General features: G+C 40.5%; 4 protein-coding genes across 12 annotated transcripts; 2 read left to right on the top strand and 2 right to left on the bottom strand.

The window, feature by feature from the left end:
* Positions 1–74655: 74655 nt before the first annotated feature.
* CTBP1 (C-terminal binding protein 1) lies at positions 74656–321927 on the bottom strand. 7 transcript variants are annotated; one of them, XM_031048401.2, is made up of 10 exons: positions 321873–321927; positions 263013–263172; positions 115093–115247; positions 101076–101220; positions 97116–97322; positions 91085–91299; positions 87064–87194; positions 84930–85057; positions 81228–81345; positions 74656–76120 (listed from the first exon to the last, which is right to left on the bottom strand). In XM_031048401.2, exons 2-10 carry the CDS (start codon positions 263068–263070, stop codon positions 75937–75939), a joined length of 1341 nt encoding a protein of 446 aa, XP_030904261.1. In that variant the 5' UTR covers positions 263071–263172; positions 321873–321927; the 3' UTR covers positions 74656–75936. The 7 variants fall into 7 exon arrangements, with proteins under 7 accessions (XP_030904261.1, XP_030904259.1, XP_030904260.1 ...); XM_031048399.2 differs by having other exon boundaries at positions 74656–76123; positions 321873–321926; XM_031048400.2 differs by lacking the exon at positions 321873–321927 and adding an exon at positions 316153–316214 and having other exon boundaries at positions 74656–76123.
* Positions 321928–322511: 584 nt separating this feature from the next.
* Positions 322512–373068, top strand: MAEA (macrophage erythroblast attacher, E3 ubiquitin ligase). 3 transcript variants are annotated; one of them, XM_031048427.2, is made up of 9 exons: positions 322512–322623; positions 338953–339135; positions 344722–344925; positions 358731–358853; positions 361845–361921; positions 368135–368243; positions 370414–370547; positions 371194–371389; positions 371842–373068. In XM_031048427.2, the coding sequence occupies exons 1-9, from the start codon at positions 322579–322581 to the stop codon at positions 371935–371937; spliced, it is 1167 nt and encodes a 388-aa protein (XP_030904287.1). In that variant the 5' UTR covers positions 322512–322578; the 3' UTR covers positions 371938–373068. The 3 variants fall into 3 exon arrangements, with proteins under 3 accessions (XP_030904287.1, XP_005148600.1, XP_030904288.1); XM_005148543.3 differs by lacking the exon at positions 322512–322623 and adding an exon at positions 322666–322768; XM_031048428.2 differs by lacking the exon at positions 322512–322623 and adding an exon at positions 322996–323101.
* Positions 373069–390711: 17643 nt separating this feature from the next.
* UVSSA (UV stimulated scaffold protein A) lies at positions 390712–446495 on the top strand. The gene is made up of 13 exons (XM_031048466.2): positions 390712–390920; positions 391184–391514; positions 394644–394764; positions 395929–396354; positions 397539–397648; positions 398239–398367; positions 413563–413680; positions 426470–426647; positions 427880–428032; positions 432824–433007; positions 434223–434334; positions 439942–440125; positions 444137–446495. The coding sequence occupies exons 1-13, from the start codon at positions 390823–390825 to the stop codon at positions 444228–444230; spliced, it is 2238 nt and encodes a 745-aa protein (XP_030904326.2). The 5' UTR covers positions 390712–390822; the 3' UTR covers positions 444231–446495.
* Positions 446496–453853: 7358 nt separating this feature from the next.
* On the bottom strand, positions 453854–458807 carry NKX1-1 (NK1 homeobox 1). The gene is made up of 2 exons (XM_005148580.3): positions 458345–458807; positions 453854–454659 (listed from the first exon to the last, which is right to left on the bottom strand). Exons 1-2 carry the CDS (start codon positions 458805–458807, stop codon positions 453854–453856), a joined length of 1269 nt encoding a protein of 422 aa, XP_005148637.3.
* Between the last annotated feature and the right edge of the window lie 18327 nt (positions 458808–477134).

Consider the following 477134-nt stretch of genomic DNA (forward strand, 5'->3'; position numbering starts at 1 on the left):
GACATCACTATTTTAGGAGATGTCCTTACTCTGCCTAGTCCATACTAATCTTTCAGGCACTTCCTCTTGTGTGCCTGTATTGACTCTATACTGGGCAAAAGGTGAAGGTGATCTCTGCAAAATTTCACTCAAAGTTCAAATGGTGCTGCACAATCAACTGAATCGTGAGTATTTACACCAGGCGAGGATCTACCCTATGTTACTTCCAAATATATGACAAAGACTCATGTTCAATGACATCGCCGTATGTTCATATGGAAATGGACAGGCTTTCATGAGAAAGAATAGAAAGTATGGCTGCAAATTCAGACTATTTGATTTCAAAAGGCACTAGATTAGCTTTAAAAGCAGCTCCTCAGGACTTCAAAACTGTGTTACCACCCATACTATGTGGAGGAAGCACAAAGTTGTGAATTTAACTAGCATAATAGATCAAAAGGTGGGCCCAGAAAGAATGAAGTTTGTGAAGTCTGTAGTGTCTATGATATTCAAATTAATCAGCAACTGTCACTCTGGCACAATGATCATACCTCAGATACCCACAGCACCTGGGGGTATCCCCACTAGAAAAACATATATCAATAACACCTTCATGAACTAAAGACATAGACTGTATTCAGCAGAGAATATCAATTCTTTGGCATTCTTAGTAAAGGAAACTAGAGTGTTGCTCCAAGTGCTTAATAAAGCCAGCTGGTATGATCAAGCATAAAATCTAATACCTTCTTTCTGCAGTTTTAAATACTCTCTGGATAGAAAATGAACAGTTTGATATAGAGATGTTCTTCCTTCCTAGGGACAATGATGCCATACCACTAATGTCATATTAAAGCACTTCAGAGTATATATATTCTGTTTCACAAAGAAATGAACATTTAGCTTTTTTTCTCATGGTATTATCAACAGCATTGCAAATATATCAAGTGAGTTTGAGTGAAGAATGACTGTAAGATAAGGCATTCATAGCTTAAGCTAAATTAAACAAAGCAGGAAAGATTACATAGGGTTCTAAGTAATGTTATTCTTCTTCTTAATCCTCAAATAGAGTCACTAAATTACACTTCCAGATTTAGTTATGATATTTACAAATGACTTAACTGTACATTTAAAGAGGGGAAACTGGCTACAAATGGGGGCAAACTCGTAATTTAAGGTCACAGTGGTGCCAGCACAGAGCAAATGCTTATTACTGGGGTATTTTTGGTCATGGGGAATTCTCTTTCCCTAACAACAAATCCCAGAAGAGCATATTTTTATTACATCTTCCAAATCTGGCATTCAGGCTTTATGTAAATACACAAAACAGAGGAGCTTTCTTTTTAAAATGCCAGGAACTCCAGGCACAGCTGAAATTTGTTGGAGAATATTTCCTTCCAAATCATTGATGTGAGCAACTTAAAAACTAAAACAGAGAAAATAGAGGAAAATGTGTAAAGAAGAATGAATGGGGAAGCATTGTATGAAAAACATGCATCTTGCTGGGGGCTACATAAAACCGCCTCTTTTTTCATCCCCTAAACATAGCACCTCTAAGTATGAAAACAATAAAAGTTCAAAATAAGGTTACCAGTTTGGTTTCTTTATAACTGAAAACAGAAGGTGCATTTTTTTTAATATTGTATCATTCCTGAGTTCAGCTGCACGATTGCTCTCAGAAATGCTCTCTCATCTTTTGATATCCATCGTCCTCACTATTGTTTTTTTCCCTAGAGTACCTTTCATCTAACATCTGTCTCCTTTTCCTTGGTAGAGAATCACAGTGCAGACCTAGGCTTCAGAAGTAAAGAAATAGAGCCACGGAAAACTCAGATGTGGTACTGTGATTTACAGAAAATCAGAGTTAATTTTGGCAGGAGCTAAATAAAGGCTATGTCATATCGTGAACTGAGCTAGGCAATACTCAGAATGACTTTAAAGACCACCTGGAGGCCAGAGAGCTAAGGTTAGGTTAATGCAAATCTTATTTTAGCAAGGATTTGGTGGAGAAAGAAAGAAAAACAGCAGGAGCAACTGTTGCCTAAAGTGTAGGACTCTGCCAGTACTATGATGATTTGAAGTTACTTGGTTTTGGGGGCTCTCTCTCCACCATATACAATTAGTAAAAGAGGTATTAGTTATCACCCACCATTGGAAAACACATTCTTACATTTATATACTTAGAAAGATACATCATCATTGTGGTACCTGAAACCAGCCCCAAACACATCCTTGCAGTTTGGTGGGAGATTGCTTAGATGTCAGCAAGGGCAGAAGCTCCTGAAGGCTTTAGTCTCATAAATCATTTTACTTACATTTATTATTCCCATAGAAAAAAACCAACCAAATAAAATGCCTTGTGCTTCTGAGATAAATTTCTAACAATTATCATCAGACAGCTTAGAGATGAGTAAATTTCATCCCAGCAAAGCAAGAGTAAAATACACAATGATAAAGTTGGAAACAAGTCCCATAAAGCACACAGAAAAGAGTCTCCTCCCTTAACTGTCATTTAGGATTTCCCCCGGCACCCAGCTGTGCAAGCTGAGAGCAAAATTCAGCAGAAGTTCACTTCCTGAGTATTACTGTTCAGGATCATCCTCCAAAACTAACTTGGTAAGCTGAGCCTGCCTTGGAAACTCCGCTCAGAACCACCTCCCTTTTCCTTTTCCAAGATGAAAAAAATATCTTCTCACTCTTTTTTATCTTTCTGTTCAGAATTCACCCCAGTTTTTTTATTCTGTTAATATGTCTATCGAGTATGCTTGTGATGATCCCCTGGTCTCACCTCCTGCATTCAGTGGGATGAGTCCAAACACAATCCCCACCCATGCCAAGCACAACCCTCCACAATGTGTGGGGTTTGGATGTCATAATCTGATGTTGTTAGACTTACTCCTTCTAGAATGCACAGAAACTTCTGACAACTGCAACACTTTTAAGATGCCATAAAACTTTAAAGATCACATAACACGAGTGTTCATCACTGTGTCACTTGCCTCTGTAGAGACAACACATGACAAGTTAATCACAGAGATGTGGCATTTGAGCAGCTTTGTCTAAAAGCTTTTCACATCTCTCCCTCCAGGTGGGATTAACACTGTCTGCTCACACCTTACCCAGATCTAAAGGTTGGTGATTCTTGCCTCCCATCACTATTTTTATTGCTAGAGCAAAGAATGTGGTGCCCCAGCTACCACAGCACAGTTTGTGGGTCACTGGGATCAGCAGGTTTTTCTTCTCAGGCCAACAGATAAAGTTTTGCAGCATTAAAACTCTCTGCCAGAAGCTTCCTTCTTTCTATTCCATAGAAGACATTGTCCTTGTTCAGCTAATTACAACCTAATGAAATCTTATATGCAGGCAGGATAAGCTCCCTTTGGTGTTTACAACTGACCTTAAGATCGCCTTCAAGCCCAGATCCTCTGACTAGTTATTAAACAGCCCTGCAGCATACCGGCCAGATGCTCCCACAACAGCAACCCAGCCAAACATCCTGGCGTGCAGAGGAGACATTTGCACTCTCTCCCAACCACCCTTTTCTACATTGCACCTGACTCTGTAGCATCACCTGCCCCTCATCACATTGATCACAAAATCCCCTGTTCTTCACTTTGAAGTGTTCCTTTCTCTTCTCAACCACCCACAGAGGAGAGACACTGTGTATGTAGCAAACACTTGAATGGGTTGTAAAGGACACATTTGACACCTATGTTCAGGAAACAAGAAGCTTATTCCATAGGTTACACAACACAGTAGAGAGGGAGAATGTTAGCTTGCCTTTCAGACTGCAGACAGATACAGAACTACTGATTATAACTCAAATCCTTCTTTCTGAAACAAATGAGCAAGATAAAAAAGTTACAATAGAGGGTTCCCCCAAGCTACTATTTTAAAAAGAAGGTCTGGACTTCTCCTTAGCTAACAACATTTTCATATGTATTGAAAAAGTGAGTCACTAAACAAACTATGTCAACCAAATCCTGAGGTGTTTCTGGAATTGCACCATTTCTATGAAGGAGCTTGCAACCTCAAAGCTGGCCAGTGGAAATCAAAAAGGGCCAGTCCCCAGGTCTCTGTGCACACTTCGTTTCTGGTGGCTTTATGCAGGAGGAAATTATGCATGACCTTCTGGCTCCCAAATAGAAGCAATTCGCTTGGCTCATTGCATTAGAGAGTGAAGAAGTGAGTTAAAACACTTGAGGTCTTTCCCAAAGGCATTGCATGACCTTGGGCAGCTCCCTTTGAGACTATTTGAAGACCTGATATTGAACAGTAACATCCACATTTAGTAAAATAAATAAGACACTTTAATGCTAGCAGCTGGAGGGCATCCTCACCTTCCAGTGAAAATCTGAAGACCTGTTTCATGAAGTGTGCTGCAGCCAGAAGCCCAATTCTGCCAATATAATCTTTCAAGTGTCCAAATTCAGAATTATGAGGTTTCTTCTCTTGGTACTTCTATTTTAACCCGTAAAATGGTGAGATTACATTTGCCTGTCAAACACAACGTTTTGAGGTTAACTTGACTCTTTGGAAACTTGTAAAACGTTCAGCTGAAGGGCTCCACCAAGGCTTACAGCTCTGTAATAATTACAGCTGTCAAAACACATACTTTGCTTATGGATTTCAGTGTCTAGTGCTTCTACAAACAGCATTCACAAGCCAAGAAGCCAGTCAGTCGTGCAGGAAGGAGAAATGGAAATGTTGGAAACAGGCTTTTAGGGTGGGGAAAGGTTCAGGAAGGGGAATTCATATCAGTGAAAACCAGACATTGTGCAGGACCTACACATGGAAAATTACACCACAGAGACCTTAATAATTTCAATTTAGTTATACAGACCTCAACACAGCTATCACATAGGGAGAAACAGCTGACCATATCTCAACTGGTCCTCATACCATTTTCAATTCTATTTTGTATTGATTATTCTAATTAGGAAGCCCACCAATGCATAGGTAATGGTTAAGCTGCATAGTTCCTTAACTATTAGTTCCTGAACTGCTTAGTTTCTTAAGCAGAGAAGTTACAGTGTCCTAAATATTATGCATCACATTTGTATGCCCACATTCCTGCATCTATCACTTTTTAAGGATTCTCATTGCTCAGTCAATATGAACTGGAATGAAATTACAGACTGACAGAAGAAAAGTAGCAAATGCAAATGTGTTACTCTTGAGAAACCTCAAGCACTCAAGACCGTGTCATTGACAGTTGCAGTGCAGAGAGAGTTTTGCTCAAAATAATATACATGCGGTATTTTAAACTCTTAATTTCTGCTAATTCACACTGGAAACATTTATTCTCTTTACATTTTATATGCCTTATTATATTTAGGAGGTGATTTGTCTTGATTTATTAGTAATATCAGAAATCTGTGTTCAGAAAATTGTTTACTGTGCTCTTTCTTTCCCCCCAAAAGGTCAGGTCTCCATCTTTTAATAGCTCCATGGTTTTATTCTTCTGTCTCAGCAAACCTCTTGCAAACCCCAATTACATGTGATTACAAAGCTAACATAAAATCTTGCAGGAAAAGGTCCATTTGTTTATCTATGTTGAAGTCTCCCAGTCATCTCCTTCAATATGAAGCTACAGATAAGTTTATATTATCTCTAGCAGTTGCAGTACATTTATGCTAACCCACCTCTCCATAGTTTCCCTTTATCTGTGTTTAATCCAAGTAATCTGAAATGCACTGTCAAAATAGTTCTTTTTCCAGTGAGAAAATTACTCATTTTCATGTGACCAAACTAATACTATTTCCACATATGATTTTAGAACTTGGGTCCTTCTCCTTGATGCAACCTTGAGTCTGAATTTCTATGGTTTATATTATTGAGTTTGGAGGTAATAATCCTATAACTTCTTTCCTGTTTAGGACTTGATATATGTTCTCAAAATTAATCCCATCTTAGAACAGCTTTTTATCTTAGAATGCCTGCAAATAAATCACTATATTCGTACATAATGGAAATTGTCAGTGATTAAATTCAATTTGATAGGGTGTGAGTGAAAATACTCTGATGAGTTACCAACAGTATCTTGATTTTAGGTTTGGCTTTATCATTATATCTCCTACATTTACAGCTGCCTGTACTTTCCTTCAGCAGTTCTCCATATTTCATTTTGCAGATTGTTTTCTGCAGGCTCATGAATATATGGGTATTTGGAAGTGATTTCATAACCTATAATCAGAACTGAAAATTATAGTGATCCCATTTGTGTTATTATAGCTTAAGAATGTGTCAGACTTTCCATTTTAAACTTTTTTACTATAAAGAATCTATAACTTGCCTTCATTTACTGCCAAATATTTCTGCAAAATTTTCAATAAGAAGAGGTTATTTATTAATCTGAAATTCTTCTCAGGGCTTCTGGCAGTGAGTGTGAGGAGATGGCTTCTCCTTATATTCAAAGAGAATAAAAAATGTTTACTTTCCTGCCTCTTTATTCAGTGACTATATCTTAGCCAAGAATAAGTTTTAGATGGGTCTCTTTTTAAGGACCTGTAGTATTAATGCAGTAGTGAATAGAGGGATTTGTTGAGAATGACTGGAATTATTTCCTTTCACTGAAAACATAATACGTTCCTTCAAGATACTGCCAAGATTTTTCTGCCAGAGGAACAAGACAGATAACAGAATCAGCTACTCTGATCACAGTCTTGCTTGTCTTTTTTTATATATCATCCAAAATAAGCCAGATCTTCTCAAGCCCCACAAAAGCATCCTCTAGATAAGGGGATTGTAGATGTGAAAATCAGAAAGTGCTCTGCTAGAGTTAGCAATAGGAGACAAATCATGAAGAGAAACCAAGGTGAGACTGGCCAAGAGACATTTGTACCGAGTGCTTCTTTGACATTTCCCACTGATTTGACTAAAACCTAGGACCTCTCTCTGTAGCCCATTACAACACCTCCAAATGTTGCATGCAACACACCCTACCTTCTCTTTTTGCCTTCAGTAGAAGGAAAAAGCTGTACAAATACAGTAAAATTTAACCCTCATCTTCTTAAACCTATTGGTGAAATGACAGACAGTGCACACAACTCCATCCTAGAAAACAGTAGACTGGGTAACTGCTGGTATCTCTCACCTCATCTCTTGAATTTTAGCTGTTCTCAGCTTCCAGATCTTTGCTCTGCCTCGGGTAGCATAACCTAATTACCTTTAAGTTTCAGCTCCCTATTCTACCATCAGCTGCCATAGGACATTGAGCAAACAGGGTATAACCCAGAATTCCAGGGAAGCTGGGAAATTATAGCACCCTTGGAAAGCTGTGAAACAGGTCAGCTTGCTCTGTTTGGTGAGCTCACCCCTGAACACTTTGGCCTAGGGTGAATATAGGCTTTGAGAAAATCATAGGTGGTTCTCAAACACATGAAGGCAAAAAACTTACAAAAACTTTGTCATGTCCTCACTATCTCCATTTACAAATGGGAGACTGTGGCAGTTAGATTGCAAGATCTCAATATTATGGGAATAGATTGTGCTTTAGGGAGAAAGAGTACTGTAGAAAAAAAGACCATAGGAAGAAAAAGAGACTTCCAGCTCCATTTTGGTGATGCAGATCTCTTGGGTCTGTGAAAAAGTCAGAAATCTTGTGAGAATAGTCCTAGTTCTGAAGTTCCCTGTGCTTTCATTTCCACTAACACATGGAAACCCTACAAAATGGGATTTAGTCTCCTGATATTTGGACACATCCAACTCTGCTCCTGCTTAGTGAGAAAGATTTCCTGCTGAGCTGCATTTTTGCCTGTTAGTTTGCATAAACTGCTGAGGATCAGAACTCAGCTCTCGATGTGCTTAGCTCATATATGTTATGTAAGTTTTAAAAAGGAAATAATAATTACGAAGAGAGACAATAATAATTATGAGATATTACATGCCAGTTTTTCCACTACAAAACATGCCCTGTTGTCAGTATTTCCATTCACTCTCATTGACTATAACCAAAAGCAATGAGCATAAACACTGGAAGTCTCGCCTCCTGTGGATTTCCTCCAAACCTCAATACGGCATGTCTGATGTGAACGCATATGGAACATCTATTGCGTTTGAACTAAAACCTACAGCGAGAGGTTCCTTAGAAATGCAGACAGCAAAGCTGCCAACAATGTGAATGCAAGTTGGAAGCAAAGAATGAAAGACGTTTATAACCTCTCTCCTATGTTCCCAGGTGATTCCCTGGCTGTCACGTTACATCCTCAACATCAAAGCCAGTGGCAGAGATTAGAAACAACCTTAAGTGTTTGTATATAAAACTGGACAAGCCAAAAGTCCCTGGCCTAAAGGACAATGCCCTGCAAATCTTATGTCACACTTGCAGTCCCTCTGGTGTCATTGGATAAGATCACATTGCCTAAAACTCATCCAGACAGCCAAGGGCCAGCTCTGGATCTTCTCCAAAAAGTATGCCATGCTTAGACAGGGAACAGGACTCAGTCATGGGTTGGCATCACATCATACTTTGACAAAATCTGGCTTGCCAAGAGATTCCGTGGATGAGCTTACCTGGGGTGGGCAAAGGGCTGTTTAGAAGTTGTCTCTACCCTACAAAGTCAGCAGTGACTCATTCGTTTCTCATTGTATTGTGTTCATTGAGCAAAGTAAAAGCCCTAAACCCTACACACAGACCCACAGATGGCATTGCTTCCCTTCCCTGGGCAAAGAGCTTGCTTCTTAATAAAGCATTATAGTTACAGGAGACTTTTCTTTGCCTGCAAACTTCACATTAGAAACCCTAGTGTATGTGACCCAAGCTAAACAGAGAGAGTTCATAAGCTTTTGGGGGTAGCATGTTCCATATTTTTGCTGCAGTTTATTAGCAAATTAATTCTAATGCATTCAAATTACATCATGAAGTGTAATGTAGAAATACTTCATGAAGGTTACCTTAATAGAGTGCGAAAACCTGATGAGCAGTAATTCAGAGGGAACTGCTTGGCCCATCTCCTATTTACTTGGAAACACTGATGCCTTAAAAAAAACCCTTTAAATATATTACTTGGTTTTATGGCTCAAAAACCATTAATTTGAAGATTTTTATGACACTCTTACAATACACATCGATTTAAAAAATGTTTTAAACTAAAATGGATCATTTACTGCCAACTGTGCTTTGGGCATATCATTGATTAGTCCAAGTGTGATAAAACAACCTTGTTTTTATTCATACTTTAAGAGACTAATAAAACCTGCATACTTGGAAATACTGAAGCAATATCTTGGCCCAGAGCTATTTAAGTATGAATTATTCACATCTAGTTTATTTTTTTTCTTTTAAATTCATGAATCCCCAGAATGGTTTTGTAAAGTGTATTCGTGAAACTATGTTTCTAATTATTAAAGGGAGGGGGAGGGAATCAGAATGCATCGTATATGTAAAGGGGTCAGTTTTTATTTGTTTTCTTTTGCAAGCCATTGTGAATCTCCTTGGAAATTAGTTATTCAATATTTGTACTATATTTTAACTTGTGGCCCACTGAGAGAGAATACAGATGGAGTTACTTTGTTCAAATAACTTTTGCAAACAAACTTATTCTCACATCCTGTAACACTGGAACTGCCTAAATATACCCATTTAGAGATTCCAGAGATGACTGAGTGGGAGCCCATTGCCTGGAGCTGGTCTGGAGTAATCAGGGGAAATTACAGAAATAGAATGTTTCTGCATCTTCAGCAGAAAAGGCTCATGTATCAATGGTAGGGTGTCTATCTGGATATTACACTGCTGTGAGTGGGACTTTTTCCTTAACTGCTGCAAAATGTCATAGACATAAATATCTTTTGTAAGTGAAAAAAACAAAACATTAATCCTACTTTTGCAATCCTTCCATCCTGTGTAACTTAACAATGCTTTCTGCATTCACCGTGGTCTGAACCGAGAGAATGGAAAGAATGAAACTGAGACAATTATTTTTCTTGTTCCATCACTGAATTTCAGTAGGACCTCAGCAAATCACTTCACCTCAGTGCCCCTCCAGTCCCTACACACATATACAAGGTTTTGTTTCATTTGGAACATAAACTCTTCAGCCTAGAAAACACTTTTCTATGTATTTGGATAGTACTCAGTTGTACTTGCTAAATATGGATGTCTTTTTCCTTATACAATCACAAGAAACTATGAGTTGGAAGGCACCTTGGACATCATCTAGCCAAAAAAACAGTTCAAAGCAGGTCCTGCTAGATCAGCCTATCAGGGACTTGCTGATTCTGACATGGAGGAAGCCAATATTTAAGTAGATTAAACTCTTTCTACTGCAGGGCTTTCTAGACTAAGGTGATGTTTCTGTACATGGCTACAACCAAATGTCTAGAAGTCTGTGAAATTTTCTGTGTGAAAGATAGGTGTTACAGAATCAACAGTAAAATAGGTCTTCAAGGTACTTAGACTGGAAGCTTTAATGTGGTTTCTGTTCTTTTGTGAATCTAGTGGCAGATGTTAATCTTTAAACAGGCATTACCATCCTTGACACAGAACTGCATGTTCTGAAAACTTCCCAGCTCCTGGTTCAACTCACCAAAATCTATTAACCTCAAATTCTACATAGGTATAGTCCCATCATCATGATGAGACTTCTCTGCACAGCTTGATGTAAACCAAGCCATGTGTTTGGATATGTGCACCAAGGGAATAAAACAACAGAGGTATTCTCACTTCATTGACATTTTCCTACTTTTATTTGGGTCATGAAACATTAAAATGCTGGAATTGGAAAGTAAAAAGTATTTTAATGTGCTGGATATAATGAAAAGCAATGCCTTTGAGTAGCAGTCTGGTGAATCTGTTGGGGAGTTATTAAACATTAATAGCAGCTTCATATACTTTATAAAGTTTGCATAGCCAATTTGCACTTTATAAAGACTGGCATTGTTCTGGAGTGTGGCCACAACATAGACTTTATGAAGCATGCAGGAGGCAATACAGACTTTCTGAAGTCCACATTGAGGATAAGTATCAAATGCCGTAGGAAAAGTACACCAAGCCCTGATATGTGATTTGGAGACTCATGGCCATGTGCTCCCTGAAAGTTCCTGCTTCACTGATGCCATAGGATTGCACTCCAAGCAAAAGTCTAGAGCTTATTTCACTAGTTTGTGAAAATAATTAATTAATTAATACTCAAGTATTCAGAATCTTATGTAAATTCTCATTGTCTTAGAAAAAAATCAAAGAAGCTAGGAAACAGGTACGAAATACATGAATAGAAAAAAATTCATCAGCATAGCCAGATGTGGTCATTCACATGGATTTTTCCTCAAGCACCTGTACAATATGGGGAACAAGCACGACTGGCAAAAATGGTATTCAGTGGGTTCCTCCTGCAGACCTCTTTCTTTGCAAAAATTAGAAATTGCTCTTAAAAAACAGAAACTCATTATGGAACAAATGCTAATTTGCAGAAGGAAGGTTCATAGAGTACAGCAGAGCAAACCTCTGACAGGTGTAAGCCCTGATCAATGCGATTAAAAGCCATAGATCTTCTAGATCCTCCTCTAATTACTAAATTTCTTCCTTCATAAGGCAATCACTTCAGCAGGACAGGGGAAGAGAAAAAGTGAAAAGGAGGAGGTGTGAGGATCCCACTCCTAGATCAGCCAAGAGCCTCTCAGCTGCTGTCAGAGGAGGCAAGAGGTAGGTTTTGAACCCAGAGGATGAACAAGGAATTGAACTTGGATGCTTCACCTTCCAGGTATCTTCTGACCTCAAGCTATTTCACAGTTGTTAGAAAAAACTAATTTTCAGGTCTGAATGGACACACTTTAAAGCTAAATCTTCTGCTCTGATGCAAATTTATCTTCAGAAGTGCCAATGCTGCTCTTGAGACAAGCTTCTTGTAAAATACACACACACAGGGCAGATATCAGCTGCAAAAGTACTGAAATAGTCAAAACTTTTGGGCAGCATGCCTATCTCTAGTTCCTGGAGAATGGTTGAAGGTGCCTCACTTGCCTGAAGGAAGGCACATGGGGAGGTGAGATTCAAGGAACAACCTCTCTCTCAGAGTGGCTTTTGGCTTACTTGGTGTTGAGGTCACCCTGGACCACCCAAATCTCCAAGGATTCCCTCTCTAAAGTATGTTGGAGCATCCCAACATCACTCTGCCAACCACATGTGAGCAGGCTGAGTACCCAAGGGTGCACTGTTGTGCTTCATTATTAGCCAAGTATATATCTACCTGATATCTTGACCCCTTCCAGTCAGTAGGGCTTGACTACTATGTCTTTGCCTTCAATGAGAGCACTCACTGGTTTTTAATGGTCATGCTGTAAGTTTCAAATTGGGCAAAATTCCTTTTATTAGAAAGGAAACCCTGCTTAGTGAATGGCTATGGAGTTTGCCTCTCATAAAATTATACTGGTTATCACCTCTTCCTCCTCACGCCCTTATGATCCATTGTGCAAATCAAAGCTTAAGTCTGAGACTTTTACTACAAACACTTTGAAATTTCATTGTAAATATCATTTATATTCAGTTCTGCTTACCTTGCAGACAGAGCATGAAACTTCTGTTTTTCAGTTTCTCAATGCTTGGGTTGTCTGTGAAATACAGAAAGCAGATGGTTTATTACAACACAGACACACAAAAAAATAACTAAGTATCATATAGATTTCTCACTACTTATGAAGCTATCAATTAGATTATCTTAACTCACTTTTGAGGACAGCTGATCGTTCAGATCCATATTTGGATTTATTATTCCACAAAACTTCTTTACAAATTGGTCATTTCAGAATTACAGCTTTAGTCATCTTGCATGCAACAGTTTGGCAGGTTTTGTGTTACTACATTGTGGACACTGGGAAAGATCTTTTTAATTCAGAAAATACTACATTATGATGTAGATGACACAATCTTTTCGGCTACCAAATCTGTGAGCTAAGATGATTGATTTTATCCAGTTTAAATCAGTATGAAATCGATTAAATGACCTAGCAAATTCTGTCATTCAGCTCAAGAGAGAAAAACCCAGTGCAATGTTTCAACAGCTGTTTCATTGCTTGTCCATTACTTAACAACTAAAACAAAGCAGCTCGTGTATGACTAGCCAATGTACAGATATTGTTTTAGAGCATCATTATGAGTCTGGTAAATAGGTTTAGGCTATGGATATGAGAACAAACTCTGTGTAGTTTGCTGTAGCAGTGTTTAAAGGGCTTATGATTGGCAGCATAATTGATTGTGTTGACCAAAAGAGCCATGGACATCTGGCTTTCTAGCCCTACAAATGAATGACCATATGCTAAAAAAAAATACAGTCTGAGAGGGGAAAATATAATTGTAGGCTGAATACATGAGCAGGAGGTCAAAGCTAACAGAAATCCAATCCTGTCACCAACATTGCTCCAACAAGGAGTGAATGTTGTTGGGCTATTGAGCAATGCAGAAATAATGTTGACTTGTTGACCAACACATAGTTGAGCTGATGGCTGAATAACTGTGAAAACCTCAGGGATCTCTCTGCTTTACCTTCCCTGATGATAAGAAGAATAATAGTTAACATTACAAACGCCTACAGCTGAGCAAAAGTGGTTTATGTCCATATGTTCAGCTGTTTCACCAAGCTTCGACTGAGTACAGTGTAACCGTTCAAGATCAAATTAGGGCATATTACAATTTTCAGCATCAATCCCAGTTTTCTCATGCTTACAGTTTTGGAAACAATGCATCCTTTCAAATTCATTGCAAGTGAGTTATGAAGGGACTGAAGGCCTCCCTTCACTTGTGATTTATTGCTTGATATCCCTTTTTTAAATGCTGCTGTCCAAGTTGTGTTCATAAGCTTAAAACCATTTGCTTGTGCTTGTGCTGAATCATTTGCTTCCCTATTTGAGCTCACAAAAAGACACAAATTTTATAAGCCCACCTTACAGTGTGGATGCTAAACCAGAAATACCTCTATTGGCTTAGCAAAAAAAAATAAAACAACTAATTTCTAAATGTAAAATAGGAAATAAAGATGTGCTTTTACATAACAGTAAGTACTACACAGTGGCATATCTTTCATTTTTGTCAGCAATGGATGACAAAGAACATATATTGAAAACAGTATATGTAAATTGTGCTCAGGAAATGAGGGGCACAGATTAGAGATCTTTACTCCTCTCGAAGTCAGTAAAATATGTTTCAGAGACTAAATAAACAAAATTCATATCAAGTTTGTTGGCACTTTGAAAGGTGCTAACTCAGCAAACTGCTGGGATTTCTGCTGAATTGAGCACTTTTTATTCTTTGAAACAAACATCTGTGATTCAGTGTGATAGATTTTAATATAGTTAGACAATACAACAAGATGTGTTTTAGAGAAAAACATCAGTGTGAATGAATGGTTCTTGTGAGCTCCACAATACCCACTTTTAAATTATATTGAATAATAGATTTCTCTCTAGATATCTCCTATCAACCAAGAACAATCTTTTGTATTATTAAGTGAAGTCAACAGAGCAGATAAAAGGGTATTTTCCCCAAAATATAGTATCAGCCATTTTAAATTGGAATTTTTACATAGTATACTAAGCTATAGCATTTGTATATGTCAGTGGCTTAAGGTAACTTATGCACTGAATTAAAAGGTGCCAAGGCACAATATATAGGACAGCCAAGAACATCACAAATCACAGAATCATTCACTTCTATTTGTTATCACAGTCTCGCTAAGTAAAGTTACTCAAAGCAGTTCTAGACAAGAACCAGGGGGGAAAGTAAGGAGAAAAAGTAAACTCATTTTGTAACTGGGAAAAGGATGTTATTCCCCACCTCCCAAGATAATTAGCAAAATATGTCTCCCAAGCTCTGAACCAGTTTCAGTATGTTTTGAGCTTTTAGGATTTTCCTAATCAATTTAATCCCAACCACCAGCTCGATGTGGCCTTTTACAGTTCTTCCCCCACATTTCAGAAATGATTTTACAGAATATGGGTCCCAAATCAGACACCTTTGATTTCCAAGAGCACAAGCTGCATCAGAGCATACAGTCATTGCTCCTCACAGTCCCAGGCCTCACGTCCTCAAGGAAGCATGAAAGTTCTCTAGATACTTGCAGAAAACCATTGCATAACATTTTATTCCATGTTCAGTAATCATTTTGTCACTGGGTTCAGATGATAAAGTGGATACAGATGTTCATTAGCAACAAAAACATATGCAAACAAGGAAGCAATCCAAGAAGCTGCTAGCATCTGAAAAGTCCAAGGCTGACCATCACATGTTCAAAGTCACAAACATCTATCTTTACACCAAAAAAAGAAATCTGACCTCTTCACCATCTATAAGAGTCCAAAATAGACTTCCTTATCCTAAGCATACTTTGAGGGTAAAGCCGTTTTATACAGGTTGCGTTTAAGCCTCAACGGCCTAAGCATGCAGAAGGGTTTGCAACTTTCCTGTCAACCAGGGTTTGCTCCTACAGATCTTTCCAGTCTTCCCTACTACACCTATTTCCAAAAACCTCCAGTGGCTCGGAAGCAGGCATTCGCAGCCTGGTTTTGCTCATTTTATTTCTGGAAGCAACAATAGGTAATAAGATAGATTCCTCCTGGGGTCTTTTCCAAAGGTATTTTCTCTCCCAGCTTCCCAATGGAGGAGGAAAACACAAAGAAGATCATCTGCAGGGAGCAACAGCTTCTGTTTGTCATGTCAAACATCCCAGACTCTATGCCTGTCCTCTGAGGGGAATCACTCGCACAAAGAAGATTAGCCAAAAGGATTAGCATGCAGCTAGATTATCCACACAGACAGCTCAGCCAACTAATCAACTAGCACCTTTATGTGTCTTCTGCGTGTTAACCTCTTGGTTTCCAGACTTCTGATACTCATCCCTTTAAGCACCAACATATTTTAAGAGATGCTGAATACACAATTGATGAAGACACTTTTGTGGTTAATCTGGCATGTCTGAGTCATTTCTCATCAGCCACAAGATGTCAGTGTTGTTGAATGTTATTATTCTTACCTGCAAAGAAACATCTGCAGATATTGCAGAGGGTGGCTGTCAACACTGGGCTTTTTCCTGTAAGTCAAACAAAAAAAGAACCCAAACAAGCAAGAAATAACATGCAATTGACAATAAATCGTCATGGCAAAGTCATATTTGATATTAACCGTAATACATAAAACCTGAACTACATGGTGATTGCTACCACCTTCTAACATGTAAATCCTTGTGTCTTTTCACAAGTCCCAACTCATGAAACTCTTAAGCTTGGTAGATGGTTCTTGCACAGCAACATCACTTGGAAAGGAGCAACCAGAGATAACACCAGAGCTGTTTCATCATGAAGAAATTAGTCCATCCCACCAGAAATGAGGCTGCGCGGGAACTCTGCCTGTACCAACTCTCACTGAATAAGAGATCTGAAATCAAAGAACATGCTAATAGTTATCTCCATGTTTTGGGTTTTTTTACTCTTGGCATGTACTCACACACCCCTCTGTCTCTGGCAGCAAACTCTGCCCACATGGCTCCAATCATGGAGATCATTCTGCGCCCAGACTTGTTTCCTCTCTGCATCACTTTCCCAATTGTATGAGCAGACGTTTTTCTAAGGTCAAACTACAGATCAGTTTACTGAACTATTTGGTTTTAAAACACCTTTTCCTCTTCCCAACCCTTTCCAAAAGGCCAAGGTCAGGCAGAAGGGGAACTTTTGAACCGATATTGTTGTGGACTTGATGTATTGTGAAACTGCACCTCTGATTTCCTCTGCAGACCGACCGACCCATATGTTGATTATGTTTCTGCTTCCTTCTTGGTTGCAGGAGATTTGCTTCACCAAACACTGACTTGACTTCCACTTCTAAGTATAGCAGAGCACAGGTACAATTACCATGAGAATTCCTGTTTACATTATTTGCTGCCACTCGTGTCCTCTGAACTTGTTTACTTTTAAAAGCACAGGAAGCATGACTCTGGTGGGAGTGGAGACAGGACTGTTCACTGTGAAAGAAATTACATGAATAGAGATTGATGAACTTATCCGCACTTGCAGTCATAAAAATACAAAATGGAAACACTGTTATTTGCGCTGGAAGTTAAGGAGACAGTTTAATAATTTCAGTCATCAATATTTTCTTTTTTAAACTATGAATATATCCCCCAAAAGCAAACAAAATATTTCAATTATGGGGGCAAATTTAAGGGGAAAAGAAGATTTTACCTAATTCTCACAACCTTGCCCCAGCTGCCTTCCCTGTCCCTCTTTTTCTCCCCAAAACACAACCTGTTATCTGAAAAATGTTGCCATAGGCAAAGCAACAAGAATAAACCTCATGGAAAAGCTTTCCTGTTTCCAAGTCTTCTCTCCACTTGTGCTGAACACCTCAACTAGGAAAATCCATTCCTAGTTTAATAAAAATCATTCCTCATAAAGAGAACTCCTGACAGCTCCTCCCTGTTCCATTAAACAGTCTGGTTGTAGTGACCATAAATCCCTACATTTATCTCCATCTCATCTTTGCGTTGTGTCAAAGGCAGCATCTTCTCTGCCGGAGCCAGAGATTCTGTTTGATTGACACGTTCCTGCCTCCCCTGTTAGTGACAGCAGGCACAAACATGCCAATATTCACAGGTCTGAAGCCGCTGGTGTGCATGGCTGTTGTGCAGAGGCGCGGGCTGACTCCTCGCTGCCTGCACAGTGACCATTTGTCTGCACTTTCTGCCTGCCTGGAAATCTGGTAGATTAATGCCCAAAGTGGTAGAGTTGGCAGGAGCGCAGTGGAGAGATTCTCAGAAAAGCCTTATGGTTTCTGTTGAACTAGCTTGCCTCATTAAAAAGTTGCATTTGCCAGGGTCATCTCAGGATGAAGGTGACTGGGATTTACTCTTTTTCCTGGGATCCCACTCAGTTAACGGTGTTTTAATGCAAATTCTAAAATTCCCAAGCTATTTACCAAAACTACGGAGACTTGCTGAGACTGCACTGCAAACCCTTGGGGAGATGGATGTTCATTTTTAATATCATTCCTGGAAAAGTTAAAGAGGTGACTGAAGCAGGGTTATTTGATCCAGCTCATACGTACATAGGGGCTAGCTTAGCTAAACAAGGTATTGTGCTTCAAATAACTAGGGCAGTCGAAGACGTAAAGGTTGGGACAACATGGGAAAGGATTTCATCAACCCAAAATTAATAAAGACAGGGATGGAAATACAAGACTTCTTAGAAACTAGAGAGTGGAAGAGTATCTAATTTCAGGAATTCTGGTGCAAAGGTGAAACAGCCTCATTAATGTGCACTCTGGCATAAGCCAGTTCTGGCACCAGAGCCCCTGCCCTAAGGGTATACCTTTTTGACCTGCTTTTGTTTTCCTCCCCCCCAGACAAACTAAGGGGTTTGATGGTGGGAGGTAGGGCAAGGCATAATCCTAGGGTCCTTTTCTTAATATTTCTTTTTTAAGTGGGAACATACAGAATGAAAAATGCAGTTCTTATTTTAAATTATAAAAGGGCAAACTCCAGCTCTATGGCTTAATTCGGTTTCACATGCAATAACCTTTTAAATGGTGCTTGAAAGTCAAGTCAAATTTCAATATAAATGATACTGCCAGGTTAACATTAACATATGAGACACTGCCCTTTATGTTTCTCTATCATCCCTTCAAATGTGCTGAACAGTAATTTTAATAGAATCATAAAAATCTTCAATTTCCTATGTAGATTCAACCAATGCCAAGAGTAGTAAAAGAGTTATGCTTCTGTCTCGTTTGTAAGGTTTGTGATTATTTTAACATCTTAGGTTTTGCAGGTCTTGTGTACTTAGGTCTGTTACCTCTTTGCTTAGGAATATCTTCTCAGTAAGAACTGCTCAAACTATATTGTTATTACTTGTTTCTTCTAAGAAGGATGTTAGAATTGTAAGCTATAAGTGAAAAGAAAAAGGGAGGTATTGAAATATCCTGACACCCATGTGCTTCATAATTTGACTTCAGTGAATATTCAGTGCTGTGAATTAAACAAGGGCACTGGAAAGTTATTTAAATATGTATCAGATACTGATACATCATCAGGTTTTAACATGAGAAACATAAGCCCGCAAAGTAATTTCTTGAGAAACATTCAAATGACAGAAAACAGTGGGGAGAGCAAAGATGCCATCTCAGCTTAAACTACAACCTTTCAACATGCAGCTCTGTCACTGCAAGGGGGAAAACGTGTCACTGCAAGAACCATGGGGGCAAAGAGGGTGCAGGAAAGGCACCCCCCACATGCAGAGGCCAGTTTTGCTGGCTGCATCACACCATCACCAGTGCAGCCACCTTGCTCTGGTACTGCGACTATGATGACTGTGCAAAGGGGTGGATGATCCGTCCATGCCAGCTGGGAGTCAGGGATGCAGCTGTTTCTGTACTGGATGAACCATCAGTGGTGGATCAGGTGTGAAGAGCCTGACTCATCCTTTCCCGCAATGCGGCAAACTTGGCCATAAGCAAGGGCTTTGTCTTCCCAGCCAAACACAACCCTTGCCCAGCACGAACAGGCATCCAGGGTCTATTGTGCCACCCTGCCTTCCTGAGCCCAACACCTCCCAGCCTACCCGCCTCACGAATCATCCGCATCTGTAGGCTTTGAGCAGCCAACTCATTCATGCTTTCCTTGCCCCATTTGAAAGTGGAATCACTCGTACCGGCTGAGTGCCTTTAGAAATGATAAGTGCTGCACAAAGGAGTATAGATTTCCTTTCTTTAATTATTGTGCATTGAGGCTGTGAGCAAGATGTGGCTGCCTGGACAGAGGTGGCTGGATTTGCACTTCCAAATTCACTTGGAAAAAAGTTTGGCACAGGTTTTGTTGGGTGTTTTGCTTTGCCATCTCTGGGGAAAAGCTTTCAGCAGAAGCTGCTCTGCTGATTCTTAAGGAAAAATACTGCTTTGGCCATGTGAAAAGGCAAAATTAAGTATTCCAGCTTGCCCCAATGCTTCTAGGTCTTGAAATAGGACAGAAGCATCATTTCAAGGACAGGAGGGGCATTTTGCTGTTGTTATGAATATTTGCCCAAACTTAGCCAAAACAACCACTTCATCTTACACAGTTCCAGTCACTTCGTTAAGGTTTAAAAGTGCAACTTCCAAAACCATTGTGGAAGTGTAACTCCAGTCCCAGTGTGCAGGCACAGAACTGGAGTTACTCAGGCTTCTTCTGCTAGATATTGTAAGCAGCCCTCAAAAAACTGGATTTATTAGGCATCAAGCCACAGGTTTCACATGTATTACAGGGCAAGTCTTTCACTGATGACCACCAGCCAGTCATCTTGCCTTTTCGGATGCCTTACTATAGATACCAGCTGCATGACTTCCATGTATCTTTCCTATGAACACATAAAGCATTATAAAATACTAAAGACTCTTAAATAGAATATCATAACCATCCTGCTGCCTTTTTGACATGGAATCGTCTGGCTCCATTCAGTATCTGTACGATAGATCCAATAATGCCTCTTTACAAGGCTATTGTGAATAGAAATGTAGTAGTCTGAAGGAATTGTTAAGATAGAGTAATAATGAAAAAGGCAGATGGAAGCCTAGAATGAAACTAATAATCCCATTTTAGTTACTAAACAAAGCCAGAGGCCATACTTAATAGTGGGACTAAAATACCTGTGATCACATCATAGAAGAGTTCAGCATGGTGCAAAAGAATCAGTGTAAAGCTGGGATTTCAAAAAGAGCTTTAATTATGCTATTTCTTAACCTTAAGCACTTGATTCAGCTTTAATATTCACAGAGTGTAGGATTTTCTCTCATACTCAGACATTAGCTATGCATTGCACCTTCTCTAAATTCACAACAATTTGATCTAAAACAGACAATATTTGGAAATGATTTATTGCATACTTAATGACCGACTTATTTTCTAATTATGGACTAATATTTTAATTTCTTAAGAATTTCCTTTAATGTTTCGCAAGGTAAGCAATGATTTTGCATGACTGCATATCCTTACATTAGCATTAACCCCATCCAACTTTACCCTAGGTTTCTTTTTAGTGGAAAATGTCCTGAGACGTTACATTTTAAGCATCAGTCATGCATTGAATCTAACCTAAAGGCACAATCTGGATCATCTTTTTTTCAGAAGGCCACATGTATAATGTCAGTAGGATGTAATGCTTTCAGCCCAGAGTATGTTTTTGAATCAGAGCCTGGATAACACATCAGTTATGGTTATTTGCAAGTTACATTTCAATATCCAGCTTTTCAGGCTGTGTGTTTTTGTAGTTGCAACTTTCCACCTCCCCCGCACTGATTTAAGTGATGTTATTCTTGGCTAATAGTAATTGTGAGAAAATTGAATTCCATCTGTTTCCACCAAAAGTGGAAAATAGAATGTGCGAATCAATAGAAGGCTGCACTTGTTATACACATTTGTCACAATCAGTGACTTTGCTAAGGAAACATGTCTGCAGGTACGATTTGCAAAATAAATAGCAAGCCACAGCATCTGATCACCAGCTGGCTTAGTTAAAAGTCAGAGCCTCTTCTGACAGCTACGGATCATGAACTTTCAGATGCTGCACGGCCCCTCCAGACCCATTCAAGGAGAAAGACGTCTTTTACCGTACAAATGGGTGGATGAGAATTGTAATTCAAGTATAGATCTGGCTCTGCAGTCAACATGAAAGTATTGGGTTTACATCTGGTAGTTTCAACACCTTAGATGATCGCTTTCTCATATTCATGCTGATTACTCCATATCCCTTATAATTTCAGACATAGTTACAGTGCGTCACCAGAGATCTCTGTATGACTAATGCCAGCATAATTTCAGGTCCTCTCCCTAGTTAATGCTGGAAGAATTGAAATCTCTGTGGCTCCCCTTGGCTGAGCTGTCTCATTCGTGGTCATGACCAAACCACAAAGAGGCAAACACACAGCACTTTAAATAAGTCCTAGCAAGCCTGTGTTTCATGTACAGGCACAACACCACTCTTTCTTCAAAGCCTTACTCTATCCACCTGGTAGGACATAACAGTGTCTTATCTGCCTGTTGTTATCACATCCATGAGCTGGGTGGATCATTTCAGAGTCCTTCAACAAGAACTGCTAGATTCCTTCTCAGAGCATTGTGTTTAATCACATTTATCACAGTTTGCAACACCTTTGCCTAATTCTACTACAGTGTCTCTGTAATACAACATAGTTTTGCAGATGGTGCTGTGACACAGCCAGGGTCAGCTCACAGTTTCTTTCTGTGTCAACAAAACCCAGTTTAATAGTGGTAGCAGAGCATCTCCTCCAGATACCATCTTCTACCCAAGTTGGCAGCGCACCCTCCACAGACTGCCCCATCCCCAAATAAAACACAGCTCTTGTGGAGGAAGGTGGAACCCATCCTTCCATCACACCGGTTGCTTTGTAGCTTGGGATCACCTCAGCACTGTGCAAACCTCACCTTCAGGTCAGTGACACAGGATGATGCTGGTCTTACTTGCACCCAGGAGGAGGACCAAGGCTGCTCTAGTCCTGTTAGATAAGAGTTCCTCCCAGGAATAACAGGCATAGCTCGTGAATTTAAAAGGTGATTGGGGCTTCCTCAGTGCTTATGAAGCTTACAATCAGGTAACAAGAATGGTTTTCATAACATGTGGACACTCAAAAGCTCAAGTGCCTTAAGCTTCAAAGTTAATGACTGTTGGTTGCCAAGATGCATTGGGAAAAGGCATGTTTGACTGCTGCACAGCAACAGTAAAAAGAAAAGTCATGGAAAAGGAACATTGTTGGAAGAATAATGCCATTATGTTAGTTAACAGCATGCCTTCATCTGGAACTCTGTTTGCCATACCTGGGCTTGAATTTTAGCAAAGTGTATGTGCAGTAAAACCTGGAAAGTCCAAAGTGGTTAATTACAATGTTCAGCAGCCTAAAAAGACTCCCATAGGCAGAGAGATTTAAGGTAATAAAACAGCCTCCAATTTAGAGGGAAGCAAGTAAAAGGTGACAAAACAGAGGTGTGTAACGTAAAGAACAGCTTGGGTATAATAAGATAAAATTGGGTGATAGCTTTTCCTAGAGGCTTCCCAATAGGTCAGTGCAGTTATAACCTAAAAATTCTTAAATAAGTCAAAGGAATATTTCCTAGAGTGTCTAACTGCTGTGAAACTTGGAGGAAGCAGCGAATCAACAGCTTTAAAAGAGGGACAGACACTTAAATTTACATCTGCAATTATCCTGATTGAAATAAAACATGCGGAGATTGGTCTGTGGGAGGGTACAGAACAAAATCCAGTTGCTGAACTCCAAGCTTCATAGATATGGTTTCATTACATCAGCTGACAGTAAAGTGAAGCTCTTATAATGCCATAACAATAAGCCATAGTTCCATGGTATAGTGAGTGCTATATGCAAACAAGTTTTTCCAAGTCTTACTTTTCAGGGGTTTTACAAATGATAGAAGCACATACAGTAGTATAATATTCATAGGGGTTACAGAGAGAACTGCAGGTCTTATTCCTCTCCCTGTCAATGCAGAGTTTCTCCCTGCCTTTTCCAGCAGGAAATGGCCAGCTTAGGAACAGGGACAGCATGTAGCTCCAGTCAAACTGAACACAATGAAAAAAATGGAAAACACTGAATGGAGCAAAAGTGTATGAATTTGGTGCCAGTAACTGGATACTTTTAAGATTGTTTGGGTTTTGTTGAAGGTTTAAGGAAAAAAAAAGTTGAAATAAATCATATCTGGGAGGAAAACTAAGCTCTCTGAGGATGAAAGCATGAGTCAGCTGAAGAGCCAAGATCTGAAGGTAAAAGCTGTGGCAGACCCGTATTGTGCATTAATCAAGCAGATAGAGATGTACTGTACTGACCAGCTGGTTATCTGCTTCCTGTTTTCAAGGGCAAGATGTCCCTACTACATGTGCCCTAACACAGGCTGAACTCTAAATCAACCCCACAAATAACCAACATCTATCTTGTGAGCCTCTACAGCCAGACAGAAAGGTAAATGTCACAGCAGGGCTGATGCAAAGCCACATCTTCTCTATATTAGACACAGAAGAAAGGAAACCTAATACATATACATACAGATAGAGCTATATGAATGCACACAGATACTGAGCAATAAATTCCACCCACAACATTATGAACCCAAGAATAGTAAAGTTTGAAAGGGTCAGCATCTTCTCAGAGGAGATTTCATTACCTGCCAGTTACCCACCTCTACATGTTCTTCCTTTAAACAACTACTGCAGATTAGTATTAATGCATGTTTTTATAAATATCACAAAAACTACAATATTCCCACCCTTTTTTTTTGTTGTGAAGAGCTTCTTTTTTAAACATCCTGAGTTAAAGGATTTGGTGTCTATTCTCCCTGCACTTTCTGAGTTTTGAGTCATTCAGGTGTTCTCAGCTCTGATTTCAGATCACTTGTAATGACTGGAAGGAGTAGGAGTCAATCTGATTTTCAGAAATCAATGTTTTCATCAAATGAGCTGCTGAAAGGTACTCAAGTTTCAAGAATTGTCGTTAAGTAGCACAAGATTCATAACTAGATTAATTTCTTAGTAGTACTTTATCACATTCAATTATTTTAGTCATTTTGATACAGTCAAACACAACTTTCAGTGCAGCTTGTTGGAGACCCAGTCTGGGAATACTAACACACCCTCTTGCCTGGTAGGCTTTCTGCTATTTCCCCACAAACACAAAGCATTTAACTTACTGAAGGTCTAGCAAGGCTGCACCTTCTGTGCTAACCCAAAAGAAGATAATCACAGGAATGAAATTAATCGCTTCACCATCCCTGTCTTTCATGTGTACACATTCACATCTCCAGTGTACACAGTTTTCCATGCAGAAGGAAAAACCACCTCCCCTCCTCTTTTCTGAAGCTTGATTCTTATTTTTTGCTACCATCTGCTTCCAACTGCATGGTTTCCCAGTCCAGTTTGTAGAGATATTTATTCTTTCTGACTGCAGACAGCTTGCCAGCATCCACTGCAGCGAAGCTCTGATGGTCTGATTGTGACTGTGTCATTAGGATGCTGGGCCTGCTCCACTAGTCAAAAAAGACTTATATCAACACAAGAAGCATCCAGATGAGCCGATAGATAGATGATAGATAGATATAGATAGATAGATAATAAAAGATTAAATGATATAGATACATCTAAATGATGGATATATTACTAAAAATGCCCTGAAATGGGGGTGTGCTGGTACACGAGGTATTCCAAAACCATTTTCTTCTGGCCCAGTAAGGATGAGTGCTAACTTGGCACCCATAACAGCCAGGCTCCAGTCTTTCAAGCTGAATTAATTACAAAACTGTGCTCTGGAAATTTTACTGATAAAAATATTACCATCACTACACATGGTGCAGTGGGATGGTTGATAGACCACACTGCTACATTAAGCGATACCAGTAAAGAAATAGTGATCCAAAAGGCTGAATATGCTTTACTATTATAGGACAGGCTGCTGGTGTAGATAGGTGAGGGTTTGGCACTCAGCATCTTTCGACAGCTTCGTGCAACAGTTTGCATTTGCAAACTGTTGTCAGTGGTGCTGCCCACCATGTCACGAGCTGAGCAGACTTGGTGTGATGTGAATCTTTGCATGAGGAGCCCTGCTTGCTCTGGGAAATTACCTCTTAAGGGGCACTCTGCTATTGCTCTCTTCTTCAGCAAGTGTAATGGAAACAACTCACAAAGCTAACACTAATATTGAATTTCAGATGTATATAAACAAGGTATCAATGATGTCAAGCACATCTCTGAAGGTTCCCACTGCAGTGTGTGGGTGAGCGTCCTGAGCAAAGCAGCTCTATCTTTGAGTAATCCATGAAGAATGAAACTGGCTCCAGCTTGCTCTCACAAGAGCATCTCAGCACACAGCTTAGCCACAAAACGACGTTTCCTGTACTGAGATTTATCAGCTGAGAAATCTGCAGAAATCCTGAATTTCAAGGGGAAAATGTGGCAGATTGTTATATGCAAGCTACAAAAAGAGGTAAATGTCTTTTTTTTACTACCTCTCCCTGATACATGCAGCTGAACACACAAATCACTGAGCTCACTGGAAGTCTGGAAAAACTCACAGTTCCGGAGTTAATCATTAATATTGTGGGGTAACAAGGAGGTATTTTTAAGATTGCCACAGCATGTGGGAAATTCCCATGTGCATTCCCTGTAGGTTTTCAAGAAATAGTCTTTTCTATTTGGCTCAGATGCCTTTGTAATTGTTTACATAAATGGAATATGGAGTATCAAGGTCAGATATTTTCCAGAAAGCCAAAGAAAACAATTTACCATTCTGTTGTATGAGAAAACACCAGAACAATTCCAGCATTAGCCAACTTCCTTTTCTTTCTCTTGCTTTATGTGGTATTATACTGCATGGCAGAAAACACTGAAACTCTGCTTACTTAAAAGAGTGTGCAATGTGTTGTATAAGGAAATTTCAGACTGAGAGGCAGCAACAAGCTGAACTTCACATACTCAAAGTAAGGGTGTTTTCCCTTCATTTTATATTCCAGACACCCAGCACAAGCTGCAGTAACAGCTCAGTTTCCGGCAAAGCTTTGGGAACCTAAAACATTATAATCATGCAATTATAATTGCTTGGTTTTAAGTGATGCCTATTTCCCAATTAACATTACCAGTAAAAAAGGTAGCCAACAGCAACCTTTCCTTTTTTTCTCCTCTCAAATTAATAAGGTTCCTACCAAATCAAAACATGTTCCATTATCTGCTGACATTTTTTTTCCCCCCAAGAAACTTCACTCAGATAATGATGTTTTGGCTGCCCAATCCCAAAGTTTTTAAAGGCTTTTTTGAGAGCTATGTAACTGGAAAAATCATCTGGTCCTTCAGCTACTTTGGGAAGAGAAAGCCTTTTCCATCCCAACCCTACTAAACTGGGGCAGAAATCTACTGTAATCTACTGGCCGTGACCCCTAATGGGTGTTTTGCCACCATCAGTGGAGGTTTCAGGATTAAAGGAGAGTAATACAAACCAAAACTGCCAGTATTTCTTCCAAAAGGGAAGAATCCTCTTGACCAGCTCCCATAATGGATACATCATGAATCTTGTAGGGCTGTTTAGCTGAAGTTTGTTTCGTAGTGGGTTCTCCTGACCTGCTGTCATTGCCTATCCAAACACCAGACCAGATCCCAGGCTGGGCATTTACCAAAGACTCTTTTAATCAAAGACTCCTGAAAATCCTTGCTGCAATGAGCAACACACCCCTTGCAAAGCAAATATCAGGATGAGAAAATGCAGGTACTGAAACATAGGATTGGGCCAGTGCTTTCAGGAAGGATATGGATCGATTAGTCCACATCCAGAGGAGAACAACAAAAATAAGGGAAGGTTTAAACCCCGTAAGTTATGAGGAAAGATTGAAGGATGGCATGTTTGCTTAGTCTATAAAGGAGAAAACTAAGAGGAATCATGATAGCGGACTCCAAACAGATGGACTTGTAGCTGGAGAAGAAAGGAAATGACCATCCCGTGTGCTCCTTAGGAGCCTGAAAAGAAGAGCCAGTGTCACGATGGCCTTGAGGGGAACATGAGGAAGACAGTAGGAAAGAAGTTTCAACATTAAACAGAGATAAGCCCTTAAAGCATTTCCTAGGGAGGTTGCAGAACCTCTGTTACTGGCAGGTTTTGAAAACACATGAGACAAACATATGCCACAAGTTGTTAGTGTGACGCCAATCCCACCTGGGTGAGGAGATGGCCTGAGTGACCTCCCGAGAGCTCTCACAGTCCTATTTTCAATTACTCTGGTTTTTCTTTCTTAAGATGTGTAGACTGATGTGTAATTGCTTGTCAAAACCCATTTATAGAAAGCAATTGTCCTAGAAATTCCAATAGGATACCCAAAGACAGCACATGAGAAACAAACACTGAACCTTACCTCCTTTTTTAACATGACTGGTGTGACACCACAGACTCCATTGTCCAGTCCTGTTTTTCCTCTGGCTGTCACAGGTTGTCTCCACAATGTTCAAGAGTACATTTAGAAACTCTGGTAAAAAAATAAGTCTCTGTCTCAATGAATAATTAAAAACAAAAGTCCGGATGTATTTAGAAATAGAAAACATGGGTAACTAATGTTGTAATTGATGGTAAGACATTAGGAAGGAAAGGCACACAGACTAGGATGTATCCTCCAGACATACTGCACACTAAGATAAGCAAATACACAAATGAATTCAGCAATTTGGTTCTGATGCTCAAAAAACATCTCTGGAAAGAATATAAGTGTACTGCTCAGACATACTCCCCTTCCAGGATTCTCAGTAATTCAGGTCCAAAACTACTGAGGTATTTGTTTTTAGCTCCATTCCATGGGGAACTGAGCAGCAAAGCATCACTGCAGAGCCAAGCCTAGATTTATATATCAAGTCAAATGTTAGCTTGAAAGACCCTTCCCAAGGTTGCCTGGCCATGGCACAGCCCATCTGAGGACCTCAAGCATTGTTTGCCCACAGTTGTGCTCACAAATATGTTCTCTGCTTTACCTAAGAGCAAACAAATCTGCCCCATAGCTCAACATTTCATGCAGGCCTGGAGCACTTAGTAAAAGGTCAGAAAACCACAACAAAAACATTTCAGAATGTCTTTCATTACCCAGCTAAAAAATGTTCCTCTCCTTTTTGAGGCTGTGATCTTCTCAGAAACTTGCACAGACTGAAATCTCCCTTATTCCAGGTCCACATCCCTTTTGTTTCCTTTTAAACGTTTTTAAACATCATCTCCCTCATTTTTCAAGAATTCAGCTGGCAAGTCAAATACTTTATTTTTGAGTTAATAAGTTATTGTACAATGTCTACCAAAAACATCTGCGACAGCCATGCTGTTGTTTGGGCTGTCTGAATTATGTCCCTTTGCATTTCTTTCTTAAGGGTTTTGATGCTTGAAAACTCCATTGAGATTTGTTGTGATTGTTTGGACACATGTTGCATCCTGCAGACAGTGCTCTCATTTACAGGCTTTGGAAGATCAAAGAACTCTTTCTAGCCTTTGAAGATCACCACTTTAGAATCTACCTTCCAAATGAGTGGAAGAGGTTTTTTCAGCATCATGATTCAGTGCTACCTTTATAAGATTCTCTTGACCCACACAAGCCCAATGCCTACCTTAATCTCACCATTGATTAAACACAGTGGTGAAATTTGGTGCCTGTTCCTCTGCTTGGGTGCAGAAATCACAGTGCTGGAACCCTGCAGTGCAAAAGCAGGTGAGGGGAAGAAGAGTCTCCAGACTGTAGCTCACATTTCTCAGCAGCATTTCTATGTGCCATGGTGCCTCCACAACCTCCTCATCCAGTAGAAAACTTTAAATGGTGCCACAAAGGTTTCTGAAAGAGAGTGCTTTCATCCCAGGGGGACAAGGGTAAAAGGTGGAAATGTAGTTTGCCACACTGATTGCCTGCTCAGTGTCAACTCCAGGTGGAAGCCTCTCATTAAGCTCGAACTCAGACATTCTCCATGATAATGGATCTGATGGTGTATTTTTACTTCGGTACAAGGCATCACGGTAGAACCCTTTCTGTGCCTAAGTGGTGACACAGACTCATGTTTAGCCATCCATAACTTTCATGGAGCCTGTGAATGTTTTTGCTGTTTTAAGTGGACTGCTATCTAAACTTTATTTTTAATAGCAATGTCAGAATAACACTGGGAATATTCTAAACTTAGGAGAGGATATAACCTGATCATAACTCATTAACTCTAGAGTGAAAAGTGCTACTATCCAATAATCCTAATTACAAGTAATAACTTCTCCTTGGAACAGAGAATTGCAAATTCAAAGCAATTTAACAATAAGACTGACAGCAGGAACAATAGAAGACTCACATCTATTTAGACAACATAAAGCAGTATTTGCTTTACAACAGTGTTTGTGACTGACTGAACAACTGGGGAAATTTGACAGGGCTGCTTTCTGAAGGAAAAGATGGATATACATAAATACACTTGGGCAACACAATAACAACGCAATTATCTGCCTTCAAAAGACAACATGGAAGGCACTTTTCTTTACCATGTGATGCATTAAAAATCAATAAACAAAGTAAGTGAAAAAGGCACGTGAGCTGCAGTGTTATCCTATAGCAAAACACTTCTAGAGAGACCTTCTGCAAGGGCAGGAGCCCCCCAGGCTCTGCTGCAGAGGACGCAGCCCTGCGCTGCTGGGAACAGCTCTTCTGTAAAATAATTAGACAACAAAACCAACTGTGAAAAGCTTTGGGATTCTGAGTCCCCTTCCTCATCCTTCACAGTAAATAAAGGGTAAGTGATTGCCTTCGAATGAAAACAACCTTTCCCTCCACATCACAGAATAGCAATGGGGATTACAGCAACCTCCGAATTTGCACAGATCTCACTGCATAGTGCTGTGGCAAAGCGACCCTGGAGGATAGCTAGAGAGTAATTACTCTCTGCTATAGTTTCTCTTTGGGTTGCTCTGCTCTAAGGATGCTATATGGATTGCTCTCCTCTCAGTTCCCACAGCAAATTACCTTCCACAGCCTGTGAGCCATCTCCTCAGATGGCTTTGGAATATCCTGGAACAAAGCAATGCAAGGCTGAGGTCTGCTAGGAACCTGGAGATGTGCAACCTGGGGTGAGTGTAAGTCTTCATGTGCATGTTGCAAAGCAAATGTAAGAAAGGTTTTCAGTATTCACAGACACAGAACACCCTTAAGGAGGAAAAAAAAGTACAAAGAAATGCTTTACTGTTTCTTGTCAACCAGGATGAGAGGAAAGGGCTCTTCACGTCCCTGCTGATACACCAAGGATCACCACTTTTCCCTGTTCTCTCTCTCACACTGCACTCCAACCATCTCCCCATCTTGCTTCAAACCAAGGAGAACCAGCTGACGTTTCCTCCTAGACCACAAATATGACACCAAACACAGCAAGCAGAACCACAGGCCACTATGGAATGGGATTTTGCAATCCTTTTTCTCCACTTCCTCTGTTGAAATTAAAGCCTCGTGTGTCAGTGTCACATTATTGCAGCCAGAATCCCTGTCCTCCTCCTCCAGCCTGGTTTCTTCTGCTCTAAGCTGACACCACTGCTTGTTGCCATCAAGGACACAGCTCCCTACAACAGCAGATCTGAATGCTGGAATGGGAGGTGGTTTTTACTTCCTGTATCCGCAGTTCTAGACAGCAGAGTGAATCCAGTCCATAACAGAGGATGCTCTTCCCACAGCTTTTTTTCTGGGAATATGACAGAGTTATTGATTTCCTCTGTTTCCTGCAAGATTTATTTCCTATGATGAGTTTGAAAGCGAATTTAGCAAATAGAGTTGGCTGTATATTTTGTTGGACAAAACACAGAATACTCTTGTGTTTGAGGATGGGAGATGAGGGGGCTTTGAGGCAGGTTTCAGCCTATGCAATGTCAATCTTTAAAGTAAATTTCAATTACACTGTCCACAGCAGTTGGGATTAATTATACTTATTTTCTCAGGCTTTTCCCTTGGGTTAATAGACTGCCAAGAGGAAAAAGCACAAAGGTGCTCATACCACCTAATTACATGGCATTTAAACATCCTTGATATTTAGCCTTTCTAGAGCCCTTCCTGTAGCCAAAGGAGACATCCTAAAAGGGCAGCACAGAGCCTACTGCTATGAATGGGCAGCCAGCTCTCCCTGGGTAGTGCTGCTTAAGCCTGTATCACCTTTTTAGATGCTTGATAAGAGATCTTGGTTTTGGAAGGTTAATGTTAGGTGAGATGAGAGTAAAGGGATGTTTTACTGCAAACTTAGCCTGAGCTCCTACCAAAGTGCTTTTTCTACTCTTCTCCTCCTCTCTTGTTTGGCACAAAATATCTTTTACCCAGTCCTGCTGTGCCTTCAGCCCTTTCTCTCTGGCTAGCTGGGGTGAAAAGGATCCCAGGTTCTACTGGAACATGAGCTGGAAATCAGAGTTGGGAAAAAATGGTATCCTAGACAACTCTCAGAAATCTGAGAAAAGAAAAAAAAGGGGGAAAAAAAGGGGGAGAAACCCCCAAATTCATCCCACAAAGACTGAAATGTTGCAATGTGGAAAGGGCTAGCAAAGCAAAAACACACACAACTCAGGCTGGTCAGGCACAGTACTTCACCTCTCTGGTTTTGACAAGTTTCAATGAAATACCAACCTTTTCCTTCTTTATTCTTTTTTTTAATTCTTTTCCAGAAGGGCATGTGACAATTTCAGAATATCAATTTGGAAATGTCACTGTCTTTCAAAGAGACCAATCTGCTGAAGTGTAGCCTTTCCTGGCACTACCTTTCACTTCAAACATTTGTCAGGTCCTGATGAAATAATGCTCAGGTAAAAAAAACACGTTTCTGAGCAGTTCTGATAACATACTGCAGCATGGATGTAAGCTGCATCAGTCAAGTACAAACGTTTCCTTGCTTCCTTCCCACAGCTTCCCAAATGACCCACATCAAATGGCTGTCGCTCCATCCAGCAGGTTGGGAAAGCAAGCAGACGGTTTTGGGGCCCTTGCACCCCTGGTGATTTCAAACAAACCATACAAAAAAAGAACCAGGTTGGCTTACTCTTTCTCAAAATACTGAGCTTATAGAAAGCAGGTGCTCAAGGTGGTGGCTTGAGAAGACAAGTGAATCTTCTTTAGTCATGGCTTAGATTCCTTTTTGGAAGACATAGGCACTGGTGGATATTAGTCTGGGATATATAAAGATATTTAACCTTGTCCTTCCTTTGCATGACAAGATTAGATTTTCTTAAAAAGAGTTAGCTTCAGAAAACAAGCATTCATGTTCATTCCTTTGCATGCTCCACCTCACACATCCATCCCCAGATGTCTCCAGCAGCTCTGTCATCACAGTCAGCAGCTTGTGGCTGGGCATGTTTCTGCTTTGGAGGGCGACACATCCTCCCTGGATGCTGCCAAAACCCAGAGCAGTTCCTGATACTAAATCAAGTTCTTGGAAGAGTGCATTATTCCCTTTTGCAGCTAATTGTCAGGTTAGAGATTCACGATGAAAACTCATTCCGAAATAATGAGAGTCACAGATGCACATCTTCAGCAAGCATATTGATATGGCAAAAGTCTTGTCCTTGCTGTGGGCTATCAATGGACAAGAGCTGACATCCTGAAATCATTTTTACCAATGTTAAGGGAGCCTGGAGAAGAGAAGGCTGCGTGGAGACCGCATAGCAGCCTTCCAGTATCTGAAGGGGGCCTACAGGGATGCTGGGGAGGGACTGTTCATTAGGGACTGTAGTGATAGGACAAGGGGTAATGGGTTCAAACTTAAACAGCAGAGGTTTAGATTGGATATAAGGAAGAAATTCTTTACTGTTAGGGTGGTGAGGTACTGGAATGGGTTGCCCAAGGAAGTTGTGAATGCTCCATCCCTGGCAGTGTTCAAGGCCAGGCTGGATGAAGCCTTGGGTGATATGGTTTAGTGTGAGGTGTCCCTGTCCATGGCAGGGGGGTTGGAACTGGATGATCTTAAGGTCCTTTCCAACCCTAATTAGTCTATGATTCTAAGATAATATCTCAGTCTTGGTGGGAACAAGTTCAGTGATGTGTACACCTTAAGATCATCTCCCAGAGTGGATGCTCTACTGTCCATGTGCAGAGTAGACACTGTGGCTGGGCTCTCTGCTCCCCACCTCAAACCTGTTTGTAAATATGTGCTTATCTTTAGGCATAAAGGTTTTTAGAAGGCTCTCGCTGGCTTGCACAGGGAAGTAAAAGGCAAGATTAATAGCTGTTCTTCAAAGCTATAAACTGCATGGTGTGTTTGCTCAGACTTTGAGCCATGAGTTACTGCTGTAATTAAATCCAGAAGGAGAGACCATAATAACATTCTGACTTGATTTCCAGTGGCAGATCACTGATTAAGAGAGCTACATAATAAATGAGAGGCGTTTCAGAATCACACTGTTGCTGTTATCTGTAATTTTTTTATAATTAGGAAAGCCTAAAGAAAATTGTATATTATAATTACATGCATTATAAATCCTACTCTGTTATGATATGAAGCCTTCTATGAGTATAGGTTGCAGCAAGCTTTTCATAAACTTTCTTAAGAGGTCCAGTGGTCTGGTTTACAAAAGCCCTTGTAAACAACACATAAAGTGAACCATATTGTTGCCAACTAATGCAAAATGAGAGAAGTTCAACTTAATGACTCAAAAATCCAAAAAGGAAAAAATACTTCAGGGATAACCATTTTCCTCTTGAAAATCTGTGGTACAATGAAAAAAGAACATCCATATAGCTATCTTTTATGCAGTCCTTCACACTGAATTCTTGAATAACTGAATGTGGAAGGAGGTAAGCAGGATACTTAATGATTAAAACACAACAATTTATAGTTTATTCATCTCCTTTTGAGTAAAGTGACCTAAGCACAGGGTTTCAGTCTTGAATAAAACTATGTTCTACAATCCTCTATGACTATTTAGTGTCTTTTCAACTCTCTTCACTCAAATACAAAGGGAATTAGCGGAAGATACACAGAGATTATCAACTCACTGAGAAAAATTACTATAACACCCACAAAGGTGTGTAATTCCAGAGGAAGCAGAAACTCTCCAAAGTCAGGCAAGCTAAACCAACCTCTCAGTCACACTGGTAACTGGTTACTCCTACGAGCAGCCCCATTGGATTAAGAGGGATTGATTTCTCATATCAGCAACTGGTCATCAAGGTGAGTAAAGGTTCAACAATTTGGACTAAATTTCTTCAGGTCTAGTTTCAGCCTAATTTATTTTGCTTGATGAAACACATAAGGCCCAGGCACCCCCATTCTTTTTGCAATTCTCCATGCCAACATTTTGGAGAGGTATTTGAGGACTCATTTTTTGAGATGCCAAAAAGCATTGTAATGTGAAAATTAACTGTGGATTAGAAACTTGAGAAGTCTTTTACAAGGGCATGTAATGGTAGGATAAAGGGAATGGTGTTAAACTGGAAGAGGACAGAGTTAGATTAGATATTGGAAAGAAATTGTTCCCTGTGAGGGTGCTGAGGCACTGGCACAGGGTGCCCAGAGAAGCTGTGGCTGCCCCATCCCTGGCAGTGCTCAAGGCCAGTTTGGACACAGGGGCTTGGAGCAGCTGCTCCAGTGGAAGGTGTCCCTGCCTGTGGCAGGGGTTGGGACTGGATGAGCTTTAAGTTCTCCTCTAACCCAAACCATTCTATAATTGTATGAACTAACTCATGTCTGTCATCACCTGTTTTCTATTCACAGTTTAACTACAAGTACAAAGCCAATAGGATAAATGGTAAGATGTATTGAAAGCCCTTAAAGTGCCTGAGGGTTAGTACAGCATCTCTAAGGCTTTATGTACTCACATCAGACAGCAGGCAGATCTTGTAAGTACTTAAGATGAATCATTCAACACATTTGGGTGAACTTCAACATGTCTGCTAATGTGTGAGTTGTATTTTAACTATTTTGATGAATAAACTCCATATCCACAAAGAAACAAGAAAACTTTTAGCAAATACTATATCCAAAGCAAAGTACCTTCCTCATTCTCATGAATACAGATGTAACAGGAGCCCAGACTTATCCTGAAACATCAGCAATGAGAATATGAAGCTGCCAGAGCACAGAAGTGTGAAAGTAAAAACACAAATAGGCAATTCTCTCATATCTGACCTCGCAACATCAGCAAACACCCAGCCTCAGCAAGAATAACCATCATGCCAAATGGATCCCAAGATCACTTTTTCCCAGCACTGAAATCCATGTGCCAAGACCACCAACATCACAGGACCACCCCACACCAGCCTTTACCAGCCAGAGCCATACAACTGCAATTTGGCTCATGGAAATAAGTCTACATTAATGCCTGGTGAAGACTGTTTGGAGAGTTGTTAAAAGGAGTTTCTGAACCCAGTCCAGTCACTGAGTGTTGATTCTGGCAGGCGCAAACTGAGTCATGCTTGGTCCCACACTGAGCCACTGCACTGCAGTCTGGGGCTCCCTCCAGGTGGTTACAGATGCCTCTGAATGGGGACCAGCTGGTTAATGTTTTCTTGCCTTGGTTACATGCAGATAAATCCATTTGCGTCATGGTTACTTTTAACGGAAAGTGGTTTTGCTTAATTCACTTTAGGCTCTATAAGGGGTGATTCTTAGCTGGAGACAAAAGGGTTATTCTGACAGGTTATGGAAATGTTTTGCAGGTTTGCCTGTGATTTACATTCTTGATCCAGTCTTGACCGAACTTTCTTAAGACAGATGTATATTCCCCAAGTGGTGCTGTCACATTAAATGCATTAGTTGTCTTCTTCACTTATTAGTCACTTTTTGACATAACATCCACTGACTGGCAACAAGCTTTGATTTCAAGACTCCTGGAGAGATTCCAACTTAGAAGAGCATTAGTCACCATCTGACCATCTGAATTTTGTCTTCATTGACTTTTCATGGTTTTAAAGACATTTACCTTGAAGAACAGCTTATTCTAGCCCTAAATCATGTAAGCAAGGGATTTCCTTCTTTAACTTTTAAAATTGTTAATAACTAAAAGGGATGAAGAAGCAATATTAAAGAGAAAACTTGTTACTCTCCAACAGCTAAGGATTATATCAGAACAGAGTTTCACCTAGTTCACCTAGCAACATTGGCTAGACAGGAAAGTGACACTGCACCTGATCTTACCTTGGACGTTTCAATGCCACATCTCATCCACTGAACATATTTGCCTTTTATCCTTATTATAAAGTAAAGATCCCTTCCACCAAGGAATATCTTTCAGTTTTTCCCTCTCTTGTGGGAAGAATTTATTTATATCTGACATGCCAGATCCCACTGTATCAAACCTCCCTTTACATAGGATTCCTCCATACAAGAATTCTGAAGCACAGGAATTCTTTGTTATGCATCAGCTGGGGTAACCCCATTCACCTGACCAGATTTAAACATCAGCTGATGCAGTCAGTTGAATTTTCTCTTTCAACTCATAGATTTAGTATTGCTATTGTTATTTTGTTATAGTTGTTATTATTACATTGTTAAAAAGGCATCACTTAAAACTAATATTTTTATTGGTTGTCCACAAGCAAGAGCAGGTATCTCATGTCCTAATGTACCTCTTACTCCCTTTTGACCACCACATCAAGGCACACAGCTTCAGGAGTGCAGATTCATTATATTTTTTGTCGGATTAAGCTTTGGTTTATCTGTATTTACATATTTTGAACCCTGAGACTGATAAAACCAGGCTTGTTACCAGCAATAGGTGTCACAGTAACAAGCAGTTCATTTCAACAGGAGGAAATGATTTCTTGTGAAGTGCTATCATTGACATTAACATAAAAATAACCCCAGATTACCTTACGTGTGCTGGGAAATGCGCTTTTCTGGTACCCTAAATAAGGAAGTGCAATATAAATTGTGTATATTTTCTTTTCCCACTAACTGCTTTCTCTGCCATAAAAAGAGTCTCTGACTGCTAAAGCAAATTGATTCCATGTGCCAAAACCCACACAAAATTAGTGAATCTGCTAGTAGATGCACTGCCTCTTTATGGAAACCCTTATCACTTACTGCTCTGGGAATAATTCTGATGGGGTGATTCAAGACCGTCTTACATAGCACACAAGCAGTTATTGCTGGAACAAGACCTTGTTTTACACAAAGCTGTATTTACCCTTAGTTTGAAATCACACTGCTTCAAATTATCCAAGTGACTCTATAGAGACTGCGTTCGGGCAGTTAATTCATTACCATTGCAATCTCCAGATGGGTGAAGACAGATCACACAGATTTATATGTTTAATGAATAGCCAAATGCAGCAACTCCTTTAAAATTTTGTCTAAATATTTTCTAACATAGCCAAGAGTTCACTCCGATCTGTTTTGGTGTACTGCTAACAAAATCTATATTGCCTTTGAAAGCAACCCATGGGCTGGTTTGTCTTTAAATGTGCTGTAATACTTGCTGAATAAAGTTGACCTCCTTACTTGCCAAATTATGGCAAAAACTGACATCCCCTGACTTTGAGTAATCTTTGCTTCATGTGTTTAAATGTCAAATGTGGCTAAAACCTATGGTTCATCTACATGTGGTTGTATTTCAGCTGCTGGCCTGCATGTTTGAAGCTAAATCAAGACTGACAGTCAGAGACCTGATGCTATATATTCCTGCTTAAGAGTGTGGCGTTCCTTATAAGAGAAGCCCAGAAAATACTTGCTAAGGAAAAGATGAATTTAGAATTTAACTGAGCCCATTTGCAACCATTTGCTTTAAAAACTAAAAAAAAGAAAACAAAAAAATAATTTAAAACATTTAATAGATATTAATAAATATTTATTAATAAATATCTGTTGATAAATCCAAATAGGAATGTTGAAAAACTTAGAAACACTGGAGTTTTCATTCCTTAGAAGATCAGAACATGGTATTAATCTACTGTCTAGAAAGTTTCCCAATTCCTGCATCAAATTCCTACAACAACACCACTATGCAGGAAGGCATTGTGCCTGTAAACAGACTGTTGTATCATGCAAAGCACCACTTGTCAATCTGTACTCTCAGATGATGCCCCATTGTCTTCATTTAAGCCTTTTCCCAAAAGAAAACACAGAATTTGGTCTGCAATTTGCTATAGTACCCTACATTCCTTCAGCAGAAGTACAATCTGTGAACCAGAGGAATAAACCAAGAGCTTTTCACTGCAACATAGCCAGACTCACTGCTCAGAAACTGAAGACAAGGCAAATCAAAGTAATTATCATCATTATTAACATGTTCAAACATGTTTTTACAAACATTCAAACAGCTGGAACAAGTTTCCTAGTGGTGGTAAAGTCTGCCTCCTCCAGCACCCTAGTGAAGACAGATACTGGTCAGAAATCAAACAGAAGTTGCAGAGAAAGGATTCACTGGGTGAGGGTCAGTGGCCAGGATTGTGATTTTTCATCATTTGATCATGTTTTGGACTAAAAATCCATTAATCTAAATCTTTTCTAGTGTCATGATTTTGATTCATTCATCCCTGTCCTCTCTTTATGACACATTAAGCAATTCACAGGGTTCTTGCTTGATCCTTTTATCTCTCCTAAGAGAAGTCTGCTGTTTCACAGAGAGAAATGAGCGAGGTAATTTATTCATGTGTTATTAAATCCTCTCTGCTTGTAGATGGATGCATGCTCATATGTTGCCATGTTAACAGGAGTTATATGAAACATGGCCTCACTACTCGTTAGAAGCTCCTGGAATAAAAAGATTACTCCAGCTACACAAAACTGACTTTTTGTGATCGCCGTACATCCCATCTGCATTGCTTTCTGACTCCAACAGTCCCGCTGTGATTGTGAAGATCAGAGAAAGAGAAAAGGGCAACTAACGCCTTGTTTAAGTTTCAGCCTGATGCCAGTACTCTTCTTCCTGCAAGACAGAATAATCAAGGACCCAAAGTAAATTAATTCTCTATTCAAACATTCATATCAGAAATTATGTATGGCAGAGTTCCCTGAAAATCACCAGCATATGGAGAATTTCTGCAGAGATTTACAGCTCCCCAGACTCCCTCGGATAAAGACAACATATTTAGAGAAGGGAACAGCAAGTAAAAGAGTTACAGAGATGAACAGCATCATGTTGCCTTAACAGAATGTATACCATCCAAATGATCACATCTTTGATCAGCTGCAGCCAAGCCCTCCCATAACAGTGTCTGATAACTTTCCTCTCCCTGCTCACATCAGGTATTTAATTACACATGGGTATATGTGTGAATAGCAATAAATGAACTGAATGATGCAAAACAGTACCCTCTCTGGAAGGAGATAATGACACAACCATGCAAATTCCTCCCAGTTGATCACATAAACCTTTAGATTTGCAGAGTCATCAAAAAATAGCCCTGGATGTAACCAAAGATGCCTTTACATGAAGGCAGTAACAGCATATGTTACTCCTGACAGATGTTTGTCCAATCTGCTCCTAAAGACCCTACAATCATAAGAACTGCACAACCTCTCCAAGTAACCTACTCTACTGCTTTATTGCCCTTGTCCTTTCAGAGGTTTCCAAATGGTCTGATTAAGTTTCCCTTATGTTAATTTGTAAACATCACTGTTTGTCCTAATCATCACAGAATCATAGAATCACAGAACGGTTTGTGTTGGAAGGGACCTTAAATCTCATCCAGTTCCAACCCCCTAGCTTGGGCAGGGACACCTTCCCCTGGATAAGGTTGCTCCAAGCCCCATCCAACCTGGCCTTGAACACTGCCAGGGATGGGGCAGCCACAGCTTCTCTAAGCATCATATGCCAGGGCCTCACCACCCTCACAGTAAAACCCTCATGAGCATAGCAAACCTTCTCGTCCTCTTTGAAACTATCTTTTCAGTACCTGAAAGCAGTCGCCAGGCTTTGCTTCATTACTTTTTGTGCTACGACATGACCCCAAGTCTTTAAATTTTTACTCATAAATTAGATGTTAAAAAAAGGCAAAAACACCACCACCTTTATCAGAAAAGGACATTGAACTCTGCCCTGTCCATCCACAACTCTCTCAAAAAACCATTGATCAAAACTGGCCATAGCATTCCCACACTGAGCAGAGCAGAAAGCACTGCTGTCTGAACCTGATAGTGGGATGTTTGCCTTTCTCACGGCAGCAAGCCATTGCCTACTTGCAGTTAGTTTTTGATCTCCTATCCCAAAAGATACTTTTCTGGAGAAGTGCTTTCTAGCCACTTGTTTCACAGACTGTTTGCTTAGCAAAGTGTGTCTGGCTACAAGTACTTTGCACTTGTCTCCTGATGAATTTAACCCTGTTTTTTCAGACATTCCTTTAATTTATCACACAAATACAACCCCTTCCTCCAACATCCTTCCAGTCCTTCTCAGGTTAATGCCTGCTGCAGATTTACTGAGCAAACTTTCATTTTCTTAAATCAAGCTGTTTGACCTTTGTTCCTCCCCAATCCAATCCACAAGGGTTGGGTTTTTTTTACAGGAAAGTAAATTAAAATGGTTTAATAAAACTTATTTTTGACCAGCCTATGTTGACTGCTATTCATCTTCCAATTATTTTTGTAAATGTTACAGGCAATTCATTATGGTTCTTTTTTTTCCTCTAGAACTGTTGTTAATCTGACTGTACTAAAATTCCCAAGCTATTCTAGGAAAAATGTATTTTTCCTCTTCCGCCAGTATTCTTCAAGCTTATTGTAATTATCTGCAGACAGTCTTCATTCTCCATTGAGGAGCAGACCAATCCCCCCTTTGATCTTCCTCATTCTATTAATGGTACTCACAGAATTATTTCTGGTTATCACAGGATTATTTCTGGTTATCTTTGGGGTCTCATTTTGTGCCTTGGCCTTTCTGGTTTTATCCCTGAATGCTTGTGCTGTTCTTTCAGTTTTATTCTTAGAAACCCGACCTCTTCTTTTTTTTCTGTATGTTTCTGTCTTGTGCTAAAGTTACAGAAAACCCCTTCATCATCATCATCCACCCATCTTGGCACCCACTGGATTTCCTATTCTTGTATTTGAACAGCCTGAATTCAGCCCTTAGCTTACTTTGAGGAACTGACAACTTTATCTTCTATTAGCTTTACCTCATAGGAGATCTTATTTACTAAATTTGAGTTTACTGGTATCTGTCTTCTTGAAACCCACTGCTTTTATCACAACCTCAGCCTCCTTCCCCTTCTGATACAGAAGTCCTGAAGCAATTTAGAAAAAACATTAGAAATCATCCAATAAGTATAAACAGTCTCTGTCATTTAATGGTAGTAAAGTTGAACATATAGAGGAACAAAATGTAGCACTTCAGATGCCAAGTAGGAAGAAACAGTAATTAGGAGGGGCAGCTTTAAGAGAAAGGGGAATGTACTAGGATGTGCTCAATGTAGTCTCAAAGCAACCCACAGCTTCAGAGGGCCTTGGAGGTTGTTTCTATATAAAATAATGAGGAGTTTTCTGATCCTTGATTCAGTGAGATTTTCTCTCTCAATAATAAAGTTCTTCTCTTCTGATTACCCTCAAAGTAATAATGTCTATAGTGAAGCCAATACAGAAAGCATGAGCATAATGCCTTTCCTTGAGTAGGGGCACCAGATTTCAACCCACTCATGGTACCTGTTTGCATCGGCAACTTTTGATTTCTTCTGTGAAAAGAGCATTTTTTTACCTTGAACTCCTTAGGGCTCATTTAGGCAACAAAGCACTTCTCTGAACCCCCGAATAGGGATAGGAGTGTATGCAATGCCTGTAAAACAATAAAAACAATCAAGTCATGAAGAACCAAATAGTGTTAGCCTTACTCTTCAATAAGCCTAAAAGTATATCTTATTTTTTGTTTTTTTGGTGCAGTTAAACATTTTATTCCCTGGCCTGTGGAAATGCAGGCAACAGCTGCCCCTTTTGGCTGGACAGATGAGCCCCAAAACACTGTAAGCACACCAATGGCCAGTTATTTCTGGGCAGGAGTCCAGGGGCTGATCTCAGTCCCCAGCCTTCTGCAGGGCTTGGGAGCAGACTCTGTAGGCACATGCCTTTTTTAACTCTCCTTTTTGGGGTGATTATCCGCAAGAGTCACTCCCTAAATGCATCTCTGTCAACAGAATACCCTCGATGGAAAATACCCACATTTGAAAGATCCTGTGCCTGGAAGCTTGCTGGCCTGCAGGCCAGATTGCAAGACTCAGCTTGGCAGCCAAGAATTTTCCCCACCGGACCAAAGAAATGCAGGAATCTGTTTCCAAGCAGCAGCAAGCAGGGAAAAAAAAGTGCATGGGGTGAGATGAGTCCCAGCAGTCCACAGCAAGCGAATGTAAGATGATAGTTTTTCATCTCTAGCTCTCGTCTGCTGTGTGGTCCAGCAGCATCAGTGTGCTTATGTGTGTGTTTCCCAGGAAGGGGAGGTAAGAAACTGCAGATGTGAAGAAGACAGCAATCCTGAGCCCTTCCAGAGAGAGTTGCTTGCACTGAACATGGGAGAGTATCAAAGGAAGAACTGGGTTAAACCTCTCTTCCTCTGTCCCAGCAATGCATGCCACTGAATCTACTGAATCTGTCCAGCACTTACACACCAAACAGTCATCTCTTGCACAAAAAACAGCCAGGGGAGATGGTGACTGCCTTTACTCAGCCACCTCTGGATAAATCACTCAGCTGAGACTTGAGTATAAACCCAAAATTAACCTGAGATAGCTCAAGACCCATATTCTACAAACTGTGGAGCATTTGCCTCTGAGACTTCATTAAATCCCTGAAAAATAGCATAAGCAGAAACGATTTGGAAACAACTTTCACTCTCCCATTCCCTTTTCTTAATGTGCTTGACAACAGCACAATCCTGTGTAATGCAGGGGATTAGGTCATGTAGGCATCTGTGCAGAGAGCCTGTTTACAGTACTGACATTGAACCCATCCGTGCACAGCCTTGGCAGGGCTGAGGCATCGCTGACCACCCAAATCTCTTAAACTCATTCTTCTCATTACAGCTTGCTCCAGCTGGGGAAAGTGTGTGCTGAAAAATTAATGAGGAGATTTGAATATCTGATTAAAAGGTAGGTAGATGGAGGGAGGATAAAGGAGAAGGAGGCTGATATGTTTCAAGGGGAGAACAGGTTTACAAATGCTTGGTTCTGCCACCTGGCAGGTCTAACTTGTCTCTGCAGTGAAGATGGATCCAAATGTCTCCTCTACTTTAGATGAGACCAGATTCATGTCTGGATCATGCTACCATCCTCTGTTGTCACAAGAGGTCAAAACTGCTCTTCCTGGCAGTCCATACTGGCTCCAGCTTCTGTTTAATATTTTCCACTGCTTATTTTTGACACATTGTGGTCAATACCAGGGGAAATTAGGTTTCCTTTGCTTTCCATAACAGCTTCTCGCACAGTTTACCGGGCCAGACCAGATGTAAGTTTTCATTAGGAATTAAACCACTTTCATCACTGCTTTAGGGGAACAGATTGATTGAGCAGATTTGCAGGTACAAATTTGTGTGCCTGCAGGCTTGAATCAGTCACTACATTGACTGCATTCTGCTCAGAGAACTTTTCATCCATTAAAGCTGATCATATCTTTTCCCCCTTTGCTGAGAAAAGAAAAAAACATAGTCTGAAGTAAATTAACGCTTCAATAATGAAATAAAATTGCATTAAAGGCAGAGTCCCATGCAGAAGGGCATGAGAATTGAGTGTTCTGAGTGCCACACTGTTCCCAGTGGGCCCCAGCACTGGGTAGGCTCTAATCAATGACACACCATTTCTGCAGAAGACAGCCCAAAGGCACACCAGAGTGAATTAGGGAGACAGTTTCAATCCTGTTCTGATTTTTCTGCTTGTATGAGTTTAAATCCGATCTTTAACTTTGTTTGGAAACAATTTTTGTGGTTTAATTAGCTATAGTGACAATAAGTCAATAGCCACTCGAATGTTTTCTGATCTCCACCCTGGAAACAGTGAAGTACTGGGTCTGTGGCATAACTACGAATCTATCTACACATCTTAAAAGCCTTTCAAGGCTGCAGTCTAGCTTACTCTTCTATGTGTTCCAATCTGCTAAATGTCCTTACATGTGCTAACATTTTCGGATACCACCTTCTAAGGCTTGAAATAACGTATACATGTTTTTGTTCTAAACCTACATATAACAGTCTGTGGGTTGATAGTTTAAATCTTCCATTTGTCAAGCCTGCATTAATTTGCAGGGGAGGCATGGTTCAATCTGAACCTTATTGATAAAACCAACTAATGGCTGGAATTTACATAGAAATAATACAGGCATCAAAAGCTATCCAGGAGTTCGCAGCATCAGAAATAATCACAGTGCATTGAATAAGATCATATGAATAATTCAAGAGCTCCAGCACCACAGTTTTGGATTCCTAGAAGATCACTGATCTTCTTTTTCCAGAACTGAAGCTTAGGAAAACCCAAAACAAGCAAACAAAAATCACATCAAGCCTGGTGCATACTAAGCTCATCTTCCAAAGTATTAGCCCCCCCTCAGTAACTCCCTATGACTGATGCAAGTAAATGTAGGTGTGTCAGATCAAAACCAGTATTTTGTTAAGATAAAGTTTTCTAAAACATCTACAAGATGTTTTAGAGCAGGAAAACTTCTGATGAGAAATAAAAAATAGATCTAACACCTTATTTATTTTAACAATTTGCCTTAAATATGAATGTCCTGCTCTATGATTAATCATTGCCATTAATGTGGGACAAGGGCACATTGGCTCTATATCCTCTGGCTACTACAAATACCCTTTTCCAAACTATCTCAGGCAGTTCCCTCTCTAATGCAGCCTGAGTGGGAGCTGCACCAAAAACCTCATTGCAGTGCTTGTGCCCAGGGCTGTGCATGCCTCTGTGATCACTGGCACAGTTGCAAGCTGCCACTTGGTCATGTCCTCGCCCCCTTGCTGATCTTTCTCACACCTGAATTTCCATATGGCTCTATCAGCCATTTTTATACTCTATTTCCCTTTCCTCAGTACTTAGGAGGGGGTTTTAGCCCTTGCATTAGATGTAAAGGGTGGCCCAGATTGCAGGAATTAGCTGCCCTTGGAAAGGAGTAGAGGGCAGGCACATTTTTCAGCCCTGTCTCTTAATGTATTTGTTATGAGAGATACAGCAGGGTCTTGTTTGAATAGACAGCAGACAGGAAATTAACAGTTAAGGCTGAAACTCTAGCCCTTCATGCCTGTGATTAAAAGAAAACAGATATCATACTGAAAGAGAAAGACAATTTCAGCTTTCATGCAGCACTGTCCTTCAAACAGTGCTTTGCATCAGGCATTATTTCTCAGCAGAATTTAGCCATTAATTTCCTTCACTTAAAGTAAGAAACATCCAGAGAAGATTATAAAATGCTTTCTATTCCCAAACAGACAGATCATAATGGCTCATCCTGGATATGCCATTCTGTCTCTCCACACAGATATTAAATGGCTGAGATAAATTGTGGCTTGGGGGTTTACAGAGGCATCATGTCAGTGACAGCAATGGATTACAAACTTCCTCCTTCAGACAGCAAACACCCAATTACCAGCATCATCTTCCTTCACGCATTGAATAGTGAAAGCGAGGTTGGCATCCATAATTTTTCATTTCTCAAGGGATGGAGGCTGGTGTGATAACGCAACCGAATGCATTGATATCCAAAGATATCCATAAACAAAATGCCATATTGTATAACCCATAGGGATGTTACAGTGAGAGCAGGCTCCTCCATTTTTTCATCCTTGTACAGTGTGGGTGTGTGTGGGGAGGCAAGCAAACACTCTGCATATGTTTGCGTCATGAGCAAATACAACACGTGTCATAAAAACATGTTCTTCAACATAGCACATACAATAACCTGGGCTAACCTCAAAGCTGACCCTGTTTTGAGCAGAAGGTTGGAGTAGAGACCTCTTGAGGCACCTTCCAACCTGAATTATCCTATAAAATAGAAGGGAATTGCTTATATCAGGTGTCTGAAATCAACTGAGTCTTTAAAGTTTGTTTTTGCCATAGCCCAGGAAAATAGATAATTTAGAAAAGGTAATTATACTGAGCAATAACAATTAAATACTAATTACTTAATGATAAATTAATGTTTATTAGGAAGTGAAGGGAGGGGGCAAAAAGCTCTGTGAGCCCATGTTTTTCCTTTTGGCCATATACAATAGTAGGACTCTTTGAACACTGACCCTGGTGAATGATCTTATTCCAGGAAAACAGAAAGTCAATACACATCTTAATATTGAGAGAAAGATGCCAACCTGAGCCTCTTGCCATAGCAAAGCACTCACCAGCTCCTTGACCACTTTTCTTTCAGGGGAGGATACTGGAGGACCCAGATCTTTACTTCCCCATGTGTTTTTAATCCAGAGCCATTTTATCATGCAGCTACACACTACATCCTACCATCATCCCTGCTTGGTCAGCTCTGCACACTCTCACCAAGTTCAAAACACCACCAAGGTGTATTAAGTTGGTGTCACATTCGAGAACAGGGATCTATACAGAAGGACCTGGACAGACTGGAAAACAAGAGGATAGGAACCTTATGGAGTTCAACAGAGCAAAAAACCAAGTCCTGCATCAGAGATGGGATAACCCTGTGTCGTGGTTTAAACTCAGTCAGCCACAGAGCTGCTCTCTCACTCACCCCTGTCTTCCTCCCCCCTGCTCCCAGAGGGATGTGGAGGAGAATCGGAAGAATATAACTCCCACTGGTTGAGATAAGAACAGCCCAGTAACTAAGGGATAACACAGATCACTACTGCTACCACCAGTAATAGTAATGATAAGGGAAATAACAAGGAAAGAGAATAGAACTGCTCACCACCCACCAACTGATACCCAGCCAGACCAAGCAGTGATCTAACCCTTCCACGTAACTGCCCCCAGTTCATATAGTGAGCATGACATGCTGCGGTATGGAATATCTCTTTGGTCAGTTTGGGCCAGGTGTCCTGTCTCTGCTTCCTCCTGGCTTCCCCTCCTCCCTGGAAGTGCATGAGACTCAGAAAGTCCTTGGTCAGACTACACGTTATTGAGCAGCAACTAAAAACATCGGTGTTACCAGTGCTGTTCCCAGGATGAAAATCAAAAACACAGCACTGCACCAGCTACTAAGAAGGAGAAAAATGACTGCTACTACTGAACCTAGGACACCCTATAAAGAGGGACAATGTGGGAACTGACAGGTACTGTAACTTCTCTGGAAACAACCAAAATTTGACAAGGCTTGAGCAACCTCAGCCTACTTTGAGGACGGCAGGGCTGTAAGCTGAAATCAGATCACATATCTTCCAACCAAAATAATTCAGTGAATTCCACCTTTGACTTGCCCAAGAGCTCCAAGCATGGGAGAGGCCTCCTAACTAAAGTGTTATAAGCTCCTTGTTTCTGGCTGATATTAGGCCTAGCTTAAAAAATGCTCTTTAGAAACTTGCTAGCAATAAACTGCAAGAGAGCCAACTAAAAAAAATAATTAAACATAAATGATTAAAAAGATTGATCTCATTTAACTATGCCAGCTGCTAAATTACAACACTGGCACAGACCTGGATGCCTGTGCCCATTTTAAACTGTGCTTGAAAGGATCTGTGTAGAGAGCAGGCTGCCCGTGCTGGCTTAATCCCGTGAACAGGTCAGCATGCTTGAGCCCTCAATGACCAGAAGAACATTGAAGCAAAACCCCCTTGGCTTCTCAGGGGCTCCAGGAAGAGACAAGTATGCATTGGTATGGTCTGGACTATGGGATCACAAACAGCCTAGCAAGGTTAGAGGCGTCTGCAAATTCTCTTTAATGTTTCTGTTTGGGGAAAGGCACTTAAAACTTGGAAAGAAGGGAATACAGAGCAAGTGGCATCTGGAAGAGGATGGTTAGCAGGTGGGCACATCTCTAATGCTGCAGTTGTAACCTGCACACATTAGGCACACATAAATATTGGAATTAAATCCCATACTCAACTCCAGCAGCATCCAAGTTAGCACTCCCAGCACACCCATTTTTGCTGCCCAGCTGAACTGTTAATTTTACGAAGTACCAAGGCACAGCACTGAACCTTTCACAGGCACACATTCCCAAGAAAAAACATAGGATAAACCTGCAGATAGGAAGGAAACAATCACAGGTGTGCATTAGCCCTGGTAAATAGCGACCATGCATATAGGTTGATTTGATCCCTTACTCCACCTGCTCCATTTGCAGGCTGAATCATTTAATCATGAACAAGAGCACTAGAAAGGGTACAGGGCCTCATATGAGGGGGCTTCACTTCCAGCTAGGGCTCAAGGCACACACGCTGCTTAATAACTGAGAACATAGCACAAGATTTCTGTACACCCACACTGCCAGCTGGAAAGACAGGAACAATAGGCACATATAGCCTGTCCTCAGGAATCATCTCAGGTCCCTTTCCCCATCACTTTCTACTCACAGGCATGTATCAAGCTGTACATCATGCCCACCTCCTGCTTTTGTTAGTCATCTCATTTGTAGGCAAGGGATCATGTCTGCTGCTCCCTTAATTATGGAAAAGTTGTCTGTGCACAATTTAAACAAGCCCCCGTTCTGCTCTTTATCAATATTGAACATGCTTCCTGTCTCTTCAGTGCTCCAGCTTGCAGCCACACAACATTTGTTCATAGCTGCAGGCTATGTCAGTGAGACTTTGATAGAGCAACAAGAGTTCCTTGTTCAAACAGACAGCGTTAGCAAATGAACCGGAGTGCCCCAAATGCTGTCAGGGTTGCAGCCGACTGGACCTGCACTGGAAATGGCGTTTTCCAGTACATACAGTAAATGCTGTTGCATCACCTGTGTCTCCCCTGGGAAGTGTTGACAGTGCTCCCATCTAACCTGGCCTTTCAGCTGCAAGTGAGCATCCAGGCATGTGTCACAGCACTTGAGGAGGCTGGGGTGCTGCTCTTCTGGGTGTTTATAGATGTACAGAAAAGGGAAATCTCCCTTGCAATGGAGGCATACACACACCGAGTACCATGAAGACCCTACAAGTCCTTCCCACACACCACAAGGAAATCAAGCTCTGATCTTAGGCATCTAATATAGGCATGCAATGGCCACTGATGGACATGCCTCCGTGAATCATTCACAGCCCTGCAGGACAAGGCACAAGCAATGAGATAACACAGCCCAGGAATGAAGCCTTGCATCTATGTGATTGCCAGAGGTTCTTCCTGACCTTATCCACACGTGTGGGTACCACCAACAGTGACCAGCAAGAAGCCCTGAGGACACCAAGCTAGGTGGGTACTGAGTGGAAACAAATGATATTTAAGGATGCTTTTTCTTTGCAGCTTTGCTGCAATGACTGCAAATGGAAGGGGTTGTGTCCCAGAGCCCCCAACACACTCCTCACTTTCCATCTCTTCACATGACACACATGGTCTGAACTGCCAACCCAGGCAGCTACAGCAGAAAATACAATCTCAGGAGTCACAGAGGAACCAAAACTCCACTTAGACCACGTTCAACGATTAAGTTAAAAAGCTTATGACTAAGGTTTCTTATTTTACTTCTCTCTACCTAGAAAAACACTTAAAACCATGAAATACACACCAACATTATTATGCACATTGAGGAACGCTGCATTTATGCTTTAAGTCACTTCATCACAGAGGCAAAATCAGACCTTTGCTGATTGCCAAATGCCAGGAAACTTTAATGAAACAGTTTTGTTATGGAGGATAAATGACATCAAATCTATTACACCTTAAGTGAGGGCTTAACTTTCATTTGCATAATGATTAAAGCAAACTTGCAAATCACATTATGACGCAGGTAATAATTATCTGCAGCTTGTATGTGAGGGTTTACTGATTTCTGATGGCTTTAGTGCCAGGTTTTCAAGTGATGGGTGATCAGAACCTTTCTGTCCTGAGCTGTCCAGCCTGACCTAATCTTAAGGAGGCTTTGAAGGTCAGCACTTTCTGAAATTGAAACTCTGCTAAAGTTATCCTCCTGCACACACAGAAAATCACTATTTGCTTTTTCAAACCCCAGCTTTTGCTGCTCAGTCTCATGACTTGCAAGAAGCAAGGAAATGGAAGATGTGTAGGCCACAAAAATGCTAGCAGGGTGAGACTGTTTTACTGCAGGAACAATACTAGGGTGTATAACTTGATATACAGATCAAAATTACACTAACCAAGACAATCCAAACAAACATCACATCCCTGACAAGAGCTGGCACTTGGGCTTTAACTTACGTCATTGGGACTTGCTGCCAGCTAAACCCCAAGGGTTAGAGCCTAAACATTAGTCAGAGCAAAGGTCCATCCAAACCCCGGTGTCTCATGACTTGCACACGGGAGGATGTAACTCTTGGCCAAACCTCCAAAACTCTGGTAAACCAGGAGTTCAGCAACAGGCAAGCAGGAGGTTGCCCGTGGACCCCTGGTGTTATTTGGTTGCCATCAGGTACTGATCTCCTCACAGTTTCTCAAAGCCCTTTCTGAACCCACCTTTGCTTTTGCAACAGCCCATGCCAAGCCAGAAGGTGACCTCGGTTGTATTCTGAGTTAAAACTATCTCATTTGGATAATTTCATTGCTACTGGTTCTTTCTTTGTACAAATTAATCATGAATCAAGATCACTGCACTCAGCTGAGCAATCCCTAACCACAGAGAAAACCTTCTCCAAAGGCAGTCCTTCCATAGGCATTATCAGTCCTTGTACCTTTTCCAGTTGTACTTGGTGCTTTTGAGAACACTTAAGCTGACAGCATAATATGGCTTTATACCATAGTGAAATGAAGGTCATTTTATCTTGCTTGGAGGTGTTCAGAAGCATTTGCAGACACCTTCATATCAAATACTTGAGGCCATAGATGAGTCTGCAAAAGCTACAGATTGACATAGACTTTGAGAAATCAGGACTCCATTATACCTTGAAATATAGTGCCAGGGGCCAACAGGGACACAATCCTAGCATTTTAAAGCACACACAGCATATCAGGGCCCATGTGCGTCCCACTGCTGGCTCTTATCTCAGCTCAACACATCCAGCACTGTGCTTTGGGAAAAACAAGCTTGAATGATCTGTCAGTGAAGGGGCTATCACACACTGATGTATCCAGAGCACATGAATGAATCCTCCAGTCCAGCAAAGACAGGCCAACAGATGATGTGTGCTCCTGCTTCCCTTCCGGAGCTTGAACTGAGGTCACCTTCTGCCTTAGTACTGAGGTTTTACAACACAACTGATGAAGCACCTAACACAGAGCTCCCTCCCTGTGCTCTGCCTGGCTTCAGTGCAAGCTAAATCTGGAATGTGCAGTCTTAATTCATGCAACTCGCATAACATGCTTGGTTGTTCCACCAACAAACACACATCTCAAATGTATCTTTTGCCAAAGTCTCCCTTGTTTTGCAAGAAGCCCATGGGCCAATCCGTCAGCCAACAATGCCCTTCATTTCTGCAGCCCCAGCAGAAAAGACGCAGCAAGCAGCACACCTGCCCCTCCTATTTCCCACCAGACACACATCTGCCTTCCACCAAGCCAGAGGGAGGAAGGTGGGGGGATCCTACAATGACCATATGAGAAACGAGTCATCAGAGTAATTTTCTACCAGATTGGATAGGCAAGAAGCATGTACACACCGATTCCAGCAGCTCAAACACAGCTTCAGGTCCCTGTACCCCTGGAGCTGGAGCTGGCATTGCTGATGACCCATAGGGAAAGGACTACAGCAAGCTCTCCGCCAAGGGCTGATGAGAGCACAGGAAACGCTGTGTGTACACAGCCCCAGCTCTGCAAGCACAAAAAACACATAGACAGAATAATAAAACAGTTGTAAGTAACCCCATGAATACACAGAAAAGCCATAAATTCTTTGCCGACTGCTTTGGTGTACTCACACTTGTAGATTTCTCACACGGGAAAGGTGAGGTGGAGAACAGAGCTTTATAAGCTGCAGATAAGGAGTTGACTGGGAGGTTTATTGATGGAAATGTGATAAGCAAGAATGAATGGCAGTGGTGAAAAGATGGCCCCACTTCCAAAGAGCCAACAGAAAAGAGTGTTTAGCTTCCTCTGTAATCTGTGGCTTTTATTTCTAGCTGCAGCTAGGTATCACCTGGTGTCTCTCTCAGCTATGCAGAAACTGGGGTAATACAGTAAGTGTGTGCAACTTTGAAGTGCTTGTAAGACATTTTATTGCTCAGATGACAGTTAACACTTCCAAAGGCATGTAAGTCAGGTAGGAATGTTTTCGTTTTCAGATCTGACTTCAATCTCAATATGCAGGGTATTTAGGCAGTTAACTTCTGATAAGGAATTCAGCTTTCACCAGTATTCATGGGAATCAAAGTGGGATTATTAGATAAGAAAAAGGGGTTTAGGTGTCTTTGTCACAGTGTTCTTCAGCTTGAAAAGGGCTCTGAAGAGCCAAAGCTGATGTCCAAAAATGGAGCCACAAACCGTCAAGATGGGGACTGCAAATTCACCTTCCTACTTCTACCACAGCAGCCAAGAGTTTTTAGCAGCCTCTCAGGACCAGCATCTCAGTGCCCTGAAACCCTATGATGGTATTCACAGGGCTGCGAGGACACAGGACATCCTCCCTGGAGACACTCCAACCCCACCTGGACATGTTCCTGTGTAACCTGCCATAGGTGGGCCTGCCTTGGCAGGGAGGTTGTACTGGGTGATCTGCAGAGGTCCCTTTTAACTCTAATGATTCTGTGATCTTGTCTCTTGGTTTATTCAGCAGCACTGGGATCTTCAGCTCTATGCTTCATTTTTCCCCCTTTGCATCTAAATGCTTTTTAATAAACACAGCTAGGAATTAAACAACACTAATGTTTAAACACCTTTGTTTCACATTATCTATCCATGGAGAGAAGTGTTTGAGCAGCGGTTTTCTCTTTTCCTGGGATATCTTAAGGTGTTTTTTCCAGAGGAGTGCAGCTTCTCTCTAAGATGACTCTGAACATGACCTTTAAGCATCAAAGTGTGGGTTGGAACATATGGCCCATCTTTATCTTGGCATGCTGGGGAGGTCAGCAGAGGACTCTCCCAAACCAGGTCACTGCTGCAGCACACATGGTACCCAGCTGGAGCTGCTCTCACTGGACACAGCACAGCTCCATGGTGCATAATGGGTCATCTCCTCCACAAGGGACCACTGTGGTCAATTTACAGCCCCTCTGACAACTTCTACCTCCTATTCCCCATCCACTCAGCTCCTCGATGCCTGTTTAATCTAACCAGCCACTCTGAAGTTTAGACTTGGAGTTTAGTTGGATGGGAACTTGCACTGGTGATGCCAATAGCATGAAGGGCAGATTTTAGTGTTTAGCATTTCAGATTCAGCCTCAAAGTCCATGGAAATGCTAGAGCATTTCATTACTCTTACAAACCCCAGTCAGCAGAGAGGGCTGCAGCTGTATGAAATACTGAAACCACTCTGAAATGACATATCCCTGCAGTACCATGCCTCCTCTGCAAACTGGGATATCAGCCCCACAGCTGAATCTTTCTAAATGGTCATCAGATGATTCATGCAAGTTTCTTCTTCAGGAGAATAACAGATGGGGTGGGTGAATGCAATGAAAGCCAAAAACTCCACAGCAGACACATTTTCTACAAAGTCTTGCAAATACAACCTAGCCCTAATAGATTCTGGCAACACACCAGCCAATAGAACACTCCTACCATCCCTTGAGGCCTAATGTAGATCATGGCCTAAAGTGTTATATGCATTGAATGAGGTCAAATACTCTTGGGGTTCTGGTGATATTAATGACTTGAGAAAACAGAATTCACATCTCTAGATGACCCTGCAGAAAGTCATTTATACTCATCCAGGGAGCAGCAACTCCCTGACTCAAGACGGTGCTGTAGGATGAGCAGTTATTACATGGTCCAGCCACCTTGCCTCCACTTCTGCAGTGCAGCTGCATCTAAGATCATAGAATCATAGAATCATAGAATAGTTAGGGTTGGAAAGGACCTTAAGATCATCTAGTTCCAGGTTAGATCACTAACAGGCTATGTGAAGCACCGTGTACTCTATGTATCACCAGTAGCCTTCAGGCACTTGTGCCTCCTCCATTGCAGAGGTATTTATCCCATGTGTTCTCTGCTCACTGTGTTGACACCTTTAGGAAGGAGATAAGGCTGTTCTGTTGATGCTATACTATGGAATATACAGCAGCCAAATTAAGTCCAGCCCTTGCTCTTGACGTATCCCATAATTAAGAGCACACTTAGGCAACAGAAAGAGTCTGGGCCGAAGTTTCTGGCCCTGCTGCCTACATCTTCCACGTACCTGTTCTGACCCATACTTAAACAGCAATTTGATATGGTGCTGATGGTGATAAAAGCACTTGAGATTAGACAAACATCACTGGTTTTCCCACTTAAAGCCAGCTTGTTTTATTGGCAATCTGCATATTAGGCTTATTAGAGGCACTAAAAAAACCCAGATCCCAACATCTGGAAACACTGCTATCAGAACCAGTAAAATTAAAGATGTTTAACATACAAGTTAAAAATAAGACACTAATGGGAACGCAACACATATATCAGCACTTAATACTTACCTAATGTAAAACATGTCATTATGCAACCTTGTGCAAACTTAACTGATTGGTCAAGGCTGGCCTTACACCATAGGTAGATGAGCCAGTCCCAGGAGCATTCTGCCAAGGCTCTACTACATTCACTAATACTTCTGATGTGATTGGAGTAGACAAAGTGGAAGAGCTGTCCCCTATCCTGCTGCTGTTTCTGCCCCAACAGACAGGCCAAGAATGGTCCCTTAGCATCTGGTCCACCAGGACCTTACTCTAGGCCTTGCCTCTATCTCAGAGCAGCCAGCAAAGCTCTGAGCAGCCTGGTGGGAGACATGATGGAAAAAAGCCCCTACTTAAGGGCAGCCCACGTGTTCCCAACCAGCCTGGGTTTACCCTGAACACATCTGTTATTCCCAGTGACTTGTTCAGTTCTGCAAACAAAGCAGAAGTCTGCAAGGCATCTGTGGAATCCCTCACAGGTCTGCTGCAACTTCTTATATCACTGGTAATCCCAAACATCCATAAAGCAGGTCACTGATGTAGTTCACTGTTTAGCTTCCAGCATTGGCGTTAAGCTACTGTCTACTGTTATATTGAATGAATCACATTTACCTGCTTTTGAGATGCACTTCGAGACTGGTAGAATAAGTCCTCTAGGCATAATATTATGCATAACTTCAGTGGAAATTGTCCAAATAAAACTTGGTACTCCTGCAAAAAAGCAACCCAAAAAGAGAGATTTCAAAACTGAGCAACTTAAGAAGATTTTCACCAAATTCAGAGTATCAATTCCGTAATACTTTCTTAGGCCAAGTTAACTGCCCAACAAGTACTGGTGTGTCATTCCAGATGGAAACAGAATTGAGGACTCCACTGAGCAGGGTAAGTGTCCAACTGTGCTTTCCACTGCCATGAAAAATCTTCAGAAAAGCCAAAGTGGATGGATTCCAAAATATTTTAAACAGGCAAACTCTTCAGTCCAGACAGCTGAGAAAGTCATTGGTACACGATTAGAGCATGACTGACAACCTGAAAACCTGTTATCAATGCACCTTATAATCTGTGACAACTTCATTAAGAGAGAACAATAATTGCTTTATAAGAAGAATGAAAAAAAGACAAGAGTTATGAAATTTGTAACTTTACTGAATAATTTTTGGTAGATAAAAGACAAGTTCAATCCTCTTGTAGTTAGCTGGGGTAAAAAAAAACAAACCCCATGGAACAGATTGTCTTAATCTCACCAAATATCAACATCTGCATTGTGGGTGTCTGGCCAAACAAGACACCCACTAAGAATGGGATGAAGTGCTCCAACATGATGTGCTTTCACCTCCATTGATCATAAACAGAGTTGACATGGCTGGGAGTTAGAGCTATCACAAGTGTGAGCAACTTTAGACCATTGCAGAAGAAAGCTAAGGTAAGAGGTAAGTGGAATCAGATATTATAGTTTTCAACTTTGGAATATTGTTTTTATGTATTAATTTGATTCCATATTACATGAAGAAAGCAAGGAAGAGAAGCTTGTCTCCTGGTTGTGAGGATTTGTTGATTTGAGGCATTCCTTCATTAAAAAGTATATCCTTTTAGGAGTATGTTGTATCTTTTCCAGGTAAACTATGATGGAAGTCTCTCCATTGGAAAGGAAGAGCAAGGAAGGGGTGCTTCACATCTCCAGTTGCATCTGCTGGCCAGGGTCTTTGTGTGGACTATGGCAGCATTGACAGATTCCTCCCAGGTGGAGAAATAACTTCAGCGTATCCTGGGAGTCCTATAACCATCATGCACTAGGAAAAACTTCTATCATCCAAGGATGAGGTCAAACCAGACAAGAACAATTCAATACCCTGACAATTCAAATGGACACAAATGGATGTTGAATCAAGAATGGAAAAGATCTAAAAATTTCAAAGATGTATGTCCTGAGCAAGCCAGAGGTGCCCACATTCCCATTATTGGGGGTCTTCAGCACAACCATACCTACATTCAGTTTTGAAACCTTCCTATCAAATACAGGACCTTACTAATGCATAAGCAGTTTATTGTAATTGGAGAACATCACCTTTTCCTTGCTTCTCCCTTCCAATGGAAAGACTTTTCTCCTCCAGAATTCCTGCCGTGATGAAAAGCACAAACACTAACGGCTCAGGTGTTTCTATCAAGGACTGGTTGATTAATACAAGATTCCTTCCCCATGTCTACCATTCACACAGCTAGCAAATAGGTCCTGTGAGCAGTAAATTAGGGATGTAAGGAAAAAGCAGTGAGAAGGAAAGTTTCCAACATTGTCCATGTATTGCTGGCAAACCCCATTTATAATTGGCATTGATCCACAGCTAATAGGAGAGAGCAGAAGCACAAAAAGCTTAAAGTGGAGGCAGCCACCCTTGAAAGAGTTTGGATTCATTTTTAAAGAGAGATGTATTTTTTTGTTCCGGTAGATCCAAACCACAGCCAAAGATTCTGTTTCAATTTCACCAATCAAAGCTGGAATAGTGGGGTGGTTTGGTTGGGTTTTTTTCCAGAAACTGCATTTTCCATCAAAGAAATTTTCATTTGAACATTTCTGATTGGGTTTAAAACTGCTTTTAATGTCCCCTGTCAGGATCAGGATTAGTTTCTGGATATACTCTGTTTATTTTACTTTCTCTCGTAGAAGATATAAAATCCGACGCCGTTTGAGACTTCAGAAGTGTTTTTGTGGAATGCTGAGATTATGGCGTTCAATAAATGCTATAAACAAAACAGTTATAAAGTTATAGCTGCCAGAGACTGAATTGTTTAAACAAACTTTCCAAGACCCAGTGAACGTATCTCCAGGAGTGGATTGAGATGTCAGGCAAAGCCAAAGCTACTTGATTTTGTAATTCAAGAATGACTTCTTACTCATATAAACTTAATGTAACCCAGACAAACTCACAAAGCATTTAAACCATGTAACAGTTTCAATATCCAGTTTAATAGTCTAATTGCTGTTATCTGCAATGCCTGGAAATGCAGTATTAGATCTGGAAAGCATCTAACCAGGAATGTGGGAGACGACAGCGCCATGCTCTTCTCTTGCTCTTTTGGGACAGTCTTCAGTTAGGGAAGTTCAAAAGAGATCACACTCTATAAAAACACTTTTTTTTTCCTTCTGATGTTGCTTATACTGTTCCACAGAGTTTCAAATATGAAAAAAGATTTGAATAAATGCATATTTAGGATCATAGAACAGTCAGGGTTGGAAAGGACCATTTCATATCTTAGATTTTACTTTCCCGGTTTTGAAGTCGATTCTATTGTTGGATTAAAACTTGTATATTTCCAAGCAAGCCTAATAACTCACCAGACATATTTATAGGTTGTGGGAATTCTTAAAGAGCCAAGGCCACGTAGTGAGCAATCCCGATACCCTGAGCCTTGTTACTGTAAAGTAAGAAGATTTTTGGCAGGCATAAGCAAGGTCAATTGTCTTGTTAGGCCTCTGTAATTTTCCACTGAAAACGGGCAGAGAATGATCTCTGCCAAGGTTGTAGTTTCCCACTGTATTTTTAGAGTAAGGTATTTAATCACAATTATAACAAGTTGTAAACATCAGCTCTGTAAATGAGAGTAACCTCTAGACTAACCAATTAGAGCTTAGTATCCAAGGCTGTTACATAAGGGTGTAAAGGTATAAGAAGAGCACTGTACCTAATAAAGTTTGGCAATCGTTTGATCATATTGATCGTCTCCATGTTGTCCGTGACTCCTGCATCAACAATAGGTCAGATCTCTGTTTTCACATCATGGAAAACTGACTAGACCTGTTTTCTTGCACATGACTAAAACTTCAGCAAGGTCTTTCTGTCACACTGAGGTCATTGACGGAATCCATCTCAACTGGAGGAATTACAGCGGAGGAATTCTGCACCAACTATAAAATAAACCCCAAAATTATTCGTTTTAAGAATTTTTACCCCAAACCACTACAGATATACAGGATAGCAGCACTAATGGTTGTCCTGGCACAAATGAGGGGTCAGGAAAAAGTAGATGGAAGGGGGAAGGTTTGTCTTAGACCAACTCTGCCATAAGAGCCAGCACACTGTGGGCAAATGTCTGTCCTTACAAGTGGGTTACAAGCCTCAATCTGACCTAATGTATCAGCTTCTAAACAAGACTGTAGAGAGCAACGTTAATGGCCCACAGTGCAGCTGGCAGGCAGCACAGCAAGACATGAACTTGAACAAAGACCATAGAGATTCAGATCTGTGTTCATGTGATAAGGCACTGGTTGCTACTCACTATCCTCAGCCACCCATTGAAACACATCCCTCCCAATGCATGCCTGCCTCCTGTTTCTGTGGCTGCTGCTACACCCAGAGTCACTGCACACCACAACAGCAAGTCCAGCACTGCAGAAAATCCCTTGTTTTCTCCACCACCCACCCAAGACGTTTGGGACTTTCCAAGGGACCACACGCCACCTTGGTGTATTTACCTTGGTTTGCAAATGTGGTTTGCATTCCTTGCTGGTATCGCCTAACAGTAAATGAGGAAAACAGCTCTTCCTACACCACTCCCTGCATGCTTTTTTGTTTGACACTTTTACACCATTGACAAGTTCAAATATTATCGTGCAACAGGGCTCTGGATCCCACCAGCCAAAAGAAGTGGTAAATGCTCCATCCATCCCTGGCAGTGTTCAAGGCCAGGCTGGACAGAGCCTTGGGTGACATGGTTTAGTGTGAGGTGTCCCTGCCCATGGCGGGGGGGTTGGAACTGGATGATCTTCAGGGCCTTTCCAAACCAAACCATTCTATGACCCACAGCAGAAGTGAGCAGTAACAACAGCCTGAGCTCCTTCATCCACAGCCTCCTCTGTGACCGCTTGCCATAACCCTCTACAGAGGTCCAGGACTGCAGGAACGACATCTTTGATGGGGTGATGAAATGTACAACCCAGCTGATGTCTCACTATAGCATGAAGGTGGTAGGAAGCTTTTCCCCTTGTTGCACCATGCCTCAGCACCTCAGAATTCAGTGCTTCTGCTGGGGGATATGCAGAGAACCAAACATGAAGCAAAGTCGCAGCATCTTACCCCAGCGATGAACTTCTCTCATTTCCATTTTCATTGAAATATCAATTTGCATTTATTAAAAAGCCCTCACCCTCCTCTCCAGAATGAGAGAAAACCCAACCAACCACCCCAATCTAAAGGAAGAGATTCGTTTACATAAAATCCTATTAGTTTAGCTGATTGCTTCCAAAACATTTCTGAGGAAGCCTTCCATTACCATACAAATGGTGCTGGGCCTTTTTTGCAGGCTAACTGCTAGATAGTGTAATGATTTGGGCAAATATTCATCAAGACAGCTGCTTCTGCGAGCACAGATGTGAGCCTGCTGTACGCTGCTCAAGAAAAGAGCAAGGAATAGCTGATCTCCTCCAGCAAGGCAACAGCTAACCCAGCAGCAGCCCCCTCCCTCCATCCCAAACACATGGGGAGCACACGTGTGGGGCAGCCTGTGGGTCTATAAGGAAGGAGAAGGGGACAGAGATGGTGATGGGAGAACGTGGGAGAGGAGGAGGAGGCCGGCAGCCTGGTGTGAACGTGTGTGGGGATCATGTGCCAGAGGAGAGCAGCGAGGGAGCGTGCCCACCACCTTGGCTGGGAGCTGCATTCCTCCTCAGTGTCATCATTTTCTCCTCCTCGCTGGAATAACCGCAAGATCCCACAAGCTTTTCCTGGCCAGTGAAGCCGGGAGAGCTAACAATGCTGTAAGTTTATAGACCTCTATGTAAACAGCTCCTGGGGGTGTTTGCATCAGGCCCATCCCTGAGGCTCAGCTCAACAGATGCCTCTTTCGAGGCTGCAGGGTGCAAGCTGGGTGATGGGAAAAGAGCCAGGAGTGAGGACATCACCTTGGAGGCTGGGCATTGTGGTGGGCAGGAGGTTCTCTGGGTTTACAGAAGGGAAGCTCTCCCCTGAAGGGCTTGCAGAGTCTGCAAAGACTTTGCCAAGTTTGGGGCTTTTGAGTCACTGGGTAAATATGGACCTTTGTGTCATGTGGGTGCTGCCTGCCCCTTTCCTGTACGCACAGAGAGCTGCTTAAAGACTCCCTTGAGGTGCTTTTATGAATCAGAGACCCATGTGAATAAGGCAAGGATCCAGACCTAAAACACCATCATGAGCTTGGTGAAGATCCCAAATGTGGGAGAAGAGTCTGCACAGAGCTTGTGTTTTCACTCAATAAGCAATCACTACAATCACCTTCGAGAGAATAAACATCTCCTTAGTAGCAGTCATGGGGTACAATGGAAAGCAGCAACAACCTCTGTAACTACTGTGATGCAGGAAGCCACAAGCAGCCTCACTGGCCTGGAAGGAAGACAAAGTGTGGGGAGAAAAATAATCAGTGATGACTAAAGATGCATCATGAGAGAGCAATAAAAATACAGACATTCAGCAGCTCTTCCACATAACATTTACATGTTATAATAAACTAAAAAGGAAAAAAAACCCCTACCACTACAGTACAAGGAGATATCATCAGCCATTGCTAGAAATAGAATAAAACATCAAAACCCTGTGACTATTCATCAAGGGGGTGAGTGAAGGGAACACACAAGTCCTAAGGCTGTATCTTGAGCTGCAAGCATGTGGCAACCTCATACCACCAGCCCCAGGAGAACAAGCTGAATTACCCTACCTGGGTCTGACCAGCACTGGTAACCAGATAAAACTCCACTGGTTTAGGAGTGCTGTGTGGAAACCAGACACACATGGGGACTGCACAGTTTCATCAACCAGTACACACCAGTGACACAAAACACAGGCTGGGCTGTCAATGAAAGGCAACCAACAGGCAGTGGAAATGTGTGGTTTAGGACAGACACCAAGTCAGTTCAGAAGCTTTGTCCCCATTCTGGCAACATTTTCCCAAAGACACCTCCTTCCTCAATTTGTGATTTTCTGGAGACCTAACATATCATTTGGGGGGTCAAATGGCACCAGAGCTGAATAGGCACCCCCCTTCTTCTTTTACTGAGGTGAGGAAGCACAGAGGGGCCATCCAACAAGAGAGACTCAATCACATCTCACCTTACTCCCAACTTGCAGAGGACACTGGAGGGATGGATGAGTTGAGGGACACCCTTCCAAAGCACTGAACTCCTGACCTGTGTCTGCCCCTCTGTCTATGCTGTACAAGGCAGTAACTCAGATCAACACCAGCAGTAACTCCCATACGTGCGTAGGGCCATGGCCACCACAGCTGGACAGCACAACACCTATTTGCAGGTCAGTGGCTGTTCTAGGCTTGCTGCGAACATAGGACTTGGACCAACCAAGCGCCGAGCTCAGAAGCAGGTCTCAGACCTGACACTGGAGATCAGCAGATGCAGCAGGGACACCAAAACCCCAGTTTCCTTTGCCTGCCTGCTGCCAGCCTGGCTTTCCCTGCAGCTGGGGTGTGGGAACAAGGAGCAGAAGGCAGGGAGCAGATAAAATGACTTTCTCCTTCTCCGCACTTCCAACCCTGTCCATGACTTTCCAGCTGCAGCCTGTCCTGATGCCACGACAGAAGCAGAGGGGAGCCAAAGGGAAAAACAAATAAGCCCTTTCTGAAGACATCAGGCCAGTTGCACAATGGGAGGGAAAACCCTTGCTGATTCAAGCCCCCTTCCCATCTGCTCCACAGAGGTGACTGGCTGAGGCAGTGGAGCATGAGATTTGATTATAATTATTGCCTTAACGCAGAGCTGAAACTGTTCCGAGCACGCAGGAGCTTCTGGGCATAGGCAAGCATCCAAAACAATCCTTGCACTGCAAACTCTGTGATGAAGAGACAGCATCAACCGACAGACATGGCAAAACCCTCTAGAGTCGACTTCCCATTGAGTGGGGTTACCCCCATCAGTCTGCAATTGCACCTCCAGACAGCTCCTGCGTTCAATCCAGCCTTGGCAGACTCATTGGTTCTCAACAAGGAAAAAAGTACGTGTATTGAGGGACTATAAACCAGTTCAACCCAATTAAATCGAATCCAGCAGCTGCTGGGCTGAGCTTCTCTCTGCAGTCAGTTCTGATGTGGTGCTTGCCATGCAAAGACAGTGATATTATGGACTGCAGCAACACCACCGCCCAAATCTATAAAGGTATCTAGATGTTTAAGTGGTATCTAAATATCTTTCTCCACCATAAGAAAACTTATTTCTGCCCCAAGAGCTGCCTGTCATTGACATCTCTCCCCTGAGTCTTACTACCCAGATACTGCAAAGGAATCCAAACAGCTTATGCCATTCCAGGTTGGAAAAGCACTGTGTAGGGCAGGAGCTCACATAAAGTCAATCCAGGAGAATCAGTGTTTCTTCTGGCTGTTATATGTCACTGACATGCAACCTTTGGGGCAGAAGTAAGTTTTCTTATGTTGGAGAAACTAGCTCTATAACCACATATGTTCTGAAAACTGCTATAGAGCTCTTTGCATTGAGCATCACCTGTAGCTCGGGCTGTGAGAAGCCAGATGCACGGATTCCCTGGCCATCCCTTTTTCTCCTAAACTCCCAAAGCTGGAAGCCTTTACTATGCCCCTGCCTCTCATTAAGTAAGCCTCACTTCCTGGAGGCCATGCAAAGCTCTTAGTAGTTAGCAGCACATGATAAATCAGAAGTAACGGGTTTGCTGGCTGGAACGTGTCATGCTGTACATCCTTGGGAATGTATATCCTCAGGAAACACGTTTCCAGCAATCCACATCATAGGCAGATGCTTTTTGTCTCTTAGGTGTCTCCTGGTGGTGCAGCAGAACTTGGTGAGCACCAGGAGGATTTTACACTATAATTGGCCAGTGTGCACAAGGCTTAGGGGTTTGGCTGTTGGCATCAGTGAAGCAGGATTTGGATTCTCCCCTGAGCCTTGCTAATACCCAGATACTGCAAAGGAATCTAAACGGCTTATGCTATTCCAGGTGGGCAAAGCACTGTGTAGGGTAGGAGCTCACATAAAGTTGATCCAGGAGAATTAGTGTTTCTTCTGGCTGTTATATCCTGCCTAATTCTAATTCCTCTAGGAGTTATTTTGCCACAGCATTTGTACAAAGAGCTATGAAATCCCTACTGCACTGACTTGGCTATGGGTACCCCTATGAAGGAAATTCACTTAAAACACCCTTCAGAGCAATTCAAAGTTGGAATGGACAAGGATAATCTGCAAGCAGGTTGCAGGGAAACTGCTGTGGGTTTTGAACAAAAGTCCCCCTCAGTGCCTTTATGTTAAAGGCTTATTTCTGTGACTCTCAACCACATTCCCCTTTTCCAGCATGCTCCTTCTGAATCACATTTTCCCCTGCTATTTGGAAGAGAAAACAGCAAGAAGTGTGAAACCTCTGTGGCCTTGCCAAGTGCAAACCAGCCTCCCTGCTGGGAAAGGCTCTAGGAAAGGACATTGGGACAATGGGAGCAGGGGCTGCCAATATTCAGTTCTAAGCTTCATGTCAAGTGCAACGTGGTTTTGTTGCTGTGTCAGACCTGCGAGCCCTGCCTGCTGTGCCCAGGCTCCTCTCCCAGCAAGCCCACATCGTGCTGATGCACTTAACCTATGCTTTGTCACACACCTGTATTACTCCAAGCAGTCAGAGAAAGCCCAATCCATTGGTTATAAATGCTGAGCATCTTAAAGAGACTCTATATCTGATTAAGCACTTTATAAGACTGTTCATGCAAGTATCAGGCCAGATTTCCTCATTTTGCAGGCATAAGAAAGTATTTTCTGCTTAGTCCCATAAAACCATTTGTATTCATCCTTATGATTTCACCATTGTTTTCCCTTGCTCAGCAAGATGTATATTACAGTCTGTTTAATTGTGTGTTTGATCTTTACTACTTAAGCAGATCTATTTATCATTACAATGCATCAGTACATTATAAATCTTTCAGGCACATTTATCAACATAACAAAGCTCCCACTACAGAAGAGTCCTCCAGGGAAATAAAGCAACAACAACAAACGCTTTAATGCAATTCACTTAGCAGTACAAATATTTGTAATTACAAAAATCTTTAAGTGTGCTTCCATAAATGGCACATTTTGCTTAAAATTGCTTTCATAATGTGATAGTGCCTCCAATTTGTGCAGCTGATGGTTTCCTCGAATTGAAGAAAGCAAGGCCAAGCTAACTGCTTTCTCCTCTTTTCCCTATTGCTAATGTGAAGGCAAAACGCAAGTTCACTGATGTGCTATTGAAAATTTGGCTGCACCTAATAAAATGAGACCATTTAAAAAACACCAGTGCGTGATTAATAACTACTATAAATACATTGCAGCAGGAATGCCGTGTTACAGATAGCTGCAAGCCATGTGAACCAAGTCTACAACAATCAATTAACCATTAATTGTAATGTCTGTTAATCATTGATTAATCCTTTATGAATAACAAATATATTATCCTTGCTGTAAACTGGGACCACCAGGTTATATGACATGGCTATTCATGTTTCTCGGATCTGTCAAAGACAAATACATGTTCTCAATCGGTTGTAATTCCAGCACCATTTTTATATGTTTAACATTCTTGGAAAATATGCTGTTATTCCATTAGCAAGTTTGGGCTTTCTTTTGCTTTTGCCTCAGAGCAAATTACTGGAAATTGAAGGACGTGCCAGAAAGTCTGGTTTTATGGCTGAAAACTGTCATGTCACGAGAAAGGCTTGGGGATGCTTGGTTTTTCTTATCATGTAGAGTCATACTCAGATTGTTTGTGGAAGGTGCCTGACCCAGCATTGCAAATGCAGTGTTCTACTAGGCACATAGAAACAGGGCCCAGTAGCACTGGGCCTGACCTGTGCAGACATCCAAGAGACCACAGTGGGCAGACAGAGTAATACCCAGCAGCACTTTTCACACCTCCAGCTATGTTTCCACATACAATGTATTCTCCTGCCTCCAGGTAGTGGCAATGGAGACACCTTCACCAGATCCATTACATAAAATAATAGAATCATAGATTCATAGAATCCTAGAACAGTTTGGGTTGGATCAGCCAGTTCTAATCCCCTGCCATGGGCAGGGACACTTTCCACTAGACCAGGGTGCTCCAAGCCCCATCCAACCTGGCTTCCAACCCATCCAACGAAAAGAGCCAGAAGTCCTTGAAGCCACAAGAACTAAGATTCTGAAGGCAAGTTCTCAAAAGCTAACAACATCCAGACTTCTGATACTTTGTGGAACCTCAGTGTGGCCACATGAACATTATGATGCTCAAGTGACACATGATGCTATATTTTCCATAGCATTAGATATAGCCTCCATTCAGAAGACCAATGCTCCATCAATCAACAACTGTTCGAAAACCTGCTTTGCATCCACTATTTCTGCTTAGACCCAACCAACTGCCATTGTTTCTGTGCCTAATTTAAACACATAGACTTTAATGTCCAGTCTGCCAGAGGCACAGAGAAGCAAAGGAAATGTAATTTTTCCCATGTTTCTCATTGCTCCAGAACAGCAGATTCCCACCCCATTCCAAAACACGGTATTTCAGAGCATCATTCTGGGGCAAAACAAAGCCTCTGTTCTTCCAAGCAGAACCTTTGCTGAAGGACAGGGAGTACACCATGACACTTAAGTCAATCACAGGACTGAGGTGTGAAGTGACTGAGTTTCACATCCTGCATCTATGAAGAAGAGGTGCTGCTACCCCAGAAATGTACACTCAGCAAGCAGTAAGATGCATGGCTGCAGGTAGGGTTGTTAGGGAACAGGACAACAAAGGCAGGAGAGGTTGGGATGGGTGGAAGTTGTTGGAAGGGAGCAGCCAAAAGCGCTGCTGTCACCATAGGGAGGGAACTGGAAACTTCCCTGTGAGGGCCCCTGGAAGCTATTGAGAAAACAAAATAACAGACCATGATGGAAATCTGTAACTTGAGACACCTCCAGTAGGCGAAAGCACAAGGATGTATTCCATGGAGAATTGAGCCAGGATAACAAACAGGGCAATCTACACCCAGGCTTTAGAAAATGCCCAGTGTGTCTGTGTTTGCTCTCTGGTTTTTAAATGAGCCTTCATATCTGTGCCTGTAAAATCTCTGGAGCAGGAACTATCTTCAAACACCCATTTACATGTTTATAAACACAACAAGGCATTTACAGAGCCTCTGTCCTCAACAGGCCCAAGGCCTTTGAGCAGTCACCAATATAAGAAGGGAAACAACACCTGAACTGTGATTAACAGGTGAGCCAGGACTGACACAGCTGTATTAACAGCCTCTCCAGGCTGTTTAACATCCTACCCTCTTCAAACTCTGTGATACGATGGCAAATTCCGCTGCTGAAATGCTGTGGGCAGGCTTAAACCTCGACCAGCTGATCCGCAGTTAAGAATGGGAGCATTTAGAGATTTTACAGTGAAGATTCTCCATGTGTGGTATCTAAATATGCCTTAATAGCTTATAAAAAAGATAATATTTATAGAGGCGGCTTACAACAGCCGCAGGGAGAGCACCGCACGCTGCTTGAACGGGGGTTTCAAGGCGTAGTTTCGATGCAGAGAGTGAGCTTTGCCACCTGGTGGCTATTGAGGAGAGGTATTTCTATGCCTTTGTCATCCACAGCGCCCAGATCCTGAAGGAAAACAGCAGAAGTATACAGAAGCAATTAACGAAAAATATAGCCTATATAACAACCACAAACCCGATCACCTGTAGTTCTTAAATGAAGCAGAGGAATCAGTAGAAACGCTCATATGGCACAGCCTGGATGGTCCAGAGCCAGGATACAGTCCTGGCTTGAAACAGTGAGCAGTAAGGGAGTTCTGAGAAGGGATTTCAGTTCAGCATCTGACTTCGTTCCTGTTGTACAATGCAGAGGTTGGCATCAAACAAGCTCAGATCATCCATCTCCCTGAAAGACAAAGGTTTGGGTTGGTACCAGAGCAGCTGCAACTCTGCACCTCCAAAAGCTTCACTTGTCAGATGGGAAAGCACATTACTGCACTGCATTCTTCTGTTTCAGTTTCATGTATTTAACTTACAGTGAGGCAATAGTTTCTATCCCCTGACACATTCAAACAGGTGAAGGCTATGGCAAGCAAGCTTGCTATCCAAAGGCTGAGCAGACGCTGCAATTGTGGAAGTCCAGACCCCTGGAATGAGCATACTAAAAAATAACATAGAGAAACAAACAAATCACAGCAACAAAGCATTGCCCCTTCTACCCGGGAATCTACCCCCACAAAGAGATTACAGAGGCTGATGTAGCTGAGCTGAAGCATCAGCTTATGGCTGCTTCCAACATCTGGAGTTTTAAACCTCAGTAATAGATGCTAAGTGTTCAAGGCCAAGCTGGACAGGGCTTGGAGCAACCTGGTCTAGTGGAAGGTGTCCTGTGGCAGGAGGCTGGAACTGGATGATCTTTAAGCTCCTTTCCAACCCAAACCATTCTGTCATTCTGATTCTCCGAATAGATTTTGGGGGTGAATTATCAGATTTGGATTATTGAAGTAGTTTTTCAAAACAGTATCACAGGTTGGAGAAGTTTCATCCTCCTGTGTCTCCTGGGGATGAATTTTCAGCAGCCTGTATGTATCTCAAGAGGGATAAGCAGCAGTACACAGAGGTACCTCTTCTGGACAGCATTTCATTTCTATAGGGTGCATCCTAAGTAATGAAGCCACTTTGATACTTGGATTCATTGCCACAAGAAGACACTCGAATCTACAGAGACCGTTCATGGTTTATTCTATTGTACCCTCAGGCACCTAATTGAAAAGAATATATATATATATATAAGGAGCTCTTCCTCTTAAGCTTTCACTTAAGTCACTGAAGACGAGAGAGCCCAGACAGATGTATCTGGATTTAAGAGCACATTCAATGGGTAGTGAACAGCCTTTGCAAAGGAAACCCCCTGGTGTCTGCTTAGAGCTGAACTCAGAGCTGCCTTTCACAAATACATCACAAACTACTGGGAGTCGCTGGCAGCTCCATTGACAGTGAATTACAGATGAATGTGTAATCCCAAATGCTTTGGGGATCACAGCGACATCAGAAACCTTCTACTTCCAGCAATGTTGGGCAGAACAGAGGAAGAGTTCTCCAAATGGGGAGGTTTGATCCCAGAGCGTGTTTGTCAGGAAAGACATCCACTGGAATGGCCCATTTTGCTCCAGGATATACATGAAAATTCCAGTGGGATGTGTGCCATGATCAAAGGCATCACAATTTCATATGGCTCTTTCAGCAGGCTTAAGACACTTATTTCTCTGTAAAATGGGAGCTAGATCTCTGGGATCAGCTTCCAGTTACATGATGCAAAACTGCACCTTTATCCTTTGACTTTATAGAGGCTGAAAACCTCTAAAACCGAGCTTTGAGTCACAGTGGAGATTTTTTTATCTCTTACCTGTACTTCTTGTAACTTGAGGGCTGCATCCGGTGCTTAAAGTGGCTGGGATGCAGGAGGAAAAGAAAAAACCAAAAGACAGCCATTCAGAGAATGAATTCTTGGAAACCTCCATTTCCACAAGGACAGGCTTCCCACTTCATGCTTGGAACGCAAACGGATGGCCTTGGAGCTGATTACAAATGGCTATGACTGAAGAGATAAATCACCATAACTTCATAACACGCTAAACACATTTCACATACACGAGGCCTTTAAACACACAGGCCAGCAAACAGCAAAATGACTCAAAACCCACAGCAAAGAGAAGTTGGAAGTCCCCTGACTCCATTTTCATGTGAAAATGACTGGTGCTGATAACAGCAAAAACATTACTGGAAAACACCAAAAGCAGATTCTTTCAGTTATGGTTTAAGAACAGTCAAATACAGCCCGGACTTAACGTTACATGAGGGCTTAACTGAAATCCTACTAAACAGCACTGGTGACCTAAAGGGGATTTAGTCTGATGCTTCCAGGTGTGCCAAAGAGCAAGCACTGCTGCTTCCCAAGCTCCTGAGAAGAAGGGTATGCTGTAAAGCTGACAGCTGTGTTGGAAGCAACTGGCTTGGGAATTCCATCCATGGCACTGGGTGGGACATATTGAAAATGGCTGGAGGCGTTTGGAAACACAAGTCTGAGCTGTCAGCTCCTCGGGAGGTTTATTTTTAGATGTTGATTTGCTGCCTTAACTCTCAGGGCTTATCCAGGGAGGGCAAGATCCATCAGATTTTCCCAAACTATACAAGGACTCTGCTTTCAGCAGAGACTAAGCAGTAGCCCTGTCACATGGACACGTCGCGGTCTGCTTCAAATACATCAACCTTGATATGTAAGAAACATTCTTGTGCAAATTAAGCTTCAATCTTGCTCATTTTCATTACTTCAAATCTTTGCATCTCAAAACATATTCAAATATTTAAATTCTGGGGATTTTAAAACTTCCTTAACTTCATTTATTGCATCCCTGCCCATGGCAGGCGGTTGAAACTGGATGATCTTAAGGTCCCTTCCAACCCTAACTAGTCTATGACTAACTATGCTAGCCAGCAAGCACTTACCCTTTCTAGGCAGCACATGACAGATAGGGGATAGATAGTTGAGCACTGTGCAAATAACAAATGTCTTCAATAGATTGGCATGCTGAGAGGATGATCTACATCATCTTGGAAATGTCTCTAATGCCTCTAATCATCTCAAGGACACACTTTGGTCTGTTTATGGCAGCCTTGACACTGTCACAACCCACCCCCCCTCCCTCCAAAACAAACAGTGATCCTTCAAAGAAAACACTGTTATGGCTCTGAGCCGAAATGTAAAGGCAAAAAGTGCCGAGAGTAGATCTGAAGAGCCATCATTGTCTCTAGTACAGAAAATGTAGGAAGGAAACTCCAGATGAGGAACTGCATTGAAAAATGACTGGGGGCAAAAGTGGACATAAACCATAGAATGCTGGATATGAGTGAGGTGGTGTGCATGGAGATTAGCCAGGGAGCTGAAAAACTACTGGTCTGTGTTGAGCCAGAACACATAGATGAAAAGCAGAACTGATTAAAGGACATTTCTTCTAAGAAAGGGAAGAATTCTAAAAGTAACTTTCCAGGTCTCTGAATTAGAAGGTAACAAGGAGGAAGGACAGGAGGCAAATACTGAGGGACAAACACATGAGGTAGAAGACCCAGACAGGATCCTTTCTGCAAGAGGTATACACACAGTGGGTGCTGATGGTGGGATGAAAACAAGCACCTGGGCTATGAGTGGGACCACTGTGGTGAGCATCTACTGAACATGGAGCTTTCGCTACTAATGAGGGGCTATGTAGGCAAACACAACTTGAAGACCAAGAAGATGATTGATAAAGTTCAAGCACTTACAGAATCATAGAATGGTTTGGGTTGGAAAGGACCTTAACATCATCTAGTTCCAACCCCCTGCCATGGGGAGGAACACCTCACACTAAACCATATCACCCAAGGCTCTGTCCAACCTGGCCTTGAACACTGCCAGGGATGGAGCATTCACAACTTCCCTGGGCAACCCATTCCAGTGTCTCACCACCATCACAGTAAAGAACTTGTGAATTTAAAGGCAAATAGTGCAGAGCAGCTGAAAGTCTCAGAGAAGATCAGAAATCCTGCCATTTCATCTGCAGAAAACCATACCAGACTATGTCATTTGAAGGGACAAAAATACAGAGCCACAAAGGAAAGGATGCACAGGATAATGGAAGAAACTGGGAAAGAAAACAAATGAATAACAGTTTGGTCTTCCTGGAAGATGTGTCACTGACCTCAGTACAACAGCAAATTGGCTAGAATGTGACCTGCTTGCTAAATTCAAGTCAGCCTACATGACCTCATGTTCAACATGGAACAGTAACTGGAATTCAGAGACAGGGAAAGCCAAATTAAATAAAGCTAAAAACTGTAGTGTCAGTTATCCACTGTTTAAACAAACTATCAAAGAAACAGCAAAACCCCCATCACTTGACCTTCTAATATAAAGACTAGAAATCTCTATGAAAGATTTATTTAACTTAAAACATGGCATCGGGTTTAACGAAGAAGCATATCACATGTAATGGCTTTACTAAGAGGTCAGACTGAATAGTATTACTCTTTGCACTTAAAACTAATTACTTTTTCCCCCTCCCAATTTACACAAGGCAGAAAGCTTGGAGTGAACTGAATAAAGGAAATACTGGTGGTGCAGCCTTTTCCTTCAAGCAGAACAACTGACGCTATTGAAGCATCCCCTCAGTCTGAGGCAAGGAGTAAGCTGGTAACAGCAGTTACAGTCATTTGGAAAGGCTACCCTAAGCATTTGAGGTGGAAGGCTGGGCAAGAAAATAACAAGGCATTTTCTCAAATAAACACTCTAAAGGAAAAAGATGAAGCTTTTAATCCTGAATGGAAAAAGGCCTCTAGTTGTTGGTTTGGTAGCAACAGGGTATGACCTTTAAACAATGTTCTCACATTTTAGATTGCAAAAGCAAAGTTATAGAAAACCCCCAACAACAAAACCCCAAACACAAAACCAAAACATCCAACCTAAGCTGCAGGGACTTCAGGACTGATTCCCAGTAACTGCCAATTGGAAACCTGTTCCAGGAGCTCCCTGGGACTAATCCCCATTTATGCTCATTTGCTCTCACACAGCAGCATTTAACATTTGGCCTTCCTCCTCAGCATTTACTATTTACAGTCAAATCATAAAATGCTTTGTGTTGGAAGGGACCTTAAAGATCATCTAGTTCCAACCTCCCTGCCATAGGCAGGGACATCTTCAGCCTTCACTTGAAGCTGAAAAGCCAAGTTACTCCAATCTCCTCACACCATAAGCACTCCACACCTTCAGCAGTTTTGAGTTGGTCTTTGTTACAACTTCAGCCCGAGCTCACCCTTTTGAAAATGCCTGACCAAAACTACACACCAAATGCTCCAGGCCTTGTGTAACATCTCCGATCCATTTCCATCCCTACCAAAACCACTGCCAGATGCACCTGCCATCACAATGCTCTTTCCCAGAGCTGCCCCACAGTGGCAATCCACCAGTCCTACCATGGGAAAACACTCATGGCTTCTCCTGGTAAATTGTTTTGACTTGCAACTACCTGACTGCATTTGCACAACTGTTCTTTTTGCTTCCAACAGCTCGTATTTTGGTCCTTGTGCTCCAGTCTCTTGCACACGGGTGATGCCTACAGCCTTGGAACCAGCAGCAGTTTCAGCATGGTTGGCCTCCTTGGCCAAGATCACTAATTCAAACACCACTATCCAAAAAAACCCTGTTTGATGCAGGTACTTCGGTTACCTCCTCTTTCACTTTCTACACCGCCTCAGGCCATTCATGGCCTGCTGCTGCCATCATCTTCCTCCCTTTGTATTCTCCCACTAACTGCATCTTCTTGCCTAAACTGTATTTTGCACATCCTTTACCAGACAGAAAACCTAATCACATTCCCACAACTCAACAAAAGCAGCTGTAAAAGATAGGTTAGACTGGCATTAACAGCCTTTGTTCATTATGGCAAACTTTTCCATTTAGTCACTTACTCCAAGCCTTAATTCATCTTTTCAGACCATAATGCAGACGCCTGTACCCATCAGTCATTATCATGGCCTGAATGTCATCAGTAGAAGCAAGAACCAGGACTACTCTTTCCTTGTCAGACTACAATACATACCAAGCACAAACATAAAAATACTGAGCATGTCCCACCACCGTGGCAGTGCCCTATCACACCATCAGTGCAGTATTTCAGGCTCCAAACCTCAGTTTGTGCCTGGGCAAGCACAGATGACAACCTAAAAATACGCAGTTGAAGGACAGCAACCTTTTGAACTGAGCCAGAGATGTGCATACATATATAATAAATACTGGTACCTCCAGTTCTAGTTCATCAATTTATTGATTCACTGGATACAAAGCTTACTTACATAAGCCATGTCCAGCTGATGCAACAGAAGGAAAAAAACAAACCCTCTTGGTTGCAAATGAGACCGACAGTGATTATTTGCAGGCAGATGTTACATGTTTGGTTTCATACGTTAAAGAAGCATCTTCAGCCTGACAAAGCAGCATCTTACAACATGAATTACCAATGAAATATGAAATCCTACTTCAAGTGCAGGAGACCACATTTGGGATTTTGCAAGTTTTTGGCTATAAAGCTGTTGGAAGAGTCTTTTGCTGGGATAATTTGCAGCTTTAGGGCTGTTTTCTGGTTTCTTTCATGGAAAGTACAGGAATGGGTTTACCAACAATAAAATTGTAATGGATGGCATTTGGGGCTCTAAGTGTTCAAGGCAAAAACCTTCTACTCTTCCATGGAGACAAAATCCCACTTTATACAGTGCCCCTCAGGTACAGTTGCACAAGCTTCAGTCTGTCATGATTTGTGGCCTTCTCATATTTTCCTAGACACTGAGGCTGCTCCGTAGACCTGTGGGAATGGGGGACAGTAAGTTTTCATAAATCCCATGAAAACAGCTCACTAACCTTAGTTAGTACTAGTTCAGACTAATAATGAACAAGAGACCACTGAGGGGGTTTATGTCCAGGTTCACTTTCTCCCATCCTGGATTTCCTTTCTGCAGCAGCTAAGCTTTTGTCTCGCTTTTCTAAGCTGTGTAGGGATGAAAGACATCTTATTCAGGAGCACAGGAAAAGGTCAAACCAGCATCCAGCTAACATCTAACTTCTGCCTGTGCTCAAAGAAACAAACTCCTTCAAACACAGCAAACACGATTACATCCTGCTGCATGCTTCCATCATCACCAAAGCAAATAAAACAATGGACACTTCTCATGTTGGACTTCGGCAAAAGACATTTATTATTATTATTATTATTGTTGTGTTGCTGTTGTACCTCCTCTGCTCTGCCCACAGTGGTGGCATAAACGCTGTTACCATATTGTAGCTGATGATGCCGGTGTAACAAATCAAAATCCATCTTAACTTCAAACTCCATTAGAAACACAGGAAAAAAGATCAACATTTACGAAATGTAAAGGGAAAAATGGTATGGAAAGAATTATTTTTTTTGCTTTTATTTTTTTCAAGCTTCCAAGACAGTTATTACAAACAACAGAGAGCAAAGTAAAGCTAGAAATGAAATACTTGACAGCATCGGTTTAAAAATTACAGCTAAGAAACCTAATAAAAGTTGAATAAAACAGTTACTAGAAATAAAAATTTTTACACATGATATTTGTCTGGGATTTTTATTTCTTTAAAATAATTCATACAAATGGTTACAGTCACAAACATGATTTTAACCAAAAAAATATTGCTAGCCTACCACATTACCAGGAAGGAATCAATGTAGGCAATGAAATGCTGCTACTTTTCAGTAGTCTAGTGCCTTTTTCGCATCCCACCAATAATATATACCTTAACTGGTGACAAAAAGCACAATGCTCATTTATACAAAACCTTTTGTTTTCCTCAAAATCTCTTTTGCAAGGTTTTCTTCATTTGGAAATAAGGGAATTCATGCCAAAATGAGGAGAAAACTGTTTTCTTTTTGTTTACTAAATCATTCTAAAAAATAAGACAAGCAGGTAGAAAAAACAATGCACTGTGTGGCGTAGAAAGAAAAATGGGAAAAATTCATTGTCCTGAGAAGTTTGCCGACTGCCTCATTTTGGGGCATGTTTGAAAATATAAAAGAAAGGATTTTTAATCTCAAAATTGGTTTGTTGAATGCCTCCCTTATGTTTTTCCTTGTTGACAGCTAAGCAAACAAACCCTTTTTAATGTTCTAAAAACTGTACACAGACAAGTACATTCATGGTATAATTAACTACTAACTTCTCTTGCTTAACAAAGAACCCATAGGACACAGAAACAGTGAATCAGTCCACTGGACAGGGACAAACTACAATTTATACGGAGGAAAAAATGTTTCCAAATCTTCTTTTTTGTCTCCCACCTTTTCCTTTTATACTGTATATTGGACCAGTTTCTAAACCAATAATCGTCTCCTCCTGTAAGTTCATGGTTTTGCCTTTAATCAAAATCCAGGGTTTTGTTTTTGTTTTCCACACGCTGAAGTTGAAATCTCTGATGTTGGGAATGCTGTTTTCGTAGGCTACAATTGGTCGCTTGGGTGGTCTCTATCAGCTTCTGGTTTGACAGTTTGGCCAGGGGAAGGAGCATGGGGCGGGTGGGCTACAGCAGGGAGGCCGTGTGATAAAGACATAGGGTTGGGGACTATTCCTTCTACTGCTGCAGGTATGCCAGTTGAAGCCACGCTTACAACACCTGGGGGATACCTGCTGAGAGAAGAAAAGGAGAACATACATGAAACCCAAGAGATAACTGACTGGAAAGCCCACCTTGACTCCTTCTACAGCTAGAGATGCTTCTTTTGTTTTCAGACCAACGAGAAAGACAGTTGGTTAAGCTCCAGATCAGACAGCATACACAGATGCTGATGAATAAAGCAAAAGATACTATATGTTACCCGAAAGAGAAATAAATGTTTCCTTCATAAACTTTCCTTCAGACTTCAAACTTAATCGCACAAGTGACAACGTAACAAAGGAAACAACCTGGAAGTACTGCTCCACTCAAAACATACTGCAACAGGAAGTAATTCATGCTGGGTCAATGCAGTACCTATCTCTTCTCTATAACTTCTCTTCAGGTTGACCTGCAGGTCCATTCTCTTGTAGAAATTATACAATTTCATTATTGTGGTTCAAAAATATTATTTCTTTAAACCAATCTTGCAGCTGTAGCACTCTGATGGCTCCCCAAAAGAGCAATGATACCCACACAATTCAAGCCTACTGCATCCAAATAACGAAAGTTACTCAGCATCAGACTTGCCACTGTACTTGTCTGAAAGACAATCAGTTCTAGTTATAAAGAGGACAAGTGCTTTAAGTAGACTGCAAGGGAGAGAGAGATGCCAACACAAAAACTACTGATGGTTTTAAAGATTTCTTACTTACACCTGGAAGAACGCTGAGGCCTAAGTAATGAATTCAAGAATAAAACCCACCCTCTGATTCAGCTCGATTTTATGATGGGTCTGATATTATTAGGCTAAAATAAACTTTGCAAATCTGTTTCTATCCTGAAGTTCAAATGTAATTGATGAACTCTGATATTTAACAGTGATGTTTATAACAACAACTACCCATGAATACTTTTAGTAAGAATATGTTTTCTCTTTAGTCAAATACTTCAATATCCATTTGTGAGTTACCTCATGCTTGGCCACTCAACACTGGCCCTTTGCCTCCCCTTCCCTATCATAAAGCTACACACTCATCTTTTGTTCTCTCCTGTTCTATTCTGCTCACCCAAGCATTCTAACAAGTATTATCCATTTAGAAGCCTAAACACACAAACCTACCACTTACTCACTGTGGCATCTGCTGCCTTAGGGTTTACATAGGACTAAATGGTAGAGAAGGCACTTGTAGACTTATCAAGCTTTTTAAAACACCACATTCTTCTGCTGTGGATTTCCACCTCATCACAGTTGAACACTGAGTGCACCAGGGAATTTCACTCCATTTCAGTAGCATCTTTTCTAAAGTAATGAATGTTTGTGCTGCTCATCCAAAGTTCCCTCCAACTGACAGAAAAACAGAACTTATGCAAAACTCAGAGAAAAAATGCCAGATGAAAGCACATTTACTTGCTGTTTTTTTCTTCCACCACAGAAACATCATGGCTATCCACCACTGCACAGGGATGAAGAATACATCAGACACTAGCCTGAACATCCTGGGAAAGACTCCTACAGATCATAACACTGACTGTATCCTGGGATGGATAACCAGTATGTGGAAAATCACACCACCTGTAGGCCAGATAACTTTGTTCCCAACTGTGTACAAGTTTCCAGGGCTTCCTATGCTAATTCCTCCTCCAGAGAGGGTCCTTAGAATTAATTTGCAGTTGCCAATGGAATTAGCTGCTTGTTTCAGTACCTCAATTTGAATCTTATTAATCAAATTTGCCTCAATTCCTATGAAAACTGTCAGACTGGGTATTATTTTATTTATTCATATTTAAGTTTGAAACAGCTTATCTGTAACTCTAGGTACTCCGCAAAAAACCACAAGACGACATGGCAAAAACTTCCATGTAAAAGCCCAACACAGCAACTGCTCCCAACACAGAATCTCTGCTATCTAACAACATACTCCCTGAGCATCAGCACACCAGAGCTCGGAGGAATCAAGGAGAGAGCAAGTTTTGCAACTGCCTTCAGAAAGAAGTCAGAACCTTCCCTCATGAAAATGGACGGTGCTCAATCAGGAGCATTAACAGTTACCTTATAAGCACATTAACCAGTTCAAACTACACATCTATAATTCTCCTTTGACTCCAAATATTCTTCCTGTATATAAAACTGTTCCCCTTGGACATCAAGTTATAATAACTTGGATTCTATTTGCCAGCATCTCTCTTCAGACACAGGCTTCCTAGGGACTTTCAGTAACACTGAAAAGCCCTACAATCATTTTCCTTGTCTTAAAGCTACACAGTGGCAGCAGCCAAATTACAGATAACACACCCCTGCAGACACTGTATTTTGCTTGACAACTCTTAATCCTATTTGCCATTCTCATTTCACAATTTTTGTCCCCTTTTAATTTAATCAGTTTTGTTTAAATCTTATCTCTGAAAGGAAGAAGTACAAACTCAGCAGCCTCTACATGTGGACACTTCTGTCCTACAGAGCCTTCCTTTAAGTTGCTATTTATTGCTTTTACCTCAACATGAAATAACTCCCAAATTACCAACATCTGACTATTCTCATCCAAGCATCTCTCCAGTACATAGACATTCTCATCTTCTACCTGTTAGAAGGCAGAAAGATATGTCAACATGTCTCTAAATTGCACAATCACTGTACGCTGGCTGTCAAATTTCACTTTGCCTATAACCTGCACACTCTGTGACATAAGAAATAGCAGGGGGCTATTTACCAGGCAGCTCAGTAACAAATACACAGTAAAAACACAAAACCAGGGTGTACTATGTTGCTCCACTGAGACTACTACAAATAGCTCCTTCTCAGGAATATCATTAATCTTTACTCATGGGATAGGTCCCATTCGCTTGACCTTTTGTGCTGATAGGGCGTCTTGCATTTCACACAGTAAATGCTTTTGTTTTCCACAGAATACAATGATATTCTGATGATCCAGATTATATTCTGCTGATGAATGCTCAATGTTCTTTGCTTGTGACAATATCTGATAATTTAAGTGTCCTGTCCTACATCAAAATACAAGTGAATGATACATCTAGAATAAAATACCCTCATTAGTTTAAGTTCACCGAAAGAGTTATTTGCATTTTTTAACATATAAATTATTATCCCAGGTCTTATCTTCTAATGCAATTACACGACTATGATACAGTTATTACCACATCTGAAACACCATACTGCCTGTGAGAGACTCCAGAGCTCAGTTAGCTGAATATAATCTGAGACTGCAAACAAAAGACAGAAAAATATGCTTTGAACCATCAACTCAAATTTTGTATTTAATCCAGGCAGGAATTAACCATCAGCAATTGCTACAGAAGCCATTTTCTTCACAGCCTAAGCTTCAAGTTTGCATATTTTATACTACATGAAAAAATAAATGCTTTCACCCATACTTAAACACTATTCTACCACCCCTCCAAAAACCAGCTTTTATTATTTGTTGTATGACTACTTTGTACAAATGCCAAAAAATTAGTTTTATGTTGCATTTAAAACAACTATGAAATCAGAATTTATGATTAATTTTCTCTATTGAAAAAACTGACTGAAACAATGCCTAAAAAGGGGCATTTCATTCTGTGTTTATCCTGCTTAAATTAAATACATATGGTCTTTACCGTGTAAATTGTTAACCATTCCTAAGTTAAAATCCATTTCTAGCTGTGAAGCTTGCTTCTGCTGGACTTGTAACCCCCCAAAAAATGAGAACAAACAACTGCATTTGGGCACTCAACTCTGCCAACAACTGCCACAACAGGGTTGGTGTTATTGCCCTCAGTTCAGCAATACCTGCCTTTAAATCTCAATTGTATTCACCAATACCTATGTACTCCAAAGTGAAGTCAATGAAACCACATGCTGTGTGGAGAAGAACACATGTGCCTGTAGCTTTCATTTAAGTAAGTAAGAACATCCTTCTTCAGGTATTTAGGGCTTCTGGCACTTTCTCCACAAATAAACATCCTGCCGTGATGTGAGATACACACATGTTGACTAAATCAGTTATTCTTTCCCTTTGGTGCACTTCTGGCTACCGATAAGGAGATTATGGCAGGGGATGGGCTCCCCCCCATCATCTCTCCATCGCTTCCAGATGAGACTGTCAGAAGTCACTGGGACACAAGAGCTTTGCTTCACTTCTCAGCAGTGCACTGCTGGGTTCTCAAATGGGGTCACACAAAACCCCCCTCCTGTACCTATTAAAGGTACGCAGTAGCTCTCCTAAAGAAGGACAAAGAGAGATGTATGAAGAAGGACGGTGGAAAGATTAGGACAAAGAGGTATAAAAAAAAATCAAAGGGCTGCACTGTCCCTTCCCTCAGGGCACCGAAGGAAGCAGCTGTTTGTAGCTTTTTCAGCTACTTTCATCCTACTTATGAGTAAATACCATAGTGAAAGATAAAAATTGCAGATATTTTTCACAAATAAAAACTGCATGAAGCTGGCTACTAGGAAAAATCTGCTGCTGGAACAGCTGCTAGGGAGAAAAGGTCAGAAAAGACTCTCAAGCAAACAAAGTAACTAAGGAACACACATATTAGATGTAAAATATTGCCCTTTTCTATTAATTATTAAGAGCTGCTTTCACAGTTGATTGAGAATACGCAGACTGAGCCCCTGAAATGCTTTTGCTTAAAAATTAAACATGTAACTTAGAAAGCACTGTTTTAAACATCTTTTCATAATCACCACAGGCTATTGCACTTTATTCACTAATGAGTCAGTTGTTCTCTCTTTGTGTCTGGAGCCAACAAAACCACGTAACAATAGTTTATTATTGAAAGCCTTTTTGTAACCTCCTGCTGCATCACTACCTTCTGCAAAAGGAACATAAACTTCCACTGCAATCACTGGAAATGACCAGAACGGTTTTAAGTGAATATACAAAAAAATTGTGTATTTTTCAGCTATTACTCACCACACAAAATAAAAATAAGAAAAGGAAACGTAGTTGTGCACTGCTTGACTTCAACCACCAAAATGAGATCACTCTCCTGAATGCAACAGTTACGAAAACAATACAGCTGGGGCCTAATCCAAAACCATTTCCTTTATTAACAGGAAGCTCTTTTATTTATTCTTCAAAACCTACCTCTGAATTAAGGAGGTTATTTCTTTTACACCTGCAGCCTGCTTACCTGTATGCAGCACCATTAAGCTCTGGATGAACAACTCCGGGATCCATGCTGGCCCAATGTGTAGCTGCAGTCAAGTGATCTTTGTTAACACAGTTTTTCAGACTGTCTGGAATACGACCTAGGATGAAGCGAGGGAGAGAAAATAAAACCCCATTAAATTGTATGCCTTATGCTCCGAATGTGCCTATGTTAAAATATTTATAAACATTTACATATTTAAATCAACACATAAAATTGTACTAAGAGCTCATTTTTGATCCTCACTGTTCCCCTTTGTTTGGGACTTAGTTAATAATGGTTAAAATGCTCTGTGTGATTTTTATTTTTCCTTTTCTCCTTGTCTTTTTGTATACAGGGTCTCAATAAAACCATAATCAAAGATTCATGTTTTCAAAGATAAAACCTGAATATAGAGCATGACAGCCATTAAAATTTAGTAACGTACCTTCCTGCTCTGTCTTTAACTTCACTTTCCTCCTTTTCTCTCAGTATGTAACAGCGATAAAAACACTTACTGAGGCACTGAATAGGCTGTCCAAAGAAATGGTAAATGCTCCATCCCTGGCAGTGTTCAAGGCCAGGCTGGACAGAGCCTTGGGTGACATGGTCTAGGGCGATGTGTCACGGCCCATGGCAGGGGGTTTGAACTGAATTATCTTAAGGTCCTTTCCAGCTCAAACTATTCTATGATTCTGTGATTCTATGATTGAAGAATGTAGGATTCTGAATGGTATTTTGCCTTAAACCTAATACAACTGACTTTTTTCTTGTACTCCCGATGCTCCCCTTCTTTATTTCAATTGCTCTTCACATGTATTTATTATAATGTATTAATACTCAACCACCCATTTCATTCCTGCAAAAAAACAGAGCTACACTAGACAATTCTCCGTTTCTTCAAAACTTTTGCTTAATCTCTGAAGTATAAATGAAGTGTTAAGACACTGGAAAATCTGTTGTCCTGATTCAGCACCATACTGGACAAGGCTCTGTAGAGCTATCCTCAGCCCTAAAAAAATTGAGTAGGTATGACACACGTTTTCTTCATGGCAACAGGAGTATTTCCACCTCTTTCAATGGGAGATGAATTGAGGGTTGTGTTTCTTCTGACATCTGTTTTAAAGTATCTTTTAAAGTTTAATCTTATTGCACAGATGTAGAAATAAGTTCTCTCCCTGCTTCTGTTGGCAACAGTACTCCAGAAATGCTTGCAGAAACTAACCATGCCCCATCCTTAAGGAATTCAGGCTTTTTGTCTTCAACTTCCTACTGGAAATTTGATTGAGAACCTTGCTACTCTTTGCCTGCTCTTTCTATCCATCAGCCTGCCCATAATGGGGCTCTAAAAAAGCCTGTTCACAAAATTGCTTTTTGTCTAGTGGATACTATCAAATACTTGTTACTCCATGACTTATGCTTATGCCACTCAAACTTCCCACTTCTCCTATTCATAAGCCAAAACGGCTTTTTAGCTCAGCATCAGGGAAGATGAGGTACATGCCTCGTTATAGGTGAATTCCTACCATTATCCTGATTAGAAATCTTCTTCTAAATGTAGCTGCAATACACATCCAGCTAACCTGCCAAAATCATCCATAAATTTAAATACTATCTTTCTTTTGCTGCTGTTTACCCAAGTATTCTTAAACTCCATGCATGTCTTCTACCTTGCCCCTCTTTTATTCTTCATTTTGCTTACTTCTGTAGGCACATTTTACTAGTCTCCTCCTAGTAAGTCTTCTCTCTTGCCATGCTTGTTTTCCCATTTTTTCCATTACTGTATTCAGTGGTTCTCCTTATTTAATACTTTGAATGTCTTCACATTCAAAAATGTATTTAAAGATATTTAATCTCTGCTTATTATTTTTATTTTATACATCAGAGTATCATTGAGGTTTTGGTAACAGCAGAATATCTTAATATAACACCTAATATCTGTATCATCAGATGGTAGCCACAGCCTGCTTTCCTTCACTATACACCTTTTTCCAATTAGTTTCTCCCTCTACACTCTCTCTTCTGTCCTCCCTATGGTTTTCACATGTCCAGCTTCATCCCATATTTCCTGTATCTTTCCTACATTTGTTTCACTGTAATTCAATGTCATTCTCACCTCTCTAATGTTGGTCTCAGTTTGATCTTATTACAAACCATGTGCAAACACTGAAGTGCTGACAGCTTCAATACAAATCAGTGATACAGATTGCTGATAGCACAATCCCATGCTTAAGGAAAATATATGTCTGCCTTTCTAGTCACACATGTTTGGGCTATTGCACAGTATTTCACATAAAACTAGCTCCATATAGCTGACTCTTACTCAGTTTTCAGACCTTACCCTATTAATGCTTATTTGCACATCAATCATCACCCAAGTATGTATCGTATGCTGGTTTGTGCAATCTTTCCCAGAGCTATTGTGCCACTGGTGATAGTTACACAACAATTTAATGAATGCATGACTAGAGTACTTCTGAAGTATAAGTGCAAGGACCAGTTCCAGCAAAGGGATGGTTGGGCTCTTTAGGTTACCTCTAAACCAGCGACAAAAAGTCCTGTAAAGGGCAATTCAGATCTGGAGTTTAAGAGGTGCCTTTAATTACCATCCAGAGGGGAATTATAGAATGGTTAGGGTTGGAAAAGTCTTCTTTCTGCACAGGCTATATATAAAACAAAATTGCCCAGCCTCTTTAGGCACAAGGAAAGGCTACTGCTAGTGCTTTTTGTATAGCAGAGCAATGTGTTGGCACCGAACTACTCTCAAGGTGACACAGACGGCCCTTCATGTCTGCAGAGCATTCAGTGTATATTGCCAAGGGGGAAACAGCAAAGTCCTACTAAAGAGAGAACATTAGTGCTTAATGAATCATTTTCCAGTATGAAAATCCTTCCTTTTATTTTAGGCTACAAGGGATTCAAACCAATGCCAAATGGCTCACTCTTCTCATTTTATTTATTAGCAGTGCATATTCAAGACATAACTGTTTTCTCTTATGTGAACAGTTTACAATTACATGGTAGTTATATAACAAAGAGACTCTGCCCTTTAAAATGCCAGATGTCTTTAGCAATGCTTTAAAGAGAAGAACATCTAAAACAGAGTACCCTCCCAACGAAACACTGAAAACTTTTCTTTGGCATAGAGAATGTGTTGTTGAGATATAAGCATTAGTAGAAACAGCATGAACCTCTAGATGCTTTATCTCTGAACATTACAGCCTTAAAAACACTGAAATTCCAGACTGCCCTCCAAGACAAATTTGGATGAACTTTGGAAAAATACAAAGAAGCCAAAGAGAAAAGAATAAAGGAAACATAACAAGTCTAAGAGGGCATATAGGAAAACCTGTGAAATATACCAGCAATGCCTGGATGACTTGTGGTCAAACCCATCAATAGCTAATATTTACATATAACAAAAAACAACCCCAAAAGTGGATTTTTCACATATAAGTACATTTCTGTTACATGGCAAAAGCACTTATTTTACAGTGCCTGCCTTCTCTTTGCAACTGCAATGAACCTCCAAAATAATCTGTTCCAGTTCTGAGAACAGACTTGGTATACTTGCTCATTTTTACATTCCAAACACTGTAAGTGGTAAAAAACCCCTAAGGCTGGCTCATTTCAGTACCCTTCAAGAATGAGAAAGTTTGTTAAAAATAAACACACACTGAAGGAGCCAGTAAAGTGAGTTAGTACCTGTGATCGCTCTTCGGATCTCCCGTGCTGCTTCCTCCCGCATCTCAATTGAGGCTTGTTCACTATACCAGGCTGCATGTGGGGTACAGATCAGGTTTGGTGCATCCTTCAAGGGGCCCTGACTAAAGCTAAATGAAGATTTAAAACAAGATCAAATGACAAAAAATAAAATTGGGGGATAAGAGGAACAATCCAGATGGATTTGTACATAGACAGATTAATTTCTACAACAGAAAACTGCATTTCTATTCCTTGTTGGGTTTGGTTTTAAGTCAGTTAATTTAATACACTAATCATGTCATAAATAAGCAACAATCGCCTCTCATAGACTCAAAGGGTATAACCTAAGTACAGCAGCAACATTAGCTTCTGTCCAATGCACCTTACTGCTTACTGTTATCTACACCCACTGCCACTCCAGTTCTTATACAGAAATGCATGAAGCAAGACCCCAAATCAATTCAGGATGCCACTCCATTTGTCCATTTCATCACAGTTGCTCTGTTCTCCCAAGATCCACTTAGATAGTTACTTTCAAGTATTTTTTCTTTCCTGTTCCTTTATAGAAGCTCCACAGAAAGAAGGAAATTCACTTTACAGATTGGTTTTCAGGGAAAGTAATGAATCTGTGTAAAAGTGCCATTACAGATACACAGTAAGGAAACTGAAAATAATGGAAACTTGCTCCTCCTATTTATTTCCAGTTTTAATAATCTTTACAGTCAACTGTAACAACAGAAGAACAAATATTTTAAGACAAAAGCGTGCTTCCAGAGTTGGTCATGATTCATAAAATGATAGATTTCATCTGTAGTTCAATAAACATCAGAGTATCTGGCAAAACTCTTGAATACAGAGTTGCATGCTGCGATCAGATAGACATGCAGCACTGAAGCCAAAGGAAATTGTGGCTGTAATCCTGCAACTGAATCTCTGCAGATGGCATATCCATGCAGTAAATGGGGCTTCCTATAGCTGCAACGTTCTGCTTGTGCAGATCTGAGATCTGAATTAGTAAGAATGTACGTAGCTGAAAGTCCCTTGAGCTGTTAGACTATGGCTTTGCACAGCACTACTGCATTGTAATAACTACATTCTGAAGTAAATGAATGCAGGGTATGCATAAATAAAATTAAATATTTGTGATGTGGCATTGTGTCTCAGTAGATATCAAAATTCTACCTAAAAGGATGCTATTCTGTTCCCCTAACAAAAGAGACTGTCCTCTCTTCATTCCTCATAACCTGCCCTCCAGTCCTGAATCTGTTCCTCTTCAAAAAACTTCTGTGGATTGTTCCAGTTAAAATTAACATTTCTCCCTGCCCAGACTGAACAACTACAAAAGGCTTGTTGCATGCAAGCACCAAGCTACAGGAGTCTCGTAACTCACAAGTCAGGTTCAAGACTCAAGGACATATCAAATAGGCACATTTCTGTTGCTGACACTGTAATACCAACACCACTTTGGAGGGTGGTACATTTCTGCCTAAAATGCTGGACTTCTTAGTGTCGTTCAAAACCTAAGGGTTCTGCTACCAGCTCTGCTAATGACAGCAGAGTTACAGCTCCCCTGATAAAAGATAAACCAAAACAAAACCTGCAATCTGAACATCTTTCTCTTAACTTTTTTTGCCATGGCTTTCCTGCAGAGGCAATCTGGACAAAAGCATGTCTTCCTCCAGAAAGGAGGAAAATAAAGTAGTTATTTCTCAGACCACATCTCAACTCTGCCTTCTGAAGGAGTATGTTCAGACACCAGCATTAGCTGCCTCCAGAGTTATATCAACGGCAAAAGGGGACTCCCCTCAGAGGCATAACACAAAGTCATGTTGAGGATTTGAGCCCAAGTCCCTGCTATTTCTGCTAGAATAACCCCCTGGATTTTTATTTATTTATTTTTAAGGAAAGGAATTAAATCTTGGATGTCACTTTTTTCACTTCTGATCACATACAAAAGCTCCATCTACATTTGCATTAGTCCAGTGCTGCACAGATTCATGTTGCTTTACTAAGGAGTATTTAGCTATCAAATGAAGGGAAAACTCAGTTTACTTGTTGCTGTTGACTGTATCATGCACTAAGACTTAAAAATAAGAAAGTGAACAAAATAAAAAGAAAAGAAAAGGAAAAGCACCTGAATGGTTCTGACTCATGTACATCTAAGGCTGCCCCTCGTATCCTTCCTTCCTTCAGGGCCTGTGCAAGTGCTTTTTCGTCTACTAACCCACCTCGAGCTGTGTTGACCAGGAAAGCCCCTTGTCTCATCTAGGGAAAGTTAAAAACAAGAATGATGAAATAAAAATAAATGAAATAAAATCGTTGTGGCATTATTTTTTTTACTCAAAAGAAGCATCCATTACAACAAAGGCTATTCAGCTGGTTTAACCTGTAACAGTTGTCTTCCCTTTCCATTGAAAAGTACCACAAAATGTGATGCTTCTAACATAAAATGCTATTTCACAGCACTTAATAACCTTGTTTCTTGTAAGCAGTGTCTTTTAATAGAAGCGTTGTTTCAGATATTGTGCAGTAACATGATCAAAAGATACCACTGTGCATATGAAAGTGACAGATCATTTTATGCCTTTTGATTTCACTGTGAAATTGCATGAGACAGAAACTACAGCACATTCTTAAACAAAGTCATAGTCTCTGGTATTCAACTTGCAACTCCCAACACAAATAAAAGCCTACATGAATTTTTCAGAAAAATCAATGCTTTTGGATTTTTCAAACACTTTTCCCTTTAGTTGCCAAAACACTGCAGAACTATGTTTTATTTATTTTTGTTACTTCGGCTTCCTCCTCCCTGTGAGACTTTTCAAATAAAGGTCTAAAGAATTCTCATATTATTCAATTAAAAGGCATGAAAATGAATTTGGTTGAGAACGCTGTGTGCCCAGGAGAGAAGCTGCGTTGTGCATTGTGCAGATTAGCATTGTAGATGATGCTATGTGGGGAGAACTACAAGAATTTACACCATAATATATCCACAACTTGAAAACAAAGTGGCAGTTTAAATAAGAGAGATGGGACAGAAATAAAGTAAGTTACTACCTCCTGCTGCCAGCCACCCTAATACTCTGTGTCTTTCACCAGCTGTCTCAAGCACAGCTTCTGATTGCAGAAGCGTTTCTGTGCATGGATGTAAGCATATGAAGAGCAGGAACCATGGTGAAGATGAATGATAAAAATCTCATTTTGAACTGACACCATCTTTCACCATAAGAACAGGAAACCCGAAACATTTTGACATTGAGTCAACTACTTGAAACCTACACATCAGACTAAAGCTTATGTAAATGGATCCTTGCTCTGAAAGACTGATTTGAAATGCCAAATTCATGAAGAAGGTTTGGATTAAAGTCAGCTGCGAGAATTTTTTTCACATTAGATCATAGGAAATATTAAACAATTAACATGTATATGCTTGCAGTAAGGTGATTAGAAAAAAACCCACCATATTTCACTCACTAGGTTTAACGTGGCCCTGCCTCTCTCCTTTTACAGGCTCTTAGGGCTTACAGGAGAACCATCTATTAGACTGTATAGCAAACCCAAAGTCCACTTCCAGGAGCAGAACTAAGGGATATTTCTTTCAGTTTTATGTTCATTAACTTGGGAAGTAGAACAATGAAGAAATGGGGGCATGATCTTAAGTTGGTCTAGTAACAAGATGTTCCTGATGGGAGCCATCACTGCACCTCCACTACTTAAGTCGGCTGTGAGAACTAGATCAGCACTAGCACAGGAGGGCTCACCCAAGTGACAATCACACCCGCTGTGCAGACATGCCACACAGGCTGGTGGGAGCTCATACACACTTGCTATTTCTGTGCTCCTGCAAATGGATAATTTAAGTATAGCTTAGTGTATTTATACGCCCTTTGAAGGACTTCAAACTTTTAATCAAAGTGAAACCTGCCAAACATTTCTGTCCAATCTTAATAACCTCGCTTGAGTATTCATTTTAGGACTATTTACAAAACTCTGAAGCTAGTACTACGGCAAGTCCAAATCAAACAGCATAGCTGCATAAATACATTCTAATAGGAACAAATTGCATGACTCATGATAGACTTTAAGGGTGGATGCAGCTAGAGCTGACCCTTAACAAGAAGTGGAAGCTTGAAAGAGCTTCACGGCCAGAACTGCTGATGGCTGTTATTTCACCTACACTAAACCTGCATCGCTGCTTTAATAACATACTGTGTTCAAACTGTAGTCTTTTTCTTAAATCTGTAAAATGAAAACTGACCTCTGCTCCTCTTCAGAGCACTTGATTACCATGGGTTCAATGAACACAAGCTTGAAGTACTTCTCTGAGCTACTCTGGGGCTACAAGGCCAAGCAGCATGGCTAGACAGAATGCTGACTAATTAAAGGGAAAGGCTACTGGAAGACAAGACCGACATCAGACTTTCAAAGACATTTTAAGGTTATGTAATTTCAGACTCTAAACAAAACTCATGGTGACACTGTAGTGAAATGAGATGCACGAAACTTCTCTCCACTTTGTTTCAAAACTGGTTATTACATGAGCATGAAATACTGGATGAAAGTGGCATGGAACACTGTTTAAATTCACACCTGTCAGCCTAAAAAAGCTATTTTGCTTTTTTCATACAAATACAGATCTGCTCTACACAAACTAAGCAGTCAGAGGTGTTATAATGTTTTCATGCCAGCTGCTATAAAACAGACTGCGTCACCCAAACTTTTATCCAAAGCAAGAACTATCTCTTAACATTTTAAACCTTGCTTTAATCACAAAGGATAACAGATAGTGACATAAATGCTTAAGATATCCCTTCTGGTACAAACTTTATGATATGCATTGCATTTCAGATGGTATCTCTCAGTCTTAACATGTTTTGTCTGTTTCACCGATTAATGCACTGAGCCCTCTCCAAAGCTCATCATGCTTATCCATATCCACTCAAAAACTTCCTGTGATCCACTGGCCCAAGTTTCACAGTTGGCTGTATAATGCATGACCACTGCTAAGCTTCCAGACAGTTCCACTGAATGCGTTGTGGTTCTGTCTGGCTCTAGATGTTTGCTTGCAAAGACATATAATCATGTAATAACCATTAAACGTACTTGAGCACACAACAAAAAGGAGTGTTCAGGGCAAAGTGACAAAACTCAACTCTCTTAGAGATCTGTATTTTAAACTTCTTAATATTTTAAGAGTTTTAAAACTCAAACCCTGATTTTATGTTGGGATGGACCTGCAAAATCCCTAAACTCTCAATCAAGAAATGTGTTATATTAACAGTTTTACGCCATGATCCTACATGACTGTGGAACATGTTCAGTAACTGCTTCAATTCTCTTGAAGTTCAAGAACAGTAGGTACAAACTATTTCTCAGAAGCTAAGCAATGATTTTACTGCAAGAGTGCAACTGTCACTGTTACCAACACATACAAATACTGCATCCATAAATAACAGCAAGATCAACTACTATACCTTAGGTTTCTTTCCTATACCCTATATATATCTACATTCTGACATCTCAGCACTGTATATATTACCTACACTGAGATTGGAGTCAGAAGCTAGACATTTAATGAAAAAGCTTACTATGAAATTAGGCAATAATGGAGCAGTTACTACATCTAGATTTTAATATTATTTTACTATTACCTAAAACTTCGGGGAAGAGGCTAGTACTAATTCCAAGAAACATTATCTTTCCAAGTAATGCAATGCTGCAAATGCAATCCATCCATGAAGTGCTCTGTGAGCATCAGGACTGAGCACAGGGGGGAGCCATTTAGTCATAATCTTTAAATTGCATCTAAGAACTCAAACTGAGGATCAAGAGTGAAAGGCAGAATTGCTACCTGTAAAAGGTAAAAAAAGTAGCTACTAGAAGACATGGAAAATGTGCTTTTACATAAATGCAATCTGAGCAACATTAAGAAGAGCAAATTATTTCCACAATGCGATGTTACTGAGCAAAAAAGACAATAAAAGCAACAATAAACGAGCCACCAGCTATTCCGTCATCAGTTATAAACCTGCTTGATCTGAGCAGCCAAAGGGAAAGAAATTTCTTTCAAATTACTGTCTGCCTATATAACAAATAAATGTTACACAGTGTCAGCAACCAGTGCCGGTGCGGAGGGCGCCCACAGAGATTATTACCTGCTTTATGGTGAAGTCATTGATAAGATGATGATTGTGTTCATTCAAGTTGCAGTGCAGGGTAACACAGTCACTGTGGAACAGCAGGTCCTGCAAAGTGCTCACCCGCTGCAGTCCCAGAGCACGCTCCATGCCATCTGAGAGGTATGGGTCATAGAAAAGCACACTGAAGCCAAAGGCTTTGGCACGTAGCGCTACTGCTTGCCCAACACGCCCTGGAACAAGATAAACATGCAATGAGAACAGATGTGAAGCAGCTGGTGTAAGGTAGCCTCCTCCTTCCTACTGCAAATACTTGTACCAAGCCATACTGTTTTGCACAGTAACTGGAAGATGACAAAAAAGAGGTGGCTCCCATCCCACTTGAAATCATCGCTGAGATCAGAAGCATGACATCTGGGCTGTTTCACACTACCCTGCTCAAAACAAAGCACCTTCTGCAACTGGAGATGTGAAATGCCAGAAGATGACACGTAATCTGCAATAATCTGTGTAATACAAGGGTTTGCCTGCTGGGCCTGTTTATGGTAAAACACTACTGCTTGTGAACCCAGCCTGCCAAGGACTTATCCTTACCATGTCAGACCAGCTGGCTTTAATAAAAAGCTATAAAATTAATCCTCAAAAATGGATGCAATAAAAGAGAATTTGTTTAATCTGAAGGTCAACCATTCTCAATGCGTGCAATCTCCTTTCTGAACTAGCATTTTCTTTCATTTTGAGCAACACCCTTTCAGCATTAAAATGTCCACAAGAATCCTGTCATCTAAGGCTTTAAAAAATGCTGTATCCATCTACCTAAACGATGAATAAATACAGTCCCTCATATGGTGCCTAACTGAACAATAGTGGGGTATCATCTGGTATTCACATTGGCCTTTGTTTTCCTCTGTTCCACTTTCCTTACTGTCTGTCATATTTCAGAGTTGTGCCTGAAACTGCTGTATGGGTATAACTCAATGCCACATGCCATCAGGAGGTGTGTATATCCCTTTACTGACTACCAGTAACACACAGAGGAGGGAAAAAGTGAGTGAGTACATCCAGTGAGCAAGGGTACTGAAGAACTAGAACTAACATACTTTTCAGGTCAGAAGTCTACACACTAGATACTCAGCTTAGAGTATTACAAACGTTAGATAAAGACACTTCAAAAGCATCATTCGACACACCATAATAATGGTCTCATTGGAAAAATAAAAAGTCAACAAGTTTTCTTTTATAACATCCTTGTTTGTTCAAAACTGAATCAACTTAAGAAAGGGAAATCCCATCTCTTTCCAATTGTGCTTGAAGGGATTTCCCTCTGCTTTTCAGTTTCTCCTTTAATACACTTAAGAAACCACAGGAAGAAAGGTTTTTTGTTGATCATTTAACCTGAACACAGCAGCTCTGCAGTGCTTACTGACTGATGTGCTTGGAATATTAAGCAGTATGTCAATCTGATGGGGGCTGTCTGCTTTTCTTTGAGGACATCAAGTTAAAATACTTTTCAAAATCTTTTATTTCAGTACTTGTGTTTATTTGTTTGCTTTCCAAGCTGGTTTTTATAAACTTGAATGAAACCATTTTCAGCACAAACAGTTATTATTTTCCAGATTTTTGGCATGTTCACAGCTCAAGGAATCAGTCACACAACTGTAAACTGTTTTTTAAAACAGAACATACAGCTTTTACTGCAGCTCCATTCATTTTTCACATGCAACACTGTCATCTGTTTTTCTTTACACTCTTCACAACACTAATACCTGAGGAGATTCACAACAGAGAAATCTCTTGCAACAGACTCTTCAGCTAAAGCTCCACTTTCTATTCATTGCAAGCAGGTTAATAAACCAAAGCCTTTAGCGTGCACAAGCTTTCCTTCTGAAACACTCAGAAACCACACGCCAGAACTGTCCTATTACAATTACTTTATGGCATAAAACTCTTCTGCAACGGACGATTCATCTCTAGTCTCAAGTCATCATAAAAATACATAGGTGGGCACATGTTATTTGCCAATTCCTTCTTAAACTATAATCTGACAAGATAGGACAACCACGAACATATAACACTTTTTTTTTTCCTTTCCTGAAAAACTACAGAACTCTCTCAAGCATGAAGGGGGGCTCAAAAGCTACCTCAGCACATCAAGAACAACAGAAGAGCACACAAAGCATCCCACCTACAGGACAAGTCTATCTTAAAAGCATTTACAATTGCCATGAACAGCCATGGCTGCTTCCAGGGAAGGTAAATTCTGAAGTTTACAACATTAAATTAACTTCTTAGTCTGTAGTGTGGGAAGAATGCAGAAAATAGAGCATACAACTGGAAAAAGAAGCAGACAGGAACACAAGCACAGGCTTCAAAGCCACAAAGTCCTAGCGAAGCCTATGCATCATTCCAATGACAGCAGAAGTGTGGAGACTGAAAAATGCCTGGGTCTCCTGTAACAACCCAACCCATCTACTCTGCCCCAAGTCTCAAAGCCTGAGGTGCCTCTGACCTTGACTTTGCCAACGACCTGATTTGAGGGCATAGTAGCTGCAGTTGTCAATGACCCCTGCTCAGCTTTTTGTCAAAGCATGTGCACCTCATGCTGGTATTACAAAGTTCCACAAAATTCCCTTGATACTGTGTGGAAATGTTGATGATCTGCCTGCAGACTTCCATGGAAGGAAAAAGTGCTTTCACTTAGCAGCTCTTTCCTGCCTATGCAACAGTAATGGAGAATCTGGGTAATTTTTCCTCCCTCTTGGAGAACTCTGAAATGTGGAGAGAGCCATTTTGCTGCATTTCCTGCTGAGCACATTAACAGAGCTAGTGAGACCGCTAAGAGTACATCATTTATTACATGGTAATACCACCCAACTCTCAAGCCTTAATATTGTCTGAAAATGCAGATTGGTATTTTGGCCAACATCTAGTTTAATGTGGGACTGTTGAGAGAACTAAGTAGGTGAGGAAAGTCAAACTGAGCAATGACATCCATTGTGCTGTGGAGACAAATGTATTTGGAGGATTTTCACCTCTCTTGAGTGAGGAAATGCATTAGCTATTAGTCATAAGCATTTGTAACTGGGAAGGAAAAGGAAGGGAGTGTGACTTCAGTGCTTTCACTGCTATAAAATCATCGTTACAGCAGAACCAGGTCCAGGTACCTATCATCCAAGTTCTTACAGGCTGCTCATAAATATTCTCCTTTTGAAAGAAAACCACTAAATGTCTAGATATAAGGTGAAAAGGTAGCTTCCCCCCTTTCCCCCCAGTGCAGGGCTTATTATCCACACTTGTGATGCATCACTTGAAATATAGGACACTGGATAGTAATAAAGATTTAAAGTGACAAAGACAACCGTTTAATGATGTGATATTATTATTTATGTAAGGCTCAAAGAATCACACACTTCATAAAGACAGAAAGAAACACACGCTCTGCCCTAAGGAGCTCAGAGGCTAACCAAACAACAAAACAATGATGGATGATATCCTACAAGCAGATGAAGGAGGTATTATGCTGTTTAGTCTCTGCTTATCTTCAAGCTCAATACAAGCAGAGGATGAGAGATGGGGTTAACTTTAAAGGAAAAGCATGGAGTAATAGGATTAAGCAGGACAGACCAAGTGTCAAAGCAGGAATATGCATGAGAGGAGGCAAAGAAAAGAGAGTGGGTGATGGAAAGAAGAAGGCAAGTGAGTCATGAAACTTGGCTAGACCAGTGGATAAGGAAGTGAGTAGCTGAAGGTTTGGAGGGAATCATTCCCTAGCACAGAGATAGGCAAGAGCTAGAGTGTTTCTCTTTGGCAAAATGAGAGAAAAGCCCAGGAACAGACGTGAAGAAGGTCTGGAGTTAGCATTTACAGCAGCAAAGTGATAAATTTAAGCAACCCACTGCTGAAGAGACCATGATTTCAAGACAAAAATAGAGAAACATAGCTGCAGTTGAAATATGAGATGATCTCAGACACACATTAATGAGAAAGTACAGAAACAGCGACACTGCCGAGAACTAGAGAAAAGGCCTTAGTAAGAGATGACGAGAAACATTTATTTTGTGGGCAATACATTCACTTCACAGCCTCTCAGTGCTGCATCACTTCTGATGTGGACATGTCTAAATAATAAAGTAATAAACTGAGGCAAAACTACAGACGTAGCAAGAGGCCACTAGTAGAGAAACATGACCTAAGGGCAACAGTCTTTTGAAGGTGGTTGTAAATACACACTTTAGTCTGAAACTAGAGACAGGAAGCCTCTTGCAGTGATCTGTAATAGAAAAGAGTGTATCAGAGCCCAAGTGCCTGAACTGTTCAAATGTAAAGTCTACTACAGCTCTATTTCTGTATCTTCTAAGACTGTGTTCTTGTCCTTCATTAACACATAGCAGTTTGTGAGAACAGGTCAGTATTAAAATGTTGTGCCTATTCACATACCTGCACAAAAAGAAACAGTGAAGTTTTCCAAACTGACTTTAAAAGCTTAATTTTCCCTGAAATTATTAATATTCTACTGTAGGAAGAGAAACAGAAACAATAAATGTCTAGACAAAACTAACTGTGACAGACGTGCACCTTTACAATCAGATTTTTCTAGCCTTTTAATATCCTTAAAACATTATTTGTATTTAATGAGGCACACAAAGAGCTTGCTTTTTAAAACTAAACCCCAAACCTAGCATTTTATGTCGCTTTACGCACATATTGGCAATCTGATTATCCCTTAATTTCTCTATAGTTTTCAGTCAGTCACTTAAAAGCAACACACACAAAATTCACTTAAGGAAATCAATAATCAATGACATTTTTTTCTAATCTCAGCCTGGAATTTGTGCAATATGGACAAAAAAAAAGGAATGCCAACAGGACAGCCATCTCCTGCAAATGTGCACAGAGGATGTGAGCCAAGGCTTAGGTTTCAAAAAGGAGGTATGTAGTACAATTTTTAAACACTGCAGGTGATTGTCTATTATTTATGTACAGATATGACTGCGAGTGCAATAATCACTGCGTGTTTCAATTAGGTGAATAATTACATGGGTACAGATTTGAGAAAGCAACTTCGTGACTAACTTCTTGAAAGACATATTTTGAAGGCAATTCTTTTGACTGTGAAGATGTTTCTGGTGTGTTGCATACTCATTTAAATGAGTACTATGTAACACTGGGCTATTTTCAGCTTCCAGAAGTAAAGAGTTTGTAGCTTGAGTTACTTGACAGCAATGTGTAACTGGAAAAGTCATTTAAGTGTGATGCCTTGTTGTCAAAGTTGTATTATTAATTCCTGTGGATGAATACCACAGCAATTACATCCACAATCTATCAGATCTTTGATAAGACAAGCACATGACTGAATAATTTTTATATAGAAACTGACTTGCTTGTTTTTCTTCCCTACTTCTGTAACAGACAGTAATTAATTCATCTCAAGTAAGCCTGTCCATCTGTTAGATGCTGAAACACATTTAGGGCTATTCAGAGAGGTAAGTAGGTGATTTTATTAGGTCTGGAAACATTTCAAACTTTCTTGCATATTTTTTTCCTCTCATTCGAGCTGAAATACAATTTCAGATGCAGCTCAACCACACATATGAAAGAACTGCTCTGCAGGCTGTTACTGCAGCAAAGGCTTTTCAGATATGTTAAAAACAGTATAAGGAAAAAAGCAGAAACAAAACCAGATATGATAGGGGACTAGAAATAAAACATATACATTGACACCAGAGACACCAGGCTGAAGCAGAAGGATCCTTGTCCTGGAAAAGGGAATTGATGGTGTCTCCTCTTAAACAAGTGTGCCTCACATCAGGGAATACAGCAACAGAAAGATGTATGGAAATTCAAAGAATTACTTAGAGAATATCAACAAATAGATTAAGTTTTCTGAGGAAAATGATGTCTAAGGGACATACCTTTGAGACATATAAACACCAGGAACGGCTGATATGGAAATGAATGAACTGTTAGGTTTTTATAGTTCAAATCTTCATCATTTTGTTTAAAGCAGTGAAAGGTGAGGAGTATTAAACCACCTCTCAAGCCAGCTTACCTAATCCAATAATGCCCAAGGTCTCCCCTCTGATCCTGGCAGCTCCAGAAGCCACTTCCCGAATCTGTTCAACGCTCTGTACTCTCGTGCCTTCTCGCAAGGCCTGGTGGAGCCAGGTGGTTCGCCTGTACAGGTTCAGAATGTGGCACATGGTAGAATCTGCTGTTTCTTCTACCGAGGCAGCTGGCACATTACACACTGCGATCCCTGCAGAGTGGGGGGAAAGGATACCAGTTGCCAAACATTTCTTACTTTTTCATATTTAACAGCAAATTCAGGAGTATGAGATTTAAATTTACAGATTTAATTCTGCCCAAATACTAGGTTTCTGACTGTAATGGCAGACAGAATATTTGACATAACAGTTGATAAATATGCACAAACATATTTTTTTCTGATTTTTCTATTGCTATTTACTGTGTTTTCAAACTAAGGCAAACACTAAGCAGACCACTGAAACCACAAAAGGCAATACTAAAGATATCAGACAAGTTTACAATGCAAGTCTTGGCATTTTACATGCACACTAAGTTAGGTGTTTTGAACAGCAAAGAGAAGTCTGCCTTGCACTCAGAAGTAAGGTTAATGATCATTGTTAAGGTATCTATACAAGATACCTTAGGTATCTATACAAGTTCTAAAGAATATAACATAATTTAACATGACAGCTATTCTTATAAAGACCTCACAGAAGGACTAGTAGTATTTCCAATTCATGTATGGATAACCATGACACAGGGAAGCACAATTTGTTTTGTGTTGGAAATGGCTTTGTACAATCACAACAAACAGAATCCAGGTCCTTTCCTGGTCCCTCAAATTAAGAAGATAACCCATCTAACTGTTATTAGGCACTCACAACATTTTTCATTTCAAAAAACACAACAGGATTGTAACTGCATGCAAGTTATGCCATTCTGCTTTTTACCATCCAATACTCAATACAGGGCACTTAAGCAAAATGGTTGAGAGTTTGTGTCCTTTCTGACTTCTTTCTCTTTATTTACTACATGTTCTCCCTCTAATCATCAGCTTCCACAAATGTTTGTCTGTCAGTTCTGCTCACTGAGATCACAAGCAGTATAATTTCACATTGGAGAAAAAAAGTGGTTTGTATCCTAAAAACCACCCTAATACTGTTTTCATTTTCTAGTTGTTCAGGTTTTTACATAAATAAATATTCAACGAGTCTTCTGCTAATGCCAGTGTAGTTTATGAAGCAAGGAAAAACACATTCTCTTCAATAATAGTAATAACAGTAATCTGACAAATAATAAGCTTATACCATATATATCTGTGTTTTACATTCAAATGTCTTCATTCTGCTGCTCAGTACTTTTTTACGGCTTGCTTCACATCAGTAAAAATCAACATACGGAACATGCAGAACTGTTTTTCTTTCCTCTGCTGTGGAGATACAGTGTCTGCTGAGTCACTGCTCTCAGACTTAGAAACTAAGACAAACCAGCATCATCTGCTGGAATATTAATCTTTGCATCGTGCTATCAATGGTAGGATGAAACTCACTCATTTTTCTTTAAACAGGGGAAAAAAAACATGAGTGGGGGGAAAAGTACAAGACTGAAAAGTAGCATCCCTTTAAGTGCATTGTATGAAACAGCTGCATTTGTTCATACAAAATGTCTTTTTCATGGAGGAAATATGCAGGTTTTAGATGGCAAAACAAATTTAATCAACATGCCTCCTGATAGCTGGCATCAACAAATAATGCTTTAAAGAGAGCTTAAAGAGTTATATTACATATTTGGGAAGGGAAATAAGTAACTGAATTCACTGGACACCTTCCTCCCTAACAGGTTTCCTTACAAGACTTAAGGAACAAAAGTCAAGTAATTTCTCTCCTAAACTGCAGGAATTTCTTTTTCCCTCTTTCCCCTACCTTTAAAACCAGCTTATTTCTGAAAGGCAGAAGCAGGGTAAACCAAAGAGAGTATCAAAAGAGGGGCAAGGATATGAAGAGACATTTCACAGGGGAAAGGACAGCACACTCTTATTGCATGTCCATCACTCCTATTGTCCCTTCCCTTTCCCCTTTTCCTACCACTTTCAGTGATCTTGTGAAGAGGTTCAATGCTGAAATGCTGGAAAATGCAAGAGTCAATGGGCATCAACCTAACTCCCACTTCATTTGCATCTAGCTACACTCATAAATTGTACACATTTTCCAGTCAACAATTAATAAAGCGGAGAAAAAGCAGACCAGATTGTAAAGTTTTTATCCAAGAAATATGTTTTCATGCATTTTAAGAAGAGTAAAAGCACTAACATGAGAATAACACTTCAGAGCAAAAGCTGGTAACAACCTCGTGGGCCAGCTCTATGACAAATAACTCAAAGTTACTATGGAAGCTCAGGGATGTGCCAGACTTTATGGTCTACACACTGTATTTCAAGAGTGAATCAAAGATTTTTACAAAGAGCAATTAACTCATATTATCTCCTTGAGATGCATATTACTTGCATTAGCTCAACAAATGGAAAGTGATTTGTCCCTCTAGAGGTGAGTTACTGTTTAATTCCAAGCATTTCACCCTAACTATTAAAATCAGAGCTTTTACACTGTAAACATTCCAGCATTTACTGACTCCTGATAGACGACAATTATTTTTCATAAATACTGGAATGCACAATCAAGATGGATTCCAACTGCACAACTTAATCTAATTGCAACATAGGAACTGAATCATTAGGAATGTGGCCATTTAGCATTTCATACGAATGAGAATTTCCCAAATCTGCTGTACTCTGGCTTGAAGCCTTATGTGGATGCATTTAAATTATAAGCTTGGGTTACAGTCCAGCATGGAAACTTGCAGAAACAAGACCACAAACCTGCAAAGCTTCTCCTCTTACCAGAGATGCTCTGCAAAATGGGGCTCCTGCCTGGTCAGGGCCTTTGTTATGTACCTAGATTTTGGCTCTTGATCTAGGATTTTACCTCAGGCCAATCTCTACATATATATGTGTTTTCTACATACATATGTGTTTTCACAACACACGTGCCTAACTGTGGCACTATCTACAGTACATAGGAACACAGCCTTGCGTACTTTCGGACTTGATCTGTTCTTCATAGAAACTCACAAAGAAGTCGTTAGCCTCTGCCTGCTGAGCAAAACTACGCCACCATTAAAACCAGATGATTATTTTACTATCATTTACTGATGAACAGATTGTACTACCACTCCTCACTACAACAACGAGGTTATTATCAGGACTAAGCACTGTCCCACTGAAATAAATACCTCCAAGATCTTCCCAGAGCATAGTGGGAAACATACTTGGTAACCTCAACCTTAGAAAAGAAACAGAGAAAACATAGTGGTAGTCTAACCTGTGGACTACAGCTAAGAGATTGTTTACCTTAAGTAAGAAAAGTACAAATCAGTTTGTTGCTTTTTTACAGTGAAGCACCAAGCATCATCTCCTCATAGCTCCAGTATCTATATTTATTTTGAAGCAGCAACAACTAATTCTCCTATAAAATCAATATTTCTACTTTATGGAGTGGTTTCGTACTCAATCTCATGCATCATAAATAAGTCTCGGACAGTTGATAATGACCCTCATTTTTTATTCAAACAGGACTAGTAGTATGCCATGCTGAGGGAATTGTATTTTGTGATTAGATTACAGCATATGCAGTTAAAATATACAACTGGGGTGAAAAAAGAAAGAGCGGAAAAATTATTGCCATACTACTTGGGTTTATATTGAACAGGCTGATTGCCATCCTGTCGCAAAGCTGTTAATATTATCACTTAATTAACTAATGCTAGCATCTCCATAATGATTTTGCAACACTTTGATGAGAAAATTATACAGCTTACATACTATGTTAGCATAAAATATACAGAAAACATTAATGCAAAGACTCAGATGCTATCAGATTTCTGGAGGCGAGCATAAGATGTAAAATAATGTCTTTAACAGTCATACCTAAATCTCCAGCAGATTTGATGTCAATATTATCAAAACCACTGCCAATTCGGACAATTATTCGAAGTGCTTTAAATTTCTCCAGGTCTTCTCGTGTTAAAGTGATAGTGTGATACATCAGTGCACCCACTGCTTCATTTAGTACCTATAAATAAAATGGAAGAAAAAACACATTTTTTTTCTTTCTTAGGATCTCCTTTTATCACATATACATATTTTCAGGTATAAAAAGACTGTAAAAGCATTAAATCCAGGTTTTTCATTTTAAAGGTTATTTCTCCAATTATCTTCCAGTCTCTTGTTAAGTCTTTTCCCTCTGATGTATCTGTTCTAAAATGATGAAATTAGCTTTAGAAGAACTAAGCGACCAGTATTTGTGTTCTTATTAAGAGGAAAAACTCTTCTCACTTCACAGGAGATGCTCTGCATTACTGAACCCTAAGTACAAGCATCACTGGATTGCATTTGCACATGCAGAGGAAAACACAACATGGGAGCAAGCACTCACTGTAAACAGTAAGTATTTTTATGCTTGGGCAGCTGACATTCTGTTCTGAATGGAGTCACAGAACAGTATCTCTTCACCATACACACAGTGGTACAGGCATTCACCGCACTATTAAACCACTTGATACCTGAATAGAAAACATTCAGCAATCATTACAGAACCCCTAGACAACAGAGACTGAAATCTGTCAATTCATACATAAGAACAAAGTGTTTGTCCCTTTACTTTCTTGTACTACAGCTAATGGGACACTGGATGTCATACAAATTGGTGTAACTGGGATGTCAACTAGACATTAACCAGAGAAAAAAGCATCTCTAAGAAATGAGAAAATGTGCCAAAGCAAAAATGTTGTAAAAGAGAAAGAAAGAAAAAAAGAGAAATAGAGAGACCATCCTAAAAAAGCAAGTATAGAGAGGATCTGAAAGGTCTGAAACCATACCACAGAATGGTTTGGGCTGGAAGGGGCCTTTAGAGATCATCTAGTTCCAACCCCATGCCACAGGCAGGGACACCTTCCACTAGAGCAGATTGCTCCAAGCCCCGTCCAACCTGGCCTTCAACACTGCCAGGGTTGGGCACTGGGCAACCTGTGCCAGGGATTCACCACCCTCATAGTGAACAATTTCTTCTAATACCTAATCTAAATATATGCAAAATAGAGAATTTCACTTCTCTAAATTTCTGCCTTCACTGCAGTACCCAATATCCTCATCATTCTATGAGACAAAAACCATGCACAAATCATTTCAATATTTAAGCTAGCTGTAACGACTTCAAGAGGCTCCTATGATGTGCTTCACAAAGTTCTGCAGAGGCTCTGAATTTCTCTATTGAATAGACTTTTGGGTCTGGTACATGTACAGATTCTGGCATCTGAGTCCTTTCAGCTCATCCGAGCACTGAAACTGGTGGAAGCTAAGATCTGCAGCAGTCATTTCTTAAATTAAAATACAGGAAGAAAAATCTTTAAAGAAAAGAAAACCAAACTCAGACAATGAAAGAAAACTGCTTCTTACTGAACACTCCACCAAATGATTTACACTATTTCAACAGGTGTTCCTGGATTGGTAACCCCAGTATTAAGTCAGATAAAGACCAGAACCCTTTAAGCAGAATTTGGATTTACTTGTAAGAGTAAGGACTTGGAAAAGAAAAAAAAAAGAAAGAGAAATTACACATCTTTAAAGAATGTGGCTACAACGTAATTCAAAGAAAAGCTGTAGGCTCTGATCTTATAAATGATTACACACAAAAACCTCCTTGATTTTAATGGTACAAACAAGTCCTTTAGAGATTACATCTAGCAGCCACCAGTCATTGAGACTCATCAGAAAGTGTTTCCTTAAAAAAACCCCAAACCAGTTTATTGGTTTTGCTTCCACAGCAACATTACAATTGGTATGGACCAAGCCAAAGCCCATGCCTGAGGCTGCCTACACAAGAAACAGTCTCTCTTATAACTAAAATGCCCTCAGGTGTTTTTTTTCCCATTAATTCCCAAAAGAAAATTGTTCCAAAATCTCACAGTTCAAATTATATGAAAATTTCTTCTCATTTCCAGTCACAATTTATTCGCAGTCCAGCTTGCATCCATTTGTCCTGGCACCAGTGCTGCCCATTTGCTTAAATTGTGCTTTTTCTCCTTGGTGTTTACAGTCCAAATGTATTTATAGACAACAATCATAGCCCTATCAGCATTTGTATGACTAGACTTTATAAGCCTAGTCCTTCCACTCCTGCCCAGGATGATGCCCTTTTACCCCTTTGATCAAGTCTGGCGCTCCCTCACTGTGCTCATACAAGTCTAATCTCAATTCTTCAGGGGGTGACACACAACTGCAACCCATACACTACTAGACATCTCCATCCATACTCTTATAGCAACACTGGCATGGTCAGCAGCAGCGTATGTACTCAAAACCTCATTCTAATGAAGTCTCAACATGATTCGTGACATTTCTGCATGGCCATCATCACATCCTACGATCAATACATAAATCCAGATCCTTCTCTCTGAAGCATGTGTTTCACACTTCCCAATTTTTTTGTAGGTCTTCTTCGTCCAAGCCACAACACTTGATACTTCAAGCCTCTAAGGCCTCAAGTTCTTTATGACATCCTGGTCCTCTCCACTTTGCCATGTCCTCCACTCTATTTTATCACATGCATCTCCTCCTGTCCCTCCAAAGTTGCTCTAGAACATCTGTGATGCAGGAGAAAACTGAAGCAAAACCTGAAGTAGCTTAGAGCTTACAAGGACACACCTAAGGCTCCTGTAACAGTCAGGCTCCTCTTCCAGCCTGGAAAAGCCCAATGGTGCGTGTGGTTTTGTGTTTTAAGGACTGCATTCAACAACAGCTAAAGACAGCTGAAGTGGCTCAGACATTTGTGTTTTAAAATCAGAATGTATCATTTGGGAAGCAGCTTTTCACTTCATAATCATACATATTTTATTAACTCAGACAGTCAAATTTGGACTCTAAGAGCACCAGTCTGGACCCATTACACTACATTTTGAGCCCATCTACGTTATGGCTTGGCACTAGGAGGAAACAGGAAAGTACTGGAAGGGTTGTGAATGTGCTCAATAAAAGGAAAAAGCATTTCTCAACTACGGCTTAACATTGGCAATAGCCATTTCCACAGGCAGTTATTTACCCATCATGTGGGATATGGAACAAACAGATGTAAATGACAAATCTTTTAGACTGTCCTTTCAGTGTTTGAGGCTCTCCTAGGATTATGCACAAGTTAGCAAGGAAATCCACTGCCAAAAATGTAATATTCTGCAACTCTGTGTTATTTTACATTAATTTGAGAATTAAATCCTACTTGTTTTTTTGCAACTGGCCATGAGATTTAAGCATGCCAAAAAGGCAGAAAACAGCTGAAAATGTGAAGTTAGAAACATTCATCAATGCTGATTGTTTCTCAATGCCACTTACAGATTTAAAAAGCAAACAGTGAAAGTTCCTGTATTGTGGAATTATTTGTACATATGATATTCTAAGTCATTACATATACTAAATGCACACAGTGAAGTTTGACAAGCTTGTCAGTGAGTAAAATCAAAACTTGACCTAAATCCAAGTATAACACATGAAACTGAAATCCAACATAAATGCGAACACTTCTGGAAAATTAATCTGTAGAGAAGAAATAACTGTGCATAGGAGTCATTTACTGATCACTTACAGAAGCACACCCAGTGGTGGATTATTGAGAAAAATAGGGAGTATATGTGGGGTTTTTCCATCGTTTTCCGCAACTTGACTGATACAACATTCACCAACAGTACAATTTTATTGCAAAGATGCCAACTCATGTCAGTTTGAGTGAGATAACATATTTAACAAGCAACACAAAGTTCAAATGAGTCCAAATCTGTGGCAGTCAGACAATACCCCTTCATAATCTCTCACCAGGAAAGGCCACAGGCAAAATGTGATAGGGAAGAAGCAGAGTTTGCTGTGTGCCTTCAACGGCCATTGCTGCTTTCATCCAACTACAACTGTGCTTTTGGGGAAGAAAGAATCCAAGATAGAAGTTTAAACACAGGACCTGAGTTGGCTGCCTCCTGTGACCCATCTGCGTTATTTCTGTTCCTTCAGACTTACTTCCAGGTGAAGCTACAGCACACTGCTTGTTGAAAGTCTTTTTCGTACCCTCTGCAGTGAGCTGACATCCTTTCCAATCACAGCTGCTCAGACAGGTCTTGCTGCTGTTCAGCCTCAAAATGACTACTCTACTTTCACACCATGCTAGGTCTCCAAGGCTCTTAAGAGACCATATGCACTGTAGTAGACATATGAGACCAAGGCTCTTAAGAGACCATATGACATATCTCTATTTCAAAGAATTCAACATATCTCAAGGACTGAATACTAAAGGTTGAAATCCTTTTTAAACATCTGCCTGGGGTTTTTTTTACCTCATTTCAGCACCAGGTTATTTCAGCCATAATGCCAAGCACTGCATAGTCACCACTGCAACACACCACTGCCTCGTATAATTTGGGGAAGAACATCTTATTTTTACAAAAAAAGCATAAACGTAACAGCAAGGCCTCCTCTTTGATCATCTAAAGACACACCACTAGATTTCTAGAAGTGAAAATAGTTTTCTAATAGATGATCTTTAAGGTCCCTTCCAACCCAAACCATTCTGTCCCAAACCATTCTGTGATTTTACTATGAGAAACTGAACTCAGAAGCATATGGATCAAATCTGGAGTACAGAAACATAACCCAGTACGTAAACTGCCAAATTCCTTCAATGCAGAGACAGAACATATTTACAAATTACATCTTCAATATGACAAGGTATCATCATTTAAAAGAAACACTTCTAGAAAATCATCACTAGAAAGTCATCACAATATTTCACCTGGTTTTGGCAACAACAGGGTACCACATTTTTTGGACTTGGAATCTATACGTCATCTCCAAAAATATATGTTCCACTGTCACCACCACACATGAGATACTTTGCATATTTGGGTGAAAAAAAAAACCTAAATGGAGTATCCCCTGCAATATTCCACTTACAAGAAGCAGCTGCACATCAAACCTGTGATCAACAAGGAGAAGGTTGCAGCCAAACTGTAGCTGCTCTCAAGGCCTCACTACAACATAACAAAGGGTATGTGTGAAACTAATGCCATTAAAACTCAAAAGAAAAGCCAGTGTGCTCACACACTGTTTAGTAGGTTTCCAAACCTCTGATGGTTTATGCTGCTTTTTATGAGTTCCTATTTCACTTTACAAGACTATCAGCTTGATGTTAGGTTCCTATGACCCACAGTGCTGTCAGTAACCTATCCACTTCATGATACTTTATTCAGCCAAGATACTGTCTTGTATCTTTAGTGTCTTAGTGTAGACACTAAATAATTAATACTTAAATTTATACTCAACAAATATATACAAATATAAGTAAATATTTCATACAAACGTAAGTAAAAATTACTTGAAAGCTCCTGAAAACACTCTAAATCCCTGTGCACCAACACACTATATACTACATATGCATATACACAATACATATATTTAAAAAAGACTAGAAATAAGCTATTATTGAAAAATATATACATATACATACAAACACACACACAATTTCAGAAATAACATGCATAGCCTATAGTAAGCTTCCTTTTAAAAGCTATATTGAAGCCAGTCTTTCAAACCCAGGATTTATCTGCAGTTTAATGTCAGCTGTCAATTTGAGACTATAGGCTCTGGAAACACTTCTACTACATAAAAGACTTTAATGAAAAATATTTAACAGGCCTTCTGTGTGTTACCTTGTCTGTTCTATTAATAAGACTGATCTGTGTTCCATTTCAGTTCAAGTCTATGTGATGGATTGAACAGCTAGACCAAAGGATCATTATGGCATGAAAGTCACTGATGACCATGCATCAACCCACACAACTCTGTCCCAAAAAACCTCTTAATCATCACCAGCAATTTTCAAGCCCAAATGGTCCTTAGAAGAACCTGCTATTTGGAAATGAAAGGAAAAGGAATTTGATAACCAACTGTATTAGAATCTAATCTGTCTGTAAAATTGATATATGCTGCCTGCTGGGTAAAGCAGCAGTTTCATTCTGCTTTTTAAAGGGTATGAGTTCAGAGGAGGCACTGGCAGCATGCCCCTTCCTGTAATGCTGCACTTGACCTGTAATAGTGCCAGAGGCAAATCGAACAGATGTTGGCACAAGGGTCATTGAACACAAATACTGATTTTGTATACATCCTTACTGCGATAGCTCTGTGTTAACTACTTCACTGTATAATGAGGTGCAACAAAAGTTTTTAGGATTTCCTTTTTCTTAATTTTTTCAAAGTCTTTCAGAAAGAATCTGACCCAAGGCTCATTCAGTTTCCATACATTTACAAGGGTTTGGATTGGGTCTGATGTGACAACATACTCCCAAATATGCATTACTGCTCAGAACAAGGGAGCTTCCTTCCAATCTATAGCCTTGAGAATTTAATTTTGATGGAAGAACTAAAATGCTGCAACTGCATCATGAATATAAACAGCACTGATGGTACAATGCAAGATTGCAGCTTTACTGCTAAACAAAGAAGGATCTGAAACTGGAAGAATTATCTTACTTAGCCACTGATATAATAGAAACAAATCAAAGACTCAGCTGAACAACAGCACCATTCTTGATTTGTTTGTAATCAGTTTTAAAACATTTGTTGCATTAGGAAAGCTCTTCAGCTCTTCTTTGAAACAGTCTTAGATAAAACTGTAATGATTGGAGCTGTTTGTACATTTAATTCCTGTGTAAAAGCATGATTGAATAATTCCAAGTCCTACACCACTGAATAGGAAGTTCAGCTTTTAATTGTTTTTAACTTCAACTAAAAATATGGAAATGTAATATCCCTGTGAAGATTATTTTGTGCTTGACAGGAGTCAAGGGATACAATACAGTCTTACTTAATCACTTGTGACGCTGAAGCACAGGTTTACAAGACAATTTTCCCCACTTCCAACCAAGTAACCTATTTATTCTCTCTAATGTTCTGGTGAACAGGGTATCTACATGAAGCAGTAAATCCAGCCAAAAACACGCCCTTTTTTTCTTCTAGCTGATCTGAGACAAGATGTAGGAAACCACATAATTACAGGAAAAAAGAGAATGTGAAAATGTACACAGCTTCAAACTCTTGACATCTTGCCAGCTTTTCTGGATCAGGTCCGAGGTGACAACCTACTCCCAAGTATACATTACTGTTCAGAACAAGGCAGCTCCCTTTCAATCTGTATTCTTTGAGAATGTAAGTTTTGTTTAAAGATCATTCCTAACCAGCTGTGCTTCTTTTTCATTTAGGTTTACAAGAATCACTTTATTTTCTCTCTGCCTGGTTGAGTCTATTACCAGATCTTGCATATTACAGTTATATTTATGCCTTTGGAGCTACACAGTACATTGTAGAAGTCAGGAAGCCTAAAGAGTAAAGGCTTTGAACTCCAAAGACCTTAGGCAACACAAAGATGTCAAGGGTGTGCTTGACACTGTGATGCATCAAAGGCACAGAAGTAGAAAGAAAATCAGAAGTGCTTGGGTAGACTGCCAAGAAGTCAGGAAAATGTGAACGGCACTGAAAGAGGGGCTGGAGAGGAAAAGACAGGGAGAGACTGCATGAGGCAGGGAGAAAAAGCAAATCAACCTGGAATGAAAATGGAAGGAAGCTAATTATTTTTGATCATTTATTTTGGATGAGCACCTGTATTTTTGGCAGAGCAAACCAAAATACCATGTACCTTTGAAAATTAGCAGAAGACTGATTTACACACGGATCAATTGTAAAATAACAAGCAGTTTAAACACAGAGAGTAACTCTTATTGACAGTAATACAATCTCTAAGAAAAAATGTAACCCCCAAAATCTTCAAGTGCATTTTACCCTAAATGACATAAATCTCCTGATAGGATCCACTGAACCCAGTTATCCCATGATACAGTCCCATAAACATAATGCTCAACTTCATCCAGCCATACCCAACATGCAGAATAAAACAACTTGGAAGCAAAGCATAAAACATGCCTGCTGCAGCCCTTCAGAGTAGCTTGAAAACAAACTGCTTTTTCTAAGGTGGGTGAGGAAAAGATAATCAGTAAAACCTTACACAGGAGTAATTTCTGAAGAAGGGTTACAAATGTCCTCTAACTATAGAGTTACTTCAAACCCTTGGGTAGTACTCAGTAAATGTCAATGTTCACTCAAGCAGTGTAAGCCTGATTTTCAAAAGGAAAGAAATGTACTTTTCTCCATCCAACTTGTCCTCCAAGGCAGCAGCATGGGAAATGAACGCTTTGAGCTAAGATGAAGCAAGTTCTAATACACATGATCATTTACTTCTGCCTTTAAAAAAGTTACTTATTTTCCATACTTCCTCAGCCATAAAAAGAGAATGACAAATGAACTCTTTGGCATAAGGGAACTGCTACAGAACTGCAGCTCAGGCTTACACAATTTGGAGTAAACTTTCTTTAATTAGCACACATGCTAATGCATAACAGTGTTTGCTGCTTTTGATCCCAAATAGAAATGGCATTCAAATCCTCATTTCCCTTCCTCCTTTCCGTATGTGTTACTATCTCTCAGCTTCCTTATTTCTCTATGAAAAATTACCTAGATTGTGCTTTGCTCTCTTAAACCACTACAAATTCCCCTTTCCCACTCCCTCTGTTCCCTGGCCATCTTAGAAACCAGTATTTTAAAACATCGTCTGTCCCTGAAACCTTCTCATGAGCAGCAAAAATCCTTTCTCGGGATTCTAAAATGCTGATTCCTCCCATGCCAACTCCTCACATGCCTGTGATGAAGGCTCCACACTTGCACAAGCTGTCTACACCAGTTCTTACTTTCCCAGCCATCCTTTCACAGTCTTTGACTACTTTCCTCCTTATTCAATTCTTAATTCATGTCTTTTTTTCTCACTACATTTCTCTACAGCCACCCATCTATGTGTATCAATGTCCATCACCTCTTTCAAACCCCATCATAAATTTCCCAGTCTCTGGCCTGCCTCCTGCAACTTCATGCTGTCTAAATGTATATTTTACCCTGTCACATTCAGCATCTCTTCTTAAAGACAAGAAATATATGGAAGAAAAACTAAATTTCACCTTCTGCTTTCAGCAAGCTCTTCTCAAGACTAAACCTTTTCCTGATTTTCAGTCATCTCTTCCTTCACAATGGGGAACAGGCTTTTGCAAATTAACATCCATTACCAAAATCTGTATTTTAATTAACAGGACAACACTGTTTAGTATGGCCAGGAATGGGCATTCATAAATACATGAACATCTTATATACTGCTTTAAATAGATAGTATTAATTTCTAGTTTTGAAACTTTTCCTGAAAACAATTTTATATTTTTTAAATACAAGGTGTTATACAAGCACTATATATACATATGCATATCCCAAATTAGGTATTACACAAGCACTACTAATGCACAGGATATTTCTCTACTGTAACTCTAAAGATGTGTGGAAAATACCCATTTTTGACAACAGATGAACACTTTTCACATAGAACTCTGAAAAGCACTCAATAACTTCAGAAAACTGATCTCTTAGTCTACATTAAAGTAACACAATAAGGACTTGGGGGCGTTGACCGATGAGAAAATGAACATAAGCCAGCTTCAGTGTGTGCTCACAGCCCAGAAAGCAACCATATCCTGGGCTGCATCAAAAGGAGCGTGACCAGCAGGTCAAAGGAGGTGGTCCTGACCCTCTACTCTGCTCTCATGAGACCTCACTTGGAGTACTGTGTGCAGTTCTGGTATTCTCAACATAAAAAGGACATGGAACTGTTGGAACAACTCCAGAGGAGGCCACGAGGATAATCAGAGGACTGGAGCACCTTCCATATAAAGACAGGCTGAGACAGTTGGGGCTGTCCAGCCTGGAGAAGAGAAGCTGCATGGAGACCTCACAGCGGCCTTCCGGTATCTGAAGGGGGCCTCAAAGATGCTGGGGAGGGAGTGTTCATTAGGGACCATAGTGACAGGACAAGGACTAACGGGTTAAAACTTGAACAGTGGAAGTTTAGATTGGATAAAAGAAGTTCTTGACTGTGAGGGTGGTGAGGCACTGGAATGGGCTGCACAAAGAAGTGGTAAATGCTCCATCCCTGGCAGTGTTCAAGACCAGGTTGGATGAAGCCTTGGGTGACATGGTTTAGTGTGAGGTGTCCCTGCCCACGGCAGGGGGGTTGGAACTGGATGATTTTTAAGGTCCCTTCCAACCCTAACTATTCTGTGATTCCATGAAAATGAATGAAGGTTTGTGATTTTTGTTACAGAAGTTTATTACCTGGCAGATCATTTTTCGTACTTTGCAAATCCAAACATTTAAAGACTGCATCATCCTTTGGACCAGTTAAACTCTGTATAACGGCAATGCACTGGCAGCTACTGAAAATACAGTTTCCAGATATACTACTGAGCATTCTGAGAATTTATTATTTGGTATAATAAAAAGCAAAGAATGCAAGCTTTAGTACAATCCACTAACTACAACACTGTTGCGAAGATCAACAATAGGCTACTACTTACCTATATGTTTTTCCAAAGCTACAGTTTGAGACACACACTGACTTTCAGTCTCAAGTTTTGAATTCATCTAACACACCCCGATAACAGGAAAATATTGAGTGTTCCTAAGGCATGCATTTGTGTCATGCAGGAATTCCCCAGTCTTGATGCATGAGAAGTAAATGCTGTTTATTTCAGTAAGCAAAGCATAAAGCTACAGAGGTGGCCATGTTAGTGTTCACCTGAAGAGCAACCTGGCATTACCTAGTAAAAAAAGTGAAACAGCATTTACATAACTTATTCTCCATGTGTTATTTAAACCTTGCAAATGGAATTCAGCTATTATTTCATGTATTGAACTTCTGACAGTGGTGTGATATAGGAAATGAGTAAGATCAATGCACTTTTCAACATAATTAAAAAGAAATACACAGAAATAAGGCGTTATATTACACTTTAAATCTCAAAACGTAGAAAGATAAAATAGTATTGAGCTTGAAAAAGCTTAGATTGAATATTTCTCTAAATTTAGAAATTAAGTATTATACTTAATTATCGTCTTTGAATCTTAAAAAATAATCTTTTAATACAACAAAGAAAGAAAAGCCACACAAATCTTCCAGTATCCATACCTTTGCACTTCCAACAACCAGTGAAGTCAAGGAAGTTTTCACCGCTTTGCATTTGTTCTCAGGTTAATTACTATTAGGCTGTCATGCACTACCACAATATTCAATAGTCTAAGCTGGCTGCACAGCAAAACAACTGGTCTTGTTTTCAACAGATGTTGAAGATTGAAATAAGCACTAGGTTTTGGTAAAAACTTAACTGTTTCAAAACAGAATGTCACAATAAATTAGAAGTTCAAGGTTTGATGCTATCCCATTGACCATCCAACTGTAAAGATGGTCTTCTGTACGACAGTATAAACACATTGAAACAGAAACATGAGATCAGAACTACAGTCTTTCCAACTTTGTATTTAGCTCCATAATTCAAGTATCATCTAGAATTAATAGTTTTAACTACCCTGTGACAAACAACTAATAAACTGAGGAAAAGGGCGGTTGAAGTGCTGGTTATTTCCTAGTAGGAGCAATTTTCCCATTTTTCTATTCACATTAGAATTTTATCGTATCTAAAACACAGCTGAGTAAATCAAGGAAGTGACTTCAAGCTAGTACTGATGCGGCAGAAAACAACCTTAAATACCATTCCTGACTACTGCTCTGATGACAGGCAATTCCTGTGCACAGATGGAGGCAGCAGGGTGAGACAGCAAACCTGACAATCAGAAGAGAGATCCATCAAGGAACTACACACAGGGCTTTGAGAAAAGAGACAGCTCTCTTGTGCTTGCCTCAACCGTAAGAATCAGCAGTTCTAGTCTGTTGTGTTCATATAGCATAAACCCTTTATAGGACAGTCTAGGTTGGAAATGACTTTAAGATCAGTCAGTTCCAACCCCCCTGCCATGGGCAGGGACACCTCACTCCAAACCATGTCACCCAAGGCTCTGTCCAACCTGGCCTTGAACACTGCCAAGGATGGAGCATTTAACACTTCTCTGGGCAACCCGTTCCAGTGCCTCACCACCCTCACAGTAAAGACCTTCTTCCTTAAATCTAAGCTGAACTTCCCCTGTTTCAGTTTGAACCCACCACTCCTTTTCCTACTGCTACAGTCCCTGATGAAGAGTCCCTCCCCAGCATCCTTGTACCCCCCTTCAGATACTGGAAGCTGCTCTAAGGCCTCCACACAGTTTCTCTTCTCCAGGCTGAAGAGCCCCAACTTTCTCAGCCCATCTTCATTGTTTAAAAAAGAAGGAAATAAACAACAGAGGGGAAAAAACCCCAAACCCAACCACTTACATCTTTTAAAAGTTTTAACAATGAAAATGTTTTGGGTCCCCCCCCCCCCCCCCCCCCGAATAAAAATATTTTCCTTAAGAAATGACAAGGTGAATAGTCAGTTGATGGATTCTCATCAGGAAGACGCTAACATGAAATGGGCTGTAGAAAATGAGATTTATTCATCTGATTACAGAAGGGAAGTTGGTATTAGTATTATTTTCAAATAGCTGGCTTTGTAAGAAAGCCATCAAAGAAAAGATTAAATCTTTCATCACATACAGAGACTTTAACATGTTTAACAATACCATATATTACAAGAACATGAAAAGTAAATAAACAATTAAACCAGTTATGAACTTAAAATAGCAAAAGCTTCTGAAAACCTGTCACAGATCCAAGCACTGATTTAATTAGCAGAGGACAAGTCTAACAAGATATCTGTAGAGGAACAGGAACACTGGGGCAATTCGTTTCAGTAGATACAACTCCTTAACACCCAAGTCACACTCAAGCAGTCCACAGTACCCTATGTGCAACGTGGATACAGACACTTACCTAACAAGTCTTTAAGACTCATATCTGCACTTGTCTATCCTAGAACTTTGGTGAAGAAGAAAATAAACCCCTGTTGAAGAGTCCCCTGATTGCCTTCCTCTGCACTGGGCTCCTCCTCTGTTGTCACATTTACTACCTCCGCAGAAGCTGTAAGGTTTGGTTTCAGGCTTTATCAGGTGAAGGAATACTTGGTATTTGAGGCTTAATCTGTTAGCCAACAACTTCACTGAAAGCAATTCTACCTCTATGCAAATATGGATGTGAAAAGGTGCTATTACTGTCTGAAAGGCAGCAGGGATTTTGGGTAGACAGGAGGCCTTCACGCTCGAAGAAGTCTCTGAAGAGCAAATGTAGGCGTGTAGGCCAGCTGGCTCCCTCAGCTATCATCAGGAAAAATGGGTATCCGCTATCAGTGGGAAAACCTTTGACAACATTAAGAGCCACCAGTTGTTTTACAGCTCCCAGACCATCTTGAGGGGTGAAGGGGAACCGTTGGAATAACATACAGTTAGAATACATTTATAATTAATTTTCTAAGTAAATTTGGGGTTAGCATTTGTTTTGAAACTCTCTTGCAGTGTCAATTCTCAGTGCACAAGGCCTCGTAACCCGATTTGCACAATTCCTTGGCTAGACAAGTCTGAAAGTTTCTCACACAACCAGTCCAACACTGGAATTTGGCCTGAGCAACAGTGTTTCCAAGAAGCATTGCAAAATATCATGTAATAATATCATTTTCCCAGTGGTAATTCTCTACAACTCTAAGTTAGCAGGTAAACATATGGACGACATCCAACCAAAGATACACTACACAAAAGGAAAGTTCAACACAAACATTTTCATCTCTGATTAATCACCATGCTTCCCCACTTACCAGAAATGATCAGTTAACTCACTACGATAATCAACCATTCACTAAAATGCAATAGCTAAACACAGTCTTAGTTAACACAACACTGTATCTATTCAGAATAATTAAAATACATGCATTTTCTAAAACATCTCAATTATACCTCTAAATATTACCTTTTCATGAATTTCTTGTGTAGACTGAGCATCACAAAATGCCACTGTGGCTACATCCTTCAGAATAGGCATTTCTACTGTACAATCCCTGCCATCCAGCAATGCTACCAAAGGGCGCGGGTGCATGGGCCCATTCATGATCGGAGGTCGAATGCCTACAAAGGAACAGAGCAGACTTGTTATTCAAGCCATGAGAATGTAATAAAGAAAACATAGGTTATAGCTAGTCTGTTTATTCTGATGGCAGAAAAAGATTTGAAGGACTCAAGCTAGTAAAACAGGAACAAGTTTACAGTCAGCAATCAACCAAACCCAAGAAGACCTAAGAAACAAATGCCATGGAGGTTCAGGAGGTCGAACAACAGAAGACAGATAAAACCACCAAGGGAATATTTGTTTTTAAAGATATAGCCTTATTGCACTATTAAGAAGTGTCTGTGTGATCTTATCCAAGGTTTATGTTTTGATTGGATTCCACACCTTTTGTTAGCTCTAGACAGAGTGCGAAATATCTTGCCCAGGCTTGTAAGAGTATGGTTTATGGAATATCATAAGCAACCCAGTGAGGATTTGTATATTCAATTTACATGTATGATCATGATCTGCTGAGATGAAAATTTAACTGGAAAAACAAAAAAAAAGCCTGCAACAGCAAAATATTTAATTTACTGAAGATCCAGAGTCCAAGTGGACAGGTTAACTGCTGACCTGTGCAGGTTTGCTTAGACTTAATGGGTTTCCAAAACAATTTTGTATAGCTTAGTCAAACAAACACACACATCATACTGAATCCACCACAGAAAACTCTCAACATGTCTCTCCCTAAATCAACATCATGCCTGAACAGTGTAGAGTGACAAAGAAATACTGGTTAAATATCTGAAGGAAGGAAAATGAGCTGAAAGTGCAGACTTCTTTTATAGCCTCTTTATGGAGTCTTCAAATGAAAAGTAATCCTTATAACAAGGTATTTAGAGAGCATCTTTTTACCAGTATAGATGCTATAAATATACAAAAGTACTCAAGGGAATATTATTAAACCATTACATTTACACAAAAGTAGTTGAGCGTGGGTGGAAAAAAAGGGACTTCCTGAAGAGATAAGGAAAAGCAAACGCAAGAATAAAGTACACGACTTTTTTCCTCTTCTGAAGTAGTTTTAAACACCACAAAGTGAAGCAGGCTACATATTTTTTGTATGCAAATTCCAACAACATATTTTTGTTGCAGTGTGAATTTGAAGACATTGCTTCTTGCTTGGTACTACAAGCTAGTTCAACATTAACGCACAAGACTGAGGTTCCCCTGCTACTGTCTACAATCAAATCCTGCATCTTAACTTCCGACCTCTGTCAAAAAGCAAGCCATGAAAGACTGTAATTTGCATTTTAAGTAGACGGAAAATTCATAGAATCCCAGCTGTACAAGATACGTGGTGAAGAAAAACAGCTGCTGAGAAAAGAAATTTGCACAAGTCATCAGGAGGGGTGTGTTAGTTCACCACTGGGACCCTCATGGTCTCTCTCAACTGTCCAGCCTGAACCCAAAACTTTCATGTCCACCTCTAATAAAGTCAGGATGATCAGCCAGCCCTACTACAATCCAGCATTTAAGTTCTTTATCAATTCAAAGAGTTTTCATACTTGAAGACAGAACAAGAGTCACTACATTTGGTTCTGTTCTGTTTTAGTCTCAGTGTCTCCTGACAACTGATGATGCCAATGGACTGACTCTGCAGGACTCCCACCACAGCAGAGAGGCATTCAGATGTGAAAAGTATTCACCAGCAAAGTTTTCCATTGGCACAACACCCATGCAAACCGTTTTCTGTTGTAAAACCATCTATTACAAACCTGTACTGTGACAGACATGCTTCGAAATACTTCTGGTACACAGGTTCTGTCAATAATATCCAGCCACCAAAATTAAATGGAAAGCTTTTTAAAGCTGAGTATCTTGCTAACTTAACTACTGTTACCTGTTTGAACCAGCAACAGCAACATAACCTTCATACAGTCATTTTCAGGAAATAAACCACACACTAATAATGTGGTACAGGACACAAACACTACATGAATAGACAATGGAAAGCTACATAGTTATCCAGAGAATTACTATCCTTTAATGGGAACTTAATTATAAAACCCCACATTAAATTTACTTAGAAACACCCTAAAATAAAGCACGTTATAGACTTGTTCATGTTTCTCTCAAAATAGCGTATGTAATAGCATTAATAAAATGCAATTATGTCTCAAAGCAAAATGTAAAAATGACATTGCCAGCCCTACTCATATTGCACAGAATAATTTGGCTCATTTTACAACTGAAATGTTATGGTCATCATCTAAACTGTCAGTCCAGCAAAGCCACGATTGCAACAAGTTTGAAGGCTAGCTAAAACAGGATTAGAGAAAGAAAACAGAACCTTGATACTGAATACGTTGAAGACAAATGAGGAAAAATAGAGCACAGATGATCCCCTTACAGCTATACCTGAAGCACCTCTGCCAACAGAAGAGTGCTTATAGTCCAAACAGGTAACAGATGATGAGATTAAAAACTGGCACTTTTAAGAAACACTGTTCTGGCTAGATCTCTCAGAAAACTATGGAATAGAGGATCACAAAACACAACCTATTAAAAGGATGATTTCTCTAAAATACATATACGTGTGGTCTGATTTTCCCCTTGGCTTAGTATCTCTCTCGATCTCCACAAAGCTACTCGTGTCTCATGTTGGTGCTAAGTGGTGCCCAGCTCATGCTGGTGATAAGTGGCATGTCAGACTGAGCCCCAAAACATAGAAACAAGAGTCAGAAAAACAACTGGCAGCATAAACCCTCCCCCAGAGAATCCGGCTTTTAATAAAAGTCCCCAGTACTCAAATATATCCAGTGACCTTGACCACAAAAACCTTACAAATCTCTGCTTGCCCAAACCCTCTCTGAACTTGAGCACAGACTTCCTGTTGCACAATCCTTCTGCCTAAATACCGTATCACTGAATCGCAGACAATAACTCAACACTTAAGTAAACTCACAGTAACTTCACCACGGTGGCAGTCACTGTTTAAAGTCTGCATTTGGAAAGGCACAGTCCTGCTATGAATCAGAACCCTTTGAACAAAAAACTACTTCTTCAACCAATGTGGATATGTTCTGCAAGTTTCTTATCTAGCAATGTCATACTGTTTGGCTTTGCAGCAGACCCTTGGAGTGGCAGGATAAAGCAATGTGTATTTAAGAGCAGTATTTTCCATGCCTGCATTAACAGTAGATCATGCAACTTGGTGCCGAAGAGAAATAACTGCATGCAGGTCAAAAGTGACATTAAACACCACAAATGTGAAACTAATTAAAAAGAGTAATTTCACTTAGCTGGCTTATTTAAGTGCACAGTATAGCATTTCACTTAATACAGATAAAGATTATACCATCCACCCCCACATCCTAGAACCTTTGTTATGGGAAAACAATCTCAGTTTTATCCTAACTTGAGACTTTCAGGAACCCCTACCAACCTGACATTTCTTAATCTGAGCTTGATCGCCAGGGTCATGAATTCGATTTCTCAATGCTTTACAATCTTCAGTATTCTGAGGCAAAATAGCAGCCTGTCATTCCATCCTCATTTCCATGTCTTTAATTTTTCTTGCAGCCTCCTGTAATCTTGAACCAAAGCTTTTAAACTTCTTATCCACTGCAACCTCTGTAGCCTGGGTGGCGTTCAAATTTTTACTAAAAATTAAACACAAACAATACATTAAAACAACATTAAGGGTCTGACTTGTGCTCACAAAAGCCAGGCAACTCAAAGGTAAAGCTTCTCACTGCATCTGGACCCTTTCCCCTGTTGCTGCTGGCTTTCTATCACATGTGCTGAGCTGCCACTGTCCATTAACATTCCAGGGAAAGCAGTGGAGTGTTAAGACACACCAGGCTCAGGACATCAGGTGTACTGTAAACAGATGTACCTGGAACAGTCAGCACTGCTCAGCACATTGCCTAGGTGAGCAGGGATCTGAGGATAACATGTCACCTCCAACACCACCTATGCTGGAGAGCCAAGCACTCCAGCGAGTACTGGAGATGGAGTGAGAAGCCTTAACTCTGAATTTACTGGGTCTAAGTCAGGCCCTTAACGTTATCTAAATGTATTTAAGAAAAACAACAAAGCTTCTCTGTCAGCTCTAATCCAGTTTGGGGGTTTTCCCCTCCACCCCATATTATGGATATCATCTGGTGGTGAAGCTCTTGCCCCAGTAACAGCTACAGTGACTGCTGGAATCCTTCTAAAGTAGTAACAGGTATAAATGTGCACAGACAGAGCAGTTGTCCGCACACATCAGTGATTCACCATTCAGCTAAAAGGACAGAGAGCTGCAGCTTGGACCAGCTGCTCTTAGGAACAGAAGTACCAAAACCTTACTCTAGTCCAGCTTTTATGGAAAAAAAAATCCTGGAAGCTGAAAAGGAAGTTTTCAGGTGCAGAACCCAACAGGAGGCCAACCCCATGAACAAGCACACTGACTATCTACGGGTCTCACAACAAAAGGATTAACGAATTTATCATCCAGCTTTGTAACAGTAGAGGAAGGATTGTGAATTATTACCTCTGTAGCTCTGGCAGCATGGACTTAACAAATTACCACACCAAGCTTAGCATGAGATAGGTTCTTTGAAACTGGAAACAAACACCCTAAGCAGGCTAGTTCCTACCTGCACCTCCTATTGCTCCTGAGATATAGGTGCATCTTCATGTTCCACACTCCAAAGGGAAATAGTTGAAGTCAATACCATGAGGCATAATCACAACTACAGAATAAGAAAGCTCGCCCTGTCATAATGTATTTTAATCCTGCCCTAAAACAATCTGTCATGTTACTAACTGACAGTAACTAAAGTGATCACCTTGCACACACAGCAGAGACCTACAACTAGGCTGGCACCGTTTGCTGGCATTAGAAAACATACCAAAATACAGCAAGATAAACTGTTAAGATTAATCACTGTTAACAATGTCATTTGCACAGTTTTCTGCGTTGGGGCTGTTCAGCCTGGAGAAGGCTGCGTGGAAACCTCATAGCAGCCTTCCAGTATCTGAAGGGGGCTTATAAGGATGCTGGGGAGAGACCCTTCATTAGGGACTGTAGTGATAGCACAAGGGGCAATTGGTTTAAACTTACACAGGAAGTTCAGATTAGAAATAAGGAAGAAATTCTTTACTGTGAGGGCAGTGAGGCACTGGAATGGGTTGCCCAGAGACATGGTGAATGCTCCATCCCTGGCAGTGTTCAAGGCCAGGTTGGACAGAGCCTTGGGTGACATGGTTTAGTGTGAGGTGTCCCTGCCCATGGCAGGGGGGTTGGAACTGGATGATCTTAAGGTCTTTTCCAACCCAAACTATTCTATGGTTCTATGATGAATGATTAGGGATCAGGAATGTCTCACATAAGGCATACAAGTTAAAAGTACAGGACATTGTCAGGTTTGTAGGCCCAAAATTTGACCTACCTTTCATTTTCTTAAATCTGTTTGCAAAGTCCATGTAATTCTTTAAATGTTTTTCTTTTTTTCAAAACAAATGCTTCAATTCTTTTTTTCTGAAAAATACATCAATGCCAAAAAGCACAACACTCATCAGTTACCCTGTAACAACAAACCCATATGCACATGAAATGGGGGACAGCCCCCCAGCAAAGGACATCTGTGTGGATTCTTAAAAATGCAAAGATTAAATAAGCAGGAAAACCTCCCTTGACAATGCCCTTTTAAGAGTCTGTTCAACCAAACTTCCTTTTATGCAGTGTAAAACATGGAATTGATTCAAGTTCCTAACAAAATGCGAACTACTGAAGAATCTAATCAATATTTGCAAACACAAGACCCGAAAATGACAGGTTGGGCATTCGACCCATTTACAACCTCGTGCACGTAAGGCGAGACTAATCCCCCGTGGCATTTACCTTTCCTTTCGGCTCCCACCTAGGCTGTAAATTCAGTGAGAGCTGTCACTGATTTACCACAAACACTCCAACAAATTCCCATGTTTTTTTAAAAATAAATGCTAATATTAATTCAAGTAAAGCACGAGTTGTCAAAACAAACAAAAAATATCCCACTCATAACATGAACACAGAAGCTGTTACAAATTAGATTTGCCAATATGCACTATTCAAATTCCTAGAAACGGCGTACTTCAGAAACCTATCGGAAGGTTTCTGACACCTCATGCATATTGAAATACCTGACTTCCTTTTGGTAGCCTCATTGTTTTGCACACACTTAGATTCAAGCAACACTTAAGATTCAAGGTAGAGCAAAACTCTAAAAGCAGTCAAGCAGAAAAAACTTCAAAATCAATGCAGGTACATGGAGCACTAAAATGGATGCAAGGAAAAAAAAAGGAGTGTTTACCAGCTTTCAATATATTGGTATTCAGCATATTTAGATGCTGAATATGCATTGCAAAAATCTCCTGATTCCACCAGAATCAGAGCCAACAGCTTTTGCCATCACCTTCAGTACAAGCAGGATGCAATCTCCCATGATGTGGGATGGGGGGGAGAGGGGAGAGTATTTTTCAGTAGAGAACACCAACAAGAGGCAGGTACGAAAAGGTGACACTGCCCTCAGAAGCCTCAATTACTGTGCAGATTCAACTTAATTTCTTTGCTTCCAAAGATTTTAGGAATCTGCTGCAAGTCTTGAAATGAACAGGAACAATCCCAAACTGATTTTCAGAAGAACAAGATCTGGACTTAACAATATATGCAGGAGAAAACTGAGCATAAGCTTTATTTCAAGCATATGTTCTGTTTCTGTCAAGGTCTCCAGGGCTCAGAGGTTAATGCTAAGCAAACTGGAACTTTACAGGAAGAGCACAGCTGATGAACACTGTTGCGGTCTATGCTTTTTATTTACCCAAACTCAGTAAAAACAAGTCATCTTCCTTCTTTTCTTTTTAATTTGCAAGAGACCAAGAAAAATACAAGTGGTTTCCGGCACTGTGCTGACCCAAAGATGTGCAGAACAGGCACACCCATTATATCCTCCTGCTAATTGTGAGCACTGAAATACACCCAGTCACTCTCCAGGACATTCACAGCTCATTCCCTTACAGAAAATATAAACCAAACACCACTAAAATGTAATTGTATGATTCTATGATTCTAATTCCCACCCTGGTCCATAGACTGCCAAGATACTTAGATTTACACATACATACCATTATTGTTTTACCACCTGTGAGGACTGAGCCTGGGTATCCAAGCAATTGCTACAGCATACAACACAAACGCCTCAACATAGAGTATTTTGAAACTACTATCCTGCTTGAATTTTCCTTCTGGTACAATCAAAACAAACCAAACTATTTCCAATTCTAAAATGCCACCTTTGCCAGATGTTACTGGAACCTGAGAGTGAATAATTCCTTATTACTTTGCCATATTCATGTAGCAATTAAACTTGAATTCTCAGGTATGAGTCTGACAACTGCGAGGACATGGGTTTCTGTTGTGTTCTTAGATAGTGATCCCTAACCACTCTTTCTTAAACATCTATCAATACTACTGTTATTTGTCTAACATCTGTCAGTGCACACACAGAATGCTTGTCAGGGTACAAAAAACAAACCCACAAAGCACAAAAAACAAACCCACAAAGGTACAAAAAACAAACCCACAAAGCACATCTTGAAAGCATATGATCAGAAATTAAGTTCTGTTACGGGGAAACAAAAATCATCTGGCAACATTTTCTATTACTACCCATGTACTTCAAATATGCACATGAAAACTGCAAGTATTTCACATCTGTCAAAAAACTACTCAAATTACATATTCAGAGCATGCTAGGACTGGTGTTAACTAACACTTTTCAAAATAAAACTGAAAACAATGAATCACACCTATTTATGTCAAAGAACAAGCAGTAATAGCAGAATGCATTACTGTAAAATGCTTTAATTGTCTATCACCATTTAAAAAGCAAACCAAATGACAATATTCGGTAACAACTATATCAAGCACTAAACTGAGAAAGCCTAAGCATCAGCAATAAAACATATACAAACAAGACTGCTGCAGAAACGCTGTTTTCAAGTAACAAGATGAACACAAGCTGGTTTCAAGATAGATGACAGCTAACTCTAGAGAAAAGGCAAAACAGTTTAAAGGACTGAGCTTTCCCTGCATGCAGAGCATTTCAGTGCTTGTCCACATAAATACTTCACTGTTTCAAGTATTTTTAGCTTTATTAAGCAATAAGTAAAAAGGGGAGGAACGGATAAATAAATCACTGATGTTGGAGCTGCCCTAGCAGAGTACACTCCCATTAATCCCAGCTTCAGAGAAGTGCTGCCTAAGGCTGCCACTGTTTGTTACTTATCCCATGAGTTTTATGGTGCCTTCGAAGTGCCCCTGCCCACACAACCCACAAACTACTTGGTAACTTAAAAGAATCACTGCAGTGAAGCTCAGGACAGTACCTACAAATAAAGAATCAAAGAAGTTGAGAATGATGACACTCTAGCCCCATTTGACCATAACTAACTCTAGACATGGATTTCCCAGTTACTGATGGGGCAGTATCTGTAAAATACAGAACTGAATGCATTAATCAAGCCTGCACCAAAGACATTCTCACAATGCACCATGTGCTGGGTGTGTGTCAGAGTACATACACATCCACTTTCATCTTCTCCCAAGACAGCGACTACGCAGTAGGCTCATAACGGCAAGTGAGGGAAGAATCCACCTTCACACACACCCTAAAGTGTAGTTTAAAATACATTCAAGCTTGTATTTCAGCCCATAAAGTTTATAGGTTGGTGGGTGTGACTTTAAAATAAAAAAAAGCCAGAAAACTCCTGCTGACAGGAACTGGAAAAACAATCTGCTTCAACAATTGCAATAGGAGCAGAATGATTAACTCCCCAACCATTCCAGTAACAATATAGATCATGCCAAGACTTACTAAAACACTTTCCACTAAAGAAGTGGTCCCGGAGATTTTGAGGACAATACTTTAAATACAGAACCCAAGTCCAGAATGGATTGACTAAACAGGCCTGCAAAGTACAGCACTGAGAATAAATATGAAGGGAAAAATACATCCGTGGCTGTTACCCTCCCCCTTTTACCCATGTATTCAATATAGAGAAGCATGCAAGCATTACTTTTTTATATCATGTTATCAGAACTGGCATCTTGGTTGTGATTTTGATAAAGCTGAACAGCCACATGACGTTAATTTAAAATGCAAAACCTTCAAGGACGACTCTTTCATTGCCTGCAAAATATTATGGATCTGAATGATGAAGGAAAAAAAAGAACTTTTTTCTCTCCTCCAAAAACGTTTCTCCTACAGCAAGTTATTTTATTGCATCAGGTTTGGAGGGTTTGGTTTTGTTTTCAATCACTGCTTGAGCTGTGTATGCTTTGGGAAAAAACACCACTTTCTAGCACTATGAATACAACTGCTTTCAGAGTATTAAAAGACACTGCCAAGGATCTATTACAGAATATGATTTCTGAATGTAGCCTGGCCTAATGGCTACTCTCTGTGCTTCCTTTTTCTTATTTATAGGTGCTGCACAGGATGCTGTCTGAGAGAAAGAAACCCAATAACCCGAACAAAGCCAACATCAAAGGCTTCCTTTATTCTGATCCCAAACACGGAAAGATATTTCTCTAACAGCCCACCTGTACTTTGACCCAAGAACGTTAAACTATTACCTGGGGCACTCCTTATTTTCCTTATCAAAACGTCTGAAGATAAGCAAGTGTGGGGCCTCGGATAACGACATCAGTTTCACATGGTTTCATTTTTTTTGAGGTCAGAAGAACACACTCAAATGACACTTAAAATAACAGTATGGAAGTATTTTACATATAGAACACTGTCCTCTCCATTTGCTTTGTAAATTAACTTCTTTTATTATTATTATTTTAGGAAAGCATCTAATGTGATTCACCATCCTCTCAACTGAACATCATGGTGCTCTATGTGTCAGCAACCCTTAGAGAGTGTGTGGGGGGAAATACTATGACTCTCTTGTTTATAGACGGGAAGAAAGGAGGTGAGCTAGAAACTTCCTCTAAGATACCCAGCTAAAACACTGCTTAAAACTCAAATATATACATAGAGAGACCAGACTTTGAAGACCAGTGTAACTAGAAAGGGTCAATTCAACACAATATTAAGGTTTCTGGTAAATAAGGTTCATAAACGCCCTCATGAGTTAACACTCCATTATGTTCTTCTGAGAACCAAAGCAACTCTGACAAACACTGAACCACTGCAAAGGGCTCCTTTAAAGCTCTTTTTTCTGCCTTCCTTCTTGTTTCCTCCCACAGCCACTGACCTCTGCTGTCCTCTGCCAATTAAGAAAATGGTTGATGATGATTACAAACTAGAGAGCAGTTTTGTTGTAAAACTGAGAGAGTTTGGCACATGGTGAAATCAAAATCCTGCACCTCCCATCCAGGGTCCTAGGCAGCTGAACCAAGCTTAAGTAAATAGGATTTTCTGAAAAGATGGTCATTTTGAAGGTAAGCAAACAGGATGTATAAAAATGACAAGCTCACTGAGAACGAGCCAGTAACAACAGTGGAAGTGCCAAATAAAACATGCAGTTTAAGGCAAAAGCTGGGTTTATGTTATCATGTTACATTTAATCATAATATAATAAAAGCGTATGATGTAAGAGAGCTGTTCAACTGAGCTTCTCTTCAAGTAGAGTTTTGAGTTTCAGTTACAAAGGCTGTGGTCCCAGTATCACAGTTAAAGCTGTACTGAAAAACAGAGTTAAAATTGAGAGTTATTCCCATGACTTGATGAGAAGCAAAATACTTCTTCCCACACATACCACATACTAAAGGGGTTTAGAGAAGGGTTTGGAACGCTTGAAGTTGTTTCCACTGAACTAGTGAAAAGTCAGAAGTGTTTAAAAATGACCCCTATTTGCATTTTTTCACCAGGCTTTATTGTATTTCTTCTAGGCTCTGTAGTTTAACCATGTTCAACTTGAAAAGGGTCTGGTCAATGCATAAAAATGCTTTGTCTGTAGTTAATTATAAGAGGGCACAAATCATGTTCTATCTCTGTAAATTCCGTTAAAACATTTATGTGTGCTAAAAACATCAGCTGCAAGAAAGTATTACAAAAGGAATTATTGAATCCATTATTAAGAGTGACAAAATCTTAAGGCAAAAGGGTACCTTTCATTCTCCACCCAGGCAAGATACCTTACCAGGTTCTCTCTCCCAGCTGTATATTCTTGGTTTGATCAAGCGGTGTATTTTGGAAAAGGAATTCACTACTGCATTTCCCAGTTAAGATCCAGTCTGTAGTTTTATTCTAGCCTTTTCCATGTATGCTTTAGCTTAAAAAACATAATAAACTCATTACAGCTCCTGTGTCCCCCAATCTGCAGGCAGAGACATTCACAAGATCTGCCCACGGCACATATGTGCGTCACCCAAATGTCATCTCCCCCCCCTCGCACTGACAGCCTCAGACTTCTGCAGCGTTACAGCTTGCGAGAAATGGACAGTTACAGAGAATGGACCCCAGCGACTTCCTTTCAAAACAAAATCTATACTGACGACAGATTGAGAAGCAATTTGAGTGGAAACCAGACCAACGTATTAGATGCAATAGTTTCCTAAATAAGAAACCTTACTCTCTGGTTTTCTGAGACTAGAAACAGGAGGGATGTCAGTAGCAGGATAAACAGCAGCGTGCTGAAAGGCATGCAGGAGCGTTGCAGTTCTAAAAGGAGCCTAGTCACAGGAAACACTCAAGTGACTTGGAATTTTATCATCCAACAATAATCAAAGGATCACCAACTTCATGCAAGTAAACTCAGAGGTGATCTTGAAACTCAAAATGGACACAGATTAGAGAAAGACACTGGAAAGCAAGTTTAACTGCTTCCTGCTGGCTGCAATTTCTGAAGAAATGGGAGGGAATGACAGCTTTGTGCTTGCCTGGTGCAAGACAACAACTATGGGATAACCCAGAAACCAAGACAGCATTATGACTGTTTTCCAGACTGTCATGGGAGAAAATGAAGCTACCACTTGCCCTCAAGACTGAGAAACAACAACAGAGCGACAGATCTTCATAGCGCATTATCTTCCCTATTTCCTGGATGGAAAGCAAACCAAATTAGTGCATGTGTATTACTGTGAAAGTTAAAAAAAAAAAACAGCCAGAAGTCATTACTTCTGATCCCTAACTTTGGTTACTACCACTCCCTTTGTCCTTATCAGCTACTTTGATAGCACAACTGTTATTTCAGAGCAAACTGTAGATTTGACAGTACTTTATTCAGACTCGCTTTTTCCTGCCCTTCCTGGATCAGAACTCACCCCAGTTACAAAAGGAAGAGAAGAAGTGAGTGCCAAGAACAGCTGAAATCTGGAAAATAACTCTCCATAGTGAAAATTCTATATCCATGAGTAGCCCAGATGAGGGTCACTTATTAAGTCTGCACTGTAAACTGAATTAAAATAAGGTACATACAAACAGTGAATGAGTTGGTGCTGGGCAAAGAGCTAAATGCTTTAAGAGGCAGCTCCTCTTATGTGTTCATATTTTTGGGAAAATGGTTAGCATCACTTACTGTACAGTCTACACCAAAATACACTGTGAAATGTGACCCTCGGGGGCTTTCCGGAGCTGAGCTGGAGTTAAGAATCCTCATCCAGGCTTTCCAGCAGGATTTTCATCAGAAATCTGCTTTCCAGGTTCTGAACGCTAGTGACTATAAAATGACCTTGTAGTACATTGCAATATATCAGCTTAACAAAATATCATTAAGACACTTTTTATTGCATCATTACCTTGCAGACAGCTAACTTTGTTGTTTTATAACTTCATGCAATGCCTACCACAACCTCACTGCAGACAAATGATTAGCAAAACCGAACAGTTAGTGAAAACTACACAGCTAATGGAAGTTTAGTCATTTTTTTCCTTTAAGGATATAAACTTGTAGTGCCACTTTTAACACTTGCCTATGCTCTGATACATTTCTTTTCATAGTTGTTCTACAGGTATTTTCCAGGACACTTACATAAAACCCTAAACTTAAGAAGGACCATATATATTCCTTAAAGCATGTTACCTATTTCATATAAGGCAATTAAACTTTTAAGTCAAAAATACATCAAGAACAACACAATTAGCAGCTTGATTCTCCAGGAGGCCTGGCAAGCCCCCATAGCAGAATGTGTGAGAGCTTCCCAACAGAAGGGAAGGAAGCCTTTGCTTTTGATGAGTACTGTACCCAACCTGTGGATAAATTGAGAGACTCTTCTATAACTGTAAGAAAGCACAGATCACACAACAGCATCTTAACTTGTTTTGTCCTGAACTTTGGGGACCACCTTATCACAAAACTAAACTAGCAAGTGCTGCAAAGACCTTACATTTACCATGGGTAAGTGCTGCAGTACCCCAGCCACAGACAACAATGTGGTTAAGAAGTTAAAGGTCTGTAGAAAGAGGCTATGCTGACTAGTGAAAATTTAGTTTCAGAGAGAAAATGAAAGAAAAGACCAATCTAAACCACAGAAGTTACAATTCAGTACAGGGATAAAGTCAATTAATAGTGGGGTTTTTTTCCCTCAGTGTGGTTCTCAGTCTTGCCCCTCCTGGACCAAGAGTGCCATTTGGCACTTCAGGGAAGGATGGGGATGGGAAAAAAAACCCTAGTTTAGGCCAGCCACAGAAATCCATGTTATCTCCAGTTCCTCTGACAAGTACATCAAGGTGATAAAAGGGGGGGGACCCATTTATTTTTCAATCTACTCTGTGAACAGACCCATTTGTTTATGAGAGAATGGAGGGGAAGTGGGGGAAGAGAGAAGAAATGGTTTTATTCTGTGCATATGATGAGATACTGTCACACAGGAAGCAGCAGGGCCCTAACTTCTCTTCACAGCTGTGCCATGGTTACTAAAAATCTGATCTGTAAGTTGCTGCAAGCAAGACAAAAAACTCTCATTGTACCGAACTCTCTTTCTCAGCCTCAGAGAAAACCACTACAAGAAGGTGCAGAACAGCTCTGGTAGAAGGGTTTGGTATGAAGCAAACTATTTCTTTCCCCACTGCAGTTATACAAAAAAATGCATTAACCGTGAAAACGTGGGGTTTACACCTACGGGGGTTTGTTTGTTTTGTTCTCTGATATTTTGTGTTTAAACTGTCCAGAGGGAATAAGCCATATGGTTGCTGTGTAATACCACAAAATTCATAAAATAGGACTAGTGGCATGAACAATGTATTCCTCATCTGCAGATCTGTAGGGTTTTTTCATTGCAATTTGTCAAATCCTGCAGGGACTTTTGTTTTTTTCAACACAACTATGTGTACTTTAACGTAGGGAATAAAGAAGCAGCAGTGCAGCACTACACCCATCCAGGCCAGATGAACTAAGTGTTTATTAAAGATGTAAAACAGTTAGGAGCAGTATCAATTGAATTTGGTTTGCATGCTCCCTATGAAATGGTTAGTGAAACAACATGTTTGAAGTCTGGAATGGGATGGGGGAGTATGAGCCAAAGTAAATGAATTCAAATCTTATTCTTATTCAGCATATCCCATCTGTACAATGCTCTTCAGACAATGGTCTGTAGCTGTCAGGAATTAGAATGAGATTAAATCTCATCCTAAAGAACTTGAAAGCAGTGACATTGAAAGCAGACAGTCTGAACCTGCTTATACCACATCTTAAATTAAATTCAGATACAGTTTCAAATGCCTATAAATGTGAACAAACACTAACAGTCTATTCTTCACGACAAAGACATGCAATAGTGCCACTTGCTTTTCTCCAAGCAGCACTCCCTTCAGCATCACGTACCATCACGTCACCAGGAATACTGCTGCAGGAGTTATAAAGAGTCTTCACGTTCACTTTTGCCAGTATTGAGGTATTTCAGAAACTGCAAACTCCACTAACTAAAGTCACAAAATACCAATGAAAGTATCCCCCCACTTCTGTCAGTGCTGATCAAAGTATATCTCTAACCTTTTCCAAGTAAAATTCAACAATCTCCTCCTAGAAAACAGGACGCTCCAAGTGAAAAAAGGAAGGGCAACATCAGTATGTACATTAACAAAAAAACCCAAAACAACTGAGTGGTGTGACTTTGCATTACTTAAAAGTGTTCCCTACTTTCTGGGCTTTAACTAAGATTTGCTGTTAGTCTTTGTTTCTCTGATTCTACCAAGTTATAAGTATAAAAATAATTTTTATATAAAGTACTGTTGGTTTTTTTTTAATACAGTACAGCAGAATATTCTTTCTTTTCCTCCTGGAAAGAGTACATTTTACCCTCCAAGATAGAAGGAAAGATAATTTATGTTGCGTTGGAAAGCATGCAAGTATTAATGATGGGGAATGATGAAGAATGTAAATGGTTTCCATTTTCACATTCAAAACCAAGTACCTGCAAATTAATGCTAAAAGCAACTGGCCTATAAAGGAGCCATGTTTCCATGCCAACTGATGGCAGAAATACATGTAATTCCACAAAAAAACCTGAAAAACCTACAAAACAAGAAAATAAAAAGAAAGCAGAAGTGCTGGAAATCAAGATCCTGACCATACCCAACTATTTTAAAAGAATAGCACAGAACACAACAAAGGATGCAATTTAAGATGTGAATGGTTTACAGCTAATGGCACTTCATCATTACAATACTTCTAAAAGCTGTCATTCTCTAGTCAACAAGAAAAACAGCACACAGAACACCTCTATTAGGAAGGAGGGAACACTCCACGACAACAGTAGCAATTCTTAGGGAGGTTTCACAGTTGGCAGAACTGAAAGCACAAGCTACTATTCAGGGCACATCTTTCATTAGGATTTTATTATGTGACTTTATCTAAGAAGGTCTTGCTTTGTTCCTTGTTCACACTGGGTTGTTGTGGGGTTCTGCCATCAGCCAGCAGAGCTGCTTGCAAAGCAAGGCATGAGGAATGAGCAAGTATGTACCTGTACAGAAGCGGCTCACATAACCCTGTGCACGCAGAGATCTGAAGTACTTTACAGTTTGTATGTGTATAAGCAACTTCACAACTGATGAAGAGATGCCACCCCATTCTGTACTACAGCAACAAAATCAGAAGTTCATACATACGATCATAGCATATATGGTCCACACATGTACGCATCTGTATGTGGAAAAAATGAAACCTTATTTAAAGCAAGGGAGCTTAGAAATGTTGAAAAGAATGCTACAGATCTAAATATAGCCAGTTCCAAGATACTGACATTTACATGCAATAAAACCAGCAGTTGAAATATTTGTTCTTTATAACCTAGAGAAATAAATAACCTCCAACTAAAAGGTCCATAAAACCTGTGTTCTAAATTAATACAAACTGAAGACAGGACAATAGATTTCTGTTTCTTAATATGTCTTTATCAAGTAAGCAACAGTGCCTTTATTTCTATTTAGTTCTGTTTAGAAAACATATTAAAAGTCAATTAGAGGTATAAAACAGATGAAAAATTATGGTCTCAGAACTGGAAATTGGAAATCCCACTACTAATGCATTTTAGTGCATTTGGATTTTACTGTTTTGCTGCACTGTGCACAAAGAGAAAATTACAAGGGCTTGTACCCCTCCTACTGACTTCATATTTATGCAAACACACGGATTAAGGGACAATGAGTCTACAGAGTGCATGGAAAAATGCAAAGTTTACATTAAATGATTTTTAGGGTCTAGTAAATGAACCTTCAGTCTGTGTAGGGGCCCATAGTGACCACAGTGGATGAAAGGGAATACTTAGATGGCCACATTCCAGCTCAATCAGATAGCATGAAAGATTATGGGTTACACCCCAGTTTCTTCCTCTATCAATTCAGAATTTGCTAAGAATTTAATTTTCAGATGTGATGGGTGCTGCAAACATTTAGCATCTCAGAAATTCCTTGAGTTTCTGACTACCTTTTCCCAACCTTTACTTGATGTTGTCCAGAGCTCAATGAGGCAGCACTACTGCAGTTTGTGTAGAAGCTGAAAAATGGTAATTCATCTGGGTGGAGAGGCCACAGCTTCTGCAGAGTTCTTCATTGTATAAACTATTACTCTGAGGCAGCACGCACTAAGTTCCTGGTTAGGATCCTCAAAAAAAAAATCTATATAAAGAAAAACTACACATACACTTAACGATACAATGAATATAAAACTCTATATGCAGTTACGTACTTTGCAATAACCTTTGCGGTACGTAAGCTGTTCTGCAACTCTGGAAGTACAAAGATATGAATTCTGACAGGGAAAAATGTATTTCAATAAATTCCTATCAGTCTTTAATAATATCCAAATCACCCCTACTCAGAGCAGCAGCAACTGAAAGCTGCTAGCCAGCCAGACAGCAGGCAGCACCTGCACACCCGGCTCACACTTCCCTGGGAGTTTTGGAAGGACCAGGGCTTGCAAAGCTAAGAGAGATGAAAGGTCAGTTCAGCTTCTCAGCCCTCCACCTCTTTTAATCTGTTGTCAATGGGACTCTGCTGTTCTACAAACACCTTTCTACTTTTTGGAAGCTTCGGGTAGTTCTGCTTTGTTAAACCTCTTCACTACCATGTATGAAATCATCTGTAGAGCACAACGATTTTTTGTACAGAGCTGCCTCAGGCAAGATCCTAAATGGGAACAGAGCAGAAGATCCATGTTATTTAAACAGGAGAATAAATAAATAAATCATTCTGAAGAGAGCAACAACTGGGAGAGCAAACAGCAACAATTTCATATTCAGCAGCACTTCTCCCATAGCCTTGGCCAGCACACCCTGTTTACATAAATGAAAGAAAGAATGCTGCCCTGAACTTGCCCATTATTCCACAGAAAAGGTATTGTGGGAATGTTAACTTTCACCTGGCTGACTTCCAGATGCCAGCAGGAAAAAACACCCTTTTAAAATTTTAGCCAACTGAAGAATACTCCACATTTTTCACATTTTCCCATTATTCCAAGTTATCTATAAACTAACACTGGCCTTGAACTACATTCCATGTAAAATGGATATAATAAGATGAATAAGATGACCGACTGCTCTGCAAAGAAATGAATCAAGGAGGAGTCTTGCATCCAAACCAAACAGCCAGTATCATATCTCACAAACTGTGACAGCTTGAAAAAGCCAGTGCATTTCCAGAAAAACAGAAATGTCTGCAGTGCCCGTGAGAGCACTTACTGTGAGTAGGAAGAAAGTGTAGGCCCAAGTTCAGCAATGCAGCCCGACACTGTGATGCAGACCTGGTATATGTGATAAATGTTGTTTGAAGCCTGCATTCTGTCATACCATTAACACAAGAGAAACCCATCTTCCTCTGCATCTAATACCTGAATGGGTCCCATGATGGAAACAGCAACAGAAGAATCACAGAATCAGAGAATGGTTTAGACTGGAAAAGACCTTTTAAGATCACTGACTCCAACTGTTAACCCAGCACTGCCAAGTCCATCACTAAACCATATCCCTGAGCACCAGATCTACAAGTGTTTCAAATACCTCTAGGGACAGTGATTCAATCATTGCCTATTCAGCCTGTTCCAGTGCTTGACAACCTTTTTAGGGAAGAAATTTGCTCCTAATATCCAACCTAAACCTCCCCTAGCACAACTTGAGGCCATTTCCTCTTGTCCTATTACTCATTATTTGAGAGAAGAGACTGACCCCCAGCTTGATATAACCTCCTTTCAGGTAGTTCTAGAGAGCAATAAGGTCCCCTCTGAGCCTTCTCCAGACTAAACACCCCCATTTCCCTCAGCCATTTCTCATCATCCTTGTGCTCCAGACCCGTCACAACTCCAATGCCCTTCTCTGGCTCCTCTCCAGCACCTCAATGTCATTCTTACGGCCAGAGGCTCAAAACTGAACACAGGATTCGAGATGCGGTCTCACCAGTGCCCACTGCAGGGGGATGATCACTGCCCTGGCCCTGCTGGCTATACTATTTCTGATGCAAGCTAGGATGCTGTTGGCCTGTTGGCTGCCTGGGCACAAGCTGCTCATGTTCAGCTCTGCCAGTCATGACCACCAGGTTCCTTTCCACCAGCGGCTTTCCAGACACTCTTCCGTAAGCCTGGAGCGTTGCATGGGGTTGTTGTAGCCCAAAGTGCTGGCACTTTGTCCTGCTAAACCTCAAAAAGCTGGCCTCAGCCCATCGGTCTAACCTGCCCGGATCACTCTGCAGAGCCTTCCTACCCCTCATCAGATCAACACTCCTGCCCAACCTGGTGTTATCTGCAAACTTACTGACGGTACACTTGATCCCCTTGTCCAGATCACTGATAAAGATACTAAACAGAAGCCAAGCATGCAACTGTGTGGACTGCAGAAGACCCCGAAACAAAACGAGCAAAAATCCCCTTTCTGTTTTAAGCAGAAGGCATTTTTCTTGCTCTTTTCCATCTGGCACTTCAAGGAGCTGTCTTTACTTAACAGTCATCTTGAAGTTTTTAATGGTTGTATAATGTGCAAACTCAAACTGAAAGAAATTATCCCTTACTTCTCCTCTTCCAAAGTTCAACTGTTAAGTAAAAATAACTCGCAATCATGCCTCTGCTCCAAGCCTTCATGTCTCAGCAGGAGCAAGAGCACTTAGGGCACAACATCCCCATATTTCAGTGCACTGCACATGGAGCTGCATCCTCATCACTTCCCAGTATTTTACTGTTTGTTTTCATGCATGTCCTGTCAAGCTAATTCCTGAAATACAACTTCCTGATTCAGATATACAGGAGAAGGGTTTTGTTGTTTGTTTTTTTTTTGCTATCTGAAGAGCTTAAATGGTGAAAAGTACATTTCTAATTTGAAAATGTTTTGTACAGTGCTGTTGTGTTCAGCCAGGGCACGGGTTGTCCTTTTATTGAGTGCATTTACCTTAATTCAGTTCACAATGGAAAGCACACTGCCTCACAAACCATTTCCCTGTGATACAGGACACAAGCACCTACTCAGAGCACCATTAATAAGAGAATCCCACTCTAACATGGTGCAGGTTCAAGCAGATCCCAGCATGCTTCCTCCCATATAAGCTCACCAGCTCTGGTGGACCAGGGCACAGGAAAATTAAGTGCATTATCCCATGTTACTCCTGAGGATATTCACAAGTGTGAGAAGACCACCAAGATCATCTGCAATTCCAACTACCACTTAAGATGTGCGCCAGCACTGCTGTCTCGGCTCCCCTCGCTCTTTCAATTCTCCTGTCAATAATAAGACCAAGTTTATCCTGAAGGTCAGCTCTGCACCACTTCAGTACTTCTCCAAGATTTTTAGGAATGAGAAATGTCTTGTATAACTAAAGAGTAAAACAAAAAAGAGAACTTCAAGAAGGTGATTCAGTTCTCATGTAGGATATTCATTTTCCTAACACGGGTATTTAGAGAAGTTCCCTTTATAGAAGCATGAACCCCACATAAGAAAATTGTATTATGCTCTAATCTGTAAACTAGAACACAAATGCCCAACATAAAGTCACAGCAAAGTACCCTATTTTGATTTGGGTTTGCTGATTCCTAATTATGTTAATGCAAATGTGAAATAAGCCTAGTTTATACTTCAACAGGAGCTCAAACAGGCCTGCACTAGCTGAACTAACTCGATTTAAAATTGTCCTTAATTAAATGTGAGCAGTTTCCCAGGTATCATATGGCTTATTCATGGACTGCTTCTTTCACTGGGCACTTCTGTCATCAAAAAAATCTTAGAACTAACAGACAAGTTACTTACTATTTACTACTTATAATAGGCACAGTTTAACATTCTTTTTAGAATTAGTCTTGTAAAATGAAAACTAATTTTTACATATTCTCTTTGAAAATCTCTGAGAGAATTAGATGATTTTTGACAGCATTTTTTTCTGTATCCCCCCCCCCCCAAAAAAAAAACAACAAACCACCTCCCATCAATAAATCTTTAGGGAATTTCAATAGCTACCATTTCTTTAAGATGGTATCCTCAGGACAGTCAAACACAAAACACATCCAACTTTCCTTTCAATTTCTTGCTGTTTTTTTTTACGGGGGGGGGGGATTTGTTGGGGTTTCCCCACACTCCCCCTTTGACTCTTTGTGGGTAGAAGAGTACATTTTCTATTTCTGGATTTGTTAACAGATTAGGGGGTTTAATGTATTTTTTTTAAAGAATGCCACAATGCTGCAGAATTTAACAGGCTTAAAAGAAAGTCCAGAGGGAAGACGCCAGCAAAGTCAGAAAAACAAATGCAAAGTTAAAACTTACAGTACTTCAAGGTTGAAAATTACCAACTCAATGCAACATACTGTTCTGCACTTTATTCCCAGGACTAAGAAAATAAGATTCATGATTCTGGAGAGTCCTCATAATCCTTGTTCTTTCAACTGAGTGACAGAACTTGTTCCTCCACTGCAGGTACTCAGCCAAGCCAATCTTTGGACAATATTTTAACAAAAGGTTGATCATGTAATAGCTTGGGCTTAGCATGCAGGATGCAGCCAAGATCCCACGGATTTGTGAGCCCACTCCAATTCCCCTCCATATCAACTGGAAGCTGAGTAACTTGACATCCTGAAGGATCAAAATCTGTTAGGAAAGGAAAAGTTGTGCCTCAAGCTTACTGTTCTCCAAATTCCTACTTAAAATCCTTCTTTTTATTGCTTGCTCCAAGGAGATAGTTCTCACTGCTGAATACATAATGCTAGATTTAAATTTTAGATGGCTGCAGGGTGGTCACGAGATAAATACCAAGTGTGTTTGCATGCCTCTGTATTTACAGTAAGAAGGAAAGTCATCTGGATTCCAGGATTCAAAACATGAGACCTTTTGAACAAAGACATGGCAAGAAAAAGCCTCCAAGAGAAGACTGCCAAATACAAACAACATACACAACCAAACCCAAAAGGCAATGTATTGTGAAACCCTTTCCAAACCATACAATACTATGGGAATTAAGTAAACTTAAAACTCCCCCTGCAATACTCTCGTCATAGCTAATTTGTGATTTCCTGTACGCTCAGTACTAACAGTACAATGGAGCCTCTATTGTGAGCCTCCTCCCACAAGCTTTTAAAAAATGCAAGACATTCTTTTTATCTAGACTGGCGTGGCTAAAATACATCCAGCTCCACACAGATAAAAGGTTAGGCTCTTGGATGGTGCTTTTGCTTGTAAAAATAAAGAAAAAGTCTGCTGTCTGGTTGTGCTGCGTTCAAAGTTCACAAAGGAGTAGTGCTTTGGTGGCTAAACTGCTGACCACGAATCTCAAGTCGAACAGATGCAGGAAGCCACTTCAGGATAGCAAGAGAAGTATCCACATTAAGAACTACCTGCACATTCAGCACGAGTCAGATAGGCTTTGACAGTCTTGGAGGAGCTGAAAAACCAACGGAAACATGAAAGAACCAAGGAATAAAGCAACTGCAGTATTAACTACAGATCCTGATTGAGGGTGAAGGCAGTAAGTCCTCTAAGGTGCAAGTAACTTGTTTATAGAGGTACTGAAAACTGATATTACATTTTTTTATCTTAAAGGATCCTGAAAGCTAATACAAACCAAACAAAATGAAGACTTTAACAGCAAAAGCTGGTAGGAGTAATGAAAGACAATAATCCTGGCACAAACAGTCTAGGAAAGGAGCACAACTAGCAGAGGCAAGACTTTTAGCACACAGGAGAGAGTTTGAAGAGGATGCAAAAAATACCTAAAATGCTGCAATGGCTCTGGTTGGTATTTTTATAACCTTTCTTAGTCAAGAAATTAAGATAAAGACTTAGCTAGCCAGTTCCAGTCAGCATGGGAACATACACACACAACAGGGAATTACTGAAGATCACTTCTCAGTAACGCTGATTATACAGATGGAAAATCAACAACATGAGAAGGGTTGTGATACACATTAATACTGCTCAGTGAAGCACTAGACACACATTAAGATGGTTGGTAGACCACAAATGTGAAAACGCTCATTATCTGGTTGAAAATAAACAGTTTAACATATCTGGTAAAACACATTAAAGAGAAGAAATATTTAAGTATCAGTTGAAGAGTTTGGAAACTGGCTTGTGGTTATCTCTGCGAAACACTTTTGTCCTGCATGACTCTGCAAAGACTAAAGCTACGCACTCAGCAAGAGACAAACTGGCTGCAACCACCTAATGAAATTTGACTCATCTGGGAATTCTGATGAAGTGCTCCACATCATTGTTTCTGCTAAGCCATATGTTTTCTGTGTGGGATTGAGAATGCCATGCTGAAAATATGCAAGAAACAACAGTTAGATTGGGCAGTTTGGCTTCAAATAGGGAGCTAATTCTGAAATAACCATATTCAGGTAAAAAATCCTACAGAAGCCAACAGAAATTCTGAAGTTATAAATTGAAGATACTGGGATCTGCACTAATAGCAAAGTCATTGCTGTTTGTCAGCCCCTAGCAGCACCTCTCCCTGGCTGTAGGTATGACTAACAGCTGCCTGGGGCAGCACTCCCTTCCTGCAAATCCTCCTGCAGATCAGCCTGATCCAACTGGAGAGCACTCATCTCCCTGTAGCTCCTTTCTGGCTCATTCTCCCAAGTTCTGACTCACCCAGGGGCTACAATGACATTCTGCAGAGTGAAAAAAAATGTACGTGTAGTAGATGATGAGAACACTCTGCAGTGCTGCTTCTCTCCTGGCTTTCTTCTGAGCTCTGAGTCAGCACTGCACTGGCTGAGCATCATTCAGGATAGCACACTGCCATCCTCTGCTTGGACAGGTACAGAGCCTGATGGCACTCAGTGCACGCTCCTCCATAGGGAAGGAATACAGCTGGATGGGAATGCTGCAGGAAGAGACTTGGAAGCATACAGTCTGCCATTCCTGCTGCCATCAGACAGCAGCCGTGGGCTAATTCCTATTGATCATATTTGGAGGGTGGGAGAAAAAAACAACTTGCCACATGGCAGTAGCAACTGCAGTCAGCCTGACTTTCAGAGGCTCTGACATGGCACAACAGAAAGAAGGACCACTCTTGCAGCCTCCAGAACTCACGTTTCCTTAACAACTATCTACTTTGACCTGCGGTTAGTTGCCAGCTGGGGTTAAACTACAACAATGTCCAACATGGATAAGCAGGACATCTCTTCATCCCTTTGACGCAAGCCCAGACATGTTTAGGTAGATGTGCAGAGCACTGTGCTGCCTGTGGTGGTTTCCCAACTACAGACATTTCTCGCTTCTAAAGGTCATGTGTCAACCAAGCACAGAAGGTGGCAAAAGCAATGCTTGCTTTAAAAGGCAGCAAAACAGTTATGCTCTTGTCATGTTCTGCATGACAAAGCTGTAAGCACACCCTGCTGGGGTGGACCTCTCACCACTCTTACCACACGGTGTATCCATGTGCAACAGCAGAAGATGGAATTTATCCAAAAATATCCTAAGGGCTGTTTGGGAAGACCATTAGTGTGCATCCACATAAGGAATCTGGAATTGTGACTCACGTAAGAAGTGTTTCTCTGCTTCCTTCTTTTTTTTGTGAGTTGGCATCAAAGCTCCCCTAGAAAGACTAAAAGGAGAAGAGGAGCAACCTGGTGGGTGCTGGCACACACACAGCATCAGAAAGCGTGAGCAACCTTCACTGCAGACTTATGTAACTCTGCCGGTGGTGACACAACTCCCTGGAAGTGATTTGGGCGCAGATAAGGGACAGCCACTGACCTGCAAATAGAACTATCACAATAAGCCTTAAAATACCTCATGTAAAGCAAATTATATAATCACATTAGCTCGTGATTTAATACCAAAACTACAAAGGCTTTGCGTGCATCAGAAATCAAAGCTTTCTGTTGAAACCTCAGCTCTGGGATTACTCTGAGCAATCGTCCCCAGCCCCAAGGCTGGCTTTTTCTGCTCCCCATGGAGACTGTCTCCTGGCTGACTACCCTGGCAGTTACACTGCAAGGAAGGTCCCCCAAAGGCCCCTTGAGAAAGGCAGGTGTAAATGAAAGACAAAAATGCAGAGATGAGCAACATCCAAACTAAATCAACCACAGAATGGCTTGGGTTGGAAAGCACCTTAAGATCACCCATTTCCAACCCCCCTGCCATGGGCAGGCACACCTCTCACTAAACCATGTCACCCAAGGCTCTGTCCAACCTGGCCTTGAACACTGCCAGGGATGGAGCATTCACCACTTCTCTGGGCAACCCATTCCAGTGCTTCACCACCCTCACAATAAAGAACTTCTTCCTTATATATATACATACCACCATGAAATATGCTGTAGCATTAGCAATGTTTAATTCAAAGAGGAAGAAAAAAAATCAAACAATGTCAATTTTCAATTATGTTGATTAGAGACAAACTGAGTAATTAGTAAATGAAATAATGATACAGGAAAGATGATATGTCTGGGATTAAATGACAAAAATATTTCATAAAAGAGACGTTAATTTATAATCGTCTTCCTCAAAAATTAAATTCTTGCTCTGCTATAGCAAACACAAGCATGTTATGTTTTGCACATCACAAAATAATTAATTTATTCATCTAACAGATATTTTTCAGGAGAGGTTTCTTTTGAGTGATTTCTTTTTTACTTGGAATTTTACCATGTGAACTTTTTTCCCATTATTATTTCATTACTTTTGCAGCACCAAAGAGGTGAAGGCCTGGCTTTGCGTCACTGTCCCTCTGCCAACTAAACCAGCTCCAGCACTGCTGGCAGGGAGAGCCTGAGGGTGCGGCTGAGACACTTTGTGCTCCAGATACTCCCTGTCCCCAGCCGGGAGGACGCAGACAGCAGCTACAAGGCGACAAACATTAGACAAGCCCAGGGACTTCCTCACGTTCTTCGAGGAACGGGACAGGTCAGGTTTAAAACCAATGTGAAAGTTTTCACTCATTTCAACCATCAAACCGAGGCCAAACATCAAAGGATGAAGGCCCACAAGCACCTAAAAAAGTCTAATCCAGGGACTCCCAGCACCCTTTTTCACATCATAAACCATTTGAGACACTTAATCCCTTTCCCTCTCCCCGCAATACCATTGCATAAGGGCATACATCAGTTTCAGCCAGCTAACACTTTGATGATGCCAGATTCCCAAAACACTTCTGAGTACATTAATCACCTGGAGAGATGGGCTGAGGATTACTGCGCATTGGAAAAGATCCTATCATAGGCACAGCTCAGAGATCCTGAAACGCCCACAACTGGAAACGCTGCTATACTTCTCCCAGATGAATTCTGGTGAGGGAGCAAAGGGTTGTATTGCAGCAGGAAATGTTAATTTTAGATTCATCTGCAATGTATGTTTGCTATCTTTTCCTGATCAATACACAGATATAAAAGAATCATCATCTCTCCTCTCAGGGCAGCAGAGGAGAAAAGAGACCCAAAAAACACAGCTGGGAACTTCTGCCTTCCCAAACTGTAAATCCACTGTTATGCTGTCTGGGAGTGAGAAAGCATGTGTGGCAGAGGAACGAAGGCTAAAGGGCCATGTACTACAACTTTTATCCTCACCTTAAATTTTAGGACATGTATTAAAAGTGTAACTCCATCTCTACTCTCTCACTAAATAAATAATTATAGGGCCAGAAGGTTAGGGAGCCTCAGATGAGGCTGCTGTGTTGCTATATACTGCCAACTGCTATGGGATTTGAAAGCTTGACACATGCTGGAGAGTATCACCTCATCAATGTTCCCAGCTGGCCTGGGAGGTGAAAACCTAAATACCACTCTTAAAGGCAGGTCTCTAACACACAAGTAGCCAAGCCCTGCAGATAAGCCTCAAGAAACATAGTTATTACAAAGGCATGGCAGGTTAGGAAAGACAAAAATGGCAACAAGCAATTGCAGTCCACAATATTTGCATGGTTTCGAGGGTTGTATTTCACATGTATTAATTAACAAATTAAAGATTACATTGCTTCTCAGCGTCTTTACTTACGAGTCATTTAAATCTGTGCCTTTTCACACACTTACTTGCTGTTCATACTGTTTTCTTGTAAAACAGGCTTTTCATTTTTTTTTCTTTAACTCTATTCTTATGGTGTTTATGTGAACTGCTACTCTGGAATAGTGTCAGTTTTCTCCCCAAAAGGGACTATCCAGCCTAGCTAGTAGATGTTCTTATGATACAGAGGGACTGACTTTCTTTCAACACGTTGGTGAGTGCACTGCTGCATCTGTATGATAGCACTTTGCAGCATCCAGCCCAATGCTAATCTCTTTGATCACACTTTTGGCCAAGTACTGCTCGGTCTGTTTATATTATAAATAAAACAATAACTCTTAGAAACAGAGCGATTAGTAAATTGAAGCATTGTCACACATTTTTAACAAAGGGCAAATGCTATTTATCTTTATTATGCAGAAGGACAAGTCAAGAGCTAACCAAACTGACAAACGTAGGGGCACTTGTAATTTGTTTTGTCACGCTATCAGGAACTCCACATGATGATAAAGGATCAGAGCATGTACAATATTTACGATGAGGAGGTTATTACATGTAGTATACTTGTGCTCAAAAGCTGCCTGTGCCTGTTACTCCTTAACTACATATGACAAATGAACTGAAAAATTCATAGAGGTGACTGTAGTAGTTTCATTTCAAAATAGCAGTTTCATTGACTAAACCCTTCTACTGAGCATGACTATAGCAAATCTTGGGGGTTTTACTATTTTACTCCATTACTGAACTGGCAAATAACTCATCCCTTGATGAAGAAATAGATGATCTACATTAATTTGGGGAGTATGGTGATGTTCACAGAAGGACAGAGAACATGCTACTGACTCTGCACCAATTCATGCCCTCAATGCCATCAAACGAATGCAGAGAAACTCCATTCACGTCCCAAATATTATCTCATATTAACGACAAAAATGAAGGAACAGTTAAATCTTCTCATTTTTGCTCACTGGTTTATGAATCACAGACACCCCGTAAACATTTATTTCTTGTTCAGACTGGAAAACCAAGGCAGGTCGGGGGGCAGAGGGTTGTTTGTTTCATTTTGGTTTGAGAAACACTAGTGAATTACAATTGGACACAGTATCTTGTCCCTGGCCATACTCTCAGGATGGTTTGCATAATAAACCAAAGAGGGTAATTATTTGACAAACGTTAAGGAATCCCAACACTGAAATCTTGCTGCCTTTGGGGTCGATAAAAAACAACGTTATAGAAGATACTAAAGTTAGCAGTTTGGGCTGCAAATTTTACATGCCTGCTTCACTAACACACAGCTAAAAATAGATAAAAGAGATAAGAACACAGAACAAAGAGATGCACTGGACAATTATCTTTCTACTAGCATGGTCTACTTCATAGTGCGCATTTTAACCCTTTTGATGTATAAAACATAGATTTTTCAAGCATTACTCAATGGGCTTTCAATCTACAACAGAAATTATTTAAATATATTTCATTTTTATTCGTATTTTCTTGTTCCCCTCCTAGTGGGACACAATAATGAGGTTTCAAATATTTTAATAAGGGCATCATGCTACTTGCCATGGGGCTCGAATGCTAAATAAGAACATTTACATCTCCTAAGACCCAGGAGAAAGAATCAGTGCGCTGCTCTTGAAACATGCATGTGCATGGCAAATATTATAGGTAATTTTAATTTGATGGGAAAAGAAGTAGATGCTCACTTCAGTTTATTAGGCCTCATTATTTTCAACGAGGCTAAAGGGATGATTATCTTTACCTGCTCCATCATGGTCTAAAAGCAAACATTCTTCCTGATAAGCACAACAGTTATTAAAATATAAGGGGATATTAAATTGTTAAATTAAGTTACAACAGGTGAAATCTTACAACAACACCCCCAATAGCAGTGTTTTCTGCCATGGTTCTGCCCAGATGGGCACTATGACTGAAATCCTGACTTTGGAATTTAATTATTTTAGAGAAAAACAAAGCAGCAGAGCAGCCTGACTCGCATCTACACGGCAAACAGGCTTATTCTCTGCTTTGCAGCCTTCTTCTTGGTATCATTTGCTTACAAATGATCATGTTTACAAACACAATCGACATTCTGTCTCCTTATGTCTGGGGGAACAACAAAAAAAATAAGCACCTTCGGATTAACATGACAATTTACACTAAGCGATTCTGGAGGCGTATCTGTAACATCACCCTATGCATATTATTCATGTTACCTTAAAAACCAGCAGCAATCCACAAATGCATTTGCTAGCACACGGTTAAAAGAAATGAAAAAGAAAAGGAAGAGGAAAGAAAGAAGATAAAACCAAATTCACGAGGAGAGCCTTACCTCTCTGATACATAACCCGTCCGCAGATTTAGCAAAATCATTTCAACAGCCAGGCCTTAAGCACTTTTTACAGCAATAAGACGCCGCTTTTAAACTTCCTGTTTATTGAAATATTAGCACAGCTTTTTTTTCCCCCCCCTCCGTGGCACTTTACCAGCATTTCTCTATAGCTAAAAGCCAGGGCACCGCTCAGCCCAAGAGCGAACGGGACCGGGGTGGGGAAGAACCCCTAAATTCACATTCTTGATGCAGTTTTAGCGCCGTTTCACTTTTTTATTGAAAGAGGAATTATCCCTGCAGCCGAATTCCAGTGGCTGGGCTGCGCCCCCCTCTTCGCCTCTAATTTTTATTCCTCTTTATGCTTTTATTCAAACACCCCAGCAGCTCGCAGGGCAAAGTTGCGCCGGCGACGCGGCCGTCAGGGGAGCCCCGCTCCCGCCGGGGCCGGGCACACAAAGCCCAGTGTTGCTGCTGCTGCTACCACTGCTGCCGGTAGCGGCGGGGGCCGATCGCCGCCTTACATCCCCCCCCACTCCCCCTTCCCCATTCCCATCCCCACCGCCGCGACCAGGCCGCGAGATCGGTTACCTAGAGGCAAGCCCTTGTTTAGTAAGTGAGAACTTCCCATTGAAGCGCTACGTCCGCGCCCGCCGCGGGGAGGAGGCCGGAGGGGCACGGCCGCTCCGCGACGCCGAGGCTGGCGATGGAAGCGCGGCCCGCCGCGGCATATGGCGGCTGCTCCGCGGGCGACCCCTCCACTGAGGCGCTGAGGCGCGCGCGCGCCGCCGCCGCCGCGCGCATGCCCGACAGCGCGCGCGCGCGCCCGCGCTACCCGCCCGCCCTCAGGGCGGGGAGCGGCCGCCGCCGCCACCTACTCCTCCTCCTTCTTCTTGTTCGCTGCGGGTTCGATCTCTTGGTTCTATGCAGGCATCGGAGACAGAATGAAAGCGGGGCGGGCGCAAGAGGGTTTGGGAGAGTCCCGCTTCGTTCGCTTGTCGCAGCGAAAACTCCAAACTGCTTTTAGGACGTAATGCGGCCGCTTTTGTGTGTTGTTTTCATTAAACTTCCACAAAGTTGGAAGATTACCTGCATTTGACGCCCTCACTGGCATCCCAAAACATTTGCGCTTCTGGTGTTTCACTATTTTTTTTTCTGTGGACTACGGCTTTTCTCCCTTGTTAATTTTCTCCCTTCTGCTCATTTTTAAACACAAAAAAAACCCATCCAAAATCAGAACACTTAATTTTGTTCCTACTGAGTGTAAGCGGGGGGTCAGTGCCTCCAGTCGGAGCTGTGCTGGGCCCAAGGCCCAAACCCGCCCCTGTGATCCGACAGGGAAGCAGCAGGGCTGGGTCGGCACTGCCTCCAGAGGGGACAGGTTTAGATGGAAAGCGGCAAAAAACCATCACAGATCCATAGAATGGTTTGGGTTGGAAGGGACCTTAAAGCTCCTCCAGTAACAACCCCCTGCCATGGGCAGGGACACCTTCCACTAGAGCAGGTTGCTCCAAGCCCCATTCTGATATTCTTTCCCACCGTGGATACCCTCACACATTCCCACTAAACCCAAAGTGCAGGACAACTGGCACCAAACCCTCTTCAACCCTCACCCTTGGTGCGTAAATGATGGAACTCTGCTGCTTCACTACCCTGGTATCTCCTTCTCCTTGCTCCATTGCTGCTCTGAGTCTACCACATTGGACCCTGGTCATCCCCATCCACAGCTCCCATCTCCCATTTTTGGGTCCCCAGCATGAACTCCTGTACCTGCTCCCCCAGAAACCATCAGCTGCAGAAAGCACCCATTCTGCTGCCACGATACCATGCAGCAGTACCAAATTAATCACAATTAACACCAATTTATGCTACCTGTGCCATACGCCATCACCCAGCGCAGGGTGGACCCTCAGGTGAGGCAGCTGGAGCCTGCAGGCACCATTCTGAGGAGATGGAAGGCAGGTGATGAGGCACCAGAGGAGCGGCCGCTGCTGTGGACCCGGGGCTCAGGAGCCCGCATGTACTGACAAGGAAATAAGCACAAATCCACCCCTGTGCTGCCCAAAATGGAACCGACACTGAGATTTGGGTGAAAACCAGGTGTTACTGACCCAAACCAGGGCTCAACTCCCAGCGATACCCCCTCCGCGCCACCACACGGGGGTGCAGCCGAGAGCCCTCCATTCGCCAACCCGCCCAAAAAGCGGCGCCGGCGGCGGACGACAACCGCAGTGAGAGCGGCGGCGCCCCCGCGCCCGGCTGTGTCAGCTGACGCGGCCCTGCCTCGCCCCGCCCGGGTGAGGGAGGCGGTGAGGGCGGCGGGGTCCCTCCGCCGCCATGGCTCCGTGTAGTGCCGCCGTCCTGTCCCGCTGCTCAGCGCCCGGAGCTCCGGCTCCGTCCAGCCGGGAAGCTTCTGCACCTCTCGCACAGCCACCAGCCTCCCCTCCCCGCAGCCGGGCAGCGGAGCCGCGGCTGGGCGCACACAGGGTCGCTCGCTCCGGCCTTTCTCCCCACAGGCGAAACCGCCGAGCGAAAACACCGTTTGTTTTTTGCTTTTTCCAGTAATAAAACGCTCGGTTTCTGTCAGCGGTTACACCGCAAACGGCCCCAAAGCCAGCGCTCCACAGCAGTACCTCATGGGTGCCAAGGGGCCTGATACCCCCTCCGATAATGACTGGCGATGGCCACGACAGGCCAGCCTCTGATAAAAATAAGGTATTACTACTAGTTTTTTAGCTTAGCGGTGATGCGAAGGGAAATAAAGCTCTTACCGGCCTGGAGGAGAGGGCAAGCCGGCCACTGAGCCGAGGGGCAGCGAGCTCGGTGTACATCTGTCCCAATGTACATCTGTCTGTCCCGCCGCCTCATGCCATGCCAAGATCCCTGCGCGAACTCTCAGTGCCTCCTCTCACACGGTTTTAATCACTTTGTGGGTGATCTGAGAGTTAATTCTGCCGACGCTGCACTCCAGGACCGTGGGTGATATTTAAACATAAGAAGCCCACAGAAAGGGAGGGGTAGAGATGAAGATTTAAGGGGTTTTCCTAGTTCTGCAGAATTGCAACACTTCGAATATAGGTGAGAAGTGTATTAGAAAATACAAGTAATTATAAGGACTCTCAGGCAGCAAACATTAGCAATTCACTTTGATAAGTAACATGATCTGTACTAGGGTGCAGATCATCTCTTCTGTGCTTTTTATGTAGATTTTCCTGTGCTTGTTAATTTTCTGTGCTTGTTTGTTTGAGAAGGGAATATTTGAACCCAAAGGTTATAAAGTATGGTTTCAGCCTCCCACATTGTGTGGATTTCTGGAATCCAGGGCACAAGTAAAGGATTTTAGCTCATAGGCAGCCTTTAGCAACCTCGCCCAGCTCCCTAATAACTTGTTTTTCCCCATCATTCTCCAGTTATTGTCCATTTCATGGACTTATTCAGCAGAATCAAGAGGTAACTCCAAAGACCAGTTTTATGCAGCCTCTGATTTAACTTCATTTTCCTCCTGCTTTCATGGGAAAGCCTTTTGTGGCTCCATGCAGACGTCTCAGACATCCCTCAAACAACATAGTTTCTCAAGATTCTCACTGTGCATCACTAGGGCAGCATCTAGCCAAGCGCCTCATGTGGGGGTTGTATAAATAAACAAATTTGGTTTTAATCACTTTAAAGTGGTTAACCACTTTATTGCCATTTATAGATGTTAGCAAATATAAAAATACATACATATCAAAGCTGTAAGGAGAAAATCATGGTGGGGTTGTTTTTTTTCTTCACTGCTGAAGTTGCCATGTGGCAAAGTATCAGCAGGAATGAGCATTAGGTGTAGAGCACGCTCAAACTGCAAATGAAACGTCTGTGAATACCAATATGGATATGGAAGTATCTCTGGGAAAAAAAAACAACAAACAACAACTAATAGTAGAAAATGAAAACTCAGCATTGAAATGAAGAGTTCAGTTACGTTTCTTTTATGGAGAAACATAAGCAGATAGAGGCAACAAAACCATGTCCTCGGTGGGGTTACATGACTGGGCAAATGTTTAGTTCTAAACTGGAACTGCTGCCTCGAGGAGGGAGGGGAGTGTGGTACAAAATATTATGACAAGGGGAGTGCTCTAAGTGAGGATAAGTTGGCATGATGAACAGATGGAGTATTCAGTAACAGGAGGTTATTAATACTGCAGTTTGGTATTCTCCACGCTACTTCATGAAGGGATTCATATGCTTGCTCTTTTTCCTTTCTGATTGTACATAGACTTAACAAATATGCACACTGGAGGTACTGCCGAACTTGCTTCCCTCTAAGCACACATGCATGCATCACAAACCCATCTTTCCTGGGAAAACATTATGGGCTGGATCCTCATCTCACTGGACCAACTGCATTACTTTCAACAGCAGAGAGCTGATTTGCACCCGCTGAAGGAGAGAGGTTATCTGACCCTGTCTCCCCTATGGAAAGGTCTCTCCACCCTTCTCTGACAGCTGCCACAAGGCACCTGCTCTAGAGAATGAACTACAAAGACTCTAAAGATGGAAACAAGAATGAAATAACCCAGGAGGAATTGACATTTTCCTTCAGAACACAATGCAATGCTCTTTAAGAAAATCAAGCTCACTTTCACCTACAGTTTACTCCTCCCCTGCACAGCTGTCAGTGGCTTAGTTTTTGACTGGACATGAGGAAATGCAGGAGCACACCAGAGGACTCCAGCCAGGCATTCCTCTGCCCATCCGTTTTACTTCCTATGTTCTCCAGCTTGCCTCCAGGTCACCAAACATGCACCTATCTTCACATCGTTTAGACCATAGCTTGTACAGCTATAATATAAGTAAATCTTCCACAAAGCCTAACACTCCCCATCCTCTTATCACATTTTGGCACTGCTGTCACTGCAGCTAATTTTATTTTTAACAGTAACGTTACACAGATGAGTGTCTTGTGTGTTCTGCACTGAGGATTACGGCGTTTTTCAAAGCCCCCAAACTGTTTCTTGGCTTCCTAAGAGTCAGCTGCAGGAGCACATGTGCTGAAGAGTAAATACATTGTTTTAAGTGTATCTGTTAACAGCCATATGTATAATTTAAGTACAAGTTTTATTCCCCCCAGAATGTCTAAGCATAAGGGCATGACCTTGGGCTTTCACAAATTAGATACATTAGGGTACTATATCTTTAGCAGATGTGGCTTTGAAGATACTGAAAGAGGAAGTTTTACTGTTGTAGTGTCTAGGCAAGGAGCAAAGATACATGTCGAATGCACTCTGAAGTGAATAATGAGGTTTGACAATATTTTTACTTCTAGATACTGTGATTGTGTACTTACAGATTTTCTTTAGTTTGCCACAGCTGTGCATGCTGGCTCTTTGAGGCATGTTTTTGCTTCATTATCGAACATGCGTCATCCATCATAACAGTTTCTAGAACCATCATTTTAAAACCTTTATGCATTTTTAATCAAAAAAACAAGATTATATTTCAATGCAATAGCTGAACTTTTGTCCACAGTAAATCCTGGAGATGCTATTACGAGATCCTAAAAGGGATTTGTGTCAGAACTAAAACAATGGTTGGAAAAAGCAGAACCAACACTTAAACTTTATCCTAAAAAGAGAACTATAAAATGTCGAATAAAAATACCTCAATTTGATTTATTTAAAATCTGGAAAGAAAACTTTGTTTGGATTTGAATGTTTCCTTACTTTTTTTCACTCAGATCCTGAAAAGCATTTGTTTATGAAACACACACATAGACATCAGTCTACTTTCATGTTGCAATTCCGTATTTTAATTACAGCTTCTTTCTGTTTCTAGGTGTAACTTCCTCTGTGTGAAACTTCCTGCTGTAGGAAGTTAAGGCTTTCTGGGTGATGTGAAAGAGAAAGCCATTTTGCAGAAACATTCAGCATGTTGTGAAGGGGAAATGGAAAAAAGAGTAATTGACAAAAGGGAGACACTTCATCTTTAAGAAATGGTGGTCATTGCAAGCGTGAAATAAAATAGAGAACCTTCATCTACCATTAAAAAGAAGGTCTGCTGAAGAATCAAAGTCATAGGTTAAAGTTCTACTTAATGAACAAGAAGTTCAGCTGTGTCAGACATTCAGTCATTTTTGAAATGCCAAATGTGCATTGCTCCTTTCTCAAAATGGAATGGCTATACTAGCTCTGTGCTGGAAATACCAGCCGTATAGAAGTGAAAAAGCTTGACAGTGTGCTGAATGAATGGAAGAACAAATTCCCTTCAAACCAGTGAACAAAAAACCCATCTCTCCTCTGATGTTATCTGTATTGACTAAGGGACTTTCTTCTTGATCTCACCTTCTTCATACATGTGCTAAAAACACAAGAACCAGGGTGGAATTAAATCCTCTGCACTTTCTGGTTATTGCTAAATGAGAGGTATCATTTTCTGACTAGTCAGGAGTTAACAGACCATTTCTAGGAAGGTCTGTGCTCTGGCTGAAGAGAAAAAGAAGACAGAGATGAACAGCAGAAGAAGCCTATTGAGAACCATTAGTGGATGTCAGCCATTGTCCATCTGTTCACAGTGGAATAAATCCAGACCTGAAGGAACAACTGCAACCTGCCCCATATGGCTCACTCCCTTGGCAGGGCTTCTTTGGGGATTTGACATTGGATGAGGTAAAGGAGAAGGAGCGCAATCTGTGTTCTCAGGAACGAACAGCCAATTAACATGAAAGAACAAAAAGTGGCTTAGCAACCCAGGGGAAGAATTTCTCCTTCTCACCTGTCTGAGATTTTAGAGCCTATACAAACCAAGTTGCAGAGATACTACACTGAGGCTCCTACCAGTCCCTAAAAGTTTAACTTTAGCCACAAACAAAATTCTTTGGGCAGTGGACAGCCCCTCAATAGGCAAGTGAGACCAGTGATCCTAGGTGAGTGAGACCAGTGATCCTACTCTCTCCCAGGGTGTTAAAGAAGGCATCTGGAATATATTACACTAAAAAAATTACATTAACAATTATAGTGCAATAGACTTTCAACATAATGAACCAGGCCAACAACATTCTGCATTTACTTTCACAGAACTGGGTTGTAGCAGATTACTACTGAGTAGTAATTTACTTCTGAAGTTTGAAATCAGTCTGGGGCTGGTCATGAAGCAAGGTATTCTATTTTAGATGATTAAGGGCAGTTGTCTCAGACCCATACAGAAGAGTTATGCCATCTGATTGTCTCTTTAAAATTATAATAAGAAACAGATACTCTATTTGTGATGCTGCATTCTGTATGCAAAGAAGCAAATCTACATATTAAGGCCAAATGAAGGGATCAAAACGTGCAAGCTTGTAGTAGATTCAGTAACCTGTTTGGTGGTAGTAATTTCATAGGCCATACAGAGAATACTTAACCATCCAGTAGCCTCAGGAGAACCAATGCATGTCCTTACTGAACTTTCTGTTGTGGGTATGTCTTCAGTCTTAGACAGTCTGCTCAGAAAATTAACAGATGTAGAAAATCAAATTCAGATGTGATGTACAAGAGGTACTTCGGCCTATATGGATTCAAGGGCAGCCCCTGCCTACCACACTTCCAGAAGAGAGAGGTGCTTAGGCTGCAGGCTTTGTCTCTGCTCTACCTTTGAAGCCATAAGCAGTTCAGATTTGCCAGTGCTACTCCAAATGTGAGGTGATTATCTGCTCAGAAGTGGGATTTAATTATTTCAGACCTGGCACCATTCTAAATCAGCAGGGGCATCTCTAGAAGATGCTGCATGTTCATAGCGATTTTGACTGTCACTAAGTTAGCGGTCTTTGTGCTTCAATGTCATTTGCACCCTATTATCCTCCACCTCCTCTTCAGTTCCCTTGTAACACACTTATTTTTGTCAAAGATGCACAAGTAGCCAGGGAAAAGAAAAAAATTACAGTTGTATCAGAAATCATTTTAAGCTCCCAAACAATTATATTCACACTTATAAATGTCATTCATGCACTAGGCGGCATAAAGAACGTCATAATGGCTTGTTTGAAACACGTACCACAAAACTGAGGACCCTTTCAGGAAAAATAAAGGTATGAAATCAAAACATCTTCCTAAGCATTTATCTAGAGACACTTCTCTCAAACTAACCACAAGGCTTATCAGTCTGAAAAAATAGCAAGGATACAAAAGGATGCAAAAAGTAAAACAACGCCTGTTACTTGAAAATGTCCATTTGCTGTCAAGGGCTTTAAGCACAACCATGCACTGGATTATATAATTTTTTTACATGAAATTAATTCTCTTGCTTTGTCAAATTTACTTCAGATGATTACAAGTTATCAGTTGTTAATTTCATCCTCTTCCAAACTGAACACTGCTTTGTACCCTCAAGAAATACTGCACTACCAGCACTCCACTATCACCTCGCACCAAGATAAGGGAACAGTTCATTATCAAGCAAAAAGTGACCTCTAGTGAAGCATCATGCCAGCTCCTGAGATGCACACCATCCTGAGACACACACCATCTCTCTGGCAGCACCTTGCTTTTCACTGACTGATCACATCCACATACCATTAAGTCTGATAATACTACACCATGACACTACTCAGCATCTGTAAACCATCAGTCAAGCACTTCTGATACCTTCTGTAGCTCACACTTTGCACAGCAGGTGTAGTAACATACTACAGAAAACATCTGCACATCAAAAAACCTGAACACCATTGTTTGAACATAATAAAGTCTGCCTCCAGATAACTATTAGAGAATTTAATGGAACATAATGAAAAGTGTAAGCTCTAACTGGATTTTTTATCTTGTTTTAATGTCATTTTAAAAGCAGTATATCCAGACATTTGTAAACAAAGTAAGAAAACCGTCCCTTTGAGTATGTAAAAATAGAAATAATCTCAATGAACAGCCCTTTGTACTCTAACAAAACAGGGAAATTAAGAGTGGAAGAAAACAGCAGCAAAGAGATGGGCAGTGAAAAATCAATTCCATAGTTACAACATATGGAACAATACATGGGCGAGGCAATCTATAACAGTGAATGGTCAACGATTTTCGAACAGTGAAAAGGAACTAGCAAGGTTTCAAGTGTAAAACACGTAATCCATTGGCCACAGAAACACATTTCATGTTCTCTACTTATAGATCTAGCAACGTACTAATATTTCTATACCTTTCCTAGCATGTGTATACTTTCCTAACAAACATATTATTGGGAGATACACCTTTTTTTCATTTACTAAACCAAAACAGACCTTTGTGCAACTTTTTTACTTCCAGTCCTCAAGGTTTAAAACTCAACGCCTGAAAAGTAAACTGCAAGAAATCCTTATCCCCTTTGCAAGGCTCCTGAGATACAATTCAAATTCCAAAGGACATCAGTTTACGTGGCAATTTACACAGTGATATGAAAAGTATTGAACTATATTAAAAAGCTCCCTTTGTATTGCTGCAAAATATAAAGAGAGAAGCAGACTGTTATCCTAGCAAAGACTACCAGATCATAGTACTTACATAAATACAACATGCAATTTCACTATAGAAGAAAAGTCAATTCAAACAGGTGATAATCAGCATCAACAGATTTGCTGCTACTTGAGTTGGCATTTACTAGCAAATACCCTGATTTACAGACTAAGGCAGCACTGTGCCTTATGATAGGACGGTATTATTTAAAGATTATTGGATAAACTTCCCAGAAGTCTTATAATATTGCATGAAGAAAACGCTGCAGAGAGAAAGCATCTCATGGAAACGTTTGCTAAACTGTCGTCTTTGGAATGGTTCAACTCCTCTACACAGAAAAACGCCATCTGACAGAGATGTTTTGTTGAATTTGTATCACAGCGCAGCACAACTCTGGCCCTACAACTGCCTCTCGGGAACTCCATCATCTCACAAGGACCACTACTCTCGACAGCAGAATCATCAGTGCAATCTTAAAGATAGTAACTCTTATGCCAGGCAGGCATTGCCAAGGTGGTCAGGCTGATACATGTGCAGTACTTGTGATTCATGATGACTTTGTGGAAAACCCACAGAGAGCTCATCATGAGCTATGACACAGAACCAGAATTGTTTAGATTGGAAAAGACCTTTAAGATTATCCAGTCCAACTGTTAACCCAGCACTTCTAAGTTCACCACTAAACCATGGACCTCATCTACACATCTTTTAAATACCTGAAGGGACAGCGACTCCACCACTTCCCTGGGCAGCCTGTTCCAATTCCTGACAACCCTGCTGAGGAAGAATTTTTTCCTAATATCCAATCTAAACCTTCCCTGGTGCAGCTTGAGGCCATTACCTCTTGTACTATCACTTGTTACTTGGGAGAAAAGGCCAATCCCCATCTCACTACAACCTCCTGTCAGGCAGTTGTAGAGAGCAATAAGGTCCCCTCGAGCCTCCTTCAGGATGAACAACCCCAGTTCCCTCAGCTGTTCCTCATCAGATTTGTGCTTGAGATCCTGCACCAGGCTCCATGCCCTTTTCTGGCTCCCCTCCAGCACCTCAATGTCTCTCTTGTAGTGAGAGGCTCAGAACTGAACACAGGATTCGAGGTGAGGCCTCACCACAGCTCACCTTCAGCCAGCTGTCAATGAGCACCCCCAAGTCCAACAACAATTTCTTTTCCCTTCCTTCAAATTCTTAATTATTTGTGTCCTATTTATTCCTATGGCAAACAGAAGAGTCATGGATATTAGAATAATCTTTTATTAATTTGCGTTACTTTATGTATCTGAAAGAATGGTCACAGTACAGGCTTGTACATCACTATGGGCAGAGTAAAGTTCAGCAGACATCCACAAAGAGGAAAATACATCCATGCAAACAGATCAGGTTCTTAATTAAAATGATTCAATACGCCTTATGAACAGTGCAAGTTGTATCAGGGATGATGAAGTTACCTTAGGAAAAATGTACTTTAAATTAACTAGCGCAGGCTAAAGACAACTGAGCTGTAATAATAAGTAAATGTATATAGATAATGTATAAATAATTAATTAGCTTTTCCTGAAAGACCTGGAAACAAATGAGAATACTTTGTGGATCTCTGTACCGTGCTGATCTCCAGCTAAAGCGGCTTGTGAGACCCGTGACCCAGAAAGGTTAAAGTTTGTGTTTTTCCCAGAGAATGCACCTATATGATTAACATTACAGAGAAACCCACATCAGCAAAAAGTATCACAAGAGAGGAATGAGCAATAATTCATGTAGATAATAAATAGTCTAAGGAGAATAGAACCACACCCCTATGTTAGTTCTGTAAGTATTCTGAATGTTCTTCCTTTCAAGCACCACAACTGTAATCTTCACTAAATATCAAGAACTGAGAGGGAAGGGATGCCTTTTTGGTTTGTTTCTAGGGTTTTTACAATCACAACCAGAGCTAAGTTTTCTCAGTCTATTGCTGGATCTTTCCTGACAAGAGATTTCCAATTGTACTAAAATCTATGGATGGTTTGAGATGTAGACAGATGTCTGTGAGGCCACAGGCTGAGGTCATCAAACTCATCTCATTTGTGACCTAAGCCTAGTCTCTTGGCTCTCCTAAAAACAAAAGAAGGGGGGGTTGGGCAGGATGGAAAGGACAGCAAGCAAACTGCTAATGCATCTAGAAATTTGTTCTAGTTAACTTTGAACCTAATAGCACACACAGATTTTAGTAACATAATGGCCAACAGGATGGACATTGAGAAGATGCATATTTGGTCATTTATCATTACTCCTCTTCACAGTGTAATTGTGATTTCTGGCATTATTAGTAGGCAACTGTCTCTTATTTCCTGAACATCTAACCAACCAGGTTTTCAAGAACTCATGCTTAAATCTAATTGCAAAAGCAGTTTTACTGCACTGAGTGAAATTGCTTAAATTTATACACATTTTACAAAACAGTTCAATTTCTCAGTTCTTGAAACAGCCAAAGAAAAGAAGTACCATGCTGATGCTGACATCGTTTCTGCTGCTTAAGGGAAGATAAAATTGGGTCTCTCAAAGCTGCAGGCAAAATACTACAATGGATAACAACTCTTCCTTGTGTATACATGATTGGAACGGCTGTCTCCGTTGGGCGCCGACTGTACGTTGTGAGGCACAGAATGGATTCAGAGAAGATTCTTCTGTTAGAATCAGTTCATGTGTGCATGCAGTATTCATTCAAACAGCTTATTTTACAATCACTGCTGCCTGCTCCCTGACCCCAGAGATGCCTTTTTGCTTAAAACAACCACTGAAACCTCCCAAACACTGCAAAACCCCACAATGTAAATAAATATATGTACTTACTGCACAGGGGTTTCTATTTGAGAAATAAAGCAAAGTTAACATTGATAATAAATTTTCTGAATCCTTTTCCCTTTGATGGCTGCAGGGTAGTCTAAAATTTTTACATATAATCCACTGTGACGATCAACACTGTTTTTGTTCTGCTCTTAAAAACAGAGAAAAGGAGGAAAAGGTTTTGTACAGGAGCAGTAATAGTTCCACTTGCCCTGTGGCAAATGGGGAAAATATGTCAATGTGAATTATTGTACTGTCTCCATGGATCAAGATTTCTCTTGGCGCATTCAAAATTCCACTAAGAGAAACAATTGCTAAGAGCATTTGCTACTTAGCCTGCTAGCTGGAATCAAACAAGACCTAGGATCAACTAATGCTAAAATATTATCTTTTCCATTGATTTTCTCCCCCTGCATTAACTGAGGAAACGATCAGCTAAACAATTTTAGCTGGAAAGAACAGCGTATCACTCTCACAAGGACATCCAGAGGATTGAAATAATCAACATAATTGGAAAAGAGAATTCTGAGCAGCTTATACTACTTTCTTCCAGAAACGGAAGAATCTCACAGTATAATTTTACTTCATTCTGACACAAACAAGTTGTACTACATATTCCACTTACTACACATGGAGTTACAGTGGGGAATGTACAACCTCTTCTCTACAGAAACTGAGAACACCCACGCAGATGCATTAGAAAAAATAATTCCAATTTTGTGCAGTTCTGCATGCATTTTCATACTCAAAGAAGCGAGCCAAATACTAATAGAGATTTCAAGTCCATTTTCTCTACTGGAAGGCTATTTTATGGGTATTTAGTAAATTCTTTTTATATATATCTCTTTCCTAGCACTGGATTATGGTCTCAATTAATTAATAAAGTACAAGTGCAGAAATTCATGGGTCATTGGGCGGATGTGATATGAATGCAGTTCTAACTTCTTGATTTGGCCAACAAGGATGCAGCAGACCAAAAATGAACTACCGGTGAAATCCAGACACCATGTACTTACACTTTATGGATTATTTGTACCAAACAGTAAATTATTTTAACTAGAAATTAACTGTCTTGATTTTTATACTTCATTCATCCCCAGGATTCATAAAGCTCTAACAAGTTCATCTACAGCAACCATGAAGATGCAATAAATAAGAGCTTTGCAGGGTGTCTGAGTTAGCACTACTAATGTTCCCCTCAGAAAAGTCAGTGCTACACAGAACTGATTAAAACAAACACACAATAAAAGGATTATGAATCGGTTTGCTTAGGACACATTTGTCAATGTAAAACTGTCTCAGTAGAGATCTTTCTAATGGGTATCTGTCATCATCTAGACCAACGATGTGGACACAGATAGAAAATCTTTGCCAAGATGACTGTGAACATCACAAAAAAACAATAATAGCTGTCTGTAAAAAATAACAGCAACAGCGCAAGAACACAGTCATGTTGGATCACAGATAAGTGAAGATCACAGAAACAAAACATGCTTTAATAAAACCAAGATGGAAAGCTTTGCCATTAGAAAAAGACTACTGTCACACTGACAGCGTATGGAACTAGAGCATTAAAAGTAATGAGTAACTCTGTATGACCTCCAAGAACGGTGCCTTGACCAGAGGAGATATGGACACCAGCTCTGGTGTCCATACGCAGTATGTTTGAAAGGATGCAAAATGAAAAACTCACTGCTGAAGAAAAACACCTTGAAGAACACAATGTATTCAGATTGCCAACAAAAAAAAAGTAGAGAGATAACACGATTACACTTTGTAGGATGAAATACCAGACACTAAAGGACTGCTTAATCTTAGAGGAAGACATAATTAGAATGAGCAGCTTAGAATCTCTTTCAAAATCTGTACTTTCTAGCTTCTTTATCCAAGTGGATGTTATTGACTACACTATCAAGGGTTATGGTGGTTGTCTTCATCTTCTTAATACTTCCAATGCCTTTCTGAAACATCAGGCTAATAAGAAGTCTGGGGCTGAACTGTATCAGGGATACAAGTGATAGAAAGAGGCTCAAGGTAACCTGGAGATTCACCCCTGATCCTACACTCTGGGGAGTTACAGCTCCAAAAACATAAAGATTACTAATTGTTGGTCACTGCTCTGCTCCCTGCAGGAATGAACAGATGATGTCTTTCACTGAGCATCATCTACTGACATAAATCTCGTGCTGCTCATGATATCCATTAACAGGAAGCAATTACTACTGCGAAGTTGTGATGAAGAGGAATGTCTTATCGTAACCCAGCTAAATTCCGGGAGACAACTCATGATGATCCCACTGAGAGCACTGCCAACAGAGTAGACTTCAACTGGACTTCAGTGGGAAGCCCCACAAACACTGAACTCAAGGACCTTCAGTACTAAATTAATAACAACTTGTTTTTACTGTCATTAAATAACTGGAGTTCATGCACTTGTGTACCACAGTGCACCAAGGCAGGTATGTTCAGAGACTGGCAGTGAAACAACAGATCACTGTGCTAGGTACTCGCAGCATGGTCTGCAACAAGATAGATTCTGCAGCACCTTCATCACAATACATAGGGGATATCGCAGGCAGAAATGTTTGCAGCAAGAGATAATGAGGTGGCAATGTGCACTTATTATGTACCAATGCTACTGCCACCCTGCTTGGGTTTAGCTCAGCAAGTGCTTCTTTAAGCACGTTCTGTACCATGCACTGCAAGACTATTCTTGTATCTGACAAGTACAACTGGATGCTGCCCATCAGTTTTTGATATTTAAGCTGCTGACATCTTAATTGATGACACAGCACAGTCTTTTCCATTCAGTTTGCAAAAAGGTTGCGCAAGATGGAGCTTAGAGGAATTGTGCTCGCAAGAGCTTTTGTAAAGGAACTGAGGCATCTCGTAACTGAGAGAAATCAGAAGGATTAAGGCATTAGCCAAGATTCATGAAAAGTACAATCAGTTCTTGATTCTGTCATCCTAAACCACTTCCCTTCTGTGTGTCCAGGTTCTTAATCTTTAAAATATGTATAGTATTTGCTTACTGAACACTCATGTTTGCTGTCAGAGCAAATCCATGAAATATTTAGACATCCCCTTACAACTAAAGAGTCACTTTCAGTACATCTAATGAGATGTATGCAGGTATACATTCACCCATGGTGCTGATCTGTTGTGTCAGGGATATGTCACCATTCTATTTCAAAGTAGATAGATGAAGATTAGATGGTGCTACCCCATAACTAAATATGTTAAAACAACTTCTAGGACTATCTAAGCTACAGTTTGTGCTGTCCCCTAGTCTGAAGAGTCATCTGGAGATGTGGAGTATGTAAAGGAGAAATTAAGATCAATAAAAATTCTATTGACCTGTTAATGAAACCTTTCCACCACTAAAAAAAGCTGCTGTTGTTAGGATAAGAAAAGTCTGTTAACCCCAGTCTGGTTTATCTATTTATTTTATTGATGATAGGTTGTACAGAAGAATTGAACACAGCGGGTGTAAGACAACGCTGCTTCCCTATGAGACGGCTATCGCAGCTCCTGGCTTTGAGCAATCTGTGTAACTGTACTCCAATCACAACCATATTCATTAATAAGACATGTCAGTGCCTCCGTCTGCCTGTCTGCTCATCTCATCCTTCATTTTGGCTTTTTCCAGTAAAGATGCATGCATGTCTAACTTCACATGCACTGCGGGTACTGCCACAGATGTCCCACCACTGAGGTACACACACACACACACACACACACATCCCCCAAATCCTACTTAAACCAGTCTGCCACAGAGCTAACTCCTCATCACTCACCACAGAGCTGCTATTAATTGCATAAAACACTGCGTGGAGAAGAAAAATAATACATCCTGTTCTGGGACCTGAAACATACACTACTCACTTCTGCAATAATTATGGCACATGAAGTAAGTGTAAACTATGTATTGGTCTTTAGTATCCACAATCAATTTAGCTTGAAAACAGCATTTTTCTGTTTTACCATTTATTGGGAAAGCTCAGAAACAGTTTTTCTGTCTTTATAGACCAAGCCTTGATGTTACTGAAGTCAATTAAATTTTCCCATTCAAGTATACAAGACCCCAAGACTGAAGTTTCAGGTTAAATTTGCACATATTTACTACACGAACAACTAACACAAGGTAATTTCTGCTTCCCAGAGCTCTAAAATAATTATGAACATGAAACAAAGATCCCTGTTTTTCAGACAGCAGTTTTCAGGTGGTTGCACTGAAAGTCTAGAAGGATTCAATTAACATTTAATCACTGTAGAAGACAGCACAGTTCAGTGTGCCAAAATAAACTTCAGCTCATAGCTGTATTAAAAACTTGAAAGATTTTCAGTAAAATAAATCCATATTTTATTAACATGCTTGTTATAGCCAAAGGAATAACACATGCATCATAAAATAAATGCTTAAATCAGTACTGTACACCGTCTTGGATATTGACTGCCTTAAACTATCTCTGTAACTCATTCTGATTTTTAGGAAACTACAGATAATAAGAACCATCTTTTGCCACAGTCTTTCACCTAAAATTAATCAATCTTTCTTTCTTTCTCTTTCTTTCAAAATAATAGGAAATAGGAAAACCAAACACCAGCTATAAACAGGTATTTGTGGGATGAGAAGTTGGTATCTTTGCTGGCATCAGGCGGGCAGCATATACAGGTCTCAGAAAGCAGAAGGGGATGGATTTTGCAATGGAGTCATCCTGTCCAGGAAAGTCCTCTGAGCTCCAGAGTTTGGTGCTCCTGCAGTTGACCTGCCACTGGATTTACCTTCTGCCTTTGATCCAGCAAGGCCAGGCTGGATGGAGCTTTGAGCAACCTGGTCTAGTGGAAGGTGCCTCTACCCATAGCAGGGAGTTAGAACTGGATGAGCTTTAAGCTCCCTTCCAGCCCAACCCTAGCATAATTCTATGATCAGGGAAGGGTTGTCGAGTTCCATGCACTTGCTCCATCTTTTTACTGGTTATAGTCAAAAGCTGCAGTTCAACTCTAATATCATTGGGTACCTTCACCTATTACTGTTAAGTAAGCAGGGTTTCCTAACGCAGTCCCTGCAATCCTCCACTTGCTGCCGTCTCCAGATAGACCCCACTAAACACAACCCCTGTGCCTCAACATCCAACCAGAGCTTTACCCTTCTGTGCCCATCAGATTACAACCATCCCACCACAACCTCCAAACCTGACTAGCACCGTGGGAGGGTGTGCTGACAGCCTTGTTAAAGCTGAGGGAAACGATGGCCACTGTTCTCCCCTCATCCCCAAATCCAGACAGGAGTTCACTGAAGTGAATCTGCTCAGACAGGCAGGATTTATCTGTGCTAAATTCATGCTGACTGTTCCCAGTCAATTCCTTCTGCTTTGTGTCCCCAGAAACACATCCCCAGTCTCCATCCTACCAATGCAGTGGCAGAAACCTTGACACTCAAGTCTCAACTTGAGCTCTGATTTCCCTAACACCATCCCTGCATTCCAGGGCAGTATTGAAACGCCTTCTCTATGGCCTCTCCCTCCTTCCAGCCGTACAATGCCCTCAGACTTCCAAGTTTACTGGAAGCTGTGCAAGGACTCCACAGATCCAATTTACACATATCATTTCCTGAGCAATTTCATCTAATGATTTGCTTCCACATTTCATTCAAAAAGCAGGGATTTTTTTTTCCTTTTTAAACAAAGCCTAATTTAGGAAACACTGACATCTATAATGGAACTTGGATGGCAGCATGTGAGTAGCATTTAAAAGCCTACTGGGAGCAAAATTGTAGTTCTTAAGAAGAGTGTGGCTTCTAAAATCTAATTTAACTGTTGCCTAGGCCTATTCTTAAATTCCTATTGAATTCTTCTTTAAAGTCTTCCATTCTTATTCAGATAAGAATTTAAGAACAAGGTGACTATTCAGAAGAAATACCCATTTTTATTTTTTAGGTGCAATTTGGGCAATTAAAAAACCCAAGCAGATTAAGCAAGGTTTCCTAGAGTCTTCTCAGCCACAGAAGAGAGTCTTCTAAGGCACAGAAATGTCACACTTTGGTACATTTCGGTAAGTGTCACTATAGGTCCGTTTATATCTATGGCATTTTCACTCATCACCAATTTAAGATAACTTTTTAAAAGTACATTTCACATAAGTGATTTTGATGTTCATCATCTCAAACCACATGGACCAAAGCACAGGAGTGCAGCCCGAAAGAGGTCAGATTTGTGCCATAAACCACCAAACTGAGTAGGGAAATGTACTCCATTCAGTGTACATTTGAAATGAGCACTGTGCCAAGGTGGAGCTTGTACCTGAAATCACGACGCCTGTAACTTGTAGTACCGTTGATTTATTTAGGTTTCAGAGGAAAACATCTGAAGGAGGAGAACTTCCCCTTTGTGCCTTTTAGCACAGCCTTGGGCAGGGTGTTACTGGCTGCTTTGCAAGAGAAGTGGGTGAGCTCAGCCACCATCCCTTGGGGAACCTCTGCTGGTCTGCCCTTACCCTCAAACTCCTCCTTGGTGTTTCCCACGTTGAAATACTAACAATGTGCTCCTCTTAACTTCCACAGTTAAAGTGAGCTAATTGCAAATTTTGACATCTCTGTGAGATGGCACAAGAGGGGGAAAAAATCATCCTGCAGAAGGTAACGCTTCTACGTCCTACTTCTGATACAAGATCTGTTGAATCCTCAAGATGTTACTGCGTTGACTTCATTTGTACTGATCTCCTGTGGTTCTAGACTGAAAGCCGAATCTGAAAGTTCTCCTGACAGCTTCTTAAGACACACACCCATTTATGCCTTCTACTTATTCTGCAATTTGATCACCCTTCTTTAAGTGTTAATTTATATAACAAATTCATGAGTTACAGTCATAGACATCACAGTAACTCTGGAAAACCCACACAGAGTTCCCTATCCCCAACATAATGATGAAGAAAGCACCACAGTCCTCTCATTAAAACACACTTTGAGCTTTGAAGCATATTCTAATAACAAAATCTGAACTTTGATCAGTAAAGGAGCATTTCCAGAGCTCAGGACCATGTCATCCTGCTCACTCTTCTCTCCTCCATCCTTTGGCAGCTGTCAGTAACACTGGGAGTTGCTCACACTTATCTGTCGCAAACCACTGCTTCCACATTTCAAACTGAACGTCATCCAGACAACTTAACTTCAAACTTTTCTGTCCTCCCACCTCCTGCTTTTTAAATGTATCCCTAACTTTGTAACACTGCTCTCAAGAAAATGGAGCAGAAAAGGCTTTCAGCGTAGAAGAATATTCCCTAAATGCCTTACATGCAAAATGCATTGCTAATGGGGTTCTATGACCCTAAACCCAGTACCGGCGCATCTCATCCCCACTGCTTAGTTCCAAGACTGATACAAGGTCATGCAGCACATCAGCCAAACAGGACATCTCCATTAACCCAGTGGAGAACAGCCAGTTTACAAGGGATATTTGTATGCTTCTCCATAGAAACCACACAGAGAGACAAGGCCAAGGTTGGGACATAGCAACATGTCCCACATAGGAAGGAGAAGCTGAAGGTCCTGAAGACCTGCTACATCCTGGGTTTGTACAACTGTATTTAAGCCTACATAAATGAAGTTTATTCATTCCCTGGAAAACAGCACACATTTCCATCCTCACATTTACAATATGTACTTGACAACAGAATTTTTGTCATTGCTGCTTTCGCTTCAACAGCACAAATATTTTGACACTAAAGGTTGCAGAGAAAACAGATTTTATGTCAACACAGACCAGTCTGAAAGCAATATACCCTTGGGTCACCAGATTTACTTGAGTTTTCTGCCTGGTTTTGAGCAAGGAGATTTCTTCCTGTGAATGACCATTTCATGTCCAAACTAAAAAGAAGGGTAATACAACTGTTGTCATTGATTAAAAACATCTCCAGGAAGTAAATATTTGCTCTCTGTTGACTAACTGGCATGTTTGGAGCTTAAAAGTGGAGTGATTTGGTCAGAAGATATATGCAGGTATGTAACTATAATTTATATATTGACTTATTGTTTATGTACAGGCACAGAATATAACACTCCCCAAAACCAGACCAAAAAGCCAGTGTTGAATGCTGTAGAAGGAAATCAGTAAAGGAGAGGATCCTTAAAGCTTTGTAATTTAAGTATAAAGCAAAATAAAAAGTGTTCCTCATGGTTTAGGCATTAAACAAACACAGAACAGTAATGGCCAAATCCTCATGGGGGGAAGCAGCTTCTCCTACTGACATTGAAACACTGGACTAGATGAGACAGCACAGGCCACATCCAGTATCTAACGCCATACAACGGATGAGGGGAAACAGGCCACAGTTGTGTGTTCAAGACATTTGTGTCTGTGAAACATCACAAACTCAGTGTTTGGGTACCAAAACACAGATTCAATGGATGCAGCCAGGCTGTCTCAGGGGTGTTTAAATAGGTGTTTATCACCTTTGCAGGAAACAGAAGCATTACATTTTAATTGCTAGCCTTTACAGCCATATAACAAAATACTTCTAATAACTAAAAAGACAAATGTGATGATTAAAATATAGTCAATCTTACTAAGCTGTTCTATAGTCCAATGCAGAGAAGGAATCCTTTCCCTAAATTATTTACTAAAGACATTTGCAAGAGGCAACGTAATCGCCCCTTCAATCTTTGTTTCCTTTCCCAACATAACCAAGGGAAAATCAAGCACATACAAAAGGAAGAAAAGTGTTTGCAAAACAGATATTACACTTCTCCCTTCAGAAATCTTACTGGGTATCAGCACTGTGTCATTTGGAAAAATGGATTTCAGCAGATCTTTCAATACATTTCTTACTAGCTTCTGGGGATACAAAACTTCGGTGCAGCACTGCTTGTGCTGGTGCAATACAAAATGTAGGTGGAAAGTAAAAACGCACTTAATCTCTACAACACTACTATGAAATATTTAAATACATATCTAAAACATTCAAACCCTGAATCTCTTCTAGCCAGGATGCCGGTTTTTCCGAGACTGAGGAACACGAGAGGCATGCAAGGTGCTGGAATATTTTCATCCAAACATGGAAACAGACTGAGGAATACTGAAGGAACACAAAGTAATATTCAAATGGTAGAGTTCAACTGGAAGCAGGGGTTGAGGGGATCAGTACTGACCCAGTTACACAGAACTAGGTACTTTTTCTTTGACAGAAATAAGAATTGGAGAGAATTCCTCATCACAAGCACAACCTACCCAAAGGTACCAAATGTCTTTTCCACCTAATTATGTTTTTAATGCTACTGCTACCCGTTTGAGTTTTTACTTCTTCTAATGGCCTACACGGTCCATTGATCCATCAATCCAAAAATTGAAATGATAAAAAAATACTTTAAGGAAGTAACACTGACAGCACAGCATTAGAGAGGAAATTCTGTCTGTAAAATAAAAACAATGAGTGAAGGTCAAAGAAATAATAGGGTAAATAATACCAACAGAATGTTAACGACATAGGTATTTTAGAATACTTATGATAAATAAGAAATTAAATATTGAATATTCACTTGATTAAATTATTTAAAAATAGAATTTTGTGTGTTATACAGAAAATAAAATACAATCACCAGAATTTGTATATATTCCAAATATTTCACTACTTTGATGCGAAGTATCTATGTGAAAAGAAACTACTTCAGTAATAGAACATAACCAATGGTTTTCTTGCCAGAGTTAAAAGTTCTAAAGGTGTAAAGTGGTTTTGTCATGGATTTGCTTTTCCTTTAAGGTCCTGTAAGATCAAGGTAACGCAAAGCAGAACTTGTCACACATCGCCCAGCTGCCTGCACTGTGCTCCCTATGCACAACGACATCTGAATGGTATCTCCAGACGGGCTGCCCCAACAGCACTACCAAACTGACCGACTGACCTGACCTAGGTTAGCTTTAACAAGAACCAAAACCAATGGCCATCAAAAAGTGAATATGAGTCTCAAGTTTGGGGTTGACTGTTCAAGTGCAATGTAAGATCCATAAAACCCTTCCATCAAGACTTTGGTAGTGATGAAGAATGCTGTAACCCCAATATACAAGTATTTTTAAAACCCACAAACCACAGAAACAACAATCTTCAGATGCTGAAGGAAGAAAAAGGAAGGGAAACAAATATGCTGCTGCAGTAGGAACACTGCCATAAAGATTTAGGGGGAAAAGGATCAGTGCTGAAGGCATCTCTTCACTTTAATTACCACTGAACAAGTGTTCAAGGCCAGACTGGACAGAGCTTTGAGCAACCTAGTCTAGTGGAAGGTGTCCCTGCCCGTGGCAAGGGGGTTGGACTAGATAATATTTAAGGTCCCTTCAGACCCAAACCATTCTGTGATTGTAACAGCCACAAGAATGGCTTCTGATTCACTGTAAAGGAAAGATGACTCTGCCTGAGGCTGAGACACTATAATGAGGAATGGCTTATAAAATACTGAAAGACCATCACCTTTATAAACCTATTCTGGAAGCTTTCTGCAAAAAAAACAGTACAGTGTGTCCCCAGCACTGGTGGAAACATCACTCTGCCTCTAAAAGCCATTTCTGTTCACCTTTGTGCCCAGTTTCCACACTGCCAATAGTCAGCATGACTCTGAACACAATCTTTAAAAGAACTTGGCAAGACAACAACATTTTCAACTGGTCTTTTATGTGAAAGCATATTTCTTCAGGTGCTTCATCAGCACATGGACACGAGCAGGGTTATTATACTTTGACAGCAGAATACAAGCAGGTTTGGGGAGAATGGGGGTTGTTTTTCTAGGCAATCCTTTTTTAATGTTATTTTCTTAAATAATGACAGAGCAGCTGGAATCATCCTTCTTTCTTTTGCTGAAACCAAAAGAAAACAGACTGAAAATTGGCACTGTAGGTATCGTCTGATGCAAGTCAAGTGGAATAGACAAAATCCATTTTCTTTTTGTATTGAGTCAGCAACTGCAAGAAACCAGATGACCTCTGGAACAAACCCCAATATGTACTTACAAATAACAAGTTTTCACAGGGTTTTGTTTTACTTCTTTAATTCCTCCTATCTCTTCACCATCTGTCTGCAACAAGAAGCTTCTCTCCTGACCAAGTGAGTAGTTAACATAATGCAGTAGACAGACTGGCTTATTTGAGGTGGGTGATGACGAACAACTTGGGCATCGTGACAAATGAGATGCATGTCCTGGTACTTGGAACTTATTTGATTACAGGGAAAATTACAGTAAAAAATAGAATACTGCTGCAATTCCACATTTCTCCTCTTTTAGTTTTCCTGGTAAGAACAACTTCTCCTAAAAGCAGATGCTATTCTATTTTATTTAATAGGATAAATGGAAAATTCATATGTTGAAACTGCTACAAGCATGAGCAAACACATTTACTGCATTTGCAAATACATTTAATTATTAACAGAGAATCATAGCATAGTTAGGGTTGGAAAGGACCTTAAGATGATCTAGTCCCAACCGCCAACATTATTCAACATTATTGCTGAAAGTCCATTATGTTTAGAGGGATACAATATTAGTAGGTGCTTAATCCCAAACTAGATTTATATCCTTTTTACGTGCTCTTTATACTAGTTTATGTCAGTTTTACATTATGCTCTTACAACAACAGTTTGAAGATTTACAACTGTACAACAATGAAATCGAGTTCTGCTCTCCGTCAATACTGTCTCTAATGAATTAGGAGACATTCTGTATGTAAAATAATGAAGTATGTTTTAGTTGTAACATTACGGAGCTCTACTTTCACATCAATATTCAGGTACGACTAAAACTTAACTTTCTTTGCGTGGAGAGCATGAGATGCCAAACACCACTAAAACCAACTTTGCTTTTTGTTCAGTATTCTGAACAGCACTAAAAAGAGTGAGTACTATATTTAGTAATGGGAAAACTCAACAGCTTCTAAAGTTTCTTGCAGTAAATGCATGCAAGACTCAACCACTACCCTGCCAACAGGGAAAAAAGTACATGTAAACTACAGACTTCACAGTTGAAGCGACAGCAAAGGTGAACAGGCTCCAAATGAGATGCAGCATTTCTTCATTTCATAAATACATTCCATCTCACACGCACAGTGATGGGGTGATTCATTTCTGAGCCAAAGCTCGTCCAATAAAAATGTGCACACACAGGTTTTTGGAAGGTATATATGTGTACAAGTGCTACATTTAAGAGAACTGAAGCTTTTGCATGTAGTGGAAGGCACTTACACTGCAACAGAACCGAAATTAACTTGGAAACCTGCATTTATTGCTGGAAAAATCAACCAGCTATGAAATAGGGTATCTTAAAAATTTTCCAAACAACCTATTATTATCCCTATTCTAGTAACATCTGAACGTGCCAGATGAAATCACAGCCCCATGGCATGAACTCAGAATGAGCAAATGTCTCTCATTAGAGATGAAGTAGATAAGACAAAGAGAAATAAAGGCACAGCCAGTTGAAGTGACTTGGTTGACGTCAACAAATCCATCACCAGCCAAACCAATAATATAAAGCCAGTCAGCTTCTTACAGCAGCACAGTTAGAAATCTGACCCCTCAAACTGGTATTTACAGACTGATGTTTCTAGGCATCCCACTTACCTGTGCACAGAATTCCTTCTCCTTTCCTACTGCAGAACCTGAGGACACTTGTGCAAAACCCAAAGACCAAACCACTGGATCTGTGGGTTTGGAAGCCAACAATAAGACTATTTTTTTATGTTTTAATTCATACCTTTCCCCACTCATCTGAAAAGTACTTTCCTAAAACAGCAATGACATTTCTTCTGCATTTCTTCATCCTTAACCCTTTAGTCACCCATGGCACCACTCACACAATAATCAACAGAGGCATTTACACTATCAACCACACCAGGCCAAGAGAAAAAGGCAGAAAGAAAGTGTAGCAAAGAAATCTTAAAAGTTCTTCTGGTTCAGATGATTTTAGTTTCCTTTTTCTCTGGGTGGGCAGTCAGTAGCAGGGAGCCCTCTTATGAAACACAGCAATTCCTCTATGAGCTCATTGAGCTTATATGCACAACCCAGAATCCTAAAGATGCTGTGTGCTGACAGAAGAGACTTGGACCTCTACAGGGCATTTCACTGCAAGGTGTTCAAGAGAGGCAACAACACACATTATGGCACTGCTGTTCCTAATACCAGCTTGAGAAGGGGAAGGGGAGGACTGGAAGAGCATTGGCATTTGAGTTGGCTTCCAAGTGATCTTGGTACAAGTATGCACCAGAAACACAACTGCATAGCTTCTAGCTTGGTAAACCAAAAGCACTGCACGCTATGGTTCTCTCTCAGTATGTATACTAGACCCGTGCATATACAGAGAAGGAAAAAGTGCAAAATTAAAGTTGCCACAATTTATACCAAAGAATAAAAAATAGGAGGAAAATATGGCCTCTATTTTATTAAACACAAATTCATCTGCAGCCTGACCAAAGCAAATAAAACAGGATGGCAGCATATAAAGATGCACATTAAACATTTAAGAAGTGTCTTTTATGCACAAACTCCATGAAGATCAGACTCGAAGCACGTCAGAGCTGCTGCCTGCTTAGCGGCGTAACAAGAAAGAAAAGTGGAGCTGCATGTTAGAAACCTAAACCTCCTGTTTCGCCTTTTGCAATTTATGAAAGCTCACTTCAGCTGATGGGAAACGATAATGTCTCTGAAGAGCTGCATTAGGAAGGCTGAAGTAAATCAGTCTTTTTGTGTAGCTGAAGGAAACCAGAATAGGTTACACTTCCAGCCCCAAATGAAGGAAATCTACTGACTTTGGGGATGATAAAAATATTACCATACATTGTCACTTTTTTCATTGCCTTCAATTAATTTTTCTCTCTGTCACATCCAGATAAATGTGGGCAATTTTTACTCCTCAAGCCTATAAGCTATTCCTCATTTTTTGCTATTACAAAGTCTATATAACATGTGTGTGAGAAAGAACATGATTTAAGAGTAGTGTAATACTTTAAAAATGTATTAATATATAACAACTCCTATTTAATCCGAGACATTTTTTAAATTAAAAATACATCAAATAAAAATCTATGGGACTCTCGCCCAAAATGACTCGAATGACACAATAAATCCATCACAAAACTATCTGCTTTGTGCGATGGAGTCATGAAATGACTCTGTTACGTGCATACATAATAGTACATTTCAACCTTTTGGGGAATAGTAAAATATGTTGAAAATGAACTTAACTACATAATTTTATGTACTAAAAGTCTAAACAGAAAGTGTAGCAAAATACTTTTAGCTAAATATATTAAAATTAAGCATCAAGCCATTAAGTACAGAAATTAAAGCTATGGAAGCATCTAAGGGGAAGGTAAATTAGTTGTTAAAGACCCAACAGTATAAAGGTATACTTCAAAGTATTTTTCAGTTGTGCTTCTTGATCTGCATTTGAACACTCCCGGTACCCCAGTGATACTTCAAAAGCATGAGAAGAAAACGCAGCACCAATTACCTTCATATAAAACCCCAAAAGGCCCTCAGATTCTTCAAACAGAGCCCTTTTCAAGTGAGTATAGTATTTCAGTAAGGAAAAATTACCTTGGCTAGCAAGAAGTGATTCGTACTGGAAATATGTACAGTTAGGCCAGAAATACAGTTTAAATGTTATCTGGGAATCAGGAGGACAGACTGGGAGGTGCTTTAATTGCACAGATGAAGCACATCTGAGGCCAAGAAATCAAGTTATAACTGATTTTTTAAGTTGAATTATTCAAGTCTTACAAGGCTCTCACCATTTTCTTTCTTTTCATTATCACACATGTGAACAAGAGGTTAAATAATGGTGAAACTAATTGAGCTTAAAACAGTTTTCTGGAGCAGGACTGTACGCAGATAAAAATCATATAGCCTGAAAGGCCGACTTCAGTCATTTTTTACTCTTGGGCTTAAAAGAACCACAACCCAAGACAACAATCTCTTCACCTGGCAGTAATGTGCATATAAAAACGGATTAAGACAATTCTCATCCAAAACCTCCTGCCTAGACCACAGTAAACATCCAAAGAGAAAGAAGGTTTGCCTGGAGATGTCTGTGTAGATTGCGTAGCTGCTTATTTGATTTACAAAGTATTCAAAGACATTTAACAGTTCACAACAGTTAGACCTAAGTTTGGTTGAAAGGTCAATTTTTAACCCTCGACAGAGGTTTTAGTCATTTTTACCTCCAGACCTGAGCCCATCTTTCACGTAGAGCTTTGCCTCCTTACCCTGCACTCAGAGCCAGAAAGCATCAGAGAAGGGTTGTGCACCCCCAAGAAGAATGAATGCTGGATATAAAAAACCTAAACCCCAATATTTTTGCCATAGGTGTTCTTAGAGCAAGCTATTAAAGTCAAAGACATTTACAAGAAAAGGTTTAGAAATTGAAATATTGAGATGTTTTGATTAGATTAAGAGAACTCCAGGACTGGCACCTCAAGTTACACATTCCCTATGTATTTAAAAGGTCACATCACTGATACTGGGTATTTTAAAACATGCATGTAAACAGCATTAAAACACATTTGTTAATGTATAGAAAGGACTAGACTGGGAAATTAGATCCATGCTCACAATACAGCTTGCTGCAGTCCACTGCCACCACTGCCCTCCATCCATCACTGCTGCATTTGAGGCTGTTATGGGATACGTTCCCACCTACTGCTCTCAGTGTCCATGGATCAGATGTCCAAGAGCTTGTCCCGTCTGTTTTTCTGTCTGTCTGGCAGATACAATCTACCTCTATGAATTCCCAAGGCAGCAAGGTCTACATGTTCACTATTCGCTGTGTAACTCATTTATTTCATCTGGTTTATGCTGTAGATTCATTAGATCACCCCCCTGCTCCTAGTATGGAAGGATTTGATGGAACAACAGCTCTGCTCAGCCACGTATTTACTGAGACTTGTAAAAAGTCTCTATAAAAATGGCAGATTAAAAGTCAAAGTTCATGTTTTAGAAATCAACGCTTTTAAGAGGGGCTGTTGCACCCATGGGACTCACAAAGCCACACACCCCAGCTCACTGCAGCTTGCTTCCTTTAAGCGAAAAGCATCCATCTCTGGAGAATCACACAGTATTTCTTCCAAGTAAAACTGTGCACTTGCACATTACACTGGGATTCAATGACAATTCAAATAACAACACATTTTCTCCAGCCACGAGTGGGAAGGATGTGTGTGTATATTGCTTTTCCCCCAAGTATTTTCTGATACACTACTACTTGAAATGCTCTTTTATACGGAACTCAGCTTAGATATTTTCATACCCATTAGCGATGGCTAACTGTGGAAATGCACATAAATTTAACAAGACTACAACACAGTCTGCTATTTTTAAAGCTGGAATCTTTTATACTGGGGTCCTTTACCACATTAAACCACAATGAAAGCTAGGCAGCTAATTATCTAAGAGGTAACAAAACTTTTAAACTACACACAGATGTGGAGCTGCACTAAAAGGACAATCATTTGCCAAAATCACTGCCAAATTAAAGTTCCTATTTGGAAACTTTCACACACTTGTGTTTGGTGCAGCTGCAGCTGTTTAATTGCACATAAATTCTGTTTTCCCCTTTCCGATTGTTATTCAAATGACATTAAAGAGCAATTACAGCAGAATGACAATAACTAGTCCGTTAGAAGTTCAAATTGTAGGAGATCTGTTTTAATTTAAATTCAATAAAGTATTAGAATAGTAAAATAAATGGATCTCTCTGTATGCCCATAAATGTTCATTATAGACGCAGGTATATGTATTCAATGGACATATCTACTGCAGGGGTATTGATGTAAGTGTCAGCCCTGGCTGCTGTTGCTGTAAGCCTTTAGGTTGGTGCTTAGCAGCACTGTATGGAGAGAAATGAGCATTCTGAGGGAGCAACTGATTTGCTGAGTGACTTCCAGGTGCAGAATGAGACAAGCAGTGACCTCAAGGCCATTTGCACAGACTATGCAGGCATTCGGGGTGGCTGTATCAGATATATACATGGCAGGCACCTATACGTGGCCAGGCAACTCCGTGTGATTTTGGACCTTGTTTTTGCCAGTGTCTGCTCAGTGGGTATATACCTGGTACAGATACTGAGCCGCACATATCTTTTGTGGTATTTCATTTAGCTGACTGCACAAATCTTCTGACCACAAAACTCTGCAGACTTCATCATTTTGGTATTTATACTGCACCTAACTACTCCCAATGGACTTGATTACCCCTTGCACAAAAACCCCTCTTAAAATATGGCCTTGGAAATAGATCTGGGGGTTGTAAGTCACAGCAGCTGAACCAGAATGGACAACACCGAAACACATGCTGGCATTGAATCAACTACATCCCTAAGTGTTCTGGGCACATAAAACAGTACTATATATCGCCAACCCATTCAGCAGTGGGCCTGTGTTTCCCCATTTTTTCTCTTATTATTGATGTATTTGAAGAAGCACTTCTTGTCCTTGCCATCCTTAGCCAGATAGAATTCCAAACGGGCCTTGGCTCTCCTTGTTACATTTGTGCATATACTCTGATAACATCCCGAGCAGCCTCTCCCTGCTTCCTCTTCCTGTGTAACTCCTGCCTGCGTTAAGAGTTTAGACAGGAGTAATAGGAATAATAGTTTTAAACCACTTATATTAAAGATGGGAGATTTATAAATACATACGTGTCTATAGAGTGATGCTCCATCCCTGGCAGTGTTCAAAGCCAGGCTGGATGAAGCCTTGGGTGACATGGTTTAGTGTGAGGTGTCCCTGCCCATGGTGGGGGGGTTGTAAAGGTCCTTTCCAACCCTAACTATTCTATTATTCTATTCTGTACAGTCACCTGAAGTCAGAATCAGTATTTAACACACCAAGATAACATCATTTAAGTATGTGATAAATCCAAAATTTCTAAAAGGAACTTCAGCAGTGAAAATGGCATCTTATAGCATATGCGGTTATTTAACTAGGCAAACACCCTAGCATTTGGGTTTAAGTAAAGTCTGTACAGAAAATTGACATTCTTTTCCCATTATTATTAGAAAACCACTGTCCAAGAAAGACTGACTTTTCTTTCAGTCAGACTCATCTGCTTCTCCTTTCATTCTCCCATCTCTTATCTCTCCCCTCCCCAGACACAAAAATGACTGCCAATTAAAAAAGATGAAGGCAGAACAACTTTATATTAGATTATATTAGAGACACAGAGCAGCACTACCTGTGTAACCAGCATATGGATGAAAAAAGTATTATTTATCATCTGCTGTTCATGCAACCATATACAAAGCCCATCCAAGTATCTGGCTTCTTCAGTCCAGGCAAATTAGCTGTTTTTAATAATGTTGACTGTAAAACACATTTTTGCCGTAGAAATACCAACTCATTCCCATCTTTCCTGTACACCTAGAGACTGACACATCCTCATAATACTTGTAAAATGCGTCATTAAAATGCCTGGATTCAACACATCCGTATGGGTGAAAACCATACATATAAACCCCTACCAAATCAAATGCCCCAGTCTCCAATTTCTTAGATCATTATCTCCATTTCTTACACTGAACCCTTAAGGTGAAATTTCCTAGTTCTTCTTGCCTAACGGGATCGATCCCATAGCAGCACCGCTCACGTTGTCCGCAGTACGCCACGGTCTATTTTCCCAGCTCATATTCAGATGAATTATCATTTTTTAAACTGAATTGCTTTAAGAATAATTTCATCTGACTCGGCATAAGTCAGGCAACGTTCCAGTCCCTGCGAGCCACTCTGCAGCCCGCAGATAGCAAATCATTACAATTTTGAGAACTCAGTAAAAATGGAATCAGAAGATTTATCAGCTGAAAATTGGTCAATCTCGTCCACATCCTAACACTGGAATTTGGCCAAGCATCTGATGGTTGAAAAGGAAACTTTCTGCAAGTAAGGAGAAATGTCTTTATTTCTGACTGGCACTGACAGCCCTCCTCATGCCATGAAATCCAAGGGGTTTAGCACTTGGAAAATCTTCATTTGCACACAATGTGCAATTATTCAATTATTTAGCTGTAAATTCTAGTCTGTTCTATTCTGAATGGGCACCCATGAAGCAGTTACATCTTAAAGTACAATCCTTTCCAAGATTCAGCATTAATGCTTTTAGTGATGCCTGTAACTCACAACTTTAAACCTTCTGCCCCTTACTACATATGCATTTACACCAACCAAATTCAGATATATCTTTTCCCAGCCAGTGCAGAATCTCTCATGCTCAGACCTGCCAACTCTGCTTGGTACTGTGTTGTTGACACAAAAATATCAGATACCTACACTTAGAGGAATTGTCCTTCAGGAGTTACAAGGAGAGCAGACAGCTCTGTGGAAGCAGGTGTTGAGAAAATCAAGGATTACCTGCAAGTCCTGGGCTTCAGAACAAAAGCCAGGTCTTATAAACTCAAGATCAGATGGTATTACCTTGAAGAAACTCAGCACCAGCTGTTATTTTCCCTGGGCAACCAATAAAGAATATAACATCCTTCAAAAGCACTTCTTGTCCATTTCTAAAGCTAAGAAATTATTTACTTTCTTCTTTTGAGAGGGCACTGAGGGCAGACACTGAAGGGTGAAATGAAAAGAATTGGGAAAAGAGGAGGATATCTCATTTCTATCAACTCCAGGAAACCTGTCTGTGGCCTTGAGATGATATTAGAGGATGTGCTAAAGAAGAATGTTCTGCGCAAACCTGCCTTTCTGGGTATTCTCTAAGTAAAGAATTGAACAAAGTTTAATATCTAAATTGCTTTCTCTTTTGAGATTCCAGAAATGTGAGTGCTATGCCAACAAGCTTTTAAGTGTCCTAGCCCAAAACAAGTCACATCTTTCACAATAAGCACATCCTTCAAAGAACAAAGCAAGCATCAGCTCTTTTTATATGTTATGAAATCTTATACATTACAATAATAATTTATGTATAATATTACATATATTTAGCAGCACTGTTCCAGGGGGAAGAAAAGTCTTATTTTACTAATGAAGTGTGATCATTAACAAACTAATTTGTGAGCTAGCTTCAAGCATGTCTGTGAAGATGCAAGTAGAGAAGAAACTTTGCAATACATAGACTGTGATTTAATGGGAATCCTGAGTTATTGGCTAAGAAGTCCAGCTCTGTTGGAAGAGCAGTGGTCATCAGGGGGGAAGAACTTCCTTTACTGTGAAGGGGGAAGAAACACTGAGGTTTTACAACTCTTACTGGCTCTGAAGAAAGAGGATAGCTCTCCCACTACCAGAACTAATTTTCTACTCACTTCCCTCATATTTCCAGTGTTATCACAGAGGTGACTTCTAAACAGCAATGTGCCTCAGATAACCACTTATTAAATATCTCCTACATCCACTGCCAGCAAAATTATCAAGCAGAGTTATCATCTAAATCTAATAAACAGGAAAGCATCACAGAGAAAGTAAGGAAAAGGGTATGGAACTGAAAATTATGACAAAATACACTTGGATGCACAACTAACCATCTCTCTGAAGTTACTTACAGTATTTCCATATGAAAAAAGGATTGCACACAGTTTCAGAAGTTCATATATTATAAGTTCTGATGTTATATCCATCTCCCATAAGAGCTAACTGAAGGATGGATGCGTTTGCCCCAAGGTGTTGGATGGGAGATAAAAGCACAGTCAAAATACAGATGGAGCTACAATGGTTATGGCTAGTGAAAACCCTGCCAGCGTCCAGCAGACCAAGTACAGGCAATATGAAGATTCAATTACTCAGAGCAGCTTTCAGTGCCAGTGCTAGGAAGAGAAAGTTGATTTCCTAGAGACCATTTATTTTAGAAACTAAATAAATGGCTTTGGGGAAGTGCTGGAAGGCAAACAGAATGGCCATTGAAAAACTCGGCCATCAATGAACCATTCTTCAGACGTCTGTTGCTTTAAACTGACACATTTCTTCTGGTGTAAAAGCCAGCCTAACTAAGACAGGTTTGGGTAACTGATGGTTCAGGCCTCCAGATTTCTTCAGAAAATCACCACATCCCCCCCCCCCAACTGATTCTTTGTGTTCCTCCTGCCATAAAAAATACACTTTCTGCTAAAAAGGCTCAGTTAACATTAGCATTTGCTTCCACTCCATTTTATCATGCTCTCTGCCTCGCTGTTTGGAGGAGAATGATATCTAGCATTTTTCACCAACTGTCATACACTTGCAGATCAGTGGGTTAATGTATCAGCCTTTCACCTCTGGAAACCACAGTTCAGCAGCCTGAATTGCTTTGGTAATAAATGTCGTATTGTCTCAGTTCAATACAGACTTGTGTTTGAAGGACTGTAACAAAATATTTTCATAACCTTGTGGAAAAGATAAGAAGTTGGGAATTCTCTTTCATGCCAGAGATTTCCTCTGTAATCTCAAGCAAGCTAATGAAACCCAGCCTGTGGAAATGATCAGGTATCTAACACTGTGATTTTACCAAGTCTGGTTTAAATAAAACTACTTTGTTTGTTAAAACTAAGCCACGATATGAAACAACTATAAATTATTGCCACAAATAGGTTCACAGCAGGTAAAATCTATTACAGGCCAATGAAAACTCAATGTACATCTAGCTCTGGTAAAAGCTAAAAAATCCCAAAAAGGGTTCTTTTACAAATAAAGAGAAAAAAATGATTGTTAAAAACCAGATTTTCAGCTTGAAACCAGTTTCCAGATCTCAATAATAAAGCTATGAAAAATAGAACTTGTTAAAAAAAGTACTAAACCCACACTGGGATGCCTTACAGTTGGCGAAGAGACAGTTAGCAACCCTCTAACAGCTCGATCTAGCAATCATTTTGCTCATGGATATGTATCTCCATGGATTTTAACTTCAGATTCATCCATGACTACATAAACCATAGAGCACAGCGGTCAATGTAATCTTTATAACCAATATATGTTTAAGGGATTTACAATATCACAACCTCCATCCTTCCCAAAATAGATGGATTTTTAACTTAATATTGATGTTTTTAAGACCTCAGAGCCCTCAGCAGGATATATTGTTCCTCAGAAGAAAGGCAAAGCCGTCTAAAATCAAACACACTGCAAACAAGCTCACAACCAGATCATTTCCTGCTTTCATACAACTAACGGCATGTTAATTCTTTTACTGTAATAGGGATTATTAAAAAAACCTATTTTATTGATTTTAATGGTGCTGTCACTGTAGCAGAATAATACTTTTCCAGTATCGCTTTGCATTACTGCGTCAACCTCTGATGACAGATGAAAAGTACTGAATCTTAGCCAAAAGCTGAATACACCATTATCTCTTTTTGCACAGCTGCACAGACATACCCTAAGACAGAGTGGTGCTTTCTCCCATTTGGTTTAGGGCTTAGAAAATAACAAGAACAACAAAAAAATCCCATATCCTGAAGGCAAAGACAACCTGAAACTCTGCTCAAAGAAGCATGAAAGCACAATTCCTTTGCAAAACGTATGACTACCTTATAATGTCGCATTACCATACTTAGAGTTAGTAATGGGCAGCTGAACTCTGAAATGTTGCTTAGTTTTTATTCTCTGTTTGTTCCAGTCAGTTCAGCAAATTCCAGAAAGGGGATAAATAAATGCATAAAGGTTTATATTAACTCAGTCCAAGTTATAATGTGATTCAGATACTATGGGGAACGGAGGCACAAGGGCCTGAAAAGGACCTTTTGCGTCGCTGACTCTAGTTTTCAATGACTATTCGCACTTAGTTCATACAAACCCTCTTAGAATTAAAACAGATCACACTTCACTTTAAAGCCAGCTCGGCACCCAAACCCACTGTGTCTGTCAGAGCGATCACTCATGGTCAGAAGCCTCCCAGCATCAAGCCTAAAAGCAGTAATTGTCAGTTTACATCAGCTGATTTCTCATGCTAATGCTGGTATTCAGCTGAAGTAACTCCTCACACTCCCGACTTCCTTCATTTTCTGATATTCTTGCAGACAGCAAACATATACATGCTCTCAGACCATGTTTTGCTTTGCTGCCAGCCACTTTGTCTGACCTTTTCGGAACACTCATGCCCATGGCTTCCTCCATCACGTTAATAGATCTCCCCTGCCCTGTCCCAGTATGAATTCTCCATTTGTGAATGTGATGACAAGAGTAACACACAGGGTCTGAGATGAAACAAAAGCCTTATTCAATGACATTACGATTTCCCTCTCCTTAGTGGGAGTTTCTTACGTGGTGTTACACTTGACCTTTCTCCTGGCTACACTTCACTACTGGCCTGCAGTTAAGCTACTGCAACTGTCTACCACAACCTGTATTTTCTCTGCCTTCATCATTTCAAACTGTGAAATAATATAAGTTGGGAAGCTTATCTTTAAATATATATATATGAGTAATTTTTCAGTACATATCCTTGCAGTTCATGGTCTGAAATTTAATACCATTTGCATTTTACCCATCCTTATCAACTTCCTTCCAGGTATTCTGATCATTTACTACACACCGGTAATTCTGTCCTACTTCACATTCTCAGCATACTGCATTTAACTAATCTTCCTGAACAATCATTTATTAAACTATTCGATAAAACACACACCAAGACTAATTCTCATATCCCTAGCAAGGCTCTTCCTGGCTTACTTTTTCTTTACATCAAGTCCTCTACACACTCTCCATTCTTTCAATAGCTTTCATGGTCTCTGGTTTCACTAACACTTTCCAAAGCGATGCTTATGAAGCACTTCACTGAAGCCCAGACTGAACTGAAGCATCAGTTACTTACATTTAGTAAACTCAAACTATACTTCATACCAGTTCTACCTACTAGATCAAAAGCTGTTTATTTCCTCAAAACACTTCCCAAAGGATATAAGCAAGATATGACTCATGGGTTGGCCACCCTTTTAGTAAGCTTCTCTTAAAATCTGGGTTGTACATGAACTATTTTCCAATTAGTAATTGCTGCTTTTCTTATCCTCATTGCCATGAGCCATCTTCTCCATCATTACCCTTTTGGGAAATGAAAGAGGCAAATTGGGTATAACCAGCTGTATTTAATCTCAGCTTCCAGAACTAAGGTAGTGACACTTCTACTTTCCAGATTTTCTTTTATTAACCTCTAGCTATCATTTAAATTATCTTCTGCAAAATTAAGGCAGCTTGATTTTTGGTTAATCTCTCTTTAATCACTCCACCTCTAAGATATTGCTTTTTCTTTTCTTGCTCTTGATTCCCCTGCTCAGTCTGGTTTTGCTCACTTGAAGGCTGCTCATTCTCAGTACTTTTCTACAAGTTGCTTTTTATCTCTTCCAAGCCAGAAGACCTCCACTACGTCTGAGAACGCAAGATACAAATACCATCTATCACTTTGACTTCCATATACACCTCTAAACTGAAGTCCTCATATACTGTGGCCCAACAGACACAACCAAGTTGCTCTTTTAAAGTTTCTGACCTGAAAACCTCACTTTTTGATTATTATCCTTGGGACCAGCAACAAGATGGCACAGATCCGCACCCATACCTGCATGGACAGTGAGGGTACATCCATCTCTTGCCATGCTGCCAAGCCACAATCTGGCTGGGTGGTAAACCTACCTCCATCATTATAGGGGCCATAACTCCATCAAACAGCTCTGTCTTCTGCTTCCAGCCCTCTGCCCAAGTATTTTCCAAAAGAGGACACATAGCAGAGGATGCTGTGTACATTTTTAACTCGGTCTGACACAGTCAGAAGTTAACACATTCTTCAGCAATCATTTCTTCACAACAGTTTTATTGCAGACACCAATACGAGGTCTATCAGCAAAGGCAACACAAAATGGAGCATTTCAGGCGCTGGCTTCTTTCCCAATGCTATTTCTGTCTCACTGAGAAAATAACTCAACCAATCTACTTCACCTGCAAAAGCAGGTGGTTATAGTCATTGCTGTGGCCCCAGTGTGCTACTAATGCTACACAGATAATACACAGTGATATAAGAAAGGCCAGAAGAAATTAAAGCATTGTTGGAGACCCTCATTTAAGTCAGGGGGATGTGACTGCTATTATAAATTGTAAGGGAACAGCCATCTCATCTTACTACCGAGGACAAAACACAAATATTAACTTGAAGATGGGATGTATCGTCTTACACAGCAGGATTTTGCACTGGCTTTTGTAAGTGACTGCCATGGCACTTTGCTAAGTCAGCAAAAAATACTTGTCACAAAACCCATGTGCAAACTGAGTATCTGTTTTCTTCTTTTTAGATAGGGAGGGAGACTTGCTGCCGAGGTACCAAATGGTGCAGAGGACAAAGGGGAGCATTTCATGTTAAAGGAAGCCCCCAAAATGCAAAGATAAATTAGCAGAAACAGAGAACGTAGGGGAAAAAAGCCTAAAAAGCAAGAGTTGGACAAATTTCCCAGTCTCCAGAGGCTCTTTATTAAATTCTGTCTCAGCCTCCTAGAATTTGCTGTTGGTACAATAAAGCATCAGTCACAACACAAGAAGTCCTCTCTGAGTCTGAGTAACAGGTCTCATACAAGCACATCAAGATGATGACACTCTTGGTAAGGTCGTACATGTATATGTAACTGATCAGTGTCCAAAACAAATATGCTAAATGTGACTAAAAGACTGCCCTCTCATTTCAGCAGTTGTTTCAGTGATGCCTTTGTGTTGCATAACAAGAGAAGAACTAAATTCACAGCCACAGAAGAAAGCACAGTGTTTGTCAGGGTTTATGGGATGGAACATCCTCCGCGTGTCCGTGTTCAGCCACCTGCCTTCAGCAAATTATAGTACAACATACGTGTACACAGAACTGCTCCCAGGTTAGTAGCACTAAAATACCAAGCAGTGACGCTGTCTCTGAAGCAGGCTCAGACTATATACAAAACCCCAACAAGCCTCCCATTCTGACGTACAAGGACAGGTAGCTTTCATTCCCGTATTTCTTTTTCTGATCAAACCATTCTACTTCACTAAAAATGGGATCAATATTACAATTAAATAGTCCTTTCATTACAAAATGAGTGAAAACAGAGCTGAACAGCTGTCAAAAAAACCCCAAACAGTTACCACTGACCTAACAGAACAGATTTATAATTTAACCCTCATTTTATAACAAAACCTCATTTTTCCTACTTTTAAGTCTTGATTTTGTTTCTAATCCTGTTAGCAGCATCCTGCTATCCTCAGCAGCAACCATTTATCCTGATTTATTCCAGCATGACCAACTCAACAACCTAATTTCACCTTAGCGGGTGAAACTTCAAACCAGGGGCACACCAGAACTCAACTGCAGTGTAGTATTTTCATATTCAAGAGATGTCATAATGAAGTCCCATTGCAGAGTGCCTAGTGAGGCTCCCCTGCTATGGGGGATGGGAAGGTGCTTGACCTCTGCATCCTTCCCAAACCCCAAAGCAGCTTTACAATGCAGTACAATGGTTATCGCAGAGCATCCATAAGCAGAAAGGAGTTGGATATCAGTTTAAGCTCACGCTAGCCTTGTGGCTGAAGTCTTCTTGCAGCATAACAAAAAAGACAAAAAAATTACAGATATCATCTTGAATTCATCAACTGAGACACTCGCAGGACAATGATTTATACTCCAGGTTATCCAAAAGCCAAACTTTTCTGAAAGAGAAGACTAAATCACAATATAGTTTTGTGTTGGAAGGGACCTTAAAGCTCATCCAGTTCCAACACCTGCCACAAGCAGGGACACCTTCCATTGGAGTAGGGTGCTCCAAGCCCCTGTGTCCAACCTGGCCTTGACCACTGCCAGGGATGGGGCAGCCACAGCTTCTCTGGGCACCCTGTGCCAGCGCCTCAGCACCCTCACAGGGAAGAGCTTCTGCCTAAGAGCTCATCTCAGTCTCCCCTTTGGCAGCTTAAAGCCATTCCCCTTGGCCTGTCCCTACAAGCCCTTGTAAAAAGTTCCTGCAGATTTCTTGTAGGTCCCCTTTAAGTACTGGAAGACCGTTATATGGTCTCCCCTGAGCCTTCCCTTCTCCAGGCTGCACTTTCCCATGGGCATCTTCATACAGAAGTACACCTCCAAAAAGTTAAGTCAGTCTACACGAAAAAGTGGAGTCAACCTGGGTTCTTCTGAGGTGAAACAGTCATTCCGTGCAAAGTTAGAGCAAGTGATGCACACTGCTACAGGCAGGAGTGGGAGCTGGATTAAACAGATGGGAAACCATGGTGCTGGGCAAATACTGAGCAAAAAGAAAGGTTGAAGACAATTCCCTTCCCCCAGCTCCAAGTGAGTGCATCCAGTGTATTTTTATCCATCTATTTATCATGCTCTTTTGCTCCATCTGCTGGCTCTGCAACAGCACGCAATGTGTTCTACACCCACTATAACCACAGTACCGGGAAAAACGAGGATACAGAGTGAACAACTATTTATCAGGGTCTACCTCATAAACTTTTTATTAGATGATCCTTTATTGCTTTTGCATTTATAGATATATGCCTCGTTGTCTTTTACTTAAATGAGTTTATTCTGGCTTTTGGGCTTATTTCGCCCCCCCTGCATATTGTGAGCCTAAAAACTGGATTTGTCACACATTGAAGGAACAGAGAAATCTTATTACAAGTATGAGGAGTTTTCAGAGTACAAATCCCTTTATTTCTTGATGGTATCATGAAAAATGAGTAGTGAGAGGATTTTCTTACGTATTAAAATCACAGTAAGTCTGTGTACAAATAGATTATCAATATACAGACTTCTACGGATACAGGCACTTGTTTAATAAATCAAGTTCTATTAAGAAAAAGGGATTTTTCCAGGGTTTTCTTATTACTTCCACAGGGGGAATCATGTTCGAAACTGGGAGTGGATGTGATCTAAAGAGGTCCTGAGCCCATCCACCATCTCAAGGTAACACCGAAGTTACCCCTTTGAGAAACCTCTAGATGCCAGCAGCTCCTAAAGCAACCTACTCCACATTAACACCAGCACTGATGCAGATCTGCTGAAAAACTCGGTAATTTCTATGCTACAATTTAACACTGTTCCACACTCACAGCTGGATTAACATGGGAACATATGCAGTGTGTTTAGGTGACTGACAGTACATCACCTTTGGGCTTGGAGCAAGCCAGAAGTTCCATTAGCACATTAATGGAGCAACCTGCAGCCCTAGGTGAGCAGAGGTCAAGTACGTTGTACCCTCCTGCCACTTGGAGCTTACAGGTTTAAGCAGTTGAAATTCATAGTAGAAATGCATACATTTCTTAAACATTATTCACTCTGGCATTAAGAAAGAAATAAATTATTTGCCATGCTGATAACTTTTTGGCTCAAATTTTCTTTTTATAGTAAGGATAAAGAAAAAGAACATAAAAAGGAATGAAGAGAGGATATAAAATCCATTTTGCAATAGGGAACTTAAGATAGTAAAAGTTTTATGATATCAAGCTCAATATTATTCCAAAGTCAGGTCTCCTTGAAATCTGGGGCTTGTGGAATAAATCATAACAGGCTCAAAAATTCCTCCATTAGTATCTGATCCTTCTCAGAGTCAGAGCTGAATCACTCAGTACTGTGATTTGACGTGGTGCTGCCATTCATAACTTTTTTACATTCAACTACAGCAAAAAGATGAAGCTTCTAATTTTTCATTCAGATCATATTAGTTGATGCCTTTCTCAGTGGCAGGGGAACACCTAACGGAGCAGTTTGAGATGAGGAAGTTGCCAAACAACATTTAAAGCCCAGTAATGACATGTTTTTGGGAAGCAAAACCCAACACTCCATATTTCAGATCACACTGTTAGATGGTTGCACAACTCAAATCTCAAAGTATATGTAGACCATAAGGCATCACACACCTGTCTGTGTGGCAGCCAAATAATAACAGCAGATGTACATGTAGGTAAATCATAACTGTGCACCTATTATCAGCTTAGTGTGATTTCTGAAGAGACAAAACCCCCTTACATTTTATTTTCTAAAGCCAGTAGAGAGGAAAAAATTACCTGACCTTAACAAATCTTTCTTCAACAGGTTTTTTATAGTGTGCCTAATTTTACACTCTGACAGCTCCCACATTATTCATTTTAGGTCACGCAAGAACATTACAAACAGAACAATGTTCCAGAGGAGTATATTGAATAACAGTCAAAACTGAGTTGTTTGGCAAGATAGAGAGTGCGGATGCGACAGCACAACAGCAGAATTCACCTCCTTCTGCTGCCTATTGTTAAGGAACAAAACTGGCTCCGTCCATATAAGTGTTTTCACAGCACCTCATTGTGCAGCTATAGGTGTGCAAAGAACATTAAATACTGAGTATTTACATGGGGAGAAATAAATGCATGGGTTTGGTTTGATCTTTCCTGTAGAGTCACAGGATAGCAGAGGACCCCCAGCACCTCTGCACAGGGAGAGAGAGGGAAAGGAGGAAAGGATGACCAGTGCTAACTTCAAAACCAGGTATCAGAAGCAGGAGTGACATTCAAGTCTTCATTAAACTGTTTTATGTCTTTCTTCTGTTCCTCAGCTCCTCATGTGGTAAAATAAAACCCTCACAGTGCTTTTCATACCTTTAGAATCAAAACCACATACGTGCTGCTTGCTAATTCTTCAGTACTTTTATTTATGTACACCCCTAAAATACCTCTCCAAGAGTTTCAGCTGATGGTGTTACAGATGTACGACTTTGAGAAGTCACTGAGACAGCAATTAGCTAAGGGCTTAAGAGTAATGCATATAGATTCTTTATTAATCAGTGACAAGTCCTTTGTACAAGTAAAGATCTTTTTCCCTCTCCCCTGCACTCATTCATTACCCGAGTGCAACCGTGTAAAACACCAGCCTCAAACAATGTGCGTGAGCTCGCTCAGAATGCAAAACACCGCGAATTTCATTTCTGCAGGACTGAAATCTAACACACGTTTTGGGGGAAACAAAGCAAAGCCATGAAGCACGACTCCTTCTCCTGGGCCTCAGTACTAATTGCTTGTGGACTTTGCCAGACGTTACAAACAGCAGAAAACCACAGAGTCTTTTCTCAGTGGAAATCATGAGAAAAATATCGTTTCTTCTGACCACAACAATAAATGCTTTTTAAACACACGGAGTCGTCAAAAGACTTTCTAAGCAACTCAGAAGGAATCACTTCAGACAGGATTACTACTTTGTATGTATATCCAGAGCCCTGCAGGCGTACCAGAGCCCTATTTGTTAATTCTGCGGTAGTCTGCTTTGACTTTACCATAGGGCTTTGGAAACATGAAAAAACACAGTTGAAAACATGCAGCTTAAAAAAACCCTACTATTGCCTTATACTGCAAATACCCTGTAACAGGAATTTGGGGTGTGTGATGTCCTTCCCTTTTCATTTGGCAATGATCAAGCTGAACAATTTTCTCTGTTTTGCTTTAATCCACTTCCAACTGCAGAACAGCTCACTGGAGGAGACCCACAGAAATGATGGAAAGTCACTGGAACTGCCACAACCGAGGGCCCTGCACATGACTGCACCCATGCATGAAGTTTCTTTGAAGTTCTTATGATCAAATGGGGACGTGATGCATTTAGAAGATCCAGCCCTTTACTTATTTATGAAAATGATCACAGCCACTGAAACTTTGTATTTTCCACTGCAAAAGCCCAATCCTTTCTATGTCTCTCACGTCCGCACTACAGGAGTAAAGCTATCAACCATAGGGTAAAGTAATGCATGAGTTGAGGTTGGATATACCACTTGGGTCTGCATCACTCCATCCATGCCCCAGCTCTTGACCCTTCCCACCCTCCAGGCATGCTGCAGCACAGATCTTAGCTTTTGGGGCAAACAAGGTCTAAAATGCTCCTGTTCCCCACACAACTGAACTAACACTCATATGGAGTGGGCTAAACCTACCAAAAACACCCATCTTCTCATGTGTTCATAGAGCAGCACTAATTGTAGTTAGGAAGGACTCATCATCTACTGACTTTGGATAAGGACAGCCCTACCTCACCTGACCAACCTCACTGTGTCCAACACCTCACTGCTGAGGGCAGGCCCCTGTGTCTAAAGATCTAGATAATGTACAGAAAATAGCAACGACAGCATGGGTTGACTTGTATGAAAGCACATTAGGTTTTTCTGATCTTTGTTCTCCTGTAGTCCAGTCCAAATATTAACAAGAAATTATAACAATGATTTTAATCAATCACTCCTGGTTTTATAGCACAAAACACGCTTTTCCAACAAGGATTACCTGTTTATTTACAAATGACATCTTTGTGTCTTTGAATAAAACATACCTCACAGCCTGTCTTTAGAAGTAAATGGACATATCCATCCAGAAACTTGAGTTCAGTTTTACCCTATGTTCAGTATATTTATCCATGAACACAGGATATGAGCAAAGAGCATTACGACTCACAAGCTTAACTGACGTATGAAGTAACTTAAGTAAAATAAACGTCTGAAGGTTCTTATCAGTAAGTTACTTTGATAGCTTTAATAGAAGAGAGGAAACAATCCTGGGAAGGTACAAAGGAAAGTTTTCTCAAGTCCAGCTGCAAAGCTGAAGGCCGTGAATGTCACCTTGCAAAACTGGCAAAAGCTTCTCCTCCGGTACTGGGACATTCAGTGCAGGAACGCAATCACTTTTAAGAAGATGCCTTGGTATCCTTAGAAGCACTGACTGTATTACTCAAAAGTGACTACTGCTTGGGCCTGGAAGTGATGATAATGCATTCTTTGAAAAATCAGATACTTTCATGTTCTCACATAAACATAAAAAGTACTGGAATTTTCCAGTTCTCTTTTAAAGCATTGCCCCAGAGGTATGAATACAGTGTTTGGAGCTATGAATACACTGTTCTCTTCCCAGCCCAAAACCAGGGTTTAATTGAGTTAATAAGTAGTCACCTTCTCAGATAGTTTTAAAGCAAAATTACTTTGTAGCATTTTTCAGGATTTTCAGGTTTTCTAATGAACAGCACTTTAACAAAGTGTTTTCATACCCTAATGCTTTCTCCCTTGATTTCACTGCACATCAAATGCCCCTATGTCCCAGTCCATCCAACAGTGTATCTGTTGTTGCCAGTACAGTCACTGGCACAACCAGCACGACTTTGCTGTTCCTATTTCAGTTTTAAAAGCCACAATCAGTATATCCTGAAATAGTTTGTCCTGATTTTGGAAGAAAAACAAGTAATTCAGGACACACTGCAAAAAGAAATGATCACAGTATTATAAGCACTGATTTTCTCCTGAAAAAAAACAATGTTCACATTCTCATCTATGTACACACTTAGAAACTTCTGCAGTTTAGAGAGTCAACAGGAAAATAAACTTCAAAATCTATACTTTCACTAGCACAAAGTTGGATTTCCCACAATAACATATACACAACAAAATATGCTCATACGCTATCTATGCAAATGAGAAGCTCGCCTGGGCAATGAAGCTTAAACAACACCTAAACATACGATGATGAAGCACACAGTGATTTAAACATCAGCAGCAGTGGAAGTATGGAGCTAAATTAACAAGCTCCCCTTTGAAAATTGAACTCATTACAAAACCTCAGTTAGAGAACAACTTGACTGCAACCTACCTGCCCATACCTCAAACCTTTTGTGTAAGAGTAAGCGGGAAAGATAAATCCTGGTATATGTAGAATAATAGCCTGATTATTTATTAGAATGTGCTTCTCCCTATACAAATGTCTTAGATCCGTATTAGGTTCATTCCTATTAGGTAAAACTAATTTATTTGGTATAAGGCAAATGGAAAAAAAATGAGACCATTTAAAAATTGCCTAAGGTCACTTCATGGGCAAAACAATGTATTTAAACTGCAGAGATGACAACATGCTTAATATGACTACATAGAAAGTGCTTCCTTGATGACAATACATTAAAATCCTCATTGAATATTCATAGAATTTTTGACAAGATTGAGTGACACGTAATCCCAGCCCCAGCAAGCACCAACTTGATAGTCTCACTGCTGGAGGATGGATGCCGCACCAGCCAGGTCATCTTTGTTCCTCCCAGGACCAGGAGCAGCTGTACAAAACATCCCGCTTTCCAGTTTTTAATATCATGTCAGGTGGGCACAAATAGAAGAGGGAGAAATCAAACGCACAAAGCTCCTCTGTATATCAGATGCCAAGGCGAGGAAGAGCCTTTATCACAACTGTACAGTAAGTGAGTGGAAGAGCTGTAATTTCCTTACAGCGTGGCAATGGGAAATTAGAGAAACAGCAAGGAAGAATCCTTCAAGTGACTTTCACTTACTAAGTTATGACCTCTGCATGACAAATAGGTAAGCGGAGTTTAAATGATGTGAAATATGTCAATTCAGAATGCATTAGGATGCCATTAACAGACAGTAGCTTAGACATCAGGAAAATATTAAGATGGATAGATCACTTAGCAACAATAGGACAAAGAAGGTTTTAATAAAGGCAATGAAGACAATGCCAGACTAACATCACTGACAAGCCGGAGCGCCTTGGGTTTCTGCCGGATGTGTACCAATGTGATAAAAAACAATTATCGTTGAGACAAACAAGGGGAGACAACTGGAAAACATTCAAGCTAAAGCCTTGTTTATTAAGCAAGTAAGAAATCTGACTGCTAAATTCTGTACCAAGAATGAAAAGTGATTAATACAGTATTTCAATCCCATAATGCAATAGTTCCAGACTTTCATAAATGTCAAAGTGATACCTAACATATTCCTTATGCCATCACTTCCATCTCAAGTAATGTTTATGACACCCTAACAGAATCATAGAATGGTTTGGGTTGGAAAGGACCTTAAGATCATCCAGTTCCAACCCCCCTGCCATGGGCAGGGACACCTCACACTAAGCCATGTTACCAAAGGCTCTGTCCAACCTGGCCTTGAACACCACCAGGGATGGAGCATTCACAACTTCCTTGGGCAACCCATTCCAGTGCCTCACCACCCTTAAAGAACTTCTTCCTTATATCTCATCTAAACCTCCCCTGTTTAAGTTTGAATCCATTATCCCTTGTCCTATCTCTACAGTCCCTAATGAAGAGTAAACTGACAAGACTTTCAGGTGACCTAAGGCCATAGCAGAAAAGCACTTGTTTGCATTACAACAATCCCCTGCTACCTGCATCCTGTTGGATGGTACTTCAGGAGATGAAGCAAGTGGTGAAAAGAGATGTGATAAACTTGCGCTGTGCTACTCTGCTTAAGACCTGTGGGATCTGACAGTGGTTTACAAAAAACAATGAATTATATATAACCACCTCAAAGGGGAACTTCAAAGTGATGCATTTCAGTTTTTAATGATAGAATGGTTTGGGTCAGAAGGGACCTTAAAGCTCACCCAGTTCCAACCCCCTGCCACGGGCAGGAACAACTTCCACTAGAGCAGGGTGCTCCAAGCCCCTGTGTCCAACCTGGCCTTGAACACTGCCAGGGATGGGGCAGCCACAGCTTCTCTGGGCAACCTGATTAATTTTATCTTGTTATTTTCTTGTGAGCCCCAAGCTGACCTCTTTGCAACAGCTCCAACCATTGTCACAGCTGGCACACAACAAACTCATTTTTATTGTCATTCCACATCACTACCATTTACCTGTGATTTTTACATTACTGACTATTCACATGAGCTTCACATCAAGACATCTACAGCCAATATGGGGAGTTGCATTAACCCAAAGATACAGGGGTGCTCAGCAATGCCCCTTAACCTCATCACTTCTACAAAAGGCATGGACATCACACCAACAGTTCAGAGACTGCCAGACCAATCTGCCAACCCCTTTCACTGTCCATCAGGCTCATGATGTGAATATTTGAGTGATGATAGAGGATATTGTAATTCCTCCAGTGTGAACACTTTAAAAATAAAAAGAAAGAAAATAATAATAATTCAAAGAAAAGAATGAACAACTCTTTCTGCTTGGAAAATTTTAACATTCATAGAAAAAAACAAAACCCTCGTGTGTGATACAGGAGGTTTTGTGAGGCCAAAGCTCTGCCTTGTTTGAATAGGCCGTAACATCAGCACAAACAATGGGGCAAACATTTTGGCTGTGGAGCTGTACAGCACAGCTGGCTGCAGCTGCAGCACCCAGCCGGCTGCATACCCCACTCAGAGCAGGGCAGTGGGGATGGAGAGGCAACAAAACCTCAGGGGACACAAACCTCTGACAAAGCCACTCCTCAGTTTCAACTACATTGTTTTAAATGACTTTTTAAGTGAAAAAGAAGAATCTTAATTTGCCAAACCCTCAGCTACAAGTGACAGGCAGCATCCAAATACAGCTTTTCTTCCCTTTTTTGAACCCACTTATGTGACAACTGGAAGAGCAGACACCCAACAGTGCAGCTACTGACAGCAACATTCTGCTCTAAGCCATGTAACTTCCACAGACAAGCTTTTGCTTTCACTCACTACACAACCCTGTTCACTGTCTCACACAGTTGCATATAAATAATGTGTTTTAGGGAAACAGCTACATTATAAAGGTAAGGAAGAGACTGCTGTGTTCCCACAGAGCACAGAACTTGTTCCTCTATTGCCAACTTTCTCTTAATAATTCACCATTCGCATCCCAGTCTTAGTTGTCACAGACAGCATCTTTATAAGAGAGGCATATATTGCAAACCCAGCTGCATTGGTGAGGGTCACAGTGGATGGGATCACAGTTTTGCCATCAGCCTCCCTGCATCATATACTCCAGAAGCAGAAATAGGCTCATCCATTTAGGAAAATACCAGATTTTGAACTGCAAGAGGAAGTTTTTAGGCAAAAATGATAACCTCCCCTACAACACAGCTCCCTGGATAACTGCTGCCTGGGACCTGTCCTGGGGCAGGCTCCTGCAACAAGTCATTAATATCCTGGTGAAGTCTGGGTTGCTTTCCTTTGGGAGGATTCATTTACAAATGAATGTAAATGAACAACCCCACTTTGGGCTTCCAACAGTTTAACTCTGATTAACTTCAGAATTTGAATTCCTCCCTGATGAACAGAAAAATTGCTGCTTTAACGCAGTTTTGATTTATAACACATCAGCATGGTTGTGTTTGATAGATGTAAGAAACAGAGAAAGTCCCAGTTCCTCAAGCCACCGCTACACAAGCAGCTAAGTTCTGCTGGGTATCACGTCTATCAACTTTGAGATGTACACAAACAGCAACTACAAGCTTAGCCAGAAGGCTGGACCTTATTTTTGTGCAAAGACAGGCATTAAACAAGATACAACTTTAAAACTGATTCGAAGACATCTATTTTTTTCCCAGGATTTGCAAACTGGCCTCTTGGAAACAACTGTTACACCTAATACTGAGTTTATTTTCACTGTCCTTCATCCTGCTGAGAGCAGGTGTCTACACTTAATATACTGCCTTGAGCTCCTACTCCAGAAGATGCTCACAAGACTGTGGCTTCTGCAGCATGAAGCCACAGTCTTCTGAAGCCACCATCATCCACCCAGTGCCTCCTTATAGTGCATCCCTGGGGCACACAGGCAAGATAAGCTGTGGACTGTGAGGACAGTCAGCTTCAGCAGAAGCAGCCACCTTTTCAAGTGGCAATGGAACTTCTTACAGCACTAAAAGGTGGCTCAACTGAAACAACCCAACAAAACCACTGCATTTGGTTTGTTTAACAGAACTTGCTAAAAAAAAAAACCCAGTCTGATTGCAAGGGGTAACTGGTTAAAACTGAAACCGGGGAAGTCTAGATTGGATATAAGGAAGAATTTCTTTACTGTGAGGGTGGTGAGGTACTGGAATGGGCTGCTCAAGGAAGCTGCGAATGCTCCATCCCTGGCAGTGTTCAAGGCCAGGTTGGATGAAGCCTTGGGTGCCATGGTTTAGTGTGAGGTGTTCCTGCCCATGGCAGGGGGGTTGGAACTGGATGATCTTAAGGTCCTTTCCAACCCAAACCATTCTATGATTCTATGAGCTGTAGACACTTGGCTTGATTACACTTAAAAGTTCAAAACAGCTTTTGTGTAGTATTTCACGGTGCTTTCAACAAAAAGCCATCTGCAACATAAGCAGCCAGGGAAGCCTTTGCCAGGTCCTTCTTCGGTTAAATTATCGTGTTTATGTTTCACACTTCTTGCAAGCTTATTTTTCTAAAAACCCTCCATTTCCCTTTTTCTTTAATGCAGACAGTGCTAAAGATGAAAACGTATTTGGGAAAGAGGTGCTGAAAGTTGGAAATAAACTCAGGGAAACTTTGCAACAGCAAAGGAAATGAAGAATTCCTAATCACCAGTAGTGAAGTGAAGCCTCCTGCGGCATGCACTGATGGGCTCTGATGGATAGTAATAATAATTACTGATTTTCTGGTAATTACAACCAGTGTGCATCTGTATACTCTGAATGGGCTTTACAGGAAAAGCAGGATAAAGTAGAAGGAAAGATTTAAAAGTTTATCAATTGCATGCATACAAAAGGCAATTATCTGAAATGCAAACCCAACGTGGCAGCGGACTCTTAGTTGAGATTAACTCCAGCTCATTTTACACATGTAGTGTATTATTAGCAATACTGGTCTGCATTCACTAAATTTTAAGACATTATTTACTTCTACATAAACACTAAGTAGTCATGCTAATGTTTTAGTTAATGTAGCATTAGATGCCATGAGTTTTTATCCGTTTCATTTCTCAACCTTACTTAGCACCGACATTCGGTTTTTACATGTAATATATACTGCTTTACTTCACTAGCCAAGTCTGTTCTGTACTCAATGTCAAACCATATCCCCAGGAATCAACTGAAGCCAATGTTGAATCTGCACAAAAATTTACACTCCTTTAGAATGTCATCTGGAAATCTTGCTTAGAAAATATTCCTTCCCCCATTCCTGAACACTCCACTGACTTCCCAAAAAGCCCCAAACCTCATCCAGCATCACTGGCCTGGACTATTTAGCTGGAAGTTGCTTCCCTGGAAAAAGCATCATCTTCAGTGTAAGTTTCTATGCTTGCTCAGTAAATGGTTTTTGATGTATGCAGTAATAAATCTGGTGCATAACAAGAAGATAAAACAAGACAGGAATTTATGTATCATCAAATAAAGAGAAAACCCAAGCCAAATTAAAACATGTCACTATTAAACACAGAGAGGTAGCAGAAAAGATTAAGTTATGAAGCCAGGACAGCATCTAATGCCTGGCTGGTGCCGACAGAGCACAAGTCTATTACTGCATCAGGAAAGCTGCAGCTCTAAAAAGACCAGCGCAATTGCAGCCACACTATCCAGCTACCAAAAATGGTTGGTCAAGTTCTTAGGGTGCACATGGTGGTTTTGAGCCTGAAAGGGCATGTTTGGTAGAAAAGTCATTCAAGAGGAAATCCAAATTGTATTTTAAAGACTCCAATTAAGAACAAGAATGTGAAAAAGATGTCATTTTATATCGTTAAAACCTCCTTTTAGCAGGGACAGTGATGAAGCTGAAGCGCAGCCAAAAGGGCTCCCAAATTTACCCCCTCCCTAAGTAAACTGATCACTACCTGCACAGGCTTCTGGCACAGCATCAAGAAGTCAAGATGCTTTTTGTATCAAAAGCTTCAGGAATAAAAAAAAACACAGAAACCCAAAACGTTCTTCCAAACCTCGCTCCAAAAGCGCATAAACCCCCATTCATCACCACTCACTTCTCAAGCACTGATGCTGAACTACACAAAGTCTCCAGCTCTATTTAAAAAAGTCTGAAGTAACTTGATTCAGTAGCTGCATGAGCTTTATACTATTTATCCAGCTGCAGGGCAACTAGGATATTTCTTTTGAAATAGGTGACTTTTTAATCACAGCATTTATTGTTTGATATAAGGGCACATAGTGATAGGACAAGGGAGAATGACTTTATATTGGAAGAAGGTAGATTTATATTAGACATTAGGCTTCCCTGATGAGGGAAATTATTCCCTATGAGGGTGCTGAGGCCCTGGCACAGGGTGCCCAGAGAAGCTGTGGCTGCCCCATCCCTGGCAGTGTTCAAGGCCAGGTTGGACACGGGGGCTTGGAGCAGCTGCTCCAGTGGAAGGGGTCCCTGTCCGTGGCAGGGGGTTGGAACTGGGTGAGCCTTAAGGTCCCTTCCAATACAAACCATTCTAGGGTTCTACGTATATAACATGACATGGGATCTCTGAATTTACCACCTCATCCTTTATTCAAAGCTTTCTCTTTGATTCCAGCCATCAAACCACATATTTTAACAGATAATTCACTCAGTTGTAACCTGTAGCACATAAGCAATACAATTCCAGCAAGGACAAAGGTTAATATTAGCCTCCACAGTCTAGCAACTGTATTATTACCAACGCATAATTAAACAGCAATTATTGATTTGCTGTTATGTTTTAGTTGGCCCCTAAAGAAGTTAATAGAAAGCACAGCTGCTGGGAAGAGGGCCTGGTTACAGTGTTCTGCTTTGCTTTTAAAGAATCTTTATCTTAATCTATATCTGGTAACCCACAATTCAAAGCTTCAAAGCTTGCACCTTTCATGATATAAACTGAATTTTCCATAACAGAAAATAAGAACAAAGATGGTATTTAACAAATAAAACTCTAGAAGAAGGAGTAGCATAAAACCAAGCGAGTATGATTTCCAGTGACTGCAACATGTGAGCTCCAAGTGCTCTATCAGCTTCCCCCTCTGTGAAAGCTTATGGGTCCACCTCAAATAAACAGAAGGTAAGTAATAAAAAACACACTTCAAATAGGAGACAGAACTTGTATATGCATTCGCTTTTCTTTCATGATCTACAGTGAGGACCATTACAAGAGCAGCTCTCCACATACACCTGCACATCTTCCCTGCCACGCTCAACATCTGGCTGAAACTTCACACTTCCAAAAAGTTTCACTTCTTTTGGAAGGGCACACAATTTGTACAGATCCATAAAGAGATCCATCCATCCATGGATGCTGGGGAGCACTGACTCACAAGATAGATGCCTGATGCCCCAAATATCCAAACTATTTCCCAGATTTTCCCATTTCACTTCTGAAGTTTCATTTCAGGAAAGACACCTGCACCTGCAGGAAAGAAAACTTCTGCAGATGTCATGTTTTCATGCCGGTAAGAGTCCACCCCAGGTTGTTCTTACACAGCTGAGATTTGCAAATGCAAATGCGTAAGTTTCGTGAATGGTATACAGATGTATTATGGCCACCTCCTGCAAAACCTGTTACACTGCAGTTGATAAAAAATATTGACTTTAATTGGAGAAAAAACAGTACCTTAGCACAGAATTATAGAACAGTTAGGGTTAGAAAAGACTTCAAGATCATCCAGTTCCAAACCCCCTGCCATGGGCAGGGAAACCTCACACTAAACCATATCACCCAAGGCTCTGTCCAACCTGGCCTTGAACACTGCCAGGGATGGAGCATTCACCACTTCCCTGGGCAACCCATTCCAGTGCCTCACCACCCTCACAGTAAAGAACTTCTTCCTTATATCCAATCTAAACCTCCCCTGTTTAAGTTTGAACCCATTACCCCTTGTCCTATCACTGCAGTTTCTAATGAAGAGTCCCTCCCCAGCATCCCCATAGGCCCCCTTCAGATACTGGAAGGCTGCTATGTGGTCTCCAGACAACCTTCTCTTCTCCAGGCTGAACAGCCCCAACTTTCTCAGTCTATAGATGATTAATAAAAAAGTTTATCAACCAAGACAGACAAATTACTATTTTTTTGCCCCAATTTTCTTGAGCAGAAATAAGAAGCAATACATATCCAAAAGAAAAAACGAGATATTAAGCCATAAGTAGGTACTAGGAGTAATCACAATCTGCTGGCCTCTATGTGTAAACGTGGAGATGTAAAACCAGCTTTCAGTCTACACTGGCTTTGTGAGTCAGGGAGGGAAAACATGCAAGTACTTTCATCCATTCCACAGAATTCCACCAAATCCTTCAAACATCCGTTAAAAGCATCATCTAACATCCCTGCTTCAGTGCTCTACAAAACATTGTGATCTCGGCTGGCATCTGCACCCTTTATTTGAAATCATTTTCCAAGCAGCAGAAGAAACTGGAACCAACTGAATGAATTTAAATTCATTACCAATTAAGTGTAATTTAATTCACGATTCTTCCAACTTTCTCACGAGAACTGCGAGCGGCAGGAGGGATGCAAACCTGACTGACAGAGCTTGATTTACTGCCGCCGGTCCCCCAGGAAATCACACATCACTATATATAGCTATAAGAAACCTCTTGCCCCCCCCAAGATGTTTCCATCTAGACTTTAAGAACAGCATCTGCATAAGAACTGAACATGTGTTTCTAAAAAGGTAACAGCATGCTGGGTTATAGGAAGATAATTAAACCCCCAGAGTTCACATCCAGGATGGTTTAATCAGAGAGGCTGCAGCTCACACACTGGTGCCGGGCACCTAAGTGCTTACGGACACGAAAAAGCCAGAAGCAGCTTAATAAACCAGACAAGATCCTGATTAACCAGTTTTCAGAGCTTATAGGTGTCAAAAATGCTAATTACAGGTATAGAAAATGCTTTTTCCTCATGCCCACCTTTGTGAGCAACCTACTGAGCCAGCCACCAGGACCAACATACGCAGGTGTATATGACCTACCCCTCCATAAATTCAGATGGTATCCATAACCAAAGAGAAATCTACAGTAACCTGTGGTTCAGCTGGACACACAGCACCAAAGCAGCTCCTGCAGTTTCACTTGCTTCCCACAGTGTGAGAAGTTCAGTGTTTACCACCATCACTCTCCTCCATGCACCATCCAAGAGCTGAGAAATGCGTAATCACCTGGAGTTAAAATTCAACTTCTAGTTGGTATTTTGCAATACCAATGTTATAAATATTAAAAATTATAAATATTTTAAATTAACAAATAAAAACAAGCAACATCAATGATTTTGCTGGTCAGCAGAGGAAAATGATACAGTGTTGACCCAAGCTCTTGAGGAGTTATCTATAATAACATATAATATAGGATGACGCCTAAAATAGCAATAATACATTAAGTGGCAAGCATCTGTGGGAAATTAGGAATGCCCAAGTACTTGTCAGGGATGACTGGAAAAGATGCCAGCACCCCACAGGAAAGGAGAAACCCAGCAGAAAAAGCCTTGTCCGGTCCAACTCAGCCATGGAGCCTCAGCAGGAACACACTGCTCTGGTGGCAAAAAGAGGTGCAAGAAGACCTGTGGAAAATCAGCTTTCCTTCATTCTTGCTGCATCCTTCTGAGGCTTCTTAATTCTGTTTGCAGGAGCTGTGATGACTGAAGAAGGAGGCATATATGAAATATATAGCTCTCTGTGGGTTTAAAAGGAAAGCAATAGGTACAAGAATGAAGAACCTGACCGGGAATTAAGTCTGACCCAGAGTACTTTCATAAATTACAAGATAGCACATGTGAAATTCTGAAGCACCAAATCACAGAATGGTTTGGGTTAGAAAGGACGTTAAGCTCATCCAGTTCCAACCCCTCTGCCATGGGCAGGGATGCCTCACACTAGGCCACATCACCCAAGGCTCTGTCCAACCTGGCCTTAAACACTGCCAGGGATGGAGCATTCACCACTTCCTTAAGCACCCTGTGCCAGTGCCTCACCACCCTTACAGTAAAGAACTTCTTCCTTACATCTAACCTGAACTTCCCCTGTTTCAGTTTGAACCCATCACCCCTTGTCCTGTCACTACAATCCCTGATGAAGAGCCCCTCTCCAGCATCCCTGTAGCCCCCTTCAGATATTGGAAGGCTGCTATGAGGTCTCTGAAGAACCCCCTCCCCTAGCCCACCTTTATTCAAGGTGCAGAAGAGATTCCACATGTGCAAGTATTAGTTTTAAAACAAGTTTTCCTAAAATATATGAAAGAATTACAGTGCCACAACTGGTCCTTTACAAGAATATATATATAAAAAATCATCAGCATCTTGAACTGCTCTATTTGGCTCCCCTGGGCTGCTCATATATTTTGCTGTTGACTCCCCATTCAGGTCTAATATTGCAGCAGAAAAAACAATGAAGTTGGGCAAACTCGCCAATGTTCAACTATAAACTTTGCAGTAAGAAAAGCAGATTTTTCTTACTATCTGAGCTGTTATTCCTTTAGATTAGATGACTAATTGCATGACTGTTCCTTTAAATGAGATGACTGGGGACAAAAGCACTTTTAACTATAATGAAAAAAAATATCCTGAAAACACTTCAAACTCAGTTAACTGAAATTCCCACCTTTAAAACCTGATATCACACAATTTCATCACAACTTACACGTAACTGAATAAAAACATTGATTAATACAGTTTATCTTCCATGTCAAGCAACAATCAAAGTGGCAATTCAGCTGCAGAGGACTATTTCACTTGTAATAAATGATGCTCTGAAGGCAGAGTAATTTCTTGTTTCCTATACTAAAATGGCTGTATATTATGTAAATATACACACATATATGTATAAAATCACTATATATTCATATATATTTATTTTTATGTCTGTGTGTGCACTTTTATGTATATATTACATATAAATATATAAGTATATAAGCTCAATATCTTTTGCCCATGATGCTCATTTTACATGAACAACTGACATGCTAATGTTAACAGGATTAACACCCCTAATCCATTCCTGATTTACAGATACTCTCCTCATGTATGTGGGACACACATGAATTAGCCTGGGTATGTGCAACAGCATTTTCAGGAAGGGCAGCAGTAATGCTGGAGCCACCCAAGGAGCTGGGTTAATGCAGAAGCAGATCCTTCAGACTCAGTGCTGCTGTTGGAAGGTCTGCAGCATTTAAGCTATTTTATCTAAAAGACTTTTGTTTAAGACTATGTAAAGCTATTTGATTTAAAACCAGCTCAGTACGTTTATGAGAGCTGCAGAACGCACCTACTAAACACCATGCAGAGACACCCACCATAACTCTTCTACATCAGCACCAGTGACTCGCACCACAGCATCTTCTTGTGCTATGGAGTTCTCCAGGCAGATAAACATCTGCATTCAAACTTTCTCAGGCAAACTTCAGCTGCATCTGGGCTTCCTTCAACATCAAAAGTGGAATCCCCATCAGACATTTGTATTGCCCTACAGATCACACTCCACAGCTTCAGGTTTTCAGATGGAATGGTAGAAAATTCAGGCAAAATTGAAAGTAGAAATTGCTGCTTTTCCAACACTGGAGGGGAGCACACAAAATCCAAACCCTTGTTAACAACACTGAAGTAAATTCTATGAAATCCAGCAATTCGTATACATATCCCTGACATCTGTAAATATCTAGAATAACAAACTGTAGACAAACCATCTGTACCATGCAAAGGATGGTTGAGAAAGTACCTGCAATACCTAAGGGAATTATTTAAGAGTTTTAACAAAGTATTTAAGAGTCTCTTGTCTATTTGCTTAACAAAGACTGGTTTTAATTGATAACGTGTAGAACTAAAAGGTATTTGGAAGTCTCTCACTTTGAATTCAATGGGAAGAACTTTCTATTACCAGCCATTTAATGTGAAATACTTGCACTCATGAAGTATTTACTGCCACAGCACACAAGGCATAAGCGCACATTTCCAAATATAATCCCCCATCTGATCTATAATTCATATTTTATAAACTCTGTAAGTGCTGTACTAACGCCATTCAACAACCTGATTTTCAAACTGAATCAAACTATCATCTAGAAATAGTTCTGTGATCTCCACTCCTGCTCGCAACAGACCGCAGAGTTCATCTGAACTGAAATACGATGTCATTAACTTAAGCAGGAAAATGATTTAATGTATATTCCCTATGCTTTCTCCATAGAGAAGCCAGGCTGGATTATTTGTTTCCTTGTATAAACACCTACATACAAGACATGGGAGATTCCCTGCACAGAAGTCAGGTCAATGAAGTCTTTGTTTCTCCATGTTCATCCTCTTAATGAGGATGTCTTTACCAATACCCAGCGGTGAAGCTAAAAACCTCTTGCTGACCTCTCCCCCAACAGCGCTAACAGGTAACAAAGCAGAGATGGATTAAAACTGGGTTTTGCTAAATTGATTTTAACATCTACAGATTTTTATATAAAGAAAACAAAGGAGCCATGGCAAACAGCTCTTGAGCAGCAGTCGGAGACGGTTAGGAAATCACAGGCATAAGAAGAAAACAATGTTTCTGTGTTTTGAATGAATTATTGCTTCTTATAAAGAAACAATCTGGAAATTAATAGTATTACATCAAACAGTGGCATGCAGTCAAAAATGTCTGCCAAGTCAAGGTGGTCTAAATGCCACCACCATGGTGGCAGTGCTTGTCACCCAGACTGCCACTCAGGTCCCTGAAGAGGTGACAGACACCACATGATGGTCACCTCTCCCCTCACAAGCACCAGCTACCAGCACAGTCATGGTGCATCTGGTTGGGATGCTGAAGCTGGCAGCTCATGCCACAGAGCAATCACTGAACAGCAGCACCTAGAGTTATCTCAGAGATACTCAGTGTAGCTGTAGCAGGCTACTCTTGTAGCAACATGCAAAATCAGAAAATGAATGTTTCTACAAATACATCTCAATAATAAATGATTATCTGCTCAACTACTCAATAATACTGCCAAATAGCTCTGATTCTTGGGAATGACAATGTGCAAATAGAAATGTCAAGAGCAGAAGAAACACCTGGAATGGTTAACAACTGCACACTGACCACGAGAAGTGGCAGAAAATATACTCAAAGGGATGTTCAAAGAGCTCATTTCTACAGTTGCCCAAGGAAGCTGTGAATGCTCCATCCCTGGTGGTGTTCAAGGTTGGACAGTGCCTTGGGCGACATTGTCTAGTGTGAGGTGTCCCTGCCCATGGCAGGGGAGCTGGAATTAGATGATCTTAATGCCTTTTCCAACCCTAAGTATTCTATGATTCTATGATTCAGCAATTTTGGTCCACATTTAGTCATACTGAAGCATGTGCCTAAGCACCTGTCTTAAAAAATACAGTATTTCCTCGTGGGGTTACTGTACTTTTTATTAATACTGTACTTTTTATTAATACAATTGAAGTCTCTTGTATAAGAGTCCAGTTAAGAGGACCAATGAGTGCTGTACAGGCTAAAGCTTTGCAGTTTAATTCCACTGTTGGCTTTCCTCCTGAAAATGCCTCTGCTCTACACACTGCATCATGGTTTGGGTTGGAAAGGACCTTAGATCACTTAGTTCCAACCTAGTTCCAAGCCCTGCTATGAGGCAAGGACGACTCACCCCAGACCATGTCATCCAAGGCTCTGTCCAACCTGGCCTTGAACATTACTGGTTCCTTGATGTGTTATTAACACAGTCATTACTTCACCAGTGAGTTAGAAGACTTTTAGACAACTCAGATTTGTGACAACACAGCTGTTAAACAAAACCAGATTAGAACATTAACACATTAAACATTAAAAAGATTAAAACATTAACATGAGAGATGAATCAGTTCCAAACCTCACTACCCAAGTTTTGCTTCACCCGGGCCAAAACCAACGAGGCATTAACAAAGACTACTACACATCCAACTAAAACATCATGGGGTTTTATTAACTTCCAAATGAATTAACAAACAAGCATGACAGGGCTTAGTGTAACCCTCATTTTTGCTTTGCAGGAAAGTTACGGGGTTTGAAACTTAAGTCAACTACATTTAAAAAGATACCTCCAAAGGAACTGAGTTACATTGTGTCTCCACAATTCTCTATTCTCTGAAGATTTAAAGCTCAGATAGGTAAAATCAAAGTTACTGAGCACATCTGCTTTGTAATACAACTCTCATCTATTTACAGAGTCAAAACACCTCTACACTTAGAGCGGACACACAGTACGACAGCGAGAAGGGGCTGGCACCTCCTTGGCAGTTCTACATCTGTATCAGCATTTGTGTTCACCAGTGACCTGTGAAACCACAGACACAACTGGTTGTGGATCCACTGCAGTTGATGTTCCACCCATATTCATTAATTACTGTTACCACAGTCTGTATTTAATTACCTTTTATGAGCAGGAGGCTCAATGAGATGAGTAAGGCTGCTACACAGTAACGCTCCATTTATGCAGATTCTATTATTATAAATCAGAAAATTAAAGAACGGATATAGTGCTTATGATTCCTGATTAACACTTCATAACAAATAACAGCCATTCCTTTTCAATCTTCATCCCCATGTAGCTCATTACCAAGACCCTCACATAAGTCTCAGAGTCCTGAATGCGTCACTATTAATGCAGCAGTACACTAGCACTCATCCCACTGACCTGAAAGGGATGAAAGACTGAAGTCAATGACAATCCATGTGAGCACTAGAGATAATGTTGCCCAAAGCAACCAGTTCATCCTTTGCTGAAGTGCTGCAACCATGGTCCAAATCCCAACCTACAGAAAACGAGACTAGCTCATGCTCCTCTGTGCTGCAACCCAAACAGATCCAGAAAACTCAGGTTCAGTCTCTGCAGCCATAATGTAAATAGGCAAAGAGACATAAAAGATGGAGAAATTATAGGGAAATCCCTTTTTTCTCTTCACCTGCAGTGAGTTGGATGCTTTTAAAGGCACTTTTCTGTATTTTATATTTAATGGTTTTAAGGTCTGCCTCAATTCAGGTTTTATTTTTCCTTTGATTAAATGTTTGCCAGTTGTTTGGCTTGTTTTGCACTGTGTCTGCCATAGTACCACCACTGCGCACACTCTTACTACTCCAAGTTTAATAAAATAAAGTACTTTTTGTTTTTCCAAAGCAGAAAAAACAAAGACCTTAACATTTACCATATGATGGTATCAAATGCAGGGAGGAAAAAGCACCCCATGCATTGCTTCTCTTTCTGGGAAATTAGGGAAGGAGCACAGCGTGTTTTAGCACAGAGAAAAACAAGTCTTTCCCCTAAAGGCAGTAACTGGGATGTACCCAGGGTCATGGTTACAAAACCCCTGCAAAGGGTGATTGATTTTCCTTCCAGGAGAGAGGGCTGAGCACTCCACAGCCAGGCATGCCCCCATCCCCATGGGGTGCTTCTCACCTTCCCAAGCTAAACCTTCTGGGAACACCAAAAGCCATGAATGGTGCTACTGTTCAGGTTTTAATTGGTAGGAAAAGACTTACTCCCATTTTGGGAAGGGTCAGTTATGAGTAGCACTGGCAACTAAAAGCAATCTCATGACCTGGCATTCTTTAAGACAGCTCTAGTTAAAAAGTACAATGATGAAACCAGTGCTATGATACAGAATGTATTTGCTCATTCAAGCACTGGGCTCAGTGGACCCTTTGCACTTCTGAACTGGACTCGCAGATTATTCCTGGAAACAGGAGAAATCATTGTATCTGTAAAGCTTTCTGTAATTTTATTTTGAATTTAAATGCATATATATTCCCCCCTCATTGTAAAGAAAGCATCCACATGCAAAAGAAGTTATTTTTCACCCACACAGCCATTCCACCTATAATAAAAGGTCACTTATTGCCCCACTTTGTGAACACAAAAGCAGCCTCCAGCTGAATGGGGTCTCCACGAGGGGAACAGATGGGCCAAGTGTAGAACATAGCACTGCTGTATTGACTGGTGATGGAACCGAAATCGCATCGCCATGGCAACTCCTCTACTGCCTCCTCCCTCAAGACAACAAGAAATAGCTCACGAGAGGTATTTTAGGAAATCCATAACAAGAGAAAAATGGTGTTTCTTGCTTTCCAATTATTTAAAACGTACCTACAAAAGGTGCTTTCAGGAAACAGGTGAATGGCATTTCCCTTCATAAAGTGAAAAACAATCTGTGCCTGGGCCGTGAAGACTTGCATCAAATGCCGAGTATCAATCATGCTTCTAAAATGTTAACTGCAAACTTTATGGTGCTTCCACTAAAAACCCTTACGCTGATTTTCTGATGTGTCTGCTTCGGAGAGCGCTGTCTAAAGTGAGATCTAATGAAAACCAGCCTATTTCTTCTCTGAAAACGACACAAACTTATCCAGAGGTGACACCTGCCTGTGATGCTCCTGTCACTGTTCTGTATCACTATGGCATTTAACCAATAAAAATGCTGAGGACTCCTTCTGCTTTGCAGAAAACATCCTTTAGAAACAAAAGGGATTGAGATTGCACCAAAACCAAGACCACACTCCCCAGCACAATGGAGGTAACGGAAAGCAGGTGGGTGCCAGCGAACTCCCAACTTCTTTTAAGCAGGATATCCTCGAGCTTTTAAACAATAATGAAAGCTTCACCTTAAAATACAGCTCTCTGAAGTGCTTGTTTCCTTCCAATTGAAATTAATTGGGCTTTAATTTTCAGAGGAAGATTCCATCTCTAATTTCAGACTTGTTTACAGCAATATACGTCACAGAGACATTAAAGCCGCGATAGACATTATTTACAGAAGGATGGCTCTTTGAATGCAAACTGCTTATTAAAGAGCCTTGGTAAAACCCTTGCAGAAAGATTAAGAAACTAATAAACAGATTTGATTTTTACAGCATTACCTCCCAACACCAGGAACATCACCCAAAGCAGTTCCAGCTGTTTCATGTATACTTGAGTAATCTCGGAAACTTTCATTTCTGACGTACCCCTGAAGGGCCCCGCTCAGATTGTGAATGTTTTTGTTTGGGTTGGCAGAAGCCCCTGTACAATCTCTGATTTAATATCAGCTTTAAAGCAATAATAATCATCTCACTCGCATGCCAAACCACCCATGCTGCTGCCGACCCTGGGGGAAGGATCGGCTGTGGGAATGCAGCTCATCAGTTCCCATCGGGTTTCCTTAACTCCCTGCAAATGTGAAGATGCCATAACGGAGCCTTCCTCAGCCCAACCCCTGGGCAGCTGAATACAGTTGCTTTGCACAATTAAGCGGTCTCAGCCCTGGCAGAGGAGGCTGCACCCAGCTGCTGCAATTTAGGGTAAGAACAGCCAAAACAGAAATGGTTTCTGAAGATGAAAGGTTTTGGGGGAATGGTCACAAAGTTTCCCAAAGTCAGGTTCAGGAGGCCACACAAATACACTTGGCTGACTGTTTTTTTTTCCTGTTGTATTCTAAAATATAGCAGGGATTTCAGTTCAGTCACTGATAACGTTTGTGGGTTTCCCTCACATCTCGAAAGTGTCACTATTTAAAATGTACACGATGTTTCTCGGCTTTTGATTGCTTCTTTTTCCTTGAGGCATCAAGCATTCTCCTTCAAAATGAAGTCAGAAAAGAACAGAACATCTCCACCAGCCTTCTTCTCCCACTCACCACCACGTAGCTCACTCTTCCTCATCCTTTCTATTTCCATTTTACAACACACACTTCACATTAAAGCATTTTCATTCTTTTCCATGCCGAACCCATGGGATGATGGCTCCTGTCACTGAGAGCTCCTTTTGAGGGAGCTGCAGATGATGGGATCTTTGCTTTCTGCTGCTCAGTAACATCTGGCTCCATCCCCAAACTCCTGCACACTCAACTCACTGCTCTCTCAGCTGCAACAGGCATTCCCTGCACACCCGCTTGCACTGATAAACTGAGGGCTTAATCTTAGGGTTAAAATTACCACCTTGTATCTAGTTTATGATACTTTCACCTTTTCTGTTTCCTCTTGGAATACCAAAGTTCCTCTCTTCTGTCTCAGATGACGTTTCCCAGGCCTTTATATCATTCTTCTACATCTCCTCCAAAACCATTCCCATATGATGGAAGAACCCCCCTCTGTCCCCCCACTTCAACTCCACTAGAGAAACAGAAGCAATTTTGGTTCATTTTGGCTAGAGATCTGCAAGGAAAGTCCAGAAGCTCATATTCATCTGCCAAGCCATCCTAAATTTAGCATCACTGCTTATCAAGACAACCTACCATCTTAAGGATGACACATAGAGACCTTTTAGCAGTCCTCCAATACCTAAAGAGGGCCTACAAGAATCTGGAGAGGGACTTTTAACAAGGACATGAAGTGACAGAACAAGGGTGGATGGCTTTAAACTGACAGAAGGTAGATTTAGAGCAGATATAAGGCGGAAGTTCTTCCCTGTGAGGGTTCTGAGGCCCTGGCACAGGGTGCCCAGAGAAGCTGTGGCTGCCCCATCCCTGGCAGTGTTCAAGGCCAGGTTGGACACAGGGGCTTGGAGCAAGCTGCTCTAGTGGAAGGGATCCCTGCCCATGGCAGGGGTTGGAACTGGATGAGCTTTAAGGTCCCTTCCAACCCAAACCATTCTGTGACTCTATGATACTAAATAGTTTATTGAATTAACCCCATTAAACCAGATGATCCAGAGCTACCCATACCTACGGCTCCTTCTCTTCAGTAATTTCCGTCTTTGACTCAACTACAAACATCATCAATAACATCTTTACAGTTTCTTTCCACATCACGGATAAAAATGTCAACAGGGATTTAGACAAAAAAATGATTCTCTGCAGGACTCCGGTTCAAACTGCCCTTAATCCAGTTAATCTTTACAGTGTTCATTTTGTATCATTCTAGTTTTCCAATTAAAATGCTGCATGGTATCAAGTCAAATGTCATCGAGAAACCTAGGTTGTTAAATCAACACTATTATCCTCATTAAAAATAATCCTATAAAAAGAGCCTGCAGTTTGATGATTTATATACTATAAATCTATGTAGCTTACTGCTAATTTTATTTCTAGTTTCAACCCCCACCATTATTTAACACGAGGCAAGCAAACCAGTAGCAGAGGCAAAAATGAGCTATAATCGGCAGAAAACAGTTTACACCATGGAGAAAAAATGACTCAACCTTTTGAAGCTCAACCTTAGAGTTAAACCAAGCACTACTGACAGTATGTGACTGAGTTGTAGCTGTAACACCATTCTAAGAACATCTCTCTCAACCAGCAACTCCCCCGATGCACCATTCATGCCCCTGTGGCCAAACCACTCGTTCCAAAGAGGAGGAAGACTTCGCACCTCCTACAATTATCTTTGGCCTCTTTATTCCCCAGATCCCACCATGCTAATTAAAAATATAAATCAAAACACTAAAATGGGTTCAGACCTGGTGGAGGAAAAGAAAGACACAATAATATTCACATGAGGAAACTCGTTTTGTCATTGTATCACACCGTGTAAATAGGAAACATAATTAGTAAGGACAGGCATGTTAATTTTGGTTCCTTTCAAAACCTGAAGGCAAGGGGGGGAGAAGAGGGAATGACAATATTTGGCAATAGGAAGAAAAACAGTTGCAAATGAGACATTTTTCAACCCCCTTAACTAGCTTTAGTAACAACTGAGAATAAAAATAAACTTATAAACACTTCCGTGTCCTTTAGAGAGCTCAATTTAAACAGCATATTTAATCTAAGTCATATGTAACATTAGAACAGTGCTCTTTTTACCCTCAATATGAATTAAGAATATTAAATATGCATGTGAAATAGTAGTCCACGCTGGAATGTCTCCAGAATTAAATTCTTAATAGGAGATTTTTTTCCTCTCTTTTTCATTCCCCCCCCTTTTCTTTTACTTCAAGCTGCAAAGATATTCAAAACTAGGTCAAGCTTAAAACACCCAACAAAAGTAACAGGATCTGCAATTTCTTGGATTAATCTCTTTTTTCCCCTCTAAGTACCTTCCTTTAAAATTCACCATAAAAAAGATTTTCCATTTCCCTCGTGAAAAGGACAAACACGGATGCGGATTTCTCTACCTCCCTGGAATCAGGCATACACAAAAATAAGGTAATAACTCAAACAGCTTTCTTCCTATCCTTGCTAAGCATTACTGCTCCAAAATCGCAGCTACTGTCAAGTGATGTCACCCAAGTTATATGCCCTCTAGAAACTAACCCACTGTGCAAAACATATAGAACTTCTAAGAAATTAATAGAAATCAGGTATTTTTAGGATGAAATGTGTATAACAACTTCAGCTGGAAAAGAATACAGAAGATACCTGGTTCAACCCAACCTCCTTCTCAAAACAGGGCTCCCAAAAGCAATCTGTACACTACTCATTTCTCATGATTTGGGAAATGAACACACTGGTCAAGAAGTCCAGGTGATGCCATGAATCTGTAGTACCACCGGTGACTGATGCTGCAACAGAAGCAGCTATAAGACCAAATCCAAGCTGTGGTCAAGGTTTATTAACAGCTAATGAACAGAACAGTCAAGACATGTGAATCCATTCACAATGTGTAAAGAAATCAGCATAGATCAATGTCTCTTTAGCATAGGAGGTGTTACTGATTAGATGAAACTTCCTTGAGGCATCCAGGAAGTGCTGGGATTGGGAGGAAAAAGGCACCAAACTGCTGGTAAAGCATCACACTATCTAGCTGGATCATGACAAACAGAGATTTGCAAAAAGACCTAATAAACGAAATGAGGAGCTAGGCAAAAAATGCTGCATTCCTCTACAGGGCTTGACATCTTCACCCCCAAAACCTATACCAGTGCTGTGACAAAGCTAACCAAAGAAAAAGTGTATTGACTTAATGGTACTTGTCTTGAGCTGTGCATTTCTGGTGTTAAAAAAGGCAGAACTGTACCATGGAGAACCTGTACTGGTTTTTCTTTTCTCTCATATGGTCTACAAAAATGACTATCAAAATTTCTAAGGGCCTGGTGGACCAGCCATGCTGAAGCTGCTGGATGAGTGGAAGGGTTAGCACTGGACCAAGTGGGAAGGAAGACAACTGCAGCTTCCACATATAAAGAGTTGTTTCCAAAGAGTGGATCTACATGCAAGAAGGTGTTCAATGACCTCTACTCAAAGGCTCCCATCAGGTTCCTTCTACTGTAAGCAGGTGAGAATTTAATGCCTTGGTCCCCTCTTGCAGCCTGATAGACAAGCAGCAGGAAACTCCTACCACCACCAGCTAAAAAGCCTTTCATAGCAGGACAACCTTCTGTCAGAACCCTTTTTGACAACAACAGATAATCACACTAAGTGATGAATGAAAGAAGCAATGACGCCTTCCTGGAAAAGCACCAAAACTGGGGTGAAAAGGCTCAAGAAAATATTTCTAATACATCTCTGCAAAAATTATCTACAGCTTATCAATGAACATATTCTGGCATGAAGAATGCACAATTCCAAGAGCATTTGTTATCTTGACCTGATTTACATATACAAAATGTTTACATAATACAGATTTATATAGACCTAATTTTTAATTAGAAAGGCACAGAACCAAATTAAAAGGGAACAATGGTTAAGATTTAAAACACAGTTACTATTCCCCTGCCTCCTGCAGGGGTTTTCCTGACTCATGAGAAAAGTATAAAGCAACCCCCATACTTCATTCACCATGATAATACTGCTGGTAAACTGCAGTGACTTTCCAAGGCATTTCCACAGCTCCTCAGATCACTGGGATTTTAATCATAGAATCCTAGAACAGTTTGGGTTGGAAGAGACCTTAAAGCTCATCCAGTTCCAACCCCTGCCATGCCCAGGGACACCTTCCACTAGAGCAGGTTAATCCAAGCCCCATCTAACCTGGCCTTGAACAGTGCCAGGGATGGGCAGCCACTTCTCTGGACATCCTGTGCCAGTGCCCCACCACCCTCATAGCAGAAGTAATATTCCCTCTCACTGCAATCTGGTTTGGTTGAGGAAAGTTACACTGCAGTTGCACAACGCTTCTTTAAGCCATGGAAACCCAGACAAAACTTCATTTATTGGTATCCAAATGCCCATCAAAATCACAGACTTTCAGAGACTTCTTCACAACCAGCCCCACAGTCTACAAGCCCACATCACTTTGCAAAGATATGGGACAACGTATTCATTGCAACCCACCCGAAGTTTCTTGACTGTTGATCCGGTATCTGCTTCCCATAGTCCTGCTGAGCGTTTACATAAGACGATTGCTTTTAATCTTTATGTATTTGCTTTAGATGTGCCCTGACAACCACTTAGAAAAGTGGCATTTTTCTGACAAAATGAGTCATTTGCCTTCTACCACCAAGTTGCAGATCTTTGTTACTGAAATAGAAAGGCTAGAACATGCCCTAAGAAGTCTCTTTCTCTGCTTTGAAATTACAGGGAGCAGATACACTCAATTTGAAAATCCTGTGATAAAAAGGAAGTGACACGGTTTCCAGAAGCATGGGCTCATAATGGGAACAACATATTGTGACGACTGGAGTGCAGGAGATAAAATACAGCGTGGAATTGCTGAGAAAACCTTTTTGTCACTCTGATTTAACGATAAATTTCATGTGACTTCTCTTGGTTGGAGGAACGGAACAGAAACAAAATGAAAACAGTGTCCTGACGTGTTAGCGTTAAACATCTCTTTGAAGAAATAAACTTCATCTCTTTTATTGTTACATAAAGGTCTATTTTCAGCCTGCACAAGAAAGGGGGGCAGGGGGGAGGAAATAACCAGGAGAAATCTTTTTAAGGAAGAACAGACTTTGATTTCCAGCCCTATATTCCACTTTCTGCCACCTTTTCTTGGCAAATAGAGGTTAGTACAGAACTCCTCATCTAAAACATCTGCCATAGCCTTCTCCTCCTCCAGCTTCTTATGTCCTTTCACATCATTAACCTCTTCTGGTTTCTTTCAGCCTTGACCTTCCTAAGGCTATCCCTTCCTATTTCTATTCTATTTCTGATATCCCTCCCTTTCCAGAAACAACTCCTCCTCCTCCAACACCCATTGAGGTTCAGATGTTGACATCCTGCTTTTTCTCTGCCCATCCTGTTCCTTGATGTGAGCAAACTCCACCACCTTTATGCTGACAGCTCAACCTCTTCAAGATGAAACTAACAGTGAATTTTGCAGAGGTACAGATTGTGTATTCAATAGTATTACAGCAGAACCATGACTTTGCTCTCCATCCCTCCCCTGAGACCTCAGTGGTCTCCAATTATTCCTCTCAGCAGATAATGCCATCAGGCCACAGCAGAGCATCATCAGAATTCTGTCTCCTGCTCTTCCTGGGAATTTTTGGCTAGATGCAAGTTGTGCAACTTCTGCTTCACAAAGTAAAGAACCAAAACTGATGAGGAACACAATTCATTTTTCTGACCTTGAAATCATCTACCTTATGTTTTCCCAACGGCCTTTATTCCAACCAAGTTCCTCCATCAAGCCTTTGCCAAATGCGGTTCCTTGGCTGGTTTCTTCCCTCACTCCTTTCATTTCTCTCTCTTTAAGCCCCTGAAATTCAACTGGTTTTATCAACACAGGCACAACTCAGGCCTTTTTTCCCCACTGCATGGAAAAGATGTAATTACAGTTGCTCACCAACATTTTCTGTCTACTAAAAATACACAGCACCATTTACCAGCTTGCTCTATTTGCCTTCAAGCTTTCTGGCTTTTATAGACTGCATTATTCCAAAGTATGTGATACTTTTTTCCCCTTCACAAAAAGTCCCACACCAATGTCTCTTTGTTACAATACCACAACTCATTATTATTAGTCAATAGCATAAATGTCCACCAAGTGACAAATGCACTTCTGGGATGTTTTTGGGTTTTTTTGCTGAAAGCCATTTGTTTTAGAGTGATTTCCTACTCCCAGCCTATTTCATCTGCAAGCTGAAACACAGAGTGACCTCTCCATATGGCATTTTCAACATATGGAAAAAAAATGCAGATGCACACATGTTTTGTATAAAGCAGGAAGAAACTGCAAAGCTCCAATTCATCTCCTTTGTCCTCATACCATAATTGAGAAAAATCAAAATGTTCCAAAGCTTGGTTTTGATAATAAAGCCATTTTCAGATGTCATTTTTCAAAGAATGGATTCTATAGGTCTCCAGTATTAAGCAAGAAAGTCTTTTGTAAAGGAAAATACCAGTTACTGATGCCTATCAGACAATCAAACGTGCCCCTGTGTGGGCATGCACACTCTTGTTCTCGGAACAGACCTGCTGATGACTGAGCTACTGCCTTCACAGAAATGAGTTTTTTTCCTTCAAAATCCTTCCAGAAGTTGGGGATAAACAATAATCCCAAAGTATTTCAAATTATGAGAGTAAAGATCTCAAGTTACTTAATCATATCATGAGTAAAGCCACAGAAAGCATCATCTTTTTATTTTCCATGAGAAGGACAAAGGTGCAATAACATTGTGAGACCCATAGAAACCACAGGATGAAGAATGTCCTAAAATCTGGAAAACAGACTTGATCTAAAGAAAACAACCCAAGCCCTCAGACTCTTCTACCTTGCATTCAACAGCAAGAGATGCATGCAGCCAGCTACTTTGCAGTATGTTAGTACCCGCAAGCAGATTTACAGATCTAAAAGCACGAATCTACTATGTTCCCGGAGGCAAGAAAAAAATCATCTTCCCAAGGTGCCATGTTCCTCCTCCATATCAGGGAAGGGCCACCCCAGACACTGCCTTTCTTCTGCAAGGACATCATCCACACCCACAAACAACCCATCTCCAGCAAGGGATGCAGTTCAGTGGTCTCCACGCAGCCCTGAAAGGTCCCAGCTGGATGAAGTAAATCTTTATGAGCCTCTACTGCAGCAACCAGGACATGCTGCTCCAGATTTCCAAGGTTGAGTTGAATGAGTCATAGGGATGTAAAAAGCTCCTGTTCAGGCGTTTCCTTTTCAACAAGATAAAAGCTTTTCTTGCAGTATGTTCTCGAGCTGAAAAAGAACCAAAAAGGCACTGGTGGCAACACAAGTAGGTGATGCTGGGGGTATGTAATCCAAGCACAGAAGCTGCTGGAAGCCAGGAGGCTCCACTTGCTTATAAGAAGGTGAGGTACCAGGTCTCAGAATGAACTGATGGGGCTTCAGAAGCATCAAAGCCACAGCACTATCCCCTAACCACAGTGCAGTACAGTTGTTCATAGTAACCTTGATCCACCAGGAAAAGAAGAATAAAAGCAAATACAAGTTAAACTTTGCAGAAAGCTGATTCAAACAGCTGAGTGTGCTTCCATCCTCTATGACAGCAATGTCACTGCAGGGTTTACAGCTCACTTCTGGGGAAGCAGTTCCTCTGCAGCAGCATCCTCAAACTGCACCTGGGTGTATTATCTCCTTTTCCTTATTTTCAGATGTTAAACTTCAGTTCAGCCCTCAGCAGAAATGCACAGATCACTGGCCTTGTAAGAAGCAAGGAGTATCCCACACTTGCCTTGTTGATGATACATGATCACAAACCAGAGAAAACCAGAGAAAACAAAGCACCTGAGAGTCATAAGAATGGGAGGCACATGTGGGGCAGAAGAAATATTCCTTGCTAATAAGTTTAGGATCTTTGACATATAAAAATTATGCCCCATTTTCTAATGTCCATGACCAGGGTTGTTTACTGGTTGTTTCCCTATGATGCTGCTGAGCGGGTTGATCCATCCTTCCCCCAGCTGCTCCCACAAATACATACTGTCCCATAGTAAATTCAGTAAGTCTAGATGTGCAGCACTTCACCATCTGCTCTATTTCCACTTTAATCCAGCTCCCACCTGGTTGGCACAGCCCAAAGTCTTGTGGCAGAAGATGGGCACAGCAACCCGTGGCTCAGCTAGGAGCTTCCCGTTGAGAGGCTGCCAACATTTCCTTGAATCCGCCCTTCCTGCTGCACTCTCCCATACCCACAGCAACTGTGAAATCACTATTAATTATGCCCTTTTGCCTGACCCATTTATCTCCAAATAGCAGTATCTGGGATGGGCTAAAAACAGGGAAAAATAAGAAAAAGAGGAGGGAAGCTGCACATTTTGCTTCCTGGATAACTCCTATTAGAAAAGCCAACTCTGTTCTGATTTTCTCCACTATTTTTTCCTCTTTCTTTCCTTCCTTCTTCAACTTCTCTTCTGCATCTTCCTTTTTCTTTCTCTCTGCAAGAAGAGGAATCAGGTTAGGAAAAAGGAACGATGGAGAACGCTGATCTAAATTGCTTCACATCTTCAAAATTGTGGAGAGAAAATGATGGGGCGTGGGAAGGGAATGAAGCCCTGTGGGTTTTCTTCTCCAGAGATGACTTTCTTTTTCCTTCTGGCTCACGACTGAAGGAGATACGACAGAGTAAGAACTGCTGGAGATTTGGGCAAATATTGAAAAAGGAGCAACATGCAACTACATCTGGAGAATAAGAAGCAAATGCTAAGAAAAATAAACCCCATAAATATAGACTATGGTCTCCTTTGAGAGGGAAGAGGCTTTATTCAGTCTGAATCAAATCTGCTTATTTTTCACATTCATTCAAGCACGGATTTCATATAAAGTTCACAAATACCTATGTCAAATACAGCGGTGCATATCAGTTTACATGCATCAGGAAACATCCTTTTATTGTAAAAGGGAAGATGCGCGGTGCTGTTTCCTGAAGGATGGCAAGAAACCAGCAGGAAATAAAAGCACGACTCGAATATTGTAACTAACAACGTTAAAATGTTCTTGTCTAAAAATTCTAAGGCTCCACAATGCACTTTCTGTTTACACTGATTTTTGCAAGGACAATAATGAGGGACAAACTGACCCTGCATTCTGCACTGCTATCCTGGCACAAGGTTAACTTCTGCTTCAGAAGAAGAGAACTTCTTAACACAGACAGGGTACACAAACATGTCTGTGAGCTGAAACACAGGGTTTGTCCCTGCAGCACGCAAACAATTTTCCAGGTACCCAAGCAGAAGGCACCGTGCTACAGCTGCCAACAAAGATGCTCATTTCTCTCTAAAATGACCAGCAAGTCCTTCCTCATCACCCTTGCACACAGCAACACGGGAATGAGAACCATTAACCTACCAACACTGAACACAACTGCAGAAAGTGACTATTTATTCAAACATAAGCTGTGTCTGGGGTAGCCTTTTGTGATTTTGTTTCCTCACTGGTGACATTCAGGAAGGAAGGACACGCTCAGAACCTCAGCCACTGCTTGTTTGCAGGGGCAATACCGTTCATGCAATAAACCCAGCAAAAGCACCTGATTATTTGCCTTCGCCAACCAAATGCATCAGTGAAAACATTTCCTGTTTGTTTTTAACTCATGGAAATTAGAGGCATCTTTCACTGAGATACAAGTTTTCCAGAGGAACAAGACTTGCACTTAGTGACATTTTCAGAAAGAAATAATATAAAATAACTATTTCTGCCTCCTGTCAGGCTTGTTGGAGTATTTGAAAACAGCTTGCTAAAATAAATCCACTTTTTTTCCCTGCACAGATTTGCCACCAGGGAACCAAATCCTATCCTTATAAGGTTACAACAAAACAAAGTTCTGAAAAGAACTACAAAACCAAGTGCATTTTCTAACTAGAAAAACAGGGGTACAAAGCTACAAGAAAGTTTAAAATCAGCTTCTTCCGAATGAGCTATAATGAGATGCTTAAAGAAAATCATCTGCCCAATGATCACCCTCTTATACTTCACCACAAATCATTCCTCTCCATTGTGGTTCTTAACCTATTACACCTGCAAAGCTAAAGAAGGGATTTTATACCTACAGGCAGTATTCAGGCTTTACCCACTCAAATATTTTTATGCACACAGACGTGGTTACTGCTAAAGGATGCAAACTGTTGTGACAAGGCAGAAACTACTTATTTGGGCTACACACACCGCTACTGAACTGGTATTAAACCCACAATATACACAAAAAGAAAGGGGAAAATTTTTACTATTAAACATTGGAGAAAGATCTTAAGAACAATGGACTCTAAAACAGTTTACAAGAATCTAAAATGATGTCTGTGCAAAGCTAACACAGAAATCAAACTATTTGCAAAGAAAATCAATATCAGGATTAATGTTCCAGCTCTCTCCAAAGCAGGACAAAATGCAGCAAAAGAAAAGAAGCAGCTTAATAAGCCAGAGAATTCTATTTCATCAACTTTTTTGCTGTGGACCTTAATCTATTTAAGCAGCTGCATTAGAAGCAACATGCTCCAAAGCTGGGCTGAACCTCACCCAAGGTGAACCCCAAACACAGGCCACTTCCTTTGGGTTCTTTTCATAAAAAGGAAGTATCACCAAAACACCAAGTGCTGTTGTGACAGCTCACACAAGCACGCTACATTTCTGATGTCTGCACTATCTGTGTAAGCAAACTTTAAAGGACACCAAGAAGTAATTTGCATCCTCTATTTTATTATCCAGCACAAGTTGAATTGTATAAAAGATCGAACTGTACAAAAGCAGCGGCACACCAGTGAGCACTTCATTAATTAAAAGCCAGAAAAGGAAGTTTGCTAAACGAAGCAAATGTTCTTATCACTCCTATCTATATTCATTAAAACTGACAGGAAACCAAATATCACCATCTGTCTACTTGCAATAAAGACACTAAAAACAGCTCCGGGGTAGAAGAATAATATAAAGTATAAAGCTGCAGTTTTTCAAGTTTCAGTTTTAAATGGACAAGAGAGAAACTGATGTCAGACGGGGGAAAGCAAAGGATGACAAGAGGCTGCTATATGAGACGCGAGCAGAAATTACACGTTTTAGACTATAAACTGAAGCTCGTTTGAAACCTCACAAACCAAAGCTTGCCCCGTGTTTCTCATTCAGATCAACGGGTCTGCAAAAAGCCAAGAACTGCAACGGCAGCTCATTTGCCTATTTAGAAATAACTGCTACCAAAAACAGTCGGGAAATTATAGTACACTTCACACACTGCAAAGTTTTAATGCTCAAGCCAGTCCCAGGAACCACTTCTGCAGCTTCACTATGCACCAATGCCTTTATATTTACAAGGGACTGTTTGTCTTAATATTCCTATATTTGGATCTCACTTGCAAGGCAGCAACTCAGTACCAACATGGAATAAGATGTGATGGAAGAAACAGGATCGCAGAGGTACTAACTTAGCCCTGAAAAAACACCAGCAGTTGCAGAGGTTACCCGAAGGTCACTTATTTAAGGTAGTTTCCAGCAGTTGTACAATTCCTACCATGTAGTAATCACCCTTTTTTGCACTGCGGGAGAGAGGAAAGGAAAAACAAATAGCTGGTAATAAGATATTTAATGACAGAAATGAAAATAAACCACTGCTCGCGTTCCCAACAGCACAGCTCCGTGTTGTTAATTCTGCACCATTCCCCAGCTGCATTTTGCATAGCAATGAAAAGCGCTTCCAGTTCCTCTCAATGCTGCATAAAATATTAGCTCTATAGTCACAGTTTTTAAGACTAAATAAGGTTAAAGTAATTTAAGGCTGAGATAAACAGAAAAAGAACATTCATTGTTAAAACTGCCACTCGGCTCCCAGCCCCTCTGTCGCACCCAGGTATCAGAGTGGGTTTCTGAGGTACATACAGGAACCATAGATGGGGTGAGGAGAGGAGGAGCAATGGAGTTAGAAACTAAATCGAAGGCTTATTGATTTTTACTATTAATTTCCTCCAGAATGGTACTTTCTATTCTTTGTAGTTTCATTTTCTGTCCTAAGAACAATAATTCATACATGTAAAAAGGCTCTCATTAATATTCTATGAGAATGCTTTTTTAGACTCAATACAATTAGAACACAGCAATTATTATTCTTCTGTTAATATTTTAACAATACTAACAGGCCCATTAACAATGCAGTACAAGAGGCATTTAAGACAGAGAAGTGTGGGACTATTTCTGTTTACTAAAGAAACCACAACAAAATTACAGAAGGCAATAAAGTCTGAGTGTAAAAAGTTACTGTAAACTGATGTGCAAATGTGCTGTCAGATTCCTCTCTGATTCCAAGGAATCTTCTTCTGAAAGTCAAGTCAATCTATGAGGGTACCCCTGGAATCCATTCCTGGCAGTGTTCAAGGCCTCATTGGACAGGGCTTGGAGCAACCTGCTCTAGTGGAAGTTGCTCCTGCCCATAGCAGAGGGTTGGAACTGGGTAACCTTTAAGATCCCTTCCAATCCAAACTGTTCTATAACTCTATATGATATAGGAAAAGTAAAATCTTCAATGTGAAGGTTAAAATTCAAGGGTTAATTCTCTTTTATGTTAAATACATAATGCAGAGACACAGCACATGCATTACCTTCCCATGCCAATGAAACCATTGGGAGGTTTAGAAAGGATTTTGGATTGGAAGAGAAAATACAAAACCATCCATTAAAAAAATCCCTCTGTGTGGTTTAAGAACACATCCAGACTGCAGCTGGGGAATGTTCACTTATTCTAAGGGGGTTGTATGACTTTAAAAGACCAGAAGAAACACTGTGTCAATGAGGGCAGAGAAAGGTAAAACCTTGACATCTTAGTTTGACAAACCTTTCAGTAAAAAGCTACATAGTAACAGTAACAAGCACACACCAGATTATTGTATATATAATTTTATATATTTATATATAAATATTTTATATATAAATGCATACAAACATATCTATTTATATTTTTATATATATACAATTTTATATACACCTCTCTAGAGCTTCTGTTTTCCACAGTGGAAATTGCAGAAGTTGCATTTCAATTTATTTACTATCATTTTGTTTGCTAATAGTGTACAAAGACTCAGGTTCTTCAGGGGCATAGATAATCAGTGGAAAAGTTAAACTGCTTCTACAGAGGGAGAGAGCACAACTCACTCCTGCACTCCTCCTGTCCACTGCTGCCACAGTAACAATGGGGTGTAAATCAAAGCACTTTCCACAGCATGTACTTGAGACAACCAGCCCCAGATCCCAGGCTCCTTGGATTTGAGAATGCCAAGCTGGGAAAAGCCTTGTAGGGAACTCAGAAAGGATCAATTTCCTATAATCCTCTTAAAAAGGTAAATGAAGCTCCATCCTGAAACGCATGGTGTTTCTTAGTCACTCTAGTTCCTATATTGTGAGGCTGTTTCTGAATTGTTCTCCCTTAACTGCATGGAATTTTGTTCTAATATTATAAATACACTATACTATCAATAGTATTCATTTATAATATCACAGAATCCCAGACTGGTTTAGGTTGGAAGGTACCCTAAAGCTCATCCAGTTCCAGCCCCCTGCCATAGACAGGGATACCTTCCACTAGACCACATTGCTCCAAGCCCCATCCAACCTGGTCTTATTTAAATACAGATACCAAAATACCAACGTATTAATGCCTAGTCTGTATTTTTTTCATCTTGTACCCATCCTGTCTACAAGCTGAAAAATTTCCTTTACTTGGTCTTCACCTACAGATGAAATCATCTTTTCTATAAGGTCACCATAAGCATCCCTTTTTTTCTGGTTGTACTGAACCCCATGGCTCATAGGATTTACTGTGTTTAAAATCAAGATGGTTTTTACCCTTTTGTACTCAAATGCAACATCTTCATCCTGATACATACAATGAAACCCTGATTTGTCAAGTTTGATATTAACTTGCAGTATGGCTGCAAGTATGACTTCGGTGAGCAGATCGCTGTGCCACCTCCTCATAGGTATTATTCACTGTACAGTCAATAACAGCTTTCCACACACCTTTGTAAAAGCTCCCTAAAAATCTACTTTTAAGTGAATGCTAAAGCAACAATATCCTAGTCACAACGCCTTCATGTCTGTTATTTAAAGTACAGTACCATTACAGCTGTATGCCAATAATGTAAAGCTCATCATGTTTTTGCTCTATAGCATTAAAAATGTGATCCAAGAACAAGTCCATCCTAGATGTACCTTTTAAGCCACACAAAAACAAAATAATTTATTACTGTTTACATTGCTTTCAGTATCTTGGAGTTGCTATTTAGATGGCCTTAGCAATAATGACTGCAGCAAGCTGGAGCAGGTTTGCCATAAAACAGAACCCAGGGTAGCACTAAAAATAAAACCTGGATGTCTTGGAGCCTGGGAAAAGTACAGCAGTGATACAAGGGATTCGGTGCAAACTGCACAAGATATTTCCTACACAGAGAATCTTATTCATTAAGTTGAATAGGTAGGTATTTATAGTCAGAGGTTTCTTTGACGCTCCTATCGCTCCTGTTCCCCTTTGCCATGTGTTTCTCCTCTCACACTTTATTCGTCTGCCCTCCGCCAACTTAGGTGCCTTGAACCAGGCTGAGGCCAACTATTCCTCCATGTCCTGGTTACGTCCTACTCTTCCCCATGCCCAAATGATGAGACAACAGGTAAAGGCTGAAAACCCACCAGAGCAAGGTCTCAGCAAGTTCCAATGCAGGAGGCCTGCACCTCTTGGGTAACAAACCAGCATTTCTGCCATTTCTTTATACTATGCAGTAATTATAGCCCTTATTTCACACACACACACACACACCCCCCTTTCCCAGTCTATCCCATTATTTTTCTCTTTCACATACTATCACTTTTCATAGGGATTTTTCTCTTATCCTCCTGTCGCTCTCAGAGCTGAGCCTGTTATGTATTGCACATCCATCACTTTAGCACTACGATTAGGAAGCAAATTCTGAAAATCCTGGTACTACCATAAAACTGGTAAACTAAGGAATCCCACCTTAGATTTTACCACTTTATCACTGTTCTTGTCTCCTTCCCTGCATACCTGCTGCTGATAGCCATCACAGACAGGATATTGAATTAGACATGCTTGATCTGAATTGGTGCAGCTGTTCTTACAGATTTATTGCTAAAACAAGTGCTTCTGCCAGACCTAAGAAAACCAGCAAGAACTAAAGTTACAGACTCCTGCATTTTAACTACAAGCAGCTTTGTTATATGGAAGTCCCCCACTTCATCATCTACATTCATTAGACTACTGTGCAAAAAGAGTCAATTCTGGTGACTATCAGCACATATGTAAAGTATTCAGCTATTTTCTTTGATAGTGGTCGGAAACACAGAGCATAAGAAATATAGCACAAAATACTTTTCACCTGCTGAGAAATATAGGGTAAAATGCTTTGAACATGAGTTCCTTCTTACTAGCATCATCCTTACTAGCATAAGGAACAAAAATGATTTGTCAGGAAACAGGCACCATTTAAGATATTTCACGTTGTTTCCCAACATTATTTTCTAAGAAACATTGAGAACAGTCAGGTTTTGTGGTTTAGGTGGGGGAGAAGGTTGTTGATGTTTTGGGAAAAGCTATCAAAGCTTGCTTTGCTTGCCTGCTCCTGATCCTCTGCTACAGCAAGAAGTAACTTCTGGAAGACCTAACAGGAGAAACTATCATTATTTGATCCACTAAATATATCATAGAATCATAGCATGGTTTGGGTTGGAAAGGACCTTAAGATCATATAGTTCCAATCCCGTCATATGCAGGACACCTCACACTAGATCATGTCACCCAAGGCTCTGTCCAGCCTGGGCTTGATCACTGCGTAAGAGATGGAGTAGTTACCACTTCTCTTGCCAACATGTTCAAATGCCTCACCACCCTCACAGTAGAGAACTTCTTCCTTATAACTAACCTGAACCTAGAATTTAAAAACCTAAAAAATACTAAAAAAAAAAAAAAATAATGGTAATATATATATTTCCAGGAAATAGGAAAAGATTTCCTCAATGGCAAAGTCCCAAGTCCCACTGGCCAGACCCTTCCAACCATACACCCAGCCTTCAGTTCCAGGCCCAAGTCTAACTCTGCTCCCTTGTCACCAGTCCTATCTAGGCCAACGCAGAGCAGGAGGCTACTCCAGAAGCCGGGCATCCGAAGGCTCCACTGGCTGCTTGCAGGCAGGGCACTGACACACGCGGCAGCACTCCCAGGAGCCAGTGCCCGCAGCTGGTTTTCATTAAGGAATACGCATGCTTTTGCACCCCACTCAGAACTATTTGGGGGCTCAAGCATAGGAACAGCAACTCAATAATCACATTTCCTTCTCTGTAACGTAAAATAAACACCGTCTCCAGGATCAACTCTTTGGATTTATGTCCTTTCGAAAGAATTTAGTAATTGGAAGGGAAAAAAATAAACCCCAAGCAAAGTGCATGAGTTCAAAATGTGCAGTAAATACTCTTGATAGCAATGTTCTCATCTGGGAGTACTGCAACAGATGTTTATCATGAGCTACTGCAACAGTCAATCTAACTCCAAGCCAGATTAACTCTTTGCCATTGGAAACGAGCCTTTTTTCCACGGGCAGCCTACAGAAAACAGAGGGATGTGCCAGAACTGCTGACAACAAGCAGTTAACTGAATGAAGGAGGGGGGAGAAAGCCATAAAGCCCAACTAAATAAACCCAAAAGACTCCATGAACAGGTGTATGTGTGGGTGAGAGGGGGGGAAACAGAGAAACAACATTTAAACAAAGCCTCCACTGACATTCTGGCCACTGAAGAGGGTACAGAATGAGCCAAATGCCATTTCTGAACAATTCAGAAAAAAACGGGATTTTTACTGTATTTTATTTTTAATAAATAATACTTAATATTATTAAATTGATATTTCCTATCCCCATCAATAGATGTATTATTGATCTTGGTTTCTTAAGTGCAGTACCAATATATATCACAGCAACAACTCAGAGGTTCTATTTAAAGATATTTTGAGTAAGAGTGAAAATGGGAAGGTACAAAGCTACAGTTAAAATATGGATCACTGGAATAGCAATTCAACAGTTCAGAAACATCACAGGAGTTTGAAATATTAAAAACCTAATGCAGGTATCCATACACCAAATGGTGGTAGAGTACTAGACTGTTTTTCTCTCTTTTTGTTTAGTTTTAACAGTGATTTAATGGTGTGGTTTTAGTTCTTATGTAACTAGTTAGAGTACCTACATATGCAATTTGCTATTTATTCCTTACAGATAAAAACACAAATCACAATTTAAAGCATCATTATTTGGAGCTGAAATTATTTAAAGCCATTTCCTAATGGGTACAAATTAGATCCCTGTTTGCAGCCTTTCCTGAAGGCAAATGAAGGGTTATAAATCCCTGCCCAAAGACATTCCTGTGTTCCTAATTTCACAAGCATTCAGTCCTGGGAAATCCTTGAGCATACATGGGTCCAATGGTCCATTCCGTTTCACTACCCAAAAGGGATCAAGCAGAAGAGGTAAGTACACCATGTATGCAATGCGCTTTCCTGAGCATCCTCTACAGCTCCTACATCCCAGGGACCACATAGCACTGGCATCCAGAAGGGCACACATTGCCCTTCATATTCCTAGCTGTGATAACATAAGAATAAGAGACAAATTCCAGGAACTTTGATCTACACTTCCCTGCTGACTGAAAACAATCTCAGCTTCTTGGTAGCTGTTTGGGTTGTTATTTTTTTTCTCCAAACAGAGAGAAAAACAAAAGCCAATCTGTCAAATGTAAAGACAATCTAAAAATATTTGTTTATCTAATTGCTAGGCAGAACAATACATGAATAAAAAGCTGCAGAAGACCTTTCGACTCCGCACTGTTCCTGCTGGTATCACAGAACAAGTTTCTTTCTTGGTATTACTCCAAATCAACAAAAGCAATGGCAAATAATACCAGTCCTTTTCTGCTTGATGAAAAGATGCTATTTGTTCAAGAAAAATCTTTACAAGTACTCCTCCAATATGACCCCAAAGCCATGTGCTTGCAGTACCTCTACCCTGCCCTCTCCCTCCTGTGTTAAGGCCCTGCAAGAATCACAGAATCCCAAGGGCTGGAAGGGACCTCAAAAGATCATCTAGTCCAACCCCCCTGCAAGAGCAGGGTAACCTAGAGTACATCACACAGGAACTTGTCCAGGCGGGCCTTGAGTATCTCCAGCATAGGAGACTCCACAACCTCCCTGGGCAAACTGTTCCAGTGCTCTGTCACTGTTACAATAAAGAAGTTCTTCCTGATGTTCACATGGAATCTCCTATGCTCCAGTTTACACCCATTGCTCCTTGTCCTATCACTGTATATCAGGAAAAAACCTAGCTCCATCATCCTGACAGAGCCACCCCTTACTCTGTTGACTGAAATCCAACCCTTTGCAGCTTGTTTTGTTTTCTTCCCTCAGAGATAAAAAACTGCAAGTGCCGAGAAGAAGGTTTTGTTTTCTAAATTTTTAGTATTCCAGAGAACTAGACTGACATTACATTCGGCAAGTCTTGCCAAGAACGTCTTTTGTGTTCACAGCTTCAGTGTTGATGATATATTTTGAACATTAACAGTACAAAGTATGATTTAAATCAAAGCCTAAATCATAAACGTAATTTCAATGGGTGAACTGGAAACCTTGATTTAAATAATTTCATTTTGCAAATGCAGTTCTCCTCCAGCACTATTTGCTTTCCATGGTTGTTAGTTGTCACTGAGCAGGTAAATAAACTACGTGCATCTATTTAAGTGGTTATGAAGTCTAATACACTCTAGATCTTTTCTTTTTTTCCATTTTATTAAGTAGACAATTTACTAGGCAATTATTTTTTAAATCATGATTCTTAAGTGCTTCAGAAATATTTAGTAAGTCTTAAAGCACCTTTTATGATGATGGTTATTCTTATTTTATAGGATAACCCAAAGAGATAATTACCTAGCTTGGACTCCTTCCCTCATCAGATTAAACTAGCACTGAGATGATATGATTGATCTCCACTATAACAATTACTTGTTGCACATAATTTTTCACTCTGACTTAGCAACCATAATAATTTGCAAATACCAGTAAGAGAACAACTAGCAGTAAAGCCCCAGGAGGCAGCAGCAGAGGCTGGACTAAATACCTGTACAAGAACAAGGAGGTTTTGCTGGATGGTTTTGCCTCGGTATGACACTTAAGGTTATTTTTACTTCATCTTCTCAAATTCAGATGTGAAGGTAACACACAGCACAGTCTGCTGCTATTCTTCACGACAACGCAGCTTGCTTGCATGAACAGCCTCAATTATTTTGCCATGAATAATGATGGCAAAAATAGCAGTGAGCCCTCAGATCGCTTTCCACAGCCCAAGTGAACCGTCACACCAGGCTTCCCAAGTCGTACAACCTCTAGTCTGAGTACTTGTATCGTACCTCAAAATCTGCAGGATGTTGTGCCAACAGCACTTACTGTGAACGTCTCAGAGCAATTTCCATGTACTGAATATTGCATATCCTGATGTGCCAGCCAGGTTGAAACCTTACACATTACACAACTTCTGCCCTGAGGGACAGTGCCAGACCTGAAAGGTTTACTAGTCAAGAGCAGTGATGTATGAAAAGTGGGAGAGGTGGGACAGAATTGGTGTTAAGGGTTTTCACTGCCTCTCGTCATTGTGCCCATTCTTCACTGGGACAAAACGCTACTTGTGCTCCAAGGTAGCCCATGATGGGAAACTGCATCTTTCCTAAAGCACATCCGTATCTTTCCCACAAGTTACCCCTTACCAAAGAGGAGCACCGGTACCTTTCAAGCTACTTTGTCCTCCTGTAAGCTCGCTTTTACCAGCTGGATGTTAATGACCATGTTTGAGCTTTGCCAGGAGAGGTGAGAGGCAGAACACCAAGTGCTGGAGGAAAAGAAAGTGGTAATAGACACAGTGGACCATAACTGGGTAGGTGCAACCATATAAAATGCCAGTTTTTCCCTTCTGCCTCCATCAAGGGGTTGACCATTTATAGGCACATAGAGGAGGAGGGTCTCCAGAAGACAATCCATCACTTTGATGATGAACTGCAGTGGTGTGTGCCAGACCCCAAATCCCACCCTACTAGCATGCTACATTTGCTACCCTTTTTGCTTATGCCCTAGGCTCAGAAATGAGAGGGACAAGTAGGGACCACAGGGACCGAAAAGGGGATGAACCAGTTACAGATCAAGGGACCCTGCAGTGCCTAAGCAAGTCTCCCTCCTAAAATGAAACTGAAAGAAGGTTTCAGACTTAAAACCACCTGCATTTCCTGCACAAGCTTCCCAACAATATATATCAAGTAAGTAATTTCTCTGTCCTGGTTGTCCAAATACCACACAGGCTCCAACCCACCCTGCCTTGCCATGCTGCTTTAAACACAACAGCGCTGGTTTGCGAAGCGAGCGGGCTCCAGTGGGAATGCCAGCCCCAAAAGGCAGATGTTGTGTAAATTCATATTTCATAAACACAGTTAATTGAGACAAGAGGGCTATAAAAACTCTTATACCGCTTAAATTATTTCTGCACTTAGAGCAACTCTACCACCAGAAAACGTTACACATTGCACTTTATACTGAACTGGCAGCGCTCACTGATACCATTACAGCTCTATTAAATAACAGATACAGGAATCACAGATCTTTAGAAAACTACAAATTAATTTCTCTGCCATCATTCAACATAACCATTTCAAAACAAACATGCCATGCAATTGTCATTAGAACTTTTCCAATCTAACGCTGCATGTGTTTAAATATGAAAATGATACTTTCAAAATAAACATTACTGCTATCAGGGAAAAGTGCTACTACAAGTCATATTGCCATCAGACAAACTACAGCCTTAGAGTCAATAAACCCTCACGCTTTACTAAGGAAACATTTTTTCTCCACCCAACAAATTCATGATAATGGAATAAAACAAAAATCAGCAAGAAAACAACTAAATGGTACCTGCTATAACTCTGATCCTTTGAGTCAGACACATAGGTGAGTAAAAGACTGCTTTCCAATAGATCAATGATTTATGCATTTACTGATACTGATCCTTCAGTAACCTGTGTTTCGCAGATTCACTGTATCCACATGACTCTGCTTGCGTGTACTGGAGTCTAAATTGTCATCCAGCTCATCCCCTTAGGAAAAGAAGCTACAGAAAAATCCTGAGTTTTACTTTTTCTAGCCTGATTTCACTATATCTATTTTAATGCTTGGTTATTTAGAAAAATGCTTACTAAGGTTGTTATTTCTTTATATATGGAAATACTTTCTTTTACAACATACACCTCCTTTAGGTAATTACGGACACTTACTAATAAGATTTACTAATTTAAGTGCAAGCGTATGAAACAACAGGGGTTTTTTCTCCAGCTCCATGGAACCACTGGGTCCAGTGGCACCAGAGAAGCGAGCCGGTGCTGTGCCAAAGGGAAAGAAAGCATTCCATCTGCTCGCTCTCACCTGCCTGGGTGAGACACGAGCAGGAGGCGTGGAGGGGTAATCCAGCCCTGCAGTACTCACGTCATCTTTCATACTTCTGTTACCACCACAAGCAGGCAACGCCTGCCAGCCTGGCTGCAGCTTGTGTACACGCTCTTAGAAATCAGTTTGCTATTTAGGCTAAAGAACTCTTGGTAGATATCAACTAAGCACAGACATTATTTTGCCTGTTTTCTCAAGATACTCTGAAGAAGTTTGTATGCAACAGGGAAATAATGCATGGCAGACATCTGAATACAATAAAAGGAACACATGGATGGTTTTAAGCAGTAGTTACAGTACTGTACCCAGCTTCATTTTAAAAGCACATATAGCTTGTATAAATAATATTCATTTTATAGTAAAAAAAAGAAAATAAATTTACGTCTAGCTAACTATATTTCTCATATACTCAAGTATCCACAACCATTTGAATGCAATCTGTTGTTAAATTCAATTTAAACTCCCTAGACATCCATCATTTTAGAGGATCTAAGTAATTTGGGTAGATGATCATACACCTGCAGGTTTCTCCTAGGAGCGGACAAATCACTGGTGATGCAACAGGCACCATTCCCATTCACCCTGATTTTCAGAACAGGGATCATGCTGGCATGGTCCCCATGGCCACTCGGGCTGCTTTTGCCCCTATGGGTGAGAGGTGAGGACATGTAAACCCACAGCAGCACAGATCCTCTGCTTCCTGCACCAGGGCTCCTCCTAGTAGGTAAAGCTAGACTGAAATTCTTCCATCATTCCCCAGATAAACCTCTACTGCTTCCTAGGGCTTTGGGGTAGCAAGAAAAATACCCAGTTTTCAGGCCTTGCAGCAGACCTGGACCCACAGGCATCCTTCTTTCTCTGCAAGACACAGCAAGGGGTTAACAGCATCATACTAACAGCACCACTGATTTCCCCCCATATTTCTAATACAGTACCTTAAAGGTTCAGTGACAATTTTATTCAACAGAAACATTCAACAGGCACTGATTTTTCACCTGCTCAAATCACATATTTGTATCTAAAATGTCACTTCTATCACAGAAATGACTGTGATATGTTGATAATGTGCTAGCTGGAAACACAACAGTTCCAAGCACTACCTCCATCCAGCTGGGGATGCTATACGGTGTATTGAATTTTCTAGATGGCACAAGAAGAGTGCAACCCACTCGTAACTGCAGTGTTCCTCTGAGGAAACGCCAGAGAAAAAGTTGTGAAATCAGATTTTTTCTGTCCTGAAATGTACCTCAATCCAAATTAACTTTTGCCATGAAATCCACTAAAAACTGAGAACTTGAAGGTGGAATGGGGTTTTGATATGAAGTGAGACAGACAGAAGTAGTACAGTTGACGGACAGAGAAGAGATTAGATATGTTACAAAATAACGCAGACCCAAATTTGCCCCTGAACTGTGCCACGGAATTCCAAAACAGGATAAAAACGAAGCATGCTTAACTTCCTATTTATTATTTTAAGTTGAAACCAAACCGAACGTGTTCAGACAGCAATCATAACGGCATCAATTTCTTATTACTTACAAGGGAAACAGAAACTTAATATTTAGCAGAACCCCAGGAATAACTCATGGGGAGAACCCAGTGTTTCCAGCAGGGAGGTAACGACCTCCCCAGCCGATTCGCACGTACTTTCCGCTATTCACGCCCGATTTTCAGACCCGCGGCTCCCGCAGCGCGGCCTCTGCCTTCGCGAAGTTCTCCGAACCGGCGCCCGGCGCTGCCGGCGCGGTTACCGGTAAAACCGCAGACTCCATCCGCACCGCACCCCGCATTTTAAGCCCGTCCCGGCGGCGCTGCCGGGGCAAACTCCTGCGAGTCCGGAGCAGCAGCGCAGGGACGGACACACACAAACACCTCCAGCACCAGCGCTCCGGGGCTGCGCTGCCCGCAGGACGTGGCGTTCCCCGGCACCGGCCGCACCGCGGTGGCGCAGCCGGGAGAAGGAGGGAGAGGGGCGATAAAACCATAAACACCATAAAATACCCATTAAACCCAAGCCATAGATCAAGAGATGCGGCCGCAGGACGAGGCACGGCGGCCGCTGCACCCACCTTGCATCCCCGCGCCGGCGCCCACCGGAACCCGCCAGCCACCGCCGCCGCTGCTGAAAATACGGGGCAGGCGGGCGCGGCCAATCGGGGCGGAGAGGAGCCCGCCCGCAGCCAATCGCGGCGGGGAGCCGCCTGCCGGCAGCCAATAGCGGAAGCCCACCGCCAGCCCTCCGCCAACCACGGCGCGGCTCATTACCCGGCCGCCGGCGGAGGTGGGGAACGTGCTGCGGGAGCGGCGACGGGATAGGGCCAGGCTTCGCCTCCACAAACCCCGGCTTTACCTTTTCCACCTTTTTTCCTCTTTTATTGCTTAACTCCATTTTTTCCTTATCTTTTTCCTTTTTCCTCCTCTTTTCTCCCCTCTTCCCTTTTTTCTTTCCCTCTTCTGTTTTTGCAGAGAGAGCCTTTTCACTGATATGGACGCAATGTAAATTATACATACGAAAATCATCAGCAGCACCTGAAGTGCTCCTTAACTTGTTCTGCCAGGCGTGAAAGAATAACCCCACGCTGACCACTTCCAAGCCCAGGAAAGTACGAGTTGAAAACTACAACCAGGTGAAACCTGAGGCTCTGAGAGTGTTTGTTCAGCCACTGGGTTTTAATAGCACGATACGCAAAGTGTGTGACCAGAACAAGCTGCCAGGGTGCAAAACCCAGCCTTTAAAAATACCAAACCGAAACCAGCAGGTGTCTGAGCCATACCACTGCAGCACACAAAGGTGTAGGACCACTGCAAAACTGTCAGCAAGGTAAAGCTTCTTAAGTACAACCATTCTGGAAATTTATATCTGCTTTACTAAATATAGATATAAATTATTGCATGTGCAGTCTTATTTAAAAAATAATTATTTTTTATTTTTAAAAAATTGATTCATTAATTATTCAGCCTGGATAAGACATTGGGGAAATCATATAGCAGTCTTCCACTACCTAAAGGGGCCAACAATAAAGCTGGAAAGGGACTTCTTGTAGGAGCAAGAAGACACAGGACAAGAAGCAATGGCTTTAATCTGCCCGAGGGGAGACTGAGATGAGCTCTTAAGCAGAAGCTCTTCCTTGGGAGGGTGCTGAGGCACTAGCACAGGGTGCCCAGAGAAGCTGTGGCTGCCCCATCCCTGGCAGTGCTCAAGGCCAGGTTGGATACAGGGCTTGGAGCAAGCTGCTCCAGTGGAAGGTGTCCCTGCCCATGGCAGGGGGTTAGAACTGGATGAACTTTAAGGTCTCTTCCAACCCAAACCATTCTGTGATCTTACAATTCCATTGCCCCCAAAATAAGCTTTTCAATCAACAAAACTCATGACTGCCATATATTACAGCAGAAAGCCATAAACTGTAAAAGAGGGGATAAAAAAACACTCAGATTTTTCTTTTGTTTTTCCAGTCTCATGACCCCAATAATTCCTAAGCTTAGAATAAACTAAAACAGTGAAAAAACCCGTGTCTCCCATTTGTAATGTTGTGCTCCTGACCCCATCCCCAGCATTTAAAATCATTAAATTGTATTTGCTGAACACTCTTGCCTGAACAGGCCACGTTATTAATTTGGTCACAGTGTTTGGCTAACACAGGATAATACATGCTGTGAAGTGATAAACCCAATATCAACCCAAGTCTTGATGATAATTTACAGGAGAAAGCTTTTCTCTCACAGATCAAGAAAGGCTTATTTCTAAGGTGCCCCCAAGAGCCAAGAACTCTGTGGTGCTACAAAGTGCTGACAGGCAACCGATAACTGTGACAAATTATACATTCATGGCATCTGCAACAATCGATAAACTGACTCACCAAATTAATAAAATATAGATCACAAAGCATACATTTTTATTAAAGAATAATTTCATGATAACCAAGTAATGGGGATGCTTCCAAGCATAAGATTAAATTACATGCTGAGCAAATCTGGCATTTTGTGATAAACTGCGAAAATAGTCTTTGCAACAGCAACTGAGGAAGAACATTGCTGACATAGTCTATAAACATGTTTTATAAAGCATAGCTGAAAGTAACAAAAAGGAGGAAAAAAAACCCATCATTGAAGTGGTGGATAGAGAATTCACTGCCATATACATAATAATTACTTTCTAGACTTCTCCTTGCTTCGTAATTTATTCCTTCCAATATGTTGCTGATTTTGGTGTTAAAAGTAATAAACCCAGATTACCTACATAGGGGAATATTTACAGCAAATTAATTCCTTAACTAGTCAGACTTCAGCAATCACCATTACTGGAGTACACAGAGATTTTTAGTACATTTAGGATGATGGAAGATTTACTTTAAAGGAGAAGACAAGTGTCTAACCTGATAGACTGACACTGCTCATCAAAATTTTGTGCCTGCTCAATAACTTTTAAGTATTAGCTTGAACTTCAGAACACAATTAATCCCATTGGACTTGAAGGACTGAAGCTACACATATGGTAAAGCATTTTCCTGCAAGGGTATTTTCCACTGCTGAGAAATACATCAAGGGGGCTTTTCCAAATTCATGTATAGGTGCTGGAGAAGTCATTCTTTTCCCAGGGAGGAAGATGGAGCATCTCTTCATAGCAAAGGCTTTACTTCTGGGAAGAGAACACTTAGGCACATCCTCATTCTCCCTTATCCTGGTTAGGTTGTTGTTATACAGCTTTGAAACAGATCCAGAATGAAGAATTTAAAATACTGAGATCCTGTTTACTACAGTTTGCAACTGCAAGTTCCTGAAACTCCGTACTACTCAGTCTCTGCACCCTGACTACACCACACCAACAGCATCAGAAGGCTGTCCTAAAATTAGCTTTAATCCTCAACAATGCCACATTCATGGTGCTCTTGGGCAATCGTCCCATGGGTGAGGTCTTGTCAGATCTTCCAAGTATTTCTTTCATAGTAAAACATCCAGCATTTCCTGGAAGCATACCTTCATACTTGCAGAGAGTCAGTGAGTACTTTAAATCCATAATGTTTGGCCACCTTCTGAACTTCCATGGATTTCAGAGCTAAATATATGATGTGAGGTATTCCCTATCCTTCTTTCTAGCTAATAAATAATAGAACCTTAATTATGAAATGCCGTCATGGAACAAAAATCAAACAGAGCCTAAGTAATATAAAAACATTATTTGTTTATACTAGATCCATTATGAATTCCTTTTTTAAACAAATGACATTTAATAATACATTAAACACAAACAGGAACGCATTTGAAGTTATAATTCTATCAGCTCTTTCTCATGACATTCATCTTCTCAAAGGCCATGCCCACATTTCAAGCTCATCGTTTATAGATCATTGTTGAGTTAATAAACAGGCATTGCTCCTTAAAAATGGCTTACTACTTCAATGAGCTGCTGTCTTCCCTTAACTATGGCAACCTAGATCGGTTAAAAAGGAGCATCTCTATTCTCTGGCATATTATTAGTAACTGAGAATTTATTATGAAATGTTATTTTCTTTCAGAAGCAAATATCTGGAAATATTTGGAAAATGTACCCAAATATTCCCACTTACTTAAGTCTCTTACAAATGCTCTGCACTATGACAATTTCATTTACTAAGAAAATACCCACACTGCCATGAATCTTTTCAGTCACCAGAACGTGACTACAGAGAGCAGCAAAGCATATTTTAGGGAAGCAGCAAACAGGACCAGCTTCAGGATTACACCCACCACCCTCCAGAGAAGATGAGGCGAGAGCGTTTTCTCTTGCCATAAATTACCACTCCCTCCGATAGCAATTATTTAACTTTCAAAAATAGCTGCAACGTAGACAAATTATGAGCTATAATTACACAAATTTATCCTTGATATTAAGACTGCACACATGCGCGTACTTAGTCTTAAAATGTAGCTGCGTGCATAATGTTAACTATCATAATCAAAACCACCAGGACATCTTTACCTTGTCACCCAGCATGACAACATTTCTAGCCTAAATATCTGTAAGCCTGGTCAAAAATGTGGTCAAAAATGCTCACTACTACTCTTTATCTGCATGGTACCAATCACTTGATCCTGGTGTGTTGTCTTAGAAACCTTCCTAGACTAGAGTGCAAAGACCTAAGTTCAAAGGAGTAAAAAGGAGCATCAATCAGGCTTCCAGGGAAAGAAAAGATACTGTGTATATATATGTAGTTATATATCACAAAGTACAACACAGAAGCTGCATCAGGTTCAGAACTCCATACTCTGAAAATACCTGAAGGCTGGAAGTGTTAGAAATACTACTCAGAGTTGGCCTGTTCTTGGCTGCTGTTGGATACGGGACACTGGGATAGGTGGCACATTTGGCTGTTTCCATGCCAGAACCTGTTAGGTGAGAGAAGGGAGGTTGTACAGGAGGTAGCACCATGGCAGGTTTGGGGAGGAGTTAGGCAACTGCTGTATTTTCAGCAATCTGAACATTTCTCTTACTCACTTATTTGCACCTAAAGGGGCAGACAAGAAAGCTGGAGAGGACCTTCTGACAAGGGCATGTGGGGATAAGACATTGGGTAATGGCTCTAAACTGAGAAAGGGTAGATTTAGATTAGCTATTAGATGTTCCTCCCTGTGAGGGTGCTGAGGTGCTGGCACAGGGTGCCCAGAGGGGCTGTGGCTGTCCCATCCCCGGCAGTGTTCAAGGCCAGGCTGGACAGGGCTTAGAGCAACCTGCTCTAGTGGAAGGTGCCCCTGCTTGTGGCAGGGGGGTTCCAACCCAAACTATTCTATGATTAAAATGTCAAATTTGCAGCATTCATTATGCAGCAAACGTTATACAACAGTGAACTCAGTTTTAATTTTGTTGTTGTTTAAGCTTTTCTTATTCCTTCCACTATTATAGGGCTTAAATCCCCTGGATTCCCAGATATTTATGCTCTGCACAGAAACAAAAAGATGGCAACCCAATACAGTTGTTTTTTCCACACTGGTTTTCAATGGCGATAGAATATGTTGCAACCATGAAAAGCCTCGATACTTTCCGATTTACAGCACAAGAACAAATGCTATTTTTAAGTCCAAATCTGTCATAATGATAGGGTTGGGGGTTTGGGTGGGTTTCCTTTTTTGGAAGAGTAAAGATCTTTTTGGGTTTTTTTTCTTTTTACTTACAATGAAGACTCTGAACATTGTGCACGCACATTCACATCATTCTGCAAAGCTGTCAACACCAGAGACACGCTTCCTTCCTTGAACTATCTCCCCGTGTTGCAACCCTCATCTACATTTGAAAATATTTTGGTAAACATAGCTGATGTTTCATGGGTGTAATCTTGAGACCATAAGGAACTGAAGAAAACAGTTGATACTGTACTAAAATCTAAAGTAGGCTTTTGAGAATGTATCAGCTTCCTCAGATCAGCAACTAATAGGATAATCATCTAGAAATGAGTATCTGCAACCCAGCTACTTCCTCCTAAATTTTCCTCCCTGGACTCTGGGGTTTTTTGAGCTCCTGCTGAAGGACTTTTGTACATGCTATTGTGGTGACGTATTTAATCCATTAGCTAAATATATTCTTCTCGTAACATTACACATTTAGCCTATATATCAAGATACTCATATCACAACATTTCTCACAATGGGCTTTTACTCCAAGAGCAGATTATCTTGAGCACAGCAGTGAACATCCACACTTTTCCCAGAAAGAAAATAGTTTAAACAGAACACTAAGAGCGCTGCTGGCATTAACGCATTTCTTGGAAGCACAGATCTGAGAAGGAATTCACTTGGGACGCTATAGGAGCTAAGCAAAATAATTCCTTTCATGAACTCCCTCATTAAGGAAATTCCTGCATTCTTTTGCCACCCATCTCCTTGAAAAGCTATAGGGGACTTAGGGTGCTCTGCCCATCAGGAATCCTCTTCCAGCATTCAGCCGCAGTTCATTCAGTGTTTGTTGGTACCATCTTTTCCTTCTGCAGCCACAGGCTTTCAGTTCTTTTACTTTTGCTAAATACCGTATCTCTCCAAGGATGAATACTTCATACTTCTCATGTGTCTCTCTTATATAACAGTCTCTTCACCTTACTTGTTAAAGCTGTTCAGAAATTATAAACTCACACTGACTGAGCAGAAAATTCTGTTCACTTGTTTTTATGCATATCACAGGGACTGCTAAAGCACATCCCATGATCACCCACGTGCTATTTATCTATAATGAGGATCTTGTTGCAAGTTCCTACTTTACAGAACTCTGCTATTACTCACTTAGAAGATATGACCTTCGATTATGCATTCTGAATTTGATTCCACTTGTATTAGCCCAGTTTTCAATGTCATCTCAGTTATTTCTGTACAATATCCTGATTCTCTTCTATATTTAGGATGCCTCCCAATTTTGTCATTAGCCCTGCCCCTCTACTGATGCCATTTGATCCATATTAAGCAAGTCAGGCTCCGTACTCCACTGGTAACCTCTATTGCACACCACACCTTTTAGGAAAATATTATTTCATTCTGGATAACACTTGATGCCAATGAAATTTATGCAGGAAGAAAAAGATCTTCTTTAGCCATGTTTTCCAGCTGCAACCACCCTGCCTGCTTTCTGGTTCATCTTTAGGCTAAGAGTTAAGATACATAGAATTAGTGTTCCAATGGTTGCTTATATGAAGACCGTATCTACTGCAACATCATTATTTAGCAGATGGTCATGAGTAACATGTTCTGGCTCCAGGTCTTTAACAACACTGCGTGAGTACCAAGGAATATGCCACTGTGGCTGGAGTCACACTCACACTTTGTGGATGCTTTACTGCGATACCAAGGTCCCACTGAGCTTCAAAAGGCAGGCAAAACCCAAACCTTAGCTTGTCTCTTCACTTCTGGTAGCTCCTAAGGTAGAAGGCTATAATTTTTGGTAGCAGTAAATACTAATTTTCTTGAGTTTTGAATTGATTCACAATAAGCTCCTTAGTATTCTACAAAATTCACATGTATAAGAGCTGGGGGCTGAGCTGAAGCTTTTTTGGTTTCTAGTTGTGTTTGGGGGGTTTGGAGCAAGAGATAATGTGTGGATTTCAAAACACTGTGGTGGTTTAGAAACAATGAGTGAAGTCTCTGAGGAGGAGGTGTAGAGGCTGTGCCACACATCACATGGCTGCCCTTGGCATGATGGAATCTTCAGAACCTCAAAAACAACGGTTCTGGCAGAAAAAAGAAATTAAGTACTTTTAACCACTTTTAGAACCACTGCCAGTAAAAAGCATCAAACCAGAGTCTTTGCCTGTACCTGTCTCCCCATTCCTAGAACGATCGAGTGATATCATTAAATCACAGTGTTATTAAAGCCGTTCAGGACCACTCCGGAGGTGCTGGATCCATGATATGCATGCGGTCACGAGATGATGAACCTCGGTATGTCCTAGGGGGAAGATCCTTGGCTTGATCTTCCAGCACACACATATACCCATCACCAAAAGGGTGGGATTTCTGCAGAGAGATGCTAGGTAGCTGCAGGACCTCTGCTGAGGCGTGTTCAACCAAATGCTGTGTTTTAATTACACAGTTACACAGAACTCGGAGACCCAGCTCTGAAGCTTTGCAGACACAACCCTCCTTCCTGGCACGACCTATTTCAGCTGTTAAATTCTGAAGCCATGTGTGCAGGGTGAGACGGCTTTTCTTAAACCCTTCCAACAACGGCAGGAACAAAGTCCTAGTTATGAACTTCTGTTAGCTTTGGGTTCATTAAATCACAGCTGTTTCCCCTTGATGTAGCATTAGATCAGACATCACTAAAACTGCCTCTGTGTGTATGTATACAAACACACTTTTCCCTTTGTTCTGTGAAACACTTAGCAGAAAAGTGTTTATATTAAAACCAAGTAGAATCAAATCCAATTAACAGTTAATAGTTGTCTTAAGATAACATTTCAGATCTATCATAATCCCATAATAAACTGACTGCAGAGTTGACACTGTTTGGGTTTCAGCTATTGTTTTGACTCTGACAGAAACTACCAGTGGATTAAAAAACCTGAATGGTGTTAAGCATGAGCACCTCCATTGAAAACACTTCTGAGCTTTGCCATTTACTCACAAAGAGGTCAAACACACCTCATTTCACTTGCCTACCTGCTCATGGCAGCTCTCCATACATAAGGAAGGGGCTGGAGGGGGAGGGTGTTATATATAGTTAGTAATTAATGTTTCTTTAACAAAAGCAGATAGACGTTTTTGCTAGGGTTTTTTTTCCATCTAGTCCTTTGTAAGCTCTGTGGATCACAGATAACAGAGCACAGAATATTTAGTCTATCTGGAATGATAATACTCTTCAGTTTGTATAATACAACCCTATTTTTCAATGAAAGGGATGTGTTTGTTTTCAAAGCTGTCTGAAACACAGAACACAATCCACCAACTGAAGATATAAAGCTAGGTAAAATATGCAGTAATTAACATCCTTCACTGCATTTCGCACTCACGGTCTCGCTACAGTCAGGCTTCTGTGTGCAGCCCATCTTGTAACATGGCTAAGAATAGAGTTTTGATGGGTAAAATCAGAAACAACAGCTTAAATTTTATTTTTAAGATTGTCTGTTCCTATGTGCCTCTCTGCAAGTGTTTAATAGCCTCCAGAAGCTCTAAAAATGGTTCTGCCAAAAAAAAGAAGATAAATAGGCTTCACCAATTTCAGACGCGCTGGCAATACCAAGGCTTCAAACCTGAGTGTTTGCCTGTACTTGATGCTTCTTTCTGTGAAGAGAAGACATCTAATTCCACAAAAAAGCAGCCACTGATACTGTCATGAAGACTGAATTCCACGATACTCCCAAGTATCCAATTATTTGCTAAAATGTATTGGAGTGTGAATACATTTCATTTACCAACACACTTAAGGCCCAAGTTCATTTCTACATGAATTTACCTTTAGCTTGTAGGAACATTTAAAGATGTTCCACATCACCTCAATTCTGTACACTATGCAGGAAGCATTTTGCTACCTTTGGAAAAGGAGATAAAGCTCAACAGCTAGCTGTATTCATCTTTTTCCACCATTAATCTAATGGGAAGGTGGCAGATGAAGCCAGAGAGGGCTATAACAAGGCCTCCAGAGCATCCTGCAGTACAGTACATGTGGTCCAGGTCACCTGCTGTAAAAGGAGTGTACATGCTTAATCCTTCTCCAAAAGAAAATGCTACTAGAACCAGCTACTTACAAAGTACCCAGTATATTATTCATAGTGAAATAATACTGTGACAGGGACTGGTGAATCTGCATGTATTTTACATACGGTGTATGTAACCTATATATTGCCCTATGGTCAGGCTTAGACGCCTTCTTTTAAAGTTATTAACTGTGTTTTGTATATTCTTTTGGGACAATGGAAAATCAGAAGTAATTGAACTTAAGCCCAGCTGTAAATCCCTGCTCCTGATGCGTCTCCTTCTCAATCACCTGAACTAACATATGATTGATGGATGAGGAACAGCAGCTTCCATTGTACCCCAAAGACTTGTAGGACCTGAACTATCTGAATAGGTTACTTTTTATTTAACCACAGAAGAAAATCTATATAGAGTCTGAAAAAAAGAAAAACTGGGAGTACTTTAACAAGGTAGAAAAGATCACCACAGCAGTCCTTGGCATGAATAACACTTAACATGGGTTGTAAAGCAACAGCCCTTCAAGAGGAAATCAGTTTTATCTTGTTTGATCTAGAAACTTCCTACACGAACTAAGCAAATATCTTTATTTTTTCAATAACCCGAACACCTTAAATATATATATTATTAGACATTGCGTGGAGACCTCATAGCAGCCTTCCAGTATCTGAAGTGGAACTGCAGGGATGCTGGGGAGGGACTCTTCATTAGGGACTCTAGTGGTAGGATAAGGGGGGATTGGTTAAAATTTAAACAGGGGAAGTTTAGACTGGATATAAGGAAGAAATTCTTTACTGTTAGGGTGGTGAGATACTGGAATGGGTTGCCCAGGGAGGTTGTGAATGCTCCATCCCTGACAGTGTTCAAGGCCAGGCTGGACAGAGCTTTGGGTGATATGGTTTAGTGTGAGGTGTCCCTGCCCATGGCAGGGGGGTTGGAACTAGATGATCTTGAGGTCCTTTCCAACCCTAATATTCTATGATTCTAAGTGCCTAGTATGTTACAATAAAAAAGCAGGAGAAAAAAAAAAAACAGTTTTAACAATAAGACATGCACAAAATTAAAAAGATGAAGGATTCATGACAAGCAGCAGGATAATGAGGCAGGAATAAAAATTCATCTTCACTGAAATTACTTAATTTTGCACAGATAAATCCATGCAGACCACCATACTGTACCAGATGCCTTCTAAAACTAACATCCACAGTAACTTGATACTTCACCCTTATCTCTTCTCAAATCCAGCACTGTCTAATGTACTTCCTGCTATAAATACTTCAAGTGTCCACAGGCAACAGCAGTATTGACGTCAGTGATTACTGGATAGCGTCAATATACTAAAATTTATTTCTTTTATGAAATGTTATGAATATTGTGCCTAAACAATTTAAGGATTGTGTCTAAAAAGACTCAAGTCTTGTATTTATTAAATAGGTGCAATGGTTGTAATGCGAAAGGAACAAACTTGTCATATCACTATAATATTTCAGACACAAGATATCATTAGAATGACATCATTTGATTTTAGAACGTCAGTCAAATCAAAATCAAGAGACACTAAAACATGTCAGAAGTTACTCCCCTCATTTTCCTCAAACTACTTCTAATCAAGTCCTCATTTTCAAATTCAGTTGTTCAATTTGCTGAGCACATGATATTTTAATCTGACACTTTCCACACTCCCCAAAAAAGGAAATCCCATTGTGAGAACACTGTCTCCACATATATATTATATGTCATCCCATCACCAAAGTGGTAAACTACTTCTCTAAATGTGGCTGTAGTTGAAAAGACCAAACTGTCCTTTTGGTCCACTGGGCTTTTGTGCGGGAGGAAGAGTAAAATATCTTCAAGTTACAACATCAGTAAGCAAAAGCAAGAGATATCTGTATGAAATGGCTCAATAGAGCACGGAACGTTTTACACAAATTGCATTTTACAAGGATACAGAAGAATAGATTTTATATACTTCAAGAGTCAACGAAAAGGCAATGAAAACAAAAAAGAGCATGAGGCAATAGGGGTGCAACATGAAAAGATCTGAGGTTTACTATACCTACCTGTGGGCTTCTATTAACTAGGTAGGCATTGTTACAATGGAAACAGTGGCTTAGAAATTTCTTTACGGCAATTTAGAATTGGGGAACGAATATGAAATATTAAATGGAATATACTTCCATAATAGATATGGAATCACTGTTAATCTGGGATAAAAAGGATCTACACATATTCATAAGGTGATACTTTAGCAAGGGATAAACACCTTAACAGAAAGGGGGGAAATAAGAAGAAAATTTTCTTTTAGCTTGCTTTATACTCTAACATAAAAGTAGATGCACAAAAATATTTATGACAACTTCTTAAGAAGTGGCAAACCTGACATTCAGCTTCAGAGGACCTACAGGACCAGCAAGCAACAGAATCCCTATGAGGCAAAGGCCAGCAGCAGAGCTCTCACCCACAGCTACAGAGTGTAAGAAGTGGAGCAAAGAACCTGAAAGCTTACAAAAACTGACCTTGCAAAACTATTTGTAACAGTTCTTTCTAATCTCTGAGTAACTAAAGAGTTCGGGACCACTCAGTGCAAGCAAACGCACATTTTGTACAAGTGTTTATTTTCTTTCACCTTCTTCCCCCACTGAACTTGAACCATGTTACAGTCTAGCTCTTAAAGAAGAAAATAGGAAGCATTTCATGTCAAAAAAAAGACAATACAAATAGTGTCTCTGTGTAAGAGAACATCAGTAGCCTCAATGAAAATCCGTAAGCCAACTTGTTCTAGCCATGACAAATCAATTTTCAAAGGGACTGTCAAAGAAAAATTGGAGAAACTTTCTGATCAAAAACACCCTCTTTTACCTAAAATTTTCTGTTTTAAAGCTAAAAGCTTTAAGAGCAGAAACAGACCCACACTGCCCATTGCTTACACCAAAGCACAAAATGCTACTGCTAAATTAGAAAAATAGAAGTAAATGGAGATGGCATTACATTGGTTACTGCTATTTTGGGCTTCCACTGTTTCCTGGTCAGGGAAGTCTGTAGCGAGAACAGAGATGGGTGTCTGTAAGGAGTGTAGTGCCCCAAGCATGAGGAGAGACGAGGGTGAGTGTCCCCTCTGGAAGCCAATTTAGTCTCATGTGCTTTAAGGCTTCTGAGACTCAAGAAAACCAGGAGCTGTGAAGTATCACATGTGTGGAAAACATCTTCTCATTCTGTTGTGCTATGCTTCTCAAAAGTTTTATTGATTTACTCTGGCTTCGAACAGAGACATTTCTTTTGATATTAGCAATCAACCAGTATCAGAACTATATAATTGAATTGAAGGTGTTGCATGTGAATGTAAAATCTGCTATCAAGTAGAACTGATAGGAAGAATGATGGGGTTCATTTGCCTTTGGATTATATGAGTCACTACCACTGAATCTTGACTGCTTTCTGTTAAAAGCACGTAATACTGAAACAATGAAAGCATTGAATAGGCAGAGTGAACTGTTGACATCCACTCTTCCTTCAGACTAGAACACATATCCAGTTACCTAAAGAGACGATGTTGGGGTTTTAGGGAGCAGTTGACACAGCTGATGAGTCTGCAGTGGGTCACAGAAGGTTATCAGCCATTGGGGAATACAGAATAACCAGGATCATCACCAGAATCTCTATAACTTCCCATATATAGAGGGAAAACATGGAAGGTCTTGAATTTTATCACATACTCTAGGTGGCACTGAGATTAGTGTCTCCTTGAAGAAGAGGATTTGAAGAAGTTTCTTCAGAGGTGAACAAGAAATTGCTGTTAGGAAAATGGATGTATGGGAACTGTACATTATCCTGTGCATATCGCAGTGTGTTATCCTACAGAATGCAGCATCTCACAGACAGCCCAGAAATCTAGCCTCATTCAAAGTTGTTGAGCAGCCACTGATCCCTAAATTTAAAGATATTTTTAAGCTTTTATGTTAGTTGATTTATATATATATATAAATCACATGGTATACTACCATACAGAAACTAGTTGCAGAATTGAGCTGCACAATAGGCTGAATGAATCATTATGAAAATCTTGCTGTTAGCACTGCATAAACACATTCCCATCTATGACCTCCACAAACCCCACAGACAGCTGCATCAGTGAAACTTTCCCTCTGCTTTTCTGATATAAGGGGATACTCAGCAGATACCAACATACTCAGGACTCCTATCCCAGATAGGCAACCAAAGACAAGCTCTATCATCTCCATTTCAGCTGCACGTATTTTACACATTGATCAGTGTTTATCACCTCAAATGCCTTGCCAAAAGCTTTATCATCTGAAGCTCAGAAAGCATGTTACAGTTTTCCTGAGTACACTGAATATCCAACAGGCCTACATGATTTTCACATAATGTCAGATTTCAGATTAAAATGTTAAATGGTAATTTGTGAAAACAGGCTGGGTTGAAGACAGTAAAATGATGGATGTGCGATTTTGCCTTCTAATTCTATTATTTCCTTTAGTCTGTTATATGTTACTTATTTGTTATATTGCTCACACAATCTATTTGCTATTTCTGGAAAAACATCTAACTGCATCTTTCATTTCACGACAGAACTTTGAGATATACTGTCTGTGTGCAAGCACATGTCTACATAGAAGAAGAAAAACACCCTACTACGAGTTTTTAACGTGAAGGTTAAGATGCATTTGCTTTCAAGCTCATTCTATTAAACTTTTTCTTTCCTGATTAATGGTCAACTGGCAATAAGTTTTGTACTTTTTTAGTGATATTTATTGCACATTACATGCATCATGCTGAGAAGCATGTATGTAATAAGGTTTATTTCTATTTTCATGCTACTTCTTGCCAAAAAAGCACAGTGAGACCCATCTGTTGTATTTTCTGGCTGAGGTTAGACAAGAAAAGGAGACTCTACACAGCACTCCATCACAGCAAACGATATTAAAGCAGTGTTTGGAGATACAATCCAAAGTGCTTGCTCAGAGCAGACATTCTTCCTCCTTGATAGATCCAGATGAAAGTATATATAAACCATAACACACACAGAAGAAAGGATGACCAGGAGATGTGCAGCTCTGGAATCTGGTCAGGCAGGTCCCTGAGATGAGGACCTAAGTAAAGGCTGAAGCTTCAAAGAATTGTTTCTGCACATTTGTCCACATGTACCTTCAAAACAGCATATTTTTTGTACCAATGTTTTCCATTTTGTGCCATTTTTATAAATCAAGCATCTACCTGGAAAACTGAAGTGCATCTGGAATGCCTTTTACTGTACTTTGTACAAGTGATGCAAGTGCTCTTATAGGGCATTCACACTGCATTGTTTTTTACACTCTCAAGGAAAACAGTGTCCTCTTTCTTTGCAGATGGCATGTCTGCAATCAAAGTACTGACTTCCTCATTCAGGGCAGAACTCTTGCTTTTATCTTGCAAACTGATACATGTAACTCAGTTACTGTAGTGTGTGAAGAAGCTTAAGTAATCGTAATGTTGGTAAAGTCAGTTGAGATAATCAAGTAGATTCTGATACTAGGAAGAAGAAACTGCTCTCCCATTTAAACTTCAGATCCAAAGAAGTTAATCTGAGTCCTTCTTAGGCTCAGATCCTTCCCATCACCTGAAGAACCTGAACAAGGTACCTTACTCAACCTAGATCATGTCATCTTAAGTAAAATCCCAGTCACTTTATAGACCACCTTTCTTCCACTCATTAGCAAGCTAGCTTAACTGTGGCTCATCATATCGCTGCTACACTCAGGTATAACACTCTGAATTCAAACCAGAAGTAAGTAGTTTATACAGCAAGTCTCTGGAGAAATTGTCAAACCTTCTTCTACACATTATAGGGAAAAGGTAGTTCCACCTCCATGGTTGCTGAACCAGTGTCTCCTCACTGAAAACCTGCCAGCAGTATGATCAGTCGCCATCAACAGGAATGACAATGGTAATACAGTTTTGATAGCGCAGCATCTTGTCAAAACCCAAATTTTGCATTAGTGTTAGCTACATTTCAACAGCTTGAGAGATTACGTTTCAAGAAATCAGAAAGTTACAGCTGGGGACTAGGTTCTTTCATGTAGGCATGTTTGTTTTGATTTCCTTGACTCCTAAGTTCAACAGAAAGTTTCCTTTTATCACATAGATGTTTGGGGGAAGGCCAAAGAAAACAATTATACCAACCTCATTCCATGCATCTTCACATCTCTCTGTAGCTCTATTACTTCTTGGACTGACATTAAAGGTTGAGTCAGAAATGCCACGAGTGTACCGGATATTTCCCTCAATGTTACCAGTGCCGTAGAAAGACGTTCTTCCGAAAACCTCCCAAAAGCTACCACAATCCTGTACTGTGCAGCCTATAGGGCTACCATGCAGATTTCACATATTTAGGGATATAAAGAATCCTTGGCACAGAGTTGTAATTGAGACCATCTCCAAGACTGTTCTAGAAACGATGCATCACCACCTTTTTTTGTAGATGACTTAGTTAACATTTGCATCGCAGACTTTATTTTAGGGTATGATCCTCAGTTCAATGCAATTTAGTGTTAATTACATTTTTAATTCTTTTCCAGAGATAAATCTCATCCTGATGAAACCATACCTCCCTTATCTAGTACCTAAATCTCTGGCTGTTCAGGAAGATCATCCACGAAGCAACTGGATGAAGTCTGAACCTGAGTCATTACCTGTACATACTCAACTCTCAAACATGTTAGAAATCTTGGAGAAGTCTGCTGAAGTAACTGTATTACTAAAGCAATAAAATCAACAGAGTATTTTTACTATTTATTTAGTAATGGCAGTTGACAACTATGGAGCACTAACAATAAACTCAAATCCACTTATATTTTTATTACTTCTGCTTCAAAAAATGAAAGATACCACTCATAAAATTCTTGTGAGAAGTAGTCATAAGTTTCCTCATTTTCTTGATGTCGTTTGTATAACTGCTGTTATAGTTAGACACTTGATGAGGCAATATTTAAATAAAAGGACAATAAACCTGTACTAATAGAATCAATTTGGTTTTAAGAACTTCTTGAATTACTCTACGCTGCTAGCTCATTCGACATCAGTCAGAAATGTGCCAGTGGTTTCCATCTGAAAACTCCCAAGCAGGAAAGGATCTGTCCTTTACGCATGATAAAATCTAGTGACACAGCAAAATATTGCTGCTGCAGTGTCCTCAAGGTACGTCCTTCGGAGAGTCCTGCGCTGCCTGCTCGCAAGTGCTGCAATAATCCATTAAGTAAAAATCATTTACATGCACAAAAACAGCTCAACTGCTGAATCATGAAGTAAGTGTATCATCATTACGTGTTATAGCTTTTTAGCTTGATAATGCTATTATTTTCTTTCACTTCTTTTCTGGAAATATGTTTCAATTATTCCTTAAGAGACAGTTGCTTGGATAGGCAAATTATTAAACAGTAAGTAGCATTATTCTGTAATAGTCTGTTGGGATTTTTTTCACTATATGCATCCTTTTCACCTTGCTGTAAAACCCGTAATGAGTTATGCCTCAGACAGTACAAGCCTTATCATCATTTCACAGGTAAGGAAACAACTACAGTGGGAAATCACTTCCACAAGGACTGTAAGCCCACCTTGTTTTGATTTCCCAGATCTTTAATCACATACCACACCACCTGTACAGATTTCATCATAGATTTGTTGTTACATGTTGTGCATTGCCACAGGTACCTAATACACTGAGGAGTACTATTTATTTTTCTTTATTTTGAGGTATCCTGCTTCTCTTTCTGTAAACTCTTCAGCCATTCAGAGTTAGGCAAAAAAAAGCAAACTTAAAGGGAGCCTCTAAAACTTTTATTTCTTAAAACATCTCTAAATAGACAGATACCTGAAGTTGTAAACATATTCTTATTTATTGCACTGGCAAACCTAATGGGAAAGCATAAGAAATACGCAGCAGCATGTACCTGAGGTCCCAGACATAGGTATGCTGGGTTATTACACTGATGCACTGCAACTGAGCAGTGTTACTTCAAATTTTGGCCCTAATAATGAGGCTAATGATGCTGGAAACCTCAAAGAACAGGATAAGGACCCCCCAAAGTTTTACTAAGTCTGGGCAAGGAGAATAGTAGCCTTCTACAACCAAGGGTGCAAGAAAAGCTTGTGACAGATTCAAACTTAAGGTCCACCTTGCTCCATAATGAATTTTTCCTGCTTCTGGACTGAGTTAAAAACAGCAAAACAAAAGAATAGGAAAAAAGAGCAAGACCAGTAATTCCTCTCCAGAACCAGCAATCTGCAGTACAGAGAGGTATGAATTAGGAGTGCTCCAGCAAACACAGTGCATTTTTCTTCCAGATGTACTTACTCACTTTTTCAACCTTCATGAAACTTTAGTAACCTATGACACCCTGCAGTAAGGAGTTGCTCAACTCACCTGACGTGTGAAGAAACGCTTTCTACACCTATGTGCAGCAGTTTCACTTGATGCCCACTGGTTATCACACTGAGAGTGGAAACAGATTTGCAAAGGTAACAGGCGAGGACAGTGCTGGAAGCAAAAGTGCTGCTTTCTCACCTAAGGCCAAGAAGAATATTTTAACTGCTGCACTTGAATGAAAGTAGGTTAAAATCTTGCTTATGCCCAGAATGGGACTTGACGTTCTGACTATCAACAGTGTAGAGTGCAATGCTGAGACAAGTACTTTTTCAAGCATAGCTCATCAAGACTTTTGCAGTGAGAAATGTTACTGCTCCCTAACCCTGCTTGCCAGTTGGATCCACATACAGTCCATGGAGAACATCAGAAACTCCTTGTCAAGTCCTGAACTGCTCCCTAAAGACATCTACTTTCAACTGCAACAGCCCTTACCAACCTCCCTGGTCTTTACAAGCTGCCACACATAGCTTCGGTATCTGAAGCACCATCAAATCAAATCAGCAAACCCAAGAAGTCCCGAGAGCATAACTTCATTCTGTTACAGGTTCTTATCTTCAAACCATGCTTGCTGTTTTAATTCTTGTTTCCTTCATTTGGCTGGTAGCAAACTCTGAAGAGGCCAGAACACAAGGCAAGCCAACAGCTTCAATCTAGGTTCAAGCTACAAGATCAATAATCAATATACTGTCAGCAATCTGTGTTTTCATTAAAATACCATGGACACTACTGTGTCCCCAATACCAGTCAGTATGTTTTTCCCTTATTTTGAAACACAGTAAAAAAAAGCATATGAAAATGAGAACTAGAAGAAAATGTCTGAAAGGAGATTTAGAGATTCCTAATTATCTGATTTAGCTGACAGCTACACAAAACATCCATGATATTTTGTAGGTAACCATGATGTGGATGCAGGTATTTTACAAAAACCTCTGTAACTCTACTAAAGGCTCTTCCCTCTGTCACTGCTGAACTGACCTATGCTGGATTCAGTGAATGACATCCTGGTTTATCATGAAATCTTAAGTTTTCCCTCCACTTTACATCCAATCAGTTAAATATGTTTAGAGAAGATGGATTGTCATGTCGTTTGAAAAAATCCCCAAATACAATCTGAGGAGGATTATTCCTCAGCTCCACAGAAACCGAGCTCTGGAAACATCCCATCCTGCTTACACTGAATGCTTCTAGCAAATTTTCTGCCATTTAAAAAATAATGCTAATCTTAGGCATTAATAGAACATCTTCAAATGGTGATTGTACCTTAAAATAACCTTACTAACTGCTGAAACCTCAAGTCTAGATATATTTTTGTCTCAGTAGCAGCTATGCTGATTCTCTGTACTTGCCAATAACATCATATGATCAATATTATTCTTAAATAACCCTAGAATGACAAGGCTCTAGATTCCCGTTGCCTTCTGTAGAGATCTAACAAAAAACCTTCCAGCAAGTAAAATAAAACTAGATCACTGTCTCTGATTTGAGCTAAACATTAAAAATCTTTTTTTAATACTTTACTATTTGTGGACAAGATATTTAAAACCAAAATTAGCATCACAGGTCACAACCGACAATGGAGCAGGTACGGCTGAACACTGCTTGAAGGACCTGGTTCAAAGCCCTGGTGGCATAAAAAACAAAAGATTGACAATAACAGACTCATGGAATGGTTTGAGTTGGAAAGGACCTTAAAGCTCATCCAGCTCCAACCCCTTGCCACGGGCAGGGACACCTTCCACTAGAGCAGCTTGCTCCAAGCCCCATCCAACCTGACCTTGAACACTGCCAGGGATGGGGCAGCCACAGCTTCTATGAGCAATCTGTGCCAGGGCCTCACAGTGAAGAATGATCATGTCAGCACTTCTCTGTTTCTTGAATGGTCATCAGTAGCTGAATATTGCTTTTTTTGGGGGGGGGGATTAACTCCCTTTATCAAACTTACACTGTTATAGCAAATAACTTTTTATTATCTCACCCCATAATCCTTTAATGGTACCAGAAGGACATAATGTAATTAAAAAGTTACCAATAAAAAAGGAAATGGATCATTAATAGAAACCACCCAAAACATTATGTACATATCAATAGGGAGAACAATTTCATCAGGTTTTGGATGATTAGGCTAAATAGCTAGGTGTTACTGCCAACCTACAATACAGATTATATGAGTAATGTCAAGGATATGATGACAGCTTGAACTTGCTTTCGCTTATAATTTCAGCTTTCCCTCCTTCTGCTCTGTCCTTCAGAGCCACACAACATCTGCATGGAATTGCTTCTCTACAAGTTTCCAGTTTTCAATACATTTACTTCAAATCTGAAGTTTTAGCAGTTTTTCCTAGCTATTTTTTTTAGATCAATTTAACCTTTCATATAGTAAAGCATCCCATCTAAATTAAATATGAACTGTTTATTGTGAAAATTCTTCTTCTACTATTTTAGAATGTGTTTATTTAAAAGCCAATTCAAGCTTCACGAAAACAGGGGCAACCTAAGCCAGGATCTATCCCATGCTTCAGCTACATTTGAAAACTTCTAGAAAGACACAAAAAGCTCACGCTGCAGAAGGGGAAGTATCCAGCAGCCTTTTAAATTAACTACTACTAATAAATCAACCTCCTATTATGCCAGATATGTGTAGCTCAATTACAACACAGGATTAAAGTAAATAAGATCTCCAACAGAAAGTAAACCTCTGTGCCTCTTATAAGGAGACACTGATAAACCTTTAATTTCTGTATTTCCTGGCAGTTCTGACCTGCAGAAGTGTTATAAACAGGAGATGAATTCCAGGAACCTGAGTTCCAGCCTTGATGTAAGAACAAGCTCTGCAGTACTCAGGCATGAAGTAAAAACAGAAAGAGGAACAGGTACAAACTGCACCCAGACCAGAACAGCGCACAAGGAAAGGGACAAAAAAACATGAATAGAAATAAACAAAGCAAATCACGTCACAGCAACTCCAAGACTAAGGAAGCAAGTAGCAGGATCACCGTAACTGCATGCTCAGACAAGCTTTAATGCAATACCTCATTTTTGGATTCAAAACGTGTATCCACGGGCTCATTATCTCAACTGCTAGTACAAACCTTTCCTGCTAAATCAAGCATTCGTAAGTTACTTGTGTAGAAGGAGGCTAAAGCAGTTTTTCTTCCTGTGAGCTCCATCTTCATACCCGAAAGTCTTCTGTCAAATACTTATCAACACAAAAGGATAAACTTGCCTGTAAATCATTTAAAAGAGAACTTTTAAAATTGCACACATCTGGAACAGTCCAACAGTCTTTGCTTAGTAAATATGGTTTCCAATTTGATGATTATATCATGTGAATGAGACGCAAGTCAACCACACCAGCTTGGATGGGACTTTGAGCAACCTGGTCTTAGTGGAAGGTGTCCCTGCCCATAGCAAGGGGTTGGAACTGAATGAGCTTTAAGGTCCCTTCCAACCCAAACCATTCCATATGATTCTATGATTCTGGAGCACTTCATGACTCAGGAAGACTACAGCTTGCATCCGACGAGCCTCTGACAACCAGTGGAGCTGACATGGAAACCCCTGATATTTCCTTTGTAAAAGGAGGAACCCACAGCTTGGGGGCAGGAGTGCTTTCTATGTGGAACTTGGAAGTAAAGAATAAATACCTGCCTGTAGCATGGGTTTGCTCCAGTTATGCAGGCATAGGCAGAAAGAGAGTTACCTCCATACTTGCTTTTGGAGACCTAAGTCAATGTCAGTAGAGGTGGTTCTTTCAGAATACTACTTAGTCTTTTCCCAGCTAAATCATGTCAACACCACCACTTGCAAAAGCCTTCAGGTCTTCTTCATCTATAAAGACTATAACTGACCACTCAGTAAACAGTTAAGTATTTTGCAATATGTGGAAAACTGTGATTTTAAGAAACATTTGCAAGTGCTTCCATTCATAAAGGACTAATGCATTAAAAATCAGAACAAATGAGAACTGAACAATAAATGAAGAAATAAACATTTAATGTGAAGTGATTTCCAGTGGAAATCCACTTGTATATCACCAAGCAACATGAATATAGCACAAAGAATATTTTAAGTGGTGTGTAAAACAAGGAATTAAGTAGAAATTACTTTATTTCCACATCAGAAAAGGGAACCGGAAAAACACGGAAAAGGAGCCTTGGAATTGCAGTAAAAGAGGCAGCTAAAGACCACATCTAACTGCAAGAACACACTTTTCTTTCTTCATCACCAAATGCACTCACGCTACTATGTTCGTGTACCAAGGCCTTTAAGGAGTTGCTCTAAAGTTTCTCTCACCAACTAATCCAGGGTGAACCCCTGCATTTGTTGATTACTGTAATCTTAAGGAACCTATAAAATAACCACTGATTCACGGTTAACACAGATAAAAGGAAGTAACTGACTAAAACATTCTTCATTGGATGCTTTCACCTCTGGAATGAAATCCCTTCTACTTTTACTTCTGGCATTCTGGGAAGTTTCACAGACTTTCATTGAAAAATTAAACAGGAAAGGATTTTGTAAACTTTAAGATTATATTAACAAGCATTTCAGAACTCCAGTGAAGGCTTAGGACCCAAGAAGAGTTCAAAGGAAGCCAGGACCTATTTCCAAGATGTTGCAATTTAATTTTATTAAGATACTGCTACAAGATAAGGGAAGAATGAAGAAAACGTGGGTCTGGAGGTATGATACACTGGGTTTAGTAATGCTTTATCAGGCAAGTTTCTTAGGGGAACAGAGGGCAGGAAGAAGGGAACAGTGCAGTGATAGGGCTGCACCTCTGAGAAAAGAAACAGTCCAGAGTTTCAACTTTCTATCCAGAAAGTTATATACACAAAAGTACTAGAAACAGGAAAGAGAACCTTGAATTTTCCTTCCCAAGTTAAAGCACTCATTACTGAGTCAGTTATCCCTTTTCTTTCTGGTACAATGAATTGATCTTGCATTACCTGGTACATAGACAGCCACAGACCACACAGAAAGGGTAATGAACCTCCCTTCTAAAGAGAAGGCTATGTGGAGATCTCATAGCAGCCTTGCAGTATCTGAAGGGGGCCAATAAGGATGTTGGGGAGGGACTCTTCATTAGGAACCATAGTGATAGGACAAGGGGTAACGGGTTGAAACTTAAACAGCAGAGGTTTAGACTGGATATAAGGAAGAAATTCTTTATTGTGAGGGTGGGAGGGACTGGAATGGGTTGCCCAAGGAAGCTGTGAATGCTCCATTCCCGAGCGTGTTCAAGGCCAGGTTGGACAGAGCCTTGGGTGACATGGTTTAGTGTGAGGTGTCCCTGCCCATGGCAGGGGGTTGGAACTGGATGACCTTAAGGTCCTTTCCAACCCACACTATTCTATGATTCTATGATGATGATCTAGAACACAAAGCTTCCCCATGTCCAGGCAGGCTCCTACCTACTGAAGAGCTGCTGTTAAAAGCAGGGCTGCTTTGCAGAAACAACTACAAGACTTTCCCATTAGGGAGGGAACACCATTTGAGTCCAGTGACAGAAACACTTCCTTGGCCACAGAATGACCAGGTAGCACTTCTTGTTTCTATATGTAATATCTGAGCACTTTTTAGACAGGTTTTCAAATGAAACCAGACTGCTGTAAATGTGTCTGTCCATCAACTCGCTGGGCCCTCCTTAATTAAATCCTTAACTCAGTAGCAAATTTCATCCAAAAGCTGCCAGTATTTCTTGCAGGAACTTTCTTCTTCAGGGGAATTAAATTCCTGCAAGTTTCATTAAGGAGGAGGAAAGAAAACAAAAATAAAGGCATCCAGATGAGAAGACAGACTCAAATTAGAGGCCCTGCTTTGTGAAAGGCTGCGTAGGACATCAGCAGTAATCCCTTCCACAACACCAGCCGGTCCCAGACATGGACTGTCTCACCAGCACACAGGCACCTCAGACCCAGCCAGCTGCTGCCTTAAGAGAGATGCTGGAACTGAAGGCACTGCACATGAATTTCTTGACTAAAGCACCATTGTACCTGCTGTCTTCCTGCAAAACTGGGTCCAGCTGATGAGTGCTGAAGTGGTGCTCACAAGAGGACAGCTTGTTGTGCATCTGCCTCCAGAAGAACTAATTCTCTTTGAAGATCCTGCCTTGTCCTAAACTGCTCAAAAGAAGATGGTCTTAAAGTGTGAAGGGTACTTAAACTAGATCCATATAGCACAAAGGGATTTCGAAGTGCTGATGAGATGGGTTTTAAAGTACTGAGACACCAACCTTTCCAGTAACTCATAACTTTGGGTGTCTATCTCCTTTTGCAGATCTGGACTGAAGCATGTTGCTAGGCTGCCAACAACTGCCAGGCAACAAATCACAGCACGTAGACTGAAGTCACACTTACAATGCAACATATTGAGCATGTTTTATTGTTAAGGAATCAATAACCTGTGTTTGCCATAACCAAATGTAAAATGTGATCATAGATTATTTTTTTCCCAGGAGGGAGAAAAAGTAAGAATAAAAAACCCTGTAAATCATTCTTATTGCCCTTCCAAAGTAAAACTTACACACTCATTCTTCAATCTGTTATAAAATCAAATTAATTTCAATATTAATGAACAAAGCCACTCACGTTGCACAACATGTAATTAAGATTCCTACTACTTCTTTCGGAGCTCCTTCTATTCACTGCCCCACCAAATTATTAAAACAAAGCAGTTACTATGGTAACTAATTCATTCTCTGCATTATTATATTGTTTCTAAACATCAGTGTCTAGTCATTCTTACATGCCCTAAATTCCAGTTTGAAATCCCAAACTTTTGTCTTGTTTGTTAGAAAAGCCCTTTACAATCTATGCATTCATGCATATAAGGATAGCTCGAGCACAGCTGCTTTTGTTTATTGCAAGAAGAACTGTTACTAAATTATATGAGTTTGATAAATTGATGGTGCCTGCATATGCGCAGAGCAGCACTGGGGGAACAAGCACAGGAGTTAGCTGAGCCCTACACAAACAGGCAAACATGACCATCTGCATGGTAGATAAGCTAACATCAACAAAAAATGACTGGCAGATGTTGTGGAAGTGAAGTAACACCTTCCTAAGAGGAATTTGGTACCCAGAAAAAAACACTCAAGTAAGAAATGAATAGCAGGGAACAAAACAGTGATAAAATTGCCTGGGAAAAAGTTTTATTAGCATTTAACAAACCTATTTCTTCAAATGTACAATCCTTGACAAAGAGAGACATTTATCGTGTATTTAATTAACACTTATAATTATTCTTAATCACCTATAAAGAGGAGTCATACTCTTAATTGTATTTGAGTGTCATCATCTAGCATACAAGGAAACTTTCTGACACATACAGGTAGGATAAAAAGAACAAACAGTGTTTCCTCTTCAGTTTTTGCTGTCCTACTGCTATTGCCTGTAATTTTTACTGGGTTTTTTGGTGTGTCTCCATTTAGTTGGCAGAATTAGAGGTTTGAAAATGCAGTGCATAGGATGATACTTTCACAAATAAACATCAGGAAAAGGGAAACATGAGTAATTTTGAGCAGCTAGTTTCTGGCTCAAAAAACAAACACATCTGACACAAAGTCCCAAGCAATTTAAATTTAATTCTCACAGGAAAGGAAGGAAGAAGGAACCTTCTTATTTAAACATGTGAGCAGGGTGATGAGCCACTGCAGTACTGGATCTACAGTGGTACCCATGGGTGCACTTTTACCTGCTGCAAATGCCATGTGCTTCACAGTTGGCAAAGCCTCATTTTGTAAAGGGATTCCAAGACTATTACAGCAGCCTGCTGTTATTTATATCACAGCAACTAGTAAGTCTCTCACTGACTGTTTTCTGTCAAAGAAAAGGCACAGAGGTGGAGAGGCAAGTTGTTTTCTAACCTGATATCCAAGTTAGAAAGAGCTAAAATGCAGGTTTCTTTGCCCCAAATGACCTGTCCATCAGACCACAATGACTTTTCCAAGGAGGACAGAGTTGCTCTGCAAGATATTCTTCCCCTGGCGAAGCCTCCATGGAATTCCTCCTGTTTAAGGTGGAGCAGCCTTTGAGTTCAGTACTGACCTCATGGAGCAAGGATTCAGCACTAGAAGACTCCACTTTTATTTTCTTGTTTCCACTTGCATCATCACACTCCCATCCTGACTTCAGTAAGGGAGGACACAAAATAAAAACCTTCTTTGCATCTCAGACAGCACTTCCCTAGGGATGGAATCTGCCTTTATGAAAGCTGAACATGTTTGCTTTAATTAAATGACTATTTCAATTTTTCAATATGTTTACCTAGACACTTAATCTTCATACAGTTCAGTATTCCAGAGCCCAGTGTAAAGCAATGTCTGAACCCAGGGCTTCCAGAGCATCTTCCCTGACCCTAGGCAGAACTAAGTATCTATTACCATCAAGTACTTAAAACTTCTAAAGCTTTTAAAAGTTTTACCAGGCACTCATCTGCACTGTATAAAAGCTAAGTATCTAGTCCAAAAGGTTATCTAAATTCTTTGATGGTTACTCAGGAACTAGGTGTGGATGAGCTGTGGTTAAGTATTGGATTCTGATTCAAATACATACATACGATATGACAAACACAATCATTACAACCCTGCAAACCCCATGTCAGGCTGTACTGTTTACTGTATTTAACTGGGTTTGACACAAGAAATATAACTATTTTGACTGTATTATACCAGTAAGATGCAGTGTTCTGGATAAATCACAGCTGGATGTAACTGCTGTCTGCATTATTATTTCATTCCAATACACCAATGAAAATACAACTATACAGGTAAAATCTGGAGTGCTGGACACCACAAAAACAGCTTTTCTTTAAGGTATTAGTAACTTAAATCAGCTACCTGAATGTACAGCAAAATTTTAAACTGTCTTTGAGATTCTTTTCTCTGTGGGGTTTTTTTTTCTCCCCCAGTTTTCCTGTTAAAATAATGCTTTTCATTAGCAGCTACTGTTCAGCATCATTTAGGGCAAAATGGGCTTTTAAGCTAATTTTCTTTCCATACAGCTTGCATTGTTACTAGTAATACCTCTGGAACATTGTAGTAGCTTAAGTGCATGCAAATTCAGAAGCTGTTTAGGTAGCACATAATGAAGATTCAAATTACAAAAGCAGGTTACTGCAGCAGCACAAAAGAAAGCCAAAACCACCTTACACCATAAATACTGAATATTAAGGACAAAAACAAAACCTGAACATAAGCCTGTGAATAAGTATTTCACCTATAATTACAATGAGATAAAGGATGTTTTGGCATCAGGGTAAACATGTTCCACACAGATAACTTTCTTTACTGTGTGGTAAGTGGCACATGAGCTTGTTACCCTAAGATTCACGGCAGCATCATTTTCATGTTTACTATTTCAAAGTCATCTTAGTACTTCGAACAGCCTCCCTGTTCTTTTAAGACAATTCTTACAAAAGGGATTAAACATTTACCCTAATTCTCTGTATTTCAAGGTCATAAAAATATTTTCAGAGTTCTTACAGGCAAAAGACAGAAAAAAAGCTTTGAATAGTTAAAACCCCCTTGGACACAAGAACCTATGTCTTTTGACATTAAGACACTTGTATCTGCAAGTAACTTGGTTTACTTGGTTTATTCGTAGAAAACTATGGTTGCTTAAACACTTTCATTTGTTACAGTTGAAAGATTTGATGGCTGCTCCTGCAGAAAGATTTTGGTAGCTTTTACTACCTGATTCCCAGCTTATACTGGATCACTAGGAAGAAAAGGAATTTCCTCCAGTTCAAAATCCTTATTCATTCACTAAAGGCATTTAAGATTAGAAAAGCACAATTTTGTGAACATTAATCAGTACTTTATGAAGAGGCAACTTTCACTTAGGAAACAACAAATGATAAAATATTAGGAATCTTTTAGCTCCCTCTGCTGCCCTAATCCTTCAATAAGCCTCTTTCTAAAGCCTGTCAAAAAGACACCAAGCAACTCTGCAGCTCCATTAATCTCTTTTCAAGAGGCATCTTGGCATATTGAGTATGCCTGGTACTAAGATCAGTATGCACAAAGAAAACTCTATAAAGTTCTATGTGATTTACAACTGTCTGCACATTTTATTGTTTCCTTTCTTTCCCTGATACCTGCATCAAGTGAGATAGGTATGATCATTCTCAAATTTGGATGTCAGTTAAGAAAACTAATAGCTTGTTTTCCAAAGAACTTGACATCTGCAATCGCCACTTACATAAAGAGCTAAACCCACTGGCTGCCTGGAAGCATTTACTCCTTCCTTTTAATTACAGATCACCTTACATAGTACATACCAACCTTAGTAAAAATCCTTTGTTTCTGCTCAGAGAAAACCCGGGCATTGCCAAAGTAGGCCATCTCCTCCATTAATATGCAGAAAACTCATCCTAACTGCCTAATTTGAAAACAGCAATGGGTCAAATCACAAATGAACCAAGTTCCATCAGTGGTCATAAAACACTTGGTATTTGTCAGTCTGGTACTTTCCACAAGGTAATGAACCAAGCTCTCCATTACATGCAAAAGAACAAAAAAATAAGGTAAGAGAATGTGGTTTTTTAAACTAAGTCACTTTATATCTCAAGATTTCTTTCTAAATTTGGAAAGAAGAAAAATTCAATTCATATCTGCTTTTTTCCCTGCAATCCTCCTGGAACCATCAATATACCGCATCAGCTATGAACTGAAGATTCATCTTATTAAATCTCATGCTGTATAGCACCAGAAGCAGGAAAAAAAAGAAGCTTTAAAAACACAGATGTTTTCCTACAGCGAAACAAAGCCTAGACCATGTTGTTGAAAAGAAACCATTTATCATGGACTTTTACTGTCCTTCAAAGAGGCTTCCACTTGGGTATTTGCCAGTAACCAGACCTTCCCAAAGAAAGGCTGCCCTTCATAAAAGCAAAAGATGAGAGATTTTATCTGGAATTTCAGACAATCATCCTATTAATATGCACTTTCTTTTCCAATCTATGATCCCAACCAACTCTTCTTAGGTAATAAAGCAGCACTCTTAAAATAGCTAAAGTACATTTGAAGTTTCCTTCTGGGCACTTTCAGAAAGGAGGAGGCAACCTGTGTATGAAGAATAACCTTAAGATGAATACAAGTGCTGCATAAAAAGGAAAAAAGACTTGAAATGGTTGTTGAGAAGCTCTGAGGTGTGCCAAGATGCTTTTTTTCTTCCTCAAAACAACAACTAGACAAAAATACAACATCTCTCTGAGGTCATATAGGGTCTTCACAGACTTGTACTTGCATACACTACAGTCTTTGCTATGAATATTACATGAGGTGTTCTGCAAAGAAATTTCTGGTTTCAAGCAATCAAACTGGAAAAGTCACTCTCAGAATTTGGCAGTTACATTTCCAGCATTGTGCTGTAGTGTAATCCCCTATACCTGCGTAAACAAGTAAGAAATGCGAGAGGAGACACCCCTTTCCTCCTCCCAGTTCCACCAATGCCCCTGAGGTATATAGACTTTCCTAAAGCTTGGAAACCCACCAAAAGCAGTGTTTGACTGAGCACTATATATTATACAGCGTGATGTATTTAAGGAAAATTCACTATATTCATCAATCCCGTTCATCTATTAGCTCCCAGCAAACTCAACAGAGGTCAAACATCCCCAAGGTAACTTCCAAGCAACAGTCAGTAAAACATACACACATTTAATTAAAGATTTCTAGAATATAAGCAAATACACAGCATTGTTTACAGTGTTGTTACAATATAAAGTACAATAAGACCTTAATTACAGATAACAACTTCTCAAAATGGCAAAAACATTTAGAATTTTTCAAATTACCCACAAAATGAACACATTTTATTATTGCACTGTGACATTTCCAACTGTTCTGCCAAATGTATACTACTATAATTATGCTTTGCAATCACCAGCATCACCGGAGAGGGGGACAAAGAACAATATAATCAGTAACTAATTAATCTTTCACATGCCTTGATGCTATTTATCTTCAAGGGAAGAATCCTGAATGTTATATCATAAACGGTGAAGTGAGTTTAATATTAGCATCTCAGAATAACTAGACTCATGTCTTCATGCCCAAGTCTAATTCACAGCTACTGGGGGAAGTTAGAAGCCAGAATTCAGTATCTGCTTTTTTCAAGGGACAATCTTCCACAGCAGACCATTGGAACATGCAACTGAAGTTCAGTACTATTACTACTGTGCTCCTACTACTCACAAAGTAATAGTAAATTTAGTGATGCCTCTTCAATTTGCTGCTTGATTTGCACGCTTAGTTACTATAAGCAAGTGTGCGAATTACCTCAAGCCACAGGAAAACAGCTCAACTCAGTAACAGCATGCAAGCACAGTTATCCAATGTAGAAGAGCATTTGTGTAATCCATGAACTCCCCAGAAAATGCTGTGCACATGCTCCCACCATGAGCATTTCATTTTGAGAATCAGGCTCATACCCCTCATTTTTCAGAAAGTGAATTTCAGCTCATTATCATCCCCACCTCAAACAGGGCTACAGGCAGTAATGAAATGCTGTATGTCACCACCAGCATGACACCAGTGTACCTTTATGGATATAATAATGTATTAATGTCTGCCCATCACAAGTTATGCTAAACAATTTATGAAAACATAGGTATTAGTAATAGTAGCAGTTAGCAATAGCCTGGCTTTAAGTGGAACTTGCAATAGAAAGAAAATGCATCTTCAGAGGGAAAATGTTAAGGGAAGAAAGATATAAACAGCAGGCAAATAAAATAGCTGACAGAAGATAAACCATCTTCAATAGCTATTGAGTTCATTATAATTCCTGAGCTTGGTAAAACATTGCTTGTATTTCTCAAACATAAAATACTCAGTTTGTGTTATTGAAGGCACATGTATCAGCAAACAACTCTGCACACTTAATTTTTAAACATGAACAGGACCATACGTAGAGAAAAACCTTTTTGAAACAAACCCATTCCTAATCTTTATCCCACTTTATGCACTTGCAGGGATAGCGATTTAAAACCATCAGCCAAAGACGTGTTTACAAACCTCAAAGAACATTTGGACATTTGAACACACAGACACTCAAGAGCAGAAAACAGCCTGGACACTTTAAAAGAGCCAACTTGGATTACCATAACCATAGGATTTCAAGCATTTTTCCATTTCCATCGTTTCTCTCCCCCCCCCCCGATCATCTTCTGCCTTGGTCTTCCCACTCTGTTTTTCCAACACAGCTGTCTGTCCAGCACATGGTAAATGGGATTAGGAAGCAGAGGTAACTAAACCAACTTTTCTTATGTTATTTTTCAACTGGATCAATTCCCTGACCTGCATGGCCACACAGATTTTACCATAGGATGCAGTGAAGTGTGCAGGGCTGGGAAAAACAAGTCAGACAAAAGACACTGATTAGATGTGAACACAAAGCCTGGGGGATGCCACTGCTATTTTAAGCAGGCACAGTGGCTACTGGTCCGTCCCTGACAACATTCCTTGCCACATCATCACAAACTATTTTCCTCTTAAGGTGTCCTGTTGATCGACAAAATAAGCACAAAAGGAGGCTGAAATGCTACCAACTGGGTTGAGCTGATCTAATAGGTGCTGCTATCAAAAGGAACAGGTTTCTGTGCTCACAGTTATGCAATTCAGCCAATTAACAAAGGCAAAAAACAGAGTTAACATTGTGCATTTCTTACTGAGTGGTCACACGATGGGGACCTGAGACTGACAATAGAGAAGGCAACCATGCACTGCACCACTCTTAGGTCACTTCCAGCTGATCCAGCCCCAGAGCTGCCCAGAAAGAGTGGCAGCCTTCCCAAATTTCCTGTCCTCAGAAGCCAGTTCCTCATTTCTCTGAGCAGGATTTGGTCTCCAGTGAGCTCAGCTTGGCCAACCAGTCTAGGTGGGACACAGTAACAGTTTGGACTTGGCAATCATGGGCGGGCTTGGCCAGTTTTAGAAGCGACTAACAAGGAGATTAATCATCAAAACCCAATGTGAAACTGCACCCTTCGATACTTTGGTGAAATGTCTTTCTCTGGCTATGTCAGGGTAAATGGCCCCAGTGTCCCTCACTGATCCTTTCCAACTCCTCCCTTCAATGCAACTGCTTTGTCAGCTGCACAGTGAGGAATTTACCTCAGTGGAAAATATACCAACAGAAACGTTCCTTTTTAGCCTGAGTCATCTTCTCAATCTAACTCATTACATGGTTACACTCATATTGGCACAAAGAAAGGGGGGGGAAACAAGGACAGGAATCAGCTGCCAGGGACAGCTTTCACCAACACAGCTGCTGCAAAAAAAAGAATCTCAAGACCAATTTGTGGAGGAGCAAATGTTTTAACTGCAGTTCACTGCTTCAGTATTAGTCGTGATGCAGAGACAATGCGCTCAGAAGCCTGTACACTTTTCCCATCACATTAAAATGGGTTAGTGAAGAAGTTAACTATTCCCTTCCTTTTCAAGGAGAAGCTAGCATTTTAATATAGAAATTCATTTAGCCCAAATCTTACACCGTGTATTCTTAAAAACAGTACTCCTTGTCCCTCAACCTGCTTTCATATCAACTCTAAGACCGAATGAACACAGAATGCCAGAAATATACAATTGGGTCATTTGTGACTTATGTAAAATGACTGACCCAAATGATTACATTCCTGTCACTAGATTTCTGCCTATTTTTATTAATACTTGTTAAAGTTTGGGGGCTTTGTTTTCATTTGACTTCCTGCTTCCTAGGATCAGATACAAGCTGCTAAATGAACCTATATAAAGCAATCCTGTAGCAAAATACTCTAGAGAGCATTATGTGGTCATCTTAACCTTTTTGATTGTCATTTTATATAAACCCACAATATTTCACAATATTTGGGTAGAACATTGTAGAATAGTCCAGGCTTCACATACTAGTATGCTTTTATTTGTCTAGTTCTGTTTTCACCCAAAATTAGCATTTCTGCACAGTTCATATAATCTCAACAGGAACTGCACCTCAATTAAAAATACACTGAGAATGACCAAGAGTTCCAGGTCTCCAGAAACATCAATAATCCACAAAATTAATGCAGTTAACAGAAACTGAAATGTCTAACCTTCAAATATGCGATCCAGACGTTGCCGCTTCACTTTGTGTTTGTCCATTAGAGACATAAGAGTAGAAGCTCAAAGAACGTCTCCACACAGCTTGGTGATGGTCTTCTCCAGCCAGCCACAAGTCAGAAATGCTTACTGTCTTTTATAAACTTATTTCACCTGTGAACAGGAACATAAACGTCTTTAAAACACTTTCTTCCCCCCTACCTCTTTGCAGAAAGAGGCTCTATATCTAATTGAAACTGTTACGAAAAGACATAAAGGTTTTTAAATCACATTAGGGAACCCATATTTCAAAGCAAACTGCCTTCTAAACAGGTAGAGATGCAAAGTGCACAGCACAGTTCAAACATGCCAGTGTAACAAATACTCCAAGACCTTTCCTCCTTTTGGCTTTCAAATATTGGCCCTTTCACTCAACACACCATCAGCTGAAGACTGTATCGTGGGCAGGCACAGGTACACGATTCCCATAAAACAACAGAAATGTGCCCACCTGGAATGAAACTGGAATGCCACACTTTTCCATCAGAACACTCACAGTCAGAGAAAAATACTAATTCTTAACTTCTAAGCTGCCAATAATAAAATAAAGCAGACTTTGATACTTGGAAGTTGAAGGAAATAATTCAGAGCATAGACCTGAGGAAATACATCACAGTGACAACACAACGCCAACATCTATATCAACTAAATGGCATTTAAAGCGGGTTTATGCATGACTAGGCAAGCTCTTTGGCAACAAATACAGCTAAGCACTTTTCAGATCACATGTAGCTGGGCAAGATAGCATAAGGGTATTGCAACAAGCAGCCTGCATTTTAAGCCAAACCACTGAGATGCAGGAAGGGGAGATGGGAACAGAGAGAAGGAAAATCCCTCAATAACATTTTAATCACAGTAGTAGATTATAAAATACACACAAGCAAGTGGATGGGGCATAACTAAGTATACACATCCTCTATAAAGCACAGTCAGAACAACACTTTTATCTGCCTTTAAATATCTCTGTAGGCTTGGAGAAACAAGTTCCAAGAACTCTGTACAGTGCACGTGACGACAAGCCAAATAATCCACTTCCCTGTTTCCTTTTATTCCTGCCCAACAGCTTTCAACATCAGTGGATAGCATTAAACAGCATTACAAGTGACTGAACCTAGAAATCTGCTTGTTTCTGTCTAGAGGCTAAACTTTTCTAAAACCAAAACTAGAGGCAAATTCCATCAACATATTATGAACATTCATGCACTCCTAATGCAATGATAAAGAAAAATACTTTGAATATCAAAAAGTGCACATTTGCATTAAAATGGGTGTCTTTATCAGCAGGACCCTGCTCCGTGCATTTGGACTTTTAAGGAAGTTCCTTGTTTTGTGTTTATTTTCATTTAAAAATGAAGCTAACTTGCAACATTCATCATGCTTTTGACACCTTATTCAGCGCCATCCTCCCTCCTCTTCACTCTTGCTCCACACCTCTTTTTCTTTACCCTCAAATTCAAGATTCTTCTGCTGTTTTGTACAATGTCTGATCCCAGCTGAACGTAACATCCCATTATGAGTGGGAGAAGTTCATGAAGAAAAGAGAAGACCAGTTTTTTCCCTTTAAAAGCAAACTGAATCTTGCCCGGTCAGAAATTTTCTGTTACATTTCCTAATACCAATGATTCTTACAAAATACAACATTCAATATTGAATGTGTCTCTGTTATAAGACTGCACAAACATTACATCAAATCTAATATGCATTTTCAAACCTAAAATGCCTGCTATACAGCCGCCTGCCTTTGCTTAGCTGACACCCCAAAATTGTGTAGAAGATCAGTCTTAAACTAGTCTTTAATTTATTTGCTTATCACTCCTTCCTTCCTTCCTCCAACAGTCATATTAAAAGATCTGGAGAACAAGAAACAGAAACCAGAACATAATGAACATTTTAAATACTAGTGTTGGTTTAAATTTTTATAGCTCATTTCATTTCCCATCTTGTAGAAACATATATGCCTGCTGGCCTCCTTGTGCTGTTTGTTTATTCATTCAGCATCAGATTTTTCCACTGTAGTCATTCTCCATACAAAGCTGGATGACAGTTGTAAAAACCATACCATCTGTAACTACTGACCTACCACTGAAAGTGTCACCAGATGCTTTCTATCTGTCTACAGTAGCTTCAAAGCATGTAATATAAATTGAGAGCTTTTTCTTTTCAACATAATTCGATAGGATTTTTTATTCACAGGAATTTACTGCAAGCTTAAAAAAGCATTTTTGAGAAAAAAAAATTGAATTAATATGTTAACACAGTTCTAAATTTAATCCTCATACAGTGTTATTATATTTCGTGTGCCGACACAAAGAGAAGATGATGATGATACGGGAAGCATTTCCCAGCAAAACAAAAGCCTTATAATTATGGGAGCATTAGTTACTGCAATTACTAAACCACAACAGGAATAATTGTATTTGAGAAATTCACTAAAAATACACGCACCCTGCCTAATGAATTAAAATCAGAACAAAACTACCAAATAGCATTTAAGATCAGACTTCTGTAATTTGATATTTTAAGATAAAGTGAGAATCCAAGTGATATAAGAATACACACTGCTTATCCTGTGTCAAGTATTAGCTACAAAGCCACCTGAGAAACCATCAACGTACAGAACCCTTTTGAGCAGTGCTAATTTTAGATTAAAATATACACTGTTAAAAACAACATAAGAGGTTTTTCTTTCAGTTAAGTAAATAATTCCAGTGTTTGAATATTCTTGTAAAGATAATATGTCTCTGGGTATTGCAGTCTGGAATATTTAGCTCTTTCTTGAGAAAGGAAGAGCTTTACTCTTTCCAAGACTTGAAGATAAAATAAAAAGGGAATCTCCAACATTTTACAGGAGAGGGAGCAAATTGTACTGGTCAAAATAGGACTGTTAAAAAAGTCAACTTTGATTTCAGTTTTTAGATAGCAGGTAACATGGATAATGGAGTAAGCTGTGAGTGAGAAGATCTGAAGGAAGATCCATTCAATACTCATCATATTCTCTCCAGATAAAGAGGATGAAGAAGAAGTAAATGAAGAAATCAATTAAAGTCAAACTATAGACTAATTACACATATACTGGTAGGTTGAGACTAACTTCATATCATCAGGGAAGAACTCCCCTCAAACCCAAAAGGTTGCAGCTTGCAGTGTAGGACCATTTCCTTTGCATCAGTTTAATGTGAGAATGTTGTGTCATTGTGCTTCCACTATTTGAACAGGTGAGGAAAACCTATCCCAAAAATAGTAAAGCCTCTCATTCATCACCTCAGATTAGTTAGCCCACTCACAAAGAGGTTTGAGTATAAACTCTTCTGAACAGAGACTTTTACCTATACAGCTCAGAACAGCAAATGGCTGATGTCTACCTTTGCGTCACAGTCAGCTTCTGTTGCATGAAACAATTCGTATGCTATCCCAAATCAGATGATGAGGCATAAGAAATCAAAACCAGAAATGAAAGTCACAGAATAGATCATTAATGCATCAAGAATAAGGTAATGAAGTTCCATGTTACCCTTGGGAATCTCAACATTCATTTCATTTAAGTATTCTGATATATGGTCCTTGGCATGAAACTATATTGAATTGCTGAAATATTTTTCTTCCTACTATTAACTTTCAAAAAGTATACTATAAGGCTATGGTAAGTTCCTATATTCTGTATTCCATTGCCATCAGGTTTTGATTACTTCAAAAAACTAAGTAAGTTTCCAAGACAGCCCAGACTCATGCTTTGCTGCTTATTCTCTCCCACCCAAATCAAGATGATCTCTATTTTCAATGACACCTCACAAGCCTTCAATAGCCCGTAAGTCTATTCTGCACAGCCCCGGAAGCAATAATAGAATTAAAATGGGTGTTTCTCTTATTATAGATATTTTAACTACCCAAACTATTATACATTTTGAAGTAAATATTTTGTTTCAGATAGTAAATAGATTATCTAAGTCAACCCCCGGCCATGGACACGGACACCTTCCACAAAACCAAGTAGCTCAAAGTCCCATCCAACCTGACCTCAAACACTTCCAATGACGGAGTATCCACAGGTTCTCTAGGCAACAGCTCCAGTTTCTCACCACCCTCATCATAAAATATTTCTTTTGTATATCCAAGTCAACCACACCTAAGATTTCATGATAAAACAGTCACAGCCATCAGTGAGCTGGAGAGTGCTGCTCACCAAGCAGAAGGATGCCCTCTGCAATGACTGTTGTTGCAACTGTATGACCACCAATGCGAATATGTGACCTCACATTTGTTCACCTGAGCAGGTGAGAAACAAAACAGTTTTGAGGGTTTTTTTCTGTTGTTTCTCCTTTCCTCACCCACTGATGTTTGAATATGACCAAAAGGACTTGCAGGATGCACACGGCTTCATGGCTCAGTGTCAGACATTTGTAGCATCCGAGATATTCTGTGTCACAACTGGTTCCCCAGCTTGTGCCCCTAAAAGCAGAGCACCAGACTATGAATTTAAATCAAGTATTCTGGAATTCTGAAATCCATTTCTATGGATTTCACTCTTCCCAAAGCATGAATAGTAAGCTTTTCTGCAAACCTAACTCAATGCACACCCCACAAACAAGAATTATTCACTCTACAATAATTATTCATGTCCCTTTAAAGTTGTGTTTCAAGTTTCAGGTTTCCTCCTTTTTTCAGGAAAAGGAGAGGCTATAACATACACTGAAGACAACTTAAGACTCTTACTACTGCTGATATTTTACTGAGAAATGGAAATATATCTGAATTTCAAAATATTTCTGTAGTACAAAACAAAGTATCTTGTATTTGGCAAAAGAGAAGCCAGTATCAATTTGATAAATAGCACAAAGTAAAATGACATGTAAAAATGCCAAGTCAGAGAAATTAGCTTAATGTTCCAACAAAAGCAAAGGTGCTGTTACATAGCTAAGGCTGGGGCAGGAGATCATGGAATCACAGAATGGTTTGGTTTGGAAGACGCCTTAAAGCTTACCCAGTTCCAACCCCCTCCCACTGGCAGGGACCCCTTCCACTGGATCAGGTTGCTCCAAGCCCCTGTGTCCAACCTGGCCTTGAACACTGCCAGGGATGGGGCAGCCACAGCTTCTCTGGGCACCCTGTGCCAGCGCCTCAGCAACCTCACAGGGAAGAGCTTCTGCCTAAGAGCTCAGCTCAGTCTCCCCTCGGGCAGGTTAAAGCCATTCCCCTTGGCCTGTCCCTACATGTCTTATAAAGAGATGGCTCTAACTCTGAGAAATGGAAAAATAAAGTTGTTGATGTGAGAGAAAGACTCTACTTGAAAGAGACGCACAATTTGTAGTTGAACATTTCTAGTGTTAACAGCAGCAGTACACTGGAACATCCTATTCCGAAGTTCCATAGGACAGCATTTGTTTTTCCATTTTACCTCCTGCTGCTATCCTTTTCTGGATATACTGTGACTTATACTAAAATCTCCTGCAGAGTAAAGCCATCACATCACTTTCACTGTACTTGAAACTACTCTTGCAGAGATTTAAACTACATTTAGAAATAATTGTGACCCAAAGAGCAGAACAAAAAGAGATTAATTGCCAGAAAAGTATTAGATCAGACTTTCTGTGCAAAAACTGAAGTTATTTCATCTTGTCTAACAAAAATTAAGACTGAATTGAGAAGCAAATACATAATCATATTTGCCTGTCAGACAATTTATCTTACCATTAAATGTGGTTAAGCCACTTTGCCTTACCATTAGATGTCAGTACAGTCTAAGAGAAACTGTACAGGGAGCTTCAAGATCAATAAATTAATCACAAAAGTGAAGTGATTACCAAATTAGATGCCAAAAAGAATGCTAGATACTATTTAGAAAAGGACTAAAACCCCAACCATTCTAATAGCATTACCTAAGATGCTTCTATCTCAAAAGAGATGGAGAACTAGGAGTGCCAGCACAGGCAGTAAGTATGGCTTGAGGTCTGGAATAGCTTGCTGCAAAAGGAGAATTAATGTACTGGTACTCCCCAGCCTGAAGAAGACATGACTGTGGAGAATACAACAAATGCATATGAAATATGTACCATGTCTCAATTCAATGTCTAGGGAGCAGACAATGAAATAGTAAGCCAGCATATTAAAAACAACAGGAAGCTTTGTCACCAAGGATCTAATTAAATTGTAACATCTGGTGTCACAGGTATTGTGGATGCCAAAACTTGGAATTAGTAAGGTCTTACAAGGAATTAGACAAGTTTATAGAAAACACATCAGTGGTCACCGATAATAATGTCCACAATGCAAACCCTGCTCAGAAATCCGTACTGGTAAATCTAGAGGCAAGAAAACCATCAGTGCATGCTTGCTTTGTTCTCATACACAGAAATCGCTGCATTACGTTATGCTGACCACATGTCCGTTTAGCTCAGCACCCAACAGTTGCCATGAAATTACATGCTTCATGAACAGCGAGAGCAGAACAAACACAATGCTTGCCTTAAACAACCACTAGCAGCTACTCTTAGAAACAGGACACAGGACAGATAAATCTGCAGTCCCTTGTGACACGTGGGCAACACCTTACATTCTTAGGAAATGCAGCTGTATGGTACAAAACGGACTGATCCAGCCATGCAGAAAAGAGGTCCACAGCTCACAGGAGTGCACAAAAGACATACTAAGACGAAATAAACTGGAGTGAACAATAGCATGTCTAAAAGATACTGCTGGAATCATCAAACTGACATTCTCACCAATAGAGATGGGAGGAGACACCTTAGAAAATGATCATCATTAAAGAACTGGCAGTGCCATAAACTCCACCATGCTGCATAGTGAGCTCTTCCAGAAACCTTTACTACTAATTGGTTTTGCTTAATTGTCAGTTTAGCTTAAACTTCCAGTCACAGATTTATTTTGGTACCACAAAGTCATTCCTTGATCTGAAGGGAGCCTACACGGATGCTGGAGAGGGACTCTTCATTAGGGACTCTTGTGGTAGGATAAGGGGAGATGGTTTAAAACTGAAACAGGGGAAGTTCAGGCTAGATACAAGGAAGACGTTCTTTACTGTAAGGGTGGTGAGGTACTGGAATGGGTTGCTCAGGGAAATTGTGAATGCTCCATCCCTGGCAGTGTTCAAGGCCAGGTTGGCCAGAGCCTTGGGTGACATGGTTTAGAGTGAGGTGTCCCTGCCCATGGTAGAGGGGATTGGAACTTCATGATCTTAAGGTCCTTTACAACCCTATTCCATGATTCTATTTGTAGAAGAGACCAAACTCCTTAATACTCTTAGAAAGTCATGTTTCTGATTCTAAATTGCGTCAAACCTTTGCAGTACTAAATTCAACAGCAAGTCACTAAAGTACTGCTCTGTGAGTCTAGAACACAACAAAGCCTTGGAGGAGCAGTTACACTGATGTCCATTGCAGGAGAACCTTTACTACTCTCTTTCACAGTCCCCGGATACATTCTGGGACCACATCAAAGTGAAAAGACTTTGCACTTGGTTCAGTTTACTCATCACCAGTGCAAAGCCGCTTCTTTTTAGGATGGGGTAAGTCTAAGTACCCTGTAAATACAGCAGTCTCTCACTCTGTATTTATGACCTCAAATTTGAACACAAGTTGATAGAGTACAGCTTATCAACGCAAACTTGATTGCTCTGCACCACTTCCATCTCCTTTTTTGATCACATCAGCAGTTTTTACTATATTTATCAGTGAATGGTTTTTCCTGTTGATAAAAATGCTCAAAATAAGGCCAAGAATGCCTTTTACCAGCACGCCATTGAAAACAAAGCTTATGGGGTTTCGACCTATTGCCCACTATTTTTTCATACTGTGAATAACTTTTTTGCACTCTTCTGTGTTTTCAACAGAATTTACCAAATGTCTTCCAAAATAATAGTGTAATTAATTCAATAATCATAATCCCTTATCATTATGGCACAAGATGATAAAATTGTGGGTTTGACAGGGGATATGGTAAAAGCAAAATCAGAAGAGGCTGAGATAGTAATTCTGTCGCTGTATTTTATGAGATGCTTGTCTTCACCATAAGGTTCTTTTTCCCCATGCTTTTCTTTCCTCAGCAGCATTCTCTCTCAATTATGCATCTGTCCACAAGCCAACAAATTACTCACTGCTGAAAATGTGTCACTACAGATGTGTATGACTACAGAGTGATGGGAAGCATCTCTGCTAACTCAAATTTCTAGGTCATGCATAAAACTTCATTCAGAAGCTCGGACTAGGACTAGAAAATTACTAATGGCTACCCAAGACACCTAGAGTTTAAGTGAAATTAAATAGCATCCTCAGTATCAGGAAACAGCCACCCACTGAGTAGTCCTACAAGCTATGCTACTGAGCAAACAGTATTTGTAATCACTTCCCTATTTTCTGAAGTCTGAAATGTGAGAAAACTACTTTGAAATAAGATGATGTTCCTTAGAGATCCGTATAGGGACCAGCACTGTTTAACATCTTTGCCAGCAACACGGACAGAGGGATTGAGCGCACCCTCAGCACCAGGCTGTGTGGTAGTGTTGACATGCTGGAGGGAAAGGATGGGATCCAGAGGGACCTTAAAATGCCCATGAGGTGGGCTTGTGTGAACCTCATGAAGTTCAACAAGGTCAAGTGCAGAGTCCTGCACCTGGATCAGGGCAATCCCAAGCACAAGTACTGTGTCCATCTCTGCAATTACCAACATAAGGAGGATGTGGACTTCTCAAGCAAGAATCCAGAGGCCTTGAAGAGACTCAGAGAGCTGGGGCTCCTCTCCTATGAAGACAGCCAGTGGAAGGTGTCCCTGCCCGTGGCAGGCCCGATGAGCTTTAAGATCCCTTCCAACCCAAACCAGTATGGGATTCTGTGAGGATCAACCTTCACTCAATTTTTTCTGAACAGGCTGAAGAGCTGAAAACCTCCTTCCCTTTTGGAAAGTCGGGCATAAGAGACAGTAACTGTGTAAATGAAAGAAACAAAAGATTTGGGATTTTGAGAGCAACAGCAGTGAAACTGAACTGCCTCTATAGAAAATAATTCAAAACATGGGATTTTCATTACTTGAATGAGGAAACTCAAAATTAATAATATGTATTTAATATTTTAATGCACCTGAGAAAGCATAACAGGATGCAAAGAATTAGTCATCACTCATGACAATAAAAAGGCTAATGCCTCGGTTAATGAATTCTCTAGGAAAGGAAACAATTACTGCTGCATTTCATGAATCTCCATTGCTAGAAAGGATTCAAACCAGCAGGGAGAAAAGATTACTTTTAACCTTTTATTGATTTATTGACCCTTCTCTTTTTTTCTCCAAGAAAGACACAAGTCCACATCAAGATGCCAGGCACATGGACTCCGCACGTGAAACTGGTTCCTCTCTGTCACAGGTCTCCTACTATTAGAAGTAGCGGAGGGATGTCCCCAAGACCTGTGCTTTATGATTAAAACTACTGATTAAAATAGCATATGCTTTTTCACTGGCACAGAAAGAGTGAGGAGAAAAGAAAGAAGCTATATTCTGAAAGCGAATGAGAAATGCCTAAGGACATTTAGGTTAGGAAGTTAGTTAAGGCTAATTAAGTCTAGAAAAAGAGCTGTGGGACCTATGTTGGTTTTTGCTCTGCACCAAAAGGCCCAGTACGCTGTATATGTGCACACATGCTGCTGTAAGAAAGCATGTTAAGTACTGGGAAAATATCTTTTTGAGACTGCATAGTCTCACTTTCCACTTGAGCAGTAAACTGTTTGTGCGATATTTAAATGATATGATTGTGCCTCATTTCTTCAAAATTGCTTTTATTCCTAAGAAGTATTTTTTGTGAAATAACTTTATTCATATAAGGCAAATATGATTCTTGGCCATATTTTTAGTTTGCCTGTATTGCTGCTCTGTGGCAGCAACAAACCAACTGCAGTATCAGTATCACAACAACAGGTTTGTCTTTTATACTGTTTACAAACCTTATTTTATAAACTTCTCAGACAAAAAGCTAACTTTCCTTATTTCAAACTGTGCAGTACTACAGCACTAGACTGGGTACACATGGCATCCTTCATGGAAAGCATTTTTAAGACAAGTATAAATTCATCTTGTAATACTTTGTGTTGATCAGAATGTACATTTAGAGACTTTAGGAACACAATTTTCACTGTTTAACCAACTAACTACTGCAGATATCAGCATTTTTAATCAATTACTAGAAGAAGAAAGAAAAAGAAGATGCTTTGAACGATAACACTTCCAGAGAATGTGTTCCAGTTGTGCTCTGGGTGAAAAAAGAAAATACCAAGGATAAAGTTTTGCTACTATAGCTCCTGCTTTTAAGACTTCAGCAACTCATTGGAGTCAGAATAAACGATACCTGTTCTGGGTATTTATCTATTGCTTCCTTAGGTATCCTGGTAAAACTACATTTTGATAGTAACACAAATGTATTTCCTAAAAACTGCATATAGCCATATAAGAAATGACGTGTTTGGGATTTTTAAATGCAGTAGAAATGCTGGACCACTACCTCCTCCCAGTTTAACAAGACAATTTCCATCACCTAATAATAGTAAACCAGTAAATATCAAGAACATTTACTCTGCATTTACCAGAAATCAACATTAAAAAGGTACTTAATTGTGCAATTCATACATGCCCATTAACAATACAGCATTTCTTTGTTTCTCTGACATTTCTACTATTAGTAGAAATATATGTCACATAAATCCTTTGGAAGTTTGTGGGGTCAGAAAAGCTAAATTTCTTTAATAAGCAGGTAGAGCCACACTAAGAATATACATGTCTATATATTTATATTAAGTACAACACTAGATATTGGCAAAGTGTTTTCCTTCCTTACCAAGCAATAAAAACTTGGAGATCAGGCAATACAAAACAAGAAACCAAACAAGTCAAGTGCTATTTACTTTAAAAGTATTACCCTTTATGTTTTTATTCAAGCCATCTTTGTTGAGCTTTGCACTTTCACCTACAGTCCTATAAACCATAGAACGGTTTGGGTTTGATGGGTACTTTCAAGACCATCTAGTTCCACACCCCGTCATGGGCAAGGACACCTTCTACTATATCGGGTTGCTCAAAGCCTCATTGAACCTGGCCTTGAACACTTCCAATGATCCATGGATGCACAACCACAAAACAGCGTTAGTTTTCACAGATCAAAACCAGTTTGCAAATGCTGTAAACAGCAGCTATAACACATCCCCAACTATCAGAATGCTTATTTGGTAAAACAGGAAATACTACTGAATACTACAAGAATATCTAAAAGTATAATTGTCAGATTATTTCCCATTGTTCACCATAGGGCTCCTGGAAACAGCTATCTAGCCTCAAAGGCATCACTGACCATCTTCCGACAGCCAACTTTCATACTCAACTAGAGAAACTGTGTAACTGGCAATACTTTTCCCCACATTTTGATGTCAATCCGCATCTCCTGATACGACATTCCATGGAGAAATTCCCAGCCAACCACGCTCCTATCTCAATCACAGTAAAATATAAAGCATTTTCACACGTTGCTAAATTTTATAAGCTATCTCCATCGCAATTACAGGAACTATGTAGAAGATTAATGCTAGTGGCTATGATATAATATCCTTTAATGCAATTAAGTGTGGGGAAACAAGGAATTAAAAGTACAATTAAACAGTCTCAAGCATCTTAGTGACTGACAATTGTGTATGATATAATATCTTGTAGCCAACACTAGCAAACACTACTACATTGATTATGTTTTGTCTATATTCAGCATTTAGGCTCATCTGTTCCTACTTTTATTCAGTAGGGGGAAGGCAGAGGAGAGAACTAGGGGCAGCTACAAGGCTGCTCCGCTATGGAGCTCTGCAAAACTTACTTTCCAGAAAGATACAGGGGGGTACAGATTTTAAACCAGATTTCCCCTCTTCTGTTCACCCACAGTGATGAGATGTAGTCTCTCTCAAGAGAAAGCACATTAAAAATTGGGAATTGTGTCCTTTATCTCTGCATTCAAACGTTATACTCAAGAGCTCTCAAGCAGCAGCTTGCTCAGCTTTTGAGATGTACCTGAATGCAAAACTACTTCACTTTTACTCTAAAAGAATATAGAAATTTGCAGAAGAGGAAAAACACGCGATTATATTTTCATACACTGAAATCACTAGGTAGGTGTTAGACAGCTTAGAAAGCTTCTCCATGCTGACTCCAGGATGCAAGATCCCCACATTATAAACACCACAAACCTGGCACAGCAAGTCAGTTCAAATGCAACAAGCTATTGTGTTTTATTCCAAAAAGGTTTTAGTGCAACTACATTTATCACAGTATCTCTCTATCTTTCTGCAGTATAACTGATGTAACTATAAATTTTCACAGTTTATTCTCTCTCATATCTGGGAAGAGAGCTGCATGTGCAGCCTGCTATTTTTAGTTTCCTTATTTGAACATATATGCTGGTTTGTATCTTGTTACAGAAGAAAGATCAAGCAAAAAGTGCGCTTGGCAGCTGGTCTGGAAAGCGATAAGACCATACTAGTCCTTAATGGAAATTCATTTCAGTCCCACACTACACTAGGAAATCAAATTTCCAGCCCATATTAACATGAAGGTTAGTTCTTCTTGATTAATTAAAATGTTCTTGTTACTGAAGAGGGCAGGTTTTATCCAAAAAAGTTTTAAATGACCGTAAGTTCATAACATTTTACATCTTGAACATAAGGCCAAAGGCATGAACATTAATAGTCTCAAAAACTAAGCAGAAACTTAAAATGTGTAATAAGACTGAAAGCTAGGCACAGACAAAGTAGTTTGCAGGAAGCGTTCCTTAATTTCAGATTAAGTTGAACATATGAGACAAGAGAATTAACATGGCACATTATGTCCAGCACTCAAAACACTAGCTCTCATCCTCAAACCCTTAGACCACTTATGAGGCAGATGACTATATCTGAAGCGTTATTCCTTGTAGGACTCATAAAGGAGACGTGGTGGTTGCACACTGTGCTACTCTGCATTGAATATGCTGCTTCAAGAAGTTCTTGAACCATTTTAGTGTACTGATGTCCTGTCAAACAGGAGAATGACATGTCTTGCCAATGAGAATTCCATACTGTCACCAAGAGGAGACATCCACTCACCACGCACCAGCAGACCCCTCACTTGTGCCCTGTGCTGCTTTCCAAGGCATATTCTGCCCTAATGCTGACTTTCAAAAAGGTCTAGACAACAACTGACATAAATTAGATGAACTTTCTATTGATTTCTGGTGTACTATGAGCTCCTCCAATAATATAAAATGAATGACAGCTGGTTGGAATCAAAGCACCTGGAGAAAACACAGCTCTGCAGTATTGCATCCAGGAGGAAAACCCAGAGATTTCTTCCATGAAAAACCCACTGTGCTACTTTTGATTATTATTAGCCCAGGTTATTCATAACTCTTCTGTAGGCCAGCTACTCCAAAAATACTGCTCATAATGGGTGCTCACCAGAAGATCTGCAAGAATTGCTGCAAAAAAGCCCTGCTCTTGAATTCTGTTCTCATAGCTGGGAAACCTCAGTATTTCACATTTTCCTTGGTTTTGGAGCTTCACAATACTTGCTGTCCTCTCTTCTTCTCACTACAACTGCCTGGAGTCACTACAATCTTCAGGAACCATCCTCTCCTGAAGATTACTCTTGAACACTGCAGGCTGCATATATCTCTCCTTGCTCCATCATGGTTTTTAGCTGCACTGCTAGAAAAACAAAGCTCCATATCCCAGCAGACCGCCTAGATTATGGACTCGGTTCTCTGTAAGGAGATGCAAGAACTGAGTGAAGCTCTAGGTCTCTTTTCAAATATGGGAGTGATTCAGAACCAGTTACAGGTTGCCTCTTCTTTACTTTCACAGCCTTAGCATCCTCAATAAAACACTCAGAACTGTTTCAGAGCTTAATACTAGAACCCAACTAGACAGAAGATGTCCTGTCATCAGAAAACAAAGGAAACAAAGCCCAAAAGCAACTTGGCTAGCTACCAAATTCAAAACAAACTTCAGAGGAGAAAATCCCAATGCTCCCTCTAAAAGAAACACAAGGAGATACTAGAATTACACTTCTACCAAGAAACAAAACATTTTCCTCCCCAGTCTGTACAGTAATTAATTGTAATGGTCTAAAGGAAGAAGGAAATAGTTACTTTCTAACACTGAAAATATATTCTACACTGCATGAAGCACTGACTTACTCTATACATGGGGAATTTGCCATCTCGGCAGTTGCCCAACTGCACCTTTCATGAACTGTCATTTGGGCAAAAGAATACGAGCAACTCAAATACATAAGAGGTCAGCAGCCACCAGACCAAGCGTTAAGAACGTTGTAACAGGAATCCATGGCTGAAGAGAGGCTGTGGCAACATCCCTAAACCATACCTGGAGTATGGTTAGAACTGCAGTAATGCCAGAAAAAGGTCCTGCAACAGATCTCCTGACTCTAGAAAAAGAACTTTAAATAAAGCATAAAAACATCAGAATAAAAGCTTAGTCCTCAAAGTCTTTCACAGAAATACTCTGGTTTTTAGCTGCTAGAAGCAAGAACTGAAATAACTGACAATAAATCCTACAACGTCGAGGGTAGCAATACCACCATTTGAATTTTCATTGGAAGACATCTTTGAAAGTGCATATTTAGAGGTGTTTCAGAAAGGAACACTAGACAAACTGCCTCACTAGCTTTCTCACCATCTTATTTACTGCAATTAAGAGGCTGGCAACTAAATATACTTAATGGTAAGCAACAAACAAAAGGTTCACATCTTCATGCAGCTACAACTTCATTTTTCAGTTAGATGAGGTGCTGAAAACTAATGCACTTCCATTTTTGCTTCCCCAAAAGTAAGGAATAAATGATGCATTGTTCTACCACTTCCTAATGGATTTAGTTTGCAACACTGTTGAGCACGATTTTAGCACAACATCTGTGCAGTTTTATGAACTAGTAATTTCATAAAATAACAGTTCTCACCATTGATACCATTAAACTGCTTGTTTCCAATCCATCTCAGTATGCTCACATCCCTCTGCCACTTCATTCACCTGATCACAATATTATCTGTATTTTGATCAACTACTATTTTACACTGAGACAACAAACAAAGCAAGTCACCAACAAAATAAGTCTTTTGCTTTTAAAACCCTCTTAAGCCCAGAAGCAAACAGTGGTCTACAACCTGATGATAGGATATTCATATGTAAAGAACCAGGAATGCAGAGTACATCTTACAATAAACACTATGACCTTTATGTTTTAATATCTTGCATACAAAGGAATTTTAAACCTGGTAAAACTGGTTAATAGTTATGAAATCTGCATATATGGAAGAATATGAGAACTGGGGCACTTATTTCTATCAAGGGTAAATGTTAACCTTACTTTGACTGCTGGCATTATTTCTCCACACGTAGATAACCTGCCCACAAAAGATAAAGACCCTGCAACCTTTTCCTGAATATTTTCAATATAATTGAAGAACAGCTCTCTCTATACATAATTAGATTTGAAAATGTAAATGTCTTTTGCTTGAATACAGAACATCAGGAGTTCAACACTCCTCCAAGACAAGTATATTTGCAATTATATTACAGTACAAAAACAAATGAAGAGCTGTCCTCTGAAAAAAATCAAGTCTTAAAATAGACCAGAAGTATTTATTGTGCTTTTGTTGTCTCTGACAGTGTTGCATATCTGGATTGAGATTGTTAAACTTCCTTGTGTCAAGATCGACAGGAAAATTAGCTGTATATAAGGAGTAAAATGTCAAATTCCAGCAGAGGTTTAGACTGGATATAAGGAAGAAATTCTTTACTGTTAGGGTGATGAGGTACTGGAATGGGTTGCCCAGGGAAGTTGTGAATGCTCCATCTCTGGCAGTGCTGAAGGCCAGGTTGGATGAAGCCTTGGGTGACATGGTTTAGTGTGAGGTGTCCCTGCCTATGGCAGGGGGGTTGGAACTGGATGATCTTAAGGTCCTTTCAGACCCTAACTATTCTATGATTCTATTATTATCTGACAATTCTACAACAGATGGCCTAAAATATTAGTGATTCAGTTGCTGCTGGCGTTGGGTCAGTTCTTTAGATGTTAATTAAGGATCTTAATTTTAAACTATTATTTCACTGTTAAATGCCCATCAGGCAAACAACAAAAAAGAAAATACATGGCTCAAGATTTGATAAAGCTTCTGCATTAGTGCAAGAATTTCCATTCTGATTGATCAATGAAATTCAAGGTTGAAAACAAAAACTCTGCTCCCAGTTGTTTTAATAAGATCCAGATCTTGCCTGTGGTACACAATGGCACTATGCAAGTGCATACCTCAAATGCAGATGTGTTTTATAGTTTGAGATGCTAAGAGCTCAGATGCTCAGCGTCTTTCTTCCAGAGGGCACACTCTGGGTTTAGAAAGCAAGTCAGAGGAGGGCTGCCAAGAGGCAGCTTTGCAGAAGAGATTCTTCACCACAGATCAGAGCTTGTTGGGAGTTCACTCATCATTGTATTGCCAAGCTGAGTTTGTCATCCTCCTTCAGATAGGGCTTGCCTCCCTGGGTGCCAGCACTGGATCTCTCCATATCTCCTCCCTTCTGCAGCAGAAAACAGAACATCTGATCTTCTCTGACTTCAAGCCCACCACAAGTTGCCCCAAGATGCTCAAAGCTGCTCAATATCAACCAAAGAAAGGTCCCTGTCACACTCTCCCACATCTTGACTTTGGAACCATCCTAACAAGGAGCTGAAGGATGCCACGGCACAGACTTCGAAAGTATCTAGCATTTAAATCTGTTACATGCAAACAGATTATTACACTGGAATCAACTACGGAAAAATGAAATGCCTGAAAGAGATAAAATTAATCACACTTTTTCATTAAATCCAATATCATCCTAAATTATGACCAATCATCCTACAACGGAGAAAAATCCAACAGCAAGTAATAGCTACACAACAAAGAAACTCCCTATCTTACCCCACAGAAATCTGAGTTATTTCTTTCCCTTGCCACGTCCTCTGTGTGGAATACATCCCCCCCAGATCACTTCATCTAAACTAGTCTACATTTGTACTGGTGATGAGAAGACTTCACTATCAGTTCCACTGGGAGCAATTCCTCAAACAACTTGAAGCTAAAGGTTGTTCCCTCCTGAAGCATCAGTTTGTTATCTGATGTTTTGAAATTTATATAGAAGAACACATAAGGGTTGGCAATTATGTGACTGGGTATTTATAAACTCTAAAAATATTGTTATTTTAGAACTCCCAAAAAAATTTACCACTAAATAAGCTTTCACCTTCCATCACCTGTGCATTCCCTTGGTACTGTACCTTTGAATGCAACATACAATTACTTCTTTGGACAAAAAGAAACAGAATTTTACAGGAGCAGAAGATTTTCAACTATTATTCTGCAATGACAGATTTAGCAGCAGCCAGAACATGCATCTGAATGAAATGGAAATAGCAAGCTTGGACACCTACTCGCTTTTATAATTTGTTTGCTTTATAACAACTAAAGACCCAAACACTCCTCTGAAATACCGTGGAGCACTGGCTTTACTTTTACATATCAGGGATATCCGAGTTCTGCATAAGGCTACCATAGCAAGCTCAGACCTTTTAACCTAAGCCTCAGTGAGTTTTTCACTTTATTTGGAAGTGTCATTTCTTGGCAGTTTGAAGAAAACATTTTTATGAGTACAACAATCAGCTTCTGGAAATAAATGCCCTTTTAAAATAAATCCTTCTTGACACATAGAATCATAGAATGGTTTGGGTTGGAAAGGACCTTAAGATCATCCAGTTCCAACCCCCCTGCCACAGGCAGGGACATCTCACACTAAACCACGTCACCCAAGGCTCTGTCCAACCTGGACTTGAACACCATCATTTCAAATTCTATCTCTCTACATGCACTTATGTTACAACACAAGCTACCTATGCAATTCTAGAAGTTGTACTGGTCAGACTTTTGGCTGCCATTTGTAATGCGCTCTCTTTGTTCCACTGTGTTGAACTGGAGGAGTGAATGGCAGAAATACAACGGGTTCAGAAAGCTGCAAAGTATCTGTCACTGCTCCAGAAGCAAACCACTCATTCCATTCTAGCTCTTAATATTCTATTGCTTATTGAAACCAAATATAGAAATAAATAACAGAATATGAAGTATCAATAAAACATCCTAAAATCCTCAAAACAAATGGGTGCCTATAGATTCCACATACACTTTTTGACTGTAGGAGTTAGGATCCTTACTACTGCATATCCTAAGGACTGAAACAACCATAGCATAAATTAATAATACTGACTCTACAAAGGTTGAATTGATACTGACATCTTGGATATTATTACTATAAATGACAGATTAATGGACAAAGGCATGAGATCCCCAAAGTCATACTAGATATTTAATTACTAGGAAGTAACCAATAATCATATTAATTAGCAGAGTTAAAAATCCCATAGAGCAGTAAATGATTTCAAAGGAAATTTTGGCTGTAACAATGACAAGTTAAGTAATAACTTACACTGACGCCAGCACAGAATAAATGATTTAATGATCCCCATAGAAAGTTTTATTTTACTGAGATCAATATCTGACCTCTATTATACACTAAAAGCCGTGCCTAAAACCAATAAGTACTATTGCTGGGCATCTCCATTACAAAGAAACTTCCTTCTCGATTGTTATTCCATCAAAGTTAAGTAGATAATATTAAGCGAAACGCTTCTTTTCAGCATCCCAAGAGCAACAGCAGCTATTGATATTTTAATGTTTTCTTTAAAAAATATTAAGCCTTTGGTACTCAGCTTCCCAGATGACTGAATAAAACAAAAGCATATTGCAGCAGTGTTTATTTCTGTATGCAACATGTTATCATGAGAGATAAGTGCACACCAGGAGCAAGAATGATTCAATACTGCAGGTGAAAATTAAAGATGATGCTGTGAACTGGAGATGTCATATTATTAAAAGTGTATTTTCAATATATAATCCCTTTCAGCCTTGACTTCCAGTAGATGTAACTAACACTCTATGCAAAACAAAGGGGGGTCGAAGTAAAACTTTTAAACTAACACTATATAGTTATTCTCTACCTTTATGTAACACTTCTAGAAGTAACAGTCTATACCTGAGTTTTGCAGTAACAGAAATTATTATCTGAAGATAATGGAAGGGTAGAATAGGTAATTATCTCTCAACTGGAAAAAATTATGCCCACATGCTAAAATTGATCGTTTTAAAACAAATTGGTTTTGAAATCCGATTTGCCAATAAAACTGAGTGAGATGCATATAACAAAGGTAATATGTACAAAGTGAAAAAAGGTTGGCATTTAATTGCATTATAAAATATTCCTATTCCAATTTTTCACACTGCCTTTGCTCAGATCACATCCTGCTTGTGCACACATCCTGCTTCGTGGATGATGCCAGGCAGCAATAAGGATAATTGTCACATGTCAATCAAACATCACTTGAAAAAGCAGTTAAAACTGACAACGTATGACCTGTACAATGGAATATTCAGTTAAAATTTGAGAAGTAATGGAAATAAGGTTCTTGTCTAACACACTTTACATTTGCCCTGATCTAAAAGCAGGCTGAAGATACTTAGTATTGATCAGCTGTTAATGTGTTAATCTAATAAGCTAGTTTTCTATTTATATATATTTATGTGCTTAAAGGGTCAAAATCCTCAAATATGCTCATGAGAAGTTTCCTACTGTGTTTATGCAATAAGCACTTTTAAAAATCTTACAGGTATTTAAATCCCGAGGCATTCTCATTTTGACATGATACCAGTTAATTCCTATGTTCATTCAAATGTATTACTGTTTCGAGACTAACACCTGCTACTCAAAGATAGGACAGAAACCAAAGTATCTGAAAACAAAAGCAAGAACTTACATGCCTGCTTTTCATGTCCATATTCAATTTGTGCTACTCACAGTACTGTTTTCCTTCTATAAGCAATTCCCTTAAAAGCTTCATTTTTTCAGCCAAGTTTGTTTTCAGGAACAGAACTATAGCTTCCAGAAATAAACTAAAGAACAATTATTAATCCCTTTAGTACTAGGCAGTGCAGTTATAAACTAGAAATTAACGTTTCAACACACCTGGACAACCATTATGGAAAAGTGAGGTACAGCATCCCTTAAGAGAAAGGCTTAAATATGAATACAGAATTCATGGATATGTTTTCCAGTTCCATCGCAAAACTGAAATTCAAACCAAAACAAACATATAATAAATTTCAGAAAAGGACTTTCCTACAGTAAAATCATTAATTGCTTTCAAGTTTTTAAATGGACAAAAGAAAAAGCATCCACATGAAACATAACTGCAACCATTAAAATCCTATGTTATTAAATGTGCAGCAATCAATCTAGGCAGTTCTCAATCTAACACAACTTTATCAATGTTAAAATATGGGATCGTGAAACAGAGAAGTTTAATTTCTCAGAGGTTTCAACAGCTGAAAGTGGATTAACTACAAGGATGAGAAATCTAGACCCTACATGGTAGAGAACTTTACACCACCTGTATTACATCAGGTGTTAGTTTGTGCATTTTGCTTAGCTTTCCATCAAACTCTAGCCCATAAAAACCCTTCTTTTGTTTAAAGCTTTAAAGACTACAGCTGTTCTTGTTACTGGTTTTGGAAATCACTTCTCAAAACCTTCTTTAATATACAACATACCTGAAATGATTCAGTAGAAATGACACTTCTAAACAAGCTTATATCTGAAGTCAACTGTCAACATCCAGAAGATGAAAACAGCAAAGAGCAAATATTCAGGATAAACACAGCTGGTTTAGAAAAACTTCAGGAAGAAACTAATAAATATGGAAAAACAGATTTAAAGAATTACAGGGGATACAGAACATTGGTTATTACTGTATACTGGAATCTAAAGCACAGAAGGCTTTTCTCCTCTTAAAGTATTTGCTAAAAGAGGGATCTGTGTGTCAGATTTGAACTTATCATACCTGCTGCTTACTCTGAAAGCTAAATTAGAATGAACAATTCACAGTCCCAAAATAACTTGGAACAACCAGTTACGAAAATCACAATCAGAAAATGTTGGCATTCATTTCATTCATCTGCTCCAACCTTTTCACTGAAGTAGTAAAGCAAAGTTCACACAAAGGTCCTTTGTTCTAAAACCAGCAATAAACAACATACATTGTATAGATTCTAAATAAGTACATGGACCAGAAAATAGGAAGTATTTCCTACAGCTACAAACTAGCAGCCTCCCCTCCTCTGCACACATTTGTTTCAATTCTCAAACATATTATATCCTCATACAGCAACAGATGTACAAAAAAGCATCTCTCATGGTTTCAAGACCTAAAAGAAGCTTGGCAATCAACATATCCCAAGCAGTCTTATTACAGTAGTTACAATAAAAATGACACCTAACAGATTTAGAAGCAGAGTGGCTTTATTGCTCTAAGGTTGCACCTGAGATACCCAGAGAGGAACTGTGAGAATTAATTAGCAGATAAATATATGGCAAAATGGCTCCAAAGCCCTGCCCTGTGACACAGTCTTTCCAACAAAACAGAACTAAGTTTTTAGCTATTAAACAATCACCCATTCATTGCTACAGGTTGGCTGACTAGGAGTTGCAGGACGACTAGTGCACAGCCCAGACAGATGTAACTTAATACAAGCTACCACTGGCTTAGGCAACATCTGGAATTAAGCTGACTATAACCTTGTCATTTTGGCAAACACCATGAAAGCTCCAGAAAGCCATCTCAGTAATGTGCTTTCATGCTGTAAAATAACATACGGAGTTTTGTGTGTCCAAAGTGACCTATTACTTAAGATCTGGCCTGCCTTCCAGAGAAGCATGGACCAGTTTTAGAATTCATTTTTTGATTTTATGACAATATTTCTATGTAATCATATCTCAAATACATTTGTAAGCTCTAACTAGAATCTAACTGAAGTCATAGAATGGTTTGGGTTGGAAGGGAACTTAAAGCTCATGAGTTCCCACCTCCTGCCACGGCAGCGACACCTTCCACTAGAGCAGGTTGCTCCAAGCCCCATCCAACCTGGCCTTGAACACTGCCAGGGATGGGGCAGACACAGCTGCTCTGCACACCCTGTGCCAGTGCCTCACCACCATCATAGTAAAGAATTTCTTCCTAATATCTAATCTAAATCTCCCCTCTTTCAGTTTAAAACCATTCCCCCTTGTCCTATCCCTACCCGCCCTTTTAAAATTCCCTCTCCAGATGTCTTGTATGCCCACTTTAAGTCCTTTTAGGCTAATGATCTGGGAATGAAATTCTGAATTCAATGGTCATGGAGCACTTTTCAGAGCACGCTGATAATTTTTATTCCCATAGATCTACCAAGGGAACCTTTTTACACTTTAAAGAGGTTGAACCTGCTTCTTCCCCCTGAAAATTGTATGAAAACTACCGTATTTTTATTTAGCTGCTTGAACAAGACATTAGACACAGAGAGTGAGCAGACCTCTTGAAACGTAGAGAGTGCGTCAAGATTTTAAGTGCACTGACCTACTTATTACTGATAAAACAACAATTACATTTTAATACAGCTTTACTATGTATAAAATGCAACCCTCTGGTGTATGACCATTACATGTAGAAAGCACAGAAAGGAAAAGCCATAAGCAGTGGAATCGTCATTGCTGGGTAAGTAGAGACCTAGAGTCTATGCCTCAGTAAGACCAGTGAAACAGAAGGTTCATCAGAAAATACACTGGGACAGTCAGAAAACTGAAAAAAAATACTCTTAATAGAAGAGATTAAAAAAAAAGCAGCTCAATCTGTCCAGATAATCACAGAGAATATTATGGTTTGGCTTGTTCAGAGTTGACTTGTTCAGAGCTTTTCTAAGTATTTATGACAGATTTCCTCCCAGCATCTGCCATCTCTGCAATACGTGTGCATTGCGCACCTACGTCCCATTCTTTGTGAGGGTAATGAAAAGTATTATCTCCCAGCTTGTACAATCATAATTCATAGGAGCACAAGGCATGTGCCTGTGTTTTAGCAAATATGAGCTTTAATAACAATATTCAAGTAATACTGTTTCATAGAAAACTGTGTAATGTCTCCTGCCAAAGAACTCAGGAATTGCTTGATGCCAGCTCTGCTAGAGCCCTGCCAGAGGATGGTTCCAGCACATGAGGCAGCTGAGGTCTCCACAGGACTAAACAAAGCCAAATTCAAAGAAAGCAAGGCAATGGAGAAATAATGTATGCCTTGATCCAGACCTGCTAGGAAGCCATCAAGGAACTGAGCTGCTTTAGGAATAAGCAGCGGCAGCCCTTTCTGTGGAAAGTCAAGGCTTGAGAGGATGGAGCTCTAGCCAGGCAGTGGGGGAAAGAGAGCTTACAAGATGAAGAGGGAAGGCAAAGCAAGGGGATGTCATGGTGCTATTCCACTTGTAGCAAATCTGCAGTCATGCTGAAACAATCATCTTCAGCCCACTGAAACCAGTAACACTTCACCTCCCCAAAAACAGCCTGCCATACATCTGCTCAACAGCAGCCTCATAAACTTAAGGTGCGAACATGAACGGGTCACAAGGCAAACGGCACGTTTTTCCAGAAGCATGACAAAGACATATTTTATTCATATCCCAAACTGTAACCAACAAAAGATCAAATATTCCCACCTTTGGAAGACAAAAAATAAAAAGATAACCAAACCACAAACCTGAAATTACTTGCACTGCTTCTAGTTTCCAGTACTAAAATCTACATGAAACGTCACAATACAATATGTAAGGAAAAACCAACTTTGTTCATTTATGAAAAATCACCACTCTGAGAGCAATTTCCTCCCTCCTTCTAGCAGCAAAGAAGCAAACTTCCACTCTGGTATGTTCAGTTATAGCCGATTTTCAGGTGATCTCCCATTTATTGCACAAGGTTTAAATGGAGCACTGTACCTAACAAAATGAGATTCAAGTGACTGTGCCCACGGGCCTCAGATTTAGAATAATTTACAGTCAAATTACTATCCAAGTGATTTAAAGTTTTTAGTCTGAAATAAAAACTCAGAAGGGGATAAAAAAAGACACGAGTACAGGCACTTCAGAACTCCATAGTTATACATCAGCCAGTAAAAAGAGCTCTGAGGCATGAGATAACCAGTCTTCCTCTGGTCCGTGACACCTTGATGTCTCCTCCTAATGCATTTACTCCAATTTAATAGTAAGACTCTGAACATGAGACTTTTTTTCCCCAGTCCTTGAGTCAGACACCACAATCCCTAAAGAGACTTAGATTAGACTAGACTACAATAGACTAGACTAGGCTAGAATAGAACAGAATGGTTAGTGTTGGAAAGGACATTAAGATCATCCAGTTCCAACCCCCATGCCATGGACAGGGACACCTCACATTAAACCATGTTACCCAAGGCTCTATCCAACCTGGCCTTGAACATTGCCAGGGATGGAGCATTCACAACTTCCCTGGGCAACCCATTCCAGTGCCTCATCACCCTGACAGTAAAGAATTTCTTCCTTATATCCAATCTAAAGTTCCCCTGTTTAAGTTTTAACTCGTTACCCCTTGTCCTATCACTACAGTCCCTAATGAATAGTCCCTCCCCAGCATCCCTATAGCCCCCCTTCAGATACTGGAAGGCTGCTATGAGGTCTCCACTTATACAGATGAAAATAAAATTAGTCCCTTTATAAAGGCCCACAGCATCAAATAAATAATAAAATATATAACCATTGTATCAGGGCCTAGTTCCTTGGACTGATTTTAAGCTCATTTGATCACAAAGTCAGACATGAAGTTTTTACTTCTTTCCTTTATATGCATTTCCATAAGAGCAGCAAAGATATTCAGTAAAAGTATCCCTAGAGAGACATTTCAAATTGTGTTTTTAAAGATGGTGAAACTCTGAACTGTAGTCACCTATTATGTGATACATTAAAAACCCCTAAGGAAACATTTATGTTCAAATACTAGTCTAATAATATTCACATTGCCAACATGGGAAACTGAATCTGCACGTCATGAAAAAAACTTGGAGGCCACCAGTTTAAAACCTCAGTTTGCTACTTCTGCAATTAGAACTTTGCTCTCTCACAGCATAAACTCTCAACATACCAAAAAGATAAAGACTAAAGCAGTAAAAAAAGGCCCCTACTGTTTGATATCGATCCTCTTACAGCTGTTCCAAAGGCCAGTGTTTCTTCCTGAATATAAAATATATAGTGGCTTTGCTTGTAGTGACAGCCACACTAACTCAGCTGTCTTCTATTGACAAACATGTCACAGACTTGTGCCTGCTGGAGCAGGTTTTTCCAGGAAAGACCTCAGAAATGTACTTTCGACATTTTCAGAGATTTTATTTCAGAAAAGAAAGTAACATTTCATTTTTACCTTTTGTTGTATCTTCCCATCCATCCTGTTCCTCCCAGCTACAAACAACTGAAAGCATCAATTGTAACTGTGAAACGCTGTAAAATGGTATTTTCTTCATTACCTTCCAACCTAAACTACACTGTAATAATGCTGCATATTGTTCATAACTGCACCACACTTCAGAAATGCCTGTGGTTCTTCCTTTTTAGCAAAGTAAGCTGTATCTCAACATAGACACGTAAGTTTTTCCTAACCCCCCCTCTTGCTCCCTCAAACCCCAGCTATAATAGTTACAGATTCAAGCATTTCTAGCACATATTTATTAGGTCCCCCTTGTCCAAATATAAACCAGGATTTATATTTGGTGTGCACTGCAAGAAAACAAAACATCATAAGGCAATTCTAAGATTAAGGCCTTTTAAAGTCAATGGCTAACTTCTGTGACCCATTCAATCAACTCCAACTTAATTACTTTATGAGGATGGATTACACCGATGAGGAAATACTGCAAACGCTAAGTCATTATGTGTTTGAGGGAAAGTGAGATATTCATGTATTCAGGAAGTTTATAGAACAGTGCAGTTAGGAGAGACCCAGAAAAAAATGATTATGGGTGTAGATCATTGATGAAAAACTTAATGGATTAATAGTGTCCATTTCAAACACTATTTTTGACGCATGAGTACAGATAATTCAGCTCTGGAAACCAGTAGTTGTATATACGCATCTAATGATCTACTACCAGTTTGAAGATAAAGCTACTTTAATTCACGTGCTTCTGTTATAGGCATCAATTCTGTGTTTATTAGAATCATTCCAAGTATTTTTCTTTCTTACATAGTTACAACACACTAAATCCTTCAATTCACAAGAAAAGAATTAACAACGACATTTCAGACACCCTTTGCATCCAGAAATTCCACCCAAGACAACTTTAGACTTGTCCTTATTGTACAACCCGGAGACATGAAAGACCTGTTAAGTCATCTTAATAGACAACTTGTCACTAGGGTGTCTTCTTCAAGTGATTCATTTCATTGACTCTCATAGTAAAAGGGTCATAAGCAAGAAGCAACAAATATGTAATATAGCCCTGAATGTACATTCTGAATTTATTAGAGAAAATGGAAAGCATTGCGACATCAAAACCAATACAGCATTAAATATAACATAAACCACAACAAATACCTTTATACCTTACTTTTATTGTATATTTTGTAAGTATTTTAAGTCACAGTGGATTAAGCCATTTCATTTTCAGCATAGGGCTCTGGAGGAGATACATGAGAACTACATCTTATTCCCCCACTTCAGAATGTTCTTATTTATATTTCATATGCAGTTTATCACAAGTTCATTTAAACAGCTGGTAAAGAACTGAATCCACATACTTTTTGTTCAAGCCATTATGTGCTTTTAGACTGCATTTGAGAAGTGCAGTACGTGGAACATCTCAGTTGTTTTTCTGTGTATATACCTAAAAATATACAGGCTCTAAAAGACAGCAGTCAGCACACATCATTGCACCATATAATAGCAACGTGTAATAAAACAACATTTGTAGAAAGTGTGAGATTCAGTGTTCAGGGTGAAGAATAAAGCCTGATGTTGAAATGTTTCTTTCTTGTAAGGTAATAGGATAAACCCAACCCTGGAACATTCCGTCCATGGCAGGAGATTTAAAAAACACAAAATTTACCAGATTAGATGTTCAATGCTGACAAAGTGAGTGAGACATTGCCCAAAAACTAAAGTCTCACATTTTCAGTCAAAGCCCAAACTTAACTCAGCACTACACGTTCTTTGTGAAGAATGCACCTCAACCTTCTACAGATAAACTTTGTCCAGAAAAGGCTTCAGAAACTGGAATGAAGCACTCACAAACACAGTGAGGGACAAATGAAGCCATCTTTAACTGCAACTGTGAAAACATAGTGTAAAAGGTCACCAAGAATAGAATGCAAATCCTCCTAATAGGTGTTATATTTGCCTGAAACCTATTTGGAGTTTTCTGGGTAAAATGAGGTGTTTTAAACGTACATTCAAGCACTGGCTTATCCCATATTCAATAGTTGGGAAAAGACTCGGGATTCACAAATTTAATCTTTAACAGCAAATAAACAGCATGAATACAAACAAAATTTAACATGCTGCACATCACTTAGTTCAGATGATACAAAACAGATTTGATATAAGGAAGAAATTCTTTACTGTTAGGGTGGTGAGGCACCAGAATGGGTTGCCCAGGGAAGTTGTGAATGCTCCATCCCTGGTGGTGTTCAAAGCCAGGCTGGACAGAGTCTTGGGAGGGGGGTTGGAACTGGATGATCTTAAGGTCCTTTCCAATCCAAACCAGTCTGTGATTCTATTCTATGATTCTAAAATGGAAGAAAACACAACCAAAACTCCAGGTGTACTGGGCTGTTGTATCTTTTGGAGGTTTTTCTTTACCTTGTCTTCTCAGAGATATTAAGTTGTGTCATGACAAAGTAGCACAGCTTTATTGAGTTTAAAATAGTGGGCAAAGATTGATGCAATACAACAGCTTGTATGAATGTACCAGCAGTGTAAAGTACCAGCAGTGTAAAGGCTGGAATTGGAAAATCAAGAGACATACATAACCACTGGGACCCCATCCATCTACTACAGTGTCCAGGAGGTTTTCACATGTTTGTTCGCTTGCTGTTTCACTTTTTGTGGTTGTTCGGGGTTTTTTACACTAGATATGCTTTTAGCTAAACTTCAGCATTTCATATAGTTCAAAGAACCAGACTTACTCAATTCAGTTTCTTTTTCTGTCCTGATTCTGAAGCACAGTCACAGAATCCCAGATTGGTTTGGGTTGGAAGGGACCTTAAATCTCTTCCAGTTCCAACCCCTGGCATGGGCAGGGACACCTTTCCACTAAAGCAGCTTGCTCCAAGCCCTATCCAGCCTGGCCTTGAACACTAACAGGGATGGGTTATAATCATATCTAAGCCAGTGCTTCAACACCGACTATCCAAATTATAAAAAGCTTCATATCCTTGCTTATGATTTAGCTTTTGGCTGATGGCATTTATCCAAGATAGGCACAACATACAAACAATGCACAAAAAATATGAAAAGCAGACTTTAAAAAAAAAATTTTTATAAAAATCAAAATTAGTAAACTCTAATTGACTTTGCATCAGTGAAACCTCACCTTCTGTCCTGTAAGACATGAAAAATGAGATGGAACATAAAAATGCCCCCAAAAGCTAAATGTCTGCCTATGAGACAACAGAAAAAATAAACCTTCCTCCCCGTAACTACGTGGGAAATCCCTTCCTAATTCTGTTAGCTATTGTTCCATTTCACTCTTCAAAAGCATTCATAAACTAGCCAAAAACCCTCAACTGGAAAAATGCAGTTGTTTATCAGAACATTAACACTTGGTTCCTATACAGACAAGTCAATTAATTTGATTCTTTACCATCTATACAGATTAAAAATAAACTATTTTATGAACATCCTGCAGTTCCTCTGAGAGCAGCTGTTACTGTAAACAGGTTTTGCTAGAGGCAAACTCTGTTCTTTCTCTTCCCATGTAATTCCTGCTTTCCTCTCATTTTCAAGGTTGCTTTAGTAGGAATAAGACAATAGGCAGCCAAGCCAGATTTTTAAGCTTTACAAAAATGTCCCCCACACATTAATACATATTTTATGCATCCAAATCTTCCAAATCCTGAGGATACAAAGTTAGAGTCAATTCTTTGTTTTGTTGGGTTGGGTTTTTTTTGCAGGAAAGCTTTTGGAAACCATTACAAGCTATACCACAATGGTACTGAAGCTATTCAGTACTGACATGCGGTGTTCTGTCTGAGATTTCGGCTTACGATATGAATTCTGCTTGTAACAGTTACACTTCAGTTTGTATAAACATTTTGCTTTATTATACAGACAAAGAAAAATATGTTCTGTGTTACTTATTATTTTTTAATTCCCCCACAAAATTCAAGTAAAAACATGCTTCTTTGTACTGAAGGGGAACTGGTGCAGGAAGAGATTTAATATCACAGAGATCATACATACACGCACCAATTATTTCTAGCATTTACTAATACGATGATCATCCCACATTAATGCATAAAGCAGAAGAACACATGAAGGAGAAGGTATTTATGTACAGTCAATATGGATTCACCAAGAACAAGTCATTCTTGACCAACCCTAGTCCCCTTTTATGGCAGAAGACTCTGGTTTGGACAAAGCACCACATCTCACAGCAGTCTCATTTGGAAGGTGAGGAAGTATGAGCTGCATCAAGGGTTTGGATGGTTGTAAACTGACTGCATCACTAAACCCAGTGAGATTAAATCAGTGGCTTGGCTGGTGGCATGTAAAAAGCCTAGCAACCCCAGGAGTTATTACCGTTAGATACCTTTATCAGTAAACTGGAGGAAGAGACAAAGCATTACAGCAAATACAGTGACAGCATCAAGCCTGGAAAGAAGAGATTGATTGACCAAGCAACAGAGATGCAACTCAAAGGAACCTTGTTAAAGTAGAGGACTGGGTCAACAGATGAGTACTCATAAGGGAAAAAGTAGCACACCTGGCCAGAAGGACCCTTCATACCACTAACAGATTGCAGCCCTGCCATAAAGGTCCTGCAGAACACTGCTGTGGGTGCAACATGAATGTGAGCCTGCTTGGGGAACAACAACTACCATGGAGCCAAACTCCTCTCAGCCCCAGGGAACAGGCATCAAAAGTTGCAGCCCGGAAAGTTCAAATCAGCCTCAGACTTTTCTCCTCAGAGGGTTAGCAATGCAGCAGTCAAATACATTTCCCAGAGAGATGGTATAAACTGTGCCCTGGAGGTCTTCAAAATGAGGTAGACAACACCAGAGCTAGCATGACCTTGTGCTGTTAACAGCTCTGCTTTGGATGAGATATGCTACAGAGGTCTCTTACACACCACAGGTTTGTGATTCTAATCTATAAGAACCATTTGCAAGAATCCTTTTATACCTTAACAAGACATTTCCCTTCAGCAATGTTCTCTATATTAGCAAAGAGAAGTCAAATTCCAAATCAAATTTATCTACTGTAAGTTAATTTCTCATGCAAGTACAATTAACTTCTGCTAAAACTATACTTGTTAACTGATTCAAGTACTGCTACTAAGAAAACTGCCTCCAGATTTCTGCTGTTAAGCAATTGGTACAGTAACATCTCCCTAAATCTAAAGCAATATTGCTATTGGGTGAAAGGAATGGCTGTGATAGTTGCTATGTCCAAGCAGAAGAAGGAACTGCAAATTTGCCTCTTCATCTTCCCCCAAAAGCTTCTGTCTGTGAGAAATGTTCAGCGTTAACTGAAAGGCTGACCTTAGATCAATTGATTTATTGGCTTGTGGCACAGCAAAAGGTCTCAGTCTCTTGAGGACAAACCTTGGCTGAAGGGCTTTTCTTTTATGTTAGCTGAACAGCAGTATGCATCTGTGGTAGGAAAGACAAAATTAAGTCTTGGTCACAGCAGACATCATCATCATCATGTTTATGACTTAGGCTTGTAACACTGGAGCCAGTTTTAGATTCAGGCCTCTCCAGGTGCTAACATTCAAGCTATATCTAAATATTGCTGTTCAAAGCTTTGCAATTCACATAGAACTGAAATTCTAGTCCAGGCTGTTACTAAAAGACACTTCAATTATTTTATTGTGTGGGGTTTTCTCTGACCTGAAAATACAGATTTTTCCCTTCTTGGAGCCTCCAGCATGCCACTACAAAATTCGCCTTGTGAATATTCCATCCCTTTTCTCCTGTGAGCCACCACGTCACTGCAGTGAACACAAACTTACACCGCACTCTGAAGACTACTGCCTCTCACCCAGTAAAAAGGAATTGACTTGCATCTTCCCAATCCCATAAAACCAGACTCCACCAACACTCTTGTGGCATCTTGAAACAAGGACCTCTGAGCTTGCTGCTGCAAGAGGTTCTCCCTTATACATGGGAAAAGCTCCCATATAAACATCACAAAATCCACTTAGTTACAGTGGTTCAGAACCTTGTACCAACCCAAACGACATCTAGAGTACCTCAATGCCCAAGTGGCTAATGGGGAACCTCAGAGACCAGCTAGAAAACCAGATGCTCCACAAGGAAAGAGGCAGAGAAAGATTTAGCACTATCCACATTTTATATACAAGGTGCCAAAACATTTTACTTCAGCTGAAGGATTAAAACCTAAATCTCTCACCTAGCAAAAGTGTTCTGGGCAAAGCAAGTCTAGAATAGGGTATTTATCTGATTACATGTGTGGCACGGCACCAGCAAGAACTGAAAGCTGAGAGGGGTGGGAGAGAAAGTGTGAGAGACTATTCTCTTAAGGAAAAGGACACCCAGCTGAGGCAGAGCTCAAGCTTAGTTATCTGCTTCTGAAATCATTGCAGCATTTTGCAGAAAGCACTCGGGATATTCCAAAACCAGTCAAATTTGTAAGCTCAGCTTCCAAAGCAGGTTATTCAAGACGATTACACTGTGAAAGGTAAGGAGGCAGCATTCATTCTTCCAACTTCACGAGACACAATTACTGTAAAGCCAGCATTCCTACTGCCTTATTCTCAGGCTACAGAAACACTTCTCATAAAAGTATCCCACTAACCCAGTAAACAAATACATGTTGCCACCTGCTAGAAATGGGAAACAACTGCTTGCAGTGGACTGGAGCAAGAGTACCGCAAATCTCTGTGCCATGTGTAGTAGCTGTAAACTACTTGTGTAACTTGGCAAAGGGAATATTAGAGAAACTTTAGGAGTCTTTGCACTTGTTTACGATGAGACGTTAATTTATATCATTCCTGATTAGATCCATGCAAATACTTTTGATCTATAAATAAGACTTCCCACTGAAGTGCATGAAGCCAAGTCAAAACAAGACGTTCCTTTTCTGGAATGGGAACAGCTGTGCATAAAATAATTGGGATTGCTAGTCAAGGTCTGCTATTTCAAAGTATTCCCCATGTAAACATGGGCTTTGTTATTCTACTCTACTATTCTACTCCATTATTCTCTATTGTACTCCTATTTACAGTATGATAGTGTAACTCCTTGATATCATCAGAGGTGATTTAAAAGTAGAGAGCTTTATTCCTCTCAGTAGGTGAGGCACACCAGTGTCCCATCCTGCCCCAAATGATCTGTTATCAAAGCAAGGATCAGAGCACAAAGCAACAGTTTCACCCCACAAAACACCGTTATAGAATAATCATCATATGACCATAAAGAGCTTGAAAAAGCAAACTCTTAAATATGCCCAATAGTGACTCTTGAAGCACTTCAAACTATTTTCTCTCTCAGCAAAATCTTCAGATATTCTTTATACCTAGCTTAAAATCTCACTTTAATTTTCATTCCATTCCTGAAATTCTGCCGTCTGCTATGCCTGAATTGCTGGATCGGTCTTTCTGTTATATTATCCATGGAAAAAAGAAAAGAAAGTTTGACTTTGGACAAGTCTCAGATGTGAATTACGATTTCTCCAGTGTATAAAGTACAAATTAAATGTAACCTCTCAGCATCACATGCCAGTGTCCAGATCTCTGTGCTCTGAAAACCCAGGTTTGTCTTCAGATTGGTGAAAAACCAGCATTGAGATGGAGCATTTGTTTCCTCTGGCTATACGCCTCCCTTTATTACTATGTCTCTTGGTAGTCTCCAGTTACTGTAGCTACGCACTACAGAAAGTCAGGAGCTCAAATGAGATTTTTTTAATACCTGATATTTGCAATAGTAAATGTATTTAATTGGGTCTAAGTAGGAAATTACCATTTTTAAACTATTTATTGATAGATTTTCAGTAGTTTTACTGTGGGCAGTTTGGCCAAAATACCCAAACTGGTTTAAGGTTAATTTTCAACAAACAACTGGATTGGAAACTTCCCGAACACTTCTCCAGAGAACACTAGATGGCAAAATGTCCAGCCAGCAGCAATAGCTCTGAATACCTCTGCCTTTCAGATGACTGGAAATCCAAGGCACGATGCTTGCACATCACACTGGGCATGAAGATGCACACATCCAAGGAGTTGTTTCAGCAACCCCAGAACAGAAAAGAGGCAGAAAGCACTGGGCTTAAGAGTATGAGAATCCAAAACTACAGCGAGGGGAGAGGAAACTCACAAAGGTTGAGGATGGTTTTACTCCTTTTGTTCTATTTATTTCCATAATTTTGTCATCAAGTACAAAACCCTGCAACAACTTCTTGAATCAATTTGTAAACAAGCAAGAGATAGGTTCCTGGTGATGGAAATTCGATTTGAAATCATTTTACCACTGTTTATTATTATTTCTGTTATTTTAATACTAGGCTTATATTGTTTTTTCGAAAACGCTCATATTTAGCACCTGTGTATTAAAGAGGCAAGTGATAAAAGTGACTGAAGAATAAATAAAGACATAATAACCAAAGAACCAGCAGTATCTTGCATAGCTTTTATTAAAACCTGACTGAACTGACTTACTGACTAGTAAAAATAACATGGTTAGTACACGTACACAAGGTTCTGGTTTTAAGGCTTGTTCTTAGTGTGTCTTTTCAATTATGTTTTATTGCACAGAAAACTTACTTAACACAATTAAATCAGATTAAATGAACATGATTAAGGGTGCAACATCAGGCACGCCAAAGTAGGAACCACTAAAATTAGAAAGTAACATGCTCTGCATTTTTTAAACATGAAGGAACATTGTGAGAGAGATCCTGCCTTGTTCAGCAAAGATTTGTTAATTCTACACTATTCAAATCCTGCTCTGAAGAAGTTCTTAGTGTGCTTTTCTTTGGCATTTCCACTGTAGTAGGCAAATACTGACACATTCCTTTATTTTCATAGAATATGTATGGTGAAGGAGGAGTATTTTCCAATCTGCAAAATAAAGAAACTAAGGCACATAAAGATCCAAGGTATTCACAGAATCATAGAATAGTTAGGGTTGGAAAGGGCCTTAAGATCATCTTTAGTTCCAACCCCCTGCCATGAGCAGGTATTAAATGACTTCAGATGACCAATGTCAGATTCCTACACCCGATTTCTCAAAGGACATAATATTGAGCAGCAATTCATCAAGTCAAATATTCAAGCCATGCATTAAGGTATACCTCACCATTCCAAAGGTATGGTCAGTCAGCTGATAAGCTGACCTAATAGCATGCCGCTGCTAAAAGAAGGCAGTCTTCGTTCCCCTCCCCTCCATTCTTCCCAACATGAGATTCCACTCCTCACTTGTACAGTTTGGTATTTGACTATTCAGCAAATCACTATATCCCAAAGAATGAAGATAAAACTAAGATAACCACAAAAATTATTAGCTTCTGCTGACATAGTGAGCTAAACTAGCTTGTCAAGCAGTCTGGCAAGCAGATTTGATGCAAAGGAAGAAAAGCGATACAGCTACAGGACAAGGAATGGGATTTCCCATCTTGGAGGCAATCATCTGTTGTATTGGGTCACACAACACACCCAGAAGACTAACTGGGTTCCTCGCAATTTGGACTGAAATGGCTCAAGAACAGATTGCCAAAGCTGGCAGCTAACCCAAGAAAAAGCCAGGGGTCACAAACCATTAAAGCACTGCATCAGGAAAAGGAAGAAAACCCATCTTGCTTCCTTAGGAACCAGATTTACTGATCTCTAGCTCTATTACCCACCATTGCTGCATTCCTAAGGATGATATCTATCCATGAGGAGAGCCGACTTCTTGGAAAACCATACACATCCCAGTTTTTGCAAGACAAGATGAAAGAGCTTTTAACTTCTTTTACCGTAGTTTTGCACTGACCCTTCTACATACCAGACTGCTGGACTTCTACAAATAGGCTGCACAGAAATGAAGCACACAAATGACACCTCTTGCACACTAAGGCAGAAATCCTGTTGACAACAGAATATACAGATAAGGAATAACAGCTGTCATGGTAGTGAAAAGCAGATCCAGTTTATTGTAGCAGAATACTAACATTCACCAAGTTCTGAGGGTTTTAGTTTGGAAACCTCGCAACTTATCTCAATACGTACTATGGGCTCACTGAGCCCCCTCTAGCACCCTTGTTTTCAAATGAAGGAACAAAAACTCTGTCACCTACAATAGTACTGATATTGAAATGTTTTATATTTGCCATAGTATCTATGCTACATGGACAGTGACAACTTTGGACCGAGACCACGAAACAAACAGATATAAATTGTCTCTGGGCAACAAGACCAGGCCTTAGGGCTTCTCTCCATAAATACTGCCAGCTATGCTGATGCAACCATTGGCAGGAATGCATGGTGGAACACAGCAATGCAATGCTGGGGTGGTTTTTTAATTAAAATCAACAAAAAAAAATCCAGACCAGCCACACTTTAAGCACAGTTTACTTCATTAGTAAAGTTTATACAGCCAAAAGGAATTATACTTCAATGGAGAATAAGGAGGGAAAGAACATCAAATTCTATTTGCATATATGAAGCTTAAGAACAGCGTTTTGTTAGTCCTGACACTGTGTATTTCTTTTCCTCTCATCTCGATTCAATATGTGACCTTCTCATTGGGAATGGGAAGGATTAAGTAACATCAAGATTCAACAGTCCAAACGCTATTGTTATTTTCAACTCCCTTGTTCTTATTTTGACAGCAATGTTATTTTAGCAGCCTGCAGGTTCACAGCCAGAATGTCTTCACTGACCTGAGGTTGGCATTTGCATGCAGTGCTTTTGTCAGGCTTTGATCAAACTAACTTGTGCTTGGGGCAAATTCCAATAAATTAATAGCCAGACAGAATTCCAAAAGGGATCATCCCAAATTTCTCACAAGCACTGGAAAGCACTTTATTCTGCTGTCTGAACAAGTCTCCTCTTTCAAACACTTCTCAGTTGCAGATCCACCTCACTCTCCTTACCCCCTTCTGAGATGGAGGAATACTTTCTCCATGGAAGTCTTGATAATATTCCAGTGATATTACAAATCCCATGTGCATTTTCATTTTAATGCCAATTTTTAAGTTGTCTTTTTTAAATGTTTGCTTTTATTTTATTTGTTTTTATTTGCAGCATCCCACATGAATAGAAAATTAACACGTGGTTAGTATGTTCGTGATGGATTTGTTCATCGAAAACTGCTTGTTCCAACAAACTTATAGGCGAGATTTACAACCAAGTTGCAAAATTTCTTTTGAAATCAAATTGAGGCTTTTTCATTTACTTGGTTTTTAAACAGCAAAACCCCTGACTGAGCTAAATTACGAACAAAAGATGTTTGTTTGAAATACTGGAAAGAATTCTAGTCTGCTGTTTCCATCCCTTTGTTCAACCTCTGGTACTGTAAATCAGATCAGCTCCTGTGCTGATGTCTGGCAATCAGTAAACAACATTCAAGTCTGCACAATTTTTGGCAGTTTATTGTCACTTTACTGGCTTGTAATTAAAATAATGAGCAATCAAACAGTAAGTATTAGAAATACTGAAACACACAACTTGGTAGCCAACTTTTTACAGATTTAAACATCCAAATGCTTTTCATATACTTTAGGGACTTTCAGAAGTCACATATCACAAAGTGTCACAAATTGGTTTATTCCACTTTTTACTCCTAGCTGTGTTGACTCTAACCTTCCCTTTTACTAGTCACCAATGAAAGATCAATTCCCATTCTTCAGCGCTCCTACAATTCTGTTTCACAGAAGACCAAAAAAGTATGAAAATGCTTGACAGAGTTTAGAATACTTGGGTTCTGTTATCTAAATTCTTGTTTGACAAAAAAGTATAATCCTCCCATTAAAGTGTTACCATTTTATACATTCAAATATCCAAGCTCAAAACAAATGAAAGCACTCTTTTAGATTCCTCCTGACCCCTCCTCTTTGAAAACAGCAACTCCTGTTAACACAGCACCCCTTTTATTCACTGGTTTTTGAAGTAGGATAATGCATCACTGGAGCTGGAGAGCTGGCAATGGATATGACAGTGAAATTCAAAGTAAACAGACACCACAAAGTCTGGATCATTCTTCCCTGTGAGGGTGAGGCACTGGCACAGGGTGCCCAGAGGAGGTGTAGCTGCCCCATCCCTGGTACTGTTCAAGGCCAGGTTGGACACAGGCGTTTGGAGCAACCTGGCCTAGTAGAAGGTGTCTCTGCCAGTGGCAGGGGGTTGGAACTGGATGGGCTTTAAGGTCCCTTCCAACCCAAACTATGATAACTAATTCTTAAGGCTTCTTAGTATCAAATGCTTCCATACTACAAATGCTTAAACTACAAAAAGTTCTGGTATACTATTTAAAATACTCTTCATTTATTCAAAAACTTAAAAGATATTTATTAAAATATGTGTTCAAACTTGAAGTTAAAGCACTTGGGAATTAAGACAAATTTTAATCACAGAAAGAAGAACTTCATAAACATTTCTGAGACTCAGCATACTTTGTCCTGAAATTTCCCTGTAGCAATGTATATACCAAGAATGAAAAACAAGCAACATAAATTTATGAGTAATTCTAGTAATACAATGAGATACTCATTATTTTAAATTACAACATGCAAGAACATTTACAAAACAGTCTGCAAATTCTCTTCTCCAGAACTGAAGCGATATGAGCCATAATTTAAGATTTAGTTACTACAGATACATATTCTTGGTTCATTTTTAATATACTAAAGAGGTTCAACTGCAACATAAAATATACCAAAACAAAGTAAACAATAAAGTAATACTGCCTGCACACTATTTTGACTGATTTTGTATCAATTCTTTTTACATGGGAGATTTCCAGACATCCTTCTGGTAACCTAACATGATTTACTAAGGGTCAAACTACTGCAAAAGTAGCACAAGAATTTCTGTTACCTATTTTGTTTTTCTAGCTCATGTTACTGAACAGCACAAATTTACTACTACAACACAGAGCCATTGTCTGGAACCAGCCAGAAAGGAATGCAAAATACCGTGTAATGGACTTAATGGGAACTCTTTCCAAGCAACAGTACCACTTAGATCAATGTGGAGAACAGTCTGTAATAACAAACTAGATCAACAGGACACATTAACCCTCAACAGAAGATAAAAAGCCCAGATTCCTTTCTGAACTTGAAGAGACCGTTAAGAAAACCCGCATGATTCTAAGAGAAGATACCAGGCACTTCACTGATTTATCTTTAAAATTTCTTGAGTAAGTGGTTCCATCTGTTTGGGTATCTAGAAATACGCTTTCCTCCATGGAAATTTCAAAGTAAGAGGGGGGGAAGAGGGATCTTGGAAGCTTTAGTAGCTTCTGTGGGCATAAATCAGTTTTAATATAAGAACAACTAAACAAATCCCAGTCCCTGCCATGCTAACGTAGCACATTCCACATCGCCTTGCTTTCGTTTTCAGAACCACATGAAGTACTGCCATGTTTCCATGGGCTATTTCAGCAACAGAAAGCAGACAGCTCTTCATCCAAAAGGATGTTTTAAAGAATCTGACCCTGAGAAAAAGGCAGACAAAAAGAATCAGGCTGGAGTACAAAAGATGTTCATTCCTATGGTAAAACATGGGAATTTAGCTGCCAATCACCTACTGAAAATGGTCTGGGAAATAGTCTTATTAAACCTTTGGATTAATGAACAGCTCAAACTCAACAGTCCAACATTCAAATTCCAAATTCCACATCAAAAGTTTGATTTTTCTTTTAAATAGCAAGTGAACGATTTCCATCCAGACACTTCTGAGTCAAATCTGCTGTTAAAGCCAACCCTTTGAGTACAAATTTGCAGTAGATAAAACCTTAAATACAAAAATACAGTTATTAGTGGGTGCCTGCTTTAATTAAAAGTTCATTTGACAAATTTCATCAGACTGTTTCTGCAGGTGGGCCTCTCAAAATCCAGGTTAACTACATCTCACAAAACACTTAGGCCATGAAGAATAGAAGTTACTGTTTCTCCAGCGTAACTTCGGGTTGCCTGCCCAGACACCACGAGATTATCAGCCCTAAAACTGTACACAGAGTTGTCCTTACAGACAACCAGATAAATCTAATAATCAGATTCTGGGGCACAGGTTTCAGGTGGGACAGTAAATACAGTCATTCTCCTCCAGAGTTTTAGTTGGTCATATGTGTGCCTAAGACTGTGCTGGGAGGACACTAAGATTTTCTCATTAAATCTCTCATCTTTGGAAGGATGGGAGTGGGGAAACCCCGGAAAAAATAAAACCCAAGGGACTCTCAAACACTTCCAGGTGTGTACAACATGAAAGGGTGCAAACAGCAAGCCTGGAACCTGGTCCGTACACCTGAATTCCCACCCACCTCTCCTGAGCCACCTAAATCAGTGCTTGCAGCCCTAAGAAGGCAGCACGCAAATGCCAAGCTCTCACTGCATGAGCAGTAATTGCACAGTTACATAACAGTAGGTCAATAGCTTTGGAAATTCAGAAGAAAATTCTTTAAAAACTCCACTTTCAGAGAAAACATCTTCATCCATGTGGAAGCATGAAGACAATGAACTCCCAAATGCTTCAGCAACATAGTCATGAATAAACTCGTGAGGGCTGAATAAGCATTTACACAAATGCACTTTGAGAGTTCATAAAATAGCAAGCCGCACCAGATGAAAAAAACCCACAGGATGAAAACGCTTCAGAGCTGTGTCTAATATCTTTAAAGCCGACCTGCAGAGTAGGAAAAGCTGGCTTGTTCTAAAGAGCGATTTTTCAAAAGCAAGAAAAAACAAAACAGATCACACCAACCCATTGACTGGCACTCCTAAACAGCTGCATACTAATGGCCTTGCATCCAGTTGAGAGTATTAAAGTACGCTTTGAAATGAACAGACAGCTTGAATCTTAGCAAACAAACTGGTAGCCTATAGTACTTAGAGCTTCATACTGGAAAGCAGTTAAACGTGCTAGTTATTGCTGACAGTTAACTGCCCAGAAGTACATGTGCCAAGCAAACAAACAAAAAATGATGACTTAAAGTTATATTCCCTTCATTAAAAACCACAATTAAAAAAGAGTGCAAGGTACTGAAGCTTGTCATGGTTGTTGTATTCTATTCTTAGGTTCACCGAAAAGGAAACTGGAAGAGAGCTCAAAAGGTTACCTGGCCCCCTCCTTTCCCATCCCAGATCATCGATACTTCTCTCATTCCTGACAGAAGTTGCCTAAACTGGAACTAAAGCTCTCAGATAACAGAGACTGTGCAGGCTTCCCAGGCAGCCGATCCCAGAGTTTATGTCATTATGCTTTAAAACAAATCTGTTGGTTTGATTTTAATAAAGTTCAACCTGCCCAACTCTCTCCTGCTGTGATCCAAGTTCATTATTCCTTGTACTATCCACCGTAAGTCTACAAAAACATCTTGCACACCTGACAGCTGTTATGTCTACCCTTAGTAACAATCTCTTCAGATTAAACTCTTAGTCTTTTTATTCCCCATTCAAATCAGGTTTTCCAAGACTTAGGTCTAGATGAGAATTTAATACAATTTAATTTAAAATTTAATAACATGTAATACAATTTAATATCTTGCTATTTGCAATGAAATCCAGAGGAAAATTAAGTACAATGAACCAAAAAATAAACTCTTGACAAAATCCTAAAACAACCCCACACCAAACAAACACTTTATGAAGCTGAATGTGAGAGATTAAACGGTTTCCATGGGCTCAGTATTTTAGCCAACCTCAACATAACCACAGGTGAAATAATATGTCACAGTTTTATCAGAAACTTTCACCGATTGAAGCACAAAGTGACAAGTGTGTTTTTCCTCATATAACTATCACACTGGCAAGCACTCTCTTACTTTTACTGCTCACCTTCCCTTATCCTAAAGTATCATAGAGTGGTTCAGATTGGAAGGGACCTTAAAGCTCATTCAGTTCTCACCTGTGCCATGGGCAGGGACACCTTCCACTAGACTGGGTTGCTCCAAGCCTTGGCCAACCTGGCCTTGAACACTGTCATGGATGGGAAGTTTGAAGTACTCGTATTGATGGAAAACAACTATCAACAGTTTGCTAGAAGTGACCAACCACCTTTATTGCTTCAGTTCCATAGCTCATGTCTGGTGTGGGGCCCATACATCCCTCTCACCAGCCATAGCAGTTGTCACAGAAAGACATTTCTTCATCACAGGTTAATGTTCATTATTTTGTCTTAACATTAAACATGCTATATTACAAAACCACAACCCAAATAAAAGCTGAATGCAGTTGTTAGAAGATAATTCTTCCACTACTCCATCATACAGAAAAGAAAAAGCTACGAAATTTCTTTAAACCAAAACTGGAAGCTTTTTTTGTAGCTAATTTCCAAACCTTAAGTCATCAAAATTAACAATCTGGTCTCTAAATAATAGCTCTAATTCCTGTTGGTCTAATTATCACAGGTCTAATTATTACCTGTTCTAGCTGAGAAAAGGACTTTATGACAGCCAGACTTCTATTAAAAACAACACCTCAGTTGATTTCTCACCCATACTCAGCCCTGTATTTATGGACACTAATAGGCAATACCAGGAAACACATCAGATCACAAAGTGCACAAGTTATTTCTGGTTCTTTAGAAACCAAAAATCTAGTAACATTACACTGAGAAGGAATACAAAGGAATCCTAAAGGCATTGTCTTAATTTTGTCCTAATGATTGTTTGGCCATACCATGACTTAACAACACAATGTTCCTAGATCACTGAGATTATCCCCTACTGATTCCAATGGAAGTATAATGAAGAAACCATGTTCAACTTTATGAGAAAGGAGCCATTACAATACCAGTGACACGCTTTAATGCCAAACAGATGATAACGTTTTATATTGCTTGGCAGTGCTTTACTGTGCTGTGAAGCTAAGAGGTAAGACAGAGGCAACAGTTATTGCCTTACTTTTCAGGTCTACATCTTTGTAGTTCATCAACTGTAACCCAAACCCATTAAAACTATAGGAAACCATACAGAAAGCTCGAAAAGTGACTATTAACCCATGCCTCAATCAGCATCGGGTACAACAACAGTTTTAGATGTCAAACTGAATCCACAAGATAACACTTCTACATCATCTTTAAGTTACACTTTTTCTTACTGCCATCTTGAATATATGGAGTATACCTCACAAGAGCAGCAACCACTTCAGCCAGCAGACCCAAGCCCTTTCACCAGTGAGATCCAAGCCTTGTTTTAACACAAACTTGTGTAACATGTGTGGATTTATGTGATCTTTTTTTCAATGACCAAAGAAAAATCCAGGGATCTCCAGCATCAACTCCTCGCCAAAAAAGCATTTTTCCCACAAAATCATACATGTCTCTAAAGTGCATGCCCACAACCACCTTCCATCTTCCTAAATTTCATCTGGAATTAGAACTAAATGTAACAGTTGCTTCAATGTTATCAAATCAAATACAAACCTCATCCTCCAAACCCAGGTGGCAGAGGGAACAAATTCCTTTTCCCTTCTACCCCTCTCAGAACTTACTGAAACACATAAAGCAACAAGTTACACTGCTTCATAATTTGAACATAGCATGATCCTTAACACAAAATCCACATGGATGCAATGACCCACAATGAAGACGGTCTACACTGGAAACACAGAGAATTGAAAACTGATGGCATCCCTTAGGATTTTTCTGCTTTCACTTGTGAAGTTTGCAATAGGGTTAACAAAGTTGATTAAGTTCAAACTTCCTTCTGTCTCCTTTCCTTATCCCTCCACTCCTAAACTAAGAACATAGTAAAATAAAATACCACCAAATATTTCCTTTAACATCAAATTGTGAAATACGTGTCACAACATCACAGAGTAAACATGACAGAGTCCAACATGCTTTATTGCATTATTGATCTTACAACACATATTTTTCCAATGTCTACCATGAAGGTTTTTTTCTCTATAGGCCTGTGTTTAGAAAACAAAAATAAGCAAATGCAAGTAATTAGTAATTTATTTTAAATCTTCTTGCAATAGTAACCCCACAGTCAAAAAGAACAGTAAAAGAAAATCATACTTAGTTTGACAAAGAGCAGCCACAAAAATAAGGTGGCACTTTCACAGTCCCTCCTGCTCTATAATCTAAATGACTATCACACCCTCCCCAGTTAAGGGACTTCCAAATATCAGATAATCATCACTAAACGGGAGGGCATGTTGCACCAACTCTCACTGTTTGAATGTATAATTCTATTTCCAGACTCAATGAATTTTCAGCTCTGCTTAAATAGGTCTGAGGTCTTAGCAAGCAATCCATTCACACAACCACATGGAAGGAAGAAGACAGACACTGTAACGTTTTAGCATTGTAGCACTAAAAGCATTTGGTGAAAAGATGCCAGATGTTTTCTCTGGAGAAGGGGTAGGATCATATAGATCGTCAGGTAACTACAGAACTTGCTGCTGGACACTGCTCTGAATGAGCTTCTAGAGGCATTGAAGCATTCTTCTCTAAGCCTCTACAGGGTACACAGACACTGATGAGGCTGAATGTTCTTTCTTACCAGTATGACAAAAAGGTAGGTTTTTTTGAGACTACAGCCTATCATAACGTTACCTGCACTCTTTCAGGCTATAAGAGCCCTTGAAAACCAGCCTCTCACTATCCATCAGCTCATTCACTGCCCATTTGCTGTACATCCAAGCAAGTGTCACTAGAATTCTGCAGTACACATCAGGCTTACAGAGCTTTCTATTCATTGTCACAGGAAGTTAACTCCTGCTGGTGGGAATCCATCTTCTGCTTCCTGTTTCACACTGGCAGACTCTTCAGGAATACATTTATTTGTTCAGATTGTGTTAGCGTTCAAAGAACAGAAAACTGGTCTATATCTGTGTTTAATAAGGCACTATAACCAGGCTAAATGTGTAGTCTACACAGATTAACCTCACACAGCATTTAGCACACACTTCTGAAAACAGAAAGCTCTCAGGACCTCTTCTGGACTGTCCCAGGATCTGTGAAAACTCAAACAATGGAAGCTTTTGGCCTGACAATTCAAATCGCAGATTCTTCTTGGATCTGGGTTTTGCAACTGGCAATACGACAAATTCTTTTCCCACACAAGAACTGTAGCAGAAATTCCCCCTGATGCTTACTTAGCACAACCTTCCTAATTACTCAAGAGTCAAAGCTGAAGAGGGGAAACCTTCAGCACAAGGTCTACTCTAGGATGTATGACAGCAAATTGCCACAGCATTGTGGCAATGTCTTTGACAAAGTAAAACATTTTTGGTTGAATATGATGTTACTTACTTTGATAGTAAGACTAAAAAGGGACAGGATGTTTGTTTAGTCTGCTGACAAGCTGCACCCATAAATCTTAAGGGATACACCACATTAGACAAGGCAATACTGCTGGGAATCACCTTCTTTGATACATCACTCATCTGTTAAAACTCCAAATTTACTCATTTTGTGTGTGCATATATATGCATATAATTTTCATTACTCATAGCGGTTTTATGAACTATATTCTTCCTTACAGAATGAGCATACATATAATAGACGATTTCTTTGGCACTGTACAGTGATACTTAATGTGCCAATATTTCATTTCATTCAAAATTTAAACTAAATTTAGTTTTAATTTAATCTTGAGTTAACTATCCTATACAGAGGTATGTACCCAGATGTTGAACAACAAAAAGGGAACGCTGAATTACAACCTAGTGCTTTAACCTACTCTTTTTATAAGATCTATTTTTTCTCAGTCTTGACATCAATGGGAGCACCAATTTGAAACAATACAGAATGAGGCTGCAAACTGTGTCAAACTTTCACGGCAGTGAAACTAAATAATGCAGCCATTACTAGAAAGAGAAATGGATTCTTTTGACAAGTAGCTGGGCATGCCACTATTCCTAAATTAAAATTCTACTGCAATGCAAAGCTGATGAAATATTTTTACTATCAAAAAGTAAGTCTAAGACAGACCAAGTCTAAGACAGACCTTACAAATACCTCTTTAAAATTATATTAAAATTAGCTGATCTTTATAATACCTCTTGTTTACATCATGCATTTCAAGACTCCAAAGCACATGCACAGATTGCTAATAGCAAAAAAAACTAATTGAAGAGAAAAACCACATCACCAGATAGTTCCTTACTGTAGGCGAACTTCTCAAGATGATAGGACAAATTAATATCTGCACTGCATATTTTTAGCCACTTGGCAGTTAATATGCTGCCTTGGATGTTTTTATTGCATATTCAATGGTTACCATTTGCGATGATAGTGGCTGTCGGTTTTAATTAGCACTGGGTAACAGCCTACTAGCACAAAATACTTCCTATACTTAGAATAAATAACTGTTGGCTCAAAAATCACCCTCATAGCAGCTCTGGGTACACACCAGCTTTGTAGACTTCGACATATACACACACAGGAACTTCTTCCAGAACTACACTAACTTGATACTGCCAACCAAAACCGATTTGATACCAATTATGAATTTAGGAAAGAATGTTGAAATTACAGCAGGAATACTCTTAGAAATTAATGTCTGTACCTCTAAAAAAGCTCCCTGTGAATCCATTCACAAGGATGGCAAATGGTAGCATGTTTTAGTAATTAAAGTTTAAAGCCAAATTATGAAATTAAGACAACACCTTTCAGGATATAGAGTTATCCCAGCCTGAACATTACAGTTAAGACTATGCAAACCACCTCACTTTCTAGAATACAAAGCTATTAATTATATCATGAAGGAGCAATACTTCAAGGAAGAGTTAAGAAATTGCCACTGGGTATTAAACAAGTTACTGTTCCACATCCAAATCATTTCTTCTCAAACATTAAGACCATAGCTATTTATGATTCTATGATTCATCTCCAATTATGACACTGTCAAGTGTCAGAATGTCACTGCCTCTTCTAAAAACATAGAAAAGCTTTTGGACTCTATCCTTACCAATATAATTTGAGGATCTACAGCTGACAATATTCTGATTCATCAATATTACCAGGATGGGAAACTGCCAACAAAATCAAAGCACTGGGATAGAAAACATCTGACAAAAAGCTGTTTTCTTGAGACATAAGCAAACAAACTCACTAAGGAACTTTCAAGGCTGTACTCAACTTTCACCAGAATATGCTGCCCATATGCTAGGAGAAGGTCAGTTTAGCACCTTATCCTATACACACCTAGAAAACACTTGCTTACATCTTCAGGCTTGCTAACAAGACTGTTTCTCTGAAGACAGATCAGGATAATCACAATCTACAAAATACCTCACGACCACACTGCTGTGCCTTTGTTGCTCCATCTAGAAGCACATCTAAAGGAACACAAAAATTTACTGGCATTTCTGGGAAACTTATGACTTGCAGGCAAAGCTACCACCAATGGGCTCAAAACCCAAAAAATAAAGCTACGTATATACATCTAGAACACACTACTGTAAGGCAAAACACTATCAACCAACCATAAACACTGCAAATAAGAAGGAATAGAGGTAAAGATGTAGTCAAGCCCAACCAAAACTTCGTATCAAATTCAAGCATCCAAAAGTCAGAATGACATTAAAGAGTGCTTAAAATATCTGCCATATTTATCTATGGATCTACTAATTTTGCTGTACAACACTAATTAGAAACTTGACTTTATCTGTTCTTACAACTTGTGCACTCTGCTGCTAACTTCTTGTCTTCTCCAGGTTTAGATCATTTCCCCCAGTCACAGCAGAAGCAGGTAATCTTTTCCACACACATACATCCTGGTTTTAAACCCTTACACAGGTTAAGTCCTCCCTGAACTCAGCAGGCAAGATGCTCAAGTTAAAAGCAATGTGACCTAGACTTAACTAAATTTTATTCAAATTAAGTATCAACAAGGTTCAGAAACCTTGATACATAACCATAATGTGTGTTAATTTTGATATAGTCACATCAGGATCAGAAAAGTTAAATTGCTCCTACAGGGGTGAACGCACCACCTTGGTTTTGACATCTTCAGCAGTATAAAAATGTAGAGCTGAAAGTAATACAGTATATCTTATATAGATTAAAGGATTTAATCTGCTTAACTTTTATGGAGCAATGACTCTACCACAACCTTTACTTTCTTCAAGCTGATTTTCCCAGAAGGTAAAAATCTGCAAAATCAATTTCCTATCCCAGTTATTGAGCGGAATGGGAAACAGCAATTGTTTCTCCAGAGAATCTTTCCCAGATACTTTGACCCTAAAAGTAAACAGGATCTTTAATTTCTGTGCCAGCATTTGGGGAAACACATCAACCCATGCACAACAACGTAAGTGTAACAGATCTCTTCGGCTCTGTCGCACGTTCTGAACTCCACTGGTTATCCTCTCTCTCAACTCACATTGAAGGGTATATTGAACTTTGTTTCTTGGATCTGTTTGTGCCTGAGGGATGACATAACAACTGCATTAGATCAAATTCACATCACTGACATGGAAAAGTCAGAAAGGCTGTGACAGTGATATCACTCTCTCACTGCTGAAATGGAGGGTGAAAGAAGAGTGGATGTTCAAAAAGACAGTATGCTTACAAGTACTTAGAATAATGTATTGTTTAAATATCAACTTCTATGTCTACTCTCCTGTCACAGTGCACCATAAACAATGTACAAAAAAGAAGACAGCATACACATTTTATGGTGTAAGAAAGTATATAAGAAAATACTATGCCATTTGGAGGCATACCAGAAAGCAAAGCAGGGAAATAATGAAAGATCTATAAAAAAAAATTGTATTCAAAAGCTTTCAAACAATCATTATTTCTGTGCAAAACAGAGATTATATTTGCACAGGTATTACCAGTTTACACCATTCTTAGTGGTTAATGCTCCTCTAGGAAACCCAAGCACAGTTATCTAAGGTAGAGAAACACAATAACAACATAGTGTAACTTGTAATGATTTCCACAGAAACCCCACCTAATCTTTACTGCTCTAAAGGGAAACTGTCATGTAGCTGATAGCCTGAGATTTACTAAGCTAACAAATGACATAATTTACTAGACAGAGCATGCACTCAGCTTCTCAAAGCTAAAAGAATCCTTCTCCACACACACATTTCTTACTGAGAAATACAAACAAATGCTGTTTTGATACAAGAAACCTTTATTTATCCTATTATTTATGTGCTAAGACATATTCCAGGCACTGTGCAGACAGAAAATACCATTGCATAAACAAATTTTGCAAACTAAGCCATATTGGCTTGTTCTCCAGATGAAGAAAAATATTCCTGTCAAATGGAAAACTGCTGGGAGAAATTTGTTTTTCAGATTGTAAAATCTGTTTTAGAATAAAATCTTATTCATTGAACAACAAAATAAAAGTGTGTTTTTAAAAGCATCTGGGGCTGTTTCAACTATACCCAGAACCAGGAACTAGCAAATAGCCATCTTCGGTAATAACATACTGACTCTGCCATCTACCAAGACAAAGATAATTGAAGCAAGGTCTTATACAAACAAAACTGTAGAAATTTAAGATACAATTTGTACTTCAAGCTATGACTTCTTAAATTTTACTGTCAAAATTAATAAGTAACTGCTGCTTTCTGGAACTGATTAAACTGATCAGTCCTTGGCAAGTCACAAATCCTAAGCCTTATTGTGAACCATGATGAATAATAACCTGTGTGGGCTGACAATCCACTCTAATTCCTTCTCAACTTTCCCACCTTCTCAGCATGAAACTATCCCATATACCCAACACTGCACTCAAAACAAACTTACACAGCTTCATACAATATGCTAACAGATCATCTCTCATATCTCAGAACACTTCAGACTTTCACAGAATCACAGAATGGTTTCAGTTGGAAAGGACCTTTAGATCATCCAGTTCCAACCCCCCTGTCATGGGCATGGACTCCTCATACTAAACCATGTCACCCAAGGCTCTGTCCAGCCTGGCCTTGAACATTGCCAAGGATGAAGCATTCACCACTCCTTTGGGCAACCTGTTCCAGTGCATTCCAACTTTTCATTGCACTGGCGAATTTACACAACCCAGAACAAAAAGAAAAAGATAAATACAGGAGATTTTAATCCTGAAAGCCCTTAAGTGTCACTGGGTCTATGGAGGTGAATAAATTAAACTCTTCAGCTGTTTGAGATTTCTCAGGTTTATAATCTACAAATTTAATCGAGAAGGTCAGAGGTTCTTTGATACCAATGTAAATAGTCTCACGGGGAAATGAAGGGTTCTTTTCTTTTTCAACATTCTCAGATGCTGCTAACACTACACTCCTGGCTGAATCCCAATAGAACAGCTGAACAAGTCAATGAAGGCCCATCTTCTGTTATAAACTTTAAAAGAGATTGATAATCCACCAATACTCCATACCAAGATACTAACCAGCCACCTGATACTCAGCTACCCCAAAAAACTTCTACATTAGCAGCAACAGTCTGGAAATACCATAATAGTGATACCCCAGAGCTTTTTTCTGGAAACATTTTATTATCAAATCAGTTGTGATTTCATTTTTTAATGCTTTTGATGCAAATGTTATATGAGATTTCATCACTCATTGGTCACGTGTGCTGCTGTAAGCCAAAATATTGCTTGTCTCAAATTTTCAACAGTAGCTATTGAAGCAGTTTAAAATAGGAATTACCATTATACCCCTTTCATAGGTGGAAAACAGAAAGGTGAATTGACTTGCCCTAATCCAATAGCAAAGCAAGGAAAACACTACTTGCTCTGATGCCACTATTCTTGTCCTTTATGTCATACAGTGTCCTGTGTCTGAAATATCAGTTATATCACTCTTAAATATAGTGCATCCTAATACCAGGGGATGATCAAACAATTCTGAAGTCCATTGAACAATGCAACAAATTTTCACACATCAATTGATAGATCTGAAATTTGCTCTAGTTTATGGAAGCTTTCTGCTTCAAACTAAAATGGCTATCTTAAGACGAATAAAAATTTTCATCTGAAATAATAAGCCATTATCAATGCTATAAGAACGCATAATTCCACACAAATGTCGACTGCAACAATAGGAATAAAAGCAAAACACTGTCCACTAACAGCAGCAATGGAATTCCTTTTCCTCTTCTTCCTATTAGGACAGAATAGAATTAGTGAGCTTTTGATACTTCTCAAGAATCGAAAAATCAATAAATGTGGAGTTGACCATTTCTATCATGAAAACAATTTGTAACAAATATGAATGATGCTGCTGTTGGGTTTAGCATTTGACATTTTGCCTGAAGTCCAAAACCATACATTCCACTCACAGGTCTAGCCCACACTGTGGCATCATTGCAGTAAACGCAGTCTCCTGAACACAGATCTGGTAACACATTCTTGGAACACTTGAAAAAGGAAAGTGTGGGCTTATGACCCAAAAAAAGCTAAGAGCATTTCCTAGCAAACCCATAAACACCTTAAAACTTGTAACATCAAGTGTCTAGTCTATGCTGAACTACCAGTTCCTCTGCACACTTCCCATAAATGGTTTTCAACCACTATGTTGGGTGGGGAGCAGGGAGGAAACTCAACTTTTAAGTATTTTATTAAGCATATTTCTAATACATTGCCAAACCCCCAGTACTTTTTAACCGATATTACTAGCAACCTGAACATGCCTCATACCCTTAAGATGTCTCTGCACTGTCATACTGAATGTACTGTTCACTATTATGGGGAAATGGATCCTCTATAATGGAATTAAACCTGACCTCTACCCTTCCTGTTTCTTAAGTATCAAGTATTCCAAATAACTGATCACTAATTAGCATCTCTGGTGGTTCTCTCAGAACATGACACTTACATGCAAGCATGACAAACCTTCCCATACCCCTCTGAGGTGATCAGCACAATGTGAAGCTCCTCCATTAAAAGCCCAGGTTAACACTGAACCCTCTCAAGGAAAACCAGAAACCTGGTCAAAGTCTCTCTGGCTGCATTTCAAACTCCCCCAGTGTTTACCAGCCAGAGCACCAAGCTCTGATTTTCTTTTCCACTTCACATGACCACCATTTTTGAAGTTAATAAAAAATAAATCCTAACTACCTATCATATGCATGCTTAAAAGTAGGAATGCTATACAATCCAAATAAATCAATATTGCTTAATCCTGCGAGAACCCAAAATGAGTGAATTCAGAAAATCAGACTTTACCTGATTTCACATTGTCACTCGGTAATGTAAAAATCTATGCTGGGTTCTGGTTTTGTTGTGTTGGAGTAGGAGGATTATTTTAATATGGAGAGGATTGATTTCATTCCTGTATGCGTGAGCTGCTGTTCATATTCCCAACCAGAGAGATTCCTTTCTAGAATTATCATCAATATATATTACAAGAGAGTGTTTACTTCCACCCTGACCCTGTTCTAAATGCCTCCTCAGTGTTAATTCCCAGAGCAAGGCTACAGGTCTCTTGCTCAAAATTTCGCTTCAGATTTTCTAATCCTTTTCTCCTTAATCTCCATTATATGAAAAGAAATCCATATATGCATGGTCTGTGAGAAGCTAAGTAACTTTACCTCTCACCATAGTTACCACATCTGATTTCACCACGGCTCCGGACATTGAATCATTGTCCTTTAAGATTCCAGATTTTGTGTATGCCTCGATGCATTCAACAAGCATAAAATCCTAAAACCAGATTGATTTTAACATCCTTAGTATATGACTACATTTCTATGTATGCAACTGTAAGATAACATACCATCCACCTCTGCTATTTCTGCACTCTGTGTGTTGTTTCCCAGGATCTCAGAAGCTAAAATTGTTTAAATGTGATACTATGCCTGTCATTGAAAAGATTTCCTGTCTAATTCAATTCTTTGAATGATCCAAGGCAATTTTACATTCAGATTTTCATTAGTGTGCTCAACTATTCTATTAGACTTTTTTGTGTTTGTTTCTCATGGTAACCAATTATTATTTGACTTAGCAGAAGCTGTTCAAATATTTAAAGGCACTCCGAGATGGCAGGAGTTTATCTAGGAGCATACATGTTGTGTCACAGATATTCCTCTCCTTGCTCTCACTCGCCTTCTTTTTTATCCCCCTTTTTCCCAAAACAGCAGCAAACAAATGAGATCTCGACTGGCCCCACTGTACCGGAAACGTGCTCACTTCATCTGTTTATGTTAACATTCAAGTTACAATGGGCACATTTCGAAATTACAAGCTCGGTAGTTAAAACAGATGCTTCTTACGTTCCTTCATATGCACTGTATCCCTCTGCCAGCATCGTCAGGCGCAAGGCGAGAACTAAAGTATAAACATCTGCAACACCTCTCTGTTTTGTTAACATTCTTTCACACATTTTCTTGCTAACTCCAAAAAGGCTCAACGGTGTTAAAAGAACCAACAAAATAAAAGCAGTGAAATTGGAAACATCTGCGCGATAGCAACGGAAAAGGGAATGAAACATGAATAAACAAAAACATGGCGAAAGTGGCCTGGGGTTGTTACACTGTCAGATCATTTTTCCAAGCCTAACATCAAGGCTTTTGTTACAACCAAAGCGGTCATTTGCATGGAGAACCAACAGGGTTTCTTCTTCTTCAGCGTTTCCCCGCTCGCAGCAGACACACACACACACACTCCCTTTTCCCCTACACACACCGAGGCAAAACCTCCCCTCCCGCACACACACCCCACGGCTAAACGCACACCTATCCCCAACCCCGGCACCTCCACACCGCCAGCAACGCTCCGCGAACCGAGTAGTTTGCTACTAAGACGTAATTTAGGTATAAAAATAACAGACGAACCTTTGGAGCGCTGCCCCAGCCGGAGTTCCTCTCCCTCTGCTCTGCTGTTGCTGACAAGATCAGGCTGAGATGAACAAGTCCATGCTACTCCGACAGCCTCGCTCCTCCAGCTTTGCACACACGCCGGGGGCTTTCAATAATAGCAAACTTTCCCAAAGTTAAAACCGGAATGAATTAAAGGAATGTAAAGCACAATGGCAGGAAAGCAGCAAGCACTGCCTGGGCAATTACTGCAGCAGCACGCAGGGCACTGCTCGGGAGTTAAGGCTGTGTCAGCACTTTCTTTCTAAACCCCCCCAGTTTTCAGGGGGCTGTTACTCAGAAAGAAAAATAGCCTCCCCCCAAAAACGATCACGGCTAAAAATTAGCTCACAGGTAACCCCCATGCCCCCTTGCATTTTAAAGCATCCATTCATAAAGTTGCAGGAGTCTGTGCACTTTAGCACTCAGTCCCACATGCCTTTTTTTTATGCAAATACTCTTTTTAAATGAGATTCCACAAGAATTTGATCTCTTTTGTGAATTTTGTCCCCGCCTTTTTAATATAAAAGCAAATAATAAATACTTTGACACCTAAAAACCGTTTTGTGTAAAAAATGAGTAATTTGTAAATAACTTCTTGCCTGAAAGGTACTAGATGAGTAGCAGAGATGTTAAATTGTGCACTCAGGCAGCTGATTCAGCACAGACAATGGCCTCCACCGAGGTCTCAACTCCAGTCCATTATGGTAACTTTGTAACCTCAATTGCTGAGCGTTTCTACATTTCCCCCTGATAAGGAAAGTGTCCTTATAATCATGCTAAAATAAGGAAACAAAGCATTTGATCTGCAATTCGGGCTTTACAAGGATGCTCCAAACTGTGGCACATCAGGACATTCCCTCCTGCTGTTGTTAATCGCTGGGGTTTGGTGGGGTGGGGAGGCTTTTTTGTTTGAGTGTTGGGTTTTTACATTCTTGGTAATTTCAGACACAGAAATAAAACCACCGGTTTCTCCAGGCTATTTACATAAGCCAGATGCACTAATACACTTTTCAGTTATAAGCTTAAACTTACAATACCAAAACCAGAAAAACTCTAGTCATAATATTACTTTCTTTTAAAGTAAAAAAAGTAGGCATTTAATATCAAAAATATGCAGTCACCTGAAGCCTGCTGGGCAAGAAAATCAAAGCCTAAATTTTGCCCCTTTTTGACTGATAGGTAATAGTCAAGACAACAGGCAGTTCATTCCATCCTTACAGCTTAATGTATCAATTCATCAAATTAGGCATCCCTCTGCTCTGAATTTCTGACTCCACAATAGTGTCGCATACATAGTACAGAAAATCAAGTAGCATCCACTAAAACAGAGCAACCATTACAAACATTTGGTTGCTGTGCACAAGACTGTTAGGCTAGAAAAGATCTTTCAGATCATTAAGTCCAACAGTTGACCCAGCACTGCCCAGGCCACCACTAAGCCATGCCACTAAGCACCACATCTACATGCCTTTTAAATACCCCCAGGGATGTGGACTCCACTACTTCCTGGGCTCCCTGTTCTACTGTTTGGTCTCATCTGTTTGTTTGGACTGTATGGGACTGCAGGTGTCTTGGGGCTGGTGAGGCCAGAATACCAGCCACAGTTCCAGCAACACTTTTCTATCAACATAGTCCTTGCTCTCTATATTACTCAGTGTTTGCTGGTCACCCTTATAGCAACAGGGTTAAGTTAACGATAGGCTTTATATAGGAGACCTGGAGATCTGAGTATCTTTACATTCACAAGTTAAATAAACTCTCTGGTTGTAGATGCTCCTGCTGCACCAGTCACTAGTCTTGGCCACACAGCACTCATTTCAACAGGAATTTGCAGTTTATGACTCCCTGGAGAGTAAACTAGTAGATCTAATGAAACTCAGTAAAGCAACAATTTCCCCAGTAGGAATTGTCTCATCCTCATTATCTTCTAAAAGTCAGAACAGTTACTGAGTATCTCTCTCAAGGTATCTAATATTAGTACAGGTCATTGTGCATTTCTGTCATACAAATGCAGCTGCCTGGCAGATGTTGAAGGCAAGCTGCTTTCATAGGAACACCTTAACCTGTCAACGCTGTGCACAGTAGTAATTAAAAATTAACAAAAATTCTTCTATTATCCAGGAAAAAAAATACCATAGATTAAAGGTAAGGTCCTAAATATTTCACAACCATCCTAAATAACCAGAAGAATATAGTGGAGGCTTCTACTTTTCCATTTTAAGATAGCACAATTGCCACCCATCTACTCAGAGGAAGATTGCTCTTCTGGCCAGTGGCACAACCTGTTCTCCTACCTGATCCAACGCAGGACTTTGTATCACTGGCTTATGCCAGTCTCAGCTACTAAACCAAGAAATGATGGTGACTCTTAGTCACTTCTGCCATTCCAGCAAAAAGGTTAGAATGTCCACAAAGAGGGAAGAGAAGCAAGTGTAGAAAAATCTCCATCCACAGCAGTTTTCTTTGGTACATGGAAGCAGAGCCCTAAGGTTTCTGCTTTGCTCCACCAAATAACATACAGTTATGTTTCTGAAAGACATATAATCTACATGCAGTGCTTAATGGCAGGCAGATGTTCTTCTCTAATCATTAATCTGGAGCAAAGTGGAAGACTATTGGAAACATTTTTAAGATACCACCAAATAAGCAATGTTCTTCTAAAGGTCTGGAGTATTCTGTACACACTGCTTAATTTTAACTAATTGCTGTTTCCCATTAATAAGACATTACATGAGGACAAGCATTAATAGATTCTGATTCAACTGGACAATGCCAAGAAATACAGAACGGAAGCTCATTTTTAGTCTTCCTTTTACACCTGTAGGGGACAAGGAAAAATAAACAAGATGCTGTACGCAAATCCCCTTAGTAGACCCAAATATGTAGTTCCTATTTAAGAATAATGCAGGAGTATTTATAAGACTGTAAAAGCAAAGTTGACTTGGTAATTAAACTAAATTTAATTAAATGAAGTCTCAGCTTTAGAACTTTGTATGGTAGGTTAAGCAGAAGACATTTATTAACCTAATATTAAAGAACAAAGTACAACCCCAGTATATGAATAACCGTAGCTGAAAAAAAAAAACAAAATAACCATAAATATTTTGTTAAATTCAGCAGGAAGCTACAGATTTAACAAGCTCAAAATACCATTAGCTTAGTTCTTCTCCCCACATTTATCACACCAACATTTGTATTATAAATTAACAACTGCAACCTGAAGTTGAAAACATGCCAGAAATATTGCATAGGTTGTATCAATATTTGCACATGGAGCCCAGACATAAATTAGTCGACACTCCGCACGTAAAGCTTCCTCCCTGAAATTGCAATATTTAAAGGTTAAAGATTAGACATGCTCCCTCTTGTGTTAAACTAAGAATACACGGAATACATGCTGTTTTCTCTGACATGATAGTTGCTTGGCCATCTGTTCCATTAAGCAAAGCCTTTAACTTTGGCTACCAATGTCTGACAATCCTTCACCAGTAATTTTGCAGTTTACAGACAGATACAGTCTGAGCACACAACCTGTATCCAAAATTGTTTCACATTAAATTAGCTACTGTTTTGTCACAAAGGACCATTAAGAGATTACACAAAACATAAATGGACAAATACATACATGACTTAGTATATTACATGGGAAATCAAACTTCTTCAGTCCCTGTAAGCATCCCAGGCCTGAAGTTTGCCATGTTCAAGCTGTTCTGCAACATCAATGATACAGAATACTGAACAGCATATTTCCTTCCAAATATTAGATTACAAAATATTCAAGACAGACAGAGGCAACTGGAAGGATTTACAATGATACATAATGATGTCTGTAAATACAGCAACAACTAAGTTTTCAGTCCTCTACTTGACAAACTCAGGTGAACCGTTCCCTGCACAGCACCTTAATGGAGTCAAAATCCTCCTTAAACAAATCCTCTCGCAGAATCTGGCCTCAAGATCAAGTCTAGACATGAATGTTAATCCCAGGTGTAACTAACACAAATATTTTACTAATATACTTTTTAAACAAAGGCTTTGCACCTGGTTTGGGCTTGGTGAATTATGTGTAGACATACATTTGCTGATGATGGTCAGTACCAGACTGAATGCTCAGAGTAAACACAAGTAAACAGTTTGCAATCAAAAACTGAAGAGAATCTAACTGTCAAGTACATGACACTTTTCCTTTTATTTATCACCAGCTCTTAGTGGTGGATCTGCTCCCCCTGCAACAGGGCCCATGCACACTGGCAATGAATAATGTTACTGAATATTATAAGAAACACATTTGTTAAATAGGACTTGCTCTTTCAAACCACTACATGTGTTGCTACATGTGTTTTATCTTCCTGCGAATACTTGTATTTATTTTTTCTACAGTCTTCTACAGACCAGAAACAACATAACCACAATGTTTAGGAAAGACAGAAAACAAGCCACATCAATGGATACAGGTTTGGGGGGTCTCTTTCAAGCCTCAAACCACAACAGCACACTACCTGAAACATACCTGCTGACAACAGCAAGCACCTGCATTGAGAAACAACTTTTGCCACTGAATTCAACAGCAGAGGCAAGTTCGTATTGCTGTATGCACAGCTTCTGATCAGTACGTTTTCACTTTCTTAGTTATGCTTCAGAACTCAGAGCTTAAAGATCTGACAAAGTGCCTCCCGTTTCACTGAGGTGCCCAAATCGCAGTGAGAAGCTTCCCACAGGGCTTCCCTCAGAGGGTACGTGTTATGGTTTGACACTGCCCTCTATACATTCCCAAGAAAGCAGCTTTTATGTCAATAGCCCGGGGATTAACACTCCAAAAAGAGATTTTATTCCCTCAGACACACAAGTAGTGACAGTCTGCAGGATCAGCCCTCTTGTTTTTAGTACCGAAACATTCACGTATGCTCCGCAATCACCGCTCGTTTCAACCAGTGCTGTTCACCTTACGGCCCACCAACTCCCGTGGACCGCTCGCAGGGACTAAACAGAGGTCAGCAAGACAAGCAAGCCTTTGCGGCTGGAAAGATCCACAACTCCTTCCCGATACAGCTGGGTACCCGCAAACCCGACCAACACAAGAAACAGCGAAAGAAGAAACAACTGCACCCCGCTGCTCTAAAAGTGTGGCGCTCGCCGGCACCGGGGCACCGGAGGGTGATCTGTGCGGGGGGCGGCGGCAGCTCCCTGCCCAGCACGGAGACGAGAGCAGCGGGGTGGGAGTTCCTGTCTTCTCCCCACTCCCCGAAGGAGCTACAGGGCTGCCGCGCTCGCCCGGCCAGGGAAGGGGGGGCGGGCGCTGGGCCGGCGGGACAAGCTGCCCGGCTGCCGGGCACGCTCTTCAACGGCCGGCCGGGAGCCAACCCCCCTCCTCTCCCCACCCCCCTGCCCCGCGGGGAAGGCGAGACCGGCGCGGCTGCTGAAGGAGGGAAGGAGCAGCTCCCGCCCCGCGCCTCGCCTCTCCTCACCGGGGAAAACTTAGTGCGGGGCCGCCCAGGAGCGAGACCCGCCGCGGCCTCCCCTCCCCGCGGCGTGAGGCGACTGAGGGCCGCCCCCCTCAGCAGTGAGGGCTCCGCGGTGGGCTGGGGAAGGGAAGCGGCACCGGGCGCCTCTGCCTGCCCCGGTTGAGGGAGAGCGGCGGTGAGCACGGGAGGGCAGCCCGGCACCGGGGAGAGGGAACTGAGGGAAAGGGGACTCACGCTGTGTCCGCTATTTAAACCTCTTCCCGCCGCCTGCGCCTCACTGACTCTCACTCACTCTCTCCTCCCCACGGAACTTACTAGGGCCGGCCCCCTCCCTTCCCCTCCCCGGCCAATATACACACAGACACACGCCGGCCCGCGGCTGCCCCGCCCACCTTCCCCACGCTTGCTACCCATTCGCTCAGCTCTCTGCCCGTCAGCACGGTGGAGCAATCGGATTGGCTGGAGACACTGCCCATCAAAACGCTCCCACGAGGCCCCACCCGTGGCCCCGCCCCTCCCCTTTCCGGACACCTCGGGGGTGTTAAAACGGCCGTCACCATCAAAATTTACTTTTAGGTCCCGCCTACTGAGCGAGAGAGATTCTGATTGGGAGAGGGGAAAGCTTTCTCTATCGCGATTGGTTGGCTGGCTGTCCATAACCCCCGAAAATCCCGCCTATCTTTATGCCGTCCCGCCACTTGATTTGTCCGCTCATTTAGGAGGCCCCGCCCATTCCCACAGCACTACCCAATCAGACGTGGCTTCTCAAACTCAACCCGCACGAATGGTGCGTGCGGGAGGACGCCTCTCATTGGTTGACGCCTCTCGCCCCGCTGTTGCTCTTCCGCCACCACTGTCCCGTGGAGCGTACCACAATGCCGCCGGGAAGGGGGGGAAGGGGGCGTGCCGCGGCCGTTGGTTCGTCCCGTCTCTATTAGGGATGGGGCGGAGGAAGCCGTTTATTGCCCGTCATGCCGCGCGCGCTGTAGGTAGCTCCCTCGGTCCGGGCTGGGGGAGGGCGGGGGAGGAGGAGGAGGGAGGAGGTCGGTGCCCAATCCAAGATGGCGGTGCAGGAATCAGCTGCTCAGCTCTCAATGACTTTGAAGGTGCAGGAGTATCCCACTCTCAAGGTGGGTGTCGAGCCTCCTCCTCCTCCCCCGGCACGGAGGAAGGGAGGGTAAAGCCGTTAGTGTCCCGTCGGAACAGCGCTGAAGGGGGAGATGAGGGTTTGGCAAGCCGGTCTTCCTTAGCCTCCCCCCCTTCCGTCCCGCTCCCCGCCTCAGGAGCCTCCGGGGTTGGGGTGGGGAGGGATTCCCACCACGTAGTTGCCCGCCCGTCCCTGTTTTCCTCCGCTTGGTGTCTCGGCTTCTGTCGCTACGGTTGCTCCGTCCCCTCCCCCTTCGCTGAGGGAGAGGGACGTGCCTGGAATATGCTGCTCTCCACGGGTGTCTCCGTGCCCTGAGGTGAAAGGGGAGGCCCCCGGCCTCGCTGGGGACACAAAAAGGATCGTTGAGGGCTTGTAGGAGCTGGTCAAAGCGGGGAGAGAAGTGAGGTCCTTGTGGCGAGGGGTGATGCGAGGGGGGTGTCTGGCTTGGGGGAGAGAGGGTGTAGGGGCGTGTGAGTGATGATGATGGCTCGGGAAGACCGAGGGTTGCTTTAAATGCTCATCCCAGATGATCAGCTGAATCTACGTGGCGTTGTTAGGAGACGTGTGAAAGGGGAGGGAGTGGAGGTGGTAGTAGAATATGGTTCCCTGGCTTCTTGGTCCCCCCGAAGATGGAGATGAGCTTAAAACATAAAGAGGGACAAACGCGTTGGGGAAGACTGGAGGCCTGTGGAGGCGAATCAGTGGAGTACTTACAGTTTGGTAAAAGCACGGGTGTTCGGTAAGGTCCTGGGTCTAACTGGAGGGTGGTAGTTTCCCAAGACCGCATAGGTGGTCTTTGGCTTTCACTAGGTATTGTAAAGCAAATGAAGGACTCGATGCTGAGCGTTAAGGTCATCGTCTTTAAGAACTGTTCAACTGGAAGGATGATGCTCCTAGAAATCAATGGAAACCTTTGTTTGAAGTCTTGTGTAGGCAGTAGGTCTACCACATAAATAGCGATAACTGTGGAAGGCAGCTAGGAGAAGTATCTCTGTTGCAAAATGCTTATTTAAACGTCTCTCATGTTGGTGTATCAACATTTATCTATAGAAGACGTTTATGCAAAGTAAACTTTGCTGTGCCAAGATCGTGCTGTACTTTCACACATTGAGTATTGTGTGCTCTTTGCGGTGTTTTGCAGGCTTTTTAGCCATGTTCTGCGCATCCTCCTCCACTCTCCTAGTTTCATTCTACCAAAGCCCAAGAAGCAGAAGGACAAAGCGTCCCATTTTACTTATGAAGGCTTCTTTCTGTCATCTTGGAGTACTTTACAGCTGACAGCATCAAGCTTAACATTTAAAATAGCTGTGAAGAGCACTCTAGCACTTTCCACAGCCAGAACACTGTGGAGGCATTTCAAGTTAAGATCATTTGAAGACTGCGGTTTAGATGTGTTCCAGTTGTTATCTCGGCTTTGCTTGTTGCATTCCTGAAAAATTACTGGCACTGAGGATCAGTGAGGTTTTGTTTTGCTGCGTATGTCTTAAGATGAGTTGTCAAAGTGCCAGCCATTTAAAAGGTAGAGAGTATTTTGGACTAATTCTTTTATTTCCATAAGCATTCCTTTTCCCTGAAAAATCTCAACAAAAATATACATGAGAGAATGGAATGTTGTTTGTAAAGTTGGGAAGCTAAATAGTAAGAGGGTGAGACATCCTTGCACTGAAACTCTTAATTTCCTAGCAAAGGTGATATTTATTGTTTCTCCCAGCATCCATTCAACTTCTGGGTTGTTCCTTTAACCTTTAATAGCATTTTTCGTTGTTTAAAAAAACCTGTCAGAACAGTGCTCAAATCTTTTGAATGTATCCTCTTAAATGTTCTTAACCATGAGTCATATATCAAAACATTTTTGGTGGTGGAGGTGAAAAAGCAGCAGGAAGAAATGAAACACGAAGGCTGAAGTCTACCAAAGTAAGTTGAGATCAAATCCCATTTGGTTCATCAGGAGGCAGGTGCCTACAACTTTATGTGGAACTGAGCCTCTGTGAGTTTTCATTTCCAGCTTTATTCAAGCACTATGGGAAATAAATCCATAGAATTTCTACTTTTTTCTTCATTTTGTCCACCAACACAGTAGCTCAGATAGTTCTCTTGGCACTCTGGATGCTGGTGATTTTCCCTGATGTGAGTAAAATGCAAAAGATTGTATTTATATCCTTCCTGTTTTCTCCCTCAAGCTTCCTCATGCCAACATCACTAGATAATAGTTGTGCAATAGCTCTACATTTACAGTAGGTTCCACAGAGTGCCTTTGATGTGAAAGATTGCTAAAAACTGGAAAGGGGAATCCCTTTTCCATAGCTAAACTGTAGCTGCTGCAGGAGTGGAAATGCTTCCACCATTCTTCAACAGTTCAGCTCAGGGGAAGTAAATAGACTTGTTCAGCTGCATTTAGGGAAGCTATTTAAGTGTACAAAGTAGTACTTGAATATTTCCCTCAATCCAGTCCCTTCTCAAGGACAAGTGGTTGCCAGCTATTCTTCCTTTAAAGTGCTCTTTTCCCTTTTTTTAATTAAAAAGCCTTCTAATAGAGAACTGTGCTGGTTTCATCTGAGAATATGTAACATGAAAGCTGACAACTTAAAAATGACTGAATGCGAACATTGTTACCGTAGTTCTTTGCTGAAGCACTAATAAGCAGGTGATGACAGGATGCTAGATAATTCATTCATATCGTTAGAAGTATGAATAATCATTAAACTGAACTAGGAAACTGTATGGAGTAAGACCCTGAAAGTGGAAGGCCTGAAAGCAGGGATATGTGAAAATATTGTGAAAGTATTCTTATCTGGGCTCTTCATTGGCAAACAGTTCAGGGTTAGCTGGACTGCAACTGCTTTCAAACACAGCCTGAGCACCTTCTCAGAGCTGCTGTTTGGCTCCTCTTGCTGGCAGCTGTGGCAGGGGAAATGGTGGCCATGGATTTAATAAAATACTGATTTCTCATGTAAATGCCATGTTTACCTGGTTGTTAAAGAGGGAAACTGAGGGGAAAATAGGATCATATGAAGCGTTTCTGTCCCGAGTCCATGCAATCACAGAGGAACTGAGGTTAGAAAGGATATCTGGAGACAGCCTTGTCTTACAGCCTCCCCTCAGGGTCAGCTAGAGCAGCTTGCTTGGGGCTGTGTCCAGGCTGTTCTTGATTCTCTCCAGGATGGAAACTCCATCTTCTCTAGAGCTACGGTATTTAAACCAAATCTTTTGTTTACATGGAATGTTCTGTATTTCAGTTTATGTCCATTGCCTATTGTCCTTCTACTGGGTACTGCTGAGAGCAGTCTGGCCCTATTTCCTTTACTTCCCCCTATCAGGTATTTATACAAATTGATGTGTCTTCTTCTGAGCCTTTTCTTCTCTAAGTTAAACAACCTCAGTGCTCTCAGCGTCTCATGTGTCAGATGCTTCACTCTGTTACTTGTCTCTGTGGCCTTCTGCTGCACTTACTTCTGTATGTCCATGTTTCCTTTGTACTGGAGGCTGAGAACTGGACACAGCACTTTGGATGGGTCTAACTTGTGCTGAGGGGAAAGATCACCTTCCTTCACCTGCTGGCTGTGATTTTCCCAGATATGCTGTTGGCGTTCTTTGGTGGAAGGGCACATCACTGTCTCATGGGCAACCTATTCACCAGGACCCCCTGGTCTTATTCTGCAAAGCTGCTTTCTAGGTTGTTGGTCTCCAGCACATACTGGTGGATGTGGTTGTTCCTCCCCGACTGTAAGATGTGGCATTTCCCATTGTTGAATTTCACAAGGTTCTCATTTGTCCATTTCTCCAGCCTGTTGAGACCTCTGCAAATGGCAATGCAACCCATCTGGCATGAGCAGCTCCTCCCAGTTTTGTATCATCTGCAAACTTTGGAGGTGCACTCTGACCCGTTATCCAGGTCACTGGTGAAGATGTCAAACAGCTCAGGTCAACTTCTTTTCCCAGAAGTAGAAAAGGTGCAGGATTATTTTTTTGTATAATAGGTTGCACTGCTTTATTTTCCCCCCCTGTTTATATACTTCACTGTAGGTTGATTTTGAACATAGCTTTGGACTTTGATATTATGAGCCATATAATACTTTTGTCAAAACTTGGAACATTCACTGAACAACTTTTGCTGCTGTAAGTGATTCAGGCAGAACTTGAGGACAGAAGTAACAGAACTTCCAATATCTAATGCACTGTCAGTATATCAGTGCACAAAAAACGTATATGTGGTACTTCTAGATTGTTACTTGACGTGTAAAACGCTCTTCAAGTATAAGGTTGACATGATAAGCTAAACATGGATAATGGTAATAGTCAGTTATGTACTAACTCAGTGTGAACACTTGTATCTCACACTAAATCAGTCTTCCAGCTGAGTGCTCTGACTCACTTAGTGTGCACTGAATGTCCATACCGAGCATTCATGTGCTGCTGAATAATGCACTTCCTGTTTTGACACATTGTGCATGTCAGCAAACAAGTGTGACATCTTTTGTGCTGCTGCTGTTCTACATAGGGCTCTGTGCACCACTGTGGTATAAGGAAAATATGATACTGTGGGAACTTCAGAAGAAGTTTGACATTGGAAAGCAGCTAAAGTAGGAGCTGGCTCCTGTGGGAATTGGTCTCTGCTCCACTGTCTATAAAACACATTTTGAAGTGATTGATGAAGGAAGAAAAGGCAGGAAAGGGGAATAAGTAACAGTGTGGCCATAAGCTAGAGATGTTGCTTAATTATTAGTATTCCATTGTGCCTTTAGGAAAATACTTCAAGAGAAATACTCTCAAACATTTTACAGAAGACTTTTTTTCATATCTTCAAAGCAAATACTTATCTGATGTTGCAATTCACAGCTGCAGTTGCAAACTCTATTTGTAGTGTTCTCACAGGACAGTGCCCTTGTGAATTTGGTTTGTGTATGTTTTCTGGTATAGAAATGTGCTTGGGTGGCAGCTAACATGGGGTCTTTAAATGTTGACATAAGGCAAGAATATCTGTGAAATCTTTGGTTCTTTATGTAGTGAGTGTTTTTCAAGGGTTGGGAAACGTGAGGGAAGATGAGCTTCAAACATTTGCTAGATAATGTAGTAGCAGGAAAATGCTCCATAGCTCTGTGTGACAGGATTGGAACTCTTACTAGATGACACAGACCACCCAGTGTCAATTTTTCTCTCTCTAAACCTCTTCCCGTGGTTTTTCAGTGCAGTAGTTCCTGTATGAATCAGCACAATAGTGTGCCTTTGGGGTCCACTGATTTAGGAAAGTACTGTTTTGGCAGATAAATATTTGCTAGAAGGGCATGCTGGCAAAATTTGTTAGTCCTTGTAAACTTAAACCGCCTTCATTGTACGCTTGGCCTCCCATAGCTTGCAGCCTGAAGATGCACTATATAGGAAGTATTTTCTAACTCAGAATGTGAAATATGCCATATTACTTGGTCACTTACTGTCTATTACTACTTATTTAAATAAGGCAAGTTTTTGTAAAGGTATCCTTATTTTGATAACCAGTAATTTAACAGCTTTACAACCTATTTCTGATTGACCTGGGCTTTTTTTCAGTGCTTTGCTGGTTACCTTCAATTGTAAGAACTAAAGTACAACAGGTATCTTTTATAGAACTTTGGTCATCCATATATGCTGATACAGGTCTGCTGAATCAATAATCCTTAATTATTTGGCTTAGGAGAAGTGCTGTTATTTTAGCTGGAATAAGTTATCTGGGAGTGGTCTGATTGGAAATGGGATCTCAAGCCTAAAGGCTCCAGCCAGTATCATAGTGTCTGAACTGTGCAAACACACAGGATGGCGGTAACCTCTTTAAATGAAAGAGGTGATACTGTGGTTAAAATGAACAAATATTTGGAGAAGAAAGAAGGATCAAAATAAATGGACTTGCTCAAGGCACAAACCTGCTGTGTGACCTTAGCTTAGCAACTTGACCGCTGCTCTGGATAGGGAGGAATGTTAAGGTTTTTATTAGTACTCTCATATCTCTACTAAAAGAAGAGTGAAGAAATTTCTTCTGAGGCATGAGTCCAAGATGGCAGCTGTAAGCAAGCGTATGCAAAATGCCTGGTCTCTGATGTCCCCAGTGTGGCTGTAGGCAGAACTCTAAAATGGCTTTCAATTTGCTTATATAGGGATGCAAGAGAGCTTCATGTAACTGTAAAATGGCTTTGTAAAGCACTTACTTCTGTAGTTGGAAGCCTTGTTCAAAAGTTCATAATGCATTCAGTAAGCAGTTACTATTAGTTTGTGTAAAAGGATAATATTTGGAAGGATTATAGTTACTGCTGTTGAGTAAGTATGCATGTGGCAGATGGGTAGTCCAAGAGTTTTCGCTGCTAATTCTCTCCTGTATTGAAGTAGCAGCTTTGAATATTATACTGCTATTTTCTTTCTAGACACAGCTGCTCTAGAATGTTCAGTATTGTCTTTCTGGGTTGCAAAACTGACTTGATTTTAACTAAGGGAAGCTACATAGAAACTGTTTTTAATATGAACTGGTTTTAAGTCAAAATGATTTTGCAACTGTACTTAGGCTTATAAATTTTTCTAGTTTGATCTCTTTCTTTTCAAGAGTTTGTATTAATAATTGCACTTAATTAAACCTAAATCTAGCCTCTTATCCCTGAAATATGCTACTTCTCCTTTCTTTTAACTGTCTTTTCCTTTTCTGGTTTTATCTAGGACATGGAAAAATAATGCTAATTCAAGGGACTGATAAGAGCCACCCATCAGAAGAATTCATTGTGTGAATAAGTGGTGACACAACTTACATTTTTGGATGAGTTCATTGGCAAATAATGATGCTGACTCAGTTCTGAAATAATCCAAGAATTACAGAGGAAGAAGTAGTGTATAAAAATACAAAATTTCAACAGGGAAATGCTTAATTGTTATTGGTTTGAGGGGCAGATTTGCAACTTTGTTGTGCAAACAGTTTTTGTTTGTACCTTGCTTTTCAAATGGCATCCTGTAACATGTCCTCTTCTGTTTCATTGAAGGTCATCATGGTGATCCAATTTAGTCTGGAGGAAACATCTTAATGCTCTAAGGTGTTTCTTGTTGAGTTTACCTTTTCTCTTGTCACGGTTTACTAAAACTGTTTAGGAGATGCTTAATTTTTCTTCCAGGTTCTCATACTTCCTCTTTCCTTTTGCATAAGGTATAACTGAGTTGTCTTTGCTTCTGTTTTCGTCAGAAGCAAAAACATCACTGTGCTTCTCACTTTCTTTTCCTTACCTGTCTGTGGCTGGGCTTAATTTTGTATAAGGCTACAATATATGGCATTTGAAAAGGCTTATTTATCTTCAGAGTCTTCAACTGAATTGTCTTGGAGACCTGTAGATTCATGCAGATCTCTGGTGCTTTTCAGGTATTATAAGTTAACACAGTTGAGGAGAGGAAGGACATCATCTTTCTCATCCTTGAAAGGAGGGCATAGTTCTGTAACCGTTCCCCCCACTTAATCTGGTAGAACTCTCTTAATTTATTTTCCTTGAACCTTCTCTTTTTTAATTCTTCTCAGTAGGTACAGTTACCTGACTCATGTACCTGAAAAGATTTTTTTTAAAGATCCATTTCAAATTCCCTCCTGCCCATGATCCAGTTCATTTGAAGAGATGCATGATATAGGTATTTGTTAAAATAAATGCAAATGCACACTTTATGTGGGAAGGAGCTGCTTTCAGCTGGGAGACTGTAACATTAAAGGATGATTCACACAAACATCAGTTAAGTCAGGATATGTAGCTAAAACTTCCCTGCATATGAGTTGGTACTGCTGTCAAAGTCACAGACTCACAAAATCACAGACTGGTTTGGGTTCGAAGAGACCTTAAGCTCATCCAGTTCCAACCCCCTGCCATGGGCAGGGACACCTTCCACTGGAGCAGGTTGCTCTGAACCCCATCCAGCCTAGCCTTGAATAGTGCCAGGGATGGGGCAGCCACAACTTCACAGGAATAGAAGTTGACAGCTTTACCACACCTCCTATAAGGAATTCTTGGATGGGATTTTGAGGAAACGGTAGTGACACAAGGAGACTTGGTCAAAATGAAAGTGGTGGCATGTGGACTATGAGGCTCAGGTGTCTTTCGGTGAGAAGTTAGACATGATGAACTTCTTTCTCCCTGATACAGGGAGAAATTGGATGTTGTTTTCCAGAACTGCAAATGTATGTAAGAGATGATTGTTTCTGTTGTCTGTACTGTTTTCAGTGAAAATCAGTTTTCAGAAAATAATGCTTTGAAAATTCCTGTTAACAGGAGGCTGGGGAATGATTCATGGTCTTACTTTCACCACTAAATAACTCTTGCTTCAATTGTGATGACTTTTTTGAAGTATCACTCTTAATCTATCATTTTCAGCAACAAAATGATAGCCATACAAACTCTGTTTCTTTCTGCTGCATCTGAATGCTCTTTATATGTAGTCACTGTGGAGGAGAAACTCTTTTTGATTAATGTTGTGGTCTGAAAGAGGTTGTTTAGGTTTTAGTTTCTGGTTTTATTTGGGATGCTTTAGGCTTGAATCTGCAGAAGTGAAGGAATGTAGTCTGTGTTGTAGGGGGTGACTAAATCAGTTTGAGAACTGGTGTACTAAAGGTCTAGTGTAAGGCTAGACTTTAAGGGAGGTTAAAGGCTTATGTTTTTCACAAACATTTTAATTGTGAAAGAAATGTGCAATTCAGTCTCTCAGTATAACTATATACCAGTTACGACACCTGATGGGAAGCCTCAGGCTGGTATTTGAAGTTTCACGTAGTAGGTACGCTTTGGCCCAACATACTCCACCTCTAAAGGAGTAGAAATGCAGAATCTAACACTTACTATAAAATAAGCTTATTTGGTTTAGGGAAAAGATCTATTTTTCCTGAGTCCAGTTCTCTGACAAATGCTGAAATAGCCTGAAAAGTTGTTTTGATAGCTATGGAAGAGAGGCAAAAGACTGTTTTGGTCCCTCTACTTAAGTAGAGTTTTTGTGAGATTCTTAATACATGCAGTTGATTTTATTTTTCCCACCCAATCAATGTCTTATTATAAATAAAATAGTACAGTAGTGCTGTTCTCAATAGTAAATAGGGAATAATGTACATCAGTTAGTATGACTTATAAAAAGTCATGCTGTACAAAGAGTGTTGAGAGAAAAAAAGTGGTGGTGGATTTAGTTCATAGCTTATTGGTGTTACTGAATGGGTTTTTGAGATATCCCTTACCAGAAGACAGAAGTTCTTATGTGGGTGGGTGACAAGGCAAGGTAGGAAACAAACATCAAGATTTGGTAGCTGACCTCAGTAATGGGAGAAGGTTAATATTAGCATTGTGCTGGTCAGTACTGCTGATATTCAGGTGTTTGTACAGCCTGGAGGAGATAGTGAGTCCTGGGATGATCTACTTTCCTTGATGCTACTAAGATAATCAAGGTATTGCAGATATAACTCAAGCATGAAGCATTAGAGAAAAATGAGAGACTAGGTGTTAAAATAGGTGAAATTAGGTATTGACAAGTATAGTGCGATAAAGTTCTTGGGTATGGTGAAAAGAAGAAACAATCCTAATTTTATACAGATAGCAGAGTTGGAAATAATCATCGTTGCTCAGTGGGATCTTTGGGGTTATAGTGAATATTTGCTGGGAATGACTGGATTAATTTGACAGATTTAGGATTAAAGGGAAGAATGGAGAGCTTCATTATCTAGCAATGAAAATCCATAGTGGTTTCTTCTCTGAAGTAATACCCTTATCTTCTCCCTTCCCTCATCCTGCTGAAGGATGTAGCAGAACTGGAAAATGTCTGCAGAAGGGCAAGTATAAGAGATCTGGAATGGCTGTCTTTAAAGAATGGTTTAGAAAGAGCCTTTTTAGTCTCAAGAGACACGAGAGGCACAGGAGAAAATGAATATTCCCTCTTTTGCTTCCAAAACAAGAACATAAAGGATTTCAAATTAGGCCAGCATTTGACAAGTCAAAACCAAGGAGAGTTTCCTCACATAATGTGTGAGGCTGTGAAATGTCTCACCACAGGGTACTGCAGTGCTGAAACTCTACAGGTCAACAGCAAGCAGTAGAGTTCATGGGTGAGAAACACCTGTGATGTATAGATCTCTAGCTCAAGAAGTCCAAAGAGACTATTTGGGATTAGTAATGTTGCTTTTGCCTTTCTTCAGGTGTTGTCATCTTTCTCGGTGTTTTCAGATAAAAGATAGTGACAGAAGATGGGTTTCTTGTCTTGCTATGGCAGCTAGTATTTTCATATGGAGATGAATTTGGTGTCAACATTAGCAGTGGGATCTCTGATCCAGTCTCTTTCTAGATTAATTCCTACAATTAAGGTAAGGAAGGACTTCTGCAGACACTGTAGTCCAGCTTTCTCCTTGAAGCTGGGCTAACTTCAAAGCTAATCTGAATTGCTCTGAGTTCTGCCTAGTTCTGAAAGTTTCCAAGGGTGAAGATTCCACCACCTTTCTGGGCTGCTGGTCTAGTGTTTACCAACCTTCCTGGTTAAAATATATTTTCCTTATGTCCAGCTGGAATTTTCTTTGCTGTCAGTTGCCAACTCTGTCTCCTTACTTTTTGCTCTGTAACTCTGAGAAAAGTCTGGCTGGCTCCTGCCTATGACCTGCACCTTTAAGCAGTGGAAGACTTCTATCAGATTGTGCCACTCCCAACTCCATGTAGCCTTCCCCTCTGTAATCCTGCCCCCCTCAGCCTCTCCTTTGGATTTGGTCTCCTCAACCATTGTGGTGACAGCCTTCTGGACTCTTTCCAGTTCATCAACATGTCTTCTTTGGTGGGCAGGGGAAGTGACCTGAAAACCAGATTCAGTATTCCAGATGAGTGTGAGTGCTGAGCATAGAGAACAATCACTCCTCTCAACCCACTGCCTCTAAGCTCACTAATGCAGCCTGGTATGTGATTAACTTTCATTGCCACAGGAGTCTGTTGCTGATTTGTGTCTAACCTATTGTCCATCAGAGCCTCTACATCTTTTTCTGCAGAATTAGTCCAGTTATTCCACAGGCTGTGTTAATAGATGGGCAGTTTTGTGCCAGGTGCAAGGATCTGGTTTTTGCCTTGGTTGCATTTCATAAAGTTCTTAGTGTGTTTCTGACTGGCAGCTCTGCCACCCAGCATTATCAAGCACTCCACCTATGTGTTGTCCTCTGTGAGCTTACTAATTGCATATTCTGTTCAATAGTGCAGATGGTTAGAGAAGATGTGTATGTTAAAGGTGATAACATTCCTCAGGAATCAGGCGGTGCTTGTAATTGGCCACTGGGTAGCTTTTAAACCATCAACCATTATTCTTTGAGCATGGCCGTTTCATCAGTCCTTAACCCATGTTGTATTCCAGACATTCAGTCCATATATTCCCAGTCTGGCTACAGTGGTACTGTGGGAAACAATGTCACTCATTGTTTTCTGGTCCCATGTACCTGTGTGTCTTCAGCTTGCTTTAGAGTTCTCATGCAAATAGTGCATCTCTTTCCAGACTCAGTTGTTCGTGTGTTATCAGGAAGGCTTAGGAGAAGACTTTACTATTAAAATCAAATGCGGCACTTAGACATGAGACTTTCTGTTGTCCTTTGTTGCTAGGTCACAAACTCAATTCTGTAGATGCTTTGCATCTTCATCATGCTGCTCATCTGTCTATGAAGCCCTTGTAATGACAATTGAGTCTAAACTCCAGTTGAATAAAGTGGATGTGTATGTTGGCCATGATGGTAACAAGTGCTGGTTTTCTAGCTGTGACTCAGAATGCTTTTCCTCCATTATGGCTGAAGGACTATAGCACCTTTGTGAAGCATATCTTGCCACTATTCATATTTCTCCTGTTATCTCATACTTTCTCCCAAGCAGAGCACCCTTCAGCAGTGTACATCTTCACTTAGTTCTCAGAAACCCAAGGTGCTGAGTGAGTGACCGTGTCTGTTGTGGAAGCTGCAAGTATGTGTTGAGGCTGAAATTTTGCTGCATTCTTGGAATGCCATTAAGCTGCTTAGTGGAATTCAAGGCACTAAAACCAGCATAAGAAGTCCAGTCTGGCTGTCTGGCTCCCTCTAACATAAATACCATTGAAGTAGCAGGGTTTTTAAGTTCTGATCACTATAGTTAATGAACTTCTATGCAGGGGGAAGTGACTTGCATTCTGCTCTCCCTTTCTGTGTTGTTAAACGTGTGTTCTCAGGCATGCTTTTTTCACAGCAGACTTTCTCTGGGTTTAAATATTTGGTTTATGGATGTACATAAGTGTATACACATAGATACACTTTAAAATCCTTAAGAAGAAGAGAAAACTTAAGAATCTCATTGAAATGTTGGTATTGAATGTGAAAAAAAGGTTAGGTATGCATTGTAAGATTCTGTGTGGAAGACTGACTGACTTAGCTTTATTTCTGTAACTTTTTTACATATCTATAAGAAACACTTGGGAAGCATATACAGTTTGCAAACCATCAGGATGGAATATATGCAAGCACTGAATACTTGCTGTTTCTTTCGAGTTTTAAGATGTATTCAGAAAGATTAAGAAATTGGTATCAGTAAATTAATGGCTTCCTGAAAATTTTATGTTGAAGGGAATATATTTGGTATCATTAAATTCACTATATGTAAGGGTATTTCAAGTTGATTTTGATGTGATTTATTGAAAGAAATATTACCTGCAGTTGCACAACTTGAGCTGTATTAGCTACTTCATGGTTTCAGACCTAGTCAGTGGTGCTTTCATAGCTTATTCCCATTCATGGGCTGGAAGAACAGTGTGTTTGGTCTGAAGGCCAGATAGCATCACAGTTGAAGTCCTAAGTGTGAGCTAAAAAAACATGTTCTGACATTCTTAGCTCTGCTCACCTCTTATGTGCTGTTCTAACTTAAGTCAGATTCCTTCTCCTTAGGTTTAAGGTTGACCTGGTTTAGTACATGGTTAAGTTGAATCCCGTTTTGGCAGCTGATGAACAAAAGCAGCAGAATCTATTTAGTGACACTGAATTTAAACATGCTGCCCACATATTTTGCATCTCTCCTTTATGTTTTCTTGTGTGCTCATGGTATGAGCCTTCTGAGGTGTGGTTTTCAAGCTGGAGTGGATAGAACAAGTTGGTATTGTGCTTCTACACAGTACATTCTGGTTGATCCTTGCTGCTTTGTTTCAATTTTTGTCACTACTTAGCAGCTTAAGGTAATGCTTCCCTAGGCTGAATTCTGCAGGTCACTCCTGCCGCTAAAGAGTAAGCATGTAATCCAGGTTTGGTTACAAAGATGTCACTGGCAGTAACATAAAGTGGAAAGTGTCTAATAGGCTTGTGGCAGCTGTCTCTTAGTGCAAAATGTTTGGTGTTTGCTATTTTATAACTGTGGTACCTGAAAATTAAAAGTAAACTGTAATTATGAATTTTTAGGATTACATCTTCTAGAGCATTGTTTTCTGTTCTCCTTCCATTTACTTTCATTGTTAGAGAAAAAAAAATCAACTTAATGGTACAGCGCCTGAAGACTTCTGCAGTAAATCAAACTAATGTTGGGAAACAGGGTCTCTTGGAGCATAGGAGCTGTGTTAGTAACAAAAGAGCCAGCTGCTCAAGATGCAGAGTTGAGATAAGATGCTTTCTCAGCAAGGAATGTTCTAAATTTTGGCACTTGTAGGATCTAGTCCTGTAAAGTCAGTGTGAAAGCTGTACCTGGATATAATTTATAATATAGCTTTTGTAGTAAGAATCAAGTTACCATGCAGATTATGAAAAACTTACTGTCAGTTTCAGTTGTAGTATATTGTATTTTCTTTCAAAGTATGTAGTAAGCCAACTACTAGTCCATTTCACACAGGATATTCAGATGTTTTTCAGGAGTAGGGAAAAATATAGATAAAATAAGATTCAAACCTATTGCACCTAAACACATTAGAAGTGCTATATAATGATGCCAGTTGAAATTGAAAGTGCAATTGCTCTAAATGCTGTATGAACGCAGTCTGTGCCAGAAACTAAAGAGACAGAGCATGGGAAACGGGAACTGTTATTGCTCTTGTGTGCAGATAAGAAACTACAAGCAAAAGGAGATTAAACCTATATGATTTTTTTTCAAACTGACTGGATCTGTGCTCACTTCAGTTCAACTGACTGCTGAAAATTGAACAAAACTACTTTTTGCAGTCAAGCAGATACCACAGATCAGTAATAGCTGGGAAAGTCCTGACTGATGTAGCTTTTCAGCATGGCATGGAAAGCGGATTTATAAAGTACCTGTAGAAGTTAAATTCAGTAGATGTAAGTAGCTGAAGAAAACTTACTTTTTGATGAACAGTAAGAAAAATGCACTGGAGAAAAAGGGAAGAAGCTGTCTTGATGCTGTCTGGCATCAAGCCTTGGAGTTGGTAGTAGGCTTCCATGTTCAAAAGCAATGCCCGTTCTATCTATGGGGCTTTAAAAGCTTTCATCATTACGAGGAAATGAAGGCAAATAAGAGCTAAAGATGGAATAAAAGATGATTATATAACAATTAAGTAGGTATTAAAGACTCATATATTGTGATGGTTTATGTGGTTTGAGTTGCAGGACTTCGGCTGGGATTTTAGGGAAGGATATATGAGGAAAATAATTGGTCTAGTGTGATACTTCCTGTGGTAGGGGCTTGTTCTGTCATTTGACTAGGTCTTAGTTTGTGATGCCAAAAAAACATTAAAAAGATCACTTCAGTGTTTCTGAGAGGAAGAGGAGCCCTTTTATATCTTATCAGGAGAATGCTTGCGTTGTACTTCTGCAGCAAATAAGAACCATTATTGTGGGTTATATACAGTCTTGAAAAGCAAGTACTTGGTCCTATGAATCTTTGGCTCATCTTCCTTACTTTGAGCATAACTGTTTCAAAGTGCATCTCTAGTAGTAACCTCTCTCCTAATAGGGTCTAAAAGTAGAGTGGACCCTGGGGATACTTCCTTGTATGCCAGTGATTAGAAGAAAGAAAATGGAGGCTATCTTGATGTAATTGATTACAAGTGCTATACTTGAAAGATTTGTAATCAAACATATATGTGGTACTAAACAGAGCACTGATTTGTGTTTCCTGTTTTACCTTTAATGTGTGTAATGTCATTGCTAGCTAAATGATACCTCTGATTAATGGAAAAGCAATTGAGATTATCATAAATGTCTGAAAGAACCTCTGGTGGACTTTTTCAAGATAAAAGATATAGGTGAATTAAGTGTATAACAATGGAATAGTTTTAGTTGTATAATTCCTGTTTCTGTAAAGTAATAAAACTTCCTGTCTGGATTACTCATGCTGTTACTGCAGTGGAGGCAAAAGGATGGGAGCAGCTCAGTATTTACTGTCAGCTTTCCCCAAATCAGTCAGTTACCTTAAAGTTCAACCAGGCTGTAGACTGCTCCCATACATGTGTCCCTAAGAGCCATCAGTAGCAGTTTTGATGTGGTTGTCCCATAACGGCATGGGACGAGTGGGACAGGAGACCTTGAAGGCTGGTTAGTGTCCAAGCTGAGGAATGGAGCCTTAGAGCAATTTAACTAGCTTAATTATACGGGGGGGGGGGGGTGTTCCACTAAGAAGGCTTCCATGGAGTTTGTTTTGGCACTTGTTATAGTCCTACTGGAATTAATATTAATAAGTAGTTCCTCATGGGCAGAAGTAGGTAGGAGACCTATTAGATTTCCTGAATAACTATGGTGTACTATGTATAAATATTTCAGTAGCAGATGTGTATTATCTGTGCTTTCTCAGTTAACTTTCTCTTATAGAAATAAATGTAAACTTAAATGTAAATAAATATAAACTTAAAAAGCCATGTTCTGAAGTGTGATCTCCCTAGTGGTAGTGAACTTGTTGCTTTCCTTCGTTAGATAGACATTTGTCATGGCTTTCTGTTCTCCCTGAACCATTTCCATCCGTGCTTGCTGCAGTCAAAGCAGGATAGGTAAAATCTGTAACAGAAAAGGATCTACCATCTTTTATGTCCTGTCACTGTTTGGTTTTTCATTATCTCCTTGCTGAGAGGGCTTAAATAAGGGCTTTGATATGAGAACTCAAGTTTGATTAATGACCACTGGCATCCTGCAGCCTCAGAGGTGTTCTGACTGCATCAGATGAAATCAGCAGTCTCTAAACTCGTAGAAGACCTGACATATTTTAATACAGAAGTTATAATGGCTTAATATTTCTTTAGGTGCCATATGAAACACTGAACAAACGGTTTCGAGCTGCACAGAAAAACATTGACCGAGAGACCAGCCACGTTACAATGGTGGTGGCAGAGCTGGAGAAGACGCTGAGCAGTTGTCCTGCTGTGGATTCAGTCGTTAGTCTCCTGGATGGAGTAGTTGAAAAACTCAGTGTTCTGAAACGAAAGGTAAGCTGTGTTCTACCTTGCGATTGCTGTGTCTTAACAAAATTAACACGAGTAGTTTTCTGCAATGCTGTTTGCTTGGATTTTCTTTTCAAGATGTAGGAATTACTGGCACTGTGAACAAAGGCATTAGAATGCACAGCAAAACATCGGAACTTACTGTATCTTGCTTCACTGCATGTATGCAACATGACTTGGTGTTCCATGACTAAGTAGAAGAAACCTCTTTCAAGAGGTAAAATTCATATGTATTTATAGACCTGAAAATGAATTTCTCTACCCACAGAAAGAAGTAGTAGCAGGAGGAATTGATTTGTATCAATTCCTGGTTGTCTAATGGAAAGGTTTGTGCAGTTGCATTAATGGATCACTTAAGCAAAAGAGGTAGAAAATAAGTCTGAAAAACGTTTAAACCCCCATGGGGAGCAGGCAGGTGATAGAGGCTTCTTTGCAGAGGAAGGTAAGAATTGTCCTGAATTGTTACTTGAACACTGAACTTGCAGGTTGAAAGGTTCCTTAGGGCTATTACTAAAAGCATTTTCATGTTTAGCAGGATAACTTGCTTCTAGCTGTTAAGCTTGAATACTTTCATGAAATACAGCCAAAACTTAGAATCATAGAATAGTTAGGGTTAGAAAAGACCTTAAGATCGTCTAGTTCCAACCACCTGCCATGGGCAGGGACACCTCACACTAAACCATGCCACCCAGCCTGGCCTTGAGCACTGCCAGGGATGGAGCATTCACAACTTCCCTGGGCAACCCATTCCAGTGCCTCACCACCCTCACAGTAAAGAATTTCTTCCTTATATCCAATCTAAACGTCCCCTGTTTAAGTTTGAACCCGTTACCCCTTGTCCTATCACTATAGTCCCTAATGAACAGTCTATCCCCAGCATCCTTTTAGGCCCCCTTCAGATACTGGAAGGCTGCTCTGAGGTCTCCACGCAGCCTTCTCCAGGCTGAACAGCCCCAACTTTCTCAGCCTGTCTTCACATGGGAGGTGCTCCAGTCCCCTGATCATCCTCGTGGCCTCCTCTGGACTTGTTCCAACAGTTCCATGTCCTTTTTTATGTTGAGGACACCAGAACTGCACACAATACTCCAGGTGAAGTCTCACGAGAGCAGAGTAGAGGGGCAGGATCACCTCCTTGACCTGCTGGTCACTCTTCTTTTGATGCAGCCCAGGATACGGTTGGCTTTCTGAGCTGCGAGCGCACACTGCCAGCTTACATTCATTTTTTCATCAACCAATGCCCCCAAGTCCTTCTCCACAGGGCTGCTCTGAATCTCTTCTCTGCCCAACCTGTAGCTGTGCCTGGGATTGCTCCGACCCAGATGTAGGACCTTGCACTTGGCATGGTTAAACTTCATGAGGTTGGCATCAGCCCATCTCACAAGCATGTTAAGGTCCCAATGGATGGCATTCTTTCCCTCCAGCATTATCAACTGAACCACACAGCTTGGTGTCATTGGCAAACTTGCTGAGGGCACACTCAATCCCACTGTCCATGTCACTGACAAAGATGTTGGACAAGACTGGTCCCAACTCTGATCCCTGAGGGACACCACTCGTTACTGGTCTCCAGCTGGACATTGAGCCATTGACCACAACTCTTTGTGTGCAGCCATCCAGCCAGTTCTTTATCCACCGAGTGGTCCACCTATCAAATTGATGTCTCTCCAATTTAGAGACAAGGATGTCATGTGGGACAGTGTCGAACGCTTTGCACAAGTCCAGGTAGATGACATCAGCTGCTCCACCCCTGTCCATCACTTTTGTAGCCCCGTCATAGTAGGCCACCAAATTGGTCAGGCAGGATTTTCCCCTAGTAAAGCCATGCTGGCTGTTATCAAGCACCTTGTTGTTTTTCATGTGTTCTAGCATGCCTTCCAAGAGAGTCTGCTCCCAGATTTTGCCAGGCACAGAGGTGAGACTGACTGGTCTGTAATTCCCCGGGTCATCCATTTTCCCCTTCTTGAAAATAGGGGTTATATTTCCCTTTTTCCAGTCATCAGGAACTTCACCTGACTGCCATGATTTTTCAAATATGATGGACAGTAGCTTAGGAACTTCATTTTCCAGCTCCTTTGGGACCTGTGAATGGATTTCATCAGGTCCCATGGACTTGTGTAACTTCATGCCTTTGCCACATTTAAGAAGAGTAAGTTAAAAATACAAACTATATAGTATGAGGAATGCTTCTTTTGGATGGAAATATTGAGAGAATATCCTGAGTCTCATCAGACACGTAGTTGAAGCACATCTTGCAGAAAAATGAAAATAGCTCTGTTGCCTGGCCTGAGAGCAGTGCTTCTCCAAAAATAAATAGTTGAAACAAATGGTAGCAGAGTCATTTCATTAAAACTTAAATGAAATAACCAGCAGAGATAAATCTTGAGACTACATTAAGTGAAGCGTCAAAATACCTTGGAGGTTTCGAACATGAAAATAACGCTGTCATGTACGTTGATTTGGGGGTTTCTGCTTGAACAGGTTAGTGAAGTGTTGAAAAGCTGTTCTGCAAAAGACTTCATAAATCTAATCGCTGTTTTCATCTTGGGTTTGTGAGACTTAAAGAGGTCTTGAAGGATATGTTTTCCTCACTTCTGTTACTTACAGAAAGAAATCACTGCTATTTCTGAAAGAGGTGTCAGATTTTGCTTGTAGGTGTGTAGTAATGATGTGGAGGAGCAAGTTATTTACTTGCTAAATCTTTGCTGACTGCGGGGGTGTGTCTGAAGGCATTGCTGAATGTTTTGGGTGCAAGGCTCCGTTTTGGTGTAATTGCTCATTTGTTTCTGACTGCCTGAAAGACTTGGGGGAATCTTCAAGCTGCAAGGAAAAAACAAAAGGCAAGGAAAAAACCAACCGGTTTAACAGTAAATCTTCTGAAATAAAAGGACTTGTTTTTGCTCCAGACCCACAACTCCAACTGTCTTCTCTGTAATCTCTTCCTGGAGCAAAATGATTGTTTTCTTTAGGGCTGTTGGGCCCATGTGGGATCTCTGTTTCCTCCTGTGTTTAGACAAGGATCTGATGAACTGCTGAGATGGCCATAATAGAATTAGATGGTTCCTTTAGTTAACACCTTACTTGCTCTTAAAAAATAACTTTTCAACACAGCAGGTTTCTTGGCTTCTGAAAATGATCCTGGGGAAACCAAGGCATTTGTGTTCTCCCTTTTGCATCCTGTTTAATATGCCTGTTCCCTCAAGTTCTATTAATGCCCAGCCAGGCAAGTCCTGCTAGACTTGCTTCAGAGGGTTTTGAAAAGGCTCTGTAGCCTTTTTGAATGCACTAGTAAGATTAAAAAAAAACCCCAGCAAGAGCTGTGTAAGTCCAGATACAAAACCATACAAGGAGAACCCTTTGGAACAGGAAAGGGCTCAACCTTCGTGCTTGGCTGCCTTGGGTTCTCCTAGTTGTGTTCAGAGTAATTCTAGAGGTTGCCTTCATACCTGGTGATACTACAGACATATAACAAATGAAAGTAAGTTTTAGCCTGAGTGTTTACTTGCTGAATAGGAAAAGACTCAGTTTATAACTTAAAATACTGATCTCCAAACAATACGTTACCAAATAAAGCTAAATTCAGCAATAGAAATAACTCAGACTTTGGTAATAAAAATAAATCAGGCTATAGATGTTTACATAAATTTTGGTAAAGTACTATCTTGTGTAGTGATTAAGGTTTAGATACTTGAATTTGGTATCAAGGGACAGATCAGAGTCAGGCTTAATTGTGGCAAATGCTTGGTAGGCATTTCTTGCACCAGTTGACATTTGTTTCACTTTGCTTTTCAAAGAATGATCTTTTCAGAAATAGTCTGTAAATAAGTGTGCATGGTAAAAGCAAATGGAAGCAACCTGTGCTTCCAGAGCTGGGGTTGTTATCCGAGGATGATAGAATCATAATGATAAATGGTTTGGGTTGGAAAGGACTTTAAGGTCATTGTAGTTCCAACCCCCCTGCCATGGGCAGGGACACCTCACATTAGACTATGTCACCTAAGGGTCTGTCCAACCTGGCCTTGAACACTGCCAGGGATGGAGCATTCAGCACTTCTTTGGGCAACCCATTCCAGTGCCTCACCACCCTAACAGTAAGGAACTTTTTCCTTATATCTAACTTGAACTTCCCTTGTTTAAGTTTAAACCCATCACCCCTTGTCCTATCACTACAGTCCCTGATGAAGAGCCCTTCTCCAGCATCCTTGCAGCCCTCTTCAGATACTGGAAGGCTGCTCTGAGGTCTCCACACAGCTTCTTTTTTTCCAGGCTGAACAGCCCCAACTTTCTCAGCCTGTTTTTGCATGGAAGGTGCTCAGGCCCACTTAAAATCCTTGTGTCCCTCCTTTGGATGTGCTCCAACAGCTCCATGTCATTATGTTGAGGACATCACATAGGTTAGCTTGAATAATATTGAGTAAATTGAGTACTGAGAAGATTACCAGTGCCAGCATGGAGTGCAGAGTGGGTTGCCTACAGCAGGTTGGCAAATTTGCATGGACTTCCCTGTTGCCACAGCTGTGCAGTTATTCAAACACAAGCCAGCAAGTTTAACGCCACCACACGCAAGGCAGCCTAAGCTGAAATTGCATCACTAGTGATGTATCACAGATGGGAGAGGTACTAAGCTTCCTTTGTCTCCTGGTTTGTTTTTACCTTTGCCAGCATATAAAAGTACTGCAAGGCTTTCTTGTGTGCTGTAGCCTAGCATGACCCGCAGTTGTCACGTGCTGTAGGCTGAGTCAGCTGGCTTTGGATTACAGTATGTCTGTAATAAAACTTGCCTGGTAAAATTTGCAGCATAACTAACTATAAGGTTGAAGGGAAGTAAGTATAACCTGAGTGAGTTGGGTTTTCTTTTTACTTAGGGGAGATACTTTGAAGTGTGTTTTGCATTTGGCCTGTCAATAGGTTGGTTTAAAACATGGTCATTCTGCTTCCCCTGAACAAATTTGTTTTCCTAAGTAAAGCTCCTAACAGATCCGTGTTCCCACAGTCATAGAGGTAAAATCTGGTAACTTCTGCAAAACTGCTCTTAAGATCCTTGAAGTAAAAGTGCCATGGGGCCAAATGTTTATGTAATTTTCATTATTGCATGACTGATTAAAATGGCTCCAGTGCATTAGAAGTAATGTGGGTTTACTCTGCATCACCCCTCAGCAGAACTAATTCAGCAGGACAGCTGCTTGAGGAAGAAGCCGTACATAGGTTAGAGGTGCAAATTCATGGTTTTTAGCTGCTTGGACCAGATGGCTGCAGACCTTCACAAAGCTCTTTGCAGACTATTAAAGCAGTTGATATGTTGCTGTTTTCAGACTAACTGCACATTAAGAAGAAAACTGCATATACCCCATGTCAGATAAATCAAAACTTATTAATATGCATGAATGTCTCAGAACTGGACCAGCCACACTGAAATTTATGCACTGCTATAGGAAATGTCTTTCTAAATGAAAGCAATGCTACTGAGACTGTGTAGTATGTAAAGTATGTTTACAAACAATTCTTACTGTCTTTTGCTTTAAAAGCAAATTGCAAATGTATAGCTCTTATTTGTCCCTGTTACTTTTTCTTTAGGCAGTTGAATCAATCCAGGCTGAAGATGAAAGTGCAAAACTCTGCAAACGTAGGATTGAGCATCTGAAGGAACACAGTAGTGACCAACCAGCTGCTGCAAACATGTGGAAGAAGAAACGTATGGATCGTATGATGGTGGAACATCTTCTACGCTGTGGCTACTACAATACGGCTGTAAAATTAGCAAGACAAAGTGGTATTGAGGTTGGTAGCAATGTGCACTATCTCACTAACAAAACAGCAGTAAAGAGGAAGTTGGGAAGTAAGCACAAGCTGGTTTAGCTAGCCCCGTAGCAGTTATACTTATGTATTATTGTGCCTTCATTACTAATGTTTATCAGTTAAGCTTTTTAGGCCTAACTTTGTTCTCCTTACTTGACATAAATTGTATTTTAATGTATTAAATAAATAGAAATTGAAGGCCTGACTTGTAGTCACAAATTGAATGCTTTAGATAAACACATTGCTCTATTAAAACTTCAAGTAGCTCTCAAATGTCATACAGAATTTCTTGTTAGAGGCCTTTGGGCTGCTGATTAAGCAGTTAGTGGAGATTCCCATCTGTCTAATCACACTTAGGTGATATGCATAGGTGACCAGGCTGAGCAGAATAGCATATGTTGATTGCAGGAACAAGTGTTTTATCATATCATCCTATTATTTAATGCATCAAGAGGAAAGCTGGCTTACACGTTGGAAAATAAATCTTGATGCAGTTTAGGTTTTCTGGTAGCCACGATATCCATAGAAACTTCTTGCTAATTTGTTTATTTAGCAATTGACAATTCTGTGGTTGTCACTTTACTTTTCACTGGATATCTAGTGGGTTTTGCTTCTGTCTCATAATGGTTTATGGAGTGCTTGGAGTTCATGCAGAACAATGAATCTGCACTGTGGTCCTGTCAAACAGAAGGACACTAAAACTGATGCTTTAAGATTTGCTACACATTTAGGTAACTCGTGTTTGGGTGATTTTAGGTAGCACTTGCTATTTGATCCTTGGTAGTTGTAGAATCACAGATTGGTTTGGGTTGGAAAGGACCTTAAAGTTCATCTAGTTTCAACCCCCTGCCATGACCAGGGACACTTTCTGCTAGGCCAGGTTGCTCCAAGCCCTGTCCAGCCTGGCCTTGAGCACTGCCAGGGATGGGGCAGCCACAGCTTCTCTGGGCAAACTGTGCCAGCGCCTCAGCACCCTCACAGGGCAGAATGTTTTCCTAATTTCCAATCTAAATCTCCCTTCTTTCAGTTTAAAGCCATTCTCCCTTGTCGTGTCTCTACATGCCCTTGTCGAAAGTCCCTCTCCAGATTTCTTGTAGGCCCCTTTGGGTACTGGAAGCTTGTTATAAGGTCTTGAATTGTTAATTCTTGTTCCTTGCATCTTCAGGCTTTTTTGTTCCTGATTCCAGAAGGCATGAAACTGTTGGGGTTTAAATCTTTCTCCTATAAAGATGCTGAGAGTGTAGTTGCAACTTCTGTGCTTTGCCTTTCTTTGACACAGTTTAACACATCTCTCTAGGCTAGCCAAGGGAAGATATTTCTGTTACTTATGTCAAACTATAGCATATGTACCTGTTCTGTCTTGGACAAGGAGTGTATTTCACATGTCTGTTACTTCTTGACTGTTCTATTACTCTGATTCCATTCAACCAGCAGAGATTTCAGTAAATACCAAGGAAGCAGCTAGTAGAGGTTGAAAGGAAGGGAGGAGAGTAGTGGGGTACAAACTGTTGATAGGAAATAGTCCTGAAGAAATTCACTGAAGAGGCTGCTGTGCCTCACTGAAGGTAGCCCACGCATGTGAATCAAAACCCCAAGACAATTATTCTGGCATAACTGCAGCTGAATGGACAACAGCTTTGCCACTTCTCATAGATGTTCCCCTGTGTTTGGAGCAGGAGCTCATCTCCTGCTGAATGATCATGCTACCCTACCTACTAGGTCTGCTGAAAAAACACTATGAAAGTAGTTTTGTTTTGATACCAAGTTCTATGATGCCTGTTATACTCGGCTTTGGTTTTCACATGAGCGTGGATGTCTGTTGTGATACACTGCAAGACCTCATGGTACAAAGTGTTGCACTTGCAAAGCCTTAAAGCTTTTCATTCTGTTTGCTGAATAGAAACTTCTGTTGTTTTGTTTTTAAGTTTTAAATAGGCTTGAAGGCAGAAGTTAAATAAGCTGAAGTGTTTTTGTTTGCATGACATCAAAGTTGCTCGAACAACACAGAACTGAGTTGCACATGTTGAATGCACTGAGGCCATACTACTTTTAGTTTGCTAACACTATGCATTTTACTCAATGTTAAAGCTTACATTTTGGCTAAATAAGGATGGGCTTCCCTCAGTCTTGGTACAACTTGGTACTCAGCTGTCCTTACTGTATGTTGATATTCATTGTGAACAGTTTTTACAACAGTTAGGTAATGAGACTTAATTGTTATACAGAATCTGTGTGCTTGCTTGTTTCATAAGACATCTTCTGTGTTTCTTCTTGTTCCTTTCTTGCTGAAGGACATGAGCATTGAAATATCTCTAATGTTCAGTAATGTAACTTGCTGTACAGATTGCAAAATACTGTGGTGGTATTCTCTGGTCCAAAGTAATCTTTCTGTTTACTGTAGTCTCAACTGTCATTTTGATGAATGTCTCCACCACTGCACGGTTCAGAAGCACATTGCTGTGTAGTGAACCTGGTCATGTCTATTGCCTGATTTTCAATTTTCTTATATATCAAGACTGTATTGTTTCTAGGTAGGCACTATACCTTAGGTAGGAACCTGAAAGAAAGGTGGGGGGTTTTCTCTATGTGTCTACCAGCCAGAGGTGAGGCTGGTGGACAAGTTGAGTGTGACCTAGCAGTGTTCTCTTGTGGCAAGGAAGACTCAGCAGTATTCTGGCTTGCACTGGAATGTGCATCAGTAGCAGGGGGAGGAAAGGTGATGATCCAGCCCCTCTCTTTGGAACCAGTTGTACCCTTCTGGAGTGCTGTATCTAGTTCTGGGCTCCCCAGTGGACACACTGGGAGCATGAAGTCTTCCTGTACTTGGAGATACTTAAACCCCAGATTGGACTGGAAAGGTCCTGCATAACCTGCTGTGGATGAGCCTGCTTTGAGCAAGGGGACTACAGAACCTCAGGAGGTCCCAGTCTCAACCATTCTGTGATTCTGTTTCTATGATTGCAGGCTGAGTGGCTGAAAGAGCCCTTGTCCACTATTTCAAGAGGCAGAGGGAAACTGCTCTTATTTCAGTTGAAGCTTGTGGATCTTACGTTAAGCATCTCCCAGTAGCTGTTAGACCAGTCCTGGGAGCAAGTCTCAGCGTGCTTGTTTTAAGTTCTTTGCATGGCTTCTGAATGCAAAGAGACCTGCAGAGCTGCAAAGGTACTTCATGGGTGGAAACAGTTTAGAAAGCCTTTAGTTTCAGTGACCAAGCCATTAAATCATTCATATGCTTGCCAACAATACATGGCAGTTTGCTCAAAGATAAACTATACATCATAGTGTCCAGTTCTAATAGTTATTGATGGGCTGTGAGAGATTCTAATCTGCTTTCTAAATTAACTACCTTCATAGAAATTATATTCTTGGATTCTTGTAATAGAAGGGTACGGGCTTAAAAGCTGTTCGTAACCTAGGAAGCAAACGGCAGTGAAAAATACTGGGTGTGAGAAATTGTAGGGAAGCTTAAAGAGTTATGAACTAGCTCAGGTTAGGAATAAGTTCTGGCATATGGCATATATAAAGTGTAATGTTATATGGCAATATAAAACATAAACTACGAACATAAAATATGTGATATGTCTTTAAAGAAATGTAATGCTGCTTGGGAAAGTAAACCAAAATGTGAGTAATACTAAAATAAGAGCTGACAGTCAAGGACAGAAATGTCATGTGTGTGCCAAAGTAAATATGGATTCTATTGTGGACTTTATTTTTCTTGATGTCTTCTGGCTACCTAGTGATGTGAAAACCAGTTTGGGTTGAAGCTACAAACTAGGTGTTAAGTTTTTATTACTGCATTACCAATGAAGCTCATCAGTATCAGCTTGTTATATTTAATAATGATCTTATTTTGACTCTATTATGACCCTGGAGTGCAACACCAACATCAAAATGAGTATTTTCATCTGCAGATACATATAGTCAGATAGCTGGCAGGATTGTCTGTTAATTAGCTTTACTACTCCATGTTCTGCTACATTAAATACTATCTCATTTCTGTACCATTAATTGATAGGCAAATCAAGCTTTGGAAATACAGTATTCCAGTAGGAATTTAGTTCTTGTTTGTAGGTAAGTTATATAATTAGGCATGTAGTGCTTGGTTTGCTGTTTCTGAGGTGTGTTCTTTGCCTAATTATGTAATGCCCACAGTGATTTTTGTCTATGTGATTGAAAATAAGCCCGGATTATGAACCTGCCAGTCTCTTATGCTGTAAATCATCTTATTTTAGTACAAAATATGTTCTTGCCTTAGTGATCATGCTGAAGGGCTTCTTGACACTTCAAATAGCATTAAACCAACTGACAGCAGACCTAAAATGGTAACTTTTCTTCTAGTGGGAGTTAACAGCTTCAGTTTTTGTCAGTGGTTTCCTTCTTGAGCAGTTTTCCTCTAAATCTGTAGTAACAGTTACTCCCTAGAGAATACTGCAAAGCCCTTCTGAAAATAGTTCATTACCTTTCAAACTGCTAGAGTGAAAATATATATATATATATATAAATTAATTTTGATTAGTATAAGTAAAAGGAATAGTAGTCACAGAGCTGATTATCTTCTAGTTTGGTTCAATTCTTTCTCTTATTCCTACTGCATAAATATGGCTTCAGTTTTCATAACTGGGAAAACATTTTGAATGGTTTAGCCTAACTGAGTCTTTGGAAAGATACTTGCAACAAATTTATGTTCTATTGTCGTAATTTTGTTGTGGAAAGTAATGAAATCTGATTTCCTTTGGAATAAGCAAAACTTGAATTCTTTAAGCTGCATGGCTCTTAACCAAGTAACTGATCTCTGTGTTATTCTATGTCATTGCTCCTTTTCTCAGTCCCAAAATTAAAGGTTCTTTCCTTGCTTTATGAAAGTGTTCAACACTGAAATGGATCCTTCAGCTAAAATCTCAGTACAATATTGCTGAATGATTTCTTTGTCTGTTACGGGACAAAAGTCTTAAAGTTTAAACCATTTTTGAAGTCATCCTTTCTGGGAATAACCATTCTTGCTTGATGACTGTCCCGAAAAGTGGGAGATGGAAAGTGTTCTATGCAAACAGGAACAGTATTAAGTCTTAACTCAGTGAATGAAAAATGCTCACCAAGAATACTACTCTAGTTGAGAACATGATAGGTTAGGTTTCCTTAGGTCTCTCTGAAGCTCTCCTCCTGGTTGCTGACAGAGCAGAGCAGATGGTATTGAACACATAACTGCTTGGTTTTTTAAGGAAAGTACTGTGTTGAAGAAACTGATTGTCTTTGCCTGTCCCTCTGGATTGAAAGTGTCTTATGCTTGTGTAGCTGGTGTTCTTGCTCTGAGGATTTAAGTGTTCTCTCATCAGTCCATGTCTATGACTGCAGGCAGATGTGTGCACATAAGATACTGCTTCTGTGGTTTTGGAGACTCATCTGTGTTCCACTGAGTTTTGACCCTGCTAGAGCTGCGTTCTACGTTGTGAATGAACAGACAATCACCATAGCAGACCTATAGTAGTATAATGCATGGGAGAAATAAGCATGTGCTTTGTTTGATATACCATTGGATCCGTAAACTTTCAGTACTTGTGCAGGATGGGTTTCAGTAATACATGATTACTTCAGTAAGAAATCCATATTTATGTTGAGAAGAACATAAGTTTGAATGAAGGAATCCGCATGGTGTTCAAAGCTGAATAAGTGCTTCTGAACAATCATAGCAGTGTACCCTTAGAAGTCTTCCTTGTTAAGACATGTAGCCCAAGAATGGCTTGTAGGCAAACACACAAATGTGTATTAAATTAATTCATCAAGACAAGTTTATATTCATAACACATTTTAAATAGGTAAATAATATTCAGCATACTGCTTGGCTGTATTCTTTGCTTCAGTGTCATGCAGAGCATAGACAAGACTTTCTAAATGCCAGCTGAATGGCAAAAGGTGTCTTTTTGTCTATTTGTGTCCCTTTCCTAGGACTTGCTGTTCCCACACAGGAGATGTTTGTGAAGTCTGTATAAAGGAGCTTCTAAACTGGCACAACTTAAAGGTGCTAGCATGCTAACTTGTGCTGTTTCGAGCTACCTCACAGCACTAAGCTGTAGATGAGCGACTCCGAAACTCCTTTAAATGTGTTTTGGCTGTTCCTACCGTAGGCATGGCAACTTTCCCTAGATTGGTATAATGAATGTTTGGTGTGTTCATCTGAATTTCAAAGTGCTGTAATTCTTGAACAGCCTTACATCTGCAGTTTGTCTCGAGCATCTTTGGGAATTAGAATTATGTAAATGTGGAATAGTCAAGATCGATACAGAATAACAAACTTTCTCATTAGAGATCATTTAACAGTTCAAAAGCTGACAACCTGAAGTGTGCTGTGATGTTGAATGTCTTTTTTTTCAGTCCTTTTAGACAAAATGGATTACCTGCAGTGTATCGTAACAGACCTAATATATGGAAAAATGGTGATTCAAGGAAGATTCTTGAGTTGAAATGTTATGTTAAGGAAGAATGGTGTTATCACTTGTATGGTGTTATCACTTGTAGATTGCCTACATATAAGTTTGGCTTCAGTTGCATCTCAGATTTTTCTCAATAGTACATTCTTCCTGCCAGACATTCCTTCAGAGCAGAAATGTTACTTGACATTTAACACTTAGTACTATGCGACATGACAGGAGTTAACTTCGTCAGGGAAGGTGTGTATCTGCTAATAACAGATTGATTCTGCTTGGACAAAAGCTGCAGGGCTCACGCTCTACTGGCAAAAGATCAGTTGTTTTTCCTCTCCTCAAAGAGGCTGTGACAGAAAATGGTAGAGCTGAAACTAGAGGGTTTTTTTCCTGCCCAATGATGCATCTTTAGCGTTAGAGGCTTTGTCGCACTACGCCAGTGTAGTCATTTATTACTGTACTTAGCACAGTATAATGTACTGCAGGGTAAGATGCAGCCATTTGCTGAGCTACTAAAATTGCTGAGGCAGGAGTAGGGAATGCACTGGGAAAGCAGCTTGCTAATAACCAACCTGAGTGCTAGCCCCAACTGCAGGGCTCAGCTGAAATGAATTATGTGCATCAGTAACAGGACGCGGGTGAAACATGTCTTTTTATTTGGTACTGGAGCAGTCAATAGTCAATGTATAGTTTTGGTGACCACACCTTAGAAAAGCTGTTGGAAAAACTGAAGGGATGTCTGGAAAATGAAAGGGATGGGTGCTTTTGCTTCTTATGAGAGCAGAAGTCATATACCAAAGAACTTTATCTAGTGCAGAAAGGCTTAGGGGTGAAACAGTGCATGGTATCAGAAGTAAAGAAATTGAAGTTTGAAATCAGACACAAGGTTAGAGCATGATTTAATCACTAGAACCAATTACTAAAAGTACCACCAGTATTGTCTCATGTTAAAGACAGTGCTCTTACAGTTAATCAGTCACTGGAAGTTACTGGGATGCTTTAAAAATAACCAGGTAAAACCAGAAGATCTGTGCTACACAAAAGCCATGGAAGATGCTCTCATGTGAAAGCTCAGCTGCGTACACCATGGGATACTCTGTTTACTCTGTAGACAATAACTTTTCTGGCTCTTCTGTTGATGAATCTGTGGTTTGGCTGTCTGTCTTTGCTTTTTTCCTAAGAGCTAGCTCTGCGGCTGGCTTGTGAGTAGGACATACTGTCAATTACCCTGTTTATTTTCTCTGTAATCCTGTTAATGTGTGTAGCATTATAATACTTAATAGTAGCTTAATGAACTTCAGACGGTTTTTTATGAGCAGAGTAAGGAAGCTTCAATGTTAGTTCGTGCCTTACTTTAACTGATCTTAAGTAACTGGCGTTGCTGTAGTCACCACCTGTGCCATTGCTTTCTTAATGCGGATTTCCCTTCAATCTCATGCAGTTTATAGAGACATTGCACTGATTTTGATGGAACTGTTGTAACCAGCAGCTTTTTATCCCTCCCCTGTGTAGGGGTAGGGGAATTGGGTGACAATTCATGTTACTGCAGTCCAAACCTATTGTGTTATCTGACTTTTCACCTGCACATGTTTTCAGGTAGGCAGTGTTACTGTGGGTGTTTTCCAGTCTTCCTGCGCCTGCCAACTTATGTCTTTTTTTGCTGTTTTCCCACTGTAAAAATATGCTTCCCCAGATGGTGCTGTTGTCAGCCTCATAGTTCCTTGAGTCTGCCTTCTTCCCCAGTTGTTAATGATAATAATAGAATGGTTTGGGTTGGAAGGGACCTTAAAGCTCATCCAGTTCCAAAGCCCTGCCATGGGCAGGGACACCTTCCACTACGTAAGGTTGCTTTAAGCCCTATCCAGCCTGGCCTTGAACACTGCCAGGGATGGAGCATAATCATGGCCTCTAGATGATCCCTGGATTTACTCTCTGTTGATCACAGGAAATTTTAACAAACTAATATAGAAGATTAATTTGACCTTTTTGTTTGTAACTGTTCATTATTGCATTTCTATTCCATTTCTATAGAAGTAAATTACATTGAAGGCTATGTTGCAGACTGTGGGTGTGTAGTATATAGTATGTGAGTAGTGACTGAAAGCTTAACACAGCGTTTTTTAAAGTTGTTTTAAAGTTGTCCAAGTCAGTGTTTACTGCAGTTATATACAAAGAGTATAAATGAATGTTTACCATGCTAGTAGATGTCCAAGTGCATCAGCAAAGCCTTTTGTAATATGAAGGTACTGCTCTTATGGATGTAATATGTATAGATAGTCAATCTTATTAAAGCTGTCTCTGGCACATACTCTTGGCAACAAGCTGCTGAAAGCTTGAGGCATGATGACCTATTTTCAGTTCTGTATTGATGTTAGTAAGCAATTAAAAATAGACAATTTACATCTTCAAAAATACATAAACAGTGTTTCATGATATTACAAATCACCTATTTTATACAACAAATAACCCATTTTATTACTGTTGGGGTTTTTCCCACTAAGGAAGCTTTCTTCTTTACAAAACGCTGCCTTTTTCCACCTGAGTAATTTCTTTTTTCAGCTTAAGTCTGATTTTTCTTCTTTTTGATGAATTATATTGTTTTGAGGATAGTTCATGGGGGGATTTGAAAATATCAAGTATTTCATATTTTGCTACTCGTCTCTGTTTGATTCCATGCCTTGTTAGATTCAGATTTCATATGTGAAATATTCTGGGTTATATTTTAAGACAGAAATGTTCATGTGAATTATAAGGGACTTCATCAAGCGCTAATTTTGACAGCTTTCCAGACTTGTGGCTAGAGATGCCATTAAAAAGAAGTACATGTACATATGCAGAATGGAGACTGATGAAGAGGAATGACTTGACCTGACTGCTTCAAATAGTAAAATATGTTACATAAATTAAACCCCTTACATGAACAATACATAAACTCTGAGTGAAAGCTGTATTGCTGCTAGAGAAATGATGCTTTTATTCTTCTTAAGCAAGAAGCTCTTTACTGTGAGAGTGGTGAGGCACTGGAATGGGTTGCCTGGAGAAGTGGTGAATGCTCCATCCCTGGCAGTATTTGAGGTCAGGTTGGACAGAGCCTTGGGTGACATGGTCTAGGGTGAGGTGTCCTTGCCCATGGCAGGGGGTTGGAATTAGATGATCTGAAGGTTCCTTCCAACCCTAACTATTACATGATTCTGAAGTCATTTTTTGACAGGATCAAATGCAGAGTTGCTGTTTAACTGGTGCTAAAATATGAGCGATTGTCTTGGTGAATTTAAAGCCACATGTCTAGATCAGAAACTGAATATTGAAGAGTTTGCGTTTTTACGTTTGGGAACAGACTAATTGAAGCACTCTTATCTCTAAGACACAACAGCATTGCTGACTCTTTAAAACCTGTTTGTAGTGAAGTTTGAGTTTTTACCTGCTGTGAAACAAAACTCTACCTCCCATATTAATCTATGTATTGTCCTCCTTTAGTTATGACTGTGAAATCAATGAATGGTTGTAATGTAAGTGAAAAACTTCAGTTTCCTTGGGGTGTAGTTACTATCTAAAGATGTTTTACTTCAAAAAAAGAAAACAGATGTAATGCTTATATGTATGTCTGATGTCAAGTCAGATCTTTCTGAAGGCATCCCAGGGGCACTCATAAATTCCATGTTTGAAGAGGTCACTTCTAGAATGTGACTAAACCAAACCACTGGGGTTAAGCTATTGTTGCTGAGCTTGAACATCATACTTTGACTACTGAGATGTCATTAGTTTTGTAGGGAAGGGAATAAAGCTTGCTTGAGGTCTTACGAATACTTGAGCATATTATCAGGAGTTGCATAAGTCCTACCAAAGAAGAAAGGTGAACAAGTTTGGTAGGCAGTTGCTGTTTTTAGCAAGACTCTGGGTGGTTTGTATTTACAGAATTCCTGTAAATATGTGGAAATACTGCCACATTTCTTCTAATTCTGTGTTGTGCAGAGTTATATCTCTAGTAATTATCATGATAAAGGAATCCTTGTTCTTTATAGTATTCTATACCTCAATAATTGAAGTTGTGTGCAGAATGATAGGGTTGGTAACCTCCCTCCCTGGAGGCACTTGCAGCTTAAAAGCAGCAGTGATATTTTAAAAGCTGTATATATGTAAATCAGGCAGAGCAGAGTGATGGATAGATGTATTCTTAGTTTAAATAAGTCACTCTGATTTCCTTTGAGTGTCTTCAGCCTTTCATGTGCAGTGGCTTTCTCTAATAGTAAATGCTTTTCTCTAAGGTTTGTGCCATTGTAATGTAACTAGTTTATGATAAAGTTCATCTAGTGCTTGAATAGTTAACTTTCTGATACCTGGTTAGTGACTGTTGAATAGAAGGGAAGTTTAGTTCACTGTAGTCCGGTAGGCTTTTGCTTTTTTAAGCCGAAATGATAAAATCTAGGTTGTACTTCCTTGCTTGTACTAGAAGGAAGAATGCTTAAGCTGTGTGCCCCCTCTTACTGTCTGGGTAATTGTCAGTATTACTTAAGGACAGAGTTCTCCTCCTTGAGCCATTTGAAGCTATTTGTTATTACAGCTGTAGAAGCCTGACCAAGTGTTATTAATCAGCTCTCCTACCTAGGGTCAGGTATTCTGCAGTGGTAAGCAAGTTAAGGCAAGGTAACATAGGCAAAACATCCATGGCAATGCACAGGAGGCTGGGAAGTCTGTGGGAAAAGTTTCTGTAATGATACTGCAACACTCCATGTGCAGCATAGGGTTCCTCTGTACTTCAGCAGTACTGGAAGTCAAGTCTAGCAATCACTTTTACAATGTGAAAACTGGAGTTGTGAAATGAGACAGGACTTTACAGTGTTGCAAAAGAAGGTTATTAAAGACCTCAGAATTGCTTTTTAATTTATATACAAGTCAGAAAATGTTTGCTGTGCTGCTGAATGCTATGTCAGTTGGAGTGTGAGGCAACAGATTCCTTGCTTCAGCTTTTTCTCCACCTGCAGAACCGGTGGCAATATGTCTCTAAAAGTGTGTATTTACATTCACTTGGTATTATATGTAAACAAATTATATAAGAGAGGCTCTTCATAGCAGCATATTAAATCTTAATGCTGTTCTGGGAACTGAGACAGTGTTTCTGTACAGCCTGTACAACTCTGAATTGCAGAGCACCTTCAGAAAACTATTCAGGATTAGGGTCTTAATAGGGACTCTTCTGACTGGAGCCTGTGTAGATAGTTCTGATGCTGTTAACTGGTTCCTACTCATGCAAGATGTGGTAGACAAGTATTACTCCAGTGCTTGCTGTGCAGAAGAGCTGTGTTGGTTTTGATAAAGCCAAATAATCCTGTTACTCCTTACTTCTATTTCATTAGTCCTAGCTAATGAAATATACCATGGAGAAGCATCAAGAGTAGGCACCACTGAAAAAGGAAGATAGGAAAACATGATCAGATCAAAAAAACTGGGGTGATATGAGCATGTGTGGGGTTTTTTAGATGCTTATTGCCTCGTGTGTCAGTATTTTTCTTCTATTGCTGTGCATGATTCAGGCTTCTGACTACTTTTTTATCAAATGCAAAAGCTATTTCTGTCCCTACAAATGGATTTCTTAATGCTTTCTTTATGTTGTTCCCTAACTTTCCAGTCAACAGAGAATAAAATCCTATTTATTGGTGCAGTTCAAATGTGATTGTTAGTTCTGAAAGAAACTCTTTTAGTTAAAAATGTTCTCCTCTGTTTTCGGGATACATCTTGTCTATTTAATAGAGACGGCTGCCAAGCTTTGACTTCTTTTGGCAACTGCAAATCTAATTTGCATTTCTGCATCAAATAGAACCTTTTTTAGTTGAAATTTTCAGCAGGAATGTAGGGGTTCTCTTTTTATTTAAGAGTTTTGTCTGCCTCAGCAGTAGCTACAACCTTTTTGCTCATCACTGAAGATTGCTATGCTAACATCTGATTGATAGATGCATGGAGTTAGGATTCTCTCCCCAGCTCATCGACTTAAAACAAATGCTGCCTTATGCTGCTTTATTTTTTTCTGATGAAGCTTAAACTATAAAAAGCTAACAAATGGGATGAAACCAGTGATTTGTTTCTGCCTACCATATCCAGTCCTGGTTTTAATGTAGAAGAAAATGCTTTTGTGTTAATTTGGTATAAAAGCGAATGCTGCTCATCAAGAGGACATACAGCTCAAGTAAGCTCGAGGAGATGCAGTGGTATTATTTTTTAACTTAAATTGAATTGTCTTTCCATTCAGCAGCTGTAAGGAAAAATATGCAAGCAAGGTAATGAATATGGCTGCATTATATGTTAAATTACTTACACAGATGAGTTATATAGACAGGAGGGTTTTTCTATGACCACCTTATCACACACAGGGGAGTAATGCACTTTTTTCCACTTAAGTATATCATCAGAGAAACTTCAGACTACCAAAACAGAAGATTACTCTCATGGTCTTGTAGGAAAACTTTAAGACATATAGAGAGATATTCCTCTTACAGAATAGGTTTGGCATTCTTTCAGTCCATTTTGCCAGCACATTGATAAAATTAGTATTTTTTTCATATCCTTAAGGGGATATCAGTGGAAGTCCAGTTTTAATTTTGTTCTATCAACTTGTAACTGCCTTAGCTCTGACCTTAGTCTGACTTGCCTGGATTTGATACCACCACCATTAGAGCTGTGTGAGGCTCTTTATTCTTTTGATGGTGTAATGGTTTTGTTGCTATAGTCCTGCAATCTATAAAATGTAGCTAAATATTCTTAACTTTTTCTTTTTAAACTCACTTTCAAGGCATACAAGAGCAGTCTTTAGTAAAAGCTGCAACTTGTGCTGCATTTGTATGCATGTGGCCTGTTTGGTTTTGTTCTGATAAACCTAACCTGATCTCATCCACTTTTCCAATAATATTAGACTTCGACTAAAAATCAATAGTTATAGATGTCTAGGTAAAGTAGAATTAAATTCTCTTTTATGTAGTTCTTGCTCACTTGAGCAAATGTTATGAGATTGTCATGGTTGGATTGAGGTAGTCAGCCAGGCTTTGAGGAAACTCAGTACTTCTGTGTGTGAACCGCACAGAAGTGATGGTGGGATCTGGTCACCTTGTGCAAAGCTCCTAGGTTTAATCTTTGTTTTCTCACATTCTGTTGTATACATAGACTCAAGAGTATTGCTGCTATGTCACTTCTGGAATACTTCAGTGCATGGAGATGCAGTCTTTAAAATACACTGTAATGTTTTGTCCAAAACTGTCCTAAAAACCAGAGGTCTCAGTCTTTTGTATCTCTGTATTCTAGTTCTGTTGAAGAGTGGATTGCTGTGTAAAGTATCAGTGCAATTTAATAAGGCCTGCTTTCTTTCTGTTTTTTAAGGACTTGGTAAATATTGAGATGTTTTTGACTGCTAAAGAAGTGGAAGAGTCATTGGAAAGACAAGAGACGATGACTTGCTTGGCTTGGTGTCATGATAACAAATCCAGGCTTAGAAAAATGAAGGTATGAAAATATAACATGTTCATGTTTTGCTTCAATTGTTTTCTAAGTGTTTTCTACCTACTTGGATATTTGATGTGGTCAATTTGGTTTAAATTATAGGTCTTGAATGAGGCCTTGTATAAAAGTAAGGACAGTAAGTACAAAACTCCGCTTTTAAGAAGACATAGGTTGCTGGAGCTACACTAGTTCATGCAAATGCCAAACCTGAAGCTTGGCAATAAGTGGTCTTATGGGTGCAAGTGTTGTCTCTACAAATTGTGCTCAAATAAACTAATAACATTCAGTTGGTTTCAGTGTGACTTACACATGTGTAAACGCTGAAGTATGCAGTGTCTTGTGCATGTGAACTTACATTTATGACCCTTTGCATCCTGCTGAGAATATAACTCAGGTTATACATGGAGGTATTTAAGAGTGAAGTTAATGGTAAACCAGTGTCCTCATGCTTAACATTGAGAGGTATTTCATACAGATTTTTGTCTTACAATTTAAGTGTTGCATATAAGAAAATAGAACTTGAGGAAGAAACTGATTTTTTTGTGAGAAACTATTACTGAAACACTTTTCCAAGAAGAAAAGCAGTGTAATCAAGAAATAAACACAGTAGGTCTTTCTCTAGCCACTGAATACCATGATCTGAGCATGCTGCCTACTTGTTCCTATGTAGTGAGTTTAAATTTGCTTGTCTCTTAAATTGTGCCTTTCAAACCATGCTGTAATCTTCCATAGGGCTTGCAGAAATTTGTTTTTAACTGATATTAACCAAAATCCCTGCCTCCCTCAATGACACTTGTATCTGATTTTTTTTAAACTAAGCACTTTCTTAAACTAAAAACTGTTTAAGTGCTCTTAATGATAAGCAAAGAGTGACATTCTCTGTCACTCGGGTGCCAAAATGAGAATGAACTGAAGATGGGATGCAAAAGTAAATCGACCAGTGATTACTCTAAAGACTATGATGATCTTGTTATGGAAGCCTTTACAGGAAAACCAGAATTGGTATGTAACCACTAGTGCATATTTACGTTGGTAAAAAATCCCCCTCATGTAATCTTTAATATATTAAGTAATATAAGAAATAAAATCTGAACATCTTTTTCATCACCAAATCATCAACAAATAATAAATAAGGAACATCTTCCCCATCCCTCTTTTTGTAAAACAACAGAAATCTATTTCTGCAAGCCCTAATTCTTGTTTTTTCTAAGCCAAGCAAAAAACTAAAGTTGTGAGAGATCTGAGTTAGAAGAAGAGAAATCACTGTGCTTCTTTTTTGCAACACAAATGAACAATTCTGTTTCTGGTTGCTTAGCTACTCATCAGTGTTAATGTTCTAAAATCCGAGCCACCACCTTAATGCAAGCCTAAGCTAAAAATTAAATGGTATGTTGGCCTGGGAGAGCATTTACAGACCTGTAGTCTCTACAGATGTGAGCTGTGTAAGCTGTGAATAGCTGCTGTGGAATTGTTTGAAGAAACACAAGGTTGAGGTGTATGCATCACCTGATTGTCTAGAGCTCTTTAGTTCTAGTTACTTGTCTGCAGAAACCATAGAGCCATTGGCTTGCAGCTTACTTCAAGATTTATAAGAACAAAACACAGTCTCTGAAGATGGTTTGGGGATGTGATGGAGTTTTTTTGCTGTTGAAATATCTTAATGAAATAGTAAGCTTTAGGATTTAGTATCATTGACAATTAAAAGCTTGATTGGTTTTGTAATGGAAACAAACTGAACTAAAATTCTGTGTGGGTTTGCATAGATTGAGTAACAGTATTTTACAATAGTCCTATTTGAAAATTTAAAATAGAGAATAAATTCTTATTCTCTGCTAAACATGGGCTTGAGTACAGGAAAATGCATGGCTGGAAAACGGTTTGCTTTCTATTCCTTAAACGTATATATCTTAACATCTGTGCACAGAATGCATCATTTTTATGTTCAAATGGCTTACATTTCAAATCTGAAAATAAGCAGTTGGTTGCAGGGTGTGCATTAGTCCCCAGAAGCAGTTAACTGATAGATTTGGAGTTGCTCAAATTCCTACTGAAGTCACTGAGGAATTTTGATATTACTGTGCTGATGGACAATAAACAAAAGGCAACTGTTCATCAGAAGCATGGGGGAAGAAAAAAACACTTCCCAAATGGAGTCTGATAACTCGGGGAATACAGCTCCTCTATAGATTTGGAGGACTTTGGGTTGCCATTGTTTTCCTAAAGTACTAAGAGTTGAATGTGTCCCTATAAAGAAGCATAGTGACCTGTTCTTTTGTGGGGGGCGAATCTTTTTAATTCCACCTATTCCAAGTTGCTTTATAGATTTTGTGAACTGGTGATGGGATTTGATTTAAAGGGACACTGTCCACTTCATTAGGCTTCACATTTCACCTTTTTCCAAAAAACCCCAAACAGGTAAATGCCACTTGGTTTTCTTGTTTGAGACTTGTCTCCAGCATGGCTTTTAGATGTTTGCCAACAAGAGTGGGATAGAAGTTTCCAAAGAAAGGGAGAGAGGAGATTGCAGCAACGTGAACTCTGTGCTGGCTGTTGTTAATATTGGGGACTTTCACAGTAGTATTCAAAGACTTATTTCTTCCTTGCAGTCTTTGGGTGGACCACTCATCTAAGCTATCACATAGCCCTGAACTTGCATTGAATCTACTACTTTAAGTTGTAAGAAAGTACAAACCACTTGTTACGCTGCTTGTATCTCGGGTAATGATGCTTTTAATCATTAGGAAAGAGTTCATCCCTGCTAAAGACTGGAGTTTTGAAGGAGGGAAAGAGGAGATTTTTGTTTGCTTTTGGGGAATTCTGGGCTGATGTGTTCTCCACAGAGGCAGCATTTCAATTGCATGAATGCCCAAAAGCAAGCAAACAAGGTTGCGTGTTAACGCTTTCATTTTGTGTTGTTGTGCACATGTGGTATTTAACATACTTTGCAGTGCAGTTTTGGCACCATCTAAAACCCTGTCTTGTCTTTAATCTCAGAGCTGTCTGGAGTTCAGCCTAAGGATTCAGGAGTTCATTGAACTCATTCGACAGAACAAGAGACTGGATGCTGTGAGGTATGAAATCAGGATGCTTACCAAAGCATGTTCATAACAAGATGGTATCATGCTTCTTTAGAAACATGTGATTATTGTTGTAGCACCCAGAAGCCCCACTCCTGTAATGGATCTTACTAGTGTTGTAATCAGTCTTTCGATTTAAGCTAGGATTGCATTTTCTTCTTAAGGCAAGGTGTCATTCTGCAAATGCACCTTTTGACAAACTTCAGTTGTCATTGAAATTTGGTATCTTCTTACTTTTATAAAATAATGGTATTTTCTTGTGACATACAATGTAATGAACACATTTACCCTTAGCCAGTTTCCAGGAGGAGCAGCTCGCTTCTCATAAGAACTCAAGTTTTAATTGCAGAATACTAAAAGGTTAATGAACACCCATCTAAAGCTTAACATTTCAATTTTGACTGAATATTCTTCTGCTTTACTATCTTCAATGAACTTTTTGATGTGTAAGTTGTGCTTTAGGTCAGGTTCACCTTTTGTATTGAATGGAGTTCTCTATAGTCATGTCTGTGAGAACAGTGAGCTGTGTTCTGTTACTCCCACTACTCCCTTGCCCTGGACCAAAATGAAGAAATCAGTTCAATATCCATTTTCACCTCCTCTGAACTAGTCCAGTGGGGACTACTTTGGGCAGTTTTACTTTCTTCTCAAGGTGGTGTGAATTAGACCTAATCACTGCCTGACTTCAGCTACAAGACAGCCTTTATGGCAATACTCATAAATTGTTTCATGTGCTGGTATTATGCTTTAAAGGTAGTGATCCTGATTTAAGGTGTTGCAGTAATGTTGCAGGATAACACAGGAAACCAGTTCTGCTGAAATGAATGGAATTCTGATAGTGGGACTATAAAGTATGTTGGTAATTCTGATAAGAAATGATCTTGCCAGCACCACAAAATGTGTTGCAGGTGGCAACTTATACATGGACAAGGAACTCACAGCAGGTTCTGGTTTAAGTATTCTTAAATCTCTGGAGAAATGACAAGTTTTACAGCCAGAATTGAAGTTTTCTGGTACATTCTGGTGATCAGACTGTTGCTGCTTAACACTTCTGATAATCTTTATGTTAAGGGAGTTTCAAGTCTTCCTGCCTTTGGAAACCATAGCAGGTGCTCCAGAAATTGAAATCAGCAGGCTTGTATCTATGGCAAAGTTCTGTGCTGGTCAGGAACACAGAGCTATAGAAAACCTAATTTATCATAACGTGAGCACAGACTGAAAGCATTCTAGCTCATTCCCAAGTTTTAGATGTAAAAACTTTTGCAGGGCAAACCACATAACTTTTCTTGAATACAATGGGTGACAGACCTAGTTATTTAAAAACAAGAATAAAGGAAGTTAAAAGAAATATGTGGAAAGGCCAGTCTAATACTACCACCACTCCCAAAATTACTAACCTTAAGTTTTTGGCTTATTTTCAGTTGTTTATTTCTAATTTCATTCAAATGTGTTGCTCCCTAACTTGTATCACTCCTACTTTGCCCTGCTTGGACCTAAATCATTGTTTTGATCCCAGCCTATGCAAATAACTGCAGCTAATTTTAATGCTAATAATTAAAGAAGAAACCAAACACCTACATGCTGGCTTTTAGAGATGTGCAGTTACCCTTTGATAGAGTTCTCAAGTCCTAAGGACTTGTCAGGTACTTAGGAAAAGGATGAAAGACACTCAACTACATTATCTATCTTCTGTTCTTTATAGCCAACGGATACTGTGCCTTTGTGCCTTTAGCCTCATTCTCTGCTAAGTTTACTTCTCTGCCAAATGTGCAGTCATGCGTCTTAACAATGAGTAGTCCATGCTCTGAAAACTATTTTCTTTCAGCTGCAGCTTCCTGATGTAGGTTGGAAACCAGAGGGCACACATAGAGCTGAAATAAGGTGATAGGCTGAGAACTAGGACAAAGCAGATAAGGTTTATTGTTGCTACTGGATATTTGTTTCCCTCTGATCCATTTTCCACATTGAAACTGTTAAAATTTGCAAGCTGTCAGCCCTCAAGAGGACCCAGCACTCCTGGTGCAGAATAACTTGTGCTATCATGGCCTCTGAGGTTTAAAAATTACAGCCCCATCTACATTGCAAATAGGCATAAGATATTCAATGTTGTTAGGGGTGAAGCATATATATTCCATATACCTATTGAAATTCAGGGTTGACATACATCTTGTACTCAGCAATTATAAATTGCCAGTCATAACAATGCTGCCTTGACTTCATAATGACTTGTAAAATGAAAAGGAGCCACAGAAGTTCTTCTGTATCTTAATCCACTCCTTTTATTGGGGTGAGTTTTGATAAATAAGTACATTCAGAGTTCAAAATCTCAACACTTTCCTTAAATAATATGGCTCTAAAATGTTAGCTTTTACCATTTTCCTTTGCTTCAAAATGAATAGGTAATGGAAAAAGGAATATATTTGGGCAAGGTGTAGCATAAATCTCATTGCTTCTAGCAAACTGTTGCAACTTGTGTTTTTATTAGCTTGCTTCTGTTAAGTGCCTGCAGCAGGATTCTTTCAGCATTGTGTCCGTGGCGCAATAAATAGGTCAGGCATCCATTAGAAAGCAGAGAAAGAGGCTGTTTACCAAGTAGTTTCCTGTACGAGTGGAACTCGGAGAACTGACATTTTGTTGAAACGCAGCTGGTGTTTAAATAAGTTTGAAAGCTTTGCTTGCTGCCTGCTGAGAACCCCTAAAGTGACACATTGCTTTTAGGTTAGAATTAATGTGAGCTTTAAAAGTATACATCTTGCTAAGTAAGCGTTTGAATTTCTGTAGCATTTTAGAATAGGAGTACAAACAGAGCTTCTTCTGAGGTAGCTCATCAGAGTAGTCTTGAAAGTGCAAGTTTCAAGAATGTATAAAAACTATTCCTTGACTACAAAGAGTAAGTATCTTAAGCTTCAGTGCATCAAAGATTTTGCCTTGTATCATTCATTTTTAACTCCCACAATCTCCTTAGGTCTTTTTTGTAAAGCTCATACTTATTAGAGTAACAATGAAAGACTGATGACACTAATCTCACGCAGTCGGGGCTCTCACTAATTTCATCCTGGGAAATCTGACAGCATTCTACTACTTTGCTTTTATGGGATGCCAGAGATACACAGAGTTCTTAGCTAAACACTTAACAAAACACCCTGTGCACTTCTTGTTCATGGTTATAGGGGACAAAAGGAGTAAATAAAAATAGCTGATGATGCATGGGGATAAGAGAAGGTTGCCACAGTCTGTTCATTTCAGTAAACTTCTCTCCTGTAAAGCTGAATAAACAGTTCGTTGTGGGCTGGGGCATGGGGTTTGGCAGGCATATAGAAAACTTCTGAGCACTCTGAGTACAAATCTTTCTGGTAGTCATAATGGTCCCTGAGATAAAGGCATTCTGGCGTCAGTCAAAAGGCTGAGCAGAAGAACAAGTTCTTTCTTGGTAACACCTCATATTTGTGTTCAGTTATTGCTACTTCCTGATAAATAGGTTCATTCTTACATTCAGGCATATGTAGATACTACCATACAGTGTAACTGGTACTTTCTTAATGGTTTAATGTACCTTTAGTAGACAGTGAACTGTAAATCAAGTCTTCATAAATATCCTTTCACTCTTGGATTTGTCAAGTGCAATATGCCTGCTGCACACACATGGGGTACATAGAAGGGACAGCTGTTTCAAACAAAAGATGATGCACTTTGTCCTCACAGAGTTTACAGAATCATTTTGGGATTTGGAGAAAAACTCTTTCTGCCTATTAATTTGATCTGTCAAAAGAATTCAGTGGTTTAGTGATGGTCTCCTGGCTCTAGCCATACTGACTAGTGTGTGCTAATGGTGGTTAGAACATGGTAAATAAGCATTTTAAGGTTCATACATGCCTCCAAGAACACAGCATTTGCCCAAAGAGATGAAAATAGCTGAATGAAAAGAGAACGGGCGACTAATGGCATGATGGCAAATAAGGTGTTCTTTAAACATTGTGCATTCACCAGTACTCACATAGTGTGGTTTCTTGCTTCCCAATCTAAAAATGACTCAAGTGCTACGCATTAATGAACTTGCTTCTCTTTTAAGGGTACTCTTACATATTCATTTATATGTGTTGGCACTCGGAGGATGAAGTTCAGACACTAGCATGGCAGGTTTTGTGGGGAAAAAGGACCCCTTTTCTTAAGGGGCACAGGTGGAAGGGAAAGTCAGGAGATGAAGACTAACAGAAGGTCTCTTTAGAAGACCTAATTCCTTCTGCCTGAACCCAAAATGGCCACCACATCCCAGTGTTCTGTACTCTACAAATGATGGAAACGACGGATTTCTGGGTGTTTCTCCTTTGAACAGTTAGCACACGGGGATTATATATTGTACATACACAAAATCAAATCTTGATTTTAGCTCTTCCTGAACACACAAAGTAAGTGTGGGCAGTATTTGCCTGTTGCAGCTCAGGGTCTTCCTGCAAGAAAGTGGAGCATATTGTTGGAATGCTGTCTGGAAGAGCAAACTGTGAAGGCCTGGTGGGAAGTGGGACCACAAGGCTGGTACAAAACTAAACACATCTGCTTAGTTTTAACATCACAGAGCACAAGTGCACAGTGATAATTCATCTTAACTGATTTTTTCTTCTTCTCCCTCATTTTGCTTTACTGGTCTGAACTTTCTGCTTTGCCTCAGCTTTCTTCTAAACAGCTCTTGCTTTCAGCTGCAGCTCTGCATTAGCACGCACTTTAGCTATCCTCCAGTATGTCCAAGCTGCCAAGTCTCTCCTCTCAGGCCATGGGTTTTGTACTTCTGCTCTCATAACAGTAATCACCTGGGGAACAATATTTACATTCCTGAATTGCTCACCCGAAATAGGAAGTTGGGTGGAAACAGTCTGTCCTACATAACTTCCATTGCTTCCTGGTTTGGGTGGGAGAGGAAGTAGGAGTACTGAAACACTGCTAAAGAGACTGTTCTCATGGTATTGATGACCTAAGTGTACTTAGTAGAACACAGAATTACAGGGGGGGGAAACGGACAGACCTTATCTAGACTTTATTTCTTTAATTCAACACATGAAATGGGCAATTGGAAAATCCTGTATATTCCTAAAAGTAATTTGTAACTTTAAATAAGACTCTTTAAAAGAAGAAACACTTACCAAAGCTCTTAAGACGTAACTTGCTATCTTCCCCATAATGCAAACTGTGGAGCAAATACAGCATTGCAAGAGTTTTCTACACTAAAGTAATGCTAGAAGTTCAGTACAGCGCTAATTCTGTGCTCAGTCTACTGTGCAACATCTGTGCACCACCGAAAACAGGAACTTCAGCACAAATGCTGAACTAATCATCCAGTTTAAAGGCTAAAGGGTATTCCTGCACACTTAAAACTCCAACTTGAAAACTGGTGATACTGAAGACTAGATGAGGGAGTCCTTCAGGCAGGGTTTTAAAGTAGTTGAATATCCTTATAATCTGATGATTCTTTGGTTTCTTAGTATTAATTTCCTGAAAAACATGAATGTTTGTATTTTTACTTTAAGTTTCTGGGAATTCTGTCCCTTCTTTCAAATCTCCAAGTTTTAAGCTTTGTGTATATGTGCTATCATCAGTGTGCTTTAAAGTACAAAAGCTTGTTCTGAAGTTCTACTTAAGATTTTTATTTCCCTGGCAAAGAAATTTAAGGTGTTTTCAACCACATTACCCTGCAATCCCTTGTAGTCTGCACAGAAAGTGATATTGCTTTCTAGCCTATAAAAAAGACTAAATCATTCCTTCAAAAGTAAATGTTCTCTCAAATGTCAGTATAAACAAGGTAGATATTTGAACATTCTTAATGTTTAATGGTTTGGAATAGCTGATTATCAGACTGCATTTCTCTCACTTGGAAGTGGATGCCAAAGGAATAAATGTGATACATTGAGCTTGTGTAAGCAGACTTATTTCTTCTAATAATTGTAGATCTGTCATCCTAGATGTAGGCGAGGTAAGACTTCATGCTACAGTAAGTTCTGGTTTCTAGAAATTACAGTGTATAACTGTGAATGCTCAGTCGTTCTTGCATTCATATTTGCAGGGTGTACTTTTTCAAGCTATTCAAATGCATCGCCTCTTGGAGTTCATTTATTGAGAGCAGAATCTAGAGTTTTCTCTGAAATCTTACATAATTATGTAAACTTCCTTGCTTGAGGAACAAGGCTGTCTAATAAAGGTATAAATTCTGTATTTCAGACATGCAAGAAAGCATTTCAGTCAGGCTGAGGGAAGCCAGCTGGATGAGGTTCGACAAGTGATGGGAATGTTGGCCTTTCCTTCAGACACTCATATCTCCCCCTATAAGGTAATGTTCTGTTTGAAACTCAGGGGTACAGCAGAATAATAAAATACATGTTGCAGTGCTTTTTCCTGACAGGAAAATACACTGATAATCTGCAGATCAAATTGTTGTTCTGAGTTTACTTTCTCAAATCCACCTTTATAATAGTCCTTAATTGCAATAACCACTCCTTGCCTGTACATCAATACAGGTGGTATTTGTGATGTTGTAGTTGGATCTTAATAGTAACACAGATTCACACTGAACTAGGTTTATCACAAGCCCAGTAGTAAATATCCATGGGACTAGAAGCATGATAAACTAATATATGGTAAGAGGTGGAAGATGGGGAAGTACAAAGAAAATCAGTTCTGTTCAAGATACTTGGCTGTGTTCTTCATACACTAGCAGCAGCTCTTAATTCTCGTTCTTTTGGGATGAAGAGAGGAAAGAGGATTTGAATGATCTGAAAGCAGTATTTTTGATGCTTGAAAGTATGTGTTCATTTATTTCAATTATGCAAATTAATGTAGATATTAACAGTAATATCTATTTCTAAACTTGAATCAAGCAACATGTATAGGTAGTTACTGTTTCCATGGATTTTGAGTTTGTTCTGTGGTTATGTGCTAATTCACTTGGTTTTTTTAACTTGGCATTGAAAGCAGAAGGTAGACAAGAGCTGAGCTGGCAAAGCAAGACAAGAATCCTGTGAAACGCCAAGCCAATAAGTGGCAATGCCGGTAGAAACGTGTGTTAAACAATTGATGATGAAATCAGTGGTTTAACAAAACACAACAAAAAAAAAACCAAACCACAGAATTAATGTGAAATTCCTGGAGTCCTGGAAGGATCCTGGTATTACGGATTCTACATTTGATGTGAGTTACAAGCATAAAGGATAGATGAGTTAGAAGACTGGGTTTAAGACAAAGTTTGTTGTTGTGGTAGTTAGAAATAGGCAGACATAAAAACCCTGTATTCTGTTCTAAGTATGAACAGAATGTTTCAATGAGGGAGACCAAGGAGAAAAAGCAAGTATTGTCTCACATACAACCATACAATTGGAGCAAATTCCCTACTACTTTTATGGATTGTACTTGAATGTTTTAAGTTTATTGAAGTTATGTTTTGAGTCCTCAATAATTACCTACATAAACAGTGCATGCTAGCTTGGAAATACCTTTGATAGGCTGACTAAGAGTTCTGTGCATAAATGGCTTCTTAGAATAGCTTTAAGTAAAATCACTTTTAAATCTGTGAGCAAGTTTGTCAGATCATATTTCTAATTAGTTGATTTTTTATTAATCCAAGAGAAGAAGTGTCTTTTATAACCAAGGAATAGAAGCTTCTCTACCTCATTGCCTATCTTTTAGTACTTTTAAGGAAACCACACTTAATGTTGTAGCAAAAGAAGCTATTTTCTCTTGATATCCTGTGAACAAGTTTATGTAGCTGTGGCTGGAATTATTCCAGTTGGACTCTTACTGAGCTTTTGTGCTCTATCATCTAGGACCCTAATCACAGGCTGTTCTCAATCATTAATTGTACTTTACCTCTTTATTATGGCTCTGTTGTAGGCTTGGTCTGTTCAACCTTTTCAAGAACTGCCTTGAGGTCAGAACAAAAGCTTCATCCTGGAACTCCAGGAACATTCTGGCCTTAGATGGGGAAGGTCATAGGACAGACAGACATGCAGTCTTGTGGCTGAAATGGTGCTTTTTACATTACAGAATTCTGCAAACAGTAGATATTACAAAGAGTTATCTACAGAATTAGTGTGATTTGAGAAAAGAAACACTTCTGACATTTCAGTGTTGATGGTTCAGAGGCTACAGAGGAGACATTTCACAGTACCAGTGTTGCTCTATAAGCAGGCCACCATTCTAGAAAGCTAAATACAAGAAATAGCCTTACCAGGATTTGCATCCCTTAGTTAGGACACTTGGTAGATGGCAGAGGGAGACTGAATAGTAAACCAACTATTTTAAATAATACTTGATTTAAGCTGTTTCTAGTAGAATAATGTTGAAAGGTATTTCCTAAACAAGTACATTTCCATGTATTAGTATGTATACTTCTGTTTTGTGATGGATTCAGTCTAGTGGGTTTTGCACAATTTACCACACCCAAGCTGTTCTCCCCTGGGACAATTACATTGAAAACAACTTATAGTTGTGTTGTTTTTTAACAGGATCTCTTGGACCCCGCTCGATGGAGAATGCTGATCCAACAGTTTAGATATGATAACTACAGACTACATCAGCTGGGAAACAATTCTGTTTTTACTATAACACTCCAGGCAGGCCTTTCAGCTATAAAAACACCGTATCCTTTAATGCACATACTACTGTCCAGTGCAAAAGAACATAGTGCGTTTTTTGTTGTATGGCTTCTTTTTAGAGAGCTCAAAGAGGAAATGTGACACTTGAATATTTCTGAGTTGTTTAAATGGGTTCTGAACTAGTCTCTCTATTAAATTAAGGGGAGAGTATAATAAATGGCTTAAGAAAAGCCCAAACCAAAATGAAGGTGACATTTACATTGTGCTTGCATACTAGGTTGTATTTCCGTGTGCCTGAAGTTAATGAATATATCTGCAAAGGCTAGTGAGATGGGGCAGAATTATTATTTTAAGCACTTATACAAAATTTACTCTGGGTTCATATCCATATTTTAATACATTTTGCATCTTCTGAAACTTAGTTGGAATTGCTACACACTCTGGTGTAGATGACTGGTGCTACTGAAGTGTTCTAGATCAGGAATTTTACCTATAGAGGGTGCCGGACACTTGTTGCTTGCTTTTGTTCCTTGAAGCACTTGATTCTTATATATACACAGTAAACTTGGATGAAATGGTCCCTTGTATTCTCTAGCTTAGGCTGTATTTCCATAGTTCACTTTTTCCAGTGCCTCTCATTAAGCATTGCTGCATTCTGTGGTGGTTGTTCCTTACCTTGCTGTTAAACAGACAGTGTTATAAAGAGGATGGGAGCTCAAAAAACCCAGACTGCCCTGTGTGTAGCAAATCCCTGAACAAGCTGGCTCAGCCCCTGCCTATGGCACATTGTGCCAACTCCCGACTAGTCTGCAAGATTTCGGGGGATGTAATGAACGAAAATAATCCTCCTATGATGTTACCAAATGGATATGTCTATGGATACAATGTAAGTGTTGAAATCGGTGACTTGGCGCTGCTGGTTTAAGACTTTTGTTAAAGTAACTTTCCATATCCAAATGAGAGGTTATGAATGCAGTCAGAAAGCCAGAAGGATCTTCTGCACGAACAGCAGAAAAATAACTTCTTGTAGCAGTTTTTGAAAGAGTATGTGCTTACATTGTTCTTTACAGAAGCTGATGTCTGAACATGTGAGTCTACAGCATGAAATCAAATGGTATTGGGGGTCTTTCTCTGTGGAGAGTGATAATCATGGAATCAGAGCATTTTGGGTTAGAAGGGACCTTAAAGGTATATTGAATAAGTAACTTTTGTGGGCAAAGGTATCTTGACTCCAGCCTATAACATCGTATTTCTCATTAAAAAAGTTTTTACTCAATAGTTAATTAATGCTTAGAGTTATGACTGTGAATATTACCTGTTCATTCCACTCTTTTTCAGTCTCTGCTTTCTATTCGTCAAGACGACAAAGTAATTTGCCCAAGAACCAAAGAAGTCTTCAACTTCTCACAAGCTGAGAAAGTCTACATCATGTAGGTCCATACAACTCCTGATGAAGTGCCGCTGGAATTTTGACACAGTGTATATTGGCATACCCTGTACAGGGGGGGGCCTTAATGTGTGGCAAAGAAGCAAAACCTGCCACCTTGGGGATCAGACCTGTCGGTGGCATTCTTGTTTCTTGCGACCAAAGATCAATAAGCAACAATAAACACTCTTTAAAAACAAAACAGGAAAAAAAAAGAGAGGAATTGTGACTTAAGTTTGTACTTGAATAAAAAGGAAAATGAATTTTGATTGTTAAGGTTTTGTAACAAGGTCAAAAATTGGACTCTTCTCGAAAGTATTTTCATCTTCTTTAAAGGATAAATTTCTTTAAAGATGGACATTTGCACTGGGGGAAAAGTTACAACAGAGTGAAAATTAAATCCATTGTTCTTCCCTCTTTTTCACAATTGTCCAAGACCCTTTTGTTAGCAAAGATTTCAGTACTACCAATATGTTCTCCTTGAAGCTCCTCTTTGCCTTCTTTATGATCCTCTCGTGAAGTTCTCCTGAACATGAATTCTATAACTTATTTCTGTGGGAAGATGCTGATGTCTTTGATGCAAGAGTGGCTTCCCTGGAGGATCAGCTTTGAAGGAGTACAAAGGCTTTTTCCAAACCCAAATCTTTTAAGGAGGTTGCATAAGTATCAAGAGGAACTGAGAACATTTCAGGCAAAATCCAATGCTTGTTTAAATGTTCTTTTTCCAGTCTACCATAGTGTTAAAGTCCTTCTAAAGTTATTAGTTATGTGCATAGGGTTCAATATGAAATCATTAGTGCTACTGCCTTATTTCTTGCTTTGAGAATGTACTCACATGAAAATGAGCTGGTATTCTTAAGTGTTGGGCAAAGTTTCTGAAGATGCCTTGCAGGATGATTACATAATTTTAGGGTCTAAATAGTCTTCATTACTGAAACTAATAGTTCAATTTTAACAACTACAGAACACATCCTTATGACTTTTCAAACAGAATTAAACCATTGTAGTTTAAACAGAACCATATTGTAGAGGTTTGTATTTAGCGCTTATTTTTGCATGTTGATGTTGATTAGCTAATAAAAGATTGTAAATGTACAACATGTTAATAAAAATTGTTTTCCATTTCTTGATTATATAAATACTAGAAAGCTGCTTTGTATTTAAATGTGGGAAACCAGCCCTTTTGTAAGGGTCTTTCTTCAAAGGAGCACAACTGCCATGTGTTCTTAATGTTCTACAAGATGTGATGATACACACCAAAATGAAACCACAGCTATACATGTTCTTGTTTCTCAGTCAGTTCTTGAGCATTTTAGTCAAATAGCTATTTGGTTTAGACTTTTCATATATGAACAGTCCATTCCCAATCAACCATCTTTTTTTGTCACTTCTAGAAGCTTGCCTAATGTCCTAATGACTTTCTGTTAATAACGCTGTGGGAGGTGTTAGGTGCAAGGTTTTGATGCATGACCCAGTGCTTTAAACAGTGCTGACAAATAACTCTATTCCTGCTCAACACACAGAGACCAAATACAATCAGTTCCCAAACCAGCTACTCTGAAACTAAGTACATTGGCATTTCCAGTGAGGTATGGCTGAAAAGGCTCCATTTTCAGTAAACATACCTGTTCTGAAGTGTCAGTATCACAGGAGCACTGCAGAACCACCAGCTTGTTCCTGCACTGAACTGCTGAAGGGGTTTGTCTCCCTTAGCATTTTCTTCAGTCGCAGATTTAGTGGTTCCTTAGAATAAGAGCAATGTGCCAATAGTGTTGGCAGAAAATGAGGGAACTTGCGTCAGTAGCTGGAGTAATTGGCTATCAGTTAAGCAGTGTCTGATTTCTTCTTCCTGGGGCAAGAGTTGAAGCTTCATCAGCTCACCAGTGGAGAGGGTGTCACCCTGGGGTGCAGCATTACTGAAACTCAAGTGGAATAGCATCTGTTTTGCTTTGACAGACCATTCACAACAGGGGTAACTGAGGATGCAACCTTGGTTTTCCCTACTTCACAGAAAAGCATAGAAGGCCAAAGCAGGGAGGAAAGCATAGGTTTGTTATCAGCCCTGAGGAAATGTGTGGTAACTGCACAACAATTGTAGGGTATGGAAATTGTTGCTTTTGCTTCTTTTAAATACTGGTTAGAACTGCAGCTTCCTGAGATTTCAGCCTTTTTTTGCTTTTTGTGGCCTAAGCAGAGTGGTGGAGAAAGCCACGTTCCCAAAACAAATAATGTGGGAATGGAGGAGAGTAGTTGTCTTTATGGAGGGTATCACTTCAGAGGGACTGGTGCCAGCCTGAGCTCTGAGCCACTGATGGTGTGTCACAAAGATGGTGTTCCAGAAGGAGCAAAGGGGAGCTTTGGCTGTTTGCTAGCCACAACTGCATGCTTTAGGAACCTGCAGTCAACCAGCTAGTTCTGACTACAGCGAGACCTGTTTGACACAGGCAGTTGCAGCCTCCTGGCTGGCCCCTGTGGACTGCCCTCAGAATATGCTCTTCAAGCCTGGCTTCATCCTTGAGTTTACTTTGCCATGACTAGAAGCCTTCCAGCTCTATGAGTGTTGGAAGTGGTGTCAGGAACAGATTCACTGTGGCTTGGAGTTCATTCCCTGACTGCTCTCTGCAGCCTTGAGCTCCCAGCCCAGCAGAGCTGTCAGCTCATACCTTGTATGGTGGCTTCAGATATCGAACCAAAAGCAGTGTGTGACTCCTACTGAATACAATCCTAGTGCCTGTAAACACCACTTTTGTAATTGTTCCACCTGTGGATGTGCCAAGAAGAGGACTTTGACAGTAGGGTTTGTGTAATGTTGAAGGTGAGGCAGGGTTACAGAGGCTTTACTCAACAGTGGGAAGTTTGGGTAGAGATCCTGTTAAGCCCGTCTCATTCTAGTAATATCTGGCATAGAGGTAAGTTCATAAAGCATAGGATGGGGAATCACACAACCTGACTGTAACCAGATGTTGAAACTTCAGCAAATATGGCCATGACCTGCTAGATAGAAACTAAGCTGCTTCTGCCAATTACATGTCCTGGCGTGTTACCAGCAATGCCTGTGTTTTGTATCGATCAAAGAGTGCCCATTGCCTCCTTTAGCTGAGATTCCTCAGCTTTTTTTATGTATAACCTGCCGCATCTAAATGCCTGGCAGTGGGCCGAGGTGGAAAACAAAAGACAATCCATTAATGTCCTCAAAGGTGCAAGTTACAGCCTGTACAATGAATGACTTAGGCTCTACATTAACTAATCAACCTCTTCCATTTCCAAACTATCTCCTTTCAAGATCTGGCTGAGCTGGAAATGAACAGCATCCTTCACTGTGATGGTTTCTCAGTCCTGCCAAGCAATCTAACAAAATGAGACTTGAGGCTGGGGATTTTGGTTGTGTTCCTGTTTGAAGGCAACAGTTTGTCCCCATTGTGGTCAGGAGAGGTTGAGAATTGTCTTCATCTCTCCTGCTTGTTGTGGTCCAAACTCCTGCTCTAAATGCTTCTCCAGTGTTGCGAAAGGGGAGAGGCATGCTGGTAGCTGTTTGCACTGGTTCACGATGCCACCAGCCTCTTTGGTACCTCTTTCGGCTTTAAGTATTCCATTATCCACCTGGCTGAGAAGGATTCAAGATGTGATCACATTTTGTAGGTAGGAAAGTAGTGAAGTTGATACCATGCTCGGGTAAAACAGTTCTGGTTTCCTCAACATAAAAAGGACATGGAACTGTTGGAACAATTCCAGAGGAGGCCACGAGGATGATCAGGGACTGGAGCACCTCCTGTATGAAGACAGGCTGAGAAAGTTGGGGCTGTTCAGCCTGGAGAAGAGAAGGCTGCATGGAGACCTCATAGCAGCCTTCCAGTATCTGAAGGGGGCCTACAGGGATGCTTGTGAGGGGCTATTCATTAGGGACTGTAGTGACAGGACAAGGGGTAATGGGTTGAAACTTAAACAGGGGAAGTTCAGCTTGGATATAAGGAAGAAATTCTTTACTGTTAGGGTGGTGAGGTACTGGAATGGGTTGCCCAGGGAGGTTGTGAATGCTCCATCCCTGGCAGTGTTCAAGGGCAGGTTGGATGAAGCCTTGGGTGATATGGTTTAGTGTGAGGTGTCCCTGCCCATGGCAGGGGGGTTGGAACTTGATGATCTTAAGCTCCTTTCCAACCCTAACTATTCTATGATTCTAAAACATTTTGCAGGAAGCTTTAAAGAGTGATGGGCTGGTATGGTTTGGGGTTTTTTTTAATATAAGCATGTCCTTTTCTACTCATGAATAAGATTAATTTTATAGGAAATAAAGACCATTTAGGACAGGAAGAATGAGAAATTTATGTCCAGTTGGGAGTCAACAAAAGGAAGCCACCAAACATGCTTATCAGCGCACTGTTGAGGGAAAAGAAGTAATACTGTGACTTCCTTCTTTTCTGCATCAGGTAACCTGAGCAGAGTGGGTTGGGGGACGCACCAGACACTTTTGTCAGGGCATGCTTTGCGGCTACACTATGGTTCTATGCACCAGGTGTCCTGTAGCACATCAAGGTCACTTGGCATAGCAAAATGACTGAATCGATTCTGTCCTGGTATCCATGTGCTGTAGCAAGGTGTCAGGCTCTGCTCAGCACGTTGTTTCTCCTTGCTGTGTCCTGGAGTCTGCAGCAGGATGAATGCCATATCCTGGCAGCAGGCTAATGGGCCTTTGAGACTTTCTGCTTCAGTCTTGTACTCCTTGGGCCAGGGTTCTTGGTTGCATTCTTCAGCTCACTCTGCCTTGGGGCTGTTTTGTTGTTGTTGTTCGTGTGGCTGTGAAGAGTGATTTTTCCATGGTTTGCCTTTCTGGTGTTTGGTACAATCTGCACCTTTAATGGCAAACCTGGATTTTAGTGACAGCATGTTCTTCCAGCTGCTTAGCTCCATGCTTTCCAGTTTAGTGCATCAAATGCCAGCCCAGATGAACACGGAAGTTGATCAAGTCTGATCAGGACTGGAGCACCTCTGCTCTGAAGACAGGCTGAGAGAGCTGGGGTTGTTCGGTTTGTTCAGCCTAAAAGGGCTACAGGAAACCTGGAGAGGGGCTTTGGACAAGGGCCTGTAGGGACAGGCCAAGGGGAATGGCTTGAACCTGCCCAAGAGAGGGGAGACTGAGATGAGCTCTTAGGCAGAAGCTCTTCCCTGTGAGGGTGCTGAGGCGCTGGCACAGGGTGCCCAGAGAAGCTGTGGCTGCCCCATCCCTGGCAGTGCTCAAGGCCAGGTTGGATACAAGGGCTTGGAGCAAACTGCTCTAGTGGAAGGTGTCCCTCCCCATGGCAGGGTTGGAATTAGATGAGCTTTAAGGTCCCTTCCAACCCAAACCATGCTGTGATTCTAGGATTTGCTCAGCCTACTATTCTAGAAAGCATACTACATCAAGCATCACAGCTGCTCCTCTAAAGACTGCTCAAGTATTACAGAGGAAGAAACCCAGGTAACCCGGAGGAGAGGACTGACAAACGATTGAGACTGTTTTAGCACTGGAGTTCGCTCAGCAGTTCTTTAGGACCCAACCCGAAAGAGTTCTCATTCTATGCTGTGAGGGCTTTGAGCCTCCTTGAAACAGAGAAATGCAACCCGACCATGGTGCTGCCATCAGGAGGAAGTAGCCAGGGCTATGAAGGGGCCTGGTGCCACATAACTGGAAGCTGGAGTTGGGTCCTCCTTGTTCATGTCTGTTCCTCTGTCACTGGAGCTGGAGCAGAGGGAGCACTGAGATGGTCAGTGGAGCGGAGCAGAAATCCCTTCCCAGCCCAGCTGGCTCAGGATAAAACATTTTCTTTATTCCCAAATTAATGTGGAAAACCAAAGCAGGTTAAATAGGGAAGAATACCCAAGGGGCTGAAACCCACCTCTGTACCTACTCCTTTGACCCTATTTCCTATCCCATAAGATTAAGCTTTATTTTGTGCATTCCTTAAGGAAAAGTTTTATCTACCCCCCCAGAGCAGAGGAGCAGATTTTCCCAGGGAGCTCATCTGAGTTCCCAGCCAGGGCTTTTTCCTGACAGAGCCAGAAGGAAGAATGAGGAGAGAAAGATGATAAACTCCATTCACTTCAGGACAAAAAGATCATTAACTAACTCAAATATTTTGGTCCCCACCCATGGAGATTAAGAGGGATCCTATAGACAAGTTTCCCAAAAGGAAATAAACAGATAATAAAATCAGCCGACAATTTCCTCTACTTTCTTTGCAAACCACAGCAAGACAAATAACTCAGAAGAGCCAAGACCAGAGCTGTGGGAAGCTCTTGGGTGTGTGTACATGTGTGCCCCATGTGGAGGTGTCTCCTCTGGTGAAAGTAGCAGCTTTAAGGACTCAAACCATAGAAATGTGTTACTAAATATTGAAGGGGATGAGGGAGGAATTGGTCTCAGGAAAGCTCAAGTCATCCTGGATGCAGTCATTAAGCATTACTTAGGGGGCTGCATTAATTCTCTCCAGGTACACCATCACCACGCTTTGTGCTGTAATCACAATCATAGAATCATAGAATGGTTTGGGTTGGAAGGGACCTTAAATGGGATGAATACCAACACGTATGTGATCTCACCTCCTGAGATGGTTGGACAGTGAAGAATAGATGGGAACTGATGTTGCTGATGCAAATCTGTTGGAGTTTTGTTCTTTTGCAGGAGCACTCTGCAGATGTTGATCTCAGATGCACATAAGCTCTGATGATCCAGACTGTGTGTCTGTTTACTTTGAATTCCACTGTCATATACATTGCCAGCTCTCAAGCTTCAGTGATGCACTATCCTACTTCAAAACCCAGTGAATAAAGAGGGTGCTGTGTTTATAGGAGAGGTCAGTAATTCGGTTTAACTACTAGGTATAGAGAAAAGCACAAGATCTATAGCTGAATTGCTGGTTTGTTCCTTCAGTGAAGAACAGACCTTCTTAGACACACCTTACTTGTCTAGTTTCTATAACGCTTGGGAAGAATGTCACCTGCCCTGCTAAGAGAGAAATTACCCTTCCCTTGGCCAAAACACATTCCCTGCCTCTCTCTGTGAGCCCTCCTCTGAGGAGGTAAAATTAAGAATTCCTCATTGAAGTAGGATTAGCAGTTGCTGTATCCAGAAATACCTCTTTTATTCTACACCAATTAGAAAGGGATAATGACTGGGTTCTTTGCATCAAGAACCATAAATAACATAGGCTGTGATCTCTGTGTGTGAGGATGAGATGCTGAATTAAATCTTGATCTGAATGAGGTATTTGTCTTAATTCTTCCCCTCCATACCTTGTATTTCCAAGAAGAGCATGAAAAGAAATCAGAGTGCTGGCACCATTTTTGGGCCAACAAAGCCAACGTGTCTATTGTGGTGGTTTGCAATAATAATAAACACTATTATTGCAAAATAACACCTCTGTCTAGGATCCTGCAAGTCTAAAATGAATCATTATCTTCATTATTTCACCCCATAAGCAAAATTAAACCATCAGAATTGTTCTAGCAGCTGAAATAAAGAGTATGGCCTGGTTGCATATTGAAAGCAACAAAATAGAGCTTTGGGGTCCTCCAGAAAGTCTCACACTCCGTTTAAGTGATCCTAGGTTGGACCAGATGATCCTAGAGGTCCCTTCCAACCTGGGAATCTATGATTCTATGACTAAAATATCTAAGCTACAACATAAAGTGTCATAGGGCAATGAATATTCCAAACCTTTACACAAACCCCATGAAAAACACCAGCATGGATCAGCTCTGTTAAAATCCCCAAGATTAAAAATGCAGCCTCATGGATTCCTATGCTCCAGGCAGCTTCCCTGCTGTGGGCAGTCAGAGGGGTTGCTCCTACATTTTCCACCACCAGAGGAACCTTCCAGTGGCCCTTATCTGTCCTTAGGGAATTGAGTCTTGAAATTGGGAGCATTCTTAGACACTTGCTTTTATCTCAAGGACTCTTCGAAGTGCTGCAACATCCTTTTTCTTAAGCTCTATTTGCAGAATACTCTTCCTCCATCCCATCTTCTCTCCCGGATCCACTGACAGCTTCACAGCAGGAGCAGCCAAGGCTCCATCTTCAACATTTATTGCTGGAGTCACCAGGTTTTTCATGTCCTGCCCCCTCTGCTTTGTGTAACAATTCTTCTCTATAACTTCAGGCTTTCCAAAGAGCCAGGAGTGGTTGATCTCCCATGCCCTGGTTTCAGATGTCAAGTCTCAAAACTGTTTACAACCCAGCGTTGTTTGGGTAGAGCACATCTGTCAGAGAAACATCATCATGAGACAGTGAATCTGTTTCCTCATTGGTAAAATATGTGCCTGGTTTCCAGTTTGAATTCATCTTTTGTTCCTTGTGTTTGTCACTGTTACACTCAAGATCATTTAATACATTATATTTTCCCCCTGAAGATCCTTTCATTTTAGGGACCAGTTGCCTCCCTAATCAAAACTGATTTATTATCTTAGGCACTATTGTAACTCTTCCTTTTTTGCACTTTATTCTTACAACCTTCCTATGCATCACAGACTGTTTAAAATGAAAACTTGTATTTCAGTATTGGCCATGCTGTTCACATGTTATACCCAGGTAAATCTCCACTACTTACAGCTTTTTGTTACCACTCTGGAACTGTTTAACTCTGCTATTGCCACAGTACAACTCCATATAATACAGACATATCTGAAATAAGCTGGTAGCTCTGAAACAGTGAGAATTGCTGCTTTTATAAGCAGTATAACCAAAATATGGATCAGTGTTCAAGTATATAAGGAAGAAGTTCTTTACTGTAAGGGTGGTGAGTCGCTGGAATGGGTTGCCCAAGGAAGTGGTGAATGATCCATCCCTGGCAGTGTTCAACTCTAGGCTGGACAGAGCCTTGGGTGATATGGTTTAGTGTGAGGTGTCCCTGCCCATGGCAGGGAATTGGAACTGGATGATCTTAAGGTCCTTTCCAACTCAAACCATCCTATGATTCTATTCCCATGCCCTTAGAGGCCGGTTACCTGAGATCCTTTTGGAGACAATATAATGCATTTTTGCACCATATGCATTTATTTTCCTAAGCACCACAAACAGGTTTTTCTTGCACCATTTAAAACAGAGTCCAAGCAGTAGTTATGAGCATGTGGAGCTGAGAAAAATCATATTGCTTGTGGATAACTGGGATTCCTTGTTTGCAGTAAGTAAACTTATCCTGTGTTTATACATGAGTGGATTTCTCAGTGTTCCCATCATTTGCTCTGGAGCCACTTTAACCACCCTGTGGTTACTGTGCCCGTGGCAGCATTTTGAGAACTCAGTTCACCCTCGTTGGCCTTTCAAGAGCCACTTCTCTGCCAGGTGCAGTCACTTCAGTTTTAATATGATGGGAAAAAGAAGGTTTTTCAGCAGCTTTTTTGGGGCAAGTTTAATAATCAAGCTTTTTTCATTAATTTCTTCACCAGCCCACACATCTTCCAATGCTTGTTTGCTTCACTTCAGAGATTTGGGGAGGTTTTTGTTGGGTTTTATTTTGGTGTTAGAGGGTGTTTTATTCATTTTAGGGTTTTTTTTTTTTGGTGGGAGGATGTTCAGATAAAAGGCAAAGTGTGCCACTAGAGACTTCTAATGCTTTTATGTTTTCCTGAGAGTTCAACTACAAGCACAGGAAAAGCAGTGAGTTGTTCTGCTTGGAAAGTACCTCCACCTTCAGCACCTTCTCAGAGAGATGTGTTCTCTTTTTAATTGCCATTAAAAGCAGTTCCCTTGATGTGATACTCAAGAATGCTTTTTTCAAATAACATCTCGTAGCTTATTTCATTGCAAGACTGGCCATGTTAAAGACTCTGTCTAGATTTATTCCTGGCCTGGAAATAGGGTGGCCTTGCACACAGAAGATGCAACAGGAGAATATGTGAGAACTTGTTTTACCTGGAGTTGTTAAGTGACTGTTTATACCTACATATATATATTTATATGTGTGTTTGTGTATGTATATATACAGATAAATACATCCTTCCCCAATTACATTCATGTGGATTTATGCATATATTTATATGTAAGTGTGTGTATGTGTGTGCATGTATACAGATGTTATTTCCACCACTGATTGCTGAAAACCCCATAGCACGTGGCTCTTTTGGAGAAAAGGAGGCTCAGGGGGGACCTTGTTGCTCTCTACAGCAGGTGGGGGGTTATAGTGAGGCCTGGGAGGGTCTCTTCTCCCGGGTAACAAGGGACGGGATGAGAGGAAATGGCCTCAAGATGCACCAGGAAAGGTTTAGATTGTACTAGGAAACTATTTCTTCCCTGGAAGGGCCATCAAGCATTGGAACAGGCTGCCCAGGGCAGTGGTTGAGTCACTGTCCCTGGAGGTATTTACAAGACGGGTAGATGTGGCACTTAGTGCTATGGTTTAGTGGTGGACTCAGCAGTGCTGGGTTAAAGGTTGGACTCAATGATCCTAAAGGTCATTTCCAACCCAAATGATTCTGTGACTCTACAGGCTTCACAGGTCACCCCTAATGTTTTGGATATGGATCCCCAAACCAATTGCCATAGCCTGTAAGTTCAAATCCTACACTTTAAGAACAACAGAAAACAATCTGCTGATAGTGAAAGCGCTTCGTTCGCTTGCAGGACAGGTTAAAATACCCAGCAGGGTTTCTAAGGCGGTGTTTGCTCCCAAGCACAGCGATCTCGGCCCCTGCTCTTGCCTTGCTGGACGGGCTACAGGTTTTCCTGCATTGCCATCTGCTGGGGGCTGCGCCCCAAGGCAGCGTCGCTCTGCGGAGCCGGGGGTGCTCGGAGTCCTGAAGTCCCTTTTGACTCCGATCTGAAACACAAAGTACTTTATACTGCTCATAGCGCCGTGAGCTTAAATAATCAGTTATGTATTTTTTTCCTTAAAAAGATAAAACTTCAGGTTTTGGGTTCGGTTTTTTTTTGTTGGTTTTTTTTTTTTTTCTGTAGATAAGAAAGGTTCATTTCTAAATACATTTAAAAACATTTGTTTCCTAAACAAGCAAGAAGGAAAGCATTGTGGCTCTCAGTGGCTCCCAGTGCCTGGGCCTCTTTGCAGCCAGGTAAGAATGTGGTAACAAAGGCAAGGACAGAGTATTTTCTGTGGTTTAAGATGATGGAAGGCTGTCACAGTTGCCCAGCTCATACCGCTGCTGGCAGCACAGTTTCCTCTACTGTCCTTATACGTGTATCTTGTATCTTGTCCATTGGAAATTACTGAGTGACAGTTTTGTGTTTATATTTAGAAAAAGAAAACACCCCCCAAAAAAACCAAAAAGGACCCCAGCACTTTTCTAGAATTCAAGTTACATGACCAGGAGCAGAACTGGACATTTGAAATTCTGTAAGCCTCTGCCAGAGCCTGTTGAAGGGGTCACTCCAGGGTGGACTCGCTCATATCCACAGATCATAGAACCATAAAGTCACATAATCATAGAATCATAGAATAGTTAGGTTTGGAAAGGACCTTAAAACTCATCCAGTTCCAGCCCCCTGCCACGGGCAAGGACACATTCCACTAGAGCAGCTTGCTCCAAGGCCTGTCCAACCTGGCCAGGGATGGGGTATATCGAGCCACAGAGGTGAAAAACACCTCCTTAATAGCATAAATGAATTAATGGCTCCAGACAGCACACATGACTTGCCACCAAAAATCATCAATTCACACAGATTCTGTCAGAAAAAAAGTCTCACCCTGGCTACATTTTACTGTTTATCAGTAATGGCCCTATTTCTTTTGGAGGACATTATTAAGGGAGAAAAAATCTGCTGTCCCTCTTGGAGGGGTCAACCTTTTGCTACTCTTAATAGGAAGACAAGAATACTTTGTGTAGAGTTTACTGAGGCATGTTCAACAACAATGCTTTCTCAGTTCTTGACAGAACTTGATAGAACTGTTACGACTTGTGCAAAGAGAAGTAGCAGTGATTCACTTCAGAGGCGTTTTAACACTTGCATGAAACAAGCTGACACACAGAATATGGGTGGCTGTGTGAGCAATGCCACTGAGCTTACACTGGGGCAGGGACATGCTGCTGGAGCTGCTGCAGCTGAGGAGATGGAGACAGCACCCCAGACTCTGCACTCAGCTCTTCTGGAAGGCTCCTGCATGGTCTTCTTAAAATCAGTTTATTCTTTGTATGTGTTGCCTGTACCTGTAAGTCTTGTTCCATGATGTATAGAGATACAATTGCTTGAAAGTTTGTGAAATGTTTCAGGGGTCTTAGTACTGCACAGTGTAAAAGAAGAGCTGTACTCTGGTCAGTGGGACTGTCAAGGTGCGATTGCTGCAGAAACAGAGGGCACACAAAAGGGTCCTAATATGTGAAATACGAGTATTTTCCTGTTCTTCTCCCACTTACGTAACATAGAATCACAGAATGGTCTGTGTTGGAAGGGACCTTAAAGCTCATCCAGTTCCAATCCCCTGCCAGCAGCTTGCCCCAAGCCCCATCCAACCTGGCCTTGAACACTACCATGGATGGGGTATTTTGAGCCACAGAGGTGCAAAACACCTCCTTAAAAGCATAAAGAAATTAATGGCTCCAGACAGTACACATGACTTGTAACATTCTTCTTGTCTAGACACTTCCTTCTTCCTTTTAGTGATACTTCAATATTTACTTCTCTCTCAAACTGTGGTCTTTGCACTCTATTTTTGTCCCGACTGCCTCATAATCTCCTCAAGCCCAGGACTTTCCTTCTGCCTGCAGAAGCTGACCTGTACAAATAATCTCTTCATAAAAACAAGCATTTCTTTATCATAACAGTAAAAGAAATTCCCTAGAAAAGCTGCTTTGATCCATGTGGCTTTTTTGGTCACTGCTCATAAAAGATGATGGAAATACCAAGCAGGCCTTCAGATGGAGAGCATGCTCATATAGGCAACCTTCGGCTGCTGTGGGAATACAGTGGATTTTGATGGGTGACTGAGGACTTGCTCCTGGGAATGAGTGATCACAGTGTCACTGTGGGTTCAAGCTGCATGGTGCATGAACAGGACACAGCTATCTGAAACAGAAAATCACTGATCAGACAGTGTTTGTGCAGTGGTGGGATACATGCAGACCCATTGCCTGTCCTTGTCCGACAGCAATAACAACAATTTCACATCAGGAATGGACTTCATCTCTCCTATTTTAACTGTAGTCAGTGCTACAGCTTTTAGCAGCTTCAGAGCATTTCTCTTCTTTCCCACATCCTTGGGAAAAGAAGAAAAAAGCAATTCCTTTGGGTCTCTGAAGCCACAGCTCTGGGCAGTCTCTCATTTGGAAAAACCAGCTTGAGCAACCGCACCTCTATTACAGGCTGTGGTTTTCCAAGGACGGGACAGCTCAAACATCAGGCAGAAAGAGCTTCCAGAAAAGTACCGTCTAGGAATCAATGTGACACCCAGAGCAGTCTCCTTAAGTTGCTTAAGAAACTTCTGCTAACATCATATGTTTGGAAGCCGTCCTATTTGCATACACATTGAAGTGGTGTTTCTGTCACTGTATGATTTAGCATCACAGGGTCTTCAAGCAGAATTTGGGCTGCATTTCCTCTAATTAGAAGCTTGGGGCTCTTTTCTTCCTCTGCACTCTCCTTTTCTACATGTTAAGAAGCTTCAAGCTCCTCCTTTGCTGAATCACCTGACCTGAGTCCTGCCTTAGAGGCTGGTATCCCCTAGCCCCTCAAAGCCACCTGCTTGCAGTGCAATGGGATGTGCCTTGATCTTCTTTGGGTGCATTCATGTAGAAATATTAACTCGTGATGTAGACACATACTGTCTAACACAAAAAAATGTTCATTAGGTTCCAGTTAAAGCCTGCACAGTTCTTTCCATGGAGGAAAAGGGAATTTACCCTTGTTGACACCAGTCAATGTTTCAATGCTGGACTGCAGTTTCAGGAAATGCTGTAGGATCATTGTTAAAAAGCATTCTAGACATGAATATAAGCTACATGTAGGAAGGTGCTCCTTGATTTGTGATGGTTCTTCTACAGCTATTCCCGCTCCATCCAATTCACAAATGGTTATTTAATTAGTGATCTAGACCGTACAGAGCAGGTTCATCCATCTCCTCCTATGACAGCATTATAAAATGTTACAGTAGGCTGAAGTGTTGTCACAGTCAATATTTCACATAATTAGAGGAGGTCACTGAGTATCTTTGGCCTTGCATTATTGATGGTTTAATGAATAGACTGTTTCTCCTTTGAGAACATCTGTTTAAATATAGTGCTTACCCCTTCTGAGGTAGTTCAGAGCTTTCAAATAACTGTCATCCTTCTGTGTGAATCAAACCAGTGGTTAAGCATCTATTCATCTCGCACAGAAGGTCAGTATTTTCTTTGCAACCTAACTAGCACAAATCTGTGACAATTTAATATCAGTGTTTATCATGTTTCTGCATCTTCAGGCCTGAAACCAAAGTTATTTTAACTCCAAATTGTTTGTAGGGAAGCTTTTTTTGCCCAAGTTCCATCTTGGCAGGAAAAGAAACCCTCCTTTTTAATTTCATATCATTAAGCTGAACACAGCTATCTCTGAAGTTCAGTGGGGTTTCTGTCTGCCTGACATGTTCTTTTATTGTGAAGCTGGAAAACAATCCTAGGCAAAGAATCATCTGGTAAGATGGTATAACTGTCTCCTACTCATGTACTTCTTTTATAAATACACTACACAAGAAAATTTAGCATTAAACAAGAGTTTAAACCAATCCTGCCTAGAGCCACCAGTCTGACCTTTTAAATTTGTGATGAAACAAATGGCTCTTCTTTAATGTAAGAACTCCCATACACAAGCAATTTGTGTCAGTGGACAAAATCTGGGATGTTTCTTTGCCTGTGATTTGGCCAAAGATACTGGACCAATTGGAGGTGATCTCTGGATGGACCAACTGGTCAAACCTAGAGGTACCCTGTAGGAGAACATTTCCATTGCAAATGCCTCTTGCCAATGATGACAGCACTGGGTATCACAGAGAGGTGGTGGACGGAAGAGTGTTTCTGGAGTAGTCTCTGCTCCTGCAAGGTGTCACTCAGTTTGGGGAACTCTCAATGTCTAACTGCATTGGTCTTGCTGATCTCTCAGCACAGAGTAATAAATACAACTTCTTGAGTTAACAACATGTCATAATCCACGTAACATGAAGCAGCTCAGACCTTGCTGAAACCAGGTGTAAACTGGTAGTAACATTCAACCTTGAGGCTCTGAAGGGGTAGAAGGTGGATTCAGTTCTGCCTTCCCACTCCGCAGCATCCTGTGTTCCCTGGTGCTGAACAGCCTACAGCAGTCATGTCAGGGGAAAATGAATGCGGGTGCAGAGTGGTTGTGACTTCTGCAGCTGAATTACTTCTTCAGTGTTCTGGCTTTCTTCAGCCTTTCATCAGCTTGGTCCAAATGAAGAGAGCACAGAAATATTTGAATGGTGGATATTTACCACATTCATTAAAAAGGAGAAGGGGAAAAGAAAATCAGCAACTTAAGCAAATACGATTTCATGTAATTGTCTTTGATTTAGAAAAATAATAAATTAAATAGCTTAGCTCTCACTGGGATTTGCCTTAGGGACTACCACGGATGAGTTACACAACTCAGCATTCACTCATCAGCCGACTCTTTGCAAAACCATATGGCTCCTTGCAGGGATTTCTTTAAATATTATGCATGGATATGAAATTGTTGCCTTTGTAGATGTTAAGTCTGTTGCTTGAGGCTCATTTTGAAATAATGTTTCTAGATAGTACAGCAATGCTAATTTTGTAAGCAATAACCTAATAGGAAGCAGTTGTTCAGGCACTTTGAATCATATTAAGAAGAGAAATAGAAAAGGAAGAAACATTAAAAGATTAAACTGATCTCAACTTTAAAGATGAGCTGTGCCACTCTGTGTGGCTTTCACATGGAAATCCATTTTATGCAATGGAGGGCAATGAAAAAAGGAGAAACATTATTAAAAAGATGCCATTGATTTTACGTATCAAATCAGAAATAACAGAACTGATGCAAAATGTATGTATTCATTTACTGCAGTAAATTGCTTTGAAAACATGAGTTTATTTCTGATGAAGTGTCTAATGGTGACTTCCCTTATGACAGGAACCAGCAGAGATATCTGCAACACTAACTCACGCACATTACTTCCACCACATGCCTTAACTGTGGATTCAAATGGAAATACCTTTCCATCATCTGACAAAATTTTCCCATGGAATAGGTATTTTAGATGTCTCCCTTCCTTAGGATGTTCAAAGCAGGCACCTGCAAGGGGTTGATCTTTCCCACTGGTTAGTCAGAGCTGGGTGGTCTGCAGAACATTTCTAATTGAGCACCCAAAACCAAAAGCAAGTCTAATGACATAAGGAAAGCAAGTGCCTAGAAAACATAGGGTGAAGATACTTTTAACTTAGGTCTAAGGTAGAGAACAATGTTTGTGTTGTAAGTCTGTTGTGTGACAACAGAATTTAGTAGTCTGGCTAACAAGAGTGAATTATTTCTTTCCATCCTCCTAATGAGGGAATTATTTCTTTCCATCTTTCTAATTATCAGTTAGTTTGGAGACAGTGCCTCCCAAACATCTGCTAGCTTAGGATACCCCTTGTCTGCCCATCCTCTGTTGCTTGCAATAAATCTTGTGCGAAGGTCACACTGTCCTAAATCTTTGCCAGCTATAAGAAATTTGCAGATAGGGCTGGTTTCAGATGGTTTTGTGATTACTGGGGCATCCAACTGTGCCAAAGGTGAAAAGTGCACCGTGAGGAAGACTGCTTACTTCATCTTGAAGACCCCTGCCCACGACCATCGGATGGGTATTACACAAGCACCAAAAGGGAGGAGACGGATGATAATGAGTACCTAAACTAATTGTAATATCCCTGCCACTCTCTTGGGAACCTAATGAATATGCATGTTTGTGTGCAATAAATATCTGCTTGCTTAACCCCTCAGTGTGCAAGTTAGGAGAAGCAATTCCCCTTGCACCCAGCGCCATAACATACCTGCTTTATAACTCTCCCTGAGTTAGAGTCTGATTATGTGCTTCATCCTCCATCTCCTCAGCACCTCACGTACCCTCCATCTCCTCAGTGCCTCACGTGTCCGCCATCTCCTCAGCGCCTCACGTGTCCGCCATCTCCTCAGTGCCTCACGTACCCTCCATCTCCTCAGCGCTTCATGTGCCCTCCATCTCCTCAGCACCTCATGTACCCTCCTCTCCTCAGTGCCTCACGTGTCCTCCATCTCCTCAGCGCCTCATGTACCCTCCATCTCCTCAGCGCTTCACGTGTCCGCCATCTCCTCAGTGCCTCACGTGCCTGCCATCTCCTCAGTGCCTCATGTGCCTGCCATCTCCTCAGCGCCTCACGTACCCTCCATCTCCTCAGCGCTTCACGTGCCCGCCATCTCCTCAGTGCCTCACATACCCTCCATCTCCTCAGCGCTTCACGTGCCCGCCATCTCCTCAGTGCCTCATGTGCCCTCATCTCCTCAGTGCCTCATGTGCCCTCATCTCCTCAGCACTTCACGTGCCCGCCATCTCCTCAGTGCCTCATGTGCCTGCCATCTCCTCAGCGCCTCACGTACCCTCCATCTCCTCAGCGCCTCACGTGCCCTCCATCTCCTCAGCACTTCACGTGCCCTCCATCTCCTCAGTGCCTCATGTGCCCTCATCTCCTCAGCGCCCCACGTGCCCTCCATCTCCTCAGCACCTCACGTGCCCTCCATCTCCTCAGCGCCTCATGTACCCTCCATCTCCTCAGCGCCTCACGTACCCTCCATCTCCTCAGCGCCTCACGTACCCTCCATCTCCTCAGCGCTTCATGTGCCCTCCATCTCCTCAGCACCTCATGTACCCTCCATCTCCTCAGCGCTTCACGTGTCCGCCATCTCCTCAGTGCCTCATGTGCCTGCCATCTCCTCAGTGCCTCACGTACCCTCCATCTCCTCAGCGCTTCACGTGTCCGCCATCTCCTCAGTGCCTCACGTACCCTCCATCTCCTCAGCGCTTCACGTGCCCGCCATCTCCTCAGTGCCTCATGTGCCCTCATCTCCTCAGTGCCTCATGTGCCCTCATCTCCTCAGCACTTCACGTGCCCGCCATCTCCTCAGCGCTTCACGTGCCCGCCATCTCCTCAGTGCCTCATGTGCCCTCATCTCCTCAGCGCCTCATGTGCCCTCCATCTCCTCAGCGCCTCATGTACCCTCCATCTCCTCAGCGCTTCACGTGTCCACTGTCTCCTCAGCGCCTCACGTACCCTCCATCTCCTCAGCGCCTCATGTACTTTCCATCTCCTCAGCGCCTCATGTACCCTTCATCTCCTCATTGCCCCATGTGCCCGCCATCCTCAGTGCCTCATGTGCCTTCCATTGCCTTAGCACCTCATGTGCCTGCTACCTATCTCCCCGGTGCCTTATGTGCCCACCTGTGCCTCAGCACCCAACTCAGCATGCAGCCCTGGTCCCTCCAGGCCATGTCCTGGCCTCGTTCGCTGCCTGTCTGAACGATTCGTTGCGGACCCTGTGAGCAGGTTCATAAGCACAGGGCACTTGCAGCCCTTCCCCTCTGCTCCTTGAGGACAACAAGGGGTTAACACTCACCCCACCGCTGCCAAGCGGGGTGCGGCTCCTTTAAGGACTTCCCCGCCTTCCCCTATTCACGCTTCCGGTTGCTGTGACGTTCCAGCGTTAGTTGCGGCAGGGGCGGGGCAGTGGGAGGCGCTGCGGGAGGGGGGCTTGGAAGGTGCCACCGGCAGCGGGGGTGGGGGGGGGGAGCAGTCCCCGAGGGGTGGGGCTTCTCTTGCGGGGCGGGCAATGCGGCCATGGGGGACAGGTCGGGACAGGCCGGTTGTGGGCTCCCGGTGCCTCTGTGGTGTTCGCCGGGCCTGAGGGGCTCTGTGGGGCGGTTGTCTGTAGGGTAGACGTCTCGCTGCCGGCAGAGATGGATCTGCGCCTCGCTGAGCTGGTGGAAGAATTGACTACCTCGGGGGAGCCGCGGCTGGAGCCGGGCAAGATGAAGGAGCTGAAGAAGATCTGCAAGTACGGCTGCGGGGTGAGGTGGGGTGAGGTGAGGTGGGAGCCGGGTCTCTGTGCCTCTGCCGAGAACGACGCTTCTACCCGCTTGGACAGCCGCGGAGGCCGTCCTGGGGCCTGCTGTTTGAGCTGGTGACATTGCTGCCAGCACAGAAGCTGCTGCTCGTTAAAACATTAAGCGAAATTGTTTAAAAGTTATGTCTTTATGTGCTAAACCTCTATATAGATAACTCCTTCCTTTCTTTTTCCATCTGTTTTTCATCTCTCAGGTCTTCAAATGAACATATCAGCCATGCCTATCACCTGCTGCTGACACGGCTCCGTGAGGAACACGCCGAGATGCGCTTCTCAGCATTCCAGATCGTGCGGGAGCTGTTCTCCAGATCCCATCAATTCCGGACTCTACTTATTTCCAACTTCCAAGATTTCTTGGAGCTCACAGTGGGGATAGACCATGAGCAGCCTCTTCCCCCACCCAAAGAGGTGGCACAAAAGTTGAGGAAAGAAACCATTAAGTCAGTGCAAGAATGGCATGAGAAATATGGTGAGGCCTACAAGAAGCTTTCTCTGGGATACCACTTCTTAAAGAAGAATAAGAAGGTACTCCTCATTTTTATTTCTGAGTGTTTTTTTAGGTGGTGATTGTTAGGAGATGTTTAAAGCAAGGAAACCAATAAATAGAAGAAAAGTGTTGGAATCAATACTGTCTTTAGGAAATAGCCTGTTGAGCGTGGTCTTTGAAAAACAAACCCCAGTTTTTGTCATCTTGCAGTACCATCAAGTTTTAAAACCCCCAAGCTTGTGCTTGGAGCTGGGCTTAACTAGGCTTTTCTCAGTGTGCAAGAAGTACTGCTCACCAATAGGCTTTCATCCACTGATTCCTCCCAGAAGCCCCAAAGTTGAGCCCTTTTTAAAATGGAAATGATGTACCTTAAACTGAGGATAACTAGCTATTTGTCTTTCTGTGTCAGTTTAAACTAGCCTGATTTTTGTACTGAGCTGTCCAGTTCTAGTGTCCTATTGCTGTACAACACACTAAGTGTCGGTGCTATACCCCCTCAGCTGCTGTGTTACTGAGGTGTACAACAGCTTTATTAATGGGAAATTTCTTGTATGTAAACACTTGCTTTTAGGTGTCATTTCTAGGCTTCTAGTTATTGTGTTTTGGTTTAGTATCTCTTCTGAGGTGAGATTATGATAATATCAGGCTTTCAATAAACATTGATTCTCTTTCTCATCAGAAAGACAAATGTTCAGTGTTCCTAACAGGAGATCAAAAAACCCTGGTGGTACACTGATGTATTTCTGTTCTAGTTCTATACTAAGTGAATAGTCTGCCTTACATCTATTATTTCATAGAATCAGAAAATGGTTTGGTTTGGAGGGGACCTTACTAGTTCTAACCCCCCCTGCCACAGATGTTTATTATAGTGTGTTCTCCTTCTATACAATTTCTGATACCTGCTCACAAAAGGTGATTTGAATTCCCCTTTATTGTCTTGTTTAACAAAGAAGGAAAACTACATGAAAGTGACAGGAAGAAATGTGAGATTGAGGTGATGGAACTTTAATGCATAATACAGCTTTACCAAATTGACCATATAAGTGTGCAACAATTCTGCTGAAGTTTGGCATGTCCGTGCTCTTGTGGTTAAAGGCTGCTCCCCAGTTACATCTGGGTTGTCACTCTGTGTATTTGTGATACCAACCTGTTCAGCAAGGTTTAATGTGCTCTTTTCCAGAGCAGCTGAATTTGCGTACTTCAGGAAACATTGATACCAACAGAAACAGTCTTACATAGTTTAACTCTTGTACTTGGATAGCTGAGAGATATGCTAACTGACCTAACTGGCCTTTTGCCAGCTTAATACTTGAAGTGCACGAAACAGCCAAAAGGTTTGAGGGGACATTTGTACTTTCTGGTAGTAAAGTACCTCTGCTGTTCTGTATTGCAGGACTGGCACAGTAGTGTAGGGCACCTTGAGAGGAGTGTTAGCTGTGTGTGTGGTTTGTGGTTTGTTTGGTTTGGGTTTTTATTATCACCAAAATCACTTGATAAGTAGTTGGTCAGCAGATGGCAACTGCTGCCCCTTTAGGGTGTAAACCTGGAGGGCTACCCACTGATTTAATCTTAGTAGATATCAAGTAGGTAACTATACAAATGTTTGACTTCAAGAACAAGTTGCACATCAGGGCGACTGAATCATATTATAGAATCTTTGCATCTGAGGAATGCGTGGATAGGGTTATGGAGTAGGCTGGAATTCCAGAGTGAAGAGAATTTTTAACAGGTCAATACATAAATATTACTCCCATATGCCAGTATTTTTGCTCAAGTTGCCATAGGTGTCTAGGTTCACTACTTGTACCCTTTAAATCAAGAGCAATTGCACCTCATCACATGCAGTTCCATACTTACAGACCTCTGATAGAAGGTTTCATACAGCCTGCACTGATATAAAGGCAGAACAACTCTGATACCGGTCTGTATCACCTAAATGGTGGTAGGTGTTTTCTGACCAAGTTAGTGAGTTAGTGCTGACACCAGATAGCAGGTGACTCTGTGCACATCTGTAACTCAGGCCCTGAGTTATTCTGACCTTGGGAGGCTTCTGTAAGAGGCTTCTGTAAGAGGCTGCTGTGCCCTGTGCTGGACAACAAAAAGCTTCTTGTGTGCAGTGAAGTTGGTTGTTGGTGGATACCTTGTATGTGAGGTGTATTCTGGTTATTAGTGTCAAACCATGACAGTTTTGCAGGTGTTGTAAGAAGGGTACCTGGACAAGTGCTGCAGTGTGAAACAGTGCAGTGGAGCAGCATGTGGCTGGTCCTTTTGGGAAAGAGAAGGGGAAAGAGTGGGCGGGTGGTTCTGCTGTAGGTATTCTGGTACCTTCATTCTGCCCACCTATTTCTCACTAAAAACAAGCTTGGTGAGTCTGCCTCTTTTCCTAAACTGATACAGGCTCTCCATGCCAGTTTCTGTGCAAAACTGAAGTATCCTTTTGCTCTTAGAGTCTTTTATAGACAAAACATTTGTCTTTAAATTGGTTGCATAAATATTCCTTGTAAAAACCTTAAGACTTATTGCACACTGTAGGTTTATTCAGCAGTAGAAACATTTGTATAGCAAAACACTCAGATTTATGTTCATATTTTAGCCATAAGAAATGGAAGTGAATAACTTTTCCCTCAATCCCACAATACAAGAAATGTAATTGTAAATTCAGAATTTGATCTTTTTTAACGAATTTGAATATGTTCTCTTCTATTTTCCTTGCTTACAAAGTTCTTCAGTAAGTGATATGTATACTTGTGTTTACAAATTTTCCTAAGCTTCCTTTATTAATAGTAGACCTACTGTAATGTTTGCATATAATTTGAATGCTCACTTTGTGGAGACCCTTCCTGCCCATTGCTTCTAACCCTGTGTCTCCCAAAGCCTGGTTTATTCCTGCTTTTCAGTTGTGGAAATCTAAGCATATTGGTTTCTACCTCATGATTCCTTTCTGAAAGTCATTGATTCTCAGCAGTCCCTTATTAGTAGAAGTAAAAACTCTTCAGAATTACTGTAGTTATTGATTCTAGGAGGAGAAGAGATAAAAGGAAGTACTGCTGAGCTTCTGGCTGATGGCTGGTGTTAGAGGATTTTTCACCCCAGATAAGGATCTTGGGAAATGGATTTTCTATATATTTCTTGTGAGTAATGTTACACTTCGTTCATTTTCTCCTTAGGTTGATTTTGAAGATGTACATGCCAGAACTGTCGCTGAAAGGAGGAGGGAAGAAGAGAAGCAAAAACGATTGGATAATGTTTACAAAGAAAAAGCCAAAAGAGCTGAAAAAGAAATGGAAGGTGAGTTGCTTTGGTTCTTTTAGTGATTGCTTTGGGGGTTTTGTTTGTTTTTAAAGCAATCCTTTTTAAGATTATATAAAACAAATTGAAAAAGGATAGCTATCCAAATGATGGTTGAGCACTAAGGGCAGGAATATTACACTTGTTGGAGTCTCTCACCTAAAAATTATCAGGGGAAACAAGTGACAATCCTATGAACTCAGGCAGCATGAAGAGATTTAAAAACAAAAATGAAAAGTTAGCAAGTAAAGGTTTGATCTGTAATATGGAAAAGTATGAATGCATAATCTCAAGCAAGCATATCATGAGACCTTTTGGAGCTAGTGGCTTAGTTTGTGTCATTAAGTAGGCACAGATTTCTCAACAATGAAGTCCTCATATTCCAGATGCATAGGCAGTAGTCTGCACAGGAATCCTGAATGCAGTGTAGGGTATCCATGAGAAGTATCATACCACTGCTAAAAAATGTGTCTGAGGGCTGTATCTCAAGTGATATGTACATAGAAAACATATTTCTGTAATATGAAAGAAGAGCAGAGATAGTAAGTACATTATGGTGCAGTTACAAAGGGTTTAATTACTTTAATTTATTATAATTTAATTAATTTAATTAAATTACTCTGGTATATGTAATGCATCCAATTGTGTCTGCATTTATTCTGCATGCTGGAAATGTTTTCATGCATGAGGGTGGAATTTTAAGGAGATTTAACCTTCTTAAAGTCACTTAGGTTGGCAGCATCAAGCAGTAGCATATATTCATGGCTACAGCTATATGCAGCTCTAACATTCATGGCTGTAGAATGATACTCACGATCACTAAGAATATCCCCATTAAACCTTGTTCTCCTTCAAATTCTATGAAGTACTTGTGTCATAGTCGCATTGTGAAATTTTAGAGAGGATAGAGAAAGGAGAAACACTGATCCTAAATTCCTTGCTGAGGATGTTCTATGTTTCCTGCTTTAGGAAAGTATTGTCATTTTTATAAGAACAATTTTTGAGCAAAGAGAGACCTGTACGGCTAAATTATCCCTGATTACTGGATAAATGCATTACCCCTTTGGCAGTTACATTTGTTCTGTAGATCTGTGTCTGCTTTAGAGTTGTTATTGGCATTTTAGAGTTATTTAATAATATTCTAAAACATTTGTGTCTTGATAGAAATGTCCCAAGAGATTGCTGACACACTGACAGAGATGGAAAACTGTTTCCGGCTTCTCCTGCCAGACCCTTTTGACTTCACTGTGCATGACACAGAACTGGAACCCAACAAACAAATGCCTGCTAATGAGGATAGACCTGCATCCCCCTGGTCTTCCCAGGTGGAAGTGAACCAGTCCTACATTGAATGCATGGATGATGAGCAGCCGTGCTGCAGCAAGGACATTCTTTCTCAGTGTGTTAGAACTGATACAGAGTTAGATGAGAAACAGGAAAAGCCAGAACAAAAAGACTTGGATGAAGACACATGCTCAGAATCTCAATCTGGTATCCTTGCTCTCGATGATGATGATGATTATGAGACTTTTGTTAGGAACCATGGACTTCTTTCACACAAGTATGCTCTAGACATTGAAATCTCCCCAGGTACCTGGAAATATCTTTCACTTTTAGCTGGAGGCAGCTTAGGTCTGAAGTACTTTTCAGTTGTGAGGTTTTTAAATGTCGGGGTTCCTAGACACCATTTGATTTGGAATTTCTAGACAACACTTTGATTTCCTTTGGAGTTCTTTCCTATTTCTGGTTCATCTGGTAACCAGTCTTAGGTTTGGGTGTCCCTGTATGTGATTAACAGATTTGATTAATTACCTTCTGAGACTGAACTTTTGTATTAGTTGTAACCACATTTCAGCACTTCATAGTACCTGTAAGTTTCCTGTGTTAAAAAGTTTTCCATACGTAATTTTCTTTCTCATACCCTTCACTACTCACTTCTTTCTTTCTATAGCTGGGGTATAAGCTGCTGATTCAAAAATCTTACAATTGAGTGTTTCTTAAACTTTGTTTTTCCCTTGCTGTTGGGAACTTGCAAGAATCAGTAAGTAGTTTTGCTAAGAAGTTTTAAGTATTATATTATACAATTTTATAATACATTTTATATATGTATTATACACATAATAATATATATTTTATAATACATTTATAACATTGCTAATGTGAGTTACCTCTTGAAAAATGAGGCTGGTTGTGTTTTGGCAGTCCAAGTGAAGCCTCTTAAAAATACTGTCCTAACAGAATTTCATGTGCTAACAACCGGTAAGGCATGAACCTACTTGTGTGCTTGCAGACAACATAATTGGAAATGTGTCCATAGGACTTGTGAATGGCTAACTGGTTAAAAAGTACCATTTTTACTGGGATGGTGGCATACTTTGGCTTCTTTGACAGTTAAATCCCTATTGGGCACTAGTTTCTGTATATTCAATATCAAATAAGGCCCAGTTCACCTGAACTTAAGCTGTAATGTCAGTAGTAAGACTGCACTTGTCTGTGGTTTATTTGGTGATTCCTTAGTAGTGATGATTTAACAACTCTGTCATCACTTAACTGAAAGCTTTTCGTCTTTTTCTCTGATGTTTTTTGAATGTGTGGATAATGGTAGAATAATTAATACTGAACAGAGAAACATCCTGATGTTTGTAACTTCCATGAAGTGATGAAATAGTTTGGAAAGGTTCATGTCTACTTCTTTCACTTACTTCCTTTAGCTTCTGGGGTAAAGAAACTATAAATATTGTGCACTAACACTTTTCTTCCCCTGTTTCGAGCAGATATAAAAGTGCGTGAGAATGAAGATAATACTGCTATAATAAACAATGTCATGGATGCTCACAGACTTCTCAGAAATAAGTTCTGGCCTTCTGTGCAGTCCTGGATTCAGGTGGGATAGAGACCGGTTTTTTTTATTGTTTGTTATAAAAAGATGGAAAAGCAAAGACTGGGATACAGTAAGTTTTGAGAGTGAGCAAAAAGGAAATGAAGGTTAGAAAAACATTGGTGCAAACAGAAAGGATTTCTGTTTCAGTAAGGGTGGACAAAAGACTACAGGAGCTACCTAACTTGTTTGATGGTTCTCAGCATTAGATGTACTACCTACAGTCATACTGTTTTGTAAAGATACAGTAAAATGGGTTTCTTCACAAAGGATTAAACTAAAACACAGCTTGTTTTTGTCAGACCTATCAGAAAAACAGTATGTCCTTTTTGTCAGTTGATATTACTGCTCAGGAGCCTTGTGCATGGAATTTGGCCTATAGAAGGACACTCTCAGGAGATGTTTTTACCAGCTGTTGGGTCTTTGTTGTTAGTAGTTGCTATTAGTTTTTATATTCTAGATGGAAAAGAAGTGGCTTCATAAAGTGTTACTTGTAAAATAAAGGAATTTGTGACTATTTTATTAATTATGAAGGGAAAAAAAAGTTGTGAATGTCTAGAAAAAAAGAATAAGAATGTTGACTTTTTGCTTTGCAGTTATTTACCAAAGCAGGAATAAATGATGATCGGCTAAGATGTGCCATTGATCTCAAGAATAAAATGGAGACTGCTATGAAGAAATACAAGGAAATGAACATTTCGTTTAAAGCAAGAAAAAGAAAAGTGGTGAGTTTCTTAAAACTGTTTTTCTGTAGGGGACCTTTAGTAATGCTTAGCTTGTGTAGAAAAAAAACTCACTTGAGCATTAAGCTGGACTTCTCAACACAAGTTCTGTTGAAACATACCCTAATTCACCTGGTTGCAGCTTCACTCAAGGAAGTTGCACTTAACACCTGTGGAGTGTGCAAAGCCATGTAAGGCAGCACTTTTGTTGTTCAGAATAGAAGAGTGGTTAAGTTCAGATTGTATTTACTCCTAGTTTCTCTGTATGTAACACTGTTACACATGGGTAACAGTCCTAAGCTTACTTTGTGTGTATCTGTCCATAAACTGTATTACTCATGTGCTTTTACAACTTGCCAAGCTGTGCTAGAGTCTCGCAATTCAGGAAAGCAGTGTCTGTCTCTGCTTTGAAGCCTTTCCTTTCTCTAGTGAGCATGAAATGTGATTGAAGATATCTTAAGAGAATTAGTTATGTAAAGCTTGAAAGTGTCAAAATATTTCACAAAGATTAGCTACCTGTGATAGTTTTTTGTGAAGTTGGTAGAACTTGTGAATAAACAGAAGCTGAAAGATCAAATAATTCAAACAGATCCAGAAAGGAGCTTGTGGCTTGTTTATGTAGCTAAAAGCAGAGCTGCATAACACTCATTTCTGTTGGCTGCATTCGAACATAATTACTGCATAGCTTGACATAAGTGTTTAGGGCCAGGATCCAGAGCAGAGTCTGGTTTATGACTGGATTGTAACATTTGATCTGGACATTAAACCTTGGTCTGAACTGTGGTAGCTTTGTTTAGCTGTGACTTAGCATTGTAGACTTTGCTTTCATTGTACAAATGAAGCTTTTATCAAGATTAATCTGGTTCATCATCTTAATACCTACTGACATACCACAGCAGTCAAAAATGCCAACTGTGAATGAAAAGTACTGAAAGGCTGTCTTGTCAGAGGGTTTTTTTCTCCAGTGAAATATGTGTGCTACCTTTATGCAACCAGCTATGAAGGAATCCAGACATCTGCTGTCATTCCTGCCATTTGCTTGACAGGACTTCATTTGCTGCACTTCTGCATGGAATATTGGTTGCTATATTTCTTGCAAGATATAAAGGACATTCAAGCCTGGATTTTTGTGTGTGAGTGTTTAAAGTGGTATTGTAACCACTTCTGGAGATTGATCAATGCTATCTATACGAGGTTTGAAAGCTAATAAATTCTGTGGTTAGAAGGGAAAAAAAAAGGAAAATACATAACAGAGCTCACAAATACCTCAATCTGCACTCCTTTATTTTGAATATATTAACTTAAGCATGGAAAACAATATATAATTATTCCTAGGGTTTTTCTTCAGTGGGAAAATACTCAAATTTAGTGCAAGTGCTGGGTTACTTTAAATTTATAACCTGCACACAGAGAGCTTTGTACTGTAGAAGGAAACTGTATAAATTATGTTTTAGTCATGTGTTAAATGACTTTGTTAAAACCACAGAAAAATGAGTCTGATAGAACAAAATAAACAGCATATCTTAGTGATTATTAAATCTCCATCTGTCAACTATTTACATGTCAGCATATGAAAGACTACACACAGCTCCTCTTGAATTCAGCATTGCTGTTTGTGTTACTGCTTCTCTCTGTACATCCTTGTGTCATTGAAGCTAAGGTTGCCATGCCAAAGTTTTAATATCTTCCCTGTCTTTAAATCCAAGGGAAGTACTTAGTCTGTCCTTCAAAGCACTGGCTCAAAGCCACCCTGTCCAGACAGAAGTCAGTGCTTTACAGTGATGTTTTTAGTTAGCACATGGAGTCACTGAGTGCTGAACCTGCTCACATGTAGAAATGAGCGCACCTAGAAATGAAAGGGAGCATTTAGTAAGCAGAGAGAATGTAAATAAGGTGCTGAGTGTAGGTGGTCCCTGTGAATTGTCTGATTTGTAGTTAGTCTGTGACATCTCTACATCTGGATAACAGTTTTCCTAGCAACTAGTGACTGCAGTCTGAGATACCTGTATTGTTAGCTGGAGAATATAAAGGTGAATTGTTTGTGTACTTGCTCATTTCCAGTATAATTACGATCCTGCACCACAGGTAAGCCTTTCCTTCTGGAAGAAAGTGGTTTTATCAGCAAATACAAAACAGAAGGGTAGGGACTTAGAAACTTGGCTGGGGGCTTGGGCTTGCCCAGTCTCCTCTGATTTTCTGGTTTTCCTTTGTGCTTCTCTCTGCTTCTTTGGTCTCTACCTTTCTTTTCACCTGTTCTACTCTGCACTTTCTCCCTGTTCTGTCCAGGGCTGGGGGGAGTAAAGGCTTTGCCCATCCTCAAATTGAGATTGAGAAAGCTGATAAAGGGAAGAGTTTAGTAGTAGACAGTGAAACTGGAGATTTATTACTATAAACTGTACTATACCTCTCAATCCTGCAGAGATTTAAATTGATGCTTGAAAAAAAGAGGTGAGGTCCTCGAATCTCTTACCACATGTAATCAGTACCCTTGTTTATGAACTTGTCTTACACCAAGTCACTTGAAAGAATTCACAGGATTTTACACAATGAAACACTTGGCCTTAGTGGTGTATAGTGATGTGAGGTATATATAACTAACTCTTGCTTTTCTCCTCTGTGATAGTGAAGATCTCAGACCATAAGAAAGCCTTAATTGTAAAGATACCATCATTTTAATGGAATACCTAAACCTTGCTAATGCAAGTAGGCTGCTGTGCCATTCTGCATTTGCCTCTCTGGAGCTGTGGGAGGAGAGGGAAAACAACAACAAAGGTTATGATTTGACGGTCTGGAAACAAATCCCTTGTGGCAGATCTTGTAAATGTTAATACAGCCCAGCTGCCCAGCCTGTGCCTTCCTCCTTCCCATTGCTGTACCCACAGATCAGAAGTCTTCAAGACATTTCTTCCTGAGCTGTTAGAGTGTTTTGATCAAAGGCAAATAAGTTTTTGTGTGCTTACACAAGTTACATTCACTGCAGGTAAATACTTGTTTGGGGTGCAAATCAGGTGTTGGTTTCTGATAGGAAATGTATTTTAGGAGTGTAAACAGGAATTTCTATATCATTTCATTTTTTCTGTGAATCTGAGTTTTAGCTGAATCTAGGGCAAGAAGGCAGAAGCTGTATCAAGGCTTTTATTTCATGGTACCTGGCTCGGACACAGCCCTTTCTCTGAAAAGAACCAGGATAATTTCAATGCCCAGTAGAGGGAGTGCACACTGCATGCTCGACAATTTTTCTCTACACCAGCTTTATACAAAACCGGCCATCGTCTCAATATGTGTTTCCAGGTGGAACTCACTACAACAGCAATACACCAGAGGCACTTCGAGTTAATTCTTCACTCTGTTTAGGTGAATTATTATAGAAGTACGATTTTAATTACTGGCTGAGATTGGTGTTTAAATAGAAATTCCTCTTTCCAGAGATTTAATTCTTTTTTAAGAATAACTTACTTGTGGCTAAAATGTTCCTTTAAAATATTTTTTGCTACTGAGGAATAGTTTAATTTATTAATACCTTCCTACTTGTCTTAAAATACTAGCTTTTTTTTCTTATTTATTGTCTGATTTGCAGCTGATTTAAAACTGCAAGATCAGTTGTACCTAAAGTTGTGAGAGGACAAGTGTGTGCTGTATTTTCAGTCATGCACACTGCCTTTCATTTACATCATTTCCATAAAAGTTTATCCATTAGGATAGTACATGAAGTCCTCACATTAATGGAATCATAGCTCACTAGCTATGTTGTGTACACTGAGAGTATGTTTATCTCTTCTGTCATTACCTTTGTGAAGCTAAGTGAAAGATTTACCAATTGGGCTGGCTAAGATTTGGACAGATAGAAGCTACTGGGCAATCTGGTGTGAGAAATATCCCACTCACTTGTCTGTCAGCAGTGATCATTTAACAGGCCTATTACATCTCTAGTTTTTAATTTAAAGATATATAAATAGTCAGCGATGTATAATTTTTCTTTAATTGGCTTCATTACTTTTTGTTTCACCTTTCCTTCTGTCAAATCTAAGCATGCACTTGGATCTTGGTTTATGCATGTACTTAATTTTATCCTGTGAAACATCTGGTTGAATTCAATAATGCCATTAATAATTAGACTTGGAGAAAGCTGATCCTGATCTGATCCCTAAACCTTATTGCACTAGAAGTCTGATTTTCCTGAATAATGTCAGAAAATAGTTACAAATTCTATTTGCAAGTGATGTATTTGCTGGTTGTAATTCAATCTTAAAATATTTTAATTCATAAAAAGATTAAAATTTGAATATGTAATTAACTAAGCCAAGGATTCTGCTAATTCTTTGGGTGCAAGAGTGTTGCTGATTCTTTTTTCCATATCTTCAACTACAGCTTTGCACTTTATCAATGTGAATGAGTTACTTCTGCCTAATCATTTTGTAGCTCTTTTTCAAGTCTTTTAGTTAAGTCAGTGTGTGCTTTAAAAAAAGTCACACGTGAATTTTAGATCATAAACAAGGGCTGTATTGTTTTCTCTTTCTGCTTCTGTAGCCATAGAATATCCAGTCCAGTTGACTGCTTTCTGTAGCAGCTTCTTGTGCTCACATCCTCCTTTTTTCTCTTCCTTTTAGAGAAGTAGTTTCTGGGGGTAAGTAATTGTCCTTAATGATCCCCCCCCCCCCATGCAGACCAAGGAGCAAGAGAGACACCTTTGTAAAAGAAGTCATTTCCTGAGGTGATGCTTTTAAGCAGCACACAAACAAACCCCCTCATTCTTAACAAAGTCGCTCTTTAAGAACCGTCAGTGCTTGATGTTAAGATTTGAACCTAATGTTGATTGTTGGCGTGCATTACACCTAACGATGTCTTTTATCAGACTATACATAGTTAGCATGTAATGTGAAGGTTTATATGGTCAAAGTAACAGCCAAAGCAACATTTTAACTATTTCTGGTTTTGTCTAGCTAACATTTATCAAAAAGCTGGGTCAGTAATAACTGTAAAAATGAACACAAAATATTAAAGAAGTCATACAGATGCTTATGCTTCCTCTTCCCTCCTCCCCCATTTTAACTATCATAGAATCATAGAATAGTTAGGGTTGGAAAGGACCTGAAGATCATCTAGTTCCAACCCCCCTGCCATGGGCAGGGACACCTCACACTAAACCATGCCACACAAGGCTTCATCCAGCCTGGCCTTGAACACTGCCAGGGATCTGATGATTATTTCTATCTCTAAAATGTTTCTTTCATAATCACTTTTCAGCTAAAAGAGCTTTCAACTTTTTTAAGTCTTATCAAAATGTAGGATTGCTATAAACCAACACACTAAAATTAACCCTCAAAAGGGTACTCTTAAAAAGAGTCTAATCAGGTGGTGTGGTGGGTTTGGTTTGGTTTTCTTTCCTGGAGCTGAATGTGGCTGTGGGATATTTTATGCCTCTCACTGGCCATGCAGCCTGCTGCTGTTACAGAGTTATTAAAAATATCTTGTTATGCAGATCTAGCCATGAATTCTTAAAGTTGTCACTGTGACGACCTCTGATCCCTATCTGATTCGCAGGTCGCACAATGCAATTTGGAGCTCTTCTAATAGAGTGTAAAAGTAGGATGTCTCTATCATCAAGTTAACCCTTATGTTAAGTATTTAAGTTTTTCAGGCCCAAGGGTCATCTCCCTTGATTCATCTATGAATACTGAGCAGTGTGTAGTCTGTAGGTAGTAGACATAAATTTGCTTCCTGCTTCTTATCCCCCCTACCTTATAGGGGGAAGCAATATATGGAAGTGAATTGAATGTATTTGTGAGGTTTATAAAGGCACACTGCTAAATGTGGAATTATAAAAATAGAAAACGAAGAAACTTTTCTTGGAACACAGACTAACACATTTAAATTTAATCAGTGCTGTAATATTAAAGTTAATATATTCATCTATAAAGATAGCTTTGAGCCTAAAATCCACAATCAGGAATATAGGTAAGGTTGTGTGTGTCTTGCATCATATATTTTGTTGATTTGTCTATAATAAATCGAGTTTACTTAATTGAGATGCATATTTATCTGTTAAAAATGCAGCATCTGTAATAATTTTCAACCAGTGTGCAGTTCAGGTTCATTCATTCAGTGATCATTGGAGTAAGCTGCAGTGTAGTTCCTGATTTTACAGTGTGTGTGCATGCAGACTATATCATGAGAGGGTCACATGCATTGGTGGTATGTACAGAGTTGTAGTAGCACAAGTTTGATCTGGTCTAGGTGACAGCAGGTAACCCACCAAGTACAGTACAACTTTTTGCATGAATGAATGGGAGTCTTGTCATACCACAGTTTAGATAAAAATCCCATTTCCTAAATTTTTTTAAAAGAAATTTACTAGAAATGAGAATGTCCCCTTCCCCCAGCTCTAAAATATAACTTTTATTATGTGTAGACCTCTGAATCACAAAAATTAAATGATTCAGAATGTTTCAAGGGGTCATAGAAATGCTGTTTATCATTTTGTAGATGATTTGGACTAGCCAGAAACCACTGGAAAACCTAAAGGCTTCTCTGTGGAGGGAGAAAGAAAGAGGTATTTTTGGTTGACCTTTGAATTACTGACCACAGAAAGACACCTTTATGGTCCAGAAATAGATATATTCAGTTCTGAACCTCACTACAGCCTTATTCAATGGCTTTAAAGAATTTAATATGGTGTGCAGGGAATGCTGTGTAGAGGAAAACAGGCCAGGAAGACTGGAGGGGTAGTTCAGGTATAGTGGCTGTTCAGAGTAGCACTTTTAACTTAGGCAGTGGCTGTGCAACAGCTGCTTGTTTCTTCAATGACAAAAACAAGGGGTTTCCTGCTGCTTTGGGAAAGTAAAACATTTCAGGAGCTCTGCTACGGGTACATTCCTGTCTGAGCATGGACTCTAAATATGATTTCATGTCATGTGGCTTGTAGATTTGCTGCCTTCCTCACACCTTACTCTGAACCTGCAAACTTTTATGCTAAGATGAATAAAAAACTGAGCACTTCTACAGAGTTTCCTTGTTCGTGGATTATCTGTGAATTAAAAACAAGTGTGGTTTGTAAGGCCCAGTTATGTATGGAACACTATTTTATGCTTGCCTCTTCCTTTGTTAAACTTATTTCATCCATTTTACAATTCTTGAAACATTAAAAATTAAATCCTGCCAGGTATTTCTTAGTGTGTTATGTAGCTATTAAAACTGTTTCTTAGCAGGTGGGTATTTTTGCATGGGCAGCTGTTGTACTGCTTGTGGGAACTGAACAGAGAAGCAGCTTAACATTTTGGTAGTGATTTTATGGTTGGCTTAAAGATGATCTAAACATGAGCAGCAATCAAAAGGGATAGTCCTGTCAGTTCCTCCCTATTGATTCCTAGCACCTCCTGTTGCAGCAGGGACCTGAACTAACTTAAACCTAATCCAGAGGTTTTTGTAGCAGCATTGTATACCCAGTGAGACTGTCCCTTTCGGTAACTGAATAAACTCAGGTAATGCAGATCCAATTATGAAGGTCAGTCTTTACTCAGAGTAAATTTACTTAATGAGACTGAAACTGATGGAGTGATACATGCTCAGGTCCTCTAACAGTGTGAGTTATAAAACTGGGTGAAAAAATCATACCAGATACTATAAAATGTGTTATTGTTTATTGTGTAACAACATGTACTGTCTGGAATATGTGCAGTAACTATGTCAGGAAGTACATCCCTGTACTTCTAAAAGTAAGATGTAACCTTTCTTTTGTATATATATTATACAAAGGTATTTAAGGGACTAACGCTTCAGTCAGTTTTGATAAAACAAATTAAATATAGGTATCAAATACAGGTGGCCAGCAGAAATTTGTAGGAATATTTTGGGGTTTTATGTTGGAACTTTATTAGCTTTAATAATGAAAGGTAGCAGACTTCTGGCTTAATGCTCTGCCATATGTGGACAGGAAAGGTGGTGTTAGACTTTGGATATCTTTGATAGTTTAAATAAAACTGTTGTATCTCTCCTGAATGAGGTATTTATTTTATGAAGAAAAATTCAGCTGTGCAAGGAAACTTCATCTGTTGGTTTTGGTGGATGGTGGGAGTTCAAGTAGCGAGGTATGAAAATACATCTGAGGGTATATCTTGAATGGTTATTGCTAAACAAGTACTAAACTTGACTCGCAATATCTTCCTGAGATACGTTTTGTTAAATGCACACGTTTTCCAGACTACTTTTTGTTTGCTGTACTCTAAAACTGTAAATGCACATGCTAGTCCACTTGGTATATTGGCCATACTAATTTCTTGTGAACAATATTCATGAAGGTCCAAAGGGGTTTTAACTGTCTTGCACCTTAAGACCCACTGGTCTCTTTGGGTGATCATTTTGCTGCTTTTCATTAAAATCCCTCCTAACCTTATCTGAGACCTGGAGCCTGCTGGGGTCCAGAGATGTAGCAGGTAGTAACACGGGGTGATACAAATTTTGTGCAATGCTCCCCATCGCTATTGGCCTCCCAGTGTATGTATGGTGGCAAAAGCTTTGGCATGTATCTTGAGTAAACCTCATGCTTGCACCTCCAGGGCTCCAGCAATACTCAGACTCTGGCCAAAGTGCGTCGCTTTAAGTGGAAGCTAGTCCATTAGGTAGTTTATATTGCTAAAGCAATTTGGAGCAAGGCTCACTGGTTTTCCAGCGTTACCCTTAGGCTAAGTGTTGGGCTGGAACCCTTTAAGCATATTTCCTAACTTGTGGAAATTATGAAAGTGTGAAATATGCATTCCTAAATAAAAGTCAGCCTGGCCAAGTAGCAGATGTGCTGTTGGGCAACTACAAATAGAATGAAGAGTGATACTTTTACTGGTTAACATAAAATGTGATTTGCCTGGACCACATATCTAATTTGCAGTCATTGAGGTTTGAATTTATGCTCAAATCACAGAGCAAAGGGGAGGGGGTCTATATGGGAGGTCCCTGTAAATACAGCTCTTTTACTAGTTTGTTTTCCTTCTGTTGCACACAAGAAAACTCAGGCATGGGTCTGAAATCTGCCAAAATGACAACATTTATTTCCACATCATCCTAATATAAAAGGATGGAAAAGGAGAAGCTTGTAAAAGCCCTTACATGTAAGATGCACTGTTTGACTATTCTGTTTTTATTACTGGTGCTGAAGAAATTCTTTTTACCCAGTCGCTATTTGCTTACATAGAATATCCCCAAATTTCCTTTCAGATGACTGAAGTATATTTTGTGTTACAGGCAAATAAAAAATGTGTTTGCTTAAGGTTGCCCCTTTAACTGGATTCTACAGCAATAAATATTCTGGTTCCCTAACCAAAATCTTCTGCTTCTCGAAAATATTTAGTTGGCTTTGAGTAGATGCACATGAGATATTGGCATGGTGGAATAATTTGCAAGATCTTCCAGGGAGGGTATTAGCATATAAATAGCAGATGCAATGACGACCATCACAGCTGAGTACATTTAATTTTTAGTTTATAAGATAGAATGGGTTTTTAAATGCATAGCCATCAAGCCTGCGGAAAGACAAATGAAGTTTAGAGTTCACTTGTCTGAGAATGCCTTACATCATTTTTTTTTTCTTCTTCTAAAAAAAAGAAAAAGGGAACAGACACACATAAAACTGAACAAAAGTGATTTCTTGGCTGAAAAGTAATTGAGATTGCAACCAAGTTAATTACATCATGCAGAATTTATTTGCTGGTCCCAGCTGTAGTTTGCTAGTGGTGTTTTAGTAAGTAGTAGGACTTCTTCATATGCTATCTTTTCTCTTCCTCCTTTTTCCAAAATCGTTAGTAAATGCTGTTCCTCTAGTCCCATAAACTGATTACATTCTATATTTCAGTCATTGTATTGTTTTCTTTGGAGACTCAGGTTTTGAAATCCTGTTTGCACAATGTTGCACTCAGTTCATATAAAACTGGCAAGAAGAGCAAAGGCTTTTCTTTACGTCTTTCCATGTGTTGTGCATTTGGTGGAGGGTAGTTTGCATTTATGACTGGTTGGGATGGATGAGCAAGGCATTTAACTGGAGCTGTGGTTGCACTGAGCTACACTAATAGCTGGAGGCTCTCAGAGTGTTGACTCTAAAGTAAAGCTACGATTGCATTCCTGTTGGCATCCCATGTTTGTTTTCAATATTTTTAATAAGATAATAGGATGGTTTGGGTTGGAAGGAAGCTCAAAGCTCATCCAGTTCCAACCCCCTGCCATGGGTAGGGACACCTGCCACTAGACCAGGTTGCTCCAAGGTGGAAAGTAATAAGGAAAGATCTGGGTTTTTAATGAGTTAGGGAACAAATGGTTTGATTACATTTGTCCAGCTGGAAAAGTCAGCACTATTGTAAATTTTTAATTAAAATCAGGAGAATGGAGATGTTCTAACTCTGATTACAGTGGAAATAATGCATATATATTTTCTGTCCTTTTAAGTTATATTCCCATATACAAATAAGTTTAACTCAAGAATCTGGAAACTATGTAGCTAAATCCTATTTCCTCTCCCAGTGAGATATCTAGTTAGGGAAATTACCACATTAAAACAAACAAAAGAGCCAACAAACAAAAAAACCCAACACATAGTTTTGCAAACACGGTTCATTTAGATAAATAAATAACTGCCAGCATTATAGAGCAGATTAACACTGAGCAGAAAACTTCCCCTCGCCCTGGAATTTAAGGAGCAGTGATAGTGAAAGAAGTAGCTTCTGATGTCTGGGAATCTGGTGTCCCTTCACATGGACCAGCCCCTAGTGACAAGAGAGGAGGGTTTAACCTCTGTCTCTGCTAAGGCTGCCAAACTATGTTAGTGATTTTCATCATATCACCTGATAATTAGAATGGATTTGAGAATGGGACCTGGGTTTTTTTCCACATTCTTTAACAGGTGATTGAGAAACAAACACTTGAGTGACTACTTATCTTAGAAGTATTTAATTCCCTACAATACAAGAAAAGCTTTACATTGTGGTATTTATCCCTTGAGCTTTTACTTTACTTCCCTTCAGATATGGCCCACTAGAAATGGTATATTGCTTGGGTTTACCGCAGTCTTGTTTTTCTTGTTTGCAAGTACCTAACCCCTCATTCCTAAAGGATTATCATTTACTAAGTTTGTAGCTCAAAATATTTTCTTAAATCTGTAATTTAATTGTGAATTGGTGATTTTTTAAATTGTTTTAATTGACTGGAAAAGTTTACCTACAGTAGAAACCATAAATAGTGGATGGCTGAGCTCTCACACTGCATCTGTAGAGCTTGCTTTGGAGCTTCCTTCATGTTTGAAAAGTGGACTTGGAAAGAAAAAAAGACATTTTTCTAACTAATAATGTTGCCTATGAGCTCTCCTCTGTAGAAAGGGAATGGAACAAAACAGCATAAATGAGTGGTTCTGATGAAGTACCACTGGAAGGAAACAAACTGAGATACAGCTACTCCCAACTCCTGTGCAACTTCCTGAATTTCCACCAGTGATGACTTGAGTATTTTAAAGTAAAAAGATGAGTGTTATCTTGTTAAAGATTACATCAAAAGAAAGACTTCATGTCTGCTTGAAGGGAAAAGGGGGCTTAATTCCCAATACTTAGCTAAGCAGTTAATTTTTTCTACAGGAAATCTAGATTTACTGGAAGAGCCCAGGGAAATTCAAGGGTGTGAACAATCCGCATAATATTTTATGAAAATGACCCCCATATTTAAAATCTGGCATTATATGTTATGCATTGTAGCACCAAGTCCACATCTACCTTTTAGAAAATTAAAACACATAAATTCTGTTTAGTGTTTGATATGTGCTGCACTAGCTGAAAGCCATAATGCCCCTAAAACCTTGGGTTGCTTTTCACCTTTCATAAATTCCTGGGTAGATTCTATACAAAAAATAATTTTCAGCTCCGTGGCTCATTGTTATTCCAACTTGATGGATTGTCGTCATTTACTCAGTGAGGAAGTTAAGTGCTCCTGTCATTTCCGAAGAGTATAATTGGGACGTTTCACAGGTCAGCGGTAGTGACAGGTTTCCCTTTTGATTAGTGTTAGACTGATAACAAAAATTACAGTTTCCTATGATTAATGTTTTCTATAGTACTTGAATGCACAGTTCATGGATTGTACCTAAACAAAGTGAATTTGCATCTGATTATGCTTTTTCTCCCTCAAGCTTTTCACGTGCTTTCAAGTTATAGACCATGCAGGTAATACAGCAGAGTTGCTTCTAGGGCAGTTTTCAAGTTGAGGATTAGTGAAGCCTGCTGAATTTTAGTCTTTAATGCAGAGAGCTACGTGCCCCAAGTGACATGTGAACAGATCAGGAGCAATTGCAATTAAAGTTAGAATCCTTCTGAACTCTTTTTAGTGCTCTCAGCTATGTCATGCACATGACTACTTGCACCCACTGATATTTTAGGTATAATCTGTTGATTTAAGTTAAATGATCAGTTTGAGTTTTCTTATTCTTAGTAGTTTATTTTTCACATCCTTAAACCTGTTGCTGTTTGTTCGTTTACAGACTTCTTCTCAGTAAAGACAATAGAAATCCACCAAATTTACTTTCCCTGTTTTATAATGTGAAAGTTGATCAGTTCTTACATTATGGCACAAAGTTGTAAGACTTCATCGTGGACTGTAGCAACAGGACAAGTGGTGCTGGGCTTGAACTAAAACAGGGGAAGTTCAGGTTAGATATAAGGAAGAAGTTCTTTACTGTGAGGGTGGTGAGGCACTGGCGCAAGTTGCCCAAAGAAGTGATGAAATCTCCATCCCTGGCTGTGTTCAAGGTTGAACAGAGCCTTGGGCGACATGGTCTAGTGTGAGGCATCCCTGCCCATGGCAGGGGGTTAGAACTGTGATCTTAAGGTCCTTTCTAACCCAAATCATTCTGTGATTCTAAGATCATCCATGACAAGTTTTAGCTTGGTGAAATAATTTTAAATTGGTAAATGCCAAGTGGAACCTGAGAATGGATAATATGACATTGCCCTGCTTGTAGCTGGAGAAGTAGTAGTGGATATTATTTCTGAATTTAATTAAAGTGTCCCAACAGATAAAAAGGGGCTGATAACATCAAAAGAATTGTGAAACCAAAATACAAGTAAATTAACTTCAATCTCTAGCCCTCCTCTGTTGTGCAGAGTACAAAACCTGATTATGTTTTTCTTTCTAAAGGCAGTTGAGAAGATCTCCTGGAAGTGTCAATTTAACACTGATGTTCTCTCATGTCTAGTGGCTTTGCAAGTTTGTGGTTGGTGGTAGAATTCTTTCTTTGCATTACAGCTCTATTTTGGTTTGTGCTGCAACAGGCATCTGCCTCAGCCATGCCAGGTAGGGCTTGAATTGCAGCTTTCTTTCAGATGAGGAAAAGTGATTGCAGTTGGAAACAAAAAGTAAACTAGGGTACAGGATCCTCTAGCATAGTCTGAAGGTTGGCAGCTCTCAGGGGAGTGACAGTTGGGCTGGAAAGACTACATTGTGTTGTCACCTGGCTTTGGCAGCTGGGTACCTTCAGACATGATTATGTTGAGACTTTATTGTTAAATGAAGACTATGAGGTGTCCTCTGATAAGAATGCAATAGTAAATCTACTCCATCCTTCAGGACAGTAAATCTTCGTTTCTCTTTTTTTCACTGGAACTGCAGCTTTCTTAAAGTTAGGTTTTTAAACAAACGGAAGAATTGTACTTCTGACTTGCACCTTCCATTCATTATATGTTAAAGTGTATCAATATGTATTAATATCAATTAATGTTCTTTGTTAGAAATTAATGCAGTCCAGCTTCCAAATAATACTGACCAAAAAGAAATGCTGATTATTTGTTTCATTATTATTTGTTTAAAATTTTTAGCTGCATTCAGTAACCCATGATTGGTTTCTAGGTTCTTTGGCTTCAGACTATGTGTATGATTTAAAGGAACTCAGCTGTGACACGAGATTAGAGGATTGCATTAAATTGGGAAAATCCTGCTGCAGGCAAAACCTGCAGCATCCTCCAATGCTTGTAACAATGAGTAGTCGATATGAATATCAACCGAAGTCAGGTGCAGGAAGAGAAGTAGAAAGCACTGCTGAAAATAGTAAAAATGATGCCATTCCTTATCTATTGCTTTGGCTTGCTGCAGCCCAGTTAAAAAAAGTGATAGCCTGTGGTAGGGTTGGGTTTAGTGGTTACCCCTTATTATTTCCTAGACCTGTAACAGTGGACAGTAGGCATACAGTAATGTGCTAGTTCTCTTGTTGTAAAGAATTAGGTGACTCTCAAGGTGGTCAAAGAAAATAAAGCAGAAGACCTTCATCACTACTGCCTTTTTAGGGTAGTTGGCATTTGCTATTTAAAGTTCTGATAGTACAGGCCACATATGTGGCACAGATTCTTTTAGTTTATGTGTAGTTTAGAAGGAAAAAAATCACTTTTAGGTATGGAACAAGCTTAGAAACAAGTGTAGAGGCTTGCTGGCACATACTCAGTGGTAGCTAGCTGAAATGATATATAGAAAGCCCTTACATGAACGAATTACCCTGGTTAGTTGTTTTCCAGCTAGTTGTAGGTACTCGGTTTCAGAAGGCAGCACAGACTAAGTGCACATGTTGGTATTGGCCATAGTAATGTGTGCAGTCTAATGGTGTGAATGGTTAGGATGGTCTGAATTAGTAGAGAAATCAATATATCAAGTTATTTTTAGTGCTGTTGTGAAGAAACAGTGAAATCATGTAGTATACAGATCTGAATATTCTTTCTTTGGTCAGTTTTAGCTTACCAGTCCATCCACTTCCCTTTCTGTGTGCCTGCTCTGGTTTTCAACTCTAAAATAATTTGTGGTACTATTTAATATGCCACAGACTATTTGGGTGCATATAAATGAGTAAAATCAGTGGAAGGAGAAGAGGTAAGGCTAAAATGTTCTCATTAAGTCAAAATCTTTAGGTTGTTTTGAGGTTTATGGTCTTGTTTTATAGCTTTACCATTTCTTGGGCTTCACCAATTGCATGTGTTGTAATGGCTAAAAGGGGCTTTAAAGAAGCCCTTAGGATAGAGTATGGCTTTAGAGATAAAATGTTAAGCAAACACCTAATCTTGGATAAAGATTAAATACATAATTAGGGGAATACTTTTGACACAGAGCCATCTCAGTAGGGCTATCAGGATATCTGTGGAATATTTTCAGTGTGAAAGTAAACGAAAAGCAGTCTTCACATGTTAAACATACCTCTAGATGAAAGCCTTGGATGATGATGACGATGATGATGAGGAGGATGAAGATGAATTTGTGGAGGTCCCTGAGAAGGAAGGTTATGAGCCCCACATTCCAGACCACCTGCGTAAGGAATATGGTGAGTTTGCCCAGCTGCGACAAGCTTTATCCCTGCATGTTACTGCTGCACTAAGATAAATAAACAGCCATTCTGAAGTAATAAAGTGATCAGTGGTGTGGGTAATCTCTGCCTGCTATGAGGAAGTCATTACATAGATGCAGCAGCAGCGATTGGCTCCAGATAAACAAATACTTTCTAGGAGCAAGAGCGGCTGAGATGAGAAGCTTATTTCATTCCATCATGTTCCACTGTAGTTTAGAGCCAGAAGAAGCACAGTGTATGCTTATAAGTGTGCTAAACACATACTGGGAGTGAAGGGATTGCAAAGTAAAGCTGTAAATGAGCCTGAATATTAGAAATACTGGTAACAGTCTGGTGAGATGGGATAAGGCTTTGTACCTGCATTAATAGCACTTGAGATGCACAGCCACTTCCTCCCATAGAGTGTCCAACATACAGCTCAGAAAGAAAAGGGAAGGGGTATTTAGTTAACAAGATGTTAAATGGAGCTCTGCCTTCAAGTACAGTTATAGCCACTGATTATGTATCAGATGACAAAATATAATCTTGCCTTCTTTTCATGCATTCTCAAGATACTATTTTTAAATAAAGTTATAATATGGCTTTGAGAAATCAAGAGGGGAACTTACTGAGGAAAATTCATCTTGAATAATGCAGTTTCAGTGCATTACTCCTCCTTTGTCTGTCTGACCTGTTAAGTGTCTGCAGCTTTGCCTTTATGTAGTATTGTGTAAGTTAAGATTCAGAAGATTTTGGTACCTTGTAGAGAAGGAGAGGGCAGCTGTCACTGCATACAAAACCTTGGACACTGTAGAAGTTTCCTGCTCCTGCATGTCTCCATGAGTATTTGTGTAAGGCTGCGTTGCTGCGTTGTGCCTTTTTCCAATCCTGCTCATTTTTAACAGATCCAGAGTTTCCATCAAAAGTCAGGCTGTAGGCATTACCTGCATAATCCAAATGTTTAATTTTGCTGAAACAAGGGGCTGTGCCTGTGTAAACCCAACATGATGTAGCTCAAGTGATTCTTTTACTGTCTTCTGCCATCAAATTTGGCTACAAACAATGAAAGATGATCAGTAACAATAACCTGTAGTGGCTGGGGGGTTCAGGATGTCTTCAGGTGTGAAGACCTGCTACTGCTGCTATCCATCTACCCCATCTAGACTTAACCTGCCAGGACACCCTGGGAAGTAAGCCCTGCATTGGTTATCTATATATCTTTCTTCTCCACCTAAGAACATGCAGCAAGCCCAACTGGCTGATACCAGTTTGTTTGGAGGTAGATGTCTCCATTCCTCCATGTGTCCATGTGGAAATTATCAACCATATAGAGGACTGAGATTAGACTAGTGCCCTATGGAGCAGGTAGCTGCAATGTGGTTTGCATTTTTCTTACCGTATGTGTTGCTTGAAACCATATTTAGGCTTTTGGGTTCTAATTGTTGCTAACAGTGGGACTTTCAGAAAAGGAATGTATTGGAAGAAAGGGATAGCAGCCTTTTAGACAGTTGTGAACAGCTTCTTATGTGTACATGGCTAATGAGAGTCCAAAAACATTGGTAGTGATAGTAAATGAATGAGCAAACAAGGTAAGTTATGAACATAGCTATGGGTCATCTTTGGGTTTTTTTTCCTTCCTTTGGCTGTATTCATTGTGCCAAATCTGGTATTTTCTCAATACTTTCAGGTACTGGAACTTGTTTTCCATATCTGTAACAGCAGCCTGATGAATACTGACATGCAAAAGTTCTGTTCCTACTTGTCACCTTCCCCTGGAAGTGAAATGTATTCATCTCTTCCCTTTCCTCTCTAGTCTTCCTCATGGACACACTTAAAAAACATCACCCTTTGTACCACACTAACAAAGTACTTTGCTGCTATTTGAATTCCTTCTCATGGAAAAGGGTAAAAGAACAAGCGTATGCTCTCCTCAAGGATGTTTTAAAAATCTATATAAAATGGATTAAGACATTCCCAATTTGTATTTAAAATATTGCTGATAGGAAAATTCATTATAATGAAGAAGCCAATCAATCAACTAACAAAACCTCTCATTTTGTACACATGTAGTTATGTAGGAGCTAATGGTCACACTTGGCTGTTCTTTATCTGATGTGTTTGTTAAAAATAGCATTTAGAAAGAAATGAACCATCTTGATGTTCCTGGAGTCATTCATTTTTTGCTTGCTGTTATTTAAAGTGATTGTGTAAGCTTTGAGCCCAGGAAAGAGTCTGAAAATAATTCAGAATTCCTGAACAGAATTTAGGCAGCCTTTTAACCATGTGCCTTCTTCTGTCTGTATGTACTCTGGTGCTTTCTTGCACCAGCTGGTCACTAGTTCAAGATCTATTTCAGAAGCCAATATGTAACCGTTGCAGGAGTCATCTGGCTTCTTGTGTAATTACTTTAGGTCTGCATGAGGAAAATGGAGAATTGAATTTGCTCTGCTAGATTCTGTTCTGCATGTTTTTAATCAGTAAAACCAAAATAAGCATCCTTTGGCACATTTTATTTAGAAAAGTGAATTATCACATTAAAACACACAAGGATACATTCATTTCATAGTAGCATGTTATCAAGAGCTGGATGTGTTAGGCAGTCACCTCTAAATATGGTTCTTTGTTCCATATACAAGCGCAGTTAACATAGCAGTCACTTTATGTAATTCAGATGGGGGTTTTGATACATTTCTTTAGTTAACATCTAGTTCGTGAGAATTCTGAGCTAAAAAAATGGAAGTCTATGCAAGCAGAAAGTTCCAACTAGAACATTAAACCTTCCACGTAAGATAAAATGTCTGTTATGTGGAAGGTGTAAACAGTTTAAAAGGGTGTTTTTTTCCCTTGTGTTGTTACTCTTCTTGAAAGAGGTAATCCTGCCCCTCTACTCTGCTCTTATGAGACCTCACTTGCAGTATTGTGTGCAGTTCTGGTGTCCTCAACATAAAAAAGACATGGAACTGTTGGAACAAGTCCAGAGGAGGGCCACGTGGAGACCTCATAACTGCCTTCCAGTCTGAAGGGGGGCTATAGGGATGCTGGGGATGGACTATTCATTAGGGACTGTAGTGATAGGACAAGGTGTAACAGGTTCAAACTTAAACAGGGGAGGTTTAGATTGGATATAAGGAAGAAATTCTTTACTGTGAGGGTGGTGAGGTACTGGAATGGGTTGCCCAGGGAGGTTGTGAATGCTCCATCCCTGGCAGTGTTCAAGGCCAGGTTGGATAGAGCCTTGGGTGATATGGTTTACTGTCACCAGCCCATGGCAGGGGGGTTGGAACTAGATGATCTTAAGGTCCTTTCCAACCCCAACTATTCTATGATTCTAAACCGGGAAAAGTGAACAGCTCCTCACCTTTTTGTACTAAACAGGAAAACGAAGTTGTAAAACAAGTCATAGAATCATAGAATAGTTAGGGTTGGACATGACCTTAAGATCATCTAGTTCCAACCCCTCTGCCATGGGCAGGGATGCCTCACACTAGACCATGCCACCCAAGGCTCTGTCCAAGCTTGAACACTGCCAGGGATGGAGCATTTACCACTTCTCTGGGCAAACTGTTCCAGTGCCTCACCATGCTCACAGTAAAGTACTTTTTCCTTATATCTAACCTGAACTTTGCCTGTTCAAGTTTGATCCCGTCACCCTTTGTCCTATCACTACAGTCCCTGATGAGAAGTCCCTCTCCAGCATCTTTGTAGGCCCCCTTCAGATATTGGATGGCCTCTGGAAATGAATTGAAATGTGGCATTTGAATTGCTATTTTTGTTTCTTTTTTTAAGTCGCTTTATTCATTTCCTTTCTCTCAGGAAAATCGAAGTATCCTACCAGCTAAGTAAAGTTCCATCTGAAATGCTGTTTCTGACGGCACGTACATTTGTGGTCCTCCTGAGATCTGAAAAGGTTATAAAAATATTAAAGATATTTAAAGATGGGGCAGTTTTGTATGCATAAGTATATGGACGTGCATCTGGTATTGTCCATATATAGTTGATGATTTCAAAATTGATGATGTTTAATATATAAATGAACTGAGCATTGGTACAGTTTGGGTGGAGGGAGAATTGAACAAGTCAATTTGAATCTCCATGTATAAGATGAAATGTAAATTTGTTAAAAGAATTTAGGTGATTAGATAAGTGAAGTGTGAAGATATAACCCATTAGGGGTGTCATGCCAAATTAGCAGTACCAGACTTTTAATGACCTCCCATTTGTATAATCCTTATTTACACTTGCACCTGATGTCTGTTGCAGACAAGAGACCAGCCATCCTGTGCTACCACGGGGCTATTTTAAATAGGTTGTGTTGCTAAAGGGAAATATTGGGCTGGAAAAGAAACAGTGCTGTGAAAATAACTTTCACAGGGTTACTCTGGTTCTCAGCAGGGATGTTGCTTTTATTTACAGAAGAGGAATGTACCCTTGTGTGGCTGACATTGCAAACCCATTAAAAACTGAGGCATTGTGCATTTAAAAGAAAGCTTTAGGGAGGAATAAAATCTTGTTTCCACTAGACTTTCCCCATTCTAGCCTTTGCTGATCAGCTGTTGGATGCACTGGCTTAAAGTCAAAGGTGGTAAGGGATGGAACTGTGCAGCTTCTGTTGTCATTCTTATACCACAGACAGAATTTGGGACTGGAGCCAGGGTAAGAGATTCCTTTCTGCCTTCGTTGGTCTTGATGTGGTTGGCAAGTGAGGTCTGAACCTCATGGGAAGTGATCTGCTTTGAGAGGTGCACTTTTCCATTTGAAACCACAATTTCCGGATCTAATTCAGAGCACCCATCTCTAGCAACTGGTGTCTACTAATGGGCTTTCTCAGCTCATAATTCTCTGTGTTTGAGTGCATACATTCATGAGCTTTCTTATGTAATACTACTTTGAGGTACAGAGAAGTGCTGCTGCCATTTTACTAGTGTTGAGATGAGGAAGCCATCTGACTTGGGAATATTAGCATGGAAGCAGTCTATGGGTAATCAGGTTTCATCCTTGTGCAATACTATATGGGAAGTGGCTGTATGGTCAAGAACACAAACCATTATTTCAAATCTGCTTAATCAGGTTATTTCTCTTGTATTTGAGCCTTAAGCCAAAATGTTTTTAGGTCCCTGATAGCTACTTCAGTGGTTCATATTGCATCTTAAAACTTGCTTGGGATTTCTTTCATATTAAGATCAAAGCTGCAGTTCTAAAATCCCAAGGCTTAGTTTTATCCATTTCAGAAATTCTTCCCTCCTCCCATTATGGAGCAATGTGCCTTTGTGGGTCAGATAGAATCATAGAATGATTTGGGTTGGAAAGGACCTTCAGCTCATCCAGTTCCAACCCCTTGCCATAGGGAGGGATGACTCGCACTAGACCATCTTGCCCAAGGCTGTGTCCAAGCAGGCCTTGAACACTGCCAGGGATGGAGCATTTACCATGTCTTTGGGCAACCCATTCCAGTGCCTCGCCACACTCACATTAAAGAACTTCTTCCTTATAGCTAACCCCAACTTCCCCTGTGTAAGTTTGAACCCATTACCCTTTGTCCTGTTGCTACAGTCCCTAATAAAGAGTCCCTCTCCAGCATCACAGAATCACAGAATCCCAAGGGTTGGAAGGGATCATCTAGTCCAACCCCCCTGCAAGAGCAGGGTAACCTTGTAGGCCCCCTTCAAAAAAGGTGTTCCCATACTGTCTTTTCTAAGCTGATGGTGTCTGAGTCATGTCTTTTCCGTGTGTTAAGTAGCATGGGGTTTTGTAGTACAAAATATCGTGATAGCTGGAAAAAAAAGGCTTATATCCCATTGAATACATAAGGTGTACAAACCCAGGCTATTTCTTTAATAGAGAAATCACCACCTGGTTTTTATATAGAATACATAGTGCTTCAGACTGAAAAAGCTGTTCTGGTGCAGCTCTCTCTGAGCTAAAAAAGGTGTTTCTCTCTAAAGAAAAAAAACTGAACAAACTGCTTATTGCAACCATTCATTAAAGGTGTGGGGGTTTATAGCTTTTGCATTTCCTCTGAAGCCTGTATTAGAAATAACAATAAAACACTGCCTAGATTAACACACAATTGAATTTTCAGATTTGAAGTAAAAGTCATGGCTTGTGGGGCATTTATTCAGAGAAGTGCACTTGTTGTATTGACTAGATATACTCTAATCTGTAGCTAAGCAGCATGCTTCCATGCATTTGTTTCTAGAAGTTTTATTCTTCTAACTGGTATCCATCAAGACATGCAGAGAGCACAACAGTTAAAAGTAAAACTACCTTGGAAATGTGGAATATAATAGAATCATCATTATGAATTTGACATTTACAAAACAATGTGATTAGCACTTCCAATAAAATGCTTCTGCATCCATGCACAAGTATTGACTGGAGGCATTTCCTCTGCTTCCTAATCAGCTGCAAACCTTTCTCACTCTCAGGTGAGGTCCTTCTGTGTAATTAAAGTTCCCAGAAAATCTGACAGGACATGGGATATTTTTGCTTCCTTAGAAATTTATAGTGACTGCACAGGATATTGATATGCCTCTGCATAGTTTGTGATATTTGTGTACCTCAGAGGAGCTATGAATGGCCATGGACTGCCAAATAATAAGCAAGAAGTTTAAAAGGTCAGGGTTGAAGGTGTAGAAAGGTTTTAATCTAAACTCTGCTGCTTTGATTTATTCTAATGCTTTACTGATTGCAAAACAACAATACATAGCATTGATTAATAAGAGTTAATATTATAACAAATAATGTAATTCAGAATAATAATAATAACCTATTCTAATATTTGAGTAAGCCAAACAAGGTATTAATGTCATCATAGAGTCATAGAATGATTTAGGTTGGAAAGGACCTTAAGATCATCCAGCTCCAAACCCCCTGCCATGGGGCAGGGACACCTCACACTAGACCATGTAGCCTAATGCTCTGTCTGTCCTGGCCTTGAACACTGCCAGGGATGGAGTATTTAGCACTTCTTTGGTAATGTTAATGAACTCTTCTAGTTAACTAACATAGTTGTCCTCCTTCTTTAATTTGAATTTCCCAAGTAGAATTCTAAAAGTTCAGATAAATGTAGGTGAGCATAGTTGCATTCAAAGGCCCTGGAGGCATCTTTTTTGGTTGTTTAAAACCTCTGGTTATAAAACACCAAGTTGTCAAGACTACTTTTAAAAAGTAGTGGAATTTAAACAAATATTAATATGTGCAGTTGTCCATGTGAGAAGTTGCTTTGTGTGAACGTACAGCTTGTGTGTACTGTGAGAATTATTTACTAAAGCTACCTCTGGTATTTCAGCATCCTCCCTTAGCAGCTGCAGAGAACAATTAGTTTTGTGGGGTTCAAGGGTAATATAGGAAACTGTGTCTATCTAAAATTAAAGAGGAAGTTTTGTACTACGATGAAAGTAAGAATTTTAATTTGTTATCCCTGCATGAATACTTTTAAGATTTTGTTCTTAACAGTCTGGGTTTTTTCTCCTTGTTTTAGAGTTCTGCATAGATGAAGGCATACTAACAAGAAAGGAGCCTAATTTTTTTATGTAGGTAGAGATGAAACTTGATCCCAATTAAAACAAGAACAAACAAAGCCCACCAAGACGAAACCACAAACAAGAAACCCACAAGTGAATATTCCTTTAATTTGTAATGGCTTCATAAAGATCAGGTATCTGTCAGGGATGACATACAATTCAAATCTCATCCATTATGAGTAGCGTAACTTTCAGACATGATGAAGTCTTCCTGCTGTATGATCACCTATGTTAATTTTGTTCACACACACCTTTGTGCTTGGACAGAGAGAGCAGAACTGACCCTGAGACACTGAAGCTGTTCGGAAGCAATGCCCCAGACATTGGCTTGAACCCTCTGGCCTGCAAGTCCATATAAAGTAAGCTTTGCCAAATTGGATGCCTGAGAGGGACTCTTCATCAGGGACTATAGTAATAGGACAAGGAGTAATGGTTCAAACTTAAACAGGGGAACTTCAGGTTAGATATAAGGAAGAAGTTCTTTATTTTGAGGGTGGTGAGGCACTGGCACAAGTTGCCCAAAGAAGTGGTGAATGCTCCATCCCTGGTAGTGTTCAAGGCCAGGTTGGACAGAGCCTTGGGTGACATGGTCTGGTGTGAGGTGTCCCTGCCCATGGCAGGGAGACTGGAACTGGATGATCTTAAGGTGCTTTCCAACCCAAACCATCCTGTGATTCTAAGTTCTGTTCACTTAGCACTGAAGCTTATTTGGCTTCCTGAGTAAAAAACATGCAGGCTGTTTTTTTCCACTGTGAGCACAGTAGAGGGTAAGTGCAGAAATACTGTCCATGAACTGCTGGATTTTCCTGACAGCCTTGGAGAGTGTCTGCACTAATACAGATCGCATACATTTGGCTTGACTAAGATTCAACAAATGGGAAATAGACTTTATTTCATTTTTTTCCAGGAAAGTTGAAGTCTGTAGTACTTGTTTATATTCTATCTCCATGTTTTCAATTAAACTTAAGTGAATCTGAAGTAGGTAGATTTCGTTTAAATCCACACAGCTGAGGAAACCTGGGCTTGCTCTTTCTCTGAATTTTCACTGAGAGGGGCTTTTATCTCCCCCTAATCCCACCATTTCTGTCAGGACATAATCTCTTTCTCAAATTTACATTTTAATTAGAAGGCCAGCTGAACTAGCTAAAATCAATAATGTCAGCATTCAGCAGCCTAACTTCAGCTGAAACCCCAGCCTCTCTCTTTCCTTCTATCGATTGATCTTGGGAACACGGTCTACTTTATTGCTTCAGGCAAATAGGTGCCATTTGGTCAATTTAAACAAAAAAAAGGGGATTTGAACATTTTTATGATTCTAAGAGCTGCTATTGGAACAGTTGAACCCAGGTACTGTACCTGTGTTAAATAAAGCACACAGAACACCAGAATTCTTAAGAAGGATTTTACTTTTGCAACTACGCTTAATCCCATCTATGTCTTAAAACAAAAAACCTACCCTGACTTTGGATACCATCGAGCTGGGGCAATCTATGCAGTCACTCTTGTCTTTATCCTGTTAGTGAAAACCAATTTTATAAGCAACTATTATTGAGAAAGATCCACAGCAGAGGTGCAGTTACTGATGCTGTAGTGTATCTACCTTTAGCCATTTTTCTGTTAATGGCTTGAAATAAGAAATCAATGGGAAAATATTTTGTTCTTGTATCTCTTAAGAATTCCTGTATTGATCTTCAGGATGTGATTTTATCTAGCTAAATGTCACATTGTCCATTTTATCTCTCTTGCCTTTTCTCTGTGTTGCTGACTGCTTGTCTCTGCTGTTCCACTCCTTCTCCCCCCCCCACCCCAACCAAAACTGCGGTAGTGAACAAGCTGTCAAGCTTTCCATAAACATTATAGGAAAAAATAGGGTTTTGATGAGAACTTGGAATGCACATGCACATATTCTCTCTGAAGAGGAAAAGAAGGTGTGGTGAGAGACACATACCTGATACCTTCTGACTTCAAGATGGATTGTGAAGAGTACACATGCAAGTGTTCTCAAAATCCTTGCTTTAAACAGTGCTGTTTAGAATGGTATTCTTGTCCTTGTTAAATAGAGAGAGAAATGGCAATTTAAAATGCTAAATAAAGTCTAAGCAATTCTACATTACGGATAGTCTATCATATATTTTTCTCAGCTAACACTGTGCATGCCAGAGGGCCTGTTCAAACTGTTTCTGTCATAAAATGAAGTTTGCTTTTCCAAGTCTTGATGATTCTAAAGTGTGCCTATAACAGAATCTTTTGGATTAATTCTGTTTCACTTTTTTGAGACCCTTTTCCCAGGGCTAGGAATTAGGCACAGATTAGTCCTGTAAATGATTTTCTTTAACAATGTTCTTTAAAACCTTGTTGACTTTGGAAAGAAGTTAGATAACAAGGTGAATGTGGCACATTCACATTCCATTAAAGTATGTGATGTGGACGTGACTGTGTGTAAGGGAGTAGCAGCATCACCAGCCAGCAACAAGATAGCCCGTGTCTTGTCTACAGCTGGTAGGTAGGTTCTAACCTCCAGTCTGAGGACATAAAAATTAGGGGTGATCCTTCTTTGTATCATGGTCCATGCATGGAAGCATTCAAAAACTGTGTAGATGAGGCCTCAGTGATACAGTTTAGTGGTGGTATTGGCAGTCCTGGGGTAATGGTTGAACCTGATGGTCTTAAAGGTCTTTTCCAACCTAGCTGATTCTATGATTCTGTGCTAACTTCAGTTCTCAGGTAGCATTGGACAGCTCAAGCAACAGTGTCTTTCAAGAAGCATTGCCTTAGGAATACAGGGTTTGGTTTTGGGGTGTTATCCAGAGAGCTGGATTTGACACTGCCTTCAGACTGTGGTGTCACAGTGTCTCTTTGTCTAGTCTGCAGTGTTTGCTGCCTGTGAACATTAGGACAGTTGGCCACTTGAAGTCTTTCCAGGACAGCCAGGGGCCTGGCACTATTGAAATACCTGATCTCAGATGCATGTTTGCTTCTGTGGGGTATTCACCTGATGCTCCAGTAACCTTTTCTTGGGAAAGGTGGAATGCATCAGCCTGCCACAGCTGGGTAGAGGCTCCTTATGGACATGGAAAATATTATCACATGCAAGCTGCTTCTCTGATGTACTTTCCTTAACCATTTTGTTCAAATGGTCTACATTTCTCTGTCATACACTAGATAAGCAGATTATATTGATATGTCATGGGAGAGTCAGGAGAAGACAGAGAAGTCTCTATTAATGCTTATTAACTGCTGATGGCTAGTGTCCTCTCATCCTGTCTCCGTCTTCACGTCTTATTTCCTTCCCCATCTTGTTTTGAAAGAGGCAGGTAAGCCACCTGCCACAGTTGTTGTTATTGGCCACTGCCCTGAAACACCTTCCCCTTAAAACATTTTCCTTTGTTGTTACCAGTATATGCCCTACTGGAGAGAGATAGAGGACTCAGCTGATCACAGTTACTTGGAAAATATAGACCCATATGTACCTATGGGCTGATCTAAAAGGTTGCCACCTCAGCAACCTTCTTGACCTGTAACTCAAGTCAGGCAATACCATCTGTATGGTTGCACCCCATAGGTTACAGGGAATGAGCAGTGCAAATAAATCAAGGTCAGGATGAATTACTGGAAGACCTTGTAAGGTGGAAAAAGTCATCAGGGTGAGTTGCTCTAACTTTGTGAAAAATATGGTTTTCTCTGAAATGAAAATATTTTGTGTATTACTTGTCACTACAGGCCCTGCAATTTCCCCCTCACAGGAATACCACCTTGGCTACTCCTTTTCTAGTTGATATCTTGTGATACATATAATGACAGGCAAACAATTTGCAAAGCAAGAATACTTCTGGATATAGCTTCGGGCTGGCTAGAAGTGGGCAAGAGACTAAAAGTCACAACTAAGTAAGAGCTAAAACGTGTTAGGTAAACTGGTTGCTTTCAGAAGAAGGTTGTGATAATTTGCTGAAAAGTTTAGTTTCATGAAACTGTGACTTTGTGTTAATTTAGGGTTGTTTTTTTTTTGAGGGATGGGGTCTTGCATTTTAGTCAGTTCTTTATAGAAAGGCTTTCTAAGGGGGCACATGCAGTCTATTCCATTAGTGTGAGGGATCACATCTTTCCATTTTTAGCTGTCATTGGCTGAACAGTTCTTGTTACTGCTGCCAGCTAATAGAGTTGCTTCTCTAGCTCAGTGGGTAGAGGCATGTGCTGTCTAACTGCTCAGCCTGTCTAATTGCATCATTACAGTCCATGCTGACTGACTAATCTGGCCATATAAAGTAATTAAAGTTGCCCCACTACTGAGCTGCTGGTGCTGGACATCAGTACCTGGCACTGCTTTGCGGTGGGTTTGTTCCTCAGGTGTAGCTCGGACATTTACTATCACTTTTGTGTATTCTGTGGATATATTGGTGGCTTCTGCCAGCATTTAAATACATTATCTTAGCAAATTGTGTGGTCTAATATCTGGAAAGAAGAATGTTCTTTAGCTAATTCTGCAGACCTACTTAGATACATATAATTTGCAGACGTTTAGAAATCCAAACACAACTATTCCCTGTGGTGTTGCCCCCTAAGAAATCAGGAAGATAAAAAAACAGCTATTTTATTTTCTCAGCTCTGAAGGGTCAATATGGCAGCTGAGAATGATCAAGTAACAGGGATGTGCCTCACACATACTGTTGTTTCACTGGGTGTGCTAGGTGACATTGTCCATCATGTCTTGCAGTGATCCAGCCAGAAGTGGTCTCTGTAGTGTTTTAGCAGGACTTTGGCAGAGACACCACAAAGAACTGATCTTAGTGCACAGGAGGATATTGATGTATACCTTCCCTCTTGCTTTTTGCTACTCTTAGATGTCTTTTGGGACTCTAGGTGTTTAACAGTAGTGCCAAGAGTTCCTTTTTTGTGTTTTACTTTGGTATAACCTTGAGTACAGAAATTACATACCAGGAAGTGACACTAGAAACTTAAAAGCATTATTGCAGTTAAAGCTAACATGTATTGTTAAAATCCTTCTTAGGTGAAGTAACATCATTCTTTGTCGACACACCATGTCATACAAATTTAAAAGTTGATTTGCTGCAGTTAGATACTCAGTGTATTTCTATTCCAAAATAGAGAAAATGCATAGGCAGAAATCCCTGTGAATGCAATCCCTGTGAATGGGATTGATATCTAATGCAAACCGAAAGCAGTAAACGTGTAGTCAGAATCCTGAGCTGTTTGGCCCCACTGTGAAGTGTTGAGAATTACCTCTAAATATCAAGTTCTTTTGCAGGGCTAGAACCCCAGTCACCTCCAAAAGCCCTGACGGGGACGACATCAACAGGACCACCTCCACTGAGTTCCCACACCCAGCTGAAGGACAATGAAGATGAACTTGATCCAACCTGTGCAGCTGCCACTCTGAAACTTATTAGAGACAAACTACCAAAGTTACCACCTCCGCATGCCAGGTTATCTTTCTTTTGATTCTTGTAGAAATCTCTTGCTCTTGTATTTATCACTCACAGAAGCACACAGAAAAGCACTCATGAACCAGGCAAGCTGTTAAAAGATGTCTTGGTTTTGGTTTGGTTACAATTTTTTACTTAAATGAACATTCACTGCTTAATATTTGGGATGTTGTTAGTGATTACACCAGGATCTTAAGGAATCTTTTACTATGTACTTGATTTAGGTTTTATTTGGTGTAAATGACATCTATGCAAATATAAAGTGTTCTCTTCTCTCCAAACAAGCAAACAAAAAATCCCCATTTATTGAGGTAATTTTTGGTTTGCAACTAAACTGAAAATATCCTAATAATACATTGGAAAGTATTTTCAACCATCTCTTGGTTCCTAGTGACTTATGCTGTCAGTGCTGCCTGGAAATGTGTGACACTGATTCCAAAGATGTATTTGTTGTCAATGCTGTTCAAAGCTTGGTGAAACTCCAGCCTTGTCTAGCATTTATCTGTGATTTAGGGATAAGACTGAAGTAATCTACTTAGTGGTGTGTTCCTGAAAAGAGACTTCTGCATTGGCCCGGAAGGCCTCCAAAATCTGACAGACCGGAGTGTAATCAAGTTAAAGGGGTTTGCTTCATTAGAACTCCAGAGGTTGGAGTATTCAGGTGTACATTATGACTTTTAAACTTCAAAAATATGTTTCAGTAAGGTGAACCAGACCATTTGAAGCTCTGTCAGTGACTACCCAAGGTCTCCACAGTAGTACTGTTTTTTTAGGATTAGTGAATTCTATAGTGGTATTGTACAATAAGTATTATAAACCTTCAAGATGGAATTATGCCAACAGAAGAAAAGACTTTGCAATCAGTGTGACTCCCAAACTCATGACATGCAAACATGGGCATGAGTTTACAGAAGCATCTGTTAGGTGTACATCATGCATGATCCATTACTGTCTCTATTAGATCTCTGCACCCATGGTATAATATCTGTTAGCTGGCTCTCACTGAAAGTGCAGTTGAGCTTCATGGTGCTGTGTGCTGTATGTAGAGTGCGTGGAGTTGTAGTTTGTGTCCTTTTTTCCTTAAAAAAAAGACAACATGGAATAACTCTGTAAAAGTAATTGTAATCCTAGATCTAAGATAGTTTTAGTGTTGGTGAGAAAATCTAATGAAAGCAGGAAAAGTTGCTGTGGTCACTGCTGTTCTCTATTGACTTTTCATCAATTTTCTCCAGTGACTCTGCAACTACTGAGCCAACAGGCTTCGAAGAGCCTGACAGTAAGAGAAGAAAACTAGAAGAAGAAAGAGCTAAAGCTCCCCTCATGCCTTATGGATTAGATCTTCACTACTGGGGACAGGATCAGCCAAGTGCTGGGAAGATTCTCAAGTAATGCTCTTCTTCTTTTAAGGCAAATTAAACAAATATATAAGTTTACTTGTATTCAGAGGTCATGCGGTGGGGTGACTCCTATTTCTTTTGATAATTACTTTTCTCCTTTCACTTGTGTTGTAGGATCCATAAACAAAGTCAGAAATTCTACCTTTAACTGATATTTGTTTTGAGAAGATGTGATACTAATTAAATATCCTTTGACGCTTCAAAACACTTCTTTCCCCCCCCTTCTCTTTTCATGTTGGTCCATTTTCTGCAGCATGGCATCACTTACTCCAATTTAAATTGGTACCTCATTATGCAAAGTGCTATGCAAGTGCAGGATAGGCATTCCTTCTGATGGAGACTTTACAGGCTAAATAAATAGCAGGCAAAGTAGGAGAAAGGCTGGGGAGGTGTCAGGGATATTTTTCCTGCCTTTAGAGTGATAACTGAAGAAATTGGTATGCTTGTTCAGTCACACAAGAAATAGGTGGCAGATACAGGATGTGAATTTGGATCTCTCACTTTCCATTCTTGACTGGGAAGGTTTTGTGTTTCTTGGACTTGAAGAGTTGTTGACTTAGGGAAAGCTTTAGCAATGCCGTGGAGAAGAGATGTTAGGTATACATCAGAACTTGTTTCTAGTGGTCAGGTTTTTAAGTCCTTTTTTAGCACTAGTATTTTTATATGAAAGTTGGGAGACAAAATCCTTCCTCTATGTATAAATATCATTAAGTTTGCTAGAACTTTAATATCAGTGTGTACTATACCTGGCTTGAATAAGGCAAAAATCATTGACTTGGCTGGGTTGCAAATCAAACTCTTATATTCTCAGCAGTATTACTTTACCTTAGTTTATTTTCTTACAAAAAAAAACCAAACAATCCATAATCACAGTGTTTGCAGAAAAGAGCAAGAGAAAAGCTTTGCCCTTGGACCTGATTGCATAAAATATAGAATATCATTTAAATTACTGAAAGCCAGCAAAATATTAGTGTTTTAACACAGTCACTCCAAGCTTTGGGTTCTGTCTCATGGGGTGTAAGCTCTTCAAAGCCTATAAAATGGTTAAGATTTTCAGCAGGGCTCTAAGAAGCATTTGTCTGTGATAATGCCAAAAAGGTAGTAAGGCTTTATTTTACATTGCAAATGAGTTATTCAAGTCATAAGTGAAATCAGAAGCATATTTCACTGCCTGTCTGCCTTGTGCTGTACTGTTTTATTTTTATGCTTTCCAATAAAATAGAGGGCACACTTCTGAGCCTTCTAGTCTATGACTACAGATATGCCAATCTAACTAAAGATAATTTAAGTAACTCTGCACACACCATACCATTGACCCTAGATATAAAATATATTTATTGGGAAACTAAGGAAGTCATTGGCCAAATCCTTTAAGTTTTCTCTATGCATACATGCCATCTCTAGAAGATGCCTAGGGAAAAAAATCAAACCTAAAAACCAGACAACACATATAGAAAGTGTGTGGAATTTGAATTTTTAAAATCCAAAGTGGAAGAGTCTTGCTCCTTCACCTATTTAATAGTACATCCACTTAATTACAGCATTCACAATAAATTTAAGTTTTAATAGAATGCAGCTGCCAGGAAGATGATTTTTCTAAAGCTTTGTTTAGCTGGTAAATGGTGAGCTATCGCCTTCCCTAGAAGGTGACGATAACTGTGGGCTTTACGAAAAGCTTGTACCAAACCCTTTTCCCTACTTCTGCCTTCACTCACAGAAGTCACTAAGCTAGTTTAAGGACTGTTAAAACGAGTGTATAAAGCTCTAGGAGTACTTTTTTAGGGGAGAAGTGAGTGTATACTGCACAGTGTTGTACTGTGTAGAGACTATGCCAGCTTAACTGTCTTGGATAGCATGGACCTTCCAAACTCCTCTAGCCTCCTCCTTGAATTAAATTAGGATCATAAGTAAACTAGCTGGTGCAGCAGTTTTTATGACTGTGACTAGGATATTTGAATTAGCTTATTTAGCTCTTCCTCCTAAATGCTTCATACATTCACATTATTCAAGTTTGTGGTATAACCTTCCCAGCAGCTTAGGAATGAAGTTGATATAAATTTGTTGAAGGAATGCAGCATTTCTCCATGAACTTAGTCTTAGATTTCAGTTAACCACTACTTGTCTTTTATTCCTCCTAATGTATAGCATTGTAATTTCCATGAAAACTTCTGTTACTTGTCTAGATCAGTAACAGTCATTTCTATGAATGTGAGTGGGGTGATGATCCTCTAGTTGATTATCTGTGTTCCTTCTGATCCCTCTCACAAAAACATTTTACTTGTCACATGCATTGTTTTGAAAGATTTCATGTTCTGCCTTTTTAAAATGTTGCTTACATTACAACAGCAGGAAAGCAGAAAGCTTTGGGAATTCACACTGCTTTGTTCTTTTCTCACCTGTTTATAAGTCATGCTGGGAGAAAATAAGTTCTATGCTTGTAGTAAACAATAATATTTATGAATATCTGTGTAGGAATCAGGCTATTTTAAGTCTAGTTCCCAAACAGTGATTGATGGCATATAGAATAAAACATTAATCTTCATTTTCTTGGGATTTGGAGGGAGAGATATAAAATAAGTCTTTTTCTTAATTGGGAAGGTTGACATGCACAATTGTTAAATGCTTCTTCATTTTCATGTAATTGTCATTTGATAATTTAGAGGGGGAGCAGAGTTCAGGCCACCAAAGGACACCAGAATTTTACAAAGGGATTCTGTAAGGCCACTTTGCACATAGAAATCCTGTGTGGTGTCTTCTCAGCAATGCTTTCCCCTAAATGTGTCTGTAAGGTTAGTAATACAGAGCCAGCAGTCAGTGTTGTTTCCAGAATTGTTTTCAAACTAAGCAAATAAGAAACCTATATCATTCTTGTAGTCCTGTCTATTGTATACTCTTGCCACATAATTCCTGAAGCTAAAGTGCTTCACCATTCAAACATCTGACTGAAGTCATGTTGGTGTATTATAAAGATTCTTAGAGCTTTTTTGTTTAGGCTATATAGTTTGCAGAATTGAAAACTTTTTATTTTAAACAAAAAAGATTGTGGAAACACATAATGTTTAATGTTAAAATAGCCTCCACTGTATCTCTTTTGCCTTTATTCTGTAATTTAACAGAAGGTTAGGGGTTAGCAGGTTAAGATTCTTCTGGCACTAACAAGATCTGTTCTAGGAAGACATTATTGGAGAACATGAATCTCTTCAACAAGGACTTGACTTGTTGAACATTTTCCTGAAGATTTGGCAAATCCTAGAATGGCTTCAAAATTGCTTGATCCCTCTTTTAACCTACTTCTAATCTCTTTACATAGTTTTAAATGGTCAACTGTTGCAGTAAAGCCAGCAGCTATATACGTTGGAGGTTTCAAAGGTCAAATCATTTTCTCTACCTTTTTTTTTCCCTTATCAACTGCTGAAAACTTGCTTAGGTAAAATTCATCAAAACTCTTCAGGCCCACTAAGGTAATGCGTTAAGTATTAGTTTATATGCTTCATGGAACTGAGATTGTGATTAGTGAAACCAGCGTTCATGTGTGCATGGCTGTAACAGAAGGCAAAGTCTCAGAGGTAGGGGTGGCATCCAAGGATATTAATGAGTGAGAGGAATTGGATATGGATAGAGGAAATCTTCATATAAGTCTGAGATGGACTGGGTGGAAAAGCTATGTGGAAGAAAGTGATTGTAAAGTACCTTTTAGGAATTAAAGGATATCCTTCTCAAGACGTGTCATCTAGGGATATCCACACACAGGCTGGGATTTTTTTTTCTCTTAGTTTAGCTGTATATTTAACTTTTGAACTTATTTTCCCTTAAATTTGGGATGGGATTGTTGTTGTTTAACATCAGATGTCTTCAAGTTAGATATCTAAGCTTAAACTGGTCACCCTACTTTGTTTTCATGGTTAGCAGAAAGAAACATTTATTAGAGGGACAGTGAATTGCATCCTAAGACTGGCATCTAAAATGTCAGGTAATCACTCTCTGGGGTTGCCTGTTTTCATTATTGGCATCCTAGGGTGGCTAAAATGAAATTACATGACTACTGTTAAGAAGATTTGAAAATACTCCATCACTCAAGGATTCTTGCTCCCCTTCTCTCCCACTCCCACATCCACTGTCATGGTACTAAATCTTCCATTTGCCTATATAATTTACCTGTGTAAATATAGTAAAGAACTCCAATTTTAAAATAGATTTCGAGTGGATTAGCTTCATTTCCTAAAGGAACAACCTGTAAGTTTCTCAGACTTATGAACACTGTATAAGAAAACCTGGAATTATGAATCTTTATAAGGTTCAGCTGCTTGTTTGCTCTCATCCTTGGTCTCACTCTCATCCTTGCAACACTAATTTCAGCTCCTGCTTCTCTGCTGCTACAGGAATACAGTTGCCAGGAGAAGTTAAGATCAAACTGTTTCCTCCCTAATCTATCTTGTATTTTGTTATGGAGAATGTTAATTACAGAATGACAAACTTATTCACTGAAACTGGGTATCAGATAACTGATGCTGAATGTCAGATCATGAGCTAGAGCTAAGCCTTATAATAGGTTGGTAGGTTAAACAAGAAATCAATACTAGACAGGCGTTGGTGATATTTGAAAAACATCTTCATAGTATAGGCGTCATAAGAAAGAATGTTAGATTCCTAGGTTTTTCTAACTCACTAGTAAAGCTTCCTTTCCTTTTACATGTAAGTTCACCACGGGATGTTACTGTCATCTTTATGTGCTTTCTTACATGTAGCGCCGTGAATAATTTTTATTCACTGTTTCCCCAGATTTGCTTCTGAGCATCGATTTTGGGCACCGAGTGAAGTAGAGGAAGAGGTGGAAAATAAAGAGATCAGTGAAATGTTGAAAACTAGATACATCACATTTGCTGGCAAGTTTGAACCAGTGAAACATAAATGTCGAGCACGGATGCCTGATGGAAGGCTGTGTGAAAGACAAGATCGGATTAAGGTGGGCACTAAGTTACATAACTTCCAGGATATGTGTTATTGTATGGAGAAGATCTCATTAAAACATGTCCATGAATGTTGATTTCATATTGCAAATATAGCTTGAGGCAGTAGAAGAAAATTGTATCTGGAAAAATTTCCCTGCCCATGGCAGGGGGTTGGAACTAGATGATCTTAAGGTCCTTTCCAACCCAAACCATTCTATGATTCTAAATTTGCTATTTATATGTGTTTCATATGGAAAGAATCCTTTTGGTAAGGAAGCTGTGAACATTTAAGGAACTTTCAAATATTTTTAGCATTTTTATTTATACTTTATTTTTATTGTGATATATGAGTACATATACCTGTCAGTAAAGCAGAGACAGTTGCTGAAAAGTTCTCATTTAGAGGCACATTTGATATTAACTGTATTTAGAAATTGGGTGTTTGAGGTGCAAATTAGGTTTTATGAAAGCTAAATCCTATGCGAGCTTAAATTATGAGTCCTGTGAGCAGAAATACTTTGCTTAAATACTTGGTTGTAATATTCCTGTTCTTCCTCTATTATCTGAGACCGAAGGATCTGAATGTGCTAAAATACTTTAAGTGGGATTGTTACATTATGGGGATATAGCATAAGCAACAACACACAATGCAGCATTTGTGCCCTTGTGACTTGACAGGATGTGCTACCTGGCCTCTTGAAATCGGATATCCATATCACAAAGAGCTTATTTCTTTGAGATCATTAATAGCTGGTGAGAGACTATGCATTAGTGACTCTAGTGATAGGACAAGGGGTAATGGGTTGAAACTTAAACAGCAGAGGTTTAGACTGGATATAAGGAAGAAATTCTTTACTGTGAGGGTGGTGAGGTACTGGAATGGGTTGCCCAGAGAGGTTGTGAATGCTCCATCCCAGGTAGTGTTCAAGGCCAGGTTGGATGAAGCCTTGGGTGATATGGTTTAGTGTGAGGTGTCCCTGCCCGTGGCAGGGGGGTTGGAACTGGATGATCTTAAGGTCCTTTCCAACCCTAACTATTCTATGATTCTATGATTCTATATTAAAAACATAGTGTGTGCGGGATCTTCATGCTTTCTAAGGGGGAATGACAATCAAGTAGATGGTGTTGTTGCTTGATTCCAGTGTCTGACTTTAAGCTATGTTGTATAACATGTAAATATATCCTTTCCATTCAGGAGTTGATTTTTTTTTCTCCCTTTCTTTCTCAAGTGCCCTTTCCATGGAAAGATAATTCCTCGGGATGAATCTGGGATTCCCATAAATGCTGAGGACAGAGCCAGAGAAGAAAAGATGCGGTTTGAGAAGCAAGCAGCTCACCCAGGTTTGTGTCTGCATAGCATCTTAAAAAAAACCCTGAACCAAAAAATTCTAAGCCAGAGGTAGGAAATAAGCTTTAAATGGAAGCTTCATATCCTTATCATCTATATGTTTGTGTATATATTATATACAGTATTCACAATATCTACAATTTATTCATAGTTATACAATTATTGTATAGATTGTAACTACATAGTATCTGTGTTTTTCATATATTGTATCTATATATTGTATCTGTGAATAGATACAGTGTAGATACACATTGGACAGCAGTCTCCCTCTGTACAGGGCATTTGTTGAACAACAAACCTGACAGGCTGTATGAAGAGCTGACACTTTTGTGGGTGAAGGCAGAAGCTGAGATCTATAGGACTTTATCATATTTCTGTTTTGCTCCTCACCATATTCTCTCATTTAAATTCCTGTTGATTCTAATTTGCAGATTATTTGCAGTGTTTCTTACTTATGTGATAAATATGGATGCATGTGTACACTGAATAAGGTTAACATTGCATTTGTTCTTTATTTCCAGTAGTTATAATGTTCCTAACGCTTCTCAGAGGAGTTATAGCCTTTATCTTAAGGAACATGTTTATTAAGGACAATTAAACCTATTTTGTGGGAAATGCTTGGCATGTTCCCATGCTTCTGAAAAGAGCTTGTCTTATCTTGCTGGTCCCATCATATTCTCTTTTTCCTATATCTACTCGCTTACTACTTGTGTTTTAGACGAATTCTTAGCCTTGCTATGTATGCATCTGTGTAGCACCACTAGAAAATACTCTGAACTAGGGAAGCCCTCACCTTGGGCTTTATTGGCATTATAACTAGTGTGGATGTTCTAATAGGCATGACATTTGTGATAGGCTTGGGGAAGAGAGCAAACAGACTTCCGCTATTTAATTGCTTGCATATTACTGTACAATACTCTGGATTTTGTTTTCAAATAATGGGGATGGACAACAAAACTCATAGCATTCTTCTTGCATCCTATCTGCTGCTTTCAGGTGAGGAGGAAAAGCTCATCCTTCCCCAAGATTATTTGGGTATTTTTAGCCAGGATAAAGCTCTGGACTGCTAGATAAGGATACAGGCAATGAAAAAGACAGCAAGCAATTAATACGCAGGCAGGAAGACTTCCAAGGAGAATAAGAGACTTTTTTGCAATAGTACAACTAAACCTCATTAGTGATAGACAGAAGGTAGGTTTTCATAGAGCACCAGGGGGATTACAACCAGCGAACTACTGAAAGTTGATGGACTGCAAAGGAAGATGGGAGAGAGGGATCTATCCAGCAAAGACGTAGTGTATAATTGGAGGGGACAGATTTGTTTTCAAAGCTTTTATTGAATCTGTCTTCCTCCAGAAGACCTTAGTCTTCCCCATTTTTTTTTCTAGGTCAGTGTTCTGCATTCTAATTAAACTTATCTATAGGCTTTATCATTTTGATAACTTGTAGTAAGCTCCCTTTAAAGAGTTAGTTCTCACTTAAGCTCTCAGTATTTCATCACTTTCACAGTCATATATGTTATTAATGAGGCTTACTAAAACTTCCTTGAAACCCCTTCAGAGCATAATGAACAGTTGTTGGTCTGTTATCCAAAAAGGTCTATGTCAGATTGATGTGCTTTTAAATACACAACTCATCCACCCAGTTTCATTTAATACTGATCTGGCTGTCTTTGAGTGACTGTGCTTGGCAGTTGCCAGGACCCCCCAAATGCAGGGGGTACTGAACACTTTCTAGTATTTGTATGTATCAAAGTGCTATGTTTACAGGCAGTTTCCATCCTTGCCCATGTGGAGTGAAGTGCTCTAAACTGGCATCCAGGCAACAGCATGAGCATAGCTGGATTGTGAAACCAGGGCAGTGGTTTGGGTGTTGTGCAAAAAGGAGAGTTCCCAACTTAGTTATCATCATAGAATCACAGACTGGTTTGGGTTGGAAGGGACCTTAAAGCTTATCTAGTTCCAACCCCCTGCCATGGGCAGGGACACCTTCCACTAGAGCAGGTTGCTCCAAGACCCATCAAACCTGACCTTGAACACTGCCAGGGATGGGGCACAACTTCTCTGAGCAACCTGTGCCAGTGCCTCACAACCCTTGCAATAAAGAACTTCTTTAAATCTAATCTAAATGTCCCCTTTGCCAGTTTAAAGCCATCCTCCCTTGTCCTATCCCTACATGCCCTTGTAAAATGCCCCATCCCAGCTTTCTTGTATCCCACTTTAGGTACTGGAAGATGCTCTAAGGTCTCCCCCAAGTCTTCTCCAGGCTGAACCAGCCCAGCTGTCTCAGCCTGTCTCCAGAGCACAGGTGCTCCAGCCCTCTGAGCATCTTTGTGGTCTTCTCTGGACTCACTCCAAAAGGTCCATGTCCCTCTCTCATGAGAGCAGAGTCAGGGGGAAGAATCACCTTCCTCTACAGGCTGGTCATGCTGCTGGTGATGTAGCCCAGGATGTGGCTGGCTTCCTGGGCAGCGAGTGCCTACTGCTGGCTCATGTTGAGCTTCTCACTAACCAGCACCCTGAAGTCCTTCTCAGGACTGCTCTGAATCCAGACAAACCTAAATTATGTTTATGACAAACTCAAATTAGCAAATTAAGCTAGTAGGTGTTCTTGAGGGACTAGTTTCAAACTAGAAACTAATACTCTTGGCATAAAAATCACTTGCACTGAAAAATATTGATTTATTTTTTTCTGTGAAATTGCCATTGCTTGAGGCTAGACATAATATTTATTTTTATTACAGTGTCAGCTTGGTGTTAGAGGCTTCTCACCTCCGGGCCCACATGGATGTGTATGTTGGTCCCAAACCAATGCTGACATCGCTGCGTTGCATTATTGAGTGCTGTTGTTAAGCTGAGATGTCATACAAAGGTCCAGCCCTTCTGTCTGGGGAGATACTGGACAAGCTATAGTGCTTAGTTTATTGGACAAAACCTGGCAGGTTTATAAACCCATATATAGATATATGTGTAGATGGATATATATATATATATATATATATATATATATACACACACACACATACCAGATGTCACTAAATATTTTTATCCACTTTTGCTATTTTCTTTGTTTCTCACTAGTTTTATATTTATTTTATGGTATTTTCTTCAACCTTTGAAAATGGCCTTTTGTTTCTTTGGGCTTGTGGTTTGGAGTGGGGGGTGTTGGTTGGTTTGCATTGGGGTGTGTTTGGTTTGGATTTTATTTACAAAGGACTTGAAGCAAGTCTGGACAGTGCTGCTATGGGAAATAATACAAGTGGGAATCCACTCTGTACTGTAAGTGCTTTGGTCATTGACAACATCATTTGCCAATGGCAACAGTTTGAAGAATTCTGAAACAACATTAAAAGATGAGGTGAGGTTAAATTACACCAAAATCCTTCCTACAGGTTTTCCTATTGGATAGTAGGTTTGTTTTCATCCTTGAGTAATTGAAGTGGAAAATAATTCTGTAAAATAATACAGTTTGTGCGATAATACCCATGTTTTGATAACATTGCCATAGATATTAAAGAGCATTTTTTAACTTAGTATAAGATTTTAAACTCTAACTAATGTCCACAAAATGGTGTTTTGGGCTCTTCAGTCCTGAAACAATGAATCAGGTGGGATTACACTGACCTGCTAATCTGCAGCGTTCATCCTTTTCCAATAGTTCGCACACAGGAGCAAATTAAGTGCCTATTTTTTGTGTCAGCCCTGAAGAGTATCTGGTTTTTCAGCCCTTAGTGACTTGTTAACAAACAGGTATCAGGACAGGCTGGTGAAGGCAGGCCGCTGGCCAGTCAGATGTGAAATAGCATCTCTTTACTAACTATGGTATTGATTCCCGCCTACCCTTGCAAACTGTGTAATTTTCTTTTCCCTGCTGTTAAACTCAGTAACAATGTATGAAGAGCTTTAGGGGCCCATCAATGCTCAAAAAGGCTGCTCTTCCTTGGCATTCTATTGATTTTTCTCAAAGGCTTTTAAATTGCTCCTTCATTTTACTCAAATGCTCATTTCATCTCTACTGGATGCTGGCGTTTTTTCGTTGTGTTTAAACAATTGCTCCATTCAGGGGGTTCCTAAACTGTGACGCCTTCTTATTACTGGGAGATAAACTGTTTAGACAGTTTTCCTTAATCTTGGATTAATCGTTCCTGTATCTGAATTGTGCTGTTCTGTATTCCTTCAAAAAAAGAAGTCTGTGAGGTCTTATGATCCATCAATTATATGTGTTCTATTTTCTCCCTCTATACTCCTGCTCACTTCCTTGCACAGCTTCATTTTCCTCTTGCTTTTGGTGTGTTGGATTTTAATCGGTCCTTGCTTTCACGTATCATAGCAGGTTAGATCTAACCTTTCCTTGGAAAATTGCTCTGGTATTCCTAAACATTGTGTTCTTAAGTGAGGACATAGCCTCTGACCTTCCTGAAATGTTGTTAGCAATACTTATCACACTCAGTGACTTATACACAGTCACTTGGTGTGTAAGTGAAATTGTAGAGTTGTTTAAGACCATTTATTTTTCTATACCTACATAGATGTTAAATAAGGGTAGTAGACATTAATGTTAGAATGTCTGCAGGCAAAAAAGGCTGACAGACATATGAGAACCTATATAACAAATGAATGTCAGTTACTGGTTGTTAAATTACAGAATTCTGACAGTTATCCTGAGTTTGGACCATGTTATTCTTTGAAGTGGTGCTTGCTACATTTTTCCCCAACCCATGTGCTTAAAGGCTTTATAATGCAATGCTGTTTTCCTAACTTTCCCCTTGAAGATATCCATCCTCTGGCCACATTTTTACTTTCTACTGTGTTACCTTGTTCTGATATTCAAGACTCTGCTGCAGCTGAAAGACCACCCTTAAAGAGTTTACAGTTTTTCCTGTGGTGGCATCTCTGATCAGAATCCATTTCCAGGGTACGATTGGATTCTGAAGCAGTAAAGTTTTGATAAAACCATAAAACAGATTTTCAATGAGATAAATTTAACTCTTATTATTGTGAAGAGAATAAACTTGATTTAGACATTTTTTTCAGATGCAAAATTTGGCTCATGGCTACAGGATCATGTTGTCTCACTCACAAGCACTATTTAGGTGTCAGATACCAGCTCATGTTTAGATGCAAATATGATTGATGCAGAAGAGTTTCAATGTCATCACCCTACTCTGCTCAAAAGTTGACGTACTCTATTTTGCTTAGGTTTATTTTTAAGCTTACTCAGCATTTATTTCTGGAGATAAGGTGCTCAGCTACACTGTTGGTCTTTTGTTCCATTTCTAAATAATAATCACTGTGTTTGTGTCACCTTTCCTATATGGAATAGTTTCCTTGGAATTTTGCTGCTGTGGTACTGCAAAAACTTAAGTCTTCCTACAGAACAGTTTTATCTATAGCAGCTATTAATAGATACTAATCCCAGACTCACAGAGCTTCTTCCATCAAGATCTGTTGTTTTGGCTGAGTTATCCACCCTTCCTTTGTGTATGCAGCTTACAGCACAGTGACTCTGCCCTCGCCTAGCAGCAACAGAACCTGTACCTTAGAAGAGTACATTCTGCCTGGATTTGGATTTTCAAAGTGCATGCTTTTTCTTTTAAACAGAGTGGCGAGATCCAGAATTCATGAGAGAAATTGAAGCAGCCACAGGAGTGGATCTTGGTTCCTCTAAAATTAATGGAAAAGAAGGGAAAAAGAAAGGGAAGAAGAAGAAATACCCAAATCTGACAGACCTGAAGCAGCAGGCTAACACTTCTCGTTCCCGGCTTGAGAAGAAAGTCTTCAATAAGTAAGATGCTTAGTTCTCTAAAGCCTAATAAGTTGCTGTTTCCTTATGTTTCACTGGTACTTTCTGTTTCTACATTAACATGCAGTTACTAAGCAACTTTCTTCACTAACTGCAGAGCAGGAATGCCTCCTGTATCTCAGGAGGGTCAAGAGCAGCCAGTACTTATGACCAAGCTTACTTATTTGACAATGTTCAGTTAACTTACAAAATTCGCCTGTGAATGATATATTTTTTTTTCATCCTTCTCATTTTTTTTACCTTTAATTGCTGTGCTAGCCTCTCTGGATGGTCATTTATTAATCGGATGCTACTTTACGTGTGCAAGTAGTACTGGATCTGGAAAGAAGATGATGTGTTCAAAGTGACACAATTTTACAGCATCAGAAACACTGTAGTAGTGTTGATGGAATGAAAATGAAGTCTTTTTCTTTTGAAAGCCTAAGATTAAGCTGTCCTGAGCAGAACTTCAGTTAATAAAAGGATCTATCAAAACCCCTTGGGTTTTGGCCTGTTGACAGTTGCGCTAAAGCCTCTGGTTTATGCTCAGAGACCTTCCCAAACTTTTGACTGCTGCTGGGGCTTCCTGTGTATTTTCTGTCACTTCTGGGCATACTGAATTGTTACCTGGGCCTTCCCACCACACAGTGATCTCTTCCTCTGTATTGTTCAGGGTCACACTGTCATTACATTTTTCTCTTCCTATACCAAGAATGCATTCAACTGGTTAAGAATCATAGTATGGTTAGGGTTGGAAAGGACCTTAAGGTCATCTAGTTCCAACCCCCCTGCCATGAATATTTGGATCCTTGTATTATGGTCCTTGTTCACTTAACCCCTGCTGTCTTCTGCAAATATCAAGGCCTGGAACCTACTGCAGGTTTCTTCTCAGTGTAGGAGTCTGGAGATGATTATTCCCTGTACCGGAGACAATGTGGACACACTATTCTTCCCACCATAGTGATGTTTCAGTATGTATCTCTCTTTTCCCAGAATATGTGAAAACAGTATCTCTTGGTCTGCATTTAGACTGAGAAGAGCCTGTTTGGATGGCATTAGCATTAAGACACATAGAACAAAGGCATGTCCTTGTCTTACATAGACATATGTTAATTTTAAAGCAGACACTCTAGTTCAGAGAGAAGTGGGAGCCTACTAACCCACCAAGCTGAATGCTTTTTAGAATGTATACTATCTACACATGTCCACTCTGTAGTGCTATTTCTGATGTCTAGTCTTGGGTAGATGTGGCTGCAACATAAATTTACCTGAGCATGCTCTGGTCTTGATCAGATGGAAAGCAGATGCAGGTACTGGAAGAATTTCACATGTAAAATTCAAGTAGTCAAAGGAAAGTGAAAAGTTTAAAGTTCTCAAATCAAAAAAGCAAAATTATTATTATAAGATCGTTAATGGTAGGTTATTCCCTAAACTTACTGGATTAGTTGAACAGCATCCAAGGCACAATATTTGTTTAAACTCTATTTTCCCTTTTCTGCTGTAATGTTGATAATAACCAAACCAAATCCACATTGCTTTTAGTCACAGAACTAACACGTTTTCTGTGGAGTTCTCATCTCACCTGATTTTAGTTAAAAGTCAGGGACACACAGTTATAATGCTCAGAATTTCATATCAGCTTTCACAAAACAAATTTTAAAAGCTGGTTTTGGTTTACTATAGGTTGTGCTAATGATTTTGAGTGTGTATTAGTGCCAGGCATAGGGAATCAAACCTGTCATGTTTTAATAGGTTTCATGCTTTGCAGCACTAAACAAGATGATAACCTTGGCTCCTTCTAACAACCCCAAATTACTTGAAATGTATAGGTGATAAACCCAGGCTCTAGTCTGCCAATAAAGTTAAGTGAAATTGCACACAGATCATCAAAGTGGGATCTCATTTCATTTACAGTGTCGCACAATCCTGTGGTGCTAATGTAAAACCTACATGACATGAAAGTGTCAAGGCCACTCTGCACTGCTAAAGGCTCACTTTTCTCCTACCAATTAGGCAATATTTGAAGTGCAAACCCATGACCACATTTTCCTTACTCTGGTAACTTTATTGGCAGGATTTTGTTAGAAGTATACCTCTCCCAAGGCGTTTTTTCAGAATACTGGTTTTCATTACAGTTGCTGCTGAGAAAATCTTTAATCCCACCATTTAGAAGTGTTATTAAGAAGTATCCCCTGTTTTGAGATGTTTCAAAATGGCTTTTGATATTAAGCTGTTATAGAGAGCTAAAACAGACATCAGCTTACCTCTCAGAGATAGACCTTTCCAACTCCACTTCTGTGGTTGTAGGGCCTGATCCTGAAGAAGCTTGATGCACGCCAGTAGGTGAATGTCTTATCTTTTGCACAGCCTTCAGCATCCTCAGAAGTGATAAACACAGAGTCTAACAGCACTAGGCATGAAACCATCCATGTGTGATGGAACCTGCCAACTGCTTTTGGTGTAGAAATCAAAGGAGACATCACTCAGTGCCATATTCTTAAATGAGACATAGTCCCTCAAACCAAGCCCTTATTAGCTGGTATACCTCCCGTGTTGGCAGGGCACCCAGGTCTTTACAGAGATGTGTTAGGAGAGAGTTTCCCTCTTCATAAACAGAGGCAGGGTGACATCTGAGCACACCTGCAAATAGCAGCCTCAGATTTCTGAGCTTTTGTGCTAGAGGCACCCAAAGTAACATATAAAAATGGGAACATATAAAAAAAGGACAAAATTCCCTAGACAAGATAAACTCAGATGTGCACAACAGCTACTGTAAGTTTCTATGGGGGCAGAAACAGAACAGAGCATTCTTTTGACTTCTGCTTTCTTCCCCCTCTGGAATTATGAACCCATTCCTCTGCCTTACCAGTTAAAGGATGTATAGACTTACTCTCTCTGTGCCTGTTATGAGAATCTCCTGCTCCTACCCATGCTGTCTAGGCATCATTTTCCTCACCCTCAACACCTCAGCTGTGTGATCTTCACTCAAAGTTTGTGTAAGGAAAAAAGTGCCGGTGTCTTCACTCTCCCAGTTCAAAAGCGTAGCAGTCACTTGCAAAAGAAGATGATCTCTTGGCACCATTTTTACTGAGAGGAAGCAATGGCAGCAAATAAAAAGGAGCAACACTCATCAGATTTAAGAGCATCAGAAAGCTTAAGAGCTCCAGAGTTTATTTCTTTATTTCATTTTTTAATCCAAAGAACACTCCAAAGTTGTCTTCAAGCACAGCAGCCACTGTGGAAGGCTAAAATGTTTTTGCCCATCATGAGGTAGCAGAGATCCCATTCTACTTATATACAAGGATAAGACACTGGACATCCTGTCTTTACAATGCTAAGCTCTAGGCACTTGGCTGTTCTGCAACAGTTATCCATCTCTCTGAAGAGAGATACATGACAGTCTCTGGTGTTTTCCTAAACTAATGTTGTATTTGCAGATTAAAAAGTTGCTGCTCAGGGATGGGGATGCTGCTGGTGTGAGCAAACGCATCTTACTCTTCACTCAACTGATGAAATGGGGTTTCAGTAACCTCTGAAAGGAAGGTTGCTAAATAGTTACATGACTTGAACAGCAAGCCCTTTCCTCACAAAAACATTCTAGATTCTGCAAGATGGATTTCATAAGGATTTCTGGGTGTTGGGTTTTTTAGATCCTGTTAGATACCTTTAGTTATCTTCTCCCCTCACTGAGAGCACCTAGGTGCTTTTGAAAATCAAATTTGTGTGTGTGACTATCAGAAATAATGCTCAGAGGGTGGAATGCACAGCCATTAAACTGAAAGACTTTCATTTGTTTACTCCTGTTAATAAAATCATTGCTCGAATTAAACTATTTGTATTGCTGCAGCTAATTTAGTTAACAAGACAAATTTGTTCAACCTCATCAGTGCAGTGTTCAGAAGCCTGGGAGTGATTAATCATAGTTCATTCCCCCCCCCCCAACATTCATAAACATTCTCTGATACTGTGTAGAATCAACATAACTGGGTTTATTGTTTTGTGTTTCTCTTCCAGAGGTGCCATGAAACGGGTGGTGAAAGCGATGAACCGAGTGGACCAAAGGAAGCACGAGAAGTTTGCCAACCAGTTTAACTATGCACTGAATTAAATTGTTAATCTTCTTTACCCTTCATTTGATTGCAAGAGTGCAAGTGCACAAAACCTTTAGCACAGATCTTCATATTTATACTGAAACACTGTGCTTGGTGTGGTTTTACTGGGGTAATCTTTTTTAATTGTTTTCAACTTTAACTTATTGGATAATAACATGAATTTTGCAAAGATGTGGAAGTATAGAATGGAATACATTCCACAATTGTTTCAATTATTTGAAATATACATGAAATTGAGCATGTTTTATGACTTGTACATACTCTGGGTGAAATGTTTGGGGTTTTTTCCTTCCTAAGGGGCTTATGTAATTTATACTTCCTTTACCGACACATGTGTTGTAATTTGCCTCCAGTTGCACACCTTCAGAAAAAAAGATGCCTTAGAAACAATCAGATTTCTGCCAGAGAAAGGCCTCTACCAAAGCAGCCTTCTGGTACCTAAAGGGGCCTGCAAGAAAGCTGGAGGGGGACTTTTTATAATGGCATGTAGTGACAGGACAAGAGGGAATGGCTTTAAACTGACAAAGGGGACATTTAGGTTAGGTACTAGGAAAAATTCTTCCCTGTGAGGGTGCTAAGGCACTGGCACAGGGTGCCCAGAGAAGCTGTGGCTGCCCCATCCCTGGCAGTGTTCAAGGTTGGACACAGGGGCTTGGAGCAACCTGCTCTAGTGAAAGATGTCCCTGCCCATGGCAGGGGGTTGGAACTGGAGAAGCTTTAAGGTCTCTTCCAACCCATATACTCTATGATTCTATGATTTGCTCAGCCTACTAATCTAGAAATTGCACTACATTAGCAGCACAGTAGCTCCTGAGTACCTCTAAAGACCTCTTGTGTACACACACAGAAAGATATCCAAATCAGCTGATGCCTTCAAATAGAGAATGGAGCAAAGTTTTATTTCAACAAAAGATGTCCACTGCACTGGAAGCAGAGCCACTCTTACTATCAGTGTAGCTAACTTGGCAGTAAAGGCTTCAGGTGAAACTGAAGACAAGGACAAGCCAAGTTCATCAGCAGGTCAGTTGAATCAACTGCTAAACTGATTTTATTTGTTATTAAAGACACACACATGAAAAAAAACAACAAAACCCATCAACAACAACATCCTGCACATTTGAATGTAAAATTGATTAATGGATTCTGGGACCCCAGAACAGTCCAAATGAAGCTCTTTGATCTTGGAGATTAACATTCAAAAGAGCCACAAAGGTTGCTGTGCCACTGTTCCAGAGATTCTTGAGCCTGCCCAGACTGAAAGTGTTCATTTAAAAGACATGTTTTCTCCCTGTAAAAGGAGTGGGGAATTTATATTGTCCAGTGGCACTTAACTTACTTGCTGTGAACATCAGATGTCAGCACTAGAAAATTTCCAGCAAACAGTAGGTGTGCTTTACCCCATGGAGTTACCATTTTGGCCTTTAGTAGAATTAAAAACATAACATAAAAATAAAGGCCAAAGACCAAGATCAGAAAAGGAAGGGGTAGAAATACATGAGGTAAAGGTGTGTTTAGTAATTAATACTCAGTTATGATGCTACTCAGTCACATCAGTTCTAAAATTAGCAGCTGAAACTTCCTATCTGGACCTGAGTGTCTGATCTACCAGTTAAACCTGATCCTGTTGTGTGATCTATATGCTCTGCCCCTTTCTTTATTAAAAACACATGCAAAAAGGTGTTTATGAAGTTCTTCTACTTTCTTTTTTCTGGTTTTGTTGCAAGAGCTTTCCTTGTAAGGTGGAGAATAAACCCAGTTGGATATGAATTTTTTTAATTCCTCTTTCTGCCATTGGCTTTTCATAGGAGAACGTGTTAAACACGCATCCTCTGTAGCACTGCCTCTTACCAGCATGTGTCTTGCCTTCATCCAGTCCTTGAGGAACTTCCAGTGCTTCCCCTCCTATGTTAGTTATTGCCTTGGTTCATCAAGTGATTTCTCTACAGGGCAGCTAAGCGTACATACACACAACAGGTCTTGAATTTTGCTATTTTGAACCAGGTCTCATTAGACCTGGTCAGATGTCATTCACAGGTTTGGAGAACTTTCTCCTTAAATAGAAGTTTGAAATAAACCAATCTGGGTGTTAAATAAGTCACACCTCTTAGTCTGTCACTTCCAGCAGTTTACAAGTTTGAGGTCTCTGAGATCTCAGCTCTTCAAACATCTTGGTTGCTAAACTGTGTGATGTTTCTAGCGGAACTTTTCTATTCCTGTCCTCAGGGCTTCTGGAGAAATAAATAAATATATCATTCATGTAATTTCTGGTGTATGTTTTTGCCTTTATAACTCAACTGCCTTTGCAATTGTACTGTAACATAGTGGTACTCAATGAACATTCTGTGCTTCTAAAAGGTTGAGGAAACTCTGAGCTGCAGTGAGCTGTGCTGATGCAGCCAAGTCATCCTTTTATAACTAGTGCTGTTTTGGTGGTAAAATGGGAACTGAAAGCAGACTTCTCCATGGGTATTCCTACCTGAGCACTCAGTTGCATGTGGGGAGGAAGAGACTATAGCAAAGACTATAGCATGTATGAGTTTAGTGCTGTTTAAGGTTGGAATCAAGGGGCTGGCTCTAACAAAGCATTTGATGATGTAGATGAGCAATAGGTGACATCACAATGTGAGCAGGGCTTCTGAATAAAAACAATCCTTCAGGGCATCCTCTCTGAAGTTCTTGAGACAGGATGGGTCCATACTTATCTTTTGCGTGATACGTTGTGATTTAATTGTCTCTGAGCTTACTTGAGGTTTGTCTTTAGCAATCCAGGTCTGGCTGAAGATTTCAATTAGAAAACCTTAACCCTTAAAAGCTTTTAGAAATTATTTTTTAAAGATTTATTTGGGGTTTAGGCTTGGTTTTGGGTTTTTCTTTAAGCAAGACAGACACCGGATTTGTAAGTGATTCTGCATGGATGGGAAGGCATCAGTGAGTTTAAAGTGAAAATTATTGGGGAAGAAAACCCACACATTTTTCTTTTGTGGAAAACAAAACAATAAACCTGTTCCTGTTAAAGCCTCAGAGCAGCAGCCTAGATCAAGACCAGCCTGGACCTTCCCCATCCAGCAGCACTGAGGACCGCTTTAAGTTGGATGAGATGCTAAAGTTCCCAAGACTTAGCACATGCCCTGGGAAATACATATGGATGAGAGCTGGGTCTGCCTGGCAGCTGGACAAATAGAGACCAAATTATTGCCCTTCCAGCTGTGAAGAGAGCTATTAATTATTAATGTGTCTGAGTTGCTTTCCCTCCTCTTAGAATCATAGAATAGTTAGGGTTGGAAAGGACCTTAAGATCATTCAGTTCCAACCCCCCTGCTATGGGCAGGGACACCTCTCTTCCTCTCCTTCAAAGCTGATTGAGTGGAGAAAGAAATTAATTCATGTTCTTTGTTGAGGTTTTACTGTTAGCTAGGCTTGGATAGTACAGAGCCTAGATTTAGTACTGGCTCAGGAGAGCAGTCTGGGAGCAGGCTGTACCATGTTGGGAGAACGGCATGGTGGTGCTTGTGTTAGTGACAGGCTGCACCAGAGCCTGGGCAAACTGAACTAGACTTTACTCCAATCTGCTTCTCCATCCCTAAATGTCTGGAACTTCAATATTGTAATTTTGAGTGGACTTCTTGGCTTTTCTGCCTATCAGTGCCCTCAGCACAACCCCAGCCAAGTGCTCATATGATTTTGCAGTAGCATCAGAAATCCCCTCTTGTTAAGGGATTAAGGAAAAAGCTTATTAAAATGGTTTAAATGTGATACTAATTAGTTTAGCTGTAATGAGCAGCATTAGGCGTCTGGTTACTTTGAAAGGGATTGTTGAATAGCCATTTCTGCCGACATTCCAATTTGCATAATGACAAGGTGTTGGCATTGCATCCACCATCAATTTGTGATATTTATAACACCATTACGGAGCCACTCTTATCCTCATGCACTATATAAGGTATATGGAAACATAATAAATGATTCTGCTTGTTTGGAAATTGCTTTGGGATATCTTTGGATTTTTGTTATAGTATTTTTGGCAGCTGAAGGCTAACAGCACCCAGAGGAGAGTCTGCAACGTGTTTTAACTAAGGTAGGAATTCGATGTCGCTTCCACATGTGTGTGAGTGTTCATTTTCCCCACTGCTGAAGCAGAAGCAGCAAACAAGTGTGATCGGGTGTGCTGCAGGGCATGCTCCAAGCAAACACTGTATATACATCACTCCAGATCCTCACTGTGAGGTGTACTGCTGGTAATCGAAGTTCCACAGATCATTTTTAACTGCAAATCTCAACATATTTAACAGGTCACAGAGCTCTGCTCAGTCCTGCAAACTCTTGGTCAGCACAAGGAGTGGAAGCTCTACCAGCAGCCCATCCAAATGCTTTCCTTTTGTCTTCTCATGCAGCCTCTGGGGACCAAGGGAGGGGAAATAAAGGTGGTTATCCTACCCATGTTATGGGTGGAAAGACAGGAAAGAGCCCTTTTATGTGCAGGACAAGTTCTTGTAATGTATGTGTGTGGGTTTGGGGAAAAAGAGGAAAGAAAATGAGCAACAATGGAGATATTTGTACTGAGGATAATGGATTTATTTTCCTTCTGAAAAAGCAACAGTTCACTGAAGGGGGTGAATCTCTGCTCTGTCCATCATCATGAGGTGGTGATGAGCAGATATCCCTGCTCATTGCAGGGGGTTGGACTAGATGAACTTTGAAGGTCCCTTCCAACCCAAACTATCTATGATTCTATGATTCTATGATCATCCCACATATTCTGTGATTTGAAGCTCTCTCCTGTGGTGTCATCCTTAACTGTCACTGTAAAATATTTCTGGTTTGCGACATTGCAAGGAAGAAAATACGAAGGATGTGTTTTAAAAGGAGAACTTGCACTTTGCGGGGAGTGAGCTAGTTTTAGCCAGACAAAGAGTTGTCATGTAATAAGATTAAATTAGTAAATAATCTACAGGTATTGCCTGACCCCGCTTGGCCAGACTTTTGGGTCCTGAACATGAGTTGCCCTTTGTGTCCTTGAAGTTTCTCTGTCAATCCATTGGATTTCAAGCATTCCACGGACTTCTGAATGGGCACTGCAGACTTTGCAGCACTAGGTTTCTGAGGCTGTGATAACTTCCCAAGCTGATTTGAAGCTTATTCTGTATGATGAATCCACCTCTCTGACAGACAGCATCAGGAAAGCAGGAAGAGCTCTTACTGTCAGGGTTATTTCACTGTGACAACTGTCATTCACCAGACCCATCTGTGTAATGTGTGTGGAATAGTAGAGTATGGGCAGAAAGGGGGGAAAAAGCACCAGATAGAGAAGAATATGGTTTATATAAGCCTACTTTGTGATCCCAACTAATTAGCATCCCATTTGTTTACTTTGCCTGTCCCCTTCAGCTTCAGTGTCCACTCCAATCTATGGTTTATGTCACAGAGTCTGGCAAATCTTTGTATGTGTTGTAGTTGCTCTTAAGAAGGGCTTTATGGCTACTGTATTTGCTTGCTTATTCTTTGAGACAGAACCTGAAGACCAAAACTGCCCAAACATTGTAAGATAATATTCTTTTTGAGTATTTAAATACACCTATGTTTGAGCAGAACAATTTTATACATGTAATAAAGGAGCTAACGGATATTTGCCAACATAGAAGACTATGGGCAAGATGTATTTGGGAGGAATGGATTGGAGTTCATGCAGACAAAACTTTATTTGTAATGATTTGCTGGTATAGTGTAAAAATAGAAACAGGTAACGTGAGTGTGAGCTCAGTCTGAAACAGGTCTGCAATACATGTGAGAAAACCCCAAAGAATTCATCTAAGAAAGTAACTCACTAAACCTACATTCCTGCTCAACTGGGGATAACTCCAAGAAATGTGCAAGGGGGATGATAATACAGAACACTGGTTTGCAATGATCTGGTGTAACATCGTTGACTGGTTTGTATAAGCAATTATAGGACATATTTAGTGTTGTTTATTCAATGAATGTGAGCTTCAGTGTAAGTTAAAATGTATGAAGTAAAAGAGACACAGAAGTTTCCTTCTCTTTTTACCTCATTTATTCATGTGGTGAATAATGCTAAGATGCAGTTAATATCCAGAATCATTTCTCACTAGTACAAACTCGCACCCTTGGATTTAACATTGACTTCGTGGGAATTACTTCAAAATATGCTGATGCCCCAGATTTTCTTTGGTACTTGCCAAAGACTTCACTTGAAAATACTGTTTTAAGCTCTGAATGTGCTCCTCTGTGTATCTGCAATGAGAATTTGTCCTCTGGCAAATGCTTTGCAAAGTGTCCTCTTGAATGTGCTTTGCATTCTGAGTCCCCTAACGCTGAAAGTTACGAATACATAGTAAAGTGATATAAAAAATAATAGTTAACTTACAGGATGAATCAGAGCAAACACATCCTGCTTGTCTTCCCCTCAGACAGTAGGTTCTACTTATGCTGTACCAGGGTCTCTGTTTCCTACTGATCACTCACTGAAAACATGCTGCATCCTCCCAGGTACCTCCACGCAGGAGCAGAGAGCATTGTGTGCAGTGTAGTGGGTACATCAGGTAGGTACTACATGGGAATCAGCTTTTGGGCCTTGCTGGGGGTGGTCAGTGTGGAAGCTGGGGGGCTGTCTGTGACCATCTAGTGTGGCAACCTCAGCCTGCTGCATCAAGCCCTGTATTGTTCTCTTAGAAAGCCAGAGCATCAACAGGCAGGAGCACGGAGCTGGGACATTCAGGCAGTGAGAGCAGGAGCACGGAGCTGGGACATTCAGGCAGTGAGAGCATTTCGCTTCCACACAATGGGTGCTGAGCACTCAGACCAGGGGTGTTTTTCAGCTGAATACCATCGAGCTTCTCAATGCCAGGTCTGCGACCGTGCAGCCTGGTCCAACACCATGGACCGAGGAGCATCCTCTGAGGGTTCACCCTGTGGTGCTGATGCTCTAAATAGCCTCTGCATACAGACAGTATCCCGGGATCTGGGACTTGAGGGTATGGCATCCTCTGTGCTGCTGCATGTTCTGCACACCAGAAAGGACATGTACAAGAGCTGAGGCTCTGCAGTTTTGCTCTTGACTTCTGTTAGTTCAGACCTCTGGATGAGACATTTGAGCAAGGATTACCAATAACTTCCTAAACTACTCTGAGACAGATACCTGTGGCTCTGTTTTCAGCACTGCTATAAACTGTGAAAAGCCTTGTTAGAGTTTAATGACTAGGAAATCCCAGGCTGACTCCTTCCTCCAGCAGCTGTGAGTAATAATACATGAACATGTTTCACTGGTGTGATGCTAACTGACGTGGAGTAGGAAAATCATCTACTCGGGATTTCTGAGCAGCTCCCTGTTGGAGCTGAATAGTTTTCCACCTGGAGGGGAATTGTTTCGAGCTCCTGTGTTTGAATTATCTCTTAATTAAGCTGGTGTTAAGAGCTAAGAGTTCAGCTGCTCATAGCACCAGCTCAAACCTGGTCAGCAACGGTTTAGTTTTACAGTGTGGAATAGTCTCGTGAGTATCCATTTCCCAGCGGAGCTGCTTTTCTCCTACCGGTGGAAGCCGTGCGGAGCTGTACTCCAGGTGCTATTTGTAAATACTTTCCCTAAACACCTTTTTCTTGTCGTGAAAGTTCTTATTTTCACAGATGCAAACGGGTCTGCTCGGGAACTTCTGGCGCTTGCACGCTTCGAGGTGAAAGGAGATGAATACGCGGAATGGAGCGGAGCTGCCCGCATCCTCCCCGCAGCCGATCTCAGCTCCCATCCCTGGGGCTCTGCACCTCCTCTTGCCCCTTGCCTGTAACAGCAGCGGCGGTGACAAACGGTATTTCCACGGGAGGATGAAAGATTTTAGGTCTTCCTTTCTCTCTGCAGGGGTGTGCGGGACGCTGTGCCTCTTCCCCGCAGAGCCCCGCAGCCAGCGGCTGCAGGAGGTGACCCAGGCCGGGGGCAGAAGAAGGCGGACCAGGAGGAGGGAGCTGAGGGAGAGCGGATCCCCGGTACCCGCACCCCCGGAACTCGGGTACCCGACACCGGGGTCGGAGATGCGAGGCGCGGGTGCGGATGGGGGATGCGCAGCCCTCGTCCCCTCTCTTTGCTTCCCAAAATCGCTCCGGAAAACGCTAGTTTCTTAAAATCACCCCTGGGAAGGCAGTCTGCAAATCCCTGGGCTGGGAGAGAGGGGAAGGAAATAGGGAGGGAAAGGGAAAAAGCCTTCAAAACACATACTCCAAAACCTAAGAACTAGTGGAAAGAGAGCTCGCTCTTCCCCGGCGTGATTTTTGGGATCACGGAGTAAGTGTAGAAACGAGATAAAAACGTCTCTTCGGTGCCAGGCTAGAGAAGCAGCCGATTCACAGCCGTGATAGACTTTTTCTTTGAAGATGAGAGAAAAAAAGATAACTAAGTAAGGAAAGGATTCTAAAAGGACGACTTTGGTTCTAGTTTAAAACCAGCGGAAAAGCGACGGAAACAAATCATTTTATTTTTAAAGTGGCAAAATCGGAATGAAAGAGGCGGTTTATTAAATGTACAGAGTCCCAAATCCCGGCCTCTGCGGCTGCGGAAACACGGGAGAACTCGGATTCTCTTACGAGGCAAAACCGATGTACTTTTTGTTGTTCTTAATATGGCACACCAGCGATTGGCAAAGCCAGTTAAGACAACGCGAAAAAGGGAAATAAGAAGGGAAAGACACTTCTTGGGGTATTAGAATAAAGTTCATTGCGGATAAGAAATAAACGGAACGAAAAAAGGACTCAAACGCCTGGAACGAGCTTTGCCAGAGGCAAACTGTCTTAAACAAACCAGCCGAAACCCAGGGACTCGCCACCACGGAAACGGCCGTTTCCTTCAAGTTTATTGATTGATTTAAAGTGTTTAGCAAACAAAGTGCTTCCAGGTCATCTCTTGCTCATGATTCCCTTATACATTAATTATAAAGTTAAAACTTCTTCTTTTATTATTTGTTTTTTGTAACAACCAGAAATATACAAAAACGATCAACGAAAAAAACCAACCCCGCGGCCCCCTCCCCGGGTCCGACTTTCGCGGAAGAGTGACGTATGTAAACCTCAGCTTTCGTCACTGTGACGTCACGGGTGGGGAAGTTGGGAAGTGGGGGGGAGCCGAGGGTCTTTGCCGTAGCAAGGTCGAGGGACAGGACCTATAGGTCTGGTTTACCCTGAGAGTCAAATGGGTACGTAACCTTTTTTGTGTTCGAAGTCTTTTACGAGTGGCCAGACCAGAATAAAAACGAAGATTAATTAATAAATAATAATAATAATAAAAATAATCAAACCCACATAGCAACGAGGGACGGGGAAAATAAAAATACAGGTAACGAGGATTTACATCTACGTGTATGTACACGGGAAAGGGAGGTTTTTCACTTCCTCCTCTTCCTCCCCCTCCCTTCAGAAGCACAGTCCGGACACATTGTGTACAAAAAGGGTCGTAGAAACGACTGCGGCCGCTGGAGCGGGCCCAGGGGGAGCCCCTTCCCCTCCTCTCTCGATTCCGGGCGGTTGTTGGTTTCACCTTTCGGGAACGGAAGGAAAAGCCGCTCGGAGACGGGATGGACGGGAGAAGGATGAGGAAGAGGAGAAGGATGAAGCGTCTTCGGGCTTATAGGTGCGGGGTATAGAAGGCCGGAGCTCCGTAAGTCTGCGAGCCCAGGACGAAGGGCGAGAGGACGGCGGGGCTGGGCAGGAAGGGCAGTTGCGCGGCGCACACCAGGCCACCCGCGGGGTGCCCGGCGTAGCCACCGGGCCCGTGCATGGAGAGCGGGTTGCCCATGGGCGGCGAGTGGCTGAGCGGGCTGAGCCCTCCGGGCAGCGCCCCACCGCCCAGCCCTCCTCCCGCCCCACCGCCCGCCCCACCGCCGCCCGTCGGAGCGCTGGTGTCGGCCCCCGGGTTCTGCTTCTTCCACTTGGTGCGGCGGTTCTGGAACCAGATCTTGACCTGCGTCTCGGTGAGGCTGAGGGACAGCGCCAGGTTGAGGCGCTCGCACACCGACAGGTACCGCGTGGACTTGAATTTGTTCTCCAGCGCCACCAGCTGCTCGTAGGTGAAAGCTGTCCGCGCCCGACGGGGCTTCCCCGACTTGGAGTCCGAGCCCGTCCGCTTCCTCTTGGGCTTGGCCGCCTGGCTCTGCTGCGCCCCGCCGGGACCCGCCGCCGGCTGCTGGGGCGGAGGGGGCGGTGGTGGTGGTGGTGGAGGCGGGGGGACACCGCCTGCCTCGCCCGTCTCGACGTGGAGGTGGCCGGCGTCGGCCTCGATGGGTGCTGCAGAGCTGCTGGTGCTGCTGCTGGTGCTGCCGCTCTCCTCGCTGCACAGCTCCTCGTCGTCCGGCAGCTCGCTGTCGGGGCTGCGGCTCGGCCGGCTGCTGTAGTCGAGGTCGCACTCGTCGGCCTTGTAGAGGTCGCCGTCCTCTGCGGGCAATGAGAGCTGCGGTTAGGACTCACCTCCCGGGCCCGATCCCCACCGCTCTCTACTCCCCGTGGACTGACCCACCCGGAGCTACCTCGCTGTTATTGGAACAGGGATGCTCGGGGACCAGGGCCGCGACGGTCGCCGGACCGGGACAAGCCGTGGGGATGCGGCCGGGCCGAGCACCCCTCTGTTGCGCGGCCGCTCATCAGGCTGCGCTGTACAGGGGCTGGGAAACAGCCGGGACAGGGCTCGGAGCCGTTCCGGGTGCTGCAGCTGGGAAAGGGCTACGCAGCCCGGGGAGGCTTTGCCAGCGTAGCTCCTTCTCAGCCACTCATCTTGGACAGGAGCTGGCAGGAAACGTGGCCAGGGCAGCGGATGGACCTCAAAGGCCGGGAAGGCCTTTGGGAAGGCAATGGGGGATCCCCGGAACTGCGGCCGGGAGAAGTCACCTCTCGGGCCGAGCAGCGTTTTGGAAGCGGGCAGCAAAGATGTCACATCGCTTTTAGCAATTTTAGTGACGGAAATGTCTGCATCCATGGGAGATTTACTGGTTTTTACTCTGGCATTTTTAACCCTTCCTCCGCCTCGTTTGACCTCTTGTCACTTCCTGAGATGGAAGTATTAAAGTGGAGTAAATACTTGTATTGATTAGCAGAGCAGATACAAACTTAATTAAACTCATTTTGTGTAATGTACAAACTAGTTAACGGTCATTTAATTTATTTGGGTTTATATTACGCTCCAATTAGCGGGTCTCCATCGGAGAACAGGGTAATTATCCGATATTTAAGGCTGTTGGACTCCTGCTGACGATTCTGTCACCGTGAAGCCTGGAAGCGGACCTCCGTTTCCAGAGAGCCGGCGGCTCCTGAACCCACCGAGACCCGAACTCCTCTGGGGGAACCGGGAGGCAAATCCCCCTGCTGCTGGGCCGAGAGTGCGGGGACGAGGAGGGAACCCATCAGTATAATCATTTATAAACCCAATAAAAGCCTTTCTCTTTTTTATCTTTCAGACACCCCGAAGCTTCCCTCCACTCGCACCTACAACGGGGATGCAGCCCCGGCAAGCCCCCATGAAGGGCCACTTTAACTTGGTTAACCGAGGTAGGGAAATAGAAACTGAATCACTCGTTTGCCGTCCTTATCCCGGCGTACTTCAGTTATTTTCAACCCTCAAATTCCTGAGCCCTCACCTCAAACGTGCTCAGTGCCCTAAATACCGACACCCTATAGCCCGTATAAGCAACCTTGTCTAGTGGAAGGTTGTCCTGCCCGTGGCAGGATACCGGAACAAGATTAACTTTAAGGTCTATTCCAACCCAAACCATTCTGTGATTCTATGATCAGGGGTGTTTTTAAAGAGTGCATTTTTTTCGACGAGCTGATTTTGGCTAACACCGGATATGCCTTGCTAGGTAGGAGAGAAAGGGGCAGAGAAGTTGATTGTAATCCCTTTCACCCGGTAAATATCCCATCATAAAATATCCCTGGATAACTGGGGGTCCATGTGGAGCTCTTGGCAGCTTTCAGTTCAGCGTCGGCGGCTTCCCCGGCCCAACACGCTGCCACCCGCAACCTGTAGCACATCCCGGGAACGGTTCTGCTCAATTCCTGCACCAACAGTTCCTAAGAAGTGCGTGGATCAACACGCATGGGATAAAGCCGACACGTCGCTCCCACTCACCTCGAGCAGGGAAAGAGTAGCTCGTGTGCCAGAGTCTATTTTTTCCCCAATAAATTCCACGAAATCCCACCCGTAGCTCCACTAAAACATTCTTTAAACAACAGCATCGCAGCGCGAACACAACCGCGACTGGGATTGACGCTGGATTCGAGATTTTGCTTCTGGAAAACGTTAAATGTTATTTTTAAACGGAGTTTGAACCGTTGTTTTGTCACATTAAACGAGTTTGAGGAGCGGTGAGTGGCAAACCCTCTCCGAACTTCCCTTATACCGGCGAGCCTCGGCTTTTGCCTGGTGCAGGCGCCACTTTTCGGAGCACTTCTAAATTAAATCACTGTTTGAGAGAGTGTTAATGATTATGGGGAAAGGGAGGAATTTAATGTCGTGATTTTCAAGCAGTCCCAGCTCTATTCGTGGCCGTTGCCACACCAAGGCGGTAGCACCCAAGGGTGCTAGGTCCGCAGACGAAGCACCCCGAGCCGCGGTGCCTTCGAATAGATTTGTTTTAAGAGGGGAGAGAAATACATTTCTCTCCTTGTCTGGAGATAAAAGTGTGAGATTAGCGATAGGCCGCCCTCGTCAGTCTTTCTGATCGCCCAGATCTATTTAGTATGACAAAAAGTCAGATGAGTTTAGACGAATAATTACCCCAGCCACGCTCTGCCGTTAAAAATCGCTTTTGAATTCTATTACTGCCCCGTTCCTGCTTTTGCTTTAGGGATGAGAAAATGCAGATGAGAAAATCTCCATCTCGGGATGGAGATTCCAGACCTCATTCCCCACCTGATTTTAATTAAACGAGCCATGCTATGGTGGGATAAGGAAGCTCCGAGTTTTCCTTTGCCGTCCCGGCCACAGGGAATTTATTTTTCCCAATCCAAGAAGTTATTCCCCACCACTCGCCGGCTTTTCTCTCCCTTCTCAGGACACAGAATAGCTACAGATATTTTTCCACAACTACCGTCTTTTCCCGGAAACCCTCCGCTATCCCCACAATCGCTGTGTTTAGAGGTGAGAAAGTTGGGATATTTGGACCAGGAAAAAAAAAAGCAATCTAGAGCTTGGGTCGAATGCAATTCCCGATCAATAGCGAGCCCTAATAAGTGTAATAGGTTTTAATCGAGTAATTATCCGAATTTTGACCCTATAATTTAGATGTTAGGGAAGAGTTTGCAAGGTGCTTGAAAGAGATATGCACAATTCGATAATAGGATATCGATCCAGGCAGTCCTACATGCCACTCTGGGGCGATTTCTCCCATTATCCAGCCTCTTTACGCTGCTAAGCACATTTTACCTTAAATGTAATCGAAGGAATTTAATTGTTTTTCCAGAGATAACCAGCATTTTGTCACAATTAGTCTGATTTGTCCTAAAAAAGCCAAGGGGAGAGAGAAAATTGAATCTGTCGCCCAGAGCAACGGGGAGGGAAGGAGGGAGGGAGAGACCGGGGCAGTGGTGCTGGAGCCAGGCGGGGAGAGACGCGAATGTCCTGGGTGCCTGGGGACAGAGGGGGCACGGGGAGAGGATTTCGCCTCCCCGGGGCCGAGTTTCGCGTCCCCTGAAGCCTCAGTTCCAGGAACCGCTTGCGAGTTTCCCTGAGCCAGAGTTCGCATCCTGGGCTCCCTTTTCCCAGGAGGATGAGGACTGCGGGATCACTTCCCTTCCCACCCGGCCCGGCCCCCGGGACTGATCCTGCCGCTGCAGGGGGTGCACAGGGCGAAAAGCCGGGGTGTCCCTGCTCAGCGCTCAAGGAGCGGAGCCCGGCCGGTGCCGCTCCGCCAGCCCCGGGCGATCCGCTCCCCCCTCAAACGCAGTTTTCCACCTCTTTACACCGAGTAGCAGCAGAGCAGGGAGCGCTCGCACTGCCCCGAGAACCGGCTGCACTCCAAGAATGCCAGGGGAGGAAGAGAGGAATAAGAAGCATGCAAACCCCTTCCTCTGAGAGCTGGGTGCAACCCCAATCCCGGGGGGACTCCGAGCCCCCAGCCCCACTTACTGATCAGGCCTGCGGGCTTCTTGCACGTCTCGAAATCTTCGGCGAGAGCCTTTTGCTCGGCCAGCTCCGTCCCTGAGTCCTCGGGTTTATCCTCTGCCCCCAGCGTGAACTCGGTCCCCACCGATTTGTACAAGCCCGTGCAGTGCCTCCGTTTGCTGTTGAACTTGTTAGGGTCCAGGATGTCGAGCACGGAGAAGGAGGTGGTTCTGTGCACCGCGGGCAGTGCGGCCACTGCCCCCTCTTGTCCGGGAGTGTTGCTCTGGCTGTCCCCTTGCCTGTCCCGGTTCCCAGGGCAGGAGTAGAGAGGCAGCTCACCGCCGGCCGAGAGCCGCTGCTCCCCATGGCTGTCCATGCCTTCCCCGTGCAAGCCGCAGGACTCCCCGCCGATGCCGGCCGCTGTCACCGCCGCGGCTGCAGCTGCCGGGATGGAGATGTCACCGACCTTGTCTCTGCTCACATTCATGTCTCTTTGCAGAGCCCCTCTCGGCTGCAACTTTCCCCCCCCTTCCCACCCCCCTTCTTTGCTCGGCCCCCCCTCCGCTTTCCTCCGGCGAAGTTGAGCTGGAAACTCCTCCCCGGCCCCGCTCGGGCTCCGGGCTCCCGAGGTCCAGCCGGCCGGAGCCGCCGGGAGTCACAGGGTGATGCTCGGCTCAAAGCCTCCGCTCAGCTGCTCCTTCTTCCTTCTCATCATCCTCACCAGGCTACCCCCCCACCCCTCACACACACACACACAGACGAGAGGCTGTATCTTATTTATGCATTCATATTTAGCACTGGGTCGTAATTGGCTACAAATTAATCCCTCGCCTGTAATAGTCTGTAATCTTCATCACTGGAGGAGAGACGCGGTGAAAGTGTGTGCCGGGGGAGGGGGGCAGAGAGGGAGAGCGGGTGAAGGATGGTGGTGGCTGTGATATACTTGGCTGTCAGCTCTGTTTCAGCACACCTCCACTCATCTGGAAAGCATCTAAATAGCCTTATTTGGAGAAGTGGGAGGAGATGACGCTTTCTTTTAAATAATTGCGGGATCAATATAAAGAAGATATTATACATAGAAAATGGGAATTTAAGGTCTCCCATCCCTAATAGCGGAGTTAGATGATCCGAAGGGGATTATGTGTATGTGTGTGTATGGGGGGTGCAGAGGTGTCAGCACCCAGCACCTGTTTCCCTTCCCCTCTGGTTTTATTTAATTAGAACAAAAGGAGAAAATGATGGCATTGAGGGTTAGCGGTTGGAGCGGGGCTGGAGTCTGCGAATTCCCTCCCTCCCCCCACCCCCCGTCTCTCTCTCTCTCCCTCTTAGCTAATTAATTACAATTAAATATCAAATGTATGTGCCAGAAGAAAATGAATACGTTTAAACGGCACAAGAGAAAACACCACGATCAATAAATTCCGAGTAACTGGGAGAAAAGGTCTGTTTCCTCCCGTGCGGGAGTAAAGCAATAACCAGCCCCAACTTCCTCTGTCGGGTAAAGAGAGAAAAAAACACTCTCTTATTAACAGTGGGTTTAGTTACGGGAAATTAGGAGATGGGAATAAAAGTTAACTGCGGATTATAAACCCCGAATTTCTTCCCCGACCTCATTTCCTTCCCTTTCGTGTAGAGCCGAGTGTGCTTTGGTCATATCCATTTCATTCTTATTTTGGACGCTCCAGTCGCTACTCGGTTTGAATTAGCTGCCAAGGGAAAAAAAAAAGGGGGGGGGAGTTGTAGGAAAATAGAGAAAGCATAAAAGGAAAATGAGATTTTTTTTCCGTCTTTGAGGCTGGTGACACATACAAGGACAGGTCCTTTGCAATTACCGCGGGCAATGATCCTTTAGAAAGCAGAAATTAAAAGTTGGGAGAAATAATGGGTAAAACAATCAGCTTGTAATTTTGGTAGGGCTTGGACATGATTAGTCCATCAGCGGGCTGGGCCCAGGGGAGTCCCGTGGAGCCGGAGCCCACAACAGCCCCCGCTCATATATTATACACCAGCCCTTAGATTTTAATCAGACACCACAACAGTGTCCTTTCCCTTTTATGACTTTATTATGCTTTATCTTTAAATTATAAATCACCTCCCGGGTTGAAATGGTATATGTATAATCTCTGATCATGTGTAGGTAATTACCTCTCCCCCTTTCCCTGACCTTACCGACGGGGCTGCTAGGAACGAAGTTTTAATCTGCATGTGCACACGAACGTCCCCCCCATCTGCTTGTTTGTTTGTTTGTAACAGCTCCTTTTCCCCTTCTCTCATCTTTTCTTTTCTTTGGGATAATTTCCCCTCCCGTTACTTCTGCCCGCAGTTCTGGGATATTATTTACGGGAGGTGGATGGGAATTTAGGTGGGTACCAATGACTTGGCTCTCGCCTGCATTTGTACCCCTTTCGGAGTGAAGGTGTGTTTTGGGGGTGGCGGCAGGGATAGGTTTTGTCCCCCTTGTCCCTACAGTGTAGGAAATAGACCCCCAAACCTAATTAGAATTAAATCTGTGTGCACAGTGCCGGGACAGGGACATTGGCACAGACTCCTGGGGTTTGGAGGAAAAGGAGCCACAGCCCCAGGGAGCACCCACAAAAAGAGGCACCTCCTGGGCACCCTGATGTGCTCGCACTCACCACCGGCCCTATGGGCACCGACAGATCCCCCCCACCCCGGGGTACGGTGGAGCATTAAGAATGCTGGCTGGGGGGGAGACACTGCCGCCCCCCATCCCGACTGAATCCCCATGCAGCCCGGCCCTTTTGTTTGTTGGCTGTTTAAAGCGAGTGTTATAAAGATGTTCTATTGCTCCTAATCACAATTGATTGTCAATTAGAGCCTCATTTGTGCAATCTCCATCCATCTGCCATCTCTGGTTATCTGTTCACCAGAAAGTTAGGGCTGATTACGGGGCCCGAGATGAGTTGTGACATGTAATATCTCTCTCGTGAGCTGGCCGGGTGACCGGTCCCGTTTCGCTCTCCAGGAAGACAATCTTTCCCATTTTTCCTTGCAGAGGAGGGACAAGCAACAGCCTTTCCCAGGAGAGAGATGCTGCCCTGCGGGAGCAATTGGACGGGGTGCTGGTGGGTGGCAGGGACCCCCGCAAAGGGCAGCATCGACACCTCGCAGAGCTAGTGCCCTGTATTTTGGCCCCTTTTCCTCGACAGGGAAAGCTCCCATGGGAAGGTTTCCTTCTCTTAAGTAGAGCCTCCCGCCGCGGAGATGTCCATCTCGGTACTTGGGCTGAATGGTACCTGCGGGGAGGTGATATCTCCCGAGCCTGAGGGCACCGGCGAGCAGAGCATCTCCCGATCCCCCCGGGTACTCGCTGAGCACCGAGTGCTCCTGGAAATGGGGTGGGGGGCCGGGGGGTGTCCCTTTGGGAGGTCTAAAGAGGGGATGGGGTCCCTTGGTTTTATAAGGGACAGGGGGGACGCGCATAGGGCTCTGTTCATCCCCGCTGTGGACCGCGGTTGCTCCCGCTGCTCTGTGTCGGGGCCGGCGGGGAGTACCCGAGAGGTTTTCGGCCTCAGGCTTGATTAGTTAATACCGAATTCCAAATCAGACTTCAGCCAACTCCGGATTAAAGAACGATCATTTTATTTTCCCTCTCAATCTTTACTTTGCCTGGTCACCATTCCGCCCCGGGATGCGGAGCTCCGGGGTAATTAAAAGCATTTATCGCCACGGTAAAGCAATTTAGCAGCCCTCGCTGAGTCGAGAAGGTCACTCCGATGTGGCTGCATCAGGCGAGGAGCCTCCTCTTCCATCCGCGCAGCACCGGTACCGAGACCGTATCTACCAAGCTGGGGGGTCCCGCAGCTCCCGTGGGCTTCTTGTCTCCCCCTCATTCCCTTTTCAAAAGCAGTTGGGCTCCAAAAATCGTCTCCCTCTGCTCTGAGTGGGTTCCCTGCTTATTATTATTATTATTATTACTACTACCACTACTACTATTACTAATAATAATAATAATAATGTTGTGTGGCCAGCTTCTGCATCGCCCAGCGCTCTCGGTCTCAACCTAATTTGGTGCCCCCGGAGGGTCTCTCCCCGCAGGACAGAGCTAAGGACCGGGGTCAGGCGTTCACCTCAGGATGCTCGGCTCTTCCCTGGAAAATGGGACACCCCTCCCGAGCCAAAATCAGGGAATTAATTAATTCTATCCACGAAGCCAAATGATTTAGGGAAAAAGAAGATTCTGAAGCAGATCTCGCCCTCTATCAATGCAATGTCAGGTCCTCATAGTAGAAGATTTAAAAGCCCTGGGGATTCCAGGTTAGGGTAGTAATGAGCTTAATTGAGGTTAATGCTTCCTGCACAGCTCCTTGATTATTAAATTAATATTATCACACACATGAATCATAATTAGAAGTTTAAATAATGCTCTAGGGGAATCCTCGGAGGATCTATTAAACAGTTCCCTTCCCTCCTGCCGGCTCATTCCCGGCTCCCCGGCAGCAGCCCCGGGGGCAGCCAGGGATGGGTGCTGCTGGATGGGGGGTGCATGGGACAGAGGGATACCCTTGAGGGTCACACGGGGGAGCGGGGCAGCGGTACCCACAGTCTCCCATCGTCCTTCAAGACTCAGCTCGACGGACCCGGGTTGAAACAGCCGCTTCTCCTCCTCCCATCTCCTAATTTGGGCGCTTATCTCCCCGAGCCCGGAGTTTCTATATAATACTAATGAAGTGCCTTGTTGTCACTTATCGCGGCTGGGATCACCTCTGCAGGGGCTTTTCTTTACGTACTTCGCTAAAGTCGACTGGGTTTGTTGGGAGGAGGTTGGAGCCCCTACACAGGGATGCGGGGCAAGGAGGGGGCACCATCACATCCCGGGTACCAAGCTCTGGGTACCTCGCCCGCTGCCCCAGCCCCCGGCATGGCCAAGACAAGCGAGAGAAGCAGATTCTGGGTGTATGTACGTGGGTCAGGTTTGGCTGTGGGGGTGCAGAACGGGGTGTTCGGCACCCCCCCCCCCCCCATTTCCTATTCTTCCCCCTATTTCCCGAGCTGCTGTGATGCCCCTAGAGCAGCACCATCCCGTTTGCGGGGCAGAAGAGATGCAGTCGTGGTTTATAAGCAAGCAGCTCCTTTATTTTATTATTGTTATTTTAATAATAATAATAATAATAATTTCTAATGAAAGGATGGAAGATACAGGGGGGTAGCACAAGCAGCCCCCTCGGGGACCTCAGTGTAAAGGATGAAATAAAAGAGAAATCAGATGGCTGGCACACAGGCAGCTCTCGCTTGCTCTCTCTTTCTCTTTCTATTTATTTTCCTCTCTGTTGCTGAAACATATTGAAGGGGGAGAAAAAGGAAACATTAAGATCAACTGTGAGCCTTGCCGACGGTTTAACGATTTCAAATGAGCTCTGACTCTGGTGAAAATCTGACAATTACCCATCAGGATGGCAGATGATGGTTAAAATTACCAGAAATCAATATTCTCACCGGGTGTCCCAGGCTGATAAGAGAGACCAAGACAATGTTGACTATTAAAGTCGACAGCTTGAGATATTACACTATTAGTTATGCTATTTTTAATAATCTATAATATTTGGGCTATAATTAATTAATTATACGGGTCAGATAATATCTGGGGCTGGAATGAGGTCTGAAGGGTCTATTAAGGTTGGTAATGAGAAAGGAGAAATCTAATCTAAGGACGAGGAGCCGTGAAGGAACAAATATACAACAGACTTCAGATAGAACGAGAGGGAAGGAGAAGGGCTATTGCAGACTCAGTGCACACACCTCTGCTGTTCTCATCTCCCAGGCAAGAGGGGCTGTGTATGATAGCATCTCACCTTGCCCATTTTTGTGGGTACCTATAGCTTGTGGCAGAGGCCTGGCTCTCACTGGGGTGCTACAGCCCCAGGGAAGCTAGTGAAGGGTAAAAACCTTGGGTCTGAATTAAGGAATTTATGTTAAAAAAAAAAGAAAGAAAAAAATCCCAACTAAACCCCAATAAGTCACACACATCTGTCCCTGCCTGGCCTCAGCAGCAAATTTCTCTTGTTATTGGAATGTGGGGACTCTTTAGGAAGTCAGGAAGTTCATCCTCCCCCTCCAGATACTGCTAAGCTCCTCCTTGCAGGCATAGTATCTGAGACTGGCTGTCTCATCTAAAGACCCTTTGCCATGCCTGGGGTTGTGCAGTCATTTGAGATGTATGCCAACATCCATGCACCAGTGGCACACTCGTGTGAGTGTAAATATCAGCATCTATGAATGCATTATATATACTTCTTGCTGTAGATACATGTTTATATAAGCAATGTACACAGAATACACAAATACAGACATGAAAGAGTAAAAAGTAACTGCATTGTAATGTATATGTAAATACATCTATTTATCTATCTTAAAGTGTTTATGTGTGTGGCATGTATCAGCCATATAAAATGGCTTTATTCTCTCCTCTGCAAATGAACTTCAAGTCAGAGCCTGTGAATTATAAGCTCTCTTCTCGCTCAGCGTTACTAACCAATATTCTAGGTGTGACACTCAGGGCTTTACCTACTTTACATCGATTATAAAAATCACTCCTTCTACTGCTACAATAATCCTTTTTCTAGGGGTGTATTATTTATCAAATTAGTTCTACCCTTATTAGTTCTAGGAGGGTGTGTTGAACAACATCCTTTCATACAGGATGATGAAAACCACATTTTCTAGTTATGCTTAGATTAGCCAGGGTATTAATCCTTTCTTTTCCCAAGTCACATCTTAATTCCATCATTTTCAATAGGCCTCTCTTGGACATACTTTTCTCAGTGCTCTACTTATAAGATAGTCCTTGCTCAGACCTGGAAACTACAGAAGTATTAAAAAACCACTTGCAACAGTAGGAGCTCTTTCTGGAAAACTGCTCAATAGGATTCAGTATTTTCCCAACTATTCTCTGTTGTCAATTGAAACCCAAAGCAGAGTCTGCAGGGGATACTAACAGTAGGCTGGTGCTGCAATAGGCCCTAGCTTACATTTCCATTTCATCCAACAAAGAGGAGGGATATTTCCCCCTTCTACCACAGCCAGTGCCTAGCTAAGGCCATTAGTCGGATGACAAGGTGCTAATTGAAGACAAACCTGTGAAGTCCTGAGATTGCCATGGGAGATACAACTGCAGGTATTGCACACTGCACCTTCTCAGGCAAGGACAACCCTCTGAGCAAATGAAGGTCCTTCTCTCACCTGCCAAGGAGGAAGAGATTCTTCTCTTTCTTCATTGTTCTTATATGTAAAGGAGTAAATCAACAAGAAGAGGGTTTACCCTTCATATTTAGGCAAGAAAGCTTGATAGTTGTGATGGGTTGGTTCAAATGTCTCCACCTCTTGTCAATGGTTCTGTGATTTTTAAATGCTGGCATTGCTTTTGAAGCATGAGCATGCATCAGGCAGTTGGAGGGAGGTGGAACTGAGCATCCAAGTTTTTCAGTTCAAGAGCGAAGCAAAAAGCCAAAACACAAACCCTATTAGCTTAATTGTTCAGTAAAATAAACCTGGTGAATTCAATGAAGACTGCCACATCCTTAATTTGCCCATATCGACAGACTGCTCTGGGCTGCTTGTGTTGCCAATACTCCATGCTGCAGAAAATGGTGCCAAGGTGTTTCCAGAGTCACGTCCCAGTTTTTAGAACCTGATTAACTTCCATCACATCCCAGACTTCTGCTCCCTGCTTCAGAGCTTCACTGAAGTCCCTGCAACACTCTGTGATGAATTTGATTTGGAGGGGACAGAGGAAGCACGTGGATTGCGCATACAGTTGTGCATCCCTCTTGTCAGAGACAACCTCAGATAGGTGAGCACTACCCTATTGTGATTTTGTTATTTAAGCATTTAGAAATGAAGGCAACAGAGATAGGAGGCACAGTGAGAATAAAAAGATTACTCTTTTAGTACTAATGTAGTGAGTTTAATCAAAGTGTCAGCTCTACAACTGGTATGAATTAGGCTGATTTACATCAGGAGGGGATCTAGTACAAAACTGACCAGTGCTTGATTTTAAGACCGTATTGGTGCTTGAAATCCCTGTTTTGTCAGTACTGAGAAGCGTCCTGCATATTCAGGTAAGTGTATTGAAGGCCCTACCCCATGTGCTTTTGTAACCAGGTTGGAGTGTTTTAAGGCATGCCTGGCACGCACTTACTCCTCTCCTTAGTACTATGGTCCCAGATGAGATGTGCTAATTCACCATTCATTCCAGGCTTGGGAAGGGGGAAAAGTGATTTTTCAGGCTGCCTAAATGCCTATTGAAAATGTGTTCTCCTATTTATAGCCAAACAAAGTGGGTATACCAGACCGTTTTGCAACCATTTTCTGTGCACTTAGATACAAAACACCTGCATCAGGCAAAAGGCTGCAGAAATGCTGTGTCCCTCAGTGCTAGAGAGAAACAGCTTTTACTGCAGGCATTTGGAAGCCAAACCCAACTATGGACTCCTACTTTAACTGTATATTCAACATGCAAATTTGAACCTGAACTCAGGCACCTTGGATACTGAATCCTTGGATTCTGAAGTTTGATTTATAATTTCAGAATGCTTTAAATGAACAACTGGAGTATTCATCAAGCAGTTTGATTGATTGCTGCAAAGGATCCAAGCAGTGTAAGATGATGTGTGTTTTGCAGGGAAATCTGTGGGGCATCTGGCACATGCCAACTGTATGGCCAGAATGACAGGATCACAGGCTTGTGAACTGCATCAGCCAGGAATCTTGAATGTGAAGGAAAACATCATGAAGTGTGGTAAATCAGTGGCTGAAGATACTGTCACATATGAAGAGCACCCTTTTTGGTGAGTGTGGCATCATTTTGTGAAGATTAGGGAAAAGTAAGGAAAAGATTTGCAGATAAGACATAAAAAGAGCTGAGCTTAAAGTCTGAAATGGCAAAGAATCCAGTCCTATCCCTACATATAAAAATATAGTAAAAGATGATATTTATTGTCCTTGTAGCAAATTATCAATACCCAGAACATTAAAAACAGGAGTCAGCCAGTATAGTAATTGTAGTTACAGAAATAACAAACAAACCTAAAAGCTGAGCTATTTGTAACTGAAGCATACTGGACTTTGCTTTGAAAACAGTATCATTCTGTAAAACACATCGTTGTCTACCAAGCAGAGCTCTGTGTCAAACCTTGAGCCCTTGCTCAAGCTTAACATCACTTCATGGTAAGCTGTTCCTCATGTGTTTTTATCACTGGATGACTGGAATTTAAGAACAGCTGTGTATATGTTACTTTGATAAGCACATCATAAATTGAAGGAGAAAAAGTCATAAGTAGATATATAAGCTCACCTGCAATAATAACTTTTTCTCATAAATGTTGTGACTCCCATTTTCTGGCTATTGAAACAACTGCAGATACAGGTAATGAAATAATCGGTACCTGTGGCTGAACCAGGAACAGCAACAAAACTCCCAAATTTCGGATTCTGGTTGTTGTTTCTGGTGATAAATTTTGCTTGAAACTAGATCAGAAAGGATGAAGCTGGAATTACAAGGTTCATCTTTTAATTTTGCTGTCTAAAAGTTGATTGTCTACATTAGTTTTCCAGGCTGGCATCTTAATTATTGCATAAAAGAAAATGTTTGCATGGGGCATTTAATTCCATTTGCCTTGTGTGCCTTAGGATCTAAGGCACACAGAAAAATGGTGCAGGTGATAGATAACAAGCACTATTCCTTTTGCATTTCAGGCAGAGAAACCAGCCTAGGTTCCTGGTTCCAACTTTCCTGTTTAAACATAGAAATGCACGTACATGTTTCCAGGTGTTTTGGGGGGCTGAGTGAAGAGCATGAGCCTTGAAGAAATTGATGGTTCTGACATCTTATTTTTGCCTTAAACCTATTTTTACTTCCAAACTGCAATACAGAAGTGATGGGTTCGTATCAGCCACATGTGCCTCTTAGTTCATCCATAGAGTCTTACACCCTGGTACTAAGCCTCACTGAAACTGAGGGGAATTCTGATGTTAGTGGACACTAGCTTAGTCCCAGAGACTGTTTCAGTCATGTTTTCATTTAATTTTTGAGAGAATCAATTGCTTTAAAGCTGATGACGCATGTATCTTTATTAGATGACCCAGTTATCAGTATAGGTTCACTTTGTACCCCCTTGGGTTGCCAAACACAATCCATTTGACTGATGTCTGGTCCATTTCTTTGCATGATCATTCTTCTAGCAGTCAATACTGAGGTTTTTTAAGGTTATCGACCAGACAGCTATTGGATGAGGCAGGGTCGCATGGCCTTCTGACCTAAAATACTGTAGCAGAAGTGGTGAACATATGAAATCAATAACTTTATTGAAACAAATAACTGGGATGACATTTTCTACAGAAGGATGAAATGAAGAGGTTTTTGTGGAAATGGGTCAAATTTTACATGGCTGATTCATGTTAAGAACCAGGCTAGGTTAATGGGAATGCACATGTTTGTGAGAGAAGCAAAGGAGAAGCATTTGTGCAGTGTCAGGGTGTGCTGAGCTCAACAGGGCTGTGTGGTCCAGCTCAGGAAGGTGCACAGAGGTCTAAGGAACTGGGATGTGTCTGCTGGAATGACTCTGCAAATGTCAGGGATGTGACTCCTCTAGCATCCCACTTCTTGTCCTTGAATGACTCTACCTTGAATGAGCTCTACTGAGAGGCTGCCACTGTATCTTTGCAGTGGCTGGAGCCCTGAGGATCATTGCCTGCTCTGGGATGACTTTCAAGGCAAAGCATTGATCATTCCATATCCCACGCATAGGCACACACTACATTTATTCTGCTGGTGTTTCAAACTTTATGGGTATTTTAAACTAACACAGCCTCATCATCCTCACCATGTGCCCAGTGATCATGGTGTTTCCACAGTTTTATCTTTCATGCTTAGCTGTTTTTTCCTTAATGATTGAGTAAAGCCTCAGCTGTGTAGGTGAATCCAAGCATCTCTCAAAGCAGAAAATGCTGTCATCAGCACCAGTTAATATATAAAGTCTTCCCACCATTTACTGTGGAACCACAAGAAAATAATTTAATAAAATATTTTCTTAAAAAATAACATTTTTGTTTGATTGTGAAACAAAAAGGGAAGAAAGAGTGAAGAAAAGCTCAATAAAAAGCCCTTTTATTACTGTTGCTAGGAATAAAATAAAGGAAAGGGAGACTTGGCCACTGTTTTATTGCACCCGTGAATTCACTTCTTTCCTTTAAGTGTCTGTTACATTAGTAGAAAAATACAGATCACTCCATAGTGTGTGCACTGGCAGAGACTCTGCCCATTTTTCACTTTAAATAACTTTCAGCTATTCTTTCCTTTCCAGAGTTGAGGATGGAAGGCTGGTATTGGTAGGTGTGTAAAATGAAAGCAGCATTTTTCTGTGGGCTTTAGGTCAGAATTTGGCTCAAATCTCTTGTGGTTTTGCTCATTTCACACTGTAATATGTTCTCAGTTTAACTGAAAGAATTAAAATGAAAAGAATTGGCTGGAATATGTGCTTTCTTTAGTACTGCCACAATATGTTAAACTTAATATCAAATGAAATTATTACCAAATCACTTCTCACTATCAAAGGTGCTTTATGAACCGAGTTAACTATGACTTGAGTTAACTCTAATTATTTAATGGGTTAAAACCTAAACAGGAGAAGTTTAGGATTGGATACAAGGAAGAAATTCTTTACTGTTAGGGTGGTGAGGCACTGGAATGGGTTGCCAGGAGGCTGTGAATGCTCCATCCCTGGCAGTGTTCAAGGCCAGGTTGGATGAAGCCTTGGATGATCTGGTTTAGTGTGAGGTGTCCCTGCCCATGGCAGGGGGATTGGAACTAGATGATCTTCAGGTCCTTTCTAACCCTAACTATTCTATGGTTGTATGAAGTCACTTTGCATCAATGTTTTTGTGTGTCAAACATTTCTTTCTCAACTACAATGCTGAAATGATGGCTCTTAAGTCAGTCTTACTAGATATATGCAAGTTTAACTGGATTAAGGACTGAAGAGACTTTAAAATATGCCTGTAAAATACAAAATATAATGTTTAGACTATAAAAAAAGAATAAGCCTTTATAAAATCAATTTATTTGGGAGAAGAACTAAAAAAAACACTTTCTAGGGGGTCATTCTACAAGAATGTTGGAGAAGGACTTTTTGTTAGAGCAAGCAGTGATAGGACAAGAGCGAATGGCTTTAAAATGAATGCCTCACCACTGTGAGGGCAGTGAGACAGTGGAACAGGTTGCCCAGAGAAGTTGTGGCTGCCCTATCCCTTGAAGCGTTCAAGGTCAGGTTGGATGGGACTTCAGAGAGGTAATCTTTCTTTGCCACTTTTCTCCCTCCGAGGACAGTGAAACTAGGAGGTCTCATGCCATTTCTTGAGGATAAACAAACCAAGGTGTTTTAGTCTAAGGCAGGAGAGAGGATGCTGCAGGTAAGTGCCTCTCCCAGAGAATGGCATGGTGATGTCTTCTCAAATACTCATGCCTCTGCTGACTGTACCTGAAGCAACACAGCATGGGGAAAATGTATATATACTGTCAAAGTCATTGGATATTTTTCACTCAGGGACTCCCTGAGTGAAAAAAATAGCATGAGCTATTTGCATTCCAAGCAATCTGTTCTTATATCCATGTAGGGATAATAGTTCACAGCTCTACTTTCATGACATATTTTATATAGCACTATTGTTTTCATATACCGTCTATTTTCTGTAGTAGGTTGACAACAGAAATGCTAAGATTTTTGTATTGTTATACTAACGGTGATCTGGCATAGTATAGATCTTCCTGATTTACACATACACACATATAGCATAGAACCATAGAATAGTTAGGGTTGGAAAGGACCTTAAATATATATAACTTCTTCTTTTTTCCTTCAAAGTCTTTCTATGACAATATGATGTTCTCCATGTACAACGAAGTTTTTAGTGTCTTTGAACCCTGATTCTTTGCTTTGCCACCACTATAGTTGCCAATAGACTCTGATTCAAGAATTTGGGCTCAGGTTGCTGGTGAGAAATCCTCACGGGAACTGAACTTTGCAGAAAGGCTATCTGAATTAAATTACTGATAATGAGCATGCATGGCAACGGGAGCCTTGTAATGCTAACTGCTGACTGGGTGTGTGAAATGAATAATTACATTTAAATAAAGGGAAGAAGTCACAACATTTGTGCAGCACACACTGTTTGCCAATCCACAGTATTTACATTCTATACCTCTTTCACTTAAATGTTTATACTTTAATAGATATTTTCTCGAGATTGAGAGACTGCCTGATGTAATAGCAGGTAATCTGTACTGCACCTGAGCGCCAAATGATTACCAGGCTTGCTTGAATTACTGTATGCTACTGCAGTATTTTAGGAACCTGTAATATCCACCATTACTTTCTCCTGTGAGAGTCCTTAGACTGACTTGCCATTGCCATTTTTCCCTCTTCGGCAAATAAATATCATAGTGTATCCAATACACTCAGCAGAGTGTAACCACAGTGTATGAGCACAGATAATTAAAGTCCAATATTCTCTACTGTAACAATTACAAGTACTTGAGAAAACAATGACAAGGTCATCCTGTGAATGTGGCCATCAATCAGGGAATTCCCATCCTTAATAAAACAATAACCCACTTGTTTAGAGACCACTGTACAAAGGAAGTGACAACAAAATTGTTTCCTTGGACATATGTTCCCTTAACCACATAAATGTGGAGCAATAGCACATACAGTCTGCTTTGCTAAATAAGACCAATTTCTCCTACCTGCCTCAGGTACGTTGAGTTGTCACTAAATATGTTGGAATAGCAAAGGCTGCTTGGATTATGTGGGCATAGGTCAGGGAGCCTCTATTTTCCTTTGGGAGCAATGGGATGGCACATGTGCAGCCCTGACCTGGAGCAGATATGATTGCGCTCTTGGGTATAAACAGATGTAACTCAGTTGTCCAGCATCACCTACTACTACATAACTGCACACAAATTGATGCTCAAGCATGGCCTTGGGTTAGAAATGGAGATTTTTGAGTTTATTTAATGCCCTAGCCTGGACCTGGGATCTGCCTTTGTGTAATCTGAATAAACTGTGGCCAGTGGGTCATGCTTGGGTGATGCATGACAGAGATATGGGTCCAGTCACAGGGACTCATGTCCTCTACTTTTCTTGGCTCAGAGTGGAGTGTTCAGCTGCATCTCTCCTGCCATGGAAGCCAGCTTCCTGGGCTCTCCATAGCACCTGAGTCTGTGCTACAATAATGCTTTACAGAGGGGAAGAGAGGATGCTCAGCCCCTACCTGGCCTTTCCTCACCCTTTGGAGTGGCCCAAAAGGTACAGATTGCACAAGGCTCCATGGCTGTATGTATTACACTACTGCCGCACATGCAGCTCCCTTGCATCCAGTTCATGGTGGGCTTCTGCAAAACCTCTACCTCTGTTCAAGGCGAGTCAGGGAGCTCATCAGCAGGGGGCCATTGGGATCAGTGCATTCTCAGCTCCAAACCCAAAGTCCACCAGGATCATTTGCCTTCCCAAGCAAGGTGTTCCCCTACCAGGTGCAATGAAGCTGCCTAGCAATAAAAAGATGTGTCAGACCCCATGAGGATGGCAGCAAGTCATAGGTCTCCTGAAAAAAGCTAAGAATGATTGGATACTAGTGGTGTATTATCGTAATATTTTATTTACTGATTTGGATTTCTTTGCTTCATATGTCCGTGTACTGCCTTAATCCTTTGGCTTGAATGAGATCTGCTTGGTCTGTGGGCTGGGTATATGGACTGTGTGGTAAAGGCAAGTTTTGTTCTTGATAGGGAGCTGTGCACATGGCTGCTAACTCTGAGATCCAACCTCAAAGCCAGATCTCATGTCTCCTCTGCTGAGTCAGACACTCAGCCTATACTTGCTTACCAACCTACCTTTCCCTTTGCAGTCTCAAACTGACTCACATAGACATAACTCTGTGGCTTGCTCATCATGGGAATGAGGTCCTGGAGTCTATAGCAGCACTCTGGCAGGGCTAGAGTAGGCACACTGCATTTGTTCAATAGCTCTTGATGAGATTCATGTAGCAGAGCAAGTCCATCCTGGTTATCTGTTCCCCAGCATGGCCACTGTGGGAAGTGGACAAACTGGGTGTGTAGCATGTCCTTTCACATGCTTGTATCTAGGTGTGATGATACAGGCCAGACACAGAGAGACTGAGAAGTTGTTGTTGTTTACAACTAGGTTTAGTTTATAGTCTACAAAATGTGTAGTGGTGGCATATTTTAAACAACAGGAATTTAAACTGAAATAGCTTCTCTTCTGAGCATCTCCAATTCCCTACAAAGTTAGGGCCCAGATGTCAAAGGGTCAGAAATCAGAATAGCTATATGCACCATAATGGAACTTTACTAGAATAAATTGGTTGAGTATCTGAACAGACATCGTAAGTTTCAGTCTTTGCACAGGCAAGATTTCTACAACGAAGCCATCAAGGTCCTAATTCTTTACTATACTTAGGCACCTGAGTCTCCAGGGGAGTTTGCCATCCACAGGTTAATTGGATACCTTTAGATTTAGTCTTAAAGAGTTCCTTCTGCTCAAGAACTGCAAAAGATCCTAGAAGAGAAACTTAACCAGCCGAGTACAGCTGGGAGTAGACCGATCCATAGACTAATGGCTGTGTTGAAGGGCGAATATAGCACAGGTAAGGGAAACATCTATTTTTCCATTGATGTAGGCTGCTGGCTGCCACTGAACTGCTTTTCAGAGCAGTATCCACATGAGTTTTCTCCTGACACCCATGTACTGGCAATGGAATGTACCATCCCTGTAGAGAACTTCCTAATTTGTAAGTTTACTTCTAAAATGATTTTCATTTTGAAAGGCTGATATTGTCTTACATAAACCAAAAAAGGGGAACTACACTGAAATGTTTAATTTGAACCAAAGCACTTGCTTCTTTTTGTCTTCACTTCCCACCTTTCAGCCTTGATCTTACACAGAAAGAGGATTTTCTCATTGGCTTCCTTGCAATGGGTCAGACTGAGAGTCTGCTGTTGGAAAAGCTTGTATACAACCTAATAAGTTCCACTGCTTGAGTAAAGGCTGAGAAGTAGGAAAAGCAATTACGAAAGAGAAGTCTGTGTTGTCTTTTACGTAGCCATTGTAGAATTAATTGATGTTTGCAATTTATTTTTATGAATGTAATTAGAAACTGATGTCTTGGCGACTGAAAGCTGCTTTTATGTTATATACAACTAACTACAAAGGTAATTTTGCAGGCTTCTATGTTTAATCACTTGCATTTATACTCATTACTGCATAAATATGGCAGAAGTGAAGGGCAGAACTGTGTTTCTAAGGCAACAGTCATTTTTTCAGATACTAATTAAGCCTATTAAAAATACGGTATCTGTTCTTGTTCTCCTTCACAGAATAAAGGCATCAAAGCAGACAATTTGGCATGTTAGATAGGAGTTAGTTTTTCCCACAGTTTTATGTCATGCATTTGTAAATATATATTCTTGAACTCCTCAAGATCAGATTCTATGAGACTTCCTCAGGGCTGCATATAGGGAAGTTGAAGAGGGGCACAGAGACCCACAGCTGTAGTAATAGATCATCTGTGCAGATGATCTGGGCTTTACAAGCTTTCGTCAGCCCTATAGACACTTTGAATCCTGTATTTGTTCCAGGGACTCTTACCTCACCTTGTGCTTCATGGCTATGGGAGAATGCTTTATCCTACCAAATCCACAAAAGAGCTCAGAAAGGATTTTAACTCTCATTTGTAGGAGCAATACAGCAGCCAAGAGCTGCTGACTTCATAAGGCCAGCCAAAAACACAGGCTTGCAGTACACAGCAAGAGTAGATGTAGGAGTCTTCTAATCATAGAATCAACTAGGTTAGAAAAGACCTTCAAGATCAAGTCCAACCTTTACCCCAGGACTGCCAAGTCCACCGCTAAACCATGTTGAAACACCGCTAAACAGTGCTGAAGTATCTGCTTCAAGCCAAAACCTGCATTTAAATACTTTACCATTGTGTGCTGTAAGCCCATGGACTATGAGTGTTCAGGCTGTGCCATAGTGCAGATTTTTCCCATGTTATATAATAAGTAAGAAAAAAGTTACTGTTTTTTAAATTTAGACCATTGTTGTTAGAATAGATCACACTGTAGGAGGTTTGTTGTTATAAAAGTGTCAACTCTGCATAGACAACAGCATCAATCTCTTAATGAATTTTCCTCTGATATATGTAACAAGAATTTCCTGGTATCTTGTAAATTAGTGATCTTCTTTAGCCTGAGGTTCAGTTATGCTGACCTCTCTGTCATAACCCTGCCAATATTTCCAAAATGTATGTTGTTTCTGTCACAGAGGCAGAGACAGAACCATCTTTCCACAATTCAGTTAAAGAAGGTAAAGAAAAAAAGATGCTGCTATTATTGTGCCCAAACAGATGTTATATAGAAAGGACTGCTCACAGATACATTGTGAGTTAATCACATCTTCCCTAAAGTATATTGAGAAATTCTCGTTAATGTCTGAAATGAAATACTTATGATTACAGGAAATTAAATTACTTACAACATCTTTTTGCAGCCTCTCACTCCCAACACACACTCTTTTTAGCGCACACATATACACACACATAACTATTGTTAATTAAGACTGTCTCCATTATGGAGCTAATTAACAATTAGCATAAACATAATTAGCCAACGTTGACATTTAACTCATTACATTGTTTAAATAATTTTCAGAAATTGCCCTTAGTGGCATTCTGTCACACAGAAATAATGGCAGCACTTTGTCATGGAAATTAAATGACATTTGTGTTGTTTCCTCTCTAACTCATGCATGGAAGATTTTCTTTTAATTTGAGCTATATTCAGTTCAGAATCCAAGGTGATTCCTAAAACAACATACACTCCTTGGGTACCCTCCATAAGTGACTTGAACTCCTGGGGATCTGCATCCTCTTACCTCCAGAAGTCCATTGGATATCTCTGTGCAGATTCCTTGCTCCCTGAGGGCACCTCAGAGGCTTGATAATGGTTAATGATAGGTAGGTGATTGGTTCTGTTGCAGAGGATGGAGAAGTTGCCTTGCAACTTCCTGTGACTGCCGTCAGTACTTTCTGCTCTTAAGGATTTGTGCTTGCAGCCCAGAGAGCCAACTGTAAGCTGGGATACATCCAAGGGAGTGTGGCCAGCAGGTCAGGGGAGGTGATTTCCCCCTCTGCTCTGCTCTGGTGAGACCTCACCTTCAGTACTGTGTCCAGCTCTTGGGACCCAATACAAGAAGGATACGGAACTGAGGAGCAAATCCAGAGGAGGCTGCAAAGATGCTCAGAGGCTGGAGGACCTCTCCTATGCAGTCAGAGACAGTTGGAGCTGTTCAGCCTGGAGAAGAGAAGGCTCAAGTGAGAACTTGTTGCAGCCTTTCAATACTTTCAATACAAGAGAGCTTATAAGAAAGATGAGGAGAGACTTTTTAGTAGGGCCTCTTACGATAGGACAAGGGGTAATGATTTTAAACTGAATGAGCGTAGATTCAGAATAAAGAATGGATGTTTTTTACAGTGACAGTGGTGAAACACTGGACCAGGTTGCCCAGAGAGGCAATAGATCCCCCACCCCTGGAAACATTCAAGGTGAGGCTGGAGTGGGCTCTGGGCAATCTGTTCTATATGCAGTCCAGTGTGCACAAGTATTTCCAACGAAATATCCTTTTCGGTAGGTCACAAGATTTTCAGTGTGTCCATGAGCTGGCTGGGACAGCATTTGAATGGAGTTTGACTAATGCAAAGAGGAGAGAGGCAGATTGATACAAAA

Source organism: Melopsittacus undulatus, chromosome 7, assembly GCF_012275295.1.
Source record: "Melopsittacus undulatus isolate bMelUnd1 chromosome 7, bMelUnd1.mat.Z, whole genome shotgun sequence".
In the NCBI taxonomy this organism is placed as follows: Eukaryota; Metazoa; Chordata; class Aves; order Psittaciformes; family Psittaculidae; genus Melopsittacus; species Melopsittacus undulatus.

Excerpts from the sequence above, each read along its gene's own strand:
- CTBP1 (XM_031048399.2), bottom strand. The coding sequence starts at position 263,070 with ATGTCTCTAATGGACAAACACAAAGTGAAGCGGCAACGTCTGGATCGC. Across the intron at positions 85,058-87,063 it reads CATGAGTCAGAACCATTCAG|CTTTAGTCAGGGCCCCTTGA; the intron begins GTGCTTTTCCTT and ends ATCTTCATTTAG. Across the intron at positions 76,124-81,227 it reads CTTAATGGTGCTGCATACAG|CAGGTATCCCCCAGGTGTTG; the intron begins GTAAGCAGGCTG and ends TTCTTCTCTCAG.
- NKX1-1 (XM_005148580.3), bottom strand. The coding sequence starts at position 458,807 with ATGAATGTGAGCAGAGACAAGGTCGGTGACATCTCCATCCCGGCAGCT. Across the intron at positions 454,660-458,344 it reads GAAGCCCGCAGGCCTGATCA|AGGACGGCGACCTCTACAAG; the intron begins GTAAGTGGGGCT and ends CATTGCCCGCAG.
- MAEA (XM_005148543.3), top strand. The coding sequence starts at position 322,700 with ATGGCGGTGCAGGAATCAGCTGCTCAGCTCTCAATGACTTTGAAGGTG. Across the intron at positions 339,136-344,721 it reads TCAGTGTTCTGAAACGAAAG|GCAGTTGAATCAATCCAGGC; the intron begins GTAAGCTGTGTT and ends CTTTTTCTTTAG. Across the intron at positions 361,922-368,134 it reads AAGAGACTGGATGCTGTGAG|ACATGCAAGAAAGCATTTCA; the intron begins GTATGAAATCAG and ends TCTGTATTTCAG.
- UVSSA (XM_031048466.2), top strand. The coding sequence starts at position 390,823 with ATGGATCTGCGCCTCGCTGAGCTGGTGGAAGAATTGACTACCTCGGGG. Across the intron at positions 391,515-394,643 it reads TCTTAAAGAAGAATAAGAAG|GTTGATTTTGAAGATGTACA; the intron begins GTACTCCTCATT and ends TTTTCTCCTTAG. Across the intron at positions 433,008-434,222 it reads AAAGACAAGATCGGATTAAG|TGCCCTTTCCATGGAAAGAT; the intron begins GTGGGCACTAAG and ends TTCTTTCTCAAG.